This window comes from Mastigoproctus giganteus, chromosome 1 (assembly GCF_048544385.1).
Source record: "Mastigoproctus giganteus isolate SK-2022 chromosome 1, ASM4854438v1, whole genome shotgun sequence".
Taxonomy (NCBI): Eukaryota; Metazoa; Arthropoda; class Arachnida; order Uropygi; family Thelyphonidae; genus Mastigoproctus; species Mastigoproctus giganteus.
Genome location: NC_143575.1, coordinates 32,188,470 through 32,765,185, shown reverse-complemented (window position 1 = coordinate 32,765,185; position 576,716 = coordinate 32,188,470). Strand labels below are relative to the sequence as shown.

At 36.9% G+C, this 576,716-nt stretch overlaps 4 protein-coding genes and 1 long non-coding RNA gene across 5 annotated transcripts; 3 read left to right on the top strand and 2 right to left on the bottom strand.

Moving 5' to 3' along the window:
* The first annotated feature begins 221,346 nt into the window (after window positions 1–221,346).
* Window positions 221,347–308,143, top strand: LOC150090689 (ecdysone receptor-like). Its single transcript, XM_090372270.1, is given in 8 exon segments — window positions 221,347–221,958; window positions 221,960–222,270; window positions 252,705–252,869; window positions 281,291–281,431; window positions 292,911–293,134; window positions 293,999–294,154; window positions 300,842–301,064; window positions 307,653–308,143. Coding segments are annotated over 8 exon segments (1,497 nt in total). The 5' UTR covers window positions 221,347–221,935; the 3' UTR covers window positions 307,907–308,143.
* A 23,228-nt stretch (window positions 308,144–331,371) lies between these two features.
* Window positions 331,372–388,967, top strand: LOC150090688 (ecdysone receptor-like). The gene is made up of 4 exons (XM_090368835.1): window positions 331,372–331,482; window positions 356,161–356,316; window positions 371,087–371,309; window positions 388,777–388,967. Exons 1-4 carry the CDS (start codon window positions 331,372–331,374, stop codon window positions 388,965–388,967), a joined length of 681 nt encoding a protein of 226 aa, XP_090224961.1.
* Window positions 388,968–392,908: 3,941 nt separating this feature from the next.
* LOC150090687 (uncharacterized) lies at window positions 392,909–422,597 on the bottom strand. Its single transcript, XR_016547280.1, has 3 exons — window positions 422,395–422,597; window positions 402,554–402,602; window positions 392,909–393,013 (listed from the first exon to the last, which is right to left on the bottom strand). It is a non-coding gene; the product is annotated as an uncharacterized LOC150090687 (long non-coding RNA).
* Window positions 422,598–422,814: 217 nt separating this feature from the next.
* On the top strand, window positions 422,815–516,064 carry l(2)05287 (WD repeat-containing protein l(2)05287). Its single transcript, XM_090368719.1, has 20 exons — window positions 422,815–423,021; window positions 437,077–437,206; window positions 451,557–451,622; window positions 456,669–456,762; window positions 457,654–457,763; window positions 458,485–458,555; window positions 459,402–459,497; window positions 460,674–460,762; window positions 464,537–464,692; window positions 471,035–471,234; window positions 478,656–478,840; window positions 480,046–480,209; window positions 488,239–488,425; window positions 492,315–492,406; window positions 492,695–492,787; window positions 498,306–498,475; window positions 499,866–499,925; window positions 508,843–508,977; window positions 515,494–515,576; window positions 515,836–516,064. Exons 1-20 carry the CDS (start codon window positions 422,906–422,908, stop codon window positions 516,062–516,064), a joined length of 2,526 nt encoding a protein of 841 aa, XP_090224845.1. The 5' UTR covers window positions 422,815–422,905.
* A 542-nt stretch (window positions 516,065–516,606) lies between these two features.
* Window positions 516,607–573,057, bottom strand: LOC150090685 (uncharacterized). The gene is made up of 9 exons (XM_090379434.1): window positions 572,987–573,057; window positions 564,484–565,368; window positions 552,542–552,622; window positions 552,205–552,339; window positions 537,888–537,996; window positions 534,064–534,149; window positions 529,734–529,911; window positions 520,247–520,801; window positions 516,607–516,717 (listed from the first exon to the last, which is right to left on the bottom strand). Exons 1-9 carry the CDS (start codon window positions 573,029–573,031, stop codon window positions 516,656–516,658), a joined length of 2,136 nt encoding a protein of 711 aa, XP_090235560.1. The 5' UTR covers window positions 573,032–573,057; the 3' UTR covers window positions 516,607–516,655.
* Window positions 573,058–576,716: the final 3,659 nt, after the last annotated feature.

Genomic DNA, 576,716 nt, shown 5'->3' with positions numbered 1-576,716 from the left:
CGTCTTTATTGTCTGCTTCTATCAAAACACCTTTATTTCGTATTGTTCGCAGATTTCTCACTTTAATTTCCTTAAAATCATCTTTTAAGGCATTTAGTACCACTTCTTTGACCTCCCGACTACTCGTAAACTGTGCATTAACATCTGCTCTTAATATTAAAGTGTTCACCTGTTTCTGGTTATTACTTCCTCTCCCCCCTCCACCTCTATTACCAATTTTACTGTCTTCATTACCATTACTTATATTTTCCTTTAACTACACTACTGTATGTTTTAACCTTATCAACGCAAATTTGCTGTTCTTCCTGAGCAGGAGGAAATGATTGGCCCCTCACAATTTCATCAAAAAGGCAACTCTAACTTTCATCTCTTCTAATTTTCTTTTAGTCTTTCATTATCGATCATCTACTCGACTCACCTGTAGTGTAGTTTACTACCTGCTTCTTTAACTTAGCGATTAACTCATACACAGTTGACACGTCATAACATAACCTCTGTTCTTGAATATTTGAAACAATGATAGCACTTTCACGAACATTGGTTCCTGTACTTCTTCTTGTAATATCCCCATATAAACTATCAAAATCACCATCTACATTGAGATCTGTTAAATCATCAAACCCAACCTCTGCCAAACCTTGAATATCACTATCTAATTCATCGCTTATTTGCATCCCCTGTTCAGTTGTCACACTGCTAATTTCTTCCAACTACCTCTACCTGAACAGTATTTTTTGTGGGGCAACATCACTTGTTCCTTGCAAACCATCCAAATTTGACACTGTATTCACCACTTTAATACTTTTTTCCTTGAGATATTTACCTATTTACCTTCTAACTTCTTAATTTGATCTGAATTCAACCTGGGAACTCTGGAGGGTAGAGGGGGAATAGCAGAAGCCTCATCCACCCCTGCCCCCAATTCGTAATGATTTTCTTGTCGATTTCCCCTCCATGCTGCATGTAGGGGAAAATAATATCCAAAGTAATCTCATATAATGTAGGCAAGAAGATCGATCCTATTAACTTATCAACTTTAGCAATAAGCACTACCAACAAATCAGTCGTCAGTAACTTGATACTTACGTTATTGCTATTTTATATTCTTTAAGGTAATTTACATTTCCTCCCAGCACAGCGAGAAAGGAAACTAATCTCACCTCAATTCAATTATTCACAACACCAAGATTATTAGAGGCACACTGGGAAATTCTTACTTCAGCTCCAACATCAAACGTTGTCAGACAAAATGACTGACATTTGTTACTTGTTAATATCACCAACACAAAGAACAAATAATTCGATATTAAAATAACACTATTAGTTAGGAATAAAGAAACACAGAAACCTATCCGAGACTGCATACAGAGATATGTATGCAGTCTCGGATCTCTCCACATCAATATGGTGTGAGGCCATATTGATGTGGAGAGATTAGATTTTTTGCCTGGAAAAGCGCTGAGACTCTTAGACCCATAAGACGCTCGAGAATTTTCCCGAAATTTGCCAAGAGTGCAATGGGACGGAAGGAGCGAGGATCTGAAGGTGCCTTATATGGTTTCTTTATCAGGCGCAGAAGAGCAGTTTTCCAGACCTTGGGAAAGAAACCTTCCTGGAGGCATTTATTGTACAACAGCAGACGGTATAGCGGCCTTAGTTTAAACAGGCGAAAGATGAAGATATACACTATCAGGACTAGGCCAGGGCATTTGTTAGGGTTTATTTTCTGTAATACTGCGGTCAGCTCTTCCAGGACGAAAGGATCCGTTGTGCTTTCCATGGTGTAGCTTCGATTTGCTCTTCTGATTGCTGTATACTCTGGGAGATCTTCAGCAACGTCGTCTGAAGGAAACAACTTGTCAAGGATTCGGTTGGCTGAATCATACCAGATGGAGGTTTCCTTGGAGTTAGCCTGTACAGTGTTGAAAATTTCAGGGGTGAAGGTTTTATCTCTCGTAATTTTATAAACTAAACTCCAGGGGTTGGAGTTCCCAGTTTCCTTAACAAAGCTCATCCAGGTTGCTTTCTTCCTGGCTGCTATGGCTTTAGTATAGTGTTTTTCTTTTGGATGTAGTCACTGTAGAGCCGGACTGGGGGCGGCCAGTCTCAGTGCCGCTGGTAGTAGCGATGCGCCCGCAGTGCCATTCTCCGAAGTCTAGTGAGATCATTGGTCCACCAAGTGGAGACAACAGGTCGGAATATTTTCTTTTTGGCAGATTTATAAGATGCTTTGAGGATTGCTTGCTGGAGCCCTCAATTTGCTTCAGTTTATAATTTTAAATGGAAAACAAAATGAAAAGTTCACCAGGTGCAAACTAATATTTAGTTGAACCACCTCTGGCCCTGATGACAGCAGCACACCGTCGAGGCATTGACAAGGTCAATTTCTGAAGACAATCAACTGATATTTCGTGGTTCCAAACACGAATTATAGCTTCCTGACGTTCACGAAGGGTCTTTGGTTTCTTTCTGGCAACGGCAGATTCCACACAATGCCAACAGTTCTCTATAGGATTCAGATCCGAGCTGTTTCCTAGCCAGCTAACAGTTGTAATGGACTCGTTCTTCCAACCATTTTTTCACCTGAATCAAATGTAAACACATTACTGTCGAACCTCTAATGCAGAAATGAAGCTCAAGTAACTACAGAAGTGCCTACTTACACTTTTCGCCCAATGACAAGGAGCAGAGTCGTCCTGAAAGATGCAGTTACTAGGCAGGTTGAAATGGTTGGCAGAAATTTGCCTTCCAATATAGCCAGGTATCCATTGGCATTTACGGAACCTTTTATGAATTGCAGGTGACCTACTCCGCCCAGCATACGACATGCACCCTCATATCATTTGGCTGGTAGGGAATTTCACTGTAGACACCACACAGTCTGGATGGTATCCTTCACCACGTCTACGGCGAATCGTTTGTCTCCCATCAGAGCAATGCAGGTTGAATTTCTTCTCATCCAAGAAAATAACTGACTTCCACTGCTCGGGGGTCCATTTGACATGCTCCTTACACCACATTAATCGGGTCTTTTTCATTTTTTTTGTGTGAGGAGGGGCTTCTTCTTAGGACGACGGGCTACAAGTCCATTTTTGAATAGGCGTCTTCTGACTGTTACTGCACTTGCTACCACTCCTGTATGTTCTTCCCATTCTCTTTTCAGCTCAGACGAAGAAGCTTTACGGTTTTAAAGGCATAAGCGCTTCAAAACGCGGTCTGGTTTTGGCGTAGAGACTCGTTTGCGTCCGGTTCCTTTTTTCCTATCAGCAGAACCAGTATTCTTGAGTTTGGAAAGAAATCTACTCACTGTCGACTGATTACAAGACACTCTATAAGCAATATGACAGGAAGAACATCCTTCCTCACGTAAAGCAACGATAGTACTCTTTCTTCATGACGTCAATTGCACGTAACTCGCCATCCTGACACAAGCAAGGAATAACTGCAACTCTTGCAGAGCGTGCTTATATAGCTGAAAGTAACAACTGATGCAATATTACGTCATCACCTACGCGTGTGAATCTTATCTGATGCAATCTGTAAGAAATATTGCCATATACTTACATTATTCGGACGACGAATACAATTTTAAGGGGTGATGCACTTTCTTTGAACCCCAGTGTATATTTCATACAGTTTCTGATACATGTATCCAGATGTAGACAAAGTGGAAATCAAAATGATATTCAAAAGGATATGGCACTTTGAAGGTTTCCTATTATTTTGGCTAGGCTGTGTACGAGAGTCAACCAAAGAGTAAACAGACTGAATCCGGTAAAAATAAAATGCTCTCAGAGATGATTAAATATCCAAGTGGACATCAGAAACACACTGTTGAATTCAAATGCTCAACACGAAGAACTGAACCAATATAGTGAGCTGTAAAAAGAGTCTGGATATGCAGTAAGAAACGCTAACATCAGGTAACGTTCTTAACTGCAACACCCCAGGGATAACATTAATCTGCGTTTATAGTATAGTATACATTCCATCTGGATTCTTTGCGATCGCCATAGTATGTACCTTTGTTTTGTCTTCTGTTTAATACTGTTGTGCAAGAGGGCTGTTTAAAAAGTAATGTAAGATCTTTTTCTCTTGTAAGATCAATGGATGGATGGAATTCCCTGATCTTTTTGTGAAAAGATCAGAGAATTCCATTTATCACAATGAAACGAAACATAGATGAAGAAAAATTAGTGCACTCGGTTTCAACACAGTTGAGCATTACATTCAGGCACTTGTAACAGCGTCCTCTGGCTGTTAGCAAGTGGTTACGATCGCTGTCCTTCCAGACTTGTTGGTTCGAGTCCCGACAGAGGAACAAGGAACTTATGTGAGGTTTTTCACACCACATAATTAGTTGGCCTGTTAAAGAAGGAGTGTATGGGTTTTAAAATTGGTTTTCATCCAGCAAAACAACCAAACTGACCATAGAATGCATACAATTTACAAAAAACATCTGAAGCTCCAGCTTATAACTCGAAGATATAGCATTCCAATTCGTATTTCATAACAATGTTTCAAAAATGCTATTCCCTTACTTACGCCATCTGTCGACAGGTTTTTGCTCAATTTTTCAGATTATGTGCTGTATATCACTTGCGGAAAGAATATTTTAAAAATCGTTAGTTCACGACTTCGGCAAGAGATGGCAGCACATTACATTCTATTCATGCAACTGTTTAATGTCAGATATTACATGTAAAGGCTGTTTTTATTCAAATTATTGTTTCGATTTTTATAAGTTTTGATTTTAATTTTTGTTGCAAAATAAAATTCTCAATTATGACTAAAAATTACATTCATTAAAAAATAACCTACACTCCATTTTATGCAAATAATCAATGATTAATGGCAAAAAATGCCAGTTTCTTGATTTGATTATTACTTAATTTAGCGAACTATGTGCGAAAAAAATATATATAAAAGTGATTATTTTATAGTTATAATCCTTATAATTTTATTTATTAATTATTAAGATTTTATGTATAAATAACGTATAAATAAATAACGATATTTATTATTTATTAAATAATTACTATAATGGGTTATGTTAGAGTAAATATATAATATTTAAAAAAAAATAACAGAACTTTTTTGTTTTACTTATTTGCCTATTTTAATTTATATTTGTTATATTGAAAGGTAAAACTTCTCTCAGTAATTCGCCATTCTGGACCATAAAAACCATAAAAATAAAATCCATAATTCTAAAATCGGCGAAAAATATATTATGACGCATTAACTGCCATCTACCGACAGACATGTGAACTGTTTTAATAAATTTTAATAAACTGTTTTAATAATAAATATGGCAACAGCATTTCTTGCATGGGCGCTTGTGATACCATCTAATTCATGAATGTGTTTTTTTTTTTTTTATTAAATTTGAAAATTAACTAATAAAAATGCAAAGAATGGACAGAAATAAATGTAGAGTATCGTTACTGGACTCGATGAATAATTCGCATGCAAGCAAACAATTATAATAATAAAATATATATATCAATCATGGAGGGTATGAACAGTAAATGTAACTGCCACTGGAAATTGTTATTAGGCTTAAGCTCTATTATTACCATCCATTCTGATAATGGCTAAAAGACAAAATAATGTCAACTGCAACCAAAATTTTTTTTTAATCATAAATCGGGAAGTTTCTATTTGGTTTAAAAATATATTCAGGTCTGTTTGTTCACTGCGTGAGCACTTTATTAGGTACACCATCTTTCCATGAATTGGTGAGGTCTTCCATGGAATCACGTGTTTGTATGTGCAATGGAAATCATGTAGGATGATGTAAGGCTTCTATAGTTGTGCTTAATAAAATGGTCACTTTGTGCATGTGATCATGAAGCACTCTTAAAGAAGGTTACTGACTGTAACCTTCTTTAAAAGGAGTGCTAATAAATTAGCTATTTCTTAATTTTCCAAAACTTACCACTGAAACCTGTTAGTTTTTTTTTTTTTTAAATGTGACACGTGACAGTTAAAAAAATAATTAACTATATACGCGGTGTTGAGAACGTGTTCGCATAATGACTTCGTTTTCAAGTGTGTTACTGCTAATTTCTCCATCTTGAAACTACTCTCTGGTTTCCTCTATTACACAAATATAAAAAAAGATCACTGAAGACGTTGGATGTAACCCTTTTTTCTTCTATGCAAGTAATCAGTAACTTTCCAGCTTTCTAGAATCTTGAATTCCACGCTTTTTTTGGGGATATCAATGTGACTTCCAGTTATAGGACTCAAATTTCAGTTTCAAACACCGATCTTCAGATCTTCATACTTGGAATACACTTTGGAAATTCTCTGAGAGTATGTCCTTTTGCTCTCTAAATAAAATATGACACTGGAGAAGCTGAAATATCATGATTTTTGTGATCAAATCTGAATGCAATTTTAGGTCTTCCATAGCTGATAATAGTTTTCGTTGTTGCTCAACTTTTGGACACTGTTTTGATCTATTGTAAAGTATTGCCGCTTTTTTAATGCAATAAAATCATTCATCACATGCCTATATATCTTGGCACGTAGATTCATCACCTTACTCTTGCAAGTACTCTTCGTGACTCGTGTCAGCTTATTGAAGATGCGTAAACAAGAAAAAGAACGAAACAAGACAAGAGAGGAAACAAAAAAGAAACAGAAACGAAATTTAAAAAGATTTAAATCCGAGATGGACAAACTCAATGTTGTCACGAGTACTTGTGCAAGAATTCCAGAATTTCCCACAACAAGTTATATAGACTTACAGATGGTGGCCCTGTTACTATGGTAACAAAAGCGAAACAATAATCAATTTGGAGCATTTCCCAGCAAGAACACAACTGATATCCAACTGTCTTATGTGACCAAATAGAAAAAATAATTTAAAAAAAAATCTCTTTTATTATTGTCTTCATTCAGCCGTGTGTGGTTTGATAGTAGTTACAGAAATGGATATTTCTTTCCAAAATAGAACTCCACTTTATTCATTTATTTTTGTTTTCTATCTGTTTCGGTAACAAACAACCCCGTGCTGAGCCTTCCCTTCTGACACCAGACACCAGACTAAAAAGAATGAATTTCCATAAAACAAAAATGATTATTGACATATCGAAATGATCATAACTGGCTCAGTGTCATTAGTAAATCAAGAATACGAGAACACGGAACACTTGGTTATTGCAATAGGTGCCCCAGTTAAAGTATTGACACCAAAAAGCCACTCTCATGCAAATAAAATGGGGACATTGAACAAGTGCTATGCCTGTAGAAATTTCCAGCATGAAACTAAAAACGCAATGTCGTAATATATAGATCAATAGGTATATGTATATTAATACCATCATACTATCTCTGAAACCCCTATTAGTAAAATCTTCTCTGTTTCCAAGCTAACCTTGATTTATCACCGGTGTAATAGACTGAGGGTAGCTTTGTGTTTTAAGACAAGCTAATATTAGGGTTATCATTTGGGTCAAGTTGAAGGATTTTTTACCCTTCAAATTCAAGAACAAAATGTCTTCAACATAAGGAAAATCGAAGATGAAAAAATTAATATACCATTTATTTAAAAGATGAAACGATAGCTAAGTAGCAGATTAACCTTTCGAAAATGTAATGTTTTCTAAAAGGCTAATCTCCCCATTAGTAGAAAAACGAATGTATTTGAAAGGTAGTTCAATAGCAGTGCAACTCCTTGTGAATGTAAAGTTCGTTCTGATGTTCGAGGCCACATTTGCCCAATAGTCTTTAAAAAGTGGTAAAAAGTATATGATAATTTGCAGTTATGAGCCACCTTTCCAGGACTACATTCTAAAAATCAGAGACATTCCAGGATAAATAAAACCCGGGGGAAGATAGTCCAATCTGAGTACCGTTCCCAGAAAGGGAATAATTCCCCACATCTCCTTATTTCTGAAATATTAGTTAGAGTTCCCAGACGTTGTGATGTCCAGAACTACGTGTATTTCATGTAGTTTCTTGTGTTGATTACCCGGTCTTGAATGACAAGCATGAATCATTCGGTCTCGGGGAAGAGCTTTCCTTTCATGAGCCAAGCGTTGGAACCCATCTTACCTATGTGGTCTTCGTGGAGGTCACATAGGCGAATTGAATAATTATAATATTGAAGGTTTAGACGAATAAGAAAAGGCAGCCACTCAAAAGTAACATTTCTCGTTGGACAATTTTAAATGGGTAAGGAAAAGGGAGTTATGATATTCAAATATATGCAGATGTTTCCAAGGAAATTGCTGTGTGGAGCTGCAGTCATCAAAGATGAAGGATATAGTTTATAAATGTGGAATAATGAAGTTTAAAGCATACATTCCCCGTTATGTGTATATCATAAGACAGTCATAATATATGCGCAGTTATGACCAATATTTGTATAATAAAATAGTAAAAATAAATATACAATAAGATCTTTAATCTGTCCTCATAATTTTGATATAAATGCCTTGTGGTTTATGACCAAAATTAAGGAGTATTAATCCTGCAATAGCTCCACTAAGTTCTTTTAAATATATTAACATGATTCAGCAATTAGAAAAATGTCCAGTCTTCATCATTCCTACAGCCTTTACCTTTCATATTTTTCACGCAACAGAAATTTTCAAAAACTGTTATTGCACTTTATAAAAAGTAAAAGAATTCTTAATTAACACAACAGTTTCAACTTATTAACTCAATTTACCAAGTGTAGTGTTGCTAGCCGGTCATTTTACCAACGATATTAAATTTGTAACTCTTGAATATTCATCTCACTTCCATCCTGCAAATTTTACTTTTATCCTAAGAATTCGAGGGGAAATTGTCCAATCCTATCGTTGCTGCAGATGCTCGCAGTAGAGGCTATTGATTCTATTTTTAGTAAAGACAATTACGTAACTTTGTTCATTATCAATTGTTTACTGAAGATTTTCTAACTACTAACAAGCCACTAAGTGGGTGGAAATAAAACAGCGTAGGAAGACTTTTCAGACGTCGTGCATAGACTGGTAGAGTGGTGATGCAGTACTAGATACGCTTTTAGTTGGTAAAAACATATCTGGCTCATTATTATATGTTTCCATTGACATTCCCTATTTCCATCGACCTGTGCAAATCCTCTCAGTGTGAAAGAAGCAGATTTGAAACGTGTGACTACGATTTTATTTGGAAAGTGAACATCCTTTCTCTTTTGCTCAACTCTGAAACTGTTTGCAATTTTTGTTACAATATCGATAATTCTAATGTAGCACACTATTCGAATACCAATACTTTCTCCAGACTGAACGAATATTATTTAAAACATGTCTCGGTCTGGATTTCCTCAAACACTCCAAGGAGAAACGAATGGATCAGTCATTTTAAAAAAAGTAAATACAGTATAAGCAATCCGCATAATTCTGCTGGAAAAGTTTTTGAAGTGTTAGAAATCATCTTGACCTTTCTGAAGCTTTTGATTATGATTGGCATAAAGGTCTCTAAATAAGCTTCCATCTTACGGATTACCGACTGTTTTTTGTAATTGGGTATCCGGGTTTCTCTTTGATAGCGCATTGTGGGTAACGGTAGACGGTTCTCTGTCTTCGAACTTCTCCACTAATGCTGGAATTCTCCAAGGTTCAGTTCTTTCTCCCACTCTTTTCCTCTTGTATATTAATGACCTTCTTCCATTGACCGAAAATCCTATCCATAGTTTTGTTGATAATAACATATTGCATTGCACCTTCCAGTTTCAGAAACCTTGCTCTGCACAAACAACTCCACTACCAATTCCTTAAATGCTGATCTCCAGGTAATTCTCCAGTGGAGCAAAGAGAACTTATGATTTCAATCCTTCTAAAGCTCAGGCCTGTCTTATATCTCGCAAAAAGGATTTTTCTGTTCCTATGCTTATCTTCGATGACACTCAGATTTCTAGACAAGATCACATATCTTTATTTAGGCATTGTCCTGGCTTCTAATTCTCTCTTGGCATAAGCACATCACAAATGTTGCTTCCTCTGCATCTAAAAAACTAGGTTTTCTCTTTCGCTCCTGCCGTTACTTTTCTTCCAAACAGCTAGTTCCACATGGTCCCCAAACCTATCTCAAACTTCTAGACTCCATTCAAAAGAAAGCAGCCAGGTTGACTCATCTCTAACAAAGTCTTTCCACTCTCTGTCTCACAGACGTTCTGTTTCTGCTGCATGCCTTTTCTATAGAAACGTCCATGGGCACTGTTCTTCTGAACTGGCTTCTATAATTCCCCCTCTCCCTTCCAAACCAGTCCGTGCCGCAGTCAGTCAGCATCCTTTTACTCTCCAACTTCGAACTGACAAAACCAACTCTTCTTCTTCCTCACTTATTCCCTCAACTTCCAATTACCTGAAAACTACTACCTACACAAATTCAAGTCTCAGGCTGTCAAACAGCATCCTCTTTCATCTTCTCAATTTTCACCCACGCACGGTATACTATAGGCTCTAATATCTTTCAAGTTTGTGGTTTTCTTAAAAAAAAAATAAGAATAAGAAGCTACACGTCTTGTAAACAGTAATAATGATCCTGCTTGAAACCTGAAACGTTTTTCCCCATTGCTAAGATGTTTCACCTGTCTTAAGTAAGCTAGTGATTACGACACAGTGCAACATAGAGGTTTTAGAGCAAATTACGCCCTCTGGTGAAAAGCAAACTGCTGTTTTTAAGTAGATGTTATTTCCCAGACTGGATTTACAAGCCAAAGCGCTTCCGCCATCACAAAGGATTGCCTCGGTATTGCATCACTTAAAATAAATGTCACATACTGTGTGGAAACAAACTGTGCAAATACTGGACATGTTAATGGCCGGTATTTTGTAATTAAGTAAATTTTACGAGTATTATAATATTATCAGTTTGTTAGTTTAATTTTAGTTATATTCGTTTTTCACTATGGTTATTTAATAAATTTTGTAGCCATTTTTGCTGTTTAGGAAAAACTATATTCGGTAATCGAAGTATTGTTGCAATTTATTTGTAATTAAGTACTGTGACCCGACAGCTGTTTCAATAATATTGCCTTCTGAAAGATGTGAGAGAAGCAGATACCCAACTAGTACAAACGTGTAATTTTTATTTTTTTACTATAGTCTTTGTTTGTCAAACAATTTGCTCATATAGTATCAAAAAACAACACTAGATGGCACCACGATAACATTTAAAAATTTTAATGCTTTTGAATCAATATATATTATATATATATTTTTTTTTGATATTCCAAATCAAGTAATTAAAATTCTAAAATTACTAACTTAATCTTGCTCAATTTATGTTCATATTTAATAATTTTAATAATAATATAAGAGTAATAATTTATATAAACAAAACGAATATCATAAGAAACACAACACGAAAAATATTTAAAAAATATAATTTTTTAATCCAGTTAATCCTATTAAAAAATCGTGTTTTTTTAATTCAAATTGATCAAGTGATTTTATCAATTTGAATAAATTTTGTTTTTTACGAATTTTAATTGTCGGTTTTTTTTTTAACTTTAGTTTTTAACATGAATTTTTTGAAACAAATTTTTAACGATTTTATTTTTTTAGTTTTTAACATGAATTTTTTTGAAACTTCAATTTTTTAACTTGAATTTTTAACGAATTTATTTTAATTTGTTTTTTACATGATTTTTTAACTTTAAGATTTGAGAAATTTTAATTTTTAACTTGGAATTTTCTTGAAACTTGAGTATTTTTTAAGCTTGGTTATTTTTTGAAACTTGGATTTTTAACTTCTTTTTTTTACTTGAATGCTGATATTTATGAATGTTGAATTTTTAACTTGAATTTTTTTAAACTTGTTTTTACATGATTTTTATATATTTTTAGTTGAGTTTTTTAACTTGAAGTTTCAGAATTTTTAATTTTTAACTGGGTTTTTTTGCTTAATTTTTTTACTTTAATATTTCCGAATAATTTTATTTGGATAACTGAGGCTATGATTATTTTTTCATATTCTCTTACTGCTATTTAAAAATTATTTATGACTTCCATTTGAACTATACTTCCGGAACAACGCAAGTATGTATAGATCAAAAACATCAAGTCCAAAGCAAGTATATATGATTAATAACACACTAGCTCCACCAAAAATAATTATGAAATCTGTTTCTAAGAATATTTTCTTAATTATTTTTAATAATTAACAAAATTGATCATGGATATAATTGATCATGGATTATGATTTCAACAATTTTTTGAGATCTAAATTGTAATACGTATTCGGTAAATGGTCATTCTTGAATTTTAACTTACAAATTTAAATAAATTAATTAATTAATTTACTTTTTTTTTTTAAGTTCAATTTACTGAAACTTATCGAAAAGACTGAATCCACTATGTGGAATTAGCCAAAAGTCAAATTCATTCCTAGATGATTTTTCTGGGACCTTTTTTTTGGCTTCTGTCATGAGATCTTGCGTATGGAATCATAATCTATGAATTAAACTTGTACAAATACAATAAATAGAGTAAATAAATAGAGTAAATAAATAAATAAATAGAGTATTACATGGTTTAAACGTTGGGGAAAAAACTATTTGAATGGCAAATGGACCGGTGCAGTTTCCAAATATCCGGCTTCTGTTTAAATCTATACAAGATAAGAATGCTTAAGGCTGTTCAACATAAGAATGAGGCATATCGCAATTGCCTTGTATCCAAATCCCCAGTCTCATTTTCTGCATATACCAAAACTCGAAACAATTGTAAAGCAGTTATTAATCAGTCCAAACCAGATTTGGAACAGGCTAAGAGTAGAAAACTTGCTTCTTGTCCAAATGGTAGTCGAGCATTCTGGTCTCTTGCACGCAATGGTTCTACTGCCACTTCAGCCAATGAAAAAGCTGACCGTACTTTTCTTCCAACTCTTGTATTAATGATCTTGGTAACAACATTCCATGTTGGTAAACCACATTCTACCATTCCCAGTACTCTCCATTCAATGCTTCCTGTGGTCTTCCGACAAAAGGATGTTTGAAGGATTTTGAACAATCTCGATTCTAAGAAAGCTCCAGGTTCTGATGGTATTTTTCCATTTATTCTCAAAACCTGTGCCCTTGAACTTACTCCTGTTCTGTGTGTCGCCTTTTTCCACTTTCTTATTCCAAAGGTATTTTCCCTTCTACTTGAAAATTTGCTTATATCCAACCAGTTGCTAAAAAAGATGACAAATCCCTCCCATCCAATTACCTGCCAACTCTTAAATTATCTAGAAACCTTCTATCTGATCGACTATCGACTGTATGGATTCCGTCAATGTCGATCCACCGGCGATAATCTGGCTTGTGTCACCCATCTATGGAAAAGTTTGTTAATATTCAAGCAGTTTCTCTTGACGTTTCAAAGGCTTTTGATCGTGTTTAGCATAAAGGTCCTCTAAAAAAATTCCATCTTATGATTTTCCAACTGTTTTTCAATATTGGGTATCCAGTGTACTCTCTGACCGCTCACTGCGGTGATGGTAGATGGCTCTCTCCTCTAACTTCTCCACTAACGCTGGTGTTCCCCAAGGTTGTTCTTTCTCGCACAAATTTTCTCTTGTACTGCATATTAATGACCTTCTTTCATTGACCGGAAATCCTATCCATAGTTTTGCTGATGATAGCACATTGCAGTCCATCTTGCATATTGGGAAATCTTGCCCTGCAGAAACAGCTTCAACTTCTCGAATATCCACTACCAATTCCTTAAATGATGATGTCCAGGTAATTCTTCAATGGCGTAAAAATAACTTAGTTGATTTCAATCCTTCTAAAACTCTGTCCTGTCTTATATCTCGCAAAAAGGATTTTCCTGATCCTTTGCTTATCTTTAGTGACACTCCGATTTCTAGGCAAGATCATATATCTTTATTGGAGATTACTGTGACTTCTAACTTCTCTTTGGCATCAGCACATTACAAATATTGCTTCCTCTGCATCTAAAAAACTTGGTTTTCTCTTTCGCTCTCGGCGTTACTTTTCTTCCAAACAGCTGCTCACTCTGTATAAATCGCAAATCCGCCCTGCCTTGGAATATTGTTCCCACATCTGGGGTGGTGCCCCCAAAACCTCTCTCAGGCTTCTTGATTCCATTCAGAAGAGGGCAGTTAGGTTAATTAATGATTCGTCTCTAACAGAGTCTCTCCACTCGCTTTCTCATAGACGTACTCTTTCTGCTGCATGTGCCTCTTCTACAGATACTTCCATGGGCACTGTTCTTCTGAATTGGCTGCTATAATTTCTGCTCTCTCTTCTAAACCGGTCCGAACACGTGCCATAACCAGTCAACATCCTTTTGCTGTTCAACTTCAAACTCACAGAACCAACTTTTCTTCTTCCTGGTTTATTCATTCAACTTCCGCTTTCTGGAACAACCTTCCCTCGTACATCTTTCCTGAAAATTACAATCTACAGAAGGCCCCTCCGTAGCCAGGTGGGAAGGAGCAGCAGTGCGTAGCACACGCTTCTTGATTAGACCGGGGTTCGAGCCCGTCACCACCAAATACGGAGGATGCGGAAAGGTCAGGGAATGACCACCGCATTTCCCGGAGCAATATGGCCTTAGTTGCTAATGCTCCTAAAAAAAACAAACCAAACCAAACCAAACAATCTACAGAAATTCGAGTCTAATGTCAACAAGTATCTTCTTTCATCTTCTCAACCTACAGCCCATGCACGTAATAAGTACTATACTTTCTAATAACTATATTAACTATACCTTCTAAGTTCACTGTCATGGGATAAAGTCTCTTCTAACAAATATCGCGCATGAAGCTCAGTTAAACTGTGTCCTACTCAAATGAATGCTCGTAAATAAAGAAAAAAGAAATTGCCATGAATGCTGGTAATATATTGTGTAAATAAAGGACATGTATAACTGGACCAGGTTATGTCTACTAAAGTTGATGACGTTGTAGATCAGCTACCATCTTTTAAGGGCACAAAAGGTGATATTGTTGTACAAGTTGGCACTAATGATACTACGCGTAGGAGATCTGCGGATTTAATTAACAAGTACAGGGCAATGTTGAGAAAAAATCGCGAGTAAGGAGTGACATCGAAATTGCAGACAATTTCGATGTCATGTCCTCCCATAGGAGGGAGGACATGATGACAACTTTAAGGAGAGACTGCGTATACAGAGATGGGATATACTTAAATAGAAGAGGTGCAACAATATTTGCTGATGCCATTGAGGCAATATTAAATGGGCCAGAAAATGGCCAGCTCGGTTGGACACATAGACAGCAGCCACAGACAGAAGTATAATTCTTTCACTACTTCTATTGGAACAGGCAGCATCATGAAGAGCAAAGTGTCAAGAATTTGAAGGACTTCTGGGATCCTCGTAGGACCAACAAATACATGAGCTGTGTTGGGGTTATTATGAGCAAAAACTGGGGCGTGTAAACTTGCAGTAAACAAATTTAACGAATTTGAAGTAATGGTGAAACTACCAAATGCAGATATTGTGGTATGTAGTAGCATGGTGCCACTCAGACATAAGAGATGGAGACATTGAATATGAGGAATACAGCGTGTACAAGAAGGACAAAAAAAACCCAAACTGTCTTATTAGGGTTACCCAAGAATAACTTCATCCAGCCATGAGAATTATATCCATAATACTCATACTTGGATTTCAGGAAAGCTTTTGATACTGTTGCACATGGAAGACTGCTGTACAAATTGGAGCAGTATGGCATTAAGGCAAGTTGTTACAATGGATAAAAGGATGGTTGAGTGGGAGAAGACAAAGAGTGGTAATCAATGAACACGGCTCTTCATGGACTAACGTTATTAGTGGCGTCTCCCAGGAACAGGCGTTGGGCCCATTGATGTTTTGTATATTTATTAATGATATTGATGAAGGTATATATCAGGCTTAATGTCCAAGTTTGCAGATGACACAAAGTTTGGCAGGATTGTTAATGACAATATGCTACTGCAACAGGGTCTAGAAAAGTTAGGCAGATGGGCTGAGAAGTGGCAATTGAAGTTTAACATTGGCAAATGCAAAGTACAGCATATGGGTAGAAGTAACTCCAGAGAAAAACGTACCAACTGTGTGGTACTACTCTCAAAGAATGAAAAAGACCTAGCGGTATTTGTGCAGTCAGATATGAAGTTTTCTGATCATTGTAGACAGGCTGCTAGAGAAGGTCATGGGGTCTTCTTAATGATATACATGTATAGGAATTTTGCTAGTACGGATAAGGAAGTGATTATCTCTTTGTATAAGGCAATTGTCAGGACACGCCTTGAGTACTGCGTACAGGTCTGGAAGCCTCATTTTAGGAAGGATGCAAAGTTGCTAAAACAAGTACAGAGAAGGGAAACAAGATTGGTGAGCAGCGTCTGGAGACTAGGCACCTGCGAGATCATCTGAGTGAGGTGTATAAGACCTTGAATGGGTTGAGCAAGCTCGATGGTGATGGGATTCTTCCTCTTGCTCACATTAAGAACCTGAGGGAGGCATAAATTCAAACTGAGGAAAGACAGTTGTAGAATAGATGTGCAGAAATTTGCCTTTAGCCAGCGGGTAGTTGATTGCTGGAACAAACTTTCATTTGTCGTTGTTGAAGTTGATAGTTTAAATAAATTCTAGGAAGAACTGGACAACCTTTTAGAGCGAATGGATGTGTGAAATGTTTTTTTTTTTTTTTTTCTGGTTGATGCTGTATAAGCTTGATTTCTTGCATTATATACCTCTAACGCAAATGCTAATAAACATGTGGGGACGAGTGCACGTGTGGTCTCTGATTGGTTTGCTCGTTTCGCTGGAGGAAATACCCAAGTTTCCGTGGGAAAACAGATTGCTCTCTTCTTTTGAAATCAGCTGACTCAGCACCAAGAGTGAAAAAGCCCATAAACGTTCCTCGCGTCACTGATGGGATGATTCGAACCCGGGTCTTTTTCACTTGGTGTGGGGAAGGATGGAGATTATAACCACTGTGCCATCCTCAAGAATTATACAGAAAGGACAGCCGGTACAAGAGAGGAGGAAGAAAAGTTTTGCTCTCAGTTATGAAGCATACAGAAGCTAAGGCAGTGCATCCAGTCGTGGCCAGCGCAATGTTCGATCAGTTTGGTGTGACATGAGCCAGGAAAACAAAAATGAGGGTAGAAGTGTGTTATAGGCCTAATTACAGTGGTGAGTATAGCAAAGAACTATACAGAGAAATAGAGTAGTCCAGTAAATCCGAATGTCTCACAATCGGGGATTTAACTTTGCAGATATTGGCTGGAACTTGTGGATTGGTTACTTGCACACTACCAAGACTTTTGGGGGTTTTTTGGACGACTGTTTTCTACACTAGCATGTTAGAGGCAACGAAAGAATGTAATACTCGTGATCTGATTATCTGCAACGACTCTTCTGCATTAAGAATCTGCAGATAGAAGACCAACGGTGTCAATGATCTGATTTGAGATTTATTTGAGATTAACTACTCTCAAGAGCAAAGGGAAGGGCTTTTGCTTTTGTAGTGGTGACTACAGCATCTCAGACAGTTTTTAAATTCTATAGAGGGGACCATCTGATGATATTAGCAATAGCAAAATTCTAAATGGAAAGCATTCAGGGATGTTATCATAAAAGCTAATAAGCTTTTTATACCTAAGAAGTGATGCTTTTCAAGGCTTAGACCTAAATGGATGTCAGATGAACTGATGAGACTTGTGGCATCAAGCCAAAATGCACGGGATGCATATAAATTATCAGGTGATACATAAGCCTATGGTAGATATAAATTAGTCTGTAATCAGCGAGAGAGAGAGGTAAGAAATTTGAAATCAAGGATATCCACCCTTATACCACCATTACATTCAGGAGGTCCCTATAGAATGGATATATGCGATTGCCTCCCCATTTAAAAAATGACGGAGTGGATCAAAGGGTGAAATGAGTAAGCTGGACTTCCATTCCAGGGAAAATAATGGATTCAGTGGTTAAAAAAATAAAGTAGGATTTGTTAAGGGTCGATCCTTAGATCTTGTCTGACCAAACTGTTTGGATACTTTTAAGGAGTAACAAAGGAGCTGGAAGCAAACAATAATTTTAATATCATATACTTGGATTTAAGAGAAACTTTTTCTGCTGTTGCAAATAAAAAACTACTGTAAAAAGTGGAGCAGCGTGGCATTAAGGGAAAGTTACTGCTGTGGATAAAGGGATGGTTGAGTGGGCGAAGGCAGAATGTGATTATTAATGGACACTGCTCTACGTGGAATAATGTTATTAGCAGACTCCCTCCAGGGTTGTGTTGGGCCCATTGTTGTTTTCTGTATCTATTAATGATATTGGTGAAGGTACATGGGGCTTAATGCCTAAGTCTGCAGATGATACGGAGGTTGGCAGGGTGGTCAATAATAGTAACCAGGCCATGCAAGATCTAGAAAAATTGGGCCGAGAAGTGACAATTCAGATTTAACGTCGACAAATGCAAGGTATTGCATATGGGATGGCGTAATCCCTGAATAACATATCAGCCAGTCATACTACACTCAAGATACTTCTGAAGGGTGATTGCAGTCAGATATGAAGTTCTGTGGGCATCGCGGACGCACTGCTAGGAACAGCCTATAGAGTAAACATCATTTTTGAATCCTTCTGGAACTCATATGGTATTTCAGTTCTCAAACTAATCTTCAGACTTGAAACTGTGCCTATTATAGTGAAAGTAGTCGTATTGCTTTCAACAGGTATGTTGGTAATCATGGGAGTAGATTTAAATTCTGTGCTTCTGCAAGAAAAATTACTGTTAGAGTATTATCTATTTCTTTTTTAGACATATGGTATTTCAGTTCTCAACCTATTCTTCAGACTTGAAACTGTGTTTGTTTTACCAGCAGGGATAAGGAGGTGATTCTCCCGTTGCATAAGACAATGGTCAGGTCACATATTGAGTACTGCATGCAGGTCTCAAGGCCTCATTTTAGGAAGGATGTAGAGCTGCTGGAACTAGCATAGAGAAGGGCAACGAGATTGGTGAGGGGAACAACGGGGCGCTCCCACCAAGAAAGGCTTCAGTTCTGCAAATTGCAGCGTCTGAAGACTAAGCACCTGCCAGGTTTTCTGACTGAAGTTTTTTAAGCCTCTGAATGGACTCAGTAAGCTAAATGCTCCTGGCATTCTTCCTGTTGTTGGACAATACACTTTAGGGGGCATAAATTCAAATTGAGAAAGGGTGGTTGCAGGTCATATGTGAGAAAATTTGCTTTCAGCCAGGAAGAAATTGATTGTTGAAACAAATTACCATCTGGTGTTGTGGAAGTGGTCAGTTTGGATAAATTTAAGGAAGAATCAGTCATATTATTAGAGGAGATGGACAGGTAATGTGGGAAGTGGTGATTTGCTCTAAGTGAAAGGTTGTCTGATTTAGAACATGCATGAAATTCGGCACGTCACGAGCGCCCTCTAGTGAGAACATTGAGGATTATATTTAGATTTATTCACAACTTCATCTGAAACTCTCTCAGAATGTTCTACAAAGTCTATTTATGCGTCAATTATTCCACTAACAGCGCCTTGTAACAATCCCTTGCAACAAATTTTAATTTATCTCTGCAACTGGAGCCCCCAGTACAGTTCTACACGAGCTGCTCTATACCCACGCGTGATTAGGAAACCAGAACGAAATTCGAATTTATGGCCCGAAATTCATCGTAGTAAATCAAAATCCAGGCCATAAATTCGAATCTCCCTTCCTAATCACTTTCCATTCATTAAACCAACATCCCGGAAAGTTAGAAACGCGGTACCCACCATTTCTTCCCCCCACAACTTCCCTAGGACTTTAAAATGAATTTTCCCTTAGCAACTGCCATACTTGGTGTCTGCTCAATGAAATTTTATTGTTGATTTCAGGACACTAAATCACATTCCATTGTTAAGTGTCTTTGCACGTGAGATACGTCACTGAACAATGAATGACGTCACAGTTAACACCCACAAACTACTGCGCATGCTTATATTCGTTCGTTTTTGGACGCTTTCGGGTATCATTCGTTTTATGGTAATTTTTGAGAGGGGTATCAAAATGTTTCATGCCAGAAATTGAGGCGCACGTCATTTTAAGGAATCAAGCAACAAAAAAGAGAGATTGGATTTTAAAAATAGCACGCAGCCTACAAAAGGACGCATTTTGATTTTAATTCAGGAAATGGATTCACACGCATACCGCAAGAGATTTCTTTTTTGGAGACGAAAAGAAGAAAGGAACTTGCTCAGTTCACTCACACCTACAGATGGATGAACTATGCTGTCGATTAGCCACCAGCAGTGACACAAACATACAGCGAGGCCAAACTTCGGATGTAATAGGGTCGGTGGTCTTTCTGTGAGCGTAAGGTCATTAACGAACGCTGGTAGCCGTTCGAAATTTGTGTGCGGACCACTTGTTCTGACACATTGCTTTCGACACGACCTGTAATTAGAAACTGATCAAGCAGAACAGTCCGCTGAACCATCGGTGCATCTTGACGTAAATGCCAAGGTCGACTCTTGCCGCTGTTTTATCGGTGCACCAAACACGGACAGGTCATTTCACTCCGTCTTTCCTTCGCTTCTACACCATCGGAATAAATAGAGAATAACGTCGATAGTTTCTGACCTTGAATAATAAACAAGGTTGAATTCACAATTTTAGGCTTAACTACTGGCACGTGGTGAAGGCTAAAACCACACAAGTGAACTTCAGCTTGTTAGATCTTATTAATTCATGTAGTGCAATTTAAGACCTTAGAATTACTTCAGTGGAGTTTCTTCTGTATCTGTCTTTTTTAAAGAAACAAATTCAGAGCCCTCCCCCCCGGGGTTAAAAAAGAATCACACCATGGCTAATTCTTCTTAGGTTATTCCTGAAATTTTTACACCCTTCTAAATAAAAACAACGAAAAGAGGCAACTTTAAGTTTATTGTTCTTGATGGTAAGAAGCCATCTTTACATTCTGGATGGTTATATATTTATGACTACACTTTGGCTGTAATTGCAATGCTTACAGGCTTGGAGATTTATGATGGCCCTTTTTAATTTCCTTCTTGCGCGGTAGAAATGATGAGATGAATTTTGTACTTCATAAATTCTGAATCATTCATTTTGCTTTAAATGAAAAGCATCTACAGATAAATGGCAGAAAAGTGGAGGGGGATAATAAGCATTATATTCAGCAACGGCATGGTTCAGAAAGAATTCTCAAATATGTACACTGGTTGCCCACTTTATTAGATACACCTATCTATTTAGCGAATATGTCTCTCTTCAGCAATCCAGCCGGGGCTTACAGCCCAAAGTGTGCCACAGGAATGTGGTCTATATCGACTCAACTGTTTACTTCAGTTTTGCAAATTGGATGGTTGCAGATCTTTCCAAAGAGCTCTTTTCCTCCTCATTCTACAGGTACCCAGTTGGACTGAGATCTAGGCTGAAGGGACCACCGAAGTAAGTTGACTTCACTCTCTGGTTTCTCTAACTAGTTCTATACAATTTTGGCCTTCTGATTTGGTGCATTATCCTGTTGGAAGAACCCATTCGCAGATGGACATACTGCAGCCGCAAAGGGGTCGTCACCATCATCCTGCAATGTTGACACCTGGCAGGATGAGTCCAACGATTCTCCAAACTATGGTTCTCTCGTGAGCGTGTATCAACGGGAACGGGAATTCGTCAGACCAGGCAACGTTTTTCCAATCCTCCGCTGTCCAGTGTTTCTGGGCCTGCCTTAACCGTACCTTTCGTTTTTGCTAACAGGAGTGAGACCTGGTTCGGGCGTGAGAAATTTTTGTGGGTTTTTTTTTCACAATGTGATTGAGTTAATCGATCTCAGAGAGGGCAGCATGGTTTTCTCTCCTGGAAACTCGGTTTTTCGTCCAGCAAACAGCAAATCGGCCACAGAACGCACTCAATTTACAGATATACAGTATTATATACGAGGTAATATGGTCTAAGTCGCTGATGCGCCTAAAAACGTACAACACCCAACCACCAATCTGTTAACCTGCAGAAGTGTCCATTGGTCTCTACCATCAACAAGCTGTTTCTGATCGTAGTCGGATAGATGTTATTTGGCTTCTCGACCATCTCGATACACCAGAGACACAGTCATACGTGAAAACCACAGCAGGGTTACAGTTTCATACTCATACCGGCGTGTCTGGTGCAGACTGATTTGCACACATACTGCATTCCCACATTTGTCCACCTACTTACCTCATGGTACGAATATACTGTATGTTGTTGTTATTGAAAGAGCTCTGTTCCAAGAAAAGAGTCAGTGTACCTAATAAAATGGCCACTCAGTATATAGAAGAATTACTGAAAAGGTTTAGCATTTTTTGACCTAAATTACTCGTTTAAAAGATGCTTCTTTTCTTTCGGTACCTCAGAATAAATGACTCATCTGTGTGCTTTTAAAGAGTGGTAAACACAACCCGTTTCTTAAAATAGTTTCTTGTGAAGGCACACGGAGTTCCAGTTTGTCTGAATACTCCCCGAAGAATTCCCACCGTCCCTAATTTCAAATAATTCCCCAAATACCAGAAGATGCAGGTAATCTTTGCTAACACCCTTGAAGATTAAATACCAGCATAGCATCCCTCGCCATCGAGATAAGGTCACGATCAATGAGGAAATTCTTCGTGTGCTCCCGAACAGGAGGAAAAATAAAAATAGAAAGAATGGGCCCCTTATGAAAAAATTCTTTATTATGATGAAATGGTATTTGTCTGGCAATTTCAATAATCGATTAATAATACAAAGATTCCGGATTAATAATCGATAAAAGACAATTTCTTTTTTTCTCTTTATCCTAATGACGTCATTAGTGTCCTTCGCACGATAAGCTAAAAGTTTTAACTTTTTCTTTTTTTTCTGGTACTTTTTGCTTCTATTTTTCAAAAACTGTAGATTTATTTTCGAATTTTTATTGCAATTGTGTTTTTTAGAGTTTAATTTTTTTGAAAGTGTTTGAATTTTAAGTTCCACAGATTTTTCACTGAACTATTTCTGGTTTTTTATACTTCCTGATTTTTTTTCGTAAAAAAATTTGCTAAACTTTTTTCCAAATTTTTCAAAATGCATAGATTTTTGTCTCAAATTTTCAGCTCTACATATCATACTTACAGTTTTATCAGGCTCGGTCAATTTTCATAATCTATATGTTTACTACACTGAATGTCCAAAACATTAGAAACTTCACTGGTTATGAAACAGGTCGAAAAGAAAGAAAGAAAGTGGATTCATATGATTTTTACAGAGAGCGTATCTTTTATTTATTTGCTTGATAGATCGTCTTTTCCTGCCTATTAGATAATATGTTTATTTATCTTTAAATAAAATATTTATGTATTTATTTTTACTCGTCACTAATCAGTACATTATAGAAAACAAATGTTTACTTATGTCACTGCTAATGCCATGTTTTCTCACTAGAAATTAAGTAAATATTGAACATAACTCTTAAGATATTTTCCCAAGTAAAAGGTTTCAAAGTGGAGAAATTAATGATATTTTGGCTGGACAGGAAAATTCTTTTTCCTGCAGAGAAAATCTTCCAGTTCTTGGCTGATAGCCTTACTTCATTTAAGTTTAAGGCTATAAATTTATCACCAGTTGCATTAATATTAAACCATCAATACTTTTCTAGAGAGACGACTTGCCTTTATGGAGGAAACAAACTAAGGACCTTCACGTCCTCACCCTGTCTGTCCGTCCGCATGTAACAACTGGACTCCTGGCAGACGGATTTTCATGAAAGTTTATAATCGGGTCTTCTAGAAAGACTTGTGGAACCATCCCAAATTTCATTAAAATCGGACCAATAGAAATTCAGCATAGCATGGGTCTGCTTGTTATGCTTCAGGACGCCGAAATCTTACTCGAATAAGGAAAAGAAATCAGTTGAGAGAAAAAGTGAAATCTAATAAAATGTAAGAGTTGTATGGCGGGAATGGGATGAAGACAAATTAATCCAGTAACCCTAAGATGCAATTTACAGAAGAACGCAAATTTTTGATAATATGGGATTCGGAATGCTAACTGCATTCGAACTTGTACACTAAGCCACTATAAGAAGTCCAGAGGAGTCGACTGGCGGCTTTCGTTGAACTAATGGGTTGTCACTAGAGGTCGTACGGTATGACTTGGAGCATTGTCAAGAGGCCTCCCCATATTGCTGCCACAGTATAGGAAGAGCGAAATTATCCACTATATCAATGTACCGTATGGCATTTATATGTATACAGTATATCGGTTTCGATCCAATTTTGATCCGTGCTACTGAACATTCTTATCTATGTACGTTAAATTATCCACACTTCAAGGAAAAGGAGGTGACTCCACATAAGATGGTTCCTTTCATCCTTATTCTTTCTCTGTAAGGCGATATGTGACGAAAACTCCCACAAATCTGAAAGTCTAGGTTAGGTTAGACCCGGTTTAAGAAACCTAAAACATAAGCATGCTTCACCTACCAGTAGGTGGTTGGAAATGTTCAATTCTCATTTTTATCTCATTGGCCAAAACCGGAAAAATTGGAAACTGACGACCTTATTTGACCCGAACAAAGAGGGATAGGTCCTTGTGGGCTGTCCGACATAAGGGTCAGTGGGGCCCACGTCTTCAAATTAACTCGACAGTGTATTTTATAATACATTTTAAAAAGAGAGAGCCTAATATTTTGGACATTTCCTGTACATTTCTCGGAATTAGTAAATATTGTCATCAACACTTCGCAGGTCTTGTAGATTTTTCTTGGAGCGTTTATAAATGGTAAACAGCGAAACGTTGATCAGTTCCAAGATAATCTTGCGTCACCTACTTTGGCTCATTCCAAAGAGTGTTATCAGCGACCGGGGCGATTGTTATCGGACACGATCCCTGTCCTGTATATTGGCCGTATCCTCGGATAGTCGCACCACATGGCATTAAAGGGTACAGCCGAGGCTAACAAGCCGTTACGTCAAGGGTGACAATATCAGCCGGATAAGCAGCGTTTGATAACTGAAAAATTGAGGTCATCTGTTGGTTTGTGCGAGTGAGTTTTGGCGTTGGTTTAACTCAGCCCGAGCAACTACGGCAAGGTGGCTCGATGGAGCGACAAAGTTCCTCGCTTTTAACAGACCCGGAGAGCGTAATTGCTTTTTCCGATCACTAACTTCGTTTGTTTACAAGCGCGGGAGTAATTTCTCGATCGCAAAGATTGGTTCTTGTTGCCCGGCAGGAGATGAGTGGGTTACACTTGGATTAAGGCTTTGTCATGGAGACCAATGTCACGTGCTAACTCTAGGGAAAACACGGTTTCACGGCTGAACGACCGTGCGTGCGTTGCCAAGGTTTCTGTTGGTGTGGCTGGTAACGGAGGTAAGTCAGTCGGTTTTATTTATTTCTGCGCTTTTCTTTTCTTTTTTTAAGAAAATAGTTCTTTGTAAAACGAGAAGCCGAAGACTTCGAAATTGGCAGTAATATCCATATGGTTGCTATTTTTACTGTAGATAACCTCATGAAGTAATGTGCAAGTTCATCTCCCCCCACACACAAAGCCATCCTAAGTGACATTGCGCATGCGCTTGGATTTATGGGTTGTTAAACCAACTGCCTAAATTTCTGTCCGATTATTCTACTCAGTTCATAACTTTATTTAAACAGCTGCAGATATTGTAGAGATCCACCGTGAAAATTTTCTATCAGAAGCAGAAATTTACAAAATATTACGAGGCAGCTCGTGCTGTTAAAAAAAAAAAAGAAAAAAAAAAGGCAGTTTTGATATCATAATTGAAATTTACAAAAAGGCAGCTCGTGCTTTAAAAAAAGGCAGCGTAGATTTCAGTTTTGACGTCATAATTGAAATTGACAAAGGCAGCTCGTGCTGTTAAAAAAAAAAAAGGCAGTGTTGATATCATAATTGAAATCTACAAAGGCAGCTCGTGCTGTGAATGTGTAGATTTCAATTTTGATATGATAATTGAAATTTACAAAAGACTGCTAATTTTATTTTATTTTTTTGCCAGAAACAACTGAACTGTACATATTTTAAAAAGCACCATGTGTTGAATTTAAAAAAAAAATGTAGGCTTCTTTCTGGTGCTCCACGTGGAAGGAAATAATTTTTTTTTTTTTTTTTATCAAAAGCTATCAGGTGCTGTAGATTTTTGAAAACTTATGCAAACATTTCAAGAGAAACGCATGCGCAAATTCCACTGGTTCGACTTCATTGCTAATAAGTAAACGGTGAAAATAGGATTTTTCTCTTCGGGGGTACTGCTGGCTGAACAACAGCGTTTTCCTGTGCTGGCAAAAGTAGCGAGCGGAAGTCGGATAAATAGAAATATAAATAGCATCTCACTGGTCCATGACCTACTAACAATATTCTAGGTACCGGTGTGGGCGTTCGGGAGTTTTATAAAGTCCACTTACTCTCGAACTCAGGGACACCCCGTTCATTGGTACCTCGCCTCTGGCGCCTTCGATTTGATCTCCTAAACTCGTCTTCAAGACGGTAAACCTTACGAAACGTTACATGCAGACGCGTTGCTGCAACAACATCGCCGCTGCCCGTGTGACACGAGGCCAACAACTTAAAGCGATGAAACGAATCAATAATATTGTCGGTACAGAGTTCCACGTGTCGGTGTTAGTGTCGTTTCTAAGCCCACCACGAGTGAAAAACGTGAACGACCTTTCTTTCAAGGACACGCTAATTCCCAAGGACTTGGACATGTGGCAATCGATCATGTGGACTTATGGAAACAAGTTGGCTCTTCTGCGCCCAAATGGAAATGAAAATTCTATTTTTCTCAACGATTTCGATGTGGAAAGGTGAAGAACAAAAAGCAAAAATCGAATTTAAAAAACAAAACAAAACAAAAAGACAACTACTGACACACATGAATGCTTTAATGGGAATTAGAACCATTTGCATCCAGTTCAATGCCTTTTTCCAGGCATTACTGATGACGAGGGTAATATTAAACTACTCATTGTCGATTTTTCTTTGAAGGTGCGATTGACATTCGTTACTATGGTTACGGACAGTTAGGAATAATGCTCGACGCCACTTATTTTTCTCTATTGTTGAAAAAAAAAAAAAAATGGAAACTTTGTAGATAATTATGTCTATCTTCTGCTCGGTTTCGTTGTTATTGTTGTCAAGGTTTCCAAGGTTACCAAAGCAAATTTTCAAAAATCAACAAACATGCTAGAATATAAACAAATTATAGGAATTTTTTATTCGTTTTTTAATCTATCAAGTTTCGCGTTGTTGTAACTATGGTAACCTTTTAAATGACCAAATTCACTTAGAAATTCGCAACCAATTAAAAAAATAAACTTCCTTTCTTTCCTACTATTTGTGGCACAGCTTATCTCTCTCTTTCTCTCACTCACAGACTAATTACATACACTTGCGGGGAATTTATAATGTGGGGAGGACACGGTTTCTGAGCAAGCATTACATGACCCAGACACGATGGTTTTTTTGTCAGCTGACTATAATTTTCCACGAAATGTTATATAATCTTCGCTGTCGTCACACTGGCTCTTGGTCTTCCGATAGGGTTATCTGGGACCCGCTGTCGGGAGGAAACATTAGATGCTTAGCACTTCATCTGTTTGCATTTTTACTACTGTTTTCTCCTGAGGCCTTTCCGACACAGTTCGTTAACAGACTATAACACCAGACGGTTTAATTACGGACGAGGGATGGGGAACGAATGTTTATACGGATGACCGCTAGGAAATTCTTTAGCCATTTCTTCCTGAATTGCCTTATCTGAAAAATTTCTCGGTTCATGAATACAATTGTAACTTTTGTGTTCGGTATCCACTTCATAAGCCAGACCGATTAAATGTGTCCATAGTTCTCCTTGTTTCCCACTAAATTATATTAATAATCTTGTGAGAATTAATTAAATTAATTTATTGTCTGCTGAGAGTTAATTATATTAATTCATTGTCTGATTTTTCATCTAAAAAAAAACAGACAATACATTGGCGCCTTGGCCTTAGTTACCTCTATAAATCCCCTGCCAAAGTTGGATTTATTCACTCTTCCAAGTTATTTTGTCTGCTCTGAAAATTTCCAATTACAGTATTCAATGGTATTCCTACCTTGATTATAGCAATGTGTAAGCATTGTCGGTAAGAAATCTATGCATGATTTGCTTCTTGTTTTGGTTTTTTACAGCATTAGCATTAGTAGAGGCACACAATGCAAGAAAGCAAACTTATGCAGCATCAGCCAAATAAAAACAAAAAAAACCCTCCCATTTCATCCCTCCATTCAGATCTCACCAGGCGCTGTAATTTGCAAAACTTAAGCCTTTCTTGGTAAGAGCACCCCTTTATTCCCCTCACCAATCTTGTTGCCCTTCTTTGTACTCGTTCTAGCAACTCTACATCCTTCCTAAAATGAGGCCTCCAGACCTGTACACAGTACTCTAGGTGTGACCTGACAATTGCCTTGTATAAAGGGATTATCACATCCCTGTCCCTGCTAGCAAAATTCCTATATATCATTGACAAGACTCCATGACCTGCCCTGGCAGTCCATCTGCACTCGCAGCGAACTTCATATTTGGCTGCACAATTACCCCAGGGTCTTTTCACTTTCCACTTCCCTGAGTGTAGTACCACCCAGTTGGTACGTTCTCTTAAGTTATTGCTACCCATATGCAGTACTTTGCATTTGTCAATGTTAAACTCCAGTTGTCACTTCTCAGCCCATTTTCCCAAATTATCTAAATCCAGTTGGAGTAGCATACTGTCATTACTGTCGTTAACAACCCTGCCAACCTTTGTATCATCTGCAAACTTGGACATTAAACCTGATATACCTTCATCAATATTATTGATAAATATGCAAAACAACAATGGGCCCAACACCTTTGGGAACTCCACTAATAATATTTTTCCATGAAGAGCAGTGTTCATTGATTACCATTCTCTGTTGTCTCCCACTCAACCATCCCTTTATCCATTGTAGCAGCTTACCCTTGATGCCATACCTCTCCAATTTGTACAGCTAATTGGAGAGGTATTAGTTAAACTAACAGGTCTTTAGTTACTTTTGCCACCTTTTGAACCTCCTTTATGAACTGGTGATACATTTGCACACCTCCAGTCCATGGGGACCTTCCCTGGGTCCAAGGAAGCTCTCATAATTATGGCTAAAGGTTTGCTTACTTCCTTTGGTGCCTCCCCCAATATAACTGGATAGATCCCGTCCACCCCATGTGCCTTCCTTATGTTTAACTTCAACAATTTCTCCTCCACTTTGCTCTCAGTTATTACAAAATCACTTAGCTCCCTGTTAGCGTTTCATAAACTTCTGGCACTCCCCTCATTGAATAACTCTTCATGTGTGAATGTAGATGCAAAATACTCATTCAGTTTATCAGCTACCTGAGCATGATCATCAATAGTCAACCCATCTATGTTAAATGGTCCAATCTGATTCATCCCCTTCCTTCTAGAGTTGACATAAGTAAAGAACTCTTTGCTGTTTTTCTTTGCATCCTTTGCCAAAGATTTCTCATAATCTGCCGTCGCCTGCCTAACCTCCTTTGTGACTTGATTACAGACTAGTTTATACCTGCCATAGGCTTCTGTGTCGCCTGATACTTTATATGCATCCCATACATTCTTTTTCTCTGCCACAATTTTCATTAATTCATCTGACATCCATTTAGGCCTAAACCTTTAACAGTATTTCTTAGTTGGTATGAAAAGCTTAGTACCCTCCAAAATTAAGTCCCTGAAGGCTTCCCATTTGAAATTCACTTTTGGTAACATCATAAATTGATCCCACTGTACAGAATTTAAAAACTGTCTGAGACCTCTGTAGTCACCTTTACGAAAGCCCTTCCCTTTAGCCTTGATGGTAGTTACATCTTTAAATAATTCCCACATCAATACATTGTGATCAATGTCGCCCTGTGGTTCCCTCATCTGCAGATTCTTAATGTATGAATAATCACTGCTGATAATCAGATCAAGAGTATTACTCTCTCTGGTTGTCTCTCGAACATGTTGCTGCAGAAAACAGTCATCCAATAAATCCACAAAAGTCTTGCTAGTGTGCGGGTGACCAACCCACAAGTTCCAGTCAATATCTGGAAAGTTAAAATCTCCCATTATAAGACATTCTGATTTACTGGCCCACTCTATTTCTCTGCACAATTGCCCATTATACTCATCAAATTTATTAGGCCTATAACACACACCTACTCTCATTTTTCCTTTCCCAGTGCTTATTTTACACCAAACAGACTCAACACTGCATTGTCCACCAGCATCAATTGGATGCACTTCCTTAGATTTTATATGTTTCTTAACTAACAGCATAACCCCTCCTCCCTTCCTATCCTGTCTATCCTTACTGTACACATTGTACTCCCCAAATTCCAACTCTGCACTCCTTATGTCTATGTGACACCACGTTTCTGATATCCCAACAATATCTGCCTTTGATGTCTTGACTAGCACTTCCAGCTCATCAAATTTATTAACTATACTCCTAGTATTGGTGTACATGCAAGTATACATGCACCTGTTCCTGCTCCTAGCCACCCTAACACAGCCCATGTATTTACTTGTTCCACTATGACTCCCAGCAGTCCTGGAAATCTCCATTACCTTGCTTTCCAATCTGCTGCCCATTCTAATAAAAGCAGTGCAAGAATCACTTTTGCCTCTGCCTTCGGCCACTGTTAACCTTTTAGTCTGTGTATCCCCCCCACACTAGCAGTTTTCCGACCCACCTAACACTGCCTCGATAGGATCAGCAAATATTTTTGCACCCTTTCTATTTAAGTGTATCCCATCCCTGTAGAAACAATCTCTCCTGTTAAAAAGCACAGACCAGGTTGAGAAAAATTCTACCCTTTGAGCCTTGCACAATCTCTCCAGGGCCGAATTGAATGCCAAGGCTTTCATCATATCGTGTCTGGACAGAATTGCAGACACTTTCACATTCAACTTTTTTTTGTACTTTTTTTCAACATTGACCTGTACTTGTTGAGTAAATCTGCAGATCTCCTACTCTTAATGTCATTGGTTCCAACGTGTACAACAATATCACCTTTTGGGCCCTGAAAAGATGATATCTGCTCTACAACGTCATCAACTTTTGCCCCTGGCAGACATACCCTGGTCCTGGTCCACCTATCCTTCTTACATAGTATATTCTCCGTCTCTCTGACAATGGAGTCACCAACAATAAGTAGTTCCTTTGGGACCAGCGCATTCTGCCTTGGGGGTTGCCTCTGTGCCGCCTGATGCACAGGAGTGAGCTCTGTCGTTGAGCTGGGCAGCTGAGAGCCTGATGGGCCCCTCATATTAATTTCTTCGAGGGCATTTACCACACCTCAATCTCTCATAGACGCCCATGAGTTGGCGCCTAAATTCTTGACACTCCAGACACCTAGCACACACAAAGGCATCCTCCTTGGCTAGATCATGTCATTTTTTAGAAAGGTCGGCAAACATTCACATTTCGCACATTTTTTGAGACTATGATGCGTTGGAGAATCGCTCCCTTCGTTTCTACCCCGAGCCATAGCACTCTCGCTAGTCTGTGATCTTTGCTTCGCAGCTCTAGTCGGGGTCATGATTTCATACTCCGAGCCAAGCAATTTGGACAATAAAGTCTCATTAAATGACACCCAGACTCATATATTTGATTGCTTTGTGTTAATAAAATCTCCACAGAACAATTTACGAAACTCAGTTTCGTACACAATTTCTGAATCCTTCTTCAGGTTAACACAGAAATTACAAAATCTACAAAAGTAAGATAAATAATGCCAACATGAAGTGAACTGAAACAATAAAGCGACAACTGGTCTTTGTCATCAAAGAGTTATCACAATATTGCACTGCTTCAAATAAGCAGCACTTCACTAACGAGTAGTAGGGCTATTTATTTAAAGAAAATAACATCAACATTATTTTTTCGAAAAAAATGATTACTTTTTTCTGTAATAGAATTTGACTACTCGTCAAAAGCACTCACTCTCCATGTTTGAAAATTAAAACCGAAACACTGGAAAGAGTAAATTTTTACAGGTTTAAATTTTTGGTTTAAAAAGAATTGTAATTTATTTATTTTTATTTTTTAAATATTCAAAAACTGAAGTTTTGAAAACTTGTAAAAGAAAGTTTATTTTAAAAATGATAATTTTTCTTAAATTATCAATAAGTTAACCCTGCCTATTATACGAATGAAATATTTTTAGACAGTTTTAATCAAAGTAGGACAATTTTGAAAAAAGCATTTTTATATAACACAACTTAAATATTTTTAATCAAAACAGAAAAAATAATTGAAAGAAGCATTTTTTCGTATTTCAGTCCATTACTGCCAAACATAAATTAATGTTTTTGAAAACCTAAAATTTTTTTAATATCCCAGAACTGAATACTTAAATTTTTAAATAGAATAAAATCAGACTATAAAATTTTAAAACATTGGGAAAAATTTTAAAATTGAAATTCTAGGATTGCAAAAATTGTTAAAACTAAAATTCCAGAAAAAAATGCTAATTTTTTTTAAACTAAGATTCTAGAAAAAACATGCTAAAATTTTTTTTTAAATATTCAAAAAGTGAAGTTTTGAAAACTTGTAAAAGAAAGTTTACAAGAAAGAAAATTCTAGAAAAATATGGTAATTTTTAAAAACTAAGGATCTAGAAAAATATGCTAAAATTTTCAAAACTAGATTTCTAAAAAAGTGAAAGTTTGTAAAAATAAAATTCCAAAAAATGTAAAAATTTGTAAAACTAAAATTCTAAAAAAAGTGAAAACTTTTTTAGTTTTACATAATTTTTAAACAACAAAAAAATAGTGAAAACTTAAAAATTCCAAAAAATTGAAAACTTTAAAATTATAAAAATTGTGAAAATTTGTAAAACTAAAATTCTAATAAAACGTGAAAACTTTAAAATTCTAAAAAAAATTGTGAAAATTTGTAGACTAAAATTTCAAAAAAGTGCAGAAAAACTTGACTATCGCTTGGAGATATTACTAAAATCTATTTTTAAAATCGGTCACAAGAACTGAAAAACAAGTTTCTCTACCAAACAGTTTATGGAAAGACAACTTCGGTAGAGCAGTTGGCCGCAATGAAGTCCTTATCGCTCACCCTCCCAGCTGATAGGAACAAAATTGCAGTGACCTTTGATAAACAAACAGCATTATCGGCGCATTACTTCTGTGTGACCCCGTTTCATAGTGCGCACGAGGATGCCAATCTGTTCGCGAGACGAATAAAACGAGAGTCACAGTCGGCTTTGTTCTGGAGGGACTTCAATCGGGGGTGGTTTCAGTGTGGGTGTTATTAATTAAAAGAATATCAGTTTCAAGGCCATAAAAGACAGTATTGTGCTTTGACTGCTCTTGGGATAACAAACAGTAGTTTTCCACCTGCTATTGTCCTTTGACAGTTTAACCCAGAGTGGGTGGCTGTAGACAAGGGCTGGGCAGGAAAATAAGCCCAACAATGAGACGGAACAGTAAAATATCTCCTCGTTTTGCCGTTGACAAAGTAACCTTTGACCTTGTTGTCCGAATGAATTTGCATATCAGGGCACCTTTCATTAGACAGCTTCCCTCCTCCTCCTCCTCCCACCAGGAGCTTTACTTTGATGACGTCAACACTGTCGAGATGGACAGGCATCGGACTGACGTCACCATATGATTCATTTTACCTGTTAACAGCAAGAATGGATGTGATCGCCTGGATTATCTATCCATTAATAAAGCGTACACCATCTCCTGTTTCGAAATCTGTGGGTGTTTATCTGTTTATTGGATTATTTCTTTATGGGATCGGAACACAAGATGTATTTTCGAAAAACCCTCGAACTGAAGAAGATAAAACGATTTTCATATTTCAGTCCATTACTGTCAAACTCTCACGATGCATTCCAGAGATCAAAGATGAAAATCTGGGATTTTCTACCACAAATAATCGGATAAATCTTTATTGGATACAAATCTGCTTCGTATATCGCATTTTCGGTTCCTTGTTGAAGATAAATACCCTCCTCCTACATTGTAGAGTAGTCTCGTAGAATCTTTGTGGATATTTAGAATAAAGCGTGGGCTGCCAACGATCTGCTTTTAGACTGTTTCCCATAATCCTTTGGAGTAGACGAAAATTACACTTTAAGCAGCAGTGAATGATAAACATGTATTTATATCAATCTTATGCAAATGCACTAAAAATGGAATATTTCTCCAGATGTACTCTGTACTCTCCTTCCAGATATTTATCCACTTCTCATCTCTGTTCCATTTTGTCCACATCTAACTTTCCCCCCATTTCACTATCTATCAATTTTTATCTCCCCATCCCCATTTTTTTCCTCTCTCTCATAGCTGTGACGTATATGGGCATAAATGATTAGTGTGTCCGGCTTATCAAAGCAGTAGAAGATGAAATAATAATAATAATTATTATTATTATCCGTTTATTAACCACAAGAAACTGTGGGTCACCCAGGGACGGTAGTGTGCCAGGAGGGTGAGATATTTACATACTGAGATGCGAGGAACCACATGTACAGTGTACAAGAGTACATGCGTGCTCGACCCGAGATATTTAAATATTTGAACTTACATACGCTTCAAATAAAACAAAGTTTATAGCAATAGACATCTGAATTTAAAAAAAATATAGAAAAAAATAAAAATAAAAATGGAGCAGGCAAAAAGTCCAGGTGTAGGCGGTCATCACAAGTTCAATAGTTGGTAACAGTTCTTGAGTCATTCCTTTCTATAGAGTTTGTCCTCCCAGAACTTATCAGGGTTAATGCCTAGTTTATTATAGATTTGGAGGCAGTTGGCTGGAAACATGTCCCTAAGGGAATCAACGTTTGTAAGTGTAAACCGGAGGGGATGGCAGGAGTCGCGGCGTTCTTGTCTTGTCTTCTTTGTGCCAGAGATTAACGTGGATACAGATGGAGCATCTATTCGGCCTGGGACAAGCCGAGCTAGCATGAGTACGTTTCTTGTGGTAATGAGAAGTCTTCAGGGAGTGGTCCCTAGATTAGCTTGGAGGATGGATCTAAAGATAGTAAAAGAGTGACCCACCACTCTGTTCATCCATCTGAGCAACCAACATTCCAGACTGAGGTACTTTTTTAGGTGGGAGGCAGAAGCAGATGACCACATTTCAGATGCGTAGCTCTCTAGGGGTAAGGACAGGGGTAATGCACCTCAGAATGTACCGACAAAGCAGCGCTGGCTGATGCGCACAAACGAGCTCCTGACGCACTGCCCAAAGTGCCGCGTACGTCTTCTGTCTCATCCTGACAAAGTGAGGCTGGAAGGTGAGTCCAACTTCCCAGGTGAGGCCTAGGTCTGTGTAGGAAGTTACCCTTTGTACCCTTTCCCCGCCAATGAAAATTTGAACATCATTTTTAACTCTTTTTTTTGGTTATCGGTAGTTGAGCAAATTTGGAAGGGTTCAGATGCAGCCCAATTATGGCTATATAGTTTTCCAGTTTCATTATCTATGTAGAGACCTGTTGGTTAATATCCAGGATCTGATCAGGATGGTTTGAACTCATGTAGAACTTCAAATCATCGGCATAGGAGACAAAGATAGGATTACATGCTAGGAAATGGTCCAAAACTGCTGCGAAGAGAATTGTTGAAAGCACACTCCCTTGCGGGATACCTCTTGTGACGTCGAAAGTTACCTGGAAATCGTTGACAGTAACAGACAGATATCTGAGAAGTAGGATAGACTTCAAGATTTGTAGCAAGGTATCTGCCAGGCCGAAGTAGTGCTTCAGAATATTAAAAAGAGAGCTGGTAGATATTTTCTATCGTATGCCGATTTAATGTCCAGGAAGATGATACCAATCTGGGATTTGTTATTGATGGCCTGTTGGATTCTGAAGAGGGTATCTAGAAGATTTGTAGTTGTTGATCTCTTGTGCAGAACGGTATGAAGGTACTCGGGCCTGTGACCAAAGCAGTGATGGGCAATTGCTGGCTTAATCGCTTTTTCAAAGATTTTAAGTAAAGAGCAACTGATGGAAATCGGTCGCATATCTTTCGGAGATTTAGGTTTCCTAATTTTTGGAATAGGCTTGACATGGTAAGATCTCCAAATTGATGGAACTCTTCCAGATTGTAAGATTTGGCTGAAAATTTGGGGTAGAAGGTCAACCATGTACGTGCTGCATATTTTTACTATGAATAATGGGAAACCGTCTATGTCTACAGTAGCTTTGTTGGGTAATTTGTTGATGACATCAATCAGGGTCTCCCTAGATATTTCTATATCATTCATCTGTGCCCTAGGTAACCAGTCCTCCTGTGAGGGAGGGGAATCTGGATCTGGAAAATTTGCCTACCGGAGGTTGCACTGTACCCATTCCTGGACAAGCTTTTAATCAATGACATGAGGTTTGTTTGGTGTGATAGAATCCTTCTACCCCTCTTCAACCTATCAAGAACAGCTTGGTTTAGGACTTGTCTTTTCCTTTTTAGGAAGTAAGCTCTTTCTTTCTTAAATATAGTGAGGTCTGAGGAAAGTTGAGATTTCTGCCATTTCCGGTAGACTTTCTGCTTCCTGATGAAGGCCAATTTGGTTTCCTTATTAAAACACCGATTCGACTTGCTACAAATCCTAATTTTCTTGGATGCACCACGGAGTGCAATTAACTTAAATTGTTTGGACAAAGCCATAGTGGCATCCTCTATCGATTCAGAATAGAGGCATCCCCAGTCAAATCCGCTCAAACACTGTAAAATGATGTCTGGCTTGAGATATTTCGTAGAGAAGGCAACCCTAGGCAGTTCAGCAGCATACTCATCAGGTAACTCAGGGGGATTGCCATGCATGGATAACTGGCATGCAATTGGCAGGTGATCCGATTGAAATTGGAAATTGCTGGGCAGGAGCTTGATGTCTGGTAGGTTATGGAATATTAGATCGAGCGCTTGGCCTCCTTTAGTATCTGGCGCTAAGAACCGTGTAAGGTCAAGGGTCCGAAGAGTGACTTCAAGACCTACAAAGGCATCTTCGTGCTTAGGGATCGGCAAGTTGAAATCGCCTGCAACTATAGTTGGAGATTTAGGTACTAAATTTGTTGCCAACCAGGTGAGCAGCTCAGATCTAGAGTCTTTATTGTGATCTGGGGGGCTGTAAACCAGGCAGCACTGAATTTGAATAAGAGGACTCCTTAGCGTTGTACAGATTGCATCAAAGTTGTTCGACTGGCTTACTCTTGTCCTTATTGGCTGAAAACGACCATTAAAAAAGATTTCTACACCACCACCTCGTTTGGTGTTTCTTGAATTCCCAATGTGCTTGTAGGGAGTGTTAAGAGGCACAAGATCAAGCTACCTATCCGCCGATAGCCATGTTTCAGTAAGACAAATGATGTCAAACTCATCAAGAAAAAGAAGGGCCTGGAGGGAGTGAAGCTTGTTTTTGTATGATGCGTACATTCTGCATGAACTACAAAAGCTTTCCGCCTTGTGAACCTGATTGCATATGGCCCTTTTGTTGCTATCCCTGTATGTCCTGTCTGGGTCCGTTGTACGCGATCAGTCTGCTCCTCTCTTGATACAGCTTAATGAGGGTGCCTAGGGGCCTGCAGCTAGAATCCAAGACGACATGCATCGCATTCGCTGGGCAGGAGATGATAAAGGAAGAGTAGGTCGGAAACCTCGTTTTGATAGCCTTTGCATCAATCTTAATTCCATGTTCATGGGCAAAGAGGGCCTTGATACTTTCTGCTTGCGTTGAAGGACCCAGTCTCGAAACAAATATTCTTTCTCTGGTCTGTACAGCTGATATATTATAAATCTCTTCCAGTCTTCTCGACTGAGTGGCCGAAACCAGTTGGTGAGGGGCAGAAACTTGTGTCTCCTGTATTGGTAATCTGTTCCCTTGGGGTTCCACTGTCAAAATGTCTTGGGTGGAAATAGCCATTTGGGGGTTATGGCTATAAGATTGTGCTTGAGGGTTCAATTGATGAAGATGACTCGAGGCAACCACCTGAGCAAAGGTCCGTCCGTTCCTGTTTTGGCGTGGGGATTCTCTCATCTCCGTCATGTTGTTACCATGGTTGGGCTGATTCGAAACCAGGCGACCATGCTTCTTCTGTTGTAATCTGCAGGGTTGATACGAGTTAGGATATTCACCCAGATTACAACATTGATCCTGGGTACGTTGACTATCGGCAACCATGGGCAGATCAAGCTCAATAGGATTAGAATGCGAGGGATCCAGTGGGTTCAGCTGAACGGCAGGAGTAAAGATCTGCTGAGTCAACCTCTCTGTAGCTAGAGGTGAGCTCAGTAGTTTTTTTGGATCAGTTGTTCCTTTCTGGGATCGAATAGTTTGGGCTGAGGATCGTGGGAGGGCCTCATCCACTTTACTTAAACGCTCCTGGGGTTACCGATGGTTCATCACTGACGTCTGACTAGAAGGAAGACAGCATTCACTAACAAAGATTTTCTTATCTCTGAGTTTATCGTTCAGCAAAGAGAACTTGATCCAAGATTTCTGTATTCTGGGCTCTGAGCCTTCTATTCTCAGCATTAAGGCAAACAAGAGAGTCCATTATTGGAGACAGGACCTCCATAATGTGTCTATTAACCTGCTTAACCGATAAAACAGAGTTTCGGGGATAAAAACCATGCTACCATCACCTGAGATCGACTAATTCAGCCAGTTGTGAAATGGTCCATAAAAATTCCTCACGTCATGACGGGACTCGAACGCAGGTCTTTTCCACCCGGCGTGGAAGGACGGCGATCCAACCAACTGTGCTATTGACGAGGGTATTACTGATAGCTCTTCATACCACGATTCCGGGTGTTGTTCTGATATGTCACCCCTATTAGACCTACATACAAAATATACCCAAGGCAACCGGGCTGGTTCTTCCCGGGCTTGCACCTGACCTCGTTACTCACAGGACATGGACCCTTAAACCAGAAACTCTTCGCTTTCGGCCTCGCCGATGACCCAAATTGCACGTGCGGGGAGGTCGAAAGCTGGGACCACCTGCTTTACGACTGCCCACAATACGAAGACCTCAGATGCACCCTCATCACAAAAATCCATTACCTCCCCAAAGCAAATACCTGGGCGTCATCTTGGATACCCGCTTATCCTTCAAATCGCACCTAAACTACGTAAGAAGAAAAATAAGAAACTGCACTGCCTTAATAAACAGAATAGCCCGAAGAGACTGGGGATTGAAACAGAGAACGATGATGTTTTATTATAAAGCAGCCTTCTTACCAATCGCGACATACGCAGCTGGTGCCTGGTACAAAAAGGCCAGCACAGCTACAAACCTAAGAATACTTGATTCCATACATAGAATCATGCTACTCACTGCTACTCGTGCCTGCAGCACAGTGAGCACACACGCTCTGCAAGTCATCACAGGAACCCTCCCCTTAGACCTAGAGGTGGTGAGGAGAGGCATCCTCCACGAGCTCGCTAAAGGTAATGCTTGTACACACCTTGACTTCAACGGAGATCCAGGAAATAACCGCATTGCGGAAAAAAGAAGACTCCAGATCCACTTGCTGCAGGCGTGGCAGGCACGATGGGATGTCTCCATCAAAGGTCGGATAACAAATAAATTCTTTCCAAATATAGATAGATTCCAACCTAAATTACCAACCTGGTACGCACCTGGTCTGTTTGTGACGTACCTACTCACAGGACATGGTGCCTTAAACGCCAAACTAACAACTCTGGGAATAATTGAAAATCCAAATGGCACTTGTGGCGCTCCAGAAACTTGGTCGCACCTAATGTATGACTGCCACCAATAAGATGACATCCGCTGCCAGCTGGTGACAAGACTACAACATTCACCCAGAAGCAATTCATTCTGGACGATAAAGGATCATATATGGCATTCACCGAATTTGCACAGAAACTGTTTAACAGACGCCGAGCCACACTAGCCCAGCAAATAACACAACTGGAAACTAAATGGGACAAGCTACTATTCCCATAACAAATTCCTTACCTCCAACGAGAATAAAAGGACATGGCCTACAACTCTGCGACTGACTGAACCCTGAATCTGCAAAAGGGCCACACGGACCTGAACCATTCAGCTTCGCTGGCATCAAGCCTCGTTGGGGACCAGAATCGAGCACCTGACTCAATTCCTTTCCAACCCTACCATGGCGGGGAGGAGACACCCTGTCTCCCCTCGCTGAACCCCCCTCCCCTTTCCTCTCTAATGAAGCATGGGCAAGCCTCACTGACCAACTTGGGGCACCTCCTCTATCGCTCCCATATTTCTATCTTTACTCCCAGTCTTCTGTCTCCCCTCCTACTCTATCTATATACAACGCGAACGTCCCACACACTAAATTTAACAACTTTCAAAATAATCTTCGCCCAGTCTTGGCCTATCCATCTACATAATATCAAACCCCCCAGCGGTGTGTACAGGCATACAACGTATGTTGTATGCAGACAAGCGAAATGAGTATATACATGTGCATATACATATTATGATTTTTTTTTTTTTAGGTCCTAGCCGCCGAAATCTCAGGAAACTAAGCAGCAGGACCTGCCAGAGTAACTTAAGTCTACTGGGTTCCTGGTCTGCCTCCACGGGGCGAAGGTGGGGCAACGTTGGGCCCCTGCAGGGGTCCAGCGGCTAAACGACCAGATGAACAACGGTACACGGCACTACACATATACAATATCCACACACTTTTAAATCTCTGGCATTTCCAGTGAATTGGTACACCCACAATGAAAACTACGTGGAGATGGGGGAAGCCCCTGGTGCCGTCTGACACTAAATACACCTTACACCTTATTAGACCTACATAAATCAAAAAGTACACGACACTGGTGACCAGAGTAGCAAGAAGAGACTGGGGACTTAAAAAGAGAACCTTATCCCTCTTTTACACAGCGCCTTTCCTACAGTAATCACGTACGCTGCCCTATATGGTTCCGAAGAGCTACAACCTCAGTTAACCACAGAAAACTGGAGGCTATTCAACGATCTACCCTGCTAACCATCACCAGGGCCTGCTGCACGGTTAGTACGCATGCCCTCCAGGTCCCAGCTGGAGTTCTCCCCCTGGATCTGGAGGGTATTCGCTGCGGCATGCTGATCTTACCAAAGAAAGATCAATCACTTTCCTTAACCACACACTGGACCTGACAAACAACCGCTCATCTGAAAAACGCCGACTCATCGCTCACCTGCAGCAGGTCTGGCAACAACGCCGGACTGCCTCCTGTAAGGGAGCCATCACAAGAAAATTCCTACCAGACATCCAGAAAACCTTCCCGAACTCGCTACCCTGGTTCTCCCCGGGGCTATTCACCACGTACCTCCTGACAGGGCACGGTGCTATCAGGGGGGAAACTAATCGCCTTTGAATTAACAGACAAGCCGCACTGCTCCTGTGGCTTCCTGGAATCCTGGGAACATCTCATGTATTACTGTCCACTCTTTGAATATCTACGCTGCCTGCTCATTTCGAGGATACACTTTAACCCTAAGGAACAGGAACACAATCTCCTGGAATCAATGGAAACTTATAGCGCCTTTTCCAGATTTGCCCAGGACCTCTTTACGAGATAAAAAGAAAACCACCTGAGCCCAAAAGTAGACCACATGCTGCCACATCAACAGTAATAAATAGCTATTTTCGTAGCACTCCAGAGATTCACCTCCAACTAACTAGCGACGCACTACCAACAACCCTTCTGACTGCTGACCCCTCTCCAGGATGAAAGAATAGGATCAAAGATGCAACGACACCCTTAATAAGTAGACAGATGAAGGATGGCAACTTCACAGTAAGGACCACTGGAATCAATCAAAACCTGTTGGTGCCCTGCACATGAATAACAAGATTAAAAAAAGATATGCACTGACACCCAGCTGATCGGACTAATTACTCTCGGACGGGAATCTCATCCCATGAATGACAAATACAAGGATTGGACACTTAGAAACTATGGTCGGGACACTGTCCCGATACGACGATCAACTAAACTGACTAAATGCAATCACACTGCATTTATGCCTTATTGGTGGCTCCCTTGCCTGGCCCTCTCTCCTCTCTCCTCCTCTCTCCTCCCCCGGCGAGGTGACGGTTCTCCTGTCTCCTTGCCACCCCTCCTTCCCTTCTGATGGGGCATGGGCATGTCCCACTGATCTTGGGTCACTTTCCCTGTTGACTCGATATTTCTGACTTCCCCTCTGTTTTCAGTCTCCCCCCACTGCCTAAACACCAGCGACTGCTTACTGAACAAACTACAAAAAAAAAAACTTTTGTTTTTCTCCCCCTCTGGAGTGGGCCCCCAGAGGGATCGGACCCACCTTTTAGCTACATCAGCTGGGTCAGTGTCTCGAATTGGAACTGGTCCACCTTCTCGTGGTGTGGACGAGTACCCAGAATCATCTCTTCAGGTGATTGATGCTTCTGAGTAGCCAAGAGGCCAGAACAGAACACACACAAACCTACATTCCCACATATCTGGCCCTTTTTCAGTGGTACTGTTCTTCACAGAGATACGACGCAGAGTTGAACTGACGTTCTAGGAGCCACCCTTTACATATACACATGTCCACATGTCTGACAGAGGCTGGATTACTTCTTCCCCCGGCGCATCTCCAAACGCATATATAACCATAACTAGATTCTAAATATAAATGTGATTCCCCAATTCATACTAAAGATGACACGATACCATGCTTGTCCACAGCAGCTCTCTGCCTGTACCACTGCAGACGCTAACGAGAATAAAATGGCGTCTGAAGCAGACGAGCAACGGATGGCGAGAATGCTTCCCAACAGGCAAGCAGACAGAGATGGCGTTACGATATTGAAAATGTGGAGATCTTGACAGATATGATTCTGACAATTTGTGGGCATATCTGTCGATTGTCCTGTTAAGATATTCTTCTGGCTGGTACCACCAGAGCCCTGGCGACGTGTCAGGGTAACTATGATTAACCCAACCATTAGGGCATCACAGCCCATTCTTGGGTCATGATGTTGACATGAACGGCGATTTGCCAAGTTGACATTCCAACTTCTTGAAAACCCAACGATCCAACCTCTTTCAAAGCCCTTCAAGCTGTACATAACGTCGCCTTACGGGTGTTACAGGCCAGCACACTATTCGAAGGGTGTTCGCTCACCGTTTTCATTGCTTGTTAGCGTTTGCATAAGTTTTTATAGCAACTTCTAATTTTTTTTTATCTGAGAAGAACCAGACACACTTTTGGGCATTCTTCTCCATCAATAGGCTTGTCATGCTAATCGTTTACTTCCATATACATCATTTATGAATATTTAAGTAAATCCGTTCATTCTTTTTAAGTAGAACACCCTTACCAAGAGTATTGTATAATCAAATGCGTTTTTCTTTATGACGATAGATACTGATTAAACTGGTCTTGCTGTGCTTACTATAGCTATTGGTTACCTTGGCTTTAATTCTACTCTTGATGATGAATTTTTAGTGGGTGGTTATCTGTTAAGACAAAGAGACAACTGGTCGAAGGAAGGGGAAAAGTAAACCCAATGAAACTGTCCCCATTAATAATTCCTTGAACATAAAATAAACAAACGGTTGTGAACATTTTCCTTTTTTGTATTGATGCTCCAAGACTGTCCATTGATTTCTAAGTTTGCTTCCAATACTAACGTCACATTTGCTGTTTTCTTTGACCTTTGTTCTCCGATACAAAATTTTCCGTTGATCGACAAACACGACAGATTCTGTCACCCCTATCCCCCCATCGTAGTCGAGTTAACAAAGATAACTGGTGGATAAAAGCATCTAAGCCACATCCATATTCAAATGAGGAACCGAATAAATTAAGACCATTGAAAATTCGTTGAGATTTAAAAAATTTGTTGATATTATTTTCTTTCTGGACTGGTGCAGTCAATGGACAAAGCAAAAAAAAATCCTAATCAGGTTTCTGAGCCATGACGCAATTTTCGCTCAGCCGGATTTTATTTGTTTATCCGCGTCTGTTCGTCGTTATAGAGACGTGTGGAAAATTACGGATGACCGATTTATGTATATATTCTCATCCCACTGAGAGCTGCAGCCAGATGAAAATGTCTGAGTTTTGCTCCATTGGCCATGACTGCTTCCCCAGTACTTGCTTTCTGCAACCAACAGAGACGAGTCCATTCCAATAACCTCGCTTGCATGCTTATAAAAAGGAGCGGCAGATGATTTATGGCTGCCCCTCAAAGACCATCAGCAACTAAACAAAATACTAATTATATCTGTAAAAATCCTCCACCTTTTTATTTAATAAACACATTACAAGAACAGTCTTAATTACAATGGGTTAAACAATATTTGAAAATTTATAAAGATTTAAAAAACAAAAATTATTAATCAAGTGAGATTTTTGTTGTTTATGGGTTTTTAGGAGCATCGGCGACTAAGGCCATGTTGCTCCGTGTATATTGTCTGTGTGCTGAGATCGTTTTAGGTTTGCTGGATGAAAAACCGAGTTTCTGGGAGAAAAAACCATTCTACCATCGCCTAAGACCGACTAACTCAGTCACGTTGTGAAAAAGACCCATAAAAATTCTTCCTGTCACCGATGGAATTCGAACTCACGTCTTTTCCACCCGGTATGGGGAAGATGGCGATTCTACCAACTGTCTACCCACGAGGGCCTCAATAAGGGAAGGCGTTCAGTCCCATATGGAAATTATTGTTTACTTTGGGGAAGATTTTCTGGGATGTACTAGTTTTTCTTAAATTGTTTTGTGGTGGATTTGTCTCTCGATTCTGGTAAAGATTTTTGTACTTGAAGGTTTTCTAAGATGGAGATCTTTGATATCCTCTGAGGATCTTCTGTTTGGCCGCAAAAAAGCAGTTTGATGTCTTTAGAGAGCGAAGGTACGGACCACTAGCAGATTTTGATTTTCTTTTCAGCTTCTTCTGTTCAGATAGATCTAAGATTAGTTAATCTCATGTGATTAACGGCTGCCCTTCCAACACATTAGAAATATCCTACCGCAATTGCACTGACATGGCACAAAAGAACCTTATTTTCTTGAGTGTTTCGAGGAACAGAATGGCGAATTCGGTCATCTTCCCAGCTATCGTCCCTTCCAAGTTTCCAGGTGTGAAATTCAGTAAAAATCTGTGGAACTCATTAAACGTGGTATAAGGAGACGTAGTTCGCTGCATTCATCACACAATAATATTTTTATTATTGCTATGGATTAGAAACCATTTTGTGACTGGACCCTAACCACAAAATGGTTAGGGGCTAACCCTTCCTTTTGGTCTTACGACTAATACAGTGGTTGGAACAACTGTTCCGCATAGAGTGGAAAATCCGCCAATGAATATATTCAATTTCTTAGAGATTTCGGAGCGGATTCAACAGAACCAAATCCAAACTTCCATTTGGCATCTATTGAAAGTGTTCAGGCTGAGGTACCGCTGGTAGCACAGTAGATATAATCACAATATGCTGGCGCCTCATAGCCTTAGTTTCTTTGGCGCTTTGAAGTTGTACAGCGCTTCCTAATAGTGGCACTGCTCAAAGCCCAATGTATATCCAACTGAACCACTGTGATTCGAACTGGAAAGACATCTCAATGGGGCAAATATCATGCTAGGCTGCAGATCAAGTTTTAGTGGCTGAGTGCTAATGTCACTGGGTGCGCATGCGCATAATTTGCATAGAACCACTCACTCTGATTCAGGTTACGTGCTACATGGATTTAGATATAATCAGAGAGCTGTATTGAAGATTGTCTTCATTATCCAGAAAGAAATAAAGTTTACCATTTTGTGGATGGACCATTGATGGCACATTGTAGTAGGAAGGTTAGTGATAACAGTTCTTGTTTATGGACAGCTGCTGGACTTCTCGATTTCTGATCAATTCGACTTCGAATACTGACTCGTAAATTACTGTTGATGTAAGTTAATAATTGTTCTACATACACTATCCCACCAAAAGGATCAGGACACTTAACCTATGACTTTCGTAGGATAGTCATGGGTTATTTCCCAAACATCCCACGACTTTTTTTGATAGTGTAGATATCGTAATGAATGTCTTAAAGAGCACTTTTGTACCCACGCATTTTAATTTATTTGCAAGGAATTATGGGATACACAGCGTATTTACAAGTAGCGACTTTAATTAGTTTCCAGAATACACAGTATGGAATTTATTGAGTTGAGTTAATTAAGATGCGCAGTTAAACGTGTCCCTCGAGTGTAAATATGGACGATATAGAAATCACGTGTCGTAGTTAGTAACGCCATCTGGTATTTTACGTTGCAGTCGAGACTGAAGTGGAGCTTATGGCAGAAATTAATTCTTAAATCAGGTAATTAAGCTAATGATTCTGCACCTATGTGGTTGCATGTTACATTCATCTCGAGAGTTTCTTTCTTCTCGTCTTCTTTCCTGCGGTTATCTTCGTGTTCAAATGCACGTTCATTGATTTTCGCAGTATTCGTTTGCGAGCGTGGATAGACCTGGTAATGATATTCGCAAAAAGAGAGAGAGAAAGTTGAATGCGTAATATCCCCCGGAGGAACTCTTTCACTCGCTATCTTAATGCCACGTACGTATGTGGCAGTGGCGCGTAATGGTCTTAAGTAGCAATATGTTTGATGGCGTGGTCATTTCACTCAAATACTGTACACAATATCGCCAAGGGAGTGCGTTGCGGTGCGTGCGTATCAGGGGAGAGAAAGTAAAAGTACGGCAAATCACAAGGGGGACGGACGGACGGAAACAGCGATCACTGGATGTAGTCGTAAGTTGCCCTTCTTCCCATCAGACTCGTTTCGAGTAAACACGTGTGCCTCGTGACCACTTATAACCCACTTTAGCTCCCACCGAGAGAAATATCGGCATTTGATGCGCCTCTTTGGAGAATGAAAGGGCCGAAGAAGAAACGAAAGTAGAAAGAACAGAACACACTCAAAAACGGGAGAGAATGAGATCTAAGAAAAGATGAAGCCGACAACATACAGAGAGAGAGAGAGAGAAAGTGGAAGTGAAAAAGAGAGAAAGAGGGAATTGAGAGAGAGACAAGGGAAAAGAGCGAAAGAAAGATAAGAGGAAAAGAGAAAGAAGGAGACAGAAAGTAAAAGAGAGAATGAAAGAAACAAAAAAAAGAACATTAGAATTAAAAAGAGGGGAAGAGAGAAATGGAAAGAGAGAAAAAACACAGAAGGTGAAAGAGATAGTCTAGAGAGAGAGAGAAGGGAAGATATACAGAAGGTGAAAGAGATAGTGTAGAGAGAGAAGAAAAGAAAGAGACAGAAGAGAAATAAAGAGAGCGACGGAGAGAGAAAAGAGAAAGAGAGAAGGGAAAGAGAGGAGAGAGAGAGAACGATGGAATAAAAAAGAGAGGAGAGAGAGAGAGAATAAAGAAGAGAGAAGGGGGATGAGAGAGAAAATTAGAATAGAATAAAGAAGATAGAATGGAAACAGAGGGGTATAGAGAGGAAGAAAGAGAACGATGGAATTAAAAAAGAGAGGATAGAGAGAGAGAGAAGATAACGACAGAATAAAGAAGAGAGAAGAAAAACAGGGGGATAGAGAGAAAGAAAGAGGACGATGGAATGAAAAAAAAAAAAAAGAGAGAAGGGAAAAACAGGGGCGAGAAAGAGAGAAAGAAAGAGAACGATAGAATGAAAAGAGAGGAGAGAGAGAGAGAGAGAGAAAAAAAGAAAGGATAGGGGAGAGAGAGAGAGAGAGAGAGAGAGAGAGAGAGAGAGAGAGAGAGAGAGAGAGAACGGTGGAATGAAAAAAGAGAGGATAGGATAGAGAGAGAGAATGATAGAACAAAGAAGGGAGAAGGGAAAGAGAGAAAAAGAAAGAGAAACGTGGAATGAAAAAAAAACAGAGAAGGGGAAGAGAGGGGGAAGAGAGAGGAGGAAGAGAGAGGAGAGAAAGAAAGAAAGAAAACGAAAATTGAAAAAAACAAAGGGAAAGGGAGAGGGGGAATGAAAGAAGAGAAGACAGAGAGAAAGAGAGAGAGAAAACGTGAAAGATAAAATAGAAAGAGAGAGTGAGGAGAGAGGGAAAGAGAGAAAGAAAGAGAAAAAGATAGATAAAAAGAGCGAGAGAGAGAGAGAATCACGTAGTATAACTGATTGCGTACAGCTGATGAGATGAATTTCTTGAAATTGTATTTATAAATAGTTTTGACTTGGCGTTCCGCACATCAAGCACAATTCAATGCACTCTAAAGGATTATCAAAAGTCTTCGACTTTTACAGTGCCTTTTGTGCGTTCCAAGATAAAAAGAAAAGGAAAACTAGAGAAATGATTGATAACCTCGTCTACCAACTCATTTATCCTTCCTTTCTTCTTCTAACTAATAGATTTTTTTTTTTCGTTCGCTTTTATTTCTCTTCTCTCGGCAAGGCGAAGAAGCGTTAGCCTGTTTGTACTTGCTGAATTTCACTCGAAAAAAAAAAAAAAAAACAGAAACTTGTGGTGTGTCGATAGGACAGCTTTCTTCAGCATCACATGACGCAGAAACCAGTTCTTTGAGCATGGCAAACCGATTCCATCGCGGCAAACACATCCGAAACGTCCGATAAACTATAACGCGACATCCCTCTGGGTTTCATTCAACAAAAATAGTCCCACTCGCCATGTCCAATCAAAAACACACAAAGAAAGAAAATTTCACGAAGACCATGTCCGAAATAATTAAGGACAAACATAAGAAGGATGTTCTCGGAGGTCACACGGTTCATCAGTCTTGCCCTGTACAGAATACAAGACCCAGAAAACAACCAGTAGAAGTCTAAGACACGGATGTTGCACCATGACAACCCATCTCCCTCAAAAGAAAACTCGCTATTAACTGCACTTTCTAATATTCTGTTAGGGCAGTGTACATTCTTCATTAGATGTTTTTCATTAATTTAATTATGAATATATTTTTAGAAGTTACTGAACTCCTACACCCTATTAGTAATCCTATTTGATAAAGCGCATGCGCGTTATCAAATACGAGCGAATTAATTTTCTCTTTATCATTTTACTCCTGTTTTGAGATGAGTATTTCATAACGATGCATCGCAAGGAGGATAAATATGGAATTTTTCTCCTACAGCGCCTACTACACCATAATGAGTTGTGGACAGTTTGTTTGTGTAACCAAGATAAGATGGCTGACTGCCTTCACTTGGAATTTAAATTACGAGGGAGACCCGAAAGTAGTCATTTAAAAGTACACCATTGTATACAATCTGCGCAATCACTAGGGTGGAAACGATGGGCAAACAAAACTGGAAGTCCTTTCTAAACACAATTAACCGGATGTGATACTTACACTTCCGGTTACATATATAAAGCGATTGAACAACCGAAATGAAATCCACAAATACGTGTTGGTTACTATAGCAACCAAATATTCCTACTACCATGAAAAGTTTTTAATATTGGTGGAAAACTAAAGGTATTTTTAAAAATATCAAATTTTTTTTCTTTAAAATCTAAATACTACCGGATGTAATACTTAGACTTCCGGTTATATCTATAAGGCGATTGAACAACTGAAATGAAATCCACAATTACGTGTTGGTTACTATAGCAACCAAATATTCCTATTTCCGTGAAAAGTGTTTAATATTGGTGGAAAACTAAAAGTATTTTTAAAAATCAGAATTTTTTTTTTTTAAGATCTTACTACTACCGGATGTGACACTTAGACTTCCGGTTACATCTATAAAGCAATTGAACAACTGAAATGAAATCCACAAATACGTGTTGGTTGTTATAGCAACCAAATATTCCTACTATAGTGAAAAGTTTTTAATATTGGTGTATTTGGAAAATTAAAGTATTTTTTTTTTAATTATTTTAAAATTTTTTTCTTTAAGATAGTACTACTACCGGATATGATACTTCCACTTCCGGTTACATCTATAAAGTGATTGAACAACTGAAATGAAATCCACAAATACGTCTTGGTTACTATAGCAACCAAATATTCCTACTACCATGAAAAGTTTTTAATATTGTGGAAAATTAAAGGTATTTTTAAAAATATCAAATTTTTTTTCTTTAAAATCTAAATACTACCGGATGTAATATTTAGACTTCCGGTTACATCTATAAGGCGATTGAACAACTAAAATGAAATACAGAAATACGTGTTGGTTACTATAGCAACCAAATATTCCTATTTCCGTGAAAAGTTTTTAATATTGGTGGAAAACAAAAGTATTTTTAAAAATCAGAATTTTTTTTTTAAGATCTTACTACTATCGGATGTGACACTTAGACTTCCGGTTACATCTATAAAGCAATTGAACAACTGAAATGAAATCCACAAATACGTGTTGGTTGCTATAGCAACCAAATATCCCCCGTGAAAAATTCTTAATATTGGTGTATTTGGAAAATTAAAAGTATTTTTAAAATATAACCATTTTTTTTTTTTATTTTACATTACTATAGCAACCAAATGTTCCTACTAGCGTGAAAAGTTTTTAATATTGATGGAAAACAAAAGTATTTTTAAAAATAAGAATTATTTTTTCTTTAAGATGATACTACTATGTAAAATTCAAACGTTTTTAACTCAATATTAACTTAAATTTAAATATTTTTCAAATCTGTATCCTGTACAATTTACAGAGAAGTCCACAGCAATTGATGGCAAGCATCTTTACCTTCGACTCCTACCCTTCTGTCCTTACCTAGTTAAGGAATAAGCTGAGATTCTTACAGAGTGCAGTTCGGGATGCTCTTTTATTTTCGGGATTTATCTTCCATTACGTGTACAATCATGAACAAGTTGTTGGATAGCCAAGGAAGATTGCCATATAGATTTGTTTGTAACCGACTGTTCCTGCCATAAAGATGGCCAGTATCCATAAAAGCTTATTGGTAGCACATTCCACACATTGTAGCCCATCTTTTACATTCCTCTCTAAGACATTTTCCGCTTCTTTTGGCCTCATATTGTGGACCACGTTTCATTGTAATGGCTAGCTCTGAATACATCCTTGAACTTTCATCTTCTTCTTTAGAATTTTAAGGTATGGTGGCTGAGGATCATAAAAGCTACCATCATTCGAGTTTCTGAGAAAGAGTGAGTGGGAGGGGAGGAAAGACTGTGACAATTTCGGTGATAAGACAGACTAAAGAAGCAAATGTATGTTAGCTGCAGTGGCCATAATATGAGAGCTAGAGTGGCAATAACTCAGTATTTATGGTTTCATTGAAAGCGTCAACTTTGCCTCCTTCGGCACGTGCGTTACTTAGGCAACCATTGTTATGGAGACCGAATGATGCTGCATCAAAATATATCCAGATGTTGTTTGGTCGCCATGGTTTTAACACTTAAAGTCGAAATTTGACTCAAAGCTACTGCGCAGGCATGGAAGTCGTGCTGAAGTCTACCAGGAGTAACTAGGAGAACTGCTAAAAAAAAATCTACAAAAGGAGAAGCAAAAAGAACAATTTGGTTGACTAAGAAAATAGTTCTTATACCGTTAAAGTGTTCCTTTTCACTTCCGTGAGTGCAATGGGTGTGTTTAAAGCGGCTACTAAAGTAGCGAATGCCCCTAACTATTCTTTTCTCACTCCGATCATTCATCAAGTGTCTTAGGAAATAGGAGCACTAACAGCTCACTGTGATTTATAGTATTAGATTATATCTACATCTCAAGGGATGGCTCTCCTTCGTGCAGGAGAAAGTACTAACACGAATTTAAATTAGCTGTCCAGCACACGCTAATATTCTATAAATACAAAATTATCACTGCTCCTTAGGAATATGATCAGAAGCATCCGTTTCTTAGATAAAGATATTTAAACTTAGTTGTATTTCTTAAAATTATCGTGCAATTGAAAAACTAAAAATACTTTAATAAATATTTAAAATATTTAAATTCCATTAAGGATTTTAAAGTTCAAATATTTATTTTAATCTTTTCTTTTATTTTGTATTTGAAAAGCTCAAAAATTTAGACTCCTCGGCCAGTTTTGAGACTCCTTTGTCGCTATGACAACGCAATTATGTGTTGTCATAGCGACAAAGTGTTGCGATGACAACACATAATTGCGTTGTCATAGCAACTCGAAGATTTTTATTATTTAAAATTATAGTGAGGTTTTAAAACCGGAAATATTTTAATTATTAATTAAAATACTTATAATATTTTAATATATGAATAATCATTAATTCTGCATATTTTATGATAATTAATTGTACTTTTAATTTTAAAAAAATTCCCTATTTCCATCTTTTAATTGTTCTCAGTTAAACCATTTACTTTTTTATTTAAGCCAATTCCAGAAGGACAGTTTATCACATTCTGTCGTTTCTAGTTCTAAGTTATAGTTTTAATAAATAAATAGTATTTTAGATAACTATTTCTTATAGAATTCAGTTCGAGAAGAGCTCTTTTTCTATTTTCCAGGATTATCTTTCCGAATAGAATGATTGGGAGAAGCCTCATTTAAAGGGAAATGACTTTTTTCTTATCCTCAGAGTACAAAAACCACTCTTTTGTCGTTGCTTCCCATCTCGCGAGCGATGTATCGACCGAACGATTAACGAACACTCTGACCTTGACATTAAGGCTACCTGCCGCTACTGATAAGCATCCCACAAGGATCCTATTCACCAATGCCTTTCCTATCAGAGGTCACACAAGATGTGGGCGTCCAAACGGCTCCTAACAGACGACCTCTATACGAACTTTACACACGAAGTGCAGCTTGAGTATCGTAGAATTATGAAACAGCCAACATCCGCTGCTCCCTAACTGCTCCATCATTACGGTTTTAATACACTAAAGGTCATAAAAAATGCTATCGTTCCTTTGAAGAGTATTATCACCTTTGGGTTTAAGGCCAACAAGAGTACCGAGGAAATGATGGTAGACTGCGTGGCTGGAAGACAAAATAGGGGCCCCTATTATCGTGAGGCTCCAGAAAGAAACTGGGATTTAGCTGAAAACACACAGAAGGCATTTAGAACATCCTTCAATTATTTCAGTCTGAACCAAATTAGCTCCACTAGCGAGCGACGCGGGAGCCATCTGTGGAGTAATTACAGTACCAAGACTTCGATCGATATTACTGAAAACTTCGAAATCTTTCTAAAAGCCAGCCATAAGAGAAATGGTACTGACACGTTGCAGTTTATTATTTTTAGTGTTTAATGTAGCTGGAATGAGCCCAGAAAGGGCTCCCCTCACTTCCTTCATCAGCTTCATTTAATTCCGACCTTCCAACACGTACAGTATTCCTTGGCTAACGTGCGGGGAAACCTTAGTAGACGGTGCGTTGCCATTTTGGCTGGCTTCCAGTAACCCTTGAGCGGGCCCGACTGTTAAAAGTATGGGGTGGTGTTGGATTACCTCCCATGGCAATCAATCTCTGCACTGAAGGGTAGCATTGTTTCTTCCTGCCCGCTGACAGATGTATGCAGTTATCTCTCTCTCTCTCTCTCTCTCTCTCTCTCTCTCTCTCTAAATAAAAAATAGATAATCTACATAGAATATATACACTACATGACCAAAAATATCGGTCATCTAACGTTTATCAGTCTTCCATCTTTAAATGACATCCGCCATAGTGGATTTTGGGAAGTTCAGAAGAGTGGCACACAGAAAGGTTACTGGTGTCGATCGGACTATCATACCACGTTGAAGGTCTGTAAATTCCCATCTACTATCCGCACTAGATCCTAACGTACTGTCACTACATAGGCAGACCTGCGAGATTTATATTGGTATGTCTGAGCTGATACGCACACTTTTCACGATCAAAAGTAGGCAGGATTGGTCTGCTCATTGCGATGGTGAATGATTGTACATTGATAGAATTCATTAACAAAAATACCTTTGTATTTCCGACAACGAAGTAAGAAATATCTTTCTAAATCACTCTCAGTTTATGCTTTATCAGGGGAAGAGTTACTAGAAGTGGGATGTAACCATAATTTCGAGAAGATTGGCTTGCCCCCACACATATATTTGGTGCTATTAGTGTCCTAAACACAATTCCACAGTTCAGAATCTTTTAGAACGAAACATTCAGGAACTTTCAAGATGCCTTTAGGATCATCGATGCATATTAACAATTAACAATATGACTTGGAACTTTCCAGTGAGATGTAGACCGGAATTGTATCGGTACCATCTTTGGACTGTTATGATGATGGCGCGGTAGCTCTCATGGAATTCTGGTGGGGTAAAACATTTGAGTACAGTATACGGAATGGAAGAGGTGGATAAACAGAGCAGGTTGCATCTGGTGGAGCTCTCATTCCCAACAAACTCACAGAGGTTCCCGTCAATCTACTGGGTGGCAGCCAGTATCTACTAATAAACCAAATACTACTACTAAACATATTTTAAATATGTTTATTAGTAGTTGAAACCAGAAAAAAAATATGAAGTCACATTGACGCGCAATCGTTAGAAACAAATGTAACTTATATGAACATTTGCTGTCATCGTTTGAGACTTAGCACAATGTATGATCCGATCCATTTTTAAAAGCAATGCAAGAATATACAATTGCTAACTACATTTTCCTCGTATAACCAGTTATTGGAGGCTACTATACGAGTAGGTGGTATTGTCAGTATTCGGGGTGAAGTGGATCGATCAAATGGACACCCTGAAGTTGACACTTCGCCCGTAGGAAGTAGCTATCATATCCAGAGATCACATTAAAGATAAATGGCAGTACCAGTTAGTAGCAATATATAAAATAAGCATGATTTGGGGTGATGAATCTCACAACACAGTCCAGGCTTCAGATGAACATTTGCATATCGAAAGAACGGTTTTTACCCAGATTGCATTGCACCAACGCTGAAATTGGTGGTAGTACTGTAATGGCATTGGCCAGTTTTAGTGTTTGGACTATGTTCACTGGTTGCCATCCATAAAACCGTCAATGTATCTGTCTATTGTGACATTCTAAACAATTTTGCTTTACTTTCACTGTGACAATTCTTTGGAGAGGGGCCATATTTGAATCGTCAACAGAACTCTTCTTGTCAGAAAGCACAGTCAGTATAACACTGAATTGGGAAGAATTGTGGTAAACCTGTCATTTCCAGTCCAGAGCCAAAATCTGAATGCAACCTGGTACAAACAGCCTTACTGGTGGAAGATTCCGGTTTCTTCACACTTAATAGGTGTCACCAAAGGATTATTGATGTTGATCAGAGCCTATGAGATCATATTTGATATTAATTTTTTTTTCATTTATTAACTTCTCTGTACTTCTCTTTCAGAGGGGGAGGGATGGAGAATAGATCTCTACCAATACAAGCGGACATCCGTCCATATTAGAAAACCATCTTTAAAGAAACAAGCGACAAAGTTTTTTTTTAACCCTCGCTGTACGCATCTCTGTCTGTCTGTCTCTCTCTCCCTCTACATCCATCCTTTGATAAAAGAGGGGGGGGGGTAATCACAGCAACACAGAAGACTGACGTCGTGCAGTCTCTTTTCAGCTCCCGTACATTCCACTTTAGGCTATATTTCAAATATCATCAATCATTCTTTTACACAGACGTTGTCAGTAAAAAAAAAAGAAAAAAGAGAGACCATAACGTAGTGGTAACGATCCCCACCCATCCCTTCAACTCCCACGTATCCTGCGCAGTAAACTGTATACATCCGCCATCCTCCTAGTAGCAGCTGACTGCGACGATCACAAGCAACAGAAAAGAAACAAAAAAGAAAAATAAAAGCAACAATCTTCGAACGGTTTTCTCTCCTTGAAACACTAAACTGGAAAAGGTCACGTGATAACGTACGTGCTATTTCTGCTCCCATAACACACACATGAAAGGAACTTTGTTACGCAGCCAAGTAGCGGACAAATGTCACAGCTGCACGCTCCTAACGCCATTGATGAGATCTCGTAGATCGGCGATTCCATAGATGTCGATCTCATTTCTTACTTATCGTAATCGGGTCTACGCAGATGATAGCAATTCCCACCTCTGCCTCGCTTAAGACAACACCTTTGCAAGATCCTTCCGATATGTTTAAAACATTTTGTGGCAGTCGGGAGTTGGGCATCACCTGTCAGAATAAACATTTGGGACAAGTTGATGCTGACGTAGAAACCAGTTGGCAGTTACCTCACTGGGAAACATTATAAGCAATCTCGATATGGAAATCGAAAACATTTCCTCTTTGTACAGCTGTATGGTACAAGACTGATGAGGCACTTGTAAAGGAAAGCAACTTTATTATTATTGATATATTAAATCCGTTTACTGAAATAAAATCCACTCCTTGAACGCACCATAGGCTACGATGGTGTAAAGGCAATGTGCAAATCTACACTGCTCGACAAAATTAACAGAACTAAATATTCATCATCATCATCTTTTCAAGCATTTAGGCCAGATGGCCTGTTTCGGTTTCAGTCCATCTTTTATTCGGACGTCCTAGATCTCTTCTTCCAACTGGCCGATATTTCATAATCTTCTTTGGTAATCTTGCTGGGTGCATCCTGTCCAAAATGTTTTTCATGAATATTTTATTGCGAACAGTGTCGTGAAGGCGAATATTTGATATAATAGGCATGCTGGCATGCAAATTCCGAGTATCCAATAGAAATCGATCTACCACCTTACAGAGCCGCACGTTATGCAAATTATTCATGGCTATAAAAACATGGGTTGCGACCACATCACTTCATTCCCTTTTTTGGCTTGCTCAGTGGGACAGCCACATCTCCAGTACTCAGGATGGCAACTCATCGTCGTTTAGATGATTCTTTGAGATGGTGAGCCGTTGGACGAGGGCAGTTGCAGGAGGAAGTGCCACTTTGGCTTAATGTGTCACATTGTGGTTGTTGTAGTAGGGTTTTAGGAGCACCAGAGACTAAGGCCATATTGCTCCTTGTACAGTGTCTGTAAATTGTTCTGAGGTTGATTTTCTGTTTTGATGGACAAAAAAACCAGAGTTTCCGGGAGAAAAACTATACTACTCTCGATTTTGAGACCGACTAACTTAGCTACGTTGTCAAAAATACCCATAAAGTTTCCTCCCGTCAACGACGAAACTCGAACTCATCTTTTCCACCCAACTGTGCTACCCACGAGAACATGCATGCAGTGTCGTCTCGACACTATGAAAGCAGTTTTAGAAGACAGGAATCATTACAAGAAGAGCTGGACAAGGTCGCCCGAGGGCTACATCAACCAACCTTTTATTCTTTTATCCTACCTTTTATTTCATTTATCTTTTAATAATACCAAATCAAGTACCGTCCCATAAGTTAGAAAATCGATTTTTTTCATATTCTTTCAACGCTTTTAGCGAGATTACTGTGGAACAAATTGTGCCTTCAAAACACATCTTTTCAAATTAGAGAAACTGGCATATTAGCCTTTTGAAGATGCAATTTGTTTGAAAATTGTGCAATACTAGGGAAACTCCTTGTGATGTCAAAATTTGTTCTGCTATCAGCATCAACACCACTGCATTAACAAACAGTTTAACTTCTAGCTGCTCCCCTCCCCATACAATTTAATAATTCTTTATATAATAATTAATATTAAAATTATGATTGGCATAATGGCGAGTCCAATATTCTTTAAATTTCGAGGGTACAGATCTAAAACGGTGTTCTCATGCAGGCCGTTAGATAATCCACAGGACCGAACCTACTGGTAACTCTCTAGTGGTTATATGTGTGGTTTAGTGTCAACGTTAAAAAAGGTCAGGTATATTCTTGCTGTGTGTATGCCATGTCCAAAAAGTTCATTAATTCATACATGTTCTCCCACTATTTTTACTTTATCTGCTAAGTACATCATGAATAATCAAACTAACAGAACAATCTTATCTGTAAACCTCCCAAACACTTCCTCATTCATTTCAAAAATGCCCATGCTTAGTTCCAATCACAATGATGTCCATTTCTACCTGCAGTCAACCAAATTCCACTTCCTTAATCCCTAATTATTCGCTGCACGATTCCTTTCACCTCAAAGGTGGTACTTGTGCATATGTCCCCTGGGATATTCCCTGTCAGAGACTTAGTAATTTGGAATCTACTCGTTTCGATCTTCTCTGGCTTAAAATCCCTATACTACATTTTGTAAAATTCATCTGTTGACTCTATCGTTCTCCCAACTCCACTAATCACTTGGAACTCTTTCACTTCCTCTCTTTGAAAGTTGACCCTCTCCAGTCCAACTTTCCTAACAGTGAGGTAATTTTCCTTGGTGATTGTAGTGTTCACAACTCCGGCTGACTTCTGTTTTCTAGCCACACAGACCCAGCTGGTCGAGATGCTAAGGCTTTTGCAATACTAATGATCTCGCACAGATTGTTCATTTACCTACCAGTATACCAAACGATCCTAACCATGCAGCCACACGTTTGATCTTTTCCTCAACAATAACTCTTTAAAGTATACAGTCAATGTTAATCGTCCTCTACTGACCTCAGATCACAACTTCGTAATTGTCACTTCTCCAATGGAGCCCCTCTCTCGTGGTCATACTCAGCCTCGTGTTACAAGAATGGGAAATAGGATTCTATTCTTCTTTTCCTTGACTGGATTACTGTTTTAAATCTTCGAAGGTTAATGTTTGCCCAGATCTTGTTAGTGAAATTATTCTTGTAGGGGTGAAATCTCTTATTCCGGATTTCACTCTAAAATCCCGTTCTTTATCTAAACCTTGGTTTTCCAATAAATGTGCTAAGGCCTTTCAAGATAAGAATATAGCATATCGCAATTGGCTTCCATCCAAATCTCCACTTTCAATTTCTACCTACACTAAAGCTCGCAAAAGCTGTAAAGCAGTTATCAATCAGTCCAGACTACATTTTGAACAGGCTAAGGGTAGAAAACTTGTTTCTTGTCGAAATGGTAGTCAAGCATTCTGGTCTCTCGGCTACAACTTCTGTCCATTTATACTTCCACCTCTGTTACAACCTCATGGTTCTATTCCATTCTCAGGCGCCTCCGTAGCCAGGTGCAGCAGTGCGTAGCACACGCTTCTTGATTAGACCGGGGTTCGAGCCCGTGACCACCAAATACGGAGGATGCGGAAAGGTCAGGGAATGACCACCGCATATTCCCGGAGCAATATGGCCTTAGTTGTTAATGCTCCTAAAAACAAACAAACATTCCATTCTCAGCTAAAGATAAGGCCGACTAACTAGCATCCGCCTTTTTTTTTCTAACTCTTCTACTGACGATCTTGGTAAATCACTTGCTGTTATACTCAATATTCCTTTGGGCTCCGACAGAAGGATGTTAGAAGAAGTCTGAACAATCTTGATGCCAAGAAAGTACAGTTTCTGATGGCATTTTCCCACTTGTTTTCAAAATTTATGCACCTGAGGTTGCCCCTCTTTTGCGTCGCCTTTTTACAGTTTCTTGTTCTATTAGCGTTTTCTTCTGCTTGGAAATTTGCTCATATCTAGACAGTTCTTGAAAAGGGTGAAAAATTCCTCAGTCCATTTATTTTCCCACTGTGCTCTTTTCAAAGTAATGGAGAAATCCATCAAACGCCAACTCTTAAACTACCTCGAAAGCTTCCATTTGATCAATGGTCGTCAGTATGGATTCCACTATCGATCAGCTGGTGATATTTTACTCAACTGTTGGATGAATTTCATGGGAAAGTTTGGTAAAACTCAACAGTTTCTCTTGACGTTTTAAGCTATTTTTTTCGTATTTGGCATAAAGGTGTTCTAAAAAAGTCCCCATTCTTGTGGATTGTCAGCTATCTTTTGTAATTAGGTATCCTGTTTTCTCTCTGAACGCTCACTGCTAGCGATGATAATGGCTCTGTCTTCTAACTTTACCAATTCTGCTGTTCCTCAAGGTTTAGTTCTTTCTCCAACTTAAACCACAAATTCTATAAATGCTGATCTCCAGGTAATTTTCCAATGCGGAGGAGATAGCTTAGTTAAATTCAATCGTCCTAAAACTCAGTCCCATCTTATTTCCATAAAAAAGAGCCTACTGTTTTTGTATGCTCACCTTCGATGACACTCAGATTTCTAGATAAGATCCATATAGAGGTAACCTCGACTTCTAATCTTCGCATAAGCACATCACAAATACGCTTCCTCTCTATCCAAAAAACTGGGTTTTCTTTTTTGCTCTTGGCGTTACTTTTCTTAGAATGGAGTCAAGCTTATAGACTACATTCAAATGAAGGCAGTCCGGTTAATTAATGGCCTATCTTGTACAAAGTCTTTCCACTCTCTGTCTCATTGTTTCTGGCGCATGCCTTTACAGGTTTTCTATAGATAGATTTCTATAGAAAGAAAGGTGCCTATATCCATGGGAACGGTTCTTTGGCATCTATAATTCACCCACTCTTTTCAAAACCAATCCGAACACGTGCGTGACCACCAAGCACCCATTTACTGTCCAATTCAAAACTCACACAGCCAACTTTACCCTTTCCTCATTTAAATCTTCTACTCCTGTTTTTTAGAACAACAACATGTTGTATTTTCGGGAAATACAACATGTATTGTAATTATTTTTTATCATTAATTACAGATTTACAGTACTGGATAAAAGACGAGCAGAGAAACAACCTGCTCGTGACATTTTTTAAAAAGTTGAAAAGTAATGAAAGCAGAGTTGATAAAAACAGAGTTTGAAAGCAGAAATGATAACGTCCAGAATACAGGAGTTGTTTCATCACAAAACGCTTTAGAATGAACTTCAATATGCTAGAGATATTGGATGTTACTTTGGTCTTACGCAGAAAATAGTTGATGAAAAACGTTACTGCGTACTGCGTGATCCATGTCCAATTTCAAACTACAAATTTCCCTCTGTTGCCCAAGGAAACAAAAATAGATCATTCCAAATGCACTGGATAAAGGAATTTCCTTGGCTGTCTTCTAGTCATACATTTGACGGTTGTTTTTGCAGAATTTGCTTGTTATTTGGAGGAGATGAGGAAGGTCGTAGTCGTGTGAAACTGGGAAAGTTGGTGATAAAACCTTTATCATCAAACAAAAATGCCGAGAATGATTTCAGAGTTCGTGAGAGAAATGAATACCATAAGAATAACGTAGTGAGGTCTCAGCATTTTATTAACTCATGGATGGTAAAACATTAAGTATTGAAGCAGTAATAGACAATGCTAACAAGCGAAGAATAGAAAGCAATGGACAAAAATTAATACCGATCATTAAGACTATAATATTTTGCGGAATGCAAAATATCATTTTGATGGGTCATAGAGATGATGACCCATCAAAATGATATTTTGGGTCCATTTTCGTAGACGAAGACAACGATAAATTGAAAACGAAAGGGAATTTCAAGACAATAAGATTTCGTGTAGATGCCAATGACAAGATCCTTGAGAACCATTTGCAAACTGCTGGAAAAAATGTTACTTTTATTAGCAAAACAATCCAAAATGAAATACTGTAATTAAATGCTGAAGAGAAATCATACAAAGTAAAATTATTGAAAAAGTTAAAATTTGAAGTTTTATGGTATCTTGGATGACGAAACAATCGACGTTAGCATTTCCGAACAGCTTTCATTCTGCGTTCGGTATTTCGACACAGAAAAGTGCACTATAGAAGAAAATTTTCTTGGGTTTACCAAAGTCATGAATTTGAATGATGAAGGTTTGAATGACACTATAATTGTCTTTTTGGAAAGAGCAAATTTGGATATTGCATTCTTTTGTGGACAGCGCTAACATGAGTTGAGCGTTGAGAAGAGTACAAGCAAGAATTTTGAAAATACAGCCTGTAGATTTAAACAAAGCAAGTACGTTACCTAGTATTCGCAATACAGTGGGCATAATTACAAAAGTTAACAATTTTTTTAAGAGAATCTGTCTAAAGAACCCAACTGTTGAGTGCAAAAATAGCAGAACTTTTACCGTCTCTGAAAACAGTAAAAGCCAGAAAGCTTAGAGAAATTCGCTGGGTTGAGAGGCATGATGGAATTCCGCATTTTTTGTAAATACTGCCTGCAGTAGTTTCTGTAATGGATGATATCATCATCATCAGCCATTTTCAATCCACTGCAGGATGAAGGCCTCTCCAGCAACTTTCCAGTTCCTTCTGTTTTGAGCACTGGCATTCCATTTACTACCCACAAACTCATGAATTTCACCTATCCATCTCCGCCTTTGTCTTCCAGGTTTTCTTCTAGCTCCTCTTGGGTACCATTCTGTTATTTTCTTAGTCCATCTGTCATCATGTCTTCGAGCTATGTGTCCTGCCCAAGACCATTTTAGTTCTTTAGTTTTGATAAGAATGTCCTTTACTTGAGTTTGCTGCCTAATCCATGTGTTTCTCTTCTTATCTAACAGTCTGATTCCCAATATAATTCGTTCCATTCTTCGCTGTGTAGTTCTCAGCTTCTCTTCCATTCTTTTGGTGAGTGCCCAAGTTTCACTTCCATAAGTCATGGTGGGGAGTATACATTGATTCATTATTTTACGTTTCAGACAAACTGGGATATTGCTCTTCGGTATGTGACTATATTTCCTGAATGCTATCCATCCAAAATTTATTCTTCTCTTGACTTCCAGCCATTTATCATTATTACAGCTAATAACTTGTCCCAGATAAGTATATGACTCCACCTTTTCAATTACTGATCCTTCAATCATTATTTCCCTTTCTGTGGCATACTTGTTCATCATTACTTTTGTTTTAGCCATATTCATCTTTAGTCCAAAATCCTTACTAACTGTGCATAACTGATTAAGATTTTCCTCTAATTCTTTGGGATCGTGGCTTATGACCACAATGGATGATATAAGTATCACCAATACTGCCAGTACTCATACAGCAAGCAATGTCCAGTCCGCAGCAATTTGCAAATTTCAGTTTTTCTGTGCTTAAACATCTTGACAACGTTTTTAGTTGAACTGAAAGGCAATTGCAATGGCAAACATTGATAAATCAGAATTAAATAGAATAAGAGAAAATTCAGAAACTGAATTTAGAATTATATTTGACCAGACCAAAAGTATTGCCGAAAAAAAAGTAGATGTGGAAATAAAAATTGCAAGAGTCAGAAATGTGAAACAAAACCGAGCTAATTTGTGAGCTAACCTTATCTTTATTATCTCATTTCATAGTTAGATTCACGATTTTCCAAAGATAATAACCATAGCTATTTCAAATTTACAAAAAATGATTCCCAAATATTTTGATTTGGACACAACAGATGAAGAGATACTGGATGCAGCAAAAAAATATGAATCCCATTTACCATCCACTGTACAGGTACTCCATGGAGAATCGAAATTATGGAGGGAATTCTGGATACAGAAATCCGAAAAGGTCGATACGCCAATGGCAGCTTACAGATTTGCATCTAAGTTTCCAAACATTGAGTGCCTATTGGAAATTCTTTGTGACCGGAGTCAGTTATTACTTCAACAACAGAGCGATCTTTTAGTTTGCTGGAAAGAAATAAAGCCTATTTGAGATCAACAAAGGGCCAGGAAAGATTCAATGGTCTGGCCTTGCTCTATATAAATAAAAATATTGAGATAACCCCTGAAGAAGTGCTAAATATCGTTTTATAAAACAAAATGTGGGACCTTCACTGCTGCACTTCATAAAATTGTAGAGTGTAAATGTAGAGTGTTTTATATAAGTTAACTTTATACATATATTTTTTAAATTAGTTTTTAAAATTGGCAATTGGTCCATATAGAGATATATTTTTTTTAGAATGATGTAAGGTAGCAATATAATCGGTATAATATAATTATATTGCTCCCTTTAATTTAACAAATATATTTGTTTTTAACTAATAAAATTTAATTTAATAAATATAATTATATTAGTTTACTTTTTGAAGTTATCGTATCAGAAATGTGATCATTTCGATTACTCCATCTCGTTTTACACTTATAAAACAGAAAAGGTGTCTGAATCAATTTATTTCATAAACAAAATTAAGAAAAAAGCTATCAAATATTAGAAAATAATATAAATTTTATTTTAAACTATTACATCAGCAGTAATATATTCTTCAGTTACTATTATTTTCAAGGTTTGTATGGGCAGGAGACAGCGAGTCAAATCAATACACCAAAATTTAAATAAATAACGAAAATAAATATATAAAAATACCGTATTTGTCGGCTTATAAGACGCTGCAGCGTGGAAGGCGCCTTAATTTTGGAACGGTAAATTTAAGAAAAAAACTTTTGAAAATGTTAATACAATGGAAATTTAAAATTCAATAAAAATAAAACCCAAAAGCCAATAAAAAAAAAGTATAGGATTATTACTCATTATTTTAGTATTATTAAACTTCAGATTCATGATCATCCTCAACATCATAATCATCATCTTCTTCATTAGTATCACTGTCACTTTCATACAATAAATCTTCAATGCCATCCGCAATTTCAGTCTTAACATTTTATAAGAGTTCGTCTTATAAGCCAACAAATACGGTATTTAAAATAAAATTTACAGAAAAATTTTCCAAATAAGCAGACAGAAATATTTTTAAAAAATACATTTTTATGACTACACCATACAAAAACTGGAATAATAAGAATTAATAATTGCATTTGCGTTTGAAAAAAAATTGCACTTCAAAAGGGTCGGCTACTAATCGGGGGACAAGGGGTCTAGATTCGAGTGATAATAAAACGAGAGGCGTTCATTACGGAAAATCCCTTTATTCAATAAATCAGTGTACGTGTGTTGTATAAAAAGAGAGCTGGCATGTGGAACACGTAGCTACAAGAAAAGATGGCTGGCACGAGTTCCTTCACTTAGTGAAATCAAAGGTCTCTCTCTCTCTCTCTCTCTCTCTCTTTCTCTCGCGAGGAAAAGATGTCAAGGGCATGGAAACCAACACACAGACCGACGATTCGCCAGTGATAACACAGATACGAAAATAGCCCGTTCATAGAAGGTCAAATACTTGCCCGTTCCTTAGGGACCGGTAAACAAACACAAACTCTAAGTGGTCACCCTTGCCTGGTTTCCATAACTCTCTGAAGATTATTCTTCCACTTCCCACTCCCTACGATTTTTCTCTATTTTCCGCTAAAGCATGTCGGTGAGCTCAAAGTTATGTTCGTAATGCTTGACGTTGGTCCCGATTCGCTGGATCTCTCTCTCTCTCTCTCTCTCTTTCTCTCTTTCTCTCTCTCTCTGGCAAAATAACCGGACTTCGCAGGTAACAGGCGTATGTGATATAATGATGACTGCGACGGTGAAAATTACTTGGCGAAGGTCAAAAGCAGCGGATATTCGTACGTAGATGTGTGGGAGGATAAATAAGACTCGAGAATGTGTTAACAGTCTCGAGACAGTTCGAAAATTCATTGTCTTTGTGTGAGTACGTGTTCGCTTGTTTCTCACACTGATCGTGGACAATAAGTGGAGTTTATGCTTGCCAAGTTGTTAAGAGTCTTTGAAAAGTTTTTGCATAATTAGGGTGACGCGAACCATTGTGCAAAAGGGCCTGTTTGCTTGTCCTTCGGTTCAGATTTTACGCTTTAACTTATCAAAAGGCAGTGCGGGTGAAATGACAACAAAAGGCAGACCGAGTCGTCACCTCAATCCGTACACAATGTACGGGTCACAGTAAACGTCTCGATCTCTGTTTTAATATTTGCTGACACGCTATTAAAATAAAATAAAATAAATAATAAAATTTCATTTCGATTGTGTGTTTTATCGCATATATGTCGTCTGTCTAACGTCTTTATATATATATATACACTGCCTTACCATTAATATCCGGACACCTATCTTTAGACAAAAAAAAGAGCTTTTATTGTGTCATTTTGTGCTGAAACCTTTTGCTTTTATTTCAATCTTCGCGGCATACTCTTAACCAGCTTCTTATAAATGGCACGTGATATGTTCCTCCACTCGGCTGCCAGTTCGGTCTTGTTCTTTGGGTGATCTCGACGTGCACGTACCCGACGATCCAATACATCCCAAAAATGCTCGATAGGATTCAGATCAGTACTCTGGGCTGGCCAATCCGACTTTTCCACACCTATGCCCTCGAACCACTTTGTTACAACCCGACACGTTGTGCCATAATGTTGGAAGTGCATAATTGTCCTGGTATTGCACAGCATTCGTGGTTTTGTCGATAACGACTAATGGGCCCAAGCCAAACCATGAAAGGAGCCCCATACCATGACACTGCCTCCACCAAACTTCATTGTTGGGAGGATACAATCAGGAAGGAACTGTTCCCCTGGCATTCGCCATACCCAGAAACGGCCATCAGACTGGTAAAGTGACTCGTCTGTCGATAGGACTGTTTTCCACTGCTCTACAGTCCAGGATTCATGCTCCTTACACCATGTTAATCGACATCTAGCATTTGTTGAGATGATCAATTCTGTTGAATGTGTCATTTTCCATGCCCACTTTTGCAATTATCTGTTCGAAGCCGAGTTTGCATATTTATAGCAGGTTCTGTGACGTGTTGCATGCATAGGCCCTATTTCCCCATCCATGGAGGGGTGTCCGGATATTAATGGTAGGGCAATGTATATAAACATTCGTATTTTGGTAAACAAAGTTGTAAATACCTGACGAAGTTCCCTATACGTATTCCAAATGGTGTAGCTCTCTCATAGGAACCTCTGTATATCTGTGACATTTACAGAAAAAGCGTTTCATTTATTATTATTTATTTTTTTTTGTTTGTTTAACAGCGCACACACCTTTACATCCAGTTACCATGGTATTATATTATTTCAAATGCATAAACTGAGATTTATTTTAGAAAACGAAAAATTCTGTAAATGGCATATATTTCTCATACGGCATTCTCTCCAGTGCCTTTGTCCTTTACTACTTCAAACAGCATGTCCCTGTATCACTATGATGGTACCGCTTGCAGTAGTTCAAGACCAAGGCAACTCGTTTTGAGCAATCATAGCACTTATTCACAAATACTCTCTTCATCTGGATAGAAAAGTAGTGTTGATTATTTGAAGTATTACTATTAGCATTAAAAAAGAGATCAGTCTTTATCGCCTAGTAGCATCTACATACACTGTGCTGCCACTTTATTAGGTACACCAACCTAGTAGCGTGTTCAACCTCCTTTAGCCTTCAAAACAGCCTGAATTCGTCTAGGCATGGATTGAACAAGATACTGAAAACGTTGTGCAGGAATGGAGTACCATGCAGACATGAGTGTGTCACGCAGTTCCTTCAGATTCGAAGGAGGTGTAGGCCTGCAGCGAACAGTCCTTTCCAGCTCATCCCAAAGATGTTCAATAGCATTGAGATCCGTGGACTGAGCGGGCCACTACAGCAAAGAAAAGTCATTGTCATGTTCCTGGAACCATTCCATAGTGATTCGGGCTTTGTGCACCGGCGCATTATCCTGCTGGAAGTAACCACCTGACTGAGGATAAACTGTCAACATAAACAGATGCACTTGGTCAGCAACGATGTTTAGGTACGATGTGGCATTCGGACGCGAATCTATGGGTATCAATAGACCCAATGTGCCAAGAAAACCCCCACGCCATAACACAGCCCCCACCACCTTGCACAGTAGTCGTCAGACATGACGGGTCCATGGATTCCTGTTGTTTTCGCCAAATTCTGAGCCTTCCATCAACATGATGCACCAGGAACTTTGACTCGTCACACCAAGCAACTGTTTTCCAATCTTCGATAGTCCAGTGCTGGTGTTGCTGTGCCCACAGGAGGCGTACTCTCTTGTTCTTCATTGACAACAAAGGTACGCGATGTGGCCGTCGGCTGTTGTAGCCCATTCACGACAAAGTGCGACTATTGGTCCGTTGCGAAATTTTGTTCTGCGCACCAAGCTTGTATTCTGACGTGATGTGCGACATTGTAGCCCGTCTTCTAGCCATCCTCCTCTGACCTCTCTCATCAACAAGCGATTTTCTTCCACAGGAGTGCCGTTGAGAGAATGTTTTCTGTTCGTTGCACCATTCTCGATACACCCTTGAAACTGTGTTGCGTGAAAAGTTCAGGAGAACTGCCGTTTCAGAGATGCTTTGTCTAGCACGTCTTGCACCTACTACCATGCCACGTTCGAAGTCCGTTAGTTCACTCCTTTTCCCCATTCTTCCTACGGTTTGTACGCTTAACTGATACTAGAAAGGTTGTTCTGCTACATTTATATCCACAACTGTGGTCATGTAACTTGAAAACGTTGTGGGACAAACCATTTGTGTGCACAGCAGGGATGTACCTAATAAAGTGGCAGCACAGTGTATATAAATTGGCGGGCCGAATGCGGCTCAACTCTTGTCAATAAAATTTTACGGGTTTTTTAACTTTCAAATTTAATAAGCTATTATCTCAAAATATGCGGAACTCTGTGGTAAACTGAAGTTAGTCGATATCAGATGGAGGGTGTAGGGTTTTCTCCCACGTGAGTTATTCCGGGTTTTTCATCCGGCACAATATACGAATCGGTAGTGTGTTACATCTGTAGAAGTGCGTGTGTTCACGCACTTCTACAGATGTAACACACTTTCAGTTATGAGGGTGCTTAACATCAATATATATCTCAAAATATATAAGGGCGGTTTGAAAAGTAATGGTACTAATTATATAATAATAGACAAATAAAAAAGAAAAAAAAACGTACTTGTAGACAAAAGAGTTATCTTTTATTTTATGTATCATTTTTTGATACAGCAAATTAAAGATAACATACGCGCCCCTTCCAATTCGATATATTTCGTCCAGCAAGTTTTTGTATGCATTAAAAATAAATAAATAAATAATTCTGCTGGCTGACACTTATTAATATTATTATTATAAGCAGTAGTAGTAAAATATACGAATTTCTCGGTGGGTACAAATTCACCTTAAAAATCTCCTGCCTGTTTGAATACCTTTATTTTATTTATATAAAAAATATGAAAAAAATAAAAATAAAAAATTTTGAAAATATGAAAAAAAAATTTTTTTTAATATTAAAAAAATTCATTAAAAAATATTAAAAAACATTTAAACATGAAAATATAAAAAAAATTCTTGTCAATTCGAATACCTTTTTGTTTTATTTATATGGAAATATAAACAAATGTAAAAATTGAAAAAAATTAAATAAAAATGTAAATATAAAAATTTAAAAATTATAAAATATGAAAAATTAAAAAATTACAAATATAAAAATATACAAAATCTTCTAGTCTATTCGGATAACTTTATTTTATTTATATGAATAAGATGAAATTATAAAAATAATAAAAATTTTAAAAAAATATGAAAATATAAAAAATTTAGTCTCTTCGAATACCTCTATCATTTTTCCTCAATTCATTTATATTTCTTACAGTGAATTATGAAAGTCTATTGACAATTTACAAACTGTTTGAAATTAATTTTTAACTTTTATTTCAAAATAATTATTTTATAATCTTTAAAAAAGTTAAATTCTTTAAGTTAATGCGAAATAATAAAATGTAACATTATTTCATTGGTATTTAACACATAAAGAATACATTGGGCATAAAGTTCTTTACGAGATAATTATTATCTCCTGCAATTTAAATTCCACTAATAATTTATTTTATAATATAATAAAATTTATAGTTATAATATTTAAATTGATATTTATAATTTTTATTAAGGACATAAATACCCAATTTACCGAATCTGGTATATTCATCTGCAGCTTTTGCTGACTAAAAAGAAAAAAATATATTTTTTATTAATTAAAAAAATTATTAAACAAATATATAGTTAATTTTGTCACTCCAATTATCAAATACCAGTGTTTTATTATCGAATAATTCCATGTATATCAACTCAACAAAGAACATGATTTTTTCGTCAAGGGGGGGAGGGAGTTCATCCCCACAATTTCAGGGTATTTTTAAATATGTCTTTTACTATTATTTATTTATTGTTCTCACTATAGAAGCCGTAAGAGGTGCTGCAGCAAGTTTCTACTTAAAAAATAATAAAAAAAATTAAAAAATAGACCAAAACCTGTCTTGCCAACCATACACAAAATTAGTATTACGCAATAAAACCGGAACGAATATTTGGCAGGTGAAGGGTCCTCTATTAAGTCGATGACACAAAATTTAAACCTATTTTTAATGCCTACAATTAAATAAACAAAAAATAATAACTCAGAAAGTTGTAAATTTTATATTACGCAGTTCCAGACTTGGGTGGATGGTTCCAGTCATGGTTTACTGGCCAAAGATATATTTTATGACATTTTTATTGACTTTATGAGAATGATCCTTGCATGACCCTTAAGAATATTTCGAGAAATATAATGGAAAGTGTATGTCGTCTCAACTCCACTGAAGTCCATTTATGATCTTTAAGTACCATAATTGTTTTTGAATCGACTACGGTGTGTCTTCTCCACTTATTCAAACTGGGTTGTAAAATATCTAAACCGGTTTTATAGCTTTCATTAAACCCACACTGTTAGGATGAAAACTATTTCTCGAAAACGGGTGACTCAGTACCATTACAGCTGGTTACTGCTCCAAAAGCATTATTATGACTGATTTGTGTATATACAATATCCAATAATTAGTTGATTCTGCAATATAAATTAATGGCCAGATTCGTACAGTATTTGGTATCTATGTATGTCAAAGGTTTATTTAAAAATATGAAAAACATGCAAAATTAGGGCCGTTGTAATGAGGTTTTAGGAGAATCGGCAACTAAGGCCATATTGCTCAGTGTATACAGTCTGTAAATTTGTTTGCTGGACGAAAAATCCGAGTTTTTGGGAGGAAAAACCATGAAACCCTCGCCTGAGACCGAATAACTCAGCCACGTTGTGAAAAAGACCCATAAAAAATCCTCCCATCATCGAAGGGATTCGAACGCAGGTCTTTTCCAACTGGTGGGGGACGGCGATTTTACCAACTGTGCTACCCACGCAGGCAGGCTGCAAGGAAAGTCCATGGTGTTCCCTTATCTGCGATTTATTTAACATTTGGTTGCAGAGAAGTCTTAAACCCACTGTATAAAGCAATTGTAAGCTCTCACTGTGTTCAGTTATGGAGATCCCAACTGGGAAAAAAAAAATTAAGATTCTTGAAAGAGACCCAAGTAAGGCAATCCGTCTGATGAGATCAGAATAGTGGCAGCTATGAGGAAAGACTTCGATTATGTGAGCTACAGAACTTGGAACTTGGTCCTTTAGAGGGAGAACCTGATTTAGAGGGGGGGATGTGTAGGTTTGTCGCACCAAGTGACCCAGTTATGGGCTATTTAATTTTTATACAACGAGAAGCTTGCGGATATCAGAATGCCCAATTCTCTTATAAATTGCCATGCCAGTGTATATACAAGTATATTCTGCAACTTAATTCACATCTGTACGCTGTGCTCTGCCCTCTACTAATAATTTGCATAAAATGCGCTTCTTAGTGAGTGTCTTGATACTTTTAGCAACGCAGTGTACACAAACCAATTAGGTCACGATACTTTAGTGTCTTATTCTGTAATTAATAGTAATTAGATGAAATGGGATTTGGAAATTTTTAAGCCTATTAACTTCGTGATTAATTTCCCGACTTTTCCCTGTACACACCTACGTCTTCACTGTTGCCAAAATGATGCGAGGAAGACTCACTGTCTGGATATTTTTGATTTAATTCACAAGTTTGACTTTTATCTTTTACCTTCCATAGACGCCCACTCTTCTATCGCCTCCTTCCAAAACATTTCCTGCTCTGGCGTAAATAATTTCGGCTGTCACATCAACTCTAGATGTCCTACTGACTTCTTGACCTGGACTGTCCGTTCTTTTCTACCACTACGTTCCTCCTCCTCTTATGCAGGTTCTACCACCCTATCGTCCCCCCTCTAGACTGAGGTCACACGCGTTCACGGACGAACTCGTACGTTCAGCGCGCGCGCCTGTACAACCTGCTGAACCTATACTTAGAAATCCTATCCCAGTACACACTTTCACTAGCAGCTACAGGTCTGCTAGCGGAGCGAAACACACTCTGGAAGGTTTGCACATAAAAACATCTTCCTCCACACACACCGACAGAATTTGGGTCATGGCTCTTTTGTCACAAGGTGGCAGTGCCTGTTGCCAATGCCATGGCTGAGTCCATAGCGGTGTTCACAAGTCATTGTACTTGTTTCTTGGAAAATGTGATTCAGAAAATGTACACCAACATAGAACTCACATGGAGTTCTATATTGGTGCACATTTTCTGAATCATTAAATATTTTGTTAAATACATTAGAATCATTAAACTTTTTAATGTTTTTACCATCAGTAGAACATTTTACGCAAATATCTTATTATTTTTAATTATTTTAATTTTTAGATTTTAATATGGTATTGGGGGAGCGATTTGCCAATTGTATACATAATGAAATGGTCTTAATTCTCATAAGGAACAAACTTGCATTTGGCTAATTCATTAAAAGATGACACTGCTATTACAGCCTGCTTCAGGAATGATTGGTTCCTCACTAGATAGCAGGTGGTCTCTATGAACAGACGAAACAGTTGTAAACTAGTTGTTCGATGTGTGAGCTACTGTGTGATATACGAAATATTTTCAAAGTTCTATTACTAAAGGTGTTTCTGAAAGTAGTGCAATATCAAAGCAACTAGTTACAAAGGTTTGTTCTGCTGCGAGAATTGGATTATCCCTCTAATTTAAATCCTGCTGCTCTCAGAAACAGATGAAACGACAAGATAGTTGTTATAAAAATCTAGAAATTTTAAAATCCGGGCTCACGTCTCAAACAGCCAGGAGGACCGGATTTTAAAAAGTTTACTGTTTTAAAACAATTTATCCACATCACATAATCATTCAAATATAATCCTTTAAGAAAATTCTATACAATTTGTTATCAACATTCATTTACAAGTTAATATAACGTTTGTAAATTGAGTGTTCTGCGGTCGAGTTTCTGTTTGCTGAACAAAAAACCCACAGTTTCCGGGAGGAAAAACCATGCTACTCTCGCCCGAGACCGACTAACTCAGCCACGTTGTGAAAAAGGCACACATAAAAATTCCTCACGTCATCGACGGGACTCGAACTAAAGTCTTTTCCACCCGGTGTGGCGAGGACGGCGATTCCATCAACTGTGCTACCCACGAGGGCCACCATTTCATTCCCTCAATTTATCTTCGTTTAAGATCATTTACGATATCTCGTGTAGTTTAGACTGGTTGTTTTGTTGGAATAAAATTTGTGCAATTGTAGAAAAACAGAGCACTAGTAGATAACTGGAAAAGGTCACTCATCTGCTAATTGCATTTCCTGATATTGGATAACCAAAGATGAATTAACATAATCGGTAATCCTTTTCAGATACCTCATGTTGTTGTGGGATTTCAAGCGCATTGGCAGCTTAGTCCATATTGCGCCATATACACTGAGTGATCACTGAATTATGACCACCTACCTAATACTTCGTAGATCCTCCTTTTGCACTCAGTACAGCAGCTATCCAACGTGTCTGTGGTCGATTTGCTATTTGCTGGATGAAAAACAAAGTTTCCACTGAAGAAAAATTATGCAGCTCTCACCTGAGCCTTACTAACTCAACCACGTTTTGAAAAAAGCCCATAAAAATTCCTTGCGTCAGATTCGAATTCGGGTGTTTTTCACCCGCTGTAGAGAGGATGGTGCCACCAGGGTGGGCGCAGATACCTCATATATATGAAGCAATATGATATTATAAGAACTTTTATATCTGAAGTCCCCGATGGTCATTTTACACATTGTATATTACATAAACACCGTAATTAATTAAGCCATAATTAGCATGAAAATTCATTGATAGGAGATTAAGGCGACATCAATGAATTTCATGCAGGTCTTCTAGTATCCTGATAAACGGCTCATACCATTAATGGAAGAAATAATAATCATAACCACTTTCAAAGGGCACGTAGAGAATGTTATTATTACCTTGAATGTATCCATTCATCCAGCAAGGAGTATATGAAGATTGTTATTGACTACTCGCTTCTGGTAGCCTACACAAAGGAGAATCCCCATTAGCTCACTTAACAACAGAACCCACGAGGGGGTGTACCTTAATGAAGTAACTAATATCCATCGTTTTAATGGGCTTTCATCGCCAAAAGTTAATTGCATTTTCACTCTTCGCCCTGTCGCTAATGTGTTGTCCCTGAAGTCTGTTGTAAGCTGTCCAATAGTTGTCAGTGACGTTCGTAGGAACTTTATCCTTGGTTTAGTTAAGCACATCCTTACATTTCGTATAACCCGATGAATACAAGTAGTGTATGACGTATTCTTGCGATTGATTTAATCAAATATCAACAGTAATCCAGCATCGATATGCAAATGAGCTGCTTCCTATTTATAATATTTATTTATGAAACGGCATAAAGCTCTGACGACAGATTCTACACTCACTGACCAAAAATTTAGAAACTTTAATTCAATATTTAGAAGGGGCCACCTTTTGCCCGAATTATAACCCGCACAGCATTGTGGCATGGATTCCACTGCCTTTCTGAGGGAGTCTATCTCCTTCAATCAGAATATTTGTTAGCTGCTATATATGTTGGTAGAGAACTGCAAAGCCGAACTGCCCTTTCCATCATATCTCAGACATTCTCAAATGCATTTATAGCGAATTAGGCGGCCAATATAGATGTTGGAAGTCTTGGGAATGTTCCCCGAACTATTCAGATACAAGGCACGTTGTCGTCTTAACAGAATCCATCGCAATCCGGGTAAAGCATTGCAGGGTGAAGTTGGTCCAATGCGACCTTCTAATGGTAGGAGCGGACACAGCTTGTGCCAACAGAGGCTGGAGGTACCACTCACATGGCACCTCCAGCCACATGAGTGGTGGACATGAGACGGTCCACCAGCTTCATGAGGTCCATGCCACACTTTCACCCTACCACTGGTGCAAAAAATGCGCAAATCGCGACTGGTCAGACCACACGATCCCTTTTCCACTCTTCCACAGTCCAGTGTTGGCGTTGGCGACTCAACTCTAGTCTAATATTTCAATTTTTAAAAGGAGGAATTAGCTTTTGTGTAGGCATACAACTACCAAATCCCAGATTCTTCAACTCCCTCCCGAATAGTTCAGTTGGAAATGGGTCTTTCCTTGCCTAAATTGAATTCTTCAGTCATTTACTGCACACTGGACACTTCGGCACATAAGCCCTCGTGGACAGCACAGTTGGTAGAATCGCCGTATTCCCCTACATCGAGTGGAAAAGGCCCGAGTTCGAATCCCGTCAATAACGTGGGGAATTTCTATGGGCTTTTTTTACAACGTGGCTGAGTCAGTCAACCTCAGGTGAGGGTAGCATGGTTTTTTCTACCGGAACTCAGGTTTTTCGTCCAGTTAACAGAAAACCGATCTTTTACAGACAATATACACGGAGCAACATGGCCTTAGTCGTCGATGCTCATAAAACCCAACAACAACCAACCAACCGGTATTATTCAAATGGGATTTCGATCTGCATTAAAAGGAGCTCGCAAGTCTGCAGAAAACGGTGACATTCCTTTGACATTCAAAGAGAGGAGAAAGTCGAAAAAACTGAAATGCATCTTCTGAAAGGAGCTTTTCAAGGATGAGATTAATTAAGCTCTCTTCAAACGCCTACCAGGGTTAGCCATTCCTTCGACAGAGAATGACAGTGTTTTAGCGCTGGATTATTTTTGCAACATGCAGCGAACTGAGTTGAAGGAAAAGCAATAAAGATGTTTTAGGATGAGTGAAAAGTTTATTCCTACTTGCTATTAGTACAATAGAAGTATGATAATCCGATAATGTGCAGTGCCGGATTATCAAATATTTCGGATTATTGGACGTTTATTTAAAAGTACTTATGCAAGTCTTAAATAAACCCATTTTTGTATGCCATTTGTTTTACATTTTTACTAATAGTTACTTTATTATATAAAATAATAGCTAGAAAAGGGCTGGGTTCGAACCCCGTCTCGAAGGAAAGAACTTTATCGACTTTTTTTCTTTTTTTACCACCATGGCTGAATTAATCGATCTCGGACGAGAGTTGCATGTTTTATTTCCCTCAACTCGGGAAAGGAGTTGAGGGAACGCTGTTATAGACAATATACTTGCGCCTAGTGGCATTAGTTGCCTCCGCGCACTACATCAACGAATAAAATCATAAAAATTAAGAAAATATCTAAAGTACCTCACATTTTGACTTGGAAAATATTTCGAGGACATGCCTGGTAAGATCGTTTCAGATCGTGCTCATGACGCTTTGATGGGACTGTTGTGACAACGAGCATGATCTGTTTAAGCATGCACGTGTCAAAAGATTGTCTGATAAGGCAGTGGTTCAATTACAAACCCCATGCCAAAAAGCTAGTTATCGACATAAAAATAAAAACTACTTAATTACCCACTTTCAACCCATCTCTATTCTAACTCTGGCAATCCCTTTTAAGTTTCAGCGTAGGTACACATTAGCAAGTGACGTGTTTGGGGAAAATCATCCCTTCCGACCTTCTCTCACATCCTCCCTTTTTGTTCTTTTAGCTGCTACGAACCTGTGAATTACTAGTAAGTACTTGAGATGGAGCACTTCGAAGCTGATGCTCTTAAAGTGTCCTGGGTACAGGTAGACGCGGGTAATTATGTAGTGATGGATGACACATCTGCTTCGCTCTCCTTAGCCACACCTGGCTAGAGTGCTGCATCACTAGCATTTGCCTCTTAGGCTTAGAAAGAGAGAAGATGAGTTTATATGAGTTCCCTCTCTCAATGGCAAAACAAAATAGAGTCCATATGGAAAATAAAACTTCACGATAATTAGTATACACGGATGATCAAAAGTCTGACTCAATCATCTTATTGTATAAGCTGTAGAAATGAATTCCATCTTTTTAACTTGACTCAGAAGAAATAATTTAATATTTTCATCCATTTAAACATACACTCGACACAAACCCTGAGGGATTCTACGAGTTTCAACTGATTATCTTGTCAGGTAAACAAATGAAGGTGCTGGAGAAAGTATAATTGGCGACGGAAGTGTGACGTTGTCACTTGATAAATGACCTCTTTGAATTCGTTAGGAATCGAGGGTTTCAAAGAGATACCATAGCATTGATGAAGCTTAGAAATGTTTACATCGATTGATGTTAGGGATTGGATGGTTGTATTTAATTATATTGTCTGGGTAAGTTACTAATAAAACAAACAGGGAAGTTTCACAGTTAGCGTGATTGCTGAAATTCTCTTAGGTCTGATCTTAGAAACAATGTTTGTTGATCCAGTTTAGGAATTACAAGATAATTTTGCGAAACTATGCAACAAACTTGTTTCATTAGTAAGTTGATCGATATATTAGATCTTGTTCCAAACCAGTCATTAATTAACCTAACTACCATTTTTTGAATGGAGTATAGAGCCTGAGAGAGGTTATGGGGGGCACCACCTCAGATGTAGGAATATCATTTCATGGTGGGTTGGATTTGCGTTTGTACAGAGTGAACAGCTGTTTGGAAGTTAATTAAGTCTTCGCAACCTGAAAGGTGGAATGTAGTGTTCTATCATCGGAAAAAATTGTGGATAGGATTTTTAGTCAGTGCAAGAAGAAGTGGAAGAATATAGAGAAAACTGTCTACCATCGCCCACAGTATGCAGTTGGAGAAAAAACAAAAAGCAGAAGACAAACCATAAGATGGAAGCTGGTTTAGAAGACTCTATTAATTCTGGAAGACACCACTCCAGATATGGGAACAAATCTTACGGGATGGTATGCCACAACCTTTCAGTGTTATTCTTGCAGTCAAAATGTCTGCCCCTTTGAAAAGCCCTTCATTGCAAAACAACCAACGAACATTAAGGGAACCATTTGACTGATTCCCTTATCGACGTCTGTCTAATTGCTGGAATTGCGTGGAACCTACCACCATTTCCCAATCACTCGTGAGATGCCGTATAAAACAAACATCCTGAAAGTCGTAGGAGCAACAATATTCCCATCTCTTTCCACTGGTAAAGGATGATGGAAGGAGTGTTTGCATATGGAAACAAAACCGTCGAAAGCCATTTTCTTCTGTTCATTATTGCGAGTGGAGGGATCACACGTTTGATACATATGAATATACAAAAATAGTTTCTAATTTTTTGTCCAACCATAGTATATATATCTGGGTTTTCTAACAACTACAAACATGCCATTGATCATTGCAGCGGTATTTTCTTATGCCTATAACAGTCTAATTACTAACCTTTCATTTATGAAGAGAAATTAATAACAAGAAAAAAAAAAGGCGGAAGGACTTTTCACTAAAGGAAAAATTACAAAAGGCAATTACTTCGGGCCGGAGCACGCGATTTAGGAACAAAGTATTTAAAAGTTTCAAGGTTTTGGAGATAAAATGTCTCGGAAGTCGGAAGACCTTGAAACTCCATCTGCCAGGTCACTAATGACAAATCTTGAAGTCAGAGGAGAACGGGAAGAACAAGTCCCCCCCCCCAGCCGATATTTGTGTGGGGAATAGTATACCCTCTTGAAGAAGGTTACGGAAGTGTACGACAAGTACTGGTAGAGACAGCGTGCCTTTCACTTATCTCTGGCTAGGTGCAGTCAATAGGCTTATGGCAAGCTCGGTCCTATTTAGAGCAAGCAGGGGGCACTAGTGGTAGCGTGGTGCCATCATTGGCTCTCAGCTCTTTCGTTTCAACTCCGCCTGACTGGCCTACTTACAAACTCACTTGTGACGACGAATCACGCGAGCTCCATGACTGGCGTTTGTCTTCGCATGCGTTGTGAACGCAGCCAGCATGCAGTGGGCCCGCTGCGTCGAACTACCACATGGGCGATAGCTGCCGTGGACTTGGGTTGACTGCTACCCGTTTGTTAGCCTTGGCCAGCCTTGACTGACACCCGTCATCACGCAACTTGTATCCTCGTCATTGTTACACCCCCCGGGGGTCTTGTGGTTGTGTTTGTTTGGGGGAAGGATGTTACACTCCCCCAAAGCCGTCCGTAGATCGTAGTGCACCCAACCGCAGGAGTTGATCGGTGATTTTGTCTTTAGGCCAGTGTTTCTCTATCTACGAGTCTGTTTTCATTTGCGATTCGTCTGTGTTCATTTCCCCCCTTCCCCCTGTACACGGAACAGTGGCCTCCAAGCAAGGATCATACGCAAACTTACCTAACTGGAATATAAGTTAATGATGAAGGCGTTATGTTCCCTCTACGCCATGTGGTAAGTGACACAGTTTTGTTCTTTCACTAAGCCTAACGTTGTCTTCTGTGGCTCTGTTTACATTTCAGTATTAAGGCGATTCGCGTACGATAGAGCTCCTACGTACCGGATTTTGTGTTGTGGATACTCCTAGGAACATCACACCACGTTTAGAATTCATTCGTCCCTTAAAATATCATTAAGAGTACAGAGGGAAATGTTTTTATCACTAAAAAGGATTCATTATCTTAGCTTGAAGTTGCGTCGACGTCTGTCTAATTGCTGGAATTTTGAGGAAAAAAATTTAACTAGAAAATTCATCCAGGAATTTTCTGTCACTGTACGTTTCGGAATTGTATCATAAAGCTTTTTCAAGGGGAACGGAAGGGGGGAGGAGGCCGTGTATCTTCAACAGGTGCGTAAATAATTGCTGGAAGTGTTACTGATGAGCCTCTAAATTTCAATGAAACAAAAAGGAATTGGTGGTCGAGCACGTGCTGGTCTATTTCCACATGAATGATTACGTGGTCAACCACGTGATCAAGTCAATTGGCCATCTTGTCGATTTCACAATTTACACACGTGGCTGAGTTTTTCAGTGTTTGAAGTTGTAAGGGATGACCCACTTTTTTTTTAAATCGTAATTTACCACCCCTTAACTTCAAAATTTCTTGCGCTGTCAGTGGGTCATCTTAATAGGTGACTTCAGTGAATTACTGGAGACATTTCGCTATTGTACTTATTATTCAATAACGCCCTCTGTCGGTTAAACAATGTGGAATTAAAATTTATCAAAATTTCTCTAAATAAATGCATCAAATATCCTGCATGAATTTAATATTGGAGTTTATAGAAAGGCTCTGAAAAACCTGGAATCGACTACTATTCTTTAGAACATTTTCTCTTTGTACTCTATTTCTAGAACAAAAATGGAGGCTTCCAACGCTCTCATTAACATTCGCAGGTGTTTCTGTTTCCTCTTTGTTAGGCCTTGAACTTAAGTAAGGTGTCGTTGACTAAGATAGTCAGCCAGCAATAGCATAAAAAACTAGGTTTAATACTTACACATATACATGAACAATAACATATAACTATAAATGCAAGAACTGGTTTGGCCCTTACATAAACATGTAGAAGAGGGTAATAAAATGTGGAAGTTATAGCTGTGGGTACAGAACCCGTATGTTGTTTGCCAGTCTTTCATAAAACCTTTATATATTTATGCTAAATTAGGCCTAGTATGAATTAGAAAAATCACCTGCTCATGTTATTCATTGATAAACATAACCTCCAGACGATGAAGTCTTGTGTGTTCTAAAGCTAGTTTGAAATTTTTTCGGGATAAAAATAGAGAAGGGGAAGCTTATATCAAAAAAAGGGAAACTAACATATCCTTGAAATGATTGTTTCGAAGCGCTTCGAACCTGTATTTTTTCAAAACTTATGGAGAATAACAATTGCCCAACTTTGTTAAAATATAGACGCTAATTTAGATGTTGAGATTTCAAACTTTCGAGCCCACTTCCTACCTGTTGACAAATACACATTAAGCAAAATTATGTGTACTCATACCGGTAGTGTGTTTGCGATTTAGCAATCAATAGCTGTAATATCTCTTGATCACGTGCTCTGTTTCGACACTTAACATACTAAGGAAGTTTCACACACAAGCCACGAAATGGGGTCATAAGTGTTAACAGTAATTATATAATAACTCTGATGACATGCATTTAGCAAATCCTCAGCAAATTCTGGATATAATTAAACAGTACATCAGACATTTGATAACACTCCACGGTGAGTGAATTATCTATTTGTGTTGTGTCCCTGTACAGACTTCTTACAATGTCTGGTATTTCTTATTTTATTTTATTTTTTTCTTGCTGTGTGTTTCATCAAGGAACTGTCAGACTGTGTCAACAATCCATCATGTCATAAGATCCACATGACTGCACCAGGATTCTGCTTATTTTTTGCTCCGATAAATTCCTTTCCATCAAATGTGTATCATCTTCCAATTTATTGTACACTGACTTTGCTAAGCAATAGATAAAGGAAACTTGTTCGTTTTAAGAGCCCTCAGGATTAATTTTTTGTTACTTCCAGAACACAGTTCTTGAAACAGGACTTGTAGTGAGGCCCCTGGCGGCATGTGTACTAGGGGGGGCACAGAAAACCAGGCCATCTAGTGTGTTAGTGTTACTGGGACACAGCCTAGTTCCTATCTATCAAGCCTGCAGGGACACAGCGTTCACCTAAATTCATGTAGGCTGCTGATATTTAGAACGTGCATTGACTACCTCTAGGAACTGTATACAACACTTTAAAATGGGAGAAAAGTTTCGTTTTCTTAAGTCATGGATGTAGTACAGATTAAGCCTAAATGTTAGTGATGTTCTCCCAATGCTCAAAGAAGTTAAAAGGAAATGTCATTTTAACTTATATTCGATGTAAATAGTGCATAAATCGTCAACTGACAGTGTTTCGAATGACTCCCATTTCCGCTCTGTATGAGAAGCAAATATTAATATTTAACCAATATAGGTCAAGTCGAAAGCGATCTGCACTTGAAGAATCTAGAACACCTCTAGCTATAGAAACGCCTCCGATTCAACATCTGGGTTGCTTCGTTCTAAGTACTTCAAGGGGAGTTATGGGGAAGAGGGTAAGGAAATCTGAAAGCGGTAGATAAACATCTGCAAAGGTCAAGTCGTTTAATTCCGAAGATCATGGACGCAAATTTTTCTAGAAGTATTTGTGTAGAAGTAACACATTATTAGTTTCAAATAGCGAAAAAATAAATACATTAAATCGTGTGAAACTGGGTACACAAATATGGTCACGTGACACTTAATATGGCAACCCGCGTCATCACAAAATTGGGTCCTGGTGCAACTCTTCTTTATTGATCCTCAAGGCCATTTTTCTCTTTTCCTTTTTCTCCCCTGAGTGCAGGGGCCTCTATCAGCTGCACCACCTGCACCATAGGATGATACGCCACTGATGGCAACGTTGATTTGACCAGAAGGCGCTATACAAGAGGGGCAGTCAAAAAGTGTTGACAACAAGGTATAAAAGCAACAAGTACAAAACCCACCTAATTTTTATTTTCACTGCAATACCCTAATCTCTGTACTTTTAGCTAGGTAGTTTCATTGCAACGGTAGTAGTATTTCTGGGGCAGTACAAAGTATATTAGGCTCCCCCCCCCCCAAATTTCATGTCTATACGAGTCATTAGCTCCTAAAGAACGGTGGGAGTAGAGTTTTTTTTTTTTTAGCTTTAAAGAACGTTTTAAAAACGAAACAGTTTTAATTAACTGTTTAAATAAACATTTAGCAATAGAATTTCATTTTAAAGTATTTGCAAACAGATATTTTTGAGTACATTTCAAACTGGCAACACTGTTTACAGTTTATCGCAGTTGATACCAACAGAAAAAAATCACAAGTTCAGTGAATTTTTCAAGGTCCTTGGAGATACCAAAAGAACTTCAGACCCAGGTCTGTTAATGCAAAACTCTTATCAGTAAAGCTCTAGATACCCCTGGGCGTGTCCTGCACCTTTCAGCTGCCTTACTCTTGGGCTTTACATCACGATAGCCAATCTAACTCATTAATTATTTCTCCTTGCGAGAACAGTAACATCATTGCGACCAACCCTACGAGATGGAAGTCCCCAGTAAGAGCGATCTTAATATAGGCAACACAAACTCATAACACAATTAAAACAATATTGATTAAAGGACATGGACTCTTCTTACTATTGTATTGTTAATAATGAATTCACTGTATTATTATTATTGAACTATTATTACCAAAAAAGAAAAGACCTTGTCTTATTTTCCAAAATGGCGCTTCTAAAGTATAATTGCTGTAAATGAACAGCAAGATATCGAAAGTGTTGGAATCCATCACACATTCAGCTGAGTTTTCCATGTTTATGCCTGTTGGAACTTGTTTTATTTTGGATTAGGTTTCTTAAGAAATATTTAAATTATGATAATCTTCATTGTGAGAATTAAAAACTTAAAGAACCATTGTTGTGTGGTGTGCATGTCATGACTTTGCAGGATTCTATAAAACATGGCCTTTCCACGTAGCGATTGGATTTGTGCCTCTAACATCACATTCATCCTCGTGGAACTAAATGTGTCTAACCTAGTGGCATAATTTAGCGAGGCGAAGCGTCTTCTCTGTCAGACCCAATCTGATGACATTAAAATTGCACCTGTTGGCTCCATAAGCCGAATGGATGTTGTTAGCCGTGTTCGGATCAATAAGTTGGGCAGTACGTTCATCTATCGTAAGACACGTGGGTTTTAGTAGAGCCGGTTTTTAGTGGTTGCCTCAATGTTTTACTGCGAGGGTCAGAGTTAGATTTGCAGGTCAAAATATCGTATCAGAAGGGTCAGTTACAAAATCCGTAAGTGAAAGCTTCGTAAAAAAAGAAAACAACATATTAAAAATGAACGATATCACATTGCTATTGTTAATTTTCATAAATTCATGACAATTCTAGTTCGACAATAGCAAAATTTATGCGTTAAATCCTTGTAAATTTAAAAAAAAAAGCACGTGCAGAAATAATATTAATTTCATAAATCCATGAGTCAAATTGTTTTAAAAAACGCACGTGCAGATGTAAACATTGTTCATTTCATAAATCTATGAGTCAAATCGCTTTAAAAAAACGCACGTGCAGAAGTAAACATTGTTAATTTCATAAATCCGTGAGTCAAATCGTTTTTTTTTTTTTAAACGCACGTGCAGAATGTACATTGTTAATTTCATAAATCCATGAGTCAAATCGTTGTAAACACTGTTAATTTCTTTCACAGACATGTTACTACGTGTTCAGAGTTTGCTAATTTTCCTCGTTAAAACAACTCAAACGTTGCACAGCTATTAAATTCTTAATATATGCCTATAATCACGTGCCATTCGATCACCCCCTTCTTCTTCGGGTTAATTTGTTTATTTCTTTTGGCACGAATCACCGCAGACAGTACGTCACGCATCCCGTGCCCTATTGGGGTGAAGTGGCTACTAACTGTGGAGACTTGACCGCATGTCCCACATACATGCCATTGTGTGTTGACCTCTCAGATGCGATGATGACGTCAGGTCGAAAATAAGGTCGGAATTTTATAAACAGTGGCATACTACGCAAATATGGAGTACAAAGATCATGATTAGCATAAATACGTTTGATTTAGAATGCCAGAGATATGTATATTAGAATTAATTAATCGAATGGGTATATTAAAGTTAATTATTTTAATAAATGAATGAATTAATTTAATTTATCGACTACAAGAAGCTGCGAGATTTAAAGGTGATTTAAAAACAATTTTCCTACCCACAAAGTCCTGACAGAAAGGAACAATGTTCTGTATTTGTGATTCGCCAAGTTACCATCAGAAGGCGCCCGAAGTCAACATATCTGTGTTGGCGGTAGAAAATATTAGGTGGGCAGACCCATGTCATTTGCATTTTACTTACTTCTAATGAATCTAGCTTTGCAGGTATTTTCCACTGCATCCAGTTATTAGAAAACGTAGAGTTATTCTAGATGGGGGAACTTTACATCCCCATAAATAACCGAAGCATGTCCCTCGGACCCTAATTCCTCCTGATTCATGGCGCCTGTTAATTTGAAGTAGGGAGAAAATGGCCAAGTGTAGAAATAAGCAGGTTTTGCTAGGCCTAATAAATTCACCTTTACCACACACCTTCGCACGACAGCTTTAATTATTGCAGATTTTTTTCCCCGCCTCATTTTTCCATGCTCGCTATCCTAGCATGCAGTTGATTACTTACTTTTCCCCATCGTAATGGCACAGCATGTAATCTTCAAGCATTTTATGACTTCAGTTACAGGATGGCGAAGAGTGATTTATATTTTATATAAAGTCCAAGGCTGATTACTGGAAACAAGCCATGATCTTAGGTGGGATGACAGCAATTGCCCTACATAACACATTACGTTTTTTCTTTTTTCTTTTAATCTCTTCGTTTCAACACTAAATTCCGCGCTTAAAATATCTAATAAGAGAAGATCGAACACATTTATCTCTTTCGACAGTGTGCACATTCGTGTAGGCTGTAATGGCTCCAGAATTTCGAACATTCTTCGGGAATAACTTCCAGTTGAAAGAGTGTCGAGGTGGGGATACTTTGTCTGATATGAATATTAATAGTCCCCAACAATAATTTCATTCTTAAAGTCATTTCCCATTTGGCCGAAGCCCAGCTACTCGCTGATGTCTATCTATATCCAGGACGTATCCTTGGATCCAACTTTATCTCCACTTGTTATCTAACAGATTTCTGCTCTTTCTACGCACACCCTAATGTGTCTACATTGTATCCACTGGGGAAAGAGAGACAAGCTTCGTCTGATTGTGTATTAAGAACACTATCGGGCAGGCGCCGATAACAAGGACGAAGGTTGCGAAAAAGCGACTTATAAATGAAGTTCAGCTCCTAATAGACTGTCAAGGTCACGAAGTTCAGCTGAACCCCATTATTTCGTACATATTTTTCTACTTTATTATTAATTTTTAGTTTAATGCCATGATGTTGACTTCGCCGAGTACGTCATCATCTAATCACGTGGCCAATATGTTTTTCTTGTTTTATTTTTGTATGTTCGCTGCTATTTCGGTTTGTGTCACGCTCTTGTTCGGTATCTATGTGTGTATGTTATTGGAGACTCCCCTGAATCGATTAGTTCACTGGCACCACCTGTTCCAGACTTTATTGATTGCTTTCTAGAAACTGCAGTTGGTAATTACGGTTTTATCAGCGTTTTGCATTCGACTTATAGCTCCAGGAACGTTGGACTCTTAAGTCGCTATATTTTGTAAATATGACTTCATTTTTTTAACCGAATCCAAATTCTGGACTTCCTTTTGACTATTAGGTCTTCTAACTGGCCAACTCAACGTCTTCGATGTTATACACCTATTTCTGCAGATATGTAGACCCCTCTACATATTTTCTCCTAGTATATACAGTACGGGCCAAAATAAATACTGTACACCCAAATATAACGCTGCCCCTAGGGGTGATATTATATGATTTATATATATATATTCTCTTTTTTCTGATATAAATATAAAGCCAATATGTGAAAGTCAGAAGATGCAAGATCAGAACTAGCCGAATCTTAAACTTTCGTAACTGTGGTTCCCAAACAAACCTTGCAACAGATCTAATATTCAATTTATCACATACTTCTACAACATTGAACTCTATCGGACATTGCCTCTCTGATTTTAATTTGAAAAATTAAAAAAAGAAACAAAATCAAGAATTGGGGCAACTACTCGGTTATGATGGCTTGAATTCCAGACAGAGGTCTAATATTAGTCATAATTTCTAGAAATAAAAAAAATCAAAACTACTTTTTTTTTTTCAAAAATATTTATTGAAAAATAAAAAAACAAAGTCTTACTTCCAAGAAAAAAAGTTTATGAAAAATGCTAACGTTTAAATGCTGGTGGCGCTACAATGGACTCCATCCTACTTCTAAAAAGAGCAAAATAAACATTTCAAAAGCGCAAGAGTTCTGGCAGATCCTGCTGGCACAATTAAGGGTTAAGACTAATAATAGGTATATAAGGGGTAGTTATGACCATAAAAATTGAAAAAAAAAAAAAAATATATATATATATATATATGTGTGCATAAGCTGCTATTGTTTTCACCATGTCCGTCCGTTCGTTCGCATGCAAAAACTCAATTCCTAGTGGACGGATTTTCAAGAAATTTTATATTTAGTTCTTTTAGAAAGATTTATCAAGCCACCCAAATTTCATTAAAATTGGACATTGATAAATATTTGCCAATTATTATTTTTTCCATACATTTTTTTCTGAAAAAAAAAAAAGAAATTCATAGATTAAGTGTAGTTTTAATGCATTATTGTAACATGACAGTCCGTGCACGCTTTGCACTCGTGAACGTGGCATCGACATATATAAAGAGAGAAAAGAGACCCTAAAAAAATTTTCTGTTAAAAGAGAGACCTTAAAAAGACAGAAAGGAGAAGAGTAATAAATATTATAGGTAGCTGAACGGCTAAGTTTAGGAATATAAAGCTACAGTTTTATTAAGAGTTCTGTAAAGTTAAAATCTTAGTAATTAATTGATAAGGAGATAACTATATTTACTTTTCACTTCTATTAATCACTCTTTCGCTCTCTCTTTCTATCTGTTTCACTCTTTCGCTCTCTCTTTCTATCTATTTCACTCTCTCTTTCTGTCTGCCTTTCTTTCTTTCACTTTCTTACTTTTGTTGCCTATGTCTATGTCTCTCTTTTTCTTTTTCACTCCCTCTTTCTTTCACGCTATCTTTCTTTTTCTCTTTCTCTCTATTTCTGTCTGCCTCTCTTTGTGTTTATGTCTTTCTCTCCACCCACAATGACTTTGTCTCTTCCACACACCCATTTTCTATTCTCATCTCTTCTGTCCACAGTGGATATCGTTATCCGAGGATAACTGGGATCAAGGGGAGCCCACTTAGAATGAATCCACTTAAAGCGGGGCCCAAAATCCCATACAAAAATAAATAATGAAAGTCAGATCTCATTGTTGTTATTATTTTTTAACAACATTTAGTATTTACATTCAGCCATTTTTACCTAAAAATACTTTAATATGAATGTAGATGGATGCTGTAATACCATTAGATGGAGGAGGAGGAATAGGAATCACAGGAAGAGTTACAAAGGGGTGGGGTTTACACCATATGGAGCTGCTTAGGGTTCGAATCGAGTGCTGTTTCTTTTCTTTGTCGTACTTTTTCAGATTAAATTACATAATAGTATGAAGACATTTTTCACTTCACGTTTAACCTTGGTAGGACGACCAAAGAGCAGGCCATTATTGCAAAAATACTCGAAAGCTTCATCAATCTTCATGGAATCCTAATCTTTTGCAAGAATTTCGATTTAATTTTTCATCCGATTACCATCAAACACATGAATAAACACAGGATATAAGTTTTTCCAGTAGATTTTCATCAACCGAATAGAAACTTCCTTCCAGGCTTCTCCAGTAATTTGAACACAATCGAAAAATATTAAATTTATTCCAAAAATCTTCCACATTGATTTCATTGGTCGTGTCAGAGTCGGGGTTGCATTACGGATGTCATAGCTGATGGACAAACGCGGCATTGTCTAATATAACAATCTTGGAATCCAGCTTTCATCTTCACAGTATTTCTTTACTTCGAGTACAAAAAACTCGATAAACCATCCACAAAAGATTCGTTTCATTATCCAAACTTTAAGTTTATATTTCAAAGCTCTGGGATTTTCAAATCTGCACGCGAAAAAAAACATATTGAAAATTAATTAATGAAATTTGGATAAAGAGCCCTGTATATATATAATATTCATAAAGTCCGTCTATCCGTCCACATGTAACAACTCAACTTCCGATGAACAGATTTTTATAAAATTTTACGTTTTTATATTTTAGAAAAATTTCTCATCTAAAATTTAATTAAAATCAATCCATCCCGAATTTTGAAATGAAACTGTCTCCAATGTCCCAGTATTACTCGGGAAGGATAAGTCAAATCGGCACCAAGTTTTCAACTTTACAGATGGCTCACCTCGGAAGATTTTAATCTTAATTTCTACTGCAAAGCTCCAAGCCCCTCCCACTCCAACAGAAACTTTGCTATTACTGTAATTGGAACAACAGCACTGATCGTTTTCAAAATTACAATAGAATTTCGATTATCCGAATTCCTAAATAAAATTTGAATTTTTGGTCTCTGTTACCTCCAATTCTCCTCCAAACCCTCCCAACGTGAAAAAAAACTCCCATTTCTGTCTTCTATAGCTATTCCCGAAATAATACTTAAAAATCCACAAATGAGCTTTCTTAAAAGCAATAAAATACAATCCGTTGCCAAAAAGCTCCAAGTGTGCAAAATAATCTAAGGTTATGAAAAGTGTCTGTTTGTCTTCCTCCAGTTGTCAGGGTTACCGGGAAGGTCACTCACCCCCCGTATCTGTCCAAGTTGTTTTAATGTTGGTCTATTTCCAAATAACGAGTACTTGTGTGGACTAATTAAGCGAAGCCTTACTTCTATGCGTGTCTGTAGAGATGCTTCCTGCACGTTAACCCTACCCTAGTGAGTCATGTACACTCTATCTGGGGGAGGGGGAAAGTCGGAGGGGTAAAAGAAAAAAATTCTAAATATTTAGAATATCTTTTTTTAGAAATTAGAATTTTCTTTTTTTGGAAAACCACACGGGTAAACAGTTGCGATCTGTCGTAATATATCCAAAGCGCCATCTGTTGGTGCAAAGGTCTAACTCATACTTTTTTATTCTATTGTCTAGATTTTTTCCTCCCTTCTTTCGTTACCTAGTTGTGTCATCTGTGACCTTGTGCAGTGATTATTCGGCAACCTCTTGTCAACACAAGGGGTCGGGGGTCTTCCCGGCCTTGCTTTTTTTGTGCATTTATTTAGGCCGGCAATTTTTTTTTTTTTTTTTCTTACCTTAAGACGATGTCGACCAGCTGTAGCAGGTGTTGCTACTTCCCCCTCGTCATGGCTGCCTTCGTCAGACTTACGGAGGGGGATTTTCCCATTCAGGGACGAACCAGCAAATGGGGGCACCGAGCACCCTCCTAGTTACGAAGTCAGCTGTTCAACCTACTTCCTACTGATATTTATCACGGCACTGTTCTATTAAAAGGGGACGGAGATAAGGGGCTTCGAAAGAGGGGAATAAGGGAAAGGAAACCGGGGTCGAGGGAGAGGACAAGCGAGAGGGAGAGTGACGTTGTTCTAGACCTACTTTTCCCATGCAAATCTGCAAGCTGCAACACAGAATCGAAGCTCCTTTCAAAATCACTAAATGTGTCAGCCAACTCCCAGGGGTTGTTGTAATACTGATAGTATTACAGTGGTACGTTGAGGCCATGTAACATTGTCAAAATGAAATCATGATGACGTAAAATACAACAAAAAAAACTGAATTCAGAATTATATTATCGCTGGCGCCATCTGTTGACAACATATAAAACTTGTAGATAAGCTACACCTGAACGACTTTGGAAGTCACACTACATTAATTTTAGAGACCTAATATTGAATACAGTGCTATAGGGCAATGCCTGGAAGGCGTCATCTCAACTTTTGATTTCGTTCTATCGAAACTATAGACAGAGTTGCTTTAGAAAATTCTACCCCCCCTCCCAACACTCGTCCCTCACAAGCCTATAGAAGAATAAAACTGCAAGAAAACTACTTCTAATCAGTTCCCATAGATCGATGGGAAAATGCCCATCTATGCAGTTTCTCTTTATCGTGACCAAGGGCACCATTTTATACGTTTATCTACATCCACTTATCATAGTCAATGCTCAATAAACACAAGGATTCCAACGAAAAGAAATGTTTCCTCCATATCTTTCACGTACTACAAACTATTAAAATAAATATAACATTAATAAAATAATAAACATGTATTGGTCATCGATGCGAAGATGCTTAATCTACGACTTTCAGGCTGGATCCGGGCCTTCATAACAGCCTTGGAACAGAGAAGAATCCGAATATCGTCTCTTCTTCAAGGTCCCGCAATTTTTGATCAGGGGCATCTAGGTCCCTTCTACCAAGTCCAGAAATCAGTGACAAAGGGAGAACTCGCAATCAATAGTGGGTTCGCCCTTTATCATTCGTTTGAGAAGTATATGTTCTGATATGACGATATTTACCTATATTTTTTTATTATATATTTATATTTATACCATAAACGTAAAATGAATTCACCTTCAAAAACTTAATGAAGCATTTCTTGAATTTGACCTTCTTTTCGTAGGAAACGGGGTCGAAGCGCCATGATACACATCATATAATTGGGGTCAGTAGTTTTGTTTAATAAACTCAATCAGAACGTGTCTGTGAAACTCTAGCTCCTGTTACTAAAATAGCTTGGTAACCACCATGAAATATGATCCCACACACACAAACAGTGCAGGTAGGCAAACCACCAGGAGCAGGCTCCAGTGATCGCTGCTTAAATAGAAAAGGGCAGAAGAAACCGAACAGCATAATTTTTAGCATCATACGTTAAGTTATAACTACTTTCTTAGGTTTATGTTTATCCTCTGATGCAACAGAATATGAAATCACTAACACCTCCATAAAATCGTGTCAGTGGCCTAGATAGATCGCCCGCCATCTTTGTAGGGATAACAGAAAATCTAGGAAGAGGAACGTGTCTTGGATTACGTGTTGTCCTTGTCTGACGCTGACCTGCTTTCTTTTTTTTTTAATATACCGTATTTACGCACTTAATTGTCTTCCTTTTGATGCCGGTTTGGTAGTCTAAAAACAGGGATGCGATGATTTATGCGGGAAATTTTCAAAAATGCTGGTATGTCTCACTTCAAATTTTTCCAGTTCTCAAATAAATGGCAGGAAAGGCTAAGTTGTGAATCTAAAACGGATGGCAGCAGGAAATGCTACTACATTGCAGGTTGCAAAAGATTTCACACGAAAAATAAACTGAAGATTTTAAATCAAATGCAGAGTACCACTACATTGCATGTTGCTTAATGATCAATGGTGCCACTATAAAATAAATTGGATCTATTTAAAGTAATTTACGTCGCTTAAAGCTGTTGTTGTTGTTGTTGTTGGGTTTCAGGAACATCAATGACTAAAGCCGTATTGCTCCGAGTATATTGTCTGTAAATTGCGTGTGTTCTGAGGTTGATTTTCTGTTTTCTGGATGAAAAACCCGAGTTTCCGGGAGAGAAAAACCATGCTATCCTTGCCTGAGACAGATTAACAAAGATATTTGGATGGAAAATAAAATTTCTATGGATTGAACAGGTACCAACAACTAATCAGGAGCTCACATCTGGTGAGTATGGGCTTGGCACACCCAGGGTCCTGAGCTGGATATCATCATTCTTCTCTTTCTTGCTGATTCTCTTCTATTTTTGACTCTTTCTCTCTCTCTCTCTCTCTCAGGGTAACTAAGGTATTTTTTTTTTTTGGCTGGTGCAGCATAAGCCTCAGGCTTCTTTGCACCATATAGCTAATAATAATAATAATAATCCTAACTACCAAACGTGACGTCACCATCTACATTAAGAGATTCGAAAAATTTCTGCCGATATATTCATGATTGTAAAAATAAATGAATTTATGGAAAATTATTGCCACTTAGAAATATTTCAAAATTTATTTAGAACTTTAAAAAATATTACGATCACAAATATTATTTATAAGTAAATCTCTAAATTATTCAAGCATAGATGTAATAATACTGTACATCTATGCTTGAATAGTGACGTATGTGTTCATACAGCTTTTGAAGTACATTTTTAATCTCTAACTGTTATTTATTATAATTAATATTATTATATTTAATAATATTAATAGTAACTTATTATAATTAAAATAAATTCCATCAGCAAATCAGTTCAGGTGTCTAAAATGGAAATAGTCTGGAGTTTGATAATTATACTAGTCTCGTGTGAAAATGACGTCATTCGAGACTTTATATCAACAGACGAATTTCTGCTTTTTGAGTTCACAAAACACATTCCTACAATGAAATAAGAATTCAAAATTCCATTTATTTATTTTTTTATTCTGTAGATCAGGGGTTCTCAACCGGGGGGGGGGGATTTTAGGATTTCAGGAGGGGTTGGGACCACAGATTGACAGACTCAAACTGTTGGAAAATTGATCTTTCTACGAATTACAATTCTACAGATTGTACATAATCTACAGGACATCACACTTTATTGAATATCATATATTAAATTAAAAATAAAGATAAATATTTCACTTTTTGGAATGCACCTTTGGAGTCAGACAATCTTGGAAAGGAGGGATTGACATTCTGACAATGGTGAAAAGGGTGCATGGGAAGGTTGGGAATTAGAATTTAGGTGTTATAATTTAAAAAAAAACAATGAAAGAATTAGAACATGTTTTATTTGATATCTCGCAAGAAGATAAATGACGTCATTGGAGTCTTTTGTTAAGATTCTTTCAAACGAAATTCGACTTTTACACAAACTGAGCAAATATTCAAACACTTATTTACATTGGTAGAATGAAATAGTTTTGAAAATTCAATAATTTATTTCTTGCGATAACACGAAAGTACATTAAAAAGGGGACAATTTGACGATAACCCCATTTTGAAGAAGTTGTCTACAGTCCTCGATGTGGGAAGGCCAAAGTCATGGATTTTGCGTAAAGTGCTTTTGGCAGCAGCGTGAAAGGCTATCAAATTGCCAGCTTTTTATGTCAGATGCTTCTCCATTTAATGATTGTGACGACCTCCTCCAGCAATATCGATTCGCTGGCGGTGTCGCCACCACTTGCTATCGCTTATACCCGCCTAGCCATTTCCCCGCATTCCAATTTATTTCTTACATTTACAAGAAAATTATTTATTTTTTCTTTTCTCTACACCGTTCCTTCTTTCTTTTTCCTTTAGACTTTTGTCTTGCGACCTGCTTTGCTAGGTTGAGCATCTGGGCTCCGCCATTAGTTCGGCCTGTGACGACCTTTCTCCGTCCTCTGCCTGACTGCCGTGCATCGTTCACAGTTGTAAACACTTGTGAACAGTTCCAGTAAATTCCAGCATCCTCGAAGTAGGTTGTATAGCAAATAACCCTTTCGCCTTAGTTTTCTTACTCGATCGCAATGGGCCGTTTTCATCTCCACGTAACTGGTACACTTTCAAGGTTTGCTGCTTGTTTTTCCATGGTCTACTTGCTCCAGTGTGGATGGCTCTGGCTTTTCCCCTTGCAACAGGAACAATGGCGTAGTAATTATAGCTTTTATAGTGGATTAACCTGAATTTCAACTTATGGGTATACGAGGGGTTGCCATAGCAACTGTGCTAGATACAATGTGGGTGTAGATCGAAGGAAGTTCATATCTCTCTCTCCTCCGGGATATACATTGGATGGAATATAAAAACTGTCACGTACACCACCGGAAAAAAAACAAAATCAATCCAAGGAAGATGTATACGATTCGCATTTTTCATAATGGAGTTTTTATGCTGCATTTTTATTATTTATTTGTGTGTGTGCGTGTGCAATACTTATGAGATCACATGATCGAGTGGAGAGTTTTTGTATTCTCTCTATCTTGTGAATTCTTCTGACTGTGTGGTTGTCCAGTATAAACAGAAAATATCTTTTGTTTAGATGTATACGTCACCTATGACGTCCCTTGTTGAGTATTCCTATGTGGCTGCTTTTAAGCTTTGAAAATCTTACATAATCAAATATAAATAGACTCTAATAGGATGATCCCGAATGATTTTTTGGGGCTTAGAGTGCGTAGACATGCCACTGTTTTTGCCCAAAGAACTAAGTCAACGATAAGCTAGGGCTAGAGTTATGGCTGGCGCTCCAGCTTTTAGAGGAAATGCTTTGTTTCAGCACGATGATGAGCCGACACATTTTTAAAATGAGGTTACAATATTCTTGAATGAACAATGAGTATAAAGGATATATTCTTTAGCCAGCTCTAGCTAATCCTCTCTTGCTGATTGCATCCCCCCTCCAAGAGCTAAATGTAGTTCTGTTCCGCCATTTCCAACAACTTAGGTAATGTGAAAGAAAGGATACGCGAGGGTGTAGGAAAGTTAAAAAAGAAAGGCAACTTTTTGAGTTTTCCTTTATTGGTAGGGATTGTTTTTCACTAGTCCTCTGTTAGTTTTTAATAACCAATTTTGAAAATCTGAATGTAATCGTCCTATGTTTGTATAAAGTATTTTTAATTCTTGGTGAACTTTAAGACGAATTTGAGTACATAGGTCTGATTTTGAATGGTACTTCATCCCCCCACCCTTGCAAAAACTTCGTCATGTAGAACTGCTCCTTAGAAATGTTTGGAACCAAACATAAATGCAAAAGATGCAGCGAGTTACCAGATACTGTATCATACTGTTCCGTGACAACCTGAGCTGAGATCCTAGGAAGATTACTCCTCCAACAATCCCCTAATGATATCTCCCAGTTGACAGCTGACGACACAACCTCTCCGAGATAAACTTTTCTTCGCACCAACTCTCCACCTAACATGAGTTCATTGCTTTTCAAAAGCAAAGTTACTGCGACGCTAGAAACAGTCGATGACGACACCGCAAACGTGGTGTACGATTGACCTTTGAGGTCAGGCACGGAGGAGTGGTAAAACACAATTTACCCTTGCGTATGACCTAAGACCAGCATTGTAGGCGGTATGGTTCTCTTCTTTCCCCTTCTCACGTTCCCCTCCTGCCCGAAGGATCTTCTAGCCTTGAGCAATTGTTAAGTTCAGGATGTGAAGGACATAATGGGGGGGGGGGGAGTTTCGTATGCACGCGCCAGGGTAACATTCCCTTCTCCAGTTATAATAACACAGATAATAGCTTGCGGTGCTCCTCTTGGTTATATTAACTCCCGAGAAAGATGCCAATGTTTTTAGACGGTTTTCTCAGTCACGTTTGACTGGAATCGTGAGGATGCAAAGGTGATTACGTTGTGAGGTGTACCGCCTTGGTTCCCTCCCCCATCCATTTTTTTTCCCAACTTTCATCTCCGCCACCCTCAATATACTGTATTTACTGCTTTATCCTTGGGAACTCGTATTTCCATAATGCTGGGTAATTTGGAAAATTGCGTAAAATGAGTCTGCTTGCTCAGCATAATTGGTTTACTTATGCTAACGTTTCCATAAGGAGGTTGAATAATTTCTTTATTGGAATAGTCAGAAAAATCGTATGGTGGGAGGGAGGTGGAGAACTGGAGGTTATCGTGGATGTTAAAGATTAACAAAATGAGAACTGGAAAGCTCATATAAAAGTCCGTTTTGATTTGAACAGTTATTCTATTTTTCATTCGAGTAGGGAGCTTTCGGGGGTTTTTTTTCGTGGACTATTTCATGATCTACTTCTATGTAGCCTTCGAAACAAATACATCTGGAGAAACCAATACCATGTAATCGATTTAGGGGGGAAATGGATGTATTATAGATGCGCTTTTTCAGTTCTGAGATGTATTAACTTTTTGAGGAGATTTTCGAAATATCTGTGTATGGGTTTACGAATGTTAAAATAAATTAAATTTGATTGGCTACCTATCCAATTTGTTATCGGCTGAGATTTTGCAGTCGGAATCCCCTCTCTGATAACCCCATTTTTGATTAATTAAAACTGAAATATAATAATATTGTTCAGCTCTCTTGATACTTTCATCTTCGTTTATTTTAAAGGGTCTTGGTCTCACGTTAACTTCGTTTAAGTTAACGTGAGACCAAGTCAAACATATTTCTGGTGTCCGAAGGTAAATCCTAAGCTGTCATGGGTAAAAGTACCACGCTTCACTTGTTACCATAGAGATAGATACAAAGAGTTATCGTGACGTCACGAACTTATCACAACAGTCCCGGTGAATTGAGATCGAGTAAGCTCAAAACATTTGAAGTTTCCACAGATCTGAGTAGTATAAATCCTGGGCATTAGGTGATCGGAAACGTTCACAAAATAAAAAATCAAGAGATCGAGACGTTTGATTGAAGGTGCTTTTTTTTACAGGAAAACATGATTGCAGAATCACAGCAAATTGCATTACACATAGCAAAGACACTGAATATGTCCTGTGAATGAGTGCATCATATATCGTCCACAAATAATTGAAAATGAAAGTAAAATACAGCGAAACGAGTACCAAAAATTTTGAACGCCAACCAGAAATTAGAAGATAAGTACAAAGACAATTCTTGCAAAATATGGTTAGGATTCAAATAAGTTCTTCAGCCAGTTGAGTACCATAGATGACTTGGGTTCTTTACCATAATCTAGAGACCAAACAATAATCCACGGTAGGCGTTATGAGGAAGCTCTCCCCACAAGACATTTCAAAAGGGTGTCATCAGTTAACAAAGTGATGGCTTCAGTATTTTGGGAAAACTGGGGATGATAGTCAGTTCACCTTCAAAAGGTGAAGTGACTATCATCTCTTATGGGGGGAATATTATTCTTTCTTCCTATTAAAATTTCATGAGAAATTAAAGGCCAACCATCGTGGAGGGGAGAACTCTCTAGAAGCAGCCTTTTTCTGCATGACAATGCTCTCACGTAAGGCTCAGGTAACCATGAAGACAACCAAGGATTTCAGTTATGAATTCTTAACCGTTTCTTGCACTGAAGAAACATTTGAAAGAGAGACAATTTGGAACCTATAATGATGTTATCATGTGGTTTGAGCAACAAGACAGTGGGTTCGTCGTAATGGGGGATTCTAGAAAAGATGAAGGAATGCTGCATTGGTAGCCCTTTTCAAATACCCCTTGTGAGATATGAATTTAATACACAGGTTGCTCAAATACGAATGAGAATTTTTTTTAATGACCGACTTATTGAAAAAAACAAACCAAAAAAAAAACATGGAAATAAGAAACAGCAGTAGTGGCATCCCCAGATCAAGGGGTAACCATTAGTATAGTAGACACGGCAAGACTAGTTTAATTAGTAAATGGTGCAAAGAAATACTAGCTGAGTTTATAACGAATTCGAAAGGAGGTGGTGAAAACTCCGTTATACTCGTAAATAATATACAAATATTGTTTTTGCAACGAGTAGCACTGAAAAAGTACTACAATCAAACAGATGCAGCGCTAAAAGGTTAAATGGTCATTTGATTAAAAGATGAAACACTACTATGACAGCCTGTTTCAGGACTAACTGGTGCCGCATCGAATAGAAGGCGCATAGGATAGAAGATCTCTAGTAACAATACTCAGACTTTTCTTTTTTTTTTTTTTTTTTTTGTTGTTGTTTTAAAACTTCAGCATTTGTTAATACCAAACAAATCCTTGAAAATAGCATTACCAGTGATGTTGACAGTCCAAACCCGCATCATTCAAAGATTACTTCATTTCAACTAACCTTAAACTTTTTTAGTTTTTCAGAAGTTTAAAACATGTTCGAGAACTACATTGAACACAGGTTGCTGAAGCGATTTTTGGAATTTGTTTTTTTGTTTTTTAATTAAAACTACTGGTCTGGATACGGGCAACATTATTGTTTAAGTTTTACTCCCACTGTCGTGGTTTGTCTATGCAGTATAGTATATAAGTAATATCAGAATTTTTTTATACCATACTAATTACTTATCGATTACTTATTGTTTTAATTACTTATCGATTTCTGTGATAACGGATGTTCTATGAGTGGCACAAGTTGCTTGTGTAAATTATTTTTTTCCAAAATGAATCATAATATTTCCGAGAAAGAGGGCATGTCAATTTTTCTGTCAAAAGAATGAGCGAATAGTTAGAGGGAAAAATTGCATTTTCTAAATGGCAGATTAGGAAACAACCAGTTAGAAATTACGCAACCCTAATCAAAATACTCTTACTGACATAGTACGTTAATATCCCTTATGGAAGAAAAATAGGAAACTATTTCGTTAAAAAAAATTTATTATCTTATGTAATTTGTATTCTGACTTTATGTTATTATTGATAACTGAAATGATTTTCTTTGGACAAGCACGTGATATATCATAATACACCGCTAATAATTGATATTGCCCTGTGGTGTATATGGACGTAAACGATTAGCATGTCAAGCTGACTGGTGCAGTAGAACGTCCAATGATATGTCTGTTATCCACCTGGTGTAGGAATCTGAAGGTGCTAAAACGTGTGTAAACATTATCAAATAAAGTGAGCGAATGATCGAGTTGGTAGCAAAATAGATTTGCCACAATTCACCAGAATTCCACCATCGTAACTCCGTCCCTGTCTGTGCATGTGCCAAAGAGAGTACGATTATCAGATTGCGAGAAGTGGGCTGCATTTTTCCCCCTCCCCTGTTGACGTGTTTGCATCTGGTGCCTTACCATTGTTATCAGTGTCTGCAATGATGCAGGGGAAAAAGCTGCTTCGGGACAAGGATGGTATCATGTCGTCTTTAGTTATAGTGATGAATCATGTTTCTGTTTGAGATCCGTAACGGCTATATATGCGTCTGGAGACCTTCCAGGGTTGAGATAATCTGGCCTACGTCAGGAAGTGGCAGACTGATCCAGCTTACATCAGGGAGAGGCAAACCAATATGTACTCGGAATCATGGTATGAAGAGCTGTCAGTTACAGTAGCCATTTACCTCTGGTCATTACTGACAGTAAGATGTTTTTCTATCCTTTCTATTAGTAAATTAATAAGAGGAGTTTACCTCAATATAGTACGTGGAACACTTCCGTATGATACCCTCCAGAAAGGAAGGAAAATCGTTTTGAATATTTTCGTTAGCTTCTTTTAATTGCGTTAATTTGAATTTTAATTGTTTTGAATTGATTTTGAATTGTGTTAAATTGATTATTTAATTATTTATAATTTACTTTAATTATTTATATTTTACTTTAATGTACCGGTAAGTTGTCGATTTTTTCGTTTTTTCCGTTTTAATTTCTGGAGGGTATCATACGGAAGTGTTCCACGTACTATATTGAGGTAAACTCCTCTTATTAATTTACTAATATCATTATCAACGTAGAACATATTGAGTATTACAGCTCTGATTCATACTATCTATCCTTTCTATAAAGGTAAAGTGCAGCCATTATCAACCCACTGCAGGATGGAAGCCTCCTCAACAATTCATGCTGAGGGAAATGGACCATAATCTGCCACGCTGGTCCAGTGCGGGTTGGCAGCTCGACCGTATTCAGCAGCCAGGGGCTTGAACCCCGGTCTACTCAAAGAGCGTGTGCTACTGCACTCCCGCTCCTGACCACTCGGTTACTATGCTCCATCTCAAAGTCGACGCTTCCGTTCTGACATTTTTCTGACGCCACCAGCGCCTTGGTGGTTTCAGAAGAATACCACCAGGTACTCATCGTTGCCAACTGAGTCCAACCTTTCGAAGTCCGTCAGTTCTATATTTCCATGCGCGTGTTAAAGGCATTACACACTCTTAGCTGTCTATCGTTTTATTTGCTAACACTTACACATGCTTTTATAGCACGTTCAGATTTCTACGTTACAGCGATAATAGACACGTTATTGCACATTCTACTGCATCGATCAGTTTGATGCTCATTTTTCACGTCCATATAAGTCACGGGAATACATGAAAATTTTCATATAAATCCATCCATTATTCTAGGTGAAATAATTTCACAAAATACTACACAACGTTCTCTCATGGCGAAGTTAATGAAAGTACACCGAACACTCACTGAAAGATGCTCAAACGTCTTCCCTACAGCCTTGATCTTCCTCCCTGTTGATATTATATTCATGCCCCTCGAAAAAGCTGGTGTGAAGTGTATGATGGTAAAGCCCTTTCTGTACAGTCTGCGCGATAGCACAGTGGTAATCACCGTCCATCCCACACCGAGTGGAAAAGGTCTAGTTTCTAATCCCGTCACTGACGCAAGGAACTTCTATGGGCTTTTTTCTCACCGTCGCTGAGTTAGTGAGTTTCAGGCGTGGACAGGAAGCTTTTTTCCACGGAAACTCAAGATTCTCGTCCAGCAAAACAGGCAAATCAACCAGAGAACCCACGCAATTTATGGACATAATACATATGGGCTTATAAGTTCAGACTTGGGTGTCCCTAATAAGACACTATATGATATATGTCTTTTCTGTACACATTATATGATTAGTGAAGTCTCTCAGAGTTTGGTGCTGGGCCCATCGTTGTTTTCAATGTTTATAAATGATAGTGATGGAGACTTATGTAGTCTGGTGGCTTCATTTTTGGAAGGTTGTGGATCTGTTGAACGGTGTAGAGAAGAACAACGAAATTGGTGAGGGTAACAAAAGGGTACTCTTACCATAACATACTTCAGTTCTGCAAATTGCAGCGTCTGGAGACCAAGCACTTGCGCTGGGGGAAGAACTGGTTGAAATGGATCTTAAATGGATTGAGTAAATTAAATGTGGATGGCATCCTAACTCGACGACACACATAAATGGACATAAATTTAAATTGTAGGATTAATATGCATTCAGCCAGAAAGTGATTAACAGTTGAAACGAACTTCCATCTGATGTTGCTGATGTGGCTATTTTAAATAAATTTAAGGAAGAATTGGACAAATTATGAAAGGGCTTGGACAAATGAGGTGGGTAGTGTTTTTTTTTTTTTTTTCTGACTGGTGTTATATAAGCTGGCTTCCTTGCATCATTTGCCACTACTAATACTAACATTATAAATTTGAAAACTGATTTCGTATATCGCATGGCAGCTCATATCCAACAAGTCATTTAGAATTGATTTGTCTGCATGTTGCGGCTAGATGTCACCTACAATTTGATGAGAAAGCAATTAGTTCTGAAACAGGCTGTCACAGCGGTCTTATCTTTTAGACGAAAAACCGATTAACCTTTTGACAGGCCATATATTTGAACGTAGTGTAATATCAGGGTAACTGGTTGCAAAGGCAAATTTGTTCTGCTGTGAGAATTAAGATCATTGAGTTATCTATGTAGTTTTAAACTTGTTCGCAGCAAGTTTAAAGAACTAGTCCTGCAAACAAAGAAAAGAAACGTCACATTTTTTTCCCTTTTTTTGCATGGATTCTTAAAGACAAATGCAATTGTTGATAGAAGTGCCAGGGTTGCTTTTTTTTAATTATCCAGATTTTAAAGAATTCCGAATTGTAAAGTGCTGGATTTTGCAGAGCTTACTGTCTTTTTAAAATGAAATGTAAACTTTGGATAGCAGTGTATTTTTACTTCTTCTTTCGTTTCAAAAGAGAAGGATTAGGCGTTGTTTAAACCGGCTATGCATGTTTTACACCGATGTTAACTACCAGTGGGGCAAAAAACTTTGTAATATTGTCCACGTTTCTATCATTGCTTCTGTATTTGTATTTCAAGCATATGAATATATGTCGAATTCTCTGACAGCTGTAATTCACGTACTCTCACTTCCCTTTCTACAATATCGGGAAATGACGCTTTCTATTGTGTGCATCATATTTCTTCGCTTAAGTACACTGAACTTAAACGAAGTTGGCTTTTCTAGTATGAATATTATAAGCCAAATGTGTGGATAAACATTTGAATAGAACAATAATAATTAAAATAAAACAATAAATTTTTAATAAAAATTTTAATTATTTCCTTTTCTTTCAGCTATTAAAAATTCAGAATTCAGTTAGTATAATGATGAGCTAACCAAAGAAAAGTATACATAACTGCCGATCTTTAAATATAATTGATTGAAATCTTCAAAGTTTATGACACGTATTTAGAATAAATATTTATTTTAATGAAATATCATTTTAAATTTAAATAATTGAATATTTTATTAATATTCTTTAAAATATTACATTTTTCTTTATAAAATATTCTAGAAATATACCATAAAATGTCACATCAAATTTAGTTATATGAAGTTAATGAAAGGTAAATTAGTTTTGGATAATTTCTTGCTTGCGTACACTACACAGCAAAAACATTGGTCGTCCCATTTCCTTTAATATTATTTGCAGTTGAAATACGGTGTATTGAAATCAGGAAATCGTAGAATGTGGTCACGTGTGAACCCTCATAACGTAAATTCAGTAAACATAGTCATTAACCAGAATCGCATCCAGACCATTTTTCTAGAGATGCGATATAACGATAATAATAGATGTGATTAACAGTAACTGAATCGCTTTTATTTATTTGCTTGTGTATTACGCGGTCCCAGTTAACCTTTTATCAACCTTAAAAACAACGCAATATTTGCTCCAATTTACTCAGGTGGTGGGGGGGGGGGGAAGGAGAGAAGGGCGATCGCTCCTCCTTGCTGGATCCGCCACGACTCTTTCCATTTTTGAAATAAATTGAAGTCGCAACTGTGATTTTCAATGATTTTCTTGTGATATCGTGTCTCTCTGTCTGTTGAGGTAATTTTTTCGAATTGCAATATAAATTTCTTTATTATTTGTTCATAAATAGACTGGTCTTTACCATTTCACGTATTCAGTTTCATACTGAATTGGCATACTTAATTGTTATTTAGAAAGGCAGGCAGTTTACTAATTAATTATAATCAGTATTAGTATTAGTAGTGGCAAATGATGAAACAAAGCAAACTTATCCAGCATCAGCCAAAAAATAAATAATAATAATAAAACTTCCCACATCACCTGTTCAAACCCTCGAATAGTTTGTCTAGTTCTTTTTTTTTTTTTAATTTATTTAAGCTATCAACTTCCACAACAAAAGGTGGAATCTGTTCCAGCAAACACAAATTCAATTTGAATTTGTGTCCTCTCATGTGTGTTATCCTATTCCTATTCCTCTTCTTTGAAGAGGAATAGGAATAGGATTCTTCCTCTCACTGTTAATAGGATCCTATCAACAGTGAGCAGCTTGCTCAATTCCTTCAAAGCCTTAAACATCTCAATACAAGGATCCATACGCTGCACTTTTCAGGATTTAAGCCTTTCTTGGTAAAAGCACCTCTTTGTTCCGCTCACCAATCACGTCGTCCTTCTCTGTACTCTTCCAGCAGCTTCACATCTAGGGTCGGATTTACATATAAGCTAAACAAGCTACAGCTTAGAGCCTCACATTACAAGGGGCCTCTTTCTCTATCTTAAAAAATCATTTTTTTTAATATTGTCACAGGTGAACTGTAAGACAGAAGGCCTCATACATGCTATAGCTTAGGACCACAACAAGTTTAAATCTGGCCCTGTTCACATCCTTCCTCAAATGAGGTCTCCAGACCTGTATGCAGTACTCAAGATGCGGCATGACCATTGCCTTTTACAATGGGATAATCACCTCCTTACCCCTGCTAGCAGTATCCCTGTATAATACAGTATATCCTTTCATTTTCCACTACCTTGAGTGTGATACCACACAGCTAATGCGTTATCCTGGGATTATTGCTACCCATATGCAGTACTTTGCATTTGTCAATGTTAAACTTCAGATGCCACCTCTCAGCTATCTGCCTAATTTTTCTAGACCTTGTTGCATTAGCTTACCTTGATTACTGTCATTAACTACCCTGCCAACCTTTGCGTCATCCGTAAACTTAGACATTAAACCCCATATACTTTCATTAGTATCATTAATAAACATAGAAAACAACAATGGGCCCAGCAATGAACCCTGGGGGCCCCCACTAATAACGTTAATCCACGAAGAGCAGTGTCCATTGATTACTACTCTCTGTCTTCTTCTACTTAACCATCCCTTTATTCATAGTAGCAACCTGTCTTTAATGCCATACTGTTCCAATGTATACAGCAGTCTCTAATAGATAATTAGTTAAAATTATAATTAGTCGTTAATTATAATTAATAATTATAAGTAAATTATTAATTAATTTACTTATTAATTATAAGCATATACAGCCACAAATTCCTTAGTAGAGTTAAAGCATGCAATTGATAATAATTCAAGTAAGCATGTTAATCATAAAATGGAGATAATTATTAGCATGGTCGGCAATAGTTTGAATTGCTGGTGCTGAGAGAGCCTTGACACATTGGCAAGCTTGGCGATTACTCATTTCCCTCTATACTATATTTTTATTATAGCCAATTAGCCAATTAAAAGGAGAAAAAAAAGATCTAGATAGAATATACGCATCAACACTTAATCTACGAATTTAAAGAATAAACATTTAGCTCACAATGTGGGCGGTATTACCCCTTAAAAAAGTAAGTTACACAGTGAGACAATTTTTAAATAATTGTCTCACTGTGTAACCCACAGACTTTCTGAGTCCAAAGAATAACTGTGGGAGAAAGTGAAAAGACGTGAGAGTTCTCATTCACAGACAAACAGTACTTATCCAATTAAAAACTGTTCTAGTAGTAGTAATGGTAAATGACGCAAGAAAACAAATCATGTAGCGTCAGTCAAAAACAAAAACAAAAAAAAAAAAAACAGGTTCGCCCATCCGTATCCTCAGAATTTGTCCAGTTCTTCCTTGAATTTATTCAACCATCCACTTCCACAACAGATGGAAGCCTGTTCTAACAATCAACCATCTGCAGGCAAAATTCCTCACATCTATCCTGCAACCAACCTTCCTCGACTTGAATTTATGCCCTATCATGTGTGTAGCAAGTGGAAGAATAACATTAACATTCAGCTTACTCAATCTATTCAGGGCTTAAAAACACCTCAATCAAATCTCCCTGTAGGTGCCTGGTCTCGAGACGCTGCAATTTACAGAACTGAAGCCTTTATAGGTAAAAGCACCCTTCTGTTCCCTTCACCAATTGGGTTGCCGTTCTCTGTACTCGTTCCAACAGATTTCCGTCCTTCCTAAAGTGAAGCCTCCAGACCTGTATAGAATACTCAAGGTGCAGTCTAACCATGGTCTTGCACAAAGGCTTAATCACCTCCTTATCCTTGCTAGCAAAGTTTCTGTCTATCGTTGACAAAACCCCATGCTTATAGTAGAAGGAAACTGTCCTGGCAGCATATCTGCACTGCTCAGAGAATTTCATATCTGACTGGACAGTTACCCTCAGATCTTTTTCATTCTCCGCTACCCTGAGTGTTGTACCACACAGTCGATAAGTTACTCTGGTATTACTGCTACCCATGTGCAGTGCCTTGGATTTGTCAATGTTAAACTTCAACTGCCATTTCTCAGTTTTCATCGACTCAATTTTCCTATATCTTGTTGATTGTCGTTAACCACTTTGCCAACTTTTGTATAATCTGAAAACTTAGACAATAAGTCTGATATACCTTCATCAATATCATTGATAAATATTGAAAACAACGATGGACCCAGCACTGAACCCTGGGGAATTCCACAAACAACATTAGTGCATGACGAGCAGTGCCCATTGACCTGAAATTCCATAACAGAAAATGGCCCTTAATGCCACATTACTCCAGTTTGTACAGCATTCTTTCATGTGCAACAGTATCAAAAGCCTTCCTGAAATCTAAGTATATGGATGTCAAAATCATTTTTTGCATCCAGTTCCGTGGTCATGGATTTATTAATTATAATTATCATAGTATATTTACTTATCATAGTATATTTATTAATTATAATTATCATAGTATAATAGTATATTTAATTATCATAGTATATGATAATTAATTATAATTATCATAGTAACCTATCAGATTGGTTAGACAAGTCCCCCTTTACAAATCCATGCTGTGATTTCGGTACAATTGCATGCCTTTCCAAATGATCTTACATTATTTCTTTAGCCAGCGATTCCATTATTTTCCCTGGAAGATACGGTAAGCTAACAGGTCTGTAATTACCTTTTAATTCCCCTTTATGAATTGGGGATATATTTGTACATCTCCAGTCCGTAGAGATCTCCCCAAATCCAATGATGCTCATAATTATGACTAAGGGTTTGCTTACCTCCTTTGCTGCCTCCCTTAATATAATCGGATAGATTCCATTTGCCCCAGGTGCCTTTTTTATATTCATCTTCAACAATTTCTCCTCCACTTTCCTTTCAGTTAACACAAAGTCATTTATCTCCTTGTTAGTTTGATAAACTTCTGGTATCCCCTTCCTAAAGAATTCCTCATATGTATAAATGTAGATGCAAAATACGTATTCAATTTGTCCGCAACCTGAGCAGGGTCATCAACAGTTAACCCATAGTCATCAGGTGGCCCAATGAGTTTCAAATCCTTCCTTCTACTGTAAGCCTTCCTTCTACTATAAGCATAGAAGTCTGCTGTTTTTCTTTGCATTCTTTGCCAGGGACTTCTCATAATCTGTCTTAGCTTGCCTAACCCCCTTTGTGACTTGATTACAGACTAATTTATATATACCATAGGCTTCTGTATCAGCTGATAATTTATATACATTCCATGCACTTTTCTTTTCTGCCACAAGTCTCATCAGTTCATCTGACATCCATTTAGGTCTAAGCCTTAAACAGCATTTCTTTGTTGGTATGAAAAAGTCTAGTAGCTTCTTTGATTACTTCCCTGAATATCTCCCATTTAGAATTTGATGTTGGCAACATAATCAGTTTGTTCCACTGCACGTAATTTAAAAACTGTTTGAGACCTCTATAATCACCCTTACGAAAGCCTTTCCCTTTACCCTTGACAGTAGTTATGTCTCTCCTGGAAGAAAATATAAATATTTATCAATAGACATGTTGAAGGTGGTGTTCCAGGAACACTACCTAATGGCATGTGAAAGGAGTCTTATATATAAAACAATCAGATTTATGTACTGTTCCTGTATTTTCTCTCAGTGTCCTATTGCTTTTGTAAACGTAGTGTACACGACAGTTCGTAGAATTTATTCTGAAGAACTGTTACATAAACAAAATTATTGGATTTTCTTGTTATGCTCCACTAGGGCAACTTAAGAGATCGTTACAACTAATTTTCAGTGGTTTACAATTATTTAACTGTATTTTGTTGCCTCATGTGCATTTGATCGTGCGCAACGCACAACTGCCTACCAGAATTCACCACCCGGGTACGGTCGCGCCATGAACTATATTTAATATTAATACTACTCTCTTTTCCAACATCAGCGAAATAACATAAAACCTGAAACTAATTATTTTAATGCTATCCATGTTTCATTTTGAAAGTTATTTAAATTGCTTTAATTTCATCTGAATGTAATTAATTAACCAACGCAAAGTGGCAGACAGTTCATATTTTATTTTTTCCGATTACTTTCGTTGACGTTCCGCAGCGCCACCTACAAAGTCAATTGCATTCAATATTAAATATCTTATTAAAAGGTAGTGACCAAACGAACTAATTAAAGTAGTAATTGAAATGGTGATCGTGTGGCAGTACATTACTCAACCAAAATAGAATATGTAAACAAAATGAAAGTATAATTAATCGGCAATTCCTAAAGATATTGATAATAGTTATCCAAATTCTTTTTACCATAATGATTTGATAAATGTCGTCTGCGAAAGAGGTAACTCCTTGCGTGTGTTAATAGATAACAATTTCCTTTTATACGAAACTGATGTCAAAAGACAGGGCGTAGGCCGATGTATTAGACTACGTACTAATATTAGCTGGCCTTGTAGTAGCTGGGAGTCCGCATCCGCGTACTGCTATGCAGATCACAAAAAAAAAAAAAAAAAAAACCACCCTTTAAACATTATACCACCTACGTCACTTCAGCGTGAAGGTCACATTGACATTGTGGGACGTCACAAAGTTACCGACCTTGTTATGGCCTTGACAGTGCTCTATGAAGCAACATCTTAGTAATGTGGGCACAAGCGTTCTGATGACGTACCTATATTGGCTTTTGATGATGTTCGCACAAAGTTTAACTATCAACTGTTACTAGGGGAAGAGGAGGAAATAGGTTCCTGCCCCTACACGGGTGAATCGCCGAAAAAGATGCGAACCATCTGTTTGGATTCGCCATTTCCAAATAGAATTTTTAAAATTGGGAGATAATTATTTTATAAAATCAAATCGAATCGTCTGGTGTTTAGCAAACCAAAAGAAATTACGTCCTGCGCAATTTCTTTTGGTTTGCTTGACTGAATAATTTATAAATCATTTATTATTAATAATCTAGTTAAATGAATTTTTTTCTTGTGATAAATAGTTATTTATTATTATTATTTTCTAATTGCGAATTATTTCAAAATATTTTGAAAGCTAAGATACGCCACATTTAGGAAAGATAAATGAATTACAAGTTACTATCCTCAGAGGGGGGGGCCTAGGATTTTCTAAAGGGGTGGGTTGAAAGCTGTGTTCCAGGGGATCAATAAGCTTTAATAATCTTTAATTTCGAAAGTTACATGCATCTGTGTGCAGTAGCCTTGAGCCGCCCCTGATAAGAGGCATTGCATTAGATCTGTAGAGTCTATTCATTCCACTGGTGACCGTAATGAAGATTCCAAAGAGGCGTGGTAAAAGAATTTATTGCCATAATGTTAAATGTAATGGTTCGACAAATGACCAGAATGACTCTAGAAGTGTCATCCATAAAAAAAGTAGTCTTTCTGCTATGTTTTTAATTGTTTTATGACCTGGAATACTTGTTTGGGAACTGGTTATTATTGCTTATGCTTCCATAGAAAATTTATAACTGTGGACTGCAAAGTCGAATTAACAATCTTTGTCAGGAGATTCGATTTTTGTGGTACAGTTCATGGAAATAACCTTTGTCTTCTATGAGTTTTATCTATACATACCAACCAACATGTTCGTTGGTATGTATAGATGAAACGGGAGGGTCCGGGTGTAGACCGCGATGGAAGGGGTTGAATTGAAACAAAAGCAGTCAGCCAGTCAGTTTAGTCGCGCGCATTTCTGAATATAGTGATCGTGCGTAATTTTTCAGAAGTTATTTGTTTTATCGTTACTTTAAAAAGAACAAATAAATAATCAATTAAATCTATTTTGATTTAATTAATTATTTATTTGTTAGAGTTGAAAGAAATATGTCTGACAGCGATGAAGATAAAAAGAGAAAGAAAATGAAAAGAATGTGTGATTAAAGAAGTGATTACCTTAGTTCCTATTTAATTTTTAAAAAAATCTTAGTTTCTTTTATTGAAATTGTTTAATTTTCTAAACACAATTATATATTTTTTTTATGTTGCGCGGCCAAATTTAATTTTATATTGGTATAATTACCTCTAGAATTTTATTATTACATATTATTTTTTGTGTGATGAGAAAAAAGTGCATTTTATGTTGATTTTTCATTGTTTTTATGTTCCGTTGATGATTGTTCTTTGATTTTATTTTAAGAATTTTATCAGTCTAGTTTTAGACTAATGATTATCTCTCTATACATTAAAAAAGTTTTCCTTCTAGTGACATTTATTCGAGCCAATTAGAGAAAGCGAGGCAATTACGTCACTACAAATGCAATTAATTATCGACAACTACCTCCATAACGTTCACCAACCTCGTGCACGTGCTTCACTGTCTAACATTTGATGTTCCATTGTAACATTTTTTGTATATTAATGATTATTTTATATTTGTAAATAGTTTAATAGCATTTTGGAAATATTTTAAGTATTTGTATAGTTTGTAAATATTTTAGTGCTGCTCTTTCGGATGCAACAATGTTCCTCATGCATTATGGAACCCGAAGCAAAAGACCTTTTCCTATGTAAACGCAGGTAAATAATTACATTTACATAGTGGGCTAAAATCTATTATTTGGTACAACTTGTCTCCACCCAGTGAGCGTTGTCGTAGAACGGAGTGATTGTACGTACGGTCGAGTTCTGTGATTGGGTGATTATTGTGAACGTGTTTTGTTTCTGATTGTTTTGTGTCGTCGAGGAGGGGACAGGGTGCTTAGCTTAGGTGCGGTGTTTATCCCCCATCCTGCTGTTTTAAAATCTGAAAACGAGTTCCCGATTTGAAAACAGTGAGGGATAAACATCCTAGGAGGAAAGGGGACTAAACAGTGAGTGGCGCCCGCCAATCACTGCCTTCTTCTTGGCTTTCAGTCGAAGTATGAAGTGGTACCCAGATCTGAATTTTTACCAGGAATTTTCCTAAATGACCTATGTAAACACAGGTAAATAATTACATAGGTAATTTCCTGATTAGATATCGATCTGTGCGTTTCGACAGGTGTGTCTTTTACGTATAAAATGTTTGATTTACTCCATATACCTCTACATTTTACGTAGAAATACGTGCGTGGGGGTGGGCGAAGCCCCCTAGTTTATATTAAAAAATAATAGAAGGCTGTGTTCTGTTGATTATTTGATGTTGACCGTAGTAAAATGTTTATTCATTTTACTTACCTACCTACATATATCTAATTTATTCAACCTACCTATTTTAAAAATTAATACGTCAAGCTATAACTATACAGTATATGTATAGTTAGGGACATGTACATACGTTCATATTACAAGGTATTTTGTAATCTGATGTACCAATGAAAAAATCCCGATTTTTTTAAGGTCGATATCCCGAAATTGGCTGATCAAGAGTTGGTCACCTAGATACCACTCTTAATTTTTTTTTTTTTTTTTAAATTTGTAAGTGATAAGAACATTACAATCGAGATAATTTTGTTACAGGTAATTATCTCGAAATTATTCGAGATAATTACCTGTCTACTCACAGAAACCAATACATCCATAAAAAAGGTATTCACCAAATTAACAACAAAGCAGAAGTGCCTAGGTGTATCAGGACCTTAATCCGGCCTTGTTTTATATAGGTTTAACACGGTTAACCTTTGAAAGGTGGCAGGCAGCACTTGGAGTAAATACTTTTTGGCAATATACTGTATATAGTCCGAGACTACCATAGTTTGAGGAGTGTAAAGCACGTCCAGCCACCTCTTTGGCTGTACGTTAAATTTAGTTTATTGTTTAAATACTTGAAATATCGTAAAATAAACTAATATATGCATCATCAATGCTCCCATTGGCATTTCAAATATCTTTGGATAATCGAAGATATGTATGTAAATTTGGAAGCCGGTCAGTAATAGATTTGAAAACAAGTGTTATGCGAGTTACATTGAAAACAAAAGAAAGTAGATTTAGTTTCACAAGTTGTTCCTATGAAATAAGTGTCATACGAAGATCAAGTTTTTTTTTTTTGTCTTTACGAGGAAATATTTCTGTTACACCCCAAAACTAAATTCCTGATTGCATGAGTGATGAGTGATTTTTTCGGAAGAGGGTAGCAAGAAAAATCTTGCTACCCTCTTCCGAGACTTTCTATGGGGTAACAAAAGTTCATTAAAATTCCTGGCGTCATTGTCAGGATTCAAACCGGACCTTTTCAACACATGATGTGAAAGGACGGTGATTATAACCACGATGCTACCCGCAACAAATAGTGCTCTCGTGGACAGCACAGTAAACTACTGGATCCGTGGCAAACAACCTTGTCAAATCCACCCCTTTTCTTTTATAATTTTTAGATGCTAAGATTTAGAGGTCTTCACCACTGGAGCTGAACTCGGCGTAGCTGACCTGCTGCCCTTTGCTATTCACCTAGCCATGTAGCAAGGTTCACGAGGGCACGAACCCATATTCAACGAAGAGGTCCCTAAAGTAGAAGTACCTACATATAATTCTTGAAGAGAAGACCCCCCCCCCAACCCAAGGCATGTAGTTCGGGCGCGGTTACGCCCCTTTGAGTGTTGGGGCACTCAGTGATCCTTGCCTGGACGGATAGCCCTATTTGTTTGGATTTGCGGTCCTTTCAATCAGAAGCCCAGATGCGCTGCATCCCTCTAAGGACCGGCCCTGATTTTGGTCATTAATCCGGCCAAAAATAGTCGAATTCTTCAGTTACCTTAGAGAAAGAGACTATAAATGCTTTCAACAGATATTGCCAAGACCGCCTATCACATTAACACCTAAGATTTTTTATTTAAAACTGAAAGAAATACTATACCATCAATAAAGTCATTAGAAAAAGGATTACTGGTTTTAATAGCAAAACAAACTGAATAACATTCGGTAAGAAGTAAATTGTAGCAATTATGACAGTTTACAAATGTTCTGCTCGCAAACTGTGTGCTCTACTTCTTGTTAGTGATAAGGAAATAAATTTTCAGTTACTTTATTTTAACACATATACTCCTGCCTTAAAAGTTTGGAATCACGTTTTTTTTTTCTTAATTTTTAGAGTTTTTATTAAAATAGAACCAACTTGTTTACCAATTTTTATTAAAATATCTTCTGACATGTATAAAAATCAAAAAATTCAAATAATATTTAAGAAATTTCTAGACTATTCGAGAATATTCCAGAAAAGTGTAGAAGACTCATGCATATGGTAAAATGCTGTAGAAGATTCCTGAATACGGTATAAAGTTGTAGATGATTCTAGAATATTCTAGGGAAGGAGTATTGTTTCAATGTTATAAAAGATCGTAGATGATTGTAGTGTTTTGCAATAATATAAATTGAGGGGTAAGGGCTGTAACTTACAAAATCGAATCCTCGTCAATCAAAAAGAGTGTTTAGTGTAAGTTTTGTGTGTTTCGTGATAAACGTGGCAAGAAATAAAGAACTGAGTGTTGAAAAAAGAAGTTGTGTAAAGAAAGTAATTCCATGAGAAGTATTGACAAAATAACTAGGTGTTTCATTTAAAGGAGTGCAAACAACCATTCGAAGACCAGGGAGACTAGCAGTTTAAGGACACGCCACTATTAGGACGACCGCGCGTAACAACGGAAGCACAACATAAGACCATAACACTGATTTCTAAACGCAATCGACGACTTACTGCACCTGAAATCTGAGCTGAGTTCAATAAGAACAGAGAAACTCCCGTGTTTACATCCACTGTGAACCTTCCTCTTAAACAAGCAGGACTTCGTGGTAGTATAGCAGTCCGAAAACCCTTATTAAAAGCGGAAAAATCGAAAGAAAGAAAGTAGGATTGGACTAAGAACCATCAACATTGGACAACTGAAGAGTGGAAAAACGTACTGTGGACGGATGAATCCAAATTTGAAAATTTTGGATCCAACTAGAATTTATGTAAGACGATCAACTGAAGGGAAAAAGGTGCCACCTTGTTTAGAGCCCACGGTCAAGTACGGTAGTGGTTCCACCACCACCTGCTTGATCTGGGGTTGCTTCTGTTTTTCTGGAGTAGGTGACCGTCAGAAATGAAGAAATTTTAAGAAAAAAAAAAAAAAAAGACTATAAAAACATTCTTGAACATAATGCAATACCCTTTTGACTTCGACTTTGTGGAAGAAATTTTATATTACAACAAGACAATGACCCGAACCACAGCTTAGAGCCACGGTTCCGGTCATCTAAGCTATGCAGTAACTTTCTAGCAACTAACAACAGGAGGGGTATTGCAAATTATGATGTGGCCACCCTAATCGCCTGACTTAAACCCAATAGAGCTTTTATGGGATCATGTGGACCGTGAAGTCTGCCCATCTTCACAAAATTTATGGGAAACCTTGCAGCTCGCTTGGAATACTGTTAGTCAAGATTATTATTAGATTATTATAGACACTATTATAAAATTAATCGCCAAAATTCCACATCTGTGTAAGGTAGTGATAAAATCTTGTGGTGGATACTTTGATGAAAAATCAGTATAGTTGTTAATATTTTTTGCTGTAAATTTTTCAATGCTTAATAAAAAATCTTAAAATACTTTGTAGTGTGTTTTTTTATATATATATATACTTTACATTGTCATGGCTAATTTCAAAAAAAATTAAAGAAAACTGTTGTCATACGCTGTAATTCCAAACATTTAGGCTGGAGTGTATGCACATTAATATATACATTTATAGAGATACTGAAAGCATTTTGAAATCAACGATCTATCTGGTCCACCAAATGTATCAACTTATATTTCCCTCATTTTTCAAAAAACAAACGCAATTATGTCGAATCAACAAGATTTTTAACATCTTTTTCCTCAATAAAAATATTTTCCTTCGTTCGCTATGACTTTGGACTTTGTCCAAATTCAATACCATGCCGATAAAATTCCTTTGGTTTTTGATTCTAAACAAGCGATCAGGACACTTTGAACAGCCTGGAAACTTTCGAGTTCTTTTCCATCGAGATAGGTCTAGAGTCTAGACCTCTGAACAGTTACTAATCTGATGGTGCAAGGTCTCTGGTCACCTGTTATTTTCCACCATTGTTTGGCGCATAATGGCCGTTAGCTGCCTTTGCGCCGTAAAACCTACAATATAAACAACAACAACAACAACAGCAAGGTCCCCGGATAAATTACAATATAAAATGTTTGCATCGCTAAATGGAAGAACTCTGAAATAGTCTGATTCTCCAAATTTCACTTACGTTTTCTTTTAGTTAAAACTTTTGTTTTCCTTTGTTAGTGTCACATTGTGCAGCCTTCTGGTCATCCTATTATTCTAATTTTTTTTTTTTTTTTTTTTTTTTTGCATCCCAGGATGAAACTAAGTTGCACGTAATCCTATCTTCAAGGTCATAGTTAATAATCTTCAAGGGCGCGTCTCTCAGGAGGATTACTTACTCCGACAATACAAACAGGTTCCTTACCAAGAAAAATCCCCCATTTAGCAAAAGCATCCTATAGTTCAAGTTTCCTGTACGGCTTACCAGTGAGAGGGTTTACAAGGATGCTTTTTCTATTCCCCCTTTAAGAAGGAGGAAAAATCGAAGAGGAAATACACGAGCATGCCATGTGTGAAGAATCGTGTCTGTGGATCTCGTCGTACACGTTTACGTCAGTAAAATGGAGAACTATCCTCATTATAAAGAAAAGAAATTCTAGTTAACATTTCGGTAAACCTCTCCTTCCAGTTATGTAAGAGAACTCACGTGCGAAAGTAATTATTCAGAAAAGCATCCAGTCATGGCTACCAAATCGTGACTGCTTCTTACCAAGCGGGTTGCCTGCTAACATCCCTTGCAAGATATTAGAAAAACACTGATGACGCGTAGGGAGATCTGGAGACAAAGTACTGTATCATCGCCTTTAATCTTAACCATTTTGTAATATTAAAATTATTAAAAAATTAAGTGATCATGTATATTTAATTAATTTAAAAATAAATATTTATTTATGAAATGAAATTAAAATGATAAACCTGATAATCACTTTTAAAATGTGTTTATAACGATTTAAAATAAGAAATTCTGTTTTTAATTGTAAATTAAATCACTGCCTTAAATTATTTTTAAAAATTATATTGGTTTCTTGACACGTGGTAGCCTTGAACTTTCTTACTGGTGTACTTGCGTATTTTGCTTGCTGTGTACCCATATTCAGGGAAACGCGTGCTGCTGACCTGCACCTGTTCTACTTTCAGTGTGTTACCAGTTTGGGTACCTTTTTAGCATATGAACTCATTCTAGTAATAAGGGCTTACTAATCGTGTGTAATACTTTGCATTTGGGAGAAACAGAAAAAAAAAAAAAAAAAAAACATGTTTTTTATTTGCTGAGTTTCTTGTCGATTTCCATGAAAATGCTTTTAACTGAACCGGTTCTGATGTTGCCTCCTGGTGGCCAATAATGTCAAATAAACATTTTTATTTTCATAAATATTAATTTCCATGAAAATTGCTTTTAACTGTGCAGTGTCTTCTGTTGCCACCTGGTGGCGAATAATTGTTTAGTAAAAATTGTTTATTTTCATTTTCATAAATATTAATTAATTCATATAAAAACAGTACTTGATAAAGCTTATGATAAATTTTATGAAATATTAACAACATTGTGCAAAAGGTTATTCACATATCTACGAATTTCGTTCAAGATATAACTTAAAAAATATATATATACTAAGTGACCACTTTATTAGGTACACCTACTTAATAGTAAATAGTCCCCCATTAACTCTCAAAGCACTGGATTCGTCGTGACGAGGCCCCAGCGAGTTTGGATGCCACAGGGTAAGTCCATGTTGGTCGAATTTCTTCCCACAGTTGTTGAAAATTGGACTGTTGGAAGGATGCAGATCTCTGTTTCGAAGAGCTCCTTCCACATCATATCATAAGTGCTCAATTGGAAAGAGGTCTGGTAAAACCAGTGCAGTTAACTGAATTCATTCTCGTGTTCCTGAACTCATTCGCAGATTATATACTGCAGCCATGAGGAGATGCGTCTGATCAGAAACAATTTCCAGATAACCTGTGTGATTCAAATGTAGCTCCAACGGTATCAAGGGACCCAACGTTTACTTCGAAAACATTTCCCACAGTATTACATCACCATCATCAGCCTGCAATATTGCACCTTATAGGAGGGGCACAGGATTCATGCTGCTTTTTACATATCCTGGTCTTTCCGATCAGCATGAAACACTAGGAACCGAGATTTGTCATATAAGACAACATTTTTCCAATCCTTCACTTCCCAATGTTGGTGGTCCTGAGCCAGTTGTGACAGTACTGCCTTGTTTTTTTGCCGACTGGTGTGGAAATGGGCTCGGTCATCGGCTGCGATACCTCATCCACGACAAGGTACGACGAGTTGGGCATTCTGTAATGCCTCTTTGGTTACCATTCTTATACCGGACTGTTATTTGACTGAGTGTAGCCATTCTGTTACACTGCACAAGACTCATCAGTCTCCGTTGGTTTCTCTCAACAGCATCGCCGTAGGCTGAATGTTATTGGACCAATCTCAATACATCCAGGAGATCGTTTGAAAATATTCATAAGGGCGCGTCTAGCGCCAACTATCGTGCCATATTCAAAGTCACTAAAACTTTCGTCTTGTTCAGTCTCACATTATGTATTTCATACAAACAGCATCCCTGCGTATATGCCCACATGCTTTATATCGCATAGTAGGCATATATATCACGCTGTTATTGAGGGAGCTCCTCATTTTATGAAAAAAAGGTAGGTGTGCCTAACAAAGTGGCCGCTCAGTGTAAATAAATAGGTAACAAAATATATTATATGAATGGGTATACTATTCTGCTAATTTTGAAGAGAATTTGCTGAAAACTTCGATTAGGTTTTAAAATGTTTTCAAATTCGAAAGAGATTTTGATCAAATCACATAAATAATCTAAAGCAGTTTAAACAATTTACGTTCTTTACATAAATAATTATATCAATAAATTAAGAACATTAATGGTAGCGCTAAATGATAAAAATATAAATAAACGTCATAAAATATAGATATATCTCATATAATAGCGGAAGTGTTCCAGCCCCCCTCACCCACCAGCGTTTGTTCATCTAAGAAAGACACGCAATTACGCCTAGAACCAACAATAAGGGTCCTACAAAAATTACTGCCCCTTTAAAGCACACTTATCCGCAGGGCAAACATTCGCACATGAAGTAAGTTGTTTGCGACAAGGTAATTTTGCCATACAATAACTCTCGAACCCAAAGAAACGAAAGAAGATTTTTCTTCATATTTCCTTGAAAGACATAACTGAGACTGACTTTCTTCGCAAGTATGCACTGACCTTCAGGAAATTGCTGGCCGCTGTACTAGATCACAAGAGTAGTCCTACCTCTACCCACTCTACACCATGCCCTGTTCGACCGCCCATTGGCGAAGAGCCACCGAAAGGAAAAGTGGAACACCAAGACGACAAGATGCCTCGGTAGCATGCTAAGTGCTGCACACGGCACTCTTCAAACATTCCAAGGTTGCAGCTCCGTGTAGAGAAACTCGATTGGTTATTTGCTTGTTGCCAAATACTTGTGCCCCGCTGTCTCTGTAAGGGAGGTAATCGAACCACGTACAGAACGTGCGCTCGTGCATGTGTGTGTATGAGAGAGAGAGAGAGAGAGAGAGAGAGAGAGAGAGAGATCATGAATGCACCCTTACAAGGTTAGTTCATTACACTGTATACTTGTTTCTACTTCTGCTCACTCGCAACTGGAAGAGTCCTTGATACTCAGTTATTAAATTCGAATGTAAACATCACGTCCTGTCTTTCCAATAGAAATTACTTCATAGAGAATAAACGGCCATTTTGTTCTGGAAGAGTTCAAGATGGTGGGTATTTACTCGTAATATGATGAACTTAAAATAAAATTCACTCTAAAATCAACCGCCTTCAGTACATTATCGTTCTGAAATAATTTCATTTTCTTACAATTGGATCATACTGGATGCAATCATTATGACGAATTTATTTTATTTCGTTTCAGTTATTTTAAAAAATCTGATCAATTTTAAAATTGTCCAGACGTGACGTGACTAGTAAATGCTGATGGAGTTCATTTTACTGTAGCTGAAATATTAGGACATACCCCCCCCCCCTTACAGTTCTGATATGGCTCTTTCGGATTTTAACTTTTTTGGACACTTAAAAAAAAAAAAGAAGGCATTTGAAAGGTTGTTGATTTTCTGATGCTGAGCAAGTGACGAAGTATTGCAAATATAAAACATTTTTCTTGTATTTTTTTGACTCATAATAAACAACTTACGATCATTTCAAGTTCAAACACCACCAGTTCAGTTTTCCAAGAAATTTCTCTCAATCGAGGAGGAAAATCAACACATTCTTTACTTCAATGCTGGAAAATATTTTTCCCTTCAGTGAATTATTTTAAATAGCAGAGGATAAATCTACTGAATAAGACGTATGATCAAGATGCACGATCTTCTTTCTTGCCAAAAATTATCATATACGAAGCATGGTGTGGGTTGGCACACAGTTATAGCAAAGAATCCATTGAGTTCGCCAAAAACGTCTTTCAATATGAGACTAACTGTTTCTTTAGCTAAGTTTAACTTTTCGACAGTCAAGGATAAAACTGGCTGGCTATCAGTACAAGCAACACTGGTGGAAATAAGTTAAGGTACAGTCGAGTTTGCGAAATTACCTTTTGTAAATCGAACTGCAATTGTGTGCATGCACCAAGTAACCGATACAAATACGCACATGTGCACATCGTTCTAATATGTATGGCTTTAAACAGACTGGTCTAACCGTACGCACTCACTTTAGATTTGCACGAATACCAAGTACGTCTGAGTGACATTTCATTGCTATTATATTAACCAATGAAACATGTCAGAATATGTCTTCACGAGCAACACGAACAACAAAATTAGTCTACTTTGTGATCGCATTTCTATTAATTGTCCACACAACTTTTTCACCATTCTTCAATTATCAAAAACACCAGGTGTCGCAAGATATAGGAAGCCACTAATAATAAGGTTAAGTGATTTCTAAATATACACTCGACTTCCATTGCGTAGAATTACACGAAGTGGCTGTGTTGTAATGTTTATCTGTTTTTATCAAAGTTTGCTATCAAGGCGATCTAATATACTCTGTGAGGAACCCAGATGCGCTGCACTCACAGCTAACAGCACGAACACACAGACACGCACATTTGGTGTAGTGGCGAAAAGCCGCGTGACCCCGTGGTTGTAAGGTATACAGACGAAATGTTTGCTTTGTCGTCTGGTCCACAAGTTAAATGGTTGTCAGGATATTTTGCATGCTGCGTTGTCCTGGATACCTACCACAATGTCTGACCTAAGAAGTGGCTGCCAAAAAAAAAAAAAGGAATTCTACTCAGAATTAATTTTGGCTAATCAATCTTCAGCTACGAAGACAACCCATGAATCGCAGTAAACTTGACTCTCACACCACTTTTTTTAAATTCTTTTTTGTATCTTGTCAAGGCTTTTATCGTTGTGTGACTTGGGCGCTTTCCTTCAGAGGCAGACGTAAAAATAAACTCCTAGAGAGAGAGAGAAAGAGGAAGCGCCGCGCAAGAACAAAGGTACCACATTTGGAACGCATCTAGGTCACACCATTTGCTGCTACGGAATCGCCATACGTTCTCTGGTACCTATTTACGGATTTTGCACAACAGCGGATTCAAACCTGGTCGCCTCTCTTTCCCTTGTAGTCGGAGATACATCCGCGCTGGGCAGCCTGGTGTCCCGTATCCCTGGTGGAAGACCGGGAAAGTCTGGGTGCAGCTACCAAAATGATTTCCTTTGATAACAAACGGAAGAGGGTAAGTAGGAGGGGAAAGGAATATATAAAAGTGAACCCTACAAATCACAGTCATTCACTTTATCACGAATAGCGCCATCTGTTGTTTAGGCGGCACTAGTTTGGCACACACACTCATTTTCTAATTCAGAAAATATCTACCCTATTTTTGTCTTCCTTAGACTTCATTTTTCCTAATGTTTTTGAATTTTTCTGTGCAACCGATTTCAGCGAAAATATTTACCACAAAGAGATTAAATTTATCCGATTGGTTTTCCTAATGAACTATGAGATACAAGATTTTTGACCTCCAGGAACAAAAGGCGAGAGGTTGGACACCTTTTGACTTAAGGCGGTTGTCTTATTTAATAAAAACTTTGATGTGCAGGTTTGAAACTTAGCCTGTTTTATCATAATAAACGAAATTATTATATAAACTTTACCAAGAGAAATAAAGACACACCCTTAACCACTTATTATAAAACGTATCTTCCAGTTGAACACATCTTTAAGGAATTTAATCTTCCACTTTGGGCCTTACAAGGGTGGGTACACATTAATTTGAGAATACGGAATAAATACTTAAATTATTATTATTTGCAGCCTCCCGAATTTCCATGTTTTACCCCTCTCACAAAAGCTCACGCCGGCCCTAATATTGACAAGAAAGTGAAAAAAGTATAGTAGTAAGAAAACTAATTTTACGAGAAAAAAAAAAAAAAATGATACTATACTTCTGAATTGCCCGTATGTACAGTAGAGATATGGTTAAATCTTGAGTAGAACCTCCAAACTATGAAATCTATAAAAAGTTTGAGGCTTCTACCTCAGACTTAGTTTATAATTATATAACATAATATTACTTTACAATATTAATAGCATAATGTTTATTATGCTATTAATATTGTAAAGCTCTCCATAATAGCATAATGTTTCCTTCACGTTACTTATTTGCAAAGGAGGTGTGGGTTCAAATTCCCTCACTGACTGGCCTCTTCAATCGGAACTTGCACAGTGTTGTGAAAATACTCAGTAAGAGAGATCGTGGACAAGACCATACATACTGGAGCACAATGGCAGTTGCTATATCTCCAAACAGGGACACACCATGACAACCTGCCCAGAGCCGGATTTCGATGGAGGCCAAAACGATGAGGTCCCTTGAAAATCATTTGTAAATTTACAACTTCTTTTTGCCATTTTACAGGTTATTCTAGGGTAATCCCATGTAGATTTTATGTGGGATTTACAAAATATTATAAAATTCATTTTCCTTTTTCTTTTATAGAGTATCGATATTTTAAATATCCACCATGAAAGAGAAATGGATTTTTCTTTCGCGAGAGACTGAAAGCAGTGTGGTATACGAAATAAATCTATGCTAGTGTCCTTTACTATTGACCAAAGTAATCGTTGCACCAAGAAACCCTGAATATATAAAGAATAATAAAAAAAATTGTGAATATTTCAATAGCGTTTTCTTCCTTTCATCCTTCCAGATCCCCTTACTACAATGTTACTTTTATTTCTCCCTCTCAGTCTATGTAACGTGAAGGGTAGACTATGGTCCTAAGGAAGTGTGTAAACACAGGTGCGCAGAAACACTGATATAAGATGCCATAAAAACATTACAATGAAGTTGTGAACTGAAGTGATGATTGTACTGGATTATAAAGGGAGTTTTATTTATTTTTTAAAGAATTACACATTCTTCAATTTATTTAATTACTGTTAATATTACACGAGTTTTTTAAATTCATCTGCAATTAATAAAATATGTTTGCATATCTCGTTTTTAAATCTAGTATTTTAATATTCATAATTACAAAGTTTATTTTTAAAATAGACTGATCCTAAATATGAAATTTCAGGGTTTTTCTTCTTTTGCCGGTCTCGTTAGGGTGCGGGTCTAAAACAATGATGTTCGCGCAAGACTCTAATTAATATAGTGCTGTGTATTGATCGACTATGTGATATGTATGGAAAAAATAAATAATAACTGTAATAACATTAAAATTCATCCACTGACGAATTTTAATGTCGTGTTCTTACATGCGGACGGACATAGTGAAGACAATAGGCACATATCTGCTAATGCGCCTAAAAAATTAATAGAGATATTACTAATTATAATTATGGATTACATTCGTTTTGCATTTAAAAACTTCAGCACATTTTATCAAAAAAAAAAAAAAAAGAAAGAAAAAAAGATAAATTATTTATTAAATATTCTATATATTTTTTTCAGCCATAAGTATTGCCACGTGATCAATAAAAATATTCAAATTATTATGGGCGCCAGTCATTATAGTACTATCTTAGTGCTTTATTTTAGTAATCTGCTTAAAGGAGCCCAAAATATCGAATATCTGTGCCCCTACATAAAAATTTCTTTGAAAATTTAATTTTTACATATTTTAGAATTTTCAGCAGTAATTTTTTTCCATTAGACTTTTATCCCATTGTCTGGGGCGGGGAGGGGAGGGGAGGGGAGGGAAGGGAAGCAAGAACCTCAATGTTGGGAACTTGGTTAGATTGGGCTTAATATTCCTTTTCTCTCTCTCTCTCTCTCACACACACACTTCATCTTTCACTCTCTCTCTCACACACATTATTCATTTTTCACTCTCTCTCTCACTCTAACATTATTCACTCTCTCTCTCACTCTAACATTATTCACTCTCTTCCTCTCTCACTCATATTATTCACTCTCTCCCTCTCTCTCTCTCACTCATATTATTCACTCTCTCCCTCTCTCTCTCTCTCTCTCTCTCTCTCTCTCTCACATTATTCATTATCGCACGTGCTGATAAAATATCTGTTTTGCATTTCCCTAACAAACGTTGGCATCATGAAATACGCAAGAACAGATGTCAAGAGATGACTCATTACAAAGGGCCCTCAGCCAAAGGTCAACGTAAAAGGGCAAAGTTACTAATACTGCGTGTTTCAATCCAGTACCACAAAATACGCTAATATTAATGTAGTAATTCTTCTAATTCTAAACTCCTCTGACCTTATATGGCCGTCCTGGCATATAAACAGATAAACTAATAAACGTCGTCCATTTCGAAATTGTGTTTATGGACTTCGCTGGAGCCGCTGACGTCTTTGAAGCAATAATGTACAACTGATTGCATGTTCGTTTGACCTTCATTGGTCGTGTACCCCCACGGCCTTTGGGACTGCAAAAGTTCTGTCCCATGTTGGCAAAGTAATCCCTAACTTCCATCAACTTGGGCCACTGTTTGTGGTTTTGGTGTCTCCCTTGTGGTATGTTGTCTCATCGCTTAAACACCCACTCTCCGTGGCATTGCACTTATTAAGTAGATGTTATAGTTATCACACGTGCGAGGGCCCATGTAACAGAAAACCCCTTTACCAAGCGGAAGTGTAGGAGGAATAAATCCATTCACTTTTTTCTTCACGTTGCATTCTTTGGCAAGACGCGTAGAGCCACCAAGGGAAAGGGGGAGGGGTAGGGTTGTTGAGAAGTGGCAGGGAGCAGAAACTGTTGACATTTTGGTTGCGTTCCACTTCATAAAAAATGACCTTGACTTCATCTTGAGAGACTATGTCAGAGCAAATGATGTAGCGTGGGGAGTTCAAAGATTTTTTTTTTATTCAGTGTTACTTAAAGACTTTTGAATAAACCTCTAGTTCGGCGAGTGAGGTCATCATAAAGTGGATAACCATAATTGTCCACTAGATAATGATAATAATGGTAAACATCGTCACACTCGGCAACTTGTTTCTTCAAGATGAAATGAAAATAGTCTTTCCATAATTAAGCAAGTACATAAATCTGTTAGGAGTGTAATTAACTGCTGCCGAGGTGAACCATTTACATACCGTATTATCTTTCCCATTACATGCTTTATTTTCGAACGACCTTTTGCTAATTTAAATTCTTTTGGTACTAATTATTTTTTTACTTAAATATCTTCTATTGTTTAATCAGGAGAATCTAAAGATAATTACCAGCAAGGCTGTCATCCAAACATATCGTGCACACACTTTTATGGAATATTTAATCAATTCTTGATTAACTTCTTTCAGATTGAGAGCCATCGCAAATATTATTAATTCAATTAAATTACAAGTTTTAATTTTCGTTTTTTTTCAAAATCAATTAGATTAGGCCTATATACTCTTGATTAGTCGCGCTGAGTTTAAGAGACCCCGTGAGGTTTGAAGGAATGGGAAAATACAAGGGGAAAATTTATTTTTCCCCTTGCTCTTTTGCCCATTCCATTTTCTAATCCTTATTTAACCCTTCAGAATGTAAAATTTCATTTAGAATTCTTATGTGAGCGTTTAAAAAAAAAATTAAAGAACTGAGTCATTAATTGACGATATCAACGGTAAAAATTGTAGAAATTTAAGTTGTTGTAGCAGGGTTTTATGAGCATCAGCAACTAAGGCCATATTGCTTCTAAACTGCGCGTTCTGAGATCGATTTTCTGTTTGCTGGCCGAAAAACCCGAGTTACGAGTCACCTGAGACCGACTAACTCAGCCACGTTGTGTAAAGGGCCCATAAAAATTCATCACTTCGATAACGGGACTCGAACTCAGGTCTTTTCCACCCGCTGTGGAGAGGCAGGTGGCGATTCTATCAACTGTGCTACACACGAAGCCTAGAAATTTAATCTGGTTATCTCAAATTACATTCTGTACAGAGACACTTTGTCAAATCTGATAATTATAAATTGTAATTTTTAAATTTTGTTTGATACGTTTAACTCATTTTCATATTAGATAAATATTCGTTTTTTTTTTTTTTTTTTTTCCAGAAAACAAACGAGAGCCACAAATGTCCTCAAAGCTCTATCCTCCCTGGAACATCAGGTGGACTTTTCAAGCTCATCGCAGTCCATCGCGTCCTTCTACCGGTAATCTTTTAATGTACAGGAGCCACACAACCCTTGGACATTTGGTTTCGTAAGCCTTAAGAATAAACTGGTCAGAGACCTTCAGTACATGTAAGCATTTGCTTCCATATTGATTTCCATTTTTTTGTATCTTTTTATTTGTGGAAATTGCAGTGCCATATAAATTATTTTAAAAAATCAAAATAGTAAAATAAACAAATAAATAATCAAATATATAATTAATAATAAAATAAATAATAAGTAATAAAACTATGTAAAATTACTCACGTCATATTCAGGGGCTTTTCGTTCCCTTTGGGAAATATTAAAAAGGTACACAAAATTCCATTATTAATATTAATAAATATCACAGTTAATAAATTATCACAATTAAGTAAATTAATATCACAGTACATATTAATAAAGCAATCATTTTAAAAAGCCTGAGAAGCACATAATGCTATATTTACTTAAAGATACAGTTTACTGGCTTGATGACGTCAGAGCACGCGCTGCCATTTTGTGATATACGCACGTGTATCATTGTCGTTTGCTTCCTTATACTGTATCTAGCTGTCAAAGATGCTTCCAGGTCAATTCTTTCTTACTAAAATAATACAGAAAAAAAAAATAGTCAAGGTTAGAATTTATTAATTCTTCTATATTTAAAAAAACTTTTCAGCTGCTAATAATTAATTGCAGTATGTGTTAATATTGTTTTATATTATGAGTTATTTTTAATGCCATCAATTCATTTCATGCTGTTTTGAATGAATAATATTTATAAATCCTCAATTTTTTTAAAAAATGAATTGGTTCAGGCACCTTTCCGTGTGTCATCTTCCAAACTTCATTTTCTTTTCTCTAATAATAACTCAGACAGCCAGGGTTTATACGACTACACACTAACTTGGAAAAAGACCCAGTTTCTTCTGATGCCTCTTTCATACTGTGGCTAGAGCTTTCCTGTTGTCCTATTTTTCTCTACAACGCTACTTACTATAAGCTTGTTCACCAATGCCAAATAAGTTTAATTAATAATATGTACTGCTATTTATCTGAATATTTAAAAATACATTCTGCCTCTATGCAGATTACAGTTTGCATTCTGATATTTATGTGATTAAACACAAAAACTAAACCAGGAACCATCCTACCACTAGATGGCGTCTTTCAAACTTTGTTGTTTACGGTTCGAATATTTAGAAAAACAACAAGTATAATATTAAGTACACATTAAGTATAATATTAAATGACAATATATATATTAGTATAAATGAGTGTGTAAATTTAATAAATGCTAATTAAAATTAAAGAAGCTTAATTAACAGTATTTATAAATATATATTGTATAATGACCATATATAACAAGTTGCAAAAAAATTTTTAAATAATAACAAGGACCAGTTATCCCATATTGATTTTAAAAATTATATAATTTAAAAGTAGTTACTGTATCTTATAATTAATTATAAATGTCATTTGGAAGGAGGAGGATATATTCATTGATACAGAACTTTACAATGTTTGAAAAATTATAGCCGCAAAAATGAACTTTTAGCTTATCGTAGGTGAGTGCAACGCCATTTTTTTTTTCTTTTTGCCTAATATTGGTGTATTATAAATTACTTTAGACAGTTAATTGGGACTGTTATGATAATTATAAATGGATATTGTAAATGATTGATTGTTAAGACACTGGCTAGTCGATGATATATCTGTGCTTATATACCGATTAGTGTAAAGTTACCACAATGATTTATGGTAACATGCTAATCTTCCGAAGTCCAAAAGCAAGACACTTCCTTATAACGACGTCGCGTTATAACAAAAGCATGTTTACGTTTTGAAAATTTATTATTCTATTTAAAAAAATACAATCGAAACAATGGTGTGGGCATGATATTATTATTAGAAAATTATTAGACAAAGGATAAAATTTCAAAAAATGTACTCTCAAAAGCAGCATGTCTGGATTATGGGGAGGAAACTGATTGATCTTTAAGCTACAGTCTATTGAATAGAAGCATCTGATTGCTATGGTCATCCATCACTCATTGTAGCACGTATCCCGGCAAATTTTTCACAGCATCCTTTTATATATATATAATTATCCTAATGGCCCTATTTTGCTATGCACCTCAGATGCCGATAAATATTGCTTCATTAGAGAGATAATTCTTCTTTATTAGTGATAAAAACGAATGATAAAAAAATCAAGTTTGTGCCTATAACAGCAGACGAACTATGGCATACAAAACATGAACATAAAGCGTATCGCTGCAACAAGGAATGTTATCTGTCCATGTGCATAAAACCTGAGATGTCAGAGCCAACCAGGCAACACGGTATGTGTATTAAAAGACTGCAACGAACGCTACGACCGGTCAGTCAAGGACGTCTGGATTTTCTAACCCCCCCCCCTTTTTTTCCCTCTTTCCCAACTTGGAAGATGGGCATGCAGAGAAAGAGTTAAAAGCATCTTTGGACGAGATTGGCCAGTATGAACATGAAGTAGGTGACCTTGAAGATGTTAGGCCTGAGCATCCGCAGCACCTGAATGCTTTGTAGCGTAACTGACTTTGGCAACCTGCTGATGCTACACACACGCACACACAACCACTTTACTGTATGATAGATAATTTCTAAACAATTTGGATTAGAAGAGGTTGATCGAATAGAAAGGACGATGAACTGCAATTACTAGAAGAAATTGTGCAGCATAAAATTCTTAGAACAACAAAATTAACCAATAACTTTAGTTCTTCATCGAGCACTTGGTGATGTGAATTAGAATATACTGTGTGTTGTATAGGACTGTCAGGTCTAGCGAATTTTATTAGTAAAGCTATTTGTTTTTCAGTAGATTACTGTTTCAGTGAAAAATGTTAACTCTCTCGCCCTTTTCTTTTTATCTTTTTCGTTTCTTTCTTTCTCTGGAACTGTAGCATTATTATTTTAATTTCAACATCTTCAGTATAAGACGGCTTTAAAAACAAAACTGTGGTTATTTTCAAAATCGTTGTATGCACACATTACAAAATAGATTTGTTTATTTTATTTTTTTTACTAATTTTTATTTATATTTTTTTAAAAAATTGTTTTTCATTTTGTTGGTTTTGGGACCGCCTCCCCCTTTATTAACTATGATATAAAAATGAAGACAGATATTTGGGGACTTCCCTCTTGTGTCGAGGCTAGGGCTCTCCCAGTCCACTGCTTCTCTTGATTCTTCTTTTTTTTTTTTTTTTTGCATGGTCCTACACTTACAACTGAGTGGAAATGTGATTGCAAGAAGTAGCAAGTGGCATTATACACTGAGTTGGCTTTGCATTAGCAATACATCTTGTGTAGGAATGGACTGCTCTGTGACGCTGGTGAAGGTTCAAAGTGGGGAATGGCTGATGTAAGATTGTAGTTCGCAGACGTGGCGATCAGTTTTTGAGTGTCACAGCCGAGATCTTTCCGACTTTGAATGTGGAATCACTGTAGGGGCAAGACGGTGCCACTGTCCCAACAACAAGTGCTCCTGTTCGGTGGTGTCACGAGTCTAAAGGACTGGCTCAACGGCGATCGAAGAGCCAAAAGTTATACGTGGGACATCCACATGTGGTCGATACTCATGGTAAGCGTGGTGTGTCTCGACTCGTAACACAGCAGGACGTAGCACACTGGCCCATCTAACCACACAGTACAACGTACGAAAAGCAAGCCCAATATCCACATGGGCTAAGTGACGGACATTAGGTCGTATTGGCTTTGGCAGTCGACTGCTATCACGGGTACACATGCTCACTGCAAGATACGAGAAACTGCGCCTTGCATGGACAAATCAGCACCAACACTGGACTATCAACATGTGGAAATCTGGTGACTGATCTGATTAATCCTGTTTCTAAGTCTATCATGCTGATGGACGTGGATGCGCATTTGGAGAAAGCACGGCACCTGAATGCATTTTTGTTGTTCGGCAGGTTAGAGGCGTTGGTGTTATGGTTTAGGGACTGTTTTTGTGGGACGCTCTGGGTCCTGTGATCATCGTTAATCAATGGCTTAATGTGAACGCCTATCTTTCTATTGTTGCCGACGAAATACGCCCCTTCATGATGATAGTCTCGTATATCCAGACAACTCCGGCGTCTATCACACGATAAAACGCCATGCCACAAGGCCGGGCAGATTGTATAACCGGTTTTGATGAACATGCCAATGAATTCTCCGTCCTCCCATGACCGCCCAACTCACTCAATCTGAATTCAATTGAGCATGTTTGGAACTTACTGGAAAAGGACATTCAATGCGCTACAGCATCCACTTCTCAATGTGCGGGTATTAGTGGACACGTTGTGCAATGCATGGAGCATGGATAGCACTACCACAGAACATCCTGCAACGCCTAGTGGAGTCCATGCCAAGAGGGCTGTATTACTGGCAAAAGGCGGCTATACGAGTTATTTAATAGCAGTTGCTAATACAAAGCCATCAGTGTATATTTATGGAGTGTATTTTTTATTAATGTCTTATTTTTTAAGATTTATTAATATAATTATTATATCGTGTTCAACTGGTTTCGAAAAAATATAAATTTACCAAAAGCAAAACCACCAGCAAAGAACCAATATGCTAGATCAAGAAAATGTTCTGTGTTTGCTGGTAGTTCGTCAACCAGCACTCGAAGAACTAGTAGGTAATGTTGTTCTTACGACAAGGAACTTATTCTCATCGTTCCCATTTACCTACCGCTAATAAGCACCGCGGTGAAATGCTAATGCAATACCGAAGCAACTCATGGTGACTGGCTTCACAATGTAGATCAACATTTCGTAGCAAAATACTTTTGCACATAACTACAAAACTGAGGCTATTTTTTTTTAATGAAAATCGCAAACACCGAATGGTATTAGAACCTGTAATATTTAGTATCCTGCGTGGGTTGAAGGTTGAGAAGATGAAAGAAGATACTTGTTGACATTAGACTTGAATTTCCGTAGATTGTAATTTACAGGAAATACATGCGAAGGGAAGTTGTTCCAAAAATGGAAGTTTAAGGAATGAATGAGGAAGAAGAAAAGTTGGTTCTGTGAGTTTGGAGTTGGACAGAAAAGGGATGACGACTGACTGGTTGAGGCACGTGTTTAGACTGATTTGGAAGACAAAGCGGGAATTATAGAAGACAGTTCCGAAGAACAGTGCCCACAGAAGTCTCTATGGAAAAGGCATGCAGCAAAAACAGAACGTCTATGAGACAAAGTGGAGAGGAGACTTTGTTAGAGATAGGTCATTACTTAAACTAACTCACTTGAATGGAATCCTCGCCCTCACTTGAATGGAATCTAGAAGCCTGAGAGAGGTTTTCAGTGGACCACCAGAGATGTGGGAATAATATTTCACGGCAGGGTGAATTTGAGATTTGTACAGAGTGAGCATCTGTTTAGAGAAAAAGCAACGCTGGGACAATGAATGAGAAAACCCATTTTTTTAGATGCAGAGGATGCAAGGTTTGTGATGTGCTTATGCCAAGCGAGATTAGAAGTCAGGGTAATCCCTAATATAGACATGTGATCCTGTATAGAAATCTGAGTGTCGTCGAAGATGATTATAGGAGGAGTAGACTCATTTTTGTGAGATATAGGACAGGACCGAGAAGTTTTAGAAGGATTGAAATCAACTAAGTTTTCTTCGCCCTATTGGAGAATTATGTGGAGATCAGCATTTAAGAAATTGGTAATAGATATTCGAGAAGTTCAAGCTATTTGTGCAGGGCAAGGTCTCTCAAACTGAAAGGTGGAATGAAATGTGCTATCATCAGAAAAACTATGGATAGGATTTCCGGTCAATGGAAGAAGATCATTAATATACAAGAGGAAAAGAATGGGAGAAAGAACTGAACCTTGGGGAACACGAGCATTAGCGAAGAAGTTAGAAGACAGAGAGCCATCAAACATCACCCACAGTGAGCGATCAGAGAGAAAACTGGATACCCAATTACAAAAAACAGTTGGCAAACCATAAGATGGAAGTTTATCTAGGAGACCTTTATGCCAAACACGAACAAAAGCCTTTGAAATGTTAAGGGCAATTGCTTAAGTTTCATCACACTTTTTCTTTGAATTTGTCCATAGATAGTAATAACAATACTGTAATAATAGTATTCGCCATATAGTGCAAGGAAGCCACAGGATTTTGTTGCACTGGCCGACAAAAAAAAAAATAATAATAATAAATAACACAAATTATTTGCTTCCTTCCTCTCATAGATGAGTAACATAAATCAAATGTTGGCTATTGCCCTACGTACACATAGGTATAATTAGGCTTGTATCATATGCCTCTCAGGCTTTTGGCTTTAACTTACTTGAGTTAATCCTATAATTATTTCGTCTGCAACCGGGGTTGGAGTGGACGGAAGATGCTAAGAAAAAAATTTGGGACCTCTTTAAAATTCACGGTGCACCCACTGACAAATCCAAATGAAATTCTTTTATTTCTATGGGGGACTTTTTCTTTTCAGTCCACACCTAGTGGAAACGTAGTGGGTATAGTTCCTGCCAGGTGTTTGGAATAGGTGTGAGATTTGTCCCCATTGTAAACCGCCTGAATTCTTTATAAAAGCCTTTTTCAATGAGGGATGTAGTAATACCACGGATTTGGCGCAATATAGCAGATCATGCCGTGCGCCTGAAATCATTAAACCAATCAACCAAATCAAGCCTATAATCAAGTTAGTCCAGGAGAGTTGTGGGGATTTTTTTTTTTTTTTTCCTAATCCAACCTAATGTATTCAAACTCCCACTTATTCTTTTCAGCGTATTTATTTGTCTTCATAAATTTAAATGGTTTCAAAAGTATTTACGATTTATTGTAAACTCTACTGACTTGGTTGTCGTGCCGGAGTATAAACAGAAAATTTAATTTACAATATATTGAGTTGAGTTGACCAAAGGAGGGTAAACTCTTTCCACTCCTAAGGACAATAAAAATCAAAGACTGTTTCGAGTCGTGTAACATGAAAAAGCGGCTGCCATTTGAAAATAACTCTCAGCTCCAATATTAATGAACTTTATATCGCAGAAACTGCAAATACAAAAAAAGTTCATTTTGAACAGTACCGGCGTTTGTTGCTCATGTCCTTCTTGTGTATTTGCTTGTAGACGTGTATGTTCACCGACCGAGGAGAAAGTAGGAGAGTTCTTCAGCCTCAACTGCAGAAGGCTTTAGAAATTCTTCCACTTATCGACGGGAAATGGAACTTAGGTCTCTCCAAACGAGTGGCAGATGGGTATGCATTGCCTGACTAGGCTGCCACGGAGAACTACTACAAATGTTGAGACATATAGAAATATCCGGTACTATATCCAAGGAAAATTAAAATTCTTATTTTTTGATAAGTCCTAATAGTTTTTGGAGGCCTTATACAGTACTTCTTATGAATTGACTAAAGTTCAATCAGCAAAACTAAAGAAAAGTGGGTACCCAGAAATCACTAAGGTCAGTTCAGTTGCCTCTTGTGCTTCCCCTCACCCATGACGCCGGCTTTGCTATCAATGTTTATATCAACACTCCTCTGGCTTTCTTACTCAAGTACTGTTATAGAAAGTATCTCTCCTGAAGAAAATAGAGTGAAGTCTAAGCAAAGAAACAGCTTATCTTCACGAATCATTATGGCTTTCTGCACACGAAACATTTATCGATAAAGTCAGTCTGCATGTTTTGATTTATATGCTAGTAGCTTATCGGTACCTCAGAGGATGGACCGATACCATGTAGAAGGAACATGAAAAACATAAAGAAAAGGAGAAAATCGCGGAAGGCAATAACGCACGCAAGTAAACAAACTGCTTTTATTTTATTATTTATCTGTTTTTTTCCTTAGATTCTACATTTACACAATTTTAAAATTTTGAAACTATGCAAACGAGTTAAACGTTATGTTGTTTATTAATCTTTAAAATATTTTTTATTGGCTTTTTAATTGATTGTTAGCAGGAATAAACAAACTGGCTGTTTTTTATGTCTGGAATAAACAAACTGGCTGTTTTTTAGTATTTGTCTCTTTTTTTCTTATTTTCCCCCTAGATTCTTCATTTGCACAGTTTTAAATTTTTTAAAGAGTACGTTTTTCAATAATCTCTAAAGTATTTCTTCTTAATTTTTAGCTGATCTGCAGAACTTTTAAATAACGACTGATTTTTAAAGTGATCTACTGAACTTAAAAGTAATCTACTGATTTTAAAGCAATCTACCGATATTTTATCTAACCAACTGTTAATATCTTCCATTTCACTTAAAACGGTTATTTGAGAAAACGATGGTTACATTCTTTATAGAGTAATAGTTTCATGAGTTTCTCGGATTGGAAAGACGTTTAACAAGGAACAAATTCTTTAAAAAAACTACACAGATCACGACTGAAAATAAATACACTCATTAGAACAATGCAAGGACATGCACATGTATACAAACCAGTCCAGTAAGTTACATTAGAACCTTTTCAAGGTTGCATGGCACACTGTTCTATTATTTAGCATCTCTAAAGCTATAAAATGGCCCCTTATACCCTCTAAGACAATAATAATTTATAAAAAGTTTTAAACTTTTTAACTAAATCTATTTAAAATTAATAACTTTATTAACAGTGTAATTTTATACAGGACATTCTTCCTGCGAAACTTTTTTCGTTCCAACGTTCTAATTGTGACGTCACATTTACTTCAACTGAAGTACCCAATGAAAGGTTAGGATGATCCTTAGAAGGGTACTGCCATTGAGACACCCATAACCAGACTTGGGCTCGGACCCAAACAATCTTGTTCTCCGTGACAGTACAATGGTTTCTCCACTTGTCACTCGTTTGGAGAGGTCTAGTTTCGATTCCTGTCGATGACCAGAAGAATTTCTTTCCCTTCAGTTGAGGCTGTAGTTACCGATCTCAAGCGGAGGGAGTAGGGGTTTCCTCCGTGAGTTATTCCTGGTTTTTAGAGCACAACATGTAAATCGACCTGTCAATACACTTCTACAGATATATTTCTCACGGTCGTAGCGGGTTTCACAGTTGGTATAATCAATGTCCTCCCCAGACAGGGTGGAAGAGACATAATTTCGAATCACGAATGACATGAGGAATTTTTATGGGTCTTTTTCACAAAGTGGCTGAGTTAGTCGGTCTTAGGCAAGAAGGACAATATGTTTTTTCCTCCCGGAAAATCGGTTTTTCGTGCAGAATGATCCCAGAACTCAAGCAATTTACACATATTATATGCGGCGCAATTTGGCCTGAGCTATTGATGTGCCTAAAACCCTACAACCAACCAACCGGATGGCGCAATATGATTTTAGTCGCTAATGTTCCTAAAACCCAAAAAACAACAACAAAAAGTGAACTTGAAGATATATCAGGAATTAAACATGAACTCTTCATTGTTAAGTAGTCCAGCGTAAGCAAGCCAACCGCTACATTAATCGCGACATATCAGTCCAAGATGTATAAGCTTGGACTGATATATAGCTTTCGGCTATATATTTCGAGGAAAAGAATTTATACTTTCTTCTTTTTTTTTTTTCTTTTTCTGAGAGAGAAAGAAAGAGTAGAGCGATGTGGAATTTCGACATCTAAATGATGCGAGCAACTCGAGACACGTGTCTCGAGTTGCTCGCATCGAACTCACGCAGAAAATCCAGAAATATTTGTATAGACATCCACAAGGTGACCTTTGGATGATTGGAGATGCCCTGAACACTTTCTGTACTGGCTCTTTCCCATGTCCTTGGATGAACCGGTTAGGAGATTCGCCGAGAGAGAAAGAGAGAGAGAGATAGTGTCGTGCCCTGCTCATAACTTGTTTCGATAGATTATCTTGCTAAAAAATTAATAAAATTCTCACGTTAGTCTGTGTTAGAGTTGACGCCTACTGTTTGAGATTTGTGTGATAATTGTCCTGCTCTGGTCGATAACCTTGTTCACTACCCCCCCCCCTCCAGTCATCCCACTTGCCGCTCTCAAATATCTGTTTTTCTCACTCTTTTTGGTCTCTTTCTTTCTTTCATTTTATTACATTTCTTTCCCTGAAAACGAGTTTCCACAATTTAAAATAAATCGTTTCTGACGACAAGTTTCTTTTGTCGATGGATGATACCTGCAATAGTTGAACAGTATTATACAGAAGAAAAAGGTACTGGGCTGATAGCGAAACCGTTCCCTCCTCTATTTTGGGGCCTAACATTTTGGGACCCCAAAAGTGAATTTTTTATTAACACGCTACCTAGTAACAAATAAATAAATAAAACATGATTTTATATATGCAATGGCTTCTACCATAATAATATATTAATAACATACACTCAGTGGCCAAAAATTTAGAAACCGTTATTCAATATCTAATAGGGACAAGTTTTGAATGAATTGCATGCCGTACATGTCATGGCATAGGTTCCAATACGTGTCTAACTAAGGGAGTCCAGATCTGACCATTTGCCATAAGGATATTTGCTCTACCTGCTGTATTGTTGTTGGCAGAGAATTGCGAAGTAGAACTACCCTTTCCAACATATCACAGACATTTCCAATTGCATTCAGATCTAGATAATCAGGCGGCCAGGGTAGATGTTCCTCGAACCATTCACATACAATTCTTGCACAGTGGATAGTTGTCTTGTCGTCTTGAAAGAATCCATCGCAATCCAGATAAAACCGAAACATTGCAAGGCAAAGTTGGTCCGACAGGATAGAAAGATATTCATTGGATGTAACATAACTTTCTAACCGTATGAGCGAGAACATACCCCATACCATAATACCACTTCCAGCCGCTTGAGTGGTTGGCACGAGACAGTATGGATTCATGGTTTCGTGAAGTTCATCCACACTTTCGCCCTACTATTAGTGCAAAAAATTGTGAACCGAAACTCATACCACATAATCGTTTTCCATTTTTCCACAGCACAGTCTTGGCAGTGGCAGTGGCAGCACCACTCCAGTCGAATCTTTCGATTTTTTATTCAAATAGGTGGCTTTCGTATAGGAACACGACTACCAAATCCCAGATTCGTCCACCCCCGCCGCACAGTTCGTTTAGAAATGAATCTTTGCCTAAATTGAATTTTCTGGTCACTTGCTGCACACTGGACCTTCTATCCTGCTGTCTTGCCCTTGGAGTACCGAATTTCATTTGTTCCTTTTAGTGCTGCATTCTCCTTTCGTCTTCCGCTCATTGTATACTTTTCAGATGGTGTCTTACGACACACCAATGATTTCTTTTGTTTTCTCAATCGTGGCTCCTGCTAAACGTGCTCCAACAATAACACCACCTTTCTGGAACTCTGAAAGATCGCCTATCTTCACGAAGATTGTATCTACAGTATATCTGTTACCAAGAGACTTGCAGTCATACCTGTGGAACTTATATTTGCATACCTTATGTTTAATTAACTCCTGAACACCAATTGCAAAAATTGTTGTAAGTTTTTGGCAAGTTAGTAAAATAATATAATTAGTATTATAACATTTTTGTGCAGTAATTCCGTGATAGGATCCAGTATAAGAACTCCAACTTTAGGCCTGTCTGTACATAAAAATTGTCTACAATAGGACTTGCAACCTATTTTAATTGCCATTTTAATAGAAGAAGCAAAATTTTAACAGAAATGCAAAAATGTTTTTATATAAACAATTAACTAAAATTCTATTGAATATTTAACAATTGAATACATAACTAAATTTTATACAAATATCTTTGGAGACAGTTTTCAGACACCGTTAACAAATTTAAATATTATAAAAATAAATAATTAAATACAGCTTATTTGTAATAAGAAGCTTTCAACTCTTTTGTTGTTTGGTATTTGATTTCTCTTGGATCCGTTTCTAGTAGGAGTGCAGATGGAGGTGAATAATCGAAGTGTGACTCGAATGAGTCACACTTCGATTAAAGCGACACTACATTTCGCGCGGTTAGCTAGGATTCCGACAGTTAAATGTCGCTGTAGTGGTTAAAAATATCTTCTTACACAAGATTTTATTTGTTGGAAAGGATAACGTTTGCTTCATATATACTGCATGTAGATGTGATTTTTCAATCTCAAGTGGTGAGAAACGTGATGTAATAAGACCAGTACCTTCCACACCTTTTTTGATTCCAATACACCACGTACGTGCTAAAAGTAATTCAACACCGCACCCGGAATTTTGTAATCATGTTCGACATCCATTCTTTCTGATTATTATTTTTAAGTTGATGGTAAACGCAACTGTACACAACTTCCTTTGTTTCGGGCCAAAAACATCTAAGCAGGAATAATAGAGTTGGAAAATGTAAAGTATTAAATGGACTATGTCAGTTACATATTAAATCAAAAATTTATAGAAAAATTTCAATGAAAAAAAAAACAAAATCTCAATTCACAGCCGCGTTATAATTTACTAACAATGTAGCTTCTTCAAGAAGAGTGTTTCCATTTACAATGAGTTTCCTCAGCCTTCAAGTTATTTTTTCCCCGCCACAAAGCGCGGTTCAAGGTGTCTTGGTCAGTTAAACCTCGGGCTGTCATACACTCCCATACTCCATCCATCCATGTCCTCCTAGGTCTTCCTCTTCTCCTTCTTCCTGGAGGTATCCATTCCAGGATAGCCTTTGGATACCTGGTTTCTTGCATCCTTTTTACACGTCCATACCATGTTAAACGCTTTTCTTCGATAGTATCAATAATATTCTTTTTCACTTTCATTTTCTCCCTTATGTCTTCATTCCGTTTTCTGTCTCTTCTAGAAGTTCTTGCTGAGCGTCTCCAAAAATCCATTTCTGTGGAGAGCAATTTGTTTTCCCCTCGCCAATGTAGCTCGGTGATAAATAAAAGTTCCCGATTAAGTTAAAATTTTAAAAAATAATAATAAATAAAAACATAAATATCTATATTTATTTATTAATGATTAAGATTTTAGTTTTATAATGCATATAGTAGTATTAGCTAGAAAATAATATTAATAAATCCATTATTTATATCGCCATTATAAGATACTAAATTAGAATATAATAAGTTGGAAGCATTATAAATGTTTCATTTACATTTTTTAAGCTAAACTAATATCGAATTGCTAACTAAAAAATATTGGATGTTGTTAGCGAAATTTAATTTCAAGTGCAAAGTCAGGATTAAAGAGAAAAAGTCTAGCTTTTCTCCTGCTTTTTTCTGATAAAAATCTACAGCTTTCCGAAAGTCAGAGGTTGGCAGTATAAATGTAAAACTTTTAACTTTATTTAGATTGATTTTTTTTTATTTATTTATACGAAACATGTTGAATCCAAACAGTGGCAGGTGAGGCTTCATCTTATGTACTGAGCATACCAAGTTCATACTATTGGATGAACTTGGTATCATGTGATTGCTTACGCTTTGGACGCAGGTCACCAGAAAGAATGCCATTTTTTCTCATTCGGGAAATCACCTTTGGCAAATACTAATTTTCTATTTTTCAGCAACTAAGAATTCTTAGTTTCCGAAGATGAAGAGCCATTGGAGAAGATCCCTAGGTTTTGAACTAAAGTCCAAGAAGCTATCACTGGAGTACAGTAGTTCAATTCCGTACCTCACATAAATATAACGTCCACTGAGATTATCGCAAAATTTGGGTGAATTGTGATGCTTCTTTTTTCCTATAGCTAGAATCCAGCCAACTCAGACTATCATCTCTTTATTCCTTTGAAAGAACAACTGCTGGGACATCATTAAATTACGACAGACTGAAGAATGCTGCGCGACAGTGGCTAAACAGCAACGGGAGACTTTTTTAGAGCGAGAACACGTGCCCTTGTTCGACAGTGGAAGAAAACTATTTAGGAAGACAGGAACTACATTGAAAACTAACTAACGACTATGCTGCACCTATATATGTATCTCTGGCACGTGCAAATCACTTGTTTTCACTGTTTCTTACAACAAATCTATTTAGGAAGACGGGACCTACATTAAAAAATAACTGTCTTCTTCAATGACTTTACGCTGTGTTTATACATGCATCTCTAGCATGTGCAAATCGCTTACCTTCAGTGTTTCTGTTTTGGACAACCCTTATAATTTTTTTTTCAGTTTTAATTACTTTTTTTTCCATTTAATTTGAAGTTTAATCAACACTTTCCTCAATCTCACTTCATCTGTAAAATCTACAAAATAATAATTTTGTAACCATCAGCTGTATAATTAGAATCACAGTTCGCAACCTTCAAGCAGATGACCTTCAGTGACCTTTTCACCATTCCTCGTCTATATCTGACAGTAGTACAGTCTTCATTACGAATCTGTTTTCTTAGTGTCTCTTGCACACACGCCATGGCCTAACTCATTCGGGAAATCATTCGCTTCTGCTGTTTCCTATCTATCCAGCCCCACCATTCCCTCCCCAGTATTTGCCTTGCTGTGATTAATCCTTTGCTGTCGCCTCAAGGGTAGATACATGTCGCCAACTTTCACTCGGACACTGTCCATCTGCAAACCCAAGTACACACGACTCAATAAACACGCCTGCCCCGATGCACACACTTTATTGGATAGTCCGCTAAAGTGAGATTTGTTGAGAAAAGTATATATACAAATCATTCACTCGTTATTCTGTTTACAGTTTACCAATGAAAGCGGTGAGCATTTAATTTTTTTTTATTGAACTTTTCATAAATATTTTCAAAATTGAAAATAAACTTTCTAATACTGTAGTGTGTAATGTATTAGCAGCACCACCTAACGATAGATACTGAAGACATTCGTGAATATTTAATTTTCAAAATGTATCCTTAGAGAGCTTTAGGCACCTTTAATTAAAAATTCTCATAAATATTTTAAAAATAGAAAATGTACATAAAGTATTGACTGCGCCACCTAGCGATAGAACTCAAAAATACTGCGAGGAGATCTTAATGGGTATGGTACTTAAAATCGGGACTTATCTGTATTTAATTTCCACCTATGTTGGAATTTTATTCTATAAAGCGATTCGTGTAAATAAATATATTAAAAAATATGGTAAGTTAAAAAAAAAAAAAGGGGGAGAAAAGCTAGCTAAGGAAATGGGTTAATCCTGTTAGCTACTCTTCTCTCTTCCTCCAAATCTCTATGTGTATATTTGGGCTAAGTGCTCGTCTACGTAATCTAAAGTGGTCCATTAGGGAAGTGCTTCTTATACCCCCTGCTGAATACCTCCCTTGTTCTGTATTATCAATATCTCATTATACAACCTTCATCGCTACTGGACATTAAGCAGTTACGTAACATAAATGTAGCATTGTTTATGTTCCTTTTCTTGTAGAAGCCCAAGGCCAGCGAGAGCTGAGCTGTTTTGGTGTGTAGTTTGTATGTCATACACACCTACCAAGGGCTGTGTCAATAAACCAATGACCTTCACTTGGTCTTGTAGGCTAGAGCTGCCGATCGCTTGGTGCTAACTTTTTAATCGTGCCTCCCATCAAGGCCACACACTCTTGCCTGGAACTTAAGGAGGCTAGTAAGTCTGTACCACTTGAGATGCCCCATTTAAAGTACGGTCCAGCGATAGGAAGGAACAGGATAAACGAATAATCATCCTTGAAGGGCAAATGCTTATTAAAAAAAAAATGTTCTTGCATTATTATAGTACAACTACACTTTTCGTAGTATCTGATGATGAGTTTATATCGAAATCGAAACGTTAGTGATAAAAAAATTAAATTTGTATTTTGAGTTTTTTATTCATTTATTATTAGCGTATTCTTTGTCGGTAGTTTTGGAGGTGAATCAAAATATAAATAGTTTTAATATTTATTGTTTTGTTTAACAATATCCGTCCTATATATTCTCAAATTTGCCATATAAATATAAACACGCATGTATAACATTTTGTTCAACTACCGTAAAAGGCCCAGACACGTCCCACCTTTATTGAAAACGTTTTACAATAGTTGCTCATAAAAACTAACAGCACAAGCTTAAAGGCCTTTAAACTGTGATGGTATAAAAATATAGTTAAACTGAAAAGACTTCTTTTATGTACATTGTTAGTACTTAACAGGATCGCCGATGAATAGAGCGTATGACCCACTTTGTCCCATTGGTGTTTCTATCTATCCGTCTCTCCCTGTGATATCATTAAAAGCCGAAAATAAAATTAAAAAAAAAAAAAAAAAAAGAGATACCCATTTGCAAGTTCTACCTTTTGTTACTTTTTTATTATTTTTTTTAATGTCACGGTCAAAAATAAGGCCAGGCCACTGCCTTGGGTATCGCAAGGTAAGTCAGTCACACTAATATCTGGGTGGCCTACATTTAGGGGCTACAAGAGTTGTAACAAGAAAAGACGATGCTATGGTGTAACAGTTACTCTCATTATTAATGGTTGTTTACAATTACAGCATAGGCTCTGAAAATAAAATTTTATACTCGAAAACTGTTATAAAAAATTAAGAATAGGTCTATTATATAATAATAATAATATATTATTTAATAATAATAAATAAAATAAACACTGAATCCCCCCTCACAAATTCTCGACAAGTGTAATTAACTTAAACCATCTAGTTGAGGATGTGTCTGGATTACAGACATGCGCAGTAGAAACTTGACATCAAATACAGATCCTGAAGTCTGCTTGCTATGAAATACGTACATTCCCGGTTGGATAAAATAATATCTACTACAATTGTATTTAAATAAAGATTACATTAGTTAACTCACCGATAGAATGTATTACTATTTAAACTGGCTTTGATAACAACTAATACACAATGACGAATCTGAACTACTTTACGAGCTTATCTCTTTAGTAACACCTAACCACATAGTTCTATGCATTTCGTTATACGCAAACCTTTGTTAAGTCATTTTTATCTTCATTTACCGTGTATATATATATATATATTTAAATATATAAATAAGATTATTCACACCGTACAAAATTCAAATGTCGAAATTATCTGTTGACATTGCTGAAGCTTATTAAACAGATCCATTTTGAATTCGAAACTAAAGATTGCTATTCAATGCAAAATAGTTATTTACTAACTTTGTCGATGTTTAAGATATCGAAAGATATGATTATAAAGATATGCTTATAAAATATTTTTGCAATTAAATTATTCTATTTCTCTATTTGGTTCATTTTAAATTTATCCTAATTGACTTTAGTTTTTAAATAAACTTTAAAAATAAAAAAAACTATTTTTTCTTATACTTTAGTTAATATGATGAAAAGAGGAGGACTTTAAACTTTTATTAATGTATGATTTTTATGCAGGTTACGTAAGTTCGGTTCTACATGGGGACTCTAGTTGTTTTGTTTGTGGGAGATTACAAAACCCTAACATTGGACAGGATGACAGTGACACGTTCACCTCGTCACCAAAAATTACAATGCCGTAAATCCGGCGGACGATGTTCAGATGACTACCATAATAACTGGGGGTGGTTCGTTATGCAATATGAGCATAATTACATTTTCTGCTGAGCCGTAGCGTTTATTGTCGACATTTGATTACGTGTAGACTGTATACAATGATTTCTGATGTGTCCGCCAGAGGGCACTTTGATCATTGATACGATTGTAACATTGCAAAATGCTATCTTTGAAAACAAAACATAATTACAGAATAAGATTTTATTTTATTTAAATAACAAAAATAAATAATAAAATAAATATTAATTATAAATTAATTGCAATAATCGGAAAACAAATTAGTGAATTACAGAATTAGCAGTTTTTTTTTATTTACACTTTATATTTTAATTTATTATTTACATTAAAATTTTGCACTTTTATGCATCAGGGTTTTATTACTTAATATGATTTTTAAAGTATCGTTTCTATGGCTACCGATACTGAAACTTTGTTATGTGTTCCAAAAGCTGTACCAGTATTGACCACGTGTCTCATCTAGTGCACATGGAAATAGAGTGTGAGTGCAGGTAAACACGCAAAGAAATAATGTATCGTGAGTTGTTGCTGGTGGGAATGATTATAGAGACCACAGGTCGTAGGAACAATTGTCGTACGCTGTCTCTCTCGGTGGCTTGCACGTAAATGGGTTGGAACTAACCCAGTATACAAGGAAACTAAACAGTTTCAGGGTAGAAGTGTTGCTGTTGTTGTTGTTCTGTATAATGATAGTGGGCAAATGACAAATTCAGGCCAGCAGCGTGTGAAGGCGGAGATGCTTTTTACTTGATCTATATATAGTCCCAGTTAGATGCTACAGCGTCTCGACACTGTAATAAACTCATTTCATTATGAAGGTGAAGCAAAACGAATTCCATATGGCAAAGCTTTACTGCACTTCGACCTTCTGGTTATATACATGACATTTTAAAATATATTAAGCTTAATTAATAAACGAATGAAGTGTTTAAACGTATGCTGGCATTATAAAGGTAAATAACCCTATTTAAAAAATATATATACTGTATATGAATTTAAGGAAAAAGATGCTTTTTAGGTGTCAGCATTTTAAAGTTCTCCCCCCAACGCACTAAGGAATGTATCGTCTATTTTAGCTGACATAACGAAATCTGATCTTCCAAGTCTCTACCATTAAAAGATAAACTGGGATAAGGAAAGGGGATTTTTTTTGGCGGTGTATGGAAATAATTTCTTCAATTAAAGAATATAAACTCACTTTTCATTGACCTTATGGTCTCTAGAGCACACTCTAATTACAATACAAGTAAGGCATAACTGCTTAGCCTTGGCTAATTAGTATAATTAGTAATGCGATTCCCGCACCTTTCATCTAACGCTATGTGAAATGCATCCTCGCAGGAAATGTTCACGATGCTCACCGGAAGTGACATATTCTCCTGCTGTGGAACGGGAGATTATTTTTAGGCACATAGAGAAGTTTAATGCCGGTTACCAATGTTTACATAGTCTAGTCACTTCGCACACAGAACTAGGGGCGAACTGGATACAGCTACACAGTCACGGCCTTTCGGTTCTTGATGATTCAGCGTGAAGTTCTCACGTTGAGCACGTGCGGTGTCAGGATCATCATAAACCACCCACACAAGACGGTAAACTTTTTAGTATGGGGCGAAGAAGCACGCGTAGAAATCGGCACATAGTGGTCTTTGTCATTTAGCCATCTATGAACACGTGTTGGTCCTTAGGTGAAGGTCCTTAGAGAATCTCAGATGTGTCCTTTACAGATACTTTAACTAGTAAATTAGATGTCACATCTGCACGTTTATCAGTGTGTATGCGAAACGCAAACGTGTCATCTGCTTTTGAAGCCGAATATCGGCCAAAAGCCTGATATGAAAGAATGAGATGATGCTACGATTTCCTAACAGATAAGCCAGCTGATAATGAGTTCATCTCTACCAATTATCACTCTGGTCTGTACTGAAATATGAACACAACGGTGTCAGAGTATTGACTTCTCTCTAACAGGTGAGACACTTGCCAAGGACGATTCTGTAATATTATAGATGGTTAGACTTTCGGCTCCTAAACTTGAAAATTATATAATAGGTTAGTTTAAAAATTATCCCCTAGAGGTCTCTCAAGGCAATAAGAAATTTACACAGTGGTACTTAAAAATCCAGTTTTTAAGATGAATAAAAAATGAAGCTTCTTGTCTGATCTTTATTATTTTTTCTTTCAGAGAACCGAATCCGCTTCCTGCAGTTCGAAGACAATGTTGAGCAGGTCCCATTGGTGGCTGGTCCGATCCTGTTGGATGACATCATATAGGGACTAGTCCTAGGTGATGGATAGTAAGGATATCTTTCAACAGTTGTCATCTGTCAACTTTCCCATCAAGTCCATCATGTTGACGAACACACTTCGGATTAACGAAGCCAACTCTGGAGGGGCCGTGGCAGGCCACGCCTCTCCTCCCACTCTATCTCCTAATCTGCCAAGTATTGTTAAAATGGAACCACGCCTTCCAAGTCCATGTGTGAACAGTATGGATACTAATTGCTTAGGGATGGGTAATTATCCACCGAATAAAAGGATTCGTCAAGATGACGGATCCTGGCAGCCATCGGCCTCTCCGATGTCAATCGGATCAATATCTCCACCACACCTTTTAAATGGACACTCGAACATTAGTAATAGTATGTCTCCCGGGTCTGTCGGAAGCTATGATGCTTACAGTCCGAGGGGTAAGTAAATATTTAATGTTTATTTTTAAAAATAACTTCTCATTAGAATGTCATTCGAAGGAAGGAAAGAACAATGCTTCATTATATATAAATAACGAACATATTTACAAAGTACAGAAATTGATTTTTAATTTGTAAAAGCGATTTTCATTCAACGTAAATCTGCAAACTTTATAGAATATTGTTATAAATTAGATATAATGGGACAGAGACCATATTAACATAAAAAATTATATTATATGATGCTTATAATAGATGTTTCTGTAAAATTGATTATACAAATACTGTATTATTACATAATTATTTTTTCTAAGAACAGAAATTTCAATGCGCATGCTCAGAGCATAAAAGGCACATTTTTAAAGTTCGTTTTTCTCTCGATCTTTTAAATTTTAGATATGAAATATGTGATGGGAAATGACATTGCTCAATAATTTGCGGCTGTTTTTCTTTTCTTTTCTATCTTTCTTTTAGTTTTCTGTTCGAAAAGAAAATTCCGAACTATTTTTAAGCAAGCTATTGGCGTCTGTGCTTCCAGAATTCGACGCCAATGTTTTCATGCGATGAAATGTTTCTTACTACGGGAAGAATAATGATGATAATGGAGAGCTTTCTCCAGGACTAGATATACTCCTTTTATGTGGTACCCTCATGAGATATGAAGGATTTCATGACATAAACGAGCACCCAACGTTTTTGCTGATTAAAAAGAAGAACAAAAAAAAAACTTTGAAAAAGTCAGTTTTTATTTTGTAGTCCTGTTTATGTAGCGCAAGCAAAGGCCAAATGCTATTAGCCTGATTGGAAGCTGGCATTCTTCATTTATGACCGTTATCATTTTTACCTGCCATCGGAATAAAGATGGATGCAAGACAGTCATTAACCAAAATGACTGTCTTTAACTGCAACTCTGCAATGTTTTTTTTAATAGTTGATTCTCTTTCTCTCTTATATAGATCACAACAATATGTTTCAGAAACAATATGTTGCGATCTATAGAAGAGAGAAATAAGTTGCAAAGAGTCTATTTTCGCAGGACTGTGTGTTTCTGTTGGAGAAACGATCCCTCCCCCCCAGATTTATATTACCCAGTGCTGGGTTTAAGTAGTTTGAGGTCCTGGGGCACATATATTTAGAGATCCAAAATTAAGATCGCGATCTGGACCAACAGCAATTGCGTTGTTCTCGGTTTCCCACGATCTTAGAATCTCCTGGAGCAACAACTCCATTGCACTTCAATAAATCCGGCTTTGATGTTACTCCACTGTGTATATAGGACATTAAAAAAATAAAAGCCTGTCTCAATGTCTAATTTCCCTGGACATGACCATCAGCATCTAGGACAGTAGGAGGGACGATCCCAAAAGGAATTTATGTACTCTGCTCTAACCACAGGAGGCTGTCTATCTTCAAAAGGTATCCAGTGCCGCGCGTAATGTTTCCCCCAAACAGGGCGAAACGTTTTGTAATCGCGTGTACCTTAATTAGTGGGGGCCCCAGCTAGGTACTAAAGGGTTATAGTCCCTTATGATCAAACTATTATGGATTTTTTTTACTGCTGAATGATGATTCCTCGTAACATATTTTAGTTCTATGTAATTAGATTTTGGTCTATCTGTTCACATTAGTTGGATTGCTGATTGAGAGAGTCTGGAGTCAGGTGTTTTCTAGGTCTTGCTGCAATGGTCGGCTTCCGGCAATTTCTAAACTATTATACCCCTCCCTTGCTACTTGAATGTCAGTTGGATATGCAAGGTGTGGCAATAAAGTTCCCAGACTGGTGCTATTGTGGTCATGTTCAATGAGTTTGAAAATACGTGGTTACGTTGTGGTTCATACTGCCTCCAACAGATGGTGGTAAAGAATTGTTAGGAAAATATTCAACAGAAACATATGAAATGTTAAAAACTGTTTATGCTGATGGAATTTTAAGTCGTAGTAGTGAGTTCACGGGGCCGTGCAAATGAGGGTGCATTGGATGCGCCGCACCAGGGCCCCCGATCTAGGGGACCCAAATCGAAGGAGCCATTAAAGTCTCAACATAAATGAACGAGGCTCCTTAACCCCTTTTGCATCCGGGCCCCAAGTACCTTTGCACGGCCCCCGTGTGTTCGAATGGTATAAGCAGATCAAAGATGAACGTGAGGATGTTCGCGGTGGGCCCAAGAAGTAGGTGTCCATCAACCTCTCGAAATGAAGATAGAATTGCAAAGGTTCTGAGAAATTGTAACAAAAGATCGTTGTTTGACCCCTCAGAATGATGGCTGACGAATTAGATATGAATAAGACGATTCGTGGAATTCTGCATAGAGATTTAAGGAAAAGAAAGGGCTGTGAAAAATTTGTGCCGCACAGCCTCAGGGATAAGTAAATGCAATGAAAAATGTCATCATGGGAAAACTTCATCCAGACTTGACAAGACAAGCCTAATTTCCTCTGCTGTATTGTCACTAGAGACGAGTGTTGAGTGTTTCAGTATGACCCAGACACGAAGCGTCAGGGCATGCAGGGGACTTTAAAATCATCACCCAAGTCCAAAAAGGTGCGTTTAGAGAAATTCAGGATCAAGATACTGCTGGTCATGTTTTTCGACACGCATGGTGTGACTTACAAGGAATTTGTAACTGAATGGGAGAGAGTGAATGCTGCGTTCTACGTACAGGAGCTTCAAAGACTACTGAAACCCATTTCTCCGGTGAGGCCGCAATTTCGAGGGGGGAAGGCAGCTAGTTCTTGTTGCATGACAATACCCCCGCCCATTCTGTGAAGACATTTCTGATGAAATATGGAATTGTACAGATCAACCATTCACCCTACTCTCCATTTAGCAGTAGCAAAAAAAAAAAAAAAAAAAACTATTATATTAGGCCACCCGAATATTTAAATCTTATGTCCGTTAATTGCGTGTATTCTATGGTCGACTTGTTTGTTTTGCTGGACGAAAAACCCCAGTTTCTGTGGGAACTTTGCTATCTACGCCTGAGACCGACTAACTCAGCCACGGAGCGAAAAAAGCCCATTAAAGTTCCTCGCGTCATCGACGTGATTCGAACCCGGGCCTTTCCCACCCGGTGTGGGGTGATGATACCATTGTGCAGACTCTAGCAGCAGCGGACTTCTTCCTCTTTTCCAAGGAGAAAACTTCCTTCAAAGGAAACAGATTTCAGGATGTTGAGGACATAACCGCCGAACCGATGATCATCTCTTTGAACACCTTCGCTGACTCTTTTCGGAAATTTTTAGAACTGTGTAATAAGTGCATTCAATCAGGTGGTAATTACTCGTACTTTGTATAAAAATTAAACCATTTTTAAGCCCTTTACTTTGTTTTCTTTTTATTGCCCCATTCCGGGAACTTTATTGCCACTCCTCATATAAAGCTAACATCCCAGACAGGTTTTAGAAGTCCAGAGTAAAATACACTATTCTTGTTGACACCGACCAGAAGAAAATTAGAAAACTAATTTTCTGTCTCGTTAGTGTCAACAAGAATATTTATTGTATACTTATACGTGCTTTTAAAATGTCACATCATCATCAGCGTGTTAATTCGTCCAATAGCTTTAGTTATGTGTGCGGTGATTACATAATTAAATCTCAGATGCGGTCTGTAAGACAAGAGCTTTCTTCATATTTTTCTGTTGTTGTTGTTGTTGTTGTTATTGTTATTTTTGGCGCAAGGGCTGCTCAGGCCATATTGCGCCGTATTTTTCTGTGGAAGATTCACTTTGCTGCTGTTGATGGACTGGACCACATGCAATTGGTCCAGTCCATCCAGCCCAAGAATTGTATTCTGTGGTCTGCTGGACGTAAAAACAGAATTCCGGAAGAAAAAGCCATATTACCCTCGCATGAGACAGATTCACTCAGCCAGGTTGTAAAAAAGGCCCATAAAAATTCCTCGCATTATTGACGGGATTCGAACTGAGGTCTTTTCCATCCGGTGCAGAGAGAACGGTGATCGTATCAACCGTGCTACCCGCGTAGACCAGATGATAGAACAAACATATTTTTACCACTTCGCATAAAGTCCATTTAATGAAGAATTTCGTTAAAGCTGAGAACAAAAACAGACTATCATATTTTTATAATAAAATTGATAAATTTAATTAACGTGAAAAAAATAAAAGAATACAAAAAGTTAACGTTCATGCAAATTCATCGGATTCCTTGAGATAAATTTTAGCTCTTTTGGTTTCAAATGTACATTTTATGGTTTTCCTTATATGCACCATGCCTGACGTCTCCCTTTTCAAAAAACAGCAGTGATCTGTCATCATATTTATGTTCCGCCTGCCATGATATCTTCTTTCCGTTTCCTTTATATCTTTGGTGGGATCACTCACTCTGTTCCATTCTGACAGAACCAAAGCTTTCTGGAAATATGCTTGTTCGGGAATACAAGAAATGAACTCTTTCATGCGCATCTTACATCCTAAATTTTGAGATTTATTGAAGATTTTAGCTAGCATAATTGCTATCTTTGAAGAAGTCCTGAACGGCAGTTTTGAAGAAAATCATTCTTTTTCATCATTCCTTCAAATTGTTTGTCTGAAATTAGCTTTCTTTTCTGTGGCTCAACAAAAATGTCTTCCTAGAGTGGAGCCTTGATTTACACCGGTTAGGGATAAAAATTGATTGTAAAAATACTTGCCATCCTTGTCCAAAGCATTTAAAAATTGCTTCGTTAACTCTAATTTGATATGAATTGGATGGAATAGGACGTTCATTGAATTTACCGGACTTTCGTGTTGACTACTTTTTGACCGGTTGTCTTTGTGTGGTCTTTTTCCTTTTTCGATGCTGACTTCGTACTCTGCTGTTCCATTCACGTACGAAGCATGGAAATTTAATCTAACATGACTGTTGATCTAAAAACATACATAAAACCATCGTCTCCACAAAATGTCCAGTCATGTCCTTTGTATTTATGGCCCTTGTGGTACCACAGTTGATAGAATCGTCGTCCACCCCCACACCGGATGGAAAAGACCCGAGTTCGAGTCCCGTCGATGACGTGAAGAATTTTTATGGGCCTTTTTCACAAGGTGCTGAGTTAATCAGTCTTAGGAGAGGGTACCATGGTTTTTCGTCCAGCAAACAAAAAAATCGAACACAGAATACATGCAATTTACAGACAGTATATATGGAGAAATATGACCTTAGCTTCCGATACACCTATAAACATTATTATAACACCAACAACCTTTGCATTTAACTTTATTAACTGTTTGTGGTTTTCAAACATCTCTTTTAAACGAATCGAATAAGCAAGCGGAACGGAAGCATAAATGTTTCCTTTTGTGAAGGAGACCACTTTGACTAGTTTTTGAGAAATCTCCTCCCCTTGGTTCATACACTGGATATCTTAAGATAATCATTAATTCGAAAATACTGCCGTAATAGACAAGCGAATCTTCCTGAGAAAAGTAAGGAATGAATACTTCATGATGTCTGCGCTAAGAAAATTGTCCCTGAGGGAGAACAAGTTTTTAGCTTCGAGTCTTTAGGATCTCTACAGAAGAATTTAGGAAACCAAAAGCTTTCACTAAATTATTCAGCTTGTTTTGCGTGAGCTACTGTGGTTCACGTACATTTTCATGCTGGGCGTAGTTACTGTTGCTGTATACACCGATGAGCCAAAATATTAGGACCAGCGAGTCGTTATGCAAATCGAAGCAACTGCAGGTGAACTAAGGCGCGTGCGCTGGTCGGGACACGGTATAAAAAACACCTGATACTGAGCTCCGTTAATCAGTGTTACTCTTGTTCTTCAGAAGCAGAGTTTGACAAAGGCCAAATTGTAATGGCCAGACGACTGGGTCAGAGCATATCTAAAACGACACAGCTGGTGGGATGCTCACGGTCAGCCGTGGTTAGTATCTACCGAAAGTGGTCCGAGAGGGAAAACCCACGAACCGCCGGCGAGGTGTTGGACGACCACGGCTCATCGATGCTCGAGGTGAGCAAAAGATATGCCGGATGGTACGTGGCAACAGAAGGACGACTGTGGCGCAACTCGCCGGTAATTAGAATGCTGGTGACGGGAGTAATGTGTCACAACACAGTACATTGAACCCTGCTGAAAATGGGGTTGCATAGCTACAGGCCGCTCCGAGTGCCCATGCTAACCACGGTTCACTGGCGACAGCGCCTACAATGGGCCCCAAGCATCGAAACTGAACCTTGAGTGATTGGAAGAAGGTTGTCTGATCAGATGAATCACGTTTCCTGTTGCACCATGTGGACGGTCGGATACGTGTGCGCCGTTTACCTGTGGAAGTGATGGCGCCTGGATTCACCGTGGGACGAAAACAAGCCGGTGGCGGCGGTGTCATGCTTTGGGCGATGTATTGCTGGGATACCCTGGGTCCAGTAATCCATGTGCCACGCACTCTGACGTCTACCATGGCCCAGGTACACCCTTTCATGGCAACGGTCTTTCCCTCTGGCGGTGTCGTCTTTCAGCAGGATAATGCGCCCGGATTGTTCGAGACTGGTTCGCAGAACATAAGGAAGACTTCCAGGTATTGCCCTGGCCTCCAAATTCCCCAGATATCAATCCCATCCAGCATCTGTGGTTTGTGTTAGAACAGCAACTCCGATCTGCGGCGTCTCAAGCACGGACCTTACAGGAGTAAAAGGATCTGCTGGTTACGTGTTGGTACCAGATAGCACAAGGCACATTTAGAAATCTTGTAGCGTCCATGCCTCGCCGGGTACGAGCTGTTTTGGCTGCACGTGGAGGACCAACATCATATTAGATAGGTGGTCATAATGTTTTGGCTCATCGGTGTACATTACATTCAGAATCTGGCAATGAAATTGCATTGGGAGTTTGGCGGAGAAGGTACGCAGATCAAGTCAATGAGTGAACGGTCTTATAAGATGTGGCAGATTTGTATATGAAATAACGTTTTTATTTTAGCGTTAGAACCTTGAACTTTAGGTAAGCAAAAATAGTAATCGTTCTGCGGCTTCTCGGTTCAAGCCAGACCACGGGATCATCAAAAGGTAGAAGTATTTTTTTACCTTGATTCCATTTTCTCGACTGTTCAAAACAAGATAAACTCTGTGTGGCGCCTATGGTTTATCTTGGTTGCCATGTTTCATTCAAAAATATGCTTAACGTTCTTTTTGTTTTAACAAACACTGTAATTTTCCCTTTGCATTTTTTACGACAATGTAGTAAAATGTGTCAATTCTAGTAATGCAGCCTCTTGTCATACTGCGCCATAAAACTAACAAACACAGTTTTACTATGTTTTGTAATTATGTGGATTGTTCATACACATGGTCTGATGCTAGGACCACATATACGAACTGAAGTACTCCTCGTGGGTAGCACAGTTGGTAGAATCGTCATCTACCCCACACCGGGTGGAAAAGATCTGAGTTCGAGTCCCGTCGATGATGTAAGGAATTTTTATGGGCCTTTTTCACAACGTGGCTGAGTTAGTCGGTATCAGGAGAGGGCAACATGGTTTTTCTCCCGTAAACTCCTGTCTTTCGTCCAGCAAGCAGAAAATAAAATCGACCACAGAATCCACGCAATTTACAGACAGTATACATAGAGCAATATGGCCTTAGTCGCTGATGCTCCTAAAACCCCACAGTGAGTTTTCCTAGCGATTTGATGTCCACTTATATAATTTTAAAAGCTATACTGACATATTAAGGCCACCCGATAATTACCTCATGTATTTATGTTTGTAAATTTCATGTGTTCTCTGGTTGGTCAACCCGTTTTGCTAGATGAAAACCCAGTTTCCAGGGAAAGGGGGGGAAACAATAACTTTTCTGTCCTCGCCTGAGACCGACTTAGAATGCATCCACAGAGTGGGGGGGGGGAACCATAAACGTTCATCGCGCCATTGACGGGATTCCAACAGAGGCCTTTTCCAGCTGGTTTGGGGAGGATGGTGATTATACCACTTTCTATCCGCGAAGACTTTACAAGCTACACCGAGTGGAAAAGACTTCAGTGCGAATCTCATCAATCACGTGTGGAATTTTATGGGCTTTTTTCACAACGTAACTGAGTTAGTCGGTCTCAGGCGAAGGTAGCATTTTTTTTTTTTTTTTTTTTTCCTCCCGGAAAGTCGAGTTTTTTGTCCAGAAAACAGCAAATCGACCACAGAATACACGCAATTTACAGACATTATATGCGGCGCAACATATCCTAAGTTGCTGATGCTCCTAAAACCATATAACATAACAAGCTATACTAACGCCATCTTGTGTTGTGCATTTTCGACATTTCTAGAAAGTTTTCTATTCGTGATCGTATTATAAATATCGGTAATCAACAGTCAAAAATAGAATTATGACGTTTAGTGGAAAATTTATAGGTCATGGAGAAAAATGGATACCATTTTTGAACTTTTGTGTAAGACATTTTCACACTCCAACGTAAGTAACGTTGAAACTGCACTTGAACCGTCCTTTTGTCATTTTTACAGTGGTTGTCTCCAACAGGACAATAATCGGTTCCATACAGCCAGTGTTGTCGGACACTTTCCTCGCAATGTTTACACGTCTCTCTGGCCTGCTAAGTTCTTTGATTTGTCTCCTATTGGGACCACCAGGAACATAACCGAACAACCCAAAGCCAACCGGCCCAAACTAGTAGTGTTAAAGAATCATAAACCTTTCACAAGCTAAAGAGCTTTTGTTCAAACAATTTGTGGAACCACAGAAAACACTTTCATCTTTTGGTAGATCTTAAAGTGATACTGAAAAATACACTCTTTTACCATGTGTGAGGCTTTATAAGACGTTTCTTTAAATATATGATTAATGCGAGATTTTTTACGTTTCGGGATGCAATTGAAACCCGTCTTCTGGCGTAATCAGGTGCTTCCAAAGGGATCACGGTGCAGAAACTGAGAGTTCATCTGACTTAGCTTTGCGCCATCTTGGAATCAAGATGGTACAATTATCATGCAGTGAGGTTGGTCTCTCTCTCAAATAATCACAGCAGAGGAGGTGAAAGAGATAATGCAGCAAGAGATATCTAAAACTTTGTACGCTGCGTTGAGGTATTTATTAAATGCCTCAATACGACGAAGAAGATGGTATATCGAATATATTTATCTCCTACGTTCACAATCACTTTCATTATTAAAAAAATTAATAATGTAATTGTTTTTATAGGTCCTTCTCATCTATATATATATATGCACTATTGTGCATATATATATATATACATTTTTAATTTTATTCAAAGTTTATTTTTTTTAGGTGAAATTAGCGTATTAGCTCAGAGGACCGAAATTCGAGAAGGTTAATCATTATTATTTTTAATTTCCATCTGACTCTTGCTTCCCCATTTGGCAGGGGCCAATTATCTGTAGTTAAGCAACAGGCCATGGGCTAGTCTTTATCTACATAATGGTTTGCAAAACCTCACTTTTAGAGTCAACGTTCCGCGGGGATACGGTGTTTGCAATAGAGGCTTGGAATAAGCTGTCAAGTACATGGTTAAAGTGCGAGACATTATTGCACCCTATCGTGAGCGCGATATTACTGCCGACAGTCAACGAGCAAAATGCCTATTCAACATCATAATCTCTCAGGGAAGTGCGTTACTAACTGCCAAAATGCTCCTTTCGACAGAGCATTTTGGCGTCTAAGAAGAGCTTCTTAGACGTCAGAAACAGCAGAAGCCAACAGTTTGTCAGGTACTTTATAAGCTGGGCGATATGGTCTTCGCTGATTGAGGAAAATGTACGGCAGGAAACCGCCTGGGTTTGAAAAATGATTCATCATTAGCAGAGTGTTGGCGGCTGGTGTGGTCCCAGACCAGTGCGAGCTGTTGTTGTATCAGTGACTTAGGCCTTATTGTGCTCTATATGATATGTCTGTAAATTGCACGTGTTCTATGATCTGTTTGGTGGATGAAAAACACGAATTTCTAGGAAAAAAAAACATGCTACTCTCGCCTGAGATTGTCTAACTCAGCCACCTTATGAAAAAGGCCCACAAAAATTTCTTCCGTCGACGAGATTCGAACTCAGGTTCTTTTTTCCAAGCGGTGTGGGGAGGACGGTGATTATACCAACTGTGCAACCCACGAGGGCCCTAGACAAGTCTCGTTATCAGCAGATTAGAAAACCAGAAGTATTGAAGTACTGTAATACTTTTGACAGGGAATAATTAAACGTGCGTGCGTCCGCGAGACCTGACTACGGGGAAGTTTCTGGGAGATCAGGGGTTCGGCTTAGCAGGAAAAATGTTTCGTTGGAAGAAAAATCTTGACAATAAATAATTTTCGGGGAATTCAACGGGACTTCACCCTGTCCCAGTGTTTGGGATCTGTGCGTCTGTGTCAAAAACAGAGGCCCCCTGTTAAAATTCCCTAACAGCAACTCTAAGTTGTTCCAAACAGATATGGTACATTTATTACTGTAGGTGTTTTTTTTTTTTTAATCAGAGAGGTCGCTGGCAATTTCACAAAAGGAAAGAGACAGAATTCAACGCCGCACGATCTGACATAGTGAACTTGCACCTATGTTACAAAACAGGTCAAACTTCTACTTTTTTATGCGTTTGCACGTTCTAATGCGGAGCAGGTGAACACAGGTCAGATACAGCTGCGTTAGTGAGGTATTAGAACTTCCCATTATCACCCCCCTCCCCCAAATTCATATACCGCAAAACTCCACAGAAATCTATAAATTACTAGCATTAATATTCATAAAAAAGAACGTAATTCTTAGCTACATTTCCTTAGGGAAAATTCTCGACATCTCATGAACTTTAATTTTTTCCTTACTTTTATTATGATGTTATAACCGCACCTACAATAAAACCTTCACCTTGAAATGTTTAAATTTCCGAAAAGCGTGTCACATTTTGTTTTCCTGTTCTAAAGTATACGTCAACTTAAAGGCTTACTTTACTAAGAAAATGTATCGATAATAAAAGAATTCGAAGCGCAATTTTCCTTGTACATAAATACTTAAGCCAAACTTGCCTGTTTCCTCTTTGGAAAAAGCAAGTTGAATAGCTTTTTTCTGAAGACTTCATTCGAACTTGTGATTCCTCAGTTTTGCTCGTTAACGATTAAAATACGAAAATTAATAATTAAAATAAGAAGAGAAATTTATTATTACATTTAAAAGTAATTTGGGATATTTCTGTACATAGTACTGTATAATAATGACATTTATCCATGAAAATAATGTGATAATTTCGACTCTGTTTTCTGTTGTTATTGTTTTTGGCAATTTTCCAACAGTTGAGTGCATGAGCGCATTACGTAACACTGACTAGAGCGCCCCCTAAAAATTGTTACTTTGTCTACCGTGTTTTTATATATTCTATTTACATATTCTTATTTATATACGAATTTTTATTGACTTTCACTATATTCATTTGTAGCTTTAAATTATGTTAAAAATAATAACGTTCATTTAAATAATTTAGGACTGTTGGTATCGTCCAAACTGTTTTAGAATTGGCAAAGAAATTTGTTTGGAAATGTTATACATTTTAATATATATTACAAAAGTAGAACTATAAATCTTTCTCAGAAGAGGAAAGTTTATATGTCACCAAACATAGTGGAAAGTAATTCGTTTAATATCCTGACTCAGCTTAAATTCAGTCTATTCCACTTGAAAACGATTGTGAAGCAAAAATAAAAGTGAATTCCTTTTACGCATCGCATCATAGACTTACTTCACTGTTTTTACTCAAAATAAAATAATTAAATTCTAACTTTAACTCTTAAATTTTAACGCATTTAAAATAATTTCAAATTATGCTATTGCAATTCAAAAAACCAAAATATTTAGACATTTAAATATTGAAGTAAGAAATGCAATTATATACAAAAAAAAAAAAAAAGTTGTGTGATTTTAGATTGGTGCAGATCTTACCAGCAATATTATAGCGAAACAATGTCAACAAATGACATAAAAAAGAATGGCTGACAGGCACAGCTTTTGGGTATCTATTATAACGTCACATATGTTCGGCTTGTCTTACTTCATTACAGAGTTCTATTAACATAGAAATCTGGAAGCAACAGCATCCAGGCGCCAGGCCTCGGAGGGGGGGGGGGGGTAGTGGCAAATCGAATACAATATTACTGGGACCTTTTCACCTATGGGAGATGGTATTATCTTGTTCGCATCCGGATGCGCAGACGTCTCGACACGCCCTGGTTTATAATTTTGATAAAGTTAAGTGCATTCTAGAAATGAAGTATGTGAAATCAAAAATCAAAACACATCTCACTGATAAATAAAATGAGAATCTTAAAGTTTTCGCAAGCCATATCAGGCCTAAACTTATAGTTTTATCAAAGATGAATTCCATATGTGTAATTAATATTGTAGTTCGACAAGCTCGTTCATCTTATGGTGAAACTACACATATCTTACATCAAGTGGCCTGGTTCCAGATGTTCGGTACAGATTTATTGGTGAAACTTCACTGAATACTGAAAGAGTAAAATCCATAATTGCACCAAAATATAATATGGAGACTTGTAAAGAGCTTTATGGAAAAATATCTATGTCACTATTTATCTAGATAAATTCATTCATCAGAAAAATATGGATTTTATTTTGTTCACATCGTATATAATTTCTTATATGCATCTTTTTGTTTCTCAGTGAACGGTACTTTCATACTCACCTTATCTGTCCATCTCCTCTAATAACACATCTATCCTGCAGCCATACTTTTTCAATTTAAGTTTATGTCCTCTAGTGTGCGTTGTCCGAGAAATAGAATACTTTATCATTAAGTTTACGCAGTCCATTTCAAGCCTTAAACATTTCAATCAGGTCTCCTCACAAGTGTTTGGTTTCCAAGTGCTGCAATTTGCAGAACCGAAGTCTTTTGTGGTTAGTGCAACCCACTGTGTTCATGACTATCTGGTTGCTCTTTTCTGCACCTTACAATATTTTATCTCACTCTAAATTTATAAAATATTGTACCACTAAATGAAATGAACGGCGAAGTTCATAAAACATTTTAACAATAACGTTAAAAATTTTGAAAAAGAAGATATTTTAAATTTGACAGGAACTTCGGCACAAAGGATACTTTCACCATTAATCACAGTACACATTTCTCATAATTATTTTCGGTATACAATCGGCGTTATAAATTTTTATAATGCAATCTAAATGTTAAAAAAAAAAAACATTTAAAATGTAATAAATAACTCCATAGTAACTATTTAAAAACAAAAGGAATCGAAAGTTGTTTTTCAAGTTTTTTTTTTTTTTTTTTTAGTTTCCCCTTTTATAACGCAGACTCGGTAAATTTCATACAATTGCATAAAATTATAATGCATTATGAATCAATCAAAAAAATACAATAACATTTTATGTTATGCAGTTCATTTAATTAATGTATCAGTCTACTTTTTTTTTTTTAAAGAAGAGAAATAAGATATCATAATAGGCCTAACTAACTGCACATTTGCAGACGATTAATTCAGTTTCTTCTGTTTTGAAACGCTATTTACAAGCACACGAAGTCCAACAGACGATTAAAATAAAACCTGTGAAAAGGTCTGGACGAAGTATTTTGAGTCCGTCTTGCAGTCTGTATAGATATTATGCCTTCATTCTAGGAATTTAAATTATTTATCCTCTTGTATTAATTTATCTGATTATATCTTAGCAGTGAATTAAAAATATTTTCCTTGCAAAAGGATAGAACAGGCCTGGCAAAAGGATAGAACAGGTGAAAGTATCCTAACCGACAAGAAGATTCTCTTTGTATATCAACATTCCCCCCCCCCCTTAAATTAACTCTACCACAACGTGGAAAAAATTCATGCAAGTACATACCATACAGATATAGATAATACACCTGAGAGGGGCCTTCGCAGAAGCAAATTCTTCTTGAACTCCATCTTGTTCTTTCAGTATCTCTTCCTGGGAACAGGCAGACAGCAACATGAATTATATTTTCATATATCAACTGAGGAACTTCGAATTTCTTGGAACTTATCTTACTCCTTAAACCTGCAAAAAAAAAAAAAAAAAAAAAAAAGACATTTCGGCAAAAAGTGACGTAATTACATTTTAAAAGGTAAAAACTGCAAAACATATAAACAGAACATATCTCTCCATCTTATTGCATTTAAAAGTAATTTGGGATATTTCTGTTACCGAGTGTTGTATAATTATTAAATTTATCCGTGAAAATAATGTGATAATTTCAACTCTATTTTCTGTTATTGTTTTTGGCAATTTTCCAACTTCGTTTCTGCCTTTTATGTGATGTGTCTTTTATCTACCATATTCCCTTGAAACGGTACTCAGATCAGAAACTTTCCTCGTTTTCAAACATTTTGTTAAAATTAATCTGACTATCCTCTACGCAGCACGTAAAATCTTAAGGAGCAGCTTGATCTTATGAAGTTCTTCGGGCAGCGTATTGCAGATCACTGGAATAAATTACCGTATTTTCTGGACTATAAGACGCACCCAAGTTTCAAAAGGGGAAGATTGGGGGTGAGGAATATGTTTTTATTGTCTATATTCTTATTTCCCCCAAACCTGCCATTGTCACTCTTGTTGTTACCGATGTCATGATGTGAACTTTTACTTTCTTCAAACAGTGCATCACCTTGACCATCAAGGGATTTTACATTTATTTAAAGATTTTAGGTTCCTAGAAGAAATTAGGGTTTCATTAATCATTTTTTTGTGAATAAATAGCAGTTCTATTGATACATATTAGGGTTTCATTAATCATTTTTTTGTGAATAAATAGCAGTTCTATTGATACATATACAAGCCTTCTCTCGGATATGCTGAATAGAAATATAGTTTGAGCGACAAAAAAATTATCAGCAGAATCACAATAGCAAATTTTGATCGTTCATTTCCCGTGGGCAATTATCGTTTTGGCATTAATTATAGAATAGAATATTTTGATATTTGCGCAAGTTTAAAAATTCTATAAGAATATATTTACCAAAACCGGACAGCTTATTATGTTCCAGCTGGAACACGACGTTTGAGTCAAAAAAAAAAAAAAAAAAACAGTGATGTAGGGAATAGGATAAAAGCCATCTAAGAAACAGAATAAATCGAATAATGCGAGGATGGTTATTTGAAGATGAGTGGGCCTTTATCATATAGCACCTTTATTTTATCTTATCATTAGGGTATAAATCTAATAAAATAGATCAGTCCGCTGCTACTGTTGATTCTTCCACTTTGAACGTTATAACCTCGTCACCAGAATAAGTGCATTACGGAAAGTAGTGTGGAAGTGTCCTCGTACCCACACACACACACATGCGTACACAGTCATTCATCATCGAAATAGCTGCCCAGTTGTGACGACCAACTTTGCAGCCGTCAACAACCCTAGTGTCTTCTGCCAGAAATCGATGTTCGTTCTATATAGCGACCAGTAAGCCGCGTTCGGTTTTTTCCATCTTGCCAGCAACTCAACTTTTCTTGGTATAACAGAAATCGCAAGACCTTAGGGAGAATTCTCTTTATACTTAACCTGTTTCTCTAAAGGGGATTTACTTCCCAGTTGCTTTTCTACAAGACACCTTGAATCGTCGTCAGTACATAATATAAATAAAATAAATATTCTGTTTATACTCCTGGACGACCACATTATAATACGAGAAACAGCACCATATTTTTTTATATTCTTATTTTATGAAATACACCTAACAGAATCTTATATGTGGTTGAAACATTTAAGACACACGAACGGTTCCAAGACTCATACGCGATTTTAATTTTTCACTTCTATCATTTTAGTTATTCATCAACCTGCTAACAGTTCAGTTTCTGTTAGGATAAGTTATGATGAGCTGAAAAGATTATTAATGACTTTTCAGATTTTCCTCGCCTGATTTTAATTTTCTCATTTCTTTCATTCTTTTAAGTATGCCCGTTGAACCTTATAATTTGATTTTCGAGCATAATTATATTCCATTCCACATGGAACGTCTTTAAAGCAATTCCACTTCCTGACTCTGTCTGCTTGAATTTTAGATAAAATATAGAAGTTTTGACTCATCAGTTTCATCAGACTATTTTCAGTTCATTGTGGCATCCCTGGCCGGCCGACAATTACATGAATCAACTTGTTGCTTTGGCCCATCGTTCTTGACATGGTCATTAGAATTTAAATTTCCTTCTTCCTTTAAGTTACATTTGCCTTTGAGTCCGTTAGTACTCATCCTTTATTTAAATCATTAGAATCATTCTTTTATGTTTATGGTCCCGCAATTCAAGAGATGTTGTATTTTAAATTTAATTCGAAGATTCAACGGCATGGTTAACTCTGAAGATTTTGACCGATATACAGTTCATAATTCGTAGCCATAACCTTAAATCCTGTCCCAAGTTCCAGCCTCTCCAAAGTCAACTCTTGATGATTTTGATGTCGATACCGACTGGTACGTGAGGTCATAGAAGGGTTCCCCCTGAGAATTGTGATACAGGACTATCTCTCTTCTTATCGATTTCTTTAAATCAAGAAAATATTTATTAAATATAATTTAATAACGTAATATAAAATATAATTTTAAATGTAAATGTGTATTTAAAGAAATATCTCAGGGGAACAAATAAAAGTTAATTCATAATCACAGTTTGTATCATTCCTATGAATGTTAGAAATTATTAACGTTCTAACTTTAATAATTCATGTCTTAATTGTAGATTTATTAACCCACTTAGATTCATTAACCCACTACTATAAAAAAGTCACAGGAGTTCAAACCTGAGGAACGAAGCAGCCACAATGTAGTAGTCCCATGACTCAGCATATTATTACTGGCGAAGTTCTCTACAAACAAACTCTTTTCTATTATTCATTATATGTAAAGTCACCCTTCAGACAACACGATTGTCTGAAGACATTCATGCTGTTGCACTGCTGGAATGGCCTGACCTTATTAGGAAAAAGAAATGGTAGCGCTAATCAGTGACGAAACAATATGCAGGGTCCTGTTGCGAGGACCCTCCTCAAAAAAAGTGGGACCAATGATAAACCCAACAGTCAAACCACAATACGCACTCACCTTAGTCAGATGCAGAGAATATTCGTAGACCGCATGCGGATTGGTTGTTGCCAAATTCGACGATTGTAATCATTCCTCGTCACACACACACACACACACACATACACACACACACACACACCTGTTGTTATATTAGAGTCACCAGACAACGAAGCCATCTGCCCATGTGTATTATTAGCATTAGCATTAGTTGAGGCATATGATTCAAGAAAGCAAGCTTAGAAAGCAGCATCATCCAACAAAAAAAAAAAACCCTTCCCATTTCACCCATCCGGTCACTCCAAATGTTTGTCCTAGCTCAGCCTTACATTTATTTAAGCTATCGACTTCCACAACAACAGATGGATGTCTGTTCCAGCAATCAACTACCTGTAGGCTAAAGGCAAACTTCCGCACATCTATTCTACAACTATCTTTCCTCAATTTGAATCTATGCCCCCTCAGGTTCTTAGTCTGAGCAAGTGGAAGTATCCCGTCAGCATTGAGCCTGCTCAAACCATTCAATACCTTATACACACTCAACCTTTTATCTCTCTTCCATCATGCAGTATGACTGATGACTTTTGAGGTTATGATGGACATCATGGCGAAATTCAGTCTTCCTTACATTTCGAGGGAACAGCTCTAAAACGGTGTTCGCAGGCCGGCCGATAGTTAGTACACCGGACCGAACCTATTGGTAACTCTCTAGGAGGCTTCCGGATCAGCTAGTGTACAATCTTGCTACCTCTACTCTGCCAAATAGTGACTGGAGGGAATCCGAGTAGTGTGTATGCGGGGGGGGGGGTTGTCGAAGCCACGTTATGTCAAGGATCTGGGTATATTCTTACGATGTGTACGCCATATCCAAAAATTTCATTACTTCATACAGCCTAACCCACCCACTTTTTCTTACTATTGAATACACTATGAATTGTCAAACTAATAGAGTAAGCTTATCTGCGAAAATATCTAAAATTCTCAAACACTATTTCATTTCACAAATATACGTGGTCTCAATTGTAATCTCAACGATGTCCATTTCCACTTGTAGTCTGCCAAACCCCATGTACATTTTCTGAGATTCTCAGTTATCGGTTGATTCAATTACTGCTCATCTCAGTTGCCCAAATTATTCGCTGTACGATTTCTTTCGCCTCAAAGGTGGTACTTCTGCATATGTCCGTTCCAATATTCCCTGTCAGAGAGTTGGTAAATTTGGAAAATCCTCTTTTCGATCTTCTCTGGCTTAAAATCTCTCTAAAATAAATAAATCTTTATTTGTCGTACCAAATTTAAATATAGGTTTACATTGGTAAGTGACAAATTCCCTTCACGGCAGAAAATGCCAGGGGATTACCATAAAATGTGAATAAAAGAATGTCTAAAATATACAAGAAAGGGCAACAAATATACAATAAATATACACGAAAAGATGACATATAAATTGCATTACTCTTCACTACATTTCTGTCTAGAGTCCTGGCAATTGTAATACAAAAGTTCATCTTGACATCGCATCCACTGATCAACTTGTGAGAGATATACATTGTTCAATTGCACACGCACAGTTCTTGACAGAAATTCACACAACTGCTAGGCAACAGTAGCCTCAGCGAACCACACTGCGGTTTGTTTTCTATATTTTAGATCTTCTGTGAGCCTTAGTAGGTCAATTCCTATACGTGTTAGGCACTGAATTGATTCTAACGCACTAGCGGGTATAAACCTGTCGGCCATCTTCAGTCTGTTGGTCTTCATTCTCAAGGATTTTGTACCTCTTAATGCAGATGGCGGGATGTGCCACTCACAAAGCTGCCAGAAGCATGGTGATGATATCGTGCCAGTCATCATTTTGATTGCGGTTATTAATCGTTTCCAGGCAATGATGTCTGGTAAACGCTGCAGTTTAAGCTGTTCAGAGAGCTGCGTGGTCCTTAACTGTTGAGGGAGATGGTGCATATAGTGTGCATAGTGTGCATAGTGTTAGGGTCAGGCGCCACCTGTGATTTCTCACATCTGCGCCATATGTACGCTGTGAAGAAATACAGAACTACTGTAAATGCCAGAAAAGTGTTGTCTGTTGTATATGACATATTGCGTTAGGTTCTGTTGGGTGTCCTGGCATTTGGCCGCAGGGCCCCTGGTGGGACCTCACGTTGCCCGCACACACCGCTAGGAGGTAGCCAGGCTGTCCATTATTCTCTGGCTAGTCTCCGCCAGGGTCGCCTGAGCGTCCTGGACGAAGACCAAGTTAAAAAAAAAAAAAAAAAAAAAGAAAAAGAAAAAAGAAAAGAGAAGAAGAGAAGAGAAGAGAAGGTCTGGGGAACAAGAGGAAGAGGGATCTGAATGTGAGGAACAAGCTAAAGTGGACAGATAGAGAAGGCAGTCCACCCGAGTAAGGAGAAATAGGGGATGGGTAGAGGGATCAAAAGTCACAGGGGCAGGCGCCACTGTGCGAGTGCCAAAGGCCAAGCACTCTCTGGGAGTCAGCTTTTCAAGGAGTGCCAACCATGATGATGCCAGCATAGTATTTTAATCTTCAGTCTTACTCTTTTATCAGTTTGGGAAAATGCTATCCGACCCCAGTTTGTGTTTGCACTTGAAGGTCGTTGTTCTGAGCAGCTCTAAGTTCAGCAAACTTTGCCCGTCTGATGGTAAAGACAGCTTGTGCGTAACTCGTTAAGGCTTTGTATGTCGTTTCATTCTGAAGCAGGTATGTTTCATGATTACGAGGGTTCTCCTGGATTTCAGTTAAAAATTTGAGCCTACAATCATCGTAAGCAGGGCACTCATACATGAGATGCCCCCATGACTCCTCTTCGCCACAGTGGCAGAATGGATTGCTTTCAATTCCCATTGCTGTCAATTTTTGTTGAAAGGGCCCATGTCCTGTGATCAGGAATGTAACTTGCAGACCAGGTGAAAACCAGGAAGGAGACTTCGGGAAAGTCATGTCAATGGATGGGAGGAATCTTCTGGTAATTTCTCCTTTGGGCGTGGTTTCCCATGAATGCTGCCAAATTCCTTGAAGGTGTGTAAAGATACGTTTTCTTTCTTGTTTCAGGTCATTGGTAAGTTGCAGTTGAAGATTTAACAACTGTGTCGGAATTCCCTTCTTTAATCGATGGTAAAGTCCCCTTTTAATCACCTCAAGATACAGTGGCAAGCATCCAGTAATAGCCTGTAGGGCAGGGGTGCTGACAGTGCGACATGCCCTGCAGATAGATAACATCATGAAGCTTTGTATTGAGTCAAGTTTACGCTTGTTCTTTTCCAGGATAGCCTTTGTACACCAAACTGAGGCTCCATAACACACAATTGGGAGAAACGCCGCTTTATAGATGAGTGACAAAGCTTTATGCTTCAAACCCCAGTCCGCTCTGCTGACTCTTCTTATCATAGCCGTATACTTTCGGATTTTTGTGGATAAGTACTTCAGATGAGAGTGAAAGGTAAGACCGGTGTCAATGTAGATTCCCAGGTATTTGACTTCTGTGTAGAGACGTATAGGGATGTTATTTAACTTCATTGTTGGAGGCCTGCGTATTTGTAGCTTTCCTTTGAGGAGAATCGATTTTGTTTTCTCACCAGAAATTGAGAGGTTGTGGAGTGCTGCCCAATTTTGGAGCTTTTCCAGAGCTGTATTTGCTTTTGCTTCCAGTGCCGCTCTTGTGTCACCTTGCATCACCAGAACAAGATCATCAGCGAAGGCTAAGGGTCTGGCTCCACCCAGGTCAAACCCCAGGAACTCGTCCAGAACAATGGACCAGAGAAATGGCCCAAGGACAGAGCCCTGGGGGCAACCCCGGTGAACGCATCTTGTCATAGTCTGGTATTTGTTTACAACTTGTAATTTTCTATTGCTGAGATAGGATTTTAGACTATTGTATAGGTTTTTGGACGTGTTTGCCTGCCGAAGCCTCCGAAGGACACTGGGCCACCACAGTCGATCGAAGGCACCAGCAAAGTCCACCATGATGGCTAGAGTATACTTTGAAGTTGTATGTGTGGCCTGGGTAATCAAGTTGTGTATAGCGTCTTCAGTGCTGGAGCCTGTCTTGAATCCAAACTGACATGGTGAGGTGAGTTGCTTATCGGTATAGCAGATGGAAAGGCGATACAGCAGAAGTCGTTCTAGAAGCTTGGCCAAAACGGAGAGCAGAGCAATTGGTCGGTAGGAAGCAGGAAGTTGGGGCGGTTTATCTGGATTTTTCAGGATCAGCTTGAGAGTAGCAGTCTTCCAGGGTACAGGGAAAGTTCCTTCAACAAGGCACCTGTTGAGGAGGCTCAAGAGTGTGGTGGGATAGACTTCAGCGAATTTCTTGACTACGTCGACTTCGAGTAAGTCAGCACCTGGCGTTTTGCCATCTTTCATTTTAGCCAGAGCCATATTCATCTCTAACATAGTGAAGGGCGGTTCCGTAGCCTCTGGCTGATAAGCTTGATTACTGTCGATGAACTGCTGCTGCTCCAGTGACATCGCTGTAAATTCAGTAGGGTAAATGGAATCAAGAATATTGTTTATTGAGTCAGACCAGGTAAAGGTTGAAGAGCCATCCGGTTTGAGAGTTGTACTAAGAACCTCACCTCTAGGCAGCCTATTGGTGACGATGCGGAACACGATGCCCCATGGGTCTTCATTGCCAATAGTAGAGACCAGGGTGCGCCATGATTCCTTCTTACACTTACGAATTTCCTTGGTGTACATGTTTCTAACTACCCGATATGCCTCCCGGGCAGCTTCAACCTCATGTGGGGGAAGATGAGCACGTGCACGTTGGTAAGTTTTCCTGGCTTGTTGTGCCCTCTTTCTTAAGTCCCGAAGGTCTGTATTCCACCAGGGGACAGCATAGCGGTATGGCCTCCTACGCGGAATGGACAGATCACAGGCACTTTTGATGATGGTAGTAATATTGCGTACACAGTGATCTGGCGAGAGTGAAGCCGGTAGAGGAACATCATCCGGTAGCCTTCTGGACAGTTCCACAAGGAAGCGTTGCCAATCCGCTTTTTTGGTATTATAACGCACAATGTCCTTTGGAATCGATGCGACGCGTTCCACCGAGCGAACAAGGGAAAATGTGATCGCTCTGTGGTCTGAAGTGGTCCAGGACTCCTGGACCGTCCAGCCGGAAAGTTTGTTGGCTAAGTCAGGCGTAGCCATTGTGATATCAATTTCGCTCTCCCAGAGTGGGCCACTGTAAGTGGGTAGATGTCCTGGGCGGTTTAAGATTTGTAAGCCTGATGTGAGGATAAGGTCCTCCAGTCTTAAGCCATTTCCTAGGGCATTCCTATCTGGTGCCTGACTGTGCCAGAGTGGCGAGCGACAGTTTGAGTCCATGCCTATCAGTAGATGCCCACCCGGGAGGAGCTGGAGTGCCATTTCAATCAGAGAGATCGCAGCAGTGATGTCTTCACCTGGATGGCTGTAGAGAGAGAGGATGAACAGTGATCCAAGAGATGTCATGATTTGGGCACAGGCACTGATGGAAGTGCATAGTGGGGTGATCTTGGTTGCTGTGATATCAGGGTTTCTGATGACAATCGCAGCCCATGGTTGGTCATTTGTACAGTGGATAATTTTATATGATGAGGGGTAGCCCATAACCACCCCAGAGCGAACATAGGGCTCCTGGAGCAGGATTAGATCTATTTGTTTTTCCTCAGCCTTTATCTTCAGCTGGTCTGCAACAACTCTTGCTCTCTGTGCGTTTAATTGTACAATTCTTATCTCTAGTTGGTAATTGGGAGAAGGAATCCTATCCATAATTTATTCGCATTTGGTAAAGACTCTTTATGGTGCTTATGGTTTGCCCACTTCAGCAGCCAGAATTCACTTGCATATATTCTCCTAATGTCGGTAGGGGTGGCTGACGCCCACAATTCTGCGCCATACAAAATGACCGAATACACTGTGGTTCTTAAATATCGTGCGGTTGTTGCAGTCTGTTTCACGTGCAAGAGGTGCTGTTTTGTTGCCCAACGTAAGTAGTTCATTTTCTTTATAATCAGGTCAATATGAGACTTGAACGTAAGTTTCATACCAAATGTTACTCCCAGATCTCTATGCGTCTCAACAACTGGGATAGGTTTGCCATTAAGTTTCGGGTGTACGAGCGTAGGGGATTTTTTGAGCGAGTACACCATAATTACAGTCTTCTGCGGATTTAGGGCCAAGCCAAATTTGTCTAAGTACACGAATAAGTTCAGAAGCTTATAATTAATCTGTTCACACAATTCACTATTGGTCATGGACGGTTGGATGGGTGTTAGGATCTTAATATCGTCTGCATAAGTGCATACATCATCCCTTCCCTTGCAGAACGGGATCATCATGGCGGTAAAGAGGAGTCCAGATAAAACTCCACCCTGTGGAACTCCTGCATGGAGTTGGCGTTGGAGGATCTGACTATCTGTGCGGTAATAAATGGACCGACAAGTAAGTAGGGCCTGTAGGAACTTCAGCAAATTTCCTTTTATTTGGAAGGCGTGTTGGAGCAGATGAAGTAAGGCATGTACATCCAGGCAATCGAAGGCTGCTTTTATATCGGCATAAATTATTGCAATTTCCTTTCTGGCTTGGAAAGCATTTAGTATCGCGGCTTGCACTGTGAGGAGGTTAGTAATTGTTGATCTTGCAGTTATTGAATAATGAATTTGTTGAGGCTGCCCAGCCAGTATCTGATTCGACAACTTTGGCAAAAGAGCTTTCTCTAGTACTTTTAACAGGGTAGATGCAGTAGATATTGGCCTGTAGTGCTCCACAAGGTTAGGCTTTGTAATTTTCGGCATTGGAATTACATCGTAGTTATTCCAGTTCTCAGGGAAAACTCGGCAAGCAAGGATAGAGCTATAAATTGCTTGGAGTGGTTCAATTAGGTAAGGGCTGAGACACTTTACCATGAAGTGGGGGACTCCATCAACTCCAGCTGTCTTAGTTGCCCTGAGGGAGTTAATACTCTGTATTAGTGCTTCTTTAGTAATAATAACAGACTCCATCTCATTGTCAACTAATTGATCCCACTCAAACTCCCTGACTTGAGACTCATGATATATGCTGGAGAATCTGCTGATGTGGTCCATCCACGCTTCTTTGTCCAGCCCCTTATTTGTGTCACTTTTATGTGTGCAACGAGGTAGCTTTCCCCTGTCAAGTGTGTCTTTGATGTAGCGGTTGATTGCTCTAGATTTTTCCCTATTAAATATTGCTCTGGCCCTCGAGTAGTCAATTCTATTTTGTGGGTCATTAGACAGTTTCCATTTTCTGTGCAGACTTTGCTTTAGTTTAAACAATGCAGTTAAGCTAGAGTTCCACCAGGTTTTAGATTTTGATGACCTCCTTACTACTTTGGAAGCCGCAAATTCTGTAATAGAGTTGATCCAACTGGTTAAGAGAGTTGTTGCAAATAAGGCATCACATTTGAGTAGACATTCCCACGGGATACAGCTGGCAGCAAATAAGCATTTATTTGGGTCCAGAAAGGCTGGCGAAGTGACAAGCTGGCTCTTAATTTTTTCCTTGACATTGAAGTCCACATACGGTAGCATTATGAGCATTGCAATTGGGCTATGATCGGATGGAAAGAACGTTTCGGGGGGTACATCAATTATACATTTACCAGAAGACAGAATTAGGTCAAGTCTATTTTCACCTCTTGTAGGTTGATCATTGATAAGAGAGATGGAGCATGGCTGTAGTTTATTTAACATGGTGTCCAGTAGGTTATTGAGCTGTGGTGGAAGGTTGAAATCTCCACATACTATATGGGTGGCTGACACATGTAATTTGGTGAGAAGCCAGTCTACTACATTATTTATCATTTCTAGACTAGGGACAGGTGGAATGTAAACGACTGCTATATCTAAGAGTGCTGTGTGGACTTTTAAAGTGACAAGTAATGCCTCATAAAGCTCTGAATCCGAGTAGGCGACCGAGATTATTTGAAGTGCTCTGTCACGTACAAATAGGGCTACTCCTCCACCCCTCGCTACAGATCTGGATTTGAAGTAGGCATTGTATCCAGCAGCGTCAGCAGCGACTAGAGACTCTTGATGTGGCTGGAGCCAGGTCTCGGTAAGACAGATAACATCAGCAGACCGTGACAAGAGCATTTGTTCCAATGTATCCAACTTGTTTCGTATGCTCCTAACATTCTGATAAAAAATCTTCCCTATGGATAATGGTTTTATCTGTGTCCTAGTAGGTCTTCTACGGGGTATAGTCTTACTTTGTATCATGCGTCGGGTAGTGACTATTGTAGAAATTCGATTGACATCTGACTGGCGATCCGGTAGAGGTTGAGTATCCAGTGTAACTGACGGGGTACATATATTCTGCGATGGCCTGGTTTCCTTCCTTTGGCGTCATACTTGTGAGTTTATGGTTGGCTTACTGGGATATACATAGCGAGGTAGTTTTAATCTCGGGTGGCCGTTGTGATAAAAAGGCCTGATGAGAGCTCCCACTGGCCAGAAGGAAGTGGCGGCAACATTATTAATATCTTTTTCATCACACTCAATTTTGAAGGACGCATATGCGGCTGCCCTCTTCAGTAGGGTGACTCTTACAGTTATATTCATGAGTCGTAGGCATTCAGACACAATTTGGCCTGGAGTAGTCTGAGGGTCGACTCGGGAAACAAAGATGACTTTAGATTGTTGGATGGGTCTTGTGATCATTGGTTTTATTCGAGAGGAGAATGATGCACCTGACAATCTACCGCAATTGTTATTGGTAGGGTATTGTGTACCAGCTGCCAAGATGGAGTTGTTTCGGCTGTACCCGCTACGACTAGATGAGTAGGAGGGGACGGAAGGTCTTTGAACAACTTTTCTATTGAAGAAAATTTCATTTCTGTTCCCATATGATTTGTTATTCAGTCTATTCGGCATAAGGCTACTGAGACAGTGTATAGCATTCTGGATTGGCGGGGAATCCGGCAGACTGGTATATGAAGTATTAGCTTCTTGATACGGCCACTCAGTAACGTCTTCATTAAGGCAATTTTCCACTGGATTATTTTTTGTGGATCTGTCGATGCATTTTCCCATATGAGTTAAGTGGTCTCTCTGAAACTCAGTTGGTTGGTTTGTGTCAAGATATCTGGCCTTAGGACCTACCGCATTAGGGTTATTTAATGTGGGAAAAATGATATTATTCACACAGCAGTCACTCGATGCAGCTGTGAGACTTAACTTCTCCGTTCCATGACATGAATTGCTTGTGCTAAGTTTATCATGAGGTGCTGATAGATTAGAATGCTGCCAATTCTGAGTTTCAATTTCTAGCGAAGGAATTATACCGTTGATAACACTAGCTTCTGGAACTGATTGAACACAGCTTGTCATGTGTTGACGGTTTTGGGTGCCTTTAGTATCATGACCATTACGTGACCTCACCCCTGGTTGATATGTGTGTGAATTGATCCTAGGGATATTCGTCATCGTACCCTGATTGTCGTGATCTTCAGAGAGTTTTAATAATTTGGCTTTGACTAGAGACATTAGTTGACTGTCTAGAGTGTTGATTATTAGATGTCTTATTTCGTTCGCAATGAGTTCTAGTTTTTGGTCGTCTAGGCGGAGGAACGTAGTGTTATCTGATTGTTGATACTCAGCTTTTTCTTTGGTTCCTAGGCAAGGTTCCTCAGCTGAGTTTGATATTTCACTCGGGGCGTCTAGACTCACGCTGTTATTTGTTTGGTTGTATTCATTTAAATTTACACTTACAATAGTATTTCCACTGTTAGAAGCAGTATCAGTCAGGGTTTCATTATAATGTTGGCTGACATACACAATACTATCACTAGTATGCCGCCGTCTGCATTGATTTCTGTAGAGTTGCGCTCGGAACGTAAGTGGCTTACCTCATTCTGCTAAATTCATCTGTTGTCTCTACCGTTCTCCCAACTCTACTAATCACTTGAGCTCTTCGACTTCTCTTTGCAACTTGACACTCTCCAGTCCAACTTTCCTAACAGTGAGGTAATTTTCCTTGGTGATTTTAGTGTTCACAGCCAACACTCTTGATCTTTTTCTCACAAACAACCCTTCTAAGTACACGGTCGAAGTCAGTGGTCCTTTAGGCACCTCAGATCACAACTTGGTAATTGTCTCTTCTCGATGGAGCTTTTATCTCATTTCTATTCCCAACCTCATATTGTTTGGCATTACAAGAATGCAAAATGGGATGACTTGCGAGATTTCTTTTCTTCTTTTCCTTGGTCGGACTACTGTTTCAAACCTTCTGATGTCAATGTTTGCTCAGATCGTGTCAGTGAAATTATTCTTGTAGGAACGGAATCCTTTATCCCACACCCCACTTTAAAATCTCGTCCTTTATCTAAAGCTTGGTTTTCCAATAAATGTGCCAAGGCCGTACAGGAGAAGAAAGTTGCATATCGTAATTGGCTTGTTTCCAATTCTTCAGTTTCATTTTCTGCCTACACCAAAAGCTCGCAACAATTGTAAAGCAGTTATTAATCAGTCCAAACTAGATTTTGAACAGGCTAAGAGTAGAAAACTTGCTTCTTGCCCTAATGGTAGTCGAGCATTCTGGTCTTTTGCCAAATCTATTGGCCGTAATTTCTGCCCATCTCTGCTCCCACCTCTCTCAATACCAGATAGTTCTGTTGTCACTTCGGCCAAGGATAAAGCTGACCTGCTGGCATCCCATTTTTCTTCTAACTCATGTATTAATGATCTTGGAAAAACACCTCCCACCATTCCCAACACGCTCCATTGAATGCCTCCTGTGGTCTTCCGTCAAAAGGATGTCAGAAGGATTTTGACGAATCTTGATGGTAAGAAAGCTCGAGGTCCCGATGGTATTTCTCCACTTGTTCTCAAAACCTGTGCTCCTGTACTTTGCCGCCTTTTTTCACTTTCTTATTCAAAAGGTGTTTTTCCTTCTGTTTGGAAATTTGCTCATATCCAGCCAGTTCCTAAAGAGGGTGACAAATCCATCCCATCCAATTATCGTCCCATTGCAAATACTTCTACTCTCTAAAGTAATGGAGAAATCAATTAACCGCCAACTCTTAAACTACCTAGAAACCTTCCGTCTGATCAACGATTGCCAGTATGGATTCCGTCAGTGTCGATCCACTGGTGATATTCTGGCTTATGTTACCCATTTGTGGACAAATTCAATGGAAAGGTTTGGTGAAACACAAGCAGTTGCTCTTGACATCTCGAAGGCCATCGATTGTATTTGGCATAAAGGTCTTCTAAACAAGCTTCCATATTAAGGTTTGCCAACTCTTTTTTTGTAATTGGTTCAGTTCTTTCCCTCACTCTTTTCCTCTTGTATATATTCAGCGCCTCTGTAGCCAGGTGGACAGGAGCAGCAGTGCGTAGCACACGCTTCTTGATTAGACCGGGGTTCAAGTCCATGACCACCAAATACGGAGGATACGGAAAGGTCAGGGAATGACCACCGCATATCCCCGGAGCAATATGGCCTTAGTTGCTAATGCTCCTAAAAAAAAAAAAAAAACAAATAACAACAACAACTCTTTTATATTAATGACCTACTTCCATTGACTGGAAATCCTATCCATAGTTTTGCCGATGATAGCACATTCCAATTTCCATTTTGAGAAACCTTGCCCTGCCCAATCAGCTTCAACTTCTCGATTATCCGCTACCAATTCCTTAAATGCCGATCTCCAGGAATTCTTCAGTGGGGCAAAGACAACTTAGTTGATTTCAATCCTTCTAAAACTTAGTCCTGTCTTATATCTCACAAAAAGGATTCTTCTGCTCCTATGCTTATCTTTGGTGACACTCATATTTCTAAGCAAGTTGATATATCTCTTTTGGGGATTACCATAACTTCTAAGCTCTCTTGGCACAAGCACATTACAAATATTGCTTTCTCTGCATCTAAAAAACTTGGTTTTGTCTTTTGCTCTCAGTGTTACTTTTCTTCCAAACAGCTGTTCACTCTGTACAAATCGCAAATCCGCCCTACCATGGAATATTGTTCCCACATCTGGGGTGGTGCCCCCTAAACCTCTCTCAGGCTTCTAGATTCCATTCAGAAGAGGGCAGTTAGGTTAATTAATGACTCCTCTCTAACAGAGTCTCTCCACTCGCTGTCTCATAGACAGTACGTCTATGAGGCAGCGAGTGGAGAGCACGTCTAGGAGGCAGCCTTTTCTACGGATACTTCCATGGGCACTGTTCTTCTAAATTGGCTTCTATAATTCCCGCTTTCTCTTTCAAAACAGTCCGAACACGTGCCGACAACATCCATTTACTGTCCAATTTCAAACTCACAGAACCATCTTTTCATCTTCCTCGTTTATTCATTCAACTGCCGTTTTCTGGAACATCCTTCATATGTCTACAGAAGTTGAAGTCTAATGTCAACAAATATCTTCTCTCGTCTTCTCAATCTCCATCCCAAGCACGGTACTAAGTACTATATGTTCTAATACCTCTCGTGTTTGGGATTTCATAATAATAACAATAAAAAATAAAAAAAATCAGTTCACATCACAGATGCCTAGTTTCCAGATGCTGCAACTTGCAAAACTTAGCCTTTCTATCTAAGCGCACCCCTTTGTTCCTCTAACAAATCTTGTTGCCCTTCTATGTACTCGTTCTAGCAACTCAAGATCCTTCCTAAAATGAAGCCTCCAGACCTATATACAGTAATCAAGATGTCACCTGACCATTTCCCTTGTACAAAGGGATAATCATCTCCTTGTCTCTGCAAGCAAAATTCCTATATATCGTTGACAAAACCGAATGGCCTGCTTTGGCAACCCGTCTGCACTGCTCATAGAATTTCATATCTCACTGCACAATTACCCCCCCAGGTCTTTTTCTTTCTCCACCTCGCTGAGTGTAGTTCCATACAGTTGGTACGTTTCTCTTGGGTTACTGCTACCCATATGCAGTACTTTGTATTTGCCAATGTTAAACTTCAGTTGCCACTACACAGCCCATCTGCCTAACTTTTCTAGATCCTGTTGCAGGAGCATACTGTCTTTAGTGTTATAACAACCCATAGGCCATAGGCTTTCTTGCACCATGCGGCCGTTACTAATACTAATACTAATACTAACCCTGCCAACCTTTGTATCATCTGGAAACTTGGACATTAAGCCTGATATACCTTCATCGATATCATTGATAAATACACAAAACAACAATGGGCCCAGCACCGAACCCTGGGGAAAATCCGCTAATAACATTAGTCCACGTAGAGCAGTGTCCATTTATTACCACTCTCCGCCGTCTCTCACTCAACCATCCCTTTATCCATTGTAATAACTTGCCCTTAATGCCATACCGCTCCAATTTGTACAGTAGTCTTTCATGTGCAACAGTATCAAAAGCTTTCCTGAAATCCAAGTATACGATATCAAAATTATTTTTAGCATCCAGTTCCTTTGTGACCACATCGTAATATCCAATTGGTCAGACAAGACTTCCCCTTAACAAACCCATGCTGTGTCTGAACTATTGCTGCTGTCTTGTCTAGGTGATCCGGTATCACCTCTGTAACCAGTGACTCCATTATTTTCCACGGAACAGAATTAAACTAACAGGTCTATAATTATATGTGTCACCCATTGAACCCCCTTTGTGAATTGGGGAGACATTTGCATACCTCCAGTCCATGGGGGTATGCAAATGTCTCCAGTACCTTCCCTGATTCTAAGGATGCTCTCATAATTATGACTAGGGGTTAGTTTACTTTCCTTGCTGCCATCATTATAACTCGATAGATTCCATCTACTCCAGGTGCCTTTTTTATGTTTAACTTCAACAATTTTCCTCCACTTTGCTCTCAGTTTTCACAAAATCACTTAGCTCCCTGTTAGAGTTTGATAAACCTCTGGCATTCGCCTCCTTGAATAACTCTTCATGTGTGAATGTAGATGCAAAATACTCATTAAGTTTATCAGCCACTTGAGCGGGATCAATAGTCCAACTATCTATGTTACATGGACCAATCTGATTCATTCCCTTCCTTATAGAGTTTACATAAGCAAAGAACTCTGCTGTTTTTCTTTGCGTCCTTTGCCAAAGATTTCTCATAATCTGCCGTGGCCTGCCTAACCTTCTTTGTGACTTGATTACAGATTAGCTTATATCTGTCGTAGGCTTCTATGTCGCCTGATAATTTATATGCATCCCATGCATTTTTCTTCTCTGCCTCATTAATTCATCCGACATCCATGTAGGCCTAAACCTTGAACAGTATTTCTTAGTTGGTATGAAAAGCCTAGTAGCCGCCAAGATAAAGTCCCTGAAGGCTTCCCGTTTAGAATTCACCGTTGGTAACATCCTCAGTTGATCCCAGTCTATAGAATTTAAAAATTGTCTGAGACAAAAACCCTTCCTTTTACCATTGATCGTAGTTACTTCTTTAAGTAAATCCCACATCAGTACTGTGATCACTGTCACTTAGTGGTTCCTTTATTTGCAAATTCCTAATGCATGCATCACCACTGCTGATAATCAGATCAAGGGTATTACTCCATCTGATTGCCCCTCGAATATGTTGCTGTAGAAAAACAATCCTCCAATAAATCCACAAAAGTCTTACTAGCGTACGAGTTACCAACCCACATGTTCCAGTCAATATCTGGAAAGTTAAAGTCCCCCATTACAAGACATTCTGATTTACTGGCCCATTCTATTTCTCTGCACAACTGTTCATTGTACTCATTAGTGTCATTAGGCCTATACCATACTCCTACTCTCATTTTCCCTTTCCCAATGTTTATGTCACACCAAACGGACTCAACATTGCACTGTCCACCCGTGTCAACTGGATGCACTTCCTTAGATTTAGTGCTGCTTAACTAACAGCATAACTCCTTCTCCTCCCTTCCTACCCTGTCTGTTCTTTCTGTACACATTGTACTCCCCAGATTCCAATTCTGCACAGCTTATATCTGTGTGACAGATATAAGACATAAGACATATTGGGATATAAGAGACAGATATGTCTCTGATATCCCAACAATATCTGCCTTTGATGTCTTGATCAGCACTTCAAATTTATCAATTTTATTTACTATACTTCTAGCATTAGTGTACCTGCAAGTATACATGCACTTGTTCTTACTCTTAGTTACCCTAACACAGCCCATATATTTACTTGTTCCATGATGACTTCCAGCAGCTCTTGAAATCCCCAGCAACTTGCTTTCTAGGCTGCTGCACATTACAATACAAGCAGTGCAAGAATCACTTTCGCTTCTGCCTGCGGCTCCCGTTAATCTTGTAGTCTGTGAATCCTCCCAAACTTGCAGTTTTCCGACCCGCCTAATACTGCCTCAATAGCATCAGCAAATATTCTTGCACCCTTCTATTTAAGTGTATCCTATCACTGTAGAAGCAGTCTCTCCTGTTAGCAAGCACCGACCACGCTGAAAAAATTCTACCCTGTGAGCATTGCACAATCTCTCCTGGTCCGAATTGATTGACAAGGCTCTCATCATATACTCCCTCCTATCGTGTCTGCGCAGAATTACAGACACTTTCAAATTTAACCCTAACTCGCATTGACCTGTACTTGTTGAGTAAATCTGCAGATCTCTTACTCTTAAGGTCATTAGTGCCAATGTGTACAACAGTATCACCTTTTGTGCCCCTAAAAGATGATATCTGCTCTACAACGTCATCAACTTTTTCCCCTGGCAAACATACCCTGGTCCTGTTCCATCTATCCTTCTTACAAAGTATATTCCCCGTTTCCCTGATAATAGAGTCACCGACAATAACTAGTTCCTGTGGGACCAGCGCATTCTGCCTTGGAGATTGCCGCTGTGTTGCCTGATGCACAGGAGTGAGCTCTGGCGTTGATTTGGGCAACTGAGAACTTGATGAGTCCTTCATATTAATTTCTTCGAGAGCATTTACCCTACACCTCAAACTCTCATAGACGCCCATCGGAACGCTGATTTGGCGCCTAATTTCTTCACAGTCTCTGCACCTAGCACACACACAAAGACATCCTCCTTGGCTAGATCATGTCCTGTTTTAGACATCTCTACAAACATTTCACATTTCGCGCATTGTTTTAGACTGTGATGCGTGAGAGAATCGTCCCCTTCGGTTCTCCCGCGAGCTACAGCACTCTGTTCATAAATTGCGTGTTACTCGCGGTAGCGTAGTGGGTAGAATTTCCGCCCTCCTCACAGGGTGGAAAAGACCTCAGTTCGAATCCCATCGATGACATGAGGAATGGAATTTTTATGGTCTTTTTTTCGCAAAGTGGCCGAGTTAGTTTGTCTCAAGCGCTGTGATTTCAGGGCATCCCAAGGTAGCATAGTTTCCTCCCGAAAATTCAAGGTTTTCGTCCAAAATCGACCACAGAACACACGCAGTTTAGAGACATGTCATATATGGCGCAATATGGCCTAAAAATCTGCAACAAACAAACAATTGCGTGTGCTTTCTGATCGATTTACTTGTTTAGCTGGACGAGAAACCCAAGTTTGCGAAGTGAAAAACTTTGCTATTCACGTGTGAGACTGTGTGTGTGTGTGTGTGTGTGTGTGTGTGTGTGTGTGTGTGTGTGTGTGTGTGTGTGTGTGTGTGTGTGTGTGTGTGTGTGTGTGTGTGTGTGTGTGTATACTGTGTCGGGGTGGTTCCCAGGCATATGCCCATCTCCACCTAATTCTTTAAATAAAACAGATAACTGTAAAGTGGGCCTGAAACATAGCTAAGAAATTGAATATTCAAAACAAGAGCATTTTTAGATATAAATTACACTAATTATATCTAAAGAAAAATAGTCAAATTTTGTATAGGAAAGGTTAAACTTGTATTAAAGAAATGTTTATGAACTTAGTATGTTGTTTATGTCAGGTCACTCTGCCATCAGGAAACAGCTGATATCTTCAGCTGTAGACTGATGCCCGACCCTGGGCACGTGGAGCCGGACCTGTCTCTACTATTGTATACTGAAGTGCAAGGCACTAACCTGCACCCAACAGAGGAAGTGCAATACTGTTGGGTGCCAACATCCCTGGTCTCAGGCCGCCCAAACCCGAGAACCAAGGAAAAAAAAAAAAAAAAAAAAACCACCGTAGTGGTACATGTTCAGGAGCCACAGACCGGACAAATAGCTTCCCAGACTGAAGCACCCGAACCCAGATGCAATCATGCATGATTCACATATGCTGCAAACTCTAGATCTGAAAAGTTCCTTATGATTGTTCTTCTGGCAAACACAGCGGCAGCAAATCTCTGCAGAGCCCGGAAGCTAGATGCATCTTGTAAAAGGATCTCCACGTTATCCTCAGTAAAGGGAGAAACCTCGTCGAAAAGTCGACGACGCTCTGATCCATAAAAAGGACAAACAAACAACACGTGCGTCCAAGTTTCTGCATCACCACAAGAACACCACGGATCAGGCTCCAATCCTTTTGAAAATAGTTTGTCACGAAAAGATCCGTGTCCGGTCAATATATAACTTGTAAACATCGTAGGACAAAACCAAGAAGACACTGTCTTTGACATAGCAAAATCCGCCGCTGGAATAATTCTTCTTGTTGTCTCGCCAAATGCAGAAGAGCTCCATCGAATCCTCCACATGGCAATGAGGGAGTTCCAAATTCTGACTTTTTCCTCTTTAATGTTGGCAGTCAGGTCAATAGAGATGCCCAGGCACTGAGCCGAAATTCCTTTTCTTAGTGCATATAACATACCACGGTACAATACATATAAATCAACTGGAAGAGCACCTGCGATCACCTGCAGTGCAACCGTCGAGAGACTGACTAACTCAGCCGTGGAGCGAATAAAGCAGAAGCTCATAAAAGTCCCAGTATCATTGACAGGATTCGAACCCAGGGCTTTTCTAGCCGGTGTGCAGGAACGGCCCAATGAGCTATCCACGAGAACGCGTCACATCTAAGACAGAATATTCCAAGGCCATGCAGTCACCGCTTCCATCCGAAAAAGTTCTGTGCAAAGACGAACTTAATTTCTAGTTTCCAGCTAGGAATCGGGATGAATACTGGGCGTCAGTATTTCATTTAGTAGTGGAATCCCCTCGCAATTGTATTTTATACCTTACAGGGTGGGTCAGGGAAAGCTTTTGAAACACGCGTATTACAAATTCGAATTCGTAGTCCTGTTTCTTAGGCCAACAGAGGCTTCTTCAGAGTATGGGAACTTTAATTATGACCATTCTACAAATAAAATTAAGATGACTTAAGATTAATTATATTTATTTATATATATATTTTTTAAATTAGGTGAGCTGATGTGTTGTAAGTCCATTCTCTGAACAAAAATAATTAAAAAAATTTTAACAGTTAAGTCAAATTCTAATCTCACATACATTTTTTAACTCTATACAATTACGGTACTGCGTTCCAAGTTTATTCAAGAAAAGCATATATTCCTCCGCGTCCACCTGTTGGAGGTCGTTGTTCTGTAATCCCCCCTACATATCAACTTCACTTTTCGTAAGAGATCACTGTCATAAGTTGCCTAAAAATATGACGCTGCTTTTGAAAGGATATGGTGGTCATTTGTCATTTAGAGACTTAATACATCGCCTGTTGGAAAAATAACCGTTGTGCGATTTCTTGGGATTTTATTTTTTTAACGCGCTGTCTTTCTGTCTTAATGCAGCCAATAGGTTAAGTTACCAAAACAGACAACGGCTATTGTATTTTAAAGCGTGAGGCAAGATTTATCATCAAACTTAAATAATCGTTTGACTTTTATGAGGTAGACAAACGGGAATATAAAAGCAAGGATTAACAAAATGGAAAAAAAATAGGCGGATCTGTTTATGACTACCGAGCCATTTTCAGAAGAATGAAAATTTCTTTTGTTTGTTTATTCTTAATTATTTGTTGCATAAATAGTAAGACAAATTCAAGCAATAATTAGACAGTTTTAGCAGCCCTAAAACTAAGATTTCAGGGGCCTTGGACTAATAGCAATTGCAGTGTTCGGGCCCTGCTACCTTTGGGGCCCCTAGAACAACAGCGTCACTGTACCTCGGTGATTCTGGCCTTGACTCTTAACAACGGTGGAAAATGAACTCTTCTTTTATTATACCGCTCATCTTTTATTACACCTGATGCTACGGGTGTAATAAAAGACGAGCTGTGCCCTCGTTGTCACTACTAACTACATGCGAATATATCGTTCTTGTACTGATATCAATTCTTGTGGTTACCTTGAAATCATGGTTGAGAATACTCGGTGATATCTGGCAGCATCTACGTACGACTCTTTTGGGCATTCTGTTGTCTCTTTTTGCCAAATTCTAGGATCTGCTAGAACGTTTCCCGATTGTAGTAACACCATTATCTTTCCCTTTGGTGGTTATGTCATCCACTGTTGGTGGAGGATGTTGCTGTTTTGCAGCAAAGCACGAACAGATTGGTTGCTAATAGATATTCTACAATGATTCATACCACTACGGCGGATATAGTTCATTTTCCCCAAATTGGAGATGTGTCCGTATACTTTTGTCAATATAGTATATACACTCAGTTGTGACTACCTTATACGTAATGGATTATGCCGCATAACTCGCGATATAAAAAGCACAACAGCTTCGTACAGAGCAGTGGTAATTTGCATCTGGTCCTGTATTAAAAGTGATAAAGCAGCAGTTATGGGACGTAGTAAAGATATCACGGAGTTTTAAACGGAAATGATTGTGAGAGCTCATGCATCGGGTGCATCCATATCGGAACGGGTACGTCTTGTCGGTTGCTTACGGCCCCCTGTGGTTAAGACGTGCAAAGAATGGTGTCAAACAGATCAAATCACCTCCCGCCAACAGAACTGTAACGGATTACGTAAGGTGAATGTTCGTGGTGAGCGAAGGGTACAGAGCGTTGTACGGGCTCAACGGCAGGTCACTGTGCAACAGTTGACATCGCAATACAATATGGGAAATGCAAGAGACATCCTCTCGTCACCGCTGATCATCGTCGACGACGAATGCTGTGGTGTCAACAACACGCTGCTTGGACACTGGAGGACTAGAAACGAGTGTGCTGGTCGGATGACTCCAAATACCTGGTGCAACATGAGTCCACGGACCCATCGTGCATGGTGCCCACTATCCGGGCAGGTGGTTGCTTAATATGGAGCATGTTTTGCTAGCAAGAACTAGGACCCCTAGTGCGTATGGATCAACGTTTCATTAGATAGATCCACTGGCAGCTCTTAGGAGACCATGTGCATCTTGCCATGTTGCATTTTTTCCGGACAGAAACCAGATCTTCCAAGACGATAACGGGCAGTGTCATCGGGCCCGCACTGTGCATGAGTGGTTCGAAGAACACAGTGAAGATATCACCCATCTTGATTGGTCTCCAAATTCGCTGACCTTAATCCATTTGAACACTTGTGGGATGTTTTGGAACGGGAAGTGAGGCGTATGGACACGCAGCCGTCATCTATTTCAGCATTGTGGATAGCCTTGTAGGCAAATGGCTGCAGATCCCTACGGACATCTTCAGACATCTGATGGAGTCAATATCTAGCAAGTAGTAGCTGTTATTCGTGCAAGCAGTGGCCCAACACGATTTTAGGTTGGTGGTCACAATTCAGTGATCACTGGGTGTATTTTCAATATCTAAAAAGATTATCTCTTGTACGCAGCCACAATATGCCATATTGTGAAAAGTTCATTGTTATTATATATATGTAATGATTTTAATATATTAAAAAATTGAATTTGTTAAGTCGTAGGTGGAAAATGGAGAGGTCAAAATAATCTCTTTGTCCTTCGAAGAATAACGCACGACTTAATAAAAAAATATAATTTTCTTTTTTTATTTGTGTTTTGTAGAAGGGACAAGATTAGGGTGTATGGAAAGCATAGCTGAAGCCTGCCAAGACTGAACATCATAATACAAAGCTTCATTTCACATACGAAGAATCTTCGATGCCTTAATAATAAGGACGCTATTTATTAAGATGTCGACTCGGGATAAGCTACGGATACCAAATTATGAGTTAGACACCCCTTTTGCCACTCACTTCTGTGTGCTTTAAGAAATAACGAGGATGCCACCTTTCTACTATAAAGAGATCTGAAATGCCCCTGCAGGATATCCGTCCTACGCCTAACAGCCAATTATAAAAATTAACGTCCTGTGAGCCTCCTACTGTGTTCGACCTTGACCATTATAGCACTGCTGAAGGCGATATTATAAGCTCTCTCTCTCTCTCTTTTTCTTTCTCTCGGGATAGATGTTGTTTTACAGAGCCAATTATACATAATTACAACATCATTACATAGAGAGAACTCTCTACTGCCGTCTACAAAGTTCATCTTCTCTTTTTATTTACTTCTTACTAGCACTGGATAATTGTTGAAGAGTAATTATCATATCACCCCACCGATAGAGCCACTTGAATTACCAGGTAATTCTCTTCTTTCTCTCCTCTTCCCTTATTTAATATGCCTAGTGCATGAGAGCTTAAATCTAAATCTTGATATTCAGCGAAAAGGCAGTTTGTTTTAACAAAATGGGAAAATCGATTTACGTGCTTTGCCTATGCGCATGGGAATATTTTACGTAAGTCACGATTCGCCCATTGCGATGGCCCCCAATAAATTAAAGATCTGTCTGATTTCGACGTTGCTACAATAATTTTTCGTCCATTGTGTGTACCATCAGTGATGGTATTTTGATGGAGTTAAAATCTCCATACGTAGAGGTTAATTGGTCATATTAACAATTTGCATATTAGGGAAATTAAATAATTATTTAATTTAAATTAAATGCGATTTCCTCTTCTCCGGTTATTTATAATCTCCCTTGGTGAGATAAGCCAGAATTGAGCACCGACTGTAGCTTCTTTACAGTGGTGATAGAAATTAGACTGTGCTTTAAAATATTAATATCATAAAAAATGAATTAGGATTATCATAAAAGCAATTGCTTCTTTTATATAAATACGCTATGAATATTATATGAGTTTAAATGGAAGAGTTAAAAGGAACCAAAGTGACAGATCACGTAACGATTTTTGATTAAGAACAACATGGCCCTCTATCCTCCTTATTCCTCAGATCTAGCTCCCCGTGATTTCTTTTTGTTTCGGCACTGACTTAAAACTCAAAGGGGTTATCAAAATGAGGGAAAATAGCATTTTCATTTTGGACTGCGCAAATTTTGAATCAAATGCGCAAAATAATGAAGGTTCTACAGAACCTTCATTGCCAACAGGATCATCTCCCCAGCATATATGCTTTTTCGCCATCATCTACAAAAATGAAATACACTTTTAAGATCGCCTACATTTCTACAGAAAGAATATCTTTTGAAGGCACATTTTAAAAATCTGTATATCAGAAATAGTGCTTATCATCATACATAATTTTTACAAATGATTTAAAGGGTTCATTGATATCAGCTTATCTTTTCTAAATTGACACAATTATCACTGCCTGTAGATACAAGGCAAGATAACATTGAAACATTTTAGCGTATCCGACGGTAAGTTGCTCTCAATTTTGATTTACAGCAATAGAGTTTGTTAAATGACCACCATTACAATTAAAGAGCGTTTCATAATAATCGTAAACAGGCTAACATGGAATGCCCATCTACACTGCTTCCCTTTATCTTCAAAAGGAATCCTGGAGTCCGCAATCCGTTGGTGTATTTCTTGTAGTTACCTTATTCAATAATCTAATAAAGTAGGTTATTGTATCAGATGATAAATATAAAACTAGAACTTAAATACCCAAACTTGACCTTACTGTGGAGACCACAAAAATGAAGCAGTTAATATTCAGGAGGAAATCTGGGGATCTTCTACACCTGATGCTACAGGTGTAGGAGTAAAAGGTCTACGGACTGTTCGATAAACTAGATTTATGCCACTCACAGCGTATGGAGTTAGCAACACCTACCTAATATCCCATGGAGTCATCTTTTGCCCGTAATACAGCTTGTACACGTCTTGGCATGGACCCCACAAGGTGTTGCAGAGTGTCTTGTGGTAGTGCTACCCATGCGTTGCACAACGTGTCCAGAAATGCCCACACTAGGTCAGGTGGATGGTCGTAGCGAACCAATATTCATTTGTCCTTTCTTGTTGAGCCATTGATTAAAGGTGATCAGAGGACCAAGGGCATGCAATGAAAACAGTCTCCAAACGACAATACCACCGCCTTCAGCTTGCAATATCAACAGTGCATCCAGACACCACGACCTCATGTTGCTTTCTCCAAATGCGGATACGCCCATCAGCGTAAGATGCAGTTGGAAATGGGATTAATTAGACCAGGCAATAGATTTCCACACGTCGGTGATCCAGTGTTTGTGCTGACGTGCCTATACAAGGCGCAGTTCCTTGTGTCTCGACTGTTATAATCATGCGAGCGTAATATGAGCCAATATTCGACACATAAGTCCATGTGGATATCGGTCTTGCTTTTCCTGCGTTGTACTGGGTGGTTAGCTAGACCACTATGCCGCGTTGCTGCTGTGTTTCGAGACAAGACACATAATGCTCGCCATGGGCGTCAACCACACATGGCTGTCCCATGTGTAACTTTTGGCTGATTGTTCGACTAGTGTCGAGCCATTCACGGTAACTTGGTGACACCACCCAACCATGTTGACTATTGTCGAGATACTGGCAGTTGCACGTCTTTCCCGACAATCATTCCACTTTTGAAGTCGGATAGATCTCGACGCGGATCCATTCTTCCTCGCAGACATTCAAAAACCGATCTCCACACATGCAAACAAGTTTAATCAGCCGTTCCCGACGGGCCCCTGTGGGTAGCACAGTTGGTATGACCACCGTCTCTCCACACCGAGTGGAAAAGACTTAAGTTCGAATCCTGTCAATGACGCAAGAAATTTTTACGGGCCTTTTTCACAATGTGGCTCAGTTAATCGGTCTCATACGAGCGTGGTATGGCTTTTCTTCCTGGCATCTCGGGTTTTTCGTCTAAGAACTCGACCACAGAACACACGCAATTTACAGACATTATATATGGCGCAATATGACCTAAGTGGCTGATGCTGATGCTACAATAACCAACCAACTACAACAACTGTTCCCGACTTTGATCCTCCACCAGCGTCACAGACCAGGCCATCCTACATAAGGGAGGGTTGCTAATGCGAAGCCAACTTAGTGTACTTATTTATTTTTATTTTAAGACGTAATATGCGACAAACTGTATGAACTGGACAATTTTTTTAATCTGTGGTCCGTGCCTTGATCAAAGATCAATAAACGTAACTCTATTTATTTTATTTATTTTTTTTTTGATAGAACTCGAGCTTTATTTATTTTTGTAACAAACATATTTTTATAGTTAATACCTCTCCGAATTTTTTCTCCCATTCATTTTAAAATATCACCACTTCGTAGTTTAGAATAAGGGTTATTAACGAAACACCCACCTCTTATCCTCTGTATTTTGCGCTTTAAAAATAGTCTCCTACGCTTGGCTTTGACTAACAATTATCTATTGGGCCACATTTTTTAAGACCAAATAGGTATTTTTTACCCAACCTTGTAAATAACTACGTTGTATATTTTATTCTTTTTTAGCTTCCTGAATAATATATCACATATAATTCTGTGCAAGCAATGAAATAAAAAAAATAAATAAAAAAAATCATATCGTACGCGTGTGCTTAGTACTTCTTCCTATCTGCTAGTCTCATCATATTTTAAAAAGTGCTGAGTTAATAGCCGGAAATGGGTTATTTACTTTATCGGGAAAGAAAAAGAAGACAGAGAGAGAAAGAAAATAAAAAAAAAGCTCAAAGTACAAGACCTACTATTATAAACAGGATTCCTTCTATCTACATGCGAATGTGTGGTCATTTTAATGGTCATTCAAAAACCATTGGTGCATGGGCGAAGAAAGCCAATTTTTTTGGGGGAGGTGTGATTTTTTAAAAATTATCTTTCAGTAAAAATGTATCCTTTTTTTATTATTATTTAATAAATACTATTCTAGTACAAATCTAAGACGAAAAAGCGAATCAGATATATATATATATACAGTATAATTCTTTCGACAAACAACTATATGCCAGGGCAAAGTATTGCTTGATAACCAGTTGCAACCAAGTGAAAATCACTTTGTCACTACTGGTTCTTCAAAATCAATCGATTCTTTAAAGTGACACAGTAAAAAGGCCTGTGGACTATAATTCTATAAATTATAGTCCATCTCAGTCTACTTTGGATGCTCCATCCTCAGAAAATAGCTCTCAATTACGATGGGAATTATGACCAACTGACGTGAAAAGGCCAGCAGTAAAGTCTGAATTTTGTATATATGTAATAAACGAAGTTGTTTCGAAGAAGATTTGGTCAATTAAATTGCATATATTTTATTTTTAAATGAAATTATTATAAGAAAAGATCTTGATTGGATGATTAAGATAAGCTCCGCCCTTCTTCCGCAAACAATAAAAGCTAAAAGTGGTAGTGTTTCTTTGAAAGAAAGAATAAATAAATCTTTATTTCCGAAGATATGTTGTTGTTATTTTAGGAGCATCAGCGACTAAGGCCATATTGATCCGTGTATATTGTCTGTAAATTGGGTGTGTTCTGTGGTTTTCAGGAGAAAAAACCATGCTACCCTCTACTGAGCCGACTAACTCAGCTATGTGAAAAAGGCCCATAAAAATTCCTCACGTCATCGACGGGACTCGAACTCAGGTGTTTTACACCCAATGTGGGCAGGATGGCAAGTCTACCAACTGTAATATCCACGAGGGCAGTGAAAAGAAGATATACTGACCAACAGCGAAGCACATATATGAAAGAAAAGTTCCCTCCACAGCCGAAAAATGCCTAGAGGATTGATAATAATAGATGAATTAACTAACATCGAAATATCAGAGGTTATTAAAATTAGTGTAGGCTGTAGAGTGACTGAGTTAGTATATAGTTGGTTATGAAAATTGAAAAAAAAAAAATATATATATATATATACTCTTCAAAATATCCGTAACAGCCAATGCTATTTTAACAGAATTGGCAAGTTTGCAGGGATCGTTTAGAATTTGACTGAATTTGTAGAGCTGCCTATATCTAATATAGGCAGCTCTACAAATCTAATCTAAGATTTTCTGGCGTTATTTTTTTATTAGTAACGAATTTATAAAGGTCCACATCGAGTGATTGTGCAACCTTCAGCATCTGTCCTGGGAGAAATCTATCAGCTATGTGCAGCCTGTTTATATTGGTAACTACAGGAGTTGCCGTATGGGTACAAAGTGGGATCTTCCAGCGAACACTGGCCCACAGATCAGGAGTTGAAAACGTCATGTGAGCATATTTACAGTGGCTGCGAGTCTTCTCTCAAAGATTTAGCTATGGAGCGTTGGGATTTTTAAGGGTTGTGCCAAGGCTGTGGTGCCACTGATAGGGTCACACCATGTTTATGAGCTCTCCATCTGAGCCGTCAGTATTCTGAAGCGACAATGGTTTGAGTGTTGTCGGAGCCACCGAAGCCCATGTTTCTGCTCCATACTGGACTGCTGAGTAAACAACCGTCGTGATGAACTTCCTGGTGATGTTATTATTTGTGACATAGAGAAGGTGCTACTTAGTTTGCCATCTAAGTTTATCTATTTTCAGGTGAAGAGCATCTAGATGATTATGAAAGGTGAAATACCTTTCATAATCATCTAATAGTCGTTTTTAACCCCATGATCTTGGGGTTAAAAACGACTCCAAGATTAATGTGAGTGAACACATTAGGGACCCGAGTAGCACTGTGCGGCAGTGGACTCATGGACAGTGCTGACATGAAGGAGAAGGTTATTTGGTGTGATTTTATTGGGTTCAGACATTTCGTTTCAGGCACAACAGCGAGCGACTAAGGCCATATTGGGCCGTATATATTGTCTTTAAATTGCGTGTGCTCTGTGGTAGACTTTTTGTTTTGCTGGACGAAAAATCTGAGTTTTCGGGAGAAAAGACCACGACACCTCGCCTGAGATCGGCTAACTCAGCCACGTTGTGAAAAAGGCCCATAAAAATTCCTCATATCATCGAAGGGATTCGAATTCGGGTCTTTTCCACATTGTGTGGTAGGACGGCGATTCCACCAACTGCTATCCTCTCTAGGGCTGAGATAGTCCAAATTAGCGTAAATATGCTGAAACATTAGTTTGTCAGACAGAGCTGTGATAAGATTTATTTCATCAGTATAGAGCAAATCAGGGAAATTGCCGTATTTCATCGATTTTAAGACACATTTTAACGTCTCTGAAATTAGAGTGCATCTTACAATCGCTATCAAAAGAAAGTTGCGGGAGGGATAGTCGGGAAGGAAATCGCCAGGCGTGCAGGAGTGCCTGCTCAAGCGCATGCATATCTGTTCGTCCTGTTGTCATTTCAGTTGAGTTATGTTCATTGGTGCTAGTACACGTGTAACTAAAATTATTGCGTATTAGTGAAATTATTGCGTAAATTTGATATTAGTGAAGCAAATATTCGTCGTTGGAGAAATGACTGCAACTCCATATTTTCGTGCAAAACAACAACCAAGTGCTTTATGAGACCTAAGAAAGAAAGTTACCCACAAATAGATGAAGCTGTATTAAATTTTGTTAACGAGGTACGTACAAAAGGATTGCCTATTACACGCCAAACAATGCAACTGAAGGCAGGAGAAATTGCCAAATCCCTCAGAACAGATAAAAAACTTTTTAAAGCAACGAGAGAGGCTGGTGTGACCGATTCATGCGTCGTGTAGGACTGTCGTTAAGGCGTCGAACGTCGATTTGTCAAAAACTCCTGCTGACTTTCAACAGAAGCTGTTTAACTTCCAGCGACACTTAATTCAATTGAGGAGAAAACAAAACTATGAATTTAGTCAAATAGGAAATGCTGACGAAACCTCGGTATTCTTCGAAATGCCTCAAAATTGTACTGTCAATGCTAAAGTGCTAAAGAAATCAAGATCATTAGTAAGGGTTACAAAAAAGCAGTGTGTCACTGTGATGCTATGCATAATTGTCGATGGCAGAAGGTTGCCGCCATATATAATTTTAAACCGTAAAACGATACCAAACATGAGATCTTCCCCAAACAAATTGTTATTGTGCGTGGACCAAAAAAAAAAAAACAGGATGAATGACGACTGGGTTGGACAACTGGCTAAAAGTTGTCTGGAACAAAACGTCCGGGTGCTCTACGTAACCCACCTAGTATGTTAGTTCTTGATGCGTTTCAGGGACATTTATCTGAACAGTTAAAGAATAAGCTGGCAGAAAAGTGCAGTGACTTGGTTGCTATTCCTGGTGGTATGCCTAGCCAACTGCAACACTCGAAGTTTCAGTCAACAAACCATTTAAGAACTATTTGAGGAAGAAATATGAGTCCTGATTGTTGACTGAAAAACCTTCTTTTGACACCTTCTGATAAAATAAAGAAAGCACCGGCATCAAAACTTGCAAAATGGGTGTCAGAAGCTTTGAAGGAAATCCCGGAGATAATAATGGAGCACTCTTTTAAGAAATGCTGCATCACCAACGCGCTAGATGCCACAGAGGACGACACTGTTTGGGAAAACGTGGATTCTGAGGTCGAAAAGAGATTCGGAAGAATCGGACTCTGAATGTGAAGACAATTTAGCCTCTGATACTAGAAACAAATGAAGTATAATACAGCATACGATAAAATGTCAGTAAATTGTATTCTGTTGGAATAATTTTTTTTTTTTTTTTTTTTGTCAATTTATTTTAGCATTTCATTTTTTCCTTGTTAGTGGTACTGAAAATAATGATGCATCTTACAATCGACGGCGTCTTAGATTCGATGAAATACGGTAGTTTAATATAATCTGCATAGCAAATTATATCTTTTCTTCTATGAACCAGAGGAACAAGCAGAGCGGTAAATAACAGGCCCGATAATACTCCACCTTGTGGAACACTCGTGTTTGCATGGTTGGTGAAGGTCTGATTTCTTCGGTTTAGAAGGCATGTCAGTTTGTATAAGTAGAGAGCCGAAAAATGAGATAATGTTTCCAGAAATGTGGAAGTGCTTCTGACATAGAAAGAGGAGTGTTGGTACTTTGTTCAGATGTGTTCAGGCATTTTTAACCAATGAAAAACACTTAGCTGATGGATACAAGGCCATGCTGACGTGGTGATACGATTGCCACATATCAACTTCCGAAAAGTCTGAAATTACATGAGATGGACTTTAGATTGTAGCGCCCTCACAGCATTATAATAATACTCCATTAATTTTAATTTTAATATTCCTTAGGCCCCCCCAACACACCATAATTATTCTTTTGAATACTTAGATATATTTTAATTTAAATAACTAGATGTTTCGCATGTCAACTCGAAAATTAAGACCAAATTCGTGAGCACTATCCAAAACAGCAGCGTTATCGTGTCTACAAGGCCCCTGTAACTAATCAGAGTTTTTCATTCCTGAAAGGTTAAAACTAGTTAAAATTATTTACTTTTGCATAAGTAAAACATACACTGTAAGTAGCAATATATGTAAATGAAATACAGATAATAGTATGTAGATAAAATTATGAAAAATAAATATCGAATCCCTCTCCAACTGATTAAGTATTAAAATCCTTAATTCTTGTTGCCATACTATTTATCATTCACGATCTGATTTGAGTCTGTTAAATAACGCTACTTTGATGATATAATTTTCTCAGTTTTTTAATTTATGACCAATTTCTCAGGAAGAAAAAAAATAAAATAACTGCAGATATAAGCAATTGCTTTCACGTAAATTGCCATAAAGTTAATGGACGCGGTACTCATTTTTACTGATTAGCCTAGAATGGAGTGAACTAGAAAAATCTCACTTGAAATTAGTGCTCAATATAATAAAGATGGAAAGACTGTTCCCTATAAAATTTAAGAACACGAAGGCGTCATGTTGCAGCGAATGTAAAAGACGTCATGTTGCAGCGTACCCACCATTATCAATGGCATCAGGTGGCACAGGATGGTCAATCGCAAGTTCCCGATATCTGCATTTAATGGAATCTACCAAACAGTACGAAGGAGTCTAAGTATTTAAATCAAATTTTAGATAGTGATGCATGGAAACGTATAAATGAATTTCACACGAATGAAGATTCATCGCAATAATTAAAAAAAAAAAAAACTTTAATTTTGGATTTAAAAAAAAAAATCGTCCATGTTCAGGAGACGTAATGATCTTCGATAGCTGTGTTCATGTCGACTGCAGATTCAAACCGTGTCCGCGAAATGACTCTTTTATGAAAGCAAACAAAAAGAAGTAATCGCATGGGGGGGGGAAGTTGGTCAGAAGAATAAGGAGGTTGTAGTAGTACCTTTTGACCCCAAGTATGCACAAATTTTTGAAATCCCAATGACAATTGGGTGCAGCAGTGTCTTGAATGTAAAATACGTCATGTTGCAGCGTACCCACCATTATCAGTGACATCAGGTGGCACAGGATGGCCAATCGCAAGTTCCCGATGTCTGCAGTTAATGGCATCTACCAAACAGTACGAAGGAGTCTAAGTACCTAAACCTTTCTTTAACAGATTATGACACCTACGAGGAGTTCCTCCTAAAAACACTCTAAACTTAATCACTGTCCAAAACATTCATACGCGTGAAATTTATTTAAACATTTTTCACGGTCCATAACTGTGGACAACGAAAAAATGCTTTCTCTGAACCGTTTATGTGCAAAGGCAGTCGACACTAGTGCCACATTAACGGGAATTCACTCGCGCAAATCATTACACGCTGGCGATTTCATATAGAAAACTTCTGAAATGCGCCTCGCGCTGAAATGGTTCTAAAATGTTAATATTTTTATGGCGCGATATGCTTTTATATGATAATATCCTATTAATCTTTTCTTCTTTGTTTTTTTTTTTTCTATTTTGTAACGAAAAGTTTTGATATTTGTCAATACATGGTCTATCTTTTCTTCTCCAGGGTGGGGGGACAGCTCTGCTGTCTCCTCTCTTCCTCGCCCACCCCCTCTTTCTCCCATAAAAGTCAGTGGAGCATGGGCATGTCCCACTGACTTTTATGGGGCCGCCTTCTCTTTTTACCCCATACTCTGATTTTCCCCCCAGCCTTCAGTCTCTCCTCCCCCACTCTATCTATACACAAGTGAACGCCACAAACGTCTAAATTTAATAATTTCAAAATCAAACCACGCACACCATTTTTCGGCCCTACAATTCTAACGCTATTCCCCACGTTTTTTTTTTTTTTTAGGTCCTAGGCACTGAAATCTCAGGAAATTAGGTGACAGGACCTGCCAGAATAATTAACTTAAACTACTAGTGTACCTGGTCTACCTCCACGGGGCTAAGTGCGGGCAACGTTGGGCCTCAGCAAGGGTCCAGCGGCTAAATGGAAAGAAGAACAACGATACACTACACTTACAAGATCCATACACTTTTAAATCTGGCCTTTCACAGTGAACTGTTACACCTACAATGAAAGCTACGCGGAGATGGAGGGAATCCCTGGTGCCGTTTGACATCAATATACTTTACACTTTACTTGTCAATAAGAAGTCATTTGTCAATTGGAGCGTCTGGAAACTCTGCAAAATTGGGCTACCCACCACAACTACACGTCTCACCATCCAAAACCTGCTCCAAACTGCTGAAGGTAATCTCCAACTGACCCCACCTCCACAAATCAAAATCCAGGGTAGAACAATAAAACTAGCAGCACAACTAAAGTACCTGGGACTGTATCTCGACAGGAGCCTATCATTCCAACCCCATTTAGCCTACATCAGACAGAAGATAAGGGACTACTCTGCCCTAACTGCAAGAGTCACCCGTAATGACTGGAGACTCAAGAATAGAACTCTCAGCCTCTTCTACAAGGCAGTATTCCTACCCGTCATCACATACGGCGCTCCTGTATGGTACACAAGAGCCAGTACTGTAGTCAACCGAAGAAAACTTGAAACTATACACCCCTCAATCCTGCTTACCATCTCTCGGGCGTGCTGCACTGTCAATACGCACGGTCTCCAGGTCTTGATGGGAGCTCTCCCCCTGGACCTGGAGGCAAAAGACAAATCTGTCACATTCCAACGACTTGCTACCTTTCTTCAACAGACCTGGCAACAACGATGGACAGCCACAGATAAAGCGGCCGTAACTAAAAAATTCATTCAGACATCTGGACAACCTAGCCAAAGTGACCAACCTGGTTCTCCCCAGGTCTCCTGACAACCTATCTACTGACTGGACACGGGGCCATCAGAGAAAAACTTGTCACCCTGGGCCTCACCAACAACCCATTCTGTTCCTGTGGCCAACTTGAATCGTGGGAGCATCTGATATACTAGTGCCTATTATATGAGGACCTTCGGTGCATTCTGATATCAAAAATTCAATTCATCCCGAGACTCCGGGGACAATATCTCCTGGAATCAGAGCACACCTATGCTGCATTTTTTAAATTCGCTCAAGACCTCTTCGGAAGGTATAGGACTCTCCCACCAACACAGAACCTACCTGATTTAGTCCTTCCATAAATTTTCCTCGAAGGCACCTGTTCCAGGATCTGTGACACCTCAGGTCAAGAGCTATGACCTTCAGCTCCACTGCCAATGCCACCTGGTGGTCTGAATAGGGTGCATTTACCCGATTCACTTTAACTCCCTATCCCTCGGCGGGGGAGACAGTTCCCTGTCCCTCCCCCTTCCACCCCTTCGTTTCCCTCTGGTGGGGCATAGGCATGTCCCACTGACTCCTGGGGTTGTCTTTCTATTGGCACTATCCTTCAGTCTCCCCTCCCTCTCTACCTTTACCACTAGCTTCAAAAACATGTCAAAATTTACCGAGTCCAACACCCAAAGTTTTAATCTTTATATTCCTTTTGGCCAAACCCAATCCTGTGTGTGTGTTTTTTTTTTTTTTTTTTTTAGGTCTTAGCCACTGAAATCTCAGGAAACTAGGTGGCAGGACCTTCCAGAGTAAATATCTAATACTGGTGTACCTGACCTACCTCCCAGGGGCATAGTGTGTGAAGAACGGTGGGCCCCACCAGGGGCCCAACGGCTAAAAGGTCAGATGAACGACGGTACACAACACAACACTCTACAATATCCATACACTTTTAAATGTCTGGCTTCAACAGCAGCGTTTCTCAAACTGTGTTCCGCGAAAAATCGTAATTAATTAATTAATAACATATTAATCAATATGTTACATATTGATTTATTTTATTTTTGTTACACAGAGCATTAAAACTATGATAAATGAATTAGCTTTCGGCTGGGTGGCAGCCTTCATCAGATTAAAATACTTTGAATGGCAGTTAGAATAGAGATGCACTGCCAGGATGGTGCGTGAGACACGTGGTTAATTGTTTGTTGATGTTTGTGGCTGTGACGTATGGTGGTGACGTGGCCAGCGTTTGTCTATGGACAGAATTACTGTTTCTGTGATGGGGTTAAGTTGACAACCACTGTTCCTGTTCAACGAGGTATCCGAGCATTTTATACTTAACGATTCCAACCAGGTGCGCCTTAGGTAATGGTGGGACTTGTCTACAACCACGACATCGCGGTGTGGGTCGATGTCGTGGTGGGTTGTCCAGACATGCTCGGCAATAGCTGAGTGTTCTACATCCGCCAAACGGATCGCCCTTTTATGTTCTGAGAGGCGTTTCTCGAGACGACGTCCAGTCTCTCCAAAGTAGCAGCTCGTGCAGTCACGGCAAGAGATGCGATAGACCACACCACTCTGTAGAAGGGTGGGGACAGGTGTTTTTATGTTGGAAAGGAGAGAACGCAGTTTCTTGCCTGGGAGTTGGATGCACTTTACCCCATGCGATCTTAGGATTCTACCGATCTGCTGTGACAGGTTGGGGTAGTATGGGATGAATGCCCTCGTGGAAGACTCGTCACTGTTGGCGTTGCTGTTGGTCGTCACGTTGTCGCGTGCTTGTAGATCACATCTGTTAAGGACATCGATGGGGTAGCCACACCTCGTAAGGTCTACTTTGACTCTGGTGATCTCTTTGCGCCTTTCATCTGCAGAGCTGGAGTGTGTCCAGGCGCCAGTTAGCAAGGTTCGGGCGGTTGAGAGGAGGTGGCCCCGTGCGTGTGCTGACTGGAAGTTGGTAAATTGGCCAGCACACATAGGCTTACGATAAACTGTCGTCTTCAAGCATGTGTCTTCGCGCCGGACAAGTGTATCTAGGTATGGTATAGAGTTGTTCGACTCCAGCTCAATCGTGAATTTTATGAAGGGCGACAGTGAGTTGAGGTGGGTTAGGAGTCGCTGACCTGAGTCTCTAGGGATCACTACGAATACATCGTCTACGTAGCGACACCAAAAGGCGATGTGATCCGGTGCGTGTGTAAACGCACGTCCCTCTAACTCCTCCATCACGATGTTTGCTGTGACCGAGCTGACAGGGGAACCCATGGCTGTGCCATGTATCTGCTGGTAGATTGAACCATTAATGGTTCAACCATTAATGGTTGAATGTGCCATGTATCTGCTGGTAGATTGAACCATTAATGGTTCAATTAATGGAATTCGAATACATTTAGAGAATGGTCGCTAATAAAGTAACGGAAAGTCGATTCTTTCAACTCCAATGGAATCCGTTCCACGTCTAGGAGGAACTGGTTAGAACCAATTTAAATTAATAGCTATGGGTACTTATTTAAAAATATATAAATAACATTATTTATTAACAGATAGATACAATAGAATTATACATAAATTTTCGCTTATTTTGTGACAGATTTCATATTATAAAAAATTGAACGTTACAAGAAAAAGAATAGGTCTGTTAAAAAGGGAAAAAAACAATTTTTTTTTAAATATTGAAAAGCTTGTGGTGCAAGAAAGCAAGTATTTGAGCTTATGCAGCATCAGCTAAAAAAAAAAAAAAATCACACCATTCCCTCCAAAAGCCTGTCCAGTTCCTCCTTATATTTATTTAACCTATCAACTTCCACAACGACAGATGGAAGTTTGTTCCAGCAATTAACCACCCGCTCGCTAAAAGCAAATTTCCGCACATCTATTCTACATCTGTCTCTTCTTAATTTGAATTTATGCCCCCTTAGGTTCGTAATCTGAACAAGTGGAAGGATCCCATCAGAATTCAGCGTGCTCAACCCATTCAAGGCCTTATACACCTCAATCAGATCACCGCGCAGGTGCCTAGTCTGCAGCCACTGCAATTTGCAGAACTTAAGCCTCTCTTGGTAAGAGGATCCCTTCATTCCCCTCACCAATCTTGTTGCCCTTCTCTGTACATGCTCAAGCAAATCTACATCCTTCTTAAATGAGGCTTCCAGACCTGTACGCAGTACTCAAGGTGTGGGCCTGACCATTGCTTTATACAGAGGGACAATCACCTCCTTTTCCCTGCTAGCAAAATTCCTATATATCATTGACAAAACCCCATGACCTGCCCTGGCAGCCTGTCTGCATTGCTCAGAAAACTTCATATCTGACTGCAGAATTACTCCCAGGTCTTTTTCATTTTCTACCACCTTAAGTGTAGTACCACACAGTTGGTACGTTTCTCTGGGGTTACTTCTACCCATATGCAGTACTTTGCATTTGTCAAGGTTAAACTTCAGTTGCCACTTCTTAGCCCATCTGCCCAAATTATCTAGATCCTGTTGCAGTAGCACACTGCCATTACTGTCATTAACAACCCTTCCAACCTTTGTATCATCTGCAAACTTCGATACTAAGCCTGATATACCTTCATCAATATCATTGATAAATATACAAAACAACAGTGGACCCAACACCGAACCCTGTGGGACTCCACTAATAACATTAGTCCACGAAGAGCAGCACCCATTAATTACCACCCTCTGTCTTTCCCACTCAACCATCCTTTTATCTATTGTAGCAACTTACCCTTAATACCATTCTGCTCCAATTTGTACAATAGTCTTCCATGCGCAACAGTGTCAAAAGCTTTCCTGAAATCCAAATATATGATATCAAAATTATTTTTTGCATCCAGTTCCTTTGTAACCACATCATAATATCCTATCAAATTTGTCAGACAAGACTTTCCCTTAACAAACCCATGCTGTGTCTGAATTATTGCTGCAGTTTTGTCTAGATGATTCTGCAATGCATCTTTAACCAGTGACTCTATTATTTTACCTAGAACAGAAGTTAAACTAACTGGTGTGTAATTACTCGTGTCACCCTTCAATCCCCCTTTGTGAATTGGGGATACATTTGCACATCTCCAGTCCGTGGGGACCTCCCCTGAGTCCAAGGATGTTCTCATAATTATGGCTAAGGGTTTGCTTAGTTGCTTTGCCGCCTCCTTTAATATAACTGGATAGATCCCATCCACCCCAGGTGCCTTACTTATGTTTAACTTCAACAATTTCTGTTCCACTTTGCTCTAGGTTATTACAAAATCATTAAGCACCCTGCTACAATTTGATAACCTTCTGCCATTTTCAAACTTTAATAACTCCTCATGTGTGAATGTAGATACAAAATACTCATTCAGTTTGTTTGCTATCTGAGTAGGATCATCAACAGTCGAACCATCGATATCAAGTGGACCAATCAGATTCATCCCCTTCCTTTTAGAGTTTATATAAGTAAAGATATCCTTGCTGTGCTGTTTTTCTTAGCATCTTTTGCCAAAGAATTCTCGTAATCTGCCTTCGCCTGCCTAACCTCCTTTGTGACCTGATTACAGACTAGCTCTTATCTGCCATAGGTTTCTGAGTAGATTGATAATTTATATGCATCCCATGCATTTTTCTTCTCTGTCAAGAGTCTCATTAGTTCATTTGATAACCATTTAGGCCTAAACCTTGAACAATATTTCTTAATGGATATGAAACTTTTAGTAGTTTCCACGATTAATTCCTTGAATGCTTCCCACTTAGAATTTACTGTTGGTAACATCGTCAGTTGATCCCACTGTACAGAATTTAAAAACTGTCGGGGACCACTGTACTCGCCTTTACGGAAGCAAAAACCCTTTCCTTTACCCCTGATGGTAATTATATCTTTAAGTAAATCCCACATCAGTATACTGTGATCACTGCCACCTAGTGGTTCCTTTATCTGCAAATTCTTAATACACGAATGATCACTGCTGATAACCAGATCAAGAGTATTACCCTCTCTGATTGCCTCTCGAACATGCTGCTGCAGAAAACAATCATTCAATAAATCCACAAAAGTCTTACTAGTGTGTGAGTGACCAACCCACAAGTTTCAGTCAATATCTGGGAAGTTAAAATCCCCCATCATAAGACATTCTAATTTACTAGCCCACTCTATTTCTCTGTAGAATTGTTCATTGTACTCATTCGAGTCATTAGGCCTATAACACACTCCTACTCTTATTTTTGCTTTCGCAGTGCTTATGTCACAGAAAACTGGCTCAACAGTGCACTGTTCATCTATATCAACTGGTTGCACTTCTTTTGATTTTATGTTTTTCTTAATTAACAGCATAACACCTCCTCCCTTCCTATCCTGTCTATCCTTTCTGTACACATTGTACTCCACAAATTCCAGTTCTGCATTCCTTATATCTGTGTAACACTACGTCTCTGCTATCTCAACAATATCCGCCTTTGATGTCTTGACCAACACTTCAAATTCATCAAATTTATTTACTATACTTCTATCATTGGTATACATGCAAGTATACATGTACCTATCCTTATTATTAGTTGCCCTAACACATCCCATATACCCACCTGTTTCAGGATGACTGCCATCAGTCCTTGAAACTTCCAGCACTCCTCGCTCCAGGTCGCTACTTATTCTAATAGAAGTTGTGCAAGAATCACCTTCACCTCTACCTGCGGCTACTTTTAACCTTTTAGTCTGTGAATCCCCCAAGCTAGCAGTTTTCCGACCCACCTAACACTGCCTCGATAGCATCAGCAAATATTCTTGCACCCTTTCTATTTAAGTGTATCCTATCACTGTAGAAGCAGTCTCTTCTGTTAACAAGCACAGACCACGCTGAAAAAAATTCTATCCCTTGAGCCTTGCGCATTCCCTCCAGGGCCGAATTGATTGACAAGGCTCTCATCATGTATTCCCTTCTATTGTCTGGGCAGAATTGCAGACACTTTCAAATTTAAACCTGACTCACGACTTTTTTGCAACATTGACCTGTACTTGTTAAGTAAATTTGCAGATCTCCCACTTTTAATGTCATTGCTGCCAACGACGTGTACAACAATATTACCTTTTGTGCCCTTAAAAGATGATATATGCTTTACAACGTCATCAACTTTTGCCCATGGCAGACATACCCTGGTCCTGCTCCATCTATCCTTTTTACACAATATATTCCCCATCTCTCTGACAATAGAGTCACCAACAATAACTAGTTCCTTTGGGGGCCAGCGCATTCTGCCTTGGAGATTGCCGCTGTGTTGCCTGATGCCCAGGAGTGAGCTCTGGCGTTGAGTTGGGCAGCGGCAAGCTCTCAGCTGCAAGTTGGGCAGCTGAGAGCTTGACGGGCCCCTCATATTAATTTCTTCGAGGGCATCTACCCTTCACCTCAAGCTCTCATAGACGCCCAGTAGAACGCTGAGTTGATGCCTAATTTCTAGACACTCTCTGCACCTGGCACACACAAAGACATCCTCCTTGGCTAGATCATGTTCTGTTCCAGAGGGTTCGGCAAACATTTCACAAGTTGCACATTTTTTTAGGCTGTGATGCGTTGGAGAATTCCCCCCCCCCCTCAGTTCTGCCCCGAGTCACAGCACTCCTGCCACTTTGTGCCCGTTGCTTTGCTGCTCTAGTCTGAGGCATGATATTTTAAATTAATAAGATCAATAAATTTAATTAATTAATTGTCAATACTACGCTATCTAATAGAATCCTAAATGCAGTGATGCGTATTACGCTATATAATTATACGTTAGAGCTGCCTAGTTACCACAATTAAAAATTTGAATTCCCTACTAGTCTATACAAAATGGCTGCAAGATTCGAATCAAATAACGGTTTTACGTATATTAAGTAGTAATCTACAAAAACTCTTTATCTAAATTAAAAATAAAAATAACCAGCGTAACAATAACTATAAGACTACGTATAAAGTACAATATAAAATAACAATTAGGTAAATAAAAAGGCAAACACTTAACGCTTTTTCGGAGCCTGTAATTCACAGCTGTAATGTATTCGATGTTGAGTACTGCTAACAGAAGTATGAAAGTATAAGAGAAGACGCTCTGACAGTCTGACAAACAGGTAATTTGGGCTAGTTTTACAATCGATAAATAGCTTTAAAAATTAGAAGAAAAAAAATAAAGTGAGAATAAATAAACGAATTCTGTGTCCAGATAATCACGAGGTCTCGCGTGGCGTCATCATGAAGTCGAATCTGCGCATGCGAACTGACTCCAAGCTTGAGTAGCGCGCATCGCAATTAATAATAAAATTACAATATTCAGCTGCTTGAACAAAATTGAATTGCTTTCATTAGGTATTATATTGCTTGAAGTAATATTTATATTCGCTGCAATTATATTGTATTGGGAGAATAGCTTCTATGGGGAAATCGAGAAGGTAACGCCAGGAAAAGTGGAGATTTCAGCCCCCTCAAGAATGATTATTCGAAATCATTTTCTTTTCGCGCGCGCAAGTGCCATATAAACAGAATAATTTTCATATCTTAGCTTCCCCCTCCCCCTTCCAAAATATGAAGGAGCGGATCCGCCCTTGAGATGACCTTGAACACGGCTGGTCGTATTTCTTCGAGTGTTTCTCTGGCGTTTTTTTAATGGTGTCACAAGGCAGGGACACTTGATAATCATACAATACCATTAGCATCATCATTGTTGCCGCCCAACTGTCACTTAAAGAGAGGGAAAAAGAGTCAAGGGCACGCTGATTTCTAATCCTTTCATTCCATAAACCACATGATCACCAACTTTTGTCTGTCAATAGTGACAATTCCAACAAGATTTGCAGCCAAAAATCTTAGGATCTTCTGGCAATAATTTACACGAAAGCTATCATTTCTCACCAGATCTTCCTTATGCAGGTGGAACTGATGACTCCGTTACGCTTAGCTGGCTCTGCTATTGCCCTCCCATACGTGGGAAATTGGCTGTGGTATGACCGGGAGAGCTTGTTGCATCACTATATTGGTGCACGAGGATGTCCCAGATTGGGGGGAGGGGAAGGGGAGAGAGAAACCCTGACGATGATCTACCGCTGCTTTCCGCATGGAAAATTGATGGCAACAAGTCTACGGAAGGGGGAGGCATTTTAATAAATCCGAAGAATCGTATTTAATAAGTCAACAGTAATGCTATACACAGGATTCTTTTATGATGGTACAATGACGGATGTCGCCAACAGAGGTAATTGTGTGGCATCCAGGTAGCTAACTAGTTCAAAATAATACTCATTTGGGTGGACAGACAGTTGACTGACCCATTAATATCTGAGGATTCATACTCTAGTGGGTTTTATACAGAACATTACGGAGTGTTAAATACATTCACTTCTATTAAAGTACTTTCATTTTTAAGGAATGTAGAACATCATTCTGTTCAAATCCCTTAAAATAAGCGTTATTCGAAGAAATGCCAAACTAAATCATCACACTTATCCTCAAAAATTACATATATTTGTAATAATTAATACAGTACTAAATTTATAACGAAAAAAAAAAAAAAAAAGCGCCCCCACTTGCAACTTCATTAATTAAAAACAGCAGCAGAATTATCAAAACAATCCATTTCGTAACATTCAAAATTGCATTTTCCTTTTCTTTTAAAACAATACACAGATATATACATATCGTTATAAAAGAAAAAAATAATAAAAAACAATATATATAATGTCTAAACTTTAGCCTGTGTGTGATTTTTTCTCGTACTATTAATGGTGAAAGAATAGAGTGCTGGGTCAAGAAGACACATCCCTATATATATATATATATATATATATATATATTGAAGAGGAGCTACACTGGATAACACCCGTGTACTTTTATTTTCAACACATTTTGGAAAAGTGGGTGTAAATTACATTTGTCTTCCCTTATCAGCACTTACACCACAGTTATATAGTAGCAGTCTGAACTTCCCCCCCCCCCTTCTCCCTCCTACCTAAGTCTGTCTCATAACTCATGAGCTTGAATGCCATTTTTCACTTGTTATCTTTCCACAGTTCGTCTTGTATGTCTGCCTAATATCTTTAAGTACTTCAGTATTTCTATTTGTTATCTGCTTATCTGAAAAGCCGGGATGTGTCTCCTTGACCCAGCACTCTATTCTTTCACCATTAATAGTACGAGGCAGCACAGTTAAAAAATCACACACACAGGCTAAAGTTTTAGACTTTTCTACGAAATTTATACCAATACAAAGAACTACGATGTTAAAAAATAGCATTTTTAAAAAGAATTCTCGAATTCTAATTCTCCTTCCCGCAAAGAACGTTCCCGCGTACAACGATCAACCTGACGATTTAGTTAATTGCGAAAGTTCTTATTTAGAAGAATGACGGGTTTAATGACCGGCTGTCTAATCTTCAGGTAAACTGCTTCGTAGGCTCGGAATAGTGCAAACGAAAGTCGATAAACAAAGTTCTCTCAGACAGTTTCTCAAAAGCCTCTTTGAATGTACGAGGTTTTAAATTAAATCCTCTAAGTAACTTGGCGAACGTATTATGCAAGCAAATGTTATTCGCGAGCTGTCACGTTGTAGTGGGATAGCTGGAATGTCGCTATTATTCAACCCATTCTAATTAAGAATGCCACATGCAGTGACATACATGCAGAATGCACGCTAATCGTCTGATTGTGCTACTGGTGCCATTCAGCGTTGCATGAGGACTTAGCTGGACAATCTAATGCTTTGGTAGCAGCCAAAGATAATAACATTTATCAATTATCGGGCGCAACTTTGGCTTCACCTTGCCGTTGACTGATAGGGTTAGCATTGTAAATGCATTAAAATTCTCTTTTTGATCCCACACCAGAAACTGGCTATCTACTCAAACGTTGATCACGTGGTCTGGGTGCAAAGAGTGTGTGTGTTCTGGCGTGATAGTGAAGTCTGTATTATCATCCGCTGCAAAAGTTGCCGCCACGAAGTGATTCAGTCGCCCGATAAAGACGCCTGTCACTGACCTACTTCACGGACGCGTCCTCTGTTCGCGACCAATGCCAAAGGTCATGTGACTATCTATTGGATCCTGTTTACCTATATATGTTGTATTAGTTAGAATAGCAATCGCATTGGACTACGTGTTTTGGCGTTTACTTACTGACCTCAGTTATAAAAGCAGAAGCGATTTTAGATAACCCCTAAGCGGGTGTCAGGGTCTAAGGTTGATGTATCAGGTTAAATTGATTACCTGATAGCTATTAAACATTTTCTCGCTATTCGTTTATTTTGAGGGATGGGGGAAGTAATTACATTTTTTCTCGTTAATATTTTTAATTATAATTTCTTTAATTTTTTTCCATATTTTAAATTTGTTTATACTGAATCTAATAAAATAATTAAGCTCTATAAAATTTGTTTAATCGATAATTAATTAATTTTTATTACCTGTTAATAAATTTTAATTATTTTTATAATAATAATAAATCCTCACTAATTCGGGCTGCCTTTTTTATGTGTGTATTTGACATTGTTGTCAAAAAGGATATAAATTTAGGTGGTATAAGAACATGGTTAGAAGAAGATGAGGCTGGATATTGCATGGAAGAAGAAAACATTAAATTAAACAAAGGGAGACGTATTGGTTTACAATTTTTTTTTCTTTCGTCATGTTTGTATTCTAATACCATCTAAATTAACTATCTTAATTTTCTTATTTTTAAGAACTACGACTTCAAATTATTTACAATTAATTATGTTCTATAATTCGGGCTATCCATAAAACCCTATTAAATAAATTCTCCGTTTATACTCCACTTCTAAGCCATGATCAACTCAACGCGGGTCCTACTCTACCCTCGTAGGGGACGTCAAGGGTGTATTATTTTCGATGCGCATAATTTGAGAATTTAATTTAAGAAGTTATTCAACAGAATAAAACAATAATGAAAAAAAAATCATAAGTGTTTCATAAATAAAAACTTATTACTCTCTGACAGGATATAGTGCGTTAAATTATTCATGAAAATATTCATTGTCATTCTAAGTGCTTTAAGAGCAAACCATGGCGCTTTTGTAATCAAAAAGTACAGCTAATAAACGCGAAATGCTTGCATTATACTTTTTTTTTTTTTCAGCGGGGAAATTCAGTTGGACTTGGACCGAAATCAAAAGCTGAAAATAATTTTTAAATACGCAGTGACTATAATGTTAAGTCACGCTATTAATCTGTGTGATAGCGAAAAAAAGACCACTCCCAAACACACATGAATGTAGACTACACTGGGGGTCTTTTCCTATCACACCCACATTTATAGTGCTTCGCTTGGCGACCCCGCACCTATTCATATCGCGTCCGCGTGGGCGAAACTTCCGAAAGTGTAGTGCCAGCTTCAAAATGCGTCCGTGGCTGTGTGACCTTCTTTCTTGTGTTGATTGTACAGTTACCATAGCAACCGAAGCTCTCTTTCAGGGCGTATGTCTAGAATTGTAGCTCTCTACAAACCTTCGTGTGTGTGTTATTTTTTTTATTTTTATTATTTTTTTTTTCATATATAATTACTTGGAATCTAGTACCGTTGCTGTGTGGCATATGCGCCTAAAGATGAAGACAAAAGTGAATTTGATGGACAGCCAGCTGTTTGGCAATGTCGAGGTGATCCGAGTGCGCTGTAATGTATGTTGACACTGGAACCTTACGGCCATTGGCAGTGGCGTCCAATGTTTTTTAATAAGGACCTGTGAAATATTTTCTAGACCTACTATATATAATTCTACAGGATAGTTCCATTACTGCCACTCAGAAAAATCGATAGTAGGGGGAAATAGTGGGGGAAATGTCCTTTAAACGATAGTACAAGGTTGCTAACGGCACGATCAAAATAAATAGTCAAGCCGTTTCATAAATTAGCGAATTCCATTTTGTTTCCATGGTTACGATATCTAACAGCCATTGGTCATGGTTCGGCTACAGCTATTTTTAGCTTTCCACATATTCCACTATTTCTGAAGAAACACATACACACAAGCACCAATCGAACCTATAAATTTCATATGTATTGTAGTTCCTTAACATCAAATGATGTGGGTGTCCCGGGGGCATATTTAGCTCTCTTTGAGACAATTATCCCCCCCCCCCCCAAGCACCAGTATTCGAGGCCCAATTTGGTTCGGCGCTGTCCTGATTTATAAGACAGTTTGATTCGAAAACTATGTTAGGCAAATAAAGTTTTATTATGATTATATTTTTTTCATATTTTTAAGATTTTTATTTTTAGACGTATTAATCGAGAAAAAATATCTTTGGCTTTATTTTACCACTTTTAAGTAATAAAATAAAAATAAGTGTGGTCAAATAAGTTAACTGAAACGGCATAGATGGTGCCCTTTTTTTCTTTTAATTCTGACAGTATAATATATTTAAACGACATCAATCTGAATATGGTTTAACTTAATTTATTTATTTAATTTTTTTATTTTTATGGTGATCCTAAACATGAAAAATTTTAGAACCTGTAGTACAATAGTATTCTGTATGGGTTGAATGTTGAGAAATAACATTTGACATTGGACTTGAATTTTCTGGAAGTACGTTCTAAAGAACAGAAAGGATAAATGAAGAGAAAAAGTTAAAAGGAAGGGGATAAAAGTTATTTCCTTTTTTTTTTTTTTAATTAGTTTTGTGAATTTACCGAAATAAATGGTGAAATAAAAACAATAAGGTTGAGATTAACTCCGATCTCCTTGAGAAGGTAACCCCCCCCCACCCTTTCAACAAAAAAAAAACAAAAAAACAATTAACTTCTAGGAATTTTTTTCTTTTTCCTTGTTCTAATCTCAGCAAGACGCTAAACAGAAACGAGACATCGCTATAGTGCCAGACGTGATCTCATTCCTCACTGGGAACCATCCAGTTTCGACCCCTCACCAGCAATGAAACAAGTATGTCGGAGGAAATGTAAATTCTCATTGTTTCGCTAGTCGTCTGCTACTCCATACCTTTTAAAACCGGTTCAAACTAACCCCTAGGCTAAAAATCCTGGAGTGAGTTCCCTCAGCATGTACCAGACGTTACACAACCTTCTTGGCGGTACACTGTCCCTTAGCTTTCAATCGTGTTGGCGTCTCTCTCTTTTGCTCCACCCCTTTTATCGTGACCTTTATAAGGGGCATTGTTGGACGCGAAGCTGTTGCCTCTACCTGTCTGTCTTCATATCCCTTCCCCCGGAGGTAAACCGGTCTCTATTATCCCCCCCCACATCACACCCCTTTTTTCGTTCCCCATAGGCAGTCCACCGAACTTGTATAATAACAGACCTACATATATGTTTAGAAGTGAAAGGGTTTGATTTTCTTGTTTACTAGATGCTGTTTCTTGCTTTTAGTTCCAGAACTTTTGAAAGTTTTTAGAGGTAGTCTAAGCTTCATAGAATGATATTTTATAAACAAAACTCGATACATTTTAACGTTGTGTTATTTTCAATAGAGACATCTTTAAAAATATTGCTTCTATTGCAGTTTAAACGTGGCGTGCAATTATTTCAAACATGAAATTATAAACTAAAAATATGAAATTATAAAATTTATATTTGAAATCATCGATATGCTAGTCATGTTAGTCTTCATTAGAACAATTAGAGCTTAAAGATATTCATTCTTATTTTAAGTATAAATTATTAAAATCTAATTTTCACATGAGATGTGGTAGCTCGATGGATGCGCGTGTGTGCATTTTCTAGTGTCCTCCTCTGCTTCCGTATGACTGCTTCCGAGTGGTCATGGGCAAGAGTGCAATAGCACATGCTCTTTGCGAAAGTATTTCTACGCCCTTTCTCCTGGTAAAAATTCGGGTATATGTAAAGTTTCGATCTGTGAGATTACCTTCAATAAAAACCAGAGACTATGGTAAGATACAGGCACCTTGTCATGATTCCTGTTGTTCAATTCGCATACATTTGTTGAATGCAGGAAGGAAGATTCACCATACGGACCCTTGTGTCATCAGAAACGTCCGTGTGCCGCTTGATTCATCAGTAAAGGCAACATCCTTCACTCCAACTATTCCTTTCTCTGCACCAAGTTGCTGTCATCCTGCTTCCACTAGTTTCTAGGAATGGTGGTTGTTGATACTGGATGTCCAAAAGGTGGATTAAAACCATCGTTAATCTTCTCAAAGAGACAAGTCTGTTAGCCCAAGCCTGTGGACAAATTATTCGGCCCTCACACTCTGATTTTTACCTGGGTTCTCCAGAAATTAGACGGTGGCTGTGTGTTATGCTGTCCACTGCTGCTAACAACTCCCAACTATCCTAGGATTTCACCCAACACCTTAAAAACCTTTCCAACAAAATGCCTTTCCCAATAGATCTTTTGCTTCTGCACTCCTATATTTCTGTACTCTATTTATATCTTTTAGTTACTTATAACCGGTTTGATCACTTAAATGTTTCATCATATGCAACTTTTCAGACAGTACCATTAACTCTTTTAGGGCTGGGGAATTTTCTGACGACGTTGAACATATAATCCCATGGCAGATGTGTAAAATTATATTTAACACCTTTTCTAGAAACCATAGCGAAAGATATGGGCCGATGAGGCTTTTTCAGATGAAAAACGCCGTAAATATTGGCATACTGAATACACATTGGCACTATTCCAACTTGCACTGAAATCTTAGAACACGAGAAAAATGGCTTTGGAAGAAAGCCACCACCAGTGTTTACACTTTTCTTTTGATCTATTTCGTAGTCATCAATCATTTCATTAGGCGAAAAAATCCATGACCGCTATATATAATAATCTCAATAATGAGTTCATTACTAAGATTATTGGCGTCTACAAAATAAAGGGAAGATGAGACTTCAGTCAGTCCTTTGTCAAAAATAGCAACAGTTACTTTCAGTCGTTACTAATGACAGGAAAATAAAACAAGTTGGCTAATATACTCAGTGCGTTACATTTTGGGAGCATTAGCAAATAGTAATAATTTATGATTTATATAAAAAAAAAATTTAAAAAGAGCGAAAAGTAACCAATTTTATACGTGAACCGAGAACAGTTCGTTTCAGCGCATCCGCCATTTTCCCATTCATTACTGCAATCAGCGCACGGTAGTAAGCATAATATCCAGTGCTTCAGCTACAATACGGTATGTGGATAATCTATAAGATATCTATGAAAAAATAAATAATAATTGCTGGATTTCTACTGGTGCAATTTTAATTAAATTTAGGGAATTTCGAGGAATTGGTGTCATGGAGCAAAATATGAAATTTCATCAAAATCCATTTACTGGAAGTCAAATTATTATATGCGGACGGATAAACTAGTCCGGTAACCCTTCCCCATCTCTTCCATCATGTAGTATGACTGATGACTTTTGAGGATATGATGAACATCATGGCTAGATTCAATCTTCGTTACATTTCGAGGGTACAGCTCTAAAACGGTGTTCGCAGGCCGGCCGCTAGTTAGTACACCGGACAGAACCTATTGGTAACTCTCTAGGAGGCTTCCGGATCAGCTAGTGTATAATCTTGCTACCTCTACTCTGCCAGATAGTGACTGGAGGGAGACCGAGTAGTGTGTATGCGGGGAGCATTGTCGAGGTCACGTTACGTCAAGGATCTGGGTATATTCTTACCACGTGTACGGCATATCCAAAAATTTCATTACTTCATACAGCACGTCCCACCCACTTTTTCTTACTATTGAATACACCATGAATTGTCAAACTAATAGAGTAAGATTATCAGCGAAAAGATCTAAACTTCCCAAAACATTTCCTAGTTCATTTCACAAATATACGTGGTCTCAATTCTAATCTCAACGATGTCCATTTCCACTTGCAGTCTGCCAAACCCCATGTACTTTTTCTGAGATTCTCAGTTATCGGTTGATTCAACTACTGTACTACTCATCTCAGTTGCCCAAAGAATTCGCTGTATGATTCCTTTCGCCTCAAAGGTGGTACTTGTGCATGTGTCCTTTCCGATATTCCCTGTCAGAGACTTAGAAATTTGGAATCTCCTCTTTTCGATTTTCTCTGGCTTAAAATCTCTCTACCTCATTCTGTCAAATTCATCTGTTGTCTCTGCCGTTCTCCCAACTCCACTAATCATTTGGAGCTCTTTGACTTCCTCTCTTTGCAACTTCGCTTTCTCCAGTCCGACTTTCCTAACAGTGAGGTACTTTTCCTTGGTGATTTTAATGGTCACAACTCCAGCTGGCTACCATTTTCTAGTCACACCGAACCAGCTGATCGAAATGCTGAAGCTTTTGCAATTACTTATGACCTTGCACAGATTGTTCACTTACCTACAAGAATACCGGACAATCCCAACCATACAGCCAATACGCTTGATCTTTTTCTCACAAACAACCCTTCTAAGTACACGGTCAAAGTGAGTGGTCCTTTAGGCACCTCAGATCACAACTTGGTGATTGTCTCCTCTCCAATGGAGCCTTTATCTCACGGCTGTTCCTAACCCCGTATTGTTTGGCATTACAAGAATGCAAAATGGGATGACCTGCGAGATTTCTTTTCCTTGGTCGGATTACTGTTTCAACACTTCTGATGTCAACGTTTGCTCAGATCGTGTCAGTGAAATTATTCTTGCAGGAATGGAATCCTTTATCCCACACTCCACTTTAAAATCTCGTCCTTTATCTAAACCTTTGGTTTTTCAATAAATGTGCTAAGGCTGTTCAAGAAAAGAACGTTGCATATCGTAATTGGCTTGTTTCTAATTCTTCAGTTTCATTTTCTGCATACACCAAAGCTTACAACAATTGTAAAACAGATGTTAATCAGTCCAAACTAGATTTTGAACAGGCTAAGAGTAGAAAACTTGCTTATTGCCCTAATGGTAGGCGAGCATTGTGGTCTCTTGTCAAAGCTATTGGCCGCAACTTTTGCCCATCTCTGCTCCCACTTCTGTCAAAACCAGATGGTTCTGTGGTCACTTCAGCCAAGGATAAAGCTGACCTGCTAGCATCCCATTTTTCTTCCAACTCATGTATTATCTCATGATCTTGGTAAAACACCTCCCACCATTCCCAACACGCTCCATTCAATGCCTCCTGTGGTCTTCCATCAAAAGGATATCAGAAGGATTTTGACGAATCTTGATGCTAAGAAAGCTCGAAGGTCCTGATAGTATTTCTCCACTTGTTCTCAAAACCTGTGCTTCTGAACTTACTCCTGTTCTTTGCCGCCTTTTTTCACTTTCTTATACCAAAGGTGTTTTTCCTTCTGCTTGGAAATTTGCTCATATCGTGCCAGTTCCTAAAAAGGGTGACAAATCCCTCGCATCCAATTATCGTCCCACTGCAATTACTTCTACTCTCTGTAAAGTAATGGAGAAATCAATTAACGGCCAACTCTTAAACTACCTAGAAACCTTCCGTCTGATCAACGATCGCCAGTATGGATTCCGTCAGTGTCGATCCACTGGAGATATTCCGGCTTATGTTTCCCATTTGTGGACAAATTCAATGGAAAGGTTTGGTGAAACACAAGCATTTGCTCTTGACATCTCAAAGGCTTTCGATAGTATTTGGTATAAAGGTCTTCTAAACAAGCTTCCATCTTATGGTTTGCCAACTGTTTTTTGTAATTGGTTATCCAGTTTTCTCTCTGATAGCTCACTCAGGGTGATGGTAGATGGCTCTCTGTCTTCTAACTTCTCCACTAATGCTGGTGTTCCCCAAGGTTCAGTTCTTTACTCCACTCTTTTCCTCTTGTATATTAATGACCTTCTTCCATTTACTGGAAATCCTATCCATAGTTTTGCCGATGATAGCACATTGCATTCCACTTTCCATTTTGAGAAACCTTGCCCTGCTCAATCGGCTTGAACTTCTCGAATATCCGCTACCAATTCCTTAAATGCCGATCTCCTGGTAATTCTCCAGTGGGGAAAAGATAACTTAGTTGATTTCAATCTTTCTAAAACTCAGTGTTGTCTTATATCTCGCAAAAAGGATTCTTCTGCTCCTATGCTTATCTTTGGTGACACTCCGATTTCTTGGCAAAATGGTATATCTCTTTTGGGAATTACCCTGACTTCTAATCTCTCTCTTGGCACAAGTATATTACAAATATTGATTCCTCTGCATCTAAAAAACTTGGTTTTCTCTTTCGCTCTCGGCGTTACTTTTCTTTCAAACAGCTTTTCGCTCTGTAGAAATCGCAAATCCGCCCTACCATGGAATATTGTTCCCACATCTGGGGCGGTGCCGCCGAAACCTTTCTCCGGCATATAGATTCCATTCAGAAGAGGACAGCTTTAGGTTAATTAATGATTTCTCTAACAGAGTCTCTGTCTCGTCGACGTACTGTTTCTGCTGCATGCCTCTTCTACAGATACTTCCATGGGTACTGTTCTTCTGAATCGGCATCTATAATTCCCGCTTTCTATTTCAAACCAATCCGAACGCGTGCCGCCACCAGCCAACATCCATTTACTGTCCAACTTCAAACTCACAGATCCAACTTTTCATCTTTCTCGTTTATTCATTCAACTGCCGTTTTCTGGAACAACCTTCCTTCATACGTATTTCCTGAAAATTACAGACTACAGAAGTTCAAGTCTAATGTCCACAAATATCTTCTTTCGTCTTCTCAACTTCCAACCCAAGCACGGTACTAAGTACTATAGGTTCTAATACCTCTCGTGGTTGGGGTTTAAGTAAAAAAAAAAAAAAAAAAAAAGAAAAGAAATAATAATTGTCGTAGAGTTTGAAAATAAGAAAAATTAAAAAATAGTTCGAATTTTTTTAAAAAACTAAATTATTTAAGACTTAAGTAATTGACGCTGTTAAAAGATGCCTTTAATTTATCGCAATAACTGCAATAGGCAATCGAAGTATAGCATAATGGCCAATTCCAACCTCAAGGAGCATTTCGGTCTATTGTTCGAAACGAGTTTTCTTTTTTATATATTTTTTTGTTTGTTTGCTTGCTTGTTTGTTACATTTTCTCCGCCATCAACTGGTCAACCGTAACTATATGTTCTACTCCGTTTATTTCTTAATTATTTCTTTGTGGGGTAAGAGGCCTCGGGCAAAACTTGGTTCTTGTAATTCTGGATTGTTGTGTGTGTTGTAGAACGTTTATCAATTTCTTGCCTCGAGCCCATACAACCAATAAAGCTGTGTGTACATGTAATTCCGTATAGAAGAAGTTATCCCAATCTTGAAGCTCTCTATAACGTTAAGAAAGAAATAGTCACGTGATAGTTAATTGTATTTTCCCCCAGGATATTATAGATGTTTTTAATGATAACAGCTGAGCCAGTAGCGTAAGGGATAAAAGAATTTCATGGGTGTTTTTATTACTTCGGGTATACGTGATCAAATCCAAAGGTGGGCGTTTTTTTCTCACTATTCCTTGATTCTTTTGACAAAAACTGAACGAACGTGATGCAAATGAGAAACATAAATAAGACAGAGATACTACAAACACCAAAATGCCCACCGTGGATCTCGTCTCATGGGCCTTTTCCAGTTGACAATGCCAAAAACTAGCTCTAGCAGAAATGCAATCTGCTTAACGTAACGCGTGTGGGTGTTCTGTATGTAGTCTCACAAAAATACCAATCAGGATTTTGCAGCTGATCCCCCAGACGTTCTTGTCCAAAGCAAGCGACGTTGTCAGCTATTTTAAAAGCGCGAGCGAAGTCCTCTGGGCTTCACCGGGATACAAATGTCACGAAATTCAACATACACCAACAATACAGTCGCATGTGGCCCCGAAAGCACTTATAAACAAATGAGCCGCAAATGTTAACAATTCCCTGTCTCACATCTACAAGAATCATATTAGATTCGCTTGGGGTCAAGCAAAAATACTTAAACGTCCCATTTGACTTTCATGAAAATTCTTTTTAATTCTTTGACCTCTAATGAAGTCTGGCGGTGGATGCTTGTGCTATAGGCTAGCCAGGCAGTCGTAGTTTTAATCACCTTACAACCGGTTTTTAACTCCCCCCTCCCGTCAGGCATCAATTGGTCATACTAAACAACAGTCACACACACAGACAAAATTTATTAGAGTTTGCATTCATGTTTTTAAAAGTCTCTGTTGGAGAAGGAAATCTAGCGTGGAAAATTAGCAAGTTCAGGAAATTTTTTTTTTCTTTTAATTGTGACATAGCACTTTTCTACCTCTATAAATTTTTTTTTTTCTTCATAGGCATTACACGTTGATGACATGCGAAATCAAAAACTTTTTAATCGAAAAAAAAAAAAAAAAATTCGCTATCATTTGTCAAAAGTAGCAGTATATTTAATTTACAAACCGCGCTGTTAACAAAACTTTTGACACCAAAATTTATATTCAATTTGCAAAATTTTATTTATTAATTTATTTGGCTAACAGAAAACGCAAACTACGAATACAAAAGAGAAAGCAACAAAAGAAAGACAAACAAACATACTTGATTAATATATTTCCGCGATTGTGGAGACCCCTGGGAAGGAAAATAGAAAATAAAAAAAACTACACAAGAACATTTATTGAAATTGTGTGTAAATATCAGGAGCCAAACGCAGTCTCAACAATTGAAAACTGTATATATCAGGAGCCGAACGAAGTCTCAACAATTGTAAATATCAAGAGCCAAACGTTGTCTCAACAATTGTAAATATCAGGAGCCAAACGTTGTCTCAACAATTGAAAATGGTTTGTATTTGGCAAACGTGTCAATAACGAAACTGTGTTGTCATGGCAATCTTCCAAACGAAAGTATATTTCGTTTTCAACCTCAACGATTAAATTCAGTCCGTATGCGTAAAAAAAATTAACAAAAATTCGAAATTTAAAGTTGAAATTACTGTCTTTAAAAAAACCTCGACTATTTTAAGTGTTATTATATTTGCAGAAATCTAAAGTAGTCCAATTTCACCGGTAAGTTTCATTACTTTATTTTCAATAAACCACAGTCATCCTGATGAGTATTTAATGGTCTTTACTGGCGAAACATATGGGCAGTTAATCACGTCTGAGAGTCATTTGGAGATTGTTCACAAAAAAATGTCAAGATAACTGGTGCGATAGAGAAGCCATGTGAAATATTGATTGAATCTTCAAACTGCTCAAATGTACCGCAGCGTAACTTATGAGTTGGAAATGGCTTATTTTTTTTATGGACTGCGTTACGCTATTAATACTCCATATCTCTGCTTAAAAGAAATTTGAACATGCGTAGTATGGAAAAAATTCAGGTTGATCGAATTTAAATTGAAACAAACTTTTTATTTATAATTAAAAACAAACAGCTATATACTCGGAGATTAAGTGTACCTATGATTTCGTTTTGTTCTTTTGGTTGTCTTGGTATCGCATTATGAATATCACATATTCATTTTCTAAAATGTAAAATGAGGAATGTTGGTTTCTTCCATAACAGCAGTTTCGTCAATATTTTCCATCTTGTCAGAGCGCAGGTGAATATCCGATCATATTACAAAAGCAAGAACTTTCGCGGTTGAAACAGAGTTAAACGGTGTGGGCCCACGCCCTTTCCTTGGCTTTGGACAAAGGTTTTTAGCTTCAAGTTTATCCAGACACTTCTATATTTTAAGTGTTCCCTCCTTCCACCACGAATACATAAAAAAAAAAAAAAAAAATACTGAATTTTTTTTTATTTGTGTAATTCGGCATATTAAATCACGTGACTGAACTGAATAAACTGAAGAATTTTATGGGAAACGGCCATAGCTTTTCTTTTAAATGTTAAATAGGTGAATTGTAAGTTGCTATCACAGCCAGCTGAGATTCAATAACGTAGCAAGTCTATCGACCTCCTTACTGCAAAATTTGGTCCTTCGAGGGAGCCCATGACTGGATACTTAACCAGTAATACTTGACCAAGAGGATCATCACTTCTAAAAGCGGTTTTTATGTGTTGGGCAACTTTTAGAGTTTGGGATATATTTCGATTTTAATGAAGATCATCGCGAGTTTCATGGTCTCCATTAAAATCCAAAATAATGAAATCCTGACGTTCCATTAAAATCTGAAACACGAATTCCTGATGATTCTCATTATGGATTCCCGAGGTTACCTAATTAAAACAAAATCATGAATTCCCCAGGACCTCAAATAAAAACACAAAATCGTGTGTTACCCAGGATCGCTGATGAAATAAGATCATGAATTCCCCAGGATCCCTAAAACACGAAATTGTTCATTCCTGATAATCCCTATTAAAATCCGAAATCATAAATTCTTGACGATTCCCATTTAAATAGTTCCTTATAAAAAGATAACAGGAAAAAAAATTTTCTTAAGCAGATTAACATGCGATAGTTGGTATAGGAGAGAAATCATTCAAACAGAAGTGACTGGGTCCACCCTTAGAAAAATCTTGTCAGTTTTAGTCGGGAATTTCAATAAGCAAGAAGTTTAATTACTAAGTTTGACAATGGATAGGTTTTTAAAAAGTTATTCCAAAATTTTATAAATCGGCAGTGATAACCAATCAATCGTTGTGTATACAGCATAATTTAATTATGGATAAAGTAAGACAGTCACTTCAGATAATTCAGACATGATTTCCCACCCTCCCCTGCAGTTTCTTTTATTTTTCTGGCTATCCAGGTTCTTTCCGTCTACCGTACGAAACCAATACTAGTTCTGATGCAACCCTTTTGCCTCTGTATTACTCAAAATAAGGGCTGCATTACTCAATAGTTCCTCTGTCTATCTGGCAGTCCCTTACCGATTACTGGAACAGCCCTTGCACTTGGAAAGTCCCATTACATGTTGATGAACGACTCGCTTTGCTGCATCCCAAAAGTAGACACCTATTTCCCAGAGAACTCGTTTGTTTTGATTGGCCAACCGTATACCTGTAGAAGCCTTTGAGTGGTAGGGATTGTTTGCTGTTTGTAATCAGGTCAATGCTCTCTTACCTTGGCATACTTCGACATCCTGCCTCCATTTCGGATTTTTCGTCGACTGTGAAGATGTGGTGGATTAACTCCGCTAATTACCTGCAGGGTTACATATTCATAAATGGTGGTCTGTTTGAGTGGACAAAGATAGATTGTGAGAAGTCGGATTTTCATCCCTCCATTTTCTAAAATTTGATTTTGTTCAATTGGCCGATATAGATAAATAAATGCACAATAAAAATAATAAATAAAATAAAATAAATAACAAAATTGTCATAAAAATGAACAATTGCAAAATAAATACTTATTAAACTAAAATAAAGTAATTTAAAATATACACTATCTATTTCATTTTGACACCCTCTATAATGACAGTCATGGTTATCAACTATGAGAATGAATATGCAAAATTCCCTTTCCCTCAGGTATTTACAACCTTGTTTCCCAAAATATAACGGACTATGTCCCACATCTACAAAAATTCAACTGAATTTTAAAACACAGCCCTAAATAAAATATTTTAAGTCCCTTTAGGGAGGTAAGAAAACCAAAGACATAGAAAGATGAAAATAAAATATCCACGAACTAGGGACAGAACAGGATAAAATCAAAATAAGTGTCTCCCAGTAGTACGATTCGGCAGAATAAGAATCAATACATCAAACTAGTCCACGTTTCTCTTAGAGAATCGGTAAACACGACAAAAAAAAAAGCTGTTTGGACACGCGCAAATAAACCTTGCACAACACTCCCGATAAAATCTTTTTAATCTTGTTTTTTTCTTCGAGGTGTAAAAAACAAAATGTTTCAAATTCTTTGAGCCTGCGATATTTGCAAATATTTGTAGAGTAGGCGTAGGTCGAGATAAAGGAAACTTTAAAATGACACAGTTATTTATGGGACTGAATAATATCCCATAGATTAGATGTCATGTTTAACACAGGATAATATCGGTCTCCTTCTTCGAAGCTTGGTGAGAAAGTCTACCAACAAATGAATGACATTCTGGCTCATCTTAGAAGTGTTTGTAACACCTATAATAGTCCGCGCCTTTTTCCTATAAACTCGCGCATATATTTGCCTCCGATTTTCTATGCTTTGAAAACCGATGTACTTTTTACACTATCTACAGTGCGCCCTAAACACACATACATACGTCCACGTGCGAGCTCTTGTCGGAGCATTAATTGTTAACACTCCGCCCCAAGTAAATAACACGCGGACTGGTGCGGATTTCTATACTCGCCAGCTGTTTGTTCAAGCTGGGAGACTATTTACCGGCCTTTTACATAGTTTGCGGAACTCTATTAATGTGGCGCATTCGTACAGTTGACCCTTGCGGGAAGATGGATGACATTCGGTCTTGAATTTAACTCCGATGATCGAGGTGGGAAAGCAAAACATAGGCAGGGGTTTTCGTAAAAGCGGAAATCCAAAAGCGAGGGTTCAAATGACCCCTTATAAAAAAATAAGGAGAGGAAGATGTTTTCTTTTCTTAAGTGGTTTTTTATTTTTATTTTACACTTAACCTGCTAGCTGGCATACGAGAGATATCATTCAAACAGAAGCGAATAGGTTGACTTCTTAGAAAAAATCTTTTAAAATTTAAAATGGGGTTTAACGTGGCGAATATGGAAATTAATATTTCGCTGATTTATAGGGCACAGAATTAAAAATAATGATTATTGTTAAGTAGACTCAGAGAATAAAGAATTTTACTTTTACCATGAGTTTGCTCGGTTTTGCACTACTGCTAAATAACGGTCTCTGGAAAATACTGCTATCTGATGAGGGACCACTAAGTCCCGACAGTCTCTCATAGAAGTGTCTCAACTTTTAAATGATTGGGATATTAGCCTTTTTGAACAAAAGAGTATTGCAATGCCAAGGCAACTCGTGGTAAAGGCATACTTCGGCTGCAGCATAATAACCATTACACTCACTGGGCAGTTTCATAATTTCGAAATATAAATAGCATTAGCCGTTGACTTCCCTTTTCTTTTTCTCTTTTTTTTAATTTGGATGGCTTAATATTATCAAACAAAGATACCTCTCTTCATGACGCATTCGTAAAAATATTCATACATTTTTAGGCGTGTTCGCATACAGGGGCGTATTCAGGGGGAGCAGAGTGGCATATGCCCACATTAACTATGCGTATAAATGTTCCTAGGTCTATCTAAAGAAACACTCAAAAACCTGGTCGTCATGCCCCCTCTTACGATGATACGAGTGCATATGCACATTGCCTATTGTGCTTTACCATGTCTGTCCGAATGTAAAAGAGGGACCACCCCCAGTGGACCCATTCCAAATTTCATTAAAATCGGACAAATAGAAATAGAAATGTCTTTCTTCCATACAATTTGAATGGAAGAAAGACATTCATAGACTAAATGTAGTTTTTATGGAAGACTCGTGAATGTGATGCCGCTTGTGAAGAGAGAAAATATATACAGAGAATAATATAGAGAAAAATATATACAGAGAGAAAAGAGACTTAAAAAAAGTATATGGGAGGAGAGTAATAAATATTATACGGTTGTAATTAAACTGAACGGCCAAGTTTACAGACTGTATTAGTTTTATTAAGTGTTCTATAAAATTATCTTATTAATTAATTGACGAGGAGATAATTATATTTACCTTTCTTTTATGTTAATCCTAGAAAAAAAAATTCGATTAATTAGGAGAAAAAAAAAAAAAACGCACCGCGTACATTAACTTGTTGAATCGGAGATGCTGGTGTTTGTGTTTTGTGAAGTGATAAATCAGCTACTGGGTTTCCAGTTCTTCACCTGTTGTAAAACCAAAACATCAGTTTTAACCACCTAAACAAACACCTTCAGTAAAATCTTTTTTTTTTTTTTTTTATCTCACTCTGAAATTTTAATAAAATTCTTCATTTCTCTTTCGCAAAATTTCATATTTAAATGAAATTTGTCATTTCCATCTGCCGTACGCTTTCTTCCAATCAGTTCTAATTTTCCAAACATTCTGCGTGTTTTCCATCACCAGTCGCAATCATCCCCCCCCACCCCCAAAAGCGCTTTTCTATTGTCATTTGTAATTTTAATTCAAAGCACGCGCTGTATCCCAATTGTAATTCCAATTTATATTTTCATAATCACATAACTTAAAATTTCTACAAAAAATAAATAAAATAAAGAAATCGACAAATATTGCTACAATTTTTAATTAAAATAAAAAAATATATATAAAAATAGAAATTTAGTTTCTTTATAGAAACTAAATTACAATCTCCATGAAAGTTCTAGTTAAGTTACAAAACTGATTCCGAAAAACTACAGCTGCTACGAAACTGATTCCGAAAAATAAAGCTGTTACTAAACTGATTCCGAAAAATAAAGCTGTTACCAAACTGATTCCCCAGAACGTACTAAAAGTGTTACCAAACAGACTGTTTGTGTTTCACTCCAGTTTGGACTAACTTTTTTTTTTTTTTTTTTAATTAGAGCGAAGGGCTGCCTCTACATCAAGGTGTCCATCCACGTACCGTTTAACTACATTTTTCTCGGGGGCCCCACACGGCATCTCTCTTTTATTTATTAACTTACTTTTTAAAAACGCAGTAATGTCGGCCTCGGGGACACGAGACAAAAGGAGAATTTTCGGGGGGGAACGCGTGGCCCCGTTCGGCTAGGGATTGAAAGCAAGTTATCCTGCCAGTAGCATCCGCATGGTGGCGGTTGAAGTCAGTCACCCGACATACACGCAGAGCGAGAGCCAAAGACCGGGTAAATGCACCTGCGCTCTCACGTGATCAACCAAGACACACACACACACGGCCCACGTCTTTCATGAACCTCTCCGCCATCGCGTCTGTAGTTCGCGTAATCTATTCCGAAGTGCCTCTGCCAGATGAGAACGCGCGCGTGTATTCATGTGTGTGTGTGTGCGCGTGCATCTGTTACACACCAAAAGGAATAAATAATCAAGGCTAGGATTTCCCAACGCAGGAAGAAGATATATCTCCGCAGCCCGTTTTCCAATCGATTGGATGACCATGACATTGATGTCGGTCACATACCTTCTCACCTGATGGCGGTCTATCGGCTAGGTTGTTGGCTTCCAGAGCAGCGGCAACTCCGCTTGCAGTAAAGCGACGTACACAGACCCCAGGATATGCCAGTAGCCGTCCATATTCCAGTGTTCCGGAGCTGACACTTCTCTTGCAGCCTTATTTGGAACCATCTCTTGTCGCGAAACCTCCGAGGGAGGAGTTCGCGTCCCCTTATGTTCAGTGTTTCGCACGCCCAACTGCTGCCGTCCACTTTGACTTGATGTCGTACAAATATCTTCTGTGAACCGTCCCTCTCCCGACCCCTGAACTGGTAGCACCCTCCACACGTAATTTCCATCGTCCATCAGCTCTCCCACCCACTCATCAAGGTGGATCCCCTAGTGCTATTATGGTTGAACCAGACTCGGGACGACGATGTCGGCGGAGGTCAAAAGGCCAAACGTCGTCGGCGGTCCGATCGATCGGACGTGGATATCAAAAAAATTGTCAAGGATTTATTGTCTCCCCCGGTGACCACTTCTCGAAAGAAGTCACTGGGGGACGACAGCTCCCCCGAAGTGTCGTCAACTAACATTAGTCCCGAACCCAATCCGACCACCACCACCATCGGTGTCAGCCCCGTGCCGAGTGTTACTACCGATATCGGAGATGTCGAGGTTGACCTGGACTTCCTTGATCTGGATATCAGCGAATCGGCCAGTGTCAATACCACGGCAAGTACAGGTAATGTGGCCGCAATTTTTATTTTATAAGGTGCTTTTTAAAACGATTTAAATTAAAAATCAAATCATTGTTAGATGCATATAGCTTTGGTATCCTTCATTAGACAAATATGTTATCAACGCAACCATCTAGGTTTGCGCCAATAAAAGTTAAACACGATGTACAGGGCCTGCCAAAAAATTATAACTCCATATTTATGTTGATAACAATTAAGATAGTTCCAGAGTGAAAAAGTTACTTTGTAATCGTATAAGCATTAAATAATTAATGCGCTAGTTATAATATTCCAGGTAGCACTTAGTTTTAATTGGGGTGAGTTGTGATGGCACACGCTCTTTTAGGAATCAGTTTAATCGGGTGAAGGGTAATGTTAGCCATTGTTTCTTGGCCTCCGGCTTCATCCTCTTGAGATCAAAGATGTTGGGGGAGCGAACGGGGAGGGAGGTGTTCATAATAATAACAACGGCATGCGCTGTTAATAGCATTTCTAAGGCCGAATAACAAAGCAGGCCAGACGTCTGTGGCTGTTGGTGTCGTTAAATTGGCCACCAGGCTCGTTTAATGTCTGCTATCGATCTACGTCCGATGCCTGCACCCATGGCAACAAGGAATACACACACACACATACATACCTGACAGCCGGGCAAGAAGAAAATGGCTGGCACTTTCTCACCACATGGGCCTTCAATGTCGAGGACACTTCCTGGTCTTTGTTCATTGTGGTCCTCCCCGTTTGCGTATTTTCGTCCCAGAAAGTCCCGACTTCCGATTTTGTGTGAGGCATATATGTTACAAACTTCTTTAGAGGGATATGCAGATACGAAGTCAGTTTAAAATGTGGAATTTAGCCTACTTAGAGGGATCGTATCAACGAATCGATTGCGGTTGTTAAAACACAGGAAGGTCACTTAAGAACTTCTAGCACGAAAGGTCATGTTCCGAAAGAGATTTTCCGTCCTAAAAAGATGTTTCTTCAGTTTCGGGAAGTAGTAGTCAATCAGTGAAACTTTGCGCATCACCGACAGCCAGTATCCCTAGAAGCTTGTTCATGGACTGAATCTGGTTAACATCCGTCAAACAAAGCTTAAAAAAGTATATGTATTAGGAAATTGAATTATTGACCAGATTTGTATTTTACTATTACCATTTGGCCTCCTTAGAGCCATTTTGTTAATGAAATACATATTGTGTACTTTCATGAACTAAGAGATGTCCAACGAAACGCCAAAAGATAAATATTCATTGAGAGTTGTCTAATCTACCGATATTCGTGATATATGTGGCTCAGATATGAAGGCATAATTCTGAATTGGATCAATGTTTTTCGTGTTACACGTCAAAGTATCGTAGTTGAGGGTTTACGCCCTCCTCTCATGAGTAATAGCCAATAGTATAACAGCTGCAATTCGCATTCAGGACGGAGGCAGAGGTGTATCAATAATTTATTAGTTACAAGAAAGGTTAATTGTTGAGGTAGATCATTTAAAAAACTCCCTACACAAGTATGACAGCCATACTTAACAGTGTCAAACCCTCCATTGATGTTTACATCACATTCAAAGCTAGATAAAGCTAATAATAATATGTTTGACATCCTTCATCGTCTGCTGTGGCTACATCTGATGATTGTTACAGAACAAGCCATTTTAAACAATGAGACACAACAATTGGCCTATGGAGGAATAATAAAAAAGTGATGAAGTGTCTAAACAATGAAGAAACAAAACAGCACGCATACAGCAGACTGTACGCTGAAACAAAAGAACACCGTATACAGCAGAATGTATCAGTCAGTGTTACACTAAAAACGAGACCCACATTCATTTCACACATCAGGGAACAAGTCTTACCGTAAATTCAACTTCTTTTAATGTTTCTCTTAATTTCTTTAATGCAGGAAAGTAATCTTTTCAATGAAATTATCGCCCACAGTCCAGTATGTAATATTTAATTCGTCTGGTTATGTATATGCATGTTGATGAGAGATTTGTATCTGCAATGCTCGGTGTAGGACGTGCCATGTTTTTCAAATGCGCGAAAAAAAGTTCAGAAGATCACCCGAGTGGATTGGATTTTATTGCGTCCTAACTTTTGCTGACAAGTATGGTTAGTACATGTCACTTGGTGATAGATTGTCGGCTGCAAACTGCCAGCGTTTTTTTTTTTTTTTTCTTTTTTGTGGTGCTTTCATAATAATATGGTTTATTCTAGCGGGAATCGGTCATTTTTTTAAAAAAATAATCTTTTCTTCTGCAGAATTACAGATAAACCACAGAGAAAACAAATAAAAGAATCAGTCATGTGAAAAATTACTGGTTAACGAGTGATTGATTTAAAGAATTTCTTCGGTAATGGCTTTTATTCCCCCAAATGCACAAAGTGTGGGTAAAAATAAAATGAAAAAGTCAAATTCTATGCGGAAATGTGCACCGTTGTGTATTTCACCAAACAGAAGACGCGAATAAAAGATGTGTTCATTGTTGCCAACAATGTTCTTTTATTACAATTAGAATTACAATTGTATTGTTCATTCAAGTAATGACTGGCACGTGAAGAAAATCGACAAATTTATCTTTGTTAAAGCACGTTTGGAAATTTTTCATATCGGTGACGCAACAATGAGCTTTCCGTTTATTGTAACGCTTTTGTTGTCAACAAACACCTAAATATGTTTATTATTGCAGTAAAGTTATCTTTATCGCTACCAACATTCTGTAACAATGTAATCTAGTAACAATGATATTTAGTAAAACACAACAAACTGAAGCGTTTTTGCTTTTTTAATTTATTTTTAAATCGAACAATCGACATTCTTTGCTAAATTACGTTTGGAGGATTTCCTTCCTTGAACAACTGCTTCTATTGTCTGTACACAGGAGTAGGTCTACAGATAAATAGAATCGTCTCACTGCGAAACTGGTCACGGTTTCAAACAGAATACAGGTCAAGAGACACGGAATTGTTAACTCTACCGATTGCAAAGTGTCCTCAATAATCATGTGTCCACTTTTAGTAGGCTGTAGTGTTCCGGTTTGGTTCTGCCTGAATCAAACACTATAGCGTCACCCTATAAATAAAGTTCAGTCGCAAAATAAGGTTTATTTTCGTATTAGATTTTGCGTAATACGATTATTTGTGTTCGACCTTTACTTCAATGAGCATAGGTATTAAAAACCGATCGTTAGTTTAAAAGATATTTGTTGAGAAAAGGTTTTAAATTCTTTATTGCTTTTTGAAAACTATATCTCCCCTTCCAAAAATAAGAGAGAAAATTGTTACAAACCACACAGAAAAATAATAATTGAAATTAATGGGGCCAATTTTTAATGATAGCGCCACTGTACCGAATAGGAAACAGTGTAAGATCACTCGTGATATTCGACAGGTCATTGTCCAATGGGAAAATCCGTTGTCAAGAACTTTGTGGGAGTGAAGGAACATTTCTGTGGTTGAAAACAGGAAACTGGAGGCTTAATGGCTGCCAAGGGCAACCCTATCTGTTATTAAGTGCTATAAGCGGGTATTTTCCCACCAGAATCAAAATGGCGTCCAAGTACTTCTGGTTGGATAGAACATTTCAGTCTGCTCCCTACCATAACGGATCAACCCCTCACGACTAAATTGATGACGAAGTAAAGAAACCCTATGCTTACAACATAAAAAAACGCTAATCTATCTTCAATTAGGGTTTCTTATCTACGTTTTTTATCCACCACAAATAGCCATCGTTATCCCTTGGATTCTGGCAGTTGCAAAGTTGATTAATAAATTACCAGATGGTCCCTGTATCAAGCATTTGAAGTAAAAAAAATATATAGATATATTAAAAAAAAAAGAACTCCGGCTCGTCTTACCTGGTGATGACCACCACCACCGCATTAAAATTGCTCTGGTGGACTGCAATGTTGCTGTGGTTAATGGTGTAGTACCCACCCCCCTTTTGCAGGTGGGTGATAAGGATAACAGAAGAATGCTGATCTTTCTGTCCTCATTCAAGTGTTCTCCAAGGTCCCCTAACAGCCATTCACACATAATTGCTCTAGAGATTTTATTCTGTGACGTCATAATTATCTTATGCCACAACTGTATTGTCCCATTGTTTAGTTTTTCAAACGATGCTTTTTAGTCAGAGGAAACAGATAAATGGATGACGGCGTATTTTAATTAATTCGCCCAACATTCGGGTTTTTTCTCCAACGTTCATTGCAAGTTTAGATATTTCTGGTGTGTTTTTAAATTACACTTTGAAAAAAAATTATAAAAATAAATCCAGGTGTTACGAATATAAACTTCGAGACGTTCGCGTGTTTATTCTCTTTAATATAAAGAATAAAGACAAGAGATCTGCTGGTTCTTCTCTCGCTTTTCTGCTTGTCTTTTCATCTTAATATTTGCCGCCAACAGAAACGACCAGACGGAACATTTTATCCGCAGCTGTTCAAACCTCACGCGTTCTGTTAAAGCGCACGAGGATATCAAAAACGTGTTACTCGCAACTAGAACCTCCTTAGCAGAAAGATAGAGTAAACAGAGTAGAAATTCGGGATAGATAGAAAGAAAGAAAAATGGAAATAAACATAAATATATTCTAGAAGAGTATGTACGTACATCTGAAACTGACAATACAAAATCGAATGATATATTACATTTTTAAGCTTAGAAGTAATAAAAGTTTCCTCAAGAGGGCGTTATAACATCGATATTTTTTTTTTTTTTTTTTTTGGAATTTGGATAAGTAAAATGTAAATAAGTGTACCACTAAGAACTATGGCTTTTTTTTTTTTTTCCTAACTAAAACTGGGCAATGAATCAAACAAAACTAGGATGCTATTGAACTTTAATATTTTACCTGACGTAATATCAGCTTGTGTCAGAGACCTAGGTCGTTTAAACAAGTGAATCAGCCATCTGTACATCTTTACCTCTACGGTTATGTACGGGTCGCTAACATATGGTTGGGGATCTGTCGGAGTTTAACTGACGGAACATGAGTAATAGAGAAATGGGGATATCAAGGGATAAGCCGTGTACGATTACAGACGAACAGATCCCTAACGAAAGCTTTTATCATTCGATAATCAAAAATTTACTGTTAGGAGGAAGTCATACAACAATGGTATTTCGCAATCTCTAACATCCCTTTCTGTAGTGGTGAAAGGGAAGGAAGATTGTAAACGTAGTCAATGCTTCTTTTCCCTCTTTGTACTTCTGGGAAAAAGTCCGTCTGTACCTGTGTAGTATGTTTACTGTGGATTCCTGGCCATGGCATCGTGTTACCAGAGGTTAGGCATGCTAGGAACAGCTGGCCTGCTTTTTTTTTGAATGGAAAAAAAAACAAAAAAAAAACTAACAACGCCTACAGTTTTTACAGCTTAGAGCTGTAGATAATACACCTTATTTCTGAGTAAATACGGGAGTGAAAGGATGTCAGAACACGCAAAGAGAAAGAGGCAGTGAATTATATTTCCGCAAAACAGAGGCGAAATTTCAGCGCCATTCACGGAAATGTTTTTTTATTTATTTATTAATCGGGAAGAGAAAAACGCAAAAGATCAAAAATATAATTTCTAAACAACTTTAGTTAGTCTGTTGCCACTAGTGATCGATATATTAAAATAAATCTATTAGGCTTACACCATTTTGTTTGAGCTAGTGATATGGTTTCTTTTGAAACGTGAGGAACGGGGGGGGGAAGGAATGGTGGTATCAAGCTACCGTTAAAGAGACAATCTTTCTGCTAACTAGGGTTTTCTTGTTTCCTTCGGAAATGTAAGAAATCTAATTTCAGTGTCGATCACAGAGTAGCCTCTGCTTGTAGTTACTGAAAGCTTTTTCCATTTGCGCTGTCCACTGGCGCCACAACGGATCAGACTGTTTACTGAGCGGAAGGTCCAGATGAAAGGGATCTCGGAGGCGAAGTAAACCGAGAGAATGACTGATAGAAGGAGTTCTCTGACAGTAGTAAATATAAAACATAAGTAGCGGCAATACGCAAATAAAAGTGATTGATTCTCAGATTTTGAAAATAAAAAATAAAGCTTGATTACATTGATTGACATAGTTCAATGGGTACTCTTTTGTATCTACGCTGCTCCGACTAGCTAGACACCATTCAGTGTTGTTGCCAGGATTCGCTTTATTTTTTCTTTTTCTTTTTTTTTCCCTTATACCATGGGTGTAGACTAGACCGTTCTTTAAAAAAATGCTGTATTTTTTATTAGCTGTGGTAGAGGTAAGACGAAAAAGGGTAGTAACAAAGCAGACATTGTAAATACGACCTTGAGACTTTCGCATCCCTTTTTAGAACATTTACCTGCATCAAAGAAGCCCCCTGCGAAATGCGACTCTTACCAACACGCAGATAGATTCGGAAAAAAAATAAAGAAAGGAAGAAATAAAGAGAGCAGTGCAATTCAATTTTTTTTTTCTTGTATGAACGCTTTAAACCCTTAACCAGGTGTGCTAAATTTCTAATCAACTCGTTTTGACCAATTGGAGTGGAATAAATAAATTTTATCCACTGTTTTAAACATTCTTTCTAATATTTTTCCTCATCAGGTTCAGGATAGAATGCAATCACCTACACTTATCCATGATAATAACCACGTTTCAATGAGGTATATTTTAATGCACGACCCAGAGCTGAATTACAGTACTTTCTATTTCGTGACTAGAAATAGTAAATCACTGCCATTTGATCCCCCCCTCCCCGCTGCACTTCCTTTTTATATCTCAAAGTAGTTTTTTGTAGATCTGATGCGATGTCTGAAAATTCTCAGGAGAAGAATGATTTAAGATTTCGCTCATTCTTAAGCGTGTAGCAGAAATCTGAGCCATGAATTGAACGTCCAATATTTGAAGTTGATATGCACTGATTGAAAATAGCATCCAAAAATAGACACTTTTATAGACTTTAAGTGGGGAAAGGTAAAGGTCGTCGACCTTGTCATTTCGTCCAATCTTACTTTGCATATTAATATTAAGTTTTTTTTTTTGTTTTTTTTTTTGTTAATAAACCGGTCTCTGAATTTCGCAGTCTATGCAAATTTGTGATCATATACGTTGACTTTAGGTTTTTAATTCGATTGTAAACATTATATTTTCCGTCACTATTTCAAGAAGTATCCCAGAATGACTAATACATCTTAAACATAACACTGATATATATATATTTTTTAAACATTTACCGTTTTTTTAAATGAAAAAAGTGAGCATTTAATTTTTCAGATGACGATTCCAAATTTATAATCTAATCTTTTACTCAGGTCTTCATATTTTGGTGAAACCTTTCACCCTGCTCTTTGCGGGAAGTATTCAAGATGCAGGGCAGAAAGCGAACCTTCATACCCATGTCGCAATCTATTTTTTTATTTTTTTGGAAACTATTAAGTATAGTGTTGACAATCTTCTCCCAGTGCTTTGATTTATAAATGCGTAAAAATTTTTTCGCAACACTATTGAATGCTAACCAAACTTCCACTTCTTTGATAGGCATAGAAGTTGTGAAATCATCGTCTTTTAGCAACTCTCCGATTTGTGGTAAGTCGAAAATACCAGGCGGAGGTTAGTATCGCTTATCTCGGGGAATTAAAACGATGTGCCGAAAACGGAGACCGTTTGGCCTCCCTCTTTATCAATGGCCTTAACAAACTTAGTCCCAATTTTCAATGTGGCAGTGGCAGAACTACTTTGCTTGGACGGACAAGTAGCTCTCTGGTGATATTTTTGCTTTCAGGTGTGAGACATCCTTTTTTGGCGACGTCTATCCAATCTGTTGACCAGCTTAGCTTTAGCCGGTTGTCTGATTCATGATGGTAGGACTAGAAGAAAAAGGGACTTGTAAATTTTAAAACTTACAGGTAATTCAAATTGGGTTCTATGAAAAATAAAGAAATAAATTGACACCATGGGGAATTAAAAGCCATGTGGTCTTCAGTCTACTCTCTGGTTACTCCATTTTTCCTCCCCAAAACAGAAAAATCGACAATTGTGTCATCATCACTACCAACTTCAGTTCGGTTATGAAGGTTCACCGCTATGAAGCAACGCTCCATGATTACACATGGGCTAATAATTTTAATGATTTCCTAGCATTACTGTGGTGAACAACTACTTTATACGTACAGGATAACAGAGTACAATAACTGCAATTTCAACTCCAGTGACTTCACAAAATGTCACTCACTTGTTGTCCATCTTTCATGACCAATAGTTCGACCGTGAGGTGCCATACTTTGACAAGTATGAAAGCATACTTTTTACCATTTCGGCAGAAGTATGCCTCTCTGTAATCACCAACGTTGCCATAGCAACCATCATGGACGTAACTAAGGCGTCAACCGCTCTGTTCGTAAGACTTGTATGCTAACTTAGGATTTCCATTTGACTACAGACAACGTTTTTTTTTTAACTGTCTGCTTTCTAGAGACAACAGCGAAATATGGTTCTCCCTCCCGTCCTGCAGGTGACTTGTAAACGCGGTAAGAAAATGGGCGTTGGCCAGAAATAATCGCTTGAACCGGATGTGGGGACCAGCCCACGTTAACTTCAACTATCCACTTGTACGTGAGAGTATTGTATGAACGCACCTGTAAGCGATGGTCGGAGGAGGGGATAGTATCCCCTGTTATCTTTAAGAGAACATTCCTGTCCCCATCAGGGCCAAGGACAGTAGGCCTCCCACATCACACCACTCCCCTCGGACGCTGTAAACGAACGAGTACTAATCCCTGATCCAAGCAATTTAAACATCCACCAGCAAATGGATTGTAATGAGCCTCAGATAAAGTTAAATTTAGGCAGGAAAAGGTGGTCTATTAAAAGTACAATAAATTTCAAAGCAAAGCATGCGAAACTTCCTACTCAACACTAAATGTCTTCTTTAGCTTTTCCCTTCACCTTTGGGTCCCGCACTTTGATACTCCACAAAGATGCAACAGAGAGTCTTAGTCCATTGACCCTGAATGGTACCTAGTAACGATTAGAACTTGAGAAAATTATCCACGCCTCCTTGAGTATCTGTTTCTCCGAGAAGTTCATTCTAAGGATGGAAAATTTACTGCGAATGAAGATAACCGAAGAAGGGGAGTGGCTTGTTTCGAACCGGGAGCGATAGGTAGAAAACTCTTATGGTGTGTGCAGGTAAAGATTTAATGGTTGGAGGAGGGGCTGATGATACTAAATCAGGGGTTTTCTTCAACCTCTTTTTAGTTGCTAGGGGATAAAAAGTTGTCCCGTCCAGCTTTTGCCAAAACTCCAGTGGGTGTTCAGAATACATTCTTTTCTCTCATATATCGATTATAACATAAAAATAAGAAAAACCAAAAAATTAAAGTTATAAAAAGACTCAAAATTGATAAGATAAGGACATAAAAATAAATATCTTTAAAATATGCATTTAAAAATATTTTAAAAGTATATCTCTTATCAAAAATATATATTAATGACTCAAAAATATATAATAACATTAAATATGTTATAAAAATTTTAAATGCAGATAATAATAAGAATAGATGTTGTCCGCAATTTTTTTTTTCACTAAATGAAAAGAAAGAGATTTATTTCATCATACGTGTCTTACCAGTTGTAAGTTTACAATATGTAAAACATGTCTTTTATGTTAGTAAAAGGTGGGTGACCTCCATAGCCTTGACAGTTGGCATTTATCTTTCCCACAAGCAGAAGATATGAATACACCCACCCACGCATACACTCTCCTTTGTACTTAAGACGTAGGTGGCCTTTTTTACTTGACGCTCCCTGAACCAGACAGAAGATTTGTATATTTTTTAAGAGTAAAACAATCTTACGATTATAAGCATATGTTTTTATTGCCGATTTTTTTTCGCGTGCCTAATTACCATACTTATTATATAATTAGATTCAAGTTTATAAATGCCGTTGAGTTCCTTTAAAGCACTCAAAATTAGAGTAATTTATGAATTATTCATTCCACTAACTCTGGATCCATTTGGGAAGAGAATTTTCTGCCTCCAAGAAAACCCCATTAACGCTTCGCCTTAAATATTCTTAGCGTGTCGTCTATGAGTTCTTTGATAAGTACGTAATGTAACCTCTACTCCCTCCCTTTTCCTCCGTAAAACTATGCCGAAAACATTTTCGAATGTATCAGAGCACAACTTCGCCCACGCCCAATCCGTTTCCATGGCGAAACCCCAAGCAAAATAACCAAGTTTTCTGGGCACGAACTTGATATGACTTAATACAAGTCCAAGTTTATTTTTCCTTATATCTGGTGGTGTAATTTGTCCAGATTTCTTTCCTTGTCGGTGTCACTGAAGTGACAACCCGATTTTCTAATAGACTGACCATTATTACATTACGTATTTCATTCGTTTTGGACCAATGATTTATAATAAGGACAATTCTGATTCTGAATCCTTTTTCACAAAATTCGTTTCATTAAGGCCGCCATAGGCTGCTCACACACCAAATCCTTACTCTATCCATTTTTCGGGTAGAGTCAGGATTCTGAGCAAATTCCGGAGAGACGGAATCTTCTCAAATCACGCGATTATAGGATAAATCACTTTGTTTATTAAACTGTTCCTCAGCAATGAAGATTTTTTTAAATTCTATATAAAGATGATCGTAGTATAGTTGTTCGCGTGAAACTTGGGACCTCCTTCAATGTACAGACTACATGTCCGAGGAAGTTTTGTGATAAATATTAGCAGATGACTTCCCGAACTTTTGCGATAAGCCTTCATCATTGAGCTTGATTTAATCGATTCAAGACGTGTTCCTGGTTGAGATGCCCATTTTGATAGTCATTATCTTCTGCTGTCGAAGATAATGACCGCAGGATTTCGCCGAAATTTGCTAATCACCGCTTGAACAGCCCAAAAGACCCTGCAGTATTTTACGTGGGAGACCAGTTCCTTCACGATCTTTTATTCGTAGAGTATCCTCGTAACGGTTAATAGCGCCAAAAACAAGCTGACGACAGCTCTATGAAGTGAGGGGATTTCGCCATTCGTTGCTTCATCCATGCTTAGCCCTCAGGGATAGCATTCATCGCTGTTCTCGGGCTAAGTTCATGGGTTTTCTCTCCCGGAAAATGATACCTCATAGCCTTGTTTTTCTGTGTTCAAAATCTAAATAACCTAATCTGCGAACATTTACAGTCAAGGCTTATAAAAGCCATCCATTGCCACATTGTAGCTTCTTGAGGTCGGTCAACACGAAGCTGGGGTTTTGGGGTAGACCCACATGTGTTACATATGTTAACAAACGGGATTCTATTTTCAATAAGTAAAATGTGTCTATTTACAGAGTTCCGAAAACTTTCATAATACGGGTGCTTTGAGGAAACATGTCAAGGGGGGGGGGGAACTTATACGCCAAAGAAACAATGACCCTTTGTAAAAACAGCATTGCTGTTACAGCAATATTCTATTGCAGAAGTTCATACGCTCTGTAACCGCAAAGAGGCATAGCGAAAGCTCAATTTAGCCCCTAAACCCAACGACACTTAATATAGATACAAGAATAGTTAAAAGGCTAAAAAATACACTCAAAGCGAAAGGAATATAAAAAAAAAAGGCGCATATTCTGTAGCAGACAGACAGACACATGGCTTTGCTATCTATATGTCAAAGCTCTTGACGAAAAGTTACCAGAAACATATCGATATCGTCAGAGTATCAGGCGACCGACTTGTGCCAATTCATTTAAAATCATACCACAATTAACACTCCCATTTCCTACCCACTTTTTTTATTTTATTTTCACTCAAGAACATTTTAAAACAATTCCTTCCAAGCTCAAATGAAAGAGTGTTTTAAGATCTCTGAAAAAACAAAAATTGGAAACCAAAGGCCTTTTTAAAAAAAATTATGGTAAAAACTTTATGGAATATAACACTTGCAATGATTTTTATAAATTATTTAATAGAAAAAAATTGAAATAATAAAAGTAAAAACTTATTTAACTAGTTAGTGTAGGAACAATGAATTTAAAATTTATAAATGATCATAAGTTACTTACCTCACACATTCCGACATTGCCTGCCAGAACAAATCCAGTTTAGGACATGCGCAGTTCAGCTAAACAGTAAATACTTCATATGAATAAAATATTATTTGATTTATTTGAAATGTAATAACCAGTTTAGTTTGCTCATTTCAATTGACTTTTTAAAACAAAGTATTTTATGTTAAATTCATTTGTAAATAATCGTAACAGACAATAAAATCTTACTTTAATTAATCATCAGGAATAAACGTTTTTAATATATCCCAATGTATTAAAATTAGATTATGGCATTATATTTGACTAATATTATATTTCGACTATATTTAATGTCTTTGATTACGATTATTAAATCATTTTCACAAGGTCTTTATTAATACACAGTTTTCCAAAGAGTGTATTAATACACCTTGAGAAATGTAAGCTCGCTAAATCGTTCAGGGATGTCAATGAAACTAAAGTGGTTCAATGCATTATGGGTAATAAAAATGATAGTTAATTAGCAGCTACTAGACTCTTAATACTGAAATAGTTTGGAATGCTTTTTACTATGAACTATTTTCTTCCGCGCAATCACTTTTAGTATTGTTTGCTTTTCCATTGCCAAGATAATTTGTCTTCGAATATACAGTAGTAAATCTGAATTCCCAATCTGAATTCTAAATCACGTAATATACATTAACAAGCGTATATACTACACAACTTTTTTTTTCTCTTTTTTTTTTTTTGCCACCCCACCCATGGCGTCTGGATGCAGTCGCTATTTCCAGAACTGACCACAAGCACGAATCTTTTGTTTGAGACAAATTACTGTAATTTATTTTCAATGTAATCGATCTCATATTGTGGAGGCTTTACCACGAGTTGCCTCGGTATTGCACTATCTACTTTAATTTAGGAGAAACTTTTCGTAAATGTCCACGAAGACCCTCTTTATACAAAAATACAAAATGAGCGGTAAACGTAAAATAATCCTAGCCGGTCCACGAATATTGCGTAATAACCTCAATTTCGCCATTCCTCGGGTACGCTATTCAAAAAAAAAAAAAAAAAAAAACAGCGGTCCCTCCTTTTCTCTGACCTGGTCATTACCTAACATTACCTCATATCCACTTATGTTTTCGAAGATTAATAGCTAGCCGTCGGCCCCGAGTAACTTGCCCATGACCAGCTACTTGATTTCCCCTCCTCTTAGCATACCTTTGCGAAATCTTTCGTAAAAGAGGTCAACGTGCGAAGCACTGTAGACAGGTGGTAAGGTGGAAGGAATGCTTAAATCCTCTTGCTATTCATTCAACCGGCTGTATCGGAGAGTTACGCACAAAAGATGCAAGCAATCCTTTACTGACTTTTATATAGTCATAAATCATTCAAACCTTGTTTTCTCTTGTTTTCGCCTACCACCTGGGGTCGGATGTCTGACAACATTACAGTTTTCAGACAGGACTGTGAAGCAAGCCATCTCGATTCGGTTATAGCGCAGACGAAAAAGAAGAAAAAAAGTGGGCTTGCCTATAAAACTGCATACGCTAACAGTAGCTGGTAGTTGTGTTATCAAAATGCCCTCGTCTATATTGAGATTTATAAAAGGATTTTCGGGCCTTTCCTCAGCGTCAGAAGATTGAAAACATCCTCGATTGTTTGTAACATACTGTATTATCGCTGTAATTCATCAACGATCGGGGTATAATTAAAATTCCAATATATGAAGAGTAATCTTTTTTAATGGTGTCATCATTGCTATTATCGTCTGCGATCGTTCACGATTTGTCTGAACTGGAACAACCCCCATGACAATTCATACTTCACGCGCCGTCGTAAATTGGGCCTCACCGGTCCGAGTGGAAAATCAGATAGACACGAATGTAGATCGCATGACCAATCCCCAAGTAACAACAGGCACGAAAGTTGAAAAAGGAAGGAGAAAGAATAAAAACGGTGGAAAAATAAGAAAAGGTATTTCCTGTTAAATCCAATTTTAATAAATCGTTACCACAACTCGGCCACATGTAGGATGTATCCGAAACGAACTGTAAAATGGGCACAAAATAATAACAAAAAAGCAGACATCTATTTCCGTCACCGTGGACAGAGACAAAAACATGGCAGAAAACTAGATTTCAGTAAAACAAATGTTCAGTTAAATACATAGAAAGCAGACGATTAAGCGTATATTTCGCGTTGCCAAGGCAACACTAAATTAACGTTTGGATAAGTTGTGGCGCTTTCACATATTAATAGAACTTTTTTATTTCATTAATATATTATTTTCAATTATTTAAATTAGATTTAAACCCGTCTTGGTTTTTAGTTGACTCTTAATTGATGAAAATTAATATTTCACAAGTGAAAAGATTTTAAAATGGCCATAAAGTGAACTGAAAAGTACCAAAAAATATTCACAAAAACAAAAACTGTCGTGTCGTGTCTTGATTAAACAAAAAAAAAAAAAAAAAAAGCAAAATACTGTGAATTACATTATTTTGCATTATTTTTAAATTTTGAAAACAATTTTTAATTAGCAGTCAGTCAGTGTTAACGTAAAAATAAAAGCAATTACAGTAGATTATTAACGAATTTTTCAGTCGCGTCGAAATATTTAAATCATAGAATACATTTTCCAATTTTTCTACATCTACCATTCCATGCCGCTATCTTATAGGAATTACTGACGAACCTAAATTAATTACAACACAACTTGAATTTAGAAACAGTTAATTAATAATAAATGATATAAGCAGTTCCTCGTCGCCCAGTTTTTAGAGTTTACTTTGTAGCTATATATTAATTTTTTATGTCTCTCTCTCTCTCTCTCTCTCGAAAAACATAAAGTGTGAAAAGAGATCTGAGATGGATGAACTGAGATTAGGTCCGATGGAGCAGCGTCTACCCGATAACGGTGTAATCCAAAACCACCACCTGTTTGTCAAAATCACCCACGGATAAAGAGAACACCTCCTGTGATATGAATGAAAGAAATCTTCTAACACCAACGTTGTTTATATAGAGGATTAAAATCTCGGGAGATTCGTTGTGGGTTTAGAGGTTGTGGGTTATAACTAAGGAAGGGCGCATCATGGCCTTAGTCGCCCTTGTGATAAAAATCAAAATCAAACTAAGGAAATTGAGAATTAGTATTTCCTAGGTTTTGTTTCAAGTATTTTTAATAAGTTACAGCTTTATACTTCAGCAGAGGTAGTAATAATGAGGTCACGCGCATGTCTGCTTATATACAGTCCGACACAGAACGACTATAATCTATTTTTCTGGTTATAACAACTTAGAAGCAGACGATTATGGTTGTTTTTTTTTTTTTTTTTTGTGAAAGTAACAACACTGGGGAGAGAGAGAGAGAGAGAGAGAGAGAGAGAGAGAGAGAGAGAGAGAGAGAGAGATTTTTATCATATATGCGTAAAGTGCTTATTGTCTTCACTATGCCTATCTGTCTGTCTGTCCGTCTGCATGTAATAACTCGAATCCTAGTCGATATGTTTTCCTGAAATTTGCCTCTTTTCTCATGCCGTGCTAAATTTAATTAAAATCAGACCAGTAAAAATCCGGCATTTATTATTACCTTTTTTTTTTTTTTTTATACATACACATTACCTATGCTATCCATATACTGTATATTGCAGCTGAAGCACCGGATATTATTTTTTTGTGGCCGGATACGCAGAGACTAAATGGTCTTGGATTATCACGGATTATTACCATTTACTAACGACGCCTGAAATATCACGCACTGCGTACATTAACTAACTTTTTATTAATAACGTAATTCTCTATTACATACAGGTTTAATGTTTTTAACCGGAGTGCCAGAATTACAGGTTACTATGTAGTAAACAATTTGGCATTTCAGTATCTCTTGGAAATTCGGAAAGAAATTTCCATCTCCTAAGATTTATTTATCTTTCAGACCTGTCTTGGTGACTCACTTTTCTTTGTCTTACTGTTGCTCAAGGGGCTGTACCGTGTCAATTCATTTGCCAGGTCATTCTATGCCCGAAGCACAGTCTTGCATATAGCATAGACATACACAAGTTGCTCAAACCACCTCATGATATACGGAGACACACCTGAAGATGCCCCCCACAGGGCACTCTTGCGCAACCCAAGACTCTAGGATTGCGTATATACTTTGGCACGTGATCTTAGGTCCTTTCACTCCACCTTAACCCCCCACTCCCCCTTAGTATAGTTACAGAGACTGTGATGTATAGCCCACACAGTTTTACTTTATGGTTCCAGTAAGGTCCAACATAAGTAATTCTTAGATACAGAGGCGCTCAAATGGGGGGTGCAACCGTGCAGGTGATGCACTTACATTCCTTTAGAATTTTGAACTTTTCTTCTTAAATTTTCCATTTTTTGGAGTGATGGAAAATATGAATTCTTTTCCATTGCTGCAAAATGTATTACGAATGGTTCAACTTGAAGACAAAAACAATTTAATGTTCACATGTTGAATAACTGTATTTTGTAAATTAACAAACTATCAATAGACAGCATTAAGTCAAGAAAGCATTAAGATTTTGAAGCCTCGGATATCTTCTGAGTTTTCCTGTACCTTATAACGTTCTCTGAATTTGGCGTGTTCTAAAAGTTAGGAACGAACTGTATTAAGAATCAGACTGTTAGATCAGAAGAGAAACACATGGATTAGGCAGAAAAGTCAAGTAAAGGACATTCTTATCAAAACTAAAGAACTAAAATAGTCTTGAGCAGGACACATAGCTCCAAGACATGATGACAGATGGACTAAGAAAATAACAGAATGGTACCCAAGAAGAACTAGAAGAAAACCTGGAAGACAACGACGGAGATGGACAGATGAAATTCACGAGTTCGTGGGTAGTAAATGAATGGCCATTGTACAAAACAGAAGGAAGTGAAAAGTTGCTGGAGAGAGGCCTTCATCCTGCAGTGGATTAAAAAATGGCTGATGATGATGATGAAAAGTTAGTTTGTCTCTTTTCGGGATGAAAAAATGATCTTTCGACCAATTCTGACTAAGTTATAAGTGAAAAGGACTCAGAAAAACATTTTAATCTGATTATTGAATGACTTATTTTACGATTCACATATAAAAAAGAACACATCTTAATTGGGTTAATAAAGAAGCAAGAGTTTTACTTTCTGGCTTCTTTTTGTCCTATTAAATTATCTGAGTATTATTTTTCTTTAGTTATGGATAATTTTTGGTTATCTATACAAAAGCAGTCTATCAAATTACTTCCCGTCCCCTATGTAAGATTAAGGTTGTGACATGTTTAAAAGCCACCTGTAAATCAATATCGAAATGACTTCAGCAAAAGTAATATCTCTTTCTAGAAAACATTAATTTTGTTTCGTAATGTCTGCTTTATATAAAACAATCGCGGAAATTTTTTTTTTGGGCCAGTCAGCATGGCGAATGGATAAGATAAAACGCGTGTACTTTCTTGAAACCAAGATAAATTTCGAAGGAATATATATTTTTTATATGTACATTAATGTCCTATACATGTTATTTTTAATAGCAAGTTTATATTTTTAATTAATTTTTTCTCTGTGAAATATCTAGGGTGGTTCCCAATCTTTTGTCACTCAAGTCACACTTTAAGTTAAAACACGAATATTAACGGCACACCGAAATAGAGGTTGCCATTGAACTCAATGGAATTTTTCCTAATCTCGCGGCATACCAATATGCCGAGACACCGGTTGGGAACCACTGAGCTAGGCATTTTATAATATGCAGGTGCATATATATTCATATTTTTAAAGCCAAAAGATTAAAAAAAAAAAAGTTTTTTTTTATTATTATTTATTATTTATTTTTCTTCGAAAAAGGAAACAAGTGGTTCAGTTGTGGACATTTAAAATCGGGCTAATAACCTTCTTGGATTACTTGTACATACGTTAGCAGTAGTACTCTTACCAAGAAAGGATAGAGATGTCAAGTCGATTCTCTTCCGATTTACTTTAAGATTCTCAGAATTATTGCAAAATCTCTTTCTCTATTTAGCCTGCCCGTAATTTAATTCTCAGTATACTATATTTAAAAGCAGTAGTAACCATCTTGGTAAGTATTATTACTTCGAAGAAACGTAAACTGAAGTTTGTTGTACTTTTTGGTAGCCAGAAATTTGATGACGAACTTAAGACACTCAAGCTGTTTGCTAACCCCGGTAAAAGTTCTTTTTCTTCTTTCTTTCTTTGATCTTCCTCCCAGGGGAAAGGAGCAATTGCTTTTCCTTATCGTAAAACACCTGCTTTTCCAATTATTTTCCAATAAAACAAATACATTTCAATTTCAATTATGGAGATAAAATTGGATATTTATCTCAACTATATATATTTATAATTTGACAATTTACAATTTTAATTAAAATTTAAAATATATTTTGGTTGCTTCGATCGGGCATTTTCGTGTATTTACCACACATGTGACGTCACATCTGGACAATTTTAACACTGCCTATCAAGAAAGAAAACGGGCAATTTGAAGCAATGAATAGCGTTTAATATTAATTTTTAACGCGACAATATTCTTAGTACGAAAAAATCGATAGAGACAGTTAAAGATGCAGGTGATTTTGCTATTGATGGTAAAAACTAGCGTTCTTGCGAGGAAATGTTGCCAGAGAAGTTGAACTCTGGCCAACACGATGCCACCCCGGTTGCTTCAATTAGGCTGTTTCACAGAATAGAAAAAATCTATTTTTTCTCTTCACAAGAGAAAAAATCAGTTGGTGCTGTGCTAGCGTATAGTCGGACAATATTTGTTATTTATTCAATAAACAAATAAGAAGCCACTGAAATATAATAAATAATCAAAAACATAATTATTTGTTAACTTTGTTTATCTGGAATAGCGAACTGAGTTTGAAAGACAAATTGAAACTGACATTTTCATTTCAAATATCAGATTTGAAAAATAAATAAATTTTCTGTACAGCGACATCTGTAATAAACTTCATTTGCTTTATCGACGTAAATATCCATATTTATTACAAATATTTCTGGATAATTGAGATATTTTACATCAAAATCTTAAACTGCGAAATAGGAACATTAGCTATACAGAGTTCTTTTAAAGGACAACAGAACTTAAAAATATGGACTTTTGTGTTTCTCATAGGTAACATCTCATAAATAATATTAAGGAGGAAAGACTGGGGGGAAAAATCTAGTTGCATGATAGTAAATGGACAGTAACGTTACTAACCTGCAGCTAGGTTACTAATTATTCCTCATTACGCGCGTCTGTTCCATTTTCTTTCTCCGGTTGGCATTACGAGAAACATGGCTGCTTTTCCATGGCACTAAATCATAAACTGCAGTGCTGGAGCATATGAAAGTGAATTCAGCTCATGATTTTTTTACGAGGACCGAAGGATTTTCTTTATAGGAATATTCTTTCTGGGCTCGAAAAATATGAGTTGAGGCTTTAAACTTGGGAAATTTATTAATACGTAAGCAGAGAGTGTAAACAAAGGACTATAAAGAAGACAAATATGGAGTCAGGTATACGACAATAGATAGCACTGAAAATTCTTTGTAAACGTCTTACTTTATTCTCCAAAGGTCAGTTGCATCATGCAATCAAATTAATGATTAAAAGAGAATAGTATACCTGTTGCTACTGCAGTTTCCAGGAATGGTTGGAAAGAAAATTCATTTTCAATTATGAAACTGATTTTTACCTATTAAAGTTAACTGACTAAATGTCAGCATTTTCAGTATAGAAAAAGTGCAACTCAAAAGTAAAAAAGTCAGTCCAAAACTATTTGTATACGATATTAATTACAAAAGCAAACTGTGATGGAGTTGGAAACACGCGTGTACAGAGTTTTGCAAGTACATATAGCAAGATGCCTGCTTTTTAAATCTATTTGGCTGGTACACAAACTTTTCAACCCCACGAAGTAGGGTTGAAAAGAAGTTTTTAACTCAATATAGGATCGCAAAGATTTTCGTGAAAGACAATATTGCCAATCTATGCTACGACTCTTCTCGTGCGTTCACAGAAAATTTCAGGTTTATAACTATATTCTTCTCTTTTACAGAGGGCGTTGAAGTGTAGAAGATGAATGAAGATGGCGGCTCTTGGGAGAATCAAACACTGTACAGTCATTGCGTACCTTCATTTAACGGGAACGTGTCCAGGAAAGATATTCCTGGATGTCAGGCATGCAGAAAACATTAGGGGAATTTTGTCCTTCATACGCCACCCACGATCAAAAAACTGGGTTGTAGAATTTAAGCGTGGAAGAAACAGTGTTGAAGATGCACCCGCAGTGGAAGGCCTGTTAGCATGTCGACACCTGTAAAATGTGGATGCCATTCATGACCTGATCATGCAAGACTGCAGAATAACATTGAAGCACACCGAGACAATATCAACATCTCCTATGAGCTAGCTCACGATATTTTGGTGAATGTTTTAGAAATGGAAGGTTTCTTCCAGGTGGGTCCCTAAAGCACTGAATGCAGATCAGACGGGGGAAAGAATGAGGTATCATGAGACTGTGCAGCATTTTGAAGATAATGAAAGTCAGTTTTGGGGGTTATTTGTCACTATGGATGAAACATGGGTGCACCACTTCGGCCCTGAAACAAAACAACAAAGGAAACAGTGGAACCTTCCTCCCCCTCCTGAAAAGTTTCGATTGCAAAAGTCGGCTGGGAGTCATGGAATCCGTTTTCAGGGATGCAGGAATGATTGTGGTTAATTTCCTGGAACGAGATGCCACTATCAATGCCGAGTATTATTCTAACCGACTGAGACGTTTCCATGAGGAATAATTGAAGCTCAAGAGGCGCGGGAAATTGGCCAAAGAAGTCATCTTGCATCAAGCCAATTCATTGGAACATACAGCGTTTGTGACTCAGGCAACACTGAGTGAATGTGGGTTCCAGCTATTACAGCATTCACCCTACTCATTGGATTTGACTCCATCGAACTATTTTCTACTTCCAAATCTCAAAAAGGTTTTGAAAAGAAAGAAATTCGACAGTGACAATGCTGTGATGGATGCAGTCAACAACTACAGTACTTCAAAATCTTCTGAATTTTATTTGAGCGGGTTACTAAAGCCAGTAGATCGTGCCAGAAAGTGTGTTGACTTAAGGGATGGGGACTATGTTGAAAAAGAAATGGGCTTTCACAACTTTCCGGCGTGCCTTTTATAAGAGGCTAGAAACGTTTCAACGTCCCCCTCGTATATTCAAGATCAGGGGTGCAGCTAGAGGGAATCTTCCCGGAAAACAATTCCACCCGTTGTTTGCAAATATTGAGGATCTGAAGGGCTGCATTACCGTGCCACCTCTCTGTTGATAACGGTTGTCTGCGCGTCCTCCCCACACCGGGTGGAAAAGGCCCGGGTTCGAATCCCGTCGATGACGTGAGGAACTTTAGTGGGCTTTTTTCACTCCGTGGCTGAGTTAGTCGGTCTCAGGCGTAGATAGCAAGGTTTTTTTCCCCTCAGAAACTGAGGTTTTTTTCGTCCAGCAAAACAGGCAAACAGACACGAATACGGGTTAATGTAATCATTTACGGGTAACCCTAATATAGTAATTTGATTTGTTGATAACGGTACATTTTGTAGGGTGTAGCAGGAATTAGTATGTTATGTGGATTTTTGTAAAGTAACCAGCATATCTAGTCTGGAGAAGCGACTATTTTTGGTGCTGCATTTGGTCATTTTTAGGGGCGCCATTTCTTATCTTCATCTAATGAATTTCTTGTAATTTGAATGTCTTTGTAGTGATTTCATTTTATTGCAATAGAAAAAAATTTCTGCCCACGAACCTGTTTGAAGACTGGAGGAAACAAAAAAACTTTCAGTTACGCTTAATTATATGTACGCTTTCATAATAATACATTTACGGAGTTTGTGTCTATATGTATATAACCCCGTATTTTATAAGACACTTTTGTCAGTTTTGTCAATTTAAATTATATAATTTTTATTGGTTTGTTGACAGCTGTCACCAGCGGTGCAGGCCATACCGGCCTCGCTTAAATAGGAGCCTCGTGCTTGGATTTATAACAACATAGACAAAACTATTGCTACAGGTCGACACGTCAGCGTATCTATGATGGAATCGGGTCCCATAAAAATGTAGCAACGGTTCTGTTTCGTTAATATTTTATTTATTCCAAGAATAAAACGTGTGTATTATTGATCTAATGTAGTTATGCCTTAGCTTTCTCCCTCGTACAGGAAAAAAAGCTAAGGTTTCCAAGGGAGGTAAACTGAAAACTTCTGCACGCGCGCACACATACACACACATAGACACGCCTCGTGGGTAGCACAGTTGGTATAATCGTGTCTTCCCCACACCGGGTGGAAAATACTCTAGTTTGAATCCCGTCAATGACGAGAAGAAATTTTATGGGCCTTTTTTGACAACGTGGCCGAGTTAATCGGTCTCAGGCGGGGGTAGCATGGCTTTTCTCCTGGAAAATGTTTTTTTTTTTTTCATCCAGCAAACCCGCCACGGAACATGCACAATTTACAGACATATTATATATGGCACAATATAGCCTAAGTTGCTGATGCCCTTAAAACCCTACAAACAAACAACCAACACGTACATGCATAATTTAAAAGAAAGTCGTAATGGCGACTTTATTATTTCTTGTCTTCATCTATATGAACATAAAACAATGTTCCATGATGAACGTACAAATTTTGTAGATTGATTATAGTAACAGGATGTTGAATTCAAACAGAACGATGCCTGACATTTTGTTTGAATTAGATGAGGCATTAATAAGATATTTGAACTGCATGTTGCACATGCAGTTCAAATATAAATTTCGGCTCAAAATACTTGAATTTAAAGCACCTTACCTGTGTAAAAATCTTTTAAATCTATTTTAATAGTCCACAAATCATATTTCTCGGATTTTTTTCTCCCTCACTTCTTCAGTGACTGCAAAACTAAAATACAGATTGGTTTCCTATTAATTATCTTAAATATATTAACTTAATTTCATTAAATTATTAGTTTTAATTTTTATTAAAGATAAAAAAAATACGGTATGTTGATTTGAGATTTGGCCGATGAACAACAAGAACTCAAAAACTTTAATCAATTAAATCAATAAATAAAAATTAAATTAAATCAATTTAATCAATCAAGTTAATTAATAACCGCCTCCCCCCCAATCTCCTTCAGAATTGAAATCGGACAGGATAAAAGACTTTTCACCCTTAAATTTACATTACACATCCATTACCCTCTTCGGTATCACAGTTGATAGAATTCGAACTCAGGCAGAAAAGACCCTAGTTCGAATCCTTCGATGACGCCAGGAGTTTTTATGGGTCTTTTTCACAACGTGGCTGAGTTTGTCGGCCTTGGGCGAGGTAGTACGGTTTTTCTCCAGGAAATTGGGATTTTTCGTCCAGCAAATAGCAAATCGACCGCAGAACACATGCAATTTATAGAAGACATATTATATACTGTATATATACGGCGCAATATGACCTTCCTACGAACCAAAATAGGAATTTTAAAAGGATTTTTTAGAGCTTGTCGCCTCTGTATACGTCAGGCCCTCTAAAATAAAATAAGGCTGCATATTTATCACACTCTAAGGGACAATTGGTATCCATGTAGTCTCATAAATAGAGCCATCAAAAATACAGAATAAAAATTCAACAACCTCACAATAAGTGAACAAAAAACAAAAATTAAATTATCAGAGAAGCGCAAGGTAATCACTAGATTGTTAGGGACCAAAAAAAAAAAAAAAAAAATCTTAATTTCCCCAATCTCTCTTTCTTTCTGCAACGAAACTAGAGGACTCTTGCACTCTAACAAACTTCTGTGTGGGAACAGTAATAGCTCCTACACTGGCCAGAGTAAACAGCGATTTCGTGTGTGAATCAAAGAACACAAACCTGATAGTAGCAGTACCAGAATAACCGAATCGGACTGCGCTTTACCCTCTTGTACACAGGGGCGCAGTTAGTTTTCTCAAACCTCAGTTTTCACCGCTTATACAAGAACATGCAATGGTATCTCTGGCCGGATGCATGGTTGGTTTTGGTGGCCCCATTTTGTTATAGCTATATTTTACTATTTAATGAACACTGCAATGCAACTTCAATTAATAACATGTAACCACAATTAGTGATCTCAAAATTCGCCTATCTTACTTTAACAGTTCAACATACAATCACCTCTTAATCAATAATGTTGAATTAAATTAAACCAATAACATTAATACCTATTATTAAAGCTTTCATGGACTGTCAATTTACACCTGCAATTCTTAATGGACACGATTATAATTATAACCAGTAGGCGAGTATTTCCAATTTAAAATCCAATCCATATGTCTGTATAACCTCTGTCAAACCTTGCCAATATAAAGTACTGTCAAATCAGCCTCTAACCAAATGTTAGGTTGGTTGTTTTGTTTGTTGTAGAGTTTTAGGCGAATTAGGCCATATTTCGCCTAAGTCACCTGAAATGTCTGTATATATTATATATGTCCGTAGATATTATATCTATATATTAGTTGTATTCTGGGGTAGATTAACCTGTTTACTGGACCTAAATTTCCAAGAGAAAAAATCATGCTGACCTCTCCTGAGACTGACGAACTCGGCCACGTTGTGGAAAAGCTAAAAAAAAAAAAAAAAAACCTTACAGTTCACCCATTTCTATCCTCCAAGAAGTTGTCTAGTTCTTCCTTGAACTTATTCAACCCTTCCACTTCCACAACAACAGATGGAAGCATGTTCCAACAATCAACCATCTGCTGGTTGAAGGCAAACTTCCGCACATCTATCTTGCAACCATCCTTCCTCAACTTGAATTTATGCCACCTCATGTGTGTAGTCTCAGCAAGTAGAAGAATGCCATTAACATTTAGCTTACTCAATCCATTCAAGGCTTTAAACGCCTCAATCAGATCTCCCCGCAGGTGCGTAGTCTCGAGACGCTGTAATCTGCAGAACTGAAGTCTTTCTAGATAACAGCACCTTTCTGTTCCCTTCACCAGTCTGGTTGCCTTTCTTGGCAGCCGTTCCAGCTAATCTACATCCTTCCTAAACCGAGGCCTCCAGACATGAATATAGTACTCAAGATGCGACCTTATAACCATGGCCTTATACAAAGGGATAATCACCTCCTTATCTCTGCTGGCAAAGTTCCTCTATATCAGGAGTGGCCAACTTAATTTGTGATGCGATCTACTTTTTTCCTTCAAAATGTGCCGCGATCTACCATCGCAAAAAGTTCATTGCACAAGGGGCACAAATCGAGGGATGACTGTATATTTAAAATTCGTCGTGATCGACCGAAATTAAATCTGCGATCGACTCGTTGGCCACCCCTGTTCTATATCATTGACAAAACCCCATAAGCTATTCTGGCAACTTGTCTGCACTGCCCAGAGAATTTCACGTCTGACTGCACAATTATCTCCAGGTCTTTTTCATTCTCCACTACCCCGAGTGTAGTACCACACAGTTTTAGTCTGGGTGATAAGTTAGTCTGAGGTTACTGCTACCCATATGCAGTACCTTGCATTTGTCAATGTTAACCTTCAACTGCCATTTGTCAGCCCATTGGCGTAATTTTCCTAGATCTTGTTGCAGTAGCTCGCCATTAAAAGGCTCATTAACCCTTTCCATACTATAATTATGTCAATTCTTACACAATTCTTAATATCTATGACAGTTCAGCTGGGCCATTTACATTTTTTTTCTTACCCATTCGTCCTGAATTTGAATCGTCTGACATGAGAATACTTAATTCTCTCTGCAGATCATTATATTTTCACGTCTCCAGTTCTCAATTCTTCTGGCTAATAGAGCTGAACACATGAGCTCAACTAGCCAATTTCAATACACGTATGTCCTGATCATAATAAACAACGGGTGGCAGTCCAATGGAACGCTATATTTTGATCCTGGCGTCGACTGAGACAGAATAACTGTTATACAGTTATTCTTTTCAGCTGCATTTTTTCATATTCCTCACATCAATTCTGCTATTCACTATTAAAATCTGCCTTTCAGTATTATAACTACTCTTCACTTTTTTCCTTTCTCTGGGGCAAGGCCGAATTGGGCCTATCCTAGGCATGATGTTTTGCTCTTTAAAATTACATTTTCATTCTGCAAAATCAAAATTGCGAACTCCGACTCACACGACTAACTTGGCTCCATGCACCGATTTTCGCTGGAAAATCGGTGTGAGGAGTTATGATATTCGGAAGAGAAAATATATTTGCATATTTTCTCTTCCGAATGTTATAACTCCTCCTTACCTATTAAAAGTTGTTCAGCGAGAACTGATACCTTTCAGTGACTGCTCTTTCCTATTAATCGAAACCTTCAATTTTATAATTATTCAAATCTATTTAAAATTACAGTTTTTAATGTTCATATGTATTTTATGCCATATTGTTAGTCTAAGTTGATTTGTAATCACAAAAACTCTTATCTTGTAAGAAACATTAATTTTGTTCAAAGTCCAATGAGATATGTGATATATGCGACAATTTCTTCGTAATACAATTTCTTGGTAATATTGAAATCAAATACAGTGGAGAATCTCATTAAGTTCATTCTTCGCATATTAAGTACATTATGCAGTATGATTGATGACTTTTGAGGTTAGGATGAACATCGTGGCGAGATCCAATATTCCTTACATTTCAAGGGTATAACTCTAAAACGGTGTCCGCAGGCCGGCCGCTAGTTATACATCGGACCGAAACTATTGGTAACTCTCTAACTCTCTAACTCTCTAGGAGGCTTCCGGATCAGCTAGTGTATAATCTTGCTACCTCTACTCTGCCAGATAGTGACTGGAGGGAGTCCGAGTAGTGTGTATGCGGGAAGCATTGTCGAGGCCACGTTATGTCAAGGATCTGGGTATATTCTTACCATGTGTACGCCATATCCAAAAATTTCATTACTTCATACAGCATGTCCCACCCACTTTTTCTTACTATTGAATACACCATGAATTGTCAAACTAATAGAGCAAGCTTATCTGCGAAAAGATCTAAACCTCCCAAGCACTTCCTAATTCATTTCACAAATATACGTGGTCTCAATTCTAATCTCAACGATGTCCATTTCCACTTGCAGTCTGCCAAACCCCATGTACTTTTTCTGACAGAATCTCAGTTATTAGTTGATTCAACCACTGCTCATCTCAGATGCCCAAATTATACGCTGTATGATTCCTTTCGCCCCAAAGGTGATACTTGTGCATATGTTCGTTCTGATATTCCTTGTCAGAGACTTGGCAATTGGGAATCTCCTCTCTTTGATCTTCTCTGGCTTAAAATGTCTCTACCTCGTGTCAAATTCATCTGTTGTCTCTAACGTTCTCCCAACTCCACTAATCACTTGGAGCTCTTTGACTTACTCTCTTTGCAACTTTACTTTCTCCAGTCCAACTTTCCGAACAGTGAGGTAATTTTCCTTGGTGATTTTAATGTTCACAACTCCAGCTGGCTTCTGTTTTCTAGTCACACCGACCCAGCTGGTCGAGATGCTGAGGCATTTGCAATTACTAATGATCTTTCACAGATTGTTCATTTACCTACAAGAATCCTAATCATACAGCCAATACGCTTGATCTTTTTCTCACAAACAACCCTTCAAAGTACACGGTCGAAGTGAGACGTCCTTTAGGCACTTCAGATCACAACTTGGTGATTGTCTCTTCTCCAATTGAACCTTTATCTCATGGCTATTCCCAACCTCGTGTTGTTTGGCATTACAAGAATGCAAAATGGGATGACCTGCGAGACTTCTTTTCTTCTTTTCCTTGGTCGGATTACTGTTTCAAAACTTCTGATGTCAACGTTTGCTCAGATCGTGTGAGTGAAATTATTCTTGCAGGAATAGAATCCTTTATCTCACACTCCACTTTAAAATCTCGTCCTTTATCTAAACCTCAGTTTTCCAATAAATGTGCTAAGGCTGTTCAAGAGAAGAATGTTGCATATCGTAATTGGCTTGTTTCTAATTCTTCAGTTTCATTTTCTGCCTACACCAAAGCTCGCAACAATTGTAAAGCAGTTATCAATCAGTCCGAACTAGTTTGAACAGGCTAAGTGTAGAAAACTTGCTTCTTGCCCTAATGGTAGCCGAGCATTCTGGTCTCTTGCCAAAGCTATTGGCCGCAACTTTTGCCCATCTCTGATCCCACCTCCCACCTCTGTCCAAACCAGATGATTCTGTTGACACTTCAGCCAAGGATAAAGCTGACTTGCTAGCATCCCAATTTTCCTCCAACTCGTGTATTAATGATCTTGGTAAAACACCTCCCACCATTCCCAACACGCTCCATTCAACACAGCATTCACGCTCCATGCCTCCTGTGGTCTTCCATCAAAAGGATGTCAGAAGGATTTTGACGAATCTTGATGCTAAGAAAGCTCCAGGTCCCGATGGTATTTCTCCACTTGTTCTCAAAACCTGTGCTCCTGAACTTACTCCTGTTCTTTGCCGCCTTTTTTCACTTTCTTATTCCAAAGGTGTTTTGTTTTTCCTTCTGCTTGGAAATTTGCTCATATCCAGCCAGTTTCTAAAAATGGTGATAAATCCCTTCCATCCTCTTATCGTCCCATTGCAATTAATTCTACTCTTTCTAAAGTAATGGAGAAATCAATTAACCGCCAACTCTTAAACTACCTAGATACCTTCCATCTGATCAACGATCGCCAGTGTGGATTCCGTCAGTGTCGATCCATTGGTGATATTCTGGCTTATGTTACCCATTTATGGACTAATTCAATGGAAAGGTTCCATGAAACACAAGTAGTTGCTCTTGACATCCCAAAGACTTTCGATCGTGTTTGGCATAAAGGTCTTCTAAACAAGCTTCCATCTTATGGTTTCCCAACTGTTTTTAGTAATTGGTTATCCAGTTTTCTCTCTGATCGCTCACTGAGGGTGATGGTAGATGGCTCTCGGTCTTCTAACTTTTCCACTAATGCCTGTGTCCCCCAAGGTTCAGTTATTTCACCCACTCTTTTCCTCTTGCATATTAATGACCTTCTTCCATTGACTGGAAATCCTATTCATAGTTTTGCCGATGATAGCACATTGCATTCCACTTTTCATTTTGAGAAACCTTGTCCTGCTCAATCAGCTTCAACTTCTCGAAAATCTGCTACCGATTCCTTAAATGCCGATCTTCAGGTAATTCTCCAGTGGGGCAAAGACAACTTAGTCGATTTCAACCCTTCTAAAACTCAGTCTTGTCTTATATCTGGCAAAAAGGATTCTTCTGCTCCTATGCTTATCTTTAGTGACACTCCGATTTCTAGGCAAAATGATATATCTGTTTTGGGGATTACCCTGACTTCTAATCTCTCTTGGCACAAGCACATTACAAATATTGCTTCCTCTGCATCTAAAAAACTTGGTTTTCTCTTTCGCTCTAGGCTTTACTTTTCTTCCAAACAGCTGCTCACTCTGTACAAATCGCAAATTCGCCCTGCCATGGAATATTGTTCCCACATGTGGGGTGGTGCCCCCAAAACCTCTCTCAGGCTTCTTGATTGCATTTAGAAGAGGGCAGTTAGGTTAATTAATGATCTCTAACAGAGTCTCTCCACTCGCTGTCTCATAGACGTACTGTTTCTGCTGGATGCCTCTTCTACAGATACTTCCATGAGCACTGTTCTTCTGAATTGGCTTCTATAATTCCCGCTCTCTCTTTAAAAACAGTCCGAACACGTGCCGCCACCAGCCAACATCCATTTACTGTCCAACTTCAAACTCACAGAACCAACTTTTCATCTTCCTCGTTTATTCATTCAACTGTCGTATTCTGGAACAACCTTCCTTCATACATATTTCCTGAAAATTACAGTCTACAGAAGTTCAAGTCCAATGTCAACAAATATCTTCTTTCGTCTTCTCAATCTCCAACCCAAGCACGGTACTAAGTACTATAGGTTCTAATACCTCTCGTGTTTTGGGTTTAAGTAAAAAAAAAAAAAAAAAAAAAATATATATATATATATATATATATATATATATATAAGTATAATGATTTCACTGCAGTACAGATTTTTATAAACTCATCTTCAATGCGTACAAGTACGTACCTCGTTAGTGGCTGAATCTTCTGGAGTTATTATTTATTACAGATGGCGCACCGATAGATGCGTTTATCTCTTTAAATCACCCAATACTTGGCTATAATTAATTTATAAAGAACCAGTCATATAAAGTTGATATAAGTTAATTGTAAATAACGAGAAATAATTATGATAAACCATTTTATTATCATTGATTATTAAAAATAATAAAATAATAATTAGTCATACAATCGTAATTTATTATTAATATTATAGTTAATAAGTATTCAGAGACTGTATTCTTCGAATGCAATCTTTTCGACAACTTATATGGCAGTGGACATTCAATTTATACCTGTTTCTTATTTTCCAGATAAGGATGACATGAGTCCACCCGGTAGTGTAATGAATGGTTGTTACGACTATGATAAGAAGAAGAAAGGTCCTGCACCTAGACAGCAGGAGGAATTATGTCTAGTTTGTGGTGATAGAGCATCCGGTTACCATTACAATGCTCTAACTTGCGAGGGCTGTAAAGGTGAGTAATTTAATTAGTGTCTCTTTCTCTCCCTGTTTTTATATTTTTGAGCATTCTTATCCGAAATTATTAAAAATAATAATTAATGAATACAGCAGCACCAGTGGAATGTTTCTATGTAGTAGGACTTTGGATAAAGAATATAGAATCACTAGAATCAAACATTTTCTTGTTTTCATCCCGCATTAAAAAGGTTTTTGCAAGGCCCTGAGTATGACTCCCTACCATGTGACGGGTGACTCTACTTTATTTTATTTTTTTTTATTATTATTAATGGGATGGTGAACTTTCCTGAATTATTAAATAAAATAAATTTTTACTGTCCAATCTGAACAACGAAAATCGGTGTTCTCTTTAAGGTAAATTACGTGCGTTTTTTTTTTTTTTTTTTTTTGGTCATTATATTAATAGAAATAAGGGTATCTAAGTCAGAAAAAAAAAGTTTTGGTTTATTTTCCGATTATTCTGATTTTAAAAAATTAAAAATCGCGTTACATAATTTGTGAATGGCTCCTTAATACTTGTAACAATAAGTTTTCCATCCTATGATGATATAAAATAAACAACAAAAATATACAACAAACCGGTTGTATATCTTTGATTATAAAAAAATAAAGAATAATAATAATAATAAACATCGCAAGTAATAAATACTCCGAAAAACGAGTCCAATCTGAATTTTTAAAGATTCGTGGCTTAAGAAAACACGTGGACAGGGGTGGAGAGATCCTAATGACGATACCGGAAAACAATCTCGGAAAGAGGGAAAGAAAGAGAAAAAAGTGCTTGTATTTTCAACTTCCGTTCTTTTTTCTCATTAAAATTGCTTTGGAATACCGAATGGTTCAAGGAGCAGAACTGGGGGAGCAGCTTGTAAATATGATTACCATTTTTCACTAGTGGGAGGGTATGCGTGCACTTAATTAGTGCATATCGGAATAACGAAGCTAACAGCACTGAAGAATAACGTCGGTCAACCACTGCCACAAGTCTGAACTCTAATAGCCCTTGCTCTTTTTTTTTTTTTTTTTTTGGCATAATAAAATTTTTATAGTAGATCTAGGTATTTCCGATCACTGACGTTAGCCAAAACACGTCACTCTCTGAAATATGTTTAATTACATTAATATTTTAACGTACGTTTTGTTAGTTTCGAGTGCTGCAAAGAGAATCAATTCTTTTGTCGAATTAAAATAAATGCTAGAAGAGAAATAATCACCTTACGTTGTATGTTGAGATTGAGCAGTAGTCTGCATATTAACAGTGAATAAGGGGAAAAGAATCATCCTGAAAATTCATAATATTTCATATCACTATATAATGACCCCTCATGGCCACGAGGGGTCAGTATATAGTGAGTGTATCCTTCGGTCGGTTTGTTTCACTGGACGAAAAACCCGATTTTCCCGGAGGGAAAACCATGCATGCAGCCCTCGTTTATGATCGATTAACTCAGCCACGTTGTGAAAAAGTCCATAAAAAGCCCCTGCGTCATTGATGGAATTCTAACTCGTGCGTTTTCCACACGGTTTTGAAGAACCATGGTTATAGCCACTATGCTACACACGAAGGCATGGACGAAGGAATTTAGCGAAACCAGAAAGTAGGGACCGCAGTTAATTATAACTTTTTTTCGCATTTACTTTCGAAATGAACTGAGATGTTTATTTTGTAAATATTCTTACAAAAACGCATTGTTACAATTTTTCCCGTATGTGGTTCACTTATACACCTATGATGATCAGTTGTAGCACCAGATGCTATTCCTACCTTCTTTCTAAAGAAGGTAAAAAGAATATCTAGTTCTACGTTTAAACTTTTTGGTCAACTACTGTCTTCATTTTGGTTATTATTCTTCCCCTTTTATGCACGCTCACATAATTCAACCAACGGTTGAACAAGGTACTGATTTGCACTCATTTAGTTTTTCCCTACATTCCATTTACTTAAGAAATCTGGTAACGACATCTGTTTTAGAAAACATTTAAAATAAATGTTTTTAAATATAACAGTTTCATTGAACCATGCAATCCATTATACATTTAAAAAATATGTACATGAATTAATATACATATAAATATGTAAGTATACGATCTTTCCCTCGTAGTTTGCAACTCCAAAAATATAGCATATATCATTTAAAAGGTCTTGGCTAGAAACTGAATTTATAATATTAATCAAAACTAAATTATGAAATTACCTTATTGATCAGTAATTTCTTGTTTGAGACTCATGATCGCGTTTGTCTGACATATGAATCTTTGCAAATCGGCCGCTTGAGTATTATGGCGTGGCAGTAGACCTCAATGACTGAAACTATTTAATAAAAAATAAAATACAGGAATCAATTGTGATCGGGATGAAATTTGTGATGAACGTTCAGATTTTTTTTTTTTTTAATTTTTTAATTCTGCTTTACAAAAAAGATGTTATGGATATAAATGAGAAAGCTTATCACGAATAGAATTTACAGATTAAATAAACTAACCACCGAATATTAAAATGTAACCTTTTTTAACAAATAAAAACATATTAAGTAAAAAAAAAAATAATAATAATAAAAAACACTTCATGTTGAGGGAAATGGACGCCACGCTGGTCCAGTGCGGCTTGGAAGATCGACTGTATTCAGGGGCTTGAACGCCGGTCTACTGAAAGGGTAAGTAAGTAGCAGCCATTATCAATCCCCTGCAGGATGGAAGCCTCAACGATTCATGTTGAGAGTAATGACCATAATCTGCTACACTGGTCCAGTGCGAGTTGGCAGATCGACTGTATTTAGCAGTCAGGGGCTTGAACCGCAGTCTACTCAAAGGGCTTGTGCTGCTGCTGCACTCCCTCTCGGCTACGGAGGCCTGCTGGGTTCAGGAACTCGAAAGGCACATCCCTAGACAATACCTAGAATTTGTAATCAACATGTTATAAGGTATAATATATTTGAGCTATCTTCATCGTACAGGAAGACTTCGATTTATGTCGTTATGAATTACCGCATTACAATATAACTCAGTTTTAACTTAAAAAATTTAAATTAAATATGAAAACATTCTCTTCTTCCCTCCCTTCTTCGAGAAGTATTGTAAAGGACAAAATACCAACAACAGAGCCTTGCCTAATTTTGATAGTGCGCATAACCATCTTGTTAACACGGTAGATCCGGATGATAACATGCAAGTGGTTTTCACGGCAACAAATATGATCTTTTTGTTACAGCCAGTGGACCAAGAGGGTTCTGGAAAAAAATTTCATAATAGAGTATTATGAAACCTACAGACAGCTTTACAGCATCTTGGAAGGAAGTCAGTCGAGCTAAAATTAATGGTGTATGGCGGGATATACGGTCGTGGTACGTTCACTGGGTTCAGGAACTTGAAAATAAATTGAAACTCACGACTTTTCTGGAACACACACACACAAAAAAAATAATATATATATATATATATATATATATATAGGATCTGTAGCTAACTGAACTTACATGGAAATAAATAATAAATGCTTATTGCTTTATATTAATGACAAATATAAATGAAACTAAATTTCGTGCTTTAAAAACTACTTTCAGTTGCTTGATAGGAGCTTATTCATACACGAGATAAAGGCCATATTCCCATTTTTCTAAATAAGCGGCTGTACCTTTTCTGTACTGAGAAAAGGAATTGCTCACTGTTGTTCAAACTTAGCTTTTGCGTAAAACTGAAATTTTCTTCAATTTCAGCCTGTTTGCTTAAAGAAAGTTAACAATGATGTCCATCCAGTCTTTTTTATCTTCTGAGAGCTCCTTGTAAAAGCAACAGATGGTCTAATCTCTTAGTAATGCGAAACTGTGCTACATTTTCGGATTATTCTCTGTTCTACAGTTTCTTTGGCTTTATCCATAGGGGATAGCAAAGTTTGGTGATTTTGTTTCTTCAGCACGTCCTTGTGCTACACGTTTTTGATGCACTAGTTCCTTCTTTGACAGGTCTTCTGAACGTGGCTGCATTAGTTTTGAATCCAAATTTTCTTCACTCGGGCGAATGTGGTACGTACTTAATGTGAGGAGGATTACAATAAAGTTCTAAAAATAAATTTGCTTATGTTGAACAGCTATTCTGTTAGCACAAATAATATGTATGAAGGGTGAATTTAACATGCTAAAAAAAAAAAAAAAAAACTTTTTTAAAGGAGCATTCAGTTCCAATAAAAATGAATGCCATGGATGCTGAAGCATTTAATTTATTTTAAAGAAAATGTTGGGATGGTGCAATGAAAACAAATTTATAATGTGGTAAAGGTCCATTATAACTAGAGCGAAGGATGCCTATCAAAGAGAGTGGTTAGGTACAGGCACGAATTCTGCTTTTAAAATTTGCACGATCTCAGTTAACAATGCGCACTGACAGAGCTCACTGTTCAAACTTCACCGACTTTATATGGTTGTTCTGAAATATAAACATAAAATTTAACTGTAATCCCTCGGCTGAAATCTGCTGAGACATAACGTAATATCTGGAATGGAAATTCTCATCGTCAGAGTAATTGTGAAACGTTCATTCTGAAGATGAGAACTGCATTTCCATTCTTGAAGAGTAATTGTAATTTTGTGTTTACAACATAGTATATACTGTCTAAATTTAGTTACTAAGGCAGCTATCTGAACAATTAAGGTGCTTCTAAAAATGCATGTCTGGTGCAGAGTGCCACAGAACCCTGTGGGGTCCCACAGGGTTCGGTGTAAGGTCCACTGTTGTTTTGTATATTTATCAATGATATTGATGAAGGTATATCAGGCTTAATGTCGAAGTTTGCAGATGATACAAAGGTTGGCAGGGTTGTTAATGACAGTAATGGCAGTGTGCTACTGCAACAGGATCTAGATAATTTGGGCAGATGGGCTAAGAAGTGGCAACTGAAGTTTAACCTTGACAAATGCAAAGTACTGCATATGGGTAGAATTAACCTCAGAGAAACGTACCAACTGTGTGGTACTACACTTAAGATGGTAGAAAATGAAAAAGACCTGGGAGTAATTGTGGAGTCAGATATGAAGTTTTCTGAGCAATGCAGATAGGCTGCCAGGGCAGGTCACGGGGTTTTGTCAATGATATATAGGAATTTTTCTAGCAGGGAGAAGGAGGTGATTGTCCCTCTGTATAAGGCAATGGTCAGGCCACGCCTTGAGTACTGCGTACAGGTCTGGAGGCCTCATTTTAGGAAGGATGTAGATTTACTTGAGCGTGTACAGAGAAGGGCAACAAGATTGGTGAGTGAATGAAGGGATCCTCTTACCAAGAGAGGCTTAAGTTCTGCTAATTGCAGTGGCTGGAGGTTAGGCACCTGCGCGGTGATCTGATTGAGGTGTATAAGGCCTTGAATGGGTTGAGCACGCTGAATTCTGATGGGATCCTTCCACTTGTTCAGATTACGAACCTAAGGGGCCATAAATTCAAATTAAGAAAAGACAGATGTAGAATAGATGTGCGGAAATTTGGCTTTAGTCAGCGGGTGGTTAATTGCTGGAACAAACTTCCATCTGTAGTCGTGGAAGTTGATAGGTTAAATAAATTTAAGGAGGAACTGGACAGGCATTTGGAGGGAATGGTGTGATTTTTTTTTTTTTTTGGCTGATGCTGCATAAGCTCATACACATGCTTTCTTGCATAACGTGCCACTACTACTACTACTACTACTACTACTTACGGAATTTCAGACTCCAGAACAGCGATTGAAACTAATCCTTCTAAAGGAGAATTAGTTAGTCTGCGCTCTTCGCTAAAGTTATAGAAATAATGGGTTGTAATTCTTAATATCTAGTGGATCTCTTGGATCTTTCCGCCGAAATCTAAGATCCAACGCCCTAGTAAGTAGCACAGTTAGTAGAATGACCATCTTCCCCACACTAGATGGAAAAGACCTGAGTTCGAATCCTGTTAGTGACGCGAGGAATTTTTAAGGGTATTTTTTCAATGTGACTGAGTTAGTCGATCTCATGAAAGGGTAGCATGGTTTTTTTCCTGGAAACTGTGGTTTTTCGTCCAGCAAACAGCAAATCGACTATATAGAACACGTGCGATTTACAGACATATTATACGGCGCAATATGACCTAAAGTTGCTAATGCATCTAAAATCCTATAACGGCCAACCTAAGATCCAAAATCTATGATCATTTCCACTGTGTGGAACAGAGCTATTTAAGAATCACGAACCTTCATTTCTCTCGAGTAAAGTTGCATAATAATATCTTAGTGGAAAATAATTTAAAAATTACTGTAAAGACAAAAAAGTACTTGAAAATGTACACTAACGTTCATATAAGAATCGACTATACCAAAACTACTGAAAGCAGTAAACCAACAATCTAGGGCCAAAAATATGACTTACTTTCTTTCTACGTTGATTTTTCTCCTGACCTACCTATAAAGAACATTCTTTAAGCAAAAAGTAGAGGACATAAACACTGTCATGATTATGGCCCCTAGGTAAATTACATTGCCTAAAGGGTCCATTTACCTTACTAAATTTCTACAAAAATCAACTGTAAACTGTGTGTAAGGACTATATTATTACGTCATGAGCGTGCGGTATGGAACTAACTGAGATTTTTTTTTTTACCCCGCTTATGTAGGTTATTGCTGACTCTATTGGATTTTAAAGTGGCTTCATTTAAGGACAGTACGTCTATAGGTCTTTGTTTTTCCATAATAATAGGCTGTTATGTTTGTGGTGTGTAGTTCGTTGAGTTCACCTGCAAGTATAGTTCATCTTGGGAACTATTATTGTTAAAATAAACTTATGGCAATTGGTTCTTACGAGGGATGAGATAGCAGCGCTTCCTCTTTGCATACAACACAATCTTCTTGACAGTTTTTGTACTACGAAATTATGTTTTACTAAGGTTATATATTAAATTAGCTTGTATTTTTTGAGCTGAGATAAAAGTAAATGAAAATTTGGTGTTTTTAAAAAAACATATCTGATTGGTTTGGTAAAGTTAGCAATATATTGCTATTTTAGCTTTTATTTCTACAACTGCAGCTAATTTTAATTCAGTAGTTTACTTTTGACTGATAATATTAAGTATATAGCCTGTAGTGACAAAATTATGTCTATGGATTGTTTCAAAATTATCTATTTGTCATAAAAACATGCAAATTTTTAGGTTTATTTGTCATAAAAACTGCAAATTCTTGGTTCTTCCTACGATGTTATCGTAGGAAGAACTAAAACCCCGGGGGTTCACATCTGGTGGGTATGGGCTTGGCACACCCAGGGTCCTGAGCTGGATATCATCGTTCTTCTCTTTCTTGGTGATTTCCTTCTACTTTTGACTCTCTCTCTCTCTCAGGGTAACTCGGGAACTTTTTTTTCCTGGTGCAGCATAAGCCTCAGGCTTCCTTGCACCATATCCTTCAAGAAGGATGCACCATATCCTTCTACATCCTTCAAGAAGGATGTAGAGCTGCTGGAACGAGTACAGAGAAGGGCAACAAGATTAGTGAATGGAACAAAGGGGTGCTCTTACGAAGAAAGGCTTAAGTTTTGCAAATTACAGTGTCTGGAGACTAGGCACCAGCGAGGTGATCTGATAGAGGTGTATAAAGCCTTGAATGGTTTAAGCATGCTCAATGCTGATGGGATTCTTCCTCTAGCTCAGAATAATCACCTGAGAGGGCATAAATTCAAATTGAGGAAAGACAGATGTAGGATAGACGTGCGGAAATTTGCCTTTAGCCAGCGGGTGGTTGGTTGGTGGAACAGACTTCCATCCCTTGTTGTGGAGGTTGATAGCCTAAATAAGTTTAAGGCTCAGCTGGACAGGTATTTTGAACGAACAGAGGGGTGAAGTGGAAGTGGTTTTTTTTTTTTTTTTTTTGGCTGATGCTGCATAAGCTTGCTTTCTTGCATCAAATGCCTCTACTAATGCTAATGCTAATGCTAATATGGCTAATAATAATAATAATAGTCTGTCTACGAAATTGTGGGCGTTCTTATATAAATATATTTATCAGTAGAGAACTTTGAATTCTCGAAAACGAGAGGTTGAGAAATTTATAGTACCAGTTGTTTTGATCTTTAGTATGTACCCGTATAACCTCTGGGGCAGTACATTAAATTTGTGGAGCAATAAAATTATAGCATGACTCATAAGAGTGACATCGTCGGTTAAACGTAATAAAACTTGATGTTGGGAAATGGAGTAAGTCTGCAATTTTCAATGAACACGAGGTGCAATTTGATCGAAGAGGATAATACAAATTTCAATCCCCTTGAGCAAAGCAATACACTTGTTCTTATGCCTGATTAATAACGCATTTTGCCTGTACCATGATATTAAATGCTTTAAAATTTTCGTTTCATACTCCAGGATAGTCATGCAGGGCAAAGAGAAGTTTACCACAATGATTTTCAAACGTCTACACGATTACTACTGTTACTACGTATTTTGTGGAGTCATGCAGATTCTCAAACACGTGCGGAGCTCTGTACCTGCACATTAACCCTTGGATAATTACCAACAGTCAATTGTAAGATATCTTCAGGACTTGGGTCAGTACCTTTGATCAAAGAGCGTCTTTAACTTAATAGTTGCTTAATATAATTAACCCTCTTAGACGCCTTTTCAAGCTAGGCCAAGTAAGTCACTTTCAGGCGGAATTGCACGGTCTCTTAGATTTCTTTTTTACCTTTTGCAAACAGGCAGACCAGCCAGAACAAATGCATTCACAATAGTGCTACATCCAAATTATTCCGAGCTATTTTTGTTGATGAAAACCCCGAGTTTTCATGAAGGAAACCATTCAACCATCTCTTTGACCAACTCAGCTGTGGTATGAAGAAATCTTTAATGTGTTAGTTCATTTATTTGGAGTGTATTAGTGAAGTGGGGGGGGGGCGACACGTGGTGTTAAACTTAACTAAAGTTAATTTTACTTTTAATTAAAGTTACTTTAGTGATACTTCCATGATTGAGATTTGTTAAAAGAAAAATTGTTAATTTATTAAGCAGAATTATTGATACTAACAGGTTTACTAATTTCCGTATGCGAGGAGTGGGAAGGAAGGCCTGACGTAGCCGAGTGGTCATGGGCGAAAGTGCATAGCACGCCTTCCTTAAGTGGACTGGGGTTCAAGTCCCTGACTACTAAATACGATAAATATATGTATTGACGATTTATTGTAAACTCTACTGACTTGGTTGTCGTGCCGGAGTATAATTTTTTTTTTTTTTTGGTTTTAGGAGCATTAGCAACTAAGGCCATATTGCTATGGGAATATGCGGTGGTCATTCCCTTGACCTTTTCCGCATCCTCCGTATTTGGTGGTGACGGGCTTGAACCCCGGTCTAATCAAGAAGCATGTGCTACGCACTGCTGCTCCTTCCCACCTGGCTACGGAGGCGCCTGCCGGAGTATAAACAGAAAAAAGTAGTGCAATGCAGGTTCAACTGTAGTTTGTCGACAAGCAAGGGAATAGGAGAGGAATTGCAGCCAAATTTGAGTTGCTGCTTGTTCTAATTTGGGCCATAGGCATTAAATGAAATAACAGTCATACGCCGATGTAAATTTATTTTATTTATATTGTACAGTATATATCACTTATTTATAATGTTATTATATTTTTACTGAATTTATTCAGGGTCACGTTTATGTTGTTTTCCCCAGGCGGGAAAATACAGTGGGCCTCGATTAAATTTTCTTTAACTCAAACAGGGCCTCATTATAACGCGATCATGTTATAACGTGATATCAGATATTGCAAGTTACCCCTCTAAAAAGTGGGAAAAATAGTTGCAAATAAAAATCCTGTTTATTGATATTACTCTCATTGCAACATAACTTAAAAATGACTAACGTATTTGGAGGACAGCTGCAACAAGTGCTCTTGCTAGAAGGTAGGATTATACAGTACAGTACTAAGTTTAGCAGTTGCTTTGTCTGGTCGAACCAACCGTCATGAACATTAGAAAAATCAGTCTTCTTTCCACAAAATTTTTTGGATGCTCCACGCAGTAGTGCACCCAAATATTTTGTGTGGTGGGGAACGGGGGGGGGTCTTGTGCGTTCCACATAGCTTATAAAAGCACCGAACACGTGACATATGTGCTGTATTGTTTTATTTAATTTTTAATAATAACTAAGGGGCTTCGCTCGCTTCTTTTGATTAAATAAAATACTTACAGAAGCTTATGACACTGTGTGTCTCTTCCTCAGCTGTGAATACATAAATACGTTACATATGAAAATCAAGAATCGTACCGCATGGTCATGCAGAATAAACAAAGCGCGTGCACGAGGTTTATCTAGCATGACCACGCGAAAACAAGCTTGTTTTTACCAAAGTAAAACTAGCTTCTGTTACGTATTTTAGTATTTATTACGTATTACCACGTAACCCACATCCATCTTTTCCCATTGGATGAATAAATATCACTAGGAGGAAAATTATTGTAATGCATAGAAAGATAATAATTAAGTTTAAATCAATTTTTTTATTTCATTTTAAATTATTCTTTAATTAAAGTTATAATATTATAATACTAATTAAAAATTGGCATTTTATAATGAATTAAAATTTGGAAATACTGTATTCAAGAATTTTTATATTACTGAAATTAAGCTGTGTGAGGTAAGAAAGATGTACAGAAAGGAAAAAGATTATTGGAAGTACAATAAATATGATCTTTATTTAAATAAACTAAATGCAACTAGGCATAATATTTTAAGATTTAACCCTAGGAGCCCATATCTGGTGAGTATGGGCTTGGCACATCCAGGGTCATGAGCTGGATATCATCATTCTTCTGTTTCTTGGTATTTTCCTTCTACTTCTGACTCGCTCACTCTCAGAGTACTCAGAAAGTTTTTTTTTTTATCTAGCACAGCATAAGCCTCAGGCTTCCATGTACCATATGGCTAATAATAATAATAATAATAATAATAATCTATGTAATATCAGTGTAGATACACCATAGACAACTCTTAAAGAAAAACTATGGTAGTAGTGTGAAAGGCATAATTTCATCTGTATCTCATATCGTGCTCATCCTTCACAACGATTTGCCCATGTATTGCACTACCTCGAATAAGTAATGCTTCACTAATTGAAAAGACTATTGTTACTTATTCTAGGTGGGCACCACCACCACCCAGATGGTACCGTTTCAAAGCTAGTTGGCTTTTCATCGGTGGGTGGGCAGGTACCCTAGCATTGCAAACATGATTTAACCCCAGGGGCTCACATCTGGTGAGTATGGGTTTAGCACACACCCAGGATCCTGAGCTGGATATCATTATTCTTCTCTTTCTTGGTGATTGCTCTCCCTCAGGGTAACTCAGAAATTTTTTTTTGGCTGGTGCAGCATAAGCCTCAAGCTTTCTTGCACTATATGGCTAATAATGATAATAATGACAACCCAGTTGTGAAGTTAATCACACAATATGAGAGATGCTTAAAGGTTTATATGATAATATTTAAATAAAACTAAATGCAACTAGGCATAATATTTTAAGATTCTGTATAATATCAGTGTAGAAAAACTACGGTAGTAGTGCGAGACAACTCGCACTACTACCATAGTTTTTCTTTAAGAGTTGTCTATGGTGTAGATGTATAATATTGGTGTAGATATTATATAGATATATAATATCTATACAATATTATATTGATATAGAATCTTAAAATATGCCTAGTTGCATCACATAAACCTTTTGGCATCTCTCATATTGTGCGATTAACTTCACAACTGGGTTGTCATGTTTGCAATACCAGGGTACCTGTCCACCCACCGATGAAAGGCCAACAAGCCTTGAAACGGTCACCAGGGGAGCCTGATATTTACAGAGTTTCCAAAAATAGGTAACAACAGTCTTCTCTACTGAGGAAGCATTGCCTATGCGAGGAATTTTAGTTTTTGAAGGGTGGGAGTTGAAGGAGTTACTGTCCCTTTCATTCTTCTACACTGTTTCCTTTCTTCTTCCACTCCTCCTATAACTTTCTCTCTACCTTTTGCTTTTCTAAGTCTAATAGGGACAAATGGATAGTAGAGTTATTATCCCACACGTATACAAACTAGCTTTGCCGACCGGGCTAGCCAGGTGGGTAAAGTGCCTGCCTGGCAACCCAAAGGTCGCGGGTTTGAATCCCGCCTCGGGCTTGGATCACAGTAAAATGCAAAAACTTTGGGACGTGCATTGTGGCCACAGAAGCCGATGCGCCAACAACTAACAAAAAAACTAGCTTTGAAACGGTGCCATCTGGGTAGTGGTGCCTACCGAAAATAAGTAACAATAGTCTTCTCTATTAGTGAAGCATTACTTATTCGAGGAAGTGCAATACATGGCAACTCTCTGTGAAGGATGAGCACAATATTAGATGCAGATGAAATGATGCCTTTCATACTACTACTGTAGTTTTTTCTTTAAGAGTTGTCTATGGTGTATCTACACTGATATTATATAAATAAATATGATCAGATATGCAGATGATACTATATTGCTGGCCAGCTCTGAGAAGGATTTACAAGCATTAATGGATAGAGTTGAATTGAATAAAGACATGCAGCCTTCCTTAAAATGAAGAACCTTCTATGCTACGGTGATTTTACGCTTCCTTTAAGAACAAGAATATCGAGATGTTTTGTCCTTTCTGTTCTCCTTTATGGAGCTTGAGGCCTGGACACTGACAAGGAAGATCCACAATAAGTTAAATGCCTTTGAGATGTGGTGTTACAGACAGATGTTAAGAGTGTCATGGACTGATAAGATAAAGAATGATGAGATCATGAGATGAATGAAGAAAAAGACAAAAATCACTAACACCATTAAGGAGAGGAAACTAAAATATTTAGGCCATTTGATGATGAATGACAAATATAAGATGTTGCAATTGATAATCCAGGGAAAGGTCAATGGAAAAAGAAGTCGAGAGAAAAGAAGGAAATCTTTGTTAGCACACATCTCAGAGAGTGGTATGATCAGAGTAATGAGGGTTTGTTTAGGGCTTCTACCTCACATTTGTCCATTGTGAAGATGACAGCCAACCTCTGATAGCACACTGAAGAAGAGGGAAGTCACAGTTTGAGTGAAAGGATATATAGTAGTGGTCGGCAACCTATGACTTGTGGGTCAGTAGATGATCCATAGCTGAACATTTTAATTCATTTAAAAAAAATTTAAAAATCTACAATGCAATTCCAATTCAAACACCTTGTAAGCATAGTTGTAGTATGCGGTGGCTTATTGCATTCCTAATTTTTGATATATAGATATGCATGTGCTACATGGATATGTATTAATTGAAATTTCTGGTGTTACACACATCCGAAATTTCAGTTGCCTTTCTATCTGTATTTGGTTTTTCCTATATGTGCAAACAAAGATTTTTTTCAGATGAAATTGGGATCTATCTAGTTATAGGATGGGATCTATCTAGTTATAGGATGGGATCTATCTAGTTATAGGATGGGATCTATCTAGTTATATTAAAGGAGGTGGCAAAGGAATTAAGCAAACCCTTAGCCATAATTATGAGAGCATCCTTGAATTCAGGGGAGGTCCCCACGGATTGGAGATGTGCAAATGTATCCCCAATTCACAAAGGAGGATCGAAGGTTGACACGAGTAATTACAGACCAGTTAGTTTAACTTCTGTCCTAGGTAAAATAATAGAGTCACTGGTTAGAGATGCATTGCAGGATCATCTAGACAAGACTGCAGCAATAATTCAGACACAGCATGGGTTTGTTAAGGGAAAGTCTTGTCTGACAAATTTGATTGGATATTATGATGTGGTTACAAAGGAACTGGATGCAAAAAATAATTTTGATATCATATATTTGGATTTCAGGAAAGCTTTTGACACTGTTGTGCATGGAACACTACTGTACAAATTGGAGCAGAATGGTATTAAGGGTAAATTGCTACAATGGATAAAAGGATGGTTGAGTGGGAGAACACAAAGGGTGGTAATCAATGGTTGCTACTCTTCGTGGACTAATGTTATTAGTGGAATCCCACAGGGTTCGGTGTTGGGTCCACTGTTGTTTTGTATATTTATCAGTGATATTAATGAAGGTATGTGAGGCTTAGTGTCAAAGTTTGCAGATGATAAAAAGGTCAGCAGGGTTGTTAATGACAGTAATGGCAGTGTGCTACTGCAACAGGATCTAGATAATTTGGGCTGATGGGCTGAGAAGTGGCAACTGAAGTTTAACCTTGACAAATGCAAAGTACTGCATATGGGTAGAAGTAACCCCAGAGAAACGTACCAACTGTGTGGTACTACACTTAAGATGGTAGAAAATGAAAAAGACCTGGGAGTAATTGTGCAGTCAGATATGAAGTTTTCTGAGCAATGCAGACAGGTTTCCAGGGCAGGTCATGGGGTTTTGTCAATGATATATAGGAATTTTTCTAGCAGGGAAAAGGAGGTGATTGTCCCTCTATATAAGGCAATGTTCAGGCCACGCCTTGAGTACTGCTTACAGGTTTGGAGGCCTCATTTTAGGAAGGATGTAGATTTGCTTGAGCGTGTACAGAGAGGGGCAAGAAGATTGGTGAGGGAAATGAATGGATCCTCTTACCAAGAGAGGCTTAAGTTCTGCAAATTGCAGTGGCTCCAGACTAGGCAATTGCGAGGTGATCTGATTGAGGTGTATAAGGCCTTGAATGGGTTGAGCACGTTGAATTCTGATGGGATTCTTCCACTTGTTCAGTTTACGAACCTAAGGGGGCATAAATTCGAATTAAGGAAAGACAGATGTAGAATAGATGTGCGGAAATTTGCCTTTAGCCAGCGGGTGGTTAATTGCTGGAATAAACTTCCATCTGTCGTCGTGGAAGTTGATAGGGTAAATAAATTTAAGGAGGAACTGGACAAACATTTAGAGGGAATAGTTGTGTGAATTTTTTTTTTGGCTGATGCTGCATAAGCTCATACACTTGCTTTCTTGCATCACATGCCACTACTATTACTACTATATATCATAATTCCCAAATCCCTTTCTTCCTCTACTGCTTTTAATTCAGCCGCACCAAGTGTATAAGTTAATTTGGAGTTACTATTCCACAAGTGTAAGATGTTGAATTTTGCTGTATGAATTTTGCTGTATTAATTTTGCTGCTTGCCACTTATCATTAACCATTCTCCCAATCTCTATATCATTTGCAGATTTTTATATTGTACCCTCTGTTCTTTGTACCCATCATCAATGATATTTGAGAATCAGAAACAATAGTAGTCTCAGAACTGACCTTTGGGGTACACTGTGTCTAACAGACTAATACGAAGTTTAATCATTTAGCATTAGTATTAATAGTGGCATATGATGCAAGAAAGCAAGCTTATACAGCATCAGCAAAAAAAAAAAAAAAAACACACTTCCCATTCTCCTATCCATTTGCTCTGAAAGTTGCCCAGTTTTTCCTTGAATTTATTTAAGCTATCAACTTCCACAATGACATATGGCAGTGTGTTCCAGCAGTCTGCCACTAGCTGGCTAAAGGCAAATTTCTGCACATCTATTCTACAACTGTCTTTCCTCAATTTGAATTTATGCGCCCTCAATTGCATAATCTGAGCAAGCAGAAGAATCCTATCAGCACTGAGCTTGCTTAATCCATTCTAAGTCTTAAACACCTTGATCAGATAACTTTACAGGTGCCTAGTCTCCAGATGCAGCAATTTGCAGAACTGACGGCTTTCTTGGTAAGAATACCCCTTTGTTCTGCCCACCAATCTTGTTGCCCTTCTGTGTACTCGTACCAGCAGCTCCACATTCTTCCTAAAATGAGGCTTCCAGACTTGTATGCAGTACTCAAGATTGAACTGATCATTGCCTTATAAAATGGGATAATGGCTTGAAATTCCTGTATATCATTGACAAAACCTTATGAGCTAGCCTTGCAGCATTTCCCAGAGAATTTCATATCTGACTGCAGAGTTACCCCTAGATTATTTTCATTTTTCACTACCCTGAGTGTAGTATTACACAGTAGATTAATCTGGAATTACTGCTACCCGTATGCAGTACTTTGCATTTATCAATGTTAAACTTTAAATGCCATTTCTCAGCCCATCTGCCTAACAATTCTAGATCCTGTTGCAGTAGCATACTGTCATTACTCTCATTAACCACCCTACCAACTTTTGTATCATCCGCAAACTTTGAAATGAAATCTGTTATACCATTGAACAGGTTAGTGCTATTGCATCATATTTGTATGTAGTGAACTACCAAAGTAGATAAATTTCCATTGTTTTAATTATATCTCATATTGTGAAAACCTTCAATACGAGTTGCCATGATATTGCACTACCTCGAATAAGTAATGCTTCACCAATGGAGAAGACTAATGTTACTTATTGTAACAAATTTAAATGGTGGCCGCCACCACCCAGACGGCACCATTTCAAGACTAGTTGGCCTCTCCTTAGCAATAGTGACAATACAATTATGAAGTATAACTCCAAAATATGAGAGATGCCTAATGGTGTGCAATAGCATAGACTAAGGCAATTTTTTGGCTAGAGCCTCAAACTATGTGGAAGTTTGATTACTAATAATAATCCAGTAATTATATTAGTCCATGAAGAGCAATCAATGTCCATTGATTACCAGTCTGACTTCTCCCACTCAACCATGGCTTTATTCATAGATTTAAATTGCTCTTAATGCCACACTGCTCCAATTTGTACAGCAGTCTTTTATATGCAATAGTACCATAAGCTTTCCTGAAATCCAAGTATATGATATCAAAATTTGTGACCACATTGTAGTATCCAATCAAACTGGTGATCTTAGTGACCACACTGTAGTATCAAATCAAATTGGTCAAACAAAATTTCCCCTCAACAAACTGTTGTGTCTGAAGTATAATTGTGACCTTGTCTAGATGATGCCAAATTACTTCTTTTGATAGTGACTCCATTACTTTTCCCGGAACAGAAGTTAAACTAACAGGTCTGTAATTACTTGTGCCGCCCTTTGATTCCCCTTTGTGAATTAAGGATACATTCGCACATCTCCAGTCTGCAGGGACCTCCCCTGAATTCAAGGATGCTCTAATTATGGCTAATGGTTTGCTTACTTCCTCTGCTGCCTCACTTATTATATAACTGGATAGATCCCATCCACAACAGGTGCCGTTCTCTTGTTTAACTTCAACAATTTCTCCTCCACTTTTCTCTTGGTTATTACAAAATCATTTTCCTCCCTGTTATAGTTTGATAAACTTCCGGCATTCCCTTCCCTAAAAAATTCCTCATGTGTGAATGTAGATGCACAAAACTCATTCAGTTTGTCAGCAATCTGAGCAAGATCATCACAATAAAACCATCAATATTGAATGGACTAATTTGATTTATCCCCTCCTAGTATTTACATAAGTAAAGAAGTCTTTGCATCCTTTGTGAACGATTTCTCATAATCTGCCTGACTTCCTTTGTCACTTGATTACAGACTAATATACAGGGTGTCCCAAAAATATTGGTACAAACGTTTAGGGGAGGTAGGTAACATCTAAAGGAATGTGAATCGCATAGGAACCCATAACCGGAAATGTCACCATAAGTCGGTAGATGGCGCTGTTCATCAGTTTGCGAGAGGGAAAATTTCTGGTTTACTCATTCAAGCAGTAGTTGCCGCACAAAGAGCATACATCGAAATACGAACTGTGAGCTGGCAGACATGCACCTAGTGTATGGATTAGCAGAGGGCAATGGACGAACTGCTCAACGAATTTATGGAGAACGCTTCCCAGACATGTATTGGACCACTGTTTGTTTGTTTGCACGTGTGCATCAAAATTTGTGCGATTATGGGTCATTTAGAGGTAACAGGAGTAGTGTGGGCAGACCACATTCGATATGAACTCCCACCATGGAAGAAAGTGTGTTGAATGCCATCCAGAATAATCCTACTACCAGCACACGTGCCGTTGCCTCTGCTTTAGGAGTGTCTCGTTGCAGTGTACAGCGTGTCTGGCACGACGATTCCTTACACCCCTTTCATTTCCAAAGGGTTCAGTTACTGCTCCCCCAAGATCATACTGCACGTGTGGCTTTTGCGCAGTGGTTTCTCCAAGAAAGTGTTCAAGACTTGAATTTTCCAGCCTATATTTTGTTCACGGATGAGGCTTATTTCACTCGGGAAGGCTTATTCAATCAGCACAATGCTCATGTGTGGGCTCATGACAACCCACACGGTGTGCGCCCCCATGCGGCACAACATTGCTTCGCAATAAATGTGTAGGCAGGTATGGTCGGTGACTGCTTAGTCGGCCCATACCTGTTACCATCCCGCACGAACTCCACTAAATATCGGATCTTTCTTGAACAAGTTTTACCAGGGTTACTTGACGATGTTCCAGCAAATGTGAGACACAACATTTGGTTTCAACATGACGGGGCGCCTGCCCATTATGGAAGGTGTGTTCGTGACCATTTGAACAGGCATTTTGGGCTTCGATGGATTGGCTGTGGTGGACCTGTTGCCTGACCCCACGCTCACCTGATTTATCGAGCCTTGATTTCTTTCTGTGGGGGCCCTCAAATCTATCTTGTATGAATCGCCTGTGGAGATGGAAATGGATTTCATGGCGAGACTCGTCTGCACTGCTGCTACTGTCAAAGAAACTCCAGGTGTGTTCGACCGTGTCTGCCAATCTATGTTGCGTTGGTGTCACGCATGCATCGTGTCTCATGGTGGAACCTTTGAGCATCTGTTGTAACATCATGAAATGCATCCATATCATACTCCATTGTTAATATTATGTCAAATAAATGTTTGCCACTAATTACTGTCTCATGTCACGTGTCATTTCTGCTTCTTGTGCCTCTGCTACTACTACTTTCCTGTGACGTTTCCGGTTATGGGTTCCTATGCGATTCACATTCGTTTAGATGTTACCTACCTCCCCTAAACGTTTGTACCAATATTTTTGAGACACCATGTATATCTACCATAGGCTTCTGTGTCGCCTGATAATTTATATGCATCTCATGCACTTTTCTACTCTGCCATGAGTCTCATTAGTTCTGTATCATTTAGGCCTAAACCTTGAACAGTATTTATTAGTTGGTATTAAAAACATAATAACTTCCAAGATTAATTCCTTGAATGCTTCCCATTTAGAATTTGCTGTTGGTAACATCATCAGTAGGTACCACCATATAGAATTTAAAAACTAACTCTCTGAGACTACTGTAGTCATCCTTAAAAAGGCAAATCACTTCCCTTTATCCCTGATGGTACTGTGGTTACATTTTTAAGTAAATCCCAAATCAGTACACTTTGGTCATTGCCACCCAGTGGTTCTTTAGCATTAGCATTAGCATTAGTAGAGGCATTTGATGCAAGAAAGCAAGCTTATGCAGCATCAGCCAAAAAAAAAAAAAAAAAACCACTTCCGCTTCACCCCTCTGTTTGTTCAAAATACCTGTCCAGCTGAGCCTTAAACTTATTTAGGCTATCAACCTCCACAACAAGGGATGGAAGTCTGTTCCACCAACCAACCACCCGCTGGCTAAAGGCAAATTTCCGCACGTCTATCCTACATCTGTCTTTCCTCAATTTGAATTTATGCCCTCTCAGGTGATTATTCTGAGCTAGAGGAAGAATCCCATCAGCATTGAGCATGCTCAAACCATTCAAGGCTTTATACACCTCTATCAGATCACCTCGCTGGTGCCTAGTCTCCAGACACTGTAATTTGCAAAACTTAAGCCTTTCTTCGTAAGAGCACCCCTTTGTTCCATTCACTAATCTTGTTGCCCTTCTCTGTACTCGTTCCAGCAGCTCTACATCCTTCTTGAAATGAGGCCTCAAGACCTGTATACAGTACTCTAGGTGTGGCCTGACCATTGCCTTATACAAGGGAATAATCACCTCCTTATCCCTGCTGGAAAAATTCCTGTATATCATTGACAATACTCCATGAGCTACTCTTGCAGCCCATCTGCACTGCTCAGAGAACTTCATATCTGCCTGCACAACCACCCCCAAGTCCCTTTCATTCTGTACCACTCTCAGTGTAGTACCACAGAGTTGATACGTTGCTCTGGGGTTGCTGTTTCCCATGTGTAGTACTTTACATTTGTCAATGTTAAACTTCATTTGCCACCTCTCAGCCCATCTGCTCAACCTTTCCAGATCCTGTTGCAGCAGCATAGTGTCAGTAGTGTCCTTGACAACCCTGCCAACCTTTGTATCGTCTGCAAACTTGGACATTAAGCTTGATATACCATCATCAATATCATTTATAAATACAGAAAACAATAATGGACCCAACACTGAGCCCTGAGGGACTCCACTAATAACATTAGTCCACGATGAGCAGTGTCCATTGATTACCACTCTCTGTCTTCTCCCCCTCAACCACCCCTTTATCCATAGCAGCAATTTGCCTCCAATGTCACACTGCTCCAATTTGTGTAGCAGTCTTCCATGTGCAACAGTATCAAAAGCCTTTCTAAGATCCAAGTATATAATATCAAAGCTATTCCCTTCATCCAGTTCTTTTGTGACTGCATCATAGTATCCAATCAAATTGGTCAGGCAAGACTTCCCCTTAACAAAACCATCCTGTGTCCGAGCTATTACTGAAGTCTTGTCTAAATGATCCTGCAGTGCTTCTTGGTCTTTCTAGTCTGTGAGACCAGCCCACAAGTTCCAGTCAATATCTGGAAAGTTAAAATTCCCCATTATAAGACATTTCTATTTACTTGCCCACTATTTCTCTGTACATATGTTTGTTGTTCTTATCAGAGTCATTAGGCCTATAACACACTCCTATCTCATTTTTGCTTTCCCAGTCCTTATGTCACATCAGACTGTCTCAACATTGCACTGGCCTCCCATGTCAACTGGATGCACTGCTTTAGATTTTATGTGCTTAACTAAGAGCATACTACCCCTCTTATTCTGCTGTCCTTTCTGTATATATTGCACTCCCCATATTCAAATTTTGCATCCCTTATATATGAGTCTCTTATCTTCTATCTTATCTTATATCTGCTTCTTTGAAATCCCAACAATGTCCTCATTTGATGTCTTCACCAGCACTTCAAATTCATCAGATTTATTTATTATACTCCTAGCATTGGTGTACATGCAAGTAATAAATCAAAATAAATTTTCTGTTTATACTCCGGGATGACCAAATGGTCAGAGGAGTTCACAAGATAGACAGAATACAAGAAACAGCACCATATTTAGCAGTCACGGACTTTAACCCCGGTCACTTAAGGCACGTGTACTTATGCACCCATGTGCCTGACCACTTGGCTACCACGGCCGTTCATCTGTTCTTACTCTTAGTTAGCTAACACAGCTCATATATTTACTTGTTTCATGATGACTCCCAGCAGTTCTTGAAATTCCCAGCACCTTACTTTCAAGGCTGCTGCTCATTCTAATAGAAGCAGTACAATAATCACTTTCACCTGTGCCTGCAGTTATTGTTAATCTGTTATTCTGTGTATTACCCTCCCCAAGCTAGCAGTTTTCCGACCTAACATCTGCCTCGATAGCATCAGCAAATATTTTTCTTGCACCCTTTTTACTTAAGTGTATCCCATTCCTGTAGAAGCAGTCTCTCCTGTTAACAAGCCCAGACCACGCTGAGAAAAATTCTACCTCATGAGCCTTGTATAATGTTTCCAGGGCTGAATTGATTGAAAAGGCTCTCTCTCATCATATACTCTCTCCTATCGTGTCTGGGCAGAATTGCAGACACTTTCAAATTTAACTCTTAACTCGTGACTTTTTTCAACATTGCTCTGTACTTATTAAATAAGTTTGCATACTGTACTCCTACTCTAAATGTTATTAGTTCCACCCTGTACAACAATATCACCTTTTGTGCTCTTAAAAGATGATATCTGCTCCACAATGTCATAAACTTTTGTCCCTAGTTTTGCAGAATAGGACATACCATGGTTCTATTACATCTATCCTTTTTGCACAATATATATTGCCCTTTTCCTGTCAATAGAGTCACCGACAACAATTAGCTCTTGTTGGACCAGCACATTCTGTCTTGAGGGTTGCTGCTGTATTACCTGATTCTAAAGTGCAAACTCTGGCATTCATGTGGACAACTGAGAGTTTGATGGGCCCCCAAATTAATACCATTGAGGGCATCCATCCTGTTCTTCAAGCTGTCATAAAAACCCATAACAACGAGTTGGCATGTAATATCCTCACACTCCTTACATTAAGCATATGCAAAGACATTCCCCTTGGCAATATCATGTCTAACTCTTGATAACTCTGCAAACATCAAACAAGCCATACATCTCATAAGGCCGTGATTCAGAGGACAACTACCCTCCCCCTCCCTGGTTCTCCCTACAGCCACGGCACTCCCATTAGCCTGAGCCCAATATAATTAAAAATACTACACTAAATAAATATATCTAATGCAGTAATAACATTATTCACTGGTTATGCTATGAAGTTTACGTTATTAATTATATATAATTGAAATTTGAATGTTCTTATCGATATACCAGTCATGCAGAAATAATGCTACTATGCTACCAAATTTGCTTTATATGTATTAGGCTATACTGTTATGCTTGAAAGTTATAAGTTAATTATAATATATGACAGAATTATCCAACTGATGCTAACCTAAGTGATTCAAACTTTAGAGCTACCTGTTTACGACAATTAAAAATTTTAAACTCCCCTACCACTCACTCTAACTATAAACAATGGCCGCAAGTTTCGAACGATACAAAGGTTCCACGTATAATATGTAGTAATCTACAAAATCTCTAGCTAAATTTTAAAAAAATGATAATGAGCGTGAGTATGATTAATATGACAATTAGGTCAATAAATCAGCAAAATTCTTCAAAAAGCTATCTGTTTATTGGAGCTGAAAATTCTTTGACTAGCACATTCATGTCTTCTGTGACTATCACTTTAAGGATATGCCATAATTCTAATATTCCTCTGCTGTCTGCTCAATTGTTAGAGACCATGTAGCATGTTAAACTCTCATAGTTCCCTTTTCTCATATTAAACCCAAAACTTTTACCTTTAACAGTTATTTTAATGGTTGCAACCTCTTTCTTCATCAATCAACTAAGTATTGCTTGATACAACTCACAGTACAGGGAACCTCTGTTCCCTGTACTGTGGGCACTTACACAGAGAAAGCAGCTTGACCATCAAATGTTGTTGACCCTGCATAGCTGTATTAATCTGCTTACTGACTGTGGACACAGAATGCAGGTTGGACAGCCTCTGTTTTCAGTTCTGGGCAGGAACTTGCATTACTCGAAGCTGTTGCTAGTCTGTATGTGTGAGTCGAGTGGTATGTACACATACAAGTTGGATTGCCAACTTTGAAAAACTTTTAATATTTAAAAAAAAAGGCTGATCATTGATTAACAAAAATATGGACTAACTGACACAAAAGCTACTGAAGAAAAGACTTATGTGAATAGAACATTTTTTTTTTGTGCATCCACCATATTGTCCATTCATTTGTACAGTCAATGCACAGCAACAGCACAGTATATGCTGCTTCATTTGCTGACAACCAAGCTTAAACTAAAATTCATTCCAGTAAGTAGGCAGATTAACACAACCAGCAGTGACCAGTCCTGACAGACTGTTACTGTGTATTCCCATTAATATTTAATGATTTATATTCACATACACGAAAAACTCCTTGTCCCCATTCTTTGCTCTTTTAGACAGTGATTTCTCATACTTAGCCCTTTCAATATCACTTTTTCTGTGGTACTATTACAGGTCAACTTATAGCAGTCATAGGCTTTAGTACTTTTTGTTGTTCCATAACTGCCCCATGCCATCTTTTTCTGCTCTGTATTTTTCTATCTTTTCATCCTCCTTGTGTTATATTTTCTTAACCTGTAACTAGATGGGGGGGGGGGAAGATTAGTTACACATGATTTTAGATGAATTCAGATGTTATTTGGTTCCTGGTTAATAATCAGGTCTATAATATTCTTATCCATACTATTTTCTGTAACATTCTGATGCAAATAATCATCATCTTTCTAGTTTATTTAAAAATTTGTTCCTATGTAGCTAATAATAATAATAATTTGCTATCCTGACGCAGCCCTTGAAGTTATTTCCTAGTATTAGTTTCCTATTTGTTTAAAACATTGCTACCCTTGTCACATCTTGCCAATGTCAGCTGTTGCGGCAATAAAAGAGATATGTGCAAGTGTTACTTTGATCCATACCATTAGATAAACATGTATGGTGTATGTATTAGGGCAGAGTTTTTCAACCTTTTTTTCAGCCATGGAATCCTTTTGTAAGTCTTCTTTCATAAATTTAAATATAGTAATAATTAACCTTTAAATATAGTAATAATTAACAATAAATTAAAACTGGTAATACGTATGTATAAATTAAATAAAAAATTAATGGAATATTTATTTGGACTGGACGGTGCAAATCTTGAATATTTCTTAATCACATTAAAATGTAATTATGTCTTAAAAACTTTTATTTCAGATTTTTTTCTATGTTATGTGCCCCTCTTTTATTAAAACAAGTATAATAAAGATCACAAAATCATTCTCTCCTTCTGTCGCGCACGCACGCGTGCACACACAGTCTCTCTCTCTCAAAATTGTATAGAACTCCAACAAATTCTGTTGAACCCACTTTGAAATCTGTGTGTCATGGTATATTTGGTTTTAGATCTAACTAAAATCAGTTTTTGAATATAAATTTATTCACCTAAGTAGCTATTTGATTTATTTATATCTGAAATTTTCATGTGTTAATACATGTAGATTTAAAGTTGTAAGATATCAGTTTAACTGAAAGAGATCTTTTAATATAAACCAATATTTGATGGCTGTGTACGTTTAAATATAAATTTAATTATTTGTGCGTATGTCAATGAAAGTAATAGAATAAGCCACAATATACAGTGACTTCATACTTTAATTAAGCGTGTTTAAATTACATGAATTTAAAATAACTTGGGGCAACCATATTTATGGAAAGTGCCACAAGAGGAGAAGTACATACCTAAACAGATATTCATTCAAAAAATGCTTGATTGCACTTATATTTCCATTGCTGAAAAGGCTGCACCTGGTTTTAAGGTGGCAAAAGATTGGCTAACATTTCTGTTTGGTGATAAACTGAAACTATCAAACTGACACTATCAAAACCCTTGTGCCTTAATGGTTACAACAGGTCATACATGCCCATGTACTGGTACTCAAACTCTAAAGGGTGGATGACTGCTATTATTTTCAGAAGTTATCTTGTATCTCAAGTTACGACCAGAATTGGAAGTGTATTGCAAGACAGAAGGAATTTCGTTTAACATCTTACTTATTCTTGATAATGCCACAAGCCATCTACCCATTATTGTTGATATCTGTTCCGATAGTAGGATTGTTTTTTTTATACAACCTCATACTCCAGCCTATGGACCAATGCGTGATTAAATCTTTTAATTCTCAGTATTTAAAATGCATTCTGGCTGATCTAATTGACAAGACCGACCATGAATAGATGAGTGTGCAGTAATATTGTCGAGCCTTCAATAAAAGATGCTTTAAAATCCATCAATGCTGTATGGCGTGAAGTTCCACATAACTGTATTCAAAGTTTGTTGCATAAGTTATGTCCAAATCTTAGCAACTCCTTCAAGGGCTCTGATACCAATGAAGATTACACACAAACTAAAGACAAATATGTGAAACTTACTAAAAAGATAGGCTTCACCGAAGTGGAGGTAACTGTTGTTGATGGTTTAATTGATTTGCATCATGAAGAATTTTCAAATGAAGATCTGGTTGCACTGGAGCAGCATCACAATTAAGAGGAGAAGTTAGCAGTGCGCAAAAGTCTGGAGGTTAAAGAAGAACAGAGCCTGATAGTGAAAGGAATATTGAAAGCATTAAATCTTATAGATGAAGGCCGAAATCTGTTAGCTGATGAAAACTGACCATGATAATCCCTCTCATCAATCTGCCTAAGGCCACCCTCCACCCTAATCTCTCTCAGTTTGTGTTGGACTGTATATGTTGGTTATACTGAATATACTTTTTCTTACTGTACAAAAAAAAAAAAAAAGAGAAAAAAAAAAGAGTAAATCAGTAAAGATGAATGAATCTCTTTAGTTGCTCGTTATTTTCTTTAGAGTGCCCAGTCTTCCAACCAAAGAAAACGAATGGTATATACTGGTAGGGGTAACTTAGCTAGATGCAAGAGTTACTCTCATAGGCCTATTATTGCATTTTTTGGTGATTATTTACATTACGCATGAATTTAAATTGCACGAGACATTTTGGAATTTAACCCTTGTGTAAATTAAGAAGTCACTGTATTATCTTTTTGTGATAATGAAAAGGTGTAGGTTTTATTTTTAACATATTTCATTATTGCTCTTTGCTGTTTGGCAGGCAAATGATTAACTTGCTTTCCTACCAACTGTGCTTAGTAGGAAAGCAAGATTGTGCAATTGGATTACCCACAAGGGTAACTTGCTTGCCAGCATCATTTTTTTAAAATGAAAAACGAATTAACGAATATGAAAATTTGAATATTGATGTTCAGATACTAGTATTTATATTGTACAGAGCTTTTTAAATGCTGTGTATTAGTCTTAATTGAGATTTAGCAATTACGATGAATGTGCCAATTTATTAATTTATTGTAATAAAATTGTTGAAGTAGTGTTGTTGAATGGCAGGGCTGTGCTAAGCCATTTTAGTACCTGAGGCAAGAATGAAAAATTGCACCCTCCCCTAAAATATAAAAAAAAAAAAAAAAAATTAAAAAAGATATGACATTTAAAATATGCTTCTGGTACACGTTTTATAAAAAATTAAAATTGAAGTTATAAAAATAACAGCACTGGAGTGCAGAGCTCAGTATCTGTACAGTGGCACGACAAAGATTTTTGTCTTGCAAAAGCAAGATGATAAACAGATTGGATAATCAAAACGTAAAATCAAAAACATTAGCAATTATTTAATCTTTCTTTTGGCACCCATTTCAGCTTTTAACCTGAGGCAAGAGCCTTGTTCGTCTCATCTTCGGCATGGCTCTGTTGAATGGAGCATTGATCTGGATATTGTATACACAAGAAAACTAGATGAATGGCTGTATGATAAATTTTACAGTACTAGAAAATTGTAGGGGGGAGGATATTTCAATGCAATAGTTAAAATGAAATAAAATTCACACACTTTAGATTCAGTTTTTGATCATGGGAATCATTCTGTGGGCTGAGGCTGAATACCCAGCCTCAGCCCACAGAAAGATTCCCATGATCACAGAATTATGCCATCCTCAAGTGATAATGTAAGGTTGGGGTGACATACAACAGAATTTTCAACTCTTACATTTTGTAAGGTATGATGAATTCAGAAAAATACCTTACTGTGCTTCAAAATTTTATTTTGTTTTTCCTTTAGTTATTAGCATTAGCATTAGTAGAGGCATATGATGCAAGAAAGCAAGCTTATTCAGCATCAGCCAAAAAAAAAAAAAAAAAAACAACCACTACTCCCATTTCACCCCTCAATTCGTTCGAAATACCTGTCCAGCTGAGCCTTAAATTTGTTTAGGCTATCAACTTCAACAACAAGCGATGGAAGTCTATTCCACAAACCAACTGCCCGCTGGCTAAAGGCGAATTTCCGCACATCTATCCGACATCCGTCCTTCCTCAATTTGAATTTATGCCCTCTCAGGTGATTATTCTGAGCAAGAGGAAGAATCCCATCGGCATTGAGCATGCTCAAGCCATTCAAAGCCTTGTATACCTCTATCATATCACCTCGGCGATGCCCAGTCTCCAGGCTCTGTAATTTGCAAAACTTAAGCCTTTCTTCGTAAGAGGCATAGTTATGCTATGCCTAAACTTGCAGGAAATAATACAGGATGGCATCCCACCACACACTTCAGTATTCCTATGTGAAACTTTCCCTAACAGATGGATTGGTATATGTGGCCACAGAGTGTCCTACGATATTCCCTAATTTGATATTGGCAGATTTTTTTTTTTTTGGAGGGGGGGGGGGGAAAGGATAAAGAATAAGTTTACCAGGGAAAAGCCAAGAACTGTTGATGAATTGGTAGAAGTTTTCAGGGAAGCTACTACTAGTGGTCCTGAAGACTTCCTTTCCTGTTCAGTGAAAATGTAGTTGTTGGGTTGGTGGTATTGGATGAAGCTATATTTTTTTGTTTTGTTTTTCAGATGAAATACTTAGTAAAACTAAATGAAATAAAATTGTCTGCCATCCATAGCTGATTAAATCTTTTATGCCCCATGGTATCCACCAATACCATTTTAAAAATAAGTAGTGATTTTCTATTTACCCCATGCATATATATAGCATAAGTCGTATCCATTTATACCAATGTTTTATTGACATGGATGATAATTAAAAATAACTTGCTGGTATCTTTTTCTAGGTTTTTTTCGAAGAAGCATTACAAAGAATGCAGTATACCAGTGCAAATATGGCAATAATTGTGAAATCGACATGTATATGAGACGGAAATGTCAAGAGTGCAGGTTAAAAAAATGTCTGAGTGTTGGAATGAGGCCCGAATGTAAGTTCTGCATCATTTCCTTTTATTTGACTATGTACAGTGCTTGGATTGGATCAGAATGCCATTCTGATCCAATCCAACCAATTTGTAGTACTAAACAGCAACAAGAATGGCTCAGTTGCATAATCAGTCTCCCAAGTACACACACTATCAAAAACAGCGATGTTACCCCACCACATCACATCATTCTTATTGATGCCATATGTGTATACCCCTTGCCTATACCTGTAGTTTTTGGTTTTGTGACTTTCTATCTGATGGAGTACTGTATATGCTTACCATTTTCTTTACACGTTACTGTGCAGTGCAACAAAATGTGAGTGTAAGCATTTTAAAAGAATGAGCTAAAATAATTGAGTTTAAAAGTAGACAGTGGTTCTTAATGCAGATTTTACTGTAATATATCACTGTGTGAGTTGCAAAAGATAGCTGTAAAGAAAGCGAGTCGGCTTACTATGGCAAATATATAATTAAGCATGAATTTCAAACCAAAAATGGAAGACTACTTATGTGCCAGAATACATGGTATGCACCAGTAATTTAATGCAGTCATTCTGGTAGTTGTTTATTTCCATTCCCTGAATGTTATAATAGATATTTATTTTCATATCCTGAGCATTCTGAAGCTATTTATAAACTCAGATAAAAAAAATATATACTCCCTTGAGTTCTACATATGTGTGAGCAAAGAAGGTGACCTAATTTACTGAAAAGCAACTTTTCAATTGTATTTTGTTATTATAACAAAGAAAAGTTAAGAAATTTTGACGTTTTATAATCAGTTATTCTTTTTATCGTTTGAGGGTATATGTATATTTTTCCTGAATATTTATAATTTGTCAACATTTAAGATAATATGATAATCACCTTGCCTTAAATGTCAAGTAATAGTGGTACTTTTATAAATGTGTTTTTTTTTTTTTAGCAGAATCTAAATATTTGTCTAATTTTCAGTTCTTCTTGCAGTTAGGAAATATTTCCTACTCTTAGGTCTCTTTTTTACGAAATGGGAAACAATTTCATTTGGAATGTTTTACTATGCTGCGCATTTTTTTTTTTTTTTTTTGTTGCACTTTAAAAAATTTTTTTTTTTCCCGCTTATGATACACACTATCTTCTTAAAATATACTTAACATTCTCAAAATAAGACAGCAGTAGTATAATTTTATCAAAATTATAGTACAGCATACATAATTTTCCAAGTAAAATCAGATTAAAATAAAGCAAATGTTTTAGTGTGTAGCATCATGACTGTATCGTGTAAGAACTTAATCAGATATCATGGAATTATTCATTTTTGTAATTTCTCCACGGTCCAGTTTTCCAATGTCTGCTGATAAGTTTTGCTTTTGTGAGTTCACAAGTTGCATAATTAGAATGATATTCCATGAGCAAGCATGTGGCCACTTCTTATTCAGAGATTGATGTAGGCATGAATTTTTATAGAAAAATGAAGATATTTAATTTATCCATGCTTCACAGTTGTGGTATGTTTTCGTGTTGGTGATGAATCTTTATTTTGTTTGTTTTAAAAGCAAGGAAATTTTGCATTGAGTATGTTTATATTTTATCTAAGTAGATGAGCATTATTCAGTTAGGTATATATTTACCCTGGTGTCTTAGCAAGTTGGATTTTGGATTTCAACAGTCTGCAGGGATTGGGGGGCTCGCCCATTATTTTGTGTATTCCTTTGAGGACATTAAACACCTTAATCAGGCCTTCCCTGAGGTGTCTGGTGTTCAGGCTCTATAGTCTGCATCTTTTAGGATGCTCCACATCGAGACAACACTTATTAGCATTCCCCAGTCAATATAGTTGTCCTTCTTTGGACCCTCCCTAGAAGTGGTGTCCCTTTTTTTTTAAAAGATTCCTCCAGACTGGAATATAATATTCCAAATGTGGTTCCACCATCATTTTATAAATAGGAATAATAACATCCTTCTTCCTGCTAACAAAGATACTATTGATCATTTATAGCCTTCCTGTCCACATACTTACACTGTAAGGAAAATTTCATGTTTTCTTGTATTGTAATACCTAAATTTTTCTCATCCCAAACTACCATTAATTCTGTAATTCCTAGTCTGTAAGTCATTTCTTTATTTCTTTCCACCAAATGCAAGACCTTACATTTAGTAGGATAAAACTTGAGTTATTATCTTTAAAAACATATCTAGGTCATTGTGAAGCAGCTTAGTTTGGTCCCAATTATTTTTATATCCTACTTACCTTTAAATCATAAGCACTGTCTGATGTCAATATCATAAATTAAAAGTAGAATTGAAATTAGATCCAACCAAAATCTTCAAACCTCAAGGAGCCCACTCTAAAGAATGCTCGTTGATTATCACCCTCTGTCTCCATTCACCTATGAGCCAGTCCCCCAATCCAGTCAAGGATCTTCCCAGTAATCTTAGCACACTCCAATTTGTACAGTAGCCTCTTGTAGGGGAGCAAATAAAAAATGTCATCAAAATCTAGGTATACAATTGGAAATTGTTCCTTCGTCAAAATGCTTTATAGCTTCATCATGGTAATTACATCAGAATCTTCTTAAAATATAAACTTGTTTATACAAATTTTTTGTTAATAGAAAGCATATATCATTCATTCCCTTGCTAAAGGAAAGACTTTTTCTATGTAAATGTATTCATATATTACAAACCTTGGTTAATATGTATTACAGTCAATTTTGATCCAATGAGAGATAAGTGTTGTTAATACAAAGCTTGGTACAGTCCAATTATTATCCTATCACCAGCATGTGTAATGATCAAGTTCTGTGTTTTTCTGAAGGACAGAATTGACTTATTAGGTTATACTCTTAAGTAAACAGAGCCAGGTTTGCTAGCTGCAACTTAAAAGCACTCAGTAAAACATCATTAAGGTCAGTTGAAATTGTTATGCCAGGCCCAAGAAGTTATTTTTTTATTATTATTAATAAAATCTGTTTTTTTTTTTTTTTTGTGCTTTTTTAAAAAATCTGAGCTGGTGTGTTTTTGATCATTAATTAATGAAATGTAAAGAGAGGTAATCAAGTCTGAAAGTGAAAATTATACAATAGGCTGATAGGACCAAAAAAAAAACAAACAAACTTGAAGTGCATGACACTGGAGTAGTAATAAAAAAACAGGAAATCAATTCATGGTGTTAAACACGAGGAACTGGAAACAAAATTTTTCAAGTGGTATCAAAAGATGTATCTAATATCAGAGCCAACTTTACAAGAAAATGCCAATTATCCAGCTGGCCACCAAGGAATTAACAACTTCAAATGCAGAAGTGGATGGCTCCAGAGATTTAAGGACAAGAATAACTTGGTTTTATGAAATGTTTGCTGTGGGGTGGGATCAACTGAAAAAGAAAAACTACAGGACTACTTGTGTTTTATATAATTTGTTTAAAAAATGCTTGCTGTTCAAGGAGAGTCGGGTGAAAAATTAACTAAATAAAGACTAATTATTCTGTTATGCTGCAATGCAGATGACTGTAAAAAACTGTATCCACTTGTGGTTGGGAAAATTTCCAAGCCAATATGATTTAAAGTAGTTAACTATTTTCCATGCAATTATGAGGTCAACAGGAGTGTTTGGCTTGTAGTCAGAATTTTTCAGTTTTGGGTATTGAGATTGGACAGAAGAATGGCTTCATAAAAAAAGGGAATTTTTTGTGATTCTAAATCATCATACAGCACATTCAGCTGAGACAATTAAGGTGAAGAACATAAGGCTGTTATTTTACTTCCCAATACCGCCAGTTTTATGTATCACCTGGGTTCTTGATCTGCAACATAGAAGGAAGGAACAATTTTCAGCCAAAGTGGAATATCTTATATGCTGCTTGTAGCGCTATTATTACTTGGAATGGTTTTAAATCAAGTGTAATAATCAACTTCTTCAAAAAGAGTGGCTTCAGGGAGAATATTATAGAAAAACACAGTTCAACAAATGAATCTGGTAGCAGTATTGAGGAATGGGATATTTTGAAGGAGCATATGGATTTTATTATTATTTATTCAGGTAAAGAGAAAGTATTTTCTGGAAAAAAAGTTTTAGCCAACGAAAGTTTTGTTGAACAGTTTGCGGAGTTCTTAGGGCAAGTAGGTCAAGTTGGTAGGGCAAATGATTGGTGCTACCATAGCACCCACACCAGAAAAATTGCTAACCAAGCAAACTGAAGTTTTTTTTTTTTAATAGTGGGGAAAGTGAAGAACCGTGGGTAGCACATGTGTGTGTGTGTGTGTGTGTAGATACACATACATACACACATATGCTGCCTTCTGAAAACTATTCCCAAAATGCATTGAACATATTAGAGAATGTGTCAGCTTGCAGTAATTTTAGTAACAAAACAACTGTTACATTTTCTGTGAGTAAAAATGCATATAAAAAACACTGCAAATGAAATTGGATTTTTTCTTTAAATTAGATTAATTTGTTGAAGAGTCAATCAGTGCATATATTTAATTTAATATTAAAATTGTAATTCTTCTTTTACTAGTTTATGCAATAAGCATTGCCTGACCCTAGGGCAAGGCAGTCCTTATTCTAAGGCCTTGGGTCTCTCACTCCAGTTGACAAAAAAATTTTAAATATGTAACTTGCTCAACAGAAACCCAAACACAAAATGCACCCAAAATTGAAAATTGTTCCTTCCTAGTAAGAGAAAGTTGAAGAGAAATACTAAAACCTAAGATTTTATGTAAGGCCAACAATGCTTCAAGGACAGGTGTAAACAACTTGGGTATTCTGCCAATTGAAAATGACATTACCAGCAAACCGAGTTTAGTGAAACAGCCAATTTTGCATTCAGCTTGAAAAATTTATTTATAAGTTAATAAATTATTAAGTTACAATATTAACCTTGAATATTTTTATACCTTCATGTTTTAAGAAGTTTTAAGTTATTACTTAATAAATAATTTTTTGGAATTAGTCATACATTATCCTTCCATGGCCCTTGGTTATTCCTAAAAATCTAATGTGTTTGCTCATTTTAAACCAAATTTTTGACAAAAAAAAAATCCGAAAATAATCAGGGACTTGGTCAGCTAGTTTGACATAAACTGTAGTATTTGCTATAAGGACCCCACTGTCAGTTTGCTGCTACCTCAGAACCTGCATAAGGTTGAGCTTAGTGATATTGTATTCTCATCTCATATGTGTTGTTTCTTTTCTTCTCTTATGGTTTCTCTTATAAATGAAAGAAAATCTACACAAAATAATATATATTATTTTTATTATGGTTAGACAAGGCTAAACTTAGATATACACATGTACCAAAGAAAATGCCCAAGTTTAGACATTTTTGATGGACCTTGTTATTACAAAACCTGAAAATGTAAGACCCTTGAACTTTGTATTAGCATTAGTATTAGTAGAGGCATATGATGCAAGAAAGCAAGCTTATGCAGCATCAGCCAAAAAAAAAAAAAAAAAAAACGCTCCCATTTCACCCCTCCATTTGTTCCAAATATCTGTCCAGTGCAGCATTAAATTTATTTAGGCTATCAACTTCCACAACAAGGGATGGAAGTCTGTTCCACCAACCAACTACCCGCTGGCTAAAAGAAAATTTTCACACATCTATCCTACATCTGTCTATCCTCAATTTGAATATATGCCCTCTCAGGTGATTATTCTGAGCAAGAGGAAGAATCCCATCAGCATTGAGCATGCTCAAACCATTCAAGGCTTTATACACCTCAATCAGATCACCTTGCAGGTGCCTAGTCTCCAGACACTGTAATTTGCAAAACTTAAGCCTTTCTTCATAAGAGCAACCCTTTGTCCATTCACTGATCTTGTTGCCCTTCTCTGTACTCATTCCAACAGCTCTACATCCTTCCTAAAATGAGGCCTCCAGACCTGTATACAGTACTCAAGGTGTGGCCTGACCATTGCCTTATACAAGGGGATAATCACCTTCTTATCCCTGCTAGAAAAATTCCTGTATATCATTGACAAGATACCATGTGCTACTCTTGTAGACCATCTGCACTACTCAGAAAACTTCATATCTGCTTGCACAATTACCCCCAGGTCCTTTTCATTCTCTACCACTGTCAGTGTAGTACCACAGAGTTGATACATTGCTCTGGGGTTGCTGTTTCCCATATGTAGTACTTTACATTTGTCAATGTTAAACTTCATTTGCCACCTCTCAGCCCATCTGCTCAACCTTTCCAGATCCTGTTGCAGCAGCATAGTGTCAGTAGTGTCCTTAACAACCCTGCCAACCTTTGTATTGTCTGCAAACTTGGACATTAAGCTTGATATATCGTCATCAATATCATTTATAAATACAGAAAACAACAATGGACCCAACACTGAAACCTGAGGGACTCCAGGTGGACTAATAACATTAGTCCACGATGAACAGTGGCCATTGATTACCACACGCTGTCTTCTCCCACTCGAACCATCCCTTTATCCATAGCAGCAATTTGCCTCCAATGCCACACTGCTCCAATTTGTTCAGCAGTCTTCCATGTGCAACAGTATCAAAAGCCTTTCTAAGATCCAAATATATGATATCAAAGTTATTCCCTGCATCCAGTTTCTTTGTGATCACAGCATAGTATCCAATCAAATTGGTCAGGCAAGACACTCCCTTAACAAAACTATGCTGTGTCCAAGCTATAACTGAAGTCTTGACTAGATGATCCTGCAGTGCTTCTTTAACCAGTGCCTTCATTAATTTTCCTGGAACAGAAGTTAAACTAACTGGTCTATAATTACTTGTGTTGCCCTTTGATCCTCCTTTGTGAATTGGGGTCACATTTGCACATCTTCAGTCCATGGGTATTCCCCTGAGTCCAAAGAAGCTCTCATAATTATGGCTAAGGTTTTCCTTACTTCCTTTGCTGCCTCCTTTAATATAACTGGATAGATACCATCCACCCCAGGTGCCTTTTTTATGTTTATCTTCAACAATTTCTGCTCCATTTTCCTCTCAGTTATTACAAAATCATATAGCTCACTGCCAGAGTTTAATTCACCTCTGGCATTCCCCTCCCTGAATAACTCCTCATGTGTGAATGTAAATGGAAAATACTCATTTAGTTTGTTAGCCACCTGAGCAGAATCATCAACAGTTGAACCATCAATATCTAGTGGACCAATCTTATTCATCCCTTTCCTTCTAGAATTTACATAGGTAAAGAACTCTTTGCTGTTTTTCTTTGAATCCTTTGCCAAAGATTTCTCATAATCTGCCTTTGCCTGCCTAATCTCCTTTGTGACTTGGTTATAGGCCAGCTTATATCTATCATAGGCTTCCATGTCACCCATTAATTTATATGTATCCCATGCATTTTTCTTCTCTGCCATATGTCTCATTAGTTCATCTGACATTCATTTAGGCCTAAACCTTGAACAATATTTCTTAGTTGGTATGGAAAATCTAGTAGCTTCCATGATGAATTCTTTGAATACTTCCCATTTTGAATTTGCTGTTGGTAACATCATCAGTTGGTCCCACCGTACAGAATTTAAATACTGTCTCAGACCACCATAGTCGTCTTTACAAAAGCAAAAACCCTTCCTTTTACCCCTGATGGTAATTACCTCTTTGAGTAAATCCCACTTCAGCACACTGTGATCACCGCCACCTGGTGGTTCCTTTATCTGCAGATTCTTAATGCATGAAGAATCACTACTGATAATCAGATCAAGAGTATTACTCCCTCTAGTTGCCTCCCGAATATGCTGATATAGAAAACAATCATCCAATAAATCTACAAAAGCCTTGCTAGTGTGCGAGTGACCAACTCACAAATTCCAGTCAATATCTGGGAAATTAAAATCCCCCATTATAATGCTCTCTGATTTACTGGCCCACCCTATTTCCCTGTACAGTTTCTTATTATACTCATCAGAGTCATTAGGCCTATAACAGACTCCTACTCTCAATTTTGATCTCCCAATGCTTACGTCACACCAAACTGACCTGACACTGCACTGTCCAGCGATGTCGACTGGCTTCACTTCCTTGGCTATTATGTGTTTCTTAACTAATAGCATAACCCCCCCTCCCTTCCTATCCTGTCTATCCTTCCTGTACACATTGTACTCCCCAAATTCCAGTTCTGCATTCCTTATATCTGTGTGACACCACATCTCTGATATTCCAACAATATCTGCCTTTCATGTTTTGAGCAATACCTCAAATTCATCAAATTTATTTACCAAACTCCTAGCATTGGTGTATATGCAAATATACATGCACCGGTTCCTATTCTTAGCTACCCTAACATAACCCATGTGTTTACTTGTACCGCAATGACTTCCAGCAGTCTCTGAAATATCCTGCATCTTGTTTTCCAGGCTTCTGCTCATTCCAAAGAAGCAGTGCAAGAATCACTTTCACCTCTGCCAGTGGCTACTGTTAATGTATTAGTCCTTGTATCCCCCCAAGCTAGCAGTTTTCCGACCTACTAACACTGCCTCGATAGCACCAGCAAATATTCTTGAACCTTTTCTATTTAAGTGTATCCCATCCCTGTAGAAGCAGTCTCTTCTGTTAACAAGTACAGTCCAGGCTGAAAAAAATTCTACCCTTTGAGCCTTGCACAGTCCTTCCAGGGCCGAATTGATTGACAGGGCTCTCATCATATACTCCCTCCTATTGTGTCTGGGCAGAATTGCAGACACTTTCAAATTCAACCCTAATTCACAGCTTTTTTTTTTTCTACAGTGACCTGTACTTGTTAAGTAATTCCACTGGTCTCCTACTCTTAATATCATTAGTGCCAACGTGTACAACAATATCACCTTTTGTGCCCTTAAAAGATGATATCCGCTCTACAACGTAATCAACCTCTGCCCCTGGCAGATATACCCTGGTCCTGTTCCACCTATCCATTTTACATACCATGTTCCCCGTTTCCCTGACAATAGAGTCACCAACAACTACTAGTTCCTGTGGGACCAGTGCATTCTGCCTTGGGGATTGCCGCTGTGTTGATGATCATGTGCAAGCTCTGTCGTTGATGTGGGTAGCTGAGAGCTTGATGGATGGATCCCTCAATTTAGATCCTTCGAGGGCATCCACCCTGTCCTTTAAGCTCTCATATAGGCCCAGAACAAGGTTCTTTTATGTACCCATAATTTTTATTATGGTTAGACAAGGCTAAATTTAGATATACGCATGTACCAAAGAAAATGCCCACGTTTTGACATTTTTGATGGTTATAGGCCAGCTTATATCTATCATAGGCTTCCATGTCACCCATTAATTTATATGTATCCCATGCATTTTTCTTCTCTGCCATATGTCTCATTAGTTCATCTGACATTCATTTAGGCCTAAACCTTGAACAATATTTCTTAGTTGGTATGGAAAATCTAGTAGCTTCCATGATGAATTCTTTGAATACTTCCCATTTTGAATTTGCTGTTGGTAACATCATCAGTTGGTCCCACCGTACAGAATTTAAATACTGTCTCAGACCACCATAGTCGTCTTTACAAAAGCAAAAACCCTTCCCTTTACCTCTGATGGTAATTACCTCTTTGAGTAAATCCCACTTCAGCACACTGTGATCACCGCCACCTGGTGGTTCCTTTATCTGCAGATTCTTAATGCATGAAGAATCACTACTGATAATCAGATCAAGAGTATTACTCCCTCTAGTTGCCTCCCGAATATGCTGATATAGAAAACAATCATCCAATAAATCTACAAAAGCCTTGCTAGTGTGCGAGTGACCAACTCACAAATTCCAGTCAATATCTGGGAAATTAAAATCCCCCATTATAATGCTCTCTGATTTACTGGCCCACCCTATTTCCCTGTACAGTTTCTTATTATACTCATCAGAGTCATTAGGCCTATAACAGACTCCTACTCTCAATTTTGATCTCCCAATGCTTACGTCACACCAAACTGACCTGACACTGCACTGTCCAGCGATGTCGACTGGCTTCACTTCCTTGGCTATTATGTGTTTCTTAACTAATAGCATAACCCCCCCTCCCTTCCTATCCTGTCTATCCTTCCTGTACACATTGTACTCCCCAAATTCCAGTTCTGCATTCCTTATATCTGTGTGACACCACATCTCTGATATTCCAACAATATCTGCCTTTCATGTTTTGAGCAATACCTCAAATTCATCAAATTTATTTACCAAACTCCTAGCATTGGTGTATATGCAAATATACATGCACCGGTTCCTATTCTTAGCTACCCTAACATAACCCATGTGTTTACTTGTACCGCAATGACTTCCAGCAGTCTCTGAAATATCCTGCATCTTGTTTTCCAGGCTTCTGCTCATTCCAAAGAAGCAGTGCAAGAATCACTTTCACCTCTGCCAGTGGCTACTGTTAATGTATTAGTCCTTGTATCCCCCCAAGCTAGCAGTTTTCCGACCTACTAACACTGCCTCGATAGCACCAGCAAATATTCTTGAACCTTTTCTATTTAAGTGTATCCCATCCCTGTAGAAGCAGTCTCTTCTGTTAACAAGTACAGTCCAGGCTGAAAAAAATTCTACCCTTTGAGCCTTGCACAGTCCTTCCAGGGCCGAATTGATTGACAGGGCTCTCATCATATACTCCCTCCTATTGTGTCTGGGCAGAATTGCAGACACTTTCAAATTCAACCCTAATTCACAGCTTTTTTTTTTTCTACAGTGACCTGTACTTGTTAAGTAATTCCACTGGTCTCCTACTCTTAATATCATTAGTGCCAACGTGTACAACAATATCACCTTTTGTGCCCTTAAAAGATGATATCCGCTCTACAACGTAATCAACCTCTGCCCCTGGCAGATATACCCTGGTCCTGTTCCACCTATCCATTTTACATACCATGTTCCCCGTTTCCCTGACAATAGAGTCACCAACAACTACTAGTTCCTGTGGGACCAGTGCATTCTGCCTTGGGGATTGCCGCTGTGTTGATGATCATGTGCAAGCTCTGTCGTTGATGTGGGTAGCTGAGAGCTTGATGGATGGATCCCTCAATTTAGATCCTTCGAGGGCATCCACCCTGTCCTTTAAGCTCTCATATAGGCCCAGAACAAGGTTCTTTTATGTACCCATAATTTTTATTATGGTTAGACAAGGCTAAATTTAGATATACGCATGTACCAAAGAAAATGCCCACGTTTTGACATTTTTGATGGACATTGTCATTACAAAACCTGAAAATGCAAGACCCTTGAACTTTGTATTAACAAGGTTCTACTGTAATGAGATTTGTCAAGGAAGACTTTTTTCTTTCACAAACTGTACTATAATCCCTTTACAGTTTTATTCTGTTGCTTGAAAAAAAAAAAAAAAATATATATATATATTTTATATATATATTTGGTATATATATTTATATATATATATATAAAAATATATATATATATATATATATATTTGGTTTATGTTTGTTATATAAGTTAAAGCAAAATTACAGCTCTGATAACAGTGAAAATCATATATTTGATTGAAAGTGTCTTCTTTTTTTTTTTTTTTTTAGGTGTGGTTCCAGAATACCAGTGTGCCATTAAAAGGGAATCTAAAAAGGCCCAAAAGGAAAAAGATAAACCTAACAGTACAACAAGGGACAGTGGATCAGATAAAGAAGAAAAAATACCAGGTTCACGATCACTGACCACTGCTCAAGAAGATCTGATAAACAAACTAGTCTACTTCCAGGAGGAATTTGAGTCCCCATCAGAGGAAGATTTCAAAAAAATTACTGTAAGTTAATTTTCAGATATCACTATAACTGATCTACAATGACATGTGTGTGTCTATGTAGAGTTTGGTAGTAATGTACAGATCTGTTATTTAACTAATTGAAAATTAACTTTTTTTTTTTTTTTTTTTTTAATCTTTCCTATTCTTGTTATTTATTACTTGGGCAATGTATATATGAACAGGTAAAAATGTTCACGTGAATATTTATACAGGATGGTTCTAAATTACACTGACAACATTATATTGGTAGCTCCATGTACCAGAACAAGTAAAAAAAATGTTGATATAAACATGTATCTGATTATAAATGGTTGCAGCACTACGACTGAATTTATATCTATGGAGTTTTGAGTGGTAAAAAAAAAAAAAATAAAGCAATAAATAGAATAAGCAGATAAATACCATAGTATGAATAAAAAATTTAATAAGTACTGTATATGTCTGCTTGCTTAATCTTATTTATTAATTTTGGCCATTCAAACTCTGTAGCTGTTTTTTTAAGATGCAACCAACCATAACTCTGTACCCATTCAGAATCGCATGCAAGTTTATATGAACTTCTTTACTTTTTTTTGGAACATAATTTTTTTGGTTTAATTTAGAAACACCCTTTTATGTAACTCTTAATAAGTTTGAATTCAAATTAAAATAAAATAAAAATATTTAATAGCAAAATATTAAACAAGGAAAAATTGCTACAATAATTGACTATAGAATCTCCTTCCTCATCTGATTGCTGTCGGGAGTAAAATAGTGTGAGGTAGTTAGTGCAAGGTATTCAACTAATTATAAAATTCACTTGTGTTGTAATCATAAATTATGAAAGAATGACAAAATCAGAATGAAATATTTTTATTTTTTTAGGCATTTCCTCTTGGTGACAGTGAGGAAGACTGCCTCAAGAGATTTCAGCACATCACAGAGATCACAATCCTTACGGTGCAGCTCATAGTGGAATTCTCAAAACGGGTCCCTGGATTTGACACCCTACAAAGAGAAGACCAGATAACTCTCTTAAAGGTAATTTCAAATTGGTCTCTTTGTTTAAATAATTTTAAAGCAGTTTTGTGTGGCCATTGTAAACAAATATAGGCTTACTTTATTTCTTAAACTGTTCTCTTTCAAATACGATTACTGTACTAAAATGAATACTGTGATATTGTGGTGTTGTATCACTGTCAGAGGGAAAAATGGCTATGCTCTTTTTTGAATTGTAAAAAAAAAAAAAAAAAATAATAATATATCACTGGGTAAGTGTCATTCCATTGGTGGGAGAAAAGGGGGAGGGTCCACAATTGCCAAAAAAATAAAATTTTATAATTTCATTTTGACTTAAAAGTAAAATCAAATTCTTAACATACAATCTGATGAAATTGAATAAAGCATTATTAGAGGCTCATTGCAGCACAAGTTGCACTTGAACAATGTTTACCCTAGACACAAATTCCCTTGCACCTATAAAATGTTTATCATTAAGCATAATTTCTTTTAAGTCTATTTTTCTGTGTTCTGGCAGTTACGCTAATATGTTATGATAATGGATAGTAAAAGGTAGGCCAGTAAACTTGCCTTTAAACTGGAGTGCATTATGGTGACAACATTCTCTCATTAATTGCCCTGTTGAAATAATCACTGTCCCATTTATTGGTTAGCAGATTTCTATAAGGAAAATTTGATTATTCATCATTGAATGCAGTAACAGATGCTTCTCATCTTGTCTGGTGTATAAATTTCTGAGAGTTCATCTCTCTGTGAAATTTCTTGAAACAACACTTCACTGTCTTGGTCTATCTGAAAATGGCATTTTGCTGCCAATACTGAGTAGGCAGAAAATTTCTGTTTAATGATGCAGCTTCAGCAATTTTTACCTTCCTAAACCTGCACAAAAAAAAAAAAACAAAGTTTCAAGTCCTTTAATATCACCGAAACTCTTCTGTACATAACATACAAACAAAATGTGGTGTGTAATCATTTACAATGTTACTTGTTAGATCATGTTCACGATGCACTTCACGTTTTTTTTTATGGTACCTTATGTCACTGCGTGCTGACAATGACCAAATAGAACTATTTATAGAACTAAATAGAACCTGATTGTATAAACTAACAGATAAATGCCTGTTACTATCAGTTTAAAGCAACTGATAATAAGCAATGTAATAGTTCCCCCAAACTTTACACTAATTTTTCTTGATTGCATGAAGACAAGCTTTTGATACCACTCCCATCACTGTAGCTGTAATCATTTCCCTGAAATTTCTTCACTGAAATATAACCTCAACAAATTATATGTATAGATTATCGTGCACAGGACATACTGAAACAAAATATAGTTTGTTTTCCAACATTGTACACCCTTGTTAAAGTTTGAATTTAGTACCTTTTCTGTGTTTTTCAATGAGCTGAAGTTTTTGTTCAATAGAAAGAATGACCCTTTTTCATTTTAACATATATATATATATATGTGTGTGTGTGTGTGTGTGTGTGTATAAATATATTTGAATAACATTTAAAATAGTTGGAAAGCGAATCTTTCATAATAAAAATAAAATAAAAATGTACTGCAAACATCAGAGGCAGTAAAAAGCATATTCCTCTACATGATGCTTGAAATATAACCATAAAAATAAATTAGAATAAAAAATAAAAATAATGCCAGCATCATGGCAAGACAAGAGCGAAAATAGTTAAAATTAAAAATAGTTAAAACCAGGTCCAAATTTATGTGAAATATCACCAACAGAGATGTAAACCACTACAATAAAATAAACCAAAAATAGACTGACCATTTTTATTCTTGTTTACCCCTCTCTTCCCTCCCTGTAGATTTGATCGTTATGTTTAATTTTAACTATTTTTGCTCTTGTCTTGCCATGCTGCTGGCATTATTTTTAATTTTTATTCTATTTTATTTTTATGGTTATATATGTATAATATATATATACAAAATAAATATAATGTAAACGGTAGGAGATACAAAATACATATACTGTAACCTCAATATTACTATATATATATATTTAATAATAAACTTCATAGCTTAACTGGTGCTGCATAGTGTTATTACTGCATTAGGTTTCGTTTAGTGCATAAGTTTAGTATTTTTGATTATATTGAATTTGAACGAAAATCATGCCTCAGACTAGAGGAGCAAAGCAAAGGGTCCAAGGTAGTGGAAGTGCCATGGCTTGTGGGGGGGGGGGTTGTTGTGTGAATCATGACTTCATGAAATGTACTGCTTGTTTGATGTTTGCAGATTTATTTGGAATAGGACATGATATTGCCAGGAATGAGAGGATGTCTTTGTATGTGCTCGATGTAAAGAATGTGAGGATATTAGTCAACAAATCAGCATTATTATGCACCTTCATGAGAGATTGAAGAACGGTGATTTCCCTCAAAGAATTTAAATTGGGGGGGGGGGTAGATCAACCTTTCAGCTGCCCACACCAATGCCAGAGCTAGCACTTGACCACCAGGCAACACAGTGCCAACTACAAGGCAGAATGCACTGGTCCCACAGGATCTAGTTATTGTCAGAATTGCATGACTCTCTTGTCATGCAATTCTGCCCAGACACAGTGAGAACCTTGTCAATCAATTCAGCCATGGAGAGATTATGCAAGCTCATGGGGTAGAATTTTTCACAATATGGTCTGTGCTTGTTAACAAGAGAGATTGTTTTTGCAGGGATGGGATGCACTTAAATAAAAAGGGTGCAAGAATATTTGGTGATGCTATTGAGGCAGTGTTAGGTGGATTGAAAAACTGCTAGCTGAGGGGACACATGGACTAATAGATTAACAATAGCCACAGGTAGAGGTGAAAGTGATTCTTGCACTGCTTCTATTGGAATGAGTAGGAGCCTGGAAAGCAAGGTGTTGGGAATTTCAAGGACCGCTGGGAGTTACCAAACAAGTAAATGCAACCACTGTGTTAGGTAGGTAGGTGTTTTATGGCACATCAGACTGTGTTAGACTAAGAGTAATAACAAGTGCATGCATACCAAGGCAAGGTTTGTTTGTTTGTTATTTGGATTTTAGGAGCATTAGCAACTAAGGCCATATTGCTTGGGGATATGCGGTGGTCATTCCCTGACCTTTCTGCATCCTCTGTATTTGGTGGGCACGGGCTCGAACCCCGGTCTAATCAAGAAGTGTGTGCTACGCACTGCTGCTCCTGCCCACCTGGCTATGGAGGCGCCACCAAGGCAAGAAGAATAGTAAATAAATTTGACAAATTTGAAGTGCTTATCAAGATATCAAATGCAAATATTGTTGGGATACCATGGACGTGGTGTCACTCAGATATAAGAGATGCAGAATTTGAGTTTAGGGAGTAAAATGTGTGTTGAAAGGACAGGTGGGATAGGAGAAGGAAGGGGTTATACTCGTAGTTAAGAAGCACATAAAATCTAAGGCAGTGGATCCAGTTGATATAGGTGGGCAGTGCAATATTGAATCATTTTGGTGTGACATAAGCACTGGGAAAGCAAAAGTGAGAGTAGGAGTGTGTTATAGGCGTAATGACTCTGATGAGTACAATGAACAACTGTACAGAGAAATAAGAGTGAGCCAGTAAATCAGAATGTTTTATAATGGGAAATTTTAACTTTCCAGATGGTGACTGGAACGTGTTGGTTGGTCACTCATAGACTAGCAAGACTTTTGTGGTATTATTGGATGACCGTTTTCTACAGCAGTATGTTAGAGAGTGAACCAGAGGGAGTAATACTCTTTATCTGATTATCAGCAGTGATTATTCATGGATTAAGAATTTGCAGAGAAAGGAACCACTTGATGGCAGCGATCACAGTGTACTGATGTGTTATTTACTTAAAGATGTAACTACCACCAGGGATAAAGGGAAGAGCTTTAGCTTTTATAAGGGTGACTACAGTAGTCTCAGACAGTTTTGAAATTCTATATGGTGGGACCAACTGATGATGTTACCAACAGCAAATTCTAAATGGGAAGCATTCAAGGAATTAACCTTGGAAGCTATTAGGCTTTTCATATCAACTAAGAAATACTATTCAAGGTTTAGGCCTAAATGAAACAGAACTAATGAGACTTTTGGCAGAGAATAAAATGCATGGGATGCATATAAATTATCAAGCGACACAAAAGCCTGTGGTGGATATAAACTAGTCTGTAATCAAGTCATAAAGGAAGTAAGGCAAGCAAAGGCAGATTACAAGACACTTTGGGCAAAGAATGCAAAAAAAAACCATATTGCTTTGGTCCACTTGACATCAGTGGTTCAACTGTGGATGATCCTGCTCAGGTGCCTGACAAACTGAATGAGTGCCAGACAAACTGAATGCATTCATTCACACAGCCGACCAGGCTAGCCGAGTGGGTAAAGTACCTGCCCGGCAACCCAAAGGTTGCGGGTTCGATTCCCGCCTCGGGCTTGGATCAAAGTACTGCAAAAACCTTGGGAGGTGCAATATGGCCACAGAAGCCGATGCGCCAACAACTACCAAATCAAAAAAAAAAAAAAAAAAATCATTCACACATGAGAAATTCTTTAGGAAAGTGGTGGCCAAAAGTTTATCAAACTTTAACAGTGAGCTAAATGATTTTGTAATAAATGATAGGAAAGTGGAACTGTTGAAGTTAAAACATAATAAATGCACATGGGGTGGATGGAATCTATCCAGTTATATTAAGGGAAGCAGTGAAGAATGTAAGCAAATCCTTAGCCCTAATATGAGAGCATCCTTTGATTCAGTAGAGGTCCTAGCAGACTGGAGATGTGCAAATGTTTCCACAGTTCATAAAGGAGATCAAAGGGTGACAAGAGTAATTATAGACCTGTTAGTTTAACTTCTGTTCTAGGGAAATTAATGGAGGCACTGGTTAAAGAAGCACTGCAGGATCGTCTAGACAAGACTTCAGTTATACTTCAGACACAGCATGGGTTTGTTTAGGGGAAATCTTGTCTGACCAATTTGATTGGATACTACAGTGGTCACAAAGGAACTGGATTTAAAAAATAATTTTTATTTTATATACTTGGATTTTAGGAAAGGTTTTGATACCGTTGCACATGGAAGACTGCTTTGAAAATTGCAGCAGTGTGGTATTAAGGGCAAGTTGCTGTTGTGGATAAAGGGATGATTGGGTGGGAGAAGACAGAGTGGTAATCAATTTAACACTGCTCTTTGTGGTCTAATGTTATTAGTGTAATCCCCCAGGGTTTGGTGTTGGACCCATTGTTGTTTTCTGTATTTATCAATGATATTGATGAAAGTAATTCAGGCTTACTGTCCAAGTTTGCAGACGATAGAAAGGTTGGTAGGGTTATTAATAACAGTAAGGATGGTACACTACTGGAACAGGATCTAGAAAAGTTGAGCAGATGGGCTGAGAGACGGCAACTAAAGTTTAATATTGACAAATGCTAAGTACTGCATATGAGTAGCAGTAACCCCAGAGTAACGTACCAACAGTGCGGTACTACACTCAGGCTAGTGGAGAATGAAGAAGACCTGGGGATAATTGTGCAGTTAGATATGAAGTTTTCTGAGCAGTGCAGACAGGCTGCAAGAATAGCTGTTGGAACGAGTACAGAGAAGGGCAATGTGATTGGTGCTCTTACCAAGAAAGGCTTAAGTTCTGCAAATTGCAGCGTCTGGAGACTAGGCAACTGCAAGGTGATTTGGCTGAGAGGTGTAAGGCCTTGAATGGTTTGGGCAAACTCAATGCTGATGGGCTTCTTCCTCTTGCCCAGATTACACACCTGGGGGGCATAAATTCAAATTAAAGAAATACAGTTGTAGAATAATTGTGCAGAAATTTGCCTTTAGCCAGCAGGTGGTTGGTTGCTGGAAAAATTTCTCTTTGTTGTTCTGGAAATTGACAGCTTAAATAAATTCAAGACAGAACTAGACAAACATTTTGAATGAATGGTTGGGTGAAATGGGAAGTTTTTTTTTTTTTTTCTTTGGCTGATGCTGTATAAGTTTACATTCTTGCATCATATGCCTCTACTAATGCTAAATGATCTGGCTTTCAGTAAAATAATCTTTTTTTTTCTGTATGTTCCAAACCAATTTCATATGCTTTCTCATTTAGAGATCCAAAATCTTCAAATTGTGCCATTTCATCTCCTTTGCTATTAAAGTCAATTTTACAGCTTTTTGCATTGTTGGTGTCATAGGTTGACACCATTAATGACATTGTGTGATTCATTTTGGCTTCTGTATTTCTCTTAAATATAAGTCTATATTGTAATAGGCCAACAGCATTCTATTCAGATGATAGTCCAACAGCATTTGGCTTGCTGATATTATCATCTCACCATAAACTTGGTAGTTGGAGTTAAATTGTGAAAACAAGGTATGCCAAAGGTTGATATTTAGTTGTGTGAGGCTATGTATTCACATCACATCCCATTAGCACCTTTTTGAATAGCAATAAGTCATAGTTTTATCACAGTTAGGAATATACTATATATTATGCAGAACTAATCTCAGCTAGATTATATACAGAAAGAGCAACTTTATTTTTTCTTAAAAGATAATAGTAACATTTTTAAAAACAATTTTAAACATTTTCTTTTATTAGTTATCAAATGTCACATGTTGTGGTACAATAAATTTTAAAGCTTTAGTGTAACTATATGATTTTAGATGTTTATAATAATTAGTTATTTTCAGAATAAATTTAAAAATTTATATAGCTTGTTTTATATTTTTAGGCTTGTTCAAGTGAAGTTATGATGTTAAGGACAGCTCGAAAGTATGATATTAAGACAGACTCTATTGTGTTTGCAAATAATCAGCCTTATACAAGGGAAAACTACCGTAGTGCATGCATGGGAGATTCTGCAGACTCTATCTTCCACTTCTGCCGTAACATGTGCTTGCTGAAAGTTGACAATGCTGAGTATGCTTTACTTACAGCTATTGTCATATTTTCAGGTATGTGCATATATATATATGAATGGACATAATTTATCTGAAATTGTTGTCTGTATGAATAATTTTATTGTAGTTTGCTTGCATATGGTTTGAATACATTTAAAGATTATCAAAATTGCTAAACACAAAGTAACTTAAATTTGTTTTAAAACTATATTATGATGTTTTAATTTTTTTAAATAGAAATTTTCAAACCTACATGAAATCTGAATTTGGATTGACCAACTTTTCATAGATTCACTTAGTCCTTTTTTTATTAATATTTTTTTCCTAGTGCTCTTGTATGTTTGGGAGCTTATATCCACAATTTTTTTGTTATACATTCCATACTTTCTATATATATATATGCAGGGCAGTTTAATAATTTTATTTCACCATCTGCCAAGCAGAATTTCTTTATATGTTAATTTCATTTTTTTCTGACCCTTCTCTATCTGTAATCAGATATTTAATAATGGCACAGTAAATTTAAAAGGTCTAAGTATCTCATAATGAATAACAGGCAAAAAAAATTAAAGGTGGGAAAGAGAAAATAAGTTAATTTTTATCTAAATTAACATTAATTTTTATCAAGCCCTAAACAAAATATCAATACATGTAGGGGAGAGTGTTTAGGAGAATTTTTGTTTTTAATGAAACTCCAAACATGAAAGGTATTAGAACCTATAGTACTTAGTAATGTGTATGGGTTGAAGGTCAAAAAGACAAAAGATACTTGTTGACATTAGACTTGAATTTGTGTATATTGCAATGTTTTGGGAAATACATGTGAAGGAAAGTTTTTCTGGAGAATACAAGTAAATGGAATGTATTATGAAGAGGAAAAGTTGGTTCTGTGAGTATGGTTTTGTACAATGAATGAATGCTTACTGACTGTGGAACATGTTCTGACTGGTTTGAGAGTGGGGGGATGGAACTACAGATTCCAGTTTGGAAGAACAGTGCCCATGGAAGTATCTATAGAAAAGGTATGCATTAGAAACTGAATATCTGTGAGACAGACTGGAGTGAGTTTGTTGCAGGACAGGTCATTAGCTAACCTAACTCACCTCATGTGAATAGTCTAGAAGCTTGAATTTTGGGGCACTACCCCAGATTTGAGAACAGTGTTCCATGATATGGAGGAGTTGAGATTTGTACAAAGTCAGTAGCTATTTAGAAGAAAAGTAATGCCAGGAGTGAAATAGAAAGCTCAGTTTTTTTGATTCAGAGGAAGCAATATTTGTGATGTGCTTATGTCAAGAGAGATTAGAAGTTTGGGTAATCTCCAATATTTTATCTTTTTTAGAAATCTGAGTCTTATTACACACTCTTACACTTTTTTTTTTTTTTTTTTTTTTTTAAGGAATAAGACAGGACTGAGTTTTAGGATTGAAGTTAACTAAATTTTCTTTGCCCCATTGAAGAATTATCTGGGGATCAGCATTTAAAGAACTGATGGCAAATGTTCAAGAAGTGAAGCTGTTTGTGCTATGAAAGTTTCTTAAACTGGAAGGCCAAATGTAGTGTGCTCTCATCAGCAAACTATGGACAGGATTTTCAATCATCAGAAGAAGGTTGCTAACTTAAAAGAGGAAGAGAATGGAGGAAAGAGCTGAACTATGGAGATCATCAATAGTTGAGAATTTGTTGAAACAGAGAACTATATACCATCGCCTTCTGAGAAGCCAGCGAGAAAACTGGCTGCCAAATCACAAGAAAACAGTTAGCAATCTATAAGGTGAGAGTTTATTTAGAAGACCTTTACGTCAGACACGATCAAAAACCTTGGAAATGTTAAGGGCAACTGTTTGAATTTTTCCATTGAATTTGTCCAAAGATGGGTAACATAATCCAGTATATCACTAGTGAATCATCTCTGACAGAATCAATATTGAGAATCATTGATCAGTGAAAGGAGAAGAGATGGAAGAAAAGTATGATGCCAAGAAGTCAGCTTTATCTTTAGCTGTGCATGTGATAGGACCATTATGTTGTAACAGAGGTGGAAGTTTAGTTGGACAGAAGGTACAGCTTCTGTACAAAAATTAAAAACTACAGTAGATAGAAGAAAATTTTCAGAAGTGAAAACACATTTCTCTTCTGTCTACTATAGTTTTTCATTTCTGGTAATCCTAAACCTGCAAAGAAACTCATTGTTTCACTGCTTTTGGTGTTTTTGTTCTTTTGCTTCTTTTTAAAATTTTTAGTTACATTTCCTTTCTGTCCAGTAGTAACAAGAATATTCATCATATATCATCCCTGACCTCTGAAATTGGCTACTATGGTGTATGGGATAAAGGGATTTTAAGTGCTAAGGAGTTCAAAAAGAGGGATTCCATATTAGGAATTTTCTAACAAGGAATATTAGAGCAGACATATGCACAAGTACTACCTTTGAAACGAAAGGAATCAGAGTGAATTATTGGACAACTTAGACGAATGGTGGTTGAAGCAACAAATAATTGAGATTCTGTCAGAAAAAGTAAGTGGGATTTAGTAGATTGTAGGTGGAAATAGATGTCATGGACAAATAATGCTCAAAATACAAATTGAGACTATTAAAAAATAGCATGGCTTAATGACTGTAATATATAACCTTGTAGTTTGCAGCTTTGCCATTTTTCAGTTTGTTTATTTGCTATTAAATTTATAAGGCTTAGTTTTATGGATTGCAGGCAGCTGTCTTGATTACTCATAGTGCTTTGATCACACTTTGTTCAGGGAGAGGAGCTTGATTATTCACCAAACCTAATCATGCCTTGGTAGTTATTAATTATATGCACCCATGGGAAACTATGCATTTGTCAGCCCAGAAGTGCCTACCAACCAATTACTTTCCTGGGTGATTTTACTGGCTGGTAAACCACCTGCTACTCAATCAGTTTGGCACATAATCTTATTTGCTGTTATGAGGTTTGATGTTAGATTTTTTTCTGCAAGCCTGAAGGGATTCTATTAAAGAACATCATTGGTGGTGAATATGTAAATTGTGCCCGTTTGTTGAAAAGTCTAAGCATAGTCTTGATCCTGGACTTTTGTAAATGAAACTTTTTTGGGACTTGGTGATGATTTTGAAGTCCACTGCATGCTCTGATGCTACATCTCTTAGTCATACTGGAACACTCAACACTCATCTCCAGTGACAATACAATTGAGGAAATTAGGATTGTCTTGATAAGTCTGGGTGAACTCTTCTCATGATGACACTCTTTGTTGCTTCTGCTCATCCATGAGGCTGTACAGCATAAATTTTGAACAGACCTTCCTTTCCCTTAAATCTTGCAGAATTTCACGAATCATCTCCTTATTCATATCCAACTCATCAGCCATCATTCTGAGGGACAACCGATGATCTCTTGCCACTATTTCCATGAATTATTGTAACTCTGTCCTCATTTCAAGAGGTTGATGGACACCCACTGCTTGAGTTATTGCAAACATCCTCGCATCTGTGTTTGATCCACTTATTTTAACAATTCGTACATTTCTGTTGCAGATTTTCCCAGTTTAAAGCAAAATTTGATATTTGTTCATTGCTCCATTGCAAAATCGTGACACAGAATGGTAATGCTACTAATGAAACTGGTTGTTACTTGTAATGTCAGCCAGCTGGACTATTCTGTACCACCATCTGTTGGAGGAAGTGTGAACTTCAACATAACCACTTCTGTTTATTTTCATACTCGTTGAACATTAATTACCACAACAGCACCATGAGGTGTGGCAATAAAATTCAGAGAATTTTATTGCCACACCTCATATAATATATATAATAACCATGGTTATTATAACAAAGCCGACCGGGCTAGCCAGGTGGGTCAAGTGCCTGCCTGGCAGCCCAAAGGTTGCGGGTTCGAATGCTTCGGGCTTGGATCAGAGTAAAATGCATATACTTTGGGAGGTGCATTATGGCCACAGAAGCCGATGCACCAACAACTAAGAAAAAATATATATATTATAACAAAAATGAATACAAACATTATGAATATGTTTTATATGAAGAAGAAGAAGAAGAAGAAGAAAAATAAAATGCAAAAAACATTTAACTCATTGATAATGGCTATTACAAAAAGTTAGATGGTGGAAGTGATACTGGAGAATAAATTGGAGTGATTTGGGGGGTCTCCTAAAGCTCTTTTAGGGTGGCTTGCAAGGGTTTGCATTTTCAGTGTTCTTTAAAAAAAACTTGTTATGGATGTTTGCTTCATATTTTTTATAGTCCTCCATATGTTCCTATAGGTCAGACTACATGGTATCTTGGGGGCTAGGCACATAACTAGTTTTCCTCCCTCCTCCCAGTTTATTATAGCTATGTTATCCCATATATGAAATGTTTTGGGGCCTCTTCTGTGTCAAGGCATGGGTGTGTTGCATCTAGTGCTTTCCACCTCCCCCCATCTTTTCACAGACTTTCTTGTAGGTCTTTCTGTAAGAGGGGCCATAAGAGCATCCAATCATCTTATAAATTTTATTTTAGACTGTACTCCATCCAAGAAGTTCATTTCACCATTTCAAACACCATGTTATCTATGGACTGAAACCAACTTATATGTGATGATGATTTAGTTTTTAATGGAACATTGGCAGCTGAGGCCATAATGTGCCAAGTCAAACTTATGTGTGATGATTTATGTATTGTACTAGTCTGTTATGGATCAGCATATAGATGTGTAACATAACATGGAATAACATTGCTGGGTACAGTAATGCATATGAACATGTAGTGGGTTTGCCATAATCTGGCTTAAGACCACCCTAACTTAAAAAAAAAAAAAAAAGAGAGAGAGAGAGAGAGAGAGAGCCTTAGACACATCCAACTCCACCAAGTACCTTAAGTGACCATTAAGACTTTTGAATCACAACTTCCTCACTGCTTTCATTGAGATAATCAAAATCCTCTCTTCCCATATCATGCCATTTCCTCCTAGCTCTTGGTACAATCCTCCACACTCATCTACAGAATGAGATGCCTTTGTAGTCCTTCAATGCATCAGGTAAACAGCTTCCCCTAGCACATATTCCAAGTTGGTGGTTTGATTTCATCAAGAGGTTTTTTATATTTGTTATACAGCCCTATTATATATTTTCCAGCAATTGCTGATTGACTTAGAGGAATTCTCTGCATCTGATAGCGAATTCTTGCAAATGTGTGATAGGTATTGTTATTGTTATTTGGTTTTTAGGAGCATTAGCAACTAAGGCCATATTGCTCCGGGATATGCGGTGGTCATTCCCTGACCTTTCCGCATTCTCCGTATTTGGTGGTGACGGGCTCGAACCCTGGTCTAATCAAGAAGCGTGTGCTACGCAGTGCTGCTCCTTCCCACCTGGCTATGGAGGTGCCTGTGATAGGTATAATATGCCTTAAATGTTGTGACAAGACTTGATCCTTTGGTTGAATCAGCATCTCATCTGCACTTCTGTGCAGTAACTATATAGAAACAAGGTGCTTATGCTGGAACTGTAACATAGGCTGTAACATGGAACTGTAACATGTAAAATAATCCCCGTGAATAATAAAAATCGTTAATGTTTTTACATTAGCAGTTTTGATCACAATTTAATTTGCAAAACCGTGAGTATTATATTATGAACATCTGTTTACTGTACATTAAAAATGTAATGTAGGGGTGTGTGTGTGTGTGTGTGTGTGTGTGTGTGTGTGTGTGTGTGTGTGTGTGTGTACACTTTTTTAAAGACTAAATGCACAAGGCATAATAAGTTATGGGTGGAAATAACTATATAATATTGGAGTAAATACACCATAGTTTACCCATAAATTTAACTACATAAGTAGTGTAAAGGCATCATTTGATTTTATCTCATATTGTGGCTACCTTCACAACGAGATACCAGGTATTGCACTACTTCGAATAAATAATGTTTCTCTTGTAGAGGAGACTATTGTTATTTATTCTCAGTGGGCACCACCACCCAGATGTGTTTCGGAGCTTGTTGGCTCACTCATCGGTGGGCGGGCAAGTACCTTGATAATGCAGACATGCCATCACAGTTGTGAAGTTATTTCCACAATATGAGAGATGCCAAATGGTGAAGTTAATGATAATATTTTAAAGACTAAATGCACAAGGCATAATAAGTTATGGGTTGAAATTAACTATATAATATCGGTCTATCAAAATGCCTTTACACTACTTATGTAGTTAAATTTTTGGGTAAACTATGGTGTATTTACACCGATATTATATAGTTAATTTCAACCCATAACTTATATGTAGAGCATGCAGCTCATGGATGACCTGTATGACAGAGGCCTGTATATTGCCTTCTTGGGAAAAGAACATCCAATAGGAATCCATAAATGATGTCTTGAGGCTGATTCAGTACTGAAAATTTTCTCTAAAAAGGCTGAGATGAAGTTAAAATCTGAGTTCTCATGCAACAGCAGCACCCATTTCTTTAATGCTCATTCTGTCAGTCGGTATATTCAAAAAATATTTCCCTCTATATCTCTGCTGTTATACAAACTAACAAAAGAATATGTTATTAAAATTAATGCATAGAGAATTAAATCATTTTGTTAGAGGTAAAAAATATGTATAATTTATTTTTTTTTTAGTTTTTCACTCTCCTTCTTTTTTTCAGAGAGACCGTGTTTGCTGGAACCTAAAAAAGTGGAAAAAATTCAAGACTTTTATATAGAAACTCTGCGAGCATATATTGACAACCACCGGCCACCTGGAAAAAATTATTTTGCCCGATTACTGTCCACCCTCACAGAACTGCGTACTCTGGGCAACATGAACTCTGAACTGTGCTTTTCTCTGAAGGTACAGAATAAAAAGTTACCTCCTTTCTTAGAGGAGATTTGGGACATTCAAGAGCAGCACCTTTCTTAAAGTGATGTTAAACCAAAACCATTCCATTCCCTCAGTACCTGCAGCTATGGCCTTTTAATGGCAAAGCTTTCATTCCACTCATCAACTGTTGCAAGACAGAATAACATAAGTGGTACTTGTGCACAACAGTATACCAATCATTCACCTGTTAACATATAATAATCTGGATCTTAAAGTGGGTCATATAAACTTATTAGTGGATGACACGTACCAACAGGGGAAGAAACATTTTAATACCGAGCATAGTATTTCTCCTTCATCATTTGTGATCTCTATTTTTTTTGTTTTTTTTTTTCTTTCTTTTTTTTTTTTTGGTTGCTGTAGGAAGGGTTGTGATTATTAGTTTGGCTCTAGAAAAAAAAAAAAGAAAAAAAGAAGCGCACAAAAAAGAAGAAACAGTGCTACACAGTATCCTGCAAAAAAGAAATAAAGAAAAAAGACTACTGATCACAAAATTCTCGATGCTGGATAAGTTTGGATTAGTAACAGTGACCCGAACTGAAATACCATTTACCGTATGGAATCTGAGTATTGTTAGTTTCTTTAATTTTCGAGAGAACAATTCATGCCTTTGTTTTTCCTAATTTACATAAGCTGGAAGAAAACATACAGCTGCATAGCTAAAAGGAGGACAGGTTTTTCAGTGCCACAGTGTTATTGAACTGAGGAAAACCTGCACATAACCTCCCCAACTTTAATGTGTATCTGTGTGCAGTAGACATGGGAGTGGGTCCTTATCATTGTATTAGATGTGCAAATCTGCTTCCCCCATGTAATCATGTGATGTCTGTATATGGTGACCCATTACCTCATGGTTAAATGTTAACACTTTCTGGAGTTTATATTTTGTTGGTTTTTTGCCTTAGACGATGGCTCTTTGCCACTCTCATGTTGTATTATACCACTGAGATTTCTGCTATGTACATGTAACATTTTATCCCTGTGTATTGTAGATCCCACCTGACATATGATTCTCTTTAGAATATTTATGTCCCCTGTTAGCAGCTTCGATGTACAGTATATTACTTTACATGACCTTCTTTGATACACTCGAACTGCAATCTGTCACTTTTCATCTGCATTATTATCCACTTTTTTTTTTTTTTTTTAAATCTTCACATTCCTGTTAGCTGAGTACTCTTAAAAGTTCCTATTTCAGCATATTTGTTTTCTTTCAGCTACTTTAGAAGGCTGGTTTTCTTTTTTAAATATAAAAATATAAGAAAATTAATAATAATTCTGAAGCTTTCCTTCATACAGAACTGAATATTTATTGTTGTAAGTTCCATCTCTGATGTTCATATATTGGAAATACTTAAAACTTAGTGACCTTTGAAGCAGTATCACTGTCTCTTTATGACATCCTCAGATCTATTTTAAAGTGTTTTGTGTTCACATAGATGACACTTGAGTACAATATGATAACAGACAGATTACGAATGTTAATTTTGAAAATGTAGTTAATGTTAAACAGTTAATTTTTAATTATTTTTATACAAAATGGTTTTAACAGCTATTTCTTAAGCATAGTTATGGTATCAGAAAAGGTCATGAATAAATGCTATGGCATTGTATATATTCTCTGATCTGGGGTCATCCTAGAAATGAATTATTGTATAATCTTTCAAAATTATTATTAGACTGGTTATTGTAAAAGAACCCCATGATAATTTTGCAATGAATATATATATTTTTTATTTTATGGTTAAAAAAACGTAGTTCACTAAAAAAAAAAAAAATAGTAAATGTTTGCTTGTATCAAGCACTTTTGAAAAGAGTGCAACTTAACGTTTATATTATGTTAAAAAAAATTAAGAACCTTCAGTAAGGCCAGAAAATTTTTATAATCTCTTTTAATTCTTTTAATCTTTTGAGAAATTTTAAAATAAAAGAATGCTCTTTTGCAGAGATTTAAGTATATCCAAGAAAAAAAAAAAAGTTAAAATATACTGTGTGAAAGGCAATATGCAGGATTTCTTTAAAAAATTACACACTTGACTACATATTTTTTTATGCAATTTTAAATGGTTTATTGAGTTTCAAAAGTAGAAAAACTTAAATCTATTTTCTACCAGTAGGCACATTCAGTATGTTAAATAATATTAGATAACTGCCAACATTTTGGATTTAACTTTTGAGTTAAATTCAAAATGTTATGATTCTACAGAATTTTCAATTCTAATGTTAACTAGTATCTTCTTTTACCATCTCGACCTTCAATCCACACATGGTACTAAGTACTGTAGGTACTAATACTTTTGTGTGTAGGGTTTCATAAAAAAAAGAAAAAGAAAAAAGATGGATACCCAAAGTCAAATTCAAAATGTTGGCAAGGTTCGAATATTATTTAGTATATTGAATGTACTGTTGGTAGGATATAGGTTTAAGTTTTACAGCTCTTCTATTTTATGGGCCTTGGGGTTAGCACAGTGCATAAAATCAGTGCCTTTCCATACTGTGGAAAAGGCCTGAGTTTAAATGCTGTCTCAATGAAAGGAATTTTTATCAGCTTTTTTCACACTGTGGCTGAGTTAGTTGGTCTCAAGTTTGAGGGTAGTGTGGTTTTATCTTCTGGAAACTTATTTTTTTGTCCAATCAACAGGTAAACCAACCAAAGACTATATGCTATTAGAGACTCAATATACTGATACCCTCATAGCTTTAGTTGCTTTGGTGCTTAATGCACACACCAAAGTAGCGTAGCTGGGGTCATCGATGCCTGGGGACATGTCTTCCTGGCACCCCTGAGTGTGATAATGTAATGTGAATGTGATAGACAATTCCTTCAGTTTGCGCCCATGAAGCTTGTTGCTCGGGGCAACTGCCCCCCTCGCTACACCTCTGACACACCGTGCTCTTACTTTCGTGACTCAATAAACCATTCAGAATTGCATGAAAAAAACGGAGCCAGGTGTCTATTTTTTAAAATATCTTTAGAAAAGTGTTAAAGCTATTTTTAAAAAATATTAACTGGATTAAAAAATGCCATAAAATTTTGCAGTAATTTTGTTGCCAAATTTTTCTTATAAAGTCATTTTGTTTCCAAAAATGCTTGCAAAATTTTCATTTGTTGAAATGGTTCATTGTATTACTCATTGTCAGTGTTTAACATGATAACTATTAAATGATATCTCAGAATGGCATTTTGGCCTCAGATCCGAGTATGTGTACAACTTCAGTATGCACTTAATGTGTAGAAAGAAAACTGAATCTAAACAGTCATTACTGAATCTGTAGACCACTGTTTCTTTTGTGCCACATAATGTAACTCTGCACGTTGTTGTGGTGCTCGAAGCATGGTTGCCTGCCTTGATCATGTCTTTGTTCTACTAGAGGTGCTTTATACCACAGAATACAATAACCACAGGAAGAAAGATGCACCAGTAAGTGGTTGTCATGGTGTTACGTCATGGGGCCTTATTGACAGCACAATAAGTTGGTCAGGTAGATGTACCCTTTTTTCTATTGTAGGTCATGTGGTCTGATTTAGAAAACAGCAGTGAGAGAAAATGATTATAATATTTCATTCTGTAGATAGTTAAAACTACAGTGCTGTCGTGAAGGTAGCTTCTTGCTTTGGTATGTGCATATAGCTATTTAATACATCAAGCCTGGGCATTTGGTGCTAGACTGTGTAGATTACAATAAAGGAATTGCACCAAAGCTCAGTGCAGTTATTTTAATAACAAAAAAAAAATCTTATATATATAAAAAAACTGGGTGATATGAAATGAGATTTTTCCCTTTCCTCTGTTTTGTTAAGCTGTTAATAATATAAAGTTGTCTCCAAGTATTTATTTTCAGAATATTCTCCAGAATAGAGGTGAACAGAGTTGTTTGTGATTATCCAAGAAACAGTGTACTTTAATAGTGTATGAGAAACACTCCTGGCATAATGTCAGGGGATTCTCAAATGTCCAGCCCTGATCGTGGAGTTTTCACTTTTTCTGTCAGCTTTATGTATTGGCTCTGTTAAGGTTAGGGTTGGTTTGTAAAAGATCTCTAATTGATATTTATTCTGTTAATATTAAGGAGCAGATATGTGATACCTTGTTACAGGGACTTGAAAGCCTTATAGATGTATTATATGGGTTGTGGGTGTTGGTTGCTGTTTATTCTGTATTATAAAGTTTTATTTAGAGCTCTAACACAGAATTGCCTGCGAAAATGCTGTGCATCAGTCTCCAAATGAAGTGGTGGCATCTCTCCTCCTTTAATTTTTTTATAAATTAGCCTTAAGATAAAGTAGATTCATTATAAAATTTTCTAAATAGTAATACAATGTGCACTATATAATAGCAATTTAATTCAGGATTCACTTTCTCAAGTTTGATAGGAAATTGATTTAATATTACTCTGGCATTCAAATAATTCTAATTAAAAAAAAAAAAAAATATATATATATATATATATATATAGATAGATAGTTAATTTATATGTAGTTTTTATGTTTTAAAGATTAGGATCGAAGTAAAATTATTTTCACCAAATTATCTGTCCTGTCCGAAACTACCGGTGAACAGTATATTTCAGTGTATTTCATACTATCCATCTAATATATTTTTAAAATAAATATTATATTATAAGAGATAGAATAATAGCTTTGTATCCATGCTAGATTAATTAACAACTTTTTTAATTATTCTTACCTATTCATTGTGAAAAAAATTTTAAATTTATGCATTTCTAGAAAAACCAAATGATGTATTTTCAAAGTGTGTTAGGCAGTTGAACTTATAAAGATTCTCTTGCAGAGCACAATAATGCTATAGCATTTATGATTAATGAATAATGAGTTTTCTGTGTGATGTAATGTTAGATTTTTGCAGGTTTGGAAATATAATTGTTCAGATCTCATGCAAATCTTAGAGGTTGCTTCTTCTAGTCAAGTTGGCAGCTCTGAATGCTTGCTGCTTAGCAATTACAAAATAGGCGAAAACTATTAAATTATAATAATTGAGAATTGTCTGTACGATGTCACATTTGGTAACATATTTATTATTCTTTTATTATATAATAATGTAATATTTTGTATCAACGTGAATATTCAATTAGGAATTCTAATCACAAAGAAATATGATTCTTATTCTAAAGGTGATTATAACTATTATTTTATATAGCTTTAAAACTTACATTTATATTAACACCACTGAAACAAACAGGATAAAATAGTTTAAAATCATGATAGTATACCGGAATTAAGAAATTATATAGCTGTTTCTGTACTCTTTTAGCAGTTGGAATGTTATTTTTGTATTTTTCATTATTTTTTGGGAAATTTTTGTATGCATGCAAAATTTCCAATGTATAATATCTTCATTTGTGAATTCCTTTTTTTTTTTTTTTAGGTAATTATATCATTTTAAAGTGTTTTTCTTTTAAGTTAAATGTGCCTTAAAATTGAAGATCCTATTTTGTGTTCTATCACTCTATGTATAGTTAATGCCCCCCCCACAAGATTTCTTCTTTGCTGCCTTCATGTGAATTACTTAGAAATGTTCTTGCAAGCTTTTAAAATTTTATCTATTGATAGTGTTCAGGGGATAAAATTTTATTTTTCTTACTACCTTCAGCACCGATATAACCAAATAAGATTAGGTCGGTACTGAAGGAAAATGTTGAATTGATGAATGTGTTTTTTCATACTGACAGCTTTTCCATGATTACCTTGCCATCTAGAAATTTAAATGTAGCATTTAATATTGACTACTTAATTTCTTGGGATGGGCAATGAAATTACTCATCCTAAGCTATTAGGATATGACTAGTTTAACAAAGCAACTGCATTTTCTCTTATATCTAAAATTTTGTTTAAACCCAGTTGTTATACCACTAGCCCCTCCATTGGAGTGGGGCCAGGGGGCCTCAACAGTTGGTTTGGTATAATTTTTAAAGAGCACAGGCTGGCCTCTTTGAGAATTTCATGGGGGAGGCAGAATTTATAGTTTTACCTCTGTGTAACCCTTAGGCAGCTGTCTACAGTATCTATCTTCAGCCCAGCCAATGGAAAGATAAGATTGGATAATGAGGAAACTGCTGCTTTCTTTTATATATGTTTGATTAAAAATTTCCAGCAAGCTATTCCCTACTTGTCTCGGAAAATACAGATCTTGATGTCATTAGATGAACAGCTGGATAAATATTGCTTGCAATTCAAAAACTCCTTTTATAGCTACAATATTTTGCTTTAATTCTAGCTGCAACTTGTCACGACTCAATCTTTGCCTGGGGCCAGCATGAAGGGTGTGAATTGCCTGGAGTACTGATATGTCAGGGCACCATTTAGAAGTGTTTCTTGATCATGCCACTACTCAGCGGTGAACCCCTTTCTTGGGGCACCATTTAGATTCAGTGCTCTAAAACTGGCTCTGTCTGTGCAAATGTTTTCAAAAAATATTCGAGTGCATTGTAACCAAAAGCATTGCCTTAAGTGAAAAAAGAAACTATTGTGTACAAATTTTTCTCCGTCCATACACAAATCATGGGTTCCATAAAATATAAAATAAAGATTCTGTAACTTAAAAGATTCTCAGTTTTATTATTCTATTATACAAATTTTAAATTTCGGTCAGTTAAAACATCTAATGTATTAACTGCATATTTTGCTTCATTTAAAAGTGTATTATATTAATCTTTGGAATATTATCCGTCCTAGTTTTAACTAAATATTGAGGGAAAAAAATATTTTGTAAAATTGTTTAATAAGCTGTTAAACAAATTACATTTTAGTGAACTAATGTGAATAATGTGAAATTTTCACAGTAGGGTTGGTTAGTGAATCGATACATCTATATTGCACATATTCCCATCGCTTCCTAATGAAATGCTCTGGCTGGCCAGAAATTACTCTTTCTCCAACTGTACAACTGTACATGGAATTCAAAAGGGACTTCACCATACTGTTTATCAGCTTATTAGACTAATTTTTATATAGTGAATAACCCTTCAATATTTTAAGTAACTTTAGGAGAATAAAATATTCTAGCTGCGCATATATTTAGTGGATGTATTTTTTGTATTTTATTCAATATCTGCAAAAACTGAAAGTTCGTGATACAAAAATAAATCAAAACTTCCATTGGAAGCAGTAAACTTACCTCTATGACTTCAGCCTTAAATCTTTAAGTGTATAATAATTATATTTTCAGGTTCGTATGTCTAAGAAATAGATAAAATATGCTTAGCTTTGTATTACCTACCTTGGTGTTTTGCTTGTATTTTTAATAGTTGCATCTGAGTATCTCTGTAAATGGCAATGTGGCTTTTATAGCATACATTTAAAAATATTTTGCTAAAATTACTGTTGCTTTGGTATTTAATATTAACAGTGTAAAAGAGTTTCAGATATTTCTTAACAATAGGTTACAATAATAGATTCCGAACTCTAAGCAGATAAGGTTAAGGAGGAGGAGAGATTCCACATCCAGTCATGTGAGAAACTATGAATTTTTGATGATGCAGGGAGATTTTATTTCTTAATGGCAAAATGTCCATGTTAAAATATTTAGGGAAAGTTGGAAAGATTTTTCATGTATTAATGATATAATTATATAATGATTCCATCCTAAAAATCAGTTTCCTAAAAACTAGTAAGACTATGAAAAGTGATTGCAAAGAAGCTATGCCCATTTCGATTGTAATGAATTTAGCTGTATATGTATGTATAGATTACGACTATGAGTCGTTTTGACTGAAGGCTGTACAGACCACTTACTGTTGAAGGTGCCGCACCGGGTCAGTTTAATGATGCTTATTGTACAGAAAAGGACGGTATCTTTTACCATGTTCTATATTTTTCAAATTAAAACTGGCCAGATTTACTAAAGTTGACTGTAGTTTTGTTATTTTTTAAACATCCTCTTACAGTAATGATCTTTGCAATTATCCATATTTAAGAAACTAGCAACATATTCACCTACTTGGGGGTGGGGAAGGGATATGTTTGGAAAAAAAAAAAAAGAAGAAGTTTTTCACTGAATTAGAATTCGATCCCCCAATTGACATTTGAGGGTAGAATTCTGATTCAGCAGGAAAATATCTGATGCTCTCCTTGCTTCTTATTAAGTTTTAGCTATTTTGAGAAAGTTTTCGACATTATTGTCATTGATAAGATTTACTAGATTCATAAATTTGATATTAAATTATTGTTTTGCATCATATCATCTTAAAACTCATAATATAACAAGGAAATCCAGTTAAACTTATTAGTATTAGTAGTGGCAAATGATGCAAGAAAAACAGTTTATTGAGCATTAGCCAAAAAAAATTATACCCACCTCACCTGTCCATCCCCTCCAAGAATTTGTCTAGTTCTTCGTTGAATTTTTGAAACTACTCACTTCCACAACAACAGATGGACGTTTGTTCCAATAATCAACAACCTGCTGGCCGCAGGCAAATGTTTACATATCTATCCTGCAACCATCCTTCCTCAATTTGAATTTATATTAGTACTGTATAGGCAAAATGTGGCATGGAAGCTATGGTTATATGGCATCAACTTTAAAAAAAATTTTCAACTGATTTGTTTCCATCACCTGTTTTCACTTATTCATCCAGATATCCATCCAACCCTTATAAAATAGCCAGGAGATTAGCTAATCTTTAGCCAAAAAAATTTTTTTCCTTATATCAAGTCTGCATCAATACATGGAATTAAAAAAAGCTAGTTTCTTTTTAATTATGAAATATGCATAAAAATTGAGAAGTATAAAGTAAAAACCATATTGTCACATTTTGGTCTTAATACTGTGGATAGCATGGTGGTTATAATCAGCTGCCACATCAAATGGAAAAGGCCTAAGTTTGAATCCTGTTAACGATGCAAGATATTTTCATCGCCTCTTTTCACAATGTGACTGAGTTCCTTGAGTGAGGTTCACGTGGTTTTTTATCCGGCAAACAGTAATGTGAATAAAGAATACATCAGTATATTGTGTCTGAAATAACAGACAAAATATGGTGATGCCTTAGTTGCTATGGTACATATAACCTAACCTACATTTGGAATATAAAATGTAGAAAATCAAGAGTATTAGTTAGAAATGAAAAACAGTAATAGATATTTCATGGAGAAAGCCACATAGACTAAATCAGAAAAAGGATATTAATGCAACTTTCCCAAATAGTATCATCTTTACCATTTTGCTACACTGGCCTCGACAGAACACTCCTTTTTTTTATCAATTTATTATGGGATTGCCACAAAAAGAAATGAATGAATAAGGATATGAAAAAATGGATATGAATAAGGTTTTAAAGTGCCACAGCACTTTAAAACCTTATTTAATTTCACCAGATACTTATGAAGGGAGATTGCATAATGAAGCCTTCTCTTTACTGAAATCATACCTCCAAGAAGATTCAATTTTTTCATCTGTGCATTAACTAATCTTTCAGTATTGGGGGGGGGGGGGAATAAGTGTGCTGGTTCACAGGGCCTTCAAAGGAGTATGAACCAAAATGTGTAACTGATATGTTTAAGTCACATAGCAGGTTGTACATATGCCTTACAAAAATGTGTTGGTTTTGGTGCATTATAGCCATAGTTGCTGATGTGTCATTAAAACCCAAACAACCAAACAAAAATGTGAAATTTCTTTACTCCAGTAAATGTTCCTTAATTTTGAATATTGATAAATTGCACATTTCCTCAGGTAAAAGAATGACATTGCATTTTAGAATTGTAGAAAAGGCTTCATGGAATTATACACTGGCTTCCTGTTTCTTCTGCATATTGTTGACACTAAGTTAATTCACAAATATAACTGAATTGGTTTTGATCCAAGATCAGATTTAATATGTTTGTGAATTATGGCTTCACTAACTCCGAGTTTCAAGAATCATTTCCTGAAGGATTTTATAGGCGATGTTTCTAAAGATGTTTCAACTTTGTATGCTGTTCTGCACATGTGGATGGCCAACAGACCTTAGCTCTTTAACACTGTCCATTGATAATAGCTTCCATTCCCAACCTAAGATTATCATTTTGGGAGGGCAGCTCTGCTACAACTGAGGAATGCTGATATTTTCAATGCATTTAATCAATCAGACAAGCTTTTTGCTAAGCTTTGACTGAAGAAAGGCACACTCCATGTTCAAAGAAGATAAAAAATATAACTTGAATAAATTAAATTATATTTGAGCAGATGCATTTCAGCTTGTAGATAAACTTGCCTTGGTGGTTTTAGATTATTAAGAAACATGAAAAAGAGCAAACAAAAAAATGCTGGAAAACCATAATTAAAATGTAGTTCAAAGGTCTGGTCGAATGACCATGGTCATGTGTTTCTTCTGGAATGAAATGTTTTACACTTTTTAGTAGATACTTGTATAGTTATTTGAAGGGTGGATGACATCTTTGGTGTAGCCCATATTCTTGTAGTCTGGAGGTGAGTTATTCCCCTTGTAGTTTTTGAAGGCTATGGGCACATTAAAAACCATGAAAAGATCAGTGAAAAGAAATTTTGGCAAGAAGTCACCTGATCTAACTAATGCAGAGTCTGATCCCATCAGATATGAGACTCAAAGATACTCAGAAATTCAAACACAATTAAATCACCAAAACTGTAGTGAAGTATTCTCAGGTAAAATGGCAGCATTCAACATCAACTCTGTAGGGCAGTAAAATGAATATTACTAGGACCTTTTCATATACTACCCAAAATATGCTGGATACTTTTTGGAAAGTGTCCAGGTATATTTTGATTTCATTTGACATCAGTCATTGCCACATACATAGCATATTAATCTCCCTTTGGCCACCATGGTACACTTTGACCCTCAGAGTAGGTTTTTGGAAATGAATGATAGATTATGGATGGTATAGTGCTCTGCCAATCTACAACTATATCAGTGTACAAATGGAGGACTGTACCATCAGTACTTCGGCAATATAGCTGTGAATTGTGTATGTTCTCTGATCGACTTGCTGGGTAAAAAACCCAAGTTTCAGGAAGGAATAACCATGCTACCTCTGCCTGGGACCAATAAACATAGCCATGCTGTGAAAAATGACCATAAGCATCGTTGAAGGGATTCAGACTCAAGTCTCCAAACTGTGGGGCAGATGATCACTTGCAGAAAGTGCAGTGGTTATAGTAACCACCCTACATCGATTCTTGTCAATGATGCTGAAATTCTATGGGCTTCAGGATGTTGCGGACCAATGAGAACCAAGTCATCAGCCCATGCTTTCTTGCATCATTTGCCACTACTAATGCAAATGATAATATCCATAAATTGCACGTGTTCTTTGGTCAATTTACTATTTTGTTGGATGAAAAACTGGAGTTTCCAGGAGAAAAATCTTGCAATCCATGTGTAACACCAAATAACTGCCATGGAGTGAAATAACACACATCAGGTTCCTCACATAATTGAAAGGATTCAAATTTAAACATTTTCCACAAGGTGTGAGGAGGATGGAGATTACAATTGCTGCGTTACAGTACATGCATTTACAGAAAAAAAACTATGATTTTTTCTGTAAATTTATGTGTACCCTGTACACATAAAAGATGTTTTATGTGAAAACAGCATTGACGAAAAGCAGAACCGTTTTAAAATTGAACAGCTAGAACTGAAGTTATGAACAACGTAATGTTTTATTCTCATGCCCGCTACTTACTCTACCGAATGAACATTAGTGACAGCGTCATTAGCATTACAGTGCCTTCAACCAACAATGCCACTCCATCTAACAATGATCTAATAGAACTGAGTATTAATTATATACAATAGAACATTTCTCCAATTGTGGAGCAGATGGGTTTAAACGATCGAGCTCCTTTTCCTTACACTGGCTACTATTTACATAAGAATGTGCATCGAGAGTTTGAAAGGATATTTATGAAAAATTATTTCTGTTCAGTATCAGCCTATGCTTTTTGTCATCAACCCATGCTTTCTTGCATCTTTTGCCGCTACTAATGCAAATGATAATATCCATAAATTGCAATCATCTATGATTCGAAAACATAAAGAACCCAGCTGCTAGAGATACACCATTCATGCTGTATTTCCCAATATTGACATTGATGGGTTCCTTGAGTGCAATAGCTGTAGAGGATCACTTAAGAACAACACCATTCCAGTGCTATCTAAGTCGAATGGATTGGTCTACCCAGAAATTCCATTTCATTTACCGAAGTTGAATTCAGCTGCAGAGAGGCTCATTTCTCTTTGCTTACCGTTCATGCAGATAAGGTGCCTGAGAAACACATATGGACAATACTGCATTCTGGGCCAAGTGATCAATGTGCTGTTTCAGTCAACAGGATGGTCCATCGCTAGCCAAAGGAGATTGATGATGATCATTGTATAAACGTGCATATAAAATGCATATTTATACAATACCACCACTTTGCTTATTCGAGTTTTGAAATGGTGCGACCCATGTTTAGTGTGTGTGCAGAGCAAAGCTCCAGCAACCCCTCCACCTTAACATAGCATGGCTTCTACAATGCCCCCCACATACACACTACTCAAACTCCCTCCAGTGACCAACTGGCAGAGTAGAGGCAGTGAGATGGACATCATGGCAAGATACAATATTCCTTACATGTCGAGGGTATAGCTCTAAAAGGGTGTTTGCAGGCCTGCTGTAGATAGTCCACCGGACCAAACTCTTTTGGAGGCTTCCGGATCAGCTAGTGTATAATCTCACTGCTCTACTCTGCCAGATAGTCACTGGTGGGAGTCTGAGTAGTGTGTAAGTGGGAGGCATTGTCAAAGCCACGCTATGTCAAGAAATTAGGTATATTCTTACCATGTATACACCATATCCAAAAATTTAATTACTTCATACAGCATGTCCCCACTTCCATCTTTTCTTACTACTGAATACACACTGAATTGTCAAACTGATGGAACAAACTTATCTGCAAAAAGATCTAAACCTCGAAAAAACAATTCATCATTCATTTCACAAATATATGTAGTCTCAGTTCTAAACTTAATGATGTCCATTTTCACTTACAGTCTGCCAAATCCCATGTATTTTTTGTGAGAGAATTCCAGTTAGTTGATTCAACCACTGCTCATCTCAGTTGTCCGAATTTTTCGATGTGTGATTCCTTTCGTTTCAAAGGAGGTACTCGTGCATAAGTTCGTTCTGATTTCCCTGTCAGAGACTAATTTGGAATCTCCTCTTCTCGATTTTCTCTACTACATTCTGTCAAATCTGTTGCCTCTCGTTCTCCCAACTCCAATAATCACTTGGAACTCTTTGATTTCCTTGCTTTAAAACTTGACTTTTTTCAGACAACTTTCCTACCAGTGATGTAATTTTCCTTGGTGATTTTAATGTTCACAACTCCAGCTGGCTTCTGTTTTCTAGTCACATCGACCCAGCTTGTCGAGATGCTGAGGCTTTTGCAATTACTAATGACCTCGCACAGATTGTTTACCAAAATGCCAGACAATCCAAACGACGCAGCCAACACGCTTGATTTTTTCTTGCAAACAACCCTTCTAAGTACACTGTCGAGGTGAGTTGTCCTCTGGGCATCTCAGATCACAACTTGTGTACACCATATCCAAAAATGGTCTCCTCTCCAATGGAGGATTATGGAGCCTTTCTCTCTCTCTCTCTCTCTCTCTCGACCATTCTCAACCTTGTATTGTTTGGCATTATAAGAATGCAAAATGGGATGATTTGCGAGGTTACTTTTATTCTTTTCCTTGGTCAGATTACTGTTTCAAATCTTTTGATGTTAACGTTTGCTCAGATCGTATCAGTGAAATTATTATTGTCGGGATAAAATCATTTATTCCACACTCCACCTCAAAATCTCATCCTTTATCTAAACCTTGGTTTTCCAATAAATGTGTTAAGCCTGTTCAAGATAAGAATGTTGTATATCGCAATTGGCTTGTATCCATATCTACAGGCTCATTTTCTGCCTTGCTTGTTTCTATTCCCACCTCTATCAAAACCAGATGGTTCTCTTGCTACTTCAGCCAAAGATAAAGATGGCCTGCTGTCATCCCTACTTTCCTTCCAATTCGTGTTTTGATGATTTTGGTAAACCGCCTCCTACCATTCCTAGTACATTCCATTCAGTGGCTCCTGTGGTCTTCCCTCAAAAGGATCTTGAACAATTTTGATACTCCAGATCCTGATGGTATTTCTCTGCTTGTTTCAAAACCTGTACTCCTGAACTTACTCCTGTTCTGTATCACCTTTTTTAACTTTCTTATTCCTTTTGCTTTGAACTTTGCTCCTATCCAGCCAGTTCCTAAAAAAGGGTGACAAATCACTTTCTCCCATTTATCATCTCATTGTACTGATTTATACTCTTTCGAAAATAATGGAGAAATCAAATAACCACCAACTCTTCTAGAACCCTTCCATCTGATCAACAATCGCCATTATGGATTCCGTCAGTGTCGATCTACTGGTGGCTTATGTTACCCATCTATGGACAAATTCAATGGAAAGTTTGGCGAAATTCAAGCAGTTGCTCTTGACATTTCAAAGTCTTTTGATCGTGTTTTGGCCTTAAGGTGTCCTAAATAAGCTTTCATCTTAGGGTCTGACAACTGTTTTTTTGTAATTGGGCATCCAGTTTTCTCCCTGACCACTCACTGGGGGTGATGGTAGATGGCTCTCTCACCATTTCAACTTGTCTTCTATGCACTACTCCAATAGTGCCGGTGTTCCCCAAGGTTCAGTTCTCTCTCTCTCCCACTTTTTTCTCCTTGTATATTAATGACCTTCTTTCATTGACTGGAAATCAGTGGGGTTGCCAACGTAGGGTCAGCTGGTACATTTTACCCCTTGACGCCGAAATCTGGTATTGTGGCGCTTTTTACCCTTAGGCAATTGGTGCCTTTTTTTTTTTTTTTTGTGAATGTACCTGCTGACAAAAATTACTGGTTACTCCACTGCTGGAAATACTATCCATAGTTTTTTCGATGATAGCATATTGTATTCCACCTTCCAGTTTGTGATACCTTGTCCTGCATAAACAGCTTCAACTTGTCAAATATCTACTACCAATTCCTTAAATGCTGATCTCTATGTAATTCTCTGATGGGTCAAAGATATCTTGATTGATTTCAGTGCTTCTAAAACCTAATGATTTCATTTGGATTAGAGTTGGGTGGGACATAAATATAAGCTTTAAATTCCGCAATGTTTTTGTATGTGGTGCCACATACTTTTAATAATTAAATTTTAATCTGCATATCAAATAAATCAATGGTTGAACCTTACAGCTTTATAAAATAAAACTTTTATACTTAAAATAAAAAAAAGCCAATCAAATTTAACATTTGAGGCAAATTTAAAAAGAAAAATTGTGGCACTCCTTTTTAAGTTGCTCGTTCTCCCCCCAGGGGTTAGTGACCATGATTTGAAAATCTCGTGCCTTAAACGAATATTTGGCTTTTCTTCAGTGCATAAACCATCATTAGTACGGTTAATAAAACTAACAATTGTAAGATTTGATAATACTTTTCGCTCTTTTAGAAAAGTAGAATTCGATGCATCGAACCGAGTGAAATTAGTATTTATCGTTTGTTGTTTTTAGAATTTTTGCCAAGGTAACTGAGACCATGAGTGAAATGTATATTATTTGTGTGTGTGTGCCCTCGTGTGTAGCACAGTTAGTAGGATCGCTGTCCATCTCTCACCAGGTGGAAAAGACCTCAGCTAGAGTTCCGTCGATGGTGGGAGGAATTTTTATGACCCTTTTTCACAACATGGCTCAGTTAGTCGGTCTCAGATAAGGGCAGCATGGTTTATTAATATTACTACTAGCAATACAATGCAAGGAAGCCTGAGGCTTATGCTGCACCAGCTAAAATAAATTTCCGAGTTACCCTGAGAGAGAGAGAGAGAGAGAGAGAGAGAGAGAGAGAGAGAGAGAGAGAGAGAGAGAGAGAGAAGAATGACGGTATCCAGAACAGAACCCTAGGTGTGCCAAGCCCATACTCACCAGATGTGAGCCCCTGGGGATTCTCCGGGAAACCCGGGTTTTTCGTCCGGCAAACAGAAAATCGACCACAGAACACACGCAATTTACAGACAATACACACGGAGCAATATGGCCTTAGTCGCTGATGCTCTTAAAATCCTACAACAACAATGTTATGTATGTAAATACATAAAATTAAGCTAAGCTATACATACGATCTACATAAATTCCTTAAATGATGAATTTATTTTATGATTAAATTCCCGAGTGTCTTGGAGGACCAACTCGGAATATTTTGAAAAAAGCTCATTAAAAGTTTCTTTCGTTTTGTCAGAACCCGAACTAAAGCACAGGTTAATTAATCTATGGAGTTACGCCGGCCTTTTCTACTTGAAGTGGATTGAAAGCGATCTTCACCTGTTCTATGGCTGCTATAAACACCCTCTAGCGATGAGGAACAATATAAACCTGATTGGTTGTGAGCATGGTGGCGGTTTTTTGAACTACATATTGCTTGAGAAGTTTTTATTTGTCGGAATTTCAATAGAAAAATAAAAAAAGTACAATTTTAGTGTATTGTTATTTTTATTTTCAAGAGCATTTAAATAGTTGCTGTATCATTTATTATCATTATTTTTTTTTGGAGGAGTAGATTTAGAAATGTGATCTAAATCGAGCTTTTGTTTGTGCAACAATTAACACGGAATCGTTTGTGCACAAAGTAGTCTGTGGTGGGAGTGTAATTACATTAATTCTGTATGTTAATTCTCTGTGATTAGGTTAATCTGAAGAATAGTTCTTACCTAGAACGTGGTCCTTGTTCTATAGTTTTATAGGTTATTATTTACCACTCAATTGCGACATCAGGTCAGTGTTTTCATTCTATTTTTAGCTTTCCAGAGTATACTAAAGATTGCAGAACAATTTTTTTTTTTTTTTGTGCTTTTATTTTGGGCTAGTTAAAAAAAAAAAAAAAAAAAAGGGGTCAGGTAAGTTTTCGCTACGAATTCATGCGAAAAAAGGCTGTTAGTAATCTATTTAAAATTACGGACAGCATTTTTCGCTTGAATCCGTCCCGATTTGGTGGCGTAACTAACCTGACCTTTTTTCACAAGTCGAAATGAAAGTCCATTGAAAACTTACACTTCTTTTACGTCAGCAATAGTAGTAGTGGCATGTGATGCAAGAAAGCAAGTGTATGAGCTTATACATCATCAGCCAAAAAAAAAAAAAAAATCACACCATTCCCTCCAAATGCCTGTCCAGTTCCTCCTTAAATTTATTTAACCTATCACTTCCACAACGACAGATGGAAGTTTGTTCCAGCAATTAACCACCCGCTGGCTAAAGGCAAATTTCCGCACATCTATTCTACTTCCTTCTTTTCTTAATTTGAATTTATGCCCCCTTAGGTTTGTAATCTGAACAAGTGGAAGGATCCCATCAGAATTCAGCTTGCTCAACCCATTCAAGGCCTTATACACCTCAATCAGATCACCGCGCAGGTGCCTAGTCTCCAGCCACTGCAATTAGCAGAACTTAAGCCTCTCTTGGTAAGAGGATCCCTTCATTCCCCTCGCCAATCTTGTTGCCCTTCTCTGTACATGCCCAAGCAAATCTACATCCTTCCTAAAATGAGGCCTCCAGACCTGTACGCAGCACTCAAGGTGTGGCCTGACCATTGCCTTATACAGAGGGACAATCACCTCCTTCTCCCTGCTAGCAAAATTCCTATATATCATTGACAAAACCCCATGACCTGCTATGGCAGCCTGTACGGATTGCTCAGAAAACATCATATGTGAGTGCAGAATTATTCCCAGGTCTTTTTCATTTTTTACAACCTTAAGTGTAGTACCACACAGTTGGTACATTTCTCTGGGGTTACTTCTACACATATGCAGTACTTTGCATTTGTCAAGTTTAAACTTCAGTTGCCACTTCTTAGCCTATCTGCCCAAATTTTCTAGATCTTGTTGCAGTAGCACACTGCCATTACTGTCATTAACAACCGTGCCAACCTTTGTATCATCTGCAAACTTTGACACTAAGCCTGATATACCTTCATCAATATCATTGATAAATATACAAAACAACAGTGGACCCAACACCGAACCCTGTGGAACTCCACTAATAACATTAGTCCACGAAGAGCAGTACCCATTGATTACCACCCTCTGTCTTCTCCCACTCAACCATCCTTTTATCCATTGTAGCAACTTACCCTTAATACCATTCTGCTCCAATTTGTGCAATAGTCTTCCATGCGCAACAGTGTCAAAAGCTTTCCTGAAATCCAAATATATGATATCAAAATTATTTTTTGCATCCAGTTCCTTTGTAACCACATCATAATATCCTATCAAATTTGTCAGATCCTGTGCTATGGGAGGAAAAAAAGCTCGAATTTGTCCCTATTTGGTGGCGGAAACTAATTTGACCTATTTTTCACTAGTCGAAACGAAAGTCTATTTTAAAAAAAAAATAAAAAACCTCCACATGTTTTCCTTGAATACCCCTGCGCCAAAGGAGGGGAAAGATTAGCGTTAATATTAGTTGAAGGATATGATGCAAGAAAGCAAGCTTATGCAGCAACCTAGTCTGCCGAAGAAAAAAAAAAATCTTCCTCCCATTTCACCCATCTGGTGACTCCAAATATTTATCTAGTTCAGCCTTAAATTTATCAACTTCCACAACAGATGGAAGTCTGTTCTAGCAATCAACTACCTGCTAGCTAATGGCAATTTTCCACACATCTATTCTCTAACTATCTTTCCTCAGTTTGAAGCTATGTCCCCTCAGATTCGTAATCTGAGAAAGAGGAAGAATCTCATCAGCATTGAGCTTGCTCAACCCGTTCAAGGCCTTATACACCTCAATCAGACCACCTCTCAGGTGCCGAGTCTCCAGCCACTCTGCAATTTGCAGAACATGGCCTTTCTTGGTAAGAGCACCCCTATGTTTCCCCCTCACCAAACTTGTTGCTCTTCTTTTTACTCATTCTAGCAACTCTACATCCTTCCTAAAACGTCTCCAGACCTGTACACAGTACTCAAGGTGTGGCCTGACCATTGCCGTGTACAATGGGATAATCACCTCCTTGTCCCTGCTAGCAAAATTCCTATATATTATTGACAAGCCTCCATGACCTGCTAAGGCAGCCCATCTGCATCGGCCAGGATCATTTCCCCGAGTGTAGTAACACACAGTTGGTACGTTTCTCTTGGGTTACTACTACCCATATGCAGTGCTTTGCATTTGTCAAGGTTAAACTCCAGTTGCCACTTCTCAGCCCATTTGCCTAACTTATCTAGATCGTGTTTAGTAGCAAAGTGTCTTTACTGTCAACCTTCGTATCATCTGCAAAATTAATGACTAAGAGGCTTTTTTTAACGATTAACTTACGATTGCTAGAGAAAGTGAACAGCGAATTTTCAAACTGTGTTTCAGGGTTTCCAAAGGAATTTGTAGAACTGAATAAGCTATTTGAAATGTTTGAATAGGAATAAATGAATTAATCAATTAACCAATTTTTGAATTTACTGAAAAGTATATTGTTTGTAGGAACACTAACGATATTGAAAGAGTTTTAACTCCTGCTGCATATAGTCTTCCTTCTGTTTTGTCAGCTTTGATGGGATGGCCATAGTGTGATCAATTGGGAGTTTTAGGTGGTTTGCTCATTTATGCTTGTCAGGCCTGTGCAAAGGTACTTGGGGGCCCAAATGCAAAAGAGGTTAAGGGGCTTCATTTATTTATGTCAAGATGGCTCCCTCGATTTGGGCCCCTAGTGCGGCTCATCCAATGCACCCTATTTGCATGGCCCTGATGCTTGAAGGTTGTTTTGGGGGTGATAGGTATATCAGTGTGTATAAGTCATTATAGATCATTTTGCTGTTCTGGACAAGTAGGTTAGCTTCTTGGGTCCAGAACACTGCTATCAGTTACAGAAAGGAGGAATTGGAGGGAAGAGCAGTGCGAATGTTTGTCACTGGGGCCTGTATTGATGACATACAGAGTAACTCGTGGGAGTGGTTACAATTAGCTGACCCCCTGTACAAGATTAGCTAATTGTAACTTATTGAAGAGACTAAGAATTCCTGGGATTTATACCCGGACCATGGCAGATGAGTGATAAATGGGAAATCCACTTGCCAATATTATTGTCTAGTTATATAATAAAGTAGTGAACATAAATGTACAACTCTATTTTAATACAATTTCTCTATTCTTCCATTAAAAAAAAAGAGTATTTTTTAAATAAATGAAAGAATTTACAATTTTATTTTTTCTCAAGGTACTACCAAAATCAACCATAAACTTATGGAAATAAGAATTTTAGCACTATGAACTACTCTTAATTTAAAAATGAATGGGCAACCTAAAGTTATAAATGTCAGAATGAAAGGAATGAAATGCAAATTCAAAGTGAGATGTCAAAAGACCATTAAGTTAAATGTATTGCCTAGCTCTTTTAGACATATAAGTTACTTGCCTTGTCTTTTAGACATATAAGTTACTTGCCTTGTCTTTTAACATCTCACTTTCAATTTGCATTTCGTTCCTTTCATTTCGATATTTATAACTTTTGGGTGCCCATTTATTTTTAAATTAAGAGTAGAGGACATAGTAGTCCTTGCTGCAAAAATTCATATTTTCATGTTTTTAAACCGAGAACTGATTTTAGTAGTACCTTGAAAAAATAAAATGGTAAGTTCTTTAATTTATTCAGGATATTCTCAAAGTATATTCAGGATACTCTCTCTTGGTGAGCCTTTTCATCAAAGGAAACATGGTTTGTATATTTTGTCCAGTCATCATTGAGCCTTCTCCTGTTGATACTGTCACTGAGCATATCACAGTGCAGATATTACAGCCACCATCAATTAAGATACCACAGACATACTAATTGCTGGTGGAAAGAGGATTGCAAGAAAGTTAAAAGGTCTCCAGGATAAAATTTGCTACACGAATCAGCAAAAGTACTGATGCCAGAATAATCTGAAAAAGAATAAAGCAGCTAAGTGGTTAATACTTTACATTGTTACCTTAACCTATTTTTAACTGGAATGTAAAGGGGATCTCTGCTCCTGCAGATATTGCAAATGTTTTAGGAATTGTATTCTGAATTATCTGCTTCAGTTGCATATGAGCTATCATTTCAAAAAGTGATCTGATTTTTACCCTATAACCAACCGCTGATACTATCTGAACTGAAAGAATCCATAAATATCTCGAGAAACAGTGTCACTGGCCCTAATGGAATTTACTATTTAATGCTTCAACACCTAGACCAGAAATCTTTATCCTCACTGCTAGACTTTTACAATCTGATCTTTTCTGAATATACAGTCCCCAGTTGCTATTGATTTTCCTATATAATAGCTGTCCCCAAACCATGAAAAGATCATTCGATCCCTCACAGGTATAGACTGCTTGAGGAAGACATTTGATAAAATGGTACACCGTCATCTGACATGGTACTCGAGTCCAGAAACATAATTAATAATAATCAGTTTGGCTTTCAGAACAATAGATCATCCCTAGATCTCATGGTAAAGGATGAATAAAACAAATGCATTTATCAGAAATCAACATCTTGTCATGGTATGTCTTGATATAGAGAAAGGTTTTGATACCACATGCTACTATGGCATCCTAAGAAATCACCATTCCATTGATATTGAGAAGCCATTTGTCATATTTTATTCAAAACTTCCTAAAAATAGGTCATTCCACATTAGATACTGGCAGGTTCTGTTTCAACATACATACAAGGAGTCCCACAAGATTTGGTTCTCAGTGCCACTTTATTTGTAATACAGATAAACAATATCGCAAACAGCAGTCCAAACACTGTCAACACGTTTCTCTACGCTGATGATCTTACCATATCTTGTCATTCCTGCAATGTATGTTATATTGAGAGGAATCGACTTTCATCAACCGGTGAAATACCACCACTTTGCTTATTGGAGGCTTGAAGTGGTGAAACCCATGTTTAGTCTCTAGAGCAAAGTTTCTGGCATCCCCCCATACTTCTCCTTCAACCCATGCACGGTACTAAGTACCATAGGTTTTGATACCTTTCGTGTTTGGGGGTTTCATAAAAAAAAAAAAAAAAAAAAAAGAGGATGAAGTCCTCCTACTTTTTAGTAATGCTTTTGTAGCCAACAGGATTAATTGAGCTAATCCTAATATCTGAGCAGATGGATCTGACCACCATGTGATTATATTTTTTATGAGAATTCAAGAGGTGAGAACAAATCTGAATTATTTTGGAGAATATAGGTGAACTAGCCGGGTGGGTAATGCCTACCCAGCAACCCAAAGGTCGCGGGTTCGAATCCCGCCTTGGGCTTGGATCAGAGTAGAAAATGCAAAAACCTTGGGAGGTGCAATATGGCCACAGAAGCCGATGCGCCAACAACTAACAAAAAAAAAAAAAAAAAAAAAAATACAGGTGAAGCTAGCTAATATCCAAATGTGTTATGGTTTTAAAACAGCAATATCTAATTATGAAGTATCTGGTAAAAGTCAGACCTTGAGAATAATTTGTTATTCCTTCTCACATTTTATTTGCTTATTTGCCCAGCCACCTTAGAGAAAAAAAAATATTATATAGGTGGAAATTCTATATGGATAGTGCATTATGTACAGATTTGAGAGGAAAAATTCTTTTGCTCAGAGAGATACATGACAATTATAGAAACTCTTTCAATATGCCCATTACTAAATTAGCTTAGTTTGAATTTGTAAATTAACATAGAAATTCAAAATAAAATCACATACTGCATTGAAGCAGCATTTTCCAAAATTTTTGATTCATTTAACTTAGTTTGTTTCTTCAATTTGTTATTGGTAAATAAGTCAATATTGAGCTCATTAGCTAAGTACATCACTCTATTAAAAAAATTGCAAGTTTAAATATCCATTTAATCTTGAGTGGTTTAGGTTGACAGTAAAAATGTATAAGATTTAGAAATCTGATTTGAAGTGTTTTTTTTTTTTTTTTTAAATGTTAAGGTTAAATTCAAGATACTCAAAAACCATTTGAATAGTAGTGCAAAATTGAGCTTTACTGAAGTCTAGGTATATTAAAAAAAAAAAAAAAAAGGGATTAAATTATGTAAGTTAATAACAAGATGCCCAGCTATTCAACACTTCTGCCTAACTTTTGACGTTTTATTTCAGTTCCTCTGGGAATCAAAACATCAGAAGTTTGATAGACTGGTTGAGTAGTTAGGTGTATTGTTATATAAATAATTTTGTTTGCTTAATTTTATAGAATATACTGAAACTTTAATAAAGGTTTCAGTTATGCTCTGCTATCTTGTGGTTTCTGAGTGCCTTTAATTTAACCATACTTAGTTTGAATTAATGTGTGCTTTTTGCACAGTTCATAATGCTTTTTTTTCCCCCCCAGGTATAGTTTCAGAATTTCAGTGCTCTATTAAGCAGGAGTGTAAAAACTCCAAAAGAAAATATAAAAGTTAAACCTTACATCACAAGGGACAGTGAACACATAAAAAAAAAAAAAAGATGGAATTTTTACCAATATTGACCACTTCTCAAGAAGAAATGATTAATAAACTAGTCTACATCCAAGAGCAGTTTGAGTATCCATCAGAGGAAGATTTGAGGAAGCTTACAGTAAGTTAATTCTCTGTGTGCATGTGTATACATTCAGCCACAAATGCACACATTCCCTTGCATTGATCAAATTTTAGATTATTTTCTGCAGATTGACCTTCCTTCTCAGTTGTGTTTTCTAAATTTTCACAGCCATCACTATTGTCCTGACCTGTGTTCAGTACTTTAGTAGAATTTGAGGAATTCCTATTATTTTGCTAGGATCTTGACCTGAAAACTGAACTTTTCATAGAAGAAAAAAGAAAAAAAAAAAAAAAAAAAAATTTATGCAGTTGTTAAAGGGCATTTTTCTACAATAATGCAGATAATAAAGTTGGGAATTAAAGAGCCAAAACTCTGTTCTGGCAAGCCATTGAGTGTATGTAATAACAGGATTGATTGGTAATGTAAGTGAAAGAAGCCAACTTTAACTAATTTTGTCAGGGTGATTTTAGCAAGAAGTCAATCTGCTATGTAGAACTGTATGGCATTAACTGAACTTTTATATTAAAAAAAATTAAAACAAGGAATTGATGGAAAGATATGATGTGGGATTTATTCATCTGAAATGTATAATAATTGTAGCTTTATGAAATTGTATGAAACTATACAATATTCATTTCATATTGTCTGTTATTGGTTCATGCTAATTATGAATGATAGTTACTGTTAATATCATATAGACATAATTAGGATACTGGATGTTTAAACTAGAAATTAAACATTCTAGCATTAGTTAGCATATAACTTTCTTATTGTGGAGCCTCAATCTGTCATCATACTTTTGAAAGCAGACCCTGTGTATATTTTGAATTTGTCCTCTGGTAATTATACTCAAAAAAAAAATTCATAATCTCAGTGTCCATATTTTTAACAGAAAGCAAAAGGGGCACTTTGCATCTAGTATTTTAATAAATCCATATTCATTGCATGCAAGAAGAAAAATCCAAACAGAGATAAATGCACAATTTGCAGTAGTCTGTGCTATTAGAGCATAGGCAACCTCGCTGTGCCCATTAGCATTAGTAGAGGCATACAATGCAAGAAAGCAAGCTTATGCAGCATCAGCAAAAAAAAAACCCATCCCATTTCACTCTCCATTTGTTCCAAAGGCCTGTCCAGCTCAGCCTTAAATTTATTTAGTCTATCAACTTCCACAACAAAAGATGGAAGTCTGTTCCACCAATCAACTACCCTCTGGCCAAAGGCAACTTTCTGCACATCTATTCTACAACTGGCTTTCCTCAATTTGAATCCGTGCCCCCTCAGGTTCTTAATCTGAGCAAGAGGAAGAATCCCATCAGCATTCAGCTTGCTCAAGCCATTCAAGGCCTTATACACCTCAATCAGATCACCCCGCAGGTGCCTACTCTCCAGGCACTGCAATTTGCAGAAGTTAAGCCTTTCTTGGTAAGAGCAGCCCTTTGTTCCCCTCACCAATTCTGTTGCCCTTCTTTGTACTCGTTCTAGCAAGTTTACATCATTCCTAAAATGAGACCTTCAGACATGTATACAGCACTCCAGGTGTGGCCTGACCATTGCCTTGTATAACGGGATAATCACCTCCCTGTCCCTGCTAACAAAATTCTTATACATCTTTGACAAGACTCCATGACCTGCCCTGGCTGGCTGTCTGTCTGCACTGCTCAGCAAACTTCATATTCGACTGCACAATTACCCCCAGGTCTTTTTCACTTTCCACTTCCCTGAGTGTAGTACCACACAGTTGGTATGTTTCTCTTCGGTTATTGCTACCCATATGCAGTACTTTGCATTTGTCAATGTTAAACCTCAGTTGCCACCTCTCAGCCCGTTTTCCCAACTTATCTAGATCCAGTTGGAATAGCACACTATCTTTACTGTCATTAACAACCCTGCAAACGTGGACACTAAACCCGATATACCTTCATCAATATCATTGATAAATATACAAAACAACAATGGGCCCAACACCAAACCCTGGGGAACTCCACAAATAACATTAGTCCACGAAGAGCAGTGTCCATTGATTACAACTCTCTGTCTTCTCCCACTCAACCATCCCTTTATCCATTGTAGCAACTTACTCTTAATGCCATATCTCTCCAATTTGTACAGCAGTCTTCCATGTGCAACAGTACCAAAAGCTTTCCTGAAATCCAAGTATATGATATCAAAATTATTTTTGGCATTCAGTTCCTTTGTGACCACATCATAGTATCCAATCGAATTGGTCAGACAAGACCTCCCTTTAACAAACCCATGCTGTGTCTCAACTATTACTGCAGTCTTGTCTAGATGATCTTGCAATGCCTCTTTAACCAGTGATTACATTATTTTCCCTGGAGAACAAGTTAAACTATTTAAACATATTAAATCTTATTAAATATATTTTAAACATAAACTATTAAACATATTTTATCTTATTCTATTTAATGCTTTAGTTAAATTTCATGATATAACTACATGTAACAGTTTTATTATAAGATAAATTTAGTAGTCAAAATTTGGAAATAAGTTTGCAATGGAGAATCACTTGCATAATAACACTATCAATGTATTCTCCCTTTAACTTTTTTTTTTCTCTGAATTTTGTGGAATAGTGATTTCTTCATTTCATAACGTGACTGTAACTTTTTTTTTTTAAATATTGCCCATATTGCTTTCAAGAACAAGTTTATATTTATATTGGTTTAGAAACTTTATGTACTTTAATTTTTATTCAGTTAAAAATAGGATTGCAGTTAGAAACAGGAATGTAGTTTAAAAATGCAGTTTATAATATATATATATATATATAAATAAATAAAAATATTCTCTGTTTATACTCTGGGATGGCCACATAGGGTCAGAGGATTTCCTAAGATAAAGAAAATAGAAGAATGTCACTGTGTTCTAGTCCCTATGGCTACTAAATACAGTGGTTGTTAAATTCATCACTCTATTTTAGCAGCCGTGTAGGCTTGAACTATAGCCAGCTCGAACATGCATACAAATGTACCCTTGCATTTCACTACTGGGCTACGGTGATTGTATTTAATCATTAAGTCCAAACTTTATCATGAAAATTAATTTCTTCACAATTCTTTGTCCGATGATTTGTGTAATCATTTGCAGCACAAGGCATTATTTTATTGAAAACAATTGCGGTATAAAGCACTATTTTATTGAAAACAATTGCAGTACAAGGCACTATTTTATAGAAAATTGTTGAACTAAAAATGTTACATTTAATATCATTAACCCATACATTGAATTTTGTCTGTATCACCATCTGAAACAAACTGCACATATTGGCTTAATTTTTGCATTTGTAGTTAAGTTAATAGTGAGCACTCCATACAATAATATATACAGCTCAATGGGCTAAACAGAATATTTATTAATTTGAAGTTATAATTTACCATAACCTATTGAAAACTACTTTGCTTTCTTCTTCCTCGGGGGACACCGGCATTAGTGGAGCAGTTAGAAGACAACCATCTACCATCACCCTCAGTGAGCGATCAGAAAGAAAACTGGATAACCAATTACAAAAAACAGTTGGCAAATCATAAGATGGAAGCTTGTTTAGAAGACCTTTATGCCAAACACGATAAAAAGCCTTTGAGATGTAAACAGCAACTGCTTGTGTTTCACCGAACTTTTCCATTGAATTAGTCCATAAATGGGTAACATAAGCCAAAATATCATCAGTAGATCGACACTGACGGAATCCATACTGGCGCTCGTTGATCAGACAGAAGGTTTCTAGGTAGTTTAAGAGTTGGCGGTTAATTGATTTCTCCACTACTTTAGAAAGAGTAAAAGTAATTGCAATGGGATGATAATTGGATGGGAGGGATTTGTTACCCTTTTTAGGAAATGGCTGGATATGAGCAAATTTCCAAGCAGAAGGAAAAACACCTTTTGAATAAGAACTTTTTGAATAATGTGAAAAAAGGCGACAAAGAACAGGAGTAAGTTCAGGAGCATAGGTTTTGAGAACAAGTGGAGAAATACCATCGGGACCTGGAGCTTTCTTAGCATCAAGATTTGTCAAAATCCTTCTGACATCCTTTTGATGGAAGATGACAGGAGGCATTGAATGTAGCATGTTGGGAATGGTGGGAGGTGTTTTATGAAGATCATTAATACACAAGTTGGAGGAAAAATGGGATGCTAGCAAGTCAGCTTTATCCTTGGCTGAAGTGACAACAGAATCATCTGGTTTGGACAGAAGTGGGAGCAGAGATGGGCAAAAGTTGCGGCCAATAGCTTTGGCAAGAGACCAGAATGCTCGGCTTCCATTAGGGCAAGAAGCAAGTTTTTTACTCTTAGCCTGTTCAAAATCTAGTTTGGACTGATTGATAACTGCTTTACAATTGTTGCGAGCTTTGGTGTAGGCAGAAAATGAAACTGAAGAATTAGAAACAAGGCAATTACGATATGCAACATTCTTCTCTTGAACAGCCTTAGCACATTTATTAGCAAACCAAGGTTTAGATAAAAGACAGATTTCAAAGTGGAGTGTGGGATAAAGGATTCCATTCCTGCAAGAATAATTTTACTGACACGATCTGAGCAAACGCTGACATCAGAAGTTTTGAAACAGTAATCCGACCAGGGAAAAGAAGAAAAGAAATCTCGCAGGTCATCCCATTTTGCATTCTTGTAATACCAAACAACACGAGGTTGGGAATAGCCATGAGATAGAGGCTCCATTGGAGAAGAGACAATCACCAAGTTGTGATCTGAGGTGCCTAAAGTACCTCTCACTTCGACCGTGTACTTAGAAGGGTTGTTTGTTAGAAAAAGATCGAATGTGTTGGCTGTATGGTTAGGATATTCTTGGATATTCTGGTATTCTTGTAGGTAAATGAGCAATCTGTGCAAGGTCATTAGTAATTGAAAAAGCCTCAGCATCTCGACCAGCTGGGTCAGTGTGACTAGAAAACGGAAGCCAGCTGGAGTTGTGAACATTAAAATCACCAAGGAAAATTACCTCACTGTTAGGAAAGTTGGACTGGAGAAAGTCAAGTTGCAAAGAGCTCCAAGTGATTTGTGGAGTTGGGAGAACGGTAGAGACAACAGATGAATTTGATTCAATGAGGTAGAGAGATTTTAAGCTAGAGAAGTTCGCAAAGAGGAGATTCCAAATTACCAAGTCTCTGACAGAGAATATCGGAACGGACATATGCACAAGTACCACCTTTGAGGCGAAAGGAATCGTACAGCGAATAATTTGGGCAACTGAGATGAGCAGTAGTTGAATCAACTAATAACTGAGATTCTGTCAGAAAAAGTACATGGGGTTTGGCAGACTGCAAGTGGAAATGGACATCGTTGAGATTAGAATTGAGACCACATATATTTTTGAAATGAATTAGGAAGTGCTTGGGAGGTTTAGATCTTTTTGCAGATAAGCTTGCTCTATTAGTTTGACAATTCATGGTGTATTCAATAGTAAGAAAAAGTGGGTGGGACATGCTGTATGAAGTAATGAAATTTTTGGATATGGCATACACGTAAGAATATACCCAGATCCTTGACATAACATGGCCTCGACAATGCCCCCACATACACACTACTCGGACTCCTTCCAGTCACTATCTGGCAGAGTAGAGGTAGCAAGATTATACACTAGCTGATCCGGAAGCCTCCTAGAGAGTTACCAATAGGTTTGGTCCGGTGTATAACTAGCGGCCGGCCTGCGAACACTGTTTTAGAGCTGTATCCTCAAAATATAAGGAAGATCGGATCTCGCCATGATGTTCATCATAACCTGAAAAGTCATCAATCATACTGCATGATGGAAGAGATGGGGAAGGGTTGACCGGAACTTAGCTCTGGTGACTAAACACGGGTTCCACAACTTCAAGCCTCCAATAAGCAAAAGTGGTGGTATTGCACCGGTTGATGAGAATCATCTACCAACTAGTACTCCCTAGTAATACAGAGGGGCGGCATTCCTCCATGTGGTTTGGGTGCCACACCTCAACCCCTGCTTACGTTGGTTCCCACCTGGGTGCTCACCCACCATGTGCTTGAGCATAGAGGTTATATCCAGGATTACTAACAGTCCCACCATTGTGAAGGTTGCAAGCAGAGGATTTGGCTGTTGCAGAGCATCCGGTCTTCACCGAAATTGGGTCCACTTGAACTGAGTGTCATCCGAATATCAGTTCCATCAGCGTTTTAGACTCCCAGGTAGCAAGTACAGCTTGTCTGGCATATCTGAGAAAATGTCTGTGACAACGACAAACTTCCATCTGTCGTTGTGGAAGTTGATAGGTTGAATAAATTTAAGGAGGAACTGGACAGGCATTTGGAGGGAATGGTGTGACTTTTTTTTTTTTTTTTTTTTTTTGGCTGATGCTGCATAAGCTCATACATTTGCTTTCTTGTATCACATGCCACTACTACTACTACAACCTCAAGGACCTAACTATAATGTTAATGCCAAAAGTTTTACATTAGGCTAAGTCATAGAAGACTATCAAGACCTTAAAGATCATGATGGTGAGCTCTGTTTTTGTGTAATTTCTTGTAACCTCTGTTTGTCACTTCTGAAGTTCCGAGAGTGGGATCACAGTGAATAGTTTGTCCCCTTATTAAATAATTTTTTCCTGTAATGTAGGATCATTTCCTGTAGTATAGTATGTTAAGATCCGAGAAGTCATTTACTATGCTTATTAAAAATTTCTTCAACAGATCCTTTCAAGTTCATTATTGGCAATTTCTCTCTCAAACATGTATACAAGGAGGAGTTCCACAAGACTGTTCTCAGTGCCACTTTATTTTCAATAAGAATAAATCAGAGTGACCAAAAATATTCCCATCACCATGGATTTATAGCTTATGCCGATACTTTAGCATCTCTTGCCATTCCCAGATTATGGGCCTTATTGAGAGATAACTATAAACAAATCTCAATAAATAACATTGAGTGACAGATGACAGAAAATGGATACAGATTAATCTAACCAGAAATATATTGTTATACATTTCTGTAACAAGTGCAAAATGAATTCTGAACCTGAGCTACATTTAGCTAATCATTCTCTTCCAGCCAAGCACCGTATTTATATCTTAAGTCTGATTATTGATAGCAGTGTTATCACATTAAACTTTTTAGAACATATTAAATATCTATGGACTATCTGTCCAAAGAGAATGAATACACTTTGAGTTATTTCTGCTACCATCTGAGATGCATTTTGCCTTACCCAGCTTTACTTGATTCAGTCACTCATTAAATCTAATCTGGACTATAGAGCACCTATCCCATAATCTGCCATCTACATTGCTCGAAGTGCTTACAGAATGCTTCAGTACAAATCTGTATGTCTTAAGCCCACAAACCACCACTGAATATCAAGAGATGTTATTTATGTTATTTGGTTTTTAGGAGCATTAGCAACTAAGGCCATATTGCTCCGGGGATATGCGGTGGTCATTCCCTGACCTTTCCGCATCCTCCGTATTTGGTGGCCACGGGCTCAAACCCTGGTCTAATCAAGAAGCCTGTGCTACGCACTGCTGCTCCTGCCCACCTGGCTACGGAGGCGCCGAATACCAAGAGAAAGATGTTACTACTTCATGACACAACTAAAATTCAAAGCTTGCTGATCCATCTCATTTGGTCTATATTACATGATCTGCAGTGAAAAAATTATAGGAGCAAATATATAACTATTGCAGCAAATCAGCCTGTTTATCAGGATGTTCTAATAACACCAGTGTTCATATAACATTCATGCTGCTGGAATGTTCATCTTCATCAAGATGTTCAAGATCAGGTAGATTCAGATCTCCTGTGGACAAACTTCACACTGTTTTGTAAATTTGACATTGGGGTAAATATTTTTTAGCAAATGCCAGTTTCCATGAAATACATGCCACATTCACAAAATTATCCCCTGCCTTGCTAAAATTTATATTGATGGTATAAAGACTGACAGTGAAGTGGGTGCAGCATGTTAGCATTATCATTAGCTGGCAATGATGCAAGAAAGCAAGCTTATACAGCATTAGCCAAAAAAAAAAAAAAAAAAAAAAAAAAGAAGACACCTCCCATTTCACCTATTCATTTCTTCCAGTAGTTTGTCTATTTCTTCCTTGAATTTAATTAAGCTTATCAGCTTCCACAACAACAGATGGAAGTTTTTTCTGGCAATCAACCACCTGCTGACTAAAGACAAACTTCCGCACATCTATTCTGCAACCATCCTTCCTCAATTTGAATCTGTTCCTCCTCCCCTTTTTGTGTGTGGTCTGAGCAAGAGAAAGAATCCTGTCAGTCAGCATTGAGCTTGCTCAATCCATTCAAAACCTCAAATACCTCAGTCAGATCCCCTTGCAAGTGTCTAGTTTCCAGTCACTGTAGTTTCAAAACTGAAGCCTCTCTTGGTAAGACCACCCCGTTATTCCCCCACACCATTATTTCTGCAACCCCACATGCTTAGCATTAGCATTAGTAGGGGTTTATTATGCAAGAAAATAAGTTTATATAGCATCAGAAAAAAAAAAAAAAAACTGCTCCCATTTCACCCATCCATTCATTCTAAAAGTTTGTCTAGTTCGGCTTTGAATTTATTTAAGCTGTCAACTTCCAGAACAACAGATGGAAGTTTGTTCCAGCAATCAACCACCTGCTGGCTAAAGACAAATTTATGCACATCTATTCTGCGACTCTCTTTCCTCAATTTGAATTTATGCCCCCTCAGGTGTGGAATCTGAGTAAGAGGAAGAATCCCATCAGCGTTGAGCTTATTCCAACCATTTAAGGCCTTATACACCTCAATCAGGTCACCTCATAGGTGCCTCTTCTCCAGATTCTGAAATTTGCAGACCTTAAGCCTTTCTTGGTAAGAGCAACCCTTTGTTCCACTCACTAATCTCGTTGCCCCTCTCTGCACTTGTTGCAGCAGCTCTACATCTTTCCTAAAATTAGGCCTCCAGACTTGTTTGCAGTACTCAAGGTGTGGCCTGACCATTGCTTTATACAAGGGAATAATCAACTCCTTATTCCTGCCAGCAAAATTCCTATATATCATTGAAAAGATCCCATGAGCTACTCTTGCAGCCTTTTTGCACTGCTCAGAAAACTTCATAGCTGACTGCACAATTACCCCCAGGTCTTCTCTTCATTCTCCACTAGCCTGAGTGTAGTACAGCATGGTTGGTACATTACTCTGGGGTTACTGCTACTCATATGCAGTACTTAGCATTTGTCAATATTAAACTTTAGTTGCCACCTCTCAGCCCATCTGCTCAACTTTTCTAGATCCTGTTGCAGTAGAGTACCATCCTTACTGTTATTAATAACCCCACCAAACTTTGTATCGTCTGCAAACTTGGACAGTAAGCCTGATATATTTTCATCAATATTATTGATAAATACAGAAAACAACAATGGGTCCAATGCCGAACCCTGGGGGACTCCACCAATAACATTAGTCCATGAAGGGCAGTGTCCATTGATTACCACTCTGTCGTCTCCCACTCAACCATCCCTTTACACATAGCAGCAACTTGACCTTAATGCCATACTGCTCCAACCTGTACAGTAGTCTTCCATGTGCAACAGTATCAAAACCTTTCCTAAAATCCAAATATATGATATCAAAATTTATTTTTTGCATCCAGTTCCTTTGTGACCAAATAGTATCCAATAAAATTGGTCAGACAAGACTTCTCCTTAACAAACCCATGCTGTGTCTGAACTATAACTGCAATCTTGTCTAGATGATTCTGCAGTGCTTCTTTGACCACTGACTCCATTATCTTTCCTGGAACAGAGGCTAAACTGACAGGTCTGTAATTACTTGTGTCACCCTTCGATCCCACTTTATGAATTGGGAATACTTTTGCACATCTCCAGTCTGTGGGGACCTCCCCTGAGTCAAAGGATGCCATCATAATCATGGCTAAGGGTCTACTTACTTCCTTTGCTACCTCCTTTAATATAACTGGATAGATCTCATCCACCCCTGGTGCCTTCCTTGTGTTTAATGTCAACAAATTCTCCTCCACTTTGTTCTCAGTTATTACAAAATCTTTTAGTTCCCTGTACAATTTGATTAACTTCTGGCATTCCCCTCCCATAATAACTCCTCACGTGTGAATGTAGATGCAAAATACTCATTCAGTTTGTCAGCTGCCTCAGCAGGATCATCAACAATCGACCCATCGATATCAAGTGGGCCAATCTGATTCGTTCCCTTCTTTCTAGAGTTCACACCAGTAAAGAAGTCTACTATTTTTCTTTGTATCCTTTGCCAAAGATTTCTTGTAATCTGCCTTTGCTTGCCAAACCTCCTTTGTGACTTGATTACAGAATATCTTATATCTACCATAGGCATCTGTGTCTCCTGATAATTTATATGCAACCCATGCATTTTTCTTCTGTGCCACGAGTTTCATCATTTCATCTGACATTCATTTAAGCTTAAACCTTGAACAGTAATTCTTAGTTGGTACGATAAAAGTCTAATAGCTTCCAAGATTAATTCTAGAATGCATCCCATTTAGAATTTTCTGTTCCTAAAATGAGGCCTCCTGACTTGTATATAATACTCAATATGCAACCTAACCATGGCCTTGTACAAAGGGATGATCACCTCCTTATTCATATTAGTAAAATTACTGTATATCAGGAGCCAAATAAATTTATGATGTGATCTACTTTTTTCCTTCAAAATGTGCCGCGATCTACCATCTCAAAAATTTCATTGCACAAGGTGCACAAATCGAGGGATGACTGTATATTTAAAATTCGTTGTGATCGACCGAAATTAAATCCGCGATCGACTCGTTGGCCACCCCTGCTGTATATCATTGACAAAACCACAAAGCTCTCCTGACAGCCTGTCTGCATTTCTGAGAGAACTTCATATTAGACTGCATAATTACTCCAGGTCTTTTCATTTCCCAGTACTCTGAATGCAGTGCCATACAGTTGGTACGTTACTCTGGGGTTACTGCTGCCTATGTGCAGTACTTTGCATTTGTCATTGTTAAACTTCAGTTGCCACTTCTCAGCCCATTTGCCTAACTTTTCCAGATCTTGTTACAATAGCATACTGTCATTAACAACCCTGCAAACTTGGACATTAAGCCTGATACACTTTTAGCATTAGCATTAGTAGAGGCATATGATACAAGAAAGCAAGCTTATGCAGCATCAGCCAAAAAAAAAAAAAAAAACCCTTCCAGTTCACCCCTCCATTCCTTCGAAATACCTGTCCAGCTGAGCCTTAAATTTATTTAGGCTATCAACTTCCACAACAAGGGATGGACGTCTGTTCCACCAACCAACTACCCGTTGCCTAAAGGCAAATTTCTGCACATCTATCCTACATCTGTCTTTCCTCAACTTGAATTTATGCCCTCTCAGGTGATTATTCTGAGCAAGAGAAAGAATTCCATCTGCATTGAGCATGCTCAAACCATTCAAGGCTTTATACACCTCTATCAGATCACCTCGTTGGTGTCTAGTCTCCAGACACTGTAATTTGCAAAACTTAAGCCTTTCTTCGTAAGAGCAACCCTTTGTTCCATTCACTAATCTTGTTGCCCTTCTCTGTACTCGTTCCAGCAGCTCTACATCCTTCTTGAAATGAGACCTCCAGACCTGTATACAGTACTCAAGGTGTGGCCTGACCATTGCCTTATACAAGGGAATAATCACCTCCTTATCCCTGCTAGAAAAATTCCTGTATATCATTGAGAAGACACCATGAGATACTCTTGCAGCCCGTCTACACTGCTCAGAGAACTTCATATCTGCCTGCACAATTACCCCCAGGTCCTTTTCATTCTCTACCACTGTCAGCGTAGTAACAGAGTTGATACATTGCTCTGGGGTTGCTGTTTCCCATATGTAGTACTTTACATTTGTCAATGTTAAACTTCATTTGCCACCTCTCAGCCCATCTGCTCAGCCTTTCCAGACCCTGTTGCAGCAGCATAGTGTTAGTAGTGTCCTTGACAACCCTGCCAACCCTTGTATCGTCTGCAAACTTGGACATTAAGCTTGATATACCATCATCAATATCATTTATAAATACAGAAAACAATAATGGACCCAACACTGAGTCCTGAGGGACTCCACTAATAACATTAGTCCACGATGAGCAGTGTCCTTTGATTACCACTCTCTGTCTTCTCCCCCTCAACCACCCCTTTATCCATAGCAGCAATTTGCCTCCAATGTCACACTGCTCCAATTTGTGTAGCAGTCTTCCATGTGCAACAGTATCAAAAGCCTTTCTAAGATCCAAGTATATAATATCAAAGTTATTCCCTGCATCCAGCTCTTTTGTGACTGCATCATAGTATCCAATCAAATTGGTCAGGCAAGACTTCCCCTTAACAAAACCGTGCTGTGTCCGAGCTATAACTGAAGTCTTGTCTAGATGATCCTGCAGTGCTTCTTTAACCAGTGCCTCCATTAATTTTCCTGGAACAGAAGTTAAACTCACAGGTCTATAATTACTTGTCAGCCTTTGATCCTCCTTTGTGAATTGGGGTCACATTTGCACATCTCCAGTCTATGGGTACCTCCAAGGAAGCTCTCATAATTATGGCTAAGGGTTTGCTTACTTCCTTTGCTGCCTCCTTTAATATAACTGCACTTTCATCAATATCATTAATAAATACAGAAAACAACAATGGACTCAATACTGAAACCTGGTTTTGTTATTTGTTATTTGTTTTTTTTTTTTTTTTAGGAGCATTAGCAACTAAGGCCATATTGCTCCGAGGATTTGCGGTGATCATTTCCTGACCTTTCCGCATCCTCCGTATTTGGTGGTCACGGGCTCGAACCCCAGTCTGATCAAGAAGCGTGTGCTACGCACTGTTGCTCCTGCCCACCTGGCTACGGAGGCCCTCTGAACCTTGGGGGAACTCCACTAATAACATTAGTCCATGAAGAGCAGTGTCCATTGATTACTACTCTGTCTTCTCCCACTCAACCAACCCTTTATCCATAGCAGCAACTTGCACTTAACGCCACACTGCTCCAATTTTTACAGCAGTTTTTTATGTGCAAAAGCTTTCCTGAAATCCAAGTATATGGTATAAAAAATTTTTTTTTTTTTTTTTTTTTTATGAAAACCCCAAACACGAAAGGTATCAAAACCTATAGTACTTAGTACCATGCATGGGTTGAAGGAGAAGTATGAGGGGGAGGGGGATGCCGGAAACTTTGCTCTAGAGACTAAACATGTGTTTCACCACTTCAAGCCTCCACGAAGCAAAGTGGTGGTATTTCACCGGTTGATGAAAGTTATCTACCACTTGCATCCAGTTCCATTATTAACAACATTGTATTATTCAATCAGATTGGTCAAACAAGATTTCCCCTTAACAAATCTATATTGTGTCTGAAGTATAATTTCAGTCTTGTCTAGATGATTGTGCATTACTCCTTTTACCACTTACTCCATTATTTTACCTGGGACAGAAGTTAAACTAATAGGTCTGTAATTACTATTGTTACCCTTTGATCTCTGTTTGTGATTGGGGATACATTTGCACATCTCCAGTCTGTGGGAGCCTCTTCTGAATCCTAGGTTGGTCTCATAATTATTGCTAAGGGTTTGCTTACTTCTTCTGCTGCATCCCTTAATATAACTGGACAGATCCCATCGACCACAGGTGCTTTCTTATGTTTAACTTCAACAATTACACTTCCACTTTGCTCTCAGTTATTACAAAATCATTTAGCTTCCTGTTAGAGTTTGATAAGCTTTTGGCCTCCTCTTCACTAAGAATTCCTCATGTGTGAATGTAGATGCAAAATACTCATTCAGTTTTGTCGGCTGCCTGAACAGGATCAACAGTCAAACCATTGATATCGAGTGGACCAATTGGATTCATCCACTTCCTTCTACCGTTTGCATAAATAAAGAAGTCTTTGCTGTTTTTCTTTACATCCTTTGCCAAATATTTCTCATAATCTGCCTTTGCTTACCTGAATTCCTCTGTGAATTGATTACAGACAAGTTTATATCTACATTAGGCTTCTGTGTCACCTGATATGCATCCTGTGTATTTTTCCTTCTCTGCCACGAGTATAATCAGTAAATATGACATCCATTTAGGTCTAAAGCTTGAACAGTATTTCTTAATCTGTACGAAAAGCCCAGTAGATTCTATAATTAATTGCTTGAATGCTTCTCATTCAGAATTTGCCAATGCATCACCAGTTGGTCCCACTGTATAAAATTTAAAAACTGTCTCAGACCACGTTAGTCACCTTTATGAATGCAAAATTCCCTCACCTTACCCTTGATGGTAGTTACATCTTTTAAAGTAATTCCCAAATCAATACACTGATCACTGTCACCTAGTGGTTTTTTTATCTTCAGATTCTTAATGCATGAATAATTCCTGCTGATAATCAGATTGAGTATTACTCACTTGTTGCCTCTCTAACATGCTGCTATTGAAAACAGTCATCCAATAAATCCACAAAAGCCTCTAGTCTGTGACTCCCAAGATTCATTCAATATCTCTAAAGTTAAAATCCACATTAGAAGACATTCTGATTTATTGGCCCACTCTATTTCTCTGTTCTTTGTACTCATCAGAGTCATTAGACCTTTACTATGCTCCTATCATTTTTGCTTTCCCATTGCTTATATCACACCAAACTGACTCATCATTGCACTGGCAACCAATGTCAACTGGATGTACTGCCTTAGATTTTATGTACTTCTTAACTAAAGGCATAACCCCTCCCAACCTATGCTGTCCTTTCTGTATATGTTGTACTTCCTATATTTTTTCAGCCTGGTTTGCACTTGTTAACAGGAGAGACTGCTTCTACAGGGATGGGATACGCTTAAATAGAAAGGGTGCAAGAATATTTGCTGATGCTATCGATGCAGTGTTAGGTGGGTCAGAAAACTGCTAGCTTGGGGGGATACAAGGACTAATACATTAACAGAAGCCACTGGCAGAGGTGAAAGTGATTCTTGCACTGCTTCTATTGGAATGAGCAGCAGCCTGGAAAACAAGATACAGGGTATTTCAGAGACTCCTGGGAGTCGTTGTGATACAAGTAAACACATGGGTTGTGTTAGGGTAGCTAAGAATAGGAACAGGTACATGTATACTTGTGTGTACGTCAATGCTAGGAGTTTGGTAAATAAATTTGATGAATTTGAGGTATTGCTCAAAACATCAAAGGCAGATATTGTTGGGATATCAGAGACGTGGTGTCACACAGATATAAGGAATGCAGAACTGGAATTTGGGGAGTACAATGTGTACAGAAAGGATAGACAAGATAGGAAGGGAGGAGGGGTTATGCTATTAGTTAAGAAACACATAAAATCCAAGGAACTGAAGCCAGTTGAAATCGCTGGACAGTGCAGTGTCGAGTCAGTTTTGTGTGACATAAGCACTGGGAGATCAAAATTGAGAGTAGGAGTGTGCTATAGGCCTAATGACTCTGATCAGTATAATAAGAAACTGTACAGGGAAATAGAGTAGCCAGTAAATCAGAGAGTCTTATAATGGGGGATTTTAATTTCCCAGATATTGACTGGAATTTGTGGGTTGGTCACTCACACACTAGCAAGGCTTTTGTGGATTTATTGGATGATTGTTTTCTACATCAGCATGTTTGGGAGGCAACTAGAGGGAGTAATACTCTTGATCTGATTATCAGTAGTGATTCTTCATGCATTAAGAATCTGCAGATAAAGGAACCACTAGGTAGCAGTGATCACAGTGTGCTGAAGTGGGATTTACTCAAAGAGGTAACTATCATCAGGGGTAAAGGGAAGGGTTTTTGCTTTTGTAAAGGCGACTACGATGGTCTGAGACAGTATTTAAATTCTATACAGTGGGACTAACTGATGACGTTACCAACAGCAAATTCAAAATGGGAAGCATTCAAAGAACTTTTCTTGGAAGCCACTAGGCTTTACATACCAATTAAAAGAAGTATTGTTCAAGGTTTACGCCAAAATGGATGTCAGATGAACTAATGAGACATATGGCAGAGAAGAAAAATGCATGGGATACATATAAATTAATGGGTGACATGGAAGCCTATGATAGATAAACGCTGGTCTATAACCAAGTCACAAAGGAGATTAGGTAGGCAAAGGCAGATTATGAGAAATCCTTGGCAAAGGATGCAAAGAAAAACAGAAAAGAGTTCTTTACCTATGTAAACTCTAGAAGGAAAGGGATGAATCAGATTGGTCCACTGGATATTGATGATTCAACAGTTGAGGATCCTGCTCAGGTGGCTAACAAACTAAACGAGTATTTTGCATCTACATTCACACAAGAGGAGTATTCAAGAAGGGGAATGCCAGAGGAGAAGTAAACTCTGGCAGTGAGCTAGATGATTTGGTAATAACTCAGAGGAAAGTGGAAGAGAAATTGTCGATGATAAACATAAAAAAGGCACCCGGGGTGGATGGGATCTATCCAGTTATATTAAAGGAGGCAGCAAAGGAAGTAAGCAAACCCTTAGCCATAATTATGAGAGCTTCTTTGGACTTAGGGGATGTACCCATAGACTGGAGATGTGAAAATGTGACCCCAATTCACAAAGGAGGATCAAAGGCTGCCACAAGTAATTATAGACCTGTGAGTTTAACTTTTGTTCCAGGAAAATTAATGGAAGCACTGGTTAAAGAAGCACTGCAGGATCATCTAGACAAGACTTCAGTTATAGCTCAGATATAGCATGGTTTTGTTAAGGGAAAGTCTTGCTTGACCAGTTTGATTGGACACTATGATGCAGTCACAAAAGAACTGGATGCAGGGAATAACTTTGATATTATATATTTGGATCTTAGAAAGACTTTTGATACTGTTGCACATGGAAGACTGCAGCACAAATTGGAGCATTGTGGCATTGGAGGCAAATTGCTGCTATGGATAAAGGGATGGTTGAGGAGGAGAAGACAGAGTGGTAATCAATGGACACTACTCATCGTGGACTAATGTTATTAGAGGAGTCCCTCAGAGTTCAGTGTTGGGTCCATTGTTGTTTTCTGTATTTATAAATGATATTGATGATGGTATATCAAGCTTAATGTTCAAGTTTGCAGACGATACAAAGGTTGGCAGGGTAGTTAAGGACACTACTGATGCTATGCTGCTGCAACACGATCTGGAAAGGTTGAGCAGATGGGCTGAGAGGTGGCAAATGAAGTTTAACATTGACAAATGTAAAGTACTACATATGGGAAACAGTAACCCCAGAGCAATGTATCAAATCTGTGGTACTACACTGACAGTGGTAGAAAATAAAAATGACCTGGGGGGTAATTGTGTAGGCAAATATGAAGTTTTCTGAGCAGTGCAAACGGTCTGCAAGAGTAGCTCATGGTGTTTTGTCTATGATATACAGGAATTTTTCTAGCAGGGATAAGGAGATGATTATCTCCTTGTATAAGGCAATGGTCAGGCCACACCTTGAGTACTGTATACAGGTCTGGAGGCCTCATTTCAAGAAGGATGTAGAGCTGCTGGAACGAGTACAGAGAAGGGCAACAAGATTAGTGAATGGAACAAATGGAATAAGGGAACAAACCTTGCTCTTACGAAAAAAGGCTTAAGTTTTGCAAATTACAGTGTCTGGAGACTAGACACTGGCGAGATGATCTGATAGAGGTGTATAAAGCCTTGAATGGTTTGAGCATGCTCAATGTTGATGGGATTCTTCCTCTCGCTCAGAATAATCACCTGAGAGGGCATAAATTCAAATTGATTGGGAAAGACAGATGTAGGATAGATGTGTGGAAATTTGCCTTTAGCCAGCGGGTAGTTGGTTGGTGGAACAGACTTGCATCCCTTGTTGTGGAAGTTGATAACCTAAATAAATTTAAGGTTCAGCTGGACAGGTGTTTCGAATGAACGGATGGGTGATATGGGAGTAGTTTTTTTTTTTTTTTTTTTTTTGGCTGATGCTGCATAAGCTTGCTTTCTTGCATCATATGCCTCTACTAATGCTAATCAGTAAAATTCCCTATCAGGTACATATTTACCAAGCTCTGTGGCCTACATTTGGGATTCTCTTCTCATATAAGTGCCCTTTTGCTAACCTCAAGGTCGTCTCCGTGGGCAGGAGCAGCAGTGCGTAGCACACGCTTCTTGATTAGACCTGGGTTCAAGCTCATGACCACCAAATATGGAGGATGCGAAAACGTCAGGGAATGACCACCGCGTATCCCCGGAGCAATATGGCCTTAGTTGCTAATGCTCCTAAAAACCAAAACAACAACAACAGCTAACCTCACCAGGTGCATTGCTTGTTCTTGGACCTTTTCAGGTAGCTCTGTCTCATTTTAGGTTCATCTCCCATACTTACTGGTATGCAGTATTCCAAAGTTGGTTCAAAGGTTACTTTATAAAGTGGAATTATAATCTCTGTATGTACAGTATTAAGTTGGAAATCACTAAAGTTGATTGAAAAAGCAGCAAAGACTTATTTACTTATGTAAACACTAGAATGAAGAAGATGAATCAAATTGGTCCACTCGATATTGATAGTTTGACTGTTAATGATCCTGCTCAGGTTACTGACAAATTGAATAATTTGTCAGTAACCTGACAAATTATTCAATAATTCATAAGAAAGGGGATGCCAGATGATTATCAAACTTTAACAGGGAGCTAAATGATTTTGTTATAACTGAGGTGTAAGTGGAAGAGAAATTGTTGAAGTTAAACATAAGGAAGGCACCTGCGGTGGATAAGATCTATCCAATTGTATTAAGGAATGCAGCAAAGTAAGCAAGCAAACCTTAGCCATAATTATGAGTGCATCCTTGGATTGAGGGAAGGTCCCCGCAGACTGGAGATGTACAAATGTATCCCCAATTCGCATAGGGGATCATAGCGCGACACAAGTAATTACAGACTTGTTAGTTCTGAATTTCTTTTCAGGGAAAATAATGGAGTTACTGATTAAAGAAGCACTGCGAGATCATCTAGACAAGGCTGCAATTAGACCTCAGGCACAACATGGGTTTGTTAAGGGGAAATCTTGTTTGACCAATTTGATTGAATACGGTGATGTAGTCACAGAAGAACTGGATGCAAAAAATAATTTTGATATTATATGCTTGGATTTCAGGAAAGCTTTTGATACTGTTGCACATAAGACTGCTGTATGAATTACCCTAGGGGTTCACATCTGATGAGTATTGGGCTTGGCAAACACAGGGTCCTGAGCTGGATCATCATTCTTCTCTTTCTTGCTTTCTTGGTGATTCCCTTCTACTTCTCTCTGTCTCTCTCTCTCAGGGTAGCACAGGATTTTTTTTTTTTTTTTTTTTGCTGGTGCAGCATAAGCCTCAGGCTTCCTTGCACCACATGGCTAATAATAATAATTCTGCATTCCTTATATCTGTGTGACACCATGTCTCTGAAATTCCAACAATGTCTGCATTTGTTGTCTTGACCAGCACATTGGTGTACATGCAAATATACATGCATCTGTTCTTACTACTATTCTAACACAGCTCATGTGTTTACTTGTTTTATGATGACTCTTGGCAGTCCTTGAAATCCCTAGCACCTTGCTTTTCAGTCTGCTCCTGGTTCCAATAGAAGTAGTGCAAGAATCACTTCCACCTCTGCCTGCAGCTATTGTTGATCTATTAGTCTGTGTATCTCCCCAAGCTAGCAGTTTTCTGACCCACCTAAAACTGTTTCATTAGCATTAGCAAATATTCTTGCACACTTTTTATTTAAGTGTATCCCATCCCTGTAGAAGCAGTCTCTCCTGTTAACAAGCACAGACCATGCTGAGAAAAATTCTACCCCATGAGCCTTGCACAATCTCTCCAGGGCTGAATTGATCGACAAGGGTCTCTTATCGTGTTTGGGCAGAATTGCAGACACTTTAAAATTTAATCCTAACTCTTTTTTCCTAACTTTTTTTTCAACGTTGCCCTGTACCTCTTAAATAAGTCTGCAGATCTACTCAATCTGTCCTTCCTAATAGTAATGTTTCTGTATCCCTTCCTACTGAATATAGTAATTATCCTTTTGCATAGCTGCCAAGTCTAGATTTTTGAAAGAGAATATGTCCTTTTACTCAATTTGGCCCTTTTTCATCTTGCCATCATTTCTCTGAGTTTCTCCATCTTGGAGAAACTCAGAGACAAACTGAGTTTCTCCATCTTTTTGCAAAAACTCAGTTTTTCTCTGTCTTTTTCTATTCACAAAAAAAAAAAAAAAAAATAATAATAATAAAACTATGTTAAAATTGGAATTTTTTAAAATTTTTGTGAATTTCTGGTTATTTTCTTTAACGAACTGCCTGTCATATGTGGTGTGGCAGTTTGTTTGCAAAATAGAAATGCAGGGTAATAGCCTTATTCTGTTATGTGCAGCCGTTTCATAGTGCTTGTGTAGTGCAAAACTCAATATTTTTCAGTAAGATGCCAAATAAATACAATGTAAAACTTCAGAACACATACACAAGATTTTCCACGTATTGTAAACTCTGAAAAAAGTAACACGTGCTTTGAGTACTGTATACACTCAAAGCAGATGTGAATTTTCAGTTTCAAGCTACATGAAATGCAATGTAGTCAATTTGCAAACAAATCAGCATAAAGACGGTATATATTGCATAGAAGGAAATGCAAAAATAGATGTTGCATTTTATGGTGATGATGATGTCCTACCTACCTGCTGAATGTTTTTTACATATTTTGTCATAGAACATAATCTTCCTCTGAGTTGTGCTGATCATACAGACATTTTGTTCAGAAATATGTTTCCTTGATAGTGAAAAAATATTTGGTGGAAGAACGAAAAAAAAAAAAAAAAACACACTGTTCATGGATAGGGAAAGAAGAGGTAGTGTTAGCTCTGAAAAATGGATCACTTTTGATTGCTACATATGGCTGTAATCAAAGCGATTCTAAGCTATATCCCATTGTGGTGACCTTTTGTAATAAATAAAAAGAAAAAAGCCAAATAAAAAGCAGCTTACTCTTGATGCTAGCAGTGGATCATGACTCTGTTGGGTACATCTGAATGACCTGAATGTATGTAGGATTCCTTCAAAAAACTATGTGGAACTTAGTATTGATAATGTGCCTGTTATGTAGGCTTAAAAACTAAAGTAGCAAGGATGTTAAAAGAGGAGATTGAGCACTTTGTGGTAATAGGCTGAAAAGGAGCTGCCTGCCTTCCTATGAAAGTGGATGAATAAGTAGACACCTAGTATCTAGAGAGAAGTGCTAAAAGGAAAGAGAGATTTAAACAGTTTCAACTGCTGTGTGCCATTGAAATAAAGAAGATTTTTAAGTATGTATACATTTTGGCTGTATTTGGTTAAATGTGTACTAGACTGGTAGAGCAGTGGCAACCTTTTGACAAGTCTATTAAAAGGAGAGGTTAGAAGTGGTGAGAAAATTCATTTGAGCATTTTTCAGAGGTGAAAAGTGAAAGTGACCACTAGGTGACTGCCATTGACTCAAATCCAGTCCATGAACCAAAAGAAGTTTTGAAAGAAGTGAAATTAATGATAATTATTGATAAGCAACTATTATGCTTACTCATATAGAAAATCTGTTCATATTTCTCTCTTCTGGCTTGATTAAAGCAGTTTGCTTGTTTATTTTAAATGTTATTCCAACATTTGAAAATCTGAACGTACCCATTCAATTCAGCTTCTCTCACATCCATGTATTGAGGTTGTTTTTTCTAGATATGTTGAAAAATGTTTCAACATATCTTTCTTTGCAAATTTATTTTATGAACAGTTTTCAATTCTTCCTCTTCCATTTTGGAAATTGATTACCATAGCAGACTAAACCAGAAGGATAATTATCACTTAGTCATATTACATTTATACTGCGAAGGTTGTGGTGAGTCTAAAACAAGAGGAGAAGATTTTTGTTTGTCGGATTGATAAGAAGGCACTTTATGGTTGCATATGACTGTGTGGCGCAAAAGTTTACATTTGAAATATGTTCTTATAAATTCTGAGGTAGCACAAATTTCATCCATTGGCAGTGCATCACTTTCAAATTTGAAAATTTTTTGTGGACAAGTTTCCAGTACTTCTTGGTATTGTTAAAGATAAGAAATAAATGAAGCAATAGATGTTCTGCAGCAGCATTAGTTATGTCAGTTTCAATGTGAAAATCTATCAGAGCTTATGAAAGAAGAAAGAACTGGACAGTGGTCTTTGATTGATTGAATGGACAAGGGCACAAGGAAGCTTAAAATATAACAAATTATCTGAAATCATGTTTGGAATTTAACAGTTCCTCATAGCAATGATGAATGTGAGAGAATATCCAGCCTGGTCAGAAAGAAAAAACTGACTTCAGATCTTTTTCTGGCGAAGCTTTTGAAATGTCCTTGACAGCCAAATCTGGACAGAGGGCCATTGTTATGAACAAAAGTTTGACTCAGCATTTCTGATGGGGACAAAACCTACAACATTATCTTTCTTGAAGCAATCAAAAGAAGTCTAATATAATACCAAACAGAAATCCACAGAGAAAAAAAAATGTTAGATAAGCTATTGTTTCTAAGCAAACTGTATTGGTAAACAATTCTGTGGATGTATATTAAGTAAATTAATACACCATATGTATTTTGCCAGTGAAATTTAATGTTTAGTGCAGTATGGACTTTAAAAACCTCCTGTTTTTTTGGGAGGAACTGCTTTTTGCAAAAAATCTCCTGTTTTTCCTCCTGCTTACAAATTCCTTATCTCCATTTCTTTGAAAGGCAAAAGTTGTAGATATGCTGTTAATTTATATGCCATAAATCTTACTCTAAAAATTATCTTCCATATTTCAATTCAAAAGTGATATATATTTTTTCAAATTGACTCAGTGTTGTGCTTTAGTTTTGCAAAATGCCACCCCACCTAGTCATTCTGAGCAAATATGATCTCAGTTGATATATCTTTATGAGGATTAACTTCCCAGGATATGGAATACTGGGGAGCTTATGTGCAGATCATGTTGCTAAACACCCATCTAATACAACCTCAATGCATTTTCAAGTACTGTACTATTTCTTGATTATAGGTTCACTATAAGAAAAATAGGAAAAAAAATCAATGGACATTAATGTGGTAAATCTAGTCTGAGAATAAGCTTCTGCAATTCCAAACTAAATCTAAACTGTGGCACTTCAGGTTTCAGCTCAACCAACAGGGAGAAGTTGTTCTGGCAAGAGCCAGAATAGCTCACCTTTTTGTTCATAGGAGATGATCCTCCCCAGTTTACATACTTCAACACCTCCCCTATAGTGAAGATATTCAAGGTATAAGTATTCAAGCATTCAATGTACAAGAAGCATTCATTGAATGCATCTTGTACAACAGTGTTGTCTAACTTCCTTTAGCTCTCTCTATTCTGTGAGAACCATTATCACTCTGCCATGTTACAGGAGATATGCCCACCACTGGTAATCTTTTGCTTTCCTAAAACAAAAGTTGCATAACTACTTGTGTTCCCTGAGAAGTTACCATCTGTAACCATGACTACATTGACAGGTGCAGTATGGCCTGAATAACCCTTGTAGGAGGAAACCCTCATAACTGCAGCATTCAGTAATTTTCAATGTTAAAATATACTTGCTTAGAGTTATCCCATTTGATTATCATATGAAACATATTTCTGTTGACAGCCATATAGACAAATGTTGTACTATGTAGCTTTCATCTTTTTTACCTTGGAGTTTTCTTACTAATCTATGTACCATTGGTAGTCAGACTGCATCTTGAATATTGTATACATCTGAAGGCTTAATTTCCAGAAAGATTTCTACTTGCTTGAAAGGGTATAAAGGAGAGGAACGAGACTAGTTGTGAATGCAGAGATATTCTTACAGGAGGAGACTCCAGTTCTTTAAGCAGCAAAATATGAAAACTAGATATTTAGACATTATTTATTAATCAAAATTTATTAATCTGATTAAGATATTTAAGGACTTAAAGGGTTGAGTAACCTTAATAAGGGAGGCATAGATTCAAATTGAGGAGTGATAATTGTAGAGTTAAGGTACAAATATTTACCTTCCTTCTTGTAAAGAAACAAAAGTTTCTTCACAGAAAGAAATATACTATTTGGAAACAATAATGCCGTAAATAGGGTTTGCAATGCTGTCTATTGTTAGTTCAACCAACTAAAACTGTGAATAATGGAGATACATACTTAAAAATACAATTAAACAATCACAAAATTTAAAGTTTCATCATAAACAAAATTATTTCTTGGTACAGTAAAATTTGTCAATATGCTTTTCTGAATTATATTAAAATAAAAATGCATATTGTCAAAATATTCTACAAGAAGAAATTGCCAGAGTAACCAGAGCAGTGTTTCTCAGTCTTCCAATTTTGATAATCCTTTTTGAGCAAACCAGATTCTTCAAACCATTATGCAACTTTTTCCTCTACTGTCATAACATGCTTATTTCCTTCTGTGTGCAACTGTCTTTTGTTTCTAATTTATTGTGGTATTTTGTGATCTCTCTCTCTCCTCCTCCCTCCCTTGGATCTTCTTCATTATCACCCCAGAGAAGGGTTTGCATCCTACTGGTTGAGAATCACTGCATCAGAGAATTCATATCATATTCTCACACTATAAAATTATGCTCTGCTGATTGCTTTCAGTGTTTATGAAGCCAATTCTGAATACCACTAAACAAAATTCATTTTCTTCCATTATTATAAAATATTAAAATAATTATAAATTTTTTCTTCTCCTCCAGGAATTTCCTTCTGGAAGACACAAGGGAGACTTTGTCAAGAGATATGAGCACATGACACAGGTTATCATCCTGATGATGACTCTCATTGTAGAATTCTCAAAACATGTCCCTGGATTTGATGTTTTGCAAAGAAAAGACCAGATAATTCTTTTAAGGGTAATTTTTAAGGGAGTTCTTTCTTGAATAATTTAAGTATTTGTTTGGTGCCAATAATTGAGGACTTATTTTATTTCCTAAACCATTCATTTCAAATAACTTTCCTGTATTAAATACAGTTATTGTTTATTAATCAAAATTTTATTGGCTTGTTATACATTTAATAGGAGTATAAAGTCTAATGGCGAAGGAAGTGAGAGAGAATGCCCAAGTATTGCAGAGCAGTGTCAGTGATTTGTCTAGAGAAGTGTATGGGGGGGTGGGAATGGACTCTAATAAAAAATACTGAGTATATTTAAAGCCAGATCTTTAATAATACAGAATGTCAATATTCATTTACAAAAGTGTTTATAAAAATACTATATATCATGTGACTTTTTAAGGAATAAAAAATCATCTAAAATTTTATGGTTGGCTTGTACTTAGTCTAAAATACCAAATTTGAATTAAAGGTACCTGTTAAGTCTTAGAAAGATGTGAATTAATACCAATACATTTAAAATTTATTTCATACATATTTTTACAAATATAGGGATTATAGTGAAAACTTGATGGAGTCCCCCAGGGTTCAGTGCTGGGCCCACTGTTGTTTTCTTATTTATTAATCATATTGATGAAGGTATATCAGACTTAATGTCTAAGTTTGCAGATGACAAAGGTTCGTAGAGTGGTTAGTAAGAGTAATCAAGGTAAGCAACTGCAACAAGGTCTAGAAAAATTAGGCCAGTAGGCTGAGAAATGCAGTTGAAGTTTAACATTGACAAATGTAAGATACTGTTATGTGGGTAGAAGCAATCCCAGTACCAGGAAGCTTCCTATCATTATATTGTACTCCATGTATACAACCTTTAAAAGTGCAAAATGGCATTGTGATTTAATATTTTGAATAAAATGTTATTAACGAACAAATACGGTTGTTAGTAACAACAACAACAGTACAGGACATATCAAAAGTAAAAATTTAATGGCTAAAGTAAAGAAAGCCAACATGAGAACCATGGGAAACTTTAAGTGGTCAAAAGCGCTTCCCAATACTACAGCTTCCTACATTCTCGGTAAACAGATGGTGCATGTGATCAGTAGTGGCAGTAGAAGTTGATAACAATATATTGATTATTTTTTTCTTATTATTAAAAGCAGATTATCAGAGTTCATGAGCAGACTGAAATTTACTTATGGGAACACCCTCCAGACTACCTTAGTCTTAGGGTGTTTATCTCCCCCCCACCTGCTGTTTTAACCTGATACGAAATGACTCCTACAGATGGTGCATGTTATTGGTAGTTGCAGTAGAAGTTGTTTTCCTATAGGGTTAAAACAGTGGGGAGGGGGTGATAAACACCCTAACCTAGTCTGGAGGGTGTATCCGTAAGTAAATTTCAGCTGTGAAGGCATTACACTCATGAATCCAATAATCTGCTTTTAATAACGAAAAAAAAAAAAACTAATCAATACATCGTTATCGACTTCTACTGCCATTACTGATAACATGCACCATCTGTTTACCGAGAATGCAGGGAGAAGCTGTGGTACCGGGAAACGCGTTTGACCGCTAAGTTTCCTGTGTTGGCTTTCTTTACCTTTGCTAATTAAACTTATATTATTTATCAAGCATTTTTTAAAATTTTATTTTAATTAAACATTTGGTGTATCTTCTTGAAAAAATCAAAAATTATACATCCATGCTGATCCGCATTGGTAATGGGGTACTATCACAGGGTAGTGGAGAATGAAAGAGACCTTGGGGTAATTGTGAAGTCAGATATGAAGATTTTTGACAGTGCAGACAGGCCCAGAGTAGGCCATGGGGTCTTGTCAATGATATACAGGAATTTTGTGAGTAGGGATAAGGAGGTGATTATCCCCTTGTATGAGGTAATGGTCAGGCTACACCTTGAGTATTGCATACAGGTCTTGAAGCCTAATTTAAGAAGGATGTAGAGTTGCTAGAATGAGTACAGAGAAGGGCAACAAGATGGTTGAAGGAAACAAAGGGGTGCTCTTATGAAGAAAGGCTTAAGTGTGAATTGCAGCGTCTGGAGACTAGGCATCTGCAAGGCGATCTGATTGAGGTGAATAAGGCCTTGATTTGATTGAGCAGGCTTAATGGTGATGGGATTCTTGCTCAGATTACAAACCTGAGGGGGCAGAGATTCAAACTGAAGAAAGACAGTTGTAGAATAGATGTGCAGAAGTTTGCCTTTAGCCAGTGGATAGTTGATTGCTGGAACAAATTTCCATCTGTTGTTGTGGAAGTTGATAGCTTAAATAAATTCAAGGCAGAACTAGACAAACATTTAAATTAATGGATCAGTGAAATGGGAAGGGTTTTTTCTTTGGCTGATGCTATATAAGCTTGCTTTCTTGCATCATGTGCCTCTCCTAATGCTAATTTCCAAACAATCTTGGGGTTTGAATTGTTCTCTGCATCTCGTGTATAAAGCTGTATTTCACCTGCATTTGTACCTATGGCGCTGGTGCCTGGTTTTGCCATGCCTGTTAAGTCAGTGTGCAGAATAAACTATCATCCAGCAATCTATGCTTATGGCGATGTGTCAGGGTTTCAGAATTGTATCAACCCCAGCCCTGCATGTCCTTAATGGTTGTTTGTCCTTTGATTTATTGCTTAGTTTCTGTGGTATTATTTTTTATATAAGACATGGGACTTCTGTTGAATTTTTGGGTTTTACAGTTAACATTGCCATTGATCCCAAGGAAAAGTCACTTTTCTGGGAGTTTTTGATTTGGCAGCGGCAAGATAATTGGAATAACTCCCCTAAGCGGTAGTTACTTACAAATTCATTTCAAATGTTCTTTTTGCATATGTGGAAAGTAACTCTTGCTGATTTACTCTAAACTTATATATATTATTTCTCATTTTGGGCATGGGTCACTAAATGTCAAACTGGCTGAATTCCATCTTACAGCTTTACCTGTGTATATTTGTGATGATACTGAATATTGAGAATGTGTCCTTTTCCATTTTCACCCGTATGCAGATTTATGGCTGCCTATGACATTGCTTTTGCTTGCTCCTAGTCAGAAAGAAACCCTGCTGAGCTCCAAGGAGAACATTCTATTTTTTCAGGACTTTGCTACCAAGGCTTTCCTTCGCTGAAAACAACTGCTTGCATCTAGACAACCACCTGCTGGCCACTGTTGATGCTTTGATTCAACTACGACCAGATTCCTTCTCATGGATCAGCCTATGCACGCAACTTCACCAACCCTAGATGATGGTGATGATGCTAACATGGACATTATCCACTGAACTATTCTCTCCCCCCCCCCTCAGCCTTGTGCTTGATGCAGGATTTTGCTGGTGCCTGGGTATAGGATTGCCATCCACTCTACCAATGAATTGTTTTTTTTTTTTTTTTTTTTGCTGGCTTCTATTTTATTTTACTTTTTAAAGATTCTGCCTGTGTTTGGGCACCGTGGGTATGAGATAGCTGGTATCCATGTTCTTGCATTCCACCAGTGGATACAGGACTAATTTTATTGGTCTTGCATTCCACCAGTGGATACAGAACTAATTTTATTTCTTTGTTTTTTATTTTATTTTTTAAAATTAATTAAGTAGTTTATTTTATTATTATTTTTGAATGATCTCAAAGTCACTTTGGGCATTTAGTATAGAATGTTTGGGGCCCACAATAATTCATGCTTAGTTGTGGTCCACCTCCGTGTAGTGTAGGTGGATACTGAGCCAGGCTTTCCAGATGATCGCGGCCCCGGGTGCCAAGCGAATCTTGAGGCCAAACGATCTTCCCTGCGTCTTCTACTGCGATTATATTAGAGAGATAAGTTTTTCCCTTTGTGTTCACACGTTTTTTTCTTCCGTTATTCAAATATATAATAAGAGTTTTCTTTCTTAAAGCATAAGGAAGGTAACTTTTCTTAATTTTTCTGTGTACTAACCTTCTATTTTACTCGCTTGGTCACTTGGTGGCACTACTCCTGCCTCCCCATGGCGGGGGCTGGACCTGGGTAAAAAGACACCACCCAGGACTAAAAGGAGTTTAAAATGGACCAAAAAACTAACAACACAAGATTGGAGAAAGTTAACTCCAATAAATCTGATGACTTACAACTGAACATGTCTCAGGCTAAGAGAAAGAAAAGAAAAGAACAGCTCTCAGCCTCCTGTTCCTTTCTTTTTGGTGATACATTCATTATCAACACAACCCATTGGGAAATTACCCCATTCTTAGTCCAGAAGACTATAGAATCCATGGTTGGATCACCAAAAGTGATAAAACGATTACAGTCAGGTGATCTCTTAGTAGAAACCTCACTAAGTCATCAATCTGAAAAATTGCTAAAAACAAAAGCTTTTGCAGGACTGCCAGTTGAAATTAACCCACATAATTCCCTGAATACATTGAAAGGTGTTATTACAAAATGGGACCTTTTGACTGTTTCAGAGGAAGAGTTACTGTACGAGCTAACAGAACAACAAGTGATACATGTTAGGAGGATAATGATGATGAAAGATGGCATTCTCACTCCAACCCGATCAGTTATTCTCATCTTTAACAATCCTCTTCACCACTCAGTTAAAGCAGGATATTTAAATTGCAAAATCCGACCATATATACCGAATCCAGTAAAGTGTTACAACTGTCAGCAATACGGACACTCTCTCAAGCAACGTTGCAGTGATCCCATCTGTCTGCTCTGCGGATCGAAAGAACACAATCAAGCAAACTGCACCTCCTCTACACCACTCTGTCCAAACGTCATGGAAATCACCCTGCTTTTTCGAAGACATGCGAAATGTGGATATTGAGAAAACAAATACAAAAATACAAAGTAGAAAATAAAGTGTCTTATCCGGAAGCAAGAAAACAGATATTTGCAACCAATCCTTCATGTTTCTATGCTTCAGCAGTGAAACGACAGCAAACTATAGCCACTCAAACAGAGGTGGTAATACCTCTAAATCAAATTATAGATTGGAGTAAAGTAATATTAATGATAAAAACAGCTTCACAAGAAACATCCAGTGTTAAAGAGCAGGATACTTTCATGCCTGGAAAGCAGAAATCAGAAGTAACATCTTCAAAAACAAAGCAAACAGCATCTGGTACACTGTGTGAACAGAAACAAACTAACATAGACGAAATGGATGCTGATGAACAGAGAGAGAACGTACTAGAACTTCACCCTGCAGAAGATATTGATACACCTCGTACTAATTTTCCGAAGAAAGACAAACCCAAATATGATAAACGAAAAAACTCAAAAGCGCAGTCAGATTCAACAAATAGTTTTGAGACCTAAATTAATGCAGTATATTATTGTACAATGGAACTGTTGTGGTGATTTAGTCCAGATTTGGTTTATGTGGAAAATTGGATGAAATAAAAGATATTATTTAGCAGTATAAACCGGTCTGCATTTGCCTTCAGGAGCCCCATCTAACACCTCAATCTTCACTCGCATTTCAAAACTATTCTGGAGAGAGAGACAGAAATGATAACAGAACTGCCAAAGGAGGAGTGGCCATTTTGGTGAATACTAATATACCAGATAAGCAAACATTAAAAACCAACTTAGAAGCAGTAACAGTGAGAATAGCCATCGGAATTTCTATCACAATCTCATTCCTTTATCTTACACCAAATATTCCTCTCTCCAGATTGGAATTAAATGATCTTACTATGCAGCTTCAACCTCCCTATTGCTTTATGGGAGATATGAATGCCCATCATCTGTGGGGATCTTCTCACACGGACAGTAGAGGTAACTTAATCGCTAGATGATCAACAACTGAATTTACTGAATACCGGATCTCACACTTATATCAGTTTTGCTACAGGTATCACTTCTGCAATAGACTTAATATGTTCTCCATCAATTTATCCCAGTATAGAATAGTTCGTATTAAATGATCCTTACAACAGTGATCATTTTCCGATAGTATGTTCCATACAGACACAATTGACTCTTACAGAAGAAACTAGAACAGTATGAAATTTTAAAAAAGCTAATTGGAGTAAATATATGCAATTAATCAAGCTGGATAAGCAATTAATAGAAACTGCCAGTAGATGATGCTGTCATACATATCAACGATCAACTGCTAGAAGCTTTGAAAGTTACAATACCTCAAATAAATAAGGCAAGGTACAACAACTCTTGGTGGAATTCAGAATGTGCGACAGCAAAAACAAAGCAAAGTCGTGCATGGAATAGATTCTGGAAATATCCAATTACCCTCAATTTGATTGCATATAAAAAAAGCCAAAGCCAGGAGAATTCAGAAAAAGGCAAAGAAAAATTCTTGGATCATGTTTGCTTCCACACTTACTAGGAACTCGAGTTCCAGTTTGGTGTGGAAAAAAAATTCGGATTTTAAGTGGAAGATATCCAAGCATACAATCTCCAATCTTCCATTGGAAAGGGCAGGACGTTTCTACAACACACGAGATATCAGAAATTCTGGCCGAATCTTTTGCTTCTACATCAGCAGTTACAAGCTACGGCACTGACTTTCAAAAATATAAAGAGCAAGCTGAATGGAGTAAGTTGAATTTCTCTACCAAAACATCTCATTCCTATAATCTATCATTCCTAAAAGGGGAATTATTTAAAACCATTACAAAATTGCCTAATAGTGCACCAGGTCCCGATGGCATTTATTATACAACATTACTATGATACAACACCTAAACTCTGATTGTCTGGATATCCTACTAGCTCTATATAATAAAATTTTTCTGAACAACCTGTATCCATCCATATGGCGGCATGCAATTGTCCTTGCATTTCCCAAACCCGGAAAAGATCCTTACTATACATATAATTATCGCCCTATTTCACTGACCAGCTGCTTAGGGAAAATCCTTGAACGAATGGTGCACAATAGACTTGCATGGTTGCTGGAAAAAGAGAATGTTTTATCACCCCACCAATTTGGATTTAGAAAAAATAGATCAACACGTGATCTACATGTAGGTGGTAGATGACTTTCATCAACCGGTGAAATACCACCACTTTGCTTATTGGAGGCTTGAAGTGGTGAAACCCATGTTTAGTCTCTAGAGCAAAGTTTCCGGCATCCCCCTCCTCCTATACGTCTCCTTCAACCCATGCATGGTACTAAGTACTATAGGTTTTGATACCTTTTTTTTTTTTTTTTTTTTTTTATGAAAACCCCAAACATGTCAAAGTTGAAACAAATATTAGAAACTCATAAGAAAGCATCATATGGTGATGGTAAATCTAGATCTTGCAAAAGCTTTTGACACAACATGGAGATTTGGAATCCTATGATATCTATTTCAGTTTGAATACAGAGGACAACTTTCACAATTTATATAAAAATTCCTTACTGACAGAACATTTCAGGTACAATATATACACAACAGGAAAGGGTCCCCCCAGGGCTCAGTATTAAGTGCAACCCTGTTTGCGCTGCGGATGAACAATATCACAAAGATTATACCACCTTCACTGGAAATGTATATGTACGCAGATGATCTTTCCATTTCATTTCAATCACAAAGCATGAACACGATTGAACGACAGCTTCAATTATCCATAAACAAAATAGAAACATGGACTAAAAATAATAGATATAGAATATCTGAGAAAAAAATCAGCTGTTATACACTTCTGTAAAATGTGTGGTCTTCATCCTGAACCGGTCTTATACTTAAATAAAATTGCTCTACCTGTTCTTCAAAATTTCTCCGTCTTAGGCTTAACGTTAGATAGAAAACTAAATTTTCATGAACATATACTAAGACTTCGAACTAGTTGCCTCTCAAAACTGAACATCTTGCGCACAGTATCTTCAATGGCCTGGGGAGCCGACAGGTACACATTACTACAATTATATAAAACTTTGATTAGATCTCGTTTGGATTATGGATCTCCTGAATATGCTTCAACAAGAAGGAGCATGTTACATCACCTAGATACCATTCACCATAATGCTCTCCATATAGCTCTAGAAGCATTTAGAACTTCACCAATTTACAGCCTGTATGCAGATGCATCAGAACCCCCGTTGCACCTTGGACCAGATTATCTACTGTACCTGTATGTGGCAAAAATATGCAGTCAGCCACCACATCCAAATTGGTCCATTATTCACGATCCACTATGGATGAATAATTATGATTGCAAGCCAAATGAAAATAAACCAGTAGGTGTGTCTCAGACACTTAGCTCGAGTTTGGGAAATACATTTCCAGCACATTTCTGCAGTAGATATAAACTCAGAATCTCCTTGGATGCCGACTGTGCCTTTGTTCATATCACATTTTACAAACAGGAATAAAAAAGAGATCTCTCCAATCGTTATACAGATGCTTCACACACTGCACAGTTTTGAAAATAGAAACAGTCATCAGATTTACACGGATGGATCAAAATTGAACAACTCAGTAGGTACTGCAATAGTTTTTCCGGAATATACTATATTTGTCTCCTCGCCTCATGTTTGCAGTATTTTCACAGCAGAATTATATGCCATTAAACTAGCACTGGATGATATTACCGAGCACCAACTTCTACCTGCTCTAATCTATACTGACTCCCTTAGTGCAGTAGCAGCTCTACAGAATAGCAAATATTCCTCAAATTCCTTGATTCAGCATCTTAAAAAACAACTCAGTTTTGCATAAAGCAAGAAAACAAGTGTCTATCTGTTGGATTCTCAGCCATGTTGGAATCCCAGGAAATAAACATGCAGACCAAGCCGCAAAAAATCCAGATCTTAATATACAAGATAACTTTGTTTGTACCATTTACAGATTATAGGGATGTATTTCGTAACAAATATACTTCCATTTGGAAACAACTTTGGAGGGACCAACTGTGCAATAAACTCCGCAGAATAAAAAAAGATCTATGTTCATGGCATTCTAGCTTACATACAAATAGGCAGGAGGAAGTTATATTGACAAGACTGCGCATTGGGCATACCTTCCTCACTCACAAACATTTACTTACTTACTATCAGTTTATTAACACAAGGTTCATCCCCTGTACAGCAAGTGGGCTAGGAGGGTGTACATAAATTTTAAAATATACGTTATACACTTTTGTACAAATTTTCAGATCTTTACAATATAATTATTGTATAATAATAACTATTAAATAGATATATACATTTGCTTAATTGTATATTCACTTTGAAATAACATAGATCTTGATAATTGACATGGAAGGCTGGATATACCTCTTTTGGGTCATGCTTCCAAGAGATTAGCTCCAGTTGAGGTAAATACATAGGTTGACTTCTTTATCAGCAACTAACATAACAGATTTATTTATATTCATTATATTATTGCATTTAATCAAATTTCTAACAAAAACTGCTCAATTTTCACAGCAATCCTGGTGATTTAGTCCAGATTTGGTTTATAATTTGGCTTCTGTAGGTGTTGAAGTGTTCAATGGTGTTACATGGGAACATTCCTTTTAGGGAGTCCAAGTTTGATAGCTTCATCCTAAGCGGGTGATGGCTTCTATTTCTTCCTCTTGTTAGTGCGATGATATCTTCTATTGATGGGGCATCAATATGGCAAGTTAGCAGCTTGGTAAGCGTTGACAGATTTTTTTGAGGACAGTGAGCTTCCAGGAGGTTGTGCCTAGGTTGACTAGGAGAATGGATTTCGAGATGGTGAAAGGGTTCCCTCCCAGATGGTTCAGTCACCGCAGAATCCAATATTCCATTGACAGAAATTTATTACATTGAGAGGTAGATGCAGAGGACCAGATTTCTGAGGCATATAGTGGTATGGGTGTGAGACATCTATTAATGTATTTTCCAATCAGTTTGGTGTTGTGACAGCCTGCGAGCTCCTGGCGGATAGCCCAGAAAGCAGCATAGGTCTTCTTCTTTGCCTTTAGGAAGTGTTCCTTGAAATTTAAGTCTTCATCCCACGTTAGTCCCAGGTCGGTATGAGATGAAACTTTGGGGACTGACTCACCAATAACTAACTCGAATGTCATTCTTGACTTTCCTCTTCGTGATTGTCATGTGGGCTGACTTGGCATTGTTGAGTTGGAATCCAGCTCGCTGTAAAAAGTCAGTTAACTGTTGAATTTGCTTGGAGGTTTCATTATTAATTTTTTGTATCTGTTTGGGGTCTATCGAATTGATAAAGAATTTTAGATCATCAGGGAATGAACTAAAATTTGGATTTTTTGCGAGGAATGGTTCAAGTAGGATTGCAAAGAGCGTTATTGACATCACCCCACCTTGAGGTACACCAATTGTTGCATAGGTTGTTTTCTAGTGAGTTCCGTTGGCTATAATTAAGTGTCTCAGCTGTAGTAAGGACTTCAGAATGCTGACAATTTGGTTAGATACTTTGAAATATTCTATTAAGTTGCCTATAAGAGTAGGAATGGAGACAGTATCGAAGGCAGGTTTGATATCGAAGAAGATTATGTCCAGTTGGGCTCTGTCATTCAAGGCTTTTTGTGCTTTGAAGAGTGTATCGAGGAGATTAGAGGTCTTGGACCTATGGTGCAGGACTGTGTGGAGGTAGGGTGGTTAGTGAGCAAAACAGTGTTGAATAATCACTGGGTATATGAGTTTTTCAAATATCTTTAATAATGTGCATCCTATGGAGATTGAACGGAAGTCCTCAGGCATCTTGGGATTTCCAATTTAGGGACTGGTTTGACATAATAAGATTTCCAGGTTTCCGGTATGGTGCCTGTCTTTAGAATCTTCTGGAAGATGTTTAAGAGAAGATCCACAATGTACACAGAGCACACCTTAACTATAAATAGTGGCACCTCCGTAGCCAGGTGGGCAGGAGCAGCAGTGAGTAGCACACACTTCTTGATTAGACCGGGGTTCAAGCCCGTGACCACCAAATATGGAGGATGCGGAAAGGTCAAGGAATGACCACCGCATATCCCTGGAGCAATATGGCCTTAGTTGCTAATGTTCCTAAAAACCAAATAGCAAACAACAACTATAAATAATGGTATACCATCAGGGCCCTTAATCACGTCAGTGAGCTGCTGTTTAGTGATTATAACATCATGCATGGCAGAAAGAGTGTTCTGGTTTACATTAGGTAGGGTTGAAACTTCAGGGGTTGCATCTTGATGATCGAAAGATGTGAGTCCACTCCTCAAATAGTTTTTCATCCATGTTGAGATGGTTGTTGCGCTTTGGGAAAATTCTCCGGGTTTTTGTAATTTGGGATAATATATACTGTTGATGTGCTCCTCTCTTGAAGCGAAGGAAACGAGCTCTCTCTCTTTTAAAGGTTTCATGGTCTGTACTGCTTCTCGATTTTAACTATTTTCTATATGCCCTCTGCTTACTTCTAAAGGCAATTTTCATATCCAAATGTAACCACCGCTGGGTTCTCTCAGTAATTCTGACTTGTTTAGACGCTCCGATCATGGTGATATGTCTCAACTGCTCAGCTAGGGTCTGGATTGCCTCTTCAACAGATAGTGAAGATAAATTATCCCAATTAATGGTGGAGAGATGGTTGATAATTATATCAGGTTTCAGGAATTTTGGAGAAAAAAATCAGCTCAGAGTGAGTATCCGAATAGTAATTTCTAATTTTCTTTTCCGATAACGTTGGTATGGAGAAGGTACAGGTGATAGGTGAGTGATCTGATGAGAATGTGAAAGGGTTGGGTATGTTATTACAGTTGGGGAAGTTGTGGAATACTAGGTCTAAAGCTTGACCTTTTTTCATTGGCAGTGTGATATGTCTCCTAAGATCTAAAAAATTCAAGGTTAACGTTAAGTCTTGTAGAGCTTTTACATGTCTTGGGACTGGCATATTGAAGTCTCCACCTACAACAGTTTGTTGAGCAAGGGCTAGGCTTGTTATTAACCAGGTCTGGAGTTCAATCTGTGTAATTTTGGAATGGTCAGGAGGGAGGTAAACCAAACAGAGTTGTATTTTCACTTGTCGGTTCACCAGTGTTACACACAAAGCTTCAAAGTTGTTAGATTGGCTTAGTTTAACTCTAGTCGCCTACCACTGGATTGGAAAGAATATTTGGATGCCCCCTCCTCTTCCCATACCTCAATTGTTTCCGATACCTTTGTAAGGGGTAGTTTTAAGAAGTATATCAATTTGTCGCTCATTTGTCAGCGAGGTCTCCGTTAAACAGATGAGATCAGTTTCTCTGAGAGATAAAAGCTTTTGGAGGGAGTGGAGCTTATTAGATTAACTCCTGACATTTTGTAGGAAATATCGCAATTGCATAGTTTTTGATTCAGTCTCCAATGTAGCAACTAGCCATTAGTTGCTACATTGGATTAGATTGTGAGTTTTGTCTGTGCGCCCTCATTGGGTGTCTTTCTTTAAAAGGCTTAAGCAGTGTTCCTGGAGGCCAGTTCTTCTGGTTCATGACAGCATTAGTCGCGTTAGATGTGCGTATCACTAGCAAGGAGGCATAGCATGGGTGTTTGGTTCTTAATTTCTTTACGTCCACTTCAAACCCATATTCCATCAAAAAGAGACTTTTAATACTCTCTATTCTTGTCTCAGGGCCCAGTCTGGATACGAAGATCCTTTCTCTGGTGCGAACAGCTGATATATGGTATATGTCCACCAGTCTTCTTGCCTGAGTAATCCTAATGCGCCAATAAAACCCAAATCCAATCCAATCCAATCCAAGCCTGAGTAATCAATGGGAGTTTGTATCAACTGACTTCTCTTACTTCTAAGAGAAGATCCCCCCCGCTCTGCTCTGCCTGTCAGATACAACTTACAGTAAGGCACATCCTGATTGATTGTCCATCCTATTCAGCTGTTCGAACCATTCCTTCCAATCATTAGCAAACTTGCTAGCTCCTCTAACCCTCTTTCATATACTTGGTGACAAAGCAAACCTAAGTGAGCTCTTTATATATATTAAACATCTTGGAATAATAAATACACTTTGATATATCCATAAATCATTAAAATGAACATAGTGACTCTGAAAGACACATATTGGTCATAGTTGCCCTTGTGTCGTGAAATTTGCATAATAACAACAGATATCACCTTCCTGTTGACAAAGTGGCCAGAAACAACACACACATAACATCATACACACGTCTGGCCTTTTACAGAGATCTATATTCACAGTGTACCAAGGTGGAGTTGAACTAGTGGTCCAGAGCCACCCTACATAAAATACTATACATGTCTACATGCCTCTCTAACATGCTGATGTAGAAAACAGCCATAATTCTTGCTACTGTGTCAGTGACCAATCCATGAGTTCCAGTCAATATTTGGAAAGTTAAAATCGATTATAAGATGTTCTGATTTACTAGCCACTCAATTTATCTCTATAGCTGTTCATTATATTTATCACTGTTGTTTGGCCTATAATATGCTCCTTGTCTTTGTCTTCCTCAAACCTACTTGACTGCAGTGGCTACCCACATCAACTGGGTGCACTGTAAGTGCTTTTTAATCAAGAACAAAACTTCATCAAAAATTGCTTACTAAGCTACTAGTATTAGTGTGCATGCAAGTATACATGCACCTCTTTCTGCTCTCAGTGACCCTAATGCAGCCCATATATCGCAACCTTGCAAGAAAAGTCACAATTCAAAAAGTACACGTTTTTAGATTAAGTGCACCTTGAGTACTAAATGTGATATTATTTCAATCAGGAAGTGTCATAAATGTAGTTGCAGGACTGGTCATGGGAGGTTACAAGTGTCACTTTGGCTGTTATTAAGATCCCTGTGATACATGAGATTTTGCTTCTACTGGAAAATAGTTTTTTGAGTTGTGTCACTTTTCTTGCAGGGGTGTGATATGTGCTTCCATGAGGACCCTTTTAGCAGGTCTTATAGCCCCCCCCCCCAACACCTTGCTTTCCAGGTTGTTGCATGTTCCAAGAGAAGCAGTGCAAGAATCATTTTCACCACTACTTGTGGCTGCTGTTAATCTATTTGTCTGTACTCTCTCAAGCTAGCAATTTTATGACCCACCTAACGTTGCCTCAATAGCATCAGGAAATATTTTTGCTACCCTTCTATTCAAGTATATATATCTCTCTCATCCCTCCCTGTAAAAGTCTCCCGTTAACAAGCACAGCCCATGCTGAAAAAATTCTATCCCATGAGCTTTGCATAGTCTCTCCAGGGCCAAATTGATTGACAAGGCTCTTATCATGTACTCCCTCCTATCGTGTCTGGGCAGAGAATACCTGACACTCTAAAATTAATCCTAACTGGTGACTTTTTCTCAGCATTGCTCTGTACTTGTTAAACAAGTCTTCAGGTCTTCTCTTTTTAATATTGTTAATACCAACGTATACATCACCTTTTTGTCCTTAAAAGATGATAGCTGCTCAACAATGTCAACAAGCTTTGATCCCTGGCAGACATACCACGATCCTGTTCCACCTATCCTTTTTACAAAATATATTTACCATTTCCCCAACAATAGCTACATCCTGTTGGACGAGTGCATTCAGCCACATAGGTTGTTGTGTCATGTGATGCTTGAGTGTATATGGGATGGCTGAGTGTATTATGGGTCCCTCTGTTTTATTCCTTCAAGAGCATCAACCTTGTTTCTCAGGCCCTTCTACAAACACTGAATTTATGCTTAATTTCCTCACACCCACAGTGAAAGCTCATGAAGACAGGTCATATCAAGTGACATCAGGTTGTCAATTGCAATTCACTACACACATATGCCATTGACCAGTGCTTTTATGATAAATAGATAATTATATGTATTATATTGAATCACATTCACAAAAGTAAAGTTATTTGTAAGAAAATTTATTAACTTGATGTGTATTTTAGTCCTGTATAGGTGAAGTTATGATGCTAAGTGCAGCTCGAAAGTATGATGCCAAAACAGCCTCCATCATTTTTACAAGCAGTCAGTCTTACACAATTAAAGATTTCCAAAGTGCACACATGGCTCATTTTGGAACCCCCATTTTCTGTTTCTGCCACGAAATGTCCTTTCTGAAAGTTGACAGTGCCGAGTATGTTTTACTCACAACTATTCTTTTATTGTCAGGTGTGTATGTATATAGATTAAAATAAATTTTTCAAAAATTTTGTCTGAAAAAAATTTGACATATTGATTGACTTTATCATGGCCAGAGATGGTCATAGATCTGGTTTAAACCTAGATCTTTCATGATCTAAAAATATTGATGATTACAAAGCACAAAGTAATTTTAGAGAGTTATATAACGAAAATTTCAACTTCTGAGGTCGTGGAACAAATTGCCAAAAAATAATGTGTTATTGGGTTCACAATATGATATTTCCACGATATGATGGTGTCTCTGGAACAGATTAATATCGTAAAGCTGGGTACACTGTATTGTATAGCTACGTGCATGGTTTGAAATGCGGTATTTATGAATGTTTAACATTCATATTTTGCAATTAATGTTCATATTTTCGATTTTGTTGCTACTTGATACTTTGGAAAAAAAAAAAAAAAACTCGTAAACCCGGGAACTCGTAAAACGAGAACTGCCTGTATTTGTGAACTGAACTAGAAAGTGTTTGGGAAGTTTAGATCTTTTCGCAGATAAGCCTACTCTATTAGTGGTGTATTCACTCTATTAGTGGTGTATTGAGTAAGCCTACTCAATTCATTGTGTATTCAATAGTAAGAAAAAGTGTGGGGGGGGAATGCTGTATGAAGTAATAACTTTTTGGATATGGCATACACATGGTAAGAATATTATTATTATTATTATTATTATTATTATTATTATTAGCCATAGGGTGCAAGGAAGCCTGAGGCTTATGCTGCACTAGCCAAAAAAATTCCTGAGTTACCCTGAGAGTGACAGAGAGAGAGAGAGAGAGAGTCAGAAGTAGAAAGGACTCATCAAGAAAGAGAAGAATGATGATATCCAGCTCAGGACCCTGGGTGTGCCAAACCCATACTCACCAGATGTGAGCCCCTGGATATACCCTGATCCTTGACATAACGTGGCCTTGACAATGCCCCCCATACACACTATCGGACTCCCTCCAGTCACTATCTTCTAGAGTAGATGTAGCAAGATTATACACTAGCTAATTCGGAAGCCTCCTAGAGAGTTACCAATAGGTTCGGTCCAGTGTATTAACTAGCGGCCGGCCTGCAAACACTGTTTTAGAGCTGTACCATTGAAATGCAAGAAAAATTGGATCTCGCCATGATTCCACCATAACCTCAAAAGTCATCAGTCGTACTGCATGACGGAAGAGATGTGGAAGGGTTGACCGGAACTGAGCTCTGGAGACTAAACATGGGTTCCACCACTTCAAGCCTCCAATAAGCAGAGTGGTGGTATTGCACTGGTTGATGAGAATCATCTACCACCTAGTATTGCCTTGTAACACAGAGGGGTGCCATTCCTCAATGTGGTGTGGGCACCACACCTCTACCAATGCATATGTTGGTTCACACCTGGGTGGCCACTCTCACAATGTGCTTGTGCATGGGTGTTATACCCAGGATTACTAACAGTCCCACCATCTTGAAGGTGCAAGCAGAGGATTTGGCTGACCGTCTGGACTTTGCCGAAATTGGGTTCACTTGACTTGAGTGTCACCCGAATATCAGTTCCATCTGCATTTTAGACTCCCAGGTAGTAAGTACAGCTTGTCTGGCATATCTGAGAGAATGTCTGCGATAACCTTAAGGACAATTATACTGTATATGCACATAGAAGCATTTATCATCCCAGTGCATTTAGTGTATATTGCAAATAGCATTAGCATTAGCACTAGTAAAGGCATTTGATGCAAGAAAGCAAGCTTATGCAGCATCAGCCAAAAAAAAAAAAAAAAAAACCCACTTCCACTCCACCCCTCTGTTCGTTCAAAATACCTGTCCAGCTGAGCCTTAAACTTATTTAGGCTATCAACCTCCACGACAAGGGATGGAAGTCTGTTCCACCAACCAACCACCCGCTGGCTAAAGGCAAATTTCCGCACGTCTATCCTACATCTGTCTTTCCTCAATTTGAATTTATGCCCTCTCAGGTGATTATTCTGACTAGAGGAAGAATCCCATCAGCATTGAGCATGCTCAAACCATTCAAGGCTTTATACACCTCTATCAGATCACCTCGCTGGTGCCTAGTCTCCAGACACTGTAATTTGCAAAACTTAAGCCTTTCTTCGTAAGAGCACCCCTTTGTTCTATTCACTAATCTTGTTGCCCTTCTCTGTACTCGTTCCAGCAGCTCTACATCCTTCTTGAAATGAGGCCTCCAGACCTGTATACAGTACTCTAGGTGTGGCCAGACCATTGCCTTATACAAGGGAATAATCACCTCCTCCTGCTGGAAAAATTCCTGTATATCATTGACAATACTCCATGAGCTACTCTTGCAGCTTGCACTGCTCAGAGAACTTCATATCTGCCTGCACAACCACCCCCAAGTCCCTTTCATTCTCTACTACTGTCAGTGTAGTACCACAGAGTTGATACGTTGCTCTGGGGTTTCTGTTTCCCATGTGTAATACTTTGCATTTGTCAATGTTAAACTTCATTTGCCACCTCTCAGCCCATCTGCTCAGCCTTTCCAGACCCTGTTGCAGCAGCATAGTGTTAGTAGTGTCCTTGACAACCCTGCCAACCTTTGTATCGTCTGCAAACTTGGACATTAAGCTTGATATACCATCATCAATATCATTTATAAATACAGAAAACAATAATGGACCCAACACTGAGTCCTGAGGGACTCCACTAATAACATTAGTCCACGATGAGCAGTGTCCTTTGATTACCACTCTCTGTCTTCTCCCCCTCAACCACCCCTTTATCCATAGCAGCAATTTGCCTCCAATGTCACACTGCTCCAATTTGTGTAGCAGTCTTCCATGTGCAACAGTATCAAAAGCCTTTCTAAGATCCAAGTATATAATATCAAAGCTATTCCCTGCATCCAGTTCTTTTGTGACTGCATCATAGTATCCAATAAAATTGGTCAGGCAAGACTTCCCCTTAACAAAACCATGCTGTGTCCGAGCTATAACTGAAGTCTTGTCTAAATGATCCTGCAGTGCTTCTTTAACCAGTGCCTCCATTAATTTTCCTGGAACAGAAGTTAAGCTCACAGGTCTATAATTACTTGTGTCAGCCTTTGATCCTCCTTTGTGAATTGGGGTCACATTTGCACATTTCCAGTCTATGGGTACCTCCCCTGAGTCCAAGGAAGCTCTCATAATTATGGCTAAGGGTTTGCTTACTTCCTTTGCTGCCTCCTTTAATATAACTGGATAGATCCCATTCACCCCGGGTGCCTTTCTTGTATTTATCTTCAACAATTTCTCCTCCACTTTACTCCCAGTTATTTCAAGATTCTGTAGCTTACTGCTAGAGTTGAATACACCTTTGGCATTCCCCTCGCTGAATAACTCCTCGTGTGAATGTCGATGCAAAATATTCATTTAGTTTGTTAGCTACCTGAGCAGGATCATCAGCAGTTGACCCATCAATATCAAGTGGACCAATCTGATTCATCCCCTTCCTTCTAGAGTTTACATAAGTAAAGAACTCTTTGCTGTTTTTCTTTGCATCCCTTGCCAAGGATTTCTCGTAATCTGCCTTCGCCTGCCTAACCTCCTTTGTAACGTGGTTGCATATCAACTTGTATCTATCATAGGCTTCTGTGTCATGTGTTAATTTGTAAGTATCCCATGCATTTTTCTTCTCTGCCATATGCCTCATTAGTTCATCTGACATCCATTTTGGCCTAAACCTTGAACAATATTTCTTAGTTGGTATGTAAAGCCTAGTAGCTTCCAAGATAAGTTCTTTGAATGCTTCCCATTTTGAATTTGCTGTTGGTAACATCATCAGTTGGTCCCACTGTAGAATTTAAATACTGTCTCAGTCCATCGTAGTCGCCTTTACGGAAGCAATAATCCTTCCCTTTACCCCTAATGGTAGTTACCTCTTTGAGTAAATCCCACTTCAGCACACTGTGATCACTGCCACCTTGTGGTTCATTTATCTGCAGATTCTTAATGCATGAAGAATCACTGCTGATAATCAAATCAAGAGTAGTACTCCCTCTAGTTGCCTCCCGAACATGCTGATGTAGAAAACAATCATCCAATAAATCCACAAAAGCCCTGCTAGTGTGTGAGTGACCAGCCTCCAAATTCCAGTCAATATCTGGGAAATTAAAATCTCCCATTATAAGACTCTCTGATTTACTGGCTCACTCTATTTCCCTGTACAGTTTTTCTTATTATACTCATCAGAGTCATTAGGCCTATAGCACACTCCTACTCTCAATTTTGATCTCCCAATGCTTATGTCACACCAAACTGACTCAACACTGCACTGTCCAGCGATGTCGACTGGCTTCACTTCCTTGGTTTTTATGTGTTTCTTAACTAATAGCATAACCCCTCCCCCCTTCCTATCCTGTCTATCCTTTCTGTAGACGTACTCCCCAAATTCCAGTTCTGCATCCCTTATATCTGTGTGACACCACGTCTCTGATATCCCAACAATATCTGCCTTTGATGTTTTGAGCAATACCTCAAATTCATCAAATTTGTTTACTAAACTCCAACATTGGTGTTCACGCAAGTATACCTGCACCTATTTCTATTCTTAGCTACCCTAACACAACCCATGTGTTTACTTGTACCGCAATGGCTCCCAGCAGTCTCTGAAATATCATGCATCTTGTTTTTCAGGCTTCTGCTCATTCTAATAGAAGCAGTGCAAGAATCTCTTTCACCTCTGCCAGTGGCTACTGTCAATCTATTGGTCTTTGTCTTCCCCCAAGCTAGCAGTTTTCCGACCCACCTAACACTGCCTCGATAGCATCAGCAAATATTCTTGCACCCTTTCTATTTAAGTGTATCCTATCCCTGTAGAAGCAATCTCTCCTGTTAACAAGTACAGTCCAGGCTGAAAAAATTCTATCCCTTGAGCCTTGCACAATCTTTCCAGGGCTGAATTGATCGACAAGGCTCTCATCATATACTCCCTCCTATTGTGTCTGGGCAGAATTGCAGACACTGTCTGCAATACCATGCTGGGTTGCCCATTCTGCAGAATGAGCAAAGTAGCCTGTGAACTATGCAGCTTGTTAAATTGTTTGAATAAGGACCTTGAATGATCCTGATCCTTACACTTTTTGGTATAAACCCAGAGGCACATTGGTTAAAGGCAACTATCTGTGTAGCTGAGAAATCAGTCCCATTGTGTCACCAGGCAAGGTGCCCTCATCACAGAACCCTGCTGGTGATACTAATGCACAATAGTCTCCTACACTTCATCAAGTGAAAGCAAATGGGATGGGGTGGCGATGAAGATGCTGTAGTTACAGACAACAGGTGGGCTGCTCACCTGACCTGTGATATTTTGCAGCACATCTCATCTGTACTGCTGGAACTGAGCCTCAGTATAAAGGGCTATGCAATGTTTTGCATTGTCATGGGGCAACAGTTTGCTAAAGTACATAAGCAAATTAATTGCAATTTTTCATATATTATCATCACAACAAATAGGCAAAAGTGTTATTACTCTAAAAAAATTAGGCATTCATATTGTGGCAACAGCTTTATTTGATCTACAGATATGTGGAATAAAAATGACCCATAGAATTCTAAGTATTTTAAAAAGGATATCTAAGCCCCTCAGAACACTGATCTGTTCATGTTATTATATAGAATGTATGTTGGAACTGCCTGCCTGTGAATATACTTCCCATAATCTAGTCACTATACACTGCATATCAAATCACAGAAATAAGAAAGTTCTAAAAGAATTGCTATTTGTAGTGTCATAGAAGTTTTGACTGTGGCGCCTCCGTAGCCAGGTGGGCAGGAGCAGTAGTGGTAGCACACGCTTCTTGATTAGACCGGGATTCGAGCCTGTAACCACCAAATATGGAGGATGCAGAAGGTCAGGGAATGACCACCGCATATCCCCAGCCTGGATAAAGGGAGAGGGTTGGCGTCAGGAAGGGCATCCGGCCGTAAAAATTGTATGCCAAAACAATAAAAACGCTGACCCCATATATAATGGGAAAAAGCGAGGACAAAAAAAAAAAAAAAAAAAAAAAATATAGAAGTTTTGACTGTCTTGACTATCGTACATAATCTTATACTGACTGATCTGAAGTATTTAAATTAGGAACATTATAGTGAAGAAGAAATAAAGATGATCTAATATTCTTCAAGTTAATAAATGGCCAAAATAAACAGTTGTTGTCTGATCTCAGGAATCAACTGCAATGCTCCTCTAAGAGGTGTAAAAGACTCTCAACATTGTATGCTAGAATAATAGAACTGTAAGACTAGTGAACGGATTACTAGTACATATCTTTGATAATGCTGAGCATTTCAAACAAAAACTGAAATCAGTTAAAATATACAATAATTATAACACCTTCAAGATTAACTATGATAAAATAAACTGTAATATAACTGACGTACATAACCATTAAATGGCTATGCATGCAATCCTTGTTGCACTTTTACAGTAAAAATGTACAAAGCACCTAATATCAATACTGAAAATGATTCTGACTACAGGTGAAGAATGCAAATTTGTATGATAATGTTGCACACCAAGCTTTGCAGTTAGCTGTTCTGTAACTAATATAAAGATTTATTTTAAACAGTTTTTGACATTCCACGATGAATAAAAGCTTCATTATACATTGACATTTTGTTTAGTAAGCACTTGTGAATTTGTATGCAATTTCAATTCGAATCAAAAGGGACTATGAAGCCCAATGTCCTATTATTATGATAATCTTAAATTATAAGAGGAAACCTCATACCTTTTTAGTAGGACTGTGATTTTCTCGACACTCAATCACATATGATTATAATATGAACCTACCCCACGCACATAGTCATAAACTAATCAAATTAAAATCATCATGCCTTCAATTCTCATATCATGCCAAGCGAATCGGAAAGAGTTACAGAAAAACGGCGGCCACCAACCCCCCAAAAAACTACCAACCTCGCATGCCACCATGAGAATTGAAAAACAATTGTTGCAAAAATCTAAAACCCATGAAACAAATAAATATCCATTAATTCACACACAATTTAAACTTTAACACCATTTTATAACTTCTTTTAAGAGACCAACTTATTCGGTTTGTTACTGTGTTCACAAGAAGTAAAAAAGTGATTCGCGAATGATATCCCCCGTTTTATTTAAAAAATTTATCGAAACCTGACACGAGATTATTTATATAGACCAATGCATGTATGAATTACTATTCATACATGCGCGTAAGCATCCACGAGTCCAAAATATTATAAGGTCTGCATATATTAATAGAGTCAACATTTAATCTCATTTCTGTTTCAGCAGTTAATAATTTAAAATATTCCCGCTGTTTATTAAGAACTTTAAATTCATTAAAAAGAAACACATGTCCATCAGTGATTGCATGAAAAGCAAGCTCAGAGGCACCCGTCCTACCTGATGCCACATGCTGCTGTATCCTTACAGAAATTAAATTTTAGGTCGAGCCAATATAAGCAGAATTGCATCCACCACAGGAAATATTGTGAGTCTCCATGGTAGGAACCACATACGCCCTATGTTTCAAGACGGCATGGAGCTTACTCATGGGTTAATCTTGCAACAATCTTAAATATGTTAATAAATTCTGTACTAATGCTGTATATACGGAACTTTAATAAAATGTTTATGATCCACCCTGGCATTTGTTGTACCTGTCTCCAATTTGTATTTCGCCTGTTGACTAATCTGCATAACGGTACCCAATGAATAACCCCTATTTAAAATTTTCATATTATAATCATTCACGATTGAGTGTTGAGAGAATCACAGTGCTACTAAAAAGGTATGAGGTTTCCTCTTATAATTTAAGTGTCATTTCAAATATGTGCAATAAAATATTTTTTTCCCGAAATTGTTTTTCAAAAACATGGGTGTGTCTTATTGTCCAGTGCACTTGATTGTTAGACATATATGGTATTTATCTACAGATGAAGGAACTATAGTGTTTTGAAATGTATGGAATATTGTAATGCAGTTATTTATTAAAGTATCTAAATTATGATCTTACAACACAGTGTAGTGTTTGATTATGAACTTAGTCATTCCTGCATTTATTAACATGTCTTTGAACTCTCTCATTTTGATTATTAATATTCTTTTGTTGTGGTGGGTATGGGGTATATTTGGACATATTTTTGTCTATATGTTAACCACAGCTAAAATTCTTGCTTTGCATCTAGTATTTCAACACCTGTACATTGATTTCAGAGTGTTGTTTCCTTTTTGTAGATGTGTGATCATTTGTTCCATGCATATATCAACTGTTATAAAAAAAAAAAAAAAAAAAATCTGTTTCATTTGAATGTTACTTATATATTGAGTAGAAGGTCTATGCCAAAGTGTACTGTATTTGTCTCACATATTGGACTAAACTTAGATGATGTATGCATTACTACTTTTATATTTAATTTTAGTTTGATTTAGTTACAGTCATATCCACTCTATAATAAACATTTCTATAACAGTACTCCCTCTATAGTGAACTTTTTGGTGAACCTAGGATTTTCAGTTAAAAATCACCGTAACATGTAATTTGGTACCTTAGAAGGGGAGGGGAAGTAAAATGGACGAAGGGAGAATTTTCATGTTATTAAGCAACACTAGAACTAGAGGGTATAAATTCAAACTAAGGGGAAAGAATTATAGACTGGATTGTTGAAATTCAAAGGAGAAATACTTGGAGGAAGAGGGAGACACACAGGGTAGTATCTTTTTTTGACTTGTATAACAAAAGTCCAACTTCCTTGCACTATATGTTTTTACTTCCAGTATTTTCTTCATTGGGTAGGGGTGTTTTGTTATATCCCTCACCCAATGAAGTTTTAGGAACAAGCTTTGTCTAGTGGTGTTTTATCGTAGTAGTAGGCGTGCTATGTACATTGGATCCAGGTAGCACTGCTTCCTTGATAAATCTGTACAAATGTTAAACTGGCAATCAGTTCAGCAATATGATATCCCACCACACACTCACTGGTTTGTCACATTTCCAATAAATCGTTTTATTGTGTGCTTTTTTATTAGTATGCTATACTTACCTATGAATCAGGTTTTTTTTACCTGTTATGACCATCTATCAGCCATTCACTTTGGTGATCCAATCTTATTGGATGTTTTGTTGTGTGATTTTAGATTTTATGCCACAGACTTGGATGCATATCACCTATGAATGTTCATGAATGATGAACAAATCACTGGCAGTGAATACATAAATTACTGAAATTTTACCTATTATTGGAGTCACCAGTGTTACAGAACTGGGATATGACCAATTATAAAAATTCATGAATTTCGAAAATATTCTTGCAGTGTTTTCGTTATGTGCTGGAATGGAAAACAAAAAGTCAAATAATTTTTAAATTTCCAAGGTCTGCTCTTGAAATAAACTTGGAAAATTCAGGGACTACTGACTGTAACATGATCTCTTAAGCCATCATCATTTCTCTCTTTCAGCTCTTCTAAAGTAAAACTTTTAAGCAAAGAAAACTGAGTAAATAATAAATTTTTGGCAATTTGAAATTGCATATATCAATAATACACACACACACACACACACACACACACACACACACACACACACACACACACACACACACACACACACACACACACACACACTGATGTGCAAAGGACCAACACTATTTCTAAAGGTTACAACCACAAAATCTTTACTTGAGGTACTCTTTACTGATGAGAGTAGATTGTCTCAGCAGCGATTCTGGACATCAGCTAATCTGGCAAGAGGTTGGCACATGATATCACCCTGCAAACATCACTGAAAGGGATCGATATGGCAGTTGAGGTGTTTTCATCTGGGGAGGTGTTATCTTGAATGGACATACCCAACTCCAGATACTGGAAGGTGGTACTGTAACCGGTGCACACTACTGTACTGAGGTAATCCATGTGTGTCTGTTCCGAGGTGCCATTGGCCCAGAGTTTGTGTTTATGGATGATAATGCCACACCCTATCACACTGCAGCTGTGATATGCTTTTGGAAAGTGAGGACGCTGTTTGTATGGATTGGCCTGCCTGTTCCACCGATCTAAATCCCATCGAACACATATGGGATGCTCTGAGCAGATGCCTAGCGGCACGTCCACACCCACCAGAAAATGTTCACCAGCTGAGGATGGCACTAACAGAGGACTGGGTGATGTTACCGCAAGGACTTATCAACAGCATTGTTCTAAGTATGGACAGGTGGTACAAAGCCTGCATCAACATTAGGGGTAGCCATATTTCCTACTGAGGACCACCTTTTCCCTTTGTTCTATATTTGGCAGTGATGCATCTGTATCATGGCAGCCAGTACTATGTTGCCATTTTTGAATAAAGACCCTCTGTACCGTTTTGTTTCCGTTGTTGTGTCGATGTTGTTTTCTTCATCATTTCTGTACTTCACGAGGTTCCTTTGGTATGCTTTTCCCATATCCAGGCCACTCCTACGAGAAGCTATGGGTGAAAACCTGACTGGTCCTTAAATTATAACTCTCACATCCATTTAAATTTTTAAATGGATGTGATAGTTATACAAAGTGCCAGCAACTAGCAGGGAGAGGAAAGTATAAAAAGAAGTGTAGTAGATTTATGAAAGGTGACGGAATGTTAAAATCCTAGAAGTTATGATGAATTAAGAAAAATTATGGGCTGAATTACCAAGCCAATATAAAGTGGAGGAACTGCTGTAAAGGAAAGTTAGTACATTAAAATAATAATATAATGCAAATAAAATGAAAATGTTATAGCATGTCAGATATGGGGGGGGGAACATATTTAGAAAATGGTCAAATATAGGTAATGCAAATATGCATGATCTGATGTCATCAAAAATAATTATTGATACATGATCAGGTATTTCGTCAGGGGACTACACCTGACCATGTATCAAGAACTGTTTCTATACTGGTCCATAGTAGTAGAAGAAAAGTGAAAGGTCAAAACAAGTCACGATAAAGAAATTAGCACTTTTTATTACCATATGGACAAGGTAGTCCCAAAGCAGTGTAATTTATGAGGTATAAATAATTTAGTTAAAATAGAAAAATGTTAAAATGAATATGTAGAATTTATTGTAGGATTTAATTTTGTGTAGATAGGAAATCAATTTAGAACAAGCAAATGGTATAAGGGTGAGGTATTAAATTGGGGAAGGGAAAAAGGAGTATTTTAAATAAATAAAGAAGTAAAAATAGCGATAGAAGTAGGATCTCATATCTACTTGGGTAATTAATAACCTAACTGTCATCAATACCCTTAAATCTAATATTACCATAACAAATATAGAAACATTTGACTTTACGAACCTTTTTACCTCCATACTTCATAATTTACTGACGTTTGTGCTAAAGCAGCTTTATCACAGATACAAAGATAAATTAAATATAAATGAAAACACATGGAACAATTATGTAAACCTACGTCTACTCAATAATTATATGTTTGATGGCAAACTTACCTATAAATAAACTATTGGCGTTGCTATGGGTTCCCAAATATCCAGCATAGTCTCCAACTTATTCTTTCATTATTATGAAGAATTGTATACCATAAATAATTTTAATCATAACTTAGCTTTCAGATATGTAGATGACATCCTAGTCTTAAATACCAACTTTGAACATATAGCCAAAGCTATTTACCCCAGTGAACTTAAGCTTAATAAAGAAAACTCCACCAATCACACAGCCAACTTCCTTGACCTCAATATTACTATTAACAATACTTCACCTCCACATAGTATTGACATATATGATAAAAGAAACAAATTTAACTTTGATGTCATCTATTTTACCAACTGGCATTCCAACATTTCCATCAAAATACATAAAAATATTATGTGCCCAAACCACAAGACTGGCTAACATATGCAGTAACCAACTACTGTTCAGCAAAGCTCTACAACTCCTTTATAATAAGCTTGTCAATAATAATATCCCAATTTACTTTATAATATTGTTTTTTTTTAATATTGTCTCCCATTTTATCAGTAACAAATTCAATTACAATTTACTATATACTGATCAGTTCTAAACATATTTGTATAGTTGTAAATTGTATGGTGGAATTCCACTACTTGGTAAGTAATAGCTACATATGATTTCCGATACAACTATTTTCTTTGGATTGGTATTGTCTCTTTACTCACTAAGTTTCTACTGTTAGTACATCCATTGGATTTGTTTTAATAATCATTTATGAGATTACTTTTAATTAACTTCCCATGTTGAATCTTAGCTTATTTATATTTAACCACCCATCAAGTTTTTATATTATATGTAGAATTTACCTTTTATGGGTCTTAAATTTTACAAGCTTACGTTAACATTTGTACCTTTGAATATCCATTTCTAGGTTTTTTTGCTAAAATCACACAGCAGCCTTCAGACTTTAGTGACTTTGGTCTATATCACTTAACTTTGTATATATCACTTTATACAATCTCCTTACTATAAAGACATCCAAACTATTTGATTCCTTGGAATTGCTTCTTATTCTTCAATCTGAAGTAAAGACTGTTTCATGTCCATGGATTTTTCTTAATTACACTACCAATGGATTTGTCGACTGGTTCTTTTTCCTGGGATACATCTACTCTTCTTTCCACAGTGAATTTTTACCTGTGGATGCTTCTGATTTGTTATCGTTGGAATTATTTCCTGGTCATTCATGTTTTAGTTGATTCATTGGGATTACTTATTTTACACGGACTTTGCTACACCTTTGGATCTTTAGTCACCATGTTACTTTCATTCCTGGAAGTATACCTATTCATAATTGAATTCTTAATCACACTACCATTGGTTATAATGTCAAGTAATCTTTTTCTTGTCTCATTCACCTTCTTTCCACAGTTAATCCACACCTGATGCTTCCTGTGGTTTCTTCTAGTTTTAAATGTTTCCATGGAATTACTACATATTCCCGGTCTTATTCCATGTTATTTATATCCCTGGAATTTATATCACTTCAAAACTGGATTCTTAACTACTACCATTGGATATAATGTCTACTGATTCTTTTTCCTTGGTTGCATTTACTTATATTTCCACAGAAAATACACACCTAATACTACCTGTGGATGTGTATATTTTATATACACTGAATTATTATCTTCTATACTTTAAATGTTTCATTGGAATCATTTCATACTCATGGGCTTATTGCATGTTCTTTTAATATTGGATCCTTTACTACACCATTTTAGGATATCAAGTCACTATGTTACTTTTCCATGGACTTAAACCAGTTATTTTTCCTTGGATGTACCTGAATGCAAATTTGAATAGATTATCGATTTATTTATCTTAAAATATTTACGATTCTTATTTATTTTCTCTGATACATTTAATATTCAGCTTATTATAACGTAGCCCTCTTTTTGACACAACATTAACAGTAATGTTTAATTGTGTATGACTTTATTACATTTAAAGCTATATTATTCCAGTTGTGTCTCTCACTTTTTCCAATGCTTATTATAAATTATCTCCATGCACTTGTATTCTAAATACGATTATAGAGGTCATTACGTTCCTGACTTTTTGAATTTCCACGATGCTTACTATTAAGTCCGCTTTGCTGCTATAAGTTGCTCTATCATGTAAATGTATTGTTTGTTTACTTGGTTGTAATCTGCTTGCATTCAACTACTCTACTGAATTGATGCACTTCATCTCCCCACCAGAATGGTTTTCACTTCGCATTACTTGTAATATTCCAGGTATCTTACATGTTCACTTTCTCATTTTACTTTCGGTTTTGTTTTAGATTCGTTTTATTGGCATGTTCGACACATATTTCTATACAAGCTTTTGGTATTAGCTCCCTTTTATACTAACGCTTACAAATGCCAAAGCCCTTACTATAAGGTTGGGCCTCACAACCCCAGAAAGCTTAGTGTCTTTTAATTACTTTTTCTATGCTTTTTATCTTTCTGCTGTCTATTTCTAATTTCTTCCCATTCGTTGAACTATTAATGCAATATGAGGGTGAGATGAAATTCCTACTATCCTACTTCTATCACTATTTTTCTTTATTTATTGAAAATACTCCTTTTTCCCTTCCTCAATTTAATACCTCACCCTTATACCATTTACTTGTTTTAAATTGATTTCCTATTTACACAAAATTAAATACTACATATTCATTTTAACTAAATTATTTATACCTCAATAAATTACACTGCATACGGTAATAGAAAGTGCTGATTTCTTTATCATGACTTGTTTTGGCCTTTCACTTTTCTTCTACTACTATGGACAAGTATAGAAACGCAGTTCCTGATACATGGTCAGGCATAGACCCTTGATGACATCAGATCATGTATATTTGCATTACCTATATTCGACTATTTTCTAAATATGTTCCCCCCATATCTGAAGACAGCTATAACATTTTAATTTTTTTATTTGCATTATATTATTATTTTGATGTACTAATTTTCCTTTACAGTTCCCCCACTTTATATTGGCTTGGTAATTCAGCCCATAATTTTTCTTAATTTATCATAGCCTCTAGGATTTTAACATTCTTTCACCTTTCATAAATCTACTACACTTCTTTTTCTACTTTCCTCTCCCTGCAAGTTGCTGGCACTTTGTATAACAATCACATCCATTTATGCATATTTAATTCAATATATTAATACAACTTGTATATATATATATATATATATATATGGATTTCCTCCTAAACTGGTGTACTTCTTAAAAGCATCCATTCTGTAATTTTGAATTTATTGAATGGTTTGGCTTACTTTCTAGGTAACAAGTCATCCTGAATATGTGGTCAATTAAAATTTGCAAGAACTTAAGAGAATAAATAATTTTTCTTTGATGTGCAACTTAAGCATTTTGTCTGATGCCTGTAACTCATTCCCTCTGTTATGCAATTTTTGGAACACTCAGTTTTTAGTAATTGCTTATCTGAATATTCCAAGCATACTGTACATAACATGGAAATATGCTTCACTTAATGGTGATTCAAAGAAAAATTTATAATAAATTTCAGTGGCTTTTCTTCTACAAGAAAAAATTCCTCCAATACCTCAAAAATTTGATAATCGATCACTTGGTATAAACATAACCAGCAAGTTTTTGAATGTCTCAGTAACTTGCTATGTTACATCTTCTAAGGCCACTGTAGCTGAGTGGTCAGGTATGAGGGTACATAAGTATATGATGCTGAATATACAGTGCTGTTTTTTGTGTTCTATGTTATGAACTCTTCTGACTGTGGTTGTCTTGGAATGTAAACAGAAAATTTATTTATTTTAAAGAACAAAATTTTCAGAATTACAAAGTTTGAACTAGTAATGAAAATAATATTGCATCCTTGATAAAGGTCAGTTAAGATTGCAAGGCAGCTTGTCACACCATACAGTGCAGATCATTTACCCCAAAAGAGGGTGTTTTGAGATTCACTAAAAATCTGCACAAACAAGATTGTCATCCTTATTTTCTTGGAATCAGCTCTTGGCAAACATAGTGATTTTTCCATCACTAAAAATTCATTTTTTAAAATCTTACTTGGTATTTCTAGTTTGAGATTTAAAATGAATTTCTGTAAGTGGAGATGATAAAAAGTGTTAGGTAAACCATTAAATTTTTGGAAAACTAGTTCATTTATGTGCATCCAAAACACTGACAAAATGCTGAAAACTGTGAGAACAGAAAACCAGGGATTAATACATGGGAAAACCTACCTAAGGGGATAATACATGGAAGGCTTTAATGAAATTTTTTAAATTACATTGTTAGGTTTAGGAGAAATCTCCTGATACTGAATGCTCTGCAAGAAGGATAGTTTCTGATAATCATATACTGTATGTGATTTATGTAATTTAATAAAAATGTGATGATTAAGGTACTTTAATATAAAGGGGCTCAACTACAATTTATAAAAAGTGACATTGCACAAAGTCTAACACTTATTTTAAGAACATATCTTGTTGGAAGGGAGTTCTAACAACAAATTTAGGTTTAACGTTAACAGGATTATCAAACATTTCTTGAACTTTAATGTATTAAGCAAACTTGTGATAAGAAGGAAATATAATATAACAAGGGATTAAGGAGAAAAGACAAAAAGATAATTTGAAAGAGGGATATTACACGATTATTAAACTTGAAGGCTAAATTGTAGAAGGTAAACACTTTGATACTATGTTATTATTAATGCAAAAGAATTGAAAAGGTGATACTGTATTGCAGCCTGTACAGTGGTGCATTATCCTGTAGGCAAAAAAAATCTCTCTAGGGCCATGATCAGATAGGGGCCACAAAATGTTTCAAAAACTCATTGCTGTTTTTTACTAATATTTTAAAGTGATTTTTATCGGAAACTGAACTTTCTACCTGCTGAGGTCAATGAACTTTACTCGAAGATTAATTTGAAAATTACTTTTTTTTCCCTTCAAAAATAGTTTTACTGATTTTGATGAAATTTTATATTTAGTTCTTCCTTAAATAGTTGGGTTAATTGAAAAAATAAAGATTGCCCTGTATGTAACTGGCTCCACTGGCACCCTTATGCTTAACGCAGTACAGTAGCCATGATCTTATCAACCAGTCTTGAGTGAATGTCCAAGCGGAACTGAGTAATAATTAGTTTTCAATTTTAATGAAAACAAGTGTAAGAACATTAAATATTGTGTGACAGAAGAACGTGGAGAGTTGAACATTTTAACTTAAATATTGTAGGTATTTTATTTTGTTTTATATTAACAAATACAGCGGATACCTGATATATAGCGATAAACGTATGGTTTCCATTTCTTTCTTTGAATAGAATTTGGCTCCAAGAAGTAGGTATAATGCACCACTGAGCCTATGTCACAAGTTAACAGTGTAAATTAATAAATAAATACATTAAAAATGCATATCAATGTGTACCATAAGAAATGCAAAAGCAGTAAATTTATTCTTGTAAAGTGTATTGCAATACAATTCATACTAATGTGTAACACTTGCCATTGATGAGCATTAATATAATGAAAAATATTCAGTCTCAGGTCTGTGTATTAGTATGAATTGTTTGCTTTGTCATAGAGGCTGCAAACAGCTCCTTTTCAAGCATAAATATTGCTTTTGTTTGAAAAGGTACTGCATTTCTTATGGTTGAGTGTTAATTTATATTGATGCAGGCTGTAGTATTTTCAAGGTTTTTGCATTAATCATAGCATGTGGCAATAGTTTTTTAACTTCTACAATTTAGTTTAAATGGAGGAATACTCCTACGAATTAAGAACTTTTCTAATAGTTGGTGTACAGAGTAAGTTGACAAAATTAAAATTTTAGCATATTTGTACCTTGTGCATTTGCTTAATTTAAATAACAGGCATTTAGGTTTTGGTTGATATTACATTTGAAGCAATTGATGTGTACATCTGTGTATTATAGTTACATAAAAAGTAAGTTTTTTGGCTCTTAAGTTTTTCTTTTTCTTTTTCAGCTAGACCACATTTGCTGGAGCCTAATAAAGTACAAGTAATTCGAGACTTTTATGTAAAAACTCTGAAGGCATATGTTGACAAGCACCGAACATTTGCTACAAATTACTTTCGGCGATTGTTATCCATTGTTATGCTACTTCATGATGCATTTTCAGTTATTCCTACACCATCCTTTTCCTTCTTACATTAAATTTTCAAGATCAGTTGAAGAGGTTCTCAAAAGTCGAGTAATCATTTGATATTGATAGAAATTAATACGTATGTACATGATTAATCCAAATATCACTCATTTGATTTTTGGGATCCAGTTAGGAGACTTTCTTAATATCTTTTTAGACTACTTACTTTCACTCAAATTACAGATCCAACTTTAATAGTGCATCTCAATTTGTGTGGCACTGTACTATATAATTTTAGATTAAAAATTTACCGTACACAACTAAAGAATGTTTTGTAACTCAAGTGAAAAATTAAACTGCAAAAAGAATTCACATCCTGGTCATTACATTATAGTTACCAAGTAATAGAACAATTTGCTATTAAATATCCACTAATGGTGGGTTTGGCTATGTTTGTCAGCCTTCATTTTACAGTTGTTCCATCTACATCTAATATGCCAAGGCCTATTTTCTATATTGGAATTTAAACAGTTATTACTGATTTGCTGCTGTGCTTTTAGGCTGTATGTGATTAGACTTCAGTCAAGACTATATCCAGAAATCTGTTGGCTGTTCAGCAGGCAAAACATTTCAAGAGATGTGTTGATCTGCCGAATTTATTTCTCTGCTCAACAGACAGAGAGATAAATTTGTTGGCTATGTAGGTTAGGCATTCTGTTCAAGGTCTGTTGCAGTTTTAACTTTCTCAGATCTGTTGCCCTTTGGAAAGATTATTTCAGTTTAGTTATGTTTATGTGAACTGTATTAGTTCTCTACAAACTAGCAACCATGAAGGGTCACAGTAGTTTATGGCAGAGTGGGGGGATCACTAACAGTCCCGTGTAATTATGTATTACTGTTCTGTGTGATATCTGCCACTTTGTAAAAGGTCTGGGATTTAATTCCTGTTGCAGATTAAAATAATTCACTATAAAGGCCTTAAGATAAGGTGTAGGGTTCCTTACAAAAAACTTTGGTCCCCCCCCTCCTATGTATAGACTGGCTTAGAAGACATGCAATTACAGACATATCTCACGGCCTTGGCATTTGCCCTAACCTGACTCTCTTGGACTGTTTGTCTGTTGGCTATTTTGCTGTGTGTGTGTGTGCTTTTTGCATCCCTTATGTGAAAGCATAACTTATTTAGAACTGAAATATTAATATCTTCAGTGATCATTTTTCTAACTTTTTTGATAGGCCACAACTCATCATAATTAGTATTTGCAAAATGATTCAGGGAAGCAAGCTTTAGACAGCTGTGGCTGGGAATTTGCTTATCACTTCTAACAATTTATCTAATGTCCACAACAAAAACTTAATATCTTTGTTCTGCTGGACATACTTTTGCCAAACTTTTAGTAGGCATCAGGCAGAATTCATCCCCATTCCTTCTGCGAAGCAAGTTCCAGAGTGGGTTTGGAAGAAGGCCATTTTGGCTGTAGCCTACTCAGTCTCTTTAATTTGTCCCATAGGCATTTAATGGGGGTTCTGAGGTGGCCAGTCCTGTATGATATGGAACATTATCCTGCTGCAGGTAAGCAGTGCACAATTTTCTGAAGCATTGAAGTAAGTCGTGGTTTTAGGTACTACCATCAAAAGACAGTCCAAACAGTTTCATATCATCAGACCACCTCTGTCAAACTTCATGGTTATGATGATATTTTCTCTGACAAGTTCTCCCTAGACTGTTTACACACCCAGACACACCAATAAAAACAGAACACTGTAGAAAGATTCATCACTCCCCAATAACTTTTGCCATCATTGTTACAGAGCCCACAAAGGACACCACTCTTAAGTGCCATTTCACATTGACAATCATGATATTGAGATCGTATACAGCTGCTCTACTGCTGAACCAAAAACTATGGAACTCTATATTGGTTTACTGACAGATATCCCTGAGGTCTCTTGGACCACCATGATCTTTTCTGCAGATGATATGTAGAAGGCATGAACTACCCCTCTTTAAGGTTCACTCAAAATCTTTGAATAGTTTTGAGTCTGTCTAGAACCCCCCCCCCCCATTGAGGTATCACTTGTATTCTTTTATACCTGAATAACATTCACCACAGTGGGTTTTGGGTGGTTCAGACAGATCACAACTGCACAAGGTTATTGATGTGGCATCCAACCACCATCCCATGTTGAAAGTCTAAAGTTCCAACCCATGACCCAAACTCATTTCTGATGTACTGTCACTGTAAAAGGCAGACCAATGAGATTAATAATGATAACTTAGCTGTGCATGCATAGAGCACTGCTGGTGCAGTATACATTTTTGGAGGAGTGTCAGAATATTTTTGGTCATATTATGTGAGTTAGTATTCATGTTTTTTTTTATTGTGGCCTTCTTAAGCTATTGATGAAATAATGTATATTTTTAACAGAAAATTAATGAATAGGATGTTTACTCTGGTCTTGTCAGCAAGTTTTGGAAAGCTGTACCCTTTCACCAAAAGAGCATTTTTCTGATCATGCAAAGCACAGTGCATATTTCAAAAGTAAATTATAAGATACAAAATACTTATGATGCAATATACTATTATAATTTGTTTTGTAAAAGATTTCGGCATTCATTATATGGGATTTGTGCTTCCATTTTGTAGCTTAGGATGACATTCTCTAGCCAGTGATAGATAAGGAGTACAAATGTCACTTTGAGAGCTGAATACTAGTATTAGTATATGAGGAAAAACTTTAGATACAGAAATGGAAAAATTACTTGGACTGTCTTTCACTAAAATTGAAATTTTAAATAACAGAGACAATCGCAAACATGCATCTCACCAAATCAAGATACTTTACTGGGATTTTCTCTCTCTCTCAGTGGTATATATGGACTGAAGCCGATAGATGTTAACAAAATAAGTTATTTACACATTTCAGCTAGTTTAATTATATAAGACTGTCAATTTATGAGTTGCAACTTTACTGAATGAAAAGCAGCTGAACTAATCAACAGAGGGATCATTTTGTGCTAATTGATCAGCACAACACATTCTCTTTAGTTGTTATTGGCTATTACACATTATGTATTTGTTTTTACCTTGTAGTGAAGGGCTAGAAAAATAACATGTAAACATTTGGCTATTCCAAATTTAATGTAAAATTTTTATGAATTAAAAAAAAAAGTATATTAGAATACAGTCAAGTGTTTCTCTTTATCCTAAGCAAAAGTTGGTGCTGTTGCAACAAAAATGTCCTTTGTTGATTTAAGTTGTCATAGTGTACTACGAGCACCAATGCACCCTGGTCTTTGTAGTATAATACTGATAGGATTCCAGCTAAACTAAAATTTATTTTTTGTGAATGTTTTGTATAGGCAGATACATTAACATTGCAAAATATATAGGGAAGAAAAATTTTAAACATTGTTTGTCTACAGTCAGAACAGTCATTCCCATTAATAATCATAAATGCATTGTATTTTAGCATTACTATGTATATGCCAGAAAAAGCTTGTCCGTTTAAAAGAGAAAACAAACGTGTAGTTTAACTATGCCCCTCATTGAAGAAGTTAATTATATAGCTCGCTTATGTCTGTCATATCAACTAATTTTAATCCCTGTATTATTTTACAAAAATATTCTCATTGTCTAGCTAGTAACCAAATATGTGTAACTACAATGTACTTTAGTAATTCTGGTATTAATTGTGTGTGCATGCATGCATATTTGATTTGTAACTTATCCACTGAGATGAAATAAGCATGATCAGGGTGCATTTTCATGTACTGCATGTGAAGCTGGATGAAAATTTTCTTTCCCGTGGTAAGACTATACAACATACATGTCTGTTTGTCTCTTTTTAACAAGATACTTGCAGAATCAAACTAACTGCTACACAAGTACAACAGTTGAGAGAAAGAGAGGTTTTGTTGTGGTTATCTATGACTGTATATATAAATAATAAAAAACTGTGCTGTTCACTTTAGTTAATTTATTTCTTATGGTAATAATATATATGTCTTATTATACATGGAAATGATAATCAACATTGCAACCACTTTATAACCATACAAGTTATGACAAACAATTCTTCTGTTTTTGCAGGAACTATCTATTGCCAGAGTAAACTGGAAAAAAATAAAATAATATAAATAACAAAATTTTATTAAAGAGTTAAAAAAAAAATCTTTCAAATTATGCAATAAACCATTGATTGTATCTGAAAACAAACCATAGCAAACTTTTTTTTTATACTTCTAACACGAACAAATGAAATATAGTAATGAACAAAAAAAAAAAAAAAAAAAAAAAATTGTGATAACTACAGTATAGGATTGCAAGCAGTAGGTAATTTACAAGTTTCATGCTTATATTAACGATTACTAGACAAAAAAATATCACTATAGCTTATCTAGATATCCAAAGTTTAATAAATTTTTACTCTTGGCTGTTAAGAGATCTCTATACTGATCACTTGGGATTACATAATTTATAAGTACTGTCTGTGTAAATATGAGTCAAGACTAGTTCATTTTCTGCAATGTTTTGTGTTGAAATGTACTATATATATATATTCTAGTGCTCCACAGTCCACTAAGGGTTGAGAAAAACTGGTATATACATATAATGATCTTAATTGCAAGCAGAAGTATTTTTATTGTCAGCTTTTATTGATACGTTACCCATTTCTCAAACAATTATCCTTTAAGAATAACCATTGTTATAAAGACCATTACATTATACAGGACATTAATGTTTATCCATTTCTACCAGAAGCTGAAACCTTTAGATGGTATGATTTTTTTTGTCAACTTTTGTTTATGCAGTACACACCTCCCTAAAAAGTATCACACAGTGCAAATGAACATAATTTTCCCATAAATAAAAAGGTGTTATAACCCAGGCCAGAAGAACCATATAATGATATGCAGAAAGATTTCAATTGTTACCACTTAAAAGGATATTACTAAAAATGATTAAAAATAAAAGGTATGGTGAATTAATATTAATTGAATATAAACCAATTTTTTTTCATACAAAAAGTATAAAAATGTGCTAGTGATCACCATGTCAATTTTAGTATTAAGATATTGTTAGAATCTGACCAGTTTGTTGTACATAGAATGAAATAAAAACTGGATTGTGTACAATATATGCCACAAACCTACTCTAACTTTTTTGAAGCAACAAAGATGGCTGTCATTATTGGGGTCCTTTATTTATTTATTATTATTTTTTTTTATGAAACCCCAAACACGAGAAGTATTAGAACCTATAGTACTTAGTACTGTGCTTGGGATGACGAAAGAAGATATTTGTTGACATTAGACTTGAACTTCTGTAGACTAATTTTCAGGAAATATGTATGAAGGGAGGTTGTTCCAGAAAACAGCAGTTGAATGAATAAACGAGGAAGATGAAAAGTTGGTTCTGTGAGTTTGAAGTTAGCATTAGTAGAGGCATATGATGCAAGAAAGCAAGCTTATGCAGCATCAGCCAAAAAAAAACCCACTTCCACTTCACCCCTTCATTCATTAGAAATACCTGTCCAGCTGAGCCTTAAATTTATTTAGGCTATCAACTTCCACGACAAGGGATGGAAGTCTGTTCCACCAACCAACTACCCATTGGCTAAAGGCAAATTTCCACATGTCTATCCTACATCTGTCTTTCCTCAATTTGAATTTATGCCCTCTCAGGTGATTATTCTGAGCAGGAGGAAGAATCCCATCAGCATTGAGCATGATCAAACCATTCAAGGCTTTATACACCTCTATCAGATCACCTCGCTTGTGCCTAGTCTCCAGACACTGTAATTTGCAAAACTTAACTCTTTCTTCGTAAGAGTACCCCTTTGTTCCATTCACTAATCTTGTTGCCCTTCGCTGTACTCGTTCCAGCAGCTCTACATCCTTCTTGAAATGAGGCCTCTAGACCTGTATACAGTACTCTAGGTGTGGCCTAACCCTTGCTTTATACAAGGGAATAATCACCTCCTTATCCCTGCAAGAAACATTCCTGTATATCATTGACAAGACACTATGAGCTACTCTTGCAGACTGTCTGCATCACTCAGAAAACTTCATATCTGCCTGCACAATTACCCCCAGGTCCTTTTCGTTCTCTACCACTGTCAGTGTAGTACCACAGAGTTCATATGTCACTCTGGGGTTGCTACTTCCCATATGTAGTACTTTACATTTGTCAATGTTAAACTTAATTTGCCACCTCTCAGCCCATGCTCAACCTTTCCAGATCCTGTTGCAGCAGGATAGTGTCAGTAGTACCCTGCCAACCTTTGTATTGTCTGCAAACTTGGACATTAAGCTTGATATACCGAAAACAATAATGGACCCAACACTGAACCCTGAAGGACTCCACTAATAACATTAGTCCACGATGAGCAGTGTCCATTGATTACCGCTCTCTGTCTTCTCTCCCTCAACCACCCCTTTATCCATAGCGGCAATTTGCCTCCAATGCCACACTGCTCCAATTTGTGCAGCAGTCTTCCATGTGCAAAACAGTATCAAAAGCCTTTCTAAGATCCAAGTATATAATATCAAAGTTATTCCCTGCATCCAGTTCTTTTGTGACTACATCATAGTATCCAATCAAATTGGTCAGGCAAGACTTTCCCTTAACAAAACCATGCTGTGTCCAAGCTATAACTGAAGTCTTGTCTAGATGATCCTGCAGAGCTTCTTTAACCAGTGCCTCCATTTATTTTCCTGGAATAGAAGTTAAACTAACAGGTCTATAATTACTTGTGTTGCCCTTTGATCCTCCTTTGTGAATTGGGGTCACATCTGCACATCTCCAGTCTGTGGGTATCTCCCCTGAGTCCAAGGAAGCTCTCATAATTATGGCTAAGGGTTTGCTTACTTCCTTTGCTGCCTCCTTTAATATAACTGGTTAGATCCCATCCACCCTGGGTGCCTTTTTTTATGTTTATCCTCAACAATTTCTCCTCCACTTTCCTCTCAGTTATTACAAAATCTTCTAGCTCACTGCCAGAGTTTACTTCACCTCTGGCATTCCCCTTCCTGAATAACTTCTCGTGTGTGAATGTAGTTGCAAAACACTCATTTAGTTTGTTAGCCACCTGAGCAGGATCCCCAACTGTTGAATCATCATCTCTTTCCTTCTAGAGTTTACATAGGTAAAGAACTCTTTTCTGTTTTTCTTTGCATCCTTTGCCAAAGATTTCTCGTAATCTGCCTTTGCCTGCCTAACCTCCTTTGTAACTTGGTTACGGATCAACTTGTATCTATCATAGGCTTCTGTGTCACGTGTTAATTTATATGTATCCCAAGCATTTTTCTTCTCTGCCATATGTCTCATTAGTTCATCTGACATCCATTTAGGTCTAAACCTTGAATAATATTTCTTAGTCGGTATGTAAAGCCTAGTAGCTTCCAAGATAAGTTCTTTGAATGCTTCCTATTTTGAATTTGCCGTTGGTAACATCTTCAGTTGGTCCCACTGTATAGAATTTAAATACTGTCTCAGACCACTGTAGTTGCCTTTACGAAAGCAATAACCCTTCCCTTTACCCCTGATGGTAGTTACCGCTTTGAGTAAATCCCACTTCAACACACTGTGATAACTGCCACCTAGTGGTTCCTTTATCTGCAGATTTTTAATGCATGAAGAATCACTACTGATAATCAGATCAAGAGTATTAGTTGCCTCCCAAACATGCTGATGTAGAAAACAATCATCCAATAAATCCACAAAATCCTTGCTAGTGTGTGAGTGACCAACCCACAAATTCCAGTCAATATCTGGGAAATTAAAATTTCCCATTATAAGATTCTCTGATTTACTGGCCCACTATTTCCCTGTACAGTTTCTTATTATACTCATCAGAGTCATTAGGTCTATAACACACTCCTACTCTCAATTTTGATCTCCCAATGCTTATGTCACACCAAACTGACTCAACACTGCACTGTCCAGCGATGTCGACTGGCTTCACTTCCTTAGATTTTATGTGTTTCTTAACTAATAGCATAACCCCTCGTCCTTTCCTATCCTGTGTATCCTTTCTCTGGACATTGTACTCCCCAAATTCCAGTTCTGCATTCCTTATATCTGTGTGACACCACGTCTCTGATATCTCAACAATATCCACCTTTGATGCTTTGAGCAATACCTCAAATTCATCAAATTATTTACCAAACTCCTAGCATTGGTGTACACGTAAGTATACATGCACCTGTTTCTATTCTTCGCTACCCTAACACAACCCATGTGTTTACTTGTACCGCAATGACTCCCAGCAGTCGCTGAAATATCCTGCATCTTGTTTTTCAGGCTTCTGCTCATTCCAATAGAAGCAGTGCAAGAATCACTTTTACCTCTGCCAGTGGTTATTGTTAATCTATTAGTCTTTGTATCCCCTCCCCAAGCTAGCAGTTTTCCGATCCACCTAACACTGCCTCGATAGCATCAGAAAATATTCTTGCACCTTTCTATTTAAGTGTATCCCATCCCTGTAGAAGCAGTCTCTCCTGTTAACAAGTACAGTCCAGGCTGAAAAAAAATTCTACTCCTTGAGCCTTGCACAATCTTTCCAGGGCCAAATTGATCGACAAGGCTCTCATCTCATTACTATCCATCAAGTCAGACAGTTAATGGATGTTGGCTGGTGGCGGCACATGTTCGGACTGTTTTGAAAGAGAGGGCAGGTGTTATAGAAGCCAATTCAGAAGAACAGTGCCCACGGAAGTATCTGTAGAAAAGGCATGCAGAAGAAACAGTACATCTATGAGATAGTGAGTGGAGAGACTCTGTTGGAGATGAGACATTAATTAACCTGAATGAATGGAATCTAGAAGCCTAAGAGAGGTTTTGGGGGCACCACTCCAGATGTGGGAACAATATTCCACGGTAGAGCAAATTTGTGATTTGTACAGAGTGAACAGCTGTTTGGAAGAAAAGTAATGCCGAGAGAAAAAGAGAAAATCAACTTTTTTTAGATGCAGTGGGAGCAATATTTGTAATGTGCTCGTGTCAAGACAGATTACAAGTCAGGGTAATTCCCAAAAGAGAGATAAACCTTGCCTAGAAATCAGAGTGTCACCAAAGATAAGCATAGGGGCAGAATAATCCGTTTGCGAGATATAATAAAAGACTGAGTTTTAGAAGGATTGAAATCAACTAAGTTGTCTTTGTCCCACTGGAGAATTACCTGACCTGGAGATTGGCATTTAAGGAATTGGAAGTGGATATTCAAGAAGTTGAATCTGATTGAGCAGGGCAAGGTTTCTCAAAATGGAAAGCGGAATGCAATGTGCTGTCATCGGCAAAACTATGGATAGGATCTCCAGTCAATGGAAGGTCATAATATACAAGAGGAAAAGAATGGGGGAAAGAACTGAACCTCGGGGAGGGGGGGACACCAGCATTAGTGGAGAAGTTAGAAGACAGAGAGCCATCTACCATCACCCTCAGTGAGTGATCAGAGAGAAAACTGGATAACCAATTAGTTGGCAAATCATAAAATGGAAGCTTGTTTAGAAGACCTTTATGCCAAACACGATCGAAAGCCCTTGAGATGTTAAAAGCAACTGCTTATGTTTCACCGAACTTTTCCATTGAATTTGTCCATAAATGGGTAATATAAGCCAGAATATCACCAGTGGATCGACACTAACAGAATCCATACTGGCTATCATTGATCAGACGGTAGGTTTCTAGGTAGTTTAAGAGTTGGCAGCTAATTGATTTCTCCATTACTTTAGAAAGAGTAGAAGTAATTGCAATGAGATGATAATTGGATGGGAGGGATTTGTCACCCTTTTCAGGAACTGGCTGGATATGAGCAAATTTCCAAGCAGAAAGAAAAATACTGTTGAAATAAGAATGAAAAAAAGGCAGCAAAGAACAGAAGTATGTTCAGGAGCACAGGTTTTGAGAACAAGTGGAGAAATACCATCAGGATATGGAGCTTTCTTAGCATCAAGATTTGTCAAAATCCTTCTGACATAAGACCACAGGAGGCGTTGAATGGAGCGTGTTGGGAATGGTGGGAGGCGTGTTACTAAGATCATTAATACATAAGTTGGAAGAAAAATGGGATGCTAGCAGGTCAGCTTTATCCTTGGCTGAAGTGACAACAGAACCATCTGGTTTGGACAGAGGTGGGAGCAGAGATGGACAAAAGTTGAGGCCAATAGCTTTGGCAAGAGACTAGAATGCTTGGCCATTAGGGAAAGAAGCAAGTTTTCTACTCTTAGCCTGTTCAAAATCTAGTTTGGAGTGATTAATAACTGCTTTACGGTTGTTGCAAGCTTTGGTGTAGGCACAAAATGAAACTGAAGAATTAGAAAGCCAATTATTATATGCAACATTCTTCTCTTCAACAGCCTTAGCACATTTATTGGAAAACCAAGGTTTAGATAAAGGACGAGATTTTAAAGTGGAGTGTGGGATAAAGGATTCCATTCCTACAAGAATAATTTCACTGACATGATCTGAGCAAATGTTGACAACAGAAGTTTTGAAACAGTAATCTGATCAAGGAAAAGATTTTTTTTTTTTTTTTTTTTTTTAGGAGCATTGGCGACTAAGGCCATATTGCTCTGGAATATGCGGTGGTCATTCCTTGACCTTTCCGCATCCTCCGTATTTGGTGGTGACGGGCTCGAACCCCGGTCTAATCAAGAAGCGTGTGCTACGCACTGCTGCTCCTTCCCACCTGGCTACGGAGGCGCCTCAAGGAAAAGAAACCTGACAGGTCATCCCCTTTTGCATTCTTGTAATGCCAAACAACACTAGGTTGGAAATAGCCATGTAATAAAGGCTCCATTTGGGAAGAGACAAATCACCACGTTGTGATCTCAGGTGCCTAAAGGACCACTCACTTCGACCGTGTACTTAGAAGGGTTGTTTGTGAGAAAAAGATCAAGTGTGTTGGCTGTATGGTTAGGATTGTCTGGTATTCTTGTAGGTAAATGAACAATCTGTGCAAGGTCACTAGAAATTGCAAAAGCCTCAGCATCTCGACCAGCTGGGCCGGCGTGACTAGAAAATGGTAGCCAGCTGGACCTCACTGTTAGGAAAGTTGGACTGGAGAAAGTCAAGTTGCAAAGAGAGGAAGTCAAAGAGCTTCAAGTGATTAGTGGAGTTGGGAGAATGGTAGAGACAACAGATGAATTTGACAGAATGAGGTAAAGAGATTTTAAGCCAGAGACGATCGGAACGGACAAATGCACAAGTACCACCTTTGAGGCAAAAGGAATCATATAGCGAATAATTTGGGCAAGTGAGATGAGCAATAGTTGAATCAACCTATAACTGATATTCTGTCAGAAAAAGTACATAGGGTTTGGCAGACTGCAAGTGGAAATGGACATCGTTGAGATTAGAACTGAGACCATGTATACACTGGTGTTCAAAGAAAGTGTATCACTTAGAAATTTCACATTTCTAACCCTTTTTTTGCAATGGTATGTTACTTTAATGACTAGCATCACAAATAGAAATATAAACAAAAGATATTTATTACTAGTTAAGGCAAAGCTAAGTAATATTTGTCAGGTGCTCTCAAAATATTCCAAAATGAGCATTTGCAATCTTTACACAACAGTTTTGGCAAACACAAAAATTATGGCTGAAATATTATCAAAAGCCCTCAATTTGCTTTAGTTTATCATTTTAAATGGAAAACAAAATGAAAAGTTCACCAGGTGCAAACTAATATTTAGTTGAACCGCCTCTGGCCCTGATGACAGCAGCACACCGTCAAGGCATTGATAAGATCAATTTCTGAAGATAATCAACTGATAGTTTGTGGTTCCAAACACGAATTATGTCTTCAAGTTCATGAAGGGTCTTTCGTTTCTTTCTGGCAACTGCAGATTCCACACGATGCCAACAGTTCTCTATAGGATTCAGGTCTGGGCCGTTTCCTGGCCAGCTAAGAGTTGTAATGGACCGTTCTTCCAACCATTTTTTCACCTGTAACAAATGTAAACACATTACTGTTGAACCTCTAATGCAGAAATGAAGCTAAACTAACTACAGAAGTGCCTACTTACAATTTTCACCCGATGACGAGGACCAGGGTCGTCTTGAAAGATGCAGTTACTTGGCAGGTTGAAATGGTCTCTAATGGTTGGCAGCAATTTCCCTTCCAACATAGCCAGGTATCCATTGGCATTTACGGAACCTTTTATAAACTGCAGGTGATAAGAAATGCACCCCCATATCATCTGGCTGGTAGGAAATTTCACTGTAGACACCATACAGTCTGAAAGGTATTCTTCAAGTCTACGGCAAATCGTTTGTCTCCCATCAGAGCCATGCAAGTTGAATTTCTTGTCATCCGAGAAAATAACTGGACTTCCACTGCTCAGGGGTCCATTTAACATGCTCCTTACCAAATTAATCAGGCCTTTTTCATTTTTTGTGTAAGGAGGGGCTTCTTCTTAGGACGATGGGCTACAAGTCCCTTTTTGAAGAGGCATATTCTGGCTGTTAATGCACTTGCTACCACTTCTGTATGTTCTTCCCATTCTCTTTTCAGCTCAGATGTAGAAGCTTTATGGTTTTTAAGGCATAAGTGCTTCAAAACGTGGTCCTGTTTTGGCATAGACTCTGAATGTAAAAATTTCATTGTGGAATTAGAAATGGTCATTTAGCACCAAATGTTTGGCAGGCTGCCTTAGGCCACATCAAAAGGGTTTAAATGCACCAGCCACAGGTTGCCCATCCCTGCTCTAGCAGAAGGCTAGAGCTGACAATATTATCCTGTTTCTATCTAGATATTTCTTCCCTACATGTCTTAAAAGAACCAAACCTCCAACTTTAATGGGTTTTAATTTCCTGATCTTATTATATAGCTTTTACTATTCTCTGGAATTTTCTCACTATTAGGCATAACTAGGATATAGTGTTGTGGTGCCAGCCACCAAATATAGTTGAAGACTTAAAATATCTGAATTTATAATTTAGCCAATTGTTATTTTCTAAATTAATTATTAAAAGTACTGGGTACTCATGGGTAATAATTTAATAATAATTATTTTTTATAATTTAAATATAGCTCATCTGCTATAATGCACGTTTAAGGTTCTGGATACCAACTTAAATTTTCTGACATTATCCTGCCATGTTCTGAACATTCATGTTGCAACTCTACAGAAAAGAAAATCCAAGGAGACATTCTGTATTTTAAGATGAGAAATAAGTGCTGTTGGAATGTGCACTTTATAGCCTACCTGATTTGTATGTTCTGGAGCATAAAATTGTATGTAATTGTGTTCAAATGGTTAACTTTTGTACACAGGAACATAGTGACATTTTAAATGTATCCTGTTCATATATAATTTGCTAACACCAGAAAATCCTTATGTACAAGGATTTCTGTTCAGCTTAAAGAATATGAGTGGCTAGGCCCGCAAAGTAGCAGCACCCTTCCAGTGCTAGGAACTTCAACTTGAGATGAATTTCACCCGATTCAGGTGTTTAATTTTTACCAAAGTGACCTATAAGTCCTCCTTAAACAGGGCAATAGTCTTGAAAGAATCCCTATATGATTTTGTAATGAAAAGGAAACAAGCATTCTTTCTGAATTTGGACATTTGTTTCTTATAGAAGACCTTGCCTTCCTTCATATCAGAAAAATAACAATAATAAATATCTAATGGAAAGATTACCTTAATAATGTAATTTCAGGCATTCCCGGATCTGCACCTTTCTTAAACCCTATAGGAGAGAATGATCAGTATTAGTATGCGTAATCGGTTAGATTTTAGCATATAGTTTAATGATTACTTTTGTGCAACGTTAATGCCATTGTAAGTATGCCAATTGGACATTACATGCGCCTGTATATGTGTGTGTATATGTTTTTCTTTTAATGGTGTTTTGACATAAGTATTATTGTGCATACAAATCTAGTAATCAAGTTAGCCCAACAAGGTTATCTTAATTCAGCATGGCCTATACATATTAATTTTAAGAAGTATATTACTATATGATAATGAATTTTTCATTACACTTTACTGATGAATTTTCATTATCTTTAGCTAAAATTATATTAAAACTATTGGTTATGTTTATGTCAATACTAATTTTAAATAACAATACATTTACATATATTATAATATTATTATATATAGTACATTCCATCACGTGGTCGTCAATCCCCTACTTCTTCGGGGGCTTTGAGTGGATTGACAGCCCATCTGATGTAATGTCTCATACCTAACCATTTCTGTTGTCCCTATACCAGTTTTGCTACACTAATTTAACTTTCAATTTTTAAATTTGATATATTTCATTTACTTTAGTTTAAATATTTTTATAATCGTTCTCTACAGCAAACTGTGATAGGGGTCACAAAGCCCAATGGGTAAGTATCCGATATTGTGAAGGTTCTTACCCTCTGCTACTGTCCTGATGAAGTTGTAGATTAGAAATTTGTTATTTCCTGCCTTCTAATTGTTATATAGGTAGCGAAGCTTATTACTGCGCAGTTGCACTTACTTTATACTGTGTCATGATGGTGCATTAGCCTCAGGCCTCGACATCCCATGCTAATGTCTGCTGTGGGGGGGGGGTTCTTTGGTTGTTGGGTGGTTGAATTTCTGTTAATTCCACATTAGATAGTATGAATCAGAGCTGTAATACTCAATATGTTCTATGTTGATAATAATATTAGTAAAATAATAAGAGGAGTTTACCTCAATATAGTACGTAGAACACTTCCGTATGATACCCTCCAGAAATTAAAACAGAAAAACCGAAAAAAACCGACAAATTACTGGTACATTAGAGTAAAATATTACTCTACTATTAATATTAGAGTACATTTGATGCTTAGAATTAGACTAATGAAAATACGGCGTACCCTGGGAGCGATATACGTGTTGACCAAAGGGGGGGGGGGAGATAGGAATCGAAATTAAAACAAATATAACAAAAAAAAAATAAACCAAATGGAATTTTGAAGAGACGACCAAGGTGGAAATAGCATTGCGGTGTCATTCATAATTTTAGTGTCTTCTTCAGAGGTCATCCAACAAAATAATGAAAAAGACAGCAATGCTCTTACTTCTGTTTCCGACATGTTCTGTATGTCAGGTTACACGTGCGAAAAACCACGTGGTAAATCTAATATAAATTTTGAATATAATTTAGAATAAAGTTTGCCAATACAAAATTGTGTTGATAAAGTAATACATACAGATCATGGATGACCTTACAGAAGTAAGTAGAACGCTATGAAGGTGGAAAAACCAAAGACAAAGGAAACGAAAATTCGAATGACGGGAACTTACCGCTACTGGTCGGACTGACAGAAAAGACTGTCAGAGGATTATCAGTGTATTCATGCGTGGGCACATTAGCGGTGCCTAGCGTTAGACCAAATTTCGGTGTATGTTTGAGATGAAATGAAATTACATGGGCGGTGAAGACTACGCTAGGATTAAGCACATGATGCTCCAACTGCCCAGGATAGTAAGAAATATAATAGCTGACAAAGTAGCAGTAGAAGGCAGCTAAACAGCTTGGGTAAAGTTAGAAAAATAGGGTTTGTTGGGGTACAAGTGTCCACAATCCTTGATGAAATTCGGGCTGTTGATCACTATGAGGTCATCTATATACCTATATAGTATAAGGTCCTGTGGAAATGATGTTTCTGACCAATATAGATATAGGTTGGCTATTATGCACGAGGCTGGGCCGCCCATTGGTGTTCCATTGGTTTGTTGATACACTGTATTGCCGTCATATATAAAATTATTGGAGATACATAGGTTCAGTATGTTGTTCCAGTAATAGGTATTGCAGGATATATAATCTTTATATTTAGCATAGATATCTGAGTACAGATTTTAGATTGGTTTGATTAATACTTGTAAATAGGCTGTGGAAATCAAAAAGGTTTGAATATTGTTGACTTTATTATTCTGCAAAAATTTTAATACCGGTAGATTGTTGCCTATGATTCTGCTGTTATGTATGTTATGCAGCAGTGGTTGCAGTAGTTGTTCTAGTTCAAGCAAAAATATGCTTTACCCAATTCAAATATATATAACCAGCATAAATACCACAACTTGGCTAAATTAAAGCAAAAACTACTAGAAATACATAAAGACTTTATAATCACACCTGTAGATAAAGCTGCAAACAACTTTGCATTCATTTGCAAATCTTTTTATGCACAAACTTTGACAAATGAACTTAACTCCAGTAATACTTACAAACCTATATCCAGTACCTGCAATAGCATTACAAAAAAACTAATAGCCTTCAATAAAAAACTAAAGCTGAACTTGAACAATTACAACTTGCCTTATATATACTTCATTCCAAAATTTCATAAAAATCCTATAGGTTTCAGATTCATAACCTCCTGCAAAAACACTAGAACAACTACTGCAACCACTGCTGCATAACATACATAACAGCAGAATCATAGGCAACAACTTACCGGTATTAAAATTTTTGCAGAATAATAAAGTCAACAATATTCAAACCTTTGATTTCCACAGCCTATTTACAAATATTAATCAAACCAATCTAAAATCTGTACTCAAAGATATCTATGCTAAATATAAAGATTATATATCCTGCAATACCTATTACTGGAACAACATACTGAACCTATGTATCTCCAATAATTTTATATATGACGGCAATACAGTGTATCAACAAACCAATGGAACACCTACGGGCAGCCCAGCCTAGTGTATAATAGCCAACCTATATCTATATTGGTCAGAAACATCATTTCCACAGGACCTTATACTATATAGATGACCTCATAGTGATCAACAGCCCGAATTTCATCAAGGATTATGGACACTTGTACCCCAACAAACTCATACTGGAAAAAACAAACAACATTGATACGGCAGCCCATTTCTTGGATCTAGACATTAAGTTAAAGAATGACATAGCATCCATCAATTTGTACAACAAACGTGAAGCATTCAACTTTAGCATAGTAAACCTTACACAGTGGAATTCAAATATTTCTTAACAGGTACATGCCAATGTTATTCTGGCGCAATGTATCAGAATAGCAACCATATGCAGCGATAATGAAACAATCATTGATAACATCAGGATATTATACAGGAAACTGATTAACAATCTTTTTCCTATAGCATATCTGCGCCATCATATCATTAAGACCCTTAACATACTAAGGCACAAGAACCTTAAGGAGATTAATATAAACAGCATTATTGACATAATTATTCCCATACATATCAAGTATGTATATAGTGTAAATACAATACACTAGGCCTCTGTGGTGTCTTACAGCCTGGAAAACTCGTACCCACCAATTGGCCTAACGCAGTGTATTTATCCTGTAATTATGTTCATAGACTACTTTATTTATATGTGAATATTATAGCTTAATTGTATTCAATTATACCACTTTTAACACAACTGACTTAAATACATGATGCACTAACTCTCGGACATTCGTTCGGGGTCCTAACTATAGGAACGGGTTTGCAACCCTGAACCACCCTAGCCAAACTACATATTTCTACTATAATCATCTTTTTACTTTGCTAACCTCTACATATTATGCCCTGTGCACCATTAGTTTACCGACCGCAACACCAGGGCCCTATTTTTCTAACTTTACCCAAGCTATTTTTCGCCTTAACAAAGTTTAGCTGCCTTCTATTGCTACTTTGTCAGCTATTATATTTCTTACTATCCTGGGCAGTTGGAGCATCATGTACTTAATCCTAGCGTAGTCTTTACCGCCCACATAATTTCATTTCATCTCAAACATACACCGAAATTTGGTCTAACGTTAGGCGCAGCTAATGTGCCCATGCATAAATACACTGATAATCCTCTGACACAGTCTTTTCTGTCAGTCCGACCAGTAGCGGTAAGTTCCCGTCATTCGAATTTTCATTTCCTTTGTCTGTGGTTTTTCCACCTTCATAGCGTTCTACTTACTTCTGTAAGGTCATCCATGATCTGTATGTATTACTTTATCAACACAATTTTGTATTGGCAAACTTTATTCTAAATTATATTCAAAATTTATATTAGATTTACCACGTGGTTTTTCGCACGTGTAACCTGACATACAGAACATGTCGGAAACAGAAGTAAGAGCATTGCTGTCTTTTTCATTATTTTGGTGGATGACCTCTGAAGAAGACACTAAAATTATGAATGACACTGCAATGCTATTTCCACCTTGGTCGTCTCTTCAAAATTCCATTTGGTTTATTTTTTCTTTTGTTATATTTATTTTAATTTCGATTCCTATCTTTCCACCCCCCTTTGGTCAACACATATATTGCTCCCAGGGTACGCCGTATTTTCATTAGTCTAATTCTAAGCATAAATATCTACCTACTATATTTTACACTAATAATAATAATTCTTTATATATACATTATGGTTGTAGGGTATTTTTGCGTTAGCAGTGACCTTGATCCATATTTCATGTTATTGTAATACTGCTTATCTAATTTTATCTAAATCTTAATTTCCTCCCCCCAGCATATACCAATAGCTTCTCCATTCTATAAGATTATATATATATATATATTCACGTTTATGAATTGAATTTTAATTCTATTAGCGGCGATTCTAATAAGCAAAAATAGGAGGAATATTATCCACAGGCTATAAAAGTAAAGATATAAAGCACAGATTTACTCTTTATTACTTTACCAATTAACAAAATTAAATGGTAAAAATCGGAAGACTATTTTCCACAGGTTAACAAAATAAAAAAAAAAGAAAGAAAGAAAGTCAACTATGTGGAGGTATTCCCATGTGGTCACCCTCCTAATTACTAACTGGGCCTAACACAGCTTAACTTCGATGATTGCACGAGAACCAGGGCATTTAACCTAATACCATAGTTGGCTGTTCAGAGTAGCTGTAATGTGTTTACTTACGGCAACCATAGCATTTTCATTGCATTTTTTGAAATGCAATGAAAATGCTATGGTTGCCCTTGAATTTTTCAGATGGGAGTAACTCAAGTTACTCCCATCTGAAAAATTCCTGGAGCACACCTAAAGAAGTTTCACTTCAAAAAAAGTTCACATAAACATACGTATGATCCTGAACAGTTATGACACTATGGCTGTTTGAATTTTAATTAATTATTTAAACTTTGTAGCCACGAAGTTTAAGTAATTAATAATAAAAAATAAATAGGAATAAGAAAAATGTACTTTGTTTAAAATGAATAATCACACAATTTAATTTTTATTATTTTTTACCACTGAAAACTCCATAGCCATTTTTTTAAAATCAAAACCACCATAGCTTCATAACTGTTCAGGCATGTTTATACAAACTTTTTTCATTATTTGCATGTTCTGAATTGATCCTGAAAGTATTGCTCATGTGTTATGAAATACCCTGTATATGACTCCAGCACATGGATAAACTATTCTACACATTTAAGCTAATTTAATTCATCATCATCATCAGCCATTTTCAATCCACTGCGGGATGAAGGCCTCTCCAGCAACTTTCCAGTTCCTTCTGTTTTGAGCACTGGCCATCCATTTACTACCCACAAACTCATGAATTTCATCTATTCATCTCCGCCTTTGTTTTCCAGGTTTTCTTCTAGCTCGTCTTGGATACCATTCTGTTATTTTCTTAGTCCATCTGTCATCATGTCTTCGAGCTATGTGTCCTGCCCAAGACCATTTTAGTTCTTTAGTTTTGATAAGAATGTCCTTTACTTGAGTTTGCTGCCTAATCCATGTGTTTCTCTTCTTATCTAACAGTCTGATTCCCAATATAATTCATTCCATTCTTCGCTGTATCATTCTCAGCTTTTCTTCAATTCTTTTTGGGAGTGCCCAAGTTTCACTTCCATAAGTCATAGTGGGGAGTATATATTGGTTCATTATTTTACATTTCAGACAAACTGAGATATTGCTCTTCAGTATGTGACTATATTTCCCGAATGCTATCCATCCTAAATTTATTCTTCTCTTGACTTCCAGCCATTTATCATTATTACAGCTAATAACTTGTCCCAGATAAATATATGACTCCACCTTTTCAACTACGGCTCCTTCAATCATTATTTCCCTTTCTGTGGCATACTTGTTCATCATTACTTTTGTTTTAGCCATATTCATCTTTAGTCCAAAACCCTTACTAACTGTGCATAACTGATTAAGATTTTCCTCTAATTCTTTGGGATCGTGGCTTATGACCACAATGTCATCTGCAAATCGTAAATGGTTTAGGTACTCTCCGTTCACATTGACTCTTTTCTGCATCCAGTCAAATCTTCTGAAAGCTTCCTCAAGGGCAGCAGCAAACAGCTTCGGAGATATTGTGTCTCTTTGTCGAACTCCTTTCTCGATTTAAATTTCCTACTGTCTTTGTCTAGTCTAATAAAGGAGGTAGCACTCTCATATATTTTCTTCAAAATCATAATATATGTGGTATCTATGCCTTGTCTTTCCAGTGCCCGAAACATTGCCTTATGCTGTATGGAGTCAAATGCCTTTTCATAATCCACAAACGTCAGGCATAACAGTGTTTTATATTCATTTGCTTTCTCCATTAGCTGTGATATTACGTGAAGGTGATCCATAGTTGAGAATCCTGTCCTAAAGCCAGCTTGCTCTTTCGGTTGATTCTCATCAAGTATTCTTTCTAATCTGTTAGTAATGACCCTTGTGAACAACTTGTAGATGTGGGATAACAAGCTAATTGGTCTATAATTTCCAATTTCTGATTTATCTCCTTTCTTATGCAGCAAAACTATGATTGCATTATTCCACTGCTTAGGCATCACACTTTTTCTAATGCACTTTGTGAAGAGCCTTGCCAGTTTTTGTGTTATGTCTCTTCCTCCCAATTTTAACAACTCTACAGTAACTTCATCTTCCTCCAGGGCTTTCTGATTCTTCATTTTCTTCATATATAATTATATAATCCTTATATAATTTAATTATATAAGGTTAATTATAAGTTACAATTGAATGTAAAGCAGATGAATTTGTCATGGCCAAACTAACTCATCAGCACAATGTGATCCATCTTTAGCCTTTACTGACTATGAAATGTCACATGCATTTCATTTTTTTGCCCTAGGCAAGGCTCTAAACTAAATCAACGAAAACTGAATACATATATTTGTAGCTGATGTTTTGGAAACACTTTGGACACCGTTTTCAATGCAAAAGAAGCTGTTGACAACAGATGGACCACTAATGCATACTGTAACATGCAACAATTGTTCTGGTCAACAAGGGTGACAGAAGTGGAGGAAGCACTGAATGTCCAACAGCAACCACTACAGAAAACATCAGTAAAGTTTGTGACATCGTGATGGATGAATGGCGTATTGTGAAAACTAAATATCCAGTATCTTCATAAACTGTAGATTACAACAGTGGTCTCAAACTCCAATTGCATGCGGGCTGAATGCATGATCTGAAAGCAGCTGACGGGCCGTACATTAGTTTGTCTCCATCTATATAGCAATATGAACTGCGCAGCTGTGCATCCAGCTAACCAACTAGTGACTGACTCAAGGAAAATATATATCAGAAATACCAACTCAATAGAAAAATTCTATTGAAAAAAAAAAAAAAAAAAAAAAAAAAAAACACCAGAATACTGAAACGCCACCAACTGTCGGCTGGCAAACTAAATTTACTGATTGCATCAATGTGGGAAGTTCTCCCACCTTACCCCAGTCATGTGGCCTGGCACACAAGCATACAGTGACAAAGACAAAGCCCCAACCTATTCATTCTATCTCTTTTTCTTTCAATAGCAGTCGTGCATATAAGCTCAGTCCATATCTCTATGTCTCTAAAATTATAAGCTATTTACAACAAATACATAATTGAAATGTATTCGTGGGCCATGTAAAATTGCTTCAGGGGCTGCCAGTTTGAGACCACTGGCTTACAAAATCAATTCAGCCCAAACAAAAAGTTGGGGAAAGTGCCTCATAAGTTCAAAAATAGTCCTTATATTCCAAGAATAAGTTTGGGAGTAAAAATGGAAACCAAACTGCCCTAAAAGCGTTAAAAAATGTCCCTCTATAGCAGGCAAAATTGCAGAATACTTCCATTAACTATTCCACAAGGATGATAACCAAAGATGTAATTAATTTTTTTTTAAGCTAATTCTGAAGTTTTCACAATCGTCATTGGAAGGTCACTCTAAAATATTTCCAAATATTCTACCTTCCTATCCAGTAAATTATTCTACCTTCCCTCTTGACAACAGGAATACTAATGCATTGCAGTATGCATTAATTGTCCTGCTGTTGCCAGCTTTCTTTGTTTTGAAAAAGTTTCCACAGCATTTCTGAAATGTTAAGTTTCAGAAATGCTGTGGGAACTATTTCCTCAATGAAGCCTGAATAAACTGAGGAAAACAGGCACAATTTATTTCACTTTAAGGTGAAATTATGCCTAAACCACTTCAATAAATATAATTAATTAGCCAAAATTATGAGTTAAGTGTACTTTATCTTTGCAGTAGTTATTGTATAAAAAAAAAAAAAAAAAAAAAAATTCAGTACACTAACTGAGCAGACAAATAAGGAAAAAAAAAAAAAAAAAAGTCTTATTACTCTAATACTAAAAAAGTAGAAAAAAATAAAACCAAATGTAAATAATATATAATACACAAAATATAAAATGCAGGAAGTTTTGGAGCTGTATGACCCTTTGTCAACTCAGTAGTTCAGAGTCAGACACAAAAAAGAAGAATATAACAATGAACATAGTGAGTGGCATATCATGCTCAATGTTGGAAATGGAAAGAGGAAAAGGTTAAGGACAAATGTCTCAAATGCTGTGCCAATGGTCCAAGTAACGCAAAAATTGGCCTCTAAACACAATGTAAACAAGTTCCTTTGTTGCTATTAACACTGTAAATGTAAAAATATGGAGGGCCTCAAGCAAAATTGAATTAGCACAGTTAACTAATCACACCAGTAGCATTCTGAGAGGGTAGAATTGGTGAAATTAAGCTCCCCTTATGCTACCGCATACAAATCCTACCTCCATGTATCACACAAATAATAGTAGACTACCTCACTTTGCATAAATAATAGGATGGGGGAAGGCAGGGGATCAGTTGTCCGTGTGACAATGGAATGGAGCCAGGAAACTAGATACCAAATGTGGCAAGATAATCTGTTACAATGAATTGGGGACGAGGGTGAGAGAATACCACTGTACATGATATACCATCGAGGAAGCTCTTATGTTGGGATGACACAAGAGAGCAGAAAATGCATTTTAACCAAGCTTGACACAAAATTTAAATGTTTGCTTTTTACTTTGTTTATAATGGACAATGTACGTGGGTAAAAATGGTGGAACACAGTTGTTAAAACGCATTAGGTCAAAAATTAAGTCCAGCTTGTCCTTCACTGATGAATTCAGTTAAATTTATATTAAAAAAAATGAAATCAGTCCTAGACAAAGGCTGCACATTCAGATATGGTGTAGCTCAGAGGCAGAGAACACATTTAGCAAATCAATGCAATGCTCCCCCCTCCCCAAACACGACCAACAAAAGTGTGGAGTGCAACATTCCTTCACTTTCAGAAGCCACACTGCTTAAAATGAGCCTTAAAACAAGACCTGTCAGAATTCCACAAGTGGTTTTCACGACATATTCCTGTTTTTTATAATCATATTAATGGAATTTCATAGTGATCTTTCTTTGAATCAAAAAAAGTGAAAACATATCTTGCTTTGAAACTGGCAGAGAAGTTCAACAAAATTTTCTTTGACTACCTAACAAAGGGACACGAATCTGGGGGCCCACAAAAGTTTGCAAGACTACAGGTTTAGCTCACAGCAATCTTGACACATAATCATGCCTCCACATACAGAAGTTCTTTTGTGAAGGGTCAAGTGTAAAAAAAAAAAAAAAAAAAAATTAACTACTAGTAGGTAATCATAGCTACACTAGCAGTGTAGCTACGATCATTGTCCTTCACGTGGAAGAGGGCCAAGTGTGAGTGTGGTCTAAAAGGGAGGAATATTTATGTGCTTTTTTTTTCATACAGCGGCCAAGTTAATTGGTTAAGAGAGAAAGAGAGATGCAATCTCCGTCCTCTCCCCAACAACTGATTTCACATACAAACTCTGTTAGAATATTTTAGAACGTACCGTGTCTGGCTATGTTGGATTAGGGCAGACTTAAAAACGTGCTCACGACAAGCACATTGTGGTCATGACCACATTTATTTTCTTTCAACATATCAGCATACTAAAGTTGACTAAATGTTTCAAAACATAACTGAGCCCTATATGTTAATCCTGGTCTGCTCAAAAACTTCAGACATGTTTTGTATTGTTTTTGCAACCACTTCAAATGTCAAATTTTATTTCATGTTGGCTATGCAAGTCTGCAGGTATAAGATCAGATGATCACAACGATCACTATACCAGTTTGCTTTGTTCTATTCACTGATCAGGGTAGTGAACATCCAAAAACTGCTTTGCTTCATGTTGCAGGTAAAATAAGTAGGAGCTCTACCATATATAAAGCAAAGTTTGCCCTTCTACCAATTGTACATCTCTCAGTAGCTGAGGTAAATATTTTCTTAAAAAATGTAAAGAGCTCTTCAAGAGCTAAAGTGGTAGAGAGAAACACAGCCACACAAAAAGTCACAATCTCTCCTCACTCTAAAGCACGGTGGTCTCACAACCTGAAGAAGTGATTTGACTTTAAGCAACACCTTCACAAATTGCGGAAGCAGTTTCACAATGACACAGAGAGAGTTGCCTACTCGAGAGCTTGAGCCGAGTTTAACCACCAGAAATCCAAAGCAATTAAGTTGTACTTTGACAGGACCGTATGCACCAGGAAAGTCCCATATAAGGATAACCCCACCAGGTTCCGCCCTCACTGTCAACCCCGAAGATCAGTCACAACCACACTAATATCGAGGACAAGAATTAATTACTGCAATAAACTCGCTGCCAGCAACTTTGACTACTGGACCTGATGGTATCCCACAAGCTATATTACATATTTTTAACTCAGTGCTCTCAAACTGCTACTTCTCACACCAGCAGAAAGAATACTTATTCAAACTAAGGCCGAAAATTCAAGCTCCATCACTTGCGAAACACTACAGGCTGATTTCCAACTCATCCTGCCTATTGAAGCTGCTAGAAAAACTGCTGCCGATCCTCACTAAACAAATCCTGCCAAACAACCCCCCACAAATCCACCATGCACTTCCACACAGATCAACTGCAACCAATCTTCTAGCAACTACTAACAGAATCCGTGAGGATTCTGGTAGTAGTTGCGAGCCTTTGAGAATTGTGAAAAACTGGCAGTCACCTATGTAGACATTGAATCTGCATTCGATATTGTGCACATTGCTCCACTGGTAATTCATCTTATTTAGGAAATAAACGAATCAATTCATTTTATTTCTTAAAATGAAAATTTTCATTCATTTTATTTAGGAAAATGCTATCTCTCCCAAAGATACTAGAGAACCACTATCAGACAGGTGGTGACATCTTAGCTTTCCTCACGTCTCTGCTGCTCGGCGCCTCCATAGCCAAGTGGGAAGGAGCAGCAGTGCGTAACAAGACTTCTTGATTAGACCAGGGTTCGATCCCATCACCACCAAATATGGAGGATGCGGAAAGGTCAGGAAATGACCACTACATATTCCCGGAGCAATATGGCCTAAGTTGCTAATGCTCCTAAAAAAAAACCAAATAACAAATATCTCTGCTGCATAACTGCATAATGAAACTCTGTAGATAATGCCCAATACTGCAAAGTAATCTCGGTTGGAGTCCTGCAAGGGGCAGTACTATCTGGCCTCCTCGTCACTGCCCTCATTGCTCCACTGGTAATTCAAAAGCTGGTATATACTGACGACCCAAAGGTACTCATGCCAATTAAGGCAAACCAAGACCCTCATCAAATCTCAGAAGAGCTAACCTCCACTTTCTCACCAATATCTATCTGAAACAATTCAGGCTTCGCATCAATCCTGAGAAGTAAGAAACCATGGTCTTCTTGTTAAAGCAACACCCAACAAAAATCCATCCAGCCTGCTTGTTCAGTCACATTGACCTAGGGATCAGATTCGGCCCAAAGCTTCTTTTCAGCCAACATGTTGACATGCTTCTCAGAAAACCTGCCAGACCGAGATGGATATACAAGCAGCATCTGCAACATTTAACAGACAAATCCACCATGGTCAGATACATTGCAACAAAAGTTTATCCCTCACTTCTCTATACTGTAGAGATTTGGGTATCTACATCTCCCTCTACCATCAAACCAGTGTTCTCCTCAGAGTATTGGCTCCTCAAGTGGGCTTGCCACAAGCTTAGCCTACCTCCCCAGCTCCAGACCACCGCTCTGGCCAACACATTTAACATCCCAAGGCTAATTGATGAAATGAGACCCATCACAACAGTCAAGCTCATGACTGGTTTCATCTCCTCTCCCTCCTGGGACAACTGTACATGGAGGATCTCAGTGGTGCATTTGCAAGCAATTCCACAGCTATGCCTTCTTCACCTGTTGGATTGGTTTCTTCCTCAGAAGATGTTATCATGTATCCAGGATCTAGACTTCAACAAGTTTATTTAGGATTGACAATATAGAAAAAGAATACTCAGTGGGTGGCCAAGGCAACCACTATTATAACCTGAGTCGACAGCAATGTATACTCTTGCTCAATTAAAATCCTTATGTTATGTATTTTGTAATTAATGAATGTACACTCAATGTTTTCTATATATAGTATACTCAATTCATTTCTTCATTTTATTTACTTATTAATTTAATTTAATTTTTTTTTTTGTTTATTGAGGCAACCTTTTCTTTAACCCCTGGCCACTGTGCTGTGATGAGCAGTTACAACAAAGATTCTTCTTTTACTGATTATCTTATATTGACTCTTCTCTACACAGAGAAGAATCAATTGGTAGTCATCTTTCTGTGGAAACTTCAGTAACTGCAAATACTGTCATGTGCATTGACAGTTAGCAAGCTCTATGGTACTGATCAGTTAACCTTCTGTCACTTGCATCCTCAATTTAACAAAGACACTTCTGTGGTAGCTGTGGGATGCATCCCCTTTATGTTTAAATTAATTGTAAAAAATTAAGTTTTAGCTTTTTTATTGAATTGAAAATGGCGATTATTACAATTTGCAATAATCAATTACTCTATGGCAAAATGAGACACTTGTCGCTGGCATCTCACAGGTGCCAACATGGGGATTGCCTAGAAGAAAACTACCAAAAAAGATTGGGATTGTACTCAAAGTAGCAGAAAAAGAACATCTCTATGTTAAAAAAAAAAAAAAAAAAAAAACAGGCCAACATCACATCTATTATTTGAGTAGGTGCAACAATACTGAAGTAACAGATTAAAGGTGCCTTAATCAAGTACACTGTTTTTATCAAAAACAGAGCTGAATCAGGTTCACAGACCTGTTTTGGGAGGAAAAAAATTGCATGGCACAGTCTGATTTTTCACATTTCTCAATTTCATAAATTAAATATAAACTGAATCCGCTGCCACTTGGTGAAGACGTAGAATTCTGTAGCTTCTGCAAACCAATAAGTTTTCCTTGAAATTTTAGCGTATTTTTGATTAGTTAACATATTAATTTGTGTTTTACAAATAGATTAAATAGGCTTAATGGCATTCATTGGCTTATTTTTTGAATTTGGCTAGTAATTTTGTAAGTTACAACTCTCTACTCGTACCGCTATCGTATCGGTGTTTTTGGCGGGAATATATTAGAGCGTAACCAGTAGCGCAGAAGAATAGTAGGGTTTAAACTGTAATAAGTAAGTACTTTGAAAGTTTTAATCACTTTTTGGGTATATATCTTTTGTATTTAGCTAAGGATATAGCTAATTTAATATTGTGATCATTATGGTATAGCGTATATTTCAAACTTGATAGCTAAGGTATAAGGAAAACTATACAGCAGAACATGTATTACTGCATTAGATTAGTATAGTATTGTATAGTCGAGTACATTTAAAAGAGTAAGAGGTTATCTCAATCTTTTGCGTAGAATGCTTCCAGTCCATGTTCTCCAAATGTAACGAATAAAATAAATGAATGAATTCTTTCACCCATAGAGATATGACAAATTCAACGAGCAATGGAAACTAAAGCTGAGAGCTTTAGTTTCCGTTCCAGTCTATATCTACTTCCCAGATATAGACTGGAACTTGTGGGTTGGACACACACACGACTTGTGGATTTATTGGATGATTGCTTTCTACAGCAGCATGTTCGAGAGGCAACTAGAGGGAGTAACACTCTTGATCTGATTATCAGCAGTGATTCTTCATGCATTAAGAATCTGCAGATAAAGGAAGCACAGTTTTAAATCTATACAGTTGGACCAGCTGACGATGTTACCAACAGCAAATTCTAAATGGGAATCATTCAAGGAATTAATCTTGGAAGCAACTAGACTTTTCATACCAATTAAGAAATACTGTTTAAGCCTAAATGGATGTCAGGCGACTTAGTGAGACTCATGACAGAGAAGAAAAATGAATGGGATGCATATAAATTATCAGGAGTCGCAGATGCCTATGGTAGATAGTCTGTAATCAAATCACAAAGGAAGTTGGGCAAGCAAAGGCAGATTAAAGAAATCTTTGGTAAACGATGCAAAGAAAAACAGTAAAGATTTCTTTACTTATGTAAACTCTAGAAGAAGGGGAAAAATCAGATTGGTCCACTTGACATCAATGGTTCAATTGTTGATGCACTTGCTGAAGTAGCTGACAAACTGAATGAGTATTTTGCATCTACATTCACACATGAGGAGTTATTCAGAGGAGCTAAACAATTTTGTAATAACCGAGAGCAATGTGGAAGAGAAATTGAACACAAGAAAGGCTCCTGGAGTCGATGGGATCTATCCAGTTATATTAAAGGAAGCAGCAAAGGAAGTTAGCAAACCCTTAGCCATAATTATGAAAGCTTCCTTGGACTCAGTCCAAGGAAGCAGAGAAACAATGGATGGAGATGTGCAAATGTGTCCCCAATTCACAAAGGGCAAATTAATGGAGGCACTGGTTAAGGAAGCAATGCAGGATCATCCAGACAAGACTGCAGTTATAGTTTAGACACAGCATGGGTTTGCTAAGGGGAAATCTTGTTATTGTTATTTGGTTTTTAGGAGCATTAGCAAATAAGGCCATATTGCTCCGGGAATATGCGGTGGTCATTCCCTGACCTTTCCGCATCCTCCATATTTGGTGGTGACGGGCTCGAACCCTGGTCTAATCAAGAAGCGTGTGCTACGCACTGCTGCTCCTTCCCACCTGGCTACGGAGGCGCCAAGGGAATTCTTGTCTGACCAGATGTGAGCTCAAATACATTTCTGCTTCGAGGGCCACGCATAGCAGCATTGATAAATTCGTAGAGCTACTATGAATTTATTAATGATGTATTAGGAGACGAATCCAGGGGCTCACATCTGGTCAGTATGGGCTTGGCACACCCAGTGTCTTGAGCTTGATATCATCCTTCTTTTTCTTGGTCTCTCTCTCTCTGGGGTAACTCAGAAATTTTGGCTGGTGCAGCAAAAGCCTCAGGCTTCCTTACACCATATGGCTAATTATAATAATAATTAATGAAAGGAGGATCGTCACAACAGTCAAACTCATGACCGGTCTCATCTCCTCCCCCCTCCTTCTGGGACAACTGTGCACAGAAGATCCTCAGCTATGCCCTCTGCAAAGACGCCTCCACCTGTAGACCGGTTTCTTCCTCAACAGATGCTATCAAGAGTCCAGGACCCAGGACTTAGATGTCGACTTCAACAATATAGGAAAAGAATACTCAATGGGATAGCCAAGGCTACTACTATTATAATATAATCTGAGTCTTGAGCAATGTACATTCTTAATCCAACCAATTACATACATATTTATGCACCTAAATGTATATCCTTTAGTATGTACTTTGGAAAAAAATGGTTGTACACTCACTTAGTTCTATATATGTAATATACTCAAGTCATTTCTCCATTTTCCTGTACTTTATTTCATTATTTATTTATGTATTTTTGGTTTATTGAGACAAATGTCTCTGTAGTACATTGTTAACCCCTGGCCACTGTGCCGTGACAGGCTGTTGCAACTACTATTGTGTAAATTATCATTCTAAGTGTTGCAATAAAAATTCTTCTTCATTATCAGAAAAAGACTTTTGGAAATATGTTTGTCGAGAGAAGTACCTAAATGTAAAAAAAAATGCAGTGAACTTTTAAATTCCTGTTTTGGTTCCACATATCTATGTGAATTTGCCTTTTCGTATTTGAAACAAAGAATCACTGTACTCTTATGGACTTGCATACAGAAGATTCTTTACTGTTCGAAGACAATTTGTTGGCCAAAGTGGTGGTCTGGAGCTGGGGAGGCAGGCTAAGTTTGTGGCACGCCCACTTGAGAAGCCTTTCATACAGAAGATTTTTTACTGTCTTATCACAGAGTGTGCATGCAGATGTGGGAAACCACAAGTGGCACCTGACCCTAATACTATGCACACTATGTCTTATCACAGTAAAGAATCTTTGCCTTATCACAGCATATCCCCAATCTTGAAAGCTTGGTAGATGACAACATAAAGACAAACTTCACATAAATTAAAAATTTAGGCAGAGATTCAGAAACGGGTGCCCCTTCCAGACTGCTAGCGAAACAGCCGTGATTGACGGGTGTTGACTCCGCCTATCGTCACGTGATCTCCTTAAGAGACGGATGCAGCCGGCACGGTAGAACACGCACTGCGTGCCACCCGTGCCACGTAACACGAGGAAACACGTGTTTTGATTACACGTTGTTGCGAGGTACTTCTTTTGATTATTGGTATTGTTTATTGTTCCCACCCCTCACATAGACGGGGGTCTGGGGGCGGTAGCCCCCAGAAAAAAAATTATTAAAAATTAATAAAGAAAAAGAATGGCCGCAATCAATAGCCGCACTTGTTCGTTTTTTTTTATTGTTCGTCACATAATGGCCGTGGTGGCCGTTACTTTGTGGTGTTTTGATGTCACGTGGTTGCGAGGTATGTCAGCTGAATAATTCCGGGGGTGTGGGGGCTGGAGCCCCCACATAGACGGGGGTCTGGGGGCGGTAGCCCCCAGAAAAAAAAAACTAATAAAGAAAAAGAATGGCAATTTAAAAAAAAAAAAAAAAATTACGGGAAGAACTGTAATCAGCCAATCAACAGTAATCAATACTAATCAGCCAATCACAATGTGAATGGCTGATTACTATTGCGCCATTTCCAGGCTCTGGTGGTCATTTTTAGTCTGTATTTCATTTGTGCGGGTGTCCAGTTGCTGCTGTGTAATCTCCTTTGTCACAGGTTTGTTTTTTTTGTTGGTTTTTTTCTTTGTTTCTCTCCGTTCAACCCTAGAGAAAATGGAACTAATCACTGGGCAAATGTTAGGGTGTTTGAAAAATGAAGGAACATGGAGTGCCATTAAACGGCAACTGTCATTTAGCAAAGTCAATGATCAGTTCGATTCCTACCTCGCAGAGTACATGTGGCGAAGGAAAAATTCCAGCAGCAGCGATCTTACGCTGGAATTTTTAAAGGCAGTAAGCACTGTATATAAGCCCGAAACCGAGGATTGAAGGTGGACACCCGACCGATGAGGTGAGTGGTTTTTCTTTGTGCCAGTTCAATCTGATAGTTTTTCTTAGTAATAGCATAGAAAAACGTGCATTTTTTTATCCTCCTAAGAATCAAGTGATTGCATTTCGTGTAACTTTTTGTTTTATATTAATATTTTGTTGATTTGCGGTTCCTTTTCTTTCGCGAAATTTCGTTGTCCCCTTTTCAGCTAAATCAGACTCATTCAAATATCACGTGACTTTTTATTTTCGCGAAAAAACGTGCATTTTTGTAACTTGGATTTACCGTGTAACTGGGATTTACCATTTGTTTTCTGCCGCCATTTTTGTTGCTGTGCCAAGTGCCGTTCGCGTGTCACTTGAAATCCATCGGGCGAGGAGAGGAGGGGGAATGCAGTGAGTGGGCGGTGTCACAACCCGCCAATCATTGCTTTTCCCCTCCTCTCCTCGCCGCCATTTTGAAAGGGGCACCCGTTTCTGAATCTCTACCAAAATTTAAATATATGTTAATTTAAAATAAGAATTCTGAATTGTATTTAACTTTAAAATTTATAAACAACAATTTTCACTTTTAACCATGTACAATGAAATTCTTGAGTGGTAAATCGTGACACATTTTGAAGAAAAAAAAAGTAGATTGCATCACAAATTAAATTGGCCACCCCTGATATACAGGAATTTTGCTAGCAGGGATAAGGAGGTGATTGTCCCTTTGTATAAGGCAATGGTCAGGCCACACCTTGAGTACTGTATGCAGGTCTGGAGGCCTAATTTTAGGAAAGATGTAGAGCTGCTGAAATAAGTAGACAGAAGGGTAACGAGATTGGTGAGTGGAACAAACAGTTGCTGTTACTGGGAAAGGCTTAAGTTCTGGAGACTAGGTACCTGTGAGGTGATCTAATTGAGGTGTATAAGGCTTTGAATGGTTTGAGCAAGCTCAGTGATGATGGGATTCTTTCTCTTGCTCAGATTAATCAACTGAGGGAACAAATTCAAATTGAGGAAAGACAATTGTAGAATCAATGTGTGGAAATTTGCCTTTATTCTTTGGATTTTAAAATGTGGCAATCTCAATTCAGTGGTTTTGGGCCTACATAATTATAAATTACCAACTGGCCAGATATCTTTTGAACATTCTATCAGTGGTGGGCCCTCCCAAGGGTGCACTGCACCCAGGCACCAACGTAAAAGGGGACCTGAAACTTACACATATGAAGAAAATTTTAAAGGGTGGCGCCACATACCCTAGGAATGCCTCTGCATTATATACTCATTACAGAATTAAAACTTAACATGTTAAATTTATACCAGGGTTTGAAATGGAAAATTTTACGAAACGGCAAGATATGAAAGAAACCCTGTAATACGTGTAGAAGACAATTAACGCGTATTCATATCACCGTTGCATACGACGAACCGAAACAGCGTTCAGGTATTCGTTCCGAGCCCCGATTTATACTAATTTACACTTTGTATTGTTAATGTGAAAAAATACCATCCTAATGGACTTCTCCACATATTTATTGTAATCATTTGCGTGTACATTGTTAAATGTATTTATTCAAATCTAAAGCAAAGGCGCGCAACAAATCATTTACTAATTTCATTTCTTTGTGTGGTATTATCTAGTATGGATCTGCTCAGCAAATTCATATCCTAAGTCGGATTTAAGACTTTATTAAGTTTAAAATTTGTAAATTATTAAAACTGATGGGAATATGGATAAATTTTAAGAAAATAAGAACAATACAAAATTTCACTTAGTATTCTACTCAAGACAATCCATTGCTAATATACCAACTAGAGGCATGCAGAAATCTCAAGATAGAATTTGCTATACAGTATAGTCGTTATACAGAAAAATCAGTTACCTAAATAAAGCACTAACGGTATATATCCCCAGTGAAATACTTCTTTAACAACATTTATAACAGTCGAGACTCTCTGCCTTGTTTCTGGACTCATTATTCGGTTAATTTTAAACTACTCGATAGTACACGTGAATCAATACCACCAAAGGCAACAGGAAAAATGTGACAAATCGGATATCACGGTTTTGTTCACTTCCGATGGTAAAAACTGCGATTCGTATTAAAGATAAGTTGAAACTTATTAAAACGATAATATAAATATAAATTTACATATTGTAATTAATATAATTTTTAATAAATAAAAAATGCAATGTACCTACTTGTTATAAACTTGTAACAATATGTTTTGAATAACAAGTCAAACTGTCACAAAATAAAAATTTCTTTTTTTGTGTTTTTGGAAAGCAGGGGGCGCTATTCAGTTAGCATGAATCGTAGGAAACACGTGTGTTTTAATTGTTTTGAGTTATCACAAATGTTACTAAATTGTTTATGGAATTTGTAATTTGCAATGTTTGATCACATAGAAGAAAGAAAATCTGAAAATACTCCAAAAGTACCCAGAGTAAAATTAAAGGCTGGTTCAAGTTTAGTGAAGTTTAAGCCTCTCTTCAGTTACGACGCTAAGTAAGTTTACTTTTTTTTTTTTTTAATTATACAGTAAATCATACTTATTACAGGTATAATTTATTTCAAAAACTATTTTAACTTCCTTTTTTAACTATGCTGCGAATTGTTATTTTACTATATTGCACTGAGGTGGCCCCTCCAAAGGCAATACCTGTTCTAGGACGCAGAGAGGGTGACTCCATCCATACAAGAGAATTGTGACATAGGATTAGGATGACCTACACAGCACTTTTACTATACTGTACTATAAATGTTTTAAATATATACTATTTCTTTATACTATTCCAATTTTCTGCAAGATTGTCTTTTTACCTAACTTTAATCCCTTATAGGTAGCCACCTCGCTATAAACAGCCCCGCCTAATGTTCATATTTATTTAAAAGGAGGGTGCTACTCTCTGACAGCTGTTTCGGTAGTCTTCCACTTTGTTAGAATGGGTAAGCATGACAAAGCAACAGATAAACATTCAGCAACTTCAGAATTCTAAAGCTGTTGAATTTAAGAATTCAGCCTTCATAGTAGCTCACCCATTCCCATACATTGATTAATAGTGACAAGATGGTGTGCACCAAAAGTGGTAGTGCCTGTTCTGTCCACAGGAATCAATTAGTCAAAATTTGCATGGAGGTTTAAAAATGGTTTGCTAGTTTTCTCTTCTATTAACGAATCCAGTTTAAGTTGTGCTAAAATAGATCTATTTGAGAATACCAGTTGGCCTGCCCAATATATAATTCAAGGATTTGAATGGAAACTGAATAATATAAAGGTAATGCAAAATAATAATTCTAATGTCAGAGGAATGATGGAAATAGTAAACAAGATCTTTCAGAAAGATCTGCCCCGAGCGATCTTGATAGTTATGTAGGTCAATTAATGAGCTGAATGCATTAGTAAAAGTACTTTAAGGCTGCCATGTGTAAATAGTTAGAATTTTATTTTTTTTGAAATTCATCATGGTGTTATTAGGGGTTGCTCAACAGTTGTAGTTTGACCACTTAGCTGGGGTAATGCATGTGGGTGCAAATTTGCACATTGCGAGATGAGATCGAGCCCATATGCTACCACACAAAACATTCACAGCCTTATTGTTACTTGAATGCATTGCTATGTCAGCTGCAATAAAACAGTTACATTCAAGTTGTAAACTCTTCTGGACTTAGCTGTCCAGTGTATAAATAGACATTTAGTTTATTCATTTCATTTTAGAAAAGAACTTGTTCAGTAGTGGTAGGAGCTTTTACACATTTATGAATTCAAGTTAAAAGTAAACAAACGTTATTGTATTGTACTTACTTGGGCAATTACTTTCATGTAAGCAAACCCCCCCCCCCTCCTCTTCAAAGCATTCAAGTTATACCAACTTAGTGGCATTTGATATCAATGTAAAATTCTTTGGCTACTAATAAACAAATGGATGTGATATATTTAGATCTGGAAAAGGCATTTGATTCTATTCTGGTTTATAGTTTGTTAGCATTAGTAGTGGCATGTGATGCAAGAAAGCAAGCTTATATAGTATCACCAAAAAAAAAACACTTCCTATTTCACTAATTTGTTCCCTCCAATAGTTTGTCTGGTTCAGTGGTTTTTAACTGGGGTGCAGCAACAACATTCTAATGGTGCCACGTAATGTGGATTTAGGTTACTTAAACTTTTTTTTTTTTTTTTAAATTTATATATTTATTTCATTATAAAATGGTGTACGGTACCTTTTTTAATTTTGTGGTGATCTATAATTGATGTTTATTTAGTACATCTATATAAAGAATAAAATTATTATATACATGTAATTTGTATTATGAATTGTAATTTTGTTTATAGTTATATAATTGTAATAACTATCATATAAATTTTTTTAAATATTATATATATATATATAACAGATAATTCATATAAAAATCAAATTAATACATTTGCCAGCAGTATGGCAAAACTGTAGAGCAAAAGTTAACATAAAAATTAAATCAACAGGGAGGGGGAAAGTAGAGGTTGCAAGATAAACTGTATCCAAAAGTCTCCAAATAATTTAGAAGTTCAATTTAATCCGATTAATAAATCCATTTTAAATTTAAAATAAGGCCAATTATATAATAATTTAGTGGCACCTCCCCATGTAAGGTACCAATTCCGCGAGATGTGAAATATCACCACTAAAACTGAACTACTAAAATAACTACTACCACTCTATTCTATTTTCCTTTTTCTGTCTATATAAGCTGGTTAAGCTTATATTTTGTCGGTGGTGTGGCTCTGCTCTGGAGTGCTGTCTGTTCTATAGTTTATTTTTTGCTGCATAAGGACCACTGCTATGCAAATCCTCTGTATTTGTGGATCGATCGGGGGAGGAAGGGGTGGTTTGTTCCTTCGATCGCTTTGCCTTTGCGATGATTTGTCTAGCGATTGAAATGCAGCAATTCCATGATCATTATTCCATCGATATGGGCATAATGGTCAGTCTATTATTTTGTTTTATTTTAGTAGTTCGTTTTAGTCTCTTTTTGGTGATATTTCACATCCCTCGGAACTGGTACCTTACATGGGGGTGCTGCTAAATTATTATATAATTGACCATATTTTAAATTTAAAATTTATTAATTGGATTAAATTGAACTTCTAAATTATTTGGAGACTTTTGGCTACAGTTTGTCTTGTAACCTCTACTTTCTCTCTCCCTGTTGATTTAATTTTTATGTTAACTTTCGCTCTACAGTTTTGCCATATTGCTGGCAAATGTATTAATTTTATTTTTATTTTTATATGAATTATCTGTTATGTATTGGGCATCATGTGGGGGATGTGCATTTCACTGCCTCTAATGATAGCTTTATTTATTTTCTTAATTTCATTTTATTTCAATTTTAACTTTTAAAGCCATTATGCATATATATATATATATATATATGGGAGGCAAAGTTAGGAAGGTATTTAAGGCAGTAATAGACACTCCTGCCCTCGTATTGCACTAATAGCTCAGAGTGTTGAAGAATTTTAGGGATGGGAAAGTGAAAAGAATATGATTGAAGAATATAAAGCTGGCGCTCAGGTAATCCGGGAGCACAAGTTCCCGTCCGTATTAGTACTTTAGAAAGTATTTCTCCATTACTTTACTCCAGTAATGGAGAAATCAATTAACCGCCAACTCATAAACTACCCAGAAACCTTCTGTCTGATCAATGATCGCCAGTATGGATTCCGTCAGTGTTGATCCACTGGTGATATTCTGGCTTATATTACCCATTTATGGACTAATTCAATGGAAAGGTTCAGTGAAACATAAGTAGTTGCTCTTGACATCTCAAAGACTTTCGATCGTGTTTGGCATAAAGGTCTTCTAAACAAGCTTCCATCTTATGGTTTGCCAACTGCTTTTATTAATTGGTTATCCAGTTTTCTCTCTGATTGCTCACTGAGGGTGGTGGTGGTAGATGGCTCTCTGTCTTCTAACTTCTCCACTAATGCCGGTGTCCCCCAAGGTTCAGTTCTTTCCCCCACTCTTTTCCTCTTGTATATTAATGACCTTCTTCCGTTGACTGGAAATCCTATCCATAGTTTTGCTGATGATAGCACATTGCATTCCACTTTCCATTTTGAGAAACCTTGTCCTGCTCAATCAGCTTCAACTTCTCGAAAATCTTCTACCAATTCCTTAAATTCCGGTCTTCAGGTAATTCTCCAATGGGGGGCAAAGACAACTTAGTTGATTTCAACCCTTCTAAAACTCAGTCTTGTCTTATATCTCGCAAAAAGGATTCTTCTGCTCCTATACTTATCTTTAGTGACACTTCGATTTCTAGGCAAAATGATATATCTCTTTTGGGGATTACCCTGACTTCTAATCTGTCTTGGCACAAGCACATTACAAATATTGCTTCCTCTGCATCTAAAAAACTTTATTTTCTCTTTCGCTCTCGGCATTACTTTTCTTCCAAACAGCTGCTCACTCTGTATAAATCGCAAATCTGCCCTGCCATGGAATATTGTTCCCACATCTGGGGTGGTGCCCCCAAAACCTCTCTTAAGCTTCTTGATTCCATTCAGAAGAGGGCAGTTAGGTTAATTGATGATTCATCTCTAACAGAGTCTCTCCACTCGCTGTCTCATAAATGTACTGTTTCTGCTGCATGCCTCTTCTACAGATACTTCCATGGGCACTGTTCTTCTGAATTGGCTTCTATAATTCCTGCTCTCTCTTTCAAAACAGTCCGAACACGTGCCGCACACCAGCCAACATCCATTTACGGTCCAACTTCAAACTCACAGAACCAACTTTTCATCTTCCTCGTTCATTCATTCAACTGCCGTTTTCTGGAACAACCTTCCTTCATACCTATTTCCTGAAAATTACAGTCTACAGAAGTTCAAGTCCAATGTCAACAAATATCTTCTTTTGTCTTCTCAACCTCCAACTCAAGCACGGTACTAAGTACTATATGTTCTAATACCTCTCGTGTTTGGGGTTTACATAAAAAAAAAAAAAAAAAAAAAAGTAACGGCCCTGGACTGGGTAGGTTACTGTTACTCGAACAAAAAATTGTTAAAATATTACTTATGCAAATAATTCCTTTGAATTTACATATATGTAAATTCAAAGGGATTATTTGCATAAGTAATATATTAACAATTTTTTGTTAAAATATTTTTTTAAAAGGTAGGTTACTGTTACTCGAACAATTTTTTGTTCGAGTAACAGTAACCTACCCAATCCGTTACTAATACGAACGGGAACTTGCACCCCTGGATTATTTGAGCACCAGCTTTATATTCCTCAATCATATTCTTTTCACTTTCTTACCCCTAAAATTCTTCACACGCTGAGCTGTTAGTGCAACACGAGGGCAGGAGTGTCTATTACTATCTTAAGTACCTTCCTAACTTCGCCTCCCATTAGTTAAATAGCCAGACATTGACTACTAATCGTAACAACATGCATTTAAATAAATACAATATATATATATATATATACAGGGTGTTTCAGTTAAACGTTTCAGAACTTCTAAGAGGGGTAGGGTACATCCTGACAACTCGAAATCATATAGCAATGTGGGGTCGGAAATGCTTTCCTGAAGCGGTGTTGTACACAGAAGCACCATAAAGAAAAGAGACCGTAAGTGAGAAATTGTTTTAATAATACATGAAAAGAAGCAAAAGGTACATGGATTAAAGTAAGTGTTCGAAGTTTCTTCCACGGGCTACAATGCACGCCTCACATCTCCGACGCATGGACATCCGAACATTCTGGAATACTCCAGGCGAATTTCGAATTTCTTGAACAAGAACGCCAAGTTGGTAGGATGGATGATTACACGAACGCAGAGTTAGCCGATATGCATTTGGCGTATGGGGCTGCAAATTGTAGTGGGCCAGCCGCACAGCGTTTGTACGCGGAACGATATCCGACGAGGCGTATTCCCAGTCATAATTTCTTTGCAAGACTGCACCAGAGGTTAGCTGAGAGAGGTTCATTTGAAAGAGCTGACAGGGACAGGGTAAGAACAGCACGGACTCCAGCCGTCGAACAGAATGTGCTGCAGCATGTACAGGGGAATCCAAGAACGAGTACACGAAGTCTAGCAAATGCAGTCAGGGTTTCCCATTGCAGCGTCTGGAGGATTCTCCGAGAACAAGACATGCATCCGTTTCACGTGCAGCGTGTCCAGACACAGCAACCGGAGGATTATGCACCTCGTATTGCTTTCGCACAGTGGTACCTTGGAAAATGTGCTACAAATCCCCTTTTTCCTGCTGAAGTGTTGTTTTCCGATGAGGCATCCTTCACAAGGGAAGGAATTTTCAACACGCATAACGACCATATCTGGGCGGTCGAGAACCCGCATGCAATACGACGTCGTGCAGCACAGATTCGATTTTTGGTCAATGTATGGGCCGGTATTATGGGAGATCACCTCATCGGACCTTACCTGTTACCGTGTCGTCTAACCGGACCTATCTACTTGATCTTTCTGCAGCAAGTATTGCCACAACTTTTGAGAGATGAACAGATTTCTGCATTGACGCAACAGACAATGTGGTTCCAACACGATGGAGCCCCTGCCCATTATAGCGGAGATGTTTGTAACTACCTGGATGTCACATTTGGTCAACAGTGGATCGGACGTGGTGGTCCCGTGCGTTGGCCTGCTCGGTCACCCGACCTATCATGTCTTGATTTTTATTTCTGGGGTCATATGAAATCGCTAGTTTATGACACCCCTGTTGACAATGCTGAGGAGCTGGTTGCAAGAATTGCAGTAGCTGCCGAAGAAATTCGAAATTCGCCTGGAGTATTCCAGAATGTTCGGATGTCCATGCGTCGGAGATGTGAGGCGTGCATTGTAGCCCGTGGAAGAAACTTCGAACACTTACTTTAATCCATGTACCGTTTGCTTCTTTTCATGTATTATTAAAACGATTTCTCACTTACGGTCTCTTTTCTTTATGGTGCTTTTGTGTACAACACCGCTTCAGGAAAGCATTTCCGACCCCACATTGCTATATGATTTCGAGTTGTCAGGATGTACCCTACCCCTCTTAGAAGTTCTGAAACGTTTAACTGAAACACCCTGTATAGAGAGAGAGAGAGAATCAGATCTCACAGGCAGAAAATTGAGTGGGGATGCCACAAAATAAAATAAATTACTTAGGGGTGCTGTTATAAAAAAAGGGTCGAAAATCACTGGTCTAATTTCTCCTTGAATTTATATAAGCTATCAACTTCCACTACAGCAGATGGAAGTTTGTTTCAGCAATCAACCACTCGCTGACTAAAGGCATACTTAGACACATTTATTCTGCAGCCTTCCTTAACTTGATGCCCCCTCACGTGTGCAATATGAGCAAGTGGATGAATCCCATCAGTATTGAATGTGGTCAATCCATTTAAATCTTTAAACACCTTAATCAAATCACGTTGCAGGTGCCTAGTCTCTAGACACCGCAGTTTCAGAACTGAAGTCTCTCTTTTGGTATGCCCACCCCTTTGTTCCCCCTCACTAATCTTGTTGCTCTTCTCTGCACCCATTCCAGCAATCCCACATTCTTCCTAAAATGAGGCCTCCAGACCCTATATACAATATTCAAGATGTAGCCTTACCATGGCCTTGTACAAAGGGATGACCACCTCCTTATCCCTGCTACCAAAATTCTTGTATATCATTGACAAAGCTCCGTGAGCTGTCCTGGCACCCTGTCTGCACGACTCAGAGGCACTCATAACTCACAGCTCTCATATCTGACTGCACAATTACTCCCAGGTCTTTTTCATTTTCCACTACCCTGAGTGTTGTACCACATAGGTGTTACATTATTCCAGGGTTACTGCTACTCACATGCAGTACTTAAAAACACTACACTAAACTTATGTACCTAATGCAGTAATAACACTGTGCACCAGTTATGCTACAAATTTTACATTATTGAATATATATATATTGCAATAGCTTACTATATGTGTATTTTATCTCCTGTCAAGTTTGTGTGTCTCCTCTCAAGTTTATGTTATGTGTGTACAAAGGGATAGATATGTGTACATATCAAGTTTATGTTATGTGTGTCTCCTATAAAGTTTAAATTATCATCAAAGTGGGAACAGTATGGCATTATAGAACAGATTGAAATGGCTGAGAATTTCTTTATACTAAAGAAAAGTGATTGTGGTAACTAAATCAGAGTAACTCTTTTGATTCTTGTTAAAAGAGGGTTATCTCAAAGTTCTGCCCATGGGTCCTTACTCTTTGCCATATATTTAAATGATGTACACATGATTATTAATAATAAAGAAGCTAACATTTTTAACTTATGCTGATGTCATCAGACTTTATATTGGCTATCAAAAATATTGGGGATTGTATCAGTTTAATATTAGTATTAGCAATAGCTACATGGTGCAAGGAAGCCTATGGCTTATGCTGACCAGCCAAAAAAAAAGAAGAAAATTTAAAAAAAAATAATAATTAATAGAAGAAAAGGAAATAGACAACCTATGCTTTTCCCTCCTCCCATAAGTAACTACCCAGCCGACCTTTGAATTTCCCCAAACCGTCATCCTCTACTACCCATGTAAGTAACTTATTCTAGTAATTTATAACTCGCTGGCTAAAATAAAACTTCCTGCAATCCAGTCTAAACATACCCTTTAGTTCTAGAATCATTTATAACCGTTAAAATTTCGTACTCATTCATTTTACTTATGCCTCAGAGCCTTAAACACCTCAATCAGGTATTCTCTAAGGTGCCTAGTTTCCAAGCTCTGAAATCCACATATTTGAAGTCTTTTCTCGTATGGATGCCCTTTTGCTAATCTCACCAGGCAAGTTTTGTGAGATTAGCACCCATCTTTGGACTCTTTTAAGAAGCTCAATGTCTTTCTTTAGGTCTCCATACTTGAACACAGTATTCCAAGTGTGGTCTAACATAGCCTTATTTAATGGGATTATGACATCCTTATCTCTATTAGCAAATGTTCGATAAATCATCGATAGGATACCGTGGGCCTTCCTTGCAACCTGTCTACAATGCTTGGAGAACTTCATGTTTGACCCTATCGTAACACCCAAGCCCCTTTCAACTCCAAGTGTATAAGTTATATTGGGTTTACTGTTTCCTAGGTGTAATACCTTAAACTTTGCTGGATTAAAGCATAACTGCCATTTTTCTGATCATCCCTGAAGTCTATCTAGGTCACTCTGAAGAAGCTCTGCTTGGCTAGAAAAAGATAATTGTGTTGCTAATTGTTTCTGAGAAAATAGTTTGAGTTTGACATAAAGTTTTAGCACAACAATTGAAGATTACCATAAACCAGAATGTTAATGACCCATCCCATTCTTTCCCCAAATGAATTTGGGGAAAGAATTTTGCATAATTATAATTACAATTATTTAGATATTCAATGTGTTCTTTCTGTTAGATTTAAAACATAACACAATTTTCTGGTGATGATCAGGATAGTATCCTTATTAGAACAACAACAACAAACACTTTGCTCGAAATTGTGATCATTAAAAGCAAACAGCTTACAAACAGCTTGTAGAAGGCCCATAGAGATATTGTATTAATTTTCAACATCCTGTCAGGCAAATTTATAGTGATAAAGTGAAGTTTGGGTTTACATTTTAATTCTTCAATTTTTTTATAAGAAGACTGAACCTTACTTATTTGGAATTGGCTTAATAACATACTCTGATCTAAATAAACGTTTGTTGGAACATGAATTTGCTACTGGTGTTACAATATTTATCATGATATATTTCATTATAAAAAAAGTATGGAGAAAGAATTTAAACATACACTCTCAAAGGAACAAATAGATGACAATGAAGCATTATGGAATAAATATGAATATACTTATATATTAAAGATCATTAAGCTAAAATAAGTAAACCAAATTTAGGATCTTAGCATTTTGTTGGAACCTTTTGATTCAAAGTCTCCAATTTAAGGGCAGTAATAAAATGATTATAAAATAATGTTTATAAAATGATTATCATCTGATATTGGAGTATACCTCTCAGGTTTAGTCCCCAACTGCAATAGGATTGATAAAAATGATGAAAAGCATTCAAAACAGCTTCATAAAATACATCTGTTATAGAAATAGATTAAGTACGAAGATCATACTGACCGGCAATTTGTCACCAGCTAAATATTCTTTAATCACAAGAAACAGAATGCGTTCGGACGTAAGTTTGTTAAATACAACAGTGATGGGGAATATCAACTCACCCAGATTAGTATTGGGAATTAATGTAGTGGTCCTAGTAGACCATTTAGGAAATCAATGATATTGAAGGATATGCCAGTGAGAACAAACTGCATAATATAGATTTTAAAGATGGAATCCTGGATGATGACCTTATTTCAGGATTAGATAACTTGACATTTCTCCTGGTTTGCTGAGGTTTATTATGTGAAGTACAATGACTGTCCTCAGTAATGCACCTGGACATCCACTTAACTTGTAGATCTAGTTAATAATAGTAATAGCCATATAATGCAAGAAAGCCACAGGCTTTTGCTGCACTGGCTGGGAAAACAAAATGAGTAGATAAGAAAATACAAATTATTTGCTTTCCTACTCACGTAGGTAACTATTCAGTTGATCTTTGAATTTATGCAAACTGTCAGTATCAACTACCTGTGAAGGCAACCTGTTCTGGCAATCAACGGCTTGCTGGAACAGGTTGGAATTATCTGTAACAGTGAAAATTCAACCCGCATTCATTTTATTTGTACTCCTCAGAGCCTTATAAACCTCAGTCAGGTTACCTCTGATGTGCCTGGTTGCCAAGCTCTGCAGCCCACAGGCACCTCCGTAGCCAGGTGGGAAGGAGCAGCAGCAGTGCATAGCACACGCTTCTTGATTAGACCGGGGTTTGAGCCCGTCACCACCAAATACGGAGGATGCGGAAAGGTCAGGCAATGACCACCGCATATCCCGGAGCAATATGGCCTTAGTTGCTAATGCTCCTAAAAACCAAATAACAACAACAACATCTGCCGCCCACATATATGGTGTCTTTCCTCATGTGGTCGCTCTTTTGCTGATCTCATCATGCAAGTTTCCCATCTTTGGACCCTTTCGAGAAGCTTAATATCTTTCTTCAGATGATTTTAATATCTTTCTTCATATCTCTACATATTTGAACACAGTATTCCAAATGGTGTCTTACAATTGCCTTATGCAGTGGGACTATGACCTTCATATCTCTACAGGATAATATTCGATAAATCATCAATAGGACACCATGGGCTTTCCTGGCTGCCTGTTTACACTGCTCAGAAAACTTCATATCTGCCCATTATTATAACTCCCAGATCCCTTTCTTCCTCCAGTGTTTTTAATTCAACCCCCACCAAGTGTATAATTTATTTTGGTGTTTCCGTTTCCCCCAGTGTATACTGTTTAAGTTATGTGCTGTTACATGCACAGTTTGCTATTTCAGTCAATGAATGTGTAAGCTGGGAGTGTTTGCTATGGAACATATCCTCAATTTATACTAGTTATTTAAATGAAAAAATGTTTTGATTTATGTCACTTGTAAATAGAGGAATACCTATACAGGATTATGCAAGATAATAACCTCCTTGTTGCTGGGTTCTGTCTAATGTGATGTTGAATAATGAAGGCACACATCTTGCTAGGGCGCCTCCGTAGCCAGGTGGGAAGGAGCGGCAGTGCGTAGAACACGCTTCTTGATTAGACCGGGGTTCGAGCCCGTCACCACCAAATACGGAGGATGCGGAAAGGTCAGGGAATGACCACCGCATATCCCGGAGCAATATGGCCTTAGTTGCTAATGCTCCTAAAAACCAAAATAACAAACAATAACATCTTGCTAGCTGAAATATCAAGAGGATTAGCTAAGTTTCTGTTAGGATTTAAAAAAATTGGAAGATGTGAGAACAAGTTTGATATCTGAAGTATGGGAAAAGAATTCTTTTGCAGTTGTGATTTTTTTTTTTTTTTTTTTTTTTTTTTTGCGAATCACTGTTACTGTTGTTTATATAGGTGCTAATTAAAATACTTCAGATAAAGGAATCTGCAGATAAAGGAACCACTAGGTGGCAGTGATCACAGTGTGCTGAAGTGGGAGTTAACTCAAAGAGGTAACTACCATCAGGGATAAAGGGAAGAGTTTTTGCTTTCGTAAAGCTGACTACAGTGGTCTGAGACAGTACTTAAATTCCATACGGTGGGACAAACTGATGATGTTACCAACAGCAAATTCAAAATGGGAAGCATTCAAAGAATTTACCTTGGAAGCTACTAGGCTTTACATACCAACTAAGAAATGTTGTTCAAGGTTTACGCCAAAATGGATGTCAGATGAACTAATGAGACATATGGCAGAGAAGAAAAATGCATGGGATACATATAAATTAATGGGTGACATGGAAGCCTATGATAGATATAAGCTGGTCTATAACCAAGTCACAAAGGAGATTAGGCAGGCAGAGCCAGATTATGAGAAATCCTTGGCAAAGGATGCAAAGAAAAACAGCAAAGAGTTCTTTACCTGTGTAAACTCTAGAAGGAAAGGGATGAATCAGATTGGTCCACTGGATATTGATGGTTCAACTGTTGATGATCCTGCTCAGGTGGCTAACAAACTAAATGAGTATTTTGCATCTACATTCACCCATGAGGAGTTATTCAGGGAGGGGGAATGCCAGATGTGAGTTAAACTCCTGCAGTGAGCTGGATTATTTGGAATAACTGAGAGGAAAGTGGAGGAGAAATTGTTGAAGATAAACATAAAAAAAGGCACCTGGGGTGGACAGGATCTATCCAGTTATATTAAAGGAGGCAGCAAAGGAAGTGAGCAAACCCTTAGCCATAATTATGAGAGCTTCTTTGGACCCAGGGAAGGTACCCATGGACTGGAGATGTGCAAATGTGACCCCAATTCACAAAGGAGGATCAAATGGCAACACAAGTAATTATAGACCTGTTAGCTTAACTTCTATTCCAGGAAAATAAATGGAGGCACTGGTTAAAGAAGCACTGCAGGATCATCTAGACAAGACTTCAGATATAGCTTGGACACAGCATGGTTTTGTTAAGGGAAAGTCTTGCCTGACCAATTTGATTGGATACTATGATGCAATCACAAAAGAACTGGATGCAGGGAATAACTTTGATATCATATATTTGGATCTTAGAAAGGCTTTTGATACTGTTGCACATGGAAGACCGCTGCACTAATTGGAGCAGTGTGGCATTGGAGGCAAATTGCTGCTATAGATAAAGGGATGGTTGAGTGGGAGAAGACAGAGAGTGGTAATCAATGGACACTGCTCATCGTGGACTAATGTTATTAGTGGAGTCCCTCGGGGTTGAGTATTGGGTCCATTGTTGTTTTCTGTATTTATAAATGATATTGATGATGGTATATCAAGCTTAATGTCCAAGTTTGCAGACGATACGAAGGTTGGTAGGTTTGTTAAGGACACTAATGACAGTACTCTGCTGCAACAGGATCTAGAAAAGTTGAGATGGGCTGAGATGTGGCAAATGAAGTTTAACATTGACAAATGTGAAGTACTACATATGGGAAGCAACAACCCCAGGCCGACCGGGCTAGCCGAGTGGGTAAAGTACCTGCCCGGCAACCCAAAGGTCGCGGGTTCGATTCCCACCTCGGGCTTGGATCAAAGTACTGCAAAAACCTTGGGAGGTGCAATATGGCCACAGAAGCCGATGCGCCAACTACTACCAAATAAAAAAAAAAAAAAAAAGCAACCCCAGAGTGACATATCAAGTCTGTGGTACTACACTGACAATGGTAGAGAATGAAAAGGACCTGGGGGTAATTGTGCGGGCAGATATGAAGTTTTATGAGCAGTGCAGACGGTCTGCAAGAGTAACTCATAGTGTCTTGTCAATGATATACAGGAATTTTTCTTGCAGGGATAAGGAGGTGATTATCCCCTTATATAAGGGAATGGTCAGGCCACACCTTGAGTACTGTATACAGGTCTGGAGGCCTCATTTTAAGAAGGATGTAGAGCTGTGGAACGAGTACAGAGAAGGGCAACAAGATTAGTGAATGGAACAAAGGGTTGCTCTTACGAAAAAAGGCTTTAAGTTTTGCAAATTACAGTGTCTGGAGACTAGGCACCTGCAAGGTGATTTGATTGAGGTGTATAAAGCCTTGAATGGTTTGAGCATGCTCAATGCTGATGGAATTCTTCCTCTTGCTTAGAATAATCATTTGAGAGGGCATAAATTCAAATTGAGGAAAGATAGATGTGCGGAAGTTTGTCTTTAGCCATCGGGTAGTTGGTTGGTGGAACAGACTTCCATCCTTTGTTGTGGAAGTTGATAGCCTAAATAAATTTAAGGCCGAGCTGGACAGGTACTTGGAACGAATGGAGGGGCGAAATGGGAGCGTGGTGTTTTTTTTTGGCTGATGCTGCATAAGCTTGCTTTCTTGCATCATATGCCTCTACTAATGCTAAAAATGCTAAAGCTTAGATAAATATGTAAAAAAAAACCCTGTAGGTTTGTGTTTGTTTTTTACTTTTGCTCTTGTTATTTCATTTTTTATTTTTAGGCATCTTTTAATAGCATCAGGTTCTCAAGTGAAAGTATTTAGTACAGAGAGTGGGGAATGTATAAGGCATTTAAAGGGACATGTATCTACAATTGTCTCCCTTCAGATTAATCCAAAAAATCATGTACAGGTAAGTTTTAAACAGTTAATAAAGGTATCATTATTTACTAGTTAAATATATAGGCCGATCGAAGATTGTCATTGTATTTTGTGTATGGAGATCTAAAAATCCTGCTGTAGCCTCTTCTCAAATTTTTACTCAATAAAGTGGTGATATTGCATGACCACATGAGGAAGGACCTGAAGGTAAAGCTGTAATAGCTTAGGGTCAGATTGATGAATGATATAGTTGTTGATTGCTATCCTGAAGCATGTACTTTTACCAGAAATTTTTTCCACTGCCATATTCCACAGAAAGGCAGTTTTCTCAGATGAATGTGTGCAATCAGTACCAATCCCTGAAATGTTGTACAGGAATATCTATATTTAGTTGAGTTGATCTCCCCCCCCCCCCCCATATAGACATTGTGAGCAGTATAACTGCTAGTCATTTATTAGAATCATAATTCTTTAATAAGCAATATGAGAGTGCGCTGTGGGCTGATATACTTGTTGATCAGTAACCATTAGAGGATCTGTGGATGATGTGGGTTTGCAGCATGGTAATACACTTGCACATTTTGTATTAGTTATGTGATTGCTGAATGAAATTGTAGTTAAAAATCCCCATCACCACTACCCTGACTCTTATGTAGTCTGAACCGTATGAAGCTTTACAATGCCTTGTGCAGATGCATACGACAAAGTTGTTACCTATTGGCATAACATAAACAATGCATTTCTTGCTGCTGAGGATGGTGGATATTTCAGATGCTTGATGTTATACAAGTCATAAAAGACATGGCAACATCTCCAACTCTGTTTTGGACCATGTCATTTTTGAGGGGAAGTATGGTGGCTCTTTGGGTGTAAATTTTGGCTTGTCATATACTATATTTCCCTGAATGAAAAAGTATTATCTTTTTAACTTTCAACAGGATATTTAGACATATTTGAATGTTGCCATTCAGCATTGAAATGAGAGTAATGAATTTGGATCCTTCCAAGCCTGTGAAGAATTTTTTTTACGACTATTAAGTTTTTTAATTTTAATTGTCAATATGTATTTTCATGTGATTACTATTGTATAAGATTTCATCTCATTACTCTTTCAACTCATAATTGATGTAGCTATTGAATGGACAGGTTAGGAATTTGGTAATTTAATTTTTCTCTTCTTTACCTCCCTAAAAATCAACAGAAGCTAACAGTGAATGATTTTAAGAGTTTTTCTTCTAATTTTAAATTAATCGCAGTATTTATCATAACTAGTCATATAACTGTAGCATTGTAAGTAGTTTTTGAATAATAGAGCTAATTACAATACCAGTGAAAGTAACTTTTGAATAATGTGGTTAATGGTTGTCTTTGTCTTTTAGGCAAGAGTTTTCTCCTGATTGCTAAATAATTGCTTTAACTTAAAATAATATAGTGCAGCATTTAACTAGCTCTTAAATAATTAAAAAACTATATTTTTTAATTTTTAAAATAACTGTTGAAACTACTTTATTACGTCTGAACTTGACAACAACATCCACAAGGATTTCAAAATTGACATATAAATGGTTTGGTTATTGGAATGTTTTTTTTTTTTAAATTTTTTTCATTTCGTCTATTTCAATAAACTTGATAATTTTCACCCCAAATTTACTTGGAGTCCAGTCTTTTTTAATTAATATAATTTAATTAGAACTAGTAGTGACAATTTTAATAATGTATACTAGGGGGCTCTGCCTCCTGCTCACTTTGTTAGCCATCCCTTTTGCATGCTTTTCTACATAATATGTTGAGGTATGATGGAGTAAGTCAAATCTTTTCTACTTAAAAGATATAAACCAGTGCCTGTCGAAAGGCACTGGTTTATATCTAATCAGGAAATGACCTATGTAATTATTTACCAGTGCATTTGTAGTGTGCGGCATTCTCAAGGTCGAATAAATATCACTATGTAATTATTTACCTGCGTTTACATAGGTCACTTAGGAAAAGGCCTGGTAAAAATTCAGATCTGGGGGTATCACTTCATGCTTCAGCTAAAAGTCAGGAAGAAGGCAGTGATTGGCAGGTGCCACTCACTGTTTAGTCCCGCCCCTTTTCTCCTAGGTTGACATGCCTAGGGTGTTTATCCCTCCCCCACTTGCCATTGTTTAAAAATCGGGAACTAATTTTCCGAATTTAAAATAACAGGATGCGGTAGTAAACACCCTACCTAAGCTAAGCACTTTCCCCTCCTCGACGACACAAAACAATCAGAAACAAAGCCCATTCACAATAATCACCCAATCAGAATTCGACCATAGAATCACTCCGTTCTATGACCATGCCTACTGCACGGAAACAAGTGGTACCCAAATAATAGATTTTAGCCAGAGGCCCTTTTCTTCGGGTTCCATAATGCATGAGGAATATTGTTGCATCCGAAAGAGCAGGACTAAAATAGTTTACTGAAATATTTACAAACTATACCATACAAATACTAAAGTACAGTACTTACAAATATAGAATATTCATTAATATACAAAAAACATTACAATGGAACATCAAATATTAGACAGTGAAGCATGTGCACAAGGTTGGTGAATGTTATTGGAGGCATTTGTAGTGACGTAATTGTCTCGCCCTCTTCTCCTATTGGCTCGAATAAATATCACTAGGAGGACAAATTTTTTAATGTATAGAGAGATATATAAATATATTTTAATTTTTTAAATATTGGAATCAATTTTTAAACATGCACACATATCAATTTACCAGTATTTACCATACCTTGATAATTGTTCAAATGCAAATATTTATAACGTATTGAACTAGTTAACAAATTCAGCCCACGGTGGTATGGATTCCACACGATGACAAAATGCCATCCTGAAGTTTTGTTAGCCGTATGAAGATAACATACCTTGGGCTTTGTTGCCCTTTAAATAATTTTTTATATATTTATTTTGGTTGAGATCTGGAAAATTATATGGCCAGCAAATGATGGCCTTCTGAATTTTTTTTTTTAACCATGTTTGAACATTTTATTTTAAAAATTCTATACAGAATTACATTCTCAAAGTTGTTGAAAGGAAAATGCACTGAAAGTGGATGAGCTCATGAAAAATGTTGATGATAACTGGTAAATAAATTTTAATGGCCTGTTATATTGGCTTTCTGGAAGATGCTGTTTGGGAACAACAAGAGTGTTAATAAGAGGTGTACTTCATTGGCTGTAATTTTCAGGTAGTTCATAGCCTTCAAGTTTTGTTGCACCAGTAGTATAAGGGCTGAAGGATTTCCAGCAGAACATCTTCCAGACCAACCTTTTTTCAGATATGGACCACCTTTGTATTTGAGGTGGAAAACACAGACAACTTTTATGTTTTGAGGTGGGAGCCATGGATCACAAAAAATATTAAATTATACATGCACATTAATAACTACAAAAATCTCCAGCTTACGTAATACTCGACTTACGAAATTTGACTTTACGTAAGGTTTTGGCGGCCAGTACAAACTTAAAAAATCGTGGAAATATATTTTGCATTCCTTAGGGATAAATGGAGGTATCGTGAAAATATTGTAATGTGAACCCAATAATACTTTTTTTTCTCTTTTTCTTTTTTCTTTTTTTTTGGTAATTCGTTCCAAGACCCCGGAAGTTGAAATTTTCGCTATATAACTAAGCTATTTATCTCTCTCTAATTAAAAGGTCATTTTTATAATGGAAATTGCACTACACTTTCATTGTTATCATGTATTCTGTTATAAGAATCAATTATGAATGCCTTTGTGATGTTTTTCTAAAACCATTTCTGGAGTTCACTACCATAAAACAATAAAAACAATATGTACTTTCTGGTTTGTTGGGCTTTTCTGTTAGTGCAATCTATTATAAACAGATAGTAAACTTGATCCTATTGCATTTGTGATAATGCCGATAACTGGAATTGTGTGGGTTTTTATGTTACGGTATTATGGTGAAATGAGTTCCCCTTCACTGAAATCTTCAATCATATAAAAAAACAAATAAATTTTCAGAATCTTCTCTTCCTTCCTATTTATTTATTACAATGTGAAGGGAAAGGTACCAAGAGAAAGTGCAACTGCTGGCAGTGCTAGGAAACGAAACAAATCGATGGTTCAACTGTTGATGATCCTGTTCAGGCAGCTAACAAACTAAATTAATATTTTGCATCGGCATTCACACATGAGGAGTTATTCATGGAGGTGAATGCCAGAGGTGCATTCAACTCTGGCAGTAAGCTAGATAATCTTGTAATAACTGAGAGTAAAGTGGAGGAGAAATTGTTGAAGATAAACACAAGAAAGGCACCTGGGGTGGAAGGAATCTATCCAGTTATATTAAAGGAGGCAGCAGAGATAGTAAGCAAACCCTTAGCCATAATTAGGGAAGTACCCATGGACTGGAGATAATTACAGACCTGTTAGTTTAACTTCTGTTCCAGGGAAATTAATGGAGGCACTGGTTAAAGAAGCATTGCAGGATCATCTAGACAAGACTTCAGTTATAGCTCAGACACAGCATGGGTTTGTTAAGGGAAAGTCTTGTCTGACTAATTTGATTGGATACTATGATGTAGTCACAAAGGAACTGTATGTAAAGAATGACTTTGATATCATATATTTGGATCTTAGAAAAGCCTTTGATACTGTTGCACATGGAAGACTGCTGCACAAATTGGAGCAGTGTGGCATTGGAGGCAAATTGCTGCTATGGGTAAAGGAATGGTTGAGTGGGAAAAGACAGAGAGTGGTAATGAATGGACACTGTTCTTCGTGGACTAATGTTATTAGTAGAGTCCCTCAGGGTTCAGTGTTGGGTCCATTGTTGTTTTCTGTATTTATAAACGATATTGATGATGGTATATCAGGCTAATGTCTATGTTTGCAGACGATATGAAGGTTGGCAGGGTTGTTAATGACACTACTCTGCTGCAACAGGATCTAGAAAAGTTGAGCAGATGGGCTGAGAGGTGGCAAATGAAGTTTAACATTGACAAATGTAAAGTACTACCTATGGGAAGCAGTAATCCCAGAATAACGTATCAACTCTGTGGTACCAGTGATCACACACTGACAGTAGTAGAGAATGAAAAGGACCTGGGGGTGATTGTGCAGGCAGATATGAAGTTTTCTGAGCAGTGCAGATGGTCTGCAAGAGTAGCTCATGGCGTCTTGTCAATGATATACAGGAATTTTTCTAGCAGGGATAAGGAGATGATTATATCCTTGTATAAGGCAATGGTCAGGCCACACCTTGAGTACTGTATACAGGTCTGGAGGCCTCATTTTAAGAAGGATGTAGAGCTGTTGGAACGAGTACAAGGAAGGGCAACAAGATAGTGAATTGAACAAAGGTTGCTCTTATGAAGAAAGGCTTAAATTTTGCAAATTACAGTGTCTGGAGACTAGGCACCTGCGAGGTGGTCTGATTGAGGTGTAGAAAGCATTGAATGGTTTGAGCATGCACAATGCAGATGGGATTCTTCCTCTTGCTCAGAATAATCGCCTGAGAGGGCATAAATTCAAATTGAGGAAAGACGGTTGTAGAATAGATGTGCGGAAGTTTGCTTTTAGTCAGTGGGTGGTTGATTGCTGGAACAAACTTCCATCTGTTGTTGTAGAAGTTGATAGCTTAAATAGATTCAAGGTAGAACTTGACAAACATTTGGAGCATATGAATGGGTGAAATAAGGGGTTTTTTTTGGCTGATGCTATATAAGCTTGCTTTCTTGCATCATGTGCCTTTGATAATGCTAATGCTAAATTTGATTTAGAAAGGAAGATGATTAATTAAGAAGTACGAAGCAGGACAAAGTTTGTCATCTATTGCACGGAATTAGATCTCGCTGCTTCAACAGTGAATACTATTTCAAGGAACAGGGGCTGTGTAAAAGAACATGTTAAAGGATCAACGCATTTACGATCAACAGACAGTGATCACAAAACAGCATTCAGGTGCTATATCGAAGATGGGAAAACTATTAATAATATGGACGGAAAATCAGATTCAGAAGCAAGTGCCCCTGAGTCCATTCAAGCAAAACAAAGAAGTATTTATGAAGATATTAAGGATAAGTATGGCGAACCCCAAGCAAAGTTCGTGCCAAGCAACGGATGGTTAAATAGCATTGCGCTGGTTTCCAAAACATTAAAGTATGCAGTGAAGTCGCCAGTGCCGATTCTGCAGCTGCAGAGAAATTTTGTGATATGTTGAAAAAAACCCTTCAAAATCTCCACAGCTCTCAACTTTCGCAGCTACGTGCTTACAGCTGGAGAGTTAATTCTGGCATGATGCTTGAAAGATAAAACTTACTGACGTTATGCCTGTCTCCTCTCTCTTTTTATACTTTTATAATTTTAAAATTTTTGTAATTTTTCCTATCCATGAGAGAGAAAAATTGAATAAATAATTCTATTTACATGTTCATCGACCATTTATTTTTTGCGTCAATAAAATTCAGTGTGCATAGTTGCGAATACTGTATAAGCATTTAGGGAAATTCCGACTTACATAAAGTTCTGTGGAACGCAACCCTTACATAGTAGTAGTAGTGGCATGTGATGCAAGAAAGCAAGTGTATGAGCATATGCAGCAGCATCAGCCAAAAAAAAAAAAAAAAAAAAAAACACACCATTCCCTCCAAATACCTGTCCAGTTCCTCCTTAAATTTATTAAACCTGTCAACTTCCACAACGACAGATGGAAGTTTGTTCCAGCAATTAACCACCTGCTGTCTAAAGGCAAATTTTCGCACATCTATTCTACATCTGTCTTTTCTTAATTTGAATTTATGCCCCCTTAGGTTCGTAATCTGAACAAGTGGAAGGATACCATCAGAATTCAGCATGCTCAACCCATTCAAGGCTTTATACACCTCAGTCAGATCACTGCGCAGGTTCCTAGTCTCCAGCCACTGCAATTTGCAGAACTTAAGAGGATCCCTTCATTCCCCTCACCAATCTTGTTGCCCTTCTCTGTACACGCTCAAGCAAATCGACATCCTTCCTAAAATGAGGCCTCCAGACCTGTACGCAGTACTCTAGGCATGGCCTAACCATTGCCTTATGCAGAGGGACAATCACCTCCTTTTCCCTGCTAGCAAAATTCGTATATATCATTGACAAAACCCCATGACCTGCCCTGGCAGGCTGTCTGCATTGCTCAGAAAACTTCATATCTGACTGCACAATTACTCCCAGGTCCTTTTCATTTTCTACACCTTAAGTGTAGTACCACACAGTTGGTACTTTTCTCTCGGGTTACTTCTACCCATATGCAGTACTTTGCATTTGCCAAGGTTAAATTTCAGTTGCCACTTCTTAGCCCATTGCCCAAACTATCTAGATCCTGTTGCAGTGTCGCCTCCATAGCCAGGTGGGCAGGAGCGGCAGTGCGTAGCACATGCTTCTTGATTAGACCGGGGTTCGAGCCCTTGACCACCAAATACATAGGATGGGAAAGGTCAGGGAATGACCACCGCATATCCCCGGAGCAATATGGCCTTAGTTGCTAATGCTCCTAAAAACCAAATAACAAACAAACAAAAACAAAACAATCCTGTTGCATTAACAACCCTGCCAACCTTTTTGTCATCTGCAAACTTTGACACTAAGCATGATATGCCTTCATCAATATCATTGATAAATATACAAAACAACAGTGGACCCAACGCCGAACCCTGTGGGACTCCACTAATAACATTAGTCTACGAAGAGCAGCACCCATTGATTACCACTCTCTGTCTTCTCCCACTTAACCATCCTTTTATCCATTGTAGCAACTTACCCTTAATACCATTCCGCTTCAATTTGTACAATAGTCTTCCATGCGCAACAGTGTCAAAAGCTTTCCTGAAATCCAAATATATGATATCAAAATTATTTTTTGCATCCAGTTCCTTTGTAACCACATTATAATAACGTAAGTCAGGGAGTGGCTGTATGTACTAATACTTAGCATGTATGAGGGGTAGTTAAAAAAAATTCTGAGAACAGAGTATAAAAGACATGGTTATTGTATTTAATTCTTCAAAAAAAAAAAAAAAATTCAAATCTCCAGGTTGGACATCAAACAAGGCTTCCATAGCTGCTTTTAGCTATCCATCATCTTTAATATGAGTTCTATAAAGAATGGGACTTGAAGTTTTTGAACAAATAATAGTCACTTGGTGCTAGATTCAGGGTGTATGGTGTTAGATTAACACTTTTGCTTACGATCTTTTTGACCTGGGATTGAGCCAGTCTGGATTTAAATGGACAGAGACATTTTTGGGCTTTCTTCTCACTATGTCTGAATTAATCTGCCTCGGTGAAGGTTGTTGGACAAAAAATCTGGGTTTTTCTTCTGTCAAATTGGAGGGAAATGTTCTGTAAGTAGGGCGGTTTCTCTCCAAGTCGATTAAAAATGCAAAGCTGCATATTTGCTTGTGGTGGAAGCAGTGAATGCATTAATTGTTCAAACTCAATTTCATGAATTTTAGCCTGTGCATGATTACATTGTCAATGGAAAAACAAAACCCAATAACCCAACTTTTCTTGTCTTTTTTTCCCAAATTGCATCTTTTAACTTTGGCATGAGTCTGGCATAATCTTCCCCTGTTATTACAGTTTTAGGTACAAGGTGAACAATTAAAAAAAATCCTTTTGTGTCCCAGAAAATCAAGGCCAACACTTTTCCAGCTGATGGTTCAATTTGAAACTTTTTTGAGGGTTGGAGTTCCCTTGTACTTCCACTGCATGTTTTTTAATTTGGATTCAGGATCATAAAAATGTAGCCAATTTGCATCACCAGTGACAAAACGGGATAAAATTTTATCTGGATTAGCAAGAATTAATTTTAAATTCTCTTGATGACTTCACTCTTTGATGTTTGTCATGAATCAAAAGGTTTCCGAGAACCCATCTTGCACAAACTTTGGACATTCCTGATGCTTATGTATTATTGTTAAAATGCTTCCATGGGAAATGTTAATTACTTTTTGAAGTTGACGTACTAATTTTTCTGTTTTCTAAAATATTTTTTTTAATGATGACAGTTGTTTCAGAATTGATTGCCAACCAGACCTTCAGTTATTCTCAACTGTCTTCTTTCCTGTTTTGAACTCTGCCGATAACCTTGCAACAGTACCATAGCAGGGTGATACTTCCGAAACCATGTTTCATGATTTTTTCTCGTGCATTTCTGCCCTTTTTGGTCAAAAATTTGATTACTAAATGCTTGATTTGCAGAATATTCATTCTTTTTCTGCCTTCCAACATAAAAAATGAAATTTCAGAAACTGCTAAGAGGATCCCTTCATTCTCCTCACCAATCTTGTTGCTCTTCTCTGTACATGCTCAAGCAAATCTACATCCTTCCTAAAATGAGGCATCCAGACCTGTACGCAGTACTAAAGGCGTGGCCTGACCATTGCTTTATACAGAAGGACAATCACCTCCTTTTCCCTGCTAGCAAAATTCCTGTATATCATTCACAAAACCCCATGACCTGCTCTGACAGCCTGTCTGCATTGCTCAGAAAACTTCATATCTGACTGCACAATTACTCCCAGGTCTTTTTCATTTTCTACCACCGTAAGTGTAGTACTGCACAGTTGGTACGTTCCTCTGGGGTTACTTCTACCCATATGCAGAACTTGGCATTTGTCAATGTTAAACTTCAGTTGCCTCTTCTCTGCCCAAATTTTCTAGATCCTGTTACAGTAGCGCACTGCCCATTACTGTCATTAACAATCCTGCCAACCTTTGTATCATCTGCAAACTTTGACATTAAGCCTGATATACCCTTATCAATATCATTGATAAATATACAAAACAACAATGTGACTCCATTAATAACATTAGTCCACGAAGAAGAGCAGCATCCATTGATTACCACCCTCTGTCTTCTCCCACTCAACCATCCTTTTTGTCCATTGTAGCAACTTACCCTTAATACCATTCTTCTCCAATTTGTACAGTAGTCTTCCATGCGCAACAGTGTCAAAAGCTTTCCTGAAATCCAAGCATGTGATATCAAAATAATTTTTTGCATCCAGTTCCTTTGTAATCACATCATTATAACCAATCAGATTTGTCAGACAATACTTTCCTTTAACAAACCCGTGCTGTGCCTGAATTATTGCTGCAGTCATGTCTAGATGATCAGATGATCCTGCAATGCATCTTTAACCAGTGACTCCACTATTTTACCCATAACAGAAGTTAAACTAACTGGTCTGTAATTACTTGTGTCACCCTTTGATTTCCCCTTTGTGAATTGGGGATACATTTGCACATCTCCAGTTCGTGGGGACCTCCCCCAAGTCCAAGGATGCTCTCATAATTATGGCTAAGGGTTTGCTTATTTCCTTTGCCTCCTCCTTTAATATAACTGGATAGATCCCATCCACCCCAGGTGCCTTTCGTATGTTTAACTTCATCAATTTCTCCTCCACTTTGCTCTCGGTTATTACAAAATCATTAAGCACCCTGCTACAATTTGATAACCTTCTGGCATTTTCAATCCTTAATAACTCCTCGTGTGAATGTAGATACAAAATACTATTCAGTTTGTTTGCTATCTGAGCAGGATCATCAACAGTCGAGCCATTGATATCAAGTGGACCAATCTGATTTATCCCATTCCTTTTAAAGTTTATATAAATAAAGTTGTTGTTGTTATTTGGTTTTTAGGAGCATTAGGAACTAAGACCATATTGCTCCGGGGATATGGTGGTGGTCATTCCTTGACCTTCCTGCATCCTCCGTATTTGGTGGTCATGGGTTCGAACCCCAGTCTAATCAAGAAGTGTGTGCTACACACTGCTTCTCCTGCCCACCTGGCTACGGAGGCGCCATATAAATAAAGAAATCCTTGCTGTTTTTCTTAGCATCCTTTGCCAAAGATTTTTCATAATCTGTCTTCGCCTGCCTAACCTCCTTTGTGACTTGATTACAGACTAGCTTATATCTGCCATAGACTTCTGTGTCGCCTGATAATTTATATGCATTCCATGTATTTTTCTTCTCTGCTACGAGTCTCATTAGTTCATTTGACAACCATTTAGGCCTAAACCTTGAACAATATTTCTTAATAGGTATGAAACTTTTAGTAGCTTCCACAATTAATTCCTTGAATGCTTCCCACTTAGAATTTGCTGTTGGTAACATCATCAGTTGATCCCACTGTACAGAATTTAAAAACTGTCTGGTAGTTGGAATGGGAGGGAGATATTCTGTTATTACTGTTATTTAAAATTTTCATAAAGAAAGTAATAATTATGTCCAAAAGAGAGCTTGTTAAAGATTATGCTGGAATTATAGATAAGAGGGAACAGAAAATGCGGTTATCAGCTTGATGTCTTATGATAACAAGGATAAATTGGCATTAACATCCCAAATTTCCATGTAACTAAAAAAGAATCTTTTAGAAATTAAAATTGAAAGGTGTAGTGATTACACTGTTATAGAATATTAATATGAATATGATTAGCACACATAATCAAGGAGAATCTTGATTGTATGTGTGATAAGCATTCATCATCATCAACTAGCTATGATGAAATATGGATAAATTTTTTACCTCTTTTGGATACAGATATTTTTTTACTCCATGCATGTCAGTTTCCAGTTCATATTTCATTTTCTTTAACCATTAATAAGTTACAAGAGTAAATATTACTATAATTTTTTCTGAACTCAACATATACCTCCATATATTATTGTGGACATCCATATATTATTGTGGTTTCAGCAGTTTGAAAATTTATTGGTTTTGCCAACAGAATTATATTGAATACTAAACAAGATGATAAAATTGCTAACAGAAAATAACATCAGTTATTTTTGCCCCAAAATAAATTTAATATGGAGAATTAACCTAATCAGAAGTATCATAATGCTAGGAAGTTGAGTCATTGCTATTTAAATTATTTGCAGTACAGTGACATGAATTTTTTTTTTGCTCATTTTATAAATAAAATGCTTAATGACATTCTTTATTCTCCTTGCTTATGGTTGCAATAGATGATTATGCAATCATGCAAAGTTGCTTTGCAGTAAAGATTATTTTGATAAAAACACAGGTATTTATTTAATTCAAAATGCTGTTTGAATCAAAAATAATTATTCTTTTATTATAATATTGTAACATTAAAAAAAGTTTATATATATATTGTTAAAATATAAGATAGATTATCATTCCTTTTTGTAGGAAATTTCATCACTCGATGCTGACATCAAACTGTTCGGTTAATATAATATAATATAAAAGATCTAAGTTTATAACCGAAAATATCCTTAATAAAAGGTTGTAAAATTATGCTGTTTTTTATAAAACTAATCTTGTCTTCAATTCCTATTGTCTACTTACTGCTACCAAGGAAGAGCAAAGCGTAACTGATGTACATCAATCTACCCCAAACTAAACCCTTCAGTAATGATAGATTAGAAACAGAAGACAATTGTCAAACTATATTAAAAACCGTATTAAAATATATTAGACTAGACTTCTTTATACATGATGAAGTGTTTCAGTTATGAACCATGCTCACAAGAAGTAAAGTGATAATTTAAACAATATCCACTCTCTTATACTTTAAAATTGGTGCAGCGCGACGAGATTATTTTCGTTAACCAATTTGAATCATGCTATTCACACATGTGCATAAAGGTTCATAACCGAAATACTTCGTCATGTTTATAAGAAGTTTAGTCTAAAATATTTTAATACTGTTTTTAATATAGTTTGACAATTATCTTCTGTTTCTAATCTGTCATTACTGGTGGGTTTAGTTTGGGGTAGATTGATGTACATCGGCTACGCTTTGCTCTTCCTTGGTAGCAGTGGGAATTGAAGACAAGATTAGTTTTATAAAAAACTGCATAATTTTACGATCTTTTAATAAGGATATTTTCGCGTTATAAACTTAGATCTTTTATATTATATTATATTAACCGAACAGTATGATGTGAGCGTCAGGTGATGAAATTTCCTACGAAAAGGTATGATAATCTATCTTATATTTTAACAATATTACTTAAAGTAGGAAGAACTGGGCTTCATTGCCCATATATTTTGAAATATATATATATACTCCTGAGCCAAAACATAACTACCAACTTAATAACGTGTTAAGTTGCCATTTGCTATGATATCTGCTTGCACCTAGCATGGCATCAGCTCCACAAGATGGTTCTAGGTGTCCTCAAGTATTCTGCACTAGCTGGAAAGAAACACGTCCCAGAGCAAGGCATTGGCGATTGTTGTGTTCCCCTGCATCTCACAAAAGTTCGATGGGATTGATGTTGGGAGAATTTGGTAGCCAGGAGAGCACATGAAATGCTTGGACATGACCCTTGAACCATTCCTGCACAATGCAGGCCTTGTGATATGGGGTGTTGTCTTATTGAAAGAGTCCAGTGCCACCTGGATACATGATCAACATATAGGGCAAAACAATGGCAAAAACTTGGTCCAAAACAATGATGAGTGAGGATGTCTTCAGTGGGGACCCAGCGATGTTCATTAAAAACTTCCCACAAACCATGATACCATTACCACTGGCCTGATTTCATCCAACAATGCAGTCTTGTTGCAGCTGTTCACCTGCTCACTGTCATATATGGACCTGTTCATTGCCATGATGGAGCTGGAACTTTGATTCATCTGGCCAGGTGACTCTTTTCCAGCCATCCAATGTCTAGGAATGGTACTCACATGCCCACTGCAGGTGGAGGTTAATGACCGTCAGTCAGCATGAGCACATGAATAGGTCAGCTACTCTGTAATCCTATCTGCAAGAGTGTCTACTGGATGGTGTGCTCAGAAATGTTTCTCTGTGTGTCCTGGTTGTAGTCTGCTGTTAATTGATGGATCATTAGCAGTCTGTTGTCCTAGACAGCAATTGCCAACCACCATTCACCTTGACTGCCAACGAGCAGTGGTCTCCCCATCCCAGAATGTTGGGTGGTTGTGTGTTCCTCTTGGGACTATTCCCTCCACACCTTCACTGTGGTTGTGGCCCTCAAACAGCTAAAAATGTCTGCAGTTGCTGAGATGTTGGCCTGCCTTCCTGGCATGCAAATCAATCCCTGTTTAAACTTCACCAGATTCTTCCCTTCCTCCTTCCCTCGTACTGATAAACTGACAGGCACTATCTGTGCCATCACTGTATATGTTGCATTGGTGCAGTGGGACGCATCTACTCATGGAGATAGGGATGGTCATAATGTTTTGGCTCATGAGTGTATGTATTTCTTTATTAGAGTTGTTTTTCTTATTTGATAATTTTTCTTATATTAATTTATGCAAAAAATTGTGTATATGAAAATTTTTCATTGTTCTTTACATCTGATTTTTTTTCATTCAAAAATTTTTATAAATGTTTTGCTAGATTTTATCTTGCTCAGAAGATGGAATTGTAATTCAGTGGGACTATGTAGATGGTGTTGCTGTCAAGGTCAGTAGAGTCAATTTTATAAAAAAAATTATAAAATTCTTATGGTTTCAGTTAATAATAAATTAAAATCATTTAATATTAGTTTTAATTTTCTCTAATAAATTTTATTATTCATGCTACCTACTAAATAAAAGAACTTAGTTCATTGATGAACTAAGTTCTTTTATTTAGTAGGTAGTGTAATGGAGAGGAGGGGTGGAAAGCTAAAATTTTTTTGAAATTTTAAGAAAATAAAGATTGTCCTTGTGAATGAAGTGATTGGAGAAAGAAGGATAATTATAAATGTCAGTGTGAAGTAGGTCTCCTTTCAGACATAAATTTCAGAAGGCCTGATGTAGCTGAGTGGTCAGGAGCGTGGATGCAGTAGCACACTGCTAAATCCAATTAATATTTGTATTGATTGATTTATTGTAAACTCCACTGACCTGGTGGTTGTGCCACGGTATAAACAAGAACATTTTTCTTAAATTACATAACTCACTAGAAGAGAATATTCAGAAGTAGAAAACTCCTGGAAACTAGCGAGATGATATGTCTTCTTTACTGGACTAGAACTCTCACAAACTGAAAAGAATTTTGAAAATAAATGACCAGTGGAGTGGAAATGGAGGTTGGGTGACCTATATAAAAAAAGGATGGCAAAATATATATCTGAATGAAGAAAAAAATTTGGCCGGTGATTTGTGATCCCCTTCAGAGAAAGCTACAAGGCACTGTAGTGGATGAAGGAAAAATGTAGTGTTTCAATAAATCCTCAACCCAGAAATATCTGAGGTGAACACCTTAGCCCTTACACTACAACAACACATAAGCCAATACCTTCCTGACTGACAAAACTATAAAAATGGACTAAAAATGCATTTACAAATATAAACACCCACAGACAGCACCTCTGGTGGGGATAGATTATCTAATAACTTTGTATCAAACAATAAATGTAAAAGATTGTCTAAGATACCTAAAATATAAATTAAACAAAATTATATAATTTTAAAAGTAGGAACCAAGTAAGAAAATGCCTCTTGTGATTTTTCTAGTCAGTCAGAGGTACTTGGTCTTTTATTTATGTGTTAAATTTTTTTTTACATAAGTGCTCAAAATGTTCACCTTCAACTGAGACATATACCTTACCTTGATAAATAAGGGGCTCCAGCAAATGGGATAACTATTATGGGACATGGTATACTTCTTCTGAGCAGCCCTAGTGAAGAATCTTAGCAGCATTCTGAAGCAACTTGTTTTAAATTGACTTCTTAGTCCTCTATAGCAGTTGTTTTAAGTGTCTGGTCAAGCAAAAATCTATGTAATCTATTAATGGATTTTGGTGAGGAGAGTAGGTCTTTTGGGACAGTATAGTGGTTTCACCACTTGTCACTTGTTTGGAGTGGTTTGGGTTTAATTCTTCTGTTGTAGACTGGAGGAATTTTTAAAGGCTTCTTCAGTTTGGAAGTGTAGTCAGCCAATCTCAGATAGAGAGAGTAGGATTTTTGTTGTGTGTTATTTTGAGTTTTTCAGCCTGTGAACACATTCTTGCACAGACAATATACACTAACACAATATGGTCTCAGCTGATGTACCAAAACCCACCAATAACTAGAGAGGCTTACATCTTTATTATAATTATTTATAGCTATTGATATTCCAGTGATTCATGAATAGGATTCCATATTTTTTGTGGTGCCATTGAGATTTTAACATACAATGTGCATTTTAATAATCAGCCAGTCCTCTAAATTTTCATTAGCTAGGCTCCTGGCTGTTTTCCATAATACAGAGATGCTCTACTATAGTACCATATAAAGACTTGGCATATAAGTCAAATTCCTTAAGAAGTGTTTGCTGAACCATTCAGTGGTCACCCAACCCTGTATGACATATAGATTTTAAATCTAGTGCTTGCCATATCAAGTGTGATATTAATGACAGCTGCTGGAATGGATGAATGACATGATAAATTTCCTGAGACTGTGTGTGCTATGAGATAATCATTCCATTTCTAATTAGTATTGATAGACCACTAAAATTTCAAGAAATTTTAGCTTAGTGAGAAGGCATTTGAAAACTCATGTTTATAAGAACTATTTTCTTTATTATTGTTCTTTCAATGTATTTCAACCACAGGAGGAATTCTGAATTATAATGTGTGTGCTTGCATGTGTGTGTGCGCGTGCACACTGAAAGGACAGAATTCATGAGATACCTGGTTCTTGAGCAACGCGACACTGTCACCCCTCTCACTAATGGATGAACTCACTGCTTGGCAGGTATTTGGTACACTGCATCCACATAGGCAGTAATTTGATGTCAGTATGGATAAACATCATGAGTTAACTGATTTTGAAAGAGGGATGATAGTGGGTGCCTGATGCATGGATCACCCTATCATGGAGGTGGTACAAAAATTGCACTATCCCTGTTCGACAATATCAACAGTGTATCGGGAATATGCCATTTCCGGGATAGCATCTCATTGTGGATAGCACTGTGGGCGCAGAAAGGTGGTTGACGAATGTGGCCGTCGATGTCTGTCTCGCATTGTTTCAACCAACTGGAGAGTGACGGTGGAACAAATCACCGCCGACTTCAATGAGGGAAGTGCCAGAAATGTCTCCACCAAGTCCATCAGGTGATCATTAGCTGCAATAGGTTATGGAAGCCACCGACCCACCAGTCTAATTGCTAACACCACAACACAGGACCCTATGCCTCATCTTGGTGAAAGAACATCGGCACTGGACCTTGGATGATTGGAGACAGGTCTCGTGGTTCAAGTGGAAGGGAGGATGTGTATCTGGCAGAAACTGTACGAAGCTATGCACCTGTCATGTTGACAAGGAACTGTTCAGACAGGTGGATGGTCAGTAATGGTCTGGGGAGTGTTCAGCTGGCACACTTTGGGACCTCTGGTACTAGATGCATCTCTGAATGGTCCAGGTTATGTGTTCATTCTTGCAGACCATCTACATCCCTTCATGGTCATCGTGCACCCATAGGGCAATGCACTCTTCCAACAGGACAATGCACCTCTCCACAGAGCCGTGGTGACTAGAACATGGTTTGAAGAACATTCCACAGATTTTACCACCATTGAATGGCCTCCCCATTCACCAGACACAAACCCTCTGGAGCATCTTTGGGATGCTGTGGATAGGTCCTTTCAAACTTTGGATCCTCCACCCAGGTGACAGAATTACGAACAGTGGTGCAGCAAGCATGAATGGAAATACATGTGGAATGCTTTTGTGAACTAGTGGATTCAATGATTCACCTCACGATTGCCCTTATCTGTGCAAAAGGTGGGCTTACCCATTATTAGGTAGGTATCCCATGATTTCTGTCCACTCAGTGTGTGGCCCCTGCTTAATGCTAATAATTTATTCCGGAAAAACAGAGCGCTAAGTGAATCAGCGCTAAGCGAGCATTGTATTCTTGTAATGTAACACATGTATTTGTGAGTCGCGGTCTATACCATCGCAACTCACAAATACTAAACGGTAGTGAAAAGATGCCAAATGTTGGTCAAAATATATAATATTAAAAATCTGTACAAATTGAATATTCTCCATTACATACATATATAATTATGTGGTAAGTAACTATGTTACATTACGTATCAAAATTAAACTTAAAATGCCAATTAAAATCATGAATCTATTAATCTGATGGCCCTGGGCTGTCGAGTTTTCATATCTTTGGTTGATTTTGGGTTATACTTTGGCCCTCTTTCTAGTAAACTAAAAGGGGTTTTTACTTTAAAATACCCGGCAGTGTTTACCACTCAACAATAAAGTCAACCAATCCTTTGCCGCTTTGAAGCATGGCATGGCATGTTTTTTTCTTCTTTCGACAGGAAACTTCTTTTAGGCATTCATTTCCAAAAAAGTCCTGTTTCATCTATGTTTAAAACTTGAGAAGTATAGCACCTCTCTTCAATAATTTTAAGAAGTTCTTTTTTGAAAGTTTCGGCTCTTTCTCGATCTACACTCATGGCTTCTCCCTGAATTTTAAATCTATCTTTAAATGGTTCCACATTTTTTTTTTTTTTTTAAGTGAGCTTTCTTCAGATCATCATATAGGCTAATCACTCTTTATTTAATAATATTTAACTTAGCAGAATTGTGCATTGGATATTATCTTCAATAAAATTATTTAGAAGTCTCTCTGTTTCAATTATAATAGCTGGCATAGCCATGACCAATTTAGTTATGGCTTTCCCATTGCTAAAATTAATTCTTTATTTTTTATAATTGTTCTTACAGTTGAATCTGCCAGTCCAAATTGATGGTACACATCCACATGTCATCGAACAGAATTGATTTGCTTCAAAATTTATAATTTTATTTTCAAATTCAGTCTTTTTCTTACCGTAGTAGGCTTCTTACTGCGTCCAGACATTGTTGCTTTTTAATTCTTATCCGCCATTATTCATCTTCGAAAATGTAACTGAGTTGGCTTTATTATTATACAATGTTCGAGTAAACTGTCCATCACTTAACACTGTACCGAGTGATGATTAGACTTCGATAAATGCATATAACGCAAATATTACAAGCAATATACTTGATCATTTTTTAAAATGTTTATCTCGGAACTACATAACAAGCCACCATACGGCAGTTAAATTAGCATGGAAGAAAATTTCACTGAGCGTGGGAAAATTTTTAATGCTGTTTTGTTATTCATTTTCAAGCTATCGACTACATCAGATGAAATGTTTTCGTTAAACATGCCAAAAATTTAATCTGTACGCTGGTAAAAGAGTGTTAGAGCGAGATAAGGGTTATAATATAAGAACAGCATTATAGCGAATCAGCATAGAGCGAACCGCGTTATAATGAGGGCCTGCTGTATATATATATATATATATATTTTTTTTTTTTTTGTTTGTTTTGTTGTTGTTCAGTAATGCTATTTGACTTTCTATATAAATGACATGTGACTTTCTATATAAATATAAAAAGTCATATGTAACAAAGTACTCTTTTATAAAAATTTATTTTATGATATGAAAAGTGGACAAAATTTTAATTTTTTTTTCTTTTACAGAAACACCATTTATTATTTCACACACCGGTTGCTGCTTTTTATGCAGTACATGCAGAAAGTCCATGGTATGTAATGACCCAAAGAGAAGACCATGGTAGGTGTTTTTATATTTTCCACCAGATGCATTCTAGTTTGATTAACAAGTCTCTAATGTATCTTATTATTTTTTTTTGTCATATTCTATTCACTTTAATTGAGTTTTATCCATTTTATTACAAAAAAGTACACAAAGTTTTATTTGATTAAATTAAGTAAAATTTACAACATAAGGTGAAACTTCTACTGAGCTTATGTGACACTCAACTTAAGATTAAGAAAAAAAATATTTTTAGGTGCGCTTAGGAAAGTGCATCAGGGTTTGCTTGAGATTATCTTATCTCCTCTGCTGCAGATAGTGCTTTTGAGATTGCTGGATTTGTGAAATAAAATGCCAAAGGATGAAGGATTTCATCTACTGGTGTTCCATCTCATTAGGAACCAGAAAGCACTGGCTACCAGAACAGCATTGCAGAAATCTGTAACCTTGCTATAGAACTGGTTTGAAAGGCTGTTAACCTATGCTCTGCAAACCTGTAATGGTTTGCATAGCATTTGACCGTGACTTTTTCCTTTTGCATTTTATAAAGGAAAACATATTTTGAAATTAGTGTTGTAAACTTTAAGGAATGTTATTTTTCAATTTTCAGGCCTGTATTAGCATAAATAAATCAGTATGGTTTATACATGAAAATTGGTGAACAGGAAGTTCTTTTTTTTATTCTACAGTTATGTGATTTTTTCAAATTTTTTTATTTGCTTTCAGGAGCTTGAATAATTAAAAAAAATATGTTCATTCCTTTTTCAGGAACAGGGATTTTCTTTTGTCATCACATTGCAATTTGAATTACACAGGAGATACTTATAAAATTAGATTAAAGATCTTAAATTCTCTGTAAGTGTTGCTTAATATTATGATCCAAGTAGTCTTTTATTGCTTTAATTGCAGATTTTCATCATGTAGTTTCTGTACAAATTCAGCCATCTGGTCGGCCTGTGAAGCAATTCGTATTAAAGCCCGTCATGAACACTCAGAATAGTGTAGCTTTTGGTGCAAAGGTAAGCTGAATTCACTATTAAATATGACAGTTTACACTTATTTTATAATTACACTTTCACTGATTGTTTTAAGATATGCCTGACTGAAACCATTATTTATTTTGCAATTTAGCTTATTGAATAATTGAATTGTGTTAATAAGAAACTTTAATTGCTGTTTTCTTATTACATTTTATTTTAATGTAGAGTTGTTTTATTCCTGAGAGAATGGCAAAGAATATATGATGATAGCATTGAAAATGTACACATTTTATATGAATGTATGATGTTTTCTGGCTTTACATCCATTTCTTCAGTGGTATAATAGACTTAGTAAAAATATAAATGCTGTTGGTTGCCAAATCATTTACTTGTCAATGCATGCTGCAGTCTGTTTGAATCTTTCAGAGTCAGTTGTAACTATTGAAGAACATTTATGGAGAGGGATGAGCAGTTTTTGATGATGGATCATCTGTGCAAATAATAAATTCAGAAAGCTATGCATAAACAAGTTTCTAGAAATGCAGTTTTCATTTACCAACCTTGGTTTCTGTGATACACATTTTACCTGTACACACATTAATTGAAAAAGCCACACAAAATAATGTTTAATTATTATTATTAATTTTTTTTAAAAATTATTTTAGGCCATTTTATTATGTAGAATTTTTTATGATTTTATTTTAGATTATGAGCAAGAAAAATACATTAGTAATATGGAATTCAAATTTTCTTTTATAAGGGAGAGTATATTGCTGGTATATACAAGCATGAACTTCGTGTTTTTCACCTTGTAAAGCGCATATTTAAAATGTAAGTACTTTTCCTTTTGTTTTATGAGTTTTTTCCCCTTTATAGTGGTTTAAAAGTAAATTGTAAAATTCCAAACAATAGAAAATGCCCAGTAAAACATACTACCTTTACTATAAATTAACTTAATCTAGAATCTAAAATACCCCTTTCCCTGCATTTCCTAGTATTAAAGTTCAGTTTTAATAATGATAAGTTAATTTTTTGCAGATCACTAATATGCAACTTGAGTTGACTTGTTATAACATTTAAAATAGCTATAATATGTCTTTTTTTTCAGTCTGATGTCAGATATTCTATTTCCCTAATGTAGAAGTGCCCATCCCTTACTAGGGTTAGAGCAACTTATATATGTCCCAATATATTTTAGAGGATAGTATAAGTTGGATTGATAACAAGGATTATAAAAATTTATTTTGAACTGTGCTGGAAGAACTTAAAAGTATCATTTTAAACTTAAATCTTCCTGTTCTTTCAGACTGAGACCTGATTGGAATGTGATAATTTTATTTAGCAATAGAATATAAATTTAAATAAAATTTAAAAAAATTCCAAGTATTTCAATTTTATGACTGTAAAATGTCATAGTAGATGACATTTTACAGTCATATTTGACATTATTCTTAACATATTTGGTGGTGAAATGTTTGTTTCTTCTTAATTAGGAAGTACATAGAAACGAAACATTTGGATTTTTTCTACTTATAGGTCACAAATTTATCCATATTTCTAGTATTTAACTGTTCAGTTTTATTTTCATTTCTCAGTTAATTAAACTGTGATTATAAAACTAACTGTTGTGATTTAAACTTAATCTCTGAAAATTTTGCCTTCCTTTAATTCTTACAGTCATAGGACAAGTTCCCGGGGCTTAACATGTGTAGCCTGTCATCCTTCAGAGTATATAATTGCTACTGGTGATAGTATTGGACGAATTCTACTTTGGTATGTAAACAGATCTTATGAAAAGATTATCTTATGTTAAAGCAAGTTTAAATTGTATTTATAACCAATTGTCAGGCATCTGTAAAGAAATTTTAGAATAAAATTAAAATTAATTGTGAATTCAAGTTTAAGATCAAAAAATTTAATAAATTCACTATACAATAAATTTGAACTTTTTTTTTTTTTTTTTTTGGGTTGCTTTAAAGTGATTTCTATATGGTGAATTCACATGAGAGATTGAAATTGCTGTATCACCCACCATTTTGTCAGGAATTAAATTTTACACGAGCTTCATCATTATCATTCTGCCATTCCACGGGTTGACATATGAAGCCTCGCCACCATGCCCTGTCCATGTACTTTTCTTTGTCGTTAATTTCACTCCAGTTTCCTCCTCTCTTAATGACATTGGTCATTAAGAGAGGAGGAACCTAACCACTTCATTCTTGGTCTTCCCCATTCTTGGTGTTTTGTCCCTTAATTGTAAATCAAACATTCTTTTTGGCAAACGCCTTTCATTCATCCTCTTGACATGTCCAAACCATTTCAAATGGAATCTTTCAAACCTATTCTGGAGTTTTTCAACCTGAATTCTCTCCCTAATCACATAATTCCTGATTTTTCCCGCATCTTGTCTTTCCCTAACTGGAAAGACAAGATACTCCTCATAAATCTCATTTCTGTCCCCTGAATTCTGCTTTCATCCTTTTTTCCTCAAAATCCAAGTTTCAGATGCATACATCATAATTGGTACGTAATAGGCCTGATATATAGCCTTCTTACACTTCAGTGTGATGTTCCAGATCAGATCTCTACATTGATTACATGAGCTTTTAACATCAAAATATGAAATTTTGATTACTAACTTTTCTTTGATGTCTTTTGCTTATAGCTGGCATCCAGAGTTTTTCTTTGATTATTATAAGACAGTTTTTTTCCCAGTTTATTTAAGATTTATATTCTGCATTGAATAAATAGATTTTGATTTAATAAATTTTGAAAAAGGCAATTTACTACAAATTTAAAGGCTAAAAATTTCAATGCCAAAGTAATATATAATTTTTTTGATTAAAAAGCATGAAACATATATATAATGCTTTAATATAATGCATATATTCCTGATATCATTGATTATTTATTTATGCAAATTAACATGTTCATTTTGTTTTTAAATAGGACAGAAATGCTGGACAGTAATCATCCTACCCGTTCCATTTATCACTGGCACACACTTCCTGTTGCTGATCTTGCGTTTTCTGCAGAAGGTAACTAACTGCTTGTGCAGTATTTTTATTTAGCAAGCTGAAAATGGGGGGGGGGAAATAGCATTCATACCATCGCATGTAATTTGTAGTCTGTAGATACATTTTGAATTGACAGTAAAATATCCAGTATATTATAAAAAAATTAAATTTGCCACCAGTGTTATTTGAGTAAGAATCAATCCATTTTACGAAAGTCTGATTTATTATTTAAGAAAAATTAATATACAAATTAATATATAATCAGCTAATTTATATAATATGTACAGTAGACTGTCAAAATAACGGCACCCCAAATAGCAGAACATTCGAGCTAATAGCACATCGAGATCAGATGTTTATATATAGTGCAGATGTCTTGCAGTGCCAAAAAAAGAAAACAGCAAGTCACGTGATTACTGTATTTGTTTACGTTCACTATTTTGAAAGTGATTTGTATACTGATATCACGGATTATACCAATGTTTTACATTTATTTTAAATTAAAAACCCCTCACTATGGCTCCTAAAGTTAATAAACCTCATACAGAGAAGAAAAGAACAACAACATTAAAGCTTAGTGACAAACTATTACATTAGGGTCAACTCGGAAAGTTAATTCATATACCCATGTGTATTGCGTTTGTAAATTGCATGTGTTCTCTAGTCAATTTGCCTGTTTTGCTGGACAAAAAATCCCAGTTTCTGGGGGGAAAACCTTGCCATCTACATCTGACACTGATTAACTCAGCCATGGAGTGAAAAAAGCCCATAAAAGTTCCTTGCATCATTGAGGATTCGAACCTGGGCCTTTTTCACCTGTGGGAGGACGATACCACTGTGCTACCTGCGCAGACTAAACTTTATATAATAAAGAAAATTGAACTATGTGTAAGTAGGAGTGTATTAATGGCAGAATATAACATTGGATCGTTGACATGTTTGGTTTTTATGTGCAGTTAATAAAAACGAATTCTTAATCTCTATATTTCTTATTTAGCCTTATTATTTCTGCATTAAATATATTAAAAATAAAACTTTCTAGATAATGGAAAAATCTAAATAACTACACCTGGAATCCCCGAAGGTTCTGTTATTCTGAAAGTCTACTGTAATATAATTAATTTACAAATTGATTAAATTAATAAAAAACAGTTATGCTACTGAATAAGAATAAGAAATTCTTTATCATCTGGAACAGGCAATTTTGTTATGGCAAACAGGCAAAATTATTATGGTAGCTGGCACAATAGTACTTAAGAATAGACAATGCATTTTTTATGGTGGCTAAGTTGTATCTTTTTTTTTTTTTTTTTTTTCCCCAACTCCTTCTAATTATTATTGATTTAAAATATTGGGGAAAAAACCAAAAAAATCTTTGCTTGTTTAAAAGAAGCACAAAGCATGTGCATCATGCTTTAATATGATGCACATATTATTATTGGTATCTTTTGATTATTCTTTTTATGCAGTTTGTTATCACTTTCTTTGTGGTGAGTGTTTCTGGGTTGAGTGAGTTTTGTGTGTTTTGTCTTTGTGCTGACTTTTGTCTTAGTAGCATGAATAGTATAGTAAAATGTTGATATAATAAACACCGGAATAATGAAACGTTTAATAAAATGAAATTACTTCTGCCAATTTACTATGCATCTCTATTGTAAAAATTTTTCATTGTAATGAATATCATTATAACAAAAATATCAGTTTATTGAGCAAAAAATTCATGCAAATATAATCATTATAACAAAATTTGCAAAAACAAAATCTTTAATACAACATACACTTTTTTGATCTTTGGTTTAGCCTCTGCCAGTTTTACAATGATTAACTAACTGAAGTTTAACATTGACAAATGTAAAGTACTACATATGGGAAACAGTAACCCCAGAGCAACGTATCAACTCTGCGGTACTACACTGACAGTGGTGGAGAATGAAAAGGACCTGGGGGTAATTGTGCAGGCAGATATGAAGTTCTCTGAGCAGTGCAGACGAGCTGCAAGAGTAGCTCATGGTGTCTTGTCAATGATATACAGGAATTTTTCTAGCAGGGATAAGGAGGTGATTATTCCCTTGTATAAGGCAATGGTTAGGCCACATCTTGAGTACTGTATACAGGTCTGGAGGCCTCATTTCAAGAAGGATGTAGAGCTGCTGGAACGGGTACAGAGAAGGGCAACAAGATTAGTGAATGGAACAAAGGGTTGCTCTTACGAAGAAAGGCTTAAGTTTTGCAAATTACAGAGTCTGGAGACTAGGCACCGGCGAGGTGATCTGATAGAGGTGTATAAGGCTTTGAATGGTTTGAGCATGCTCAATGCCAATGGGATTCTTCATCTTGCTCAGAATAATCAGCTCAGAGGGCATAAATTCAAATTGAGGAAGGACGGATGTCGGATAGATGTGCGGAAATTTGCCTCTGGCCAGCGGGTGGTTGGTTGGTGGAACCGACTTCCATCACTTGTTGTTGAAGTTGATAGCCTAAACAAATTTAAGGCTCAACTGGACAGGTATTTCGAGCGAACGGAGGGGTGAAATGGGAGTGGTGTGTTTTTTTTTTTTGGCTGATGCTGAATAAGCTTGCTTTCTTGCATCATATGCCTCTACTAATGCTAATGCTAACTGAGCAGCTAATTGCCTCTTTGAGGTTTGTGGCATTTGATCTACCTATCTACCTTCCTAAAGTCTTACTTGAAGTGATGGTTGCTTATGTAGAGTTACATATTTGGTGAAATGTACAAGTTAATAAAGTGCAATGAAATTATCTTTGTTTACAGTTTTGTGTGAAAAAGTATAGTTATTTATGCCGTATGATCTCATGGCTGCAGCTATTATGGTTTTTGGCTGACTATGGTTCTAGTGTTATGTGTGTGGGGGGGATGCAAATTCGCACATTGCGAGATCAAGCCCATAGACTATCACAAAAGGTTCACAACCTATTGTTAGCTGCTGTGCTGTTATGTTGTCTGCAAGAAAAATAGTTACAATGAAGCTGTGAACTTCTGTGGCCTCAGCTGTACAGAGTATAAAGAGACATTTATTTATTTAATTTTATAAATTTGAAAATGAAAAAAGTTGTAGCTTTTTGTTTATGTTTTTCTTTTGTTTCTAGTTAGAATTAATAAAAGTTTTGTTTCGTTGAAAATATTAAGTATAAAAAACACAATTTTTGAATTTTTCATTTAAAAAATATAAAATTGCATTTATTAAGTTTCATTATGATTATTTTATAACTTATTATTTTGACATTTTTTGTTGCTGTGTTTCATTGTTTTGGAGTTTCATTATTGTGAATATGTTTTGTTCTCCCATGTGATTTGTTACACTGACATTTCACTGTATGTGTTTATATGCATTATGAGATGAAACATATATTGCCATAAAAAATAAATGATCCATTGTTAACTGTTGCACTGGTATATTGGCTTTAATAAAAGAGTTGCAACAAAATTGTAAAGCATTATGATCATAGTACCATATTGAGTTTGAATGGAAATTTACCTATTTTTATTTTCATTTTGTTTAAATAAGGCAGAAATGCTAGAAAGTATTAAGCAATAAAAATCATTTGATCCAGAACAATATCAAATGTGTGTTTAGTTGATGCCATTTGTTCTATAGGTATATCTTACCTGTACTGTGAATTTCATAATAGGTATGAATATTTAAGGTCTAATACTAATAACACTACTTATTGTGTAATGTTAATGTGTTTAATATTACCTATTAGTATCAAGTAGAATTTTTAATAGTTATTTATTTTTATTTTCTATTCTTCATTCACTCCCTTTTTCTCTAGGAAGTTATCTTTACAGCGGAGGAGGAGAGTGTGTATTGGTAAAATGGAAAATAGGTTCTGAAAATAGACATTTTCTTCCTCGTATGGGTCTTCCTATTTCTTGGGTCACTATCTCACCAGAAAATAATTATGTAGCTGTTTCCCATTTAGATAATGGTATGTTTGTATTACATTTGATACAATTTATAAATGCTATAATTTTTGAGTACATTTTTAAAAGCTTATGAGACTAATGACATTGACAGTTAAATATCCATATTGTTGTTATTTGGTTTTTTTTTTTTAGGAGCATTAGCAACTAAGGCCATATTTCTCAGGGGATATGCGGTGGTCATTCCCTGACCTTTTCGCATCCTCCGTATTTGGTGGTCACGGGCTCAAACCCCGGTCTAATCAAGAAGCGTGTGCTGCGCACTGTCGCTCCTGCCCACCTGGCTACAGAGGCACCAAATATCCATATAGATTGTTTAACAGTCACTCAGTAAAGTTAACACAAAAGCGTTGTGGTATAATGCTTATCTGTTGTAATATAAAATGTATGAGGGGCAGTAGAAAGGGTATTTGCTAATGATGGGAATAATTGAGAATTTATAATTGATTTATTTGATTGTGGAAATTCATTCAATTATACTCATATCATTCAAACGATTAGTAGTTAAAACTATTAATGAGCATAATAAAGAGTATAAAATTGATTCATCTGATTATACTCATATCATATGAATGATTAGTAGTTAGTAGCAATGGTTATATTTAAAAGGTTATAATTGATTCATTTGATTATGGTTAGTAGATTTGCTTCATTATGGAAATAATGTCCTTCATCAATGTCTCAGTTAGTAACAATTATTTTCTTGCTTTTGAATGATTTTTAGTTTTCATTTATGGGATTACGTTGATTAATTTTTTATTTTAATTTTACTTTAAATTTTTCATTTAATGTTGCTTATCAAGTAGGTTCCAAGTTATTAATGAAATACACATATATAACAACATGGTCAGTAATATTAATTTTCTTATGTTCTTTGGTTTATTTATCCGAAATGCTTTTTTTTTTTTTTTTTGGCATGTTCACAAATGCATAAAGTACTTACCATCTTTGCCATGTCCAGCTGCTTGCATATAACAAATCAATTTCTGATGGATTTCAATGAAATTTTATATTTGGGCCTTCTAGAAAGATTTGTTAAACCATCCTTAAAATAGAACCAAAGGAAATTTGGTTCCTCCCACCTCCCTCGTAAAATTTTCACCTTGCCTCTATACATGAATGGAAGTATGTTTCTGATATTTGACCATTACTTGACAAAAAATGTCTGACATTAAATTTTCAATGTATGTTCAGTTAGTCTGGGAAATTTTTGGGATCTAATTCCACAGAAACATATGAGATGTGATCAAAAAGTTCAGTGACTGAGTTTGTATCTTGAAATTGTGGTATCATAGTGAGTTGTGGACAGGTATTTTGAAACATGTTCCATAGCTCATCTAGACATAGTAATGCATAAATCACTGCTTTATGTGCAGTCATTCTGAATTACAGATTTTGTTACTTTTTAAAATAGTGATTTTTATTGAGCAGCAAATCTGCATCAAATTTTGTTTCAAATTTAGGGAAAAGTGCAGTCAAAAACCATAAAATTTTAAAAAAACAGCGCTTGGAAATGATATGTTTGAAGATTTGTGTAGTCACGAAGTTTAAAGAGGGCTGTTGAAAATGATACCTAAGTTTGGTCTCCCTTCAACTTCAAAAATCAATGATTTAATCATAACTGTTCATGATCTGATCAGCAGTGAGTGATCAATGTTTATCTTTCCACAAAATTTCTAATGAAACTGGTATTTCTTATGGCATGAAACTTTAACACAAGACTAGGAATGCAATGTTTTTCAGTCAGGTTTGTGCCTCACTTTTTCACTGAAGATCACAGTGAGTAATGAGTTCTTGCATATCAGGATTTTCATCAATGTGCTGCTGACTTTGCTTTGTTTCTTCTGTCAGTATTGGTGACAAATCATGGGTGTATAGCTATGTCATAGCTATACACCCATGATTTGTCACCAGTGAAACAGGCCCGGTCCACTCATTGAGAGACTTCATTTTTTTCCAAGGGCCAAAAAAAAAAGCAAGACATTTTCAACGAAATGTGAAGGGTTGTGCTTGTCATATATTTTGGCTCACAGGAAATTGTTCATTACAAATTTGTCCTGTGTGGTCTTACATCAAGGGCTGCATGAAATAGATAATTTTTGTTGTTGCCAATGCCACAGGGCCTGTTTCCATAGTACTGCTACATATGAAACAGCTCCCTACCATTGGACTGTCACAACCTCATGGTAGAGACAATATATTCACAGGAAGTGCACTCTGGACAGTCCCCAAACTCAGACATATTCTTTAGAAGGAAACTTTGTGTAGCAAGATTTGATACTTCATATTACCTGCTGTTGCTGTTCTGAAGTCCATGAATGTCAGGAATAATGCCACTCCAAATGTCATTTCACATTGATGATTGTGATGTTGGTGTTATGTGCAACTGTTCTACTATTAAACACAAGGCTATGCAGTTCCCTGTGATAGAGGTTTCTGTCTCCTCTTTGACCTGCTGCATGATGTTTTTTTCACAGACAGCATGCATAATGCATGAACTGCCCTCTTTATGGTTTACCAAACATATTTTTGAGTGTATGAGGTAGAGATCTGCTTGGGCTTCTGCCTGTGGGCCAGGTAACATAAAGGATGTTCGGGCTCGAGTCTGGTACAAATAATTGTAATGAATTATTATTTTGGACTTTTTTTGGGCTGTTTCTTACATATATATATTTTTAAATATTTTTTATGTATTTAAATTCTTAAAAAAGTTTTTTTAGAAAACTTGTATTAGTTGTCTGTTGATTGACCAATAAGTCGCACTTTGCCAATATCTCCAGAATTCACTGAAATTTGTACTGTTTAGTGGAAATGACCCGGCCTGTATTTTTCCTCAGCCTTTACCCTTAAGCAAGTATTAAGTTGCAATTTGCGTTACATCAAGAGTGCGATATGAGTCATTATGTCTCCTGGCAATGGATCCCCATGCATGTGTGCAGTATTTCTTAAAAAGTGTGATACCGTTAATCCCTAGTTCTACTATATCCAAGATTTTGGATTGACCCACTCTCAATTCTAAGAACATTCACTTATAACACTTTCTAACCGTTTCTTTGCTATATCCAGTACTGACTGATAATTTAGGAATATAGGAGATGAATACTTACACGTCATTCATACAGTAAGAATTGCCAATGACAGTCAGTTCTAATTTTTTAATTTAAGTAGAGGTGAATATTGATATTTGTTTTGGAATTATATTAAATATGGTAAATTGAAAATTTATTACATTTTCTTTTTTATATAATTAATATTGATAATTATTTTGAATAATTATATAATTGTTAATATTGAATTTTGAATCTGAAAGTTTATTTTTTTTTATGAAACTTCAAAGTAATGCTAGCGATTTTATTTATATAAAAAGTTTCAATCATGGTGGGATAAAAATCGATTCGGGGGGTGGGGAATGAATTTGAAAAACAAATTCCGGGCCTGGTAAAAATAAAAAATGTAGGCCCGTGCAGACTTCTAGTATGAGGCCATCCTGATCGATCTCTCTATCTATCTATCTCTCTCTCTCTCTCTCTCTCTCTCTCTCTCTCTCTTATATCATATGTGATTGCTGGTGGATTTTGAGAACTTCTGACTTCACACAGAAAAGTTATTAATCTGGCATCCAAGCACCACTTCATGTTGCAATCTGAAAGTTCCAGTGAAACCTTTACTGGCTGATAACATATTGCTATTGTACAGGCCTTATAACATATTGCTATTGTAGGCAGACCCATGGGATTTATATGTGTGGCGAGCTCCTTGTAACGTGCACATTATTCTTGAGGATGGCCAAATACCCTTAGTCATCCCCAAGATATACTTATAATTGGTCATCATAGATATACTTGGTTAATTCCCAAGATATACCAAAATATACTTTTATAGTAATAGTCATTTTTATAGAAATAGTAACGGAGGCATGTGATGAAAGAAAGCAAGTGTATGTAGCATCAGCAAAAAAAAAAATTCACACATCCATGCTCTCTAAAAGTTTGCCCTGTTCAACTTTGAATTTATTTAAGTTATCAACATCCACTATGACAGATGGAAGTTTGTTCCATCTGAAGATGGAACAAGCCAGCAATTAACCACCTGCTGGCTAAAGGCAAACTTCAATTTGAATTTATGCCCCTCTCAGGTTTGTAATCTAAGCAAGCTGAATTCTGATGGGATTCTTCCCATCAGAATTCAGCGTGCTCAATCCATTCAAGGCCTTATACACCTCTGTCAGATGACCTTGCAGGTGCCTAGTCTCCAGATGCTAGTCTCTAGCTGCAATTTGCAGAACTTAAGCCTTTCTTGGTAAGAGGACCCTTTCGTTCCCCTCACCAATCTTGTTGCCCTTCTTCGTACACGCTCAATAAACTCTACATGCTTCCTAAAATGAGGCCTCCAGACCTGTATGCAGTACTCAAGGCGTGGCTTGACCATTGCCTTATACAAAGGGATCACTTATAATCACCTCCTTTTCCCCACTAACAAAATTCCTGTATATCATTGGCAATACTCCATGACCTGCTCTGGCAGCTTGTCTACATTGGTCAGAAAATTTCATATCTGATTGCACAATTACTCCCAGGTCTTTTTCATTTTCTACCACCCCAAGCATAGTACCACACAGTTGGTATGTTTCTCTGGGATTACTTCTACCCATATGTAGTACTTTGCATTTGTCAATGTTAAACTTCAGTTGCCTCTTCTCAGCCCATCTGCCCAAATTTTCTAGATCGTGTTGCAGTAGTACACTGCCCATTATTATCATTAACAACACTGTCAACCTTTGTATCATCTGCAAACTTTGACATTAAGCCTGATATACTCTTATCAATATCATTGATAAATATATAAAACAACAGTGGGCCCAACACCGAACCCTGGGGGACTCCATTAATAACATTAGTCCACGAAGAAGAGCAGCATCCATTGATTACCACTCTGTCTTCTCCCACTCTTCCCTTTGCAACAGTGTCAAAAGCTTTCCTGAAATCTAAGTATATGATATCAAAATTATTTTCTGCATCCAGTCTCTTTGTAACCATATCATAATATCCAATCAGATTTGTCAGACAAGACTTTTCCTTAATAAACCCATGCTGTGTCTGAATTATTACTGCAGTCTTGTCTAGATGATCCTGCAATGCATCTTTAACCAGTTACTCCACTATTTTCCCTGGAACAGAAATTAAACTAACTGGTTTGTAATTACTCGTGTCACCCTTTTGGGGATACATTTGCACATCTCCAGTCCATGGGGGCTTCCCCTGTGTCCAAGGATGCTCTCATAATTATGGCTAAGGGTTTGTCTAGTTTGTCTATAACTGGATAAATCCCATCCAACCCTGGTGCCTTATGTTTAACTTCAACAATTTCTCCTCCACTTTGCTCTCAGTTATTACAAAATCATTAAGCACCCTGTTACAGTTTGATAAAAATCTGGCATTTCCCTCCCTTAATAACTCTTTATGTGTGAATGTAGATGCAAATACTCATTCAGATTATCAGCTGTGTGAGCAGGATCATCAACGGTCGAACCATTGATATCAAGTGAACCAATCTGATTCATCTCCTTCCTTCTAGAGTATATAAAGAAGTCCTTGCTGTTTTTCTTAACATCCTTTGCCAAAGATTTTTCATAATCTGCCTTTGCTTGCATAATCTCCTTTGTAACTTGATTACAGACTAGTTTATATCTGCCATAGGCTTCTGTGTTGCCCGATAATTTATATGAATTCCATTCATTTTTCTTCTCTGCCAGAAGTCTCATTAGTTCATGTGACATCCATTTAGACCTAAACCTTGAACAGTATTTCTTATTTGGTATGAAAAGTCTAGTAGTTTCCACGATTAGTTCCTTAAATGCTTCCCACTTGGCACCTCCGTGGGCAGGAGCAGCAGTGCATAGCACAAGCTTCTTGATTAGACCGGGGTTCAAGCCCATGACCACCAAATACGGAGGATGCGGAAAGGTCAGCGAATGACCACCACATATCCCCGGAGCAATATGGCTTTAATTGCTAATGCTCCTAAAAACCAAACTACTACTACTGCTTCCCACTTAGAATTTGCTGTTAGTAACATCAACAGTTGGTCCCACTGAGAGTTTAAAAACTGTCTGAGACCATTGTTTTTATATTTTGAACATTATCAGATTTTTAAAAATATACACAATTTTGAAATAATTGTTTTACAGTATATATTTTAAATGTTTAAAATTTAGTGAAATTTGTTTATTTAATTGAATAACACTTTTTTAAGAAATTACATAAAATGTTCTTTAATCAACAGAAAAAATACAGTTGATATATGCAATTACAACCTTTAATTTCTTTTAAATAAATAATTGTCCTTAGCTCTTCACCTTGTCAGTTCTCAGAATCAAATAGTGCAGATTTTTCAAGGACTTACTCAAAGAAATATATCGAAGCGTATGCATGATACCCTTATTCCAACTGGCATGCTGTATGACCCAAGAACAAAAGCTCTAGTTATGAATGGGAAGCCAGGACATTTACAATTCTATTCTTTACATGAAGATAAACAGCTTTATAATGTAAGTAAGGTGTTAGTTTTTAAATTTGATATTTATATGAAAATGAAATAATAATAATTAAAGTAAGAGAAACACAATTCTGCATATAGATTGCAATGCGTCACAAAAATTTCTAGAAAAAAGTATCTATGAAACACTGACATAGAGCATTACATTATTCATGAATGCACTGGTGCTGTTTCAACTCTGTCGATCCATTACATTATTTTTAAGTTAATTGAATAAGGTATACTAGTACTCAGTGTGCTGGTCAACTATTATTGCATGCGGTTGGCATAATAGTTGACCATTTTTAGCATATTTGTGTATTACAAAATAAGCAATGCACAAATATGCTTGTTTGTGTACGCATATACACAAACAAAGGACACTGAGGTTATTGTCTGAATGTTTTGCAAAAGTCACTGTCTCTTTTGGTGATTTCGTAATTTTGGCAGTACAGTAAACCCCCGCTATTCGTGGGGGTTACGTTCCTGAGAAATTCGCGAATACCGAAAACGCGAATACTGAGTTATGGCTCCCATAGTAATAAAGGGGTTCCGTTCCAAAGTATGAAATATATAAGAAAAACTAGTCTAAAATTTTGTCTATGTATGTATTATATGTACCTTCATAATATGACATGTACATAGACAGTACATAGTGAAATGCAAGCATATGGCATCGAAATGAAAATAAGAAACAATTTAATATTAAATGTAATATTTATTAGAAATTTCAAACCAGCACCTTTGCTAGCAAAAAAAAAAACATCCCGCCAGTGCTATCACCAGTTTCGCTAAAGTGTTGATAAAGGAGTTTTGCCTTTTCGCGAATGATGAGTGAACTTAACGGAATTTTATTTCGAGTTCGGTCTTCTATCCACAGATTTAAAGCCTTTTCCATTTTTTCTAATTTAACATCATGAGTTACAGAGCAAATTTTTGAAGCAATTAGCACGTTTTCACGGACACTACGGCGGATTTTTTCTTCCGATTTCTTGATTGATCGTACCGTTGACTCATTGATTTTATAATGTTTTGCCACTGAGGAGACACTTTCACCATTAGAAATTTTGTCTAATAACTCAATTTTATTCGCTAATGTTATCACCTTCTTTGATATTTTCACATTTCTCTTTTTATTCGTAGCCATATTTTTGTAGGGGTTAGAAAGAACTTGTCCACAATAAAGTCACTTTCTTCCGTTAACACACTCGAAAAAGTCTGTTTTACACTGCAAAACGGTAGATTTATAATTTTTGTAAGCATATCAATTTATAAATTGATAAATTTATTCAGTTTATAAGCATATAAATTAAAAGCAAACGACGAAACCTTCCATGACTAACACATACTGAACAAGGATTACCGAGAAACATCCACGCTCGCGATTTTTTCACCCCTCTCCCCCCACCCACTGAGCGCTGTTTTGACCGGGAAAGATAATTTTAGCCACGCCCATGTTTTTTATGGCGGAAAATATTCACGGCGCTTTAAAATTCACATTTTTTCAGGTTTCATTTTATATTAAATCGGCTATCGCGAATACAGATACCGCGAATAGCGGGGGTTTGCTGTACTCTCTGCTAGTACATCTAATTCCTATATATAATTTTCCCTTTTTTTTTTTTTTTTTTTTTTCACATGGCCAATGATGTGCATGTTTATAGCAAAAAAATTTAATCTGGCAACCACTAACATTTTGCTAAATTTCTATTTGTTAAAGCTGTGTTGTGAGGCCAAAAAATTTGGGAAACCCTGAAGAAAGGTATCTAATGTTGATTATTTCGAAAAAAAGAATGGCGGAGAAATAGGTAAGATGCACAGTTGTACTCAGAATGAGCTAGGGATGTTGTTTGAATAAAAACAAAAAAACTGTAGGAACGAAGGCACAAAAAGAAGATTAGCTGTGTTGTAGAAGCATTATACTCTGGACCAACTTAACCTGACATGGAGAGTCTGTGTCAGGAACTATACCACAGCCTGGTATTTGTGCACAAAAGTATTACTCACAGTTGATGCTACAGCTATAAGATAAGTGGAAAATTTTTGTAGTGATGACAGAAATCTTTTTTTAATGTGTTAACATTATTTTTTCAACAAAAAATAACCAAGGCCTCAAATGAAATGGCAAACAGTTTTAATTATCAAAGCAAAGTTAAACGGAATAAAAAAAATAAGCTGGATTACCAAAGTACGTTTCAAAGTCATAAGCCGAGTGGGTAAAGTACCTGCCCGGCAACCCAAAGGTCGCGTGTTCGATTCCCGCCTCGGGCTTGGATCAAAGTACTGCAAAAACCCTGGGAGGTGCAATATGGCCACAGAAGCCGATGCGCCAACAACTACCAAATCAAAAAAAAAAAAAAAAAAAAAAATCAAAGTCATAACTGCAATCTTTGCCATGAAAGTACTGTGCAACTTGACTTGAAGTGTATGGGTGATAAGATATACATATTTATCTATTTTTGAAGTTTTTTTTAATGGCGCTTCTGCTGTTTACAAAGGACACTGAGGTTATTGTCTAAATGTTTTGCAAGAGTCACTGTCTCTTTTGGTGATTTCATAATTTTGGCAGTACTCTCTGCTAGTACATCTAATTCCTATATATAAATATAATTTTTCCTTTTTTTTTTTTTTTTTTTTCACATGGCCAATATAATTTGCCATCTGTATTGGTGTAACACAATTTACCCCCTTGTTTGCTAATAGTTGTTTCTGCAACTTTAAAAGTGAGATTTTCACTAGCAAGAAATCCCTTGACATTCTACATGTTCAGGTGGGTTTAAATTGCGATGATACAGAGGCAAATAAAGAATTTTATATTCATTTGAGCAGCAATATTATCAAGATAATATGATTCATATATGCTACATACATTACATATCATGGAAAACAAGTCAACCTGTAAATGGTATGCTATATACATTACATATCATGGAGAACAAGTCGACCTGTAACATGGTATGCTACATACATTACATATCATGGAAAACAAGTCATCCCATGGAATGCCGACATGTTAGTGTCAGCATTCCATGCGATCTTCTTTTCAATCAGTCAAGTTTGAATAAAAAAATTGGAAATTCAAGTTTGAATTTCCAATTTTTTTTTTATAGATGTTATGGGTATAGTTTCCATTTGAAAACTGTGATATGGTACACAGTCAAAAACAGTAACACCATTATATTTTAATTAGGCATTATTGTTTGTTTTGGCAATAATTTGTTTATAAATCACTCCTCTTACTGTGCACCATTCTTTTGACCATGGTAATCTTCTTCACTTTTCTTAGTTCTAAAAAGATAAACTGTTCCAGAAACACTCTTTGTTACTACTGTCATGGATTATTAATCTTGAGCCTTTTCCCAAACAGCTTTCAAACCTGGAGACAAATTACACAGGAATGCATGTTTGCTGGATTTGAACATTGTCTTGCAAATCTTTCCATTTGTATGACAAAATTTATTTATATTTCATTGGTGTAATGAATTAGCCTACCTTCAGAATGATAATGTTGAATATCTCATAAATAACATCTGTGCTGCTGCTGAATATCAGCCTGTTCAGTAAATGTAGAAAGCCACTTAATTTATGGTATGTAAATCCAGAGTTTTTCATTATATTTCATACTGTTTGCACATAAACATCTGGCAGGTCTTCATCCTTGTTGTTATTTGGTTTTTAGGAGCATTAGCAACTAAGGCCATATTGCTCCGGGATATGTGGTGGTCATTCCCTGACCTTTCCGCATCCTCCGTATTTGGTGGTGACGGGCTCGAACCCCAATCTAATCAAGAAGCGTGTGCTATGCACTGCTGCTCCTTCCCACCTGGCTGTGGAGGCGCCGTCTTCATCCTCATTCATAATTTTTAGGACTATTGATCATTATGGAAAATGATCACTTTTTCATCATGGTTTGAGTTCTGCATTTTGACAGCCGGTTCCTCTTTGGTAGAAAATAATCCTTTTTGCTGAATTTCAGTTTTCATCCCGTCTGGTAATTTCATTATAATTTTTATGGATGGTATTCTTTTAACTTCCAGAAGACATTTCAGATGATAACCTTAACTAAATTACTTAAAGGCTTTCCAGTTGCATAGCGTCTGAACTCAGTTGACTGATGGATAAATGCCATTTTGATAAAACATGTAGCTAATGAAGAGTTGCTCTGGAAATTACATACTATGAATAAAAGAAGTATTAAATACATTCATGTCAAATATTTCAGTAATTATTATCCAAAATTCATGTCAAATATTTCATTAATTATTATCCAAAATTCACGTCAAATATTTCATTAATTATTATCAAAAATTCATGTTAAACATTGCATTTAATGTCAGTATTTCAACGTGTACATTTGAACTATGTCTTGTGGATATATCTACCTTGCCATAGACTTTCCAATGTCAGGTTGGGTTTGTCCTAACTTTTAATGTTGATTATGAAAGATATAGTTTCTGTTTGTTGTATAAGCTTTCCTCCTGATGAAACTGGAAAGTCCTCAAATGAGAGGAGATAACCCTAGAAATTAACTTTGACTTAAAAATCCAAAAAGTTAAGAAAAGCAGCTGAAACACAAGTTAGAGTTTCATCGCATTTTTTCAATAAGACTAGATAACTCAGTGGTATTGTCCTTGATCATTGATTTGATTGCTATTGGGTTCGATACCAACTGTGAGTGTGTTTTAGTTATTAGTCATATAGCCATAGGCTTTTGCTGCACCAGTCAAAAAAAAAAAAAGTAAATGTAGATTAGAAAATTATGCTCTTCTCTCCTCACATAGGTAACTGTCCAGTTGACCTTTGAATTTATTCACTAGTCAGCCTCAACTACCTGTGGAAGCAACTTGTTCCACTAAAAGAAAACTTTCTGCAATCTAGTCTAAATCTCTTCCTCTATAATTTGAATCTATGTCCCTAGTTCTGGAATTGTTTATAACAGTGAAAATTCTTCCTTCATTCATTTTACTAACCCCTCTGAGAGCCTTATAAACCTCAATCAAGCCCCCCCCCACAAGGTGCCTAGTTGCCATGCTCTGTAGCCCATTTAATCGAAGACTTTCCTTTTACTGATCTCACCATGTGAATTGCCCATCTTTGGACCCTTTCAAGAAGTTCAACATCCTTTTTTTAGATGAGGTCTCCATACTTGGACACGTATTCTAAGTGCAGTCTTACAGTGGAATTATGACCTCCCTATTTTTACAGGCTATTGTTTGGTAAACCATGGGCTTTCCTGGCTACCTGTTTACACTGTTCAGACAACTTCTTATTTGCCCATATCATAACTCTCAGATCCATTTCTTCCTCTGCTGTCCCTGACAACAGAGGAACCCCACAAGTGTATTCAACCCCACAAGTGTGTAAGTTATTTTGGGGTTGCTATTCCCAAGTATAAGAACTAGCATTTTGCATAGATGCCGATTCACTTATAATAACTGCAATGAAACACACCAACCATCTATGACTGAAACTTTATTAAAATAGTAATAAAATAAGACAGGATAAAATCTGTTGTAAAAATAAAAAAAAAAAATTTAATGACTGTAAAGTTAAAAGCAATAAAATGATAGATAAATTAAATTTTATGAAATTAAAATATTTGATAGTATGAACCAGAGCTGTAATGCTCAATAAAAAATAAGAAATTAAAATACACAAAGTTAAAAGCAATAAAAACAACTGTAGCTTTCAAAGGCGACTACCTCCTTTATCAACAATAAAACTTAACCGTTATGGCACATCCTTAAATAACATCAGCAAGATCACAGCTCACAGCACGTATTACCACAGGAGCATGGGCATTATCCTCCATATGTACATGGAAACCGGAAATGGCATGGGAGCATGCTGGGAGTAACCGTTCGTCCTCTCCAAGAATTACAATATGAAGGAGGAAATTAATACAGACTCACCTATCTCTATTGATGGTATTATGTTCTGAAGAACAAATCCGCACGCTTCTAATACCTATGCAAATGATCTACGATGACAGCATCACCTGAAGAAATTTTGTGGTTCTGTTCTGCTCTCAGAAGTGTTCAGCCACAGCATATTTCCCATAGTCTGTGATCTTTGTTGTGTTAATATGTTTCCCCATACGATCTTTGAACCTGCACTTTGTCTCTCCAACATAGCACTCCCCACAGTTTGGACATTTGATCTCATATATGACCACACTTGTACTCTCAGTAGGCACAGGGGATGCTGTCATCATTGATCGTTCACCTTGGGTTCTTCATCAAAATTTGGAATACGATGTTTGATGCTGAGCAAACACTGTGTCTAACTTTTGAAGTTGGCAGTTTTCAAGCACATTAAGTTAATTTATACCATAAATTTAACAGTCACATAAATTTATGTGACTGCTAAATAAAACCTTCAAATTTCTACTCTGGGTACATGTGATAAAATCAGTGGCCAGTCAAAATGTGTAAAATAAAGTTTTGTCATGAAAACAGATGACTTATAATATGCTTTGTATATAATACAGAACTCCATTCTTCAGATAGTCCCATTTTTAGATGATTGCTGCAAAGAGTGTGGAATTATCTGGTGGATCACTTTGTTCATCTGTTTGTCAGTTTTTAATACCTATAACAGCGTTCTCCTTACTGAACAGACATCAGTGATATTTGATATTTTGATACTTCTTTTAAGCTTTCTAGGTTGTATTGTGAGAATTGATTTTTACTATCTGGAGCAGTGAAGGAGAAGGCAGTGTGTGCATTGATCATTTCTGGCTTAATGTGACCGGATGATTCCAGGCATAATTAATCAATGATTCTGCCTGAAATGGTTAATCAGTTCTCAGAATATGACTTTAAAAGATTCTTCTTTAGTTTAAAGAAGTATGATCCTTAATAAAATTTACCAATTACATTTATATTTGTTCCCACATTGGATAATTTGTGTTATAAAGATAGTGTTCATTTTTATCCACCTAATTACAGGCTTATATTGACGTATGCATATACACTGCAACAAATGACGAGTTATGACATTTCTTTTTTTCTGGTAGAGGTATGCAAATTTAATTTTTTTTATTGTATGTAGATACATATTCATTAATTTGCTTATGTGTGCATTGACTCACATCATGATAAAACTAGGAAGTCACTAATAACTAAAGCAACTTTTGAGTTGCTTTAGTTATTGATGTCTTCCTAGTTCCTACTTTTGCAAGTAAGAACTTGTAGTTAGATAACCTTTGTTGTAATGTGAATATTTAGGTTACCTCATCAGCATTAAGCTCAAATCGGTAATGTCAGCTTTATAAAACTTAACTCTTTGTATCTATATGTATGTTTATTCTGAATTTGTTATTACCCTAATCAATGAGTTTTTCTTCTATTTTGGTCTTTGGAAATTTTATGATCATTTTGCACATACTTTGTGTTTGTGCTTTTATTAATTTTTCCCTTTCATCTCTTATAGTTAGATATCATTGGTCAAAATTATTTAACTCAAGAAAGGAATCAAAGTATTATTAATGTAGAAGTTGAAAAGGCAGATATAGATCATCAGGGTCTTTGGCTTGCTACCGTGGAACGTAGAGATGATGGAGAAACCTGTCCAGAGATTCGCCTTAAATTTTGGAAATACGATCAAGTTTCTCAAAAGTAAGTTATGCATGCTTGATTGCATTAGTAGTTCTTTCTGCTTGCTGACTTGATATGTTTGTTTTAGTATGTTTATTCAGTAATAAGTGAACAATATGAAATGACACAGCACTTATGCTTGCATATTAGGTAGGATACACTTAGATCCTTTTTTCATTTCTTATATACATCATTAAAATGCTGATTTTTGTCAAACGTTTTGTGTCAAAATGGAAAATTTGAAATAAGAAATTAAACAAATATCATTTTATTGAAAAATGACACCAAGCAAACCACTGTAAACTTTTTTGTTTCTGGCTCCATTGGGTTTTTATTGGTGGCCAAAAAAGCAAAAAAAATTCAGATAAAGGGGAGTTAATATAGCTTGACACTGTACCTATGAATTACCCCATTAAAACAATCAAGTCATATTAATTACTGTCTTCAGCTGTGGTAAAAGTAGAGCATGCTATTTATTTAATAATTTTGAATATCAAGATAGCAGCAAACTTTATTAAGTCTTGTTTCTGCACCTTAATATCATAGATTGTTGATGAAGTGGCCTCGCATTCTTTCCTGAGGGGTTTTATTTATTTTTTTGTTGTTATATCCCTTTTCTAGTTTACTTATTATTGTACCTCTCGTTTTTGAGTTATTGTTAGCAGGAGTCATTTATAAATTTGCTGGTCCTAGACAAAATTATGATGTTTAAAACAATTTTTATTTAAGAAAACTTTTTTTTTCCTTCAAAAGGTAATGTAATTATGTAACATGGCACAGGTTGTAAGTTGTCATGGCCAAATGATGGGTCCTGAATATTTATCTGACTAGTCTAGGCATAAGTTTGACCTAATCATTAGCATTATCCTTACATTTTATATTCATAATGTATGGGGTACACATTATGGGGAATAAATAAATAAATATTTCTCCAGCAAAAATAATGCTTGGTTTACAGGACTACCAATTGGCATAACCATGCAGAACAGCACTCAGCTGCATAAGCACCACTACCAGTCATTTTTGTAACAACAATAACATAAAACTAATAAAATATGCAGAGTAAAATAGTAATATTTAAAAAGTTGAGATATTTCCAATATTCATTACATAGTTTGTTATATAGTGTATTTTGTTTTGTAATTGTGTAGTAGTAAGCATTTAGTTAATCTGGATGTAAGCAAGCATTTGCATTTATATTATTTTATTATTTTATTTTTTTCTAGGTATGTACTCAGCACTGTTGTCCATGATCCTCATTATAGTAAGGTGAATGCTGTTAAGTTTCGTCCTCCATTACTTGGACAAAATTCTAATCCAATGGTGGCAACAACTAGCAGTGATAAAAAATTTAAGATCTGGACACTGTCGGAAGATGAAGACATACACAGTAAGTTCTTTGTTCTTGTTATTCTCAATATACAGTCAGTCCTTGTGTTCCTAGAAACTCTCGTGCAATGCAAAATTGTGCAATATAAACAGGCCCTATGGGAAAAATAGGGTTAGGTGCCAACCACCCAAGATTGAACACACATTTGTAACCAAAACATTACCAAACACAATAAATAATCGTAATAAAATACTTACGTATTTTATTACGATTATTTATTATTATACGTAATAAAATACGTAATACGTAAGCAATTTAATTACTTAAGTATTTTATTATGACTATTACGTAATAAAATATTGATAATGCTTTTGCTTCTATCATAAGCAAACTTTTTTGTTTGATTTTCTATCCAAACAGACGACAGCCGTCCCATCTCTTCCAATTCTTTGTGTCTTAATCTAATGGATTTTAATTACACTTTGAGTTGTTCCTGCTATGAAAGTTATTTTTATTTTCTCTGCATTCTTTGTAATTCTCGGCATTGCCTCATTTAGGTCTGCAATATCACATGGTCTTTCATTCCGCTCAAATTGTTTCACAATTTCATATTTTTTCTCTATCAAAAGAGGCGGACTGGCCATAAGCCTTACTGGGGAAACCCCAGTGGGCCGGAGGCCGGTGTGATTTTGACCATAAACCATAGTATGAGGCCACTATTAATTTTCCTGGGTAAGAATTTTTGATCCAGTCCGCCTCTGTTTATCAATATTGCTTTTGTTTTTCTCTGTGAATCTGCATTGTCTTCACCAGGATGCTTCCTTTTCACACCTTTTAAGTATTTTACTCATTTTTAGGGAATAAAGGGGCGCATTATGGCCATAGCTGCCAATGTGCCATAAAAAACCAAACCAAACCAAACTTTAGGGAATAAAGCACAATTACAAAACGAGGAGGCACACTTGATACACATAAACAAAGCTGTGCACGTGTAACAACTGAATAAACAACACCGTAAAGGCAGAGAAACACTATTAACACCTCACATTTTACCAAGCACATTTCTAGGGGTTACTACCATAAAACAATTTCCAGTTGCGTTTCTGCGAGTGGAATCTGTTATAAACTGCTAGTAAACTCCATCTAATTGCATTTGTGATTATACCGATAGCTGGAATTGTGTTGGTTTTTACGTTATTATGTTTCCCCTTCACTGATATAAAAAACAAATACATTTTCAGAATCTTCTCTTCATTCCTATCGTGTTGCGTTCAGTTGGGGTGATTCCGTGTTCAACTGCCATTTCTTGTAAACACAAATGCGAATCGTGCATAAGTGAATTCGGTTCATGTTATATAAGATATCGTTCCCCTATTTATAAATCGTGTATGATCGAATTCGTGTAGTGTAAACACGTGTTATACGAGGACTGACTGTACTTACATCAGTATACATGTATATAGAAATTACTGTTTTAGCTATTGCAGCAAAATAGGAATTATTCAGAATTTTAGAATTTATGGGTTCAGGAGAGTGAAAAGTTACAGTTTCAGCACAGTGAGACACCAGTGTACCTACCCCAATGTACAGAGAACCATTGGGTGAGGTGGGAAAAGGTCTAGGAGGGCTTTCTATGAATTTTTGAGCAGGGGGAGAGCGAAGGTATGGCTAACACGTAGAACGGTTATGAAAATATGGTGAATACATAGAACATGTAAGACCTGCCTCTGACCAGTGCTAAGCAGCTACAGTCAAGAGGGAGGTAGTAAAATAAAATACAATTTTAGAGAATAGTATGTTAAGTAACCAGTATTTGAATAATAATGGCTATTTTATATGTAATGCAGAGATTTAAGTAAAGATTAATGCAATAATATGAGGTTAAATGAACAACTAATAACATAGAAAAAAAAAAATATATATATAAATAAAAGAATAATCATAAACCAAGGTACGTGTTATCTTTATCAATGCCACAACATGACCATGGTTTATGGAAACCCAAAGTTATGGAAACCCAAACCCAATTAGCTAGACAGTTTAGTGCAACTTCTCCAAAAAAAAAAAAAAAAAAATTACTTAATTGTTCTATTTTAAATTTGATAGCTTTTCTGATTTAAATTAGAAAGCTACCAAATTTAAAAGAAAGCAATTAAGTGAATTTTTTTTTTTTTTTTTTGCCAAAGTTGCACTAAACTGTCTGGCTAATTGAAATACTTTGTACTTCCATAAACAATGGTCATATTGTGGCTTATTGATAAGATAACACGTACCTTGATTTATGGTTATTCTTTTATTTATTCATTAATTCTGCTTAATTTCTATATGATTAGTTGTAATTTATTTAATCTCACATTATTGCATTAATCTTTACTTAACTCACTGCACATTACATATAAAATAGCTATTATTATTCAAAAACTGGTTACTATTCTTTAAAATTGTATTTTGTTTTTTATATATATATATATATATATATATATATATATATACACAGTAAGTCCCCGACATACGTAAGAGATACGTTCCAGGACTTCTTGCATAAGTTGAGTTTTATGTAACTTGGACCAGACATGATTAAAAAAATATTGCTACTATATTCCCGATATCCCAAAATTACAAAAACCACAGAATATCCCCAGAAGAATCAAGAAAAACAATTATATATTTTTAAATTAATTAGTTAATGTTTTTACTTAATTCAATTAAAAACTTTATCTGGGGACAGCGGTGAAGTAGCCAGAGTGACATATAAGAAAAAGAAACATAAAAGGAAGAAAAAACGCATGTTATTGTACTGTAAAAACTGATATGTATTTCGTAGCATTGATTATTATAGTTGACTTCATCGGTACCGATCCTTTCACTGCTTCTCATATTCTATCTTTGTCCTTTATTATTGTGTTCACTGTTGACACTGATAAATCTAAGTTCTGTGCGATACTTGTTAATGTTTGACCATTTTCATGCATCCTTATTATTTTAATTTTTTGATCCAAATCGATCACTTTCCTTTTCTTGGTAGATTTGCTAGTACCACTGTCACTTATTCCCTTGGTCGGCAAAATAATAACAGTCAAAATGAAATTTTCTGTAAAGAACTTAAGGTTAAGGCAGAAACTCACTATTATCACCTCATGTGAGCTCACATTTTAGTAAAGAATATTTTTGGATGGAGTGACTACCATAAAACAATAAAGACAATTTGCAGTTTCCGGTTTATTGGGCTTTTCTGTTAGTGCAGTTCATTATTGAATTGCACTAACGGAAAACGGGTAGTAAACCCGATCTCATTGCATTTGCGATAATACTAATAGCTGGAATTCTGTGGGTTTTTATGTTATTATGGTGAAATGTGTCTCTCTTTCACTGAAATCTTATAAAAATACAAATAAATTTTCAGAATCTTCTCTTCAGTCCATTTTTTAAAGTTTGTTACTCCATATCTCATTTCTTTGTGCCGTGTTCATCGTTATTGATTACTTATATATATATAATATATATATACAGTAAACCCCCGCTATTCGCAGTATCTGTATTCGCGGTTTCGCGTATTGGCGATCGCCGATTTAATATAAAATGAAACCTAAAAAAATGTGAATTTTAAAGCGCCGTGAATATTTTCCGCCATAAAAAACATGGGCGTGGCTAAAATTATCTTTCCCAGTCAAAACAGCGCTCAGTGGGTGGGGGGAGAGGGGTGAAAAAATCGCGAGCGTGGATGTTTCTCGCTAATCCTTGTTCAGTATGTGTTATGCGTTTGTCATGGAAGGTTTCGTCGTTTGCTTTTAATTTATATGTTTATAAATTGAATAAATTTATCAATTTATAAATTAATATGCTTACAAAAATGATGAATCTATCGTTTTACAGTGTAAAACAGACTTTTTCGAGTGTGTTAACGGAAGAAAGTGACTTTATTGTGGACAAGTTCTTTCTAACCCCTACAAAAATATGGCTACGAATAAAAAGAGAAATGTGAAAATATCAAAGAAGGTGATGACTAGCAAATAAAATTGAATTATTAGACAAAATTTCTAACGGTGAAAGTGTCTCCTCAGTGGCAAAACATTATAAAATGAAGGAGTCAACGGTACGATCAATCAAAAAATCGGAAGAAAAAAATCCGCCGTAGTGTCCATGAAAACGTGCTAATTGCTTCAAAAATTTGCTCTGTAACTCGTGATGTTAAATTTGAAAAAATGGAAAAGGCTTTAAATCTGTGGATAGAAGACCGAACTCAAAATAAGATTCCGTTGAGTTCACTCATCATTCGCGAAAAGGCAAAACTCCTTTATCAACACTTTAGCGAAACTGGTGATAGCACTGGCGGGATGTTTTTTTTGCTAGCAAGCAAAGGCGCTGGTTTGAAAGATATTTGTTTGAAATTTCTAATAAATATTACATTTAATATTAAATTTTTTCTTATTTTTATTTCGATGCCATATGCTTGCATTTCACTATGCACTGTCTATGTACATAGTCATATTATGAAGGTACATATAATACATACATAGACAAAATTTTAGACTAGTTTTTCTTATATATTTCATACTTTGGAACGGAACCCCTTTATTACTATGGGAGCCATAACTCAGTATTCGCGTTTTCGGTATTCACGACATTTCTCAGGAACGTAACCCCCGCGAATAGCGGGGGTTTACTGTATATATATATATATTTTTACTATTTTAAATTTTACAATCCTAAAAAAAAAAAAGAAGAAATTTGAGTGAAAAAAAAATTACGTAAGTTCGAAGTTACATAACTCGCTTACATAAGTCAGAGGCGGCTTATGTAAGTCATGAACTTACTGTATATGTGTATTTTATTGTATATAAATATATACAGGCAACTCTCGGTTTACGAACAAGTTCCATTCCAAGACATTCGTTATGTTTTGTTTGGTATGTGTACCTTGCATTCCTGAGCTTTTAGGATACGACTCATATAAATTAGAAGCCATTTTAAAGCATTGAAACCATGTACTAAACGTCAAATGATCTATACAATATGTTTTATTATAATGTATATGTGTTATAATTTATCGTATATGATATGTAACGTAAAATAAAATAAAAAAGAATAAAACAAGATATTGTACTTGTTAATTTTAATTAAAAACATAGAGTCAAAAAATAGAAATAAAGAAAATGAGTGCTAACATAATATATGTACTGTACATACATTACTGTACATTTGCATTCAACTTTTATTTGTCAATATCTTCATCAGAGTTCAATATTTTCCACATAAGTGATACTAGGTGCAGATGGGGTAGATGGAAGGGCATCTGATAATGAAGAAACAGCTGGGTTTTCCACTTTTTTAAAATATTTTGTTATAGAAGATTGTACAGTTAGATTCTTTTTTTTTTTTTCTCTTCAAAAATCCCACTGTTGCATACTAGACAGTCATAAATGCTTCTTTCCATATTTGCATCTTCTTCAATGATTGCCAATCTCTCAGAAATGATTTAAAATCTGCAGCCATTTTTCTGCCTTGTAAATGTTTTGGAAGGCCGTGGAATGTCAGGTTCTTCTGTTACTTCAGAATTTAGATGTCTCTATTTCAATTATTTCATCGGTTGTTAATTCCTCAAAATTAGAGTCCAAAAGCTCTCTCACGTCAGTAACATCAAGGTCGAGGTCCATTTTATTGCCCAGTTCAACAATTTCCTGATAATTATTGTAATAAATAAATTTTTTAAAAGTTTATTTATTTAAATCTTACAATTATGTTCACTATACATTTGGCATTTCGTTTTATAAGGAACTCTATCTATTGGTGACTTTCAGAAATTTTGAATGATTGTGATGTTCTTTATAGCGAACGTTCGTAAACCGAGAGTTGCCTGTATATATACAGGGTGTCTCAAAAATACATGGCATAACTTCAGGAATGAGTTCCTCATATGTAGACAATAAAAATATTTTATATCAACATAGTTCCGGAAATGCTTGGTTCCTGAGTTATTAACCGGAATGTTTTATTTCCCGTGGGTGATTTCCTTCATCACAAGGTACTGACAGAATCTGGTGGTTTTCCATTCCGACCATGTACTCAAAATCAGGAGCAAGCGGATATGCACTTTATGTATGGTTTGGCGGATGGCAATGCTCTGGAGGCTCATTGTTTGTACAGATGAGGTTCCCAGAACGAAGATGTCCAGACAGGAAAATGTTTGATGATATCCATCGCTGCCTTTGTGAACATGGGACCATTACACATTATGCTGCCGACAGAGGATGACCAAGATCTGACTCTTGAAGTAGAGGAGGAGATTTTGGATGTTGTGCATGCCACTCCTGGAATCAGCACACGCAGAATAGCAATGCAACTGGCTGTTCAATGTTCAACTATTTGGAGAGTGTTGCGAGAACACCAACTGTATCCTTACCATCTGCAACGGGTACAGGCCTTGTCACCAGCAGATTACCCTGCACGAGTAATGTTCTGTGGTTCTTGCAGCAGTGTGGTACACTCCTCACTTTCCTGCCTTAATGATATTCACAGATGAAGCACGGTTCACACAAGACGGAATCCAAAACTTTCACAATCAACATGCAATTCTTCCATCACATTACCAACAGCGGTTCAGCCTCAACATCTGAGTGGGTGTTTTTGGTGATAAGTTATTTGGGCCCCATTTGGGCTATATACTGTTTTAGTTTGTTATACACAACATGTGGTGCATTGTGCTTTTCTGCCACCATTGATGTTAACTTTTCTGCCATTTATTTTTTACTATATATTTTTTGCTACTTTTACTTTTTATCACTCTATTTAATTTTTGGACTAATTATTGGATTATATTTACATGGTTGTTATAGAGATTCTCTCAGATATTCCAGACAAGCTGTCTTGCTACCCGGGAGTCTAAAACGCTGATGGAACCGATATTCGAGTGACATTCATGTCAAGTGAACCCAATTTCGGCAAAGTCCAGAAGGTCTGTGACAGCCAAATCCTCTGCTTGTACCTTCATGATGGTGGGACTTTTAGTAATCCCGGGTATAACCTCCATGCACAAGCACACTGTGGGTGACCACCCAGGTATGAACCAACATAAGCAGGGGTCGAGGTGTGGCATCCACACCACATAGAAGAATGCCGCCGCTCTGTGTTACTAGGCAATACTAGGTGGTAGATGACTCTCATCAATCGATGTAATATCACCTCTTTGCTTATTGGAGGCTTGAAGTGGTGGAACCCATGTTTAGTCTCCAGAGCTAAGTTCCGGTCAACCCTTCCCCATCTTTTCCATCATGCGGTGCAATATGGCCTTAGTTGCTAATGCTCCTAAAAACCAAACAACAAACAAACCATCATGCAGTATGACTGATGACTTTTGAGGTTATGATGAACATCATGGTGAGATCCAATCTTCCGTACATTTCAAGGGTACAGCTCTAAAGCAGTGTTCGCAGGCCAGCCGCTAGTTAGTACACCAGACCGAACCTATTGATAACTCACTAGGAGGCTTCCGGATCAGCTAGTGTTTAGGACGTAGCCCAGTGGTCAGGAGCGAGAGTGCATAGCATGCGTTCCTTGAGTGGACTGCGGTTCAAGCCTGTGACTACTAAATACGATAAATATTTGTATTGATGATTTATTGTAAACCCTACTGACTTGGTTGTCGTGCCGGAGTATAAACAGAAAATTTATCTTGCTACCTCTACTCTGCCAGATAGTGACTGGAGGGAGTCCGAGTAGTGTGTATGCGGGCGTGGCATTGACAACACCATGTTATGTCAAGGATCTGGGTATATTCTTACCATGTGTACGCCATTGAAGTAATCAGTGGGCTATTGAATTAGCCCACTGATTACTTCAATACAGTGATAAATATTAGAATGTGCATGTCTTGTGCATGTTTATATCTTCATCCTAAATTGATTATTCAAAATTTTAATTGAAAGTTACTGTGTAAATATTAATTTATAATGTGACTGCAGAATTTCATTTTAAATAAATAATTATTGTGATCAGTGTTTTTTAATTTGAAGCAGGTATATAAAAGTATTTCCTTATAAAATAAAATGAATAGATTTTGGGTTCTAACTGCAACATTTGCTTATTTATTTAGCTAAAAAGAAGTCATGGGACTGTGACTTTGTTGGTTATTACCGAGAATTGCCAGCTAATGATGCCTGTTTTTCTGATGATGGGTCACTTGTTGCTGTAACATTTAGTCATGTCTGCATACTCTGGGCACCAGAAATTTATGCACAGAAAGCAATATTATGCCACCCATATAAACAAGATGATATTCAGTAAGTATATTTGATATGTATAAGAAAGGAAATTTTTGATAATTTAATTTTAATTATTTATTTGCAGTATTTTTGTGTTGAAGATTCTATATGACATTACTTCCCTTCCCACCTCCTTGACAACCGGCATCAATTAACAAGCAGGTGGAGAAGTTCCACCTGTAAGGGTTAACCTACATTGTAACCTTTGCAGTTAGAACTGTAGGTTACAATGTAGGGCTTAAAGTAGAACAATGGTTATGATTGCTGTCATTCCACACCATATGGAAAGGATCTGAGTTTGAATCCTGTCAAGACAGGATGGTACTGAGTGTTTTTTTTTTTTTTTTCCACACCATTCCTAAAAGAGTTTTTCATCCAGTAAAACAAGCAAATTGACCATAGATTACACACTATTTACAGATCCTAGGCCTTATAGCCTTAGTTGCTTTAGAGAAAATTTAAGTTAATGTTGGTAGGTATATTTTGGAAGAACACCCTGTACTTGAAATAAGTATATATATGCTGAAAAAAGTGTAAGTACAGAGGTTTGCTTTTAATTACAGAAACAGTACTGAAAAATTTATTTATGCATAACATTTGTGTAAATAATTTTTAAAAAGACAAATTCTAATGTCTGTGGCCAGGATTCTATTCACAAATGTCAGCATGAACTTTACAAGAACTTGATTAACATAAATCCTGGAATGTTATGCATAATGTGTATAGGCTTACAGAACCTTTTTGTTTGATTGCGGTGCTTATGTTCAATTATACCAAATGAAGATTTCCTTTCTGATTGTCTCAATTTATTATTTTAAGGTAGTATTTTAATATATATTATTTAAAAGTCATTTGCAACATTTTCTGTGTAATTTTTACATTAATAGTTCCCAATATGTAGGCGTATTCTTTTATCATACTACCTTAAAATAATAAATTGAGACAATCAAAAAGAAAATCTTCATTGTTTATTATCAGTTTAATAATAACATTAGATTTATTGCACAATACACAGGCTATAAAATCTGTGGGCAGGATGTATAAAAATATGGTATATTTTGTGACAAAATGGTTATCAAAAGGAAACAAATATGGTATATTTGTTTCCTTTTGGGTAACGATATGAGCTAGCGCTGCTTTAAAAATTGAAGAATTAACAAGAACACAAGAATATCTCTTAGATAACTATGATAAAATTACATTTTTGTGTTCATGTTTACCCATTATTTATTTATCATAGTAATGATACCATTAACTTCAGCACGAATCACAGAGGATAAAAATGACATGCACAAATATATTGTGTGTGCGTGCACATGCTGAATGTGTATTAGATAGTGTATAACCTGCTATGTGACAATAAAAATTATGTATAACTCTGTCTTATAATGGCCTTATTATGGCTTTTTCTTTATAAGTGTTTGGGTGGGGCCTAAATTTTGTAATTATTCCCCAATAGAAACACCCTATGGATATACTTCATCATATAGCCCATTATTATTGTGAGAGCAAATGATATAGTGCTGTTGTGAGTTCTAATATTTTCTCTGAAATTTCTACATCAGACATTATGAGTTTGGTTGTTTCTTGACTTTGAAGCTGCAATCATGCTGTCTTTGTTCTTTGGCTAGTATTTTTTTTAGTTTTTTTGGGGGGGATGGAGAAGAGGATTCATCAGTCTTCCATCTGAAATACTTTAAAATACTAAACTCCTATATAAAACACTTTTTTGGCTAGGGGGCCACTTTACTCAATAAATGAGAACAAAAAGAAGAATATAAAACACTTATGTAGGTAGTGCCATTGGAAATATACAAGTATGCTGGCACCACTTTTTACTTAATCCATGTGTATGCATTTCATGGCTTTTTACTCAATTCTCACATGTAATGTATATACAGGGTGTTCATTTTAAAAGTAAACCCACATTATTTGATTTTAGTACATCACTACTAAGTGATGGTTGGTAATTGTGTGTGGGCATTAGTAGAGGAAGGACATTTTTACATTTTAAATGTTGTTTGTCACAATCCATATTTGAAGTTGCACATCTGAAGCATTGCTGTTTGTAACAGACTTATTTTCTGCCTTCGTAGTGTGAAACAGATGTCTGAAGAGTGTTTATTCTACTCTATTCATTACACATTCCCTTTTTGACACTTCAACAAACTCATTAACAACCAACTGTCTGTCTCTTATCAGCACCATCAATGACAGAGTGGAAAATTTACAATATTTAATATAAACACTTATTTTAATATACAATTATAAGATTAAACATAATACAGATGCCATTCTTTGCATGTCTTGAATATAGTCTGATCACCAATAACACCAGTCAACAAAAAATGTTTTTTGTCGTACCTCTGCAATGAAAATATGTGATTCTGGAGGAAATAAACGTGCTGATTCCGAAAATCACCATAAAAGGTCTGTTACATCTACATCAAAAGATGTACTAACGTTTAATGTCAAAATGTGGCTAGTGTAATTAATCTTACAATCCCCTTCAAGGTCTACGTATAAAAACAGTATTAAATATTTCCAGTCGATATCATGTTTACAAATTTGTGCCCAGTTAAAAATCATATGCTCATTTCACATTCTTAGTCCAAAACAAAAAAAAAAGAAGTTAATTCAAAGTTTGGATAATTTGAAATGATTTTGATGCCCCTTCAGCTTTGAATCATCCAAGCCTACTGTATATGTAAAGTGATATATATGCTCAAATCAACTTTCTTTTGTCTTTGATTAGTACAATTTTTTGTTGATAAAAGGTGATGTTGTTAAAACAAAAGCAAAATGTACACAACATGATGGCTGAAAATACTTGACATTTGAACAAGGCAGAACAATTTTAAAGTAGTACTGAGAATGAATACAAAGTTCAAAGACAGTGGAGATTTCAAATTGCCACAAAACACTATTACAAAAAATAATTTCAAGAATTTTTGATAAATTTGAGTTCTACAGCACTGTGCAAGCAAAGATCTAGGAGACCCTGTTTGTTACTGGGTGAGGAAAATTCTGTTGCAGTGATTGCATAATCATCCTAAAATGCTTAATATATACCATGCATTAATTCCTATAGTGATATGAAAGATGATCCAATTGCTGAGTTGAGTTTTGTGAACAGTTTAAAGTGAAGATGGATGGGGATACAAAATTTTTTGGGCAAGATTGTTTGGTTGGATAAGGCAACATTCAAGCTCGTTGGTATAGTTAATTGACATAATTGTGTGTATTGGTCCCATGATAGTCCAAACATGGAAAGGGATAGTTACCAGTGATATGTACCTCCACCTACGTAAAATCTCTGTTGTGCCTACCATTAATGAACTGTGTGAGGATGAATTGGTTTTCTGTCAACAGGATGGGGCACTCCCATGTTATCATTGTGATGCCAGGACCTATTTTGATAATCTGTGAAATGATTATCATTGTGGATGGCTGACAAGGAAATGTCAAATATCCTCCCACATTTGATTTAATCTCATTTGGCTTCTGGTTTTGGGGGCTGGCTGAAGGATGCTAGAAACCAGACACACTTTATCAGTTAAATGATGAAATTAAATAAATGAAGTTATCCTAGCAGTTATATTGGAGAATATTTGTCACCTCTGTAAACAGTGCCTAGAAGTAAATGGTGGACACTTTGAACATTTGTGCTTGTTCACCATATGCCACACACACACCAATAATAGTTTCTGAGGTTTCTTATTAATTTTATTTATTTCCTAAAATGTGTGTATCTATTTGTGAGACACTGTATATATTTATTTATTTTAGATTCAGAATTTGCTGTCTCAATAAAATTTTAATGTTTAGACTTGTGACAATTTAGTGGTGTGTATTGTTGGTACTAAGTAGTGTTGCTTGACAATTATCGTGGGTATCTGTTTTTCAGACAGGTGATGTTTGGATGTGAAACATCTGGTTATCTAGTTATTTGTTCGACAAGGACTTCAGTTACTACCTGGAATATTATGTCTTTGTCAGGTAAGCAAATTGCATTTTTGAAAAAAAAATTTTTTTAACCCTATAATCATTATGTACTATACTATAGTAAATTTTACAAATTCTTTTTTAAGTACAGTAAATAAAAATATATAATAATCAAAAATATAAAATATCAGGTATTTTAATAGTTTGCAAATTTATGACAGAAAAAATTTCATTGCTTAAGCTATTTATAGTAAATATTTATAATGTTTATTAATTTAAAAATAATATAAAGTATTTAAAAAACTGATGTCATTTAATATTATTCCTTGCTATCTTTTTCAGTTGTGTGCAATGTTGAAATTGAACCTGGTGTACAGTATATGACTCGCGATCCACTCTCCAACATTACAGCTTTGTTTTCAAAAACTGGAGAATGTGAGTATACACATATAATAAATTGAAATGTTGCTTTTATGCTTTGAAGTTTTGGCAAAAATTTTATTGTACATTAATTTTTTGTTTGATTGCTAATTGTAATGTGTTGAGAGAGAGAGAGAGATGTAATGGATATTTAAAATTCTAAATGCACAATTACTTTAGAACAGGGATGAAGAAAATATTTACATGGGGCATTTAAAATGCTAACCATTAGGTATACTAAATTCTTGTATGTTGCAAAAAATGGTACAAGAATCTTTTTTGTGGGAAAGGTGTAAAAAACAAAGGGTAAATTAAACCTTTTTTTTTACAAAATTTTTTACACCTTAAACAAAGAGTAAATTAAACTACACTACATACCTAAAAATGCATTAATGATGTGAAGTAGCCAATAACTTTTTTATTTAGTAATTTTCAGGAATGAATGAATAAAAAGTAAAGTAAAGTGCAGCCATTATCAACCCACTGCAGGATGGAAGCCTCCTCAACAATTCATGCTGAGGGAAATGGACCATAATCTGCCACGCTGGTCCAGTGCGGGTTGGCAGATCGACCGTATTCAGCAGTCAGGGGCTTGAACCCCTGTCTACTCAAAGAGCGTGTGCTACTGCACTCCCGCTCCTGCCCACTCGGCTACGGAGGCCAGGAATGAATGAATAGTTTGTATATTCACCGATTCCTAATATAGAAAATTGTCTCATTAACTCCTCCTCCCCAACCCCAATGTACATGTAGCAACATTTGGCATCTTTGCAGGGAGATCTCATCTGTGATGTATTGCTCCATGTATATTTGTCAGCCAGTGGATGATGAGAAATATTATTTGGTTTATGGAGATTAAAAATGAGTATAAAAGATAGACTAGGGAAAAAAAAAATCCTTATTTCAAGTTTACAAATGGTGCAAATGATACAAGGACACATGTAAGTCTTCAGCAAACTCTGCACAACTTGGACATTATAACCTTATGCAGGCAAATCGTTCTGCAATGCTTTGTGAGATAATGAAAGGCAGCATTGGAAATTGGTATGGTCCTCACTGCAATGCATAGTCACTACTATAATCAGAAGGATGTGCACAAGAGTTTCTGCTTGCAACATCTTATGCATTACCAGCAAAGAACACCAGCATTCTATAGAAGTTGTAGATGAATAAATGGTACCACCATGTGTGTTAGAAAAAAAAGATGATCTTGCAGTGGAAACATCAGAGCTCTTTATGACCAGGGGAGGTTTGTTGATATAACCAGAACTGACAAGGCTACTATAGAGAGCAAAGGTTATCAAACTATATACTTTGAAATCCTGTGGTTGTCCAAAGAAATCCTAATGGTTTTATAGATGTTTTGCTATTGATTTTTTTTATTTAGTTTGTACAAGTATATATTGTTGTTTTTTAATATAGTGGGATCTCCAAAAACATTGGGTTTGGCTTTCCCAGCTGAATAAAAAAAAAATTATTGGAGGCACTGCTATATAGCTTATGCCATATTGGCTAATACAAACTAGCATTCAGGCATGTTGTATGTTGGTGTTGCACCACTGCATGACAGCTTTCTATTCTACATGCAAGAGATATAAGAGCTGCCCTAGATGTATATTTTATTTGAACGTGTTCAGGCATCTCTGCAGTCCAGATCTTTGTTCATGTATATCACTGATTCCTTGGGGTGGAAGCAGAGGAAGGAAACCCTGTTAGTATGCATTTTCTCACAAATGATAATGAGAAAGCATGGAATCTATGTAGATAGCTAAGAAATTTGTGGCATCCAGTTTCTTTATATATACAGAATTTTTAGGTTTGGTGAATAATTTTAGTAAAATAGGTTACAATATTTTTCTTTTCCCTTACTGTCAGTAATAACTTTGTCTGCTGCCATTGATGATAATCTTCAGTGAAGTAAAATTTCTATTGATAGTGCTTGGTGTTAAACTTCAATTTTGTGCCCATATTATGCATATATGACATTAATTGTAAGCTTTTTTGGATGCTGAAATTTTACTTGACTTCCCATAAAGATGGAAAAAGTTGTGAATGTTAGTTGTATAGTGTTAACCAATTAAATACAATTTTATTAAAAACAAATGCAGAATTTAATTAAAGCTGTTACTGAAGGTGCTATAAAGGCCGCTTTGCACGTGTAAATGTGCATTCACTGTTTTCAGTGTGTTTTATGCAACTCTACAAAGAATATTTTCATTAATGATGCAAATGAAATCCTTTGTTTCATTTGCATCCTTTTTTTTATAAGCTTATTTGGATATTTATTACTAATAAATGCTGTTTTGCTCTTCAGCACAACTCTGGTACCACAAAGATGACTTCCATTTTCCTAAAAATATCTTACTTCATATCTGAACCTTGTGTTGTTACCATAAATACAGTATGTCCCATTGTTCAATGAGCTGTGCAATAAATAACCCTATATATCCATTCTCTGATCTAATATTCTCATATCTGGCACTCTTCACATTTGCTATATTCCTTTATACAGTTGTTGGATATGGTGTAATGGTGTGATATGTGAATTGCTTGACCTGCCATCTAATTTTGTTCCCAGTTGAGTAAACAGCATATCGGTGTACTCCATTATATCGACTGTGTGCGGTGGTGTAGCTAGAATTTTTGGGCCCCTATGCAAAATCTGCTACAAAGTCTACCCCCTCTCTATTTTTATTAACATGAAACACTAATGCTTTACTCAGAAAAATAAATAATTAAGTAATATTCAACAAATCTAAACTATTAAAAAAAGTTGGTACATCAAAATAAGCAATATAATAATCTGTAATGTTATAATTTGATTAATATGTAAATTTAGTTCATATTTACAGATTCACCTTCTTTGCTGTTATCACTGATTAATTCCTGATTTTGCTGTTATCACTGATTAATATGAGATACGATTAAAACGATGCCTTTACACTACATACGTAGTTCAAATTTATGGGCAAACTATGGTGTATCTACACCGATATTATATAGTAAATTTAGTTTATATTTACAGATTCAACTTTTTTGCTGTTATCACTGATTAGTTCCATTTTCTATATTTCCTAAATATCTAGTATAGTGAGTTCATTCAATCTGGAGAATTTATTTAATCTCTGTAGAATTTATTTTGTAGTCTATTATTATTTTTAATTTACTAAATATGTCAGCATTATCCACCATTATGAGAAGTGTAAAAAATAATGGCTCTCTCTCTCTCTCTCTCTCTCTCTGCTATTATTTATATATATAGTTTTCTTTCTATAATATTTATAAACAATTTTTATTGGGACAGACCCACGAGCATCCAGTCTTCATGGGCCATAATTCTTTGCTAATTCTTGCACCATGCAAGAATTAGCATGAATTTATAAATACAAATTCAGTGATGACTCATTATAATGTAAATAAGTTTAAAATTATAAACAGTTTGAAAGTAAAGGTATATGCGAGGGGAAGAAGGCCAGATTACATGCACAGTGCAATGTGTAAGTGAAGTCTTTCAGTGAAACCTCCAGAAGTTAATTTAAAGAATTAGACATGAATTAAATAGATCTTGAGCATATTTACCCAGAAGCATTTTAGTAACTGCAATTAATGCAGGTACTAAAATTGAATGACAAATGCAGACAATGCAAGTTTTACTGTGACTTTCAACAAAATGTGGAGGAGAATGGCATGACATTACATTGTTTTCATCTTTCACTAGAGCAAGAAAATTAACCACAACAATGTTTGGATTAGGGGCACTGAAAATCCTTACCAAACTATCAAGCATGAACAGGACTCACCAAAAACAAACGTGTTTTGTGCCACTTCACATCAGAAAATGTTTGGCCCTTTTTTATGGAAAGACTATTGATGGAAACATTTACTTGGACATGTTGAATAACTAGTTTATTCCTCAACTTCTTTCTCATGATTTCATCTTTCAGAAAGATGGTGCACTTCCTTACTTTCAAGAATATCTCAGTAACACACTATTTCTGCAGTGGATGGGATGGGATGAGGTGCGAGAGATGACCTGGTATGGCTGCTTCTCCCACTGTCTCTAAAACTAACACCATAAGTCTCTTTTCGTTCTATATAATGGATGCTGTGTTTACACTACCATTGCCAACAAACATTCCTGAACTGAAGTGCGAGATCAATGAAGCAGTGGAATCCCTTACCACAGGTACACTGGACAAAGGTTGGGAAAAGCAATTGTGTGCCACTTAGCCTCTTTATTTGATGAGAAGTGCAGTTCTCTTAGTGCATCTTTTAGTGGCCAAAAATGTGATAATGACATGAAGCTGTCTAGTGAATATGGAGGATGGGATAATACCTCAAATTTCATTTCCTGTATCTCATTCGCTGTAGAATGGGAAGTATGTGAGGACAGACACCTGACAACAGTAAACCACAATGTTTCTTTTGAATTTCTGACTTTAAATGGTTCAGAAGCACATCAGATTATTTGTCACTCATCACCATTTCTCTTCTCTTTAGATAATGAATTGCTCCTTTATGATCCCAGAATACAATGAGTAACACTTTCTTTGCTTGGATACAGACTTTCTTCGGCTGAGGTGAGCCTCTAGGGTTCCACTCTGAACTTGTGTATTTGCTTTCTGTTGTGTAGTAGTGCTTAAGATTCATTTATAGTCTCTATCTTGCTTATACCATACAAGAATCCTATTAAGTTGTTGTTCCTTTGGTTTTGATGTTAAATGCCATTGAATACACACTTTTTTGAAAGTGTAGTTCCTTGCTAATGATAGTATGCTCTAACCAACATCAGTCTTCACACTGTGGCAATTTCTTCAATAATAATGTGACAGTTTCTTCATATGGGTTCTTCCACTGCCACTTCTGGTGTCATGGCACAGTGTTCTTATTCTGGTTGAAGAGAATGCTCAACACATTCAAAATCATTCTTAAACTTATTCACCAACTCATAGACTTGATGTTGACTCATACCTACTGAGCCAACATTCTGCAGTAAATTTCAGCAAGTTTTATTCCTTCTGCATTCAAAAATAAGATTGACAGATAGCATGGTAATTATAATCACTTTTCTTCCACACCAGGTGGAAAAGGCCTGAGTTCAAATCCCATCAGTGACACAAGAAATTTTTTTTTTTTTCACATGGCTGAGGTAGTCAGTGTAAGGTGAAGGTTGCAGGGTTTTTTGGTTTTTTTTTGGGAAACTGGTTTATCACCCATATTTGTCATCTGGATCTATTTTGGCAGAAATTTTTGAATTTGATGTTCTTTATTAGGAAAGTTGTTCCCCAGCTCAGTTTAGTCTGAAAAACTCTTTCAGGAGAAATTAAAAATATTTAGTCAATGATAGCTGTCTTTGCATTATTTATTTGTAATTGTTTGAATTTGCAATTTATATAATTTATAAGGGAAACTTGGGTGAAAGAGAACATATTTAATTATTATTGTATTAATTTTAATTTCTTTGTTTAACTTGTTTAAATTTATCAGATCGTAAGCAGAGCCTTTATTTATTATATTATTATTTTTTTTTTAGTGTACATTTTCACTCCAGATAAAGCTTCAGATATTGTGTATTTTCACAAAAATGTTAGCACATCTTTGGTTATTAGTGCTATCTTTATTCCAAAACTAGTGAAATCAAGTGATGATTCTGAGTTATCATGGCAAAGAAATTCTCAGTTATACTTCATAAATGTAGAACAGGTAAGTCAATTTTTAAAATCATCCAGTTTTCTGCATGTATGTTGGGGAGGAATGTATATATGTAACATATTTAACTCAGTAGCAGTTAAGAGAGAACTGGCAGGTCCCTCTCCAAAATTGCTCTGGCACATTATTTGTTGGTTCAGTGCTAATTACTGAAACTTTCAGTACTTCCTAAATATAGTTGGACTTTTATTGAGCAGTTTTGGAAGTGAACAGTTATTGTTTACTTGAATTATACATGCAAAGAACCTGTCAGGTGCTGTGTGACTATTTACTGTTTTAGACTTCCACTTCAATGTGCATTTAGGTTTCAGCATCATGTAACATGTTGCTGAATGCTTTTGTTACAGAAGTTAGATTCTTCTTGTTTTATGTTTAATCCTTGTACAAAATACATTTTTTGTTTCAATTATTATTGATGCACAGTTTCTTTTTATTAGTATTTATCTGTTTATTCCTTTATTTATTGTGTGCTTATGCATAAATTTGAACTTTTGTGCTGTTAATGATTTACTGAACTGGAAAATGGAAATGACTGTTAGTTTCATGTTTATATTTTATAACTAATCTTTTTTTCCAGTTTCAGCAGAACTAAAAAACTTTTATTGAAAGTAACTTGTAAAGAAGTTTTAAATTTTCATTAAAAAATCAAAAATTAACATTTAATAAGAATTGCAGTCCAATTTAGTAAAAGATCAAGCATTAGTGTACCTTAAGCAGAATTAAAAAAAAAAATTTTTTTTCCAGGAATAAAAAACAGAGTTGGACACGACTGCTTTCAAGTTGATCTTTCAAGTTAATAAATGTTTTGTTATGCTTATATGAAGACTGACCAGTGAACAATCCTGCCCAAATTCGGATTCATGTCTTTAACTTTGTCAAGTCTTTCATTAGCTATGCTGCCAATACATGCCATTTTTTCTTAACTAATTCTTATACAGAATTTTAATCTAGTGTTTTTTGAGCCCTGTATGATTTAATAACAGCACAGCTTATTTCACTTTTCTTGTTTCATTTATATTAGCATGTTATTAGTAATATTTTATATCCTTTATGATTGATGAGTAGTTTTTTTGCTGCCAATATTAATGAACTGCATGATAATAGCATATAAATTTTGTGATTTCTTGATTGATTCCTTTTCAAGAGGGATTAAGAAGTAGAAGTGTGTAATCCCTCCTTCCCTCTTTCTTTTGGTTATATGAAATAGATTTGTAATTCAATTATTTATTTATTAACTTATAATAAGTCATTTTATTAGTATGAAAGTTTATTAGTATTAGCATTTTATTAGTATTACGTAATTTAAAGATGCTCTGAATTTTGTTTGCCTTTCATTATTCATATTGTGTAATGCATTATTAATAGAATTTATAATAACTTGCAGGAAATTCTTACACTGGATGATGAACCAGATTTTGATCCAGAAAATTCAGCAAAAGAAGTTGTAAGTTTTGTTGGATACTTAGTATTTTTACAGTTTTTAAATTATTTTGGTTTTGTCATTGTTTTACAGTTACAGAATTTTATAATTTAAAGTGCCACACACTTACTACATGTTTTGGTTATGTTTCACATATTAATTTATTTTGCTTGGTATGCATTTATATTATCATGTTATTAGTAAGATTTTATATCCTTTAAGAGCCATTTTTGTATTACTTCAAAGTTAATGAATGATAACCCCCCTGGCAACTTGCCATGATGAGTATGTGTACTTGCTTTTGGTTACAATATACAGTCAAACTTCCCTGTAACGAATTCAATAAATTCACCGAAAAAATTCATTACAGAGAAATTTCGTTATACAGAGAATATCTTTTTTATCGGAAATTATCTAATTATAAAATGAAAATGAATCTACATTTATTTTTAATGTATTTTATTTCAAAAGCATACTTATTTTAAATTACATTTACACAATTTTCGCCGGTAAGTATAACAAATGAAAAAAAAAAAAAAAAAAAAAAAAATAGGTAATTTTCGTTTGCACAGTACAATTAAAAAATGTCTGATTCTCAAAGAAAACCTCACATTTATCCAGAGCATTAAAAACATTATCAGGAACATTTTCACAAAACTGTGCACCCAGATGAACTATTTTAAAAGCGTGACTCATTTCTTTGCAAGTTGGCTTTTCTACGGGTTGTTCTGATGCATCTTCAGCGTCATTGTTAATTTCTTCGTGATCATGGTCACGTCTAACACTGTTCAGCAGTATTTCATCTTCATTTGGATGTTCTGTGGTAGCCAGATCTTGACCCACATAAACATCCAGGGTTATTTCATTTTCGATGTTTCCTGACAATTCTAATAATGTCCAAAAGTTTTTCATTGTGAAAGGGGCAGTTCATCTTGTTCGTCCGACTTCTGTATTCAATGCAAATCCCGCTTTCGAAAAACAATTTTGAATAGTGTATTCGGTGACATCATTTGTCCAAACTTTTGCCAGTTCAGAGATGCAATCTCTAAAGTTAATTGTAACCTCTAGGTTTCTATTTTCTTGTAACGCATTGACAATCTTCATTATTGTTCTCTTTCAATAATGAAATTTAAAATTTTTAATAATATCTTGGTCCATTGGCTGGAGTTTTGACATTACAATATTCATTCTTCGATAATATCATTTGTCATCCATGCTTTTTTACACCCCAACAGACGCTAATCGGGTTAAAGGTGTAGTCAACATCCAAAGATTTTGCGCCTCTAAAAACATCTTGGGTTTTTTGATTTTCCGATGACTAAAAGTCTTAATATTTCACTTCCTGTCATATTGGCTCCAACTAGCACAGATTCTTTCTTTGCTTTCTGCAAAAATGTTTACATCCTTAAAAGCAAGTGTTCTATTAGGTAAACATTTAAAGAATAAACCCATTCCATCAGCATTAAAAACATCCTTAGGTTCATATCTTCTTCGCGTACATTAACACTTTCTCCACAAATAACCTTTTCCACAATTATGTGGCACTTCTTAAATTTATCTAATCACACAGTGCTCGCATTAAATTCTGTATGTCCAAGGGACTGTGCAAATTTCAGAGCTTGTTGCTTAATTATTGAACCTGAAATTGGTATATTCTTTTCATGTATCATTTGCACCCATTGTAGAACAGCTTTATCAACATCTTCATATATACACAACTTAATTCGCTTCTTGTCTGCTCCTCCTTCAATTGCATTTAAAATTGATTCCCGATTTTTTTAAATCATAGATAAACTGCTTGCAGGTATGCTATATTTCTCCTCAATATCTTTTTTCTTAAAATCCTGGTCAATATCATGAAGAACCTTGACTTTATCATTAATATTTAAACACTTTCTCTTCGACATTGTTTACTTACTTAACTGTAAAAATCACTAGACTGCAGCTCTTGCCGATACATACACCATGTAGTCACCACAAACTTTGTTGTGCTGACCATGTAGTCAATTGTTAGTACTGCCTACTCAATGACATCTGCTTTTCAATTCAACAGTATCACATGACCTTTCCTATCAATCACTTTGAAGAAATATACTACTTTGTGAATTCCTTTTATTCTGCTTTTATTCATATATACATGAAAGAAAGTTTATGGTTAATGTATGCTGTATGATATAGTTTAGGGCTAAAGCCTCAGGTTATGTAAAGAGTTAACTAATGTACAAGTTGTGAAGCTATTCACAATATACGATATACTTAATGATGCCAATTTATAACTACTTAAGTAGCTGGCTGTGTACTGAAATGATGCAATTGCACTAACTTGTACATTAGTTAACTCTTTACGTAACCTGAGGCTTTAGCTCTAAACTATATCGTAATCTAAATTACTCCACGTCATCAGGCATCTCTCATATTGTGGATTTATACTTTGCAACTGGGTTGTCATCATTGCAACACCAGGGTACCTGCCCACCCACTGATGAGAAGCCAATAAGCTCCGAAACGGTGCCGTATGGGTGATGGTATTTGCTGAGAATAAGTAACAATAGTCTTCTCCTATGGTGAAGTGTTACTTATTCGAGGTAGTGCAATATCATGGCAACTCGTGAAGGTATTCACAATATGAGTTATACTTAATGCTGTCAATTTATAACTACTTAAGTAGTTGGCTATGTACTGAAATGATGCAATTGCACTAACTTGTACATTATGTATGCTGTATGTTACTTTTCAGAAAGGAAAAAAAAACAAAAACAAGAGCATATAGCCTATGTGATTGATGACGTTAGTTAGTTGAGAACGGACATATGCAAAAACTATCATATAATGATTGACAGGAACGTCATGTGGTATGGTTCAGGTGAGAAGCGAATGTCACTCAGTAGGCATTACTAAAAACCTACTGTTGAAGCATTCTATGTATTGCCACTGCAGCACGCTAAAGGTTTACCTGCAGTGAATTTTGTTTTCCCCTTAGCCAATTTACAAATCTACCCTATTTATTGCAAAGTTCATGACCACTTTTAAGAAAATCCATTTGGTTTTATAACTATAACATAAATGAAACAAAGACCCTCCTATGGGCATCAATGGCCACAAGTGTTCACTAAAAAGATGGTTAATTCCAGATGCTAACGAGCAATTTTGGAGGGAAGGAGGCCATATTATATTTGAGCGGCTGTTTAGTAGTAAATGCTTGAGAATCTTCAAAAGCTTTTGCTAATTTGTTTTAAAAATTCATTATAGAGAGACTAACGCTTAGCTATATGGGGTTAATTTTACATGTAATTTCATTTTAAGGAGCAATGTTTTGCGAAAAAATTTGTAATATAGAAAAATTCGTTAAAATAGAAGTTCATCTGTATATGCATGTCATTTATGCATCTGATCCATTTTTAATCCAAATATGAATTCTTGTATTTAAATATTTTATTCAATGTACATCTCATTCGTTTTATTTTTGTTCTAAAAGTGGCCATTAGTGACATTCATGCAGCCTCATGGCTGTTCTGCACGTGCTGATCAGTAGTCCTATATACCACTTATTATTTTTACTGGTGAAATATATTGGTTTATTTGTTATAATGTCTGCCCCATCTACTATCCGCTTTACTCAATAAATGGAAAAATGACCCATCTACTATGAATGTAGTGCTATTAAATGCAGGCCGAATTTATGGCTCGGCATCTTAAACAATTGTTTAGAGGCCATTATTTGGCAGGACCAATCACAACTCCTGTCTGTTGCATTAATTACATTATCTTTAGAAAAAAAAATTGGTTTCATGTATCATTATGTAATTTTTTTTTTTTTTTTTTTAACTCAGACTGCCTCTGTAGGGGCCCATATGCAGATATTTTATATAGAATTATAAATTTAAAAATTCATCCCCCCTACTAATGAGAACACAAAAACTAGAGATGGTAAAAATAAGCAAGAAAAGAGATACAAAAAAAAAACTCACGTGTAATGTAATGTAATGTAATATAATATAATATCAGTTTGCCAACAAACTGTGATATCAAGTCTGAGAAACAAGACAGTGAAGTTTGCTGGTAGTGGCTTGGATACCAAAAATACATTAATGGCTGCAGAAGTTGGATTTGGTTTTATGTGAACAGTTTATAAGGTCATACTTTGAAAGGCGCTTGTCTGATCAGTGCTGATAGGGAAGGCCAAGGACTTTTTTCAAACATAATACAGTGTTTATGTGATTTTATTGTTTGAACTTCATCGGTTGACTTTTGTTTTGCTAGTCTCATTAAGGTCCTGATGGGGAAGATCAAAAATTTAATGTTTGTTTTATAGAAAAAAAGTAAGTGAAATAATGCAAAGTTTATTTTTCATTTCTCTGAAATATTAAAAAATTTTAATTCTTAATTTAAGAAGCCAGAAGTTTTGCAAAGTATAGATTTTTTTTAACACCTAATTAGATCATACACTATACTATAATATTATAAATCAACAGGGATTACCTTTATTTTAGATATAGGAAGCTTCTTTTCCAACTCTCCTAGTCCAACTCACTAATAATTCTTGAGGATGGCGATATCTATTTTGTAAAGCAGGTGGGACATCTTCCCCACTGTCAGAACCATAGTGTTCAGACCATGTGGTCTCAACAATGAGCGCTCATGACTGCTATCTACAAGCAGCATGGAAGCCATTACTTGGATTGGCATAAAGTTTGATTTTGAGGTCTAAACTGTTTAATAAATATTGACTGATTATTTATTTCGGTCCTATAGCAGGACTTTAGAGTTTAATTTAGGGGTCTAATAAAATTGGATATGGGGGGGGGGATTATTCTCTACATTCCTTAAGTTGGACTAGAACGTTTTGGGCGTCGTGTTCACAGGAAGGGAGCAACTCACAATTAATCCAAAACTTTTGTCTTATGTTGTAGTGTTTGTTCTTCACGCATTATAAGTGACCAATCGTCGGACAATAGGAATGGCCTGCGGATATTGATTGAAGTTTCATGTAGTTTTATCTCTAAGGTTTCTGCAATAAGTAGTTTGTGATAGTTGCGTTGAATATTTATAATTTTTGTTTCATTAAAGCTGAATGAATGTTGTTCATTTATTGCGTGGAACGAAAGTTCCGATGCATTTGAACGACCCGCCCGCACAGAGGCTTCGTGTTGTTTTGTTCGAAGCTGTGCCACTCCTATGGTAGATCCTACATAGACAGCATCGCAATTTTTGCATGGGATGCTGTATACGAGGTCATGCTGTGATTGGAATGTGGTGTTTGAAGATCGATTTCTGAAGAATGTGTATACAGGTGACCCCCGCTTAACGCTGATCATTTGTTCCGGAAAAACAGAGCACTAAGTGAATCCGCGCTAAGCGAGTGCCACTTTCCCATAAGGAAATGTATTTGTGAGCTGCGGTCGGTGCCATAGGATATTTCCTAATCAATAATAAACGGTAATGAAAAGATGCACAAATGTCGGTCAAAATATTTAATATTCAAATATTTGCACATATAAAATATTCTGCATTACATACGTATAATTATGTGGTAACTACTTGCGTCTCAAAAGTAAACAAAATTCCAATTAAAATAATGAATTTAATTGATTTAATTTAATGGATGAATTTAATCATGAAAAATGTGTGGATTTTGAGTTGAACTTTGGCCCTCTTCCAAATAAACTAAAAGGGGTATTAATTTTAAATGGCCCGCAGCGTTACCACCCAACAATAAAGTCAACCGATCCTTCGCCGCTTTGAAACTTGGCATGTTTTTTGTTCTTTCAATATGAAACTTCTTTTAGGCATTCGTTTCCACAAAAGTCCTGCTTCATCTATGTTAAAGACTTGTTGAGAAGTATAATACCCCTCTTCAATAATTTTAACAAGTTCTTTTTTGAAAGTTTCGGCTCCTTAATCTGCACTAGCGGCTTCTCCCAGGATTTTAAATCTATTCTACCAGTTTTAAATGGTTCCGCATTTTTTTTTTTAGGCGAGTTTTCTTCAGATCATCGTATTGGCTAATCTCTTTCTCTCTCTCTCTCTCTCTTTTTAATATTTAACTTTAACTGAATTCTGCATTGGAATATTATCTTCAAAAAAATTAGTCTTTCCATTTCAATCCTAATAGCCGGTCTAGTCCTAGTTGCTTGCAGTGGAACAGCTATCTTTCCCGCTGCTAAAATTAATTCTTTATTTTTTCATAATTGTTCTTACAGTTAAATTTGCGAGTCCTAAATTATGGCACACATCCGCTTGTCGTTGACCGGAATCGATTCGCTTCAAAACGTCTAATTTAATTTTCAAATTCAGTCTTTTTCTTACATTTATAGTTCGTACTGCGCCCAGACGTTGTTGCATTTTCATTCCTGTCGGTCATTATTAGCTCTTCGAAAATGTAACTGCGTTGGTTGAATTAATTACGATACAGTGTTCAAGTAAACTGTCCGTTACTCACGATGTCTAATACTGTACTGAGTGATGACTAACTAGACTTCGGATAAATGCATATAACGCAAATATTACAAGCAATATATTTGATCATTTTTTAAAATGTTGATCTCGGAACTACGTAACAAGTGACTGTACTTAAATTAGCGTGAGAGAAAATTTCACCGAGCGTGGGAAAATTGCTCAAGTCGGCGTGGGAAACGTTTTAATGCTGTTTTGCTATTCATTTTCAAGCTATCGATTCCACAAATGAAACGATTTCGTTAAATATGTCAAAAATGTAATCTGTAAAAGAGCGTTATAGTGATCTGTGACAGCGTTATAGTCAGATACGGGTTATAATATAAGAACAGCGTTATAGCGAATCAGCGTAAAGCGAACCGCGTTATAACGGGGGCCTGCTGTAATTTGTTCATGGGTTTTGCTATGATTTTCATGTCGGTTCCCTTGCATATTTGATTAGGTTTATTGTACCAGTACTCGACATATGGAATTGTGATGAAATGTATTTTGGTCTTGTCAGATTTTGTGCAATGTTTGTTGCGAGGTTGTTGTTATTTATTTTATCACGGGCTATTGTTTTGACTTTGTTTATATAGGTTAGCGGGTAACCCCTATTCGAGAATCTTGTAGTTAATTCATTTATTTCAGTGGTTTGAGAAGTTTGGGTGGAAGAATATTTAAAGGCGTTATGAAATTGGTTCAGTATGACCGATTCTTTGTATGGTTGGGGATGATAACTGTGGAAATGCAAAAGCATCCCCTTATTAGTGGGTTTTCTATATATGCTGAAATTTAGTTTTTGTCCTAATCTGTGTATAGTAAAATTAAGGAAGTTTATGGAGTGGGTTTCTGCTTCAATTTCTAATTCAAATTTTAATCTCTGATGGATGTTATTATAAACCTGAAGAATATTGTTTATGGTCAAATAATCTGTGATAATTAGGATGTCATCCAGATATCATCCGTAATATGTGATCTGTGGTATAAATGGATCAAGATGGATCTTTTCTAATTTGTCTAAGTATAGTTCAGCAATGAGTCCACTGATGTTTAGGTCCATTGGGAGGCTGAAAATCTGTCTGTATATTTTTTGTATATTTGCAAAGTACAGATTTTTTGCAAATCTGTACTTTGCAAAAAATCTTAACAACACCAGACTGGGGAGTCTGGTGTTAATAACACCAGACTCCCCAAAGACAGAATATTCGAACTAACAAAACTATTAGTAAATGCAAATTACATTCTCTTTCAAGAAAAAATATATAGAGATTTTCGGCCTCCCAATGGGCCTAAACATCAGTTTAGGCCCATTGGGAGGCCGATCTCCGATGCATGGACCTTTACGCGCATGCGTGAAGGCAAATAATCTCTATTTAAGTATCAGGTTTAACCCGATTCGGTAATTTTCATTCCTGTGATCACGACATGCGGTCGAAAAGCGTTGTCAGCTTCAGGAAGGAAAATCGTTTTGAATATTTTCGTTAGATTCTTTTAATTGCGTTAATTTGATTTTTGTTTTAAATTGATTTGAATTGTGTTAAATTGATTATTTAATTATTTATATTTTACTCTAATGTAGCGGTAAGTTGTCGATTTTTTTCGTTTTAATTTCTGGAGGGTATCATACGGAAGTGTTCTACGCGCTATATTGAGGTAAACTCTTCTTATTAATTTACTAATATTATCAACGTAGAACATATTGAATAGTACAGCTGTGATTCATATTATCTATTACCGTAAATTTGGCAAAAAGTATTTGAGAAGGATCATGAATGTTATCTCCTTAATGACATTCATGGCTGGCCCACTGAATACATAGTATTTTCTTGAAAAATACTGGTGTAAGAATAATTAGTGTGTATATTCTGCCATTAAATTTCAGGACCAAGTTGAGCAATCATTTAATTAACCCTTTCAAGAGTGAGTTTAACAAACTCACTGCACAAAAAAAAAAAACCCCACCATCCTTATTATTTATTTATTTTTATGCAATGATTTGGTACTCTACATCTACTATTTATGTCATTTGATTCAAATTTATCAGCTTCTAGATCTGAATTACAGACAATTTCTTCAATTTCAACTTTTGTAAGCCTGCTCTGATTTTGAAAGTTATTTTCCTGTATTTCTGCTGTCTATTATAAATTGTATCTACAATTAGTTAGAAACAAATAAGAGATGGTAGTGTGTACTATAAAAATTTCAAGATAGTTCATACAATGATGGATACATTGTTTGGAGAAACCTTCAAAACTTAAATCTACTTGTGTACTCCCCAGCGTCTACACAAAAAAAACATAAATTAACACATTTATATTATGCATACTCCTGAAAGTTATATGGGTTTGAATATGTCTTCTTTCTGAAATTTTTCTTGCCAAAAACAAGCACCCAAATTATCTTTCATTTATTTATTACATTTCTTTTACGTAAAATGTTGATAACTGCTTCAAATGTCCTCCCTGTATTCACTGATATTAATTTATTTTTGTATAATGTTTTTCAGATGAAAATATATCAGAACATTCCAATGACTCCTTTTGGAATACTAATGACTGATTTAAAGAGAAATGGGGATGAAATTCAAAAACAAGAAATCCAACTAGCACAAGGAATTCTTGGCTTGAAAGAAGTGAAAGAGGTAATTTTTCTTTATGGATCTTTATAACATTAGTAAATTGTTTTGTTATATAAATTACATTTCAAATAGTGACCATGATATAATACAACTATAATGTTAATATAAATAATTCAACTTTTTAAATTAAATACCATATTGATATAGTATAGGATTTTCTTCTTTAAGGTTTGTTTTAGAATTTAAACCATCTTTAGAAAGGACTCAGCATTTGAGGAACCATGTTAAACATCAAATTAATTGTACTATAGTAAATGTTATCTGATTTATTGCAGGACAGCCACATAAACTAACAATCACTAAAAAGCATAGTGATAGGTTTTCATAATAGTAACCTGCTTTAAGTTATTGTGAAACATCAAAGTTATAAAAAAACTTATTATATGTCATCAGTCCTTATTGATGGTATAGTGGTTTTGCTGTTTTACTCATTTAAAGAAGTCTGGGTTCATATCTTTTCAAAGACTGGAGTAATTCTTAAAGAACTTATCAGTTAGCCACTCAGGCAGAGGGAGTTTGTTTTTTGGCCCAGGAAAAACAGACTAGCATGTATGCTGATGCTCTGTTAACACTAACATCAAACGTTATACCTCATCAAGACTGCTCTTGAATGGTTCATTCACCATCTTTCCCTCAACTTTTATGTCTAAAAAAGACAAAAGATATATATAGTGTTCAAAAGGTCTTGAAAGGGAAAATAAAGTTTATGATATTAACCAGAATTAAATAAACTAATTTTTAATTATGATACACATTAAATGAATAGATGTTGTTTTCTTCATAGTGTCGCCTATATCAGTCAGTGCACATGTACCATTTGTTGTTAGTGGGATCAACTCTCACTGTGAATTTTTTTCTTGCATTCTTTTTTGGGGGGAAAAAAAATTAAAATTATGGATAAAGAAGTTATTTAATCCTAAACTAACCACTGAAAATATTGAAATGCAATTTTCTTTTTAACTTTATTTTAACAAATTCAGTTTAGCATGTTTGTGTAAATTGTTTTATGCTAAAATATTTAAAATGAATGAAATGGTGCTTACAGTCTAATAACTGGCCTATCTAACAGAATGCTAGAGAGGGACATAAAAACAATTTGCAGGGACAGACAGCCTACCTGAAATACTCATTAAGAACCATAATAATAAAATAAAACCTTCAAAACATTACGATGCACACTAAATTTAACACAGGTCGCAGTTAAAACACTAGTCAGTTCTAAATCTTGGATTGCACTTTTTGATTCATCAGGAAAGAGGCAAAATGGATAGTAGTGTCTGGTAAATGTTAAGAATTCATTATCAGTTAGTATAATACTGGAAAAGAAATGTCATCTTTTTTTTTTTTTTAAGCCTTCACTGGAGAAAGTTGCATTGTGTGTAAAACTCACAATGCAAGCAAATGCTCAATGTCATGAGCAGGTTGCATTGTGTATAAAACTCAGTTGTTTTGGATAAAATAGCAAGGAACAGTTCGAAATGGTGTACTTTGAAATAAAATTTTTATTTCCCGACCCTATATTGGATAATAAGAACAAATAAATATCTTTAGTAACATGTTATCAAAAAAAAAATTCACTGATGTTTTCTTAGAAAGGGGTGTTTCCGAATCATTTTCTAATTACAATTTCAAAAACGATCCGGGATTCGAGCCCGTCACCACCAAATACGGAGGATGCGGAAAGGTCAGGGAATGACCACCGCATATCCCGGAGCAATATGGCCTTAGTTGCTAATGCTCTTAAAACCCAAATAACAAACAAACAAACAAATCATGGGAAATGCAAGTGGCATAGCCTTCTTTTTACCATTTTTCCACAATCTCAATGCTTCAACACATATTTGGCAAACTTTATGTGGAGCCCATTGTTTATCTTGGTTACCAAGTTTCACTCCAAAATAAGCACAATACACATTTTTTACAAATTTTGTAATATCTTGTCTTTGCTCGAGAACTACATAACTTCCATATATAACAAAATAAGTTTAGATTGTTCAAACATTTGCATGAAGGCATTTTACTTACTTTTCAGCCCAAATTTGACATGATAACCTCAAAAATAAATTGAACTCATGCTGATAAATGCTGCTGCACAGTGCTCTCGAGGTCAAGAAACAAATGACTGAAGGCAGTGTTGCCAACATGTGAAGATTGTTTACAAATTCCCAGCACTTTCTCCAATAATAATACAATGCATGACATTAACTTAAGTGATCTGTGAAAAAACAGTACGTGACAGATGAAAACGAATAACATTTCTGAAATCAGCATAAAAAAACTTAGTTAAAAACAGCTATTAGTTTACAAACATTGAAAATCATGCAGAGTGGTGTTATTTCTCAAACTACCTTGTTTCTTATGGACAGTGTGTATCATGGAGAGAATGAAATGTAAGCTGATGCCCTCTACAGGAACTCTATCCATAATCCTGCATGCCACATTTTGTATCTACACTGACGTGGATTTTTTGTGTGGATACTTTTCTAATTGATAAATAATCAGTGATGAAGATAAAAATAGATTTAAATTTAAGCAGCTGTGATTGATAAGGTGCAAGCCTGCTGCAGGGTTAAAGGATCCATGTAGAAAGATTGCTATAGGATGATGCCAACTAAGGCTGGATGGTAATCATTTCTAAAATTAACAATTGATATTGTTAAAATCAGGCACCATGCTATGGCATAGTGTATGAATTTTAAAGATGAAAGTACAATGGCTCCTGCTTCTTTAGTAGTAATAGTCTATATGTGATTGCAAATGCATTCTTCAAAATATAGCGTAGGTACGAAGAATTGCATTTCAAACATTAATTCTCCATTACTTATGCTCATAAATGGAACATTACTTATCTGACATTTATTAGAATTTTTGTTTGTATTACAGAATTTATTCCCTAGTTTTTATGTTGAACTGGAAACTTTTTTATTTTTATATCATTTATCCCATTCAGTTCTAAAATTTACTGCATTTCTGCCAGTTCTCCATCCTGTAAAAGGTATGCAGGATGAAAAATTCCAGATACATGTGCAATGAACCCAGTTTGCGAAAGCCCATTGTTTTCTTTCCCATCCATCTATTCTCAGGAATTGATTGATGGATAAGGGAGTTGGCAAACATACACTTCCAGACACATGAGTGAGCAATTAACTTGTGGTAAAATGAAACAATGATATAAATAATAAGTTTTATAGGGCTATTCTACAATAAATCGGTACTAATAATCATAATAGCAAGATAAGATGGTTTTTCGCATGACAGAATTATATTTTATTAGATAGTAAAAGGAAAAATTAATTTTACAACTCTTTACAGTACCCAACTCTAGTAGAGAATTTCATTGGGCTGGTCAATGTCATTTACTAGCTATTCCACAATGCTTGTGCACTACAATTGTCTTTACAATTTCTCATCAACACATTGAAATATAAGCAACACGCAGTTTCATAGGCAGTTGGTACCATAAATTATGTGGATGAAAGCTATACAGAATGATAGAGAAAGCAGCAAATGAATGATTGTCACAATCACCTATATAACTTCTACAGTACATTGGAGAAAGAAATTACAATATCTATTTTAATTCACTACTAGGGGGCCTCACCCCTGCTTGCCAACCTCTGCACATGCTTTTCTACGTAATATGTAGAGATAAGACAGAGTAGGTCAAATCTTGTCTATGTAAAAGACACACCTGTCGAAATGCACTGATCGATATCTAATCTAATATGTGTAAGAAAAAACTATAAAAAGTAAAATTGTGTGAATGTTGAGCGAATGAAAGTTATTATTAATTGCATGTTTATCCAAGCTGTAGCTTAGCTTTTCTAGTTAGCATTGTGTGGGATACTGACACTGGCCATTAGGGCAACCCCCAGGCGTGTGGTACAGAGCTGCAAAAAGCATGCTCCAACCATAGGAATCTTTCCCTATGTTCTTTTATTCCTACCACCTGGGGTGGCCCCTATCCCCTTTTACATGGTGACTTACCCTACCATCCACTTTCAACTCCCACCTTCTGTACCAGGGGTCCCCTTACTGTCTTCCCTTTCAAATCAGGCAAGTGCCTCAACTATTGCCCCACCTCTGTTCCTCTTATCCCACCATAGGCAGTGGTGGGATAAGAGGAGCAGAGAACAGATCTCTTCCTATCTCCCCATTATCTCCTTTTCAATAATTTTTTTTTTTTTTTTTTTTTTTGGGGCTCTCCTTGGATGCCTAGGCTACACAATGATTCACCCAGCCAGAGCTTTCTTCTCTCCTAATGTGTCCAGGGTAGTGATGGAAACCGGGGGCGTTAGTGGCTTGCTCCCAGGCTAAGTGGCCAACAAAACACACACCTTGGCCTTATGCAGAGTATTGTATTCTACACATAGTAAAAACGTGGAGTTGGGGGAGACCCCCAGTGCCGCCAGACAAAAAAACGTTACACTGTGATCGATATCCAATCAGGAAATGACCTATGTAATTATTTACCTGTGCATTTGTAGTGTGCGACATTCTCAAGGTTGAATAAGTATCACAATGTAATTATTTACCTGTTTACATAGGTCATGTGGGAAAAGGCCTTTTGCTTGTTTCATAATGCATGAGGAATATTGTTGCATCCCAAAGAGCAGGACTAAAATATTTCACTGAAATATTTACAAATATACAATATTCATTAAAATACAAAAAACACTATAATGGAACGTAAAATGTTAGACAGGTTGGTGAAATTATTGGCAATTGCCAATAATTAATTGCATTTGTAGTGACATAATTGCCCTTGGCCTCCTCTCCCATTAGCTCAAATAAATATCACTAGGAGGAAAACTTTTGATATATAGAGAAATAAATTAACTTCTTTTTAAAGGTAACTTGCCTTTATAAATCTGCTAAATCTTGATATCTAAATTTAAAAAAAAAAAAGAGCCAGATTTCCAGTTATTTTTCAAAAATTTGGTCTCTTGATAGAATCAAGTTTCCAGGTAAGAAATCGGAAGTGAGTGGGCACATCTGTTTGACAATTGATAATAATATGATTAGTGCTTTTCTTGCCTGATTTTGTTGGCAGTTTTAAATGACTCAATTTGGGAGCACTTTAGGAGAGGCATCAGTTCTTAAATTTTTTCAGCTTCTCTAGCTTTCTTCTTTTTATTATTTATTTATTTTTAAAAATCTATATGAAAATTTAGATATTGCAGATTAGAGGTGAGTTATCTCTAAAAAGAAGTTTATAACATACTTCTTGATAGTATTTGGTTAAAACTGAAAGCCTTCAGAGCCATAACTTCTGATAATATGAGTGATAATATATCACTATAATATTAAAATAAAGCCAAATCTTATTTCCTTAACCTCTTTGCAGCAGTGCATAAATACAAATGATTAGTTGTACCTCTACAGTACTGGTTGCATTAGGCTTACTCATGAACTGGAGTACTGCTGGAAATGAGATTAAGTGCAAAGTTTGGATGATTTCAACCCCTAAACCATAAATAAAGTTCCATAAGATATTGTACTTTATTTCCTTAAAATAAAATCTTTTTTTTTTTTTTTTCATAAAGAAAGTTGCTTCAAATACTGTTTGTTTAACCAAATATTTAAAAACTAGTAGCATGGAGCTAAAACTTGGCTATGAGTGTAAATACAAAGGCTCGATCTCCTTCAAAATAAACATTATTTTGAATGGGATCAGCTTGGAAAACTGCACAAAAACAGTTTGAGGGAAGATAGACAATTCACTGTACATTAGAATGACCAATATGTTAAAGTGCCATCTTTTTATAAAAGCTTTTAAAATGTGATTAATGAAAATATTGACTCAACAAATGAGATAATAATTAACTATTGATAATACTTTTTAATCAGCATATAACTGAAGTATGTGATGTGAGTAGAGAAAGAGCTTTAATCACATTCTGAAGGTCGAATGCCATAGAAAGTGCTTGCTATGGATTTGGTTACATAACAAGCACTTATTGGAGGAGGGAAATGTGCTTTAAATGGAAATTGCTCAGGGGTATAAACATACATACAACAGTTGTACTGACATCTTTCTGTCGAAGGAAGGACTTGATGAAAAGCAGCTAATCAGTAAGAGCATCATTAATTCTATCTCTGAGTCTGAGGAACTAGATTATTTTTCTTGAAAGAATATCCATGTTGCACACAAGCATTTGGATGCAAGAATACTCAAAACCTGCAGGAGCAAATATCTTCGCTTAACATTTTTCACTCACGGGACAGCATACAAAGTCATGATTATTCTTGGTTGTTTAATATTATTTCAGTCCTGATTATGTAATATTTACTTATGTTTTAGTTCTTGTGACCTCTAGAAAAAATAGTAAAGGAGCTGTTAACAATGTAAGGCTTTCTCTCTATAATTCAAGTTTTAATTAATCAATTAGTAGTCCTTAATGCACAGGTGTTTCATCACATTTAAACTTCATAAATCATAATGTCTTTGTTGTGTCTTACTCATTTTAACTTATTTAAATAATAAAATTTTGTGAAACTTTTTTTCATATTACGCAGATTCTGGATGTACCTTCGCATGTTCTGCCACCAGTTAGCAAGCTTTGTGTTAACTTTTTATCTGCAGTTCTAATAAAAAAAGGGTAAGATTTCTATATTACATTTTTTATATATTTTTATTATATAAATGAGGGAATTGTTGGTTGACTTTCCTTGCTTACTGAAATACTGACTGGAATTTAGAAGTTAGCCTATAAGTAGGCAACTATCATTTAGATGCTATGATTTGTATAAGCAATGTTAACTGATAACAAAAACTATATTAATTCTGATAAATTTTTCTATACATATTTATCAAAATCTGAAAATTTAATGATAAAATTTCTTGCTTTCTCTTCTCAGAATTGAAGATGACGATAACAGAAGCATCCAAGATGAAACTGCTGCAGTAAAATATAGTGATTCAGAATCAGAGATGGAAATTGATGATTCTGAACAACCAAAAGCTACTATTTCACATATCAAAAAGACAGAACGTTTAAGTATATCTGATAGTGAGGAGACTGTTAACCTGAAGAAAGTTTACAATGAAGATTATTCATGGCTGTCCAGTTCATTGCACATAACATAGTATTCGTTTTGTTAAAGATTAAAATGATTTTTTTAAAATATAGGGCTGAAGAGTTTGTATTATATATACTTCACTGAAAACTTGCTGCATTAATCCATGTTTCCTTTACCATCAGTAGAGGAAATTCATTACAAGCAAAGAGTATAACAACATTTAATAAGAGAAATTCTCTGGTAATAACAAGTGAACTATGTGAAATTATGCCAGAATGACACATTTAATGGAGTTGATAATATATCATTTTTATACACATAAAACTCTCACACTTTGTATATTATACATTAGAAAGTTTTACACTTTCATACTAATTGTACAAATGTGTCCACAATAATGCTGGAATCAAAGAAGTGTCATTTAAGAAGTTTACTATTAAAAGAGAGAGGGAAAAAAAAATAATAATACTCAGGAACTTAAGTGTGTTTATTTACATTCATTTGTGTTTGGCTTTTTTCATTTTATGAAAGGGAAATATTTCTTTCATAATGTAACTGTACAGAGATTGTAAATTACAAAAGTATTAGTTATATCTGTAAATCAAAAATGGCTTTTCAGTAAAGTAATTTGTTCAAGCTCAGTGCAAAAAATTCTGTACTACCATTCTCCAAACAGTTCAGCATCATCCATGGTTTGCAAAATTTTATCCATTTCATCATCTGCAGGAGATAAATTAATGTTAATTCAAAATGCTGAAATTAGAAAACATTACTTACATTCACATTAAATTTTCATATGGCATGACATAAATTATTTCTTTGTCTTTACAATTTTAAGTTAAGTTGCATATTCAAAACTAATGATAGGCTAGATCTGGCATTGGCTTGTGGTGAGGGAAGACAAGGTCAAGTGTTTTTTTTGTTCAAATTATGGCTTCCAGGGTTCCCCCTATATGCCGCTGTAGAATCTGAAAAGGCATAAAGCCAAGGTCAGAAAGTATATGTATGTGTATTGAGTGCTGGCACCTGGCAACTGCTTTTGGGGTGGGGAAGACATTTTAATGTGCTATATGACACATTCTGGATGCATGTATGTATATATATATAAGGGGAGATCACTAAATAATCAGGATTGTTTCACCACAGCCAAACTATATGTAAAATGGCAATACAACAGTCTGTATATGGGGAAAAAGGTGTTTGTTCAATGTCTGAGGGCCAAAAATGTCAAATATGTAAAATTCATCACTAGTTGATAGATGCAGATTTTTTATGCCAAGAAAGTTAGGTGGAACAAGCTCAAAGTGGGCTTAGGTCAGTCAAATTGGCCATTTCCAAATGTTAGCCAGGTGGGTAAAGTGCCTGCCTGGCAACCCAAAGGTCATGGGTTTGAATCCCACCTCGGGCTTGGATCAAAGTACTGCAAAAACCTTGGGAGGTGCATTATGGCCACAGAAGCCGATGCGCCAATCACCACAAAAAAAAAAAAAAAAAAAAATCCAAATGTTAGGATATGAAGTTTTTCATGTAAAATAACATTTTTATAAATTACTTTCTAATTAAAAATTTAATTTGTTAAATATTATATATTAAGCAAAAAATTGCTAAAAGAACTTGATATTCTTTACTTGTATAGACTGCTAATTTCCAGTTTATTTGCTTAAAACACCAATGGCAGAAAATTCGTTAATTTACTTGCCTAATTTAAAATTTATCTACCCACTTACCTAGCATATTTTATTTAAAATAAAGATATACAGTGAATTGATCTTTCAAGTATGCCAAACAACTTGGAAGATCAATTCTCTCTCTCTCTCTCACAGGGTACCCAATTTTTTTTTTTTTTTTTTTTGGCTGGTGCAGCATAGGCCTCAGGCTTCCTTGCACCATATGGCTAATAATAATATACAGATTTATCATGTTATACTGCACCAAGATGTCGAATTTATTTTAAAAATTTATGCAGTTATGTTTAAAACAAATTCATGGTTATAGTTTAACTTCTGGACACTTAAGTATATGTTATAATAGCACAGTATATACTATAATTAATGTTTATTCTGTTGTGTATGTTGGTTGCATATTTTAAAAAATGTGCAAGGTAAAAAAGATGTTAAAATGTGTATATTCTTCTCACACCATTAGCCTGGATAATTTGGTCAAAAATCTGTTGAAAAACTAACATTTCTTATTCATTCTTGTAATTATGCTTTATCATTATCATCAATAACAGTTCTGCATGTGAATATACTGAAGTTCATAAATTTGTAATGCTTCAAATATGAAAGCATTACAAATTGCTTTCTACATAAATTGCCTTCAAATATGAAAGGAAGTGTACAGGCAACCCCCGTATAAAATGGTACTTCTACAACACGGTTAGAGAATTTCGGTAAACCTTGCATAACAGGGTATTTTTCAGCTTTTGTGCAGGGAAAACTGCTATTATGTTTGATGTAATTTTTCAACATTTCTACTCTTTTTGAATCCTGCTGTTGACTCGCTAGTTAAAAAAAATTATTGAGAAATCCCTGTATTTTATTTTGTTGGGAAATCCCTGTGTTACATTCTGTGCTATTGAACTTGTGGAAAAATCTAGATTTCAAAGTTTTATTACTATTGGATAGCACACAGGCCATCCAAAAGATTTAAGTCATCCAAACGTTGAAGTTATGTTCTTACCACCACAGTTGTACTAGGTTAATATAACTTCTTTCATTCAGCCATTAAATCAAGGCAATTATATCCACCTTTAAAACTCATTACATCAGAAAATCGTTACAGTGGATTTTGGAAAAAATTGATTCCGATCTATTGAAGTGATGGAGGCATGGAAACATTTCTCAGTTGTGGACTGTATCAGAATCATAGCTTTATCGCTGAAAGAAGTAAAACCGTCAATGTTAAATGCGTATGGAAAAAATGTATGGCCACAGTCAGTTCGTTCAGGAAATACAGTCGAGCCCGCAGAGAATGGAATTGGTGCAATAGTAGAACTTGCTACATCGGTAGGAGGGGGAAGGTTTTGATGATATGACTACCGAAGCCCTCGTGGGTAGGACAGTTGATAGAATCGCTCTCCTCCCCACACTGAGTGGAAAAGACTGGAGTTTGAATCCCATCAATGATGGGAGGAATTTTTATAGATCTTTTTCACAACGTGGCTGAGTTAGTTGGGCTCAGGCAAGGGTAGCATGGTTTTTTCTCTCACAAACTCGTGCCCTGCAAAACAGAAAATCGACCTCAGGATACACAATTTATAGACAATATACACAGAATCACGTGGCCTTAGTCGCCTATGCTCCTAAAAAAATAAAAAAAGATATGATTACTGAAGACATTCAAGAATTACTGGTAGAAAAAGAGGCTGTCGAAGCGGATTTGGTGGAAATGGCATTGGAGGTAAAATCAAATCAATTCAGAGGTTGATAGTGCAGATGAAAATTCTAAACTTCCAAATTTTACACAAAAAGCATATGGGAAGGCATAAAGTTAGCCGAGCAATTAGAATCTTATTTTTTGAATGCAGATTCTTGAATGAAAGGAGCCCAAAGTTCAAAAGGGAGCTCCAAAAATGCTTAGTTCCATACAATGAAATTCACAAAGATTTATCAAGCAAAAGAAAACAAACCCAGGTTACTGATTTTTTAAAGAGAGCAGAAGATACACAAAATCTAGAATGATGTATTTTTGTTAGTTTTTGGAACGTAACCCCCCCCCTTTTGTACTTTTTCTTAGTCCCTTATAACACGGTTTCGCACAACACATTTTATAGGAACCTAACTACCGTGTTATACAAGGGTTACCTGTAATTGTCTCGGGGCTTGGGAGGATGACCAACTATGACTGATATTCATGCACGGTAACTGGATAGGGCATATACAAAAATCACAATTAGCATAAAACAGATGTTTATATACTACCATAGGTTTAGACTTATGTTTATTGGTGTGGGAAATCAAAATGGCACAAAGACAGCACAATGTGCAGAACAACTTAGCACAATCACATGCAGGATAATGTTATATCAATTGCGGTAGTTTGAAGTGTTTAAATATATTGTTCTGTTAAGTGTAAAAGAAGAAATAATATTCATATACAATATGAAAAAAAAAAATTACTTTGAAATTATTTTCAAATTCTACTTATAATATTTCAATGTTGTTATCAATTTGGTACCATCTCTTAAATTCAAAAGAAAACAAAATAAAAACTTTTGCATTTTAAAGTTATTTCTTAAATCACTTACCTTCCTGAAATAAAATTTCTACATCTTGTGATTTCTGTTTATTTGAATCAGTAGATTTTTCTGCTGTAACAGTTGTTACTGGTTGGGCTATGAAGAGATCACAATCAAAGTTGGCAGTATCACACAAGACCTTTTGCTGATCTCTGTAAATTTGCTTTTTGCTGAGTCTCTGCTCTTGCTTTTCAAAGACAGATAACGAATTTTCCCTAGAGTGAGTTTGAGTAATAGGTATGGCAGATTTAAGTTTACCTGACACCACTCCAACAGGGGAACCTTTCATTTGAAGAGCTGATGGTACATGCTGTTTAACAACATGCAAATTCTGGATAAAATTATTACATGGACTAATCCTTCCCACTTTTAATCCAAGAGCTGGAGAGGTAGGCTTATCACACATGGAATTAATTTGGTTTCTAACACTGTGATTCATCACCTCGCATTTCTTTTTCTCTGAATTCAGACTGTTAAAACTGTTAGAATAATTCTTGGTTGAAGCATGCTGTTGATTGGAATATGCTGTACAGTAGGGACTTTTTTCAGGATTGGCAATTCTAGCTAAAATTAATTCAAAAATAAATTAGTATCTATTTATATATATATTTTTTAATTAAATGACTAATCTTTGATTACAATGTGTCTGTCAGTAATTCTGTAAAATCAATCATTTTACATGCAGTGAGCATTCAGGGAAGCAGATCTTCATTTTATATTATGATAAATAAATTTCTGTCATTTTTTAAAGTGATTGTTAGCACTCTTTAAATTGTTAATAAATTAAACCATTGAATTATTTACCCTTGCAGGTAGCATAGTGGTTAAAACTGCTGCCTTTCCACATTGTGTAGAAGGGCAGCAGTTTTAGGTTAAAGGTCTAGGTTAAAATCCTGTCAAGACTGGAGAAATAACTTTTATGGGCTCTTTTTTTTTCACACAGCAGCCAAGTTAATGGGTCTCAGGTGAAGATCGCATGGTTTAGTCCTGTGGCTTTGGTGAACAAACATAATGACAGAACTAATATTTGTATGTTGATTTATTAAGCTGTACTAATATAAAGTTTTGGAATGAAATAATAACACATGGTAATTCAAAACAATTATCCTTAATAATAATCAATAAAATCTGCTAGCATAAGGATTAATAGAGGGTTAGTTTAGTGACGCCAGGTGTAATCACTAAATTGTATAATTTTTCATTAGACACTCATCTTTCTTGAGAATTACTATCAATATTTTCTTCACTGATTCTTTTCATTCTGGCATCTGAACACACACAATTGTAAGGCACTCCCTCCAATTTTTTTTTTTTTTTTTTTAAATAGCTGATCACCTTGTGATTATATTCAAACGTGTAATCACTTTAAAAATGGCAAATAACTGATAACAACATACAGGCAGGTCAAAAAAAAAAGCACAATATTTCTACAGACACAACTATTATGAAAAAGTTGAGGGAAAGAACTGCATAAAATAACACAAAAAACTTAGCATCTCAGCTCAGTGTTTCTCTTATTAGATTTTCACCTGGAACTTTCCAAATGGGTAGTTGTGGCACGAGTGCAACCCATTTTACATTATTTTTCACTTTTTAATATCTTTAGATGTTTTTTTCTTATTGCATTTCTCACATAAAACTACCTCATTTCATAAAAACAATGTAAGATTAATTAAATATTTAAGTTCATATTAAATTAATTTATAAACTTAAATATAGCAGACCCTAATAAAATATAATAACATATTCGATAATATTTATATATAAAATTAGTGTGAAATATAATAAAATGAAAAATTAATGTTTTTTTTTTTTTATGAAAACCCCAAACACGAAAGGTATCAAAACCTATAGTACTTAGTACCATGCATGGGCTGAAGGAGAAGTATGGGGGGGAGGGGGATGCCGGAAACTTTGCTCTAGAGACTAAACATGGGTTTCACCACTTCAAGCCTCCAATAAGCAAAGTGGTGGTATTTCACCGGTTGATGAAAGTCATCTACCACCTAAGAACACACACGAGGAGTTATTCAGGGAGGGGAACGCCGGAAGTTTATCAAAATCTAACATGGAGTTTGAATGGAATCTCCTCCTGCATACCAGTATTCATTCTTATTTTATTTTTCAAATTTTAGCATGTGTGCAAAATCAACATATGTCAAAAAATTGCAGCATATATACAGGGTGAATCTTTATTTGGAACACCTTGATGTTTTATTTTATAGTAAAAAAATTTCTGGTTTATACCAGAAATGAATATACAGATGAATATTCACAAAATGTGCTCAAAATGTCCTCTGTCCCTTTAATAGAGGATTTCAAAGGTTTTTTAGTATATCGTAAAGTTTATTTTAATAAGTTTTTTTTCCTGTAATAGTTTTATTTTTTTTTATTATAAATATAATTTTTTGAAAGTTTCTTTTATTAATAATTAGTAAATTTCATAATGGTTATTACAAGATTCGCCTTGAACACTTTGTCAGAGGGTACTACGACTCATATGGAAATAGCGATGGTGACTTCCGGGTGAGTCATGATTTTATCCTTTGCAGAACCTGTGGCATGTATTCCAAAGTCGACCTAGTGGATAATCCTAGCTCACTTGGAGATTCATTTCTTTGTCACCATTGTAAGGAGTGTGCCGATCTTAAGTTACAATTTGGTGCATTGCTAGAACAATTTGATTCACTGAAAAAACGAGTGCTTGCCCTTGAGAATAATGTAACTGGGAGCTTGTCAGGGACTCAAGACTCTAGCAACCTACCAAGTGCACTCCTGATTCAGGCCCTGGAACAGAATAACCAAGTGCAAACTACTCTGGTTCAAAAGGACTTAGTTCTATTAGGACTCTCCATTGTCAGGGAAGTGGGAAATACTTTTCTGTAATAAGGATAGGTGGACTAGAACCAGAGAATATCTGCCAGGAGCAACTATTAATGATGTCACCCACAGACTGTCAAATTTTAAAGGGGGAAGAGAGAATATTATATTCATGTGGGGACTAATGACATAAAGCATACACAATCTGACGATTTGTTAGACAAATATAGGATCATGCTGAAGAAATGTCGCAAGTTAGGTCACAATGTCTATGTGTCTGCAATTCTGCCCAGGCACGATAAGAGGGATTATATGCTGAAAGCCTTGTGGATTAACTCAAGACTTGAAGGACTCTGCAAGACTTTTGGGGAGAAATTTCTATCAGCTTGGCCTGCACTTGTAGGAAGAAGGAATCTGTTTTGTAGAGACGGGATAGATTTAAACAAAGGTGGTGCAAAAGTTTTTGCTAGTATTATTGAGGATATCTTAATGGTTCAGGGAAACTGCTAGTTTGGGGGGACAAGGGTAATATAGATACGCATTTATCTGATAGGAAATTAATTATTGGTCAAATTAACTCTTGCACATACCTCGAGAGTATTTGTTTGTTACTGCAACAGAACATAGTAGCAAGATGTTCTGAGGACAAAAACATTTCAAATGAGTGGGTAGCAAATGCCACGGAAGTGAGCTTAAATAACTTTAAGGGGTGTGTCAGGGTAGTTAACTATACAAGAACACTAAGTTGTTTATACAGTAATGTCCGAAGTGTCATTATGTTACTCCCAGGGGTTCAACATCTGGTGAGCATGGGCTTGGCACACCCAGGGTCTTCAGCTGGATATCATCATTCTTCTCTTTCTTGGTGATTCCCTTCTATTTCTGACTCTCTCTCTCTCTCTCTCTCTCTCTCTCTCTCAGAGTAACTCAGGAATTTCTTTTTTGGCTGGTACAGCAAAAGCCTCAGGCTTCCTTGCACCATATAGCTGATGATGATGATGATGATGATAAAATGAGTGAATTTGAAATGCTGGTTAGGACAATTAATGCTGACATGATAGGGTTTACAGAAATGTGGTGCCACTCGGAGATAGGTGATGATGAGTTTCAGTATGGTATGTGTATGTATTTAGGAAGGACAGGGAAGATAGAAGGGGTGGTGGGGTCATGCTTCTTATCAAAAGTAGCCTGAGTGCTTTCCCGGATTCAGACATTTCACATTATGGTGTGAAATAGTTGGAAGCAAAGGTATAATGAGAATGGGAGTAATCTACAGGCCAGGTGATTGTGAAGATTATGATGAGAGCCTCTACATGCAAATGGCATGGGCAAGTAAGCATGAATGTCTTATTATGGGTGATTTCAATTTGCCTCTGATTGGAGCAAATGGGAAGGAAACTCCACATGGGGGACAAAATTTTTAAATCAACTAGATGATTGTTTTTTGTATCAACATGTCAAGGAAAGTACTAAGGAAAACTCTAGACTTCATCATCACCCATGAACCAGATGACTAATAGTACAGGAACCAGTAGCAGGAAGTGATCATGGAGTTCTACGGCAGACAATGAAGAGAGAGGTAGCAGTAGTTAAAGGCAAAGGAATGGGTTATAATTTCAGGAAAGGAAATTACGATGCCTTAAGATGCTACATAGCCTCTATTAACTGGATAGATATCTCACAGAGAGCAAATACAATTGAATTATGGTATACCTTTAAAACATTAATCACAGAAGCCTCGAATGCTTATATACCATTAAAACATTAATCACAGAAGCCTCGAATGCTTATATACCATTAAAAAAATACGAGGAGGATTCCAAGTTGGATGAATAATGAAGTTGCCAAATTACTTGAGCAGAAAAAGATGACATGGAAATGTTACTGAGCAATAAAAAAGTACTGAAGCCTATAACAGCTACAAATTTATCTGTAATAATGCCACTGAAAGGGTTAGGCTGCCAAAGACAGATTATGAGAAATTGCTGGCAAAGAGGGAGGGATAAGGAATTCTTCACATATATAAATGCAAAGAAGAGAAGGGCAAACCAGATTGGACATAGGTAATGAACATGGGATAATATTAGATACCCCAGCTAAAGTTTCAGATGAACTCAACAGTTACTTTGCATCGATATTTACAGAAGATATTTAAAAATCTTCGATATTTAAATCGAAGATTTTTACTTTGCATCGATATATAAAAACCATTCACGTCAATGAGAAATTCTGGGAGTGAAGTTGAAAAAAATGCAATTAACGAAGTTGAAATTTCCCACATTTATTTAATGAAAAAATTTTCGCGTCTACAGGCCAGTAAGGCTGCTGGGTTTGATAGCATTTACCCTATAATCTTAAGGGAGGCGGCAAGTGAGTGCATTGAACCATTGAGGCTAATTATGAGAGCATCACTGGAATCGGGGGGATTCCATTGGACTGGAAAAACTGCCAATGTATCTCCAATGCATAAGGGCGGTTCTAAGAGTGAAGTGGGAAATTATCGACCGGTTAGTCTAACTTCAGTAGCAGGGAAATTCATGGAGACTATGATCAAGGGTGGAATTCAGGATCACTTAGATAGAAATGTAATTCTGAAGGATACTGAGCATGGTTTTGTAAAGGGAAAATCATGTTTAACTAATCTGGTTAGCTATTTTGACAGGCTCGCTCAAGAGCTGAACTCAGGAATAATTTCGATGTTTATTTGGATTTCAGCAAAGCATTTGACTCAGTCTCACATGAGCGGTTACTTTATAAGCTGGAACAGGTTGGAATCAGAGGGAAAATTCTTAGGTGGATAGCAGGGTAGCTTTTAAATTTGAAGATGTAAAGATTGGTAGAATAGCTAATGATTGCCGCCAAGCAGGGCTTCTTCAGAATGATCTAGATAGACTTCAGAGATGGTTAGAAAAATGGCAGCTATGCTTTAATCCAACAAAGTGTAAGGTATTGCATCTGGTGAACAGTAACCCCAAAATAACTTATACACCTGGTGGAGTTGAACTAAAGCTGGTAGTGGATGAAAGAGACTTGGGCATTACGATATGGTCAGATATGAAGTTCTCCGAGCATTATAGACTGGTTGCAAGGAGGGTCCATGGTGTCCCATCGATGATTTATCAAACAACCGCTAGTAGAGATAAGGACGTCATAATCCCATTATATAAGGCTATTGTTGAACCACACTTGGAATACTGTATTAAAGTATGGAGATCACACCTAAAGAAAGACATTATTCTTCTTGAAAGGGTCCAGAGACGGGTAACTCACCTGGAGAAATCGGCAAAAGGGCATCCATATGAGGAAAGACTTTGAATATGTAGGTTGCAAAGCTTGGAACTAGGCATCTTAGAGGTTATTTGTTATTGTTATTTGATTTTTTTTTTTTTTAGGAGCATTAGCAACTAAGGCCATATTGCTCCGGGGATATGCAGTGGTCATTCCCTGACCTTTCCGCATCCTCCATATTTGGTGGTCACGGGCTTGAATCCCGGTCTAATCAATAAGCGTGTGCTACGCACTGCTGCTCCTGCCCACCTGGCTATGGAGGAGCCGCATCTTAGAGGAGACTTGATTGAGGTGTTTAAGGCTCTGAGAGGCATAAGCAAAATGAATAAGGACAAAATTTTCACGGTTATAAATGATTCTAGAACTAGAGGCATAATTTCAAGTTACGGGGAGAGTTGTTTAGACTGGATTGCAGGAAGTTTTATTTAGCCAGCGAGTTATAAATTACTGGAATAAGATACCTACATGGGTGGTAGAGGCTGACAGTCTGGGGAAATTCAAAGGTCAGCTGGATAATTATCTAAGGGAGGAGGGAAATGCATAGGTTGCCCACTTCCTTTTCTCTTATTAATTTTTATTATTTTATTTTATTATTATTTATATTTTGTTGTTATTATTATTATTATTATTATTTTTTTTTTTTTTTGGCTGGCGCAGCATAAGCCATAGGCTTCCTTGCACCATGTGGCCATTACTAATACTAAATACTAGACAAATATGTGCATGTTGTCTATAGCATGCTGACGGATACCTTGTGTAATGTAATTAAAGACAAAATAATGTTGTCCTGTAATTTTGTTACTGTTTGTAATAAATAAATAAAAAGCTGTCTCCAATATTTTGTAAATGCAGCAGCTCTTCATGCTATATATGAAGAATTTCAGTAGTATATGTGGAATCTTAAAGATATAATTACCATCAGGGATAAAGGAAAGGGTTTTTGCTTCCGTAAAGGTGACTACAGTGGTCTCAGATAGTTTCTGTACAGTGGGACCAACTGATGATGTTACCGACAGCAAATTCTAAGTGGGAAGCATTCAAAGAATTAATCATGGAAGCTACTAGACATTTCATACCTATTAAGAAATATTGTATTGTTTAAGGTTTAGGCCTAAATGATTGTCAAATGAACTAATGAGACTCGTGACAGAGAAGAAAAATGCATGGTATGCATATAAATTATCAGGTGGCAGAGAAGCCTATGGCAGATATATGCTAGTCTGTAATCAAGTCACAAAGGAGATTAGGTAAGCAAAGGCAGATTATGAGAAATCTTTGGCAAAGGATGCTAAGAAAAACACAAGGATTTCTTTACTTATATAAACTCTAAAAGAAGGGATGAATCAGATCGGTCCACTTTATAACAATGGTTCGACTGTTGATAATCCTGCTCAGATAGCAAACAAACTGAATGAGTATTTTGAATCTACATTCACACATGAGCAGTTATTAAGGAAGGAAAATGCCAGAAGGTTATCAAATTGTAGCAGGGTGCTTAATGATTTTGTAATAACTGAGCAAAGTGGAGGAGAAATTGTTGAAGTTAAACATAAGAAAGGTACCTGGGTTGGATCTATCCAGTTAAATTAAAGGAAGCGGCAAAGGAACAAAGCAAACCCATAGCCATAATTATGAAACCATCCTTGGACTCAGGGGAGGTCCCCACAGATTGGGGATGTGCCAATTCACAAAGGGGGATCGAAGGGTGATACGAAAAATTACAGACCAGTTAGTTTAACTTTTGTTCTGGGTAAAATAATGGAGTCACTGGTTAAAGATGCATTGCAGGATCATCTAGACAAGACCACAGCAATAATTCAGAGACAGCATGGGTTTGTTAAGGGAAAGTCTTATCTGACAAATTTGATTGGATGCTATGATGTGGTAACAAAAGAACTGGATGCAAAAAATAATTTTGATATCATATACTGGGATTTCAGGAAAGCTTCTGACACTGTTGCACATGGAAGACTACTGTACAAATTGGTGCAGGATGGTATTAAGGGTAAGTTGTTACAATGGATAAAAGGGTGGTTGAGTGGGAGAAGACAAAGGGTGGTAATCAATGAGTGCTGCTCTTCATGGACTAATGTTATTAGTGGAGTTCCACAAGGTTTGGTGTTGGGCCCATTGTTGTTTTGTATATTTATCAATGATATTGATGATGGTATATCAGACTTAGTATCGAAGTTTGCAGATGATACAAAGTTGGCAGGGTTGTTAATGACAGTAATGGCAGTGTGTTACTACAACATGATCTAGAAAATTTAGGCAAATGGGGTGAGAAGTGGCAACTGAAGTTTAACATTGACAAATGCAAAGTACTGCATATGGGTAGAAGTAACCTGAGAGGATTTATCAACTGTGTGGTACTACACTTAGGGTGGTAGAAAATGAAAAAGACCTGTGGGTAATTGTGCAGTCAGATATGAAGTTTTCTGAGCAATGCACACAGGCTGCAAGAGCACGTCATGGGTATTGTCGATGATATACAGGAATTTTGCTAGCAGGGAAAAGGAGGTGATTATCCCTTTGTATAAGGCAATGGTCAGGCGAAGTCTAGAGTACTGCGTACATGTCTGGGGGCCTCATTTTAGGAAGGATGTAGATTTGCTTGAGCATGTACAGGAAAGGGCACAAGATTGGTGAGGGGAATAAAGGGATCCTCTTACCAAGAGAGGCTTAAGTTCTGCAGACTGCAGCGGCTGGAGACTAGGCACCTGCGACGTGATCTGATTGAGGTCTATAAGGCCTTGAATGGGTTGAGCACACTGAATTCTGATGGGATTCTTCCACTTGCTCAGATTACAAACCTAAGTGGGCATAAATTCGAATTGAGGAAAGACAGTTGTAGAATAGATGTGCGGAAATTTGCCTTTAGGCAGCGGTTGGTTAATTGCTGGAACAAACTTCCATCTGTCATTGTGGAAGTTAATAGCTTAAATAAATTCAAAGTTGAACTGGACAAACTTTCAGAGAACATGGATGCGTGAAATTGTTTTTTTTTTTTTTTTTTTTTTTTTTGGCCGATGCTACATAAGCTCATACACTTGCTTTCTTGCATTACATGCCTCTATTACTATCTTGTCCAGAATGTCTAGTTTGGTTGCAATTTGTCTTACTGAATCCATTTGCGGTCAAGAAAAATACATTTATTTGGACTCAATTGGTCAGGTTACGAAATTCAATTCTGCAAAATAAGCAGAGTGAAATTATTTTTTATAATACAAATTACCATTCTTTAGGATAAGAGGCTAGGGACAGAAGTAGACTAAATATTATCATATGTTTTAACATTAGTTAAAATTACTTTTTGTATTTGTGAATTTTAGGATGGGGCATTTTTAATCTTAAATAACCATTTTAAAATATATCCAAAGTCTCTTACCTAATTCATTTGTAGGTTCAAAACACCAAGTTTCACTCATTGCTGCCAACTGTACTACATTAATGTCACTTAGTGAGGTGCATTCAACATTATCACCATTGTAATTATATATACGAATAACATTGTTGGGAGTCAGATTCAGGTAATGTCGTCGTAAATTAGGACTGAATACACTCACCTGTAACAGTATATTCAAAATAAAAATGCATTTGGAATTTCATGTTTGTAAAGTACAAGTATAATTAATTTTTTAATAGACCTTACATTATGTATTCAATATAAACAAAAATTTGATTATATTTCATAGGTCTTCTATAAAAAAATATTCGAATATTTATATAATTAAAAGAAGTTAATATACAAGTATGCACTGTTTGAAAAAGTATATAAAACTAATGTTAGCTGGGAGGATGGTTAAGATCATGCAAATAATTTCCATTAACATTTAGATACATCTAACTGAGGTACAAAATAATTCATCCACCATTTTGTCAGAAAATGGTGGACGAATAAAATCAGTATTAATTAGAAACAAATGAGAACAAATAAATTAAGAAAGGATACAAAAATATGAAAAGCTGAGTCAGGAGAAGATATGTTTTTCAGTTTGTTTTCAAAACTTGCAGGAGAGTAACAGCAGGTGCTGTCTATGAAAAGTAGTTCAAACCATTATTATTAAGTGGCACTAAGAATTCTATTATAATTTTCCAAAATGATTATTGGAAAATTTGCATTAAGTCCCAAGAAGAATTCATAGGATAATATGAAAGAAACATATTCATTAATAAGCCTCTTAAATTTATAGGTGTGATGGATAATTGTGATGCTTCTAGATTATCCATATGTGATGGACATTTGGAAAGTAAAGTGCATACGGATATACAGATGCTATGTTGATTCAGAGAAACAGTGTGAGTAGGGAAGAGGCATCATAACAGTATTTTTCTATGTAATCATTGCCATAGTTTTTGCCCTTGTCTCAAGAGTGGAAGAGTGCAAGGATACCAGCTGAAAAGAAATCATAGGTAGGCGCATCACCACCATATGCAAATTTCTTTCTTGACAGTTGGTTGTTTCAGTAAACTGAAATGGTAGAATCTGAGGGAACAAGATCTGAACTATGTGGTGGATATACCAAAACCTCTCATCCATACTACTTGAACCAATGCTGGTTCTTCACGGCTGGGTAATGTGGCAATTCATGAAGAAAAAGATCACATTTTTGAAGTAAGTCTTGTTTCCTACTTTCAACAAACAGAATTGCTTAATTTATCCAATACGAGTATGTTACCTTTGGGATGCAAAAACCAGATGCATGTTGTGCATCTAAGTATTTGTCAAGGTCTCTATCATCACTGCCTTATTTGTGCTGACATCACATGCCATGAATATATGTGGAACACTGCAATCTTTCTTTACCATTTGGGCTTCAACAAAACTAACATAACATGAAATAAGAAAACACCAACAGTTTCAAAATTAAAACGTTTTTGGAATAGCATAATGTCTATGCCTAATTAACATTTCTTTCCTAGAATCTGGACATCAATGGGGGTCAAGTAATGCATTTCCTCCCAATAATGTGCTGTAACCAGAATAGTCACCTATCACATTGGTATGCTCTTGTATTCTATCCTCCAGAGGAATGGTATTCACAGCCTGGACACTGAAGAGAATATACCATTCCACTCTGTTCAATTAAATATATATAAAAAGGGGTTTTTACCCTTACCAAGAATGTTTCCAGTTTCCTACTAAGTATCTATATTCATTTAGTTTGGTAGGATTTAAGAATTCCGGCAAACCCTTTCTGATGTCTAAAAGAACCTGAACAGATCTTAATTTATGGAGTTCAAACATCCTGTTCGAACTCCAATGTAAACTTAATATTGGGAAACAAACACAAAATATAATAAGTGTTGTTCCATGTGTTCTTAATGGATTACTGAAAAAAATGGGACTTGGTGCTCAGTCTGCAGTGAAAGCAGAAAGTCTACCTACAATTGAAATTAAATGCCAGTAAAGCGTACTAATTTTGATATGAAGTATAAATTCAATTTTGTTTATATACCTGCCAGACAACCAGGTCTTTGTATAATTTTGTGCACTTTCTTTAAATACTTTAATATTTTCCCTATTTTATTTCCCCTTTGGTTGGGTCAACAGTATTTCTGCATAATTTATTTCTTGTTGAATTTAAGTTTTAAAACCTATACTTAAATATTATTTCCTCTTGAATTTTATTACTTAAAACCTGAAAATTATAATACAAAATTCATTACCCTATTTTAACCTAAATTTAAAAAATTTAACTTTTATTAATTAAAATTTTCTTACTTTATATGGAGATAATATTTAAACTGAGGGCCCTACCCCTTATAGTCTTTTCGGATTAATCTTCTAGGTTGATCTCTGCGGACAGAGAGAAACAATACAGTTTCAAAGGTTAATTTCTGCTGACTATATATAGGGTATCTTATGACCAGTATTCGACTTTTATCTAAATATGTCCCCCCATATATGATGACAGCTTTACCACTTTTTATTTTATTTTATCTGTATTGCATTATACCTTATTATTAATAATTTTACTTTACAGTTACCTCCTATTGGCTTTGTAATTCAGCCCATAATCTTCTTAATTCATCATAACTTTGAGGGCGACTCGGTAGCCAGGTGGGAAGGAGCAGCAGTGCATAGCACACGCTTCTTGATTAGACCGGGGTTCAAGCCCGTCACCACCAAATACGGAGGATGCGGAAAGGTCAGGGAAATGACCACCGCATATCCCAGAGCAATATGGCCTTAGTTGCTAATGCTCCTAAAAACCAAATAACAAACAAAACAAACAATAACTTTGAGGATATTAACATTCTTTCATCTTTTACATATCTACTATACTTCTTTTTCTACTATCCTTACTCTTCTAGTCACTGGCACTTTGTGTAATTTTTATCTCCATCTATGCATACTTTATCTAATATATCTATTCATACATACAAGCTAAAATAAGCAAAAAAGTCCCAGTGAACATCGGGCTGCAAATGAACCATTTTCGAGATAAAGCACATTTTCTATTAAGATCCGCCACTGACTATGGGATCATTAGTTTAGCAAAAAGCTGTGAATTCTTTGTTAAGGGTGGTTTTATTAAACATAAGATAATATAATTTTAATTTTTGGTTTCAATACCACAGGATTTTACAGATGTTACATGTTACAGAATGTTCTTTCTAACACCCTTTCCTCAATATCGGATGTTATGCTTCTGGACCTCGTATTCCACGTGAGAAGCGCCCATGTTCTCCAAGGCTTTGATATACCTTGATGAATGTGCACCTGATGGGCTGCCTTTGGCATGGAAATGCTTCTTGGTACAATGTGCAGTCTCGAGTGCACTGCCGCTGGCTTTACCATACATGAAGTGCATGTCCGCATACTCTTCGTTGCTGTTACCTCTTTCCATGTTGACTATCCTTTGACAAGTAATAGTATGCCTGCTATGTTTCAGAGCATTAAGAGAGGGGAAACAGAGAGAATGAGCATAACCTAACCTAAACAAACAAGTCAGTGGTGGATCCCAACTAGAAATTTGAAATATCTCGAAAATGATTCACTTAAGGACCCATGTTTACTAGGCTTTTTTTGCATGTTGTAGTCTGCACAGTTCACCTTTACATTATTGACCATCACGTTTGAAACACCCTGTATATAAAAAATAATAATAATTACCAGAATTCTACTGGTCTGATTTTAATGAAATTGGCGAAAACTTGATAAATCATTTTAATTAGTCCGATTTTAACAAAATCTGGATTGGCTCAACAAATCTTTCAAAAGAGCAAAATATAAAATTTTATTAAAATCTATCTATCTAATAGGCCATAAAATGGAATTCCAAGTATTCTACTTTGTGGCCTATTAGATTCCATCTTATTATAAAAAATTAATTTTTACTTTTTTTGTTGAACTGAAAATAGTCCCATTAACTATTATTATTTAAGTACATTGGATTGTATAATTTCATTGGCAATTTATCTTGTTGCTCACTATTTGAAATTTCTTTTCCTATATGCATTTCTACTTTTTCATCCAGCAAACAACCCATCATATTATGAGGAGGTTAATTGTTTTTTATGGCTTCAGATGCCAAATAACCTCTTGTCTCATAGTACATTGAAATAAAAAAAAAAAAAATGCTGTATCAGAACCTCAGAGGACATGATTTCATTTATAATTACAAAACGGGGGGGGGGGGGTTGTCAGATGCCACACGACAGAAGTTTTAAAAGAAAATTATCAACTAAATTAAAATAACAATAAAAAATACCTGCTTCAAAATTAAAGCTGCTCCAGGTTGTAGGGAAGACTGGTATTCATCAAGTAGTTTCCTGTGAATTGTTCCTTCCATTTCTCCTATTAAAAAATTAAGTTTTAAAGCTAAATTAACTATGATCATATAACATTTAAATTAAGACATCAGAATACATTTATATTCTTCAAATAGGGCCCCAGGAGTCGAGAAAGTTATCATATATGACCAAAACTTTATTAAAATAAATTAAAATAAAATATAAATAAAACAGGATAAAATTTTATGTAAAAATGAAATAGACTCACAACTGTAGAGATAAAAGCGATTAAAATATACACAAAATATAAATTAAAAGTGATAAAACTACCTTTGAAACTAAACTATCCCCTAGTCATCTATCAACGGTGGAACACGGCAGTGTTACTTGAAGGAGTGTGGAATTATCCTCTATACATGCATGGAGACCAGAAATGGCTTGGGATTGTGCCATGTGGAACTTTCATCCCATCCAAGGATTATGGTTTCAAAGAAGGATGAATAAGGGCTCCCCTAGCTCTGTTGATGATATTATGTTCTGAAGAACAAATCAGCAAGTTCTTAAGTGATTTTTTTCTGGTGCCAATACATATGCAAACAATCAAGGATGACAGCATTGCCTGGAGAAATTTGACGTTTCTTCTCCCAGAAGTGCTCAGCCACAGCAGATTTCCCATGGTCTGCAATCTCTATTGCTCTATCACAGCAGTTTCCAACCGGTGGTTCGCGAAAGTGTTCCAGGGAGTTCGCACTAAAAATTCTGTAATGGTGGCTGCTTAGATTTACATAGGTATATTATTGTAAACTACAAAATATAACTAATAATAAACAATAAAGCAAAATAAAAAGTAAAGAATTGGCAAAGAAAGAAACCACGTCTCCCACAATTCCTTACTATCTTACAGTATATCATATAGAATAAATGTTTTCCATACTAATTTTTTTTTCATTCTCAAGGATCATTGTTATGTACAGGTACTTTTTTTTTAAATTTTTTTAGAACCTATAGTACTTAGTAATGTGCATGGTTTGAAGGTTGAAAAGATGAAAGATACTTGTTGACATTAGACTTGAACTTCTGTAGATTACAATTTTCAGGAAATACTTATGAAGGAAGGTTGTTTCAGAAAACAGAAGTTGAATGAATAAATAAAGAAGAAAAGTTGATTCTGTGAGTCTGAACTAGGACAGTAAAGAATGTTGACTGGTTGTGGCATGTGTTCGGGCTGCTTTGAAAGAAAGAGTGGGAATTATAGAAGCCAATTCAGAACAGTACCCATGCAAATATCTATAGAAAAGGCATGCAACAGAAACAAAGTCTATGAGACAGAGAGAGGAGAGACTGTTAGAGATGAGAGATTAATTTAAATGGAATCTAGATACGCCTGAGAAAGATTTAGGGGACACCCAAGATGTGGGAACAATATTCCATGGTAGGCTGGATTTGCGATTTCTACAGAGTCAACTGTTTGGAAGAAAAGTAATGCCGAGAGCGAAAGAGAAAACCCAGTTTTTTAGATGCAGAGTAAACCATATTTGTAATGCACTTTATGCCAATAGAGATTAGAAGTCAGGGTAATCCCCAAGATCTTGCATAGAAATCATTATCGAAGATAAGCATAGGAGCAGAAGAATCCTTTTTGTGAGATATAGGACAGGACTGAGTTTTAGAAGGATTGAAATTAAGTTGTCTTTGCCCCCCTGGAGAATTACCTGGAGATCGGCATTTAAGGATATGGCAGTGGATACTTGAGAAGTTGAAGCTGTTTGAGCAGGGCAAGGTTTCTCAAACTGGAAGGTGGAATGTAATGTGCTATCGTCAGAAAAACTATGGATAGGATTTTTGGTCAATGGAAGAAGGTCATTAATATACAATAGGAAAAGAGTGTAACTGAGAGAAAACTGGATACTCAATTATAAAGAACAGCTGGCAAACCATAGGATGGAAGCTTATTTAGAAGACCTTTATGCCAAACACAATCGAAAGCCGTTGAAATGCCAAGAGCAATGGCTTGAGTTTCACCAAACTTTTCCACTGAATTTGTCCATAGATGGGTAATATAAGCCAGAATCTCACCAGTGGATCGATACTGACGGAATTCATACTGGCGATCGTTGATCAGATGAAAGGTTTCCAGACAGTTTAAGAGTTGGCAGTTAATTACTTTCTACATTACTTTGGAAAGAGTAGAAGTAATGGCAATGGGACGATAATCAGATGGAAGGGATTTGTCACCCCTTTTTAGGAACTGGCCAGATATGAGCAAATTTACAAGCAGAAGGAAAAACACCTTTGGAATAAGAAAGTGAAACAAGTTGACACAAAACAGGAGTAAGTTCAGGAGCACAGGTTTTGAGAACAAGTGGAGAAATACCATCAGGACCTGGAGCTTTCTTAGTATCAGATTCATCAAAATCTTTCTGACATCCTTTTGACAAAAGATCACGGGAGACATTGAATGGAGTGTACTGGGAATGGTTTGAGGTGATTTATCAAGATCATCAATACATGAGTTGAAAGAAAAACAGGATGCTAGCAGGTCAGCTTTATCCTTGGCTGACGTGGCAACAGAACCATCTGGTTTTCAGAGGTGTGAACAGAGATGGGCAAAAATTGCGGCCAATAGCTTTGGGAAATTACTGTGGCTGAGCACTTCTGGGAGGAGAACCATCAAATTTCTCCAGACAATGCTGTCATCGTTGAGTATCGCTGGAAGTCAGCATTTGCAAACCGTTTCTGTTGAAGAAACCAAGTAGCAAAAGTCCTCCGGAGTGGATAATCTGCAGGCTCCAATGATTGGACGCGTTGCAGATAGTATGAACTCATTTGGTTTGTTGACAGTACCCTTCATACAGTGGATTGGGAAATACCCAATCGTTGGCCTATCGCTCGAGTACTCGTACTCGGATTGCCTTCTGCAAGACGTAGGACATTCTCCTCATTGTCTGGCGTCTTCGTCGTTCACTCTCGATTCATGGTACTTCTCGCGAAACAACCAGTCTCACATAACCTTCTGTGCACACGTGCGAAAATTGTATGATGATGAGGAGCATGCTTGTGCGGGAAACATTCCTGGTACAAGCGCAGAGCGGCGCACCCTTTACAGTCCGCAGCTCCATACGCAAGGTGCATGTCAGCCAGTTCAACGTTTGAATACTCATCCATCCTACTGCCTCGGGAACCGGTTCGCAAATGCTGAATTCCAGCTGGATCGCTGATCACGCAACCTCCCATTCAACGTCCTCTACAGCATGATGAAGACATTTCGGACCCTGCAATGCTATGTGATTCTGATTCGTCTTTGTGCCCCCTACACCTCCTGCAAGTTTGTTGCACTGGTAGTGAATCACCCTGTATAAATTTAAAAAAATAAATAAATAAGTTAAAGTAACTTAAACCCAAATTACGTGGCACTCTTGGAATGTTGTTGTGGTATCCCAGTTGAAAACCACTGGATTACAGGTTTGAATGCTAATCCTAGTAATAACAATATACTGCAATTAATACTGCAGGTTGGCTAACTTACACAACTAGAATGCTCCATTACATGAGGAATACTGTATCCAGTTTTTCAAGTGTATTTATTCTATTCTTTGCACAATCATGATTTTGATAAGAATGATATATTTTAAATAAATGTACCAGAATTATTAAATAAATGTCTTAGATTATTTACAAATCGTTTTGATTTTTAATTCTGTGAGAATTTAGACCTTTTTTTTTAATACTTGATAAAAATTTAATTAAAATAATTATTACTTAGAAACAAAATTAGAGTAAATAGCTACATGAAACTAATTACCTGTTTTGTCTCTAAATACTGCACTAGCTTCTGCTCCCTTGATTGTAAGTGACTTTAAAAGAACGCAAAGGACTGGAACTTTTCCTTTAGGTAACTGTTTAGCTGCAGCCTGCAATTAAATTTAAAATATACAGGACATATCTAGAATAAGTACATACAAAATGCATCGTAGTTGCTTTTACAGAAATTAAGTGCTTGATTATGCTAATCCTAAACTTGGAAAATTGTCAAGCTTAGGTACTTTAACACTGTGGATTGTAAGAAAAAAAGGAAGAAAGAAATCTATTTAATGGATTTCAATTTCTGTAGATTATAGTCATCAGGAAATAAATGAACATATAATGGAAGACTGTTCTAAAGAATGCCTATTTTGTAGGATGAAAAAAAAAAAAAAAAAAAAAAAAAAAAAAAATCAGAGACGCAAAGGAAAAAACATCCTTCATTGGGAGTGACAAACTAAATCAGCATCTGAAAAACTTTTGAGAAGTTACTGCTATCAGTGATGGAAATAAATCACTCCAGTATAGCAGTGGGAATTAAACACAGATCTTTTTAAAGAGGAAGAGTGAGTTGGCATTCCAGAAATTGTGCTGGAATGCCAATTTAGAGATGTATAAGGCAAAAAAAATAATAATAATAAAAAAAACAAAAAATACAGTGGAACTTCTGTAAGTTAAATTTCCATAACTCAAAGTGAATTCATTTTAAAGAAAAAAAATTTCCTATCTTTTCCCAATTAAATTTTTTCATCTCAACCAACCATCAGGGTTTTCCTAGAATATTTATCTCACTAAAAAAAAAAAAAGAAAAGAAAAAAAGATAATGAAATTTGTAAAAAGAAAATCCATAAACATACGATGTACACTCTTTTTGATCTTTAGTTTTTAGCACCCAGCAATGCTGAATGATTTACTAACTGAGCAGTTAATTACCTGTCTGAGGTTAGTTTGTTTGTTTGTTATTTGGTTTTTAGGAGCATTAGCAACTAAGGCCATATTGCTCCGGGAATATGCGGTGGTTATTCCCTGACCTTTCCGCATCCTCCGTATTTGGTGGTGACGGGCTCAAACCCCGGTCTAATCAAGAAGCGTGTGCTACGCACAGCTGCTCCTTCCCACCTGGCTATGGAAGCGCCTCTGAGGTTAGTGGCTATTGATTTGCTAACCTTCCTAAAAGCTTACTTGAGTAATTATGGAACTGACAGATGTTATTTATGCAGGGTTACATATGTCATGAAATATACTGATAGATATATCAGTGTTATTGAAATTATGTTTGTTGTCTGTTTTCTGTGAAAAAGTATGGTTGTTTATATCATATCATAAGATGGTTGCACCTATAAAGATTTTATAAATTTGAAAATAGAAGAGACTATTTCATTTTAAGTTTTTCTTTTTTTCTTTGCAGCCAAATTAGTAAAAGTTTTGTTTAAAATATTGAGTGTAAAAAACAAGGCTGAAGTACAACCATTTGTACTTGAGCATTTGTTTACGTTGCCTTGTAGCAATATAAATTTGGCATTTTGAATTTGATAGGAAAAAAAAAAAAAATGAAATTAATCTTTTAAATCATTTAAAGAAACCCATAAAAGAAATTTTTTTGCTTCAAGAGGAACCTAAAAATGAATATTTTTAGGTTCCCTTTGAAGTTTGATTGTGTGTGCGAAAAAAGTATGAAGTGTAAACTAAATCTCTATATAGGGAAATGGAGTGAAAGATCATTAACTGAATTGTTCCTTTGAATAGTCAAAAATTCTAAGGAAGATTTTAGGGAACACCACTCCTGATGAAAAGAATAGCATTCTACGTTAAGTCAGATTTGGCAGAGTTAACAGTTATTTGGACAAAAATTACTGCTGGGAGAAAAAGAGAAAAATCAAACTTTTTTTGATGCTGGAAAAGATGTATTTATGATAAATTTACTGCTGAGAAAGGTTAAAGATTACAAGTAGAGATTCTGTTCTAAGTACAGTAATACCCCGAAGTTACGCGATAGGTGGGTCCGACGAAAATCGCGTAAGTCGAATTCGCGTAAGTCGGGGTACAACTTTGCATATAAATACATATAAGTTTTGCTTAATTGGGACCAAGGACTAACAAAAACACTAGTTTAGAAGAAAAATATTAATAAAATTGCAGTTCTTTATACATATTAATACAAAATATGTATTAAAAAAACAAATGACTTACGTTAAAAAGTTATTTCGATGTCGATGGCTTCATAAAATCTAACAAATTCGTCTGACGACACAGCGCGTTTTTTTTTTTTCACGCAGAATTTCTTCGTAGCAAGCTAATAATTTTTTTATTCCTTGCTTTGTAGCTATAACGCGTTCTTCGTTGGAGTCTATGTTTTCTAAAATTTTTAAGCCCTTTACAATTGAGCCCTTTTCAATTTTCAACCTGTCAAGTTTGCAATTGTCATGTGCTTTTCGCCGTTGCTTCATTTAGGCCTGCAGCACGTGCAATATCACATGGTCTTTCATTTCGCTCAAAGCGTTTCACAATTTCATATTTTTTCTCTATCGACAGAGGCGGACTGGCAATAAGCCTTACCGGGGAAACCCCGGTGGGCCAGTGTGATTTTGGCCATAAACCATAGTATGAGGCCACTATAAATTTTCCCGGGAAAGAATTTTTGACCCAGTCCGCCTCTGTTTATCGATAATTGCTTTTCTTTTTCTCTCTGAATCTGCAGTGTCTTCACCAGGACGCTTCCTTTTCATTTTTAGGGAATAAAGCACAATTACAAAACGAGGAGGCACGCTTGATACGCATAAACAAAGCTGCGCGCATGTAGCAACTGAATAAACAACACCATAAAGGCAGAGATACACTATTAACACCTCACATTTCTAGGGGTTACTACCATAAAACAATAAAAATCCAGTTGCGTTTCTGCTAGTGGAATCTGTTATAAACTGGTAGTAAACTCGATCTAATTGCATTTGCGATTATACCGATAGCTGGAATTGTGTTGGTTTTTACGTTATATTATGGTGAAATGTGTTTCCCCTTCACTGATATAAAAAACATAAAAGCAGCAAAGTTGAATTTTGTTCATATTTCGCTCTCATTCTCCGCCGTCGCACCGTATATCGATAACATATGAAAAACGACCTTGAAGATAGTGGGCGGCAGCGTTGCCAAACGAAAAAATCAGGAACCGCGTAACTCCGAGTTCGCGTAAGTCGGGGTATTACTGTATAGAAATTTAGCAGCCATTTGATTGACTGCCGAACACAGTGCTCACTGTTAATAAAAGACAGTGTATTTTATAGCATTTTGCAGATTTGAATACATCCTTTGTGAAAGTCTGCACATGAATGCAAACCATGCCCCAGCTTCCCAAACAGATGAAAAATGAGAATAAATGTGTTTAAGACGACTTTGAATGAAATACATTTCTAAAGTTTTATTAATTAACGTGTTAATTAATACATAAATCTCACAATTTAAACAATAACTTTAATCTGTAGTTAAGGATTATGCAAATGTTTTGATGAATATACTTTCTTCCTCGAGCATATAGGACACTATCACACATCAACATTACAATCAGTGCTACTCTGTTGGTCTTGTACTGTCTCAAATTAATGATATCCTCAATACCACCAATGTTCACATCCTGATATCATTTTTTTTTTTTTTTATATATATATGTAAACCACAAACACGACAGGTATAAGAACCTACAGTACTTAGTATCGTGCTAGGGTCGGAGGTTGAGAAGATATTTGTTGACACTGGACTTGAATTTCTGTAGACTGTAATTTTCAGGAAATACGTATGAAGGAAGGTTGTTCCAGAAAACGGCAGTTGAATGAATAAACGAGGAAGATGAGAAGTTGGTTCTGTGAGTTTGGAGTTGGACAGTAAATGGATGTTGGCTGGTGACGACACGTATTCGGACTGTTTTGAAAGAGAGAAGAGAGAGTGGGAATTATAGAAGCCAATTCAGAAGAAAAGTGCCCATGGAAGTATCTGTAGAAGAGGCATGCAGCAGAAACAGTATGTCTATGAGACAGCGAGTGGAGAGACTCTGTTAGAGATGAATCATTAATTAACCTAACTGCCCTCTTCTGAATGGAATCAAGAAGCCTGAGAGAGGTTTTGGGGGCACCGCCCCAGATGTGGGAACAATATTCCATGGCAGGGCAGATTTGCGATTTATACAGAGTGAGCAGCTGTTTGGAAGAAAAGTAACGCCGACAGTGAAAGAGAAAACCAAGTTTTTTAGATGCAGAGGAAGCAATATTTGTAATGTGCTTGTGCCAAGAGAGATTAGAAGTCAGTAATCCCCAAAAGAGATATATATCATTTTGCCTAGAAATCGGAGTGTCACTAAAGATAAGCATAGGAGCAGAAGAATCCTTTTTGCGAGATATAAGACAAGACTGAGTTTTAGAAGGGTTGAAATCAACTAAGTTGTCTTTACTCCACTGGAGAATTACCTGAAGATCGGCATTTAAGGAATTGGTAGCAGATTTTCGAGAAGTTGAAGCTGATTGAGCAGGACAAGGTTTCTCAAAATGGAAAGTGGAATGCAATGTGCTATCATTGGCAAAACTATGGATAGGATTTCCAGTCAATGGAAGGTCATTAATATACAAGAGGAAAAGAGTAGGGAAAAGAACTGAACCTTGGGGGACACCGGCATTAGTGGAAAAGTCAGAAGACAGAGAGCCATCTACCATCACTCTCAGTGAACGACCAGAGAGAAAACTGGATAACCAATTACTAAAAACAGTTGGCAAACCATAAGATGGAAGCTTATTTAGAAGACCTTTATGCCAAACACGATCGAAAGCCTTTGTTTGAGATGTCAAGAGCAACTACTTGTGTTTCACCGAACCTTTCCATTGAATTAGTCCATAAATGGGTAACATAAGCCAGAATATCACCTGTGGATCGACACTGACGGAATCTATATTGGCGATCGTTGATCAGACGGAAGGTTTCTAGGTAGTTTAAGAGTTCGCGGTTAATTGATTTCTCCATTACTTTAGAAAGAGTAGAAGTAATTGCAATGGGATGATAAATGGAAGGGAGGGATTTGTCACCCATTTTAGGAACTGGCTGGATATCAGAAAATTTCCAAGCAGAAGGAAAAACACCTTTGGAATAAGAAAGTGAAAAAAGGCAGCAAAGAATAGGAGTAAGTTCAGGAGCACATGTTTTGAGAACAAGTAGAGAAATACCATCGGGACCTGGACCTTTCTTAGCATCAAGATTCATCAAAATCCTTCTGACATCCTTTTGATGGAAGACCACAGGGGGCATTGAATTGAGCGTGTTGGGAATGGTGGGAGGTGTTTTACCAAGATCATTAATACATGAGTTGGAAGAAAAATGGGATGCTAGCAGGTCAGCTTTATCCTTGGCTGAAGTGTCAACAGAACCATCTGGTTTGGACAGAGGTGGGAGCAGAGATAGGCAAAAGTTGCGGCCAATAGCTTTGGCAAGAGACTAGAATGCCCGGCTACCATTAGGGCAAGAAGCAAGTTTTCTACTCTTAGCCTATTCAAACTCTAGTTTGGACTGATTAATAACTGCCTTACAATTGTTGAGAGCTTTTGTGTACGCAGAAAATGAAACTGAAGAATTAGAAACGAGCCAATTACGATATGCAACATTCTTCTCTTGAACAGCCTTAGCACATTTATTGGAAAACCAAGGTTTAGATAGAGGACGGGATTTCAAAGTGGAGTGTGGGATAAAGGATTCCATTCCTGCAAGAATAATTTCACAGACACGATCTGAGCAAACGTTGACATCAGAAGTTTTGAAACAGTAATCCGACCAGGGAAAAGAAGTCTCGCAGGTCATCCCATTTTGTATTCTTGTAATGCCAAACAACACGAGGTTGGGAATAGCCATGAGATAAAGGTTCCATTGGAGAAGAGACAATCACCAAGTTGTGATCTGAAGTGCCTAAAGGATCTCTCACTTCGACCGTGTACTTAGAAGGGTTGTTTGTGAGAAAAAGATCAAGCATATTGGCTGTATGATTAGGATTGTCTGGTATTCTTGTAGATAAATGAACAATCTGTGCCAGGTTATTAGTAATTGCAAAAGCCTTAGCATCTCGATCAGCTGGGTCGGTGTGACTAGAAACGGAAGCCAGCTGGAGTTGTGAACATTAAATTCACCAAGGAAAATTACCTCACTGTTAGGAAAGTTGGACTGGAGAAAGTCAAGTTGTAAAGAGAGGAAGTCTTTGATTAGTGGCGTTGGGAGAACGGTAGAGACAACAGATGAATTTGACACAATGATGTAGAGAGATTTTAAGCCAGAGAAAATCAAAGAGAGGAGATTCCAAATTGCCAAGTCTCTGACAGGGAATATCAGAACGGATATATGCACAAGCACCACCTTTGGGGCGAAAGGAATCATACAGCGAATAATTTGGGCATCTGATATGAGCAGTAGTTGAATCAACCGATAAGTGAGATTCTGTCAGAAAAAGTACATGGGGTTTGGCAGACTGCAAGTGGAAATGGACATCGTTGAGATTAGAATTGAGACCACGTATATTTGTGAAATGAATTAGGAAGTGTTTGGGAGGTTTAGATCTTTTCGCAGATAAGCTTACTCTATTAAGTTTGACAATTCGTGGTGTATTCAATGGTAAGAAAAAGTAGTGAGGGGGACATGCTGAATGAAGTAATGAAATTTTTGGATATGGCGTACACATGGTAAGAATATACCCAGATCCTTGACGTAACGTGGCCTCAACAATGCCCCCGCATACACACTACTCAGACTCCCTCCAGTCACTATCTGGCAGAGTAGAGGTAGCAAGATTATACACTAGCTGATCCGGAAGCCTCCTAGAGAGTTACCAATAGGTTCTGTCCGGTGTACTAACTAGCAGCCGACCTGCGAACACTGTTTTAGAGCTGTACCCTCAAAATGTAAGGAATATTGGATCTCACCACGATGTTCATCATAACCTGAAAAGTCATCAATCATACTGCATGATGGAAGAGATAGGGAAGGGTTGACCGGAACTTAGCTATAGAGACTAAACATGGGTGCCACCACTTCAAGCCTCCAATAAGCAAAGTGGTGGTATGCACTGGTTGATGAGAGTCATCTACCACCTAGTACTGCCTGGTAACATAGAGGGGCGGCAGTCCTCCATGTGGTGTGGGTGCCACACCTCGACCCCTGCTTACGTTGGTTCACACCTGGGTGGTCACCCACCATGTACTTGTGCATGGAGGTTATACCCAGGATTACTAACAGTCCCACCATCGTGAAGGTGTAAGCAGAGGATTTGGCTATCACAGACCGTCCGGACTTCGCCAAAATTGGGTCCGCCTGACTTGAGTGTCATCCGAATATCAGTTCCATCAGCGTTTTAGACTCCCAGGTAGCAAGTACAGCTTGTCTGGCATATGAGAGAATGTCTGATAATCTTATACATGAGAGATAACTCCTGGGCTATTGGTCAAAATTGGAAACAAGATTATCTGATATGACCTGCAGTGCTCTGATTTCAAAAGGGTGCTTTTTTTTTTTTTTTTTTTTTTTTAAAAAGCAGTACAGTGACATATAATAACATTCAACTTGGTTGTAACGAGCATCAAGGGACCGACAAAATTTCCTTGTTATAACCATTACTCACTTATCAGTGATGAGTTAAATCTACCTCTTATTTTTTGAAATTCTCAATAACACGATAAAAAGATAGATTTAAAAACCAAAAATTTACTGCTTCTGGTTTGAGATTTACTGTCATAATGATAGAGACAGCACGTGTATCATTTTGAGACTATAATAGACCAACAGATTGAAATTCTGATCGACGTTAACTTGTGGTAACATCAGTCTCAAAAACATGCATGTTTTCTGTCACAAGTGTAACTATGATTGAACAGAAAAAAAAAAGTTGGTCATGGTGAAATGATAATTCTTATTTAAACAATAATGCTACTGACATTTGAACTTTTTATTCATGTTGTATAAGAATAAACTGCTGTACAAAGGTGAATAACAAATCTGCAGAAATCCATAGTCCTTTATTAATCTTTTAGTGTCAGGGACTAGAAAAGTAAAGGACACAAGAGAAAGATAATAGTGAGAAACAGTGTTAGTGAATTAATATTAATTAATTCACAAATACATAACTGCCAATACTTAATAATATAAATACAGAATTCAATTTTATTCAAATTTCAGCAAAAGGAAATTTGCTGACCTCTTTGCAACAAAACTTCTTTCTGTTGGAAAACAATTACTATTGATGAGTGGCCCCTGTTTGAGCTTCTTTGTGACTGTCTCTTTACAAATTACTACAGATAAATCAAATCTTGAAGTATGATTCAGTTCTATCACGTAAGCACTACCTCTGTGGCTTCACTGGCCAAATTGCAATGGTTGTTTGTTAATTCTTTATTTTAGTAGAAACTTCCTTTCTATTTCTCACATATTTCTTAATAGGGAATTAAATTATATCTATCAAAAGTTTTTGGTAAAAGCAAAATTCTAGCTTTATTTCAGTTTCCAAAATCAGCAGATGTCTGCCAAACTATTTAATACAGAAACTAAACCATGTGTACCAAATGGTTGATGCTCCAGTGAGCTCACTTTTTTATTTTATTTTATAATGGTGTTCATTCTTTTGATTAGCAGTGTTGAGTAATTTCTGGACCTAAATCTTTCTTTGAGTAACTAATTATGAAGGCTTCTAATGAGATAAAGAATCATAATTACTAAAATGAAATTTTTTTTTTTTTTTTTACATTAAAAGGCTTATGACACACTTTAAAGTGTTTCTCTTGAGTTATTTATCTTTGATTTTCTAACCATAGTTAAACTTAATAAATTTAAAAAATTAAGTTCAATGGTTATTCCTTTATTCATTCCTGTTCTTGCTTGGGACTCCCATATTGCAAATATTTTACTAATGCATCTGTGGCAATACAAAGGGTACTAGGAAAGTTTTGCAATATGACGCAACAATGAATCACAGGAAGCTGCTTGTTGCAGCACGTTGAGACATGTTCATACGTGCATAGTAGCCGCCGCGCCAAGTCGATGGGCTCAGTTATTCATTAGTAGTGAGAGTGTAAAGTGCTTGCGATGGCATCGTGGTCACGAAATGAGATAAGGACAGTTTTGCGGTATAATTTCGTGCGTGGTTTAACCATAGACCAGTGCTTAGAAGAAATGACTCTTGCACTAGATGATAATTGTCCACATCGCACAACGATATTCAGGTGGTATAGAGAATTCCAAAGGGGAAATTTCACTCTGGAGGATTCTGAGAGGCCGGGAAGGCTACGAACGTCAGTTACGGAGGAAAACGTTACTGCTGTGAGGAAAATGCTTGATGAAAACAGGCGAGTGACCTACCAACAGATAGAGGATACTTTGGGCCTAAATGCACCAGCAATTCGTTCGATTCTGCAAGATCATTTGCACGTGAAGAAACTTTGTTCTCTCTGGGTGCCGCATCAACTGACTGAAGAGCAGATGACACGACGTGTCACTTGGTGCCGGGAGATGTTAAAAAAGTTTGATAAGGGGCAATCTCGGTATGTGAACAACATCGTGACAGGTGACGAGACTTGGCTGTACTATTACGATCTGCCGACCAAGGCTCAAAACAAAGTTTGGGTCTTTGATGATGACGACACACCCGTAATTGTCAGAAAATCCCGATCTGTAAAGAAGAAAATGGTAGCTGTATTTTTCAAATCGAGTGGAATTGTGGAACGTGTCGTTTTGGACATGCAGAAGACAGTCACAGCTAAGTGGTATACTGAACAATGCCTGCCTAAAGTCATTGGATCCATGAAGAACCTGCGGCCAAAGTCAAGAATGGACACCTGGTACCTCCATCACGATAATGCTGCAGCTCACCGCGCCAAAGCCTGCACCGAATATTTGACCACGACAGGACTGAAACTTCTTGAGCACCCTCCCTACAGTCCAGACCCTGCTCCCTGCGACTTTGCACTGTTCCCGCATGTGAAAATGAAGCTAAAAGGGAGGCGGTTTTCCAGTGATGAGGACCTTCTACGGGCTTGGGACAACGAGTGTGCTTTACTCTCTAGTGAAACTTGGCAGAACTGGTTTAAAGATTGGTTTCGGAGGATGGAGAGGTGTATTGAATGTAGAGGAAATTACTTTGAAAAAATTAAATAAACAAAGCTGTATTGCAAAACTTTCCTAGTACCCTTTGTATAATTAACAGTCAAATTAAATAGCAGGGTCTCTACAAAATGACAAGTTTGGATGAAAGTAACAACCACATCAGGATTCACACTATTTTAAAAATAGTTAATGAATCCTTGTTTCTGTAAATCTCCAAAATTGAGAGACTATTATATATGTGTGTGTCCCCTTATGATCCCTTGGTAAAAGATATGTCTAATAACTGAATATCTGATTAATTATAAATTTGATTAAGGTACACTTTATTAGATTCATACACCGAGTACTGCATGGAATCCCCTTTTGCTGCAACAGCAGTGATTCATCTCAGCAGGGACCCCAACAACTTCTGGTAGCATTCTCTTGGACTGGCCTATGAATACTGAACGACCTTGTAAATTGTGTAGAGTCATGGTAGTAGTTTCCTGATTCTTGGTGACCCTTTTGATTTCCCTTCACATACTCTCTCGTATTATGTTCTTCAAACCAGCTCAACACGATTAAAGTACAATGGCATGGTACATTTAACCTGCCAGAAATAACCATGATGGGGTGAACCTAGTCCATAATGATGTGCAAATATACTTTAGTGCTGATCTATGGGAATCAAGGAACCCTTGAACTTAGCAAAAACTTGCTCCAGAACATCAACACTACTCCTGTATAATGTTGTGCTCACACACAAATGGATTCATGGCTTCATATTGCAATTGCTATAACATAATCTTACTATCAGTATAATGCAACTAGAAGCAGACCACTAGATCCTTTTCTATTCTTCTAATGTCTAGTTCTGATGCTTCATAGCCTATTGTATGCAAACAGTAATGTTATGTGGTAAGGGTGTTTAATGCTATAACTCAGATGGTGCAATGCCCAATGCATCATATGTGTGGATACCTGCTACTGCATCCCATGGTTGAACTGTGCTATTATTTCTCCTTATGACAGATGGTACATTTGTTGGCCTGCACAATCCTGGAAATATACCACTTTTCCTAGATATAAACTACAGGTTTTCAGCCACAATTCATGAAGAGTGGGTTCTTGTCTGCACATCTCGCCATTTTTGTCATTGCAACCTTAGCTCTCCAAGCACCCACAGGCATTTGACGTTTAAAAGATCTTGCAATCTCTTTGTTCACCTATCGTGTTGTTTACACCGACTTTTCCACAACTGTTTCAGGACACACTTTTGCCTGGGAAATACTTTTGTCCCAGGCAAAAGTATCCTGAATTACTCTGTTGAAATGTCCCTAAGGTAATTTTAACTATTCTGTCTAAAAGTAAAAACTTCAGTCATCCATGACATTAAATTTCTATTGTCAGACGTCTAATTATGGCTATGTATATTCTGAGACGTCTGTCCAAAGTCAGACGTCTAATTATGGCTATGTATCATTCTGAGAGAAATTTTTTTTCCCCCACAACTCTCTTTTGCAATGCTTTTCTTTTATTTTGCAAGATTTTTCTATATCTGAGATTTTATCTTTTATTAATGAAAAACCATTGGTTTTTTTTTTTTTTTTGTTAGTTTGTTGCCGCATCAGATTTTCTACTCTGATCCAAGCCCAAGGCAGGATTCAAACCCGCGACCTTTGGGTTGCCAGGCAGGCACTTTACCTACCCGGTCGGTGAAGAACCACTGGTAACTGGAGCTTGGATAATTCTGCAACTACAAAGTAATTTTTTTTTCTGTGCATACGAAAAAAATTATACAAAATTCTAATCAAAGTTCTTAAAAGAGTACATGTGGATCATGCCTTTTTATTTATTGTAGGGAGCTAAAGCAGGATAAAAATTACGTAAAAATGATCCAAAATAAAAGTATTTCAGGTCATGTTTTGTTGATTATGATTTTGATTTTTATTTTGAATTTGTTAATCATGATTTTGATTTTGATAATCATGATTATGATTTGCAGAGTAAAAGCATTTATAGCATTTTTGGGTATTAAATCATGCACTTTACAAAAATTACAAAAACTGGCTATGGTTATATAGTTGCACTGCTGGAATTAGTCCTCATAAATTAGTGACCATTATATGTAGGTTGATTAATGCTATTTCAGCAGAGATTTATTTCAAAGTAAATTTCTGTGCAGTACATTAAAAAATGCACTAGATAATAACAACAGTGATCCATTCCAAAATGTTGCCCTTATGTAGCATTTTCAATTGTTTATATGGTATGGCACAAAATTAGGTTTGAGGTGTCAGTGCATTGTATCTGTAATTGCACATATTCTTTAGTCACTTTACTGGAGGAAAAACCATGCAACCCTCACATGAGACTAACTCAGCCACATTGTGAAAAAATTAAATTAAATAAAAAAGGCCCATATAAATTCCTTGCATCGTTGATGCAAGGAATTTATAACTTTTCTTCCCATTGTGGGAAGACAGTGATTATAACCACTGTTCTACCTATGAGGATACAAAATTAGGATATGAAAAGTGTGAACCAAATGGTATTATAAACCCATTAAATTATTTTCTAGTCTATAGCTTGTATAATCTATGATATTAATAAACAAGTCATGTATATGTTAAATTCATACATCGTCTTTGCTTGTTTATTTTATATAAAATTGTAGTACTTTTCTATAAATAATATCCACTCCGAAATTCTAGAAATAGACTGAAATATATATTTATACTCAATAACAACGAAATTATAGCAATATTAAGGCATTGGATATTTATCTAAGAAACATGCATGGTTGATTGATGTCATCTTATTATTCCTAGTATATGCTGTATACAAGCTATGTCTGAAAAGTTTTAGGACTGATTTTTTTTAAACGATACCACTAGTACCATAGTAGCATCATTTAAAAAAAATCACTATCAAATCTTAACTGGCCCTCTACCAAGTTTCATGGTACAGGGCCAATTAAGTTGCTGCAGTAAAATTATGTCATCAGGAATTCAAAGACAAGCAAAGAGTGGTAACAAAATTTTGTTTTAAACTCAAAAAGGTTGTTACTAAAACAGTAGCAATGGTGAATGCAGCTTATCAACATGAAGCACTATCATGATCCAACATTTTTAACTGGTATGGGCAGTCCCACAAAGAGTGGGAAGATGTTCGGGATGATGAGTGGAGCAGTTGCCTATCCTAGTCTTGTATGGACTCAACCACTGAAAAAGTTCAGCAGATGTTAATGGAGGATCACTGTCTGTCATCTTCAAATGATAGCAGACCAGCTTCACAACAGCAAGGATACCGTGCATTTGATTGTTGTCAAAGATTTGGAAAAAAAAAAAAAAAAGGAAAGTGTGCTTTGCACTTCGTACCAAATGCATTGATGGCAGAATAGGAGGAATGAGCTGCTGCATGTTGGGATATGATTGAGATGGCAGACAGTGATCCAGACTTTTTAAAAAAAATCAAAACTGGTGATGATTCCTGGTGCTTTGCATATGAACCCAAAACAAAAAGACAGCAAATTGTATGGGTTGGAGAAAATTCACTGAAGCCGAAAAACCTCTGGTTCCAAAAATCTCAAACCAAACTGATATTGGTGATATTTTTTTGATTGACAAGGAGTTGCACACAAAGAATTTGTACTGGAAGAACAGTCAACTATGGATTTTAGAGAAGGGTGATGAACAGACTGTTGAAAAGAATTCGGCGTGTTAGGACAGATGTGGCCATCAGGTGAGTGGTTCTTGCTCCACAACAATTCACAAAACACAACCAATGTCAATAGTTTCTCACATGAAAGGCATTATAGCTTCATCCCCCCCATATTTGCTGGATTTGGCAAATGCTGATTATTTTCTGTTCCCTAAAGCGAAATTTCACTTGAAAGGGCAGCATTTCAAAGATCCAAACCAACATGATGAGGGAGTTAAACAGAGTTTTACAAGATCAGTTCCCAGAGCCATCCAAAAGCTGTATGGCTATGTTTGCACGGTCATACAAAGAGGTGTATCGATTTATGAGGGATGTACTTTGAAGATTAAATGGTAATAATTTTTTTCCCTTGGGATTTTGGTTTTTTTATGAATGTAGTCCTAAAACTTTTCAGACACACCTTGTATAATGACAGTGTTTGACAAACTGAGTGAGCAAAATCTTAAAATTTATTTCATACCCTATTATAATTGTTTATATTTACTTTGAAGTATAAAATAATACATTACCTGCTGTAATACCCACGATACAGTAAACTGAGATAAAATGCAACTAGAGTCATTTTCTTTAATACCCAAGTCCTTCATCATAGTGTTCCATGGAATTCCTTGAAATTCATCCAGGCTTTGAGAGCATATCAGCTGCTGTGAAAAATAAAATATAAGTATTATACAAGGAATCATGATGATGATGATGATGATGTAATCTTTGCATGCTGCCTCTGAGTTTCCAAAGGAAACTCAGAGGCTTCATTAGAAATTTATTATTACCATTAACATAAATAAGATTATTCTTTAGCTTTAAACAGTTTAAAATTGGGAAGCAGTGGCTGTTCTAAAATCTTACCTCAGGTTCGGGAACTCTGTGCTCAGAGGTAGTAACAGGAGATGTTGGTCTTGGAAGAGTAGATAAATCACCACCTGGAATCTAAAACATTATAAAGATATTTATATTTTGTTAAAACATTTATACATTACAGGCAATCCCCGTATAACACGGTACTTCTACAGCATGGTTTCGCTCTAACACGATTGATAAATTGCGACAATCTTCGCACAACACAGTACTTATATAGCACGGTTAGAGAATAGCAGCAAACCTCGCATAACACAGTATTTTTGAGATTTTGTGCTGAAAACTGCTATTATGTTGGATGTAATTTTCATTTCCATTCTCTTTTGTAAAACCCTGCTTTTGGCTCGCTAGTTGTTATACAAAAAAAGAAATTATTGGGAAATCCCCATGTTAGGTTCTGTGCTATTGAACTTGTGAGAAAAAAAAAAAAAATCTAGATTTCCACCCACCAATGCATGAGCCAACAAGCTCCGAAACTCATCTGGGTGGTGGTGCCCACTGAGAATAAAAAACTCCATGCACAAGCCCATGGTGGGTGACCACCCAGGTGTGAACCAACGTAAGCAGGGGTCAAGGTGTGGTGTCCACACCACATGGAGGAATGCCACCCCTCTCTGTGTTACCCGGCAGCACTAGGTGGAAGATGACTCTCATCAACCGGGCGCAATACCACCAATTTGCTTATTGCAGGCTTGAAGTGGGGGAACCCATGTTTAGTCTCCAGAGCTAAGTTCCAGTCAATCCTTTCCCATCTCTTCCATGATGCAGTATGATTGATGACTTTTGAGGTTATGATGAACATCGTGGAGAGATCCAATCTTCCTTACATTTCGAGGGCACAGCTCTAAAACAATGTTCGCAGGCCGGCCACTAGTTAGTACACCGGGACGAACCTATTGGTAACTCTCTAGGAGGCTTCCGGATCAGCTGGTGTATAATCTTGCTGCCTCTACTCTGCCAGATAGTGACTGGAGGGAGTCCAAGTAGTGTGTATGCAGGGGAAAATTGTTGAGGCCATGTTATGTCAAGGATCTGGATATATTCTTACCATGTGTACGCCATATCCAAAAATTTCATTACTTCATTCAGCATGTCCCCCCACCACTTTTTCTTACCATTGAATACGCCACGAATTGTCAAACTTAATAGAGTAAGCTTATCTGCGAAAAGATCTAAACCTCCCAAACACTTCCTAATTCATTTCACAAATATACGTGGTCTCAATTCTAATCTCAACGATGTCCATTTCCATTTACAGTCTGCCAAACCCCATGTACTTTTTCTTACAGAATCTCAGTTATCGGTTGATTCAACTACTGCTCATCTTAGTTGCCCAAATTATTCGCTGTATGATTCCTTTCACCTCAAAGGTGGTACTTGTGCATGTGTCCGTTCCGATATTCCCTGTCAGAGACTTGGTAATTTGGAATCTCCTCTTTTCGATCTTCTCTGGCTTAAAATCTCTCTACCTCATTGTGTCAAATTCATCTGTTTTCTCTACCGTTCTCCCAACTCCACTAATCACTTGGAGCTCTTTGACTTCCTCTCTTTGCAACTTGACTTTCTCATTTCCAGTTTTCCTAACAGTGAGGTAATTTTCCTTGGTGATTTTCATGTTCACAACTCCAGCTGGCTTGCGTTTTCTAGTCACACCGATCCAGCTGGTTAAGATGCTGAGGCTTTTGCAATTACTAATGCCATTGCACAGATTGTTCATTTACCTACAAGAATACTGGACAATCCTAACCATACAGACAACAAGCTTGATCTTTTTCTCACAAACAACCCTTCTAAGTACACGGTCGAAGTGAGAGGTCCTTTAGGCTCCTCAGATCACAACTTGGTGATTTTCTCTTCTCCAATGGAGTCTTTATCTCATGGCTATTCCCAACCTCGTATTGCTTGGCATTACATGAATGCAAAATAGGATGACCTGCGAGATTTCTTTTCTTCTTTTCCTTGGTTGGATTACTGTTTCAAAACTTCTGATGTCAACATTTGCTCAGATCGTGTCAGTTTGTTGTTTGTTTATTTGTTATTTGGTTTTTAGGAGCATTAGCAATTAGCAACTAAGGCCATATTGCTCCGGGATATGCGGTGGTCATTCCCTGACCTCTCCGCATCCTCCGTATTTGGTGGTGGCAGGCTCGAACCCCGGTCTAATCAAGAAGCGTATGCAACGCACTGCTGCTCCTTCCCACCTGGCTACGGAGGCACTGATCATGTCAGTGAAATTATTCTTGCAGGAATGGAATCCTTTATCCCCCACTCCACTTTAAAATCTCATCCTTTATCAAAACCTTGGTTTTCCAATAAATGTGCTAAGGCTGTTCAACAGAAGAATGTTGAATATCGTAATTGACTTGTTTCTAATTCTTCAGTTTCATTTTCTGCCTATACCAAAGCTCGCAACAATTGTAAAGCAGTTATTAATCGGTCCAAACTAGAGTTTGAACAGGCTAAGAGTAGAAAACTTGCTTCTTGCCCTAATGGTAGCCGAGCATTCTGTTCGCTTGCCAAAGCTATTGGCCGCAACTTCTGCCCATCTATCCTCCCACCTCTGTCCAAACCAGATGGTTCTGTTGTCACTTCAGCCAAGGATAAAGCTGACCTGCTAGTATCCCATTTTTCTTCCAACTCATGTATTAATGATCTTGGTAAAACACCTCCCACCATTCCCAACATGTTCCATTCAATGCCTCCTGTGGTCTTCTGTCAAAAGGATGTCAGGATTTTTACTAATCTTGATGCTAAGAAATTTTCAGACCCTGATGGTATTTCTCCACTTGTTCTCAAAACCTGTGCTCCCGAACCTACTCCTATTCTTTGTCGCCTTTTTTCACTTTCTCATTCCAAAGGTGTTTTTTCCTTCTGCTTGGAAATTTGCTCATATCCAGCCAGTTCCTAAAAAGGATGACAAATCCCTCCCATCCAATTATCGTCCCATTGCAATTACTTCTACTCTTTCTCAAGTAATGGAGAAATCAATTAATCTCAACTCTTAAACTACCTAGAAACCTTCCATCTGATCAATGATCGCCAGTATGGATACCATCAGTCTCGATCCACTGGTGATATTCTGGCTTATGTTACCCATTTATGGACTAATTCAATGGAAAGGTTCGGTGAAACACAAGTAGTTGCTCTTGACATCTCAAAGGCTTTCGATCATGTTTGGCATAAAGGTCTTCTAAACAAGCTTCCATCTTATGATTTGCCAACTGTTTTTAGTAATTGGTTATCCAGTCTCTCTGATCGCTCACTGAGGGTGATGGTAGATGACTCTCTGTCTTCTAATTTCTCCACTAATGCCGGGTCCTGCAAGGTTCAATTGTTTCCCCCACTCTTTTCCTCTTGTATATTAATGACCTTCTTCCATTGACTGGAAATCCTATCCATAGTTTTGCTAATGATAGCACATTGCATTCTACTTTCCATTTTGAGAAACCTTGCCCTGTTCAATCAGCTTCAACTTCTCAAATCTCTTCTACAAATTCCTTAAATGCCGATCTTCAGGTAATTCTCCAGTGGGGCAAAGACGACTTATTTGATGTCAACCTTTCTAAAACTCAGTCTTGTCTTATATCTCGCAAAAAGGATTCTTCTGCTCCTATGCTTATCTTTAGTGACACTCCGATTTCTAGGCAAAATGATATATCTCTTTTGGGGATTACCCTGACTTCCAATCTCTCTTGACACAAGCACATTACAAATATTACTTCCTCTGCATCTAAAAAACTTGGTTTTCTCTTTCGCTCTCGGCGTTACTTTTCTTCCAAACAGCTGCTCACTCAGTACAAATCGCAGATCTGCCCTACCATGAAATATTGTTCCCACATCTGGGGTGGCGCCCTCAAAACCTCTCTCAGGCTTCTTGATTCCGTTCAGAAGAGGGCAGTTAGATTAATTAATGATTCATCTCTAACAGAGTCTCTCCACTCGATGTCTCATAGATGTACTGTTTCTGCTGCATGCCTCTTCTACAGATACTTCCATGTGCACTGTTCTTCTGAATTGGCTTCTATAATTCCCACTCTCTCTCTTTCAAAACAGTCCAAACATGTGCCTCCACCAGCCACCATCCATTTACTGTCCAACTTCAAACTCACAGAACCAACTTTTCATCTTCCTTGTTTATTCATTCAACTGCCGTTTTCTGGAACAACCTTCCTTCATACGTATTTCCTGAAAATTACAGTCTACAGAAGTTCAAGTCCAATGTCAACAAATATCTTCTTTCGTCTTCTCAACCTCCAACCCAAGCACGGTACTAAGTACTATAGGTTCTGATACCTCTTGTGTTTGGGGTTTACATAAGAAAAAAAAACAAAAAACAACGGAATCAGTGCGATGGTAGATCTTGCTAAGCTGGTAGGAGGGAAAGGTTTTGATGATGTGACTACTGAAGACGTTCAAGAATTACTGGTAGAAAAAGAGTTCAGATGCAAATTCTGAACTTCCAAAAAGTATATGGAAGGCATAAACTTAGCTGACCAATTAGAATCTTATTTTTTGAATGCAGATCAATCGACTAACAGGAGCACAGAGTACAGAAGTGAGCCCCAAAAATGCTTAGCTTCATATGATGAAATTTACAAAGATCTATCAAGCAAAAGCAAACAAACCCAGATTACTGATTTTTTAGAGAGAGCAGATAGAAGAAGAAGATAGAGAGAGAAAATATGCAGAAGAAAATTGAGAAGGTGAAGATATTCTGCTGCAGAGAAAATGTTCTTGTTTGATTGTGCTTAGCAGCAATGAAGAGGAAGAAAATTAAATGAACGAATATTATCTGGCATATACTGGCATAAACTGTGATATACTGTACAGTATATCACAGTTTGTAAGACTTTTGTTCAGTTATTTTTTAATAAAAATTAACTTTCCGATAGTTATAAAAAAATGGTGTATATTTGTTAGCTTTTGGAACGTAACCCCCCCCCCCCCTTTGTACTGGTTCTTATTCCTGTATAACACGGTTTTGCACTACACGAGATTCTATAGGACCCTAACTACCATGTTATATGAGGGTTACCTGTATTTACATGTTAAAATATTATAATTAAACATCATTAAAACCTTTTTATGGTAATAAATTTTTATTTTTCTATTTTTAAAGTAAATTTTTATTAATATGAATGCCTAAAAAATATTCGATATGAACGCCTATTAAAATATTCCATTGAATATGAAAGATTTCAATTTCTAAAATCATATGGAAATCATACACATATCCTAAATTAAATAGAAGGAATATACAGAAGTTGAAGTATGTAAAAGTTACTCCTCTTGCACTACTAAATTATCAATAATAGCAATAATAATAAACATTTTAATAAATGAACATATATTACAAGTACAGTAACCCTTTGAACAGTGTGCCAGAAGGACTTGACAAGAAGCAGTACAAATTTCAGAAAGATTATACAAAAGTAAACAAAAGAGTCTATGACATACAGTATGCAATGCAAAAACAATGTAGTATGCTGAGTTGAGTACTAAGGTTGCTATAGACATTCATTAGATGTAAGATGAATATGGAGCAGAATTTGTGTGCACTTTATTCTGCTTGCATTGGGTAAAAGACATGTAAAAGTTATTCGAAGCTTGGCTGGTGGGATTTTCTGGGAGATTTCTTAAAATTTCAGATTGTTGCCAATTCTTGCAAAATAAGTTTGTGGTAGGTCTTGATTTTCTGCATGAAAAGTCTGTAGGTAATGAGACAGAAGTTGAATTAGAATGAAACAAGTTTTGGACTTTTTTTTTTTTTTGTTCAAAAACAACTAAAAACATGAGGTGTAAATATATCTGTGAATTAAAAGTATTCTATGTTTTGCTGAATGAAATCTTTGGCAAAGGATGCAAAGGATATGAGAAATCTTTGGCAAAGGATGCAAAGAAAAACAGCCAAGAGTTCTTTACTTATGTAAACTCTAGAAGGAAGGGGATGAATCAGATTGGTCCACTTGATATCGATGGGTCAACCGTTGATGATCCTGCTCAGGTAGCTAACAAACTAAATGAATATTTTGCATCGACATTCACACATGAGGAGTTATTCAGCGAAGGGAATGCCAGAGGTGTATTAAACTCTGCCAGTAAGCTAGATAATCTTGTAATAACTGAGAGTAAAGTGGAGGAGAAACTGTTGAAGATAAACATAAGAAAGGCACCTGGGGTGGATGGAATCTATCCAGTTATATTAAAGGAGGTGGCAAAGGAAGTAAGCAAACCCTTAGCCATAATTATGAGAGCTTCCCTGGACTCAGGGGAGGTACCCATGGACTGGAGATGTGTAAATGTGACCCCAATCCACAAAGGAGGATCAAAGGGAGACACAGGTAATTACAAACCTGTTAGTTTAACTTCTGTTCCAGGGAAATTAATGGAGGCACTGGTTAAAGAAGCAGTGCAGGATCATCTAGACAAGACTTCAGTTATAGCTCGGACACAGAACGGGTTTGTTAAGGGAAGTCTTGTCTGACCACTTTTATTGGATACTATGATGTAGTCACAAAGGCTGCTGCACAAATTGGAGCAGTGTGGCATTGGAGGCAAATTGCTGCTATGGATAAAGGGATGGTTGAGTGGGAGAAGAAGATCAATGGACACTGCTCATCGTGGACTAATGTTATTAGTGGAGTCCCTCAGGGTTCAACGTTGGGTCCATTGTTGTTTTCTATATTTATAAATGATACTGATGATGGTATATCAGGCTTAATATCCAAGTTTGCAGACGATACGAAGGTTGGCAGGGTTGTTAATGACACTAATGACAGTACGGTGCTGCAACAGGATCTAAAAAAGTTGAGCAGATGGGCTGAGAGGTGGCAAATGAAGTTTAACATTCACAAATGTAAAGTACTACATATGGGAAGCAGTAACCCCAGAGTAACGTATCAACTCTGTGGTACTACACTGACAGTGGTAGAGAATGAAAAGGACCTGGGAGTAATTTTGCAGGCAGATATAAAGTTTTCTGAGCAGTGCAGACAGTCTGCAAGAGTAGCTCATGGTGTCTTGTCAAAGATATACAGGAATTTTTCTAGCAGGGATAAGGAGGTGATTATCCCCTTGTATAAGGCACTGGTCAGGCTACACCTTGAGTAGAAAATGAGGCCTCCAGAGCTGAATACAGCTCTGGAGGCCTCATTTTAAGAAGGATGTAGAGCTGTTGGAACAAGTACAGAGACGGGCAACAAGATTAGTGAATGGAACAAAGGGTTGCTCTTACAAAGAAAGGCTTTTAAGTTTTGCAAATTACAGTGTCTGGAGACTAGGCACCAGCAAGGTGATCTGACTGAGGTGTATAAAGCATTGAATGGTTTGAGCATGCTAAATGCCGATGGGATTCTTCCTCTTGCTCAGAATAATCACCTGAGAGGGCATAAATTTATTGAGGAAAGAAGGTTGTAAGATAGACGTGCGAAGTTTACCTTTAGCAACTTCGCGAATATCCACTACCAGTTCCTTTAATGCCGATCTCCAGGTAATTCTACAGTGGGGCAAAGACAACTTAGTTGATGCCAACCCTTCTAAAACTCAGTCTTGTCTTATATCTCACAAAAAAAGATTCTTCTGCTCCTATGCTTATCTTTGGTGACACTCCGATTTCTAGGCAAAATGATATCTCTTTTGGGGATTACTCTGACTTCTAATCTCTCTTGGCACAAGCACATTACAAATATTGCTTCCTCTGCATCTAAAAAACTTGGTTTTCTCTTCCAAGCAACTGTTCACTCTGTACAAATCGGAAATCTGCCTTACCATGGAATATTGTTCCTATATCTGGGGCGGTGCCCCCAAAACCTCTCTCAGGCTTCTAGATTCCATTCAGAAGAGGGCAGTTAGATTAATGACTCATCTCTTACAGAGTCTCTCTACTCTCTGTCCCATAGATGTACTGTTTCTGCTGCATGCCTTTTCTACAGATACTTCCATGGGAACTGTTCTTCTGAATTGGCTTCTATAATTCCTGCTCTCTCTTTCAAAACAGTCCGAACATGTGCCGCCACCAGACATCCATTTACTGTCCAACTTCAAACTCACAGAACCAACTTTTTATCTTCTTCGTTTATTTATTCAACTGCCATTTTCTGGAACAACCTTCCTTCATATGTATTTCCTGAAAATTACAGTCTACAGCAGTTCAAGTCTAATGTCAACAAATATCTTCTCTCGTTTTTCTCAACTTCCAACCCAAGCACAGTACTAAGTACTATAGGTTCTAATAATTCTCGTGTTTGGGGTTTTCATAAAAAAAAAAAAAAAAACCCAAAAACATGTTGCATGCATAGGACCTGTTTCCCCATCCATGGAGGAGTGTCCGGATATTAATTGTAGGGTAGTGTATATATATATATTATCCTTTGTGCTGATTCCTTCCATGGATTGTGGCAAAGTCTTTCTTCTTAGTTGAACTCTGTGCCGTATATCTCTTCCAGTACTGTCTTATTTTTGGGAACAGTTCTCTGTTAATACTGAAGGAACTTACCACAGCAGTAGTAGAAGCCATCTGACTGGCTGTTACTCAGCTTTCAGATTAACTTCTAGCACAGGAACATGCCCGGTGGAATTCTTCACTATACAGTGAGACTCTCCCAAAACTGAAATCAGAACTACCACTGAAAGTCTGCAACCCATTTGAACAGCAACCACAACCTCCTCTTTCAGCATGGAAATCTTATTTAAACTTGACCCAATCACAGCATTATTCTTTAAACTCACTATTCTTCCGTTGTGTGGGAAAAACATTGTTTCTGTTGGTTCTGTTGTGTGGGAAAAACATTGGTTCTGTTGTGTGGGAAAAACAATGTTTTTCCCACACAACAGAACTCTTTCATCTTTTACCTCTAAACCACCTGCTGATAATACTTTTGAACTGCTCCATACCAACACACTTTCCCAAAATGCACTAAGTGTTACGTACTCAAGTAGTGGTGTAATAGAGGGATTAAAATATTGTTTGTTCTACAGCTTTTAATTTTAATCCTTCTGCACCTGCCATACAACTGTTTACCATATTCCTTAAGTGCCCTACCAGGTCTCCTCTGACTAATGGAAATATTTCTATAATGATGTTTTCTTTATTCCTTAAGTGCTTTACTTCCACACACCCTATACTTATTAAGAAAAATATATTTGTAACACTTTGTCTTATGGTTTCATGACGTTTTCAATTTTCCGTTACATTTGTATCCCTCACCTACAAATTCAGTAATATAAATGATTTATTGTTGTCAATTTTACAACCTTTATGTGAATAAATAGTTATTTTTTAAATTAGTACTGAAAAACCAGTATTTTTGTATCAATACTAGTATTTTATTTTCTGATAAAAAAATTACCAGGATCCCGGAATCTCGGTATTGTAAGCCCTAGTTGTACTTAATGTGTTTTGGGGATGTTTATTGTTTTGACATTGATATTTACAAATTTCTTGAAGATTTCTTTTCCTGTTTATTACTGATACACCTGTGAGGCTAGATTTCTTTTTCAGTTTCATGTGCTCCTTTCTTGATCCAAAAAGCTTTTCTTAGGTCTTGGTTCAAATAGGGCTTAGAGAAGTTAATTATCATATCTTGAGATAAGCAATACTTCTGATGATCAAGAATGAAGGGCCATTTATTGTGAATTGTTATATATACTCAGGATTTGAAGACTCTCTCTTGATTTTGTTGGATTTTTTTGTGATGGAGAGAGTCTGTCCTATTAGATTAAAACCTGAAAGATGGCTAGGTGGTCAAACTGAAAGTATGTCATCTGAGAAATCGTAGCATCTTCCAAGTGTAGAGAGGAGAAAAGATAACCAAGGGTCTGTTTTCTTCTAGTAAAAGGGAAATGAATGGTATGGATGTTTATGGTCTGTAAGGTGACCACTGGGTTTTGGCAGCTAGCAAAGGAAAGTTGAAATATTCAAAAATACAGTTGTCTGAATAGATTGTCAACGATAAGTACCAGCTGATGAATGTATCACACCCTCCTTTTCTGCATGGTTGAGAAATGGAATAGACATGTTGTGGACCAAAGTGACAGCTTAACCTTTCCCAAAGCAAGTTCCTTGAATATATCTTGGCCCTGAGCAGTGAGTTTTTTGTTAGCAGTGGGTTTTGTGGAGTGTTTCTTTATGAAATTTTGAAAATTCATAAAAATTAAAACTTTGTACATAAAATATTTCGATTTAAAATTCAACTCAGAATTTTTTAAAAAATTGAAAAAAGCTGTAACAAAATCATTGTTAATGTTACTTCTTTTATGATGTAATAGTATCTTCTACACATTCATGTATAATGACTGAATTTCATCATTTTCTATCTCAATTCTGGAGAATTTCAGCCTTTGTGAGCCAAAACTAGATAAAAATCTGATTTTATAATCTGTTTTCATTCTACCATCTATCACAAACTATCTACAATTACTTAGAAATTAGAGATGGCAGCACTTTCTGGAAGATTTGTAATATACTTTTTTGAAGCAACCCTGAAAATATGTATAATACTTCTCAGGGCCCCACACAAAAAAAGCATATACACCTACATATTCCAGAAAGGGTTAACCAGGATCACTCTAATAAAATAGGTGAAACCAACAGAATAACTTTTACTGTTCCTAAGTCTGGTCCTTAATGAAGACAGCAATTTTCTTCTCCTCTAGAGTATGGATTACAGAAGAATATTATGCCAATTAGAGATAAAAACAGCATGGATGATTAGATGTTGCAGCACATTTGGTAGGAGTTGTCAGTCAAAACATACTGATAATTATGATTCGTGGCCGCTTGACAACTAAGCAGGATTAGCATTTTGGAAGTTAAATTCACGTCACATGCATGGCTCAATGAATTAAACTGAGAATTAGCTGTGGATTACTAATATCCCAGGAGTTATAAGCAGATGAATTAGATGTAAGATCACAGAACAAATGAAAATACTTGCATGTTATTATCTCAGGACCCTAGGTGTGCCAAGCCCATGGAAGAGAAAAATCCAATGTAGCCATTAACTAGTGCATACTCTTTCCTCAAAAAGCAAAATCGATAGTCATCCAACTTCTTGAACTTGTTGAAATAGTCTACAAACATCATAGGTAGTATCAAACCATAACTACTTTAATCTCGGTGAAAATTAGAAGCAGTTATATATTTTAAAACCACTTTGTATTCATAATTTAGAGTATAAACACCACTAAAACACAGTATCATGTGGTTCAGAATCTACCTATATTTGAATGCCCAGATTATATTTGAACTACTCACTTTTTATTGTATGAAAATATAGCAAAACCCTCATAAACCTGGTAATGATGACATTAAGCCCTACTATCACAGTCACAACTGCAAATTAATTACAACTGCAGACATCAAGAAGAGGCTTATTTCCAAATATCAAATTCACACTCTAATATGATATGAATATAACAACTGACAGTTACTGTTATTCAAACTGTTTTTTTTTTTTTTTTAATTTAAGGCTTAGAATGTAATATTTTGTAAATTTAGAATTTAAATTCAATTAAATCAAGAATAAGAATTTAAATTCTTATTCTAAATTCAAGAATCAAAGACTGCTTACTTTCATAACTAGCCACTGTACAAGTATATTTGATATATGATTGAAATCAAATTAAATTAATACTAAACCAAATAATTAGGTATAATCTTTAAAAACCATTAGAAGTTTGAATATACACTGATAAATATTTATAATATGAAAGAGAAAAAAAATGATTTTAAATGCTATAATTGTAATGAAGATTGTATGGACTGTTTCACCTAGAACAACTTTGTGTTCCAAAAATTCTACCTGTAGCAACTAAAGAAACAAACATTATAATTGCCCTTATATTCAAGAGTGTGTGTGGAAAAACCATTCTTTAATCTCACTTAAAAATTTATTGGTATCAGGCAATAACTAGTGAAAATTCAATTTTCTTACCATTTGCGGCAAAGCACCAGCAGGACCTGGAAATTTTCTCTTTCGAGTTTTTAAACTGCTCCTAAAAGGAGAATAGACATCATCCTCTTTATTTGACAATGTTCTAGAAAAAGCAAGTGGTTTTGTATTAGAATTTTCTGTTCTTTGGTTCTCTAGTGATAAAAAACCTTGAGATGTAAACCTTGATATTCCTTCATTTGCATTACTGGCATTCTGAACCTTCTGGAAATCGTTATCATCATTTTCATTAGCTGAAGAGGCATAAGACAAATCCATTGGATTAAAAAGATTCACCGATAATGGCATAGTTTCTTTTGTGCTAGATGTATCGATGTGTTTAAAGGTACCATTTAAGTGAGAATTTAGAGAAGAGTCAGATTTGTATTTTTCACATTTATGGACTGTTTGGTTAGTACTCTCACAAGATTTTTTCTGATTTTCAGGTATCCTAAGTTCAGGTTCCACAAAATTATCAAACTCATTAGAAGCAAAAAATGATTCAAATTTTGATGGCTTGTTAACATCTCTTGAACTTGGTGATGGAAATTGGATATCTTTTTTGCTATTAAACCTGTTTATTAAATGACCTTCAATTATTTTCTCCTTTTCTGCTTTAGAATATGTTCTGTTGAATGATTCCTGACATGTGAGAGATTCAGGACTGATTATTGAAGAGATGTTACATTTCTGGTTTTTCAATATATAGTTTTCATTTGTGACCACTGTAGGACATTTTGTTGAATTTAAGCTTGGAGATTTATTTCCAGTGGAGCATTTTAAGAGGGAAACAGACGAACTGCTTACAGGCAGTGAATTGATAAGAAACGATTGTCGTCTTGCTGAATTTGAAGAGGTAGGTATATCAAATGCATTCTGCAGGAAATCCTAAAAATAAAAAAGTATGTATTTAAGATGGTTGTTAAAAGACATAATATAGGTGTGGAATTAAAATATGAAAAAAAGGCATTTACTATTACATTTGCACACTATTATTTGTGTAAATGGAGAGACAATGTTGGCAACACACCTGTTGTAAACTGTCTCAAAGTCTAGCAGGCAACAAATAAATAATTCAGAATTAACAATATAACAAGGATGGGAGGATCAGAAGTGGCTATAAACTAGCTGCTAGCAACTGACCTCCCCCACCTCACCTGCACAACACAAGGGCAGATGTATGCTAAGGATTTTGGTGCTTTATGGCACAACCACCTAGTTTACCTGTATGGACAGGCTGTCCCTAGAGGGGGAGAGGAGGAGGAGGAGAGAAGACACGGGACACTTCTTAGGAAATTATTCCACTTCCTCAGTGTGTGTGTGTGTGTGTGTGGGGTGGGGGGGAAGAGGGAAAGAGAAGGACTAAACAGGATTAATTTTTCTATTAACATTAATAAACAATAAATTAAAAAAAAAAAAAAAAACAGACAAAGATATGACTTTAAATAGTGGTAAGCAAAGAGTGCTGTACGGCAAATGCTCTTGTGTTCAGACCTATATTATATTTATATTATGGATTACACAGCAAGCAAAGTCACTGTTTTGGCAAGACTGTTGATAATTATACTATGATGTGAAAGGAAATGACAACAGTTCAGCTAAACTTTTAGTATCAGTTTCAGCCAGTGTCATACAAACCTTTTCAGCCATGGAACCTTTTTGATCCCTAGCTTTGCTGATGGACCTCCCTCCCAAATTTTTTTTTTTTTTTTTACGTACACCCCAAACACGAGAGGTATTAGAACCTATAGTACTTAGTACCGTGCTTGGGTTGAAGGTTGGGAAGATGAAAGAAGATATTTGTTGCCATTGGATTTGAACTTCTGTAGACTGTAATTTTCAGGAAATTACGTATGAAGGAAGGTTGTTCCAGAAAACGGCAGTTGAATAAATAAACGAGGAAGATGAAAAGTTGGTTCTGTGAGTTTGAAGTTGGACAGTAAATGGATGTTGGCTCGTGGCTGCACGTGTTCGGACTGTTTTGAAAGAGAGAGCGTGAATTATAGAAGCCAATTCAGAAGTACAGTGCCCATGGAAATATCTGTAGAAGAGGCATGCAGCAGAAACAGTACGTCTATGAGACAGCGAGTGGAGAGAGACTGTTAGAGATGAATCATTAATTAACCTAACTGCCCTCTTCTGAATGGAATCAAGAAGCCTGAGAGAGGTTTTGGGGGTACCACCCCAGAAGTGGGAACAATATTCCAAGGTAGGGCGGATCTGTGATTTGTACAGAGTGAGCAGCTGTTTGGAAGAAAAGTAACGCCGAGAGTGAAAGAGAAAACCAAGTTTTTCAGATGCAGAGGAAGCAATATTTGTAATGTGCTTGTGCCAAGAGAGAGATTAGAAGTCAGGGTAATCCCCAAAAGAGATATATCATTTTGACTAGAAATTGGAGTGTCACCAAAGATAAGCATAGCAGCAGAAGAATCCTTTTTGTGAGATATAAGACAAGACTGAGTTTTAGAAGGGTTGAAATCAACTAAGCTGTCATTGCCCCACTGGAGAATTACCTGAAGATCGGCATTTAAAGAATTGGAAGCAGATTTTCGAGAAGTTGAAGCTGATTGAGAGCAGGGCAAAGTTTCTCAAAATGGAAAGTGGAATGCAATGTGCTATCATCAGCAAAACTATGGATAGGATTTCCAGTCAATGGAAGAAAGTCATTAATATACAAGAGGAAAAGAGTGGGGGAAAGAACTGAACCTTGGGGTACACCAGCATTAGTGGAGAAATTAGAAGACAGAGAGCCATCTACCGGCACCCTCAGTGAGCGATCAGAGAGAAAACTGGATAACCAATTACAAAAAACAGTTCGCAAAGCATAAGATGTAAGCTTGTTTAGAAGACCATTATGCCAAACACGACTGAAAGAGTTTGAGATGTCTAGATCCACAGTGTCAATCCACTGGTGATATTCTGGCTTATGTTAACCATAAATGGGTAACATAAGCCAGAATATCACCAGTGGATCGACACTGACGGAATCCATACACGTTGATCAGACAGAAGGTTTCTAGGTAGTTTAAGAGTTGGCGGTTAATTGATTTCTCCATTACTTTAGAAAGAGTAGAAGTAATTGCCATGGAACGATAATTGGATGGGAGGGATTTGTTACCCTTTTTTAGGAACTGACTGGATATGAGCAAATTTCCAAGTAGAAGGAAATTCAGGAACACAGGTTTTGAGAACAAGTGGAGAAATACCATCGGATTTTGTGACTTAGACCATGTGACTAAGAAAGCTCCAGAAATACCTGGAGCTTTCTTAGTATCAGATTCATCAAAATCCTTCTGACATCCTTTTGACGGAAAACCACAGAAGGCATTGAATGGAGCGTGTTGGGAATGGTGGGAGGTGTTTTACCAAGATCATTAATACATGAGTTGGAAGAAAAATGGGATGCTAGCAGGTCAGCTTTATCCTTGGCTGAAATGACAAGCTCCCACCTCTGTCTAAATCTTGTTTGTACAGAGGTGGGAGCAGAGATGGGCAAAAGTTGCGGCCAATAGCTTTGGCAAAAGACCAGAATGTTCGGCTACCATTAGGGCAAGAAGCAAGTTTTCTACTCTTAGCCTGTTCAAAATCTAGTTTGGACCGATTAATAACTGCTTTACAATTGTTGCGAACTTTGGTGTAGGCAGAAAATGAAACTGAAGAATAAGAAACTAGCCAATTACGATAAGCAACGTTCTTCTCCTGAACAGCCTTAACACATTGGAAAAACCAAGGTTTAGATAAAGGAAGAAGATTTTAAAGTGGAGTGTGGGATAAAGGATTCCATTCCTGCAAGGATAATTTCACTGACACGATCTGAGCGAACGGTGACATCAGAAGTTTTGAAACAGTAATCTGACCAAGGAAAAGAAGAAAAGAAATCTCGCAGGTCATCCCATTTTGCAGTTTTGTAATGCCAAATAATACAACATTGGGAATAGTCATGAGATAAAGACTCCACTGGAGAAGAGAATCACCAAGTTGTGATCTGCGGTGCCTAAAGGACCTCTCACTTTGACCGTGTACTTAGAAGGGTTGTTTGTGAGAAAAAGATCAAGCGTGTTGGCTGTGGTTAGGATTGTCCGGTATTCTTGTAGGTAAATAAACAATCTGTGCAAGGTCATTAGTAATTGCAAAAACCTCAGCATCTCAACCAGCTGGGTTGTTGTGACTAGAAAACGGAAGCCAGCTGGAGTTTTGAACATTAAAATCACCAAGGAAAATTGCCTCACTGTTAGGAAATTAAAAAGCTTTTGGAAACTCAACTTCCAGAATTAGTGTGACAGGTGTACTTGTATCTTCCCCCAGACCCCAAGGGGCCTGCAGACCACAGTTTGTGTGCAATTGGTTTAAGCTTTAAGTGGTATCAGTTATAACATATGGCTATAAGCAATATCAGGACTGAAGCTCAGTTTCCTATCCACCTTCCAAAATTTAGCAATTCTTCCTACATCATTATCATCTTTTTCTTATAAGTTACAGAGTAATAAAAAGAATTAAGTCTATAATGGGTACAAAGTGATCTGTAATATTGCAGCAGAAAAGGTTAGGCTGGCAAAGGCAGATGAGAAATCGCTGGCAAAGAGAAAATTCTTCACATATATAAATGCAAAGAAGAGAAGGACAAACCAGATTGGACCCTTATGTAATGGATGTGAGATAGTATTAGATACCTCAGCTGATGTTGCAGATGAACTCAACAGTTACCTTGCATTTATATTTACAGAAGAAAACCCTTTACGTCAAAGAGAAATTATGGGAGTGAAGTTGAAAAATATGAAATTAATGATACTGAAATTTCACATGATTATTTAATTAAAAAACTTTCAAGCCTACAGGTCAGTGAGGTTCCTGGGGTTGATTGCATATACTGTATAATCTTAATGGAGGTGAGTACATTGAACCATTGAGGCTAATTATGAGAGCATCACTGGACTCGGGAGTGATTCTGCTGGATTGGAAAAGTGCCAATGTATCTCCAATACTAAGAGAGAAGTGGGAAATTACAGACCGGTCTTTCAAATGTGGTGCCTTAGATCATTTCGCATGTCACTGAGTGGTCACTAGAGGTTTCTAGTTTCACCATACTGAGTGGCTCTGTGATCAGTGCAATGAGTGCAGTACACAGATAGGTCAAAATGATGGATGTTACAGATATAACTATTGAGCAAAGAGTAGTGATTAAATTTCTTACCAAGGAAGAAGTGACACCTATCAAAATCCATATGTATCTCAAAAATGTTTATGGTGACAATACTGTAGATGTAAGTACAGGCAACCCCTGTATAACACGGTTTCGCTCTAACATGACTCATAAATTGCAGCAATCCTTGCACAACATGGTACTTTTGTAACATGGTTAGAGAATTGTGGCAAATCTCGCACAACACAGTATTTTTGAGCTTTTGTGCGGGGAAAGCCCTGCTATTATGTTGGGGATCTAATTTTTCAACATTTCTATTGTTTTTTGGGAATCCCCTCTGTTGACTCAATAGTCGTTATGTAAAAAAAAAAAACATTATTGGGAAATGCCCCTGTTAGGTTCTGCTATTGAACTTGTGGAAAAATCTAGATTTCAAAGTTTTATTACTATTGGATAATGTGCCAGGCCATCTGAAAGATGTAAGTCATCCAAACGTTTAAGTACTGTTCCTACCACCTAGTACAACTTCTTTAATTCAGTCATCATGGCATTATATCAAAGTTTGTGCCTTTAAAACTCATTACTTCAGAAAATTGTTACGGGAGATTTTGGAAAAAAATGATTCCGGATCTATTGAAGTGATGGTGACATGGAAACATTTTTCAATTGTGGACTGTATTGGCATCGTAGCTTTACTGCTCAAATAAGTAAAACCATCAACATTAAATACATGTTGGAAAAATGTATGGCCAGAGTCAGTTCATTCAGGAAATATAGTCAAACTGGGCAGAAAAACGGAATAGGTGCAATAGTAAAACTTGCTAAGCCAGTAGGAAGGAAGGTTTTGATGATATAGCTACTGAAGATGTTCAAGAATTACTGGTAGACAAAGAGGCTGGCAAAGCGGATTTGGTGAAAATAGCATCGGAGGTAAACCAAATCAATTCAGAGGATGATAGCGCAGACAAAAATTCTGAACTTCCAAATTTTACACTAAAAAGCATACGGGAAGGCATAAACTTAGCCAAGCAATTAGAATTTTATTTTTTCAATGCAGATTCAACTGAAAAGAGCACAAAGCTCAAAAGGGAGCTTCAAAAATGCTTAGCTCCATACCATGAAATCTGCAAAGATCTATCAAGCAAAAGCAAAAAAACCCAGATTACCGATTTTTTAATGAGAGCAGAAGATACACGAAATCTAGTTGCTGCAGAAGAATGTTCAGAAGGTGAAGATATTCTGCAACAGAGAAAACATTCTCGTTTGATTGTACTTAACAGTGATGAAGAGGAAGAAAATGAAATGAATATACATTATCTGGCATATATGTATCACAGTTTGTAAGATTAGTAAGTACATTATCTGGCATATATGTATCAAAGTTTGCTCAGTTACTACTATTTTTAATAAAAATTAAGTTTCTGGTAGTTATAAAAAAATGGTGTATTTTTGTTAGTTTTTGGAACGTAATCTCCCTTTTTGTCCTGGATCTTAGTCCAACACAGTTTTACACTACATGAGATTTTATAGGAACCTAACTACTGTGTTATACGAGGGTTACCTGTACAATTAGACGTTGGGTAAGACACTTTAAGAAGTGACATTGTTAGCAAGCCCCAGCGGTTGGCCAGTAATGTCAGTGACAACAGCCAACAAGAGACAGATCGATGTACTGATCAAAGAGGACTGCTGCATCACAACACACGAATTGTGCGATGCAGTAGGTACAGTTAAACCTGTTTAACTATACCTACTGATGACCATCATAAAGGAACTAGGCTACAACAAGGTTTGTGCCTGGTGGGTCACAAAAATGCTGAAATACGAGCACAAAGAAGCCTGGAAAGTCATCTGTACAGAACTTCTCTAGCACTACGAGAGTGAAGGAGAGGTTTTTCGTTCATGCATAGCCACCAGTTAAGAAACCTGGATCCACCATTATGACCTTGAAACGAAGAGACAGTCGATGGAGTGGTACCATCAAAATTCACTGTGCAAGAAGAAGATCAAAAGACAGTCTTTTGTCAGTAGACATGGCGACAGCGTTTTGGGACAAAGATGGGGGTCTTGCTTATGGACTTTTTGGAGCACGGCACTACAATAAACTCAAGTTGATATGTTTGGTGGAAGACCACAGGAGGCACTGAATGGAGTATACTGGGAATGGTGGGAGGTAGTTTACCTAGGTCATCAATATGTGAGTTGGAAGAAAAACAGGATGCTAGCTGGTCAGCTTTATCTTTGGCTGAAGTGGAAATTGAACCATTTTGTTTTGACAGAGATTGGAACAGAGATCAGCAAAAGTTGTGGCCAATAGCCTTAGCAAGAGACCAGAATGCTCGACTACCATTTGGAGAAGCAAGTTTTCTACTCTTAGCCTGTTCAAACTCTAGTATGGACTGACTGATAACTGCTTTACAATTGTTGTGAGCTTTGGTGTAGGCAAAAAATGAACCTGCATATTTGGATAAAAGCCAATTGTGACATGAACATGTACTGATCAAAATAAAATCCAATTCTAACAGTAGTTGGCAGTACCTTTATTCCCTAAAGATTAATTGGGTTTGTAAAGCGGGGTGTAGTTTTTTTTTGGTTTTTTTTTTTGTCGTTTTTTGCAGTTTCATGTTAATTGAAAAAAAAAAAATAATAATAATTAACCCGAGCCTGGTCCGCCCTGTTTTTGTCTAATTTTTAACCCTAACTCGAAAGTTGCTCCCCCGGAAGAAAACTAATAATTTTCATAATTTCTACTCAATTTTCCAAATTGAAACTCTCAATATACATAAACAGAAGTATATTCTTTGATTTCCTACCTTTAGCGCTCAGCAAAAACTATTAATTCACTCTAAAACAGCAAAAATGTACGATCACATTTCAATTTATTAAAATAATTTCTATGATTTAAAATTTTATATTCGTCTTGTATCCGTTTGGTGTAATTAATTCGAGAAGATAAAAAAAAAAAAAAAACTTATTCTGCCAACAGGATGCTACAAATTGCAGAATGCTGTAAAAGAACACTACCGCTATTAAAGTGTAAATTTGGTCTGCGTATGCGACCAACTTTTGTTTATGATATGTACTGATTTCAAGTAAACATTTAAAACTGTTTAAAGAACTGAGTTCCAATTCACATAACACAGTACTGTATCCAGCTGCCTCTCAAAGTCGTTATGTTTATATAATTGTCAATTTTATACTTCAGCAAATAGACTGAATATTTCTTCTACTTTTAACTCACTGGACTGCGTGTCTTGAATGATTACGATAATACCAATCGGAAGATCAAACAGCTTGACACAGTAACAGTATTAAGGTTTTAAAAGAACCCAGCTGTAGAACAGAACAGATAACCAGTATTTTTACCTCTTCGCCGAAATCAAAACTGTCGTCATTATCGATTTTAAACATTTCATAACTGTATAATCACAATACCACTTTAAAGAGCAAATTAATATCATTAGGATTATTTTTTCAATCAAACATACCGCTCTCACTGCATCACTCAAATTGACAGCAGCGCCATTGTCATTGGAGAAACCCTACAAAAAATTAAATAATGATAAAATTATTCTTTTGATTTTTATTTGGCTACCAAAGATTTTTTAGTCATTGTTTTTATTAATAATAATATTGATCAGGCTTACTCTCAGTTTGCAAATGATACGAAGGTTGGCAGCGATATCATGGTAATTAGAGTATGCTACAACAATGAATTTACACAAATTAAGTACATGGGCTGAGCAGTGGACCTGGGGGTAATTGTGCAGTCAAATATGAAGTTTTTTTGAGCACTGCAGACAAGATGCAAGAGTAGCTCAATGTATCTTGTCAATAATATACAGGAATTTTGCTAGTAGGGATAAGCAGGTGATTATCTCTTTGTATAAGGCAATGGTCGGGCAGCGTCTTGAGTCAAAGCTATATTCAAGGGCAGTGCCCTATGGGTACTGTCAAAGTAGCCATTTATCATAGACATTGCTATTAAATTTTGAATACTCTTTTTCGAAGCCTGCAAGATGTACTGCAAACTCTGTATATTTTGCAGGTTACTGAAGACTCCAAGAATCTGCAGTCAACGTTTTCTTTTGAAGAGTTTACTTTACTATATGTAGCCTTTAGAATACAAATTTCTGGTCTCTGCAAATAACTCTACATAAACTTACCTTTAAGTGACTATTTAGAATCCTTATATAAAAATTGCAATCCGTATTTTAGCAACAAAACTGGCCTCCAAGCCCTCATTAGAAACAGCCAATCACCTAGGCTTATGAAAAAAAATTCAGAAAATAATATTAAAAGTATGGGACTATAAGGAGCCTCTGGTTAGAAGAAGAATTTTGAAAATAAATAAATAAAAGATGGCCACATAATTAATTTTTCGCCATTCAAATAATTTGTCCAGTTAATTGTTGCAACAATCAATTACTTTCTGGATGAAGACAAATTTTCATACCAAATCATTTAAATTTAAAAATTACGTTAAATATCTTTATAACAACTTTTTTCAATTTAAATATGTCCCCTTGTGTATATATGTGTGTGTGAGTGACGTCAGAGAAAGAGTAAGAATGCCATCAACATTTGGTTTACTTATGCTATCTAAACTTTCAAACATTTCAATTAGGTTACCATACAGGTAGCTACTTTCCAGAAACTCTTTTTAATTTACAGAACTAGTTTTTGTTGATAAGAGAAGTTTTTTGTACTGCTGGCTAATATTGCTGTTCGTCGCTCATTAAAACACGGGTACACTTTTCCTAAAATGTAGCTTTAAATCTATATGCACCACTCAACTGTGGCCTTGCATTGTTATACAAAACCTCCAGGGCTCAATAGCTCAGTTACTGCTCATTGTTTCTTGGAGGTTTGTTCCGGTGGCGTATCCAGATATTATCATAACGGGGATCATAGCGACCAGAACCAGGTATCATCGTAAGGGTCGTGGGACCAGGCTTTTGAATTTTTTAGAACGCCTCCTGCGTTCTTCTTTAATTTCCAATTTTTAGTAAGGGGGGAATATTCCCCCTCTGCCGACCCCTGAATATGCCTCTGGTTTGTTCTAATTTTGTCATTATCTGTTTTCATAATTTTTTTTTTTCGTTTGTTTCTGAGAATTCTTCAATGACACAGTTAACTCCCAGAGAGGAGTCACTACCATAGATTTAAGTAATTAAAAAAATCAGTTTTACATGCACAGAATTATACACATATTTTAATAATTTTGCAGTCTCTTTCTGCTTTTTCATTTAAATAAAAAAACTTATTAAATTTAAATGACGTCAGTACCCGAATGAAATGAAGGTCACTTTTTTTTCCATTTATTTTTTCATAGGATGGTTCGTTATTTAGACGTGATGCATAATGTACACTCAGTGATCACTGAATTATGACCACCCCAATGAAAACTGAATGCGACCCGTTGACCATGTGAGGTACGAGAGTGCGGAGTTAGATGAACTACGTAGCATAGATAAGGTGTCAGTGGTTCAGAGGTAGTAAAATTCCGAGCTTGATGGGTAAAAGGAAGGATTTATCGGACTTTGATAAACGACAGATTGTGGGTGCTCGACAGGCTGATGCCTCAATGCCCAAACGGCTGAACTGGTGGGGTGTTCGAGAGCCGCCTTTGTTAGAGTGTACCAGGACTGGCGTCAAAATGGTCAAACAACGACCCGACGGAAAAACTGCAAAGGTCAGCAAAAGGTTGATGTTAGAGGTGAGCGCAGGGTCCGACGACTCATACAGGTGAACAGGCGCAGCATTGTTGAAGAGTTGACTACCCAATACAACATGGGCCAACTCGCATCTGGTATGACCATGCGTCACATGCTCGCACATATCGACTATACAAGCAGATTACTCCTACGGCATCCTCCACTAACCAAGGTTCATTGCCGCAAAAGACTCGACTCGTGCAAGTAGCATGCAAGTTGGACGTTAGAAGAATGTAAGGTGTGCTGGTCTGATGAGTCGCGTTATTTACTCTTCGGCAACTAGAAGAGAACCACCCGAAGAAGAGTTTAAGACTTATGCTGGCAGAGAACGGAGAAGACTACTGGGATTGATTTCTTTCTTGAATGAAATCAAACTGGCAGTTCAACTTGTGACTTCATTTGAAAATAAGAAAATGTACTGAGAATAATTGAATTGTAGTTAAAAAGACTAAGACTAGGAAATTATGTATATATGTTAATATAATTGTTTCAATTGTTTTGCTAGAACATCCTCCTAGCCTTGAAGTGGTTGGTCTTGGTGACGCGGGACCAAAATTACCTATCTCCTAAGAACAGGAGTGTTTGATCGAAATACTCAGTGGTAGTGCAATACTGGCGAGTGCAAGCACTCGCCAGTATTGCACTACCTCTGGCGGGTGCGAGATTTTCGGTGGTAATAACACCGTTACAGGAGGACTGTTGACCCACGCCCGGTGCTAGGGATGGGCACCGGGCAGCAGCTGCCCATACGTTGGCTGCACCCTGGTGGCATAATAGCCTGACACAAACAAAACAACACATTAATATTGCACACATACACTGACACTTTTTAGGCCCATTATGCAGAGTTTATACACCATAACAGAGTGCAAAGGTGGAGATGGGCTAAGGCCTAGGAGCCACCCCGATATAAGAACACACATGCAAACACACACAGTACCTTGATTACCATTATATAGAATGGATATATATATATATATATATATATATATATGTGATAATATCTATAAAACTGTATATAATCTTGTATATAAATTGTCTATATCATGAAAATGTACATAAAATTGTGTGTGTAAATAAATGGAAAAATAAATGGACATTGCTCTGTATCAAGACTGCCCTCAGGGATCCGTTCTTGGCCCTCTATGCTGGAACGTGGTTCTTAATGGGTGGCTGGTTAAAGAACATGAGCGTATTTCTAAACTTGCGTATGTAGACGATCTTGTTGTTCTCATATATAGTAATTCCAGACTTGAATTGGAAGAACGTAGAAATGAGGTGTTGCTTGATTTAAATACATGGTGTGTAACTCACAAACTGGAGATTTCCGTAATGAAAACCAAACAAATGCTCCTTAAAGGTAAGCTAAATTTACCAAA

Bases quoted from the DNA above. Each gene is read 5' to 3' on its own strand.
- LOC150090688 (XM_090368835.1), top strand. From the start codon at position 331,372: ATGGAATTTTTACCAATATTGACCACTTCTCAAGAAGAAATGATTAAT. The intron at 356,317-371,086 runs GTAATTTTTAAG...TGTGTATTTTAG, and splicing joins ACCAGATAATTCTTTTAAGG to TCCTGTATAGGTGAAGTTAT. The intron at 371,310-388,776 runs GTGTGTATGTAT...TTTCTTTTTCAG, and splicing joins AACTATTCTTTTATTGTCAG to CTAGACCACATTTGCTGGAG.
- LOC150090685 (XM_090379434.1), bottom strand. From the start codon at position 573,031: ATGTTTAAAATCGATAATGACGACAGTTTTGATTTCGGCGAAGAG. The intron at 565,369-572,986 runs GTAAAAATACTG...TTTTATTTTTAG, and splicing joins GTTTTGATTTCGGCGAAGAG to GATTTCCTGCAGAATGCATT. The intron at 537,997-552,204 runs GTAATGTATTAT...ATTTAATTGCAG, and splicing joins TATCGTGGGTATTACAGCAG to GCTGCAGCTAAACAGTTACC.